Source organism: Gymnogyps californianus, chromosome 2, assembly GCF_018139145.2.
Source record: "Gymnogyps californianus isolate 813 chromosome 2, ASM1813914v2, whole genome shotgun sequence".
NCBI classification, from domain to species: domain Eukaryota; kingdom Metazoa; phylum Chordata; class Aves; order Accipitriformes; family Cathartidae; genus Gymnogyps; species Gymnogyps californianus.
Genome location: NC_059472.1, coordinates 76,727,262 through 77,303,977, shown reverse-complemented (window position 1 = coordinate 77,303,977; position 576,716 = coordinate 76,727,262). Strand labels below are relative to the sequence as shown.

Here is a 576,716-nt window from a genome sequence, read left to right as displayed (position 1 = left end):
TCCTTTTTCTTAGGTTGAGGAAGGAGTTAGTAAAGGAAGGAATGCTAAAGAGGCAGAGGTGTAGGGACAGTGATTTACTGTGAGCCTCCAAAGGACACCTTGCCCTTCTTCAAAATGGGTGGAAATAGTGATGGAGAACATCATGGCAGAGAGCTGATGGGGAAGTAGGTCAGCACTGGCACCCAGAAGTGGTAGAGTGAAAAGGGAAGGTGTGGGTGGGCTGCCAGCATAGGGAGAGGGCTGTTCTGTGGTTGTGTTTCCTGCTGTTGTCTTCAGGAGTCAGACAGCTGGGGAGCTTTTGCCTCAGATGAGGGAATGATTTCCATATGCTGATGAGAGCATAGGTCTTGCCATGCAGAAAGCAAGCACCTGTGCTCTATGCCTACATTCAGTGTCTCACTGCCATCAAAAAACACCCTGAAGTCGGTGGCTGTTTCTGGAGGAAACTACTCCACTGAAACAGGAATGGTTTGTTCAGGCCCGTGTGAGTGTGTATGTGGGCAGAGCGGGGTGCCCTTCAGGGATGAATGTGCTACTTCGCCTATAGAGATCTGTAGTAGAAAGCTTCAGATGAGTTTGCCTAGAAAGTGAAGACCCTAAAAGCAATGGTGAAGAAGGTCAAGAAGAAGAATGGTAAGTGTTGATGGCACCTGACAGAGCAGGTTCTCAAGATGCCAGCACATCTCCATGCAACGCCTTGAGGGACCCAGATGGGAAAAGTCCAGGAAAGACAAAAGGAAGAGGAACCCCCACTCAGCCAAAGAGCAAGGACAGACTGCAGTGTCCAGTCAAATGCTTCAGATCTGCAGGTGTGATGTTGTCGGTGATTCTAAAGACGTGTCCAGCTATTGTCAGGGTGAACAGAGGCTCAGAAAGTTTCTTCTGCAGCTACTGCTCTGATATCTTCAGTTTCTCATCCTGTTCTTGACACTTTAATTGTGTTTTGCCTCTCCTCATTTGTGGTGTTACCCCAGGTGCTGGGCCAGCCCATATCCACTCAGCATCTGCTTTTGTACTACAGAAAACATTCCCTTGCTGGATTGGAGACCTCCACCAAGAGATCTGGGTGCATCCCAGATCCTTCCCTGCAGGAGAATAATCTGCCAATGCAATGAAAATCTCTATTGTTTTTTTCATGGAAGTAAATATGAGAATATCTTTCCTATATCTGCAGCATGGCAAAACCGTAAGTTGACACACATAACTATTTGTGTAAATTCTTCTTTCACTTCAAGTCACTGTGGTCAGAAGCTGCTGAGAATCCAGGTGCTAACTGGTAGAAATACTACAGAAATTTATCAGATGTAATTTTTATTCTTTAAGTCAAGAGAAGGAAGAGTGCTGTGAAAGGGGCTGACAAGTGCTGAAGGCAAGGTCAAAGTCATCCACTCCTCTCCCTTTGTCCACAAATCCAGTCATTTTATCATAGAGAGCAATCAGATTGTACAGGCATGACTGACCCTTGATAAACCCATGCTGACTCTTCCTATTCACCTTCTTCTCCTGCTTAGGCCCAGAAGTGTGCTCCAAGGGGCCTTGGTGCATGATTTTTGCAGGGGAAAGAGTGAGGCTGGCCAGTCTGTAGTTCCTGATCCTCACTCTCAGATCCTTGTAGTCACTCTTGACTCCCCTGGTCTCCCCTGGCAGTATCATTGGTGCCCATGTGGATAAGCAGCAGGGAGTAATAGCCTGAGAGCCTTGGCGGTTTCTCTGCAACATCTTGGATCTGAGCCCCTGGCAAGCAACAAATCATTCTAGATAGCAAGCCAAGTAAGCAGATGGGGGCTTCTGTCCTCCACAAATGGAAACCTACCACTACTATCCCTTGTCATTTCCTCCTGTCAATAATACGTCGTTTATGCTTGGACAATTCTGATGCTTCGCCAGGTATGATGTTCTGCTTCTCGCCTGCTACCAGGGCACCAAACCTGTTCTGGAGCTGTAGATCTGCAAGTGGAGAAGGAGCCATCTTCCATGTGCCAGAAGTCAGGCTAGGTGAGTCAATTATATTTAATGCAGTAAAGATTCTTTCTTAATTGTCTTTCCCTTTGATGTTTCATATTACAAAGAATAAACTCATGCATTTATGCTACACTGCTACTTGTGGCCAGTCTTGATTCTTCAATCAAATAATGACAGGAAAGACAGTCTACAGTTTCCAAAATACATGCAAATCCTTGAATAGCTGAATGTTTTGCTGTCTCCAGCATTAGAATTGTGGAGGAGGAGGAGGAAGATTATTCTAGACAATACAGGGTCTAAACCTGATGATTTGTTCTCTCCTGCAGTAAGAAGGCTCTGAGTACTTGTCAGAGTGCAAGGAATCATCTTAAAGTAAACTAAAAATACTAAGGACACTGCGTAGCATGCTTCAAATCTGGTTGCTCTTGCAACTGTACTTTTCCATTAAAATCAGTTTGTGATGTTTGGGAATTATTTTTATTGTTTACTTGCTTCTAATTTAGTTGCTATAAACTAACTGCATAATAAGTTCTCCACAATGAAATATTTGTGGACTATTGTATTCATTTGATGTGTTTTACCTGCTTTTGGGGGCTTTTCACACATTTATGTTCTTCGCTAAATGAATAAGACAGGAAGATTTTAATTTGGATCCCAGGATGTGGGGCTGGCCATGAATAAGTCTTGCAAGAAAATCTTCTGAATCTGGATGAACATGGGAGAAACTTATAGCAAGTAGATTTGTTCTTGAAATTTCCTGGCTTGTTACACAAGTCTTATCTTCCCATTTTGTAGTACCACATGAACAAAAAAAAAAGCTGCAGAGCTTATACAGAGTGTTTTATTATTTTTAAAACCACAAGACCAGATTTATGGACCTTAAATGTAATTAATGCCTGATAGTGAAAACAAAGTCTACAAAAATGCAAACAATTCTCTCCAATAGAGCAGGCGCAATTTTTTATTGAGGAAATGGGGCTGGTGCAGTCATGCCCTATGCACAGCAGCCACATCCAGTTCTGTTACTGGCTGTACACTGGCAACCTACAGATGCAATGGCTACCATTATATTTGTGTTTTTACAAGAGACCTCAGATAACAAACAATGTTTACAGTGCATTAGGTTCTGTGATAAAGCCATGCCTGGCACCCAACCAGCGCAGTCTGTCGTCTTCCCATTAAACTCCATTTCTAACTCTTCTCCTGGGTGCGGGGCTCCGTGTTCTGTGTGCATGTGTGTGCATGGGGGTCTGCATGCGGCAGCTGGGGTACGGCCACTGCTTACAGGGGCCCCTGTGTCTGTGGTGCAGCAACCAGAGCAAGTGAGAGCATGTGTCGGTGTGCTCTCTTCCAGCTGCCTTCCACGCAGCCTGCAATTCCACTTCAAACAGCGCACGTTTCCAAAAGGCAAAGATGGGAGGTGGCACTTCTAGTCCAAACCTTTCCTCCTTGTCCCTGTCTCCTAGCTGCTATGTCCCAAACAGCCTGTGGCCTAATGATTGGGAGACTTTCTGAGGAGACAAGAAGTTACAGTCCTGATTCTTGCACTTTCAGGCGGAAGAAGGAATGAGCCTGAGTGCTGAATTATAAGGGACATTTTCTACCCACTGTTCCAGAAGAATGATGGAATACTTTTCAGTGGCTTTTTTTTTTTTTTTTTTTTTAAGAGTGAACTCTGCATTTTTGAAAGGAAGGATTTAGGATCATCTTCAACAGAAAATCTAGTTTGAGGATCTTATGTAGATGGAGATCTCCCCTGGAAGCCTCCACAGAAGTATCTGAGAAGACTCAGACTAAGAGTTGCATGTGTACTGAGTATTCTCTGTGAGCTTACTCTAGGCAGACTTTAGCTGTTCCAGGTAGGATTAGTTTGACCAAAAGAAGATGTTTACAATTTACATATTTACATCTGAGCTAGCCACTTCAGGCTCCATTTCTAACCAGCGGAGAGACTGATGCGTGTTAGTCTGAAGCAAATATTCACTACAGGTTATCTGTCTGAGCTGGCTGTTTAGAGTGGCGTTTGGATGCACCTTAACGCTCCTCATGTTCTCTGTAGGGAGCCCAGACAGCTCAAAACGTGCTCCTGGGCTCCACATTGGAAATGAGATACTTTTATTAGACTTGCACAACTACTTTGGGGAATTTACCCATGCCTTTGTTTTCTGAAAGCAGACTGACATTACTTGTGCACTCTTTGGGAAGACTGAACGTATGAAAATATCCAAGGCTGTGAGGAACTCAAATGTTACAGTTATGTTTTGAATAGCAGACTAGAGAATCAGGGAATCACTCTTTGGCCTGTAAAATTGAAGTAATTCTTGTTTGACAACTAGAAAAAGGTCATATCATGCTACTGTAGTGATTTCTCCTTCTCCTCTTTCCGTATTCCCTCCTCCCCCTGCCCCATCTCCAAAATAATTCAGCTTCTAACTGCATTTGCTCTCTAATCTTGAAGGAGGTGAATGGAACAAATCTATATATGTCTGTGTTGAAATCAGTTTAGTGTTGTTTTGTGGTATATACGTAGCTGCTGAAGAAGCTGTTTTGCTGCTTCTTCAGAAAAGTCCTTGTCTTTACAATTTCTGTGTTTCTACATTGCAAGGCAAGAAAATAACATCTTTTTTAAGGATGTTAATGAAGTTTCAAAAGATTATTCCATAAGCTTGTCTGCAGCAGAGCAGGATATTGGGCTATGAGACCCTGTATCTTTAACCTTGTATTTCAAGAGAATGTAATGATTCAGAAGTATGGAGAAAATGTAAATGCAAAGAATATTAACAACTTCAAATTTGTTGTAACAGAAGTGGAACAGAGGCAGCAGCTGAGAAGGTTATACCTAAAATCATAATAATAAAAATCATAAAGTATAAAATCAGCTTCTTCCCATACAGTTCAGGTTCCTGTTTTCTTGCATCTCTTTCTGTACTGTGGTTGCAAGTTGCTATAACTTTCACACTTTAAAAATTCTGTAAGGTCTTCCAAGAAGAAGTCACTCCCAATTGCTTGACCAATAAAACTGCTTTTTCTGTTCAATAATGCTGTTCTGCTGAAGAAGACTTGCATTTCTGGAAAGAGCTAATTCTGCAGTGGATTAATTCTTTTTGAATTACTGCTGAGAGGAAATGAACCTGCAGGGAGATAACTGACTTGCAAATTTCTTGTCTAAGGTTACTTAAGGTCTCAATGTTCATTCCCTGCAACTCGCCAATATTGAACAGATCAGTATTTACTTAACTGAGCATACACTAAGCTAAGTTACTATGATTTTACTAAAATGGCAATGCATTAATAAGCACAAGAACCATATTCAGGTAAAAATTTAAATATCATCCGTAAATCGGCAGTTTCAGTTAATCAAACACCATACAAATGCAGCAAACAATTGACTCAACCGGTGAACCACAGAGATTGCATTGTGCCAGTCTTGTCTTGGATAATTACAGATAGATTTCTTTCAGTACCTCGACACAGTGTCTTGGTTGATTTATATCAGTAAATAGCTGTGCTACTGTCAAAAGTGTTTGGCTAACTTTCCTCCACTTCTGAAATCATGCTAGGTATAGGATTTAAGCACTAACCTTCAAGAAATGATTAGTTTTTGCACACATAATGTTGGTATGATGGTCTGCACACAGTTTCTGCACACATGATGTGGGCATAACCTACTGAAACAGCTTTCAAACAAAACTGCTTTTGAATCAATGGCTACATTGACTTTTTAAACACCAAATTTACCTTTAGAAAATTCGTAAATTCTATGCCATTCCTCTACTTCTAATTTATTACCTTCAACAAGTGGAAAGTACTTCACCACAGCTTGTAAGAGAAACAATGTGGTCTGCCTTGTTGAGCTTCTGGTTGTCGAAGTGAGTCTCTCCAATAACTTGAGTCTTTCATCTCACCCTTCTTTGCCAGACTTTCACAAGCAGGGAAAGGCTTGGGGCTTTATAGGTCTTTAAGGAAGAGAGAGAAAGCTACTTTTCTTCTGCAGGATCTTTGTTTCTTCTTTGAGTGCCATTGTTTATTTTCATACTGTAGTGATACCTCTGTGCAAATGGTGTTAGAAATGTAACTTTTTACTTTAGTACTGCTATACACCAGCTCACCTTTTAAACCTTCAAAAAGGGGCTTAGAGTGCTCTTACTTCTCAACACTTCTTTTCAGCTTGTGCTCTGTTGGTGTCAGATTGCCTTGTCTCAGAGTTTTAAATTATTTTCTACACTCTCTTTTGAAACCTTTGCAAGCAATCTCTACAAATCCTTGACTTCAGTTCTAAGACAGCCTTTTAAGTTGTGTGTTGCTGATACGGCTTCAGTCTTCCTACCTGCTTTCAGAATGCTTACAACTAGATCACATGGGGCAGCTTGGATAGGAAAACCATCCTAAAACTGTAAAAATGTTGTTTGGAAGGGACCTCTTGGGGTGTCTACTCCAACCTTCTGCTTGAAACAGGACTGTGGCTGTGCCAGATTAGGTCAGCCATGGTTTTGTGTAATGAAGTCTTGAAAACCTCCAAAATCAGAGATTCCAGCCACTCTATGAATAACCTGTTTCAGTGCTGCACTACCCTCCTGGTGAACATATCTTTTTCTAATGTCTACCTTGATCCTCCCAAGCTACAACTTAAGTCCATCACCGCTTGTTTTATCACCAGCTTCTGCAAAAGAAGAGTGTGGCCCATCAGCTTGTAACTGCCATTTATATAGCTGTAGGCTGATGTTAGATCACCTCTTCACAAGACCAACGAAATCCAGCTTCTCACATACGCTCTGGGTCGCAGACCATCTTAGCTGTTCTCTGCTGGACCCTCTCCAGTTTCTCCATGGCCTTTTAAACTTAGGGACCCATATCCGCACACAGATGGGGATTCATCAATAATACCAAGTAGAGGAAGCCAATAGCTTCCCTCAGTCTGCTCGCTATGATCTTAATGTGGCACAGTATATAATCTGCCTTATTTACAATAGGACCACGCTGTCGGCTTATATTCAACCTGCCATCCCCTGTTGCCTCCAGGTCCTCTTCAGCAGGACATGCAGTCAGTTTCAACACTGATTCAGTATTTTGCTCGTCTCCTCATTAAACTCCATGTTTCTGTTCTCCTTAATAATTAGTTCAGTGTTGAAGTGCTAGATATTTGTCACAGTCAGCAAAAATCTCCTTTTGTAAAAATATCTAACAACTTGCTGAACACATTCACTTTATTATGCCCTCTTTTATGGCATGCATGCAAGCATTCTTCAGCTTTCTGGGCTTCTAGCAATAAAGCTTTTGGGATGCTAATAGAAATTCATGACTTGTCCTATTGGCTCGCACCTAAAAAACCCTAGACAACCCCACTTCTGTATTCTGTCAGAATAAATCCTATGTACAATTACATCACTACTATTTGCCTTGAGCTAGCTCAAATCTGTGTTCCTCACTGGAGCGTCTCTTCCCTAGTCTATTTTATTCACATGAAACACAATGTTCCTGTTCATCTCAAATACCAATGGACTAAGCAGAGAAAACTGTGATGTACTGCACCTGTACTGATACACTTCCAAAGAACCAACTAAACAGATTCCTATTGACCCTTGTAGACAGAGCAGTTTTCTGATGGTTCCCAAAGACTTTCTGTCCTCAGTTCAAAGTGTCTCTTCATGGCTCAACTAAATTTCAAACACATTAAGTTTATTTTGAGCCCCATCTGCTACTTGGTTAGATGTCTCCGTAGGGGCCACAGAAGTGGCTCCCTATAACAACCTAGAAATATTTTCTTTGTTCTGTTTATCAGGTGGTCATGTGAGTGTCAAAAGTTTTACTGAAGTGAAGATGTCACATAAACTACTCAGTTCATCATAGTGAACCGTTATGAAACTTTTCATTTAGTAGAGATGCACAAACCTTGCTCTTTGAAAGTCCAGCAATGATGCAAGAATGCTGGTTTGTAAAAATAGTTGTGAGTGTAAATACATTATCAAACTCTGATTATAACTATTTAATTAATTGCAAATATTTAGTGCAGGCATAAACAGAAAACAGGTGTTCTCTGCTTCTTAGACATCATTTCCCACTTTCCTGATTTCCGTTTTATTTGCTTTATGGTTATTATAATGGCTGCCACCAACCACTCCCACTTCAGTGTGCTAACCATGACTCACGTAAGTGCCTAATAAATTACATCAATGGGAAAGCAGATGAGCACATGAAGAGGAGGTACAAAACTCATTAGTCATGCAGTCTCCTTTTCTGGGGACTGAATTGCCTGACAGAAAAGCATTGTGAGTGGCTCATGCATCTGTCAAGTCCACCAGATGCCAATCTTACTCTTGCAGTTTTTGTGAAAGCTATTACTCAATATGCATTATTCAGTATTGTAAAACAGGACCTTAATTAAGCAGCCAACTAAAGCAGAAGGAAAAAGGTAACCACCCAATACACAGTCAGTTTCTCCAGACAAAGAGAATAACATAGATTTTGCCACTTGAAGCAATATTTAGATCACAATCCATTTTTTTTTTTCATATGTTATCTTGCATGAGGATGCAGCTGAGGACAGGTATTCTGAAACAACAAAGTGAAATGAAGATTCTCTGTGTGCTAGACATTGATTTTGATCAATCTGCATGAAGTAAAGTGCATCAGTTTACTAGATTAAAATCATAAAAGGATACAGTATTGCACTCTGTCCATATTGCTGGGGATGAGCCAGCATCTTCATTATAATCTGTGGGATTTCAGGGATTTATAGCATACCTGTAATAGTTCACCTAAGGCTGAAAATGTATAAAATCTCCGTATAGCTTTCCAGGATTTTTTTCTTGGTTTATTTTCACAGAAGGGACCCTGGTACATTTACAAAGCAGCACAGCACATTTTAAAAAAAAAAAAAAAAGTCCAATTTTTTTAATCTCAGCAGCTGCAAAGATGTTTTCTGTATGAAAGAGTCTCACTATACTTGAGAGCAGAAAGACTGCAATCTACTACAGCCATTCTCATAAACTGATCTGTTGGTCGGATCAGACTACCATGTAGTGATAAAGTAAAAATGAAACCTGAAGACTGTACCAACACTAGCAAGTGCCAAAGTGAATCTACACTATCCCTTAGCCAGGAAAAAGAACTTAGAAGACCACTTATGACAACCTGAAGAACTAAAATAATGAACATGAAGGCTTTAAAGGAACAGTAGATAGAGTACAGGAAAAAAACCCAAACAGAACAGCTGAGCCCCATGAAGAGGTGTGACACATAGGGGTTTGTCTGTCCTGAAGCCAGCTCTCTGAACAGAGTGCAATACAGGTTTTTGATCCCAGGACAAGAGTGAAAAATATGACTTTATCTATACGAGGATGCATTGAGTCAGAACCATGACTAATCTGTCCAAATGCTTGTTACTTTTATAACCTAACATAAACATGCCTCTGCTTCTCCCAGCACTTGTCTGCACTCAGGCCAAATGCAAATATAAACCAGCTGAATCAGGTATCAGCAGCAGGGCCCACAGCAGTTTCGAAAGTTCTCTTGTAGCAATTTATCCAGCTCTCTGACTTTACTGTGTAGCTGAGTTGTCTTGTTTACAGCTAACATGGATATGTCAGTATTTCTTGGCAATAGTGCAGATGTACCCAAAAGGACAAAGCCATTTGCGTCTACTTTTAAGCATGTGTTCTTCAGATTAGTGCAGGAAGCTCTAACGAGCTTAAACGGACTGCGACACCTAGGCAGAACAAGAAAAAAGGGAAATAATCAGTAAGTGTTTTTTGCTTCCTGATATCTTTTGATTCTCCACAGTTTTCACTTTACTTAGTTTTTGTCGCTTGTGCACTAATGCACTCTTAAATTTGTTTCTGTAACTCAAGAATGGAATGTGCACAGAAGGTTTTGCAGGTGAAGATGCCCCTGTGTAAACCAGTCTTTTCTTGCATTCATTCCAGTATTTTTTCAATGAGGATAGCAATTTAGCTCCAAAAATTTGTCATGATTCTACTCCTCATTGTAAGAAATGTCATATAAAAAATTCAGTGGCTGAACTGCACACATCTGATTGTATCATTAGGAACACTCAAGAGAAATGCAACAGTAAAATAGAGTACTGCACAAGTTAATCTCACCGTCACAACAATAATGATAATAAGAAAAAACTTGTTCACGAGCAGGGGACTTCCTTAGTAATAATCAGCAAAGTATATGCATCTTCTGCATATTTTATGAGACTGCTTTTGCCAAATTGATACGTTGATTGCCTTGTATACCACAACGATCAATAATATACATATTTACAACGACCATCATTAAGAGCTGAAAATGTAAAGTCAATTTAGCTGTCAGCTAAAATGTTTTCTTGGGAGGTGGGGCGTGTTGCTGTGAAAATGTTGACATCATATGTTGTTTACAGCCCTTATATGAAAAATACTCTTCCTCATGGTAACTGGAACTTGTAAGGAATTTTCAATGACTAAAGCAGGCTGCAGAAGGAGCATTGCTGTGAATGGATAAATCTCTGGCTTCAAAACATTAAACAACATGAAAGCTTGATGAATACATACGGTTTAGGAGAGCTCAAATTTGTCCCAGTGTGGAGGAGCTGGGGCCTGCTAAGGCCAACAGCACCCTGGGCTGCATTAGGATTAGTGTCACCAGCAGGTCGAGAGAGGTGATCCTTCCTCTCTACTCAGCACTGGTGAGACATGTCTGAACTGCTGTGTCCAGCTCTGGGATCCACAGTACAAAAAAGATATGGACCTACTGGAGCAAGTCCAGCACAAGGCCACAAAGATGATGAGGGTCTGGAGCATCTTCAGCACAAAGAAAGGCTGAGAGAGCTGGGGCTGTCCAGCCTAGAGAAGAGAAGGTTCAGGGGGATCTTATCAATGTGTACAAATATTGGATGGGATGGACTAAAGAAGACTGTGCTTTTCAGAGTGGCATCCAGTAACAGGATGAGAGACAATGGGCACAAATTAAAATACAGGAAATTCCACTTAAATGTGAGAAAAACTTTTTTTCTGTGAAGATGGACAAACGCACTCAAACAGGTTGCCCAGATTGGTTGTAGAGTCTCCATCCTTGGAGACGTTCAAAACCTGGCTGGACAAGGCTCTGAGCAACCTGCTCCAGTTTACCCTGCTTTGAGTGGGGGGAGTTGGACTAGATGACCTCCAGTGGTCCCTTCCAGCCTCAACAGTCATATGATTCTATGAGTCAATTAAAAAAAGCATATTCAGCACCCACTTTCTAGTGCATCTAGGCACCTCTCATACAGTGTGGCTCTTCCCAAGGCACACCTCCTGATAACAGGCCTGATACAACCCTCTGTCAGTAGCAGCAGGCAGTAATGATGCCTTACAGCAATCTGTGTGGTCATGGGCTTGCATGAGATGATAGGCGTCCTGGGACCGCCGGGCGTTTCAGAAGGGCATGGGTGTTGAGGCACAGTATGCCAGGATAAGACGATGCATTCCCACTGAAGTGGAGGAGGGATGTGGTCCTGAGCCCCAAGGAGAGCTGGGTGCTCTGCTTTCTGGACAGGGCTCTGACATGCTCTTCGCCCAGGAACTGGCATGCACATTCAGAGCTTGCCTTTGAAACCAGGGTAGGTGCAGCCTGAGAGTACAGACACATCTTGCATTTTGCAAGCCATGTTTAAAGTGAATAAAAGAGGAAGCAAAAATAAAAATGTTTAAAGAAGGAGGAAACACTTTACCATCAGTAATTAGAATGTGTAAAAACTTCTTGATTATAACAACTAAAGGTTCTGCTCTCAGTTTGATAAGTAAATCACACTCTCACCAGTGTCACTGAGAGTTACGGGCATTGGCAGCTGTGTCTAAGGCTTTCTGTGCATCACAGTCAGCCAAATTCTTTAAAACCTCTGCATACAGTTTTCATTTGATATAGGTCAATCTATAGTCTTTATATGAAATATTTGTTCATTCTCATATAGCTGGAACTGCTTAAATGACTTAGCCTTCATCCACAACATTGTCCTTCCACAATCATTTCACCTATCATCTGCCTGATCATAGCTTGTGTAAGTGGAACTGAGAAAGACTGGTCCCATGCAGCTGAGAGCCGCTGGACTGGTTGTATGCACTCTGCACAGCCTTTCTAGACCAAGCGAGACTTGAGCCACATGTCAGCCCCTTGGCCCTAAGACACAGTTATTAGGTATTGTGGGGTTTTCATTCAAAGTCTTCAGGACACCATGAAGAGCTCTGTCACAGCTCATCAGAATGGTTATTTCTATAATGTTGCTATAATGTATGGGTGTACGCTCTGTACCATAGGTCCTTGTGTCAAGGTGTTTGAGTTTGGCAGAAAGAGCCAGCTCTGCCATCTTCTTACCCATATTTCCTATTTCAAGTGGTTGTGGGAACTGTATTTGCATTTTTCTCAGAGAAAACTAGTTGGGCTTACTCTAAGACAGTGCTTGGAAACAAATGAGTCTACACATGTGTATGCATTTTGAACGATCAGAGAATTAGCATGGAGCAAACCCTTAAGTTATTTGACTGGACAGATGTTCCCAGAAAATATTTTGGATTATCTAGAGAGTCATGATTCAATACACGTTGGATCAGAGATTTGGGTCCAGGAACAAAAAGAAATCCCTGAAACACCACAAATGTGGTTGTTAATTTTGCTGGTAGAGCTAAGTTACACTCTGGTCCCTTCTCTATTTAGCATAGTGTATTTGAAGAAGGGATAGCACATTTACCCCAGTGAAGCTGTCATTTCCAACAAATGGTCTTGCAATGGCTGATGTATAGAGAGAAACAGCAGAGTAAATCCTTAAATGCACATGAGAAGTCAGGCCCTTTTTATACCAAATGTGAAAGAAAGCCTCAGACTATGCTTTGCATAAAAGTAAAACACAAGATTCCTCAAATCTGTTAAGAAAATCACAAACTGACTCTTAAGCCTTTCAGGCTTTTCTTTGGCTGTAGACTTCTGCCTCCATGCTGTGACTTGTTTCTACTGCGTGCCACACCTTGAGCAAACTCAGTTCATCCCCAGGGAAAGAACAATCTCCTGTTCCCACCAGGAGGTCCTTTCACTTATTTTTATAAGATCATAGTAAAAAACCAAGGTCAAACTAAAAATCTAGATATTTCTGTCACACCTTCCCAAAAGGGATAATCCAGACATGCACATAACTCATTTCATGCGTTGAAAAACTTGTCTGAGAGTCGCTCAGAATGGTCTCTCTTTCTCAAGACTTCTGACATTTTTGCTTTGAGTCAGAAAACTAGTTTTGTAGATGGCTGGACCTTTGTGGTTTGTTTTGGAGTTTTTTTTGTTTTCCTCAAAGAAGGAGCAGTAAGTATTGCGCTAGCCTTTGCACACATTTCCAGCACACCCATTCAGTCTCCGTACTGGCCGCTTCCACGACCCAGAGATGTCAGCAGTTTCAAATTCCTCTCCGTGTACATTGTGTCCTGGCTTCATGGTGAAACCCTGGAAGACACCACAAAAAAGCAGTCCAGGTTTACATCCCACGAGCACTCCAGCCAGATCCCAGCAGGGTGAGGGGCTGATAAGCCCCTGACTGCATTGCAGGCTGCATCAGCAGGTAAGTGTGATTGCAGCCCTTCTCCCATGCTTTGTGAGCACTCCTGGCCCAGAGCAGGCAGCCCAGATTTCCCAGTGACTTGCTTACCGACAACCCATCTGTGGTGTACATCGTTAAAGACAGCTTCCGAGGGAAATTCTTTGAGGTCTATCTGTGATATAGATAGACAACTATAATATCCTTCCTTCCTTTGTCCCACAGAGGCTTGTGACTCTCCACAAGGCATATATCCATTGTGAGCTTTGCTGCCATTTGCTTTCGCTCAGGCTTGTGCCCTGCTGCTGTTTAATTTCCTGGCATAGGCAGAGCCACAAGTTAAGGATACCATTACATATTTTTATATTGTTATTGCCAGCAAGACTCTGTTACTACTTCTATATCTGCAAATAAACCAGAGCCCATGCACACTCTCAAGCACTGGCCTGTAGTTGTCTGTACCTCTAAACCGTCAGCACAGTCCCTGGTACGGCTCAGGGGCAGCAGCCAAATTTCACTGTCCCCCTGAGAGTGGAGCCTGAAAGCAGTCAGCCAGCCCTCTCCCCTAAGGTGTCTTTTTAGGTGTAAAATCGTCTCCTCTGAATAACACGCATGAGGCCTTTCATCAGGCATATAGGAAAATACAATCCTCGCCCATGGGAGAGTTTAACGTCAGGGAAAGCAGACCGTGGCAGTCAATACCACTTCCTTCTGGCTCCCTGTTTGCTCTATGGGTACTTCTCTTGTGTTGAAAAGGCTGAAGCAGGATACCAGGCAGGCAGGCTGACAGGGTATCTGCCTACCTGCTTTGTCCTGGCAGCTGTCACTCTGTTGCAGGTGGAGCCCTGTTGGGAAAGGGCTGCCAGCACCTGCCCTGAGTGCTGAGATGGAGAAACATTCTGGGGCTCAAGTCAGGGTGGGCAGAGCCAGGGTGTCACGGGAGCAGTCTGGCAGATCAGGTTTTCTTAGGCATCCAGAGGCACAGTGCGGTGTTTGCTATAGCTATAGTTTCTGGCATAACTTTGCCTGGACAGACAGCAGGGGGAAAGTTGTTTACAAAAGTTGTTTACAGTTGTTCTGGATTATCTCACCTGAAAGAGCTGAATTTTCACTGTCAGCAAAATTTTTGTATTCCCGTTTGTGTTCTCACAAGACCTAACTTTAGAGATAGAAAGACCTTTGGATATTTTTAGTAGGTTTATTTTAGGAAAAGTGCAAGCAGATCTGCCCTAAGGTTCTGGCCAATGTGATACTCCATCACCAAGGCAAATATATTGTAACAGGAGCTCAGAGGCCAGGGCATGTAAAGAAAACCAGACTAGATTTGCAGCCAAGGAGAAGGCTAATGAGTTCTGACAGTATATCAGCACTTTGGAGAGAATGACACACAGAGAGGGCCAGCCAAAATAAGGAAGGCCAAAAAAAGAAAAAAATATGATAAAACATTGTGAAAGACAAGCAGCGATTACTGTAGTAGATCTAAGCAATAGAAATATGGAGTAAAATTGCTTGGTTTTCCATGTTAAAAAGGAAGAAGTGGAAAAACTTAACAAGATAAAAATGTAAGAAAAAAAGTTCAAGTAGCCACCATAGTTGAAGATAACCATTATGGTAAACAACTGTATTCCATGGATATGTTTATAAAATATTTCTGGATACTTGTAGTCGCCCCAGCTTCCTATTTTGCTGTCTGAGCATTAGCTCTTCACCAGCAAAGTTATATAAGGGAGAAGAAAATAAGATCGGTTTGGAATGCCATACCAAAGTAGATGATTCTGGTACTAACTTTGAAGAATGATATGACTTTAGTGATGTCTTTTTTTTTTAACAGTTGTTTTCATCTCAGAATTATAAACCACTCTAGCAGTCTCACAACAGCTAGGTGGATGTGTTTTATCAGTTTAGTTTTCATTTACTGCATGAAAAGCAAAACATTCACTGTACCTGCAACACTGAATTAAGTAAATAGTCATTCCAAGCTGATACAATGTTGGAGATAAAAAAAAAAATCATGATACTAGCTAACCTGCCCTGATACACCCAAGTCTATAGTCCCTGACTAACTTGCACACTTTGCAGAAAGTCTGAGATCTTTGTAGTGTTCCTGGAAACCAAAAGGTTCAGACTTAGTTTGCTGAAATGAGAAGGAACGTTCTTACAGGCTACTGAAATCCAGGTACTGTCTATATGGAGGCTTAGGGTTAACCAAAATGTGAACTGCTGTTTCTCATCTATGTCCTACCTTGCAGTCTAACCACTGCTGTTCCCATTTTGTTGCTTGGTTCTTAGAGACTTCAAATGCCTTCCAGGTTCATGTCAGTCATTTTACTCCAGCTGTAAATCAGGATGCAAAACACTTGTCTTTCCTTTCCAGCTTGTGGCTTCCTATCAACAATCAAGAAAGAGCATGTGAGATATGGAATCCTACCAGAAGTTAGGAAAAACAGATAGCAGGATTTCTGTCCATGAACTCCATGCGCTTAATTGCAGCACACAGGCAAGTAATCTATAAACACATAAGGGAAGGTGAAAGGAAGGTGCTCACACACTAAAGTACTAGAGCAGCTTGATAGCTTCCAGTGGTCAACTGAAGAGAGTCACTGAAGGCAGTCAACAAATGTAGGTTTCATTTGCAGGGTAGATACGGACTAAAGTTCAGGTTCTAACACTTGAACAATTATAGTTTATTAGTATCAAAAGTGAGAAGAAAATGATGGTTAATTTCTAGAAAAGTTTTATTATGGAGGTAAGATGAAGCTCTGAGATATTCATAGTTTGTGACACATTCAAGTTATTGTGGCAATAAGATGAAGTAAATCAACAGCACTGTTTCGATAAGCTCAAACTGAATTACTTGAATGTGTTTAACAGTGGACCCGTATCATACTCCTCTTATTTATTAAATCTTTTCTTTGGGATAATGCCAGCATTAACCAGTTCCCATTTGTTGATGTCATTTGCTGTCAGAAAGGACCTGGGGATCCTCATGGACAACATGTTGAGTCAGCAGTGCACCCCTGTGGTGAAGAAGGCCAGAGAATACTGAAACTGCATAAGCAAGAGTGAAGCCAGCAGGTAGAGAGAAGTGTTTTTTCCCCCCTCTATTCAGCACTGCTGAAATTGTATCAAGAGTACTGTGTCCAGTTTTCTGACTCCACTACGAGAAAGACACTGGCATACTGGAGCAATTCTAGCAGAGGGTCACCAAGATGGTTAGGGAGCTGAGCATAACACCTGCAAGGAACAGCTGAGCAAAGTATTTGTGCTGTCTTTAGAAGGGAAGGATAAGAGAAGGATTTTGTTGCTTTCTTCAACTGCTTAAAGGGAAGGTTTAGAAAAAATGGAGACAGATGCTTCTTAGGGGTAAAAATGATAGGACAAGAGGCAATGGACAGAAGTTGCAACATGTGAAATTCTAATTAATTGTTAGGGAAAAAAATTGCAATTGATGAGACTGCTGAGAGACTTCATTGAATTGCAAGCTTCAGAAATATATAAAACTTAACTGGTCAAGTCCCTGAATAATGTGATCTAAGCTGGCTCTGCTTTGAGGTGGAGTTTGGACCAGATGGTCCTCATGGGTCCCTTCCAACCTACAGAACTCTATAATTCTACGATCCTGCTAACTGATGCCTGCAGAAAAAATAAAGTCCTTCCTCACCTCAATGAGGACAGACTATTTAGAGATCAATTTTTTTAAAGCAGTAGGTTAAATTCTCCAGTGATATGGCTGCATAAAAGAATGGAATTGCACTTAATACTCCTGAATTCTATGTACATCAAGTACCAATTTTATAAGTGGATAAATATTATGCTGGAAAAATATCTGTCTAGGACAGTGTAATGTGGCACAGTTCCTTGTTTAAGATAGTGTTTAAACCTTAGATGTATTTACTGGTTTTTTTGGCCAACCAAGTTTTAAATATATTGGCAAAGCTGTGTTTAACCTGCTTTTGAATATAATTTCTTATGTATGTTATTGCAGTAAGTCTGGATTGTGATATCTCAGAAAATTCTTTCAGAATTCAGAATGCACAAAAACCTAATCTTCAATTTAGCCTTGAGCTCAGAAACAATAATGTGCACATTTTTATTGCAGTTGTTCTTCCATAATTTATAGTGAATGTAATTGGACTGAGATTCTCATAATAATGTGAACAGATGTCTTGATTTGTAATATGTGGTTCCATATTAGATGCTATTTTTATTACCATTGAAATGGGCCTTTGTTGCATATCTCCTTCCCTTGAACTATGACACAATTTAGAAGTCCAGGAGCAGGATCCAACAGATAAATACAGATGGGAAGCAGAAAAATTTTGTATCATCTCTCATCAGAGAGAAAAGTCCTAACTTTATGAATAAAGTGTTTTACGTTGGAGAATGAAGCTATCTCCTCAACATTTCTTGGACTTTTCTATTACAAAATCAACAGCACATTACAAGATAAAACAATGAAAACAACAAGGGTTATCATTGTCCACTGGGTACTTTCCATGAATGATTTTTGTCTTGACAAAAAATCCACTGTCTGTCATGAAAGCTTTAGTGAAAACAACCAGAAAAACAGTCATTTAAAAATTTTAATAAGACTTGAACACATACCTAAATGAATTCAATATTGCTAGTATCAAGGAGGGGAATACCTTAGTCTATTTATAGCAAGTGTTGGTAGAAGAGATGGGGAAACAAGTAACTTCAGACTCTGCCTTCTACAGTGATGCACAGATTTACCTAAATCAGACAGGATTTGGTGCCTGCTCCCCACTACAGAACTTCATAATTGCAGTTCATCTCAGCGTAATTAAATTCTTCCACTTGACAGGTCCACAGAGGTATTCTATATTAGGTAAAATGAGATCTCTGGATGCAGATGTAGATTCTCCCAAAAGTAACACTGCGTCAGTGCTCAGCTGAACGCACTCCTTAGTTGTCCCTAGCACTGCCAAGAACCAATGCACTCTTCATGTCTATGGGACACCACTGCGCATCGTCCCAGTGCATTTGGTGAATTCTTCTGTCTTCCAATACATTGCGAGAGAAGGGAATTACTGACACACAGTGAGCTGTTGCCAGAAGGAAAGTAGTAAAACTGTTATTAGGTTTTTCATAGGATAACCCTTTGGGTATTTTTTTCAGAGAGATAAGAAGCTCAATTTAATTACTGAAATCACTTGTCGAAACATGTTCCTATCTGTAGCACAGCAGAACTAGGTAAATGCTTATCTCCTGCTGTAGCAGCTCAGTGAATCAGAACGGTCAATCTCCCTACCCTCCTTTGCTGCACCTACTATCCATCCCCAAAGCTGTCACAACAAATCGACATTAAAGAGAATGAGGCAATTTGGAAAGAGATTGAGAGGGCTAGAAGAACGGCTGTGTGGACAAGACACCAGAACTACTGAAAGCAAGATAATGAATGGACACTGATCCTGAGAAAGCACAATGAGCGTGCATGCAGAGTGCCACTGGTAGAGCTCTGGACAGGTAAAACACCTACCAGGAACGACGGTCTCTCTGCCTTTTCTCGCTTTATCTGTGACCTAGAAAAATATTAGTAGTGTTGCCCTAGAGCTCGCAGAAGTACTCATCAGTATCTATGAACAGATGGCAAGCTCAATAAATAATATTAAAGCCAACTCAAGAGAATGCAAGATTTTTAGGGCAAGGGTGTTCTGCTACCCGACCCTTTCCCCAGCTTTACTTTTTTGACTCTCTCTTCCTTCCTTTGCTTTCATTTTCTATCCCTCATGCTAGTTTTATTTGTTGGGTTTTTCTCCTCAAGCTCTTTTTCCTTTGCATATTTTTCCTTTTGGGAGACTGGGGGAGGATGGTACTTGGTGTTATAAATAAGGGAAAGAGCCAATAAGGACAGTGGCAGATAGCAGATGCTTAGAGAATACTCTTATAATCTGCCCCCAAATGAGAGCTGCCTATTTAAAAAAACTTTTAAAGAATGCTACCTGCTAAATGACTAACTGAGCGGTGAATAAAAATTATAAAGAGGCACTGTGGCTGTTCGCAAACAACTGCTATTCACATTTTGGCACCCCAGGAGTCCTTTCCAAGCTGCCCCTGCAGATAGTTATTTTTCCCTGAGCTCCACCAGAAGTGGTGCTAAGGAGGTAAGCACTTGTCTGATGAAATACACAAAAGAGTGAAGCATATTAAAGAAAACAGAATTGTTTTAGGTATTCTGCCTCTCCTCTGCTATGGTGTCAGTTGCAATATACCCTCATGAACCTATAAATTTACCAATTTTGTCACTACATGCAATTTTTGGTCTGGTGTGCTATATATACTTAAGGATGCAGTTTTATCGGCACAAAATGCTCAGAGTAATAGAGTCTGGTCACCTAAGCTTTCATTTCTAAACTGCTGTATAGCAACATAAACATTTGGTATAGACCGTCAAGACTGCAACTGATATCCTGTAGTGTGTAAGATCTTCAGTAGGATCTTTACTTGGTCGTACTGGCAAGCTATAAACAAAGCCCGTTTGGAAGGGCTCAGTAAACAGAGCGATGCAAAATACAAAAGGAAAAGCAGAAGTACTGCCAGCTCCTGTAGTCCTCTCGGGGTCACATGATTTTTGGCTGGAGCTGATACCAGTTTTGTGTGGAAAAATTCAGTCTTTCACAAAGGTCAGCCCTGATTCGCAGTTTCCTCTGAGCAGAGCTTTCCTCCTCCCATGAGCGGAAAACACTAACACTTTTTCTCATGGAAAGGAAAGTAATGAATCAATATCAGAGCTATTACAGTCTGATCTCAGGATAGTACTGGGCTTTAGATCAAGTTTTTTCTAGAAAAAGTTTTTTCTAAAAAAGCATTTCACTGGCCATTACTTTATTCATGGCATAAAGACCAGCTCAGCTATCTTACTTTAAGGCATATATCCAAATATTCATGAGACAGAGGAGGGCTTGGGAGAGTGGAAAAGTGATGAGAACTAAAGAAAAGGGGTAGGAAGCTTTCACAGCTGTACAACAGTGGTTTGCAATACGTAGTAATATTACAAGTAAAGCTGTTGAAGTGGTAGTCTCTTGATTCCTATGTATACATGCTGATTCTAATGGTGAATATATTATAAAGGAATACAAATGACAACTATTTATACACTTTCCCGAATTAAAAAAAAAAATGAAAAATACATTTGAATTACATCTTACTACATTTTGTTTCTCAGTGCGTGCCTCTGTGTTGTCAGTTACCAGAGTGCTCTTCTAACAGTCTGAAAGGTAAAAACTGCTTTATCATTTACATGATTGCAAAGTTATTCTAAACTGAATACCTGAAGGACGGAGCCTTCGTGCAATCTTCTCCTACCTAAGGGGGTGGCATGGAGTATGGAGCTAGGCTCTTCTCAGAGTGCCCACAGAAAGGTCATCAACCACAAATTGCAACAGGGAGCATTTTGGTTTGACATAAGGAAGAAAATTTTTAGAGGGAGTCCAGCTTAGCCTGGGATGAGATTGTCCGTACAGGTAATACTATCTTCATCCTTGGATATATTCCAAACTCACCAGCAGAAGCTGAACGACCCAATTTAGCTTTGAAGTTAGCCCTGCTTGGAGGTCCCCTCCTATCCAAACTTTTGTGCAATCCTATGCAACACTATTTAATACAACAACAAGAAGAGAGGGTTAAATTGACTTTGCACTGGTATCCTCTCCTTTCAGCAATACAAAGTCTGAAAGAGACTAGGGAATGATAATAAATTGGAAAGCATGCAGTGTGATGTACCAAGTTTTGTCTGGCACATGAAGAGAAACTATATCGCACACCAGGAAAAGAATAGGCACTCTTTAAGTGATTCTTAAGCAACACAATACTTTATGATGTGCTATTTTGTTTGGCTGTTCTTGTTACCAAGTATTGACATCCTGGAGAGATTTGAAAGTGGAGATATTAAAATGATCTCACTTCTGAAACGATACATGACAAAATAAAGGAATAACAGCCCATACATCTTATTTAAAAGCCATGACTTTGTTCTGCAAATAGTTGAAACACATTAACACCAAAAAAAGAGAAGCATTAATAAGGATAAAGAAGATGTAATTAAAATAAAAGAAGAGAGATTTAGACTGCAGTGCAGAAAACCTTTCTAGCAATGAGATACAGTATTGGCTGACGTTTTTTTTTTAACTCTGACAAAATTTGAATAAGTATATAACTAGAGCTGCTTTTGTTGTTGGAAGGGGCCTAGAGTCATTTAACTACTTTCTATCACTATATTCAATTAGCCAAATTAATTTTTAGTGCACTCCATTCAAGCAATGAACTACATAATACTCAATATCCCATCTCCTTTTATAGGGGTCTGTGTGCACTCTTGTGCTTCTTCAAAAATAACAGAATTACTTTGTAGGAAGAAAAAATGCCTGAGCTTAGTAACACTAATAATTTTTTTCTCAAAAAGCAAAATAAAGACACTTATAATAATGAATAATAAAAAACGAAATATAATCTGGGATTTCTGTGTTCGTCTTTGAATGCTGAAAACTGTAAATAGAGGATGGGTAACAGATGATAGAATCATGTATCACATTCAGGGAAGTTACTACATACTGTTTAAAGCTGAACAACCATAAGCTTCTGTCAGATATATTTAGGCATGTGAAGGTCTTTTAAAAAAAACTGATTTTTATTTTATTTGGCAATGATATTATCTGGTTTATCCATTCCCAATAATTTTTGAACATATGGGTAACAGTTCATATATTTTTAACAGTTGGGGTGGTGGTGTATTAGATGAAGCTATACTATTTTTTTCTTGCATCAACTTGAACGTTGTTATCTCCTTGTCCATAGTACAAAGTTTTTAACCTCTGACCAACCATCCTAAACTTAAATGGGAGCTGGATGTGTTCAGCATTTTCCAGCACCAAAGCATATGGTTAAGTTCGTATGCTTTTCTGATTGTCTGTCTCATTACATGAGCAGATGGAAAATACTGCATGCTTTTAAGAATTATCAGTAAATCTAATCTATGCTATATACTACCAAAGTTTGAATGCACATTATCTTGACTACCTGTTATCCCATCGGAATAAACAAAAATGTGTTTTTACCATGCATACAGAATTTACTTCTTATTTATTTCAAATGTTTTGGTCTTCCTGGCTCCCTAAGAGTCTTTGCTACCTTAACAACAGAGTGATTGCATTATTCTGTCCATCTTTTGATCTTTGAAAATGTGAAGTAAATACTCTATTAACAAGCTTACAAGAAAAAAAGGTTGAGTGATTCCCTTTTTAACATACAGACTACAATATAAACAAGCAAGGACACAATTACTGTAGAAATATTTCCTGACAAGAATGTTAAGTAATGCAGTTTTGGAGTATTAATGATGTTCTGTGTGCGTGTGCACATATTCATGTGTGATATGAAAAGCCACAGGTGTATTTTTGAAATCTGCTTTTGAGAGTTTCACAGAATGGAAATTCAAATGCTCACATGGGTAGAAATTCATAGTATGGCCATAATCTAATTCAGCTGATTAGGATACCGCTTTAGCTGTAATAGCATTAATATCCTGTGCCGCTATTAAATTAACACAAAAAGCAAGCTAAATTAAAATATAATGTAATTAACATCAACACAGTTGAGACCCCATCCCCATTGCTGAATTATCCAGATCAGCTGTACTCCATCGATTATAACCATTAATCACAGTCTGGCACATTTTTGTTTTGTTATGTCAGGACTACATCCTTCTTTTAATCTAATGAATTTTTATTCTGGGATTTTTTCTGCTGGTTCAGTTGCAGCATTTCTATCTTAAATTTTAGAACAATTTTATATCCCTGAATTGGATCCATGGTGCAATTTTTTGATACTCGCTGTGCTAAGCTGGAAATGGTACAGAAATAATAAACTGGTGATAAGTAGTTTTTCTACAGTTGTGTTATTTTTTCTCTGTCTCCTCTGTATCCTCATCACTTATTGTTTCTGCTGATTCTCTCTTTGCCTTCCATCTCCTGAAGCATTTAAAAAGGATTTATTGTTAGTTTTGGTGCCTTTTAACAATTAATACTCATACACTGTGTGGACAGTCTTAGGATGCTTTTACATTTAAACTAGCAGTATTGATCATCCTTCCTATTTTCCTCATTTCTGAAGGATCATAGTGGTCCTTGCTTTTACTTGTCTCTTTTACACCACTGTTCAGCCATGCTAGCTCCTTTCCGGCCTTTCTGAAGTTCTTTCCAGTAAGTGGCATGCATTCTGGATTTCCAGTATGATGTTCAGAATGCTCTCCATGCTGCCTGGGAGGGTGATTTATTTCATTGATAACATTTTTTGAAAAAATCATAGACTCAGAGAAGGATTTAGGCTGGAAGCTTATCTTGTAGAGTCACCTGCTCCAACCAGAGCTAACTACAAAGCTAGAACAGGTTGGCCAAGGCCTTGTCCTGGGCAGTTTTAAAAACTTCCAAGGATGGTGATTCTATCACTTTTCCAGGCAGTGCTTAAACCTGCTTTTAGTAAAGATTTCTTTCCCCCAGTCAAAATTTCCCCTGCTACTACTAGTGGCTGTTTTCTCTCATCCTTTTGCTGCACTCTGAGAAGTTCTCTTCTGTTGATGGCATCCCTCTTGACACTGAATGGATACAGTGGATATCTTTGTTGCTCCCACACTCCGCATATGTTACGATCACTGTCGTAGGGTGACTCTTCAACAGTAATATTCTAAATCAGGTCCTCATGCGCTGCTTAGAACCAGGCCAACCGATGTTGATGGTATCTAAATATTAGTCATAATCCATGACATTTAAGTAGGCTATATGGTCTATTGGTTCCCTGAGGGTGCTGATGACCCTAGGGTGCCTAGGTGAAGTGTCCGGTCAATACATATTCGAACACAATAATCCTCCCTCTAAGTAAAACAAGCCTATAGCTCTTATTTAAAATAGTTTCCTTTCACAGGAAAAGCAATAATTCCTTAAAAGCAACCTTTCCCCCCTGTTTTTGCAAATGCAAGGGTATTTATTGCTGTATTGCAGGTGGTAAAAGTATCTGAAGGGAAGGACAACAGACCATATTTTAAATATCCAGAAATAAATAAGCTGGATCAATATACTGTAACAGATTGTTTTGCTCATTAGAAGGTAAAAATAAAAAGGAAAATTGTCAATCTACCAAAAATCTAGCCTTTCAATAAGGATATAATTGGAACACACTGTCAAAAACAACTTTGAAATTAAATTCACAGCAGCTGGTACTCAATACATTTCATGACAGGTCATCAAAGATAAAAATTTACGTCTACATGTTACTTCTTTCATCTCTGTCAGATATTTCAAAATGTCCAGGATTTTTAAAGCAATATTAACTCTTTCAGGTTAGACTAACACACGAATTGTGCCTTTATCTTAATTGGAGTCTTTTCTTTTGCAGGAAAAACAGAAAAACCCTTTATTAAGAGGAATACTTCACTTTTAACACTTGCTACTGAGTCACAATCCTTTCCTAACCCACCCCTTACAGCCTTGACTATTCCTTAGCTTTGTTGTAGCTTTTTAGTAGCAAATTATCTCTTTAGTAATAGATGATTTGGTTCCTTCATTATAAATAATATACAATATTTAGCAATATTTTCTATCAATCAACAGACTGTGGATGCCATCTTACATGTGAATGTTTCTTAAGCACCCAAACATACAAATCCAGAGATATTTAGAAAGACAGAGGGTAGTATTAACAATTAGATCTGATAAAGATCACTGCAATTCTGCTCTGTAGCTAACTATTTAAAAAATTATCACCTTTTTCATAATACTCTCATTTTAAAGGAACAACAAATGATTGTTTCTTTTCCACCTGGAAAAGCCTCTTTTGATATTTGCTACCCCTCCAGAAATCTAGAATAGTATAAAATGCCTCTGGTGACTAGTTTCCTCATTTGAGATAATCTACAATTTCATACAAAATCATGGAAAGCTGGAACTAGAGAAGAAAGAAGTCCTGCTGCCCATGGGTAGCTGTCATGCATCTGTTGGAAGATTGATAGAAGGCCAACTGATTAGGAGGTTTTCATACGCTCCACTCTTCTATCATCAAGGTTGTTGAATGATTAAAACTTGCCTGCTACCTATTTTCCTATTCACACTCTTGTGTTTTGTATCCATCTCCACTTTGTGCTGCATCACCTTTATTGATCCATTTTGTCATTTGCAAAAAACCATAGCGGTGGGGAGGATATGTTACAAAAGTGGTTAAGAACGAGAGCTAGCAACTGAGGTCTGCTTGGATCGGGAGACTGTACAAGACCTCCAGAGGTCCCTTCCAGCATAACTCTTCCTACAATTTTATGAAGTGTAGAAAACTATTTCAAAGAATAAGCTCAGGCCAAGACTCCAGACTGAACTTGCTGCAATTCGTTACTCATAATTGGATGGATGATATTACCATTAGGGCTGTCACGATGCTGCTTTTTTTTTTTTTTTAACCTTGAAAAATTCAAGTGGTTGCTTCTGTCACTGCTGCCCTGTTGTGTGAAAGAGTGAGAAGTAATGGGTAGGGCTGGAAAAAAGTCATTGCAACTGCACCCCCTGCACCCCTATTCTGTAGTCATGCCAGGGCATCAAGGTTCATAAAGGATGGTGTAATCTCAGAATTACTGTAGCCCTGTAAGCCTTCAGGAAAACTGAAGTCCTTACTAGTGAACTGGGGTCTCACCGTTCAGGCTCTTTTTATGAGTAAATTAGCAAAACCACAGTGCTTTCGGAACTTTGAGATCAATACAGCAGATGTCATGTTTTAAAGTCACCACTCGAGCTGTCTTAGCAATACTAGTTTCACTAATAAAAGACCCTAGATTAATTTAATTAGCATTTTAATTAATTAAAATTTATTTTTCAAAATGCAGAATACTCAAGAGCTAAGCAAGTCTCTTGTCTTATGTTTTAAGAATAAGACTGGACTTTATTACACGATTTATCTAGTAGCTGGGTAATGTTTTATGGGAAGGTCTGTTTCATTAGTATTGAAAGTAAAATGTACTTTTCAGTGAACAAGTACAATATTTAATTTCTGTCAGTTTCAGTTTGTTAAATATGTATGCCACAGAATAAGATTTCCTCTTCATTTTCCCCATAAGTCCCTTCGCAGCTTTTTGTGGACTGACTTAGAATTACAAAATTAAATACAGAACTGTGTTCTTTTGACCTAAAATCTCTGACCTGTGAGATAAAGTGACGTTGTTTCTGCCTGAGGACCGGTTCAGCTAATTGTTGAGAGAAGGCTGTGACACAGCTGGTACACGATTTTGTTCCCAAGGTAACTCTCCCATACGAAGTGATTCAGATTCAATCATTTGTTTTATAGGGATACAGCAGATGTTATGTGCTGCACATGGGGAAAATAGACATTTTTACTGAGAGGGTCATCCTTTTATTAAAATATCCTTTCATCTCCCTTTGTGATGTAGAAAGAACATTTTCAGTATTACAGCTGAAAGGAACATAATGGTTTCAATAGGAAGGATACTCGGGAGTTTCTCCTTTGCTTAACATGAGTTCCCTGGGACTAACATGAACATAAAAAGCTGTATTAAAACTGCAAAGAAATACTTTTTTATTTTCTCTTACCTTCAACAAAATCATACAGCCTTTCCCTGCACCATCACACCCAAGAGCATTGGTTCACAATAATAGTCAATAAGCTACTTTATATTTACAACACGCATCAGAGACCATCTTATTAAATACGAATGTTAGGCAATTAGGACAGAGTTCATCTCCCAGCGAAGCCTGCTGGATTTCTGTGCTTCCAGTCAGGGGAGCTGGACTGCGTTTATAGTGCTGGAATTATTGCTAGAGAAAGCAAAAACTTCTACACAAACAATTACATATGCCTTCTTGTTCTTGAGAAAACATCAGAAAAAAAAGATGTAGAATTTGTTCCTCTTACATGGATGAAGAAAGCCTAATTTTTCACATTTGAACAAGAAACACTTTTAAACACAGACCCTAGCCCCAGTTTATCATGTATCTGAATAAAAAAAAGAAATAATATCTTCTTCAATGCATTGAGTTATCTGTAAGGCTGAAACAAAGACATGGTCTTTGAATTGTTGCTCACTTTTTGTAGCTGTGCAAAACATTCCTTGATTTCCATGAGGTTTTACATGCAGGCAAACCCCCCAGAATTTGGCTTATTATTTCTAAGGAAAAATATAAAATTCTGGAGATGGCACAAAAGAAGCATTTCTAAGTTTGGTGAAAAATAAATTATTAAGAGCTGCATGAAGAATTACTCTTTCAATTATTTTCTAAGTATTTTCTGGTTTGTTTTTTTTTTAAGAATATCACAAAAGGTTTCTTCACTTATATTAAATTAGGATTTTTTAGCTCAGAGCTGTGAAGAAAATCTGTGATTGAATTTCATGAAATTGACTTTTCTCCTAAAGCTAGTTCCTGTTTAATCCAACCACAAGCCAGCATTAGCATAAATTCCTATGAGACAGAGAAGATCCTGTCAGATTAATTTAAAGCTATGGGAAATCCCTTTCAGATTTATTACCATTTTACAAGTTTAAAAATTAGTGATAATTTTTGGCTGCTCTATTACTTGGTAATATTCCTTATCATTTCAATTATTTCCTTGACATTTTTTTTTTTGAAGAAATGAATTTGTTTCTTGATGGTTCATGTAAAGGAGTGTGTGGTGGGTTAGCCTTGGCTAACAGCCAAACTCCCACCCAGCCACTCACTCCCCCCGCAGTGGGACGGAGGAAGAAAATGGGAAGAACAGTAACAAGAAAGCTTGTGGGTGGAGATGAAGACAGGGAGATCACTTACCAGTTACGTTCATGGGCAGACCAGACTCGATTTGGGGAAAATTAGCTTAATTTCTGGCCAATTAAAATACATATTTAATTACCGATTTGGTAGTGGGAAACAAAAAGACAAACATTAAAACAACCCCTTTCCTCCCCCCTTTCCCAAGCTCAAGCTTCACTCCTTCAGTCCTGACTCCTCTCCCCCCGAGTGGTGCAAGGAGATGGGGAATGGGGGCTCGTGATCAGTCCAGAACAGTTCCTCTCTGCTGTCCTTCCTCCTCACACTTTCCCCCTGCTCCAGTGTGGGTCCTTCCCAGGCTGCAGTCCTTCATGAACTGCTCAAGCATGGGTCCTTCCCACGGGCTGCAGTCCTTTGGGATAAGCCTGCTCCCATGTGGGTCCTTCATGGCCCGCAGTTCCTTCAGGGTCTGTCCACTTGTTGTGGCGTGGGGTCTTCCATGGGCTCCAGTGTGGATATCTGCTCCGGCGTGGTTCTTTCCAGGGGCTACAGGGAAATACCTGCTCCACCGGGGTCTCTCCAGGGGTTGCAGGGGAATCTGCTGGGGCACCTGGAGCACCTCCTCTCCCTCCTCCTGCTCTCTCCTTGTTGTCTGCAGGGCTGTTTTTCACACCTTTTTTTGCCTTACTGTTCTCTCTCAGAGCTGCTGCACAACGTTTTAACTCTTGCTTAAATAGGTTTTCCCAGACGTACCACCACCATTGCTGAGGGGCTCAGCCATGCACTGCGGTGGGTCTGTTGGAGCCGGCTGGCACCGGGGCAGCCCCGGCATCTCCTCCCCTGCAGCCCCCACGGCCAGCACCTGGGCATCTGTGCCCAATGCAGGGTGTGAGCAGTCTTTGCTCAAACATATATTGCTCTTAGTGACTGCATTGCATTTGGCTAAAAAAAGATACTGAACATCTTGCTTCTAATAAAATAAAATCTATTATAATAATTGAAAACCTCTCAAGATTTGACCAGTTGACCAGTGTGTGCAAATCCAAAAGTCTTTTCTTCCTTTGTATATCAAACTGTTCTGCTTCCATTACTCCTGTGCAAGTTCATCTTCACCATATATCCTTACAGACATAGGTAAATTTCATCAGGGCGGGAATCCTAAAGCAGAGGAAGCGTGTTATCAGCCGAAGTCTGGTGGGGGGCAGAGGTGGGGGGCAGAAGCTGCACAGATCTCAAAGACTTCTGCCCTCACTTCTGCCTCTCTCACGAGATAGACCTTGTGGTAGGCTGGGTTTTATTACGATTGCCTGCATAGTAACATATCACATCAGATGCGTAATGTGGTTCTCAGTTTGTTTTACAGACAATTTACTGGACCTTTTGGCTCACTAAGAAGCTAATATTAAAAGCCTTGCAAATCAGAAATTTGGTTCCTTTGATAATTATCTCACTTTAAGTCAGAGGCTCTGTAATTGTAATTCTGTACTTGCAGTTCTTGTATTTCCTTATTTGGAATAAAAGTTTATTACATCTTTTGGTTTTATTCATTAAAGTGAAAGTCCTGAATATGAAAGCAAACAAAATTTTGCGTTCAATGGGATCAAAACACTGTCTGGAGATGATGCATCTTTGAAGATAAGGTTTACAAAATGTACTTGCAGGATATTTAAAAAAACAACCAGGATATGTAAAAAACCAACCACTCTGATCTAAGATGGGACTCAGTCATTGTTAGGGTTAAGGAATTCTAACATCTAACAATCATTTAAGTCAATAGATAGACTCATTTTGATTTCAGTTAGCACAATTAGCAAGGTCTTGAAGATTCAGAACAGAAAAGTCTATTGCTCTGAAACACCCAAGACCTAAGACATCACAGCTCATCCCAGCAAAGACAAGGAGCAACCTTTAGCCACGGGGAGGACCAGGGCCTCGGAGAGAGCAGATGAGAGGCAATTTAGCCCTACACAGTCTGCTATTAGGCCTGTGGCTATAACTGCCGGTAATAGTACAGGAGGCTTGATTCACGTGCATTTGAGGGTTAAATCTGAAGCACTTACTTACATGTTGAAGAAGATTCTGAGCTTATTTTTCATTGATACTCACTAAAATGAAGAAGCTCAACTATAGCCTGCATAGCAAACAAACCCCAGAGATTTAGGGGAGCAAGATGTTGGTTAATAACAGTTCTCCTAAGAGTGAAGTTCTTGACACTGTTGTTTAGTTTAGCTGTTTCCTATGTATCAACTCTCAGCAATGGTACAGCAGAATTAGTATATGCATGTATATATGAATTGATACATGAAGTTGTCCTGGTTTTGGCTGGGACAGTTAACTCTCTTAGTAGCTGGTACAGTGCTGTGTTTTGGATTTAGTGTGAGAATGATGTTGATAACACTCTGATGTTTCAGTTGTTGCTAAGTAGCGCTTATCTTAAGCCAAGGACTTTTCAGTTTCCCATGCTCTGCCAGCAAGCAGGTGTGCAAGAAGCTGGGAGGGAGCAGAGCCGGGCAGCTGACCTGAACTAGCCAAAGGGGTATTCCATACCATGGAACGTCATGCCCAGTATATAAACGGGGGGGGTTGGCCGGGAGGCGCGGCTCGCGGCTCGGGAACTAACTGGGCATCAGTCAGCGGGTGGTGAGCAATTGCATTGTGCATCACTGGGTTTTTTTTCTTTTCCCTCCCTTCCTTTTTTTGTTATATTCCTTTTCATTACTATTATTATTATTATATTTCATTATTACTATTGTTAGTATTATATTTTACTTTAGTTATTAAACTGTTCTTATCTCCACCCACGAGTTTTACTTTCTTTTTCCCTTTCCTCCTCCTCACCCCACTGGGAGGGGGGAGGGGGAAGCGGCTGCGTGGTGCTGAGTTGCTGACTGGGGTTAAACCACGACAGGAGTATTACTAATCAGTAATATTAAGTATCAATATTAGTAATTAGCTTACTATTAAAATGAATTAATGTGTACATATAAAAGTATATTGATTTCGTAGTAAAAACCTTCCTGTAGTTACTTATCTAAGACTCTCATGCATTTCTATTCTATTGACATAGGTACTATCATTTTTTGTGAAATCCTAGGTTTTTGCAAAAAGCTACTTTAAAACAAAAGATTAAACTTCTCATCCATTCTAGATGAATTTCTATATTCAATTCTTTTTGTCAATCTCAATCTTGCTTCAGTCGTTGGAGGTTGTCTTGTTTTAGAATTAAATAATTATTTTCTAGACTTTTCTTGTAATGGTGTATGTATGATTTTGACTACATTTTGGTTATGCTGAAGAGATCTAAAGATGCATTGTATCTATCTTCTGAACTACTAGAACATTAAGTATAGGCAAATCAAAGAGACAGGTGAAGTGAAATTCAGTAAAGAAATTTGTTTCTATTATATGTCAACAGTCTCAATAGAAAAATGAAACGTTTTTTTATTGACAAAAGTAATTGTCAGCTGGCTTTTACCCCTCTTGCCCTTAGAGGGCTCGTAATATTAAGATTAAGCCTCTGATTCTGCAAAACCCCTTTATGAATTAAGTATATCAGTAATCAAATCAGAACTGCAAAGTCTATTCTACATTCTGAGCATCAGCACTATTTATTTCTTTGAAAACAACCCCATCAGTACAGACTGGCTGAAATCCATTGGGCTGCACACACTATGGATGGCTTAGATAAGCCTGCAGAGATGTTATTACATTAACAAGGCCTGGCTCAAAGGGAACTCCTATTGACTTAGGTTTATGACACCTTTAGGTTAAAGCCTGTCACCACTACATTTTTTCCCCAAATGCACAAAGCAAGCTAAGTTTTAAAAATAACTAATACACAATTTTCAGTGCATTTTTATAGATCTTTATTTCCTATTTCTTTACAAAGTAGAACATTTTTTCTAGAACATATTGATTGCTGAAAGTTGGATTTTTATAGAGGAAGAAACAATTCTAGCTGTACAGAAGCATTGATGCTGGCATTATAATCTCCTGAGAATCCCCGTTATAAAGGACAAATTTTTTCAATATGCCACTCACAAGAGACATCAGTCCTTTCACCTTCTTGATGGTTTTAAATCTTACTTTTATTTTGTACTGCCTTTTCTATCACCAAATATGTATCATTATATGTAGGCCCTATTATTCATTTCAACCTTTTTTCCACATTCAATTCTTTCATATCATGGGCTTATTTGCTGTCTTTTTCGTTTCTAGTAAATCTCATCTGTCTTGACTTTGCATATGGTATGGCAAGTGCCAGCAGTTGCAGTGATTTCTTCACCTCTTCTTCCCTCTGCCTCTGACCTCCTTTACTGATGTTGATAGGATGCATGTATGTATTTTCTAAAATTGCTTTTAAAAAAAAATATTTTTTTTATATTCTTAGAGAAAATGTTATATTCTCAAATACTTATGTTCTTTAAAAATTCTATTTTCATTCCTTCTTAGTAGAGAACCACAAAGTCAAAGCCTTCTATTAGACATAGTAATAAATTAACTGTAACACTACATGTTTCAGACATCATATATGTACACATTAGTTACTGCAAGCTGTAAACATATTATTCCTCAAGAAAAGACAGTGGCCTTGAGCAATTGCGGCTCACGGGCAAGTAATCTGAGTCTTAGGGTGGGTTTTGGTTTTTTTTTCATTAACAAAAAGTATTTCTTTTTACAATGCTGATGAAAGTTGAAATGTGGGCAATTTTCTGTGGTGTGTTAAAACTTTTTTAAAGATTGATGACTGGATGTGTAAATGGTCATGGATGGCTAAAGAAAGTAGGAACAGAACCAACAAATGAGTGTCTGTATGATCAGCTATGTGGAAATTAAAATGCCATCACCCTATGCAATATCAGTTGCATTTCATTATTTTGATCAAGCCATCACCATACCATCAGACTGAAGGAGAAATTACAGTATCTTCAATTAAATTGAATCTTCATATATGCCTCCTGAAAAGGCTGCTCCTTTTTTGTTCTCTTCTTTCAGTGCTTCTGGCCTCCTGTATATATCCTGACTCTTTAATAGGGTCATTAAAAAAAAAATTTAATAGACGTCCATGAATTTGGCTTTCAAGAGAGCAGGAGTTATTAATTTCATTAGGTTCTTTAGCAAAGGCTGCACAGCCCCCATAACTTTGCCATCTTTTTTTACTCACTCTTACCAATGATATTTGCAACACATTTTGTTGCAGCTCATGACAGTTCGGTGTAATGGGGCCTCTATCAGGATTACCCAGGTAACTCAGCCTTAGACTGAATAGGACGTTCAGTCAAAAGTCTTCAAAGCTAAACATTAACTCAGAGCACTGCCCAGCTGATAGGAGGAGTTTGTCACTCTCAATGCACTTTGCATCTTAGCAGAGGTAAAAAAGAGAGCCTAGCCAAAAGGCAGAGAATTAGGGATGGCTTAAAAAAATTAATAACTTTTTATTTCTAGATTTGAAAAATAGACTTTCCCCAATGTGGCTCCAAAACAAAGAGCTCATTTCTTGCTTGGGCCTTCGTTTTACCTTTATCTCTTTTCCTGCTCTCCTTGTCTCTGAACCCAAGTAAATCAATGCATTGATTTGCTGCAAAAGACTGAGTTTCCACCTGATGTTTCAGACGCTTTTGAACTGAGAATTGTAGCACTTGATTTTTTTTTTCTTTAGTTTTTCATGTAAATAAATCAGAGCATTCTCTGGTGGTCTTAACTGTAAGGGAAAGTAAGCATATCCTTACTTTACAATGACATCAGCCAGCAACCTCAGCACTTGTGGGTGCATCCCATCAGGTCACACGGACTTGTGTCTGTCCAGTTTGTTTAAATATTCCCTAACTTGATAACTCAAATGACGGTAAGTCTTTCTTGCTCTAGACTTTCCCACTGCTCTCAGGGTCCTGGTGTTCCTGAAGGCTGGTCTTACCAGTAAAATCTGAGGCAAGATGCATTGAGTACTTTGTTCTTTTCTGTGGTCCCTGACTTGCCCCATGCAGCACTGGGCTCTATTTTCCCTAGTCATCTGTTTTGTTGATGATACATCTGTAGAAGCCCTTCTTCTTGCCCTTCATGTCACTTGCCAGATTCAACTCTAGATGGGCTTTGGCTTTCCTAACCTTACCCTTGTGGGTTCAGACAGTGTCTCTGTATTCCTCCCTGGGTGACCTGTCCCTGCTTCCACCTCTTGCACACTACCTTTTTATATCTGATTTTAGTCAGCAGTTCCTTGTACTATGTCCTTGTTTTAGTCAGAAGATCCATGCAAGCCACTGGCTACTTTTGCTTGAATTCCTGCATGTCAGGATGAACTATTGTTGAGCTTGAAGCCCGGGGTTGTGATCCTGCAATTTGTCTTGTTCCCTCCTCTCAGGATCCTGAACTCTACCATCTCATGGTCATGGCAGCTACGGCTGTCCCTGACCTTCAAATCCACAAGAAGATTGTGGAGCTTTCAAAGACCTGACAGGCTCAGGCTACTCCTCCTGTGGAAGAGAGAGACTTAAATGCTGGTACAAATGGCCGAAATACAAGAAAAGGCCTAAGGTGTTTTGCAATTATTGTAAAATCATGTTTTTACTTCTTCATCAGCTGTGAGATGCTATCACTCTTGGGACACACTAAGTAGATATAATCTTCAAGAAGACTGATATCTTTCTTGCAGACAAGTGTTCTGGCTGCATTACTAAAACTGACAGCTAATTTTCACTTATAAGCTTGCTATAAGAAGTGCTTATATTTGGATTTTCATTGTGTTGATATTGTTAATAAAAGCTACATTTTTCATTCTCACTTATTTGTGTTTATTTGACCAGAGTTTGGAGTTTAGCTTTAAGACTTCTTACTATTGTGTTAAGAATGTCATGCACCACAAGATACAATGCCCTGTTCTATTATAAAATCATCGTGCCAAGTCCAATTAGCAAAGATTTTTTGATGAATTAACCTTGTCATGGCAGAATATATACTGCACCTGCTGTTCTGCTTCAGCACCAGACTTTGGCCCTCCTACAGTTAAGTCCTAGGTTGTTTTGCTGATCCCTTTCAGCTCACTTTTTCCTCCTTGTGTTCAGAGGTCATTACCTCCAGATGTCCAAGATTTTTCTATCATCTCATTTATATGCATGATTGGCCTCTTCAGTTTGTTCTTTCATCCTTCTCAGTCCTCTCTTGTTGCAGAACTCTGCAACAGATGTTTCATTTTTCCCTTGTACCTTGCTTTACCTCCAAGGAGCCTTGCAAATGTTGCTGCTCCAGACAGGAGAGAAAAGCTGATCATTGCAGCCCATGAATGATCAAAACAGAAGGTTATTTAACAATCTAGTTGGGGAAACAGCATTAACAATTTTTATTTTCATGCTTAAGGGATCTGATCCCCAGGGTAGCATAAATCCCCATTCTGGGGAACTGAAAAGCAGTGTTCTGATATGGTGGTGATTCACATGTTCTCTCCACTTCTGGCAGTTTCTCGTGAAGAAAAAGCACAGGAGAAGGAAAGAGTTAGCCTTTGCTGTATCTCCCCCACTGCCTGGAGGGACACAGCGTGACAGTATGAGGAATACAGACTGTGAAGCAGTGCCAGGGTAAATTTAAGAAGTCCGTAATGGGCTTCAGGCAGGCTAGAGGCCTGAATCGCAGATCTGGCATAACTTGTCATGGTTGACCCTGCTCTGCTAATCTCAGGAAATATTTGGTTGTGACATTGTTCCCTGTCTTTGGATATCGAGGGCCTACAACAACTCCTATCCTCCTCAGTCAGCATTGTCCTTGGCCAGAATCCTGGCATACAGCATCAAAGGCTGCCTTTTTTGGGGCCATTCCATGGGGATCTGCTTTTGATGCAAGAGGAGTCACAGCTCTCCTGCTCCACCACCAGCACTACTGGCATCTGCCTTGAGAACAGAGGCAGGTATAAGAAGTATCCTTTTTCCTCTTGCTGATAAGGGAGGGAAGAGGAGAAATCTTGGACTCAGTTCTGGGATCAGATGCTTCATGATACTGGGCAGCAAACACAAAGGTTTGAAGTGTGGACCATCTGTCATCTCTTCAGCTGACAGCCTGCCACAAAAACAAATCAAAGCATCAGTAGCTGGAGAGTAGGTTTGCATGGCCAGCATCCGTGTCAGACGGACTGCTGTCTTTCAAGTACAAGGAACATGACTGCAGCTAACACAGCAGGGCCCACATGTCTCCTGATGAAGATCAGCTCTTGTGAAACATTCATCTGGTGTTCACAACTCCCATCTCCTCCTCCTGCTCCCAATATGGCAGCCCCTCCGTCTCCAGCCACCCATCTTAGTTGGCCCAGACCAACCTGAGCAGAGTCCAATGGGCCCAACATGCAAAGGAGGTGTACGTACAGGGTTCATGCCTGATCCTTAGGTTTGGTGGCACCTCCTGTCTACATAGGAAAGGAAAAAGGAAACATGACCTTAGAAGACAGGGAGGAGAAACCTCTTTCAAAAATGACTAGGATGAAAAAATCCTTCTCGAGGATTTTGGGCTTCTTTTGGAGCATGGCATAGTGTCCAGACTCTCCACCAGGATGAGATGTAGTTCTTCTGCAGGAGGAACTCTGGTGTTGGTGCCCTAAGAAGGGCACCCTGTGGTGATCACAGCAACCTTTGCTGGCCCACTCCTGGGTCTGGCCAGACAGCAGCATTGCACAAGCATGCCCACAGCACATGGATACAATCTTCCTTCATTTCAAAGACACTCCCTGTTCCTGCATCTGAGTTACAAGCATTCCTTTCCTGCTCCCAAGAAATCTGCCTGACAGCAGAGCCCTGGCCGAGATCCACCAGGTATGCCCCAAAATGGTGGGGGCAGCACAGCCTGTGGAGTGTGCTCAGTGACCACAGACCATCACTGACAAGCAGCCGGAAGACAAGAGTTGCTCAAGAACTGAGGTGGACACCATGTGGTGAAGTGGAAGGGGACCCATTCCTAGAGTTGAGGGAGACAGAAAAGACTGAGGAACTTGCAGCAGGGTTGTGGCTAACATTGGGTATGGGCGAGGAGCTATTGGCATGAACACTGCTTCACCCAAGTGGCACCATGCAAATCCAGCAGTATTTGTTGCTTTCCAGAGAACCTCTTTGAGGTCAGAATGAGTGATACCCCATCCTCTTCCAGGGCAGGGAAGTAGAATCATTTGGGTGCTGTGTCTACCAAGCTTGATCTTGTTTGGGAGATGCACATACTTAATCATATTGTTCCTTAATAGTACCGTGCATGAACTAGGAGGGGGGGTGGTACCCTTTTGCATGACATAACTGGTTGCTATGCAGCTGTGTGCCTCTGCAGCTATTGCTTTTACTGCTGCAGTTGCTATAGGAGACTATCAGATGAAGTGATGAAAGATTTCTCCCCTCACTCACCATGGCATATTGCTTGGCTTTGTGTATACTGCATACCAAGCATCTGATCCTAGCAAAAATCTATCCCTGCTTTCTTCCTTCTCCCCTGCTGGAAACCATGGAAACCAAGCTGACTTGATTCTGCCATGGACAAAGAATAGAGGGGTGGCCCAGAGATGAGGCCCTTGTCAGCTCCACTGAGCTAACCCCATTCTTTGCCAGGAATGGTCTCACAACACAGCCTACAGGAAAGAGTTAAGGCGTTATTTAATCACAGCTGCAACTTGATTATACTAGTATTCTAATTTAAGATACCATTTAAGAATATTCTTTGATATGTTACTTGCTTCTACATACTCATTGTCATCACACCAGCCATCCCCAGCCAGTAGGGAGTAATATGTGGACTAAGACCACCCAGATCCATTGCACTCCTTGAAGTTTTCAAGGCAATGTTTGTTTTTTAAATACCCAGTTGTTGGGCTGAGCCACATATATATCTCCTGGTTGGTCCGTTAGTTGGCCAGGGAGTTGCAAGGCTGGTACTTTCCAACTCATGGAACGATTTGTTGAACTGAAACTTTTTCAGGGTTGCAGATAGGTGCACACAATTAGTTTTCCTGGCGGAAATGAGGACCTTCCATCTGCCTGGTCAAGAATAAACTAGTTTTGTGGCCTTGCATGCAATTACTGGCATTCAAGTGAATAGTGCAACTCCCTCCCTTACATGCACTCTGTGTGAGAGGTCATTGAGTGGTCACAGCCCCTTGTGGCATCCTCAGTCTCTTTTTCCCCTTCCAGCACATTGGGCCAAGAAGAGGCCTAGCTGAAAAATGGGACCCTAAAAAGGAGCCGCTGGATTCCAGACTAGGTTGCCAATGACCAAAGGCTCTGTATTATCATCCAATCTGAGTATCTGTTGTAGTTTATCAGAGTTGGAGATCCATGCTGAGCTACACCAGAACATGGGCTGCAATGTTGATCCTGTGTATGCTCCATCTTAAACATTTATAATTTTTCATGGCTGCCCATCCATGTGTAGCTTATCTCTCCCAGTTGCTGAACTAACTCTCTTTAGGTGGCAAGAGATACAACAGCTGGTACCCAAATCTTTCTCCAAACCCCCATTCCTATGGGAGATCTTCACAAAGAGAGACAATGGTTGCCATCTCCTTGGTGCACATAGCCCTCTGTTGTCCTTTGACTATAATGAGAACTAAGGAGCTCTCCTCCCTTGAGTTGACATTCCAGGAAGGAAGAAAAAGAAGTGTTTCTCTACTACAGTGCTAGGGCTGTGTTCCATGTGGCCCTAGGTGAAGTATAAACATGGAAGAGAGGATGCAGTGTCAAAGTCAGCTGGGATAGGGCTGAAAGACTGCCCGAGTGAAGATGATAGAGTGGCATGGCATTGTCCGTATTACCTACTAGGATTGTTCCCACATCCAGACCATGCCCAGGCATAGTTGATGAGTGTGCCAGTTGGAGCGGCTAAACACCTGCCACAGGGGCTTATTAAATGTTAACTAGCTTGGAGAATTCTGTATCACTATTAGATTATGTGCTTGGCACTGTTTAATTCATGTTATGTCAATACACATAACCCAAGAGTCCATGGAGTATGCTGACACTCTGGCCAGAAGATTATAAGAGACAGTAGAGTGGTTCTACTAAGCAAACAAATTTTCATGCAGAGACAGAATGAAAATGCTGTGCAATTATTCTACATAATACAAATAAAGTGACTTCCTAAGTGGTATAAAAATGTTTGCACTGTTGAAGCAAAAACACACAGCAGCAGTGTCCTGTTCTTGGTCACAGTAATCCTAGTTGCAAGAAACAATTATTTTTTGGAAAAGGAGGCAGATAAGGGCACGTCAAGGAGCCGCAATGGCTGGCTGCTCCCTAAAGGACAGAAAGCCAAGAATCAAGAGCAATAGCACAGCTGACAGGGCAGGGGGTCTCACCAGCCAAAGCCCCGTCTCACAGTACCTAAGCAAGGCAAGCAAGGCAGGCCCAGTGATGGTGGCCAGGTTCAACCAAGGGTCCAGATCCTCAGGCAAGTTCATGATGATAAGGCAGGTCCCAGGTCAAGCCAGGAGGTTAGTCTGCAGGACAGGGCCTGGATCAATGGGGGCTAGGGCTGAACTAGAGACCAACACTCCAATGACTTAGCTCAGGCAGGGACTGAGCATTCAGGGCTGAGCTTAAACAGAGCTCCTGGGCCTTGGGGCAGGGTGAGCAGGTGGAGGTCCCAGGTAGCACTGGATCAGGGCTGTTGAGGCTTACTTGTACCCCCAGAACCGAGACAGGACAGACTGTGCCTGGACAGCAAGTACACAAGCAGAGAGCAGGCAGAAACCACGCAGTCTGCACAGAGACAGAGTCATCCACAGTCAAAAGGACTTCAAAAAGAGGATGAAGATTTACAGAAGAAACAGCAACAAGATTTCCCTGTGGAAATTGGTCAAAAGATAGTATGGGAAAGGAATATTACATTGAACCCTGACAAGCGTTTCTTCCAGGGAATTAAATGGGCCTGGCAACGTTCCCAGGCACTGAGGCCAACTGGCATGGGATGGCCTGTGTCTACGCTTGTAAGTTGTCTTGGCTTTTAAGTATCAAACCACATGCAGCTCATGAAATTCCCCACGCAGGATATGGAAGGCAGGACAGTGCTCTGGGCATTTTTTGAGCTTTGGCTATCTAGCAGGAGGAGAGCTATTTTTCCTGTCCCAAAAGTGTCAAGTGTCAAGAAAGTAGTTGGTAGGTAGGACACTAGCCAATAAATGCGTATGAGAAGACGACGCTTGGATCTCCTGTCCAGGAGAGTGCCTGTCCACCAGAGTGACTTACCATTCTGCATTTCAGAAGTGGGACACATTATCAGTCGTGGGAGCAGTTAGAGCTCTCCCTCTGCCTGAGCTCTTGCAAAAGCCTCCGCAGCATGCGTGCTAACAAATCCTGAGCTGTCATGGGCTGACAGCAGAGTTCATTCTGGGACATCCTCAGCCTCAATTTTGCTACTATCCAAGCTGAGTCTTTGGGTTGTGGAGTGCTACCCAGCCAGGCTGTGATTGCTTTCTTGCCAAGGAGACACCTCCAAACCTGAGAACAGATCCAGAAAACACTGAATAATTTTTCAGTTTTCCGAGGCCACTTAGGATTTTCCATATCTACGTCATCCCCTTCTGTTATCTGTTTTTTTCAGACTGAAAAATTCCACATAATTTCTGCTCAATAGAAGCCAATATACTCCGATCACTCTTGTTTCTTCCTCTGTACCTTTAAGTTATGACTCATCTTTTTAAGACTGTGCAGTCAAAACCATATGCAGTATTCTGGGATGGACTGTGGATTTGCACAGTAGAATAATGTTTTTGGTTTTGTTCTCTAATTCCTAATTTACTATTTTTTGTCTTCCTTGAGCACTAGTGTTTACCAAGAATGATTGCTTATAGCTCCAAGATTCCTTTCAGGAGTAACAATAGAACATCATTATACATGGGCAGTCAGGGTTGTTTCCTGCTGCCTTTCCTGCAGCTTTGTGATTAGTAACATTGAACTTCCTCTGCCACTTTGTCACACAGTTGTTTCAAATTCTAAGATGTTTTTCAAATCTTTGTGATCAGCTTTAGTTTTGTCTACTTTGAATAATTTTGACTTCTCATTATTCAACAACTTTTCTAGATAATTTATGAATATATTGAGCATGCATCCCAGCGTATATTCTTGTTAATATAGGAGATCTGTTGGGAGAACTAGCCATTTAGCCTCACCCTTTCTTTTCTCTCTTTTAATGAGCAATTTTTTTTTTTTTTTTAATGAGAGCACTTTTGATGAGACACCTTGACTGAAGATTTTTTTAAAAATCCAAGTATGCTTATCCACTTCCTTGTTCACTGCCTAAAAAAAATTCATCAATCTGTGAGGGACAAATTCTCTCTACAAAAACTGTGTTGACTTTTGCTTGTTTAATTATTAATCGTAGATCTAGTCATTTTTTCTTTCATTCCACTTTCACTCAATTTTCTTTGCATGAAAGACAGACTTCCTGGCTTGTAGCGCTCAGGAGCACTTTTCAAAATTTTGCATGACATTTACCACTTTCTATTTCTCTGGTAGCAAAGTGGATTTAAACAATAGATTGCACATTACACTCAGCTGTTTGGCAATCTGTTTTACAATCTGGCCACAACTCACTGATTCTCAAAATTTTTTACTATTTTTCCCTCTTATTTGCGTTTTTGAAGATGTTTGTCTTTTTCCTCACCTTTCCAAGGGAAAACGTATTTGCGTTCCCAGTTTCTAAAGCCCTTTGTGCTTGTTGAAAGTAATGAAGAAACATTATGAAGAATGACCATGAAAACTCATGGTTCATAAAAATCTACATATGTGAAGAGCATTCCAGGAAGAGTTCGACCCACCTCTTCCATTTAGTTTGTTTTCATCCATTGTATGTAACCCTTCTGCCAGCTATTGATAGTAACCAGAAGAGCTTGGTTCAATGCACAATGAGTGATATTAGGTAGTCTGTCCCTTTCCAAGAAGAATTTTTAAAACTAATAAAGACATATGGCATTTCTGTCAGAGCTTTCTACAAAATTCCAGTTAGTTTTTTAAACTTCATATTGTATCGTGTTCTACCCTTTAAATATATTTATGTAGGGGTAGAGTAACATATAGATATATGGGTAGAGTGTATATATATAAAGAGATATATATCTCTAAATATATAGATAACCGATCAGGAAACTAGTTTTGCTATGACATTAACAAAATGTTCCTCCCTGCTTTTTGGTTATGATGTCTGTTATTTAAGAAAGTGATCAGTTAACAAAAGAGTTACAACAAGATCTCTTGATCCTTGAAAAGGTCTACTTTGAAAAAAATAGAGACATACTCTAAACTTCCATTAATCTAGATCACACAGGCCTAATCAAATTACTGTATATATGGGCTTCTGATTAAAGCTAATGTAAACACAGCAGTTTCAACCACGTGTCTTCTGTCACCTACTTTATTAAGAGGAGCACAACTTTTATAAATTTACTACTTGTTGGGATACAAAAGCAGCCTACTTGGGGATTTTTTGAGACATCTAGGTGATGTCTAGTATTATGAAGTGCTCTTTCAAAGTTGATAAGGAGGACTTTATAAGGAAGTTGTCACTAACTCCAACACAGCATTGTAAATGTCTATTTTGAACACAGAATGTGCATACTTGAGAAGTGATTTAGTCTTTGGTATTACAGTCATTCTTCGGAAAGTTTGAATTCCTTCGCTAAAAACACATTGCTTGATCATATTGTCATGCTGATTGCTTTGGGTTTAGTTTGTCTTTTAGGTGAACAACAGTATACAGGATTCTATAACATACTCATTGCAAAAAATGCTTAATGGCTGTGAAAATGCAGTAGGTTTTCTAGGACAACTATACAGACTTTTTTTTCCCCTTGATATAGACTCATAGTAGGATTTGCGTTTGAAGGGACATCCTGAAGTCATCTAGTTCAATGCCCCAATTGAAATTAGGACTAACATCTAAGTTAATCAGTTTGTTTAGGGCCTGGGACATGTCCTCTTTTTTTTCCTGTCAGAGAATTCTGGGGATTTTTAAAATTTATAGCCTGCTACTATAATTTTAAAATGCCCCAGAAATAGGTTGAGACAGCTAAGAAAAGTGACCTTTAGTGCCAAAAGGAACGTAGCAACAGGTACTGGTAATCCATAGAAAAGGATCCAAGAGGGGGCCATCATTTCAAATACAGTCAGGAATGCAATTTTAAAATACTTGCATGTAAATGCAAAGAAACTGGACATGGAGCCAGAAAGGCCTAGGTGAGATGGAGTTTGAAGGTAAGAGGATTGTATGGGAAGGGTAGGTGGGAGCAGGGAGAGGAATTGGGTTGGGAGTAGTGTGGGGAGTAATGGCTGACTTGATGAAAAGCATGTAATTACAGGGTGGGGGCTTGTGGACTGGAGGTGCTTTCAGATAAGAAGACTTGAGGAGCATGAATTCTGGTTGAGTTTCTGGATACTCAGAAGCAGGATAGTTAAAGGACTTCAAGCTCTGACAGACAAAATGAAGAAATGAAGGTTCCCAAGAAGGAGTTCTAGGAACATCCCTGCACCCTAGCTGAGGCATTGAGAGGATTATTGGGTGTACTCCATCTTTCCCTGCCCTGTGTTCAGCATATCTGACATAAGACTACTTTCTCATTTGGCTTTTTCTGTTTCAATTCTGCATAGTTAGCATGGAATGACATTGCCACATGAACTCATTTCTACTTCAGTCTTAACCTTAAAAAGATAAAAAAGGTTGGGGAAATTGCTCAAAGATGGATGACAAGACTTCTTAAAATATTCTGCTGCTTTTGCTTATGAATGACAAAGAAATCTTGTGAACATTCCTTTTAATCCCAGATTATTGGAAAGAGAGATAGCAAAGTCATGTTTTATTCCCAGATATTCAGGTCAATGATTCATACATGCTGGTTTTATAGCAGCAAAATACTGCTTTGAATTCCTCGTAGACTTTCTGCTTTTGGCTAATACTGCAAATTTTTCATTGTAAAACTTACTGGTATTTTTTTTTCCTTTTCTGATTTTGTGCAAATCTTTTCTTCACTTCATTCCTCAGTTTCCTAATTTCTAGAAAGGAGTTCTACATCAGAAGGTCTACAGTCATCTCAGGCTGTGGGCTAAGTCACTGTTCCTTAAAAGCCATTCAGATGCTCTAGTAGAGGACTCCAGAGTGAAAATTAATAAAATAAGTTTGATTGGTGTACTCTGCTCTTCAAAGGAATTTACCATCTCATCATATTCACATTTTTGTTGAGAAAGCGGTATTGTGAGAATAGATTGTTTCCATCATAAACAGAAAGTGTTGGTAGAATTTTGTCTGTATTTGAACTGTGCTAACATAATTTCAGGCAAGTTCCCCTTTCTTTTTAATTAAATTCTTAGGTATCCTCTGATACACATCATCAAGTCTGTCTGTTCTTATGGTGTACTGAAAATCTAGGAGTAAATGATAACTCGAAAATGGGGTAGAGATGAGTAGTCCTTGAGTCTAAGCTGTAAACAGACCCTAGCTACTCAGGTGTAACTCCCATAATAGGGGTTCATCTTGAGTGTAGGAAGTAATGAGCTATGAAAGCTCCCGGGTCCAGAATCACTGGCATGCTAGATGTGCACCACCCCACAGTGGAGTAGCAGGAACTGTGTTCCCAGCCAAAGTGTTTCAGTTTTGCAAAAATGTGAGTGGAGAACACTTAGGCTTAAAAACTGAGTTGCATTACAGGTAGGTTAATAAATAGATTGCTCACTTAGATGGAAAGGTCACGGTGACCTTGTTTATTAGAGAAAAGGAAGAGATTTTATATTTTTATTACTTTTGAATATATGGGGTTGATCTTTTTGGCTGGCAATGACGTACAGGTTAAGTTATTATAATAATGTAACCATGGTAATAAAATAATAAGTGCTAATGTGGGCTTAATGAAAATTATTTGGTTAACTAATTTTACTGAATGTATTAGGCTCAAGTAAATGTAAAGGCTCAACTAAAACTAAGGGTGCAGCTCTTTCTGTCTTTTCCTAATATAGTGTTTCCAGAAAACAAACTCCTTGGCTTCCACTGGGGTAAGTCAAGATGAAGGAGGCAGGCTACTGCTTTGATATTAGCAATAAAGGTTGTGTTGCAGAGTGTTTTAGTTTAGGTCAGGAGCAAGCTTCTCAAGCAACTTCTTAAGCAAGTGTTCTGATCATCCCCGTTTCCCTGCTGTGGTACACATTGTGGAGTGGTGTCACAATATGAGGGATGAAGCTAAACTAAAAGGTATGTTTCAGCAGCACACCTAATGTGCTCCAACTGCACGTGACCATTCAATCCATGAGACCAGACCAAAGCCTGATCAAAATAAAGCTCCCTGAAATATATCTAGTCTGGACATTGGTTTCTCAGCACTAGGTATTTCACTCTACATATCTGTACTATTCTTTAATGCAGACATAGTCAAAAGACATTAATTCTGTTTCTTGATATCTACTTAAGCAAGCCTTTGACTTCCTGCAATAATTTTAATGTTAGATCAGAAATGGAACCTAACAAGAGTCACAAGTGTGAGCCAATCCTACCCATTTATAATAAAGTCTGATGGTTGACATAACCACAGGGGTCTTTAATATCATCTTGACTGTTTTTAACTCTCTAGTCTGAGAGATTTCTTTCCTGTACATATTTGAGGTTTGTTGTTGGTGTCTTATACCTGTCAGTCTTACGCAGATTTTCCCATGTGGATTGTGTGGTGGAAAAGTTATCCATGCCCGGTAGAAGGCAGTACAAAGCAGGAGGTGCAGTATTGTAGTTTACTTTTTGGTGCTACTTATACAGAAGGTAAGAATGGGAAAAAAGGCCTTGTAGAGAGAAGAGAAAGAGTTTAGTGCAGTAAATAGAAACAAAATTCAGGGAGTGCTTGCTCCAGTGTAATCTGAGCAGAGATACCTCATAGTCATGAGCTAAAATGACTCCATGGTTCATGGGAATGGGATCATCAGTTGACGTATTAGTGTTGCATCAAATTGATACGGGTATATCTTAAGTTATACCTCCTGGAGAAGCTCAAAAAAGAAGAAAAGCACAAAACCACTGAAGGAGAAGACAACAGCAGAAATAGTGCTTTCATTAGAGGCATGGCTGTAGGAGTTTGTAGAACATTGGGCTGGGTGTTCACAATTTAATTTGGAATGACAGACTTTGGACAACACCTACAGCTGCTGTGATGATATGTAATCTGATGAATCACTGCTGCATATAAGCACTGAGTCCTTGCTGATTGAGACCGATTGTAGAATTTTGAATCCACAACTAAATTATAACTTAAAATCATTATATCAGCCAATGCAAAGGAAAGCTTTGCTCTTTTTAATCTTCAGCTATTAAAATTTTATGTGGCCATTCACATGGAAGATAGTGATATGACTTAAGAACTGGTACAAAAAACATCATTTGTTCCTGATCTTAGAAGTCATTTAAGCCATAGCATTTCCTCCCTTATGAATGCAAGTACTCTTTATTGATAGTATTATCATAAAACATTTACCTCTTTGTGCTGTAGTGTGAGATTTTTCAGATGAAGAGCTCAAATTTTTAAGTAATTCATACTATCAACTTCCTCATGTCCTCAAGAAAAACACAGGCAAAAAGGTAGGACAAATGATATTGACTAATATTAAAGTTAATAATGTCATTTTTTACATCTGTGTTTTATGCCCATCTATCATCTTGTTTTAATCTGTTGCCTCATTTTTAATTTACCAATTCCTCTATCCACACTCCATTTCTTATCTCTTCTTCTCCTTACTGTTTAGCTCCAGACTTCCCAACAGGTTACTCACATGGAGCAATTGGGAAGGGCAGGGCCTTGCACTGGCTTGTTGTGTCATTCTTTGCCCTCCCAGGTCACTTCTTAATTCTTATATCTACTTTAAACCAGCATGGGAACAAAGGTTGTACTCACATACTTAAGGAAGTATGTGTTGTTAACTTAGTGGTAGCCCGATTTGAAGACACACAAACATCAGGGATCTCTCCTCATTCCATTGTATGTCAGAAGCCTTATACAACAGGAGAGAAGAAGCAAAAAAAAGGTCTCACGAGGAACTGAAGAAATCACTGATATTTCAGGATATGGAAACTAAAGAACTAGGTAAAGGGTAAAGTGGGTAATAACTGGTTGAATACTACACTGATAAATGCAGGTTGCATATATCAGTAACTGCAAAGCATTAAAAAAAGCTATACATTTAAAATGGAAACATATAAATGCAGGGCTGAAAGGAGAACAAATCTCTTTTCAAAAGACAAAAACATCTTCTATCTCCTTTCATTTGGACAGTAATGCACTAATAGCAGAGTGAAATAGATTCAAGCTTCCAATACGAAACTGTTCATCATTATGATAAAAAAGGAGAAAAATTAGAGATAATTCAAGAGATGAGCAAGATAAAGCATTAAAAAGTCTAAAGGGGTGACAGACAGAAAAGTTTGGCTTAGCTCAGTGATGTCTAAGCATAACAGCTCTCTACAAACTTAGTAAGTGATGGACTGGGGGACTGAAATGGGGATCACAGGAGAATATTGGGAAACAACTCCCCCACGACATCTTTTATGTGAGACTCTCCCCCTAAAGAAAGCTTATAGAAAAAGTGAAGAGTAAAAATGTGATCCAAGGTTGCTTTAAAGTCTTGTGGGGCCACAAGACAGAAAGTTGAGAGTAATGTCCTTTAGGTTAAACAGAGCCTAAACCATAATGGGCTGGACTGCAGAGATGAGTCATCATCTAAGATTGGCCCCTGAAGAAGATGAAGAGTTGGGGCTGCACATTTTTGTCCCAGAATCCTCATCCAGGGAAACCCACCAGGCTCTGTACACTCTCCAGCCCTGTTCTACCTTCACACACCGCTGGCCTTAAGGACCATATACAGAGGTTGTGAATGATCAGGCTAAACTAAATTGTATATAATCTACCCTAGAAAGTTGTTCTGGCCTCCTTCATCCACCCAGGCAGAAACTGAGACAAGATTATTAGAGTTCAGGACGACTATATGATGCTGAAATAACAAAGCTTCATCAAGGGTCTCAGGAAATATATTTACAAAAATAACTATTTATGTTAGGCTACCTGACAGAAGGCTAATCAAATTTAGCACAAAGACCCAGTTTTCAGAGGAATAATGCACCAAGACTACAGCACAGCACAGACGACAGCAGAAGACATGCACTCTGACAGCAGGAGTGTGGCAGCACAGTTACAGCACATGGGTTGTGCCTTTCATCATCCTGATATTCCAACAGGAAGACAGACTGCAGCCACAAGGCACCCAAAATGAGGAAATAAAAGGCAGCCACCTTCTCTAAGATTTATGGAGGATGAAGCAGGCAATATTAGGAGGTGAAAGATAATGCCTAAGAGTCGAATAAACATCAATTCCTGAAAGATGTAAAAAATCACTTCATTGTCATCAATTAAAATGAAGCCAGAAGATGCAGTGAGGACTTAAGTCACACGTCGTGTTCCCTGTTGCATACAAGTGATCATGGCCAGACCCCTTAGACACACATCTTTGTGCTTGCATGTTGGTGTGAGAGTGTGATGGAGTTGAGTCAATACTTAGAAATATAAATAAAACCAAAATTATCTTCCTCTTCCATATAACCTCATCTTGAAATTCATTGCATTAATTCCTACATGACAAATGGGAGAGGAGAGCCCCACTGTACCTCCAGGTGAAAAAAAAAAAATAAATAAAAATTAAATCTACCTCCAGAAATCCACAAGACATTTTGATGCTGGCCTTAAAAAATTCTAGAAAGAATTTCAGCTGACCTGAGTATGTCTGCTTTGCAAAAGCTGTAGCTGACAGCTTCTGCATGGTGGGTGTGGAGGGTGTTGGTTAACACATACTTGGTGTTCAGACTGATGGTGTTTTTCCTCAATGGAAGAAACCTTGGGCTGTCCATATGACATCAAGATTCCTGTAATCCTCAGATTCCATACTTTCCATACTTACTCATGGCTTTTCTGCTTCCCATTCACTAGCAGAGTTTATCAAATCACCTAAAAATAACCATATTTTCCGATGTGTGGGAATTAGCAAAAGGATACCCTTCCACAGAAAAAATGAACAAGAAGTTGCCAAGCAATCCTTTGTACAGAAGTTGCAAGCAACTGCAATACCACACAGTATTTTTGAGCATGGCAGCACAGCAGAAAACATCCACACCACATTCTTCCTCTTTTCTTTTCTTTTTTTTTTCTGAAGTTCACTGTTACTGTGCTTTTTAAGTTCCAAAAGTAAAACAGAGAACAGGTGTTTGTAATGTATATCTGTTTTCTAAAACACCTGGGGAGAAATCCTTTTCTCTGATAACCAGCCTCTCTGGTTAGGGATTTAAAGGCTGTTTTCCTCATTTCCCCCTGTTTTTTCTTCTGCATGGTTGATACACTTTGTGCCTCTCTTTTTCTAAGATCATTTTTCCCAGGCGCAGTACAGTTGGGGAGAACCAGCTCTTTTTACACAGTCAAAACAGATTTCTTTACCCTTTCAGTTTGTAGCATTCAGAATAATCCCTTTGACTCTCATCCAGGCCTCCTGCCCCTCCAACAAGTTGTAAATTTTTGGTCATGTGAACACAAACATGATGTGTTGGTGACGCCAGGTGCTAGCGTAGGGGTATTCTCTTAAAATACGGATCTGAGAAAGGTTCCACTAACCCTCTGAGTCAGCAATACCACAGAAGCTGATCCAGGTTTGTATAATTCTAAAAAAATACAAGCAGTGGAAAATAGCCTCCTAAAACACACGTATTTCCGACAAATGCGTAACAGTCTTTGGCACATTTCCAAGATGCATGCCATTTCACCACTGATTAAATCAGAGGATGAAATGAGTTGTTCTGTGAGGAGAAGAGACTAAAAAAAAATCAGGATGTCTCACAGGACTGAGATGGTAAAGATTTGTTCTTTGACTAAGTTTACCACACAGATTTAACAACATTTTTGTAATTCACTCATCAGGCAAAGTTCATCCAGTACTATGTGCTGTAATAAGGATAAGTACAGGATTGTTCCTGTACTATGTGCTACTATTCTGTACTTATCTGGTGCCGTGTAAATGTACACCTCATTTTTGGTGGAGCTTCTCTTTTCCCCTATCATCTCAAGCACTGTACCATATAGGAAATCCCAAGCCCTCTTTTTCCTGTCTGAGATGTAATTTTACCTAGTCAGCAAAAGGAAGGATAGCTTTCTCTCCAAAACGACAAGCGATGCTGATTATACTCACACTTCTCCCCCTTTATACCCAGCATGATCTGTTTCCCAACGCACTAAGCCTCCCCAGTCAGCATGGCTGTACATCTCCTCCTGCCGGCTTTCCCTATCTGAGCCCTCCCTATCAGAGGGACGTAGCTGTGAGAGCTGAGAGACATTTAGCAAAGCTCTCTACCCACCTCCAGTACAGCCTTCCTGTCATATCCCCAACTGGTCCTGCAGTGAACTTCTATCTAATTAAGATACTCGATCTTGTTCTATATCTGGTAATAAAGAAAATAGTATCTTTTTTCTTATTAGGCACTCCACTATGTTTCACAATAACTGGAGCAAAAATCTTGGAAAAACAGTTGTTATATTCAAAGGTGTCCTGTCGATAACTGTGTAACTTCAGAAGAGTAAGAGCCCTCTTTTAATTCCCCTCCCATGATCTATGACAAACCTCAAGGTTTCTTTTGCAAGATATCTGTCCACCACTGTATCAATGGGACTGGATATCTCTTTGACTATAATAGCTGCCTGGAGGGAGAAACACTGTGTCTTGTGCCTTAATAACACAAACCTGTATATAGCCACGCAGCTGGCACGGTTACAAACTGGGAAAGACCTGTACACCCTTTTTGCTTTCTCAGTTCTATTCCCACTTTGTAACAGTGGGCTGCTCTGCCATCTCTTTCACACAGATAGTTCAGGTTGACCTTAAAATTTTAGCATCCCACGAGCAATGAGCGTAAACATTTCTTCTGAAGGGTAAAAATCTTAGCCGTGTTCTGATGATTTTTGAATAAAACTTCAGCTTGTCCCTGGACTTCATTCCATCAAAGTCTTCTGTAAAGGTCAACAAAATGCATACTTTAAAGCACATTATAAAAAAGAGGGGAGAAGGGAGGAAATACTCTTTAGAGCATTTAAACACCATAGTCTGGTGGAGTTTGTTAAATCTTATACTAAACAAAAATGCGAAGAAATTGTTAATCCAGAAGCTTCACTTTTACGCACATCAGATCCGGAGTGATCAGATTTACCTTTTCGTTCAGCAGCTACTTGTTATAAAATAGTCTTTGCAACCTTTGAAAATGTTTCCTGCATCCCCATGTTCTGTGCCCATAGGTCTCTTAACAGAGGCTTTTCTTTACTCTTAAGTTCTCAAGATTTCTCCAGCTCCAGGCTCATCCCACAATTGTATTTGGTTACAGGTCTTCCTGTCTCAAACATGCATTCAGAATCATTACAAAAGTTATTTTGTTGAGTCTTCTGGGTCTGTAATTTGGAGACTGACACACAAACAATTGTTCATGCGAAAGAGCAGAAAATAACACTCATTACATCATTGCTTTCTTTTGCCTTTGTGATTCCTGCCTGTATAAGAGTGGCAGTAGCACACCGAGTTTTAAATTGGCCTTCAGCATAGTTCTTACTGATCCACAGCTGCGTGTGTGTTTAAGTGCTTTTTTGAATAAATATACTACAATTAGGCCAATTCAAAGACCACTCACCCAAAGTTGTCTGCACATATTGTACTCAAATAAACAAAACAGAAAACAGCAAGAGGGCTATGATCACCTGATGTCTAGCCAGAAATGTATCTCTCTGGCAAATTATTCACATCCAGAACACCATGGTAACTGTCAACCTGCAGCATGGCAAAACGCATCTGAATACATTGGAGTGTCGTGCATTTTGAAAACATCCCAGACCTTTTCTCACTGCCTGGAACCCCCTGAGTAATAACTGGCAAAAGTTTTTCAAAAATCATCACATCATTTAGCAGTATCTTCTTTTGATCAGACCATCTTATACCTCATTTTTTGCCTCTGCTAATAGTTTTTCATCTGTGCAGTCCCCAGTGGACATGAAGTCAACTGCGGAACAAGATATTGCTTACATTGTTCACACCTAAAATTACAACTCTGCGCACCCACAGCCCGTGTTCTTTAACTGCATGCCCATTGTATCTACGTGTGTTTGCTACAGGAACCAGAAAGGGAAAAAACCATATTTTGGACATAGGGGATGCAGGGTAATCCTCCTTCCCGGCTTGTGAGGGCAGAGACCCTGGGTATTCCTCCAGCCCCAGGTGGTAGTCCCGGGCTGGGGTGGTTCCCTGTTTATAGGTGGAGCTCGCCATGAGACTGGGTGCACGTTCTCAATATACACACAGACAGCCCCTGCAGCCCCAAAAGCTTTCACATAACTCCCCCTTACCTGCCTGTGAAAGCCAGCCATCCATCACAGAGCAATCTGTAACTTTTGTCCACTTCTCACTCTGATACTTGTTATGTCCATAAATTTCTCATGTCATGTTCAGCAGTTTATCATGTTTAGTTCAGTTACTTTCAGCTCAGGCCAAGGTCCTAGCATTTGCACGTGTACTTCAGGAGGAACGGTACAGTTTACTGAACCTATTTAAAAAGTGGTCATCGGCAGACGGATAATCCCAATTCATTTGTTTGGAATGCAAAGTATCAATCACATCACGCTCCTGCAAACTTTCCCATATATCCTTCCACCCGCCCCTCCCAAAGGACTAGCAAGGTCTCCTGAAGAAGCTGACGCATCCTAACGGGTAAAGACCTCAGAAGCCCAGTCATCAGACACACACTGCGGATTAAAAAAGCAAAATGCCTTTCAGTATATTCTCCCTTCTTAAAATCCAGTATGTCCTGAATCCATCACATTCATGTCACACACGTTCTGGGCAGAGCCCTTTTTGACCTTAGGTTTACTAATCAAACAGAAACTCACATTTCCCCTTTTTTAGCTCTGTCCCCAACCATTATGCTATAGAATCAGTCCAGGGTATAAATGCTAATGAGGGACAATGGAAAGCATAACACATATACCAAAATCATGTGGACACAGGCTGAAAATCTGAAGTTTATACTTAGCTGACTAAGATTCTGCAAACAGTTATCATCTAATGGAAATAACCACAGATTAAAAAAAATGCTTTGAACCAGAGAAGTTCCAGACAGATTCCCAGTCTGCTTGAGAGAAAGCTTCCAGTAAGGATGGCCATTTCCACCACTTCTCCATAGGGCTGTTGATCTCAGACAAAAAAAGAATGTAAATTAGGGAAAGAAGGCTCAATATCCATAATGTTTTGCATATAAACTTCAGATTCATGATTCTACCAGAAGTTACGTGGATATCTGAATCTGAGCTCAACTTGCTGACTATAAACTCTATAGACTACTGCTTTGGTGAAGAAATTTCCCATTCAAATATCACAGATTAAGAGGTTCCAACCATGCCTTGGAGAATACAGATATCAGACATATTAAGATAAACTAGAGGGATGAGGAAGTCCTCACTGCAGAAGAATCAGAAGTCAATGTGTTTGAATGTACATACTACAATCAATATATTCTGTTGAAGCGTTGCACTGAAATATATTGACAGGAACACAGTGGGGAAATTTAGAACCCAAAATGCTAACCGATAAAAACTACTTGTGTTCATGTTCAAGTTATTGGCAGGTGTTAAAGTATCTCAGTAAGCAAGCATTTTGTGGCTCACTGAAAGTAATTAACATATGGAATATACAAGTTTTCTAATGACTCTATATGTTGAAGATATGAGTTTCAAAATAATAAATTTTCTGGAATGGTATTAAACTTAAATTATTGCTGTAGATGAGAAGAAAGAAGTGTTAGTTATATGCACAATTGCTACTTTTGGCAAGGATTTTCTAAGATCAGAGGAAGCAAAACAATTAATCTTTAAAATTCCCTGAGAAGTGCGATTGTGTAAGTCCTCAAAATGTTCTCTGGTACAATTATCATTGAAAGGAAAGGAGACCTATCAAACTGTGCAACAACTTATGTTGGTGTTGCAAAATGACTGTAATAAAAGTTAATCAGAAAATGTGATGAAATTCTGCACAGCACTGCCTAATTTTATTGCAAAGTGTTGATGTAGGCATCAGTTCACACACTGGCCAATCAACGACGATGAAGTGATGACAATCCATGCCAACAGTAACACAGAGATCATTAAAAGGTGGCATGATTTTAATACAAATGCGAAAAGAATATTATACTTGCCTATAGCATGTCTTCTAATGGAAAAAAAGCACCCACTCATCTTACAAGGTACCTATTGCTTTATAATGTTAGCACTAGCAATCTCAGTCTAGAAACACACCCATTTGGTGGGTTCATATTCCATATTTCCTCTATGACTAAAAGTAGGATTCTCTCATGCTGTATGTCTTACAACCACTCTTCTCCTGGTTAACAAAGGTATTTCTCAACACATGACCGTAAAGGATGTGCCCACCAGATATTATCTTTAAGCTACATAGTAACTAAATTTAGTTGGGTCTTAGGTAGAAGGTTTGGGCCAAAATGACATGTGACCTGTTCAGACTAATTTATTCTTTTGGCAGCATTATATTTTTCTTTTTTTTTCTTCTCTCTTCCTCCTGATGTAATAGTCTATTCTTCTCATGTGTTTCGGAAGAGCCTCTGTACCCAGTTACCTATCTAAACAAGCCAACCCCGATCCTCTGATCCTCTGATCAGCTTACTATATATTATCTATTTTGTGGGACATGATGCATGGTAATATCCCTTTGGTATTCTATCATACAATTTGAACAAGTAAAGCTTTCCCAATTTCATTGGGAATTCTGAATTTGGTGTGGCTGAATCCAGCAGCCTGAGAGAGGCGAGGCTCCTGCAGCGCTGTGCCGCAGGTCCAGCCCGTAGCGAGGCTGAGCTTGTATTCCCAGTGAGCACACACACATGTACACACACACAGTGTACTATGTACATATACACATGGCTGACCACACAGATCAGCACAGACAGACACACTCAGCACACACGCAAACACAAACGGCACCAACAGCCTCATCCTGCTCTCCTCTCTGGCCGACCAGGATGAAGGTCCATTAGTGGGATATACATAAAGACACATGTACAAGGTGGATCCCTCCAGCAGCTGGGCTTAGGCACCCAGTCTCTGCCTGGCATCCCAGTCTCCCCAGTTGCTGGCACCTGGACATATGAGCCCCTGAGGCTGCAGCCCCACTGCAGCTGCTGGTACAGACCCCCCTCGCTCACAGCCATGCACAAACATGCCCCACATGCATGTCATCTCCCAGTAGTTGGCCTTGGACAAACAGTCCATCCAGTAGTTGGTCCTGTGCCTCCTTACTCTTCCCAGGTGCCTTACCCCCAGAGACACACACATACATGCACAAACACGTGCCCACACACTTCCCCCCCGCCCCGCTGGCAGCTGGCCGGGACTCCCCCAGTCCGGCTTGACAGTCAGACTAGCGACCTGGCCAGCGCTCACTCACTCCCTTGCACACCTGCACTCACTCCAGTTTCTGGCAGCAGAGACACAGGTGCCCCTGTGACCCATGGCCGTACCCCAGCTGCTGCACGCAGACCCCCATACGCACACACATGCACACAGAACAGGGAGCCCCGCACTCAGGAGAAGAGTTAGAAATGGAGTTAAATGAGAAGACAGGACAGACTGTGCTGGTCAGGCACAGGGCATGGCCAGGCAAGCATACTGACCAGCAGCCTGTTTAAACACAACCAGCCCCATTCATCTCTTTATCCCTCTATTTTCCCATGCTTGTTCCTCCACAAACCACCACGATCCCTCCCTTCCCCTACCTTTCGTTCCTCCCCTAAATATCCCACAGTAAGTCTTGGGCAATCCTGAAATGCTCTATCCCTGCATCCCACAATGTGTCCCATACTCCTATAAGTAGTGACCCCTCTCAGCCTGTAAGGTGATGGTGACAGCCTCTCCTCTTGACTTGTGGTGCTGAGATCATGGGGCTGAGGGTCTCCTGGGACAGCCCTGGGAGGAACAGGGGCAGCGTGTCCGTCCTCTGACTGGGTTATTGGGGTTCCCCCACCTACCATTGAGCATCTCTGCTCCTTCCTGTGTCTGGAGATGGGCTTTTTAAATGCATGTTGTAACATTTCTGTGATTCTGTGACCTCACAGTTCTGTGACAAGATGATTATGAAAGTAAAATATTCTTCAAAGATCTCTGCTAGTAACCTTCTTCTAGTCTCTTTCATACGCAGTACTTTCCATGCCTCCTGCAAGTCTTTGGCTTTCCTCTTAGCTTTCTGTGAAGTAATATTCATGTCATGAATTTATTTTGCAAATCTGTGCTTAAAATATGGTTTAAGTTAGGTTTTTACATTCCTATTTCTAAGGATTTATTCCTTAAAAGAAGAATCAACTTTTTTGAATGGAGACAATTTCTTTGTATGCAATGTGGATTGAAGCCACACTTTAACAATTAGATTTTCATTTTTACTTTAATTCATTCATAGTTGCATCATCATAACAAGATGACTTGATTCTGATGTCTGCTTTTGACAAAGTGAGGAGACAAAGGCTATGGAAGGGTCTTTTGTTTCTTTATGTCATGTCAAACTTGCAGATGACATTGTAGAGATCAGATACAAGTCAGAGTATTGTACAGCTTTTGGTTCTCACTAAACAAAGAAGGAGGAAGAACATCCTTTACACGTTAAGCCTGCATGAACCATGTTATCACTGGATGCTAACTAATGGCATGGAGTAATGGTTGAATAAACTGCAGCAGACCTGTAATTTATAAAGTAATTTTTAATATTGTATTCTTTCCATTTAAAGTGAAATAGAAGCATCAGGTGAGATTTAGGAAGAATCTGCTTAAAAGCTGGTGTTTTGTGGGTGAAATACACTTGTGTGTGCTTGCCTTTTCGTTTTTCGGTGCACACATATCAATTTTTCCATGTAATACTGGTCTGAAGTAACACTGGTCTGAAGTGACTTTTTGTTAGCTTGTTTAATTCTGTGGAAAAAGGAGAAAAAAAATTCACACAATATACAGTACAAAAAGTCTTCATATCAAATTATCTGGCAATATCTCAGACTTTGTCCTTGCAATACTTAATTTGCTCTGAGCAGTTTGAATGTGCAGAACACCAGGTAGGAGAGATTTATTTAGAACTTGGAAGTTACCAAAATCATAGTAGTCAAATTCCTGCTTACAATCTGAAAGAGACAGTAAGGACTGCCTTTTGGGAATGAAAGGATGTAGTAGGAAATGACAGGATAAATAGTCTCCTTCCCAATTTCTAAAATGTAGAAGGCAGAATATTCTGTTCCTCGTGGATACTTGATTTTATTGCAAAAAGGTATTGTTAAAATGAGTCTGGCAGAGAGAGTTTTTAAAATAGAAGGGGCTCCCAATTTCTGCTCATTCATTATAAAAACCTATTAAAATCTGAAATCTAGACTACTTTCTGACAATAATTGTAGCATCTAAAAGGCATTGCTAGAGCTCAGACAAAACCCAGCATAAGTTACTCATAACTGTAGCTTATTACAGGAGGGTGAACACTGTAAGAACAGTAACATCGGAGTGCTTGATCAAAGTACATGGGGAAAAAGAAAACAGCTTGAAGGGAAAATGCAGCTCTCCATCTTGCATATGCTCTGAATAGTATTCTTTCACAAGAAAATCCAGGTAGGTTGTTTTCAAACAATGAAATTGCTTTGTAGTGCTTAGTCAGAAAGAATGCTTCCTCTCCTGTGCTCCTCTCACTCATCCTCCACTGTGAACCACAGCCACCTCTTCCACGTCACCTTCCAGTTCCTGTCAGGCTGAGATGCATTTGAGATCTACCATAATGCCTCGACACTGAAGCTTCCAGCCTAGAATTTGTTAACTCCTAGGTTTTGTTGTGCTCAGGGATCAATTGGAAGCATTTAGCATATTTCAACTTTGAACCATCCAGAATTTTTCAGCACTTCAAGACGAACGAGCATTCAATGGCATCAAGTAAAAAGGGCAGATGATAGGAGAACCCTGCCCAGAAAGGAGTCATCTCTTTGACATATGAATCTCTATCGGAGATTCAGTAAGAATAACAGAAATCTTATGTGCAAAAAATGAGAAACAGATAGGGAAGAAACGTTCAAAGAAACATGTATTTGTTTCACATGTTGATCAGCAAACACCTACCTTTATGAAGCTAGTTAACTTGTTATGTTTCCAGGCTGTACCCAATTGCATTTTTAAGCAAGCCAAAGTATAAGAACAATTTTTCTAACTGGAAGGACAAACCATGAGCTATTAACACACACATAATTCAGTAACCTTTCAGAAAAGAGAAGGGTCTGAGAGCTTGAGCCCTTAAGGAAAGGCAGTCAAAGCATTTGACATCTTGTTTTCTTACCAGATGATCTTTAACATTTTCTGTCTTACTGCGAAGACCTACCAAATATAAGTGACGTAAAGGATTGACAGAGATATTGTTCTTCCCCGCCTTTTTTGTTTTAATAAAGGCTATTTAAAAAGCAGAGCTCTATACGTATGTTTACAGTACCTGGTTGGGGAAAAAATTTTCCCTTAAGCTGATGCTCTAAAGATGGCATACATCAGTGTTACTATATATTTTTCTTATACTCTTAACCCACAGCTTAAAACTGTTTACAGCACAAAAATTAACTGAAGAGGACAGCCCAGTCACAATCATCTTCATTGCTTCTGATGTCACCAGTATAGCAGTTCAGAATGCTAGTAGAGGAAGGGAGAAGAAGGGAAACAGGAAGACCTCGTGATGTAGAGGGGACGTTATTTTAAAAGGAGAGAGAGATGCTAGGATAAAGATGACTGAGTAGAACACAGCAGGAGTTTGAGGGAGAGGAGATATATTTCCCCATATCATTCCCAACCTGTTGTTTTGTTCCCAAAGCCTTCCAAAGATGGCCATATGATGTTGCATCAGCAACATTTGCACCCATCTGTCATGTTCTCCAAGAGCAGAAATACAGACAAATTAGGATTTTCTGACCACTTGGCTCTATCAGGAGTTAGTAAAGCTGTTTGGAAATACTTTTGCCAAAAGGTTCCAATGAAAAGATGAAGCTTTCTATAGCAAGTGAAAAAGGAAAGGTTTCTGTCTTTGACATACACGTCTATTCAGTGAAAACTTCCTCAACTTTCATATTAGAAAGAGGTGTCAAGCATATTTTAAGACAATTTCTTACATAGTTTGACTGATACCATGCTTATGCTGAATTTTTCATTTTCAGCTACACTTAATATTTAATACAGTCTTCTTAGGTATATGAGAAGGTGAATAAGATGTGGCTCAGTTTTCGGAAGTATCAGATACTTGCTGCTTAAATTCAAATCAATGCATTTTGGTAAGTTAAAAAACTGTGCAAGCACAGAACATGAGAGGTGGGGTTCGCCTGAACCAAACTTATGTTTAAAACAAACATCAAATGACTGTCCCTGGGTGCAAAGAAAGGCCATAAACCATCTTATTGCTATTGTTTAGTTTCATGTGCTGAGGTCTTAAAGTAAAAGGGATACTATCAGGTTAAATAAATTAAACCAAATACTAAAAATAGACACCTGTTATTCCCCTCTTTGATTGCCTTTCATTTTTTTAGAGCTCAATTAAAAACATACTGGCTCAGAGAATGAAATGAGAAAAAAGTTTGCATGTATGACTAGCCCAATGATCAGTTCAAAGGATATATGGGCAACTGGCTTCTAGTCCTTCCCCCAGTGAACAACTTCATATTTGATTGCAAAATATCTAGGTGGCTATGATGTGCTGCTGAGGACTTAAGGAGCTCTATCCCAAATCAAGCAAAAAAAGCATCTAAAACTGAGTCTTCTGTAACCAAGCTGAGTTATTCCAACAGCTGAGTACAGCAGACTGACAGTTACCACCCTCAGACTGTTTTTTATGAAGGTGGGAGGCATACGCACTATCTCTGAACCAATTCTCTTGTGTTGAGTCACCTGTATGAATTAACAAGATGAATCCCAAAGGTGTATTGGCATTCCTTCAGTTCCGCACAGCCCACACAGAAGTGATCCTTCACGTGCCTGCCAACAAACGCAGAGAGAGAGCAAGGAAGCCCTGTTTTTTGAAGATCCATTTGTTTTATTTGAATGCTTACTAAGGCAGTCAGGTATACAAATCCTCCTAGTGAATCTAGACTTGTTTTCACTTCCAGAAACATACATTTAGAACATGTAGTCTAGTGCTTGTTTCATGAACTCAAGAGGAAGAGATTTCACTGACATGATATTAAGTATTTCTGATGAATTTGCTCCCAGATAGCTTTATTTAAGGATAATTCGCTAGAATTGGGCACTCACTCATGTCTTATATCTTCCTGATGTACTTTGTTCAAGCAGAGGCTTGGCTGTGTAAGCTATTTTAATTAACACTTTAAGCTAAGCCTTCACCATCTGCTCTCCTTTATAATTACAAATGTAAAGGGAATCTCATTCTCAGTAGTATCATTAAAATTCAAGATATTAAAGAAAAGACATAAATGCATGCCATTTTATTCATTCCAAGGGCACTCATTTGCTGTGTTCCTTTTTACTGTTTTTGTCTCATCTAGGACTCAAAAGACAGAGCAGGGCTAAATGGTGCCAAAATGTTTCCTTGACTGAGCTCTTGGGACTGCCTTTGAAATCATGGATGACTCACATGAGCTTCTGAATCACAGAAAAGAAACACGTACTGTAGCAATATTATTCTAGGCCAATAAAAATTTGCTTTCAGAAAATTTCATAGAATTTTGCTATATCAGATTCCCCAGTTTTATCTATTATGGGGGAAAAGGGTATTCATCAAGAACATAAAAATAAAAACAGGAGTCATGCCAGCAAAAGATGCAAAGAATGAATGACAGAGGTAAATAAGTTTCCTTGAAGTATTGTATTACTTAAAGTTATTATTTCCATTCTCCAGGTACTTGGAAACCTACTCAATTATGGTTTCTTGTGTCCTGCACTGACCCAGCAACTTGCAGAGCAATCTAACCATCCTTTCCATCAGCATGGTCAGCAGGGAGAATATTTTCAGCTAGCTTCCTCAGAAATGTCCCAGTGCCTCCTACAGTATCAAACAGCCATAAGCACTTGTTATCAGACGTACACCAAAGACAAAGCTGAGTCAACAGCCAACAAACTGCTAGAACTGTGGGGGAAGAGTCCTTCAGCAGCATTGATCAAGAAGATTTTGTATAATAAACAAGGAAACTCTTAGTAGGTATTTCCCAGTATGCTCAGGAAAAGTTTATGTTTTGAACTGTCTTTAATGGTAAAGAAGAATACATGAAAGAAGTGATTTTATCATCAGTTTCTCTTGCTAATGGAAACCAACACAAGACTGTGAATACTAGTTAGTCTCTTGGGTCCCCAAGGTCCATCTGAAAGACACTTTCCCTGACTTCTACATCCAAAGAGACCCTCTAGAGATTTTTTCCTACTGTTCAAGTACACAGACAGATAAGGTTCCTTTGCAGAAATGGCATAATTGATATTTTGAATGAAAAGAGTTATACTTGCTATTAAATTACTACTATTTTTATATGTAAACAAAGAAGATGTCATGCTATAAATTATTCAACAGCTGTTAAATAGAAACATTAGGACTCACAGAGGTTTTAACTTGCCCAGAACTGGAGTCTGATTTGTTCCCAAATGCAGAAGAAGCAGAAACAATATTTCTGAAATTAATTCAGGTACAAAATTAATCAAATAATATATTACTCTTAGATTTATAGCTCATAATCCCAGCAGTTTCTTCATTCTTTCAGCATTTCATATTTAGCTTGACTTTTTTCTGTAATTCTTGGTAGTTAATATTAAGTATTCTTACTTCATTAATGTCTCTAATATTTAGACTTATGGGATTATTTCAGCTTCTTCGTTGGCTCGTATTTCCATTAAAATTGATCATTCCTGATATAAGCACATTCCATTAATCAAACTAAAAATGAGACATATCAAATGCCAGTAATAACTTAGATATGATCTATTATCTCTTTAGTCACAGCAAGTGATTTCTAGTCTGTTACTCAATATTTATTTTTATTTTTTCATTTCAGTGTGCTAGGGTAAGTAGCAAAATATTGATGTCATTCTAAATTTCCTTGCAAGATTAAAAGATAAGAGATGAATACCGCTCCTGATTTTCTGCCTTGTAACCTGAGGATCTCATAAAACATAAAAACTTTTCAACATAAAACATGTTGAAGTTACATGAAACTTAGCTTTGAAATTCTTCTGCTCACAGCAGGGCTTCGGAAAATGAATTTCAGAGATGCTCTCCAAATGACTGTCTTCACTGTTTATACCAGTGGAAAAAGCCATTCTAATGTGATGCTCAAAGCTATGCTGATAAAATGCATCAACACCAGCAGGAGCAGATAGATCTCAGATCTTGCTCCTGCCCACCCAGCTGCCTTGATAGGAACCAGTTCCCGCCCAGAAGTGTTATGTTAAGCTAGTGATTAAAAGGATCTAGAAAGAGCTCAGGACCATCACTTTGCTCACACCGGTACAAAGTCTCTTGCCTACTGCTCTCCTATTCCACCAGGTGGTTACATTGATTGAGAAGTTCATAAAATCATATACATTGGAAGGGACCTCTGGAGGTCATCTATTCCTCCACTGCCAGCCTCCCCAAGCTGGGTCAACTTAGATCGCTCAGGACCTTGTCCAGTTATGTTTTGAATATTTCCAAAAACGGAAACTCCACACCACCTTTGGGCAACCTGTTCCAGTGTGTGTTTGTGTTTGACAGATGAGGCTGACTCAGGTGAACTGAAGCCATAGGCGGACCCTGTATAGTCCAATCAGTACTTTACACAGAAGGTGGTCCTTTTGTAGAATTCTAGTTTGTTGTAAAACACTTGTACAGTGCTACAAATGAATGAAAATTTCATAAACTAAGGTCCAATCTTTCAGACTTTGTCATATATATCATCCTTATTCCTTCAAGTCAAGGCAGGAACAGCACTGTCTAAATAAGAGCAACAAAATTTACATGTTTACTCAGTGTCTCAGCACAGCCATTTCCTTAGCTCCTGTCTGTGAATCTAAACCATGCTGATACATCAGAGACTATTCTTAATCAAGGCTACCGGACTGCATGGAAAAGGTAAAGTACAGATTTTCATTTTTTGGAGTTAGTGCAACCATGTTATTGAAAGGATTGTACTTGAACGTGATGAAAGAAAAACAAGATCTGAAGAATTTCTAAAACCTTCCCAATTGTGAGTCACAACAGAGAATTTACTAGCATCATTTTGTTCTCCAGTTTTTATAGCAGCTCTTACAGGATGCTATTTTAGAAGCAGTTGGCCATTTTACAGTGTGCTTTTTTCCCTGCAGTTTTTTTGGTAAAACTTCTTGTTTGCCTGAGAGTACACAAACATTTTGAAGATAGTACAGGGATGCTGTATACTCAGACCTTTAATGCTACTAAATGATGCATTCTATACTCTGAAGATTACAAAGAGGCAATGAAAAGAGACTATGGCTCTAGGAATTTGGATTTAGATGCAATAAAAACCCTAGAAATATAAGCTGTCAGAGTTATGTACTTGTGATTCCTATGCACTGCATGAGGAGAATTAGGCACTTCACAAAATAACCCAAAATCCAGCATGTTGACCAGGGAACTGTATAAAGTTAATAACGGAGTGAACACAGTGTCTTTCTCCATGAGTAGCATAAGGCACCTGAGAGGTTGCAGAAGAGCAATGCACTTTTTTTTCTCCTTTGTTTTCCTCCTTCTTTTTCAAGAGGGATTGCTGAAAGTGCCAGCACTGCTCCTGAACACCTCTTCCATAGCTGCGCTTAGAGCATTGATTCAGTGGTTCTGAAACAAGGAAGGCTGAAGGCCTGGGACTCACTGCCCTAAGTCATTTGCCCAGTAGTGGGACTTCTGGATTCTGATCTCTGCTAAAGCTTCTCTGTTCTCTGTTGACCCTAAAGCTGTCTAACATAAAATTGTCTTACAAATCCACAAACTTGGGGCTATTCTTGGTTATTGCCCTGTTGGCTCCACAAATTCGGCATTAGCTTCTGGTAATATATACGTACCTATGGAATATACCTCCTCCCTGCAGCTGTGAGACTTAGTTCCTTTTATGGGCAAAGTGAACCCTCAGCACCCCTAACAAGTGTGCAAGCCACAGGTTCATGACAGAAGGATGGACATTGACACTACTCTCTAAGGGAAAACAGGACATAGCTTGGGACTTCGCTGCTGTTCTTTCTAGAATCCCAACTGAACTGAGCCAGGAGATATTTTAGCAGATGCAGAACTTCAGTTGTAGCATATATAGAACCTACAAGCTTATCTGGGAGATGACTAGTGAATTACAAATGTTTTTAAGTTCAGTTAGCAACTGAGCAGATGTTTTCTAATTTGTAATTTTGAAGCTTGACACCTGAGATTTATCTATATATTGTATCTGGCACTGAGGGCCTTTCCTGTATGTTCTCATTATTGCAATTACCACTGAAGTTGATGATAGTTGTCCTTTTCTTATCACCAAATTCAGTTCCTGCTAGCAGCCTTTTAATTAATTCTGATGTTCAGTAGACCAATCATCAGAGAAAGGCAAAAGGGGCTCATAAGATTTCATTTTGCCCATGCTTACTCCTACTGAAAATTATGACTCAGTGGGAGAAGAGGAGGCCAATATGCAGCACTGAATGATTCATTACAAATATTTCAGAACTCTGACAGCAGTTATCATTAAAGCTTTTATAAATGTGTTTCCTGGAGAGAATCCTGTGGCTCAGATCTTCCAGTGTGGGCAGACTCAGTTTCATCCAAAACAAAAGTGGGCAACAGCAGCTTCAAGCAAGGCTTATAGTCTTCCAAATTTCTACCTTCCTGTGAGATAATCTCAAGAAATTTTGGATTTATGTCCATTTTCCCCAAGCTTTTAGAACTGGCAAATAAAGACTGTATGTGTTTTGTAGATGCAACCCAAACACAATTCATGGGGAATTTGGTAGTTGGGTGTTAGTCAAAGATCTGAAAAGTTCTTGAAAACTAAGATGAGGTAGTATATTTTTTATGAGAATAACTTGCATAGGCAGAAAAAATAGGAAAATGTTAATATACAGAAACTTTTCTTTGTGTATTGAGCAGAAAGAACAAATTTTAAAGCCGAACAGAAAGTTGAGTTCTTCCTCTTGTGCAAACCAAAAATAAGCATATCCTTATACCTGATCATTTTGCTACGACTGCTGAAGCTTTTCTGTCTGAATCTCACTCAACCAAAAGAACAGTAGACCTCTTCCAGATGATTACATATTGTACCAATTAAAATCTGCAGCAGCGGCAACAAAGGAGTGATTGAGCACCTTCATTTAAAAGGAAAAACTGAAGCAGAAAATGTTTAATCTTGGATCACAAAAAGTGTAATTGAGGTACAATTTGTACTGATAAGCATAATAGTGTTCCAGGTACCACCTGCAATTTCTTTGTAGCCTTCTTACAAGCACCTGCTGCCAGAGAGCGCATGCAGCAAAAGTTGTCTCTGCTGTGCATCAGCTTAATTTCAACATCCACACTCTTCAACAAAGTTGTCTTGAAAGAATGGGTCACTGTGGAGGGGTCCCAGCAGTTCAGTCCTCCCACTCTGGGCCATCAGAGCTGAGCATTGCCTAATCCCTGATCACCAACACCATTCAGCATGAGCTTGCTGCAGCCCAGATGTGTCTTTGGAGAAAAAAAATCTGTGAAGAAATGTGTGGACAGCATGACGTAGCTGTAGCTGAGAAACAACCCGATGACTGAGTGGTAGTAGAAAGAGCTGCATCTCTGGCTTATAAATCAATTCTGGATTTATAAATCAGTCCAGCTGTCTGAAATTAGAGCCTATAGCTATTTCACCACAGGCCTACAGCATCTCTCACACTGAGTTGGACCTGATGCACAGCGCCTTAGGTGCCCAAGCGATTTGTATTGCTATGGCCTTCTATCTGCAAGTCTGTAGCCTTCTTGACCCTCAGAGCTTTGTAACCCTTCACACAGCTGTCCAGGCAGTACTGTCCCTTGTTTTCCTCATGCTATTGCTCTCATGCTGCTGTGGCCATGGCCTCGCACATGCAAACCCCAATACTCTTGTTATGGCAGGTTCTCATGGAAAATGATTGCCACCAGTGTGAGAATTACCCCTTCTTTCCCACTTTTCCTACTCCTTGACTGTAGCTTTTGGTTTGCATTATGGGGAAAATACTACCTGGGGTGAGGAATGGAACAGGTCACCTTTTTCTGGGTCTCCCATTTCTTTTGCACTGCTTGGCACAGCTTGTTGTTCTTTGTCTTCTTCTTGTCCTGACCAGGCTGCTGTCCTGTGCCATCCTTCATTTTTCTTTCAAGGGGTTGGGGTGGGCCGTGCCTCTGGGAAGGTGATGTGTTTATTTCTATTAAAGCCTTTTCTTTGAATAAAGACCAGCAATAGTCCTCCTGCCCAGTTAGTGTTTCCAACTTGTCCAGGATGATCTGAAAAATGTGTCTGACCACATTTTTTGCAATGTGAGAGGTGCTTATGATGTGAGGCTTAATTATTTCCAAACCTCTTTTCAAAAGTGGTATAGACTTTTGTGACCAGTACCCCCTGTTTTCGACCACTAGTAGTATGGTTGGCATAACTAACACCATTTTATAGAGAAAATGGCCATTCTCTGTGACCAAGATGGTCATGTATCAGTCCCCTTTTCCCTCCTTATCAGGCCCTGAAGGGCCTGTGCACCAGACAGATTTCTTCTTCCCTTCCCTATTGGCCTCAAGGTTCCTGGGCACCAGACTGACTAGTCCCCTCCATACTGGCCTTGAAGTCGCAGGCATCTGGCCAGCCAGCTTGTGAAGATCCCATCACAGAACAGGGAAGCACAGCAGCACACAGAGCACTGTCTATAAAATCAAGCAGCTACAGGTCCTAAGTGAGACTTGGACTGGAGCTGCTGCTGGATGGCAAACCCCATGATCCCTCAGCGGTCACGGATCCCTCCACAGTCATCTGCTTCCTCCAAGGATTGAGTGAGGTGAATCCTGCTCTTTTACCTATTTTGAGTCTAGATTATGATTGTTATATTGGTACAGCAAGCCAAGTATTAAGATTTGACCCCATCTGCAGAGGGTCCAAGTGATTAGAAACCATAAGCTAAGCTGTGCTATAAAATTCTGTGCTACACTACTTATAAAATTGTGTTACACTGATTCTGCTTATTAAAATCCTGTGCTACTCTGATCATAAAATTCTGTGCTATGCTGATCATAAAATTCTGTTAAAAAAATAAAACTTTAAGTGTAGCTACAACTTAGTGCTGTCATCATTCTGCCAAGGATCCCTAAAAGAACCTGTCTGTCCCATAGTGTCAGATGACCACTTTCTAAACAGGCTATATACCTCCTACACCAGTCCCATATGTAACAGGGACACCTTGAAAACCAGAGAGACCCTTGCCATGGCTCTGTAAAAATTCATGTACATTGATGGGTCCCCATAATTCTTTACCACCACTATGTTGACCTGTTTTCTTAAAATATCAGAGTCTTCTGGGGCCACAGATGCAACTTCACAATTACCTTCCAAAAGTCAAAGGAGACATGTTTGTTCTGATCAGTCTTTGAGTCTTTGTTTCAGTGCTGATCATGTTCATGTGCTGCTGTTGGTTCATTCCTTATATCTCACAACCTCCAAGTGCATGGCCAGGCAAAGATCAGTTTTGGGAGCCTCAACCAACAGAAGTGGATGGACCAAATTTTCTCCTGAAAAGGACTATTCAGAGAAGGAGCCATTCTCATAGCATCACTTATTGGCTCTTCCTCCTTTGCAACCCCTGAACCCTCAGATGGGTTTTCTGGGACAAAGTTTGCTATTGTGAATGCTGTTCTCATTAGCTGTCTTGGGGAATGTGTATGGTAAACAGTGTAATCTCAGGAACCTGGTCTTGCAGATACTATCCCAAAGTATAACCTCAGACTTTGCTGGCAAAGACTTGGTTAAAACTGTCTACAAAGTCCATACATAAGATGCTCATTATGACAAGGCAGTTATGCCTATGGCTGGGCAGTTGTGCCTATGGCTGGACAGATGTACCTAACCACATGACTTGCCTGACAGAATATAAGCTTTTGACTTCTCCTTTATGCAGTGGTACTCCTGAACTTTTCTGCATTCTTGTAGAGACAGTTCATCTGCTAGTCACAGCTTCTGTGGATGAACTCTTATTAATTTTTCAGCAAAGCCTTTATATGAGCACACATCCTAATAAGTTCTCCAGGAAGACCTACAGGTATCATACTTTCCTTCTGCTTCTATGAGTGGGGGAGGAAAGCTATCATCAGCTACCCTGCACATGCAACCTGTGCCACAGCAGGTCATCCTGACAACAGAGAACAGATACCACAAGGGCTTCTTTAACCAGCAGCCAGTCCAGTTAGTAGCTCAATACTGCGCGAAGAGTGCTTCTGCATAGCAAGTCAGTAAAACCTCCCCCACTCAAGAGCAGGGGCAAGTACAGGCAGTACTGATGTGTGAGTGAGTCCCAAGAGCCAAACATACCCAAAAAAGCACACAGCCTCCATCACCTTTCCCATGTTCTTCAAATGACAGTGCTACTGTCAGATGAAGTTTCCTATTTCAAGCATACAAAATCAGCCATTGCATTCATCCTTAGTAACAGAACTAGTTATCATCACTTACATAGTGTGATATATTTCTCCTGGAGAAACAGCAGTCACAACATCCCTTTGTACTTCCCCACACCTCTTAGGCTGGGGAACTGGTTTTTAACTCTTTCCAACTTCCTAACTGTGTCATGAGCTTTACTAAGCTGTAATTCCTCTGCTTTTTCTACCCCTCCCAGTCCAGCAGCAAGAGCAGGAGGAGAAGCAGCAGCCACAACGGCAGCAGTGGCAGGCTATATGTACTCACAAAGAGTGTTGAACTGAGATAGTCATGCATGGCGCAAAGCTCTCTTTTATGGCATGGAGTGTGTTGTGGTTTAACCCCAGCCGGCAACTAAGCACCACACAGCCACTCGCTCACTCCCCCCACCCAGTGGAATGGGGCAGAGAAATGGAAGAGTAAAAGTGAGAAAATTCGTGGGTTGAGATAGAGACAGTTTAATAGGGAAAGCAAAAGCCATGCATGCAAGCAAAGCAAAACGAGGAATTAATTCACTGCTTCCCATTGGCAGGCAGGTGTTCAGCCATCTCCAGGAAAGCAGGGCTCCATCACGCATAACGGTTACTTGCGAAGACAAATGCCATCACTCCGAACGTCCCTCCCTTCCTTCTTCTTCCCCCAGCTTTACACGCTGAGCATGACGTCATATGGCATGGAATATCCCTTTGGTTGGTTGGGGTCAGCTGTCCCTGCTGTGTCGCCTCCCAACTTCTTGTGCAGCCCCAGCCTCCTCGCTGGTGGGGTGGTGTGAGGAGCAGAAAAGGCCTTGACTCTGTGTAAGCACTGCTCAGCAGTAACTAAAACATCCCTGTGTTGTCAACACTGTTTTCAGCACAAATCCAAAACATAGCCCCATACTAGCTGCTATGAAGAAAATTAACTCTATCCCAGCCAAACCCAGCACATTCTCCACCCCTTATTCCATACCATTTATATCATGCTCAGGTCCCACTCTATCCAGTACATCCTCATTAACCACCCCCCCCTTTCCCATCCTTTGATATAATACACAGATATCATTCCCTTAGTCTATGGACCACCCCTGTACAATGTCTGTAAAATGTCCACAAATGTCCACAAGATGTCCACTGAGTTCATTTAGTCCATGACTTTGGGCTCCATCTGTCATGGTGGTCACACAGGACAGGAGAGGTGGTGTGTTGCATGGAGTTACTGGGCACCAAAGCCAGCTGAGGTCAGGTCACTGCTGCACTTGCACTGCTCCTTGTAAGGTGTGTCCTCACTGGTTCAGGTGGTTCCTGTTATAGTAATTCCTGTAACATGCAACTCAAATAATGGGTTACAACAATTTAAAGGTATTTCCATTACAATCTCCACCCCTGGTCCCTTTGGAACAGACCATAGGGTTTAACATTGCAATGAACTCCTCCCCTTGCCCCTGCTCTAGCTTGGACTTATCCACAGACTGCAGTCCCTTAGCGGTTGTACCTGCTCCAAGTGGAGCCTTATCTAAGCCACAGTCTCTTCAGGGGTATACCTGCTGCAACATGGACTTATCCACAGCCACAGTCACTTTGAGGTGCACCTGGTCCAGTGTGGCCTTCTCCATGGGCCACAATGCCTTCAGAGATATACCTGCTCCAGCGTGGCCTTACCCACAGCCACAGTCCCTTCAGAAGTAAACCTGCTCCAACATGGCCTTACCCATGGCTGCAGTCCCTCCAGGGGGGTACCTGATTTGTTGTGGGCTTATCCATGGCCACACGCTTTGAGGTGCTCCAGCATGACCTTATCCACAGCCACAGATGCTTCGAGGTGTACCTTCTCCAGCATGGACTTATCCTTGGGCCACAATCCCTTCAGAGGTATACCTGCTGCGACACAGACATAACCACGGCCACGGACGCTTCAAGATATAGCTGGTCTGGTGTGGACTTATCCATGGCCACAGATGCTTCGGAGTGTTCTGCTCCTGCGTGGATTCATCCACAGGTCAGAGTCCCTTCGACTCGAGTTCACACTGGAGTTCCAGCCTGTCCAGTACAGCAGCACAGAAACAGCAGCGATGCCCTGGCCATCTGCCAGCCCAGCCACATTGCCATTGCCATTATCAAAATGTTCCCAGGCACAGCAGAGTAAGATGAGAAGCAGCACAGCAGTACAGCAAGCAGCAAAAGCAAAAAGCAGCCACTAACGAGCACCAGACTCTAATATACGGTAAGGCAAGCAAGCCCCATGGCAAGCACAGGAGCCTGTCAGTTAGTAGCTGAACAGCAATAACAGCTATAAATTCGATCTAGCACATTCCAATCAAACCTGTCATTATCTCAACCCTTTCAGCCCCACGTTGAGCGCTGAAAAGGACTGTCGTGGTTTAACCCCAGCTGGCAACTAAGCACCACACAGCTGCTTGCTCACTCCCCCCACCCAGTGGGATGGGGGAGAGAATCAGAAGAGTAAAAGTGAGAAAACTTGCGGGTTGAGATAAAGACAGTTTAATAGGGAAAGCAAAAGCCACACACACAAGCAAAGCAAAACAAGGAATTAATTCACTATTTCCCATTGGCAGGCAGGTGTTCATCCATCTCCAGGAAAGCAGGGCTCCATCATGCGTAACCCTTACTGGGGAAGACAAACGCCATCACTCTGAACGTCCCCCCTTCCTTCTTCTTCCCCCAGCTTTACATGCTGAGCATGACGTCATAGGGCATGGAATATCCCTTTGGTCAGTTGGGGTCAGCTGTCCCAGCTGTGTCCCCTCCCAACTTCTTGTGCACCCCCAGCCTCCTCGCTGGTGGGGTGGTGTGAGAAGCAGAAAAGGCCTTGACTCTGTGTAAGCACTGCTCAGCAATAACTAAAACATCCCTGTGTTATCAACACTGTTTCCAGCACAAATCCAAAACACAGCCCCACACTAGCTACTGTGAAGAAAATTAACTCTATCCCAGCCAAAACCAGCACAGAGTGGCCTAGTCACATCTCTTGGCATAGTTACATGCTATGAATTGAGCAGACAAGCAGTGAGGGAGAGACGTGTTTTGTGCTAGAGAGTCACGTGAGTGACTGTCTATGCTGGTAAATTAAACATGGCTAAGACCTTTGTTAAGCCCAAAAGTCGACTTGGTGTGAGATGCCTCTGCTGGTAAATACTCTGCCCCAGACTCCCAACAAGATAACTACATCCCACCTGCAAGTTAACATTCACAGAATATAACCCCACGCTGCTTACAGATATTCCTGCAGGTCTCTCTCACCTGCCATAGCTGACGTTGGGCCCATGATGCAACACATTGTCACTCCCTGCTGACTCAACCGCTGATGATGCTTGACTCAGACACCCACCCACCACTCCTCAGGGGCAACTCTCCCCTCCCAGTGGGCTCCACATGGCCCAGGCTCAGACATAGAGCTTAGCTGTACGGCTAAGCTCGGGAGCTCAGCCGTACAGCAGAAGCAGCAACATCCAGGCCTCGCCACCTGAGCCCACGGCAGGCAGTGTACAGGATGGAAACCCTCGACATCTGCAACCCTCTTCACAAAGAGGCACCAGTGGGACAGGAGCACCTTCTTGTGGGACCACACTTGGCATGACTAGATCCATGTACACAATGTTCACACAGGGAGGGCTATATCTGAGGTGGAGATGGCTATATCTGAGCAAGGAAGGAGAGCTGGTGTGGAGTGCTGTGCCACCATCTTTTACTTTAGAGTCTTCTGACCCCTGATGTGTCCTGGTCGCCAAACCCATGATAGGCAAAGCCATGATGGAGGTTGCTCTCCCAGATAACTCACCCATGACTGGGGCATTTTGCCAAGTGCAACTTCACCAATTTTTTGCATGCTTGACTGGACTAACACTCATTCTGTGACTACGAGGCTCCTTTTAATAGGAGTGATGGATTCACACACAATCACACAGTCCTAGGCACCTCTTCATCGGTGGCTAGGAGGGCTGCCATTTCCTCTAATCTGCAGGTGGCTCCTTTTTAGCTGTCTACCATTTCTTGCATGAGAAGACCCTGGGCAGAATTAAATTGCTGCTTCTCTTGCCCCAAGAGTGTCATTTTTTCACCATAATGCTGTGAGTGAGATTGGCATGGCCTCAGGGATGGTATGAGGGCATGGCAGGCCTCTTGGCATCATTCTGAGAGGCTGCATCACAGGCAGCATGATGAAATGCTGTGGCCTTCCCTTTGTGGGGAACAGGGAATGGCCATTGATAGCTTCCAAGCTGTAGGAAGGGAAATATTATCACATTAATAAAGAGCTAATGTTAGTTACAGTTAGCACAGTGTGGACCAAAGTAATGCCAGTTAATAAGTTCCAGGGTCACTCTTTCATATGATTTAGTTTACTTGTATAAAAACAGCCATAAGGGCTGTTGCAGAGGTACCAAACCATGGTTCACTCCCAGTGGTGTTCAGTAAGGCTGTGCTGTTTACTCTGGCAATGAACAATATGAAGAAAAATTGATGCACAGTAACTGGCTCAGGAGCGATCACTTCCTGGCATAAACCCCAGTGACACTGTAGACTTAATTCTAAGAAAAAAACTGCTTGTTGCAAATAATTTGATAAGTTATATAATTTCTCTCAGGAAAATTATGCTGCACAGAAAACTGACATGCTTTCATTCACCTGACTGTATAAAAAATACATTTTATAAAAAAGAGAAACATGAATTATGAATGGCTTAGGCAACCACAGAAAAAAAGAGATACATGTATTGGAAATTAAGAGTTTGACTACGCTTTTCTGTAGTGTTTCTATTGAGATGAAGTATGTTGGTTAGCATATGACTAACTCTCTCATTCTTTTGGTAGGACAAAAAAAATGCTGTAGAAATTATATACCTTATTACCATACAGTATGTCTGTGATCGTGACTTCTAAAGCTGGAATAAAATAGAAAAGAGACCTTTCTTAATCATCGCTTGGTGTTAATACAAAGGCACCAGAAGGAGCAGATGAAACAAAACATTTAAGTTAATACACGCTTGTCAAGCAAGAAGCAGTATGATGGCATGACTCCAATCTCTCAGAGGAAGGAAATTTTTTTTTCAGTGAAAGCTGATATCTCCGTAAGCGGCCCAGCACAAAAATAGGAAATGAAGAAATGCAAAGCTCTTCCATTCACCTCATCTTTTCTCCCTGCACTAATACATTATTATGTTTAATGTTATGGGAGTATACAGAGGACAAAGTAAGCCATAGCTTGTCATCAGAGTTTGACAAAACTGGAAATAAATTTTATTGTCAGCATACAATGCTAATTTTCATAGTACTATTACAGGTGTCAGCTCCCTATAAATACTTCTGTCCTATTACAGGTAAGCAATGCTTAAGGGACAGAAACCAGCTGAATGAAAACCTATCCCTTGCTAAATGAACAAACAGTCAATGGAGTGCCAGCAATGTCATGTAGCAGATTCTGGACAACATGCATGTCACAGTTCATTTGGATCTCTCAAATTTAAAGGACAAATGTACTCTGTCTACCAATCTTTACTTCATTACCTCATTAGGTAAAAATCAAACAAGGGCTCAATCCCCTTTCAACAGACTAGTCTAACTTGATAATTCCTTAATTAATACTTTCATTAATTCACAAATTCATTAACTCACAAAGGCACTAATTCACAAATTCACTCTCTCATCCAGTGTCCATGTTGCCTCACTTTAGCCTAATGGCGCTGCTGCCACCATACATCAGGCTTTAGCATGAGCTGTGTGTTAAGGCCAAAACCTGTGCAGGAGTCAAGTGAACACCCACACTCCACCACTTGGTACAGGCCGAAAGTCTAGCAAATCCCATGCCTCAGTGAGTGGAGGTACTGCTACTCTTCTTGCCTCACTGAGAGTGAGGGCAGGGGAAAGCTTTGAGCACTTTCATGGAAGTCTAGCATTATAGTTTGTTATTAGGTAACTTACTTTCAGCATGGTGATGTTAGCAATAAATCTGGATATATAAACATACTAATAGAAAAATAAAATACAGAACAACAATGCAATGATCATAAGATGCAAAATAAGATGCAATATGCCAGTTGCAGATGGTGCATAACCCATAAAAACGTCATACCAATGATGTCTAGCAGTTTGTTCATTTCCTGTTGTAATCTTGACAATCTGGTCAGCATCACACCTGATAGCAAGTCATCTGTTTTTGACAAGCAATTGCCTGTTTATATTTGGTGATTAAAATTTCCAGTTCTTCAATTTGAGAATGTACCATGTCCCATATTGGTCCTAAGGATCCTGTTCAAGTTGTAGGCCAATATGCCACCAGCATCAATGTGAATTAGCTCTTTGGTTTCTATAAAGTCTTTCTCTCATTACACAGAACATCACAAAGCAAAACCAATACATATACAACCCAATTTTCACTTAAGTACAACCATGCAGTACACTTAAATGTGCTTAGCCTAAATAGCAGGCACCTGAGGTCATATTACTCATACAAGGGTCTTGTTTTACTAAATGTTCAGGACAGTACTGTTCATGGTTTCCTCATTTTACATCCATGAGTATCGATCATGCTTTGTTATCCATGCATTTGGTCCCTTGAGCTGGCAGCCATATTCTACTAGCTACAATAATGGGGAGTGGGGCATATTGGTAAATGGGTTCTTCTTTACTTTCACTATTTATGGTGCAGTAATAAATAGATCCACTCAACAGACTACTTTTGCTTGCTACCCCTAAGCTTTGATAAAATGGAGTTTACAATACTGGCACCAATCCAATAATAGGGTCCCTAACATCGCAGGATTCCCACTATGGATCCAATTGGCTTGTTGTTCATATTCATTTATAATAAAGGTTTGCATGGTAACACAAGCAATGGCACTGCTGGTATTAGAAACAAATTTGTGAACACCAGCATACATTTCCTTGAAAATCTTCCGGAGTTTTTTCCAAGGGTTTAGGCTAATAGTCAAGGTATCGGTAGTTGCATCCTTTCCATTTATTATATCCATGGTCTGAGCAATTATAGCTTGTTTGCTTAATGGTCTTAGCCTGGACACTTTATTACTAGTGATCTCTAAGTTGATAGAATCCCATGCTCCTGTGCCCAATCCAACTGTTCCTAGTCCCCTAGAAAGATCCCTAACTGTGCAGGTTTTCCAATGGGACTTGCACCATTGTTCATATATAGGTACTATCCATTGTGAGCAATTTGAATATACCTATGCTAATGTTGTCCCATCAATTCAGAATGTAAAATTCAAATACTTCAGAGGTAAAAACTGCAAATCTTTTGGGAAATCCTTGGGTAACTACTACTGATGTAGGAGTGGTAGTGGGAATCAGGGAAATTTCAAATTGCATACTGCCCACTGTGGCGCACGAGCCATGACCTTGATGGTTAATTGGCTCGCAGACTCCTACAATGAATTCTAATGGTTCCATTCCCAGCAGGCATCATCACCCCTTGTTGTGTTATCTGATATTTTTGCATGTGTACATTTGTGTAAGAGGAAAAACAGAACAGGACCTTCAGTAGTGTTGTGATCATTTGGGGGGGGTTATGTCTTGTTTATAATGTATTAATTTCTCCACTTAAGTCCAGGTTCCCAGATACAGATCTTTAAGCAAATTTAAGGTTGGTATGGGCAGTCAGGTGGATACCCTGATTGTTGCTACCCCACTTGTGGGTTTTGAATATATTGGGCCTCACACCTCACGTTATGGAAGAGGTTACCGTCATCCCATAGGTTTGCTTGATTATCGCATAGTGCATCAATATTTATCTAATAGTATCCTAGAGTTCCCAACACAAGGGTCAGAGCTGTTTGATATATGAAGGATCCTGACTTTCTAGACGTTGTCAACATTCTTTCTGGTGATAACACGTCACCACAGGGAGTGTTAACGAAGTTCCAGGGAATATTTAGCGTACTTGCTAGATGGACACTTTCCGTAGCATGCAGGTCAAATGGCATCTTTCACTCATTCGTCCTGGAGGTCAGTGGTTGCTAGGGAGTGAGAAAGAAGACTTATGTCTTGGACTGTATCCAAGCCTTAGTAATAATAAATTTCACTCCCATACTATCTGCAGTTTCCTATATTCCTTTCCCTCAAAAGCAGTGCAAAGTAACCCAGAGTTTTCCAAGTGATGGGTGTTGAATTCTCACCTGATCTCCTGGATGCCACACTGAGGTGTTCAAAGCATCCTGCTGATGTTGGTTCAGAACAGGAAATTGTTTAAAACCTGTATACAGTGGACTACCAGTCGCTGTCTGTCAAGATTTTAAGAACTGCATGGTATCCCATAAGTTCCTTCCCCAATTAGTGCCATCATTGCACCATTTGATTTTTTTAAGCAACCTGCTTCATCTTTCTCCTATACCATTACTCTGAGGTCAATTGAGTAAGTGTAAAGTCCACTTAACTCCATGCCCAAGACACCGTTCCTGTACTAATTTATTTTTAAAATGTGACCCATTATCTGACTGTATCTCTTGTGGCATTGTCTGTGTAGCAAACCATTGGTTTAATCATGCTACAGTTTGCAATCTGGATGAAACGCGTGCAAGGTAAACATTATCCAAACCACTCACTACTTCAACTCTGGTCATAATAAATTTCCACCCCTTGGAGGTACGTGTCATGAGTCTGACGTAGTCTACTTGCCCAGTACCCCAAAGGACTTTTCCTTCCCTAAGGTTTGCTTGTTGTTGACTTTGGACAAGAAAATCCTTAATTTCATTATCAACTCCACTGGTTGTCACTATATGATCTGCTTGTTTCTTGGCAATTGGCCAACCTTGCCTTCTGGCATGCTGATGCAAGTCATATGCTCCAGTGTGTCCAAATCATTCATGCAGCCTTCCAGTACTCAAGGCAGAAGAAAGGCCTTGACTACTGAATGGCTAGGTAAATACCATCATTTTCTGGTGTGCTGCTACATGCCCTACAGTAATAGGATAACAGTTGGCAATATCTTATATTTGCTCCCAATATTTGCTTCCCTATATATTGAGATATGTGGGGAATTTGCCCAGTTTCGTAGTCATTGTGCAGCACTAGCCCATACAGCATAGGAATCAATGTATATGGCCTGTGCACAATTTCTAAGAGCTAATACTACAGCATAGAGCTCTGCTAATTGAGCAAAACCTTTTATTTGCTCAGTTACTACAGGTTCCTCGGCTACAAATACAGCAGCAGCCATTCCTTGCCATTTACCCTGTATTTTGCGAGCACTCCTGTCAGTAAACCAGACACCATCTGGTTGACAGGGGTTGAATTCACGGGCATCCTGGATAGAAGAGCAAGGAGGCTTCATGTATTCAATGGGCATTCCTATATGCTCCACAGCTTCAGTAACTTTATTCTCCTTAGTTAAGCCATCTACAGTTTCATGATGATAGATATACAGTACTCACCTTTGTACAGGGGTCTTACATGCTACACCTAAAGGTACTGGTTTACCAGCAAGCATAGGTTTAAGAATAGGTACTGGCAATGTAATTTTATGCTCCTTCCCTGGGTCAAGGGTTCAGTTACTGCCAGTCCTTTGTAAGCTGTTAACAGCATCTTTTCAAAAGTGGAATGATTGTGCTCATCACTCTGCCAGAGATACCTATATACTGCACAACAGTGACCTCCTGTGGTAATTTTAATGTTTCTAGTTCTTGAGACAATACAGCATGAACAATGGTTGGACTGTTTAAAACATGCACTAAGGGAGTAAATGTATATAGTGGAGTCCCTGCCACGTGGAAGCAAATCGCTCTCTATCTGCATCTGGTACATATCATAGAATCATAGAATACCAGGTTGGAAGGGACCTCAAGGATCATCTGGTCCAACCTTTCTTGGCAAAAGCATGGTGTAGACAAGATGGCCCAGCACCCTGTCCAGCCAAATCTTAAAAGCGTCCAATGTTGGGGAACCCACCACTTCCCTGCGGAGATTATTCCAATGGCTGATCTCATTGTGAAAAGTTTTCCTCTTGTGTCTAATCAGAATCTCCCCAGGAGTAACTTGTATCCGTTACCCCTCCTGTTTTCTGTGTGACTCCTTGTAAAAAGGGAGTCGCCATCTTCTTTGTAGCCGCCCTTTAAATACTGGAACATGGTGATAAGGTCTTCCCTAAGCCTTCTTTTCTCAAGGCTGAGCAAACCCAGTTCTCTCAGCCTTTCCTCATATGGCAGGCTTCCCAGTCCTTTGACCATCTTTGTGGCCCTTCTCTGGACCCTCTCCAGCCTGTCCATATATTTTTTGTATAGCAGGGACCAAAACTGAACACAATATTCCAGGTGTGGCTTGACAAGCACTGAGTAGAGCGGGATATGACTTCTTTATCTCTGCTGGTGATGCCTTTGTTGATGCAATGCAGCATCCTGTTGGCTTTCTTTGCCGCAGCAGCACACTGCTCACTCATATTGAGCTTGTTGTCCATCAGGACCCCCAGGTCCCTTTCCATCCGGGTAGATCCCAGCCTGTGCTGCACTCCTGGATTATGTTTTCCCAGGTGCAAGACCTTACATTTGTCTTTGCTGAACTTCATAAGGTTCTTGTTAGCTCACTCTTACAGCCTATCCAGGCTTCCTACAGGGTAGCTCTCTCTTTTGAAGTGTCCACTTCCCCATGCAGTTTGGTATCATCAGCAAACTTCATCAGGGTACACTTGATCTCATCATCCAGATCCCTTATGAAGATATTAAACAGCAGTGGGCCCAATATCGATCCCTGGGGGACCCCACTTGTGACAGGTTGCCAGTTTGAAAAGGAGCTATTTACCACCACTCTCTGGGTGCAGCCTGTCAGCCAGTTCCCCATCTACCGCACAGACCACTTGTCTAGACTGCAATACATCAGTTTCTTTAGGAAGAGGCTGTGGGAAACCATATCAAAGCCTTGGAGAAATCCAGGTTGACAACGTCCGCTGCTCACCCCACATCAACCAAGCAGGTTACTTTGTTGTAGAAGGCGATCAGGTTTGTCAAGCACAATTTGCCCATGGTGAATCTGTGCTGGCTTTTCCCAATCATGTGCTTCATTTGACTTGTGATAGCCCCCAGGAGGATTCGTTCCATAACTTTCCCAGGGACTGAAGTAAGACTGACGGGCCTATAATTTCCTGGATCCTCCTTTAAGCACTTCTTGTAGATGGGGGTGACATTAGCCTTCTTCCAGTCTTCTGGGATGTCCCCTGATCTCCATGACTTCTCAAAGATTATGGAGAGCGGCCTCACAATGACATCAGCCAGCTCTCTTAACACCCTTGGGTGGTGTCGTGGTTTAACCCCAGCCAGCAACTAAGCACCACACAGCTGCTTCCTCACTCCCCTCCCGCTCCCAGTGGGATCGGGAGGAGAATCAGGAAAGAAGGTAGAACTCGTGTGTTGAGATAAGAACAGTTTAATAACTGAAGTAAAATATAATACTAACAATAATAATAATGAAATATAATCATAATAATAGTAGTACTGAAAAGGAATAGAACGAAAAAAAGAAGAGGGGGAAAAAAGGAAAAAAAAAAGTGATGCACAATGCAATTGCTCACCACCTGCTGACTGATGCCAGAGCCGTGATCTGCGCCTCCCAGCCAACTCCCCCCTGTTTATATACTGGGCATGACATTCTATGGTATGGAATATCCCTTTGTCTAGTTGGGGTCAGCTGCCTGGCTATGCTCCCTCCCAGCTTCTGCTTGCTGGCAGAGCACAGGAAACTGAAAAATCCTTGACTTAGGATAAGCGCTACTTAGCAACAACTAAATATCAGTGTGTTATCAACATTATTCTCACACTAAATCCAAAACACAGCACTGTACCAGCTACTAAGAAGAGAGTTAACTCTGTCCCAGCCGAAACCAGGACAGGTGGATATTGTCAGGGCCCATCGATTTGTAGGGGTCAAAATCCTGTAACAGTTCACACACCAACTCTTCCTTCACTGTGTTTGTGTTTGCATCAACCTGGATTTTTGTTCCCAAGGCCTCAGGCCCAACAGTGCTGGTAAAAACAGAGGTGAAAAAAGTGTTGAGAACCTCTGCCTTTTCAGTGTTGTTGGTGACTAATTCACCTCTCCTGTTTAACAGTGGGCCAATGTTTTCCTTCTGTTTCTGCTTGTTGTTTAAGTACCTGAAGAACCCTTGTAGTTTCTGATATCTCTGGCCAATTTCAATTCAGGCTGAGCTTTTGCTTTTCTAACTGCATCTCTGCATGCCCTGGCAATGCCCTTGTAATTCTCAATGGGTATTCATCTGCTTTTCCATCTCTGGTACAATTCTCTTCTTTTGAGCAGACTCAGAAGCTCGGAGTTAAGCCAAGGGGGTCTCTTGCTCTGCCTACTTTGCTTACCTTCAGAGGGGATGAACTGTTTTTGTGCTTCCAGGAGAGCGTTCTTGAAAAACTCCCAGCACTCGCTAGCTCCTTTATCCTCCATGAAAGCTTTCCATGGAATCCCTCCCAACTGAGCTCTGAGCGAGCTGAAGTTTGCTCTTCTAAAATCTAAACCCCTTGTCTTAGTACTAACCTTCAGCATGCTCAGCAGGATCCCAAACTCCACAATATTGTGATCACTGCAGCCAAGGTTATCACTAACTGAGATATTACAAAGCAGGTTTTCTTGGTTTGTGATTAACAAGTCCAGCAGTACCTCATTCCTGGTTGGCACATCTAACATTTGTATGAGGAAGCAGTCCTCTACGCATTCCAGGAACTTGGTGGATGACATGTAAGCTGCTGTATTGTTCTTCCAAAAAATGTCTGGGTAATTGAAGTCACTGATAAGAACCAGGTTTTGTTGACCCAAAGCTTGCTTAAGTGACCCAAATATTGTTTTGTTGGCCTTATCATCTTGGTTTGGAGGTCGGTAGCAGATGCCTACTGTAAGATTCCCGTTGGAGATGACCCCTCTGATCTTCACCCAGAGGCATTCGATAGGGCTTCCACAATCACCGTAGATGACTTCTATACATTCAAGGTTCTCCTTAACATAGAGCGCAACTCCCCCTCCTCTTCTTCCCTGCTTGTCTTTACAAAACAGCCTATAGCCATCCGTTGCGATCCTCCCGTCATGTGAGTTGTCCCACCATGTTTCAGTTATTCGTATGATATCATAACTTTCTGACTGGTTGTGGAGCTCCCGTTCCTCCTCTTTGTTCCCCAGGCTGCATGCATTGGTATAGATACACTTGAGGTGGCTGGTCTTCTGGTTCTCATCTTGGGAGGCAGCTAAGGACCATTTATTGCGGCTCTGGTTGGCCTAGCTTATTCCCCAGTTGGTTGCAATGGCATGAGTGTTGCCACTTTGGACCCTGCCCCCCAAATCCTTCACATCTATAGTTGCCATCCATGGAAAGGCATGTTAACTAAGAGATTTGACTATATCAGTTACATTGGAAGCAGTTTGTTGTCAGCATTCAGGGCTTTACAATCTACTGTTGCCACTTGCTGTTAGGTTTCTTTACAGTCCATACAGGAGAATTGTAGGGGGAATGGGAATGGGAATTTTCCCCACAAGTCCAGCCACGACCGGCCCTTAAATACATCAATGCATAAGATATTTCAGGGACCTAAGAGTAAGGTCAGGTGGACTCTCCATCCATTAGACAGAATTAATTTAGCCCTGGCCAGTGGGTGGGTAGTGAGTCGCTGATTGATGCCTACAGTAGAAACTAGTAGCTTACTAAGTGGAGGCTGTCCTTTTTAAGTGTCCTTACTTACCATCAACATCTGGGCTCCTGTATTGATAGGGAATGTTGTAAAGTAGCAATTATTAATTGCAACCATCATCTTGGGACTTGGATCCTTAGCAATAGGAGTAGCCGCAGCGAGTACTTCCACTGGATCAAGCCCCCACCCTAGTTTCCTATGTATTCATGGTCTAGGGTCAGTGCTGATAGTTTTGGATATCTCCCCCAAGTTCACATCCCTAACATCCTCCAGCTCCCTAGGCATTACTTTCTTAAATCATACAGTGTCATTCCCATCCCCTGATATGGATCCCAGAGGAGTATCATGAGGAGTTAATGAGAGAAACCTGGCCAACTGCTACAAAATGGGAATCAGCAGTCCATTTAACTGACTTGGTGAGAGTCCTTTATCTAAACACATTTTCCATAACCTCTTATGCTCCTTCTGCTCCCTTTATTATGGGGCAGAAATGTCCTAAGAAATCACCTCCCAGGGAACGGGCTCTGTGGGAGGTGTTCGTTTGGCACCTGGGCAACGGGTGCTGGTCCTTCCAGTTCAGTGAAAATTGGGGTTTTCAGGAAGGCAGTCTGCAGGCTGGCTGCTGAGGTCCACTGCCATGTGCTTGCCCCCCATCATCAGCAGGATGTAAAGTATGTTGCCAGCACAAAACGCAAGTCCAGGGGTTTCTAATGTTTGGCCCTGCAGCATCTAAAAATATTACTGAACCTAATGCTAATGATCAAACCTCAGCTGGGGTAAGGTGGAGCTGGTTGGCTCCAGATTTGTGCTAGACAGGCCAAGGGTGTTTCCCTCGGGTTATATATCTCCCCTACAGATCTCTTAATTCCAAGACAGTAAACCCTGCAGTAGCTGTTCTCAGGTGAGGTGATTTTTGTGCCCTATTGTTTGGACTTGATAACTGGTGTTAAAACTGGTGGTGGTGGGGATGACAGGAGAGATAATCATCCCAGTTATCATCTGGCCCTGAGGAGAAGGGATCAACATCTGATTCCACATATTCTCAACCCAATTGTCACCACACAAGGTACAATAGATTTTAACTGGGTCAATCATAGTGGCTTCCAGCAACCTTCTCTTGTGCCCTTCTGCATTTGTAATTAACTGGGGCTAAAGTTTTGACTAAAGCAATTTAGTTTGCAATTCTAATTGTCTAAACTAAAAACCCAAGTATTCCTTCCATTTTCCTCATCCTCATTTTCCTTTTTCCATTGTACAATTTCCCCCTTCAATTCATCAATCTTATCTGTTGCTGCTCTAAGACAACTGCTTAATAGCCAGCATATAGCATCTTTCCCCTTCTCCCTTCTTTCTGCTACACCAGTAAGATTACTACCTGATGTCTGAAATCCTACCTTTCAGGCATTTGCATTAGATAAATGACTAACCATTTGTTAAAGAATGTTTTTTGCATGGGTTGAAAGGAGCGACCCCTTCAGGTAGCTGTGAAATTGATACAGTAACAGTCAACGTGCGCCTGGTAGAAGTATGCTGAAAATCCCTTGCTGTCTGGTTTTGGCTGGGATAGAGTTAATTTTCTTCTTAGTAGCTGGTACAGTGCTGTGTTTTGGATTTAGTGTGAGAATACTGTTGATAACACTCTGATGTTTTAGTTGTTGCTAAGTAGCGCTTAGCCTAAGTTAAGGATTTTTCAGTTTCCCATGCTCTGCCAGCAAGCAGGTGTGCAAGAAGCTGGGAGGGAGCAGAGCCGGGGCAGCTGACCTGAACTAGCCAAAGGGGTATTCCATACCATGGAACGTCATGCCCAGTATATAAACAGGGGGGAGTTGGCTGGGAGGGGCAGATTGCTGCTCGGACATCGGTCAGCGGGCGGTAAGCAATTGCATTGTGCATCACTATTTTTTTTTCTTTTTTTCCCCTCTTCTTTTTTTGTTATATTCCTTTTCATTACTATTATTATTATATTTCATTATTGTTAGTATTATATTTTACTTTAGTTATTAAACCTTTCTTATCTCAACCCATGAGTTTTACCTTTTTTTCCCCGATTCTCCTTCCCATCCCACTGCAGGGGGGGCGGGCAGGGAGCAGAGTGAGGGATTGGCTGCGTGGTGCTTAGTTGCTGGCTGGGGTTAAACCACGACACTTGTTCATCATGGAATTCATGTTCTTCATTGCTGTTTTCACCTTTTTAATTGCTAGCTTCCCTAACTATTTTGGGGAGACAGGGAGATTATACCAGCATTTTTTCAATTGTTTTGCAGTTTGGACTAGTAAACAAGCACACTGGCTTGGGACACTGGCACTCACCTAGACATGAATATAGAAATGGCCCAGTAATGCACCTACTCATCACCTTATCGGGCTGAAAGTTCACCAGTGGATCACACACATCCACGTACTTTCTTTCACAGCCCTCTCTTCTAGCTGCTACCCAAACCCTTGGTATCTCCAGCACCTGGCTCTTCATCTACTCACCAGCTAATCCAGCGTAGTTTGCTAGGAGGTCACACACACACACACACAAAAATAAGGTTATAAATAGAGTTTATAGAACGGACTGCAATCACCAGGCACAGCAGGATAATTGCATAGGCTAGCAGCCCGCTGACTTGCCATGGACCCCTTTCATTGCCCACCTCTTCTCTGCTTTCCCACCCTTGCTCTCCGTCCTGGGCACTCTCCAGACTCCCTCACAAAGGGGCAGCCCAGTGCCCTCCTTAGAAGGGGCAAGTCCCATCATACAAGGGGGTCAGGACCCACTTCACCTGCAAGTGCCTCCTATCCTTGCACAGTCAGTCCCACCTCCTCCTCCTCTACTGCTGCTCATGAAGGTGCTGTCCTCATCTCCTGGCCACCAGTGTCCCAGCTGCCTCCCTGCTAACCTTTGGCACCGGCTGGCATCACCACCTTCCTCTTAACTCCTCATGAGCCCTTCCCTGCCCAAGGCTCCTTGCCAATGCAACAGCACCCTGCATGACAGCACCTGTCATAGAAGGTACTTCATACAACTGTTTGCCATATTTTCCGCCCTCAAGTTGCATCTAACTCTGTATTTTCAGGCTTCCTTTTGATATGAGTACATATGACGTGGATTTTGTATAACTCTTCCACTGTCTGGTTGTGCTGTATCCATCAGCTCTTGTCAAAAAACTTGAAAATGAAGCCCATTATAACCTGTCCAGAGGGTCAGTTAAGGCTGCCTGTTAGAGGGAAGTGTTTTCTTTATTGTTAGTTTTTAATACCTGCTAAGAGTGTGGCAAGCTTTATGCTGAGTTTTGGCACAAATGGGATGAGTATCATTACAGCACCACAGAATAAAACATGAATCTTAATTTTGGCTGTTGTGTTTTATTTACAAAAGAAGCCATTTGTTGGTGGGCCCAGCTTCATGGATATTACTGTCCAGGTACCTGTACTCACAGTTAAGCTGAAGGCTGCTGCCCTCCTGTCCTCTTGCTGGGCACAGCAACCTCAGCTTCATTAGAAAAACCCTCATGGAAGATCTACCCAGCCTGTTGGAAAATGAGGGGTTTTTTTTAACGTTTCTCTCGTCCTTGTACCAAAGCAGCATCTTTCCAAGAAAGCAGTCCATCCCGTGTGCCCATTTCCTACTGAAGGAGATTCAGTCCTTCAGCTCTGATGTTTCGCTGGCTCCCTACAGCCCTTGAAAACCACAGCACTTGCAGAGACAGTTGCCTCTTTGGTTTCTCAGCACTGTCCAGGTTACATCAGGTGGAGGGCCGGCTGCTCCCTGAGGCATGGGAAGCCCAGAGTCGAGTGTGAGGACACCTCCAGGCAGGGCACCCACGCCAACACCCACACCACAGCACATGTCCATTGCCTGCCTCCCATGGACAGGCTGGGACCACTGAACAAGAATTCTGTTCGCCAAGAGTGGTGAATTGCATGGGAAGCAAAGCCTAGGAAGATAGAAAGCAACTACTGGCTTTCATCCACACTTAAATATACGCACCGCATCACGTGATTGGAAACTGCATTTCTGGTTCCTATGCTACACCTGCAGCACTTAAAGAAAAGAGAGATCTCACTCGCTAACTGCAATACAAAAACTGCAGAAGCTCGGGTGGACTACAGCTTCCCTTCAGTAAGAACCCACAGGCCCAGCTACAAGCATCTTCCCAAGTGCTACAAACAAAGCGTCATCCCAGAGTGCCTCTCCATCCTACCTTCTTTTTCTCTGCATTTTCCTTGTCCTCAGCATCCCGGTGCCAAAACCTTTGCACATCCAAATCAAAAGGCCCTCCCCCTTCTCAGCTCGTGACTGTTACCACAACTGGAGCAGGGCGAGTACCGGTCAGGCGCAGCACATGCTGCTGGAGAGGACTTCCTTGTCACAGGAGTGTAGTGCTTCCATCAGTCTTAAGAGAAAAAGACTAAAGAAGGAAGTAAGGAATTATGCCATGGAAGGTGTGCAGGACACTGACTGAAGCGACTCCAAGTGCAGCGAAGGCTGTTTCGTAGGTGTAAGGAAACGATCTTAAGGCAGGCAGCCTTTTAAGGAGCTCTTAGGTACACACAAATGTTAGCTATGCTGAAACTCAGCTCCAAGAAAAACTAACCCAAAGCACTTGCTCTCCCTGGTATCAGGGGTGAAGAAACATTAGACCGTGCTTGCTGTCACTTCACTAATTGGTCCATCAGAAACTGTGTGATGTAATTATCCTAAACACTCTCCTCCTTTGCGCTTTGCTGGGTTGCCACTATCTTGGATCTCTACTGCATGCCGTGGCTTAAGATTGAAAAACAAAATCAAAATTTCCTCTAAAAGGGATCAGCAACCCCAGTCGAACAGGCTGAGCTCTACTGGGCTTCACTTAGAGGGCAAAGTGTTTCAGAGTGCATCTTTCCACCTGACATCTTCTAGAAGACCTCTGCAAAAGGAGGAAATGCCATCATTCAGAGTGCAGGAGGACACCAGGTAAAATGACTTGGGGACGGCAAAGGTGCTTAGAGCTCAGCCAGTACTTGAGGAAACTCAGTCAGGTGGGAACTGGCCAGCAAAGAAACCGTGACGATGGCACTTTCCCAGCAGCCCTAAGCAAAGGCCAATGATCAGCTCCACGTTCCCTCAGCAAGGTCTTCCCAGCGTCCACCTAAACAGCAAGCTCTTTGCCCGGTGCCAAGAAAACAGCTCCTTCTCTCTGACTTGGCTTCAGCAACTGCCTGAAGCAGTAGGGATGGCCTGGCACCCAGAGGTCGGCAGCTCGAGCCTGAGCTACGCTTGCCTACGGACACAAGGCCAGAGGGTAAACAAATGCCATGGGTGCTGCGCGAGTCCCTCGGTGGCTGCACCTTACCGTGCCGTTAGCTTCCATCCCACAGCGACGGGCCGCGGCGCCTGGCGGAAAGCCCACTCGGCGGCAAGCCGGCACCTCTCCTGGCACGGCAGCACTGAGCAGCACCGGCAGAAAGCGACCGCGTCCACCTGGGGTAGAGAAGCCAGAGAAAGGAACCAGCGAAGCGGATGCAGCGACCGACAGCTCCTTCGCTTGCCCGCCGAGCAGATAAAGGCGCATCCCGGCGCTGCCGGAGCACGCGTGGGGGCCAGCGCCCGCCTCGGAGCACGCCCCGAGCCCCTTTCTGACGGGAGACGAAGGCAAGCCTCAGGCCGGAGTAAGGCTCAAGCCGGAGGCAGAGCGGGACAGCGCGGCTCACGCCCCCTGCCTCCGCGGGAGGCTGAGCGGAGCGCGGTACTCGCCACGGGCAGCGCCGCCGGCCGAGGTCCGGGCGGTACCCGACGGCTCCCGCTCCTCACAGCCGGCGCCTGGCTCGGGGACAGGCGGGAGCCGCACCGGGCCGCGCCCGCCCGCCGCCCCTGCCTTCGCCGCCGCCCCCCGCCCGAAGAGGGACGCCCGCCAGCGCCAGCTGCCCGCCGCGCCGCCTCCCGCCCGCTCCGCCCCGCTCCGCTCCGCTCCCCCCAGTCAGGCGAGGCGCCGCCATCTTCTTCTGCCGCGGCTGGCGGGTGGTGGTGGGGTGGTTGTGGGTGTCGCTGCCCCGCGGGCGGGCAGGTGAGTCCCTCTCCCTTCCCTCGCCGTCCGCGGCGTGTGGCCGGATGCCTCTTCCTCTTCCCGCCCTGGGCTGACAAGCTACGCGTTTCCCACTGGCCGGTCGCAGATCCTGGGGCGGAGCTGGGACCAGCGGGGGCCGGAGTCCTTCTCGGGGGGAGCCCCCTCGGGGAGAGCCCTCTCGGGGTCCTGGCCGTGCTTGGGTCGGCGGTGCGGAGCAGGGGCAGGGTTTTGGGGTGCGAGGCCCTGGGTCCAGCGACCACACTGCAGGCTGTCACAAAGGTGGCCCGCCTTTTCTTTAACGAGTCATTAAATGAGTCTTTCTCTTGTTTCTGTCAGGTTCCATTTTTTGGTCTCGATTTACAGAAAAAACCAGCAGCTGGTATTCCATAACGTGCAGTAACATAGCCATGCTGATGATTTTCTGTAGTGCTTTGCCCTGCCACCTGCTTCATGTCGTCGGCGCTGAGGTAGGCACGGCAGGGCATCAGCTCAGGGTTGTCCCTGCGCCTTTGCTCCTCTCAGTCTTGACGGAATGGAGATCGCAGAGGTTTTGGCTCACTCCTGAGCAAGCAGGATGTCTGGTGCCCGCACCTCAGCGGATATGGAGAGACAGCTACGGAAGGCCCAAGATCTGAACGGGTATGTTTGAAAAATTCTCCTCTCCTTTCCCCAAGTGTATTTTCCACCTCATCAGCTGGGTTGGCTGGGGGCTGGACAGGGGAAGAACACGAGGGCAGCCTGAGAGCTGGGTCTGGAGGTGGTGGAAGGCAGCAGCAGTCTCTTTGGTCTTTTCACGAACACCAGGACTAGGACTAGAAAGCCTTTTCCCTCTGTGAAGTGAGGGACGAGTCCATTCTGGATCGCACAGAGGGAGTCCCAAGCAGTTGCCCAGATACATCCTGCCATAGTAATTGCGAGAGCTTAGCGCAGTCCTGTATTGCGCTCTGCAGGAGGGGTTATGTCCCTGAGCTGTCTTGGTTTTCCTTTCGACGCGAACCAGAAGGACACCAACGTTTCCTCTGTTGGCAGTGGATTTGACTTGTGTTCCCGACAAGATGAGGTTTCCTTTGGAAACCTGGGCAGCTCCTCACCAGTGGTCTGCTTTAGGAAAAGGAGCACAAGATCCTCTGAGGGGTGCATAAGTTTTCTTGTAGAACAAAAGGGGCTTTTTTATTCCTGATGAAGTGTACGCTCCAAGCCTTTCCAGAGCTTCCTAGAATAGCGAGGAGCAGTTTCCGTCTTGCAGAGCAGTGTGTGCTGTCTCTTGGCAGATCAGGCTTCAGGGGTGCAGTGCAGGGCCTAGCCACCGGCGTGTTTCTTTGGAGTTTCCCTAGGCTTACCAGCATGCATTTACAGTCAGCCCTCCCTCCCTCCCTCCCTCCCTCCCTCCCTCCCTCTTTACCCAGCCTGCATTTGCCTGCATTTATGCCAAGGAAAGGGCCAGTGACAAGCCGGCTGCTACAGAAATGCTGCTAGAGGGTAGAGACAGACAACCCCCCCTGCACTGCAGGCTCTTGAACTGTCGGGGTACAGGCTGGGTAGCAGCTTCCTTGCATGTGTGCAGCTGTGGGCTCAGGCAGTTCCTGGCAGCTCTTCCAGGCAGAAATACTTGGGCTGCAAGGCTGAAGGGGCATTTTGTTTCAGTTTAGCCTGCTTTTCTCAGCCTTCACGAGACCACTCATGCAGGTAGTGCCTGTCTCGCCTGTGTAAACTCTTTTCTTTTTTGTAGGTGATCCCCAAACCAAGGGCCTGCTGCTCTCCAGAGCACTGGGGTCTGCGGGCAGGAGCAACCCCAGCTTCTGCAGCCTCGGCCAGTGTGGACAGTCAGTCTGCTGCTGAACTGGCCGGGTACTGCCAGCTTCACCCTCCTTTTCCTCCGTGCTGCTCTGTAGCAAAGCGAAGGCTCTGAAGATGGTGACTCTGGTGCAGCTTGTCAGTCTGTTCTCTTTTGGTGAGTCTCTGTAGAGCTCAGACCTGAGGATGGTGTTTTAGGAGGTACCCAGGGCTCCATTCTGCCCTGGTCCGCTTCCCCTGCTGTGACCAGAGGAGCCCAGCTAAGAGCAGAAAGTCCAGAGGTGTGCCAGTCCCCCCTGCTTCAGAGGAACGGTTGTGGGGGCGAGGAAGAGGTGACTTGCCTTCCCTAGGAGGGCTAAGCCAGTTCTCTTAAGCTGAGGGAGAGGCAGTGGCTAACCTTGCCTGCCCCAGGAGGGGCTTCTGCAGGACAAGGAGCATATTCCACGGGAGGGAATGTCCGTCTGTTGCAGAGCCTGTATGCCGTTGTGACCACGGAAAGGGAAGCGGGCAGCCCGAGTGTCGTGGTTTAACCCCAGCTGGCAACTAAGCACCACACAGCCACTTGCTCACTCCTCCCCCACCCAGTGGGATGGGGGAGAGAATCGAAAGAAAAAAAACCCAAACCTCATGGGCTGAGATAAAGACAGTTTAATAGGACAGAAAGGAAGGAAAAATAATGATAATGATAATAATAATAATATGACAATAATAATAGTAAATGAATTAGAATATACAAAACAAGTGATGCACAATGCAATTGCTCACCACTTGCCGACTGATGCCCAGTTAATTCCCGAGCAGTGATCCGCCCCTCCTGGCCAGCTCCCCCCAGTTTATACACTGGGCATGATGTCATATGGTATGGAATATCCCTTTGGCCAGTTTGGGTCAGCTGTCCTGATGGTGTCACCTCCCAACTTCTTGTGCCCCTCCAGCCTTCTTGCTGGCTGGGCATGAGAAGCTGAAAACTCCTTGACTTAGTATAAGCACTACTTAGCAACAACTAAAAACATCAGTGTGTTACCAACATTATTTTCCTACTAAATCCAAAACACAGCACTATGCCAGCTACTAGGAAGAAAATTAACTCTATCCTAGCTGAAACCAGGACACCGAGGCATAACCCAGCCTTTGACCAAGTTCTAAGTGCACGGAAAGCTTTGGTATATGTCTGACAGGTGTTCACCATGTGGCACAGCTTGGTGAAGAAAGCCTCTGGAGGACTGCAGCAGTATGCTGGGCCTACATCTCCTCCTGTGTTCAGCCTCTCCAGCAGCAGGTGATGTTTAGGTTTCCTCAGATCGAGGCTGGTTCTGCCAGCGTAACTCCAGGGCATAAAGTGCCACTCATTAAAAGCCTGTGGATAGGGCTAGGTACAGTAGCCACCCTGGCAGGTCATTCAGGTGAATGTCAACTGGACCAAACACCAGTGTCTCCACAGTTCATGGCATTACACGCAGCTGACAAAGAACAATGATTAGGCAGAACTGGGCCTGCATAGGTTTCAGCAAAGCCCTGGCTTGTCTGTGAAGACTTGAGTCCTTTGGTTTTGATTGGTGTTAGAGTCCTGCTGCCCCAGCCTTTGACGTGCCAGCCACTTCAGAAATTCATTTGTGGGCACGTAATTCAGCAAGCGGCTTCATAGCAATGGAACTTCTCAGGGTGGTATCAAGGACGGACCTCCAATCAAACCACCCTTGGAAGTGTAGCAGGAACCTGCCCGATAGTAGTCCAGCTGCTGAGGAAGACAGGAAACTGAAGGAATATGTAAAAGAGGTCACATGCACCTCTTGACCTATCGAATGAATGCCTGACAAATGGTAGAAGGCTTTGTAGGAAAGATGTTGTTTGACTGGAAGCCGTACCCAAGCCAAAGAGGAGGGCTTTCTGGAAGAAGACAATGCCCAGTGTGAATTGTCTTCTGTCTTGCCTGCTGGTCCACAGTGGTGTTTTCAGAGCGTATGCTAGTGGAGCACCCGAGCACAAATAGGCATGGTGTCTGTAACTCTTTGTTTCCCGTGGCTGTACAGAGACTGTCATTGTGAGCTGCCTTTGTTTCTGCAGAAGGCCTGTTTCTCTTTGGAATGACTGTTCCCTTCACTGTCGTTGCAGGAGCGCTTGCACCTCCCTGGAGGGGACTGGAGGACTCAGAGGTAAAAATGATTTCCCCCTGACTACACAGTTCGTCAGAGGAGCTCTGCCCCTCAGCCCCAACAGGACATTGTTTATGTCCTGTCTCACACAAACTTCACCTGACACAGCTCCCTGAGCTTCTCCCATTGCCCTTTCTTCCCTTCTGCCAAATGTTCAGCTATAGCTCCCCACGTCTGTTAGAGGACTGGGGCCACCCATCCGTCCACCCTTTTGCTTGGGCTGGGCTGTTCGCCGCTCCACCTTTCTAAAGCCTGAGAAGGGGAATGGTAGCCTTCTCCATCCTGCATCCGTTTCTCTCCCTTGATGCTTGGGGGTAGCTGCTAGGAGACACCGCTGCGGCTTTCCGTTGCTGGGCTGTAATAGTCCCTGCAAGCAGCATTGCCCCCTAGAAGAATAGGAGAGGCCAAGGGAAAGAGAGTCTTCTGTCAGGCTGAGGTCAGTGTACCAGCAGTTGCCCGTGAAGGCCTGTGCGGGGGGGAGGCAAGGTTCAAGGACTGAGGGCAGCCTTGCAGCCGCCACTGTTGAGTAGAGAGGGAGGACAGAAGTGTATTTCTCGAGCAAGCAGAAGAGGCTAGCTGAGGCAAGGAACCCGTTATGTTAAGAAGGGAGAAGAGGGAGCAGCAGGAGAGAGGTGGAGGAAAAAACGGAGAGCTGAGATACTGGAAACCAAGCACAGGAAAGGCAACCGGGGCGGAGGGCTCTAGGACTGACCCAGGAGAGCTCTCCCCTGTCTCACTTAGATCGTGTCTCACTAGTCTATCCCTAAGGCAGGGAAGGAAAAGGAAGGAAGTGGTGAGAGAGTGGCAGAGGAACGCTGCAGTCACTATTAACCAGCGCCATTTAATGGACTGCTGGAGAAGGGCGTGCTGTAGGCAAAACCCTCCTGACCTGAGTGGGAAGGGAGGAGATTTTGGAAAGTGCCCCAGAGGACTGAGCAGTCCAAGGCTGTGGAGCAGTGGGAGAGAACTGAAGGAGCGGGGCAGGGTGAATCAGTAGGACCAGTGTTCGGGGAGGGGAACAAACAGCAAAACAGAGGAGAGAGCTGTTGTTGAGAAGAAGCATTTGGCAACAGCAGCCACTTTCCCTCGCTCTTTGTGCGTCTTGCAGCCTTCCCTGTTTCTGTCTGAGCTGCACCTATAGCAGGAATTGTGAGATTAGACTGAGTAAACATACACGGGATCGGTACGCTATGCCGCTGTTGGCTACCTCTTAAGTCGCTGCAGCCTGCCTTGAGACATCTTTTAAAAGAAAAAACTATGCATCTCTGGTTTCTGTTGGTATTTTCTATAGGAGCTGCCACCTGCACCCCTTCAAATCTGCTCTTGCCTGGCTTTGATGAGATGTTGGCACTTGTAATAGGGAAAAAGATGGCTTTGGGCATTTGAGATGTTCAGCAGTTCCCCAAAATGTACCCAGGCAGCCGGGAAGCAGCTTCTCAGCCTGAAGCTCTGAGAACTTTGGAACTAACACTCCCAACCGCTTAAGACGTGGTTATCCTGCCAGTCATCCAGAGCTAGGCTTCTTGCCTCACTCACATTGCCACGGCGTCCGAGAGGCCTGCTACAACAGTTACAGTCTCTCTGTTGCTCACTTCTTCTAGGCCAGCAGAGGATGAGTTGGGAGAAGTGCTGAGCGAAACCCTGACCCTGCAAGAACAGCTACGTAAGCTGCAGGAAGAGCTTTATCACCTACGATGGAGCGTAAAGGATGTTGCCGAGCATGCTCTCCAGGAAGCCTTGAAGCAGGCTAAGCTCCCAGGCTTTACCGGATGGGTAAGAGCACACTGCAGAAGTCTCTACTCGGAGGTTTCTCTCCTGCCTCCGGCATGTATCTTACTCCAGTTCCCTGTCATAGCTAGCCAAAAGGCTGGTGCTGCTGGAACAAGTGCTGTGCATTGCTACACTTAGTTTTCCTGTTGCGCCACACTTAGTTTTCCTGTCGTGCCACGCTTTCTTATGGGGGAAGAGAGCGCCGTGGCGGGAATGAGAGTTGTCTTAGTCATACCTTCCTCTCTGTCCAGATCTCGGGTCCTCCTCAAGGGAGGACCAGAAAGAAAGAATGGTCTCAGCAATCCCTGGTATTACCCCAGTCCCATCTCATGCCCAGAAGGCTTGTCTGTCCGTGCTGCCTGGCATGGGGCATCTCCACAGGAAAAGCCCTCTCCCACAGCTTCAGCATTCAGAGCATTGGAGTGAGCAGCCCCTCCATTTTGATACTGGTCAATCAGAGTAGAGCAAACTTGGGAGGTTTCCGGGCAATTCCTGTGTTCCTTACATCTGAGTTTAACCTTGTCCCAGTTCACCTTGGCTGGCCTTGCAGGGGAGCTGCTTGCCCTGTTCCTTTTCCTTCTAACAGGCGCTCTCCTTTGTATTCTTTCCCAGGCTGTTCAAGAGATAATCAAGTCTTGGAGAAGCTGGAGAAAAACCAAGTCCTGATGCCTGATTGGGTCCTCAAATCATCAGGTGCCGTGACATTGTACAAACCAATCAGTTCCAAAGCGCTTCCTGTCCAGCTTGACAAGAGGGGCATTTGAACGCATCCAGTGGTAGGAGAGAAGGGGCGAGAAGTCAAGGGCCACCTTGTGCCCTAAAAATGTACCCACTGACAGAGTCTGTAAGGGGCCAGACCACATCTGAAGAACAGAAAGCCTAGTTGACATTGTTGTCTTTTTCCGCGGCCCCTTAGGACAGTTTGATGAGTCCCTGCTGTGTGTTCCAGAGGGATCATGCCAGGAAGAAAGAGGGGAATCCCACTGTAGGAGATGGATGACTACTTAGAAGCATTTCTCAAGTCAACAGTGCAATATTCCTCCTGACATTGCTCAATGATTGTGCTTATGTTTTAATTTCCAGGGTCATTCATTCAAGGACTTCTCCATCCTTCTGGAACACGAAAGGAAAAGTCTTTTTGTATTCCCTGCCAGTGCTGGGTTACGTGAGGTCTCCTGAGGTTATCCTTGAGGTAGGAGCACCAAGAAACAGAAAAACAAAGGTGGGGGGGAGGAACCAAAGATGCTGCTGAGAGTTGCCTTTACCCTTGTCTTTGCTCCTCCAAACTTTCTTTTCCTGCCTTCGTCTTGCACAGGCCTGCTTGCCTCCTGTGTCCCCCCGCTGAGTATTTCCTCTCCCAGAGTGCCCCAGGTGCTCCGTGTGAGCTTCTAACAGGCTAGCTTGGTCCTGCAGTCTTTGTCTTCCCAGTCACTGTGAAAACCGTCAGCATGGTACAGAAGGAGAATGGACAAGGTGTCTGCAGAGGTGTGGGATGTGAGCTCCCCAGGGCTCTTAGTGAGCACAAGCGGGTACTGAGAGTCTGCACTGCTGGAGGGCCTCACGTTGTGTTTGCAAGCCATCCTGGCACTGCTGAGCTGCCTGCACAAGTTGAAGAGTTGGCTGGTGCCAGTGGAAGGAGATGGGACAGGATGAGAGGAGCAATTGCTTCCACTTACAGGAAAGGCTCAGCCAGGTGGGCCCTTAGTTGCCACCTGCTCTGGGCAGGTGCCTTTCAGCCACACCGTCCCTTGCTTGTTCTTGGCGAGTTGCTCCGGACTGGGAGAGGCTGGAGAGCTTCTACAAGTAGCACACCCAGCTCCCTGCCATCAAAGTGCTTCTCCGCTGAAGGGGTCTTGTGAGGCGTGAATTCTCGCGACTGCTGCTTTGTTCAGTACCTGCAAGGTCTGACCGAAGGCAATGGCTGCGGTTCAGAGCAGAGCTGATTTTGGCCAAATCAGTTCTTAATCCTCTGATGCTTGCAGCAGGAATGAGAGCCAGGGCACCCTCTCCACGTGAATGAGGTTTCTTCTTCTCCTTTCAGCCTGAAAATCATCTGGGAAACTGCTGGCCCTTGTCAGGAAGGCAGGGACACATCTTCATCAAGCTGTCTGTGCCAGTCATTCCCAGAGCAGTCACCATGGACCATGTTTCAGGGACAACATTCCATGGAGACAGTTCTCCAGAGCTCCACAGGACTTTGCTGTCTACGTAAGTTATTTGTCTAGAGTCGGGGGCGGGGGGTTGCCTAGCATTTCTAAGCGGGGGATGAATACGGGTCAAAGAGTCTCACGGCCTGCAGCTTCCTCCTGGCTCATGGAAGAAACAAGCTCCTTGGAGTTGCTCCCTTTCCATTGTATTCCTCTTTTATCCAATGTACTGCTCGAAAGGAAGCTTCTGGGGCAAGATGGTACTCGAGGAGCCACAGGGAAAAGGAGCTGGCACAGCGCATGGTCCTAGACCTTCTTGGCTTCCAATCCCAGTGGGCATTTGTCATCCTTAGGTTACCTCCCTCTCACTGGGAACGTCTGCTCCTCTTCTGACTGGCAGCTTAGACTGTTGAGTAGGCAAGCATGGCATGTTACCTAGCTGCAGCTTCTTGTCGTCTTCTTGTGCTCATCTTCCTTGGACTACGTAGTGGAAATAAACCAGTACTTCACTGACTGAAGTTAAGTCTTCCCACAGTGTACCAGGTGCTCTTGTTTTCTCTAGGGCCTGAAGGAAGAACATGAGGAGGAGGGAACATTCCTGGGACAGTTCACTTTTCTGGCAGCACTGAAGCCCAGTCAGACCTTCCAGCTGAAGGTATGGGGACAAAGAGGGAGGAGAATTATAGGAGAGGAGGAGAAATGCGGTTGGCTGGGGAGAAGCTTCCCTGCCAAAGGGCTATAAGCAGCCCACTCCTTGAGCACGTGCCACACTAGCCTTTCTTCTGCTTTAATGTCCTAACGGTGTCTGCCTGGACTGCTGTTCTTCTTCTGTTCTGGTTTGGGTTTAAGCTTCAGCACTTACAAGCGCCGCAGTTGAAGCTGAAATCAGCTTGACTGTCTGGACTCCAAGTGCATACAAGTGGCCACATCCCGTAGTGTGCACTACTACTGGCCTGCTAGTTAAAGCCTAGAAATACTGGGCTTTCTGAGGATTCTGTTGTTGCGGGTAGCAAGCCGTGACAGGGAGGCTATTCCATTTCAGTGGCTTTCTAGAGAAGGCAACGAGGCATTACACTAACACCACTGGGTCTTTCTGACTGTGGAAGCATGTGCCTCAAAGCAAGCAAGAAGAACTTGCCAATGTATTTGCTGAAGCTTCTGGTAGCTGCTTCTTCCTTTACTGTTCTTACGGCCAAACGAGGTAGAGCAGGATAAGAACGTCTTGACCATGATAGGTCAAAAGACCTCGCAGGGCAGCCGGCAGTAAGCTGTTGAACAAGTCCGTTGCTGCAGCACTACTCTGTCAGTAGTCACATGCCAGAGAGGAAAAGGCAACTCATTTCTTCTTCTCATTTCAGAACAAGCTCTCTGGGTTTGTGAATTACGTAAGGCTGCAAGTGCTGAGCAACTGGGGCCGCCTGGACTACACCTGCTTGTATCGATTCAGGGTGCACAGTGATCCTCCCAAAGATGGGGGGAAGGCGTCAGTTTCATCTGGCAATAAATTCCATTAATTTTCACCTAGTCAAGTTCGAGTCTGTTTTGCCTGTGAGGCTAACCGGTAAGAGAGCTCTCTGTCCTCCTCTCGACCCACGAGCTTATTGCAGACTTCCCTGGAGGAAGAGGTGATGAAAAAAAGGACTAAGAACTGTCTCCTACAGATACATTCATTTTTAGTTTTAATCGAAGACTGAAAACATGTGCAGTTAAAATACCACCAACTGATAACAGGAAGATAGACTGAGAAGCAGGAATGCATTATAAAAGTTTGGGTGCTGTCGTGGTTTAGGTTCAGCCGGTAACTAAGCACCACGTGGCCGCTCACTCACCCCCCCCGACCCTGGTGGGATGGGGAGGAGAATCGAAAGAAAAAGGTAAAACCTCACGGTTGAGATAAGAACAGTTTAATAGAACAACACAAGGAGAGAAGGAATAATAATAACAATAATACTAACAAAAGAGTATATAAAGCAAGTGTTGCACAATGCAATTGCTCACTACCCGGAACACTATGCTGAGCTCATTCTGGAGCCACCACAGTGCTCCACCGGCCAGCTCCCCCAGTTATATACTGAGCATGACGTCAGTATGGTATCGAATATCCCAGTTCAGCCATTCTGGCCGTGCCCCCTCCCAGCTTCTTGTGAAAATTAACCCTATCCCAGCTAAGCCCAGTACATTATCCACCCCTTATTCTATACTATCTGCGTCATGCCCAGATCCTACACTTTCCAATTATTTACCACCACTTTTCCTGCCTTTGAGATAAATATATATATATATATACAGTGATATCATTCCCTTAGTCTATGGGCCATCCTTCTAACGTGTCCGTTGAGTTCATTTAATGCATGACTTTGGGGCTCCATCTGTTGTAACAGTCTTTCAGGGCAGGAGAGATGGTGTGTGGTGTTGGATTGTTGCATGCTGCATCCAGAGCTCATGGCTGGTGTATTTGGTGTGGCCCACACCCACGGTCTGTGGGTTGAAGATGTCAGTCTTGAGGAAGTTGCTGGGCACCAGTAGCTGAAGCCAGCTCAGGTTCCATCACTGCTGCAGTTTGCTCAGTTTCATCAAAGTCCATCCTTCATTGATTTGGGTGATTCTTACTGTAATACCATTGACATGGCATATAGCAACTGTAGTAATGATGACATACAGTGGCAGAGTTATTTAGCAATTAGCATAATACACTTTAATTTACCAGCTATTTTGACCCAAAATCAAATCCCCTTGAGGCACACATCGAAATTCCCCATCCTTCTGCATCACCCACCAAGTGCACCCAGGTCCTTGAGTGAAAGCAATCCCACGGATGGATTTGTCTTTGCCTGAGGCGGACTAACCCAGACTGTTTTTCCTAACATATTCTTCATGTGCACTACAGGGACTTTATCACCTTCCACAGTACGTAGAAGTTTTGATTGGGCCGGACCAGCTCGATTGACAGATCCTCTAGTGTTGACTAACCAGGTGGCTTTTGCTAAATGTGTATCCCAGTGTTTGAAGGTCCCACCACCCATTGCTCTCAATGTAGTCTTTAACAGTCCATTGTATTGTTCAGTTTTCCTGGAGGCTGGCGCATGATAGGGGATGTGATACACCCACTCAATGCCGTGCTCTTTGGCCCAGATGTCAATGAGGTTGTTTCGGAAATGAGTCCCGTTGTCTGACTCAATTCTTTCTGGGGTGCCATGTCGCCATAAGACTTGTTTTTCAAGGCCCAGGATAGTGTTCCGGGCAATGGCATGGGGCACGGGATATGTTTCCAGCCATCCGGTGGTTGCTTCCACCACTGTAAGCACATGGCGCTTCCCTTGGCAGATTCTTGGGAGTGTGATATAGTCAATCTGCCAGGCCTCCCCATGTTTGTATTTCAGCCATCGTCCTCCATACCACAGAGGCTTTAACTGCTTGGCTTGCCTGATTGCAGCGCATGTTTCACATTCATGGATAACCTGTGCGATAGTGTCCATGGTCAAGTCCATCCCTCAATCACGAGCCCATCTATATGTTGCATCTCTTCCTTGATGGCCTGAGGTGTCATGGATCCACCAAGCTATAAATAATTCACCCTTATGTTGCCAATCCAGATCTACCTGAGCCACTTCAAACTTAGCAGCCTGATCCACCTGATGGTTCTTTTGATGTTCTTCAGTGGCCCAGCTCTTGGATACGTGGGCATCTACGTGATGTACTTTCACAACCAGATTCTCTAGCCAGGCAGCAATATCTTGCCACAGTGTGGCAGCCCAGGTGGGTTTGCCTCTGTCTTGTCAGTTGCTCTGCTTCCATTGCTGCAACCACCCCCACAGAGCATTTGCCACCATCCATGAGTCAGTGTAGAGAGAGCGAGCACTGGCCACTTTTCTCGATCAGCAATGTCTAAAGCCAGCTGGATGGCTTTCACCTCTGCAAACTGACTCGATTCACCTTCTCCTGCAGTTTCTGCAACTTGTCGTATAGGACTCCATACAGCTGCCTTCCACCTCTGCTGCTTCCCCACAATGCAACAGGACCCATCAGTGAACAGGGCATATTGCCTCTCATTTTCCAGCAGTTTGTTATGCAGTGGGGCCTCTTCAGCACACATCACCTCCTCTGGCAAAATTCTGAAATCTTTGCCTTCTGGCCATCTGTGATCACTTCCAGAATTCCTGGGCAACTGGGGTTTCCTATTCGACTTCGTTGTGTGATCAGTGCAACCCACTTACTCCATGTAGCATCAGTTGCATGATGTGTAGAAGGGACCTTCCCTTTGAACATCCAGCCCAGCACTGGCAGTCGGGGTGCTAATAGGAGCTGTGTTTCAGTACCAACCACTTCCGAGGCCGCTTGAACTCCTTCATGTGCTGCTAATATCTCCTTTTCAGTTGGAGTATAGTGGGCCTCAGATCCTCGATATCCCCGACTCCAGAACCCTAGAGGTCGGCCTCAGGTCTCCCTGGGTGCTTTCTGCCAGAGACTCCAGGTAGGGCCATTCTCCCCAGCTGCGGTGTAGAGCACATTTTTAACGTCTGGTCCTGCCCGGACTGGCCCAAGGGCTACTGCATGAACTATCTCCCGTTTAATCTGTTCAAAGGCTTGTTGCTCAGGGCCCCATTTAAAATCGTTCTTCTTCTGGGTCACTTGATAGAGAGGGCTTACAATCATACTATAATTTGGAATGTGCATTCTCCAAAAACCCTACAACGCCTAAGAAAGCTTGTGTTTCCTGTTTACTAGTTGGTGGAGACATAGCTGCTATTTTGCTGATCACATCCATTGGGATGTGACAATGCCCATCTTGCCATTATATTCCTAAAAACTGAATCTCCTGTGCGGGTCCCTTCACCTTACTTTGTTTTATGGCAAAGCCGGCTTTCAGAAGGATTTGGATTATTTTCTTCCCTTTCTCAAAAACTTCTTCTGCTGTGTTGCCCTATATGATGATGTCATCAATGTACTGCAGGTGTTCCAGAGCTTCACCCATTCCAGTGGAGTCTGGATTAGTCCATGGTAAATGGTGGGGCTGTGTTTCCACCCCTGGGGCAGGCGATTCCAGGTGTACTGGACGCCCCTCCAAGTGAAAGCAAACTGTGGCCGGCACTCTGCTGCCAAAGGGATTGAGAAAAACGCATTAGCAATATCAATTGTGGCGTACCACTTGGCTGCCTTTGACTCCAGTTCGTATTGAAGTTCTAGCATATCCAGCACGGCAGCACTCAGCGGTGGTGTGACTTCATTCAGGCCATGATAGTCCACTGCTAGTCTCCATTCTCCATTAGATTTTCGCACTGGCCATATGAGGCTGTTAAAGGGTGAGCGAGTCCTGCTGATCACCCCTTGGCTCTCTAGTTGACGAATTAGCTTATGGATGGGAATCGGGGCGTCTCGGCTGGTACGATATTGCCACTGGTGCACCGTTGTGGTAGCGATCGGCACCTGTTGTTCTTCAGCCCTCAGCAACCCCACAACAGAGGGGTCCTCAGAGGGACCGGGCAAGGTGGACAACTGTTCAATTCCCTCTGTCTCCGAGGCAGCTATACCAAAGGCCCACTGATACCCTTTTGGGTCCTTGAAATCTCCTGAGATAGTCTATGCCAAGGATGCACGGAGCCTCTGGGCCAGTCACAATGGGGTGTTTCTGCCACTAATTTCCCGTTAGACTCACTTCAGCCTCCAATACAGTTAGCTGTTGGGATCCCCCTGTCACTCCAGAAATACAGATGGGTTCTGCCCCTCTATAACTTGATGGCATTAGAGTACACTGTGCACTGGTGTCCACTAGAGCCTTACACTCCTGTGGATCTGACGTGCCAGGCCGTCGAATCCACACAGTCCAATAAACCCGGTTGTCCCTTTCCTCCACCTGGCTGGAGGCAGGGCCCCTCTAATCCTGGTCAGAGTATTTGTTGCTCACCTTCTGCAAACTTGAATCAGAAGTCCCTTCAAGAGGATCAGAAGTGAGATCAGCCCTCCTGCTCTGTCTGGGGAACTGCCCGCTGGAAACTGGAGTGTCATTTTTCCTGGGAGAATCCCCTTTTGTAATTGTTTTTCCTTGCAGCTCATGTACCTGTGCCTCTAGGGTCAAGGTAAGTTCTCCATCTGACTTCCCCATGTCCTCTCCGTGGTCACATAGGTAAAACCACAGGGTACCCTGTGGTGTGTACCTTCTATATTCTCTCTCTTGACCAGAGGAACGCTTACTCCTAATAGCTGAGATGCGGGCCTGTACAGGTGGGGAGTAGGACATATCCTATTTGAATTGCTGGAACTCCTGGGACAGTTTCTCCACAGCCAAGACACAGGCCTGTAGGGAGGAAGAGAGACTTCCTTCATATTGCTGGAGTCGGCCAGCCACTTCATCCACCATTTGTCCGTCACCTTCCTTCCAGAATATTACTGCCAATGAGTTGGCATACGACGGTGGTGCACTTCATAGAAACTTCCGCCACATGGGTTGCATGCATTGGACGTCCTCTGGATCTGCGGGTAACCGCTTGTTATCCAGATCATTATAAATCACCTCTAGCACGGCTCATTCCCTCAGGTACTGGATACCTCTCTCCATGGTGGTCCACTTGCCTGGGTGACATGTAATATCTTCCTTGAAGGGGTACCTTTCCTTCACGCCTCACAGAAGTCACCTCCAGAGGCTGAGGGCTTTTGTCTTTTTTCCAATCGCCTTGTCAATGCCTCCTTCCCTAGGCAGGGATCCCAGCTGCTTGCCTTCCCTACCCTCTAATTCCAAGCTACTGGCCCCGTTATCCCAGCATTGGAGCAGCCAGGTAACAATGTGCTCGCCTGGATGGCGGCTGAAATCCTTTTGCATATCTTGCAGCTCACTCAGGCATAGGGATCGGGTGATTATCTCTGGCTCTGCTTCTTTCTCCTGTTCTCGTGATGACCCTGATTCACCTTCATCCCTCACTAAGCAAACTGATTTTTTTGTGTATTTCTTCTTCTGTGTAGGGGTGACTGATACCGGCACAGGTTGGTTCTCTGGTTCAGCTGCAGTGCCTGCTGCCAGGGTTTGAGTGGCCGCAGTGCCTGTCGCCGGGGTTTGAGTAGCCACAGTGCTTGTCACGAGGGCTGGAATAGCTGCAGTGCCTGTCAGTCTGTTTTCCCTCCCTTCCCCCTGAGGGTGCTGCATAATATCGAGCAGTGTTTGGTAGATGCTGGCCAGGGCCCAGCACAGGGCAGTAAGTTGTGCCTCTTTGGAATAGCCACAGCATTTTCTTTTCAGATATTCTATCATTTTATCAGGGTCCTGTAGTTGTTCGGGAGTGAAGTTCCAAACCACTGGAGGTGAGAAGTTCTCTAGATACCTGCCCATATTCTCCCACATGCCACGCCACCCATGGCTATGGAGCCTTGGGGCAGATCTCTGGGTGGTATTCTTTAGAAATTGTTTTGTAACCCTAAACAAGACCTGAGACACATTCAGGAGACATAGCAATAGGAACATGCTGGTTTGAACATCCCAAGGATACTCAAAATTCTCAAAAGCTGTTATAATTAGCCTGAAGGAGACAGGGGAGGTGAAAGAGCCAGAGAAATTATCCCCACCTCTCTTCCCCATAGATTGGGTGCAATTACGAATAAATTCCGAGAGAAGGCGCCCAAGGTATGGGCATGCAACAATGCCGCATACAAACACCAGCTTAACCTCATGACCAGTGATGTAATCATATCGTAAATTGACATTACCCAGTACAGCAAAATGACAGTCCTGATCCCTCTCCCAGAGGTGATAAACATCACCACAGGGAATACAGAGTGCACGTAAGAATTTACATAACACCACCATGTGAACAAATAAACCAACATTGTGACCAGCGACTATTTAACTAACATTAAAAAAAAAATGTATATAACAAATTTTGTTTTAACACGCTCTGGTCAGCTCTGTCATTATCTCAACCCATTGAGCCCCACGTTAGGTGCCAAAAAGGACCATCATGGTTTAGGCCCAGCCGGCAACTAAGCACCACGTGGCCGCTCACTCACTGCCCCCCACCCCGTGGGATGAGGAGGAGAATTGAAAGAAAAAGGTAAAACTTCACGGGTTGAGATAAGAACAGTTTGATAGAACAACACAAGGAGAGAAGGAATAATAATAATACTACTAACAAAAGAGTATATAAAGCAAGTGTTGCACAATGCAATTGCTCACCACCCGGAACACTATGCTGAGCTCATTCTGGAGCCACCACAGTGCTCCACCCGGCCACCTCCCCCAGTTATATACTGAGCATGACAGTCAGTATGGTATTGAATATCCCCTTGGCTAGTTTGGGTCAGCCATTCTGGCCGTGCCCCCTCCCAGCTTCTTGTGAAAATTAACCCTGTCCCAGGCAAGCCCAGGACAGGTGCCCAGAACTGCGTAAGATGGCCTCGCCACTCAAGATACGGTAACTTAAAGTTCAGTATGGCCTGCCGAACTCAAGACACCTTTCCTAGAGGGAAACTCTGGCTGAAGCTGCCTCTGAATGGCCATTGAGGGGCCCTGCAGCTCCCGCTAGGCACGCTGTGTTCCCAGGGCAGCGACACTCCCCCATGGCATGCAGGGGGATGCGCGTGTGTCATGTCTTAAACCTGGCTCTCATCCAACACAGCACCCACGCTGGCAGAGCCATTTCTTTGTACAGTCTAGGTCTGGCGTTTCATCTGTGATTGGACAGGCTTCCTTTTGTCCTTTTGGGGATAAGGTAGCATGCTTTTGCCAACTCTGTGAGTCATTTGTTCCGGGAAAAAAGCAAAACACGAGGTGTTGTGGCAGGTGCACCCGCCCCCATAAAGGCCGAAACTTCTTGAGCGCTGGAAGGAAACAGTTACACTAGAAGCCGCGGTTTGGGGTTTGAGTGGGCCAGCCGCGTGTGACTGGAGTCACATACACAGAGTGCCCCAAGTCGTGTACCCCAGCTACCCACGCCTGCCAAAAACACCTCAACCAGTGAAACCCCTCGGTTAAGAGAAGTTTCCAGACCACTGACCATGTATGACCATGAGCCCCAATCTGACCTAGGGTATAAATGGAGCCCTGCCGGAGGGCAAATTGAGCCAGTCCTCCTCGGAACACTGGGTCTGCAGTTGGGGACTCTCCCCGTGGGTCGGGACACCGCCCACGGAAACTCCTGCAGGTTGAGAGCCCTCATCTTATCCGTGAGTGATTGCGCATTTTGAGTCATCATTCTAAGAGTTCAGGAGCCTGCAGTGCAGGGGAGGTTGTCTGTCTCTACCCTCTAGCAGCATTTCTGTAGCAGCCGGCTTGTCACTGGCCCTTTCCTTGGCATAAATGCAGGCAAATGCAGGCTGGGTAAAGAGGGAGGGAGGGAGGGAGGGCTGACTGTAAATGCATGCTGGTAAGCCTAGGGAAACTCCAAAGAAACACCCCGGTGGCTAGGCCCTGCACTGCACCCCTGAAGCCTGATCTGCCAAGAGACAGCACACACCGCTCTGCAAGATGGAAACTGCTCCTCGCTATTCTAGGAAGCTCTGGAAAGGCTTGGAGCATACACTTCATCAGGAATAAATAAGCCCCTTTTGTTCTACTAGAAAACTTATGCACCCCTCAGAGGATCTTGTGCTCCTTTTCCTAAAGCAGACCACTGGTGAGGAGCTGCCCAGGTTTCCAAAGGAAACCTCATCTTGTCAGGAACACAAGTCAAATCCACTGCCAACAGAGGGAACATTGGTGTCTTTCAGAATGCTTTTGTACTAAAGTGCAAGATATGTATCCCTGGCACAAACAAGCGTTACATCTTTGCCTGCAGGAACTCTCTTTCCTCTCTACCAGAACAGATGATTCACAGAGAGTTTAAGGCTAGTGACCGTCGTGGTAATAGTCACGAGCCGAGAAGAGAGAAGGCCTTTTGATTTGGCTGTGCAAAAGTTTTGGCACCGGGATGCTGAGGACAAGGAAAATGCAGAGAAAAAGAAGGTAGGATGGAGAGGCACTCTGGGATGACGCTTTGTTTGTAGCACTTGGGAAGATGCTTGTAGCTGGGCCTGTGGGTTCTTACTGAAGGGAAGCTGTAGTCCACCCGAGCTTCTGTGGTTTTGGTATTGCAGTTAGCAAGTGAGATCTCTCTTTTCTTTAAGTGCTGCAGGCATAGCATAGGAACCAGAAATGCAGTTTCCAATCACGTGATGTGATGCGTATATTTAAGTGTGGATGAAAGCCAGTAGTTGCTTTCTATCTTCCTAGGCTTTGCTTCCCATGCAATTCACTGCTCTTGGCAAACAGAATTCTTGTTTTGTGATCTTGGGGGAGGAAAAAAGAAGGAGCAGGGGGAAGGAACAGAAGCCTGCTCCGAAAAAGGGTTTGTTTTAGTTTAAAATGCAAGAGAGTCCCTAAAGAGACTGATGGAGAGGCACTCTGTGATGATGCTTTGTAGCGCTTCTGAAGACACTTCTAGCTGGGCCTCTGGGTTCTTATAGAAGGGAAGCTGTAGTCCACCTAGGTTTCTGTATTCCAGAAGCAATTTTTATATTGCAGTTAGCGAGGGAGAAGAAAGCCGTGTTTCTCTTAAGTGCTGCAGGCGTAGCATAAGAACCAGAAATGCAGTTTCCAATCACATTATGTGGTGCGTATACTTAAGCGTGAATGAAAGCCAGTAGTTAGTTTCTATTGTCTTATGCTTTATTTCCCCTGCAATTCACTCTTGGTGAAGAGAATTCTTGTTTAGTGATCTTGGGGGAGGAAGAAAGAAGAAGGAGGAAGGAACAGAAGACTTCCGAAAAAGGGGTTTGTTTTAGTTTAAAATGCAAGAGTCCCCAAAGATACTGCCCTAGCTGTTTTTGAACGCAAGCTGTATCCAAGACAAAATAAGTATAGCACAAGCTATGCCCAGAACAAACCCTTCTGTGATGACTTTGGCATTTTGTCCTGGAAACCTCTCTCCCATCCTCCCTCTCTCATCCTCCCCACCCCTGCCCATTTTAGATGCTGAAGCCCTATGTTTTTTTAATACTCACCGTAATCTTGGTTGCCTCATTTACCATTGGTCTTTGGAGCACGCATGGAAAGGCATTTGATGTTCTTGAACACCAATACCTCCTTTCTTGAACAGAGGGGCCGATGTTGGCCATTTTAGGAAAAGAAGTCCTTTGCCTTTGCTGAGATGAGTAACTAGTGCAAATTCAGAATGATGGCTTGTGTAAATGGGAACACCTCATTTCTGAATACGCTTGGGATTGTTTACTTAATCTGTGGAAACAAGCAAAAAAGCAACGTATGCTTAAAGTATAATTTGCCTGATGCTTGTAGGTGAAGCTTTTTTTCAATCAGAGATTTAAGGCACTGAAAATAGAAACTTAGCCTGTCACGGAGCCTCTTAAAGGATCGAACTAGAACGGAGAGGAAGTGCTGTCCCTCGCTCCCTTACTTATGAACCAATTATCTTCAGTGCTCTAAGAGTCAAACTTAATTTTGATAACAGTAAGTGTAATTCAAGTCCATGTGGTGACTGGTAAAGTGAGACTGAGGTTCATTTCTGTTTGGGTGGAGTTCGATCAAGACCCAGTTTCATTCACTCATGTGAATAAAAGTTCCCATGTGTTTTATTTATCACCAAATACAAAGTGAATATATGTTATATATTCAGCTCAGATTCCAAATCTGCTGAGGCCCTGATATATAATTTACAGTGCTCTTCTGGAAGCTGAAGTTGAGTTTTGTCTAAGGTACTAAATCTTCCAAATCTTTTTCTTTAAAATTAGGTGCCTGAGAAGGCAGATTCTGTGTCTCTAGCTTTAGGTCTACCTCCACACCACCATCTTGGAAATGGTTGTCCTTCACAGTACTTTTCTTGTACCCTGAAAAGCATCTCATCTTGAAACATCACATGGTGCTTCTTTCATAGCTATTTCTTGTATCTCCTCTTATAGGAGGTTTCTATCCTGTGCTTTAAGAGTACCTTCCTGAAGAGTCTTCAAGTGAGACAATGGAACTAGCCCTACCAGTCTTGATTTTAGTTTTCTCAACGTACATCTTCTATGTTGAAATGTAAGAAGAGATGTATTCCAAAACACCACAGGCAAATTTCTAAGGAATATTCAATTTATTTGTTTGACTACGTGATGATACTGCAGCAGCAAACTACCTCAAGTATTGAGACTGAACATATTGAAAACATTTTTCAGTCCAGTCTGACTAAGCAGTTCAGAAGAGAGATGTGTGATGCAATCGTGGAGATAAATCCCAAAGGGCGTCCTTAGGGACAAGTGCAAAAACATTTTAACCTCTAAAGGTATCTCTTCGACTCAGTTTGGAAAACATTGTTCCCAAGTGGGCCCTTGCTCTGGAGCTTTAAGCCTTTATGCCAGTTTGTTCTGAAGTATTAGAATCTCCACCGTTCCTCATATTATGGTTGTCACTGCGTAGAGGAGGACCGGAGATCAGGGGGACCATTACATGGTTCTCCATGCCTTGGGATGGATCGTGTAGTTCCTCCCTAAAGCCTTAATCATGGGGATAATTCTCGTTCTTCTGGGAATTTTGCAAAGCAGCAAAGACATGTTGGTGCATGAAGGATTTAGCCTTTGTGCTCATGGCAAAGTGATGGACTACTAGTCCAGGTGGAAGCATCCTTTCGCCTATGCGTCATGGACCAGCCGGGTTGGGTTGAAAATGCTATGACTTTAAGAAAGAGGCAGGCCTGTGTATGGGTGGGAGATCAGCTGGAGCTGGTATCAGGGTTAGCATCAGCATTAGGCAATCTTCCTGCAGCACCAGGAAGATTACTACTTCGTGTCTGAAGTCATGTCTTTCAGGCACTTGCCTGAAATGTATGTGTATATATGCATACATACATATGTATGTATGTGCTGTAGCAAAAGGATTACTCATCTGAGGTCAGGATTTTACCTCAGAGAGAGATTTGAAATGTAATCTAGAATTTTTGCCTTGATCGCAGGGGAGCGAGGATTTCATCCACAGGCTTTTAGCTTTCCATGCTGGCAGCAGGTATCTGTTATTCTTCATATACCAGCCAGGCACAACACATATCACATTTCATGTTTCTTGAATCTGAGACTAATAAATTTGTATGTATAATAAATGTAGGTAGTAATTTTTAGAGTATGTCATTGCCATCTCTTCACAAAGGGAGAAAACACTTTCAACTGAGAACATGTAAAAAATGTCTTACATAGTTTGCTTTATCTGGGAAAGTTGACGGCTGTTAAATAGAGGCTTGTCAAAGTGAAAATGCCTCCTCAGCTATAACCATTGGGGTGTAGTGGCACAAGGGTCTGCTTTTCATGCTGAATTTGCCCAGCAAAGTAACAATAGCACCGGACAGGACAGCAGGTGCCCTCCAAAACCAAATTCTGATCTGTTCCCTTGCTCCTTTTGTCACTCATTAGCTGATTTGAACATTAGGGAATGTTTTGATACCTGCAAGTTATGCTAGCCTGTCTCATTTAATACCAAGAAAAGAAAGACAACATTTAAAACAATGTGCGAGGCTTGCTAGCAGCCTTCAAGTCTTTTCTCATTGCCTTTCCTTTCCCCTTTTTTTCCTCGACTTTAGTTTTGACAGTTGGGCCTTTGTCTATCTCTAGACAAAATCTCTCTAGGCTTCCCCGCTCCCCTGCCCTTTAATTAACTCTTTAATTACTAGACTTCCTTTTCTAGTGCTTCTCTTCAGGCCAAGAGGAGAGTCTCATCTCTTTCCATCTGCTATTTGTATATCCTCCCTATCAAATCAAGTTGTTTTTCTGTATTGCCCTGTGTGCCATCATGCCTTCAGTATGTTACAAACGTTACCCGAGTTTGATGGTTTCTACTTGTCTAATTAAATTGTTTTTGTCAGTTGTAACTGTAGGTAACTGTGTCCTGGATCTGAAACTTCCACGGTATGTCAGATCTGAAATGGTACAGTTTAATGATAGACAGAAGACACTACTATCATTTTTTGCACAATAGGATAGCATTTTTGAAATGTAAAGCACAAATAGGCTGCTTCAGCAGAGAACAGTGTTAACGGATTTGAAAAGCACTTCTAAGGACCTAACGTGTTTTTTAACCTCCACGTTGGACAACAGACTGCCCTCTTCATCTGACAGCACTGCCTCCGACATCACTGCATGCTCTTGCTAGTATCATCTCTTCTTCTTTGACAAGTGTCCCAGTTTTTCATCTCTCTAAGCTTCAACATAACATCAGTCAGGCTGAAATCTAGTAGCCCATCCACTTATTCTTTACCAGATTCTGGAACTTTTCTTCTGGTGAAACTCTGACTCCACTGAAGTCTGTAGGGATTTCAGCACTGACTTAACATGTCGGTTTGCATTGACGTCCTGTTTCAGAATCAGTAGAACTGTCTGTCATAGGCTTCACTTTCTCCCAGAAAATAAGAAAACTTACACTCTCTGAACATTCAGGTCTGCTTCTTTTAGTGGCTTGTTAATTAGTTCACTGATTAGATGTATTCAAATGCCATTATACCTTTCTTTGCCCTTTCCATGCTAAATGTGCACGGGCTCCTTGAGAAATCCATGGTGTGTTTACATCTATTTTGGAATCTTCTGCTCATGGATGTTTTCATGGCAGTTGTCTTGTGTCTGCAATCCAAGTGCAACTGCTGCTGATGCATCTAATCTTTGCATTCTGTTCATAATTTTTTGCTCTGTTAACTGTATTGCAGTAGGTATGTCCACATAGGTAGAAAGTATCTTTATCCTTAATGCACTTTTAAATTTACAGAGCAATACATTTCACTTCTAGTTACCCTGTCCTGATTTTTTTTAAATAACCTGCAAGTAACATCTCTTATCCTATGGAGCGCTCTCCTGCGTTGCATGTTTAAAAGAGAAAGTGGTCAAATAATATGTAGGTTCTAATTAAAAGGATATATTAGTATAACACAAAAACTTTGTTAATAAGCTTTGAAAACTTTGTGCTATCTTCAGGACTTTTTTTTCTCCCCTCTTTTCTTCATGCAATGAAGGAAGCTGTAAATAGGCTTTAAAGACATTTTTTCTTTAACCTCAGAATTTCTTAGCAGCTATTAGTGAAAAATATCTGGGAGTTGTTGGGGATGTTTAATTTAATGCTTTTATTTGAGAGGGAACTAAGTTGACCCTTCAGCAGCTGTTGATTTTGATCGAAGTTATAATAAACAGCTTTGATATGTGTTGCTAATGTTTCTCCGTTACTTTTCAGTTTTCCAACTTTCAGTCCTAGAGTTTGTGATGTCATTTCACTGGCTTTCTAGGTGTCATCTTATCTTTCTGTCTTTCAGTCAACACTGAGTTTCCTTACCTGTCATTAGCAAGTGAAAGATGATAAAAGTAAAATACACTTTTCTGTTGTAGGCTTCCCCCAATATATCTGTATTTGTTCGAATTTCAAACCTCTAATTAATGTACCACAACTGTTTTCTTATTATATGGGATGTTTTATGCTTTTTATTAAAAAAAAAAAAAAAAGTAGTAATTAAACTGGAAATGAATTTCTGGTCCCACTGACTTTAGTAAGACTGGAATGTTTTCATACACTGCATACAGAGAAATGAGCCAAGATGAGAGGTTGCAATGGGTAAGTTTGAATTTGACGCTTAACTTTAGGTAGAAGTGTAGTGTGAGGGAAAAGCTTGTGGAGAGCACATTTTGCATTACTGACATACTGAACAAACAGCTGATCTCATCTAGAATAACTAAGGTGCTGCTTTATCTTTTGCTATTAGTTTATACTCCTCTACTCTTACTTAGAGAAATAATATAGATAAGATAGTGAAATTTGAAGACATTTAGGGCCTTTAATATAACCTTCACTTTGGAAGGTTATATTATCATATAATCTTCTTGGTTATTTTTATCATAGTTCCTTTTATTAAGTTAAGATTTCTCTAACACAGGTAAAGCTCCCAGCTATAAACCCTCAATACCCAAGCAGAATGCCAAATGTTTCTACAAACAAGGAATTTAGTGGGAAAAATAAGCTTTCCTTCCCACCTATGTAAGTAGTACGCTTATGAAATTCATTAAACTGCTAAGCCTGCAACTATTCGTGCATGCAAGTAATATTACTCCTTGTGAAACTGCAGAGATTAGTGGATATGTGTATGGGCTTTGTGGATCCTTACTGCTACTAAACTTGCTATCATGTGTGATACTAAAATAGTTTTACAAACAACTAAAATAATAGCACTTTAACTCGTATAGGAAAGCTATTCAATATAACTTTTCTTTAAGAAAACTAAGCATACAGTTGCCTGTCTTCATGCAGCACACTTTTACTCTATTCTAAATTGTCTGGGTTTTTTCTCAATACCAGTGAACAGATGCAAATGATAATGTACATTGTTAGTTCTGTAAGCATTGGTTACAGAGACATAAGTAGGACTACCATTTTAAGAAAACACATAAACTGTAGCCTATATAAGGTCAGGTACAGCAAAAATACTGTAATGAACACCTGGAAGATAATAGTCTTAAACAAATTATTACATCACCTGTGATGTGATGTAATCACATCATCAGCTGTGTGCACAACTGAATTGTTTCTGTGTACTTTGTCTTAAAAATTTATTACAGTCATCAGTAATCCCAGTATGTTTTAGAAATATGTTAATGATGCAAAATAAGTGATTAAACTGTCTAATGAATTTAAGAGCAAATCTGTGACAAAATTTCACCTTTGTGCAGCACAGAATGAGTATTGTTAGCCTTTTTTACTTACACATTCTTTGTGTGATTTCACTTTTTCGCTTTTTCGTCTCTAAGACCTGAACTGTGTAAGTATTATACATGTAAAATTCCAATAAAATGGATGGCTCTTCTCATGTAAAATTACACATCACTGAATCAGGCATAGTGGTGTGCTTTGGTTTTTTTTGGTTTGTTTTTGTTTTTTTCTTAGATGATTACATGTAGAATATATGTTTAATTTGTAAAAATAAATTATGTTATAAACCTATTGCCCTTTCTGTGCAAAATAAAATTTTCCCAGCTAACCCCCATTTTTGTTTACTTATGCTATTGTTGTCCTTAATATATTTGGATTTACAGGCCTGCCCAGAGAAAAAGTGAAGCATTAAACTTTAGCAAATTAATTAGCAATGGTTATGGGGCTGACTGGTTTCAGCAGTGTACTGGATGGGAGAAAAAGATTCAAGAAACGTCAGAAAATAGTGAGCAGTCCAAAGGTAAAATTACTGAAAGCTGTTTCTTTTAAAGTGAGCTGGGATCTCAAGGTAACAGCAGAGGGTAGCCTGAATAATTTGTGTGGCTCTCTTTGAATATGGTGAGATTTACTGAATTACTATACTTAGCTTACAGTACCCTATGACCAGCTAAAGAAAAGAGTCCTCCTGTTTGTAGTTAGCGAAGGCAGGGGCTTTCATGGATTTTTTCATCATCTTTACAATTGCAGAAATATGCTCTGTTGCGATCCAAGGGCTTCTGTGTGACACATTGTCCTGGTTTCGGCTAGGACAGAGTTAATTTTCTTTCTAGTAGCTGGTATAGTGCTGTGTTTTGGATTTAGTAGGAAAAGAATGTTGATAACACAATGATGGTTTTAGTTGTTGCTAAGTAGTGTTTATACTAAGTCAAGGATTTTTCAGTTTCTCATGCCCAGCCAGCAAGAAGGCTGGAGGGGCACAAGAAGCTGGGAGGGGACACCGCCAGGACAGCTGACCCAAACTGGCCAAAGAGCTAGTCCATACCATATGACATCATGCCCAGTATATAAACTGGGGGAGCTGGCTGGGAGGGGGGATCGCGGCTCGGGAACTAACTGGGCATCGGTCAACGAGTGGTGAGCAATTGCATTGTGCACCACTTGCTTTGTATAGTTTAATTCTTTTAGTATTACTATTGTCATATTATGATTATCATTATCATTGTTTTTCATTCCTTTCTGTCCTATTAAACTGTCTTTATCTCAACTCATGAGTTTTTTTTTTCCTGATTCTCTCCCCCATCCCAGGGGTGGGGGGGCAGTGAGCGAGCGGCTGCGTGGTGCTTAGCTGCCGGCTGGGGTTAAACCACGACACACATTTTTGTAAAATGCTGCAGAGACACAGCCATCCTCCTGCCTAAGTTTAAGCAGACCATAAAATATTCGTTGCCTATTTGTTGTGAATAGTCTTTGGCCCCTAGTATTCTTCTGAGAACTTCTGTGACAAATGTCATCAATACTTGTGTTTAACAAAGAGATCACTGTTCATAAAAATTTGTCAAAATATATGCTCATCGTTGAAGACAGTGGCGTTGCAACAGTGTTATTAGAGAGAAAAAAAATTTATCCAATGTTTACCTACGATTTCAGACCGTACTTTGTCATGCACAATGGTAATAGCTATGAAAGACATCACTTGAAAACACTTAGATATGAAGGTAAAAGGGCGGAAGGTTAAAGGTCTTACTTCTGTGAAAGACCTTTTGCTTAGGCTTTTTACAGTGGCTTGGTAACCATGGTGGGTATATCAGTTTTCTATAGCAACCTTTTAAAATGCTATTGAACATAGACATTGCAAGCTCCAGAATTTTTTTTTTTATTTGTATCAGCAAATGCTTGTGTATACACTGGGGATTGCCATGAATCCCTTGACCTTGATATATCAATGTGTGAAAGTCTTAAAGGCCAGTTAATTTGGTTTGTGACACTTCAGCGCTTCCTGAATTAATCTTTGTGTCTTCCATTAATATATCTACAGTAATATTTTGTGTGTGTGTGTGTGTGTGCAGAACCTCTTCCTCCAGGTGCATATCAGAAGAAAACAGGCAAACAGAAGACTAGAAGTTGTGTGTTATTGTTCAGAAGAAAAACTGCTATAAAACTAAGGGATGAAGCCAGATCTCAGTCTGGACCTGAAAGAGGGTGCATAACCTGAGAAGCCACTCTTCAAAGTCAACTTAAGTATCCAAACTCTGATCACGCAGAGGATGCTGCCTTGGGAGCCGCAATGACCTAACAGTTCAACTGTGGAGCCTAAAAGTGCTCTTCCTTAGCATGAAAGAAAACCTTGAATATTCTTCTTTTGTCTTCAGATTGTATTTAACTTTCTTGTGCACTGACATTTTTTTCCATTACTGTGAGTAAAATGACAGGATTTGGGACTTTTGAAACCTCAAATTCATTCATTTAGTGATAGTGGATTTCTGTAATGTGAAGTGGGCCTCTAATGGGACATTTGGGATAGAAAGAAAGCTGAAGATTTTTCAGAGTAATCATGATATTGGTTTGATTACACCACTTATGCATAGAGAACAAAATGATGGTAAAAAGCTGCTGAAAAGTCAGTATGCTGCATAGTTTGATATAGAGATGTATTTTATTTTTGAGATGCTTTTCTTTCACAAATTCTTAGATAACATAACACCTGCTTTGCTTGTATTGCCCTCCGTCAATCATAGCTATTCTGATTGAGATTGATTCTGTATCTCAATGTAAAAGGAGATTTTTTTAATGCTCTTAACAGTATGGTTTCATCCACACATGTACCTTGATTCAGTTTTGACCTTGTCCTTTTCATTCTTTCAGGTATGCACTGAAGGCAGTGCTTGTATTTTCTTCCCACTTGGGTACTTTTGTCTGCTCATCCAAAGCAACTGACAGCATGAGCACCTTGCAGCTCCCTTTTGAGATGGAGCTTTCTCTGTTCTCTCTTGCACAGAATAAGTCCAAGACATATCAGACAGGAGATAATAACCCATTCCATATGTAAATCTATAACCCATTTGTGTTGGGTTATAGATTTGCATCATACTGCAAACTTTGTAGGTAGCTTGTCTATCTTGTTAGTTAAAAATTAAAAGTACTGGAATTTATATGCATGTTGACGTGAGAGAGAAACTGAAAATTTCAGTTGACCTTTTTATTCTTATGGTGGAAGTTATCCTAAGAACTTTAATCTTTTTTATTGCAGATTCAGAGCCATCACAGCCTGAATCAGCACTTGCAAGCAATGAGTCAAAGCCACTGTTTCAGGGATGTAATAAGTAACTTAAAAGACTATTGGGGAAAGTAAAGCCTTATATGGCTTATATAGCGCACTATTTACATGTTTGTTAGATTACTTTTTATAGTTGAACTCATCCCTGACTCAGAAATTCATTTGGTTTATAATATGGATGAACTTCATTGTGCTTGATTACAGCAAATTTTAAAGAACAGGCAACAGCTGTCAGTGCGTATTCCTAGACTTTTTCTTAATATAATAAACAAAATAAAGTAAACCTGAAGTTCTCTCCTACACCAGGCTAGTGCTCCTTTGCTGTTGTCAAATCGGGTTACCATATAGCTGCTGATTTGACTAGACACAGGCACAATATCGATGTGTCCAAACCAGCAAGTTTCTTTCTTTAACTACAGTTATACTCATGACCTCTGCCCTAAAGAAAGGCGAAGGGGAACTGTATGGTATGGGTTGAAATGTAAATAGAAAGAATTGAACTGGTATGGATACTTGCAGTGAAAAGTCAAACCTTCACTGGGAAGATGGCTTCTTAGTCCCAAAAGCACATCTATTTAGACCAGATATTCAGTTTTCTAGGACAATTCTATTGCTATGCCTGCTGCACAAGAACTAGTTGATCAGTCATAGTGTTCAGCCACATAATTAAATTAAGACCTGGTGACATTTCCTGTTATAGTCTTGTTATATAGAAGATGAATCATTAGGTAACAGTGGTGTGGACTAAGCTATACATGATGTCTGCACTTTCAGCTGTTAAATAAAAATTTTATTTATCCTGAAGTTTTGACTGCAACAAAAATATTATATGCTAGATCTCCATGTTTATTCACACCAGCAAAACAGTTTGTACTTTGAAATAGCAATGTATATAAATTATTTTAATATTTTGAGAAAGTTAGATACACTGGTATTTTAACACTTGCTCTTTTATCTACTTGAATTAGGGTATATCCCTGAAATCTTATGAATGACTAAATATTTATTATAAAGCCCATTAGAAAGTGGATGCAATTTCAATATGGTATTTTTTGCTAATACTACAAAAAGTGAAGTTTTTCATAAGTAAACCAGTAATTTTTAGTTTCCTTTTCAGAGTGCACTTGGTACATTGTACACCTTTGGATCCAAGAGCTGAAGATTTTAAAATGTGTTATTGAATATACATTTCTTCGAATAGAATATTTTGAGGATTTGGCTTAACAGTGCCTTTCTTTAGAACTTTGATATGAAAATTGATTGGAAATAGGTAAACCTATTGCTAATCTGAACCCTCAAAATTTTCAGTGAAAGTCCGTGGAAGTTTTGCTGTTGATGTTGCTAGACCCAGCATCTGAGTCCATCCTTGCTGTTCATTCTAACCAACAATTCAACTAAGTTGTATTTACAAAAATAAAAGACTAAAAGATACGAGAATACCTAAATGTAGTTATTGAATGTACAGTTATTGGTTAGCCAGCACAATTTTCCAAATATAAAAAAGCTTACATCAAGCTGTATCGGGGCGGGGGGGGGGAATTACTACCTTATATCTGTTTTCACTTACAGTTTGTATTGTGGATTATGTTCAGATACATTAAGACCATTAATTTTGCTGTGAAAGCAGAGCTTTTGGTGAAATCTACTTTTCTAGGCTAGAGTACCAGGGGATGCCAGAGCTGCAGCTCATAGTGTTTGTTGTGGAAGGTGGCAAACCTGAGCTACATGAGTATGTGGACCACATCCAAACGAGACGTAAACAGCACGTGGCAATAATGGGATAAGATTGTGAGGCTATAATAGCACAGGAATATATATGTTATAGAAGCTGTTAATCTGTTTTGGAGGGCTTTAAGGACTTTGTTTAGCTGCTTAAAAGTAGTCATTCATGATAAAGCAGAAACTCATAGCTTGCTTACTGCTTTTGTTTAACGTTGACCTATTCCCTGATTGGAGGAATAAGAAGATTCGGAAAGCCCCCAAGCCAGTTTGAGCCAGGAGAAGGAAACATAGTGACAACTAGCCTAAAAAAAAACAGGAAAGAGAAAGAACCCGCCTAGAGATGAGAAAAAGGACCCAATGAGAGAGAAGACGACCCAGACCCGAATATTAGTATTGGACCAGACAATGGTGTGAGGGGCGGGAATTTAGAGTGTAGAGGTATAATTGCCCAGGGACTTCAGTGTTTGGGGTCCCTCTCTGGAGGCAGCCCGCTCCAGCTGTCTGAATTTGTGGACCATAGATGCAATAAGTTACGCTTTTTATTTTGAAGGCCTTGATGAGAGATGCTGCTTCGGGGAACGGGGAGTCGAGCAGCAGCGCCGGAGGGTGAGTGCGTGTGTGCGAGCAGTCGAAAGGGGTACCCGTCGGCTCGCTGGAGTCGCCCGCTGCGAAGGGACTCCGGCCCTCAGAGTTAAAGTTCCCGGTGGTGCGTGTGCGACTCCCTGATCCGTGTGTGCATGCTCGGGCAGCTGGCTTCTCCCTTAACATACTAAAAACTGACCAGTAGAAAAACTGTCACCCGTCATCGTAGAGAAGCACTAAAGAATAAGCTTGTGTGAAGAAATTGTGTATGTATAACAGGCAAATTGTTGATACCCTTAGGATTTCAATTATAAAATTTTACACCTAATGCAGTAATCACCAATAGCTGCATGATGTTCTCCAAAAAAATAAGTACCATTTTACGAATTTTTCCAAATTATTCAGTCATATGAACATGCCTTATCCGGGAATTCAGCTATGTTTATTTGATGGAGTCTTGGGATAAGGTTATAATTTCTATTTTTAGTTTCTGTAAAAAAGTGTAATAGAGGGTTTGTTGTGCCCACCAATGGTGCATTGCAACAGTAAAATAAGTTCTGTGTATGATAGCCTTTGTAGCATACTGTAAGGGTATAACTATCAGCAACAGTACTACTTTTCAGTCACACTTTGATCTTCTGACTCCTGTTATCATAAGAAAAACTTCTTTTGCAAATACTATTTGCAGTTACATGCTTTACTGGTGCGGTGGGTTGACCCTGGCTGGAAGCCAGGTGCCCACCAAAGCCGCTCTACCACTCCCCCTCCCTAACTGGACAAATATAACGGGGAGACAAAATATAACGAAAAGCTTGTGGGTCAAGATAAGGACAGTTTAATAAAACAAAAGCAAAGGTTGTGTGTGAAAGCAAAGGAAAAGAAAAGATTCATTCTTTACTTCCCATCAGCAGGCAATGTCCAACCACTTCCCGGGAAGCAGGGCTTCGGTACGTGTAGTAGTTGCTCCGGAAGACAAACGTAAATAACAAATGCCCCCCCTTCCTCCTCCTTCTCCTAGCTTTTATTGCTGAGCAGACGTATGGTATGGAATACCCCTTTGGTCAGTTTGGGTCAGCTGTCCTGGCTCTGTCCCCTCCCAAGATCTTGCCCACCCCCAGCCTACTGGTGAGGGGCAATGTTGGAGAGACAGCCTTGATGCTGTGCCAGCGCTGCTCAGCAGTAGCCAAAACACTGGTGTCTTATCAACACCTTTCTAGCTACCAATACAGAGCACAGCACGATGAGGGCTGCTGTGGGGAAAATTAACTTCATCTCAGCCAGACCCAATACAACTGGCCAAAACATAAAAGAAAGGGGGAGTATGAGATGATGATGAAACTCTCTGGAGTTAAGTAAGTTGCTTAATGGTTAGGCAGCCAAGCATTTTTTTTAATGTTCATCAGTTGAGTAAGAAGGTTTTTTGTTCTTAAGCATATATCGAATCCATTTCAATCTCTTTTTTTGTAGAAAGTTTTCTGAAAGGTGTTTAGTACAAATTTACTGAAAAAGTGCGAGACAGTAATGTTGTGACCAAAAAAAACCCCAAACCAACTAGCATGGGTATTTAAAAGTATTTACAAATGTATAGATCACCTGTTCACATAGACTTGAAGGTGCTTGCTGTGTCAAAGCCCTCAAAATCTATTCCATAAAATAAGAATTCCTGTGTGGCTGCAATACTGCTGACCTGCAGACAAGAATTCTAATAATTCTTTTCTATATTATGGTCTCCTCGTTAAGATCTGTACAAAGCTCCTAAAGTAACTTCATTACTTCGAGTTGTTTGATTAAGTCCTCTTCACTTTTGAACACTTTTTCCTCAGTGTTGGAGTTCTTGTCCAAAACTGTCATATTTTTAGGCAATTGTTAGAGGCAGAGATAGAAAGACAGCTGAGATCCTAACTTCGTCACTCAGCACGGTTACTTTGCTTTACTGTAGTTGTGTTCTTAGAAGTGTTTATAGTGCTGGTTTTCAGATACTTTAAAAGCGTACACCGTATCGCATTGTAAAAATTGTCTCTTTTTACCTTGGTCACCATTAGGTAATATCCACATGACATTCCTCAAATTCTTAAAAGTTTGCTCTAACGTGCCATTAATGTATACTCAGCTTTCCTTAGTCAAGCCAAGGAGATGTTTGATCTGCACTGTCGGTCAACTGAGTCTTCATGGATCACAGTTTGAATACCGTGAGTTAGAATATTAACAGCCTAAGATTTCTCTTTATAAGAGCAGGTGGGGAACCCTGGAATTTGTGTTTGTGCATTCAGAGTAATGGAGAGCTGCAGCAGAAGCATAACTTGCCAGTTCTCCAAGGGACATGAAATCAAAGTAGCGTAACAAATCAAAAAGCTCCAGCTGAATGCAAGGATGGAAATGTGTTGCTCGAGTTCACCCTACCCCAGTAATTATGTTGTTTTATTTACTTCTGAGTCAATGCAGTCACGCAACTGGCAGTTTTCAAAGTCATCAGCAGTTCCATGTAAAAGCAGTGGAAGCTTCTGGGTCTGGAAAGGTTTTCAGTGTTTTTCAGAGAGATGCCGAAGTCAAAAGCTGGGCGCTTACTTACAAAATCTAGCCTTATTGTTTTAAATGCTGAAACGTTTATTTAGTTGTATTGTGCTCCATCTCTGACCTGAATGCCTTTAAGTAATAAGTGAGATCATTTCTTTTTTTTGAATACTGATTGCTTTGCAAGCCCAAAGATAAAACAAAAGTGCAGTTACATTTTATGAATTACATCCAAGTATACTGAATATGTGAATATTTTAAAAAGAGAATTCCAGATACAGATTTAAAAATAACTTGGCAGTTTAGGTACCGAAGAGTAATTTTCCTTTTACATGCAACCATTTAACTGTAGCAAAGTCTAATGGCTGTTTTCATTTTAATGTGACCGAATATATACTTAATTCTTACCACTTGTGTCTTTTTAGACTAGACTAAAATATAAACATGTTTTCAGAGATCAAGGATATATATACATTAACTTTCTTTGTGTAGCAATGCAAACAAAAATTGAATTGGCACATGCATTTCTTAAGCATCTAAAATTTCACTGACTTCAGCATGTCTATTTCTTAAATACTTATATCTGTGCTGAATACACAGACTTAGTTGTAAAAGACATAGGATGAAGCCCAATTTTTTTCCATAAACAAATAGCCTAGTATTCTGCTTTTGCAGTTCCCTGCAGATTGTTTTTCAGAATGTAGTTACATATTATGCTGTAGCCTGGAAAAAAAGCTAGAAATAGAAATACAGAAGTTCAGTCTTAGCACGTTTTGCCCTCCTATTAATAGTTTTAATGATACTAAACATCCAGAATGACTGAAGAATCAAAATGCAGTAGGTAAGTGGCTGAACAGCTGCACTGAATTATTTGACCAATTGACTATAAAAATGGTATATGGTGAGCAGGAAGGAGTATACTTTTGATTATAAAAGGACAGACAGCCTTACTTTCCATAGATACAAGTTTTCATCCATGCAATATAAAAATCTGAAAAGTGAGGCCAGTTGCAGGTTTTGTAATTTGTTGTTGTAATAATCCCAGTATGTAGTTCTGTATTCTTCACCCTTCTAAAATAACATTTATTAACATATTTTGTATTTTTACTTAAGAGGTATCTTTCCCACAAAATACAAAATGGAATGAAAACCCAAAGATTACAAAAACAGGAAGCTTAAAACGAATTTAAATTTTAAAAAAGTTTTCTAGAGATGACTGAAAGCAGTTTACTACCAATTATTAGACTGATAGAGATGCATTATTTATTGAACGTTTCAGACAAGGTAACTATAGTAACCTGATTGATTATTCTTTATTTACAAAAGAAGTAATTTACATTGATTATTCTCTTAATATATAGCTCAATGACAAACCTCCTGAAAGCCAAAGCAGATTTTTCAGTGGACCCTGAGATGAACGGGTAGGTAATATTCCTATTTAAAGGAAAAGTTTCTTCCACGGAATTAAAATACTGTTCTAAGGTGCTTATTTTGGATTGCCCACTACCATAGCTTTCAAGTGTTGACAAACATTCAAGGAACCAAAAAACGGAAGATGCATTACGAGGCTGTGCTCCTATTTTACCTATTAGAGATATAAACAATTTGAACAGGTGACATTTTTCATAGTTTGTTGAGCAATTTCTCTTGTATGTCATTCATGGCTGGAAACGCATCTGTGTATTTAGGGGATTCCTCTTTCTTGTATTCCCATACAAAGTCCTTCGGTATGAGACAGGATATTAAGAGACTTCACCCTAAATGCCCAATACGTGATTTTGTAACAAATACATTTTGGCAGTGTCTTGTGCCCAATGTGTTTACCCTCCTGATGTACAGAAGGTTATGTACCGAGAAGGTTTTAGTTGCTCTGTCTCCCAAGAATTCCCTACTATGACAAAATACAGTGTGGTTCTGGTAGGAAAAATGATTTAAAAAATTGTATTGCAGGATTCTGGGCTTAATGTCTTCAGTTATTGTATGAACAATGTTAAATTTATGCTTACAGAGTGCTTTATGATTTTTTTTGCTTTGTTTTTGCTTTAGATTTCTTGCTAATTGATGGAAAAGGATAATCCTTTAATCATTTTAAATTTGTCTGTTTCCAGCTTGAACCAGTTCTGCCAGACTAAGTATATCTTATCTTGGAAAAACTAATGTTTGGCCTACCTCTCTCTTACATAAAAATTGGAGACTTGACTCTGTAAGATAGACCTAGGAAAGTGTGTGTCAAGCTAAGTGTATTTTGCAGTCTCTCTTTCTAGGTTCCTTATAATTTCAAGACTTGTAGGATTGTAGCTCTATTTCCATTGCAAATGTTACTTCTGTAGCTAAATGTGCTGGATCCCCCTTGCAAATGTTTTCATCTCTTGTTCAGGAACTCAGTGGTGCTTTATGAGGAACAGGTACCACTCCTTCAGAACTAAAAAGGGCATTAGCTGAATTCACAGCTTGGTTTCACTTATTTTTTTCAGGGTAATTGGCCTAGCTCTAGCAAGGTCAGCCATATCAAAGTAACACTGGAGATGCCACGGCTACAGTTGTGCTGCACTCACCTGCCTAGCTTTAGGAGCTGAGGGTATGTTTTATATTTTCTTGCTTTGCAAAACTTTGAGCTTAGCTAGGAGCTATTTCATAGCAAGTTGTGGAGAACCTGTTCTTTTTATTTAGGCAGAGGGGACTGGTGAGAACTTTCGGAATCAACAAAGAGTTGCAGGCTACCTGCTGTGGTGATGCAGCATGTTAAAACCTGTTAATTGGTGCTCAAGCTTTTAACCCTGAAAGATCATCTGACTTAAGATGGTAGTGTCACACTCTCTAGGTTTTTGTGCATGTTTAGGATGCCAGACATAAATCAGGTTTTTGTTACAATGAAGATTACCCCTCAGCTGTGTTGTTTGATCAATGTTGAGTAGATCTTTTATTTTAAATATTACATCATTATCACTGGCTGGTGCAATGGCCAAGTAAACTACTGGTCAGGTAACTCAGGTTCTGTTTCCAAGGAAATTTTTCAGACTCACATGGTGGTCTTTGTATTAACACTTGTTTTCCATCCAAAATGCAGACCTGCATTTTATATGCTTTGTAGCTGTTAGTTGGTTGACACACTGAATTTGATACCAGCAATGATAAAGACTGGTGCCTGCTTTGCTGAGTTAGGTGCAGCTGGAATTAGTACTTCTCAAGTAAAGTAGCGCAAAATGTTGCGGTGCTGGGGCCTGATGGGATCTACCTGTCCTGATGGGGAAAATGCATCTTTGGACGTAAGCTGGTGGGACTGATCAAGAGGGCTTTAAACTAGAATCGATGGCAGAAGGGGATACCAACAGGATTGCCGAAGGTAAGCCAAGCGTTGACATGGCGTCGCCTGAGGGTGGCAATGCTAGTGGGAACATTTACGCTGCTCCTGGGAGCACGGAGCATATCTGACATGCTTGTACACCAACGCACGCAGTATGAGAAACAAACAGGATGAACTGGAAGCATTGGTCAGCTCCCAGAGCTACGATATCATTGGTATTAGCGAGACTTGGTGGAATGAGTCCCACGATTGGAGTGCTGGGATGGAGGGCTACAGGCTGTTCAGGAGGGATAGGCAGGTCAGGCAAGGTGGAGGCATCGCACTATATGTAAGGGAGAGGTTTGATTGTACAGCCCTTACAATTAGTGATGATGTGGTTGAGAGCCACTGGGTGAGGATCAGGGGATGGTAAACAAAGGAGATATTGTAGTTGGTGTCTACTATCGATCGCCCAGCCAGGATGTAAGCACTGATGAGTTACTCTATAGGCAATTCAGAGAAATTTCTGGATCGGTAGCCCTTGTCCTTAGGGGAGATTTCAACTTCCCAGCCATCAACTGGGAATATCATACTGCTGGGACGAGCAGGTGTTGAAGCTTGTGGAAGATAACTTCTTGTCACAAGCACTCAGTGAGTGAACTAGGAAAGATGCCCTCCTAGACTTGCTATTTGTGAATAGAGAAGGACTCGTGGGAGATGTGATGGTAGGTGGCTGCCTTGGCCACAGTGATCATGAAATGGTTGAGTTTAAAATTTTCAGTGTAATGAGAAAAAAAGGACAGCACATGGACACCCTGGACTTCAAGAGAACAAACGTTAAGCTATTCAGGGAGCTATAGCAGAGTACCCTGGGAATCTGCTTTTGAGGGCTTAGGAGTCCACGAGTGCTGGTCAGTTTTTAAGAACCACCTTTTAGAAGCACAGGAGCAGGCAATTGCACTGTGTCATAAGTCAAACAAGCGGGGCAGAAGACCAGCTTGGCTGAACAGGGAACTCCTTGTGGAGCTCAAGAGGAAAAAGAAATTGTATGGTCTCTGGAAGCAAGGTCAGGCTTTGCAGGAAGATTACAGAGCTGTGGTTCGTATATGCAGGGAGAAGACACAAAAGGCCAAAGCTCAATTAGAGTTGAAACTGGCCAGTGTTGTGTCAGATGACAAGAAGGGCTTTTTTAAGTACATTAATAGCAAGAGGAGGTCTAAAGAAAACATTGGACCGATACTTGTTGAAGATGGTCATCTGACTAATAGGGATGAAGAAGAAGCAGAGGCATTCAATGCTTTTTTTGCCTCAGTCTTTAATAATACTGATAGACCTTGGGCTGCCCGGTCCTCTGAGTCGGAGGACCATGAGCGTGGGAACAGTGACTTTCCATTTGTGGACACTGAAATTGTGAGGGACCAGCTGTATCAGCTGAATGCTCACAAGTCCATGGGGCCTGATGGGATTCATCCCAGAGTTCTGAAGGAACTAGTGGGCGTTATGACAGAACCCCTCTCAACCATCTACCAAAGGTCTTGGGAGTCTGGGGAGGTTGGAGGTCCCTGCTGACTGCAAGCTAGCCAATGTTATTCCAATCTACAAAAAGGGCGTGAGGGAAGACCCAGGGTACTACAGACCTCTTAGTCTAACCTCAGTTCCTGGAAAAATTATGGAGGAGATTATACTGGATACTACTGAAAGGCATTTAAAGAATAATGCAATCATCAGGCACAGTCAACATGGGTTCACAAAGGGCAAGTCCTGTTTAACCAATTTGGTATCCTTGTGATAAGGTCACCTGCCTAGTGGATGAAAGGAAGGCAGTGGATGTAATTTTTCTGGATTTTAGTATGGCTTTTGATACTGTTCCTCACAGCATCCTTCTGGACAAGTTGTCCAGCTGTGGGATGAGCAGGTTCACGGTGCGCTGGGTGAAGAACTGGCTGAAGGGCAGAGCTCAAAGGTTGTAGTGAATGGGGCTACATCTTGCTGGCGACCAGTTGCCAGCAGTGTTCCTCAGGGTTCAGTTCTAGGGCCAGTCCTGTTCAATATATTTATCAACGATCTGGAGTTGAGTGCACCGTTAGTAAGTTTGCTCATGATACCAAACTGGGAGGTGCTGTTGAGTCTCTTGAGGGACAAGATGCCTTGCAGAGGGATCTAGATAGATCGGAGCATTGGGCAATGATTAATGGGATGAAATTTAATGAGTCCAAATGCTGGATTCTGCATCTGGGACAGAGTAACACCGGGCACAAGTATAAATTGGGAGAGGAGTGGCTGGAGAGCAGCCCTGCAGAAAGGGATCTGGGGGTGCTAGTTGACAGCAAGCTCAACATGAGTCAGCAGGGTGCCCTGGCAGCCAAGAGGGCAAACTGCATCCTGGGGTGCATCAAACACAGCCTAACCAGCCAGTCAAAAGAGGTGATTATCCCGCTGTATTCAGCGTTGGTGCGGCCTCACCTTGAGTACTGTGTGCAGTTCTGGGCCCCACAATTTAAGAAGGATGTTAAGGTACTCGAATGCATCCATAGGAGGGCAACAAAGCTGGTGAAAGGGCTGGAAGGAATGTCCTATGAGGAGCGGCTAAGGACTTTGGGCTTGCCTAGTTTCGAGACAAGGAGGCTGAGGGGCGACCTCATTGCTCGCTACAGCTTCCTGAGGGGAAGGGGAGAGGGAGGTGCTGATCTCTGGTCCCTGGGATCCAGTGATAGGACATATGGGAATGGTTCAGAGCTGCGCCAGGGGAGGTTTAGACTGGATGTTAGGAAGCATTTCTTTACAGAGAGAGTGGTCAAACACTGGAACAGGCTTCCTAGAGAGGTACTGGATGCCCCAAGCCGGTCAGTGTTTAAGAGGCATTTGGACAATGCCCTTAACACCATGCTTTAACTTGGTCAGCCCTGAATTGCTCAGGCAGTTGGACTGGGTGATCGTTGTAGGTCCCTTCCAACCGAACTATTCTGTTCTATTCTATTAGCAGAAGTCATCTGTGCTCTTTTCTCACCACCTTTTTTTGCCGTACCAAAGTGCTAGTAAAAGAAGTGCACTTGAAGGCGGTCTGTACGAATATAGATGTACAAAGACAGATAGAGATACGAACGTCCACACAACCTAACCCGACTCCGCAATCCTCAGGGTGCCAACATGTGCTGATGTATTCATACGTATGTTGTAAGGTCATCCTGAAAACCCGTAGGCTCGAGGTAGATCTCCCGAGGGGCGGCAGGAGACCCGCGCTCCCAGCGCAGGAGGCGCGTCGCTCTCGCTTCCCTCCCGCACCCCGGCGCATCCCTTCCCGGTGCCCGCAGCCCCCGCCGGGTGCGTCACTGCCCAACAGCCGCCTTCCGTGCGGCCGGGCCGGCCGACCCGCAGGCCCCGCCGCCGCGGGCAACCCCCGACGGCGACGGCGGCGGCGGCGGCGGCGGCTGCGCTCCCGCCCCGGGCGTCCGCGCCGCCGGCGCGCTTGGAGTTAACCGCGCCCGGTGCTGCGGTCCCTGCCCGGGGCGGGGCGGTGCCCGCCCGCCGCAGCCGGGAGGCGGCTCGGCCGGCGCGCCCCGCAGCCCGTCCGGGTGCAGCGAGAGGCTCGGCTCGGTTTCCAGCGGCGGTTCCCGCAGCCCCAGGTGAGAGCCGAGCCCCGCCAGCCGCCGCAAGGGGCCGGGGCGGGGGGGGAGGTTGGGGGAGGACGACGGCGTCCCCCTGCAGCCCGCGGTCCTCTCTCGGCCGCCGGGCGGGTGGCGGGCTGCCCGCAGCGCCTCCCGGCAGCGGCACCTCCGGTCGCCGGGCGGAGAAACCCCCGCGGGGCCGGGGAGGGGGGGGGTAGCGGCGGAAACGTGGGTGCCGCCGGGTGGGGAAACGGGGTGCTGGGGGGAGAGCTCATCGTGGGCTGCGGGAGGGGCCGCGATGCAGAGGTCTCGCCGGATGGGTGTTTCGGTGGTGCCGTCGTTGCCCGGCTGGGATCGATGGGCGCTGTCTGCGGGCTCCTCCGTCTGCGGAGTCGGGGAAGCGGTCTGGAAGCGATGCGCATCGTGAGTGAGCTGTAGCTGCTTGTACAGTCTCAAGAGGGAAGCCACAGTATAAAAATCAATTTTGCAACTTCTTCAGTTTTTCTAATGATGGATCAACACCAAACTAGAGCTTTTCCTTAAAGATGCTATTAACTGAGGTTTTCCTTGAAAAAAAAAAGGGCGGGGGGGAAATGCGAGATAGTAATTATAATGGATTCTGCATGGTTTTAAAACATTGGTCAGAGGATTTGCACACATGTTAAAGCAGGCCATGCCCTTTCTTGAGCTGAGTCCTGCTGGGAGCACATTATTCTTGAACATCAGTTTTAACTTTGGCTGAGAAAGACTGCTGAAACTTTTGACGTGGCTATAAAAATTTCCATTTGTTTAGACAGTGTGAGAATTTTGTGCCTTTATATTAATTGGCTGCCTGTCAGCTACTACCTCATTGCCGGAAGGGTCTGCCATGAGAAAACTGCTTTCTGCTTGCTCCTTTCTTCTATTCCTGCCAAGGCATCTCCAGTTGGGTGCTGTTGGAGAGGGTATTCTGGACCCTTGGACTGTCAGAAGTTTGTTCTCAGTTTTTTGAAGTATGTCATTACTTAGGGGATCACAGAACCAAGAACACTGTTAAAAATCAAATGGTTGCTTAATACTGTGAACAGCAGCTGAATGAATATGCGCTGTTTATTTGCAGCCATTTGTCATCTAGGTACATAAAAATCACTTTGCTGTTTCTTCTTATCTTCCAAGTCCTTGTTATCAGGACTCACAGCACTGTAGTTTTCTTGGAACAAATTATGCATTTTTCCCATAATGTACATGGTATAATAGCGATACCCTGTAGTAACTGACTCTAATCATACGACTGTAAGGATGCGTAATTGATTCTGAATGCGACTTTTATACTAAATGTATACTAGAATCTATGCTCAAGGAGGTAAAGTATATCTAGTACATGTGAAGTTTAGGTCTATTTAATAAAGGTTAGTATTCTAAATGAACAAAACATTGTCCTTATAAATGTTAATACATTTCCATTATTCAGTGGCTTTTAATAGGCAGACTTCAGGTTTATTATTTCATTTGGTTCTTCAGTTCTTTCAAAATTCACGTATTATGTAATTCTATTGCAAGACTGAATTATTTCTGTTTCCTTGTAGTGTAATCCTGGGGTTTTTAAGGATTATAATCCTGTCTCTATTATAATCTGTGTGCTGTCAGGCCCTTTGTAAGGGAGGGTAGAGCAAAACTTTGTGATTCAGTACTTCCTGTAAGGGCATTCCAGAAAGTACCAACTTCGGCACGTAGCCTTAGTCACTTCTGAAAATAATAACAAATGAATCATTCTATAGTTAGAATTCCGTCATTGTATCAGCACCAAAGCCTCAGTGATACATTTGCCTATTTCAATGTAAAGGAGTATGCAGAAAGGAGAAGGTTTTTGGTATAGGTTAGGGTAATGGATTAGGAAAAAAAGATATTCAAGATGGATGATAAACTAGAGTGCTGTGACTTTTTGGAGTTGTGTTTGGTTTAGTCTTCCTCACCCTTAGGCTGGGGCAGATACAAATGCTCTTAAGGTCAATAGTTGTTGTTTAATGAAGAGGATATTACGAGTAAGATGCTTCCTGGACTCGGGTTTCAGGCATATGACAGTTGGAAATGAGCTTTGGAGACCTTCTGGAGCCAGAGGTGAAAGGGGGCTAAAGCTACTTCAGCAGTCACTGTCGCTGGTTAGTTGGTTAGCTGTGAGACTTACCTCTCTCTGGGCCGTGAGCCAGGTGTTGCTTATAGCACAGAACAAAAGTAGTGGTGAGATGGGGGTTACGTTAGCAAGGGATTAATTTGGGCTTCAGTGGTTTGAAAGTGGTGATACTCGGCCATAAAAAATTGGAGATGCTCATTTTGCTAGTTACAAAAGCAGTAGTGTGGCTGGATTATTTTGGGGGCTTAATATTCATGACAGTATCATCTATATAGAAAGTTTCTATCACTGTTAATCATGCTAGCTTTACAGATGGGACTATTCTGATGCACTTATATCTAATTTTTTAAATGTAATTCTAGGTATAAGCATACATGGCTCCTGGTGTCTCAAATGGGAAGAAAACTGATGATGAACAGTCTTCAAAGTAAGATTCAGAAATGAATTATCTTGTTGAAGTTTACACTTACCTTCCTCCCCAAACTCATTGCGCACTCATTTAGTTTAAGATAAAGTTTATGATAAAAATATTGATTATAACATTAAGTATCTAGTAGAAGCTGTTTTGAAAAATGGAGTCTTTATCTGCTTTAACCGTATCTACACAGAGGGCTTTGCTGGCTAGCCATTTTCATTTATCACGACAGCGAATTTTTCCAAGTGTAGGTGATGTTTTTATTTTTTTTTAATCCAGTGAGCTGTTGAAATGTTGACTTTGGTTGCTGTATATGGCCAGACCTAGCTGCTTCAGGAGTCTGAACAAATATTTCAATCTGTTTCTCTAATCCTTACTTTAAGCTTATTTTAGTAAAACCATACATGTTTAGTGTTCAGATAATTTGTGTTTTGTTTAAACCCCCAGAAGCTGTAGGTGCTTTACGACAGCGTGAGGGGAATAAATTGTCTGCTCCTTACAGGCCAAAGATTTTTATAGGGTAAACTTTGTCTCTACTGTAAATCTGTGGCATTGGTCCTATGTACACATAGTAATATGCTTACTTTTATTGCCCATTTTATCCCAGGGTCCAAGTCTGCAATTAGATCTGGATGGGCAGATAACCAGTACAAGTTAGTAACAGCCCTTAGCTGCAGTGAGGTGGTGGGTTGAAGAGTGTGGCTGGTCAGGTGTGAGATGAAGAAGGTGAAATATAGACACTGCTGAGGAAGGAAGCTGTATTTAGGCCAGGCATGAGGGCAGTGGTGTTGGCACGTACCACATGAATTTCTGTGTACTTCTAATAGAGGCCTCGCCTTTTCCCAGTTTATTTCCTGGAGAGAAGCTTTTATTGCTGGTGTTCTCATAAAGAAGGAAATATTTTTTGCTTGCCTGAGAACAAATTGTGAAGTGATTTCAAATCGTATCCTATTTGTATGTAAAAGTCATTCCAATAAACATCAGCACAGCCAGCTATTTGATCTGCATTAGTGAGTGACCCATTAAATATGGGTAGAGAGTCCCACAAAACCGAACAGGAATAATTCAGAGGAGGCAGCCTGGGAATTCTGCTCACGTGAGCTGGCAAACTCCTGGACTGTCTGCACCTTTCTGAAGAGCCGTAAACCTGCTCTTTATTTCTCCTGGAGTCAAACAGGTCTCTCGGAGGGAAGAAGAAAGGCAACCAAAGCCTTCGGTTCCACCTCACACGGGATTTGTACGAAGAGAGGCAAATGGGGCACATGGGAGATGGAAAGGAATTACTAGTGAAGGGGCGAATGAACCACCCGCTTTGTTGGGCTGCTTTTTCAGTTGCTGAAGGTGGTGGTCTGTGGTGGGCAGGGACAAATAGGATGGATTGGGATGGTACCTCTTACTTTGGCTGTGCAGCTGCTGCTGGATAGTTAGTGACATTAGAGAGAGAATTTCAAGAACAGAAACAATTGATACACTCAGAATATTGGGGTTGTAACTATTTTCTTTGCTTTCTGAGGAACAGTTCAGTGACCTCAGTATGGGCATCTAGGCCACTTTAGGCTTCTTAAGGCAACCAATACATCCTGCACAGGACTGACAGGTAAGACATAGGACCTACAGAAAAGCACTGCCCTTCTGGAGAGGCATTAGCAGACAGACAAGATAACCTAAAACATCTAAAATAGCGCTAAATGCCTATGTTTAGGCTTCAGAGTTGTTCCTGCAAAGTCTTAGCAATTTTTTGCATAAACTCCAGGCAAACTCTTTTGTTTGTCTCCTCTGACAAAGCAATTTGAATTTGCTGAGCCATGCTGTGACTGCAGTGAGCCTTCATTACGCCTTCATTAAGCTATTAAGTCATCTTGTGTCTGGAAGATATTTATTGCTTGCTTTCATTTCTCAGAAACCACTTCGAAGTATTGGCCAGTATTTTGCTTCAGCTTGTGATTATTAACTAGTCTTTCCTACCTGTTTCAATTGAAAGCACAGAAGGCAAACGTTTTATGAATCATTCAGCTTGCTTAGTTAGTCCGCTACCAAATTTTCCATGAAGGTGATCCCACATGCTAAGTAGTTCAGTTTTCCCTCCTTGCCTTGTAGTTCCCGGTTCTTCAGAAAGATTTTTTTTTCTTTTTTTTTTTTTTTTAGTTCTATCACTTTGTTACAGGAAGCAACATAAGAGGAAGTGAATTCTTTTTACCTCTTCCTCTCTTTCCCTTTTTCTTGCATTTTTTTTTCTCTTCCATGGTTTTTTCTTTGCTTCAGATTTCCATTTGCTTCTTTCCTCTCCTACTTCAGAAACTGTACTGTTATTACCAGTCTTATGCCATAGAGTTTTTTCCTCCTGGCTGGATGACACAGAGTTACAGTGAGCCACATTGCCAGAAATTCCCTTTGGGCCTGTCTGTAAAGCCCGAATCTTCCCACCCCTCTCAAGTGACTAGGAGGGTCGGTCAAAACAGAGGCCAGTTTTGCTTTTCAACTTTGCTATAGATTGTCTATGTAGTAAGGTGGTCTATTGAATATTCCCTGGTCCTGCTCCCATTGTCCTGCTCACCATAAAGACCCACTCTGGTTCACAGCTTTAATATTGTTTAAGATAAAGGTTGCACTGTTGCAAATGCATCCTACCATCTGGGCTTTTCTTCAGCAATTTCATCCTGTGCAATCAATGGAATGTTAAATACCGTATGTGTTTTATTACGAGATGTAAGATGATCATGAAATTCAGGATTTCCTTAATGTAATGCATGAGGAACCAAAATAAGGTAGTGCAGCCATGCTTAGGTATGGTGTTTCCCAACATTTACTGCTTGACTTTGCAAAATTCACATCTGTTCAATGTAGGCTTTTGTATATACTCTATACACCTCTTCTGTGAGGAAACGCTGAGAGAGTTGGGGTGGTTCACCCTGGAGAAGAGAAGGCTCCAGGGAGACCTTATTGCAGCCTTTCAGTACTTAAAGGGGGCTTGTAAGAAAGGTCCGTACAGACTTTTTAGTACGGCCTGTTGTGATAGGACAAGGGCTAATGGTTTTAAACTAAAACAGGGTAGATTCAGACTAGATATAAGGAAGAAATTTTTTACGATGAGGGTGATGAAACACTGGAATAGATTGCCCATAGAGGTGGTAGATTCCCCATCCCTGGAAACATTCAAGGTCAGGTCAGGGCTCTGAGCAGCCTGATCTGGTTGACGATATCCCTGCTCATTGCAGGGGGGTTGGACTAGATGATCTTTAAAGGTCCCTTCCACCCAAACCATTCTATGATTCTATATGTTTCACAATGCCGCTGTCCTGACAGAGAGAATTTTATCCATCTCTGCAACCCTCACCTGGAGAAAATGAAAGAAGACATCCTGTACCATTTTGCTCTTGGGACTGGTACCCATGATCTCCCGGCATTGTTTGGAGATGTAAAGGTAAGAAGCTTCATTTCATTCAGCAAGCCTAAGCTTTTCTGCAGAACGTGGAAGTGTAGCTGTCTTCAAAATAAGACTAAATGTGTCAGCATACTGCCAATTGAGGAATGAATGGAAAGGGGATAAGATTTTGTGGGTTCTTGTCACTTTCAATATCAAGCAAAATTGGGGATAATTGCTTCTGACTTTTGATCCAGTAGAAAGACAAATGCTGCAGTCCCTATTCAGGTAGAACTCCCTTTTGGGGGGCCTTCAAGTCAGTGTCTGTCTTTTACTAGTTTAAAGAGGATGAAGGCACTTGAGTGCTATATAGAAGGGTTTTTTTTTTTGCATAATGTTTCTTCATGGCCTTTTAGAATGATTATGAGAAGAACCACATCTGTGAATACCTTTGTGTTAACTGAAGGTGTTTGCATCCTTATGTTGATCTTTGCGTGTGCTTTGATATACTGGATCATGCAGTTGATTTTGTTTTGTTGAATACTGTCTACACCAGTTCGTGTGTGTTGGAGGAAGTCCTTCACGGATGAAAGCTTTTATCGCCTACATAGCTGAAGAACTGGGGCTTGGGAGCCCTGGTTCTGACTATCCTAACATCTGTGCGGGAACCGACCGTTACGCAATGTACAAAGTGGGACCTGTTTTGTCAGTCAGTGTAAGTACCTCACTTAATCAGAGATGGGACACAGCTCAATGGCGCTGTTCAAAGTAGAGAATGTGAATGAACATTTCTTTTAAACACTTAGTACAGTCAGGTTTTTAAGATTGTGTCAGCCATGCTCAAAATAGCGCAGTTGGCTAATTAAGTATTCCTTTTTAGCCCTTTCTTGTAAAAGGGCAGATCTCTGAGACCTTCATTCATTTCTTGCCTCCTTTTTCCTCAGCGTACCACGGAGGTGTTGCAAGGATGGCCTTACAAATTTTTGAGCAGACTTACTGTTGCCTCGTCCCTGTTCTGTATCCTGAACAATGGGGAAAAAAGGTGGCTCAGTGCACGTGGGGTATGGGAAAAAATGGCTGTATCGCATCCATAGCTAAGTGTCTACAATGGCATTGTCAAATGTGCTAACATAGCTTAAGAGTAGCCTTCCATGGGACTTGTGCTGCCAATTTGTGTATGCGTTTTAAAACCTCATACCTTTAATTTGTAGATACAATTACATGCTTCAATTGCAATCGCATAACTGTCGTATCATGCTGTACCCTTTCTTTTGGGTTGTAATTATTGCATTATCGCGCAAGTTGAGGTGGACTTACATTTGCTGAACTTTGTGACTAAACCACAATGTCTGTGTTTTGAAAAATTTTAGCTTAACTATTCACTAGCACTTCAGGTTGGTAAAAAATCAGTGGGGTTTTTCTTGTGTTTAAGAAAAGTTCTGTGATTAAGTGCATTTGTCAACTATTAGTAAAGGACACTGCTTACACTTTTGAGAATGTAAATATTTTATAATTTATGATTTTCAGAAATAATGTACTTCATCCATAGTCCATCAAAGTCAGCGGGAGTCTTTCTGTTTACCTGCAGTAGCCTTTCAGTAGGCCCATAGGTTAGGGTTTTTGTGGGAGTGAGTTAAGTGACATTTGGAAAAAAAACATCAGGAAGGAGATACTGTCCCGCTCCTTCTTCTGTATATGTTTTGCATTGCCTGTGTGAATGTTGAATATGAATTTCTGCTTTCGTTTCAGCACGGTATGGGCATTCCTTCTATTTCAATCATGTTGCACGAGCTGATCAAACTGTTGTATCATGCCAAGTGTTCCAACGTAACCATTATTCGCATTGGCACCTCTGGTGGAATAGGTATTTCACCTCTTGATTTCTTTTTTTCTTCAAACCAAAGCATCTTTGTAGGAGAGTAAAGCATCTCCTGCAAGTAAGTGATTGATGGTCAGAACAGTTTTGCACAGGAGATGAATCATTTTGCTTCCATAGTTTTGAAAGAAGAGGCAATATCTGCCTCTCTGGATAGAGAAAATGCACTTAGGAGATCTGACGAAGAGAAGAGAAGAGAAGGACATTCCTGTCCTGTATGAGAAGTATGAGATGAGGAAGAATATGTAGTGAAAAAGTAAAAATTTCATTCTTTCAAAAATTATTTGTAATAATAAACTGAAGCAGCTAGGCATGCACAAAATTTCTCTTGGTGAATTCAGGGGCAAATTGCCACCTTTAAAAGAAGCAGGATTTGGTCAAGATGGAAACAAAGCATTAACCACATTGTGAAGCTGTATCTATTTTTTTTTTTTTCCCTGCAGGTCTGGAGCCAGGCTCAGTGGTTATAACTAGGCAGTCTGTAGATGCCACCTTCAAACCTCAGTTTGAACAGGTTATTCTGGGAAAGACTGTAGTTCGCAGTACAAACCTAGATGAACAGCTAGCTAAGGAACTGATGCAGTGCAGTAAAGAAATCAATCAATTCAATACAGTCATTGGAAACACTATGTGCACTTTGGATTTTTATGAAGGTAAGGCTGGCGACAGACTAACAAGTCTATTGGTAAGCAGCAACAGATAAATATCGCATAATATTTTAACATTAAAGTTCCAGTTCACTGAACAGAACGCATTCACTACTTTGAGTTGTCTTGTCAGCCGTAATTAACCTATTTTTCATATACGTAAAATCAAGCATTGTGCTTAGCAGTTTGCTGTATTGAACTTTTAATTTTGTGGAGGTTTAGTTCCCCCCAGCTCTAATAGATCCTCTGAAATACATATAGTCTACTATACACTTTTCACATACTCGTCAGTTAGGTATGTTTGTGAAAATTTCTGTGATTTACTGAGGCATCCTAGAGGATTAGAGGAGTGAGCATTATTTGTGGCTGCTTTGTTTTTTTGTGGTTTTTTTTTTTCCTTTTCACTGGTTAAGTATTTAAAGTAAATCTTTTCTAAAAGAAGTGTTGGAACTTGTTTCCCATGCACATTTTGAGCAAAGCAGTGATCAGACAACTGAAGACAATATTTTGCTGAGTTGTGTCAATGCCGCTACGTAGGAGAGGCAAACGTCTAAGGCTTTGGATAAATGCATAGATGTTCAGGTGCTTTTCTGATCTCCCAAGTCTATTCACAAACATCTTTCAAATCTTGCGAGAACAGAGTGTAGGTGGCACCTGATACTACTTTCTGTAGCTGTTACTGGATAGGTGACGAAGGGTGCAATGCAGAGGTTATGAAGACCAACATGTGGTCTTCATAACAGTGCTCAAGCTTGGTCAGAAGCAGACACTGTCAGTTTGTGTATCTCCTCAGACACCAATCACAGGTGCAAACTACACTAAAAAAAAGCGTCAGGAATGTTTTCAACTCATACAGCAAAAACTGAGAACAGGCTCAAGGGCATTAATTTAGGAGCACATCTCCTGAAAACAAAAAGATATGGGGTAAAACAGTGTGTGATTTAACTTTACTGTACATAACCTGCTGCCGTTTTATCTGTAGGTGTTAGTCTTGAATAATTTGAATAAACTAATTTTCTCGAAAAATGGTAATAGTATTGCCTAGTTAGCTTAAGAGACTCTTCATCTCTTACCTTAGAGAGTCTGTAAGTAATAAAATGTTCATCCTTTTAAGGTAGCATCAGGAAGGCATTTTCAAGCCTGGTAGTTTTTCTAGACAATGATTAAACATAGAAAAAATGCAGCACTTCCATGCACCTTAAAGTTTGTTGCTGAATTTTGACACATGCCCCACATGCAGGAAACTACTACTTACATTTTCCCGGTTATAAATTTGAGAATTTAAGCTGGAGACCAATTAAATTACTGTGATTCACAGTATTTATAAATTTATAAATTCACAGATTATAAAAAATACAAGTAATATGTAGAAGCTCTAGCAATAGCTAACAATCACTTCATCATATTTGTCTTGCACATGATAATAAAGACTAGTAGTAAAAGCTGGACACTGTATAGGGGAAACTGCAATAATTGGGTGTTTTAGAAACTGAATTTGTTCTGTGACTTCATCACTGAAAATTTCTGCAAAATGACTTTGTAGGACAGGGCAGGTTGGATGGTGCAATCTGCTTATATAATGAAGAAGAGAAACTGCAATATTTGAAGGAAGCTTATGATTCTGGTGTCAGAAACATAGAGATGGAGTCTTCTGTATTTGCTGCAATGTGTAATCTCAGCGGTGTCAAAGGTAAACTAGCTTAAAGTCACTTTATTCAACCTGTAGGAAGTTTTCTGCATTGCAGGGTGTTTCTGGTAAAAACTGTGAATGAGGTGTTAACATAACAGAACTGTTTTTTTTTTTTATATGCAGAAGATTATACTTCTGTTGCTATGATTGTTTGATTTGTGTCATATGTATTCAAAATTTATGCAAACTTCGTCACATAGTTCTTAAACAGTTTAGTCCTGTTGTTTGCTATTCCAGCCTGTGGCAAGCACATAAATCATTGAAGTACCTAATTACCCTGTAGCATTAATTTGTTCTCTTCAGTTAGTTTTTGAAGTTTACAGGAAGCAACTGGTTAATTTAAGCAATCGGGTGATTCTCATATATATATAAAAAACTATAATCGCTTTTTTTGTTTTCATATCAGATTGAAAATGTAAGTATTTTGTGTAGACTTACGGCTTTAATTCTTAAAACAGTTGAAGATTTTTAGTAGCAACATGAATAAACCATTCCTAATCATAAAACAAGTTTTTAATTTTTTTACACAAGCTAACTAATTTTTAGTAAAGATTAGGAAAAAAAATCAGCGCTTGCAAATAATGTAATACAGTGCCTTTCTACTTACCATGTTAACTATAGTCTCTCACTTTCCTTGGCAAGGAATTCGCCAATTTAAAACACTGATGTTTCTCAAACTTCCTTAAACTCAAGGAGGATGAAATGAAGAAAAACAAGCAAAAAGGCCAACATTTATATCAAGCATCCTCAGTTCTTACTGACTTGAGAGTGATTAAAAACCCAACCCATGCTCTCACTGAGCCATGAGGGAGCCTGGTCCTTTTTGCTGTCTCTACCTTGTAGGTCTGTAATGTGTATTACTGCTTGTGCTCTGCAGAGCGTCACTAGCAGAAGCCCTGGATACAGAAGAGTGATGGTAGAGCTCAGCTTGAGTGAAAGAAGGGATTTTACCTTTGGGGCTCTGATTACCAGAAGGCAGCAGATGAGCCTGAGATGATCCATGAGATCCTCCTGTACTTGCAGTGCTCCCCATCCGTGAATGTCGGAGCGGCTCATCTGCTGGTTCCTGAGGGATGGCACCTACAGCACAGGGATTTGAGTTGGGGATAATGTAGATAGCGGAGGGCTGTAACTACATCTGCTAGAACAGTGTCTCTGATCACTTCCTACCAGTCAAGTCCTGGGTACTTGTGAAGTATAATTCCTATCCAGAAAAACATAAGAATCATGATATAACAATAAGTATCTGCAGCTGCCTGAGAGCTCTTGCTTTATTAATGTAGCGATCAGTTGTCTTAAACTATTTGTAACTTTTTTTGTATCATCCGCAGCATGCTAGTCCCCTAGCATCTCATGGTACCGTGCACCCTTTTTTGGGTTTGTTTTCTCTCATATTTCTAATCTTCTAGCTGTTTGTTCAAATGTTTATGCTTTTGGACTGTAGAAGTGCCAGAATGTCATTCCTAACTAATGCTGTCTTTTAATTTCTAGCTGCCGTAGTGTGTGTCACTCTTCTGAATCGGCTTGAAGGAGATCAGATTAGTAGCTCACATGATGTACTTGTGGAGTATCAGCAGAGACCGCAGAAGTTAGTGGGATATTTCATTAAGAAAAGTCTTGGGAAAGTATGAAATGTCCATCTTTGTTTTATAGAAACAGAAGGCTTTTGCACAGCTGAAGTCATGGTCACGACTTCCGTGCATTAAAGGTCTTTTGCCTCAGAATATCTTAGAGCATTCCGTGTGTCTGTGGAAGTTAATAATTTATGTCACTGTGCTTTGGGAACTGAATGTGCTAAATGGACTCAGTTAAGTTTTGCTTAGTTATGCTTTGCTGGATATAAGACTCGCTCTTCTGTGAATTGGAAAGTGGATCTGTTGTGAAGGACAAGCCTGCTGTAATACATGAAAAAGCTTTATTTATGCCTGCTGTAAAAGAAAAACTAGGAAGAAAATCAAACTTTATTACCAAGTACTTGCAAACCACCAAATTAAAATCACTTTAAGAATGCTAATCCCTTTCTCGTTGTTATAAAAAATTACATAAATTATAATTGTCTTTGTTGCTTCACTTGTAAAGAAAACTTAAAGTGAATGCAGTTTATTTTTTGCAAACTTTGACAAATAAACGATACTATTTTCATATATTAAAATTTCATGAAATTGCAAAGTGTGGGACTGAATTTTCTAAGCATTAAGGACTTGACACTGAGCTGTTGAGTATCTGTACTTCCTAGATATTGATCCAACAAGGTCATTCATATCCCATTTTAACTATACGATTGAATCAATACCCAGGAAACATTTATGCATTAAGTAATTTTGCATTGAAGAACTTGAAATCTTTTGCTGAATCAAGGCTCCTGCTTAGTGAAGAGGAACCAGAGACGTTCAGGAGATGCACAGGATGTTCGCAGAACTGCATTATGGTAGTTAATGTTCTTTTTTCCTTTTACTTTGTTTCTTTTTAAATTGGTTTTCATCTCCATGTCTTCAGGACATAACACTCACTGTTGCAGTGGTTCCCAGTTCTTCTGAAGAACTGGAGAATACCTATTGACTGTGCATGCCATCAAAACCATTTCTGCAATTTTTTTCCCTACCGTTGGCCTAGTGTTTGGGGTTTTTTTAAATCATACTCATTGCTGCTTTGCTGCTGTGGTTAGAACATAAATACATGCTCAGCTAAAGAAAAATGCGATTATCTCTCTCTCTTCCCTCCCGCCGCCCGCGCAGTGGAGGGTCCAGTCCTAGCAGGAGTCACAGGTCAAAAGGGTCTGAATAAACTCTCAGAACAGCTGTCACTGATCCAGCTAAATGAGATTTTCTTTTTGAGGATTGTAGTCTGCAAGGCTCTGTTAACACGCGTAAGAGTTAGATCTAAGAGGGAGTGATGTAGTATAGGCACATTCACCAAGAAATGGCAGACACCGGAAGCAATGATGTGATGAAAACATTAAAAAAGGAAGGGATGACTCTTGTGAACAGGAAACTGCCAACGAGGATTAGTCTCCTTAAATTTTATGAATTTTCAACTGGAGAACAGATAAAAATATTAGATTTTTAAAATTTACTAATTTAGTCTTCCTTTAATTTTAAAAAGACATTTTCTCTTACAATGAATGTAAGCTTTCAGAGAAAGCCTTTTTTTTCCCTAAGCTTAAGGGAAGGAGTCAGATAGGAATGGCTCCACATTTTGTTTGAACTGTTCTTCCCTTATTTAAAAAAAAAATAATAATTAAAAAAAAAAAATCTGTGCTTAGCTATGCCTGGTGCTTGCCTGGGCATTGCATGAAGCCCTGTGAGGTCCCCTGGGAAACACGCAACAAAGCACATCCTTGCTCTGCAACCACCTGTTCCCAGGACAGTAGCAAGGAGATAAAAAGGAGATCACTTAAGAAGCAACGTGCTGCACTCTAGGCTGAAGAAAAGCTTATACCATATTGACCAGTATGGGTTTGGAGGAGACAGTTTGCTGTTGTAAAAGAAACACTCACTATGAAGAGGAGAAAAAATACTTTATCAAGAAAACAAAGAAACACCTAGTGTAGCTCCATGAAGCTTTGGGGAAGCATATTACTACACTTGTCCCGGAGGTATGAATCTGAAATGGTGTGATTTGTGCTTTTTAAAGGAAGGACAGCAAGAATCTGGAAACTGGTTAAAAAGAAAAAGTTCTTAAATCATTTAACAGTGTGAGCTGTCAGTTGAAACTACAAAGCTTTTGTATTTACAGTCATATAAAGTAGGCACTTCTATTTTGAGAACAAATACGAAAACTCTTATGTGTTACATGCCGAAATATAACTAGCATTGTGGCCTGGCTGAGTTGGAGCTAAGGTTCAAGCATTCGTGGAGTGATGCAACAATTCTATTGCATCAATACACAAGACCCTAGCAGAAACCCCTGGAAGACTTTAGCCATTCACTTTTTGCCAATATGTCCTTTCTCCTTCCCACTGTTCCTTAGGACGTTGTACTTTTCTTTCTGCTAAAATATTTTTCTTCGGTGCTTCCTAACAGATGGAGTAAAGGGATGTATGACAACTTAAAATTAGAATTCAAAGGAGACTAAGTATCCTGTTTCTACTGGTCACCATCCTGTAACGCTGTATCCCTAATGCAAGAGGGTGCTCTACAGACACATCTTACGTGCAATAAAATACTTTTCTTAGCTTCAGAGGAAACTTGCCAGAATGTTACCCTGATAAGAACAATTGTATTTCCCCTTGTGACTGCAACTGGACAGAGAGATACAGAAATGAGTCAGCTGTGTGCATCCGGCAGTGAAGTCACCTTCCTGTAGGTTTTACAAAGACGTCCATAAAGAATTATAAAATACTTAACAGGCTTTTATATGCAAATCAATTATTTAATATTAGCCATTCACATTCTTTCTGCAGAACATGAATCAGGATGTGGAGTGGTGATACACATTTGATATTGCATAGTGCAGTGTCTCCTGGTAGATCGACAAATCCTGCAAACCCCAGAAACCTCAATTTCAAATCAAAGGCCCGCTTTTGTTCTCTATGCCACCCTGTACCTAGCAATCCACTACAGAATCAGTTTACTCCAGAGATCGGAAGGGATAAAAGCAAAGAAGGAAGGCAGAAGATATGAATACAGTGGAAGTGTGAAGGGAGAAAACAGTGGTTTCTACCAATGGTTGGTTCTGCGATTCATGGTGTTCTTCTGGCCTGTTCCTAACTGTTAAAGAAATGCTTGAGACCATAATGAAGATAAGATAGAATGCATTTGTTTCACATTTGCAAGAGACTGAGAATATGCAGTAACTTGATTAGTGACTTGAAGGAGTGGATTTTTATGTTTGGCACCTTGATATACTTCAGAGAAGGATTTTCTTTAATGGAAGGTATGAGAAATCCTGAAAAGCAATGTTTTGGAAAGACCTATTGCCAGAAGTGCTTAGAGTATAAATGTTTTTATCTGTCCTTTAAAAACCAAGCAAAATAATTCAGTAATTTCAGTATTTCTTGAAAATACATGTAATGTCTTTTTTTAACATTCTTCCTTAGTCCTTGCAAAGGATTTTCAGTGCATTATGTAACAGAACTGGATTTTCTTCTCAAGTCTGGATCTCAATATATTCCTAAATAAAATGTTTATACAGTTGAATTGGAGATGTGTTTCATTTCCATTGACAAGACAGGTGAAAGAAACTAAAGCATGAATGTTTTTAGATTTGCCCATCAGCAGTCAGTTATGTTCTGAATGCAGTGCTCAGTACTGTGAGCAGCAAACTGAGCTTTGGGGATTGGATCTGTGTGCAACAACTGAAGACAAAAAAGCACAGTAGTGTGATTTGATTGCACTATTACGGTTTGCTACAAGATGTTGAGGTTTGCTTTCCCTGAAAGTTTCTCAGTTTTTAAGTTGGAGTGACTTAAATACGTTCTTTCTCTTTCTTAAATAAGAAATGGCAATTAATATTATACTCCAGAGTATGAATTAAATTACAGTTTAAAAAGTCGTCTGCGTGAAGAGGAAGGAGGTCATTGCACAGAGCAACATTAAATCTGAAACTCCATGGTACACTGTAGAAGACTTTATTGGCAAAGTTAGTTGCACGGTACAGTAATAGAAGAAAAAGCAATGCTGACAGGGGCAGTGCTTTTGCTCGGGCTAAAAACAAAATGCAGCAGCAGAAAAAGACAGACAGAGACAGTTTTACACAACACAAAAACCTGATTCCAGATGCTTCTTGTCGGCACTGAGCTTGTAACTGTGAGAAAATTTTCAGTTTACTATCAGTCTGTCATATTACAAGAATAAAATTCCTAGAGCTGCCCAGAAGCTCAAACCAACCACTGGCCTCCTTGTGAGATTGGCTCTGTTTTGTTTGTTTAATGTATAGCTCCATTTTAACCAACCCTATTATTTGACATTGCCCACAACTAACATTTTTCATCATATCCTAACTTTGCACACAGGAAGTGTCTCCCAGGAAAGATGCTACTAATTGATGCCATCCTGCAGGCGCTTTGTCTGCAAAACAGGTCTGTGCCATGTAAATATTTACAAGGAGTACTCCTAATGTTAAAAGGAAAGCCTTGTGATCACACAGTAAACCTTGTGAAAGAAATTGTGGGTGGTGGTAGGAAAATAAGCTAGTTTACCAGATTCCCAGCCATATTCTTACATGATTTGACTGCATTTCTGTCTACCAAAAAGTATTTTTGGCTCCTGGGCTTTAACCTATTTAACATACAAAACTATGTTTCTTTGAACGTCCTTGCCAACCTACTCTAATTAGCCTATATTAAAACTATAGGCTAGACGTGGCCTGTTGATGGTATCATATTATAAAGCAGTCAAGTTTTAAAACCAGAGATGGATGCTGGCAGAAGGTTCTCTGCCTTTTCTGCCCCAGTGGTTTTGGATATCTTGCATATTCTAAGAGTAAACTTTTAAGTTATAACTAAGACAAAGCCTGCTAAAGCTAAGCAGAAGCAGAAAAGGGCAGGTCACTATCTTGTCCTCACTTGGAGACCCGATTCTGAGCATATTTTTTTCCCCAGTTCAGAAGGAATGAGTGAAGCACATAATGAAATACATGACCTTCTAATGTGCCCTGCGATATTCAAGATGTTGCTGTTGACGACAGCCACCCTGTTAAGGAGCCCTGAAAGCATACAGTTTATTTAGCCCACCAGCAACTGTGCTGCCTTTGAACCTTTTTATGCTCTTTGTACATGCAACTCCTAAACAAAGTTGCTATTTAAGGCTGGTACTTGCCCAGGATACTGCTTGACACGGTACTGATGAAACCTAGATCACTCAAAAGAGCTTCCAGGATGGCAGCAATATAGCTGATGTGTCTTTCCAAAAATATTCAGAACTGATTTGCTTTTCCTGCCTGTGTGCTTAATTTTTAATATTATCATCTCTTTTGTGCCAAGGGTTTATTGCGGGGGTGGGTGGTGGGTGGTGGTTTGATTCCATATTTCTCATATTTCTGTAACATCGCAAATAATAAAATCAAGCTTATATATCCTGTTTCTTCTAAAATTACTTTCAGAAGTAATTTCCCAGAATGCCACTGCAGGGATTGTTCTTGGTCGAATGTTTATGAAGTATCTTTTACTTTCATAAATTTTGTTCTAGAAAAAACAAGTCTACTACTGCAGAACACCATACTAGGCAAGAATTAATTTCTTTAGGAAAGGATGATGTATGTGGACAAATGAAGTTAACAGAACTCACTGGTGAAAGGTTTTTGTCTATTGGGTGTTTTATATAGTAAAATGAGGAGTCAGTAGTTCATTAGTACTGAATACTAATTGCATACAAAATAGTTGTTTCCTGTATCCATGAAAAGCTGTTTAGCATTAAAAAATAGAATGCAACATTTATGGGTATGTAATTATATAGAGCATAATAAATTATGCACATCACACTTGGATGAGCAGAGATTTTGCAGAATTACTTATTCAAAATAATTTGGCAAACGGTTCATGTGACCTGTTTTAGCTTACATACTAGTCAGGAACTGTCTTCCATATCAGCTGCTTTGAAAAAAATAACTGCTTGTAATTCGTTATGCTGACTGATTAATTTATCATTTCCTACAAATCACACACTATAGATTCTGCTCCCCAGCTTTCCAGAATGGCTATGTGAACCCATACATATATTCACAATATTCAATTATTGACAAATACTTGTTTAAAAATGCATACTTTGACTGTGCACAGAATTTTCATCTCAGCGATCTCAGAATTTTGCCTTTGGTCCTGGCGAGCAAAATTACTGTACATACTCTGAAACAGCAGGGATTTTAGCATTGCTTGACTAAAAGCAGAAACATCCCTTATGCACGTGCCAGCCAGCTATGAAGCGGAGCTCCTTGGTGAGGTATGTTCTTCCTTTTGGGTTGTTTGCCCAGCTACACTCTGCCACCATTGGGCATGCCATGAGGAGAGCCCCAGAGCGGGGGGACGATGGGAGAGGTGAGATGCAGAGGACGTGTCTCTGCTGCGCAGCACGGGGGCTGCTCTTCAGCGCTGGAGGAAGCAGAAAGATGGTAACGTGCTTGATGACCGCGGGAGGTGTGCGCTTTGCCACTACCACGACGGAGGAGTGGAGTGGGAAACAGGGGTTAATATAAGAACAGAAGATGTGCTCAATAGACCCACCTTTGTACATAATTAATTAATCCTGCCTTAGAGGTACAAACATGCTTAACATCATTCAGGTAAACACTGAGCTACTTAGTTTTTTAGTACATCCTGAGGACTTTCGCATTTCTATTTAAACCTAAATGATTACTTTGGTAATTGTTCAGTCTCAGAACAGAGAAAATAAAAGAAAATCCCACCATAAATGAGGAACAAAGGCGTTCAACTAGTTATATTCTGCCATGACTGTATCTGTGATTTCTGCTTTGCTGAGAGGCGATTTTTACCAGTATGTAAACATTTATAAATTCATGACACCTATATAATCTGTTTTTTCTCTACTCCTTGAACCCATGGAAAATGTAAAAATTAGAACAGAAATTTGCACCGTTTCAAATACAAAGATTTTAACCCATTAATCAGTCAGTTTAACATGAAGTGAAGTAACTACGCTTCACAACATGCTCTGGAGGGCCAAAAACTGCTGATGGGTGACTCAAATCCAAAGATTGGGAAAGGGAAGCTCAGGCACTGGACATAGGACACCAGCTGAACCTCATCCCATGGAAACTGGCAGAGCTCGGTGGACCTACAGATGTGTAGTTGCTCATTGCGGAAGTATCAGGCTTATTAATTTTTTACATTGCTGCCTTAGCTCAAATCTAGTGGAAGTCGGATTCCTCGCTGGTGATTTCTGTATCCAAAAAGTTTTTAGATTTTGGGGGATTTTACTCTTAATGTGGAAAAATAGCTGTGAATGTTAAGATGTCTCTTTTCATTCAATAGTAATACATTTTGCAGAAAGTGTAATGATGCAATTTACTCAGCAATAATGAGAAATAAAGAATATTTGTTCAGGCATCGCGCTGTGCTAATGTGTGTGTACGTGTGATTCATGATTCAGATTTTAGGTGGTTTGAATCACCTTCTATAATGGCTGTGTTATGTGTCTCCATTGACGATAGCGATTTTGGGGATCAGATTCTATCATCTTAGGCAAATCATTTGGGTAGAACAAAACATACAGAAAGTTTACTCCTCTGCTCAGGGTGGCATTCCCCATCAGTAGGGCAGTCATCCTCACCCCCCAGTAAAACAGCACAGCTCTGCACCGCCAGACACCTGCTGTGACTCCAGGTGGCCCGGCTGCCACAGGTATGTGCAGGCTCCCCTCCTGCAGATCCCCCCCGCACAGCTCCAGGAATTGCCCTCCCTCCTCCTTGCTGAAGGAAATGCTGGAAGACTGATTTTCATCCTGGGTGGCATGTGGCAATTCATTAGCACAGTTTTCTGACGCGTCAGAATATTCCACCTTTACGTAGGTAATGTATACTGAAAAAGGAGAATGAAATGTCAAACACACACCCTTTATAAGATAAAATTAAATAGTCATATGATGATGCAATGGGACCAGCACAGTGCGAGATGTGTACTTATAAAGGTGTTCTAGAAGCATACAGACATTTATAAGGCTATGTGGTTAAACAGTGTACTTACTTCCTACTATTCTTTTTTTCAAAAATCTAAGTATGCATGCAAAATGGCATTAACACTGCAGCAACAGAAAGTCACCAAAATCTGGAAAAAGACAAATGTGTGTTACATATTCTTTTTTCCTGTTGTTTGCATTCATTTTTATTTCAGAAATGTAGAAACAAGTGTAGAATATATACTGTGGAGTAAAGCACCCCTGAGGGCATTTATACAAACCCATCCCCTTATTGTTCATTGCAAGCAAAGAAGCAAATGGAAAGATGAGATTCCTCAGCGAATGCAAAACAAGAGACAGAAACATAATCTCATCTTTTCTCAGCAAGCAGGCAAATCTCTTGCACCATTCTCCAGTGCCGGAATTAATCAGCTTCTGAATAATACGTTCAGACTGCTTGGTGAGATGATTCTGAGTTAGAAAGTCCTTAAGAAGCCACTCTGCAAGTGGATGAAGGAAAGAAAAGACGATATGGGGCATGTTGTACACCAGTTCAAGGCTCTATTTTGGAAGAATTGGCTCTGCCGTGTGAGGCAACCGGTGAGTTTTTGGAAATTATAAAAAAAGGAATATTTTAAATCTTCTTTTAATATCTGTTGGAAAGAGTGTATCTATTGATTTTCCCTTTTCACTGCAGACTGTTAAAGATAGGCTGGCTGCAAGTGGTTCTTGTTTTGCCTTTGGTCTCCTAATTGTTGAAAACACAAGTAGAGAACAACAGTGTGTTTTAATTCTAAAATGGCTGAATACTGCAATGCTCCCCAATTTGCAAATGAGATAGATAGGACATCTCATACAAGTTTTGAAGAGCCACAGCTTATATTTTAATTATCATTAGACACTACCAGTGTTTGTAGCAGTGGCGAGGATGAAAATCAGTTTTCTTCACATTACAGGTACTTATTGGTAATGTAAGAAATCTTGCACAATTCTGATAAAATCTAGATATGGGGAATGCAAGGATTGTATATTAAAATTGTATATACTTCTAAGTTTCCTTTCTTATCCACTCTACAGAGCCTAATTTAACCTTTCAAATTCCAATATGCAGAAGAATGTGGCAGCTACTTCAACAGCAGTGAAAACTAAAATAATACTCAAATATGAGATGAAGTGTCATTGTTCGCTTTTACTGTGATTGATGTGATTTTTTAATTTAAGATAGAAGGAAGCAAATTTTCTCAAGTGAGATAACATTTTTGTGGAAAAAAAAATGTCACTTCAATTAATAGTTTCTCATTGATTTCCCTTGTCTGTGATGATCTGGTGATTTGCAATGGGGCATGTTGGCTGCTTCGGATAGGATTACCTTAATTAAATAAACATATAGCTTTTCATTTCAGAAATATTTCACTTAAAATTATGATTTAGAGAGAGAATTTCTTCTCCAAATGATTTCAAGAGATGTTTTTTAATATGAAAGACATTTTTGGGGGAGGGATACTGTTAGTTATATTCTTCTCCATTCCTAAGCACTTCTGTATGCTCCCTGTTCCTCATACTTCAATCGGTGTGCATTAAGTGGCTTCTCAGTATCTCCTCTTCTCCTCCATGCTGATCTATTTCTCTTCTTTGTCTAGTTTTCCCTCTTACATATTTTTGAAGGACAAAATCTTCATTCATGTAAGTTTTAAGTTTGCCTAATTGGTAGCTTTCCTGAATAGAGAGCTCACTGAGATGCAGACTTCCCCAAACCAGGAATTACAATGAATGACCCAAAGCAAACTTAATTCTGCCTGTTCAGAGCCAGGAGCTGCCCTGGGGAATTTGCAAAACTTCCTTATGTGCTCATTGTGTGAACACTGAGCCATGAAGACACTCCATCTGCAGTTACGCAAGGAGAAATCCAGGTGGATCGTCCACCTATGCAAAGGGCAGGTCAGACCCTTGTAGAATCTGGAGAGAAGCATCTCCTGAAAGATCTGATGTGATTCAGCTCTGTATTATATTGTGTAGATCTACCTGTAGAAGGCAATTGTCTTCTCATGGTTATTTATTAGCAGTTAGGGCTAGAAGACAAGTGTGGTCTGTTGAACTAACGATGTGTCATGAGTGTCTTGTGGCATTAGTTGATACTATGCAGTGAAGGGTGAAGGGGCTGTGAAAGATATAAGTGTTCTGTGAAGAGTAGGTGTTTTGACTGCAATTCAGACAGGCATCAGCGTCTCTTATTAACATGGTTCAAAGGCAGCACAGGATAATATGTATGTTTGGACATCAGTTGGAGTTTGAAATTGCAGTTGTGTAGAAGGTACCTTCTCATTTCTGTTTTGCTCATTTCAGAAGCAAAAGCTTCTGAACTACAGATTCTGGAAGCTCAGGAGATACATACTACCAGGCAACTGTATTACTTAAGTTTTCTATCACTGCATTTCGTAACTACTGTTTATATAGTATTTATTACCATCTAAATTTGCAGCTAGGTAAAGGATTAAATGTGATTCCCCAAAAATCTCCCAAATTCACTTGTTCTGATACCCTAATTTAGAGGAGAATTTGGATTATAATCATGTTGTGAAATGCTCGGAGTGTGTAGTTGCTAATATGGCTGTCAGGAGAAAACAGAAACATAGCCTATCCGAAAACTATGCCTTTTTAAAAAAGCTGCTATTATTAATCATTTTCATTTTGGATTAATGTTAAGCATGAGAGAAAACACTGGTATGATTTTTGCTCTTCATCTGCCCCTCACTGTCATCTTTGCCCTGCTTCTGTCCTTTACAGTTCACACTCCTTTCTTTCACACTTTAAAAGATATAAACATCCTTAAGAGCTGCTTACTGCTGAGTGCCCTCTGTTTTGCACATGTATATTTTTGCATCAGTGCAAAAAAAAAAAATTTAAATAAAATAACAGTGAACGGTTACAAACTTGTCTGCTTTTATCAGCCAGGTCCTAAAGCTCCATTTCCAAATTCGCCATTCTTCCCAGGTGCAACTCACCAGAATGGCATGAGCTCTCAGACCCCAGTTCCCCTCAGTGCCTGGGCAAAGCAGCTGCACAAGGGCTGCAATCTTTCAAATGCCCTTTCTTTGGACCTTCTTCTGTTGGTGCCTTTCCTATTTGAACATGAATATGCCTTATACAGCAGTATTACTTCCCACCTTTACCAGGAATAACTTGCTCAATAAGATCAATTTTGCTTGCTTAATGTCTGCAGCATGCTAATGGTTCATTGAGTCCTCCAACCTACTTCCACTTCAGCCCAACCTGTTGTTGTTGTTGCCTCTGCAGCTGCCTTCTCAGTTCTTGTACTTATCCCAAATTCCTCTGTTATCACATGCTCTGCTAGAAGCCAGCTGAGTGGGGTTTGCTTTGCTAATCTAAAAAAAAAATCATTAGCTTACCAAAGGACAGGACTGCTAAGGGCTCTTTTGGAGGTTGGGAAAAAAAACCCCAACTATTTCAGACTCCCTCACGTCCAAGCATCAGCTGCATGGTTGCTGCTGTTGCTACCCAGGCAGTGGTTGAGAAGGTAGTAAAGACAGCTGGAGCAGACTATGGCAATGTGGACAATGGGATCATTTCTTAGTATTCCTAGGTTCTCTGCAATTGCTATTATCAACATCCAGACTCATGGTACTCTAACAAAGAAAGGCATAAGCATGTTAGACTGAGAAGCCTACCTCTGATAAGCCGTTAATGCATGCTGAAATTCTGGAGATCAATGGAAAATGGGGAAATTATTTGTTTTCCTAAAACCTTCTAAACAACAGAAGTTATTCTAATAGGCCTATACTTGCTTGGCTCACTGGTATTCTCCAGTCACGAATTTGATATATTTATTAAACCTTGAATATTATAGATTCACCAAAATCATTGCTATTTACCCTATTCTTTAGGTGCAATGAGGTTTCTCAGGTGAATGGCAACAACCAAAGAGAATATAGCCCAGAATGAGAGTAACAACTGTTTACAGCTCTTATCATTTCATTAGATGCCCTTCTCCCCCAGTGCCAATGCTAGTGGCATTATGCAATGTTCATTTTGATTCCTAGGTTTGTGCAAAAAAAAAAAAAAACAGATAATTTGTACATTTTAAAAAATGCTGCTGTTGTATTTTTGTATTTTAAGAATCTTTGGCTCATTTGTCCCAGATTTGGAACAATAACCCTTCCCTGCATGCCAGATTTTTGGATATTCTGACTAAGCAAATTAATTTTGGAAGAGCTTAAACCACAGGAAAGTTCCCACCTGTAACTGTTCTGTACCTGGCATACTCTACTATGTTACAGCCTGGGTGACTTTTCTAGTCACAGAATACTCTCTTGTATTTCTAGCCAGATGACACTCAGTTATACCTATAAATGGGTTCTTTCTTCCCCTTTCTCTGTTTTACTTTCTACGTACCATCTAATAATCCAGCAGCAATTCTCAGTGGGTCAAACTCTTAAAGTTCAAAATATTTCTAAAATGTAATTGCAGACAAAAAGCCCAGGAACAGGCCAAAACCAATTAACTAAATTCTATCTGAAATAAATGAACTTTCTTGGCTGCATCCAAAGTCCATGGAAATCTACAGGAAGAATACCACTCAAAGTTTTAGGCCAAGTGATATATCACACCCCATGAAACTTGCAAGAGTGGGCCTCTGGTGACCGGCTATGGTATACCAAACGAAGTGTCAATGAAGAAAGTCCAATTAATTTCACAGCTATCTTAAATATGAATGACTGGTCCTTAATGCAGCCTAATAGGGGAAATGGTAAGAAAAAAGAAGGTCCAGAATGAGAGTATTTCTGTATTTTTTTGGGTGAACTAACCTAGATTTTGAAGTCAGAAGCTTGCCTTATTCTGAACTGATGGGAAATTTGTTTCTCCATTAGTAGGGTTTTGTTTTGTCTCAGTTAATGGGAAACACAATATGTTTTCTGCTTTTCTGTTGTGGTAAGCAAGTAGAATCTTTCAGATACCATAACTCCTCTAAAGCTGTTTGTACAAGCTCAAAAGCATCCCATAATGCTAGTACCACGCTCTTCCTCAATTTTAGTGATAAGATAGTGTGATATTTTTGATCCTAGGTCTACTTCTCCAGAGACATTTAATAAAATCTGTTCCATCCCTCTGGGAAGGCCTTCGTAATGATTAAAGGTCTTCAAGTCTATCTGTTCTCTGCTTTGTAGCACAAATAAATCCCTCTTACCAACATATTTAATGCCCTGCATTTTTTGCTTGAAATCTTCTTACTAATGACAAATAACGTGTTAGATTTCCTTGACCAAAGAGGTACTCTCACCCATAAGTGTCCTAGTGAAATGCTGCTCCAAATTCACATCTTTTTTAGTAAGGCCTAGATTTAGCTCTATACAATAAGACTAGCTTTTTTACTAACAGTTTGGATACTGGTGACTGAGCCAATAGGTAAAACCATTCCTGTTCTTCCCACATCATGAGTCCTTGTTAAATATAACCAAGAACCTCAGCGTTTTTTGGTTGGTAGGTGACAACCAGTGACTTGTTTAGGCCATGAGTCCAGTCTTGGGCTTTCAGAAGTAGGGCTGCCTGGAATTAGCTGTGGTGGCTCCTCACCATGGTTTTATTTACATGACTTTGTGTTTTGTCCTGGTTGTTGTACTGAAAGAGCAAAAAGCTGGCACAGTTATTCTAGTGCCCAGGGCTCACATGATTCTAGATATTGTGCAATGCACTTGGAAGCTACTGAGCCAACCACACTTTCAATTTTTTTATTTATGCTTGATCTGCTTGCAAGAGGTAAAGGAAGTCTCTGGTAAAAGTTTGGTGCAGTAGGACAGATAGAGAACAGAACAGCAAGCTTGAAATCAGAAGACTTTGGTTAGTCCACAAGTTGCCCAGAGATGGTCCCCATGATGCAGAATCCCAAGTGGCTTCTCCAGCTTACAAAAAGATGAGTAGAAACAAAGAAGGACAGGTAAGAAGTAACTCTGTCCTATCTAGAAGGCATTATCAAGTGAATACCTAAATACACCTACAGCTCTGCTCACAGGTGTCAGGGCCCTGAGGGCACTGATAGGTCTTAATGGCCCTGAACAGCCTCACCTGGGGCCTCCACCCACACACCCAGCCCTGCCCCTATTTAAAGTCAGTCTGGGGCCTTTAGTAGGAGTAGTAGCCTCTAGCTCAGCTGTGCCTTCCCATAGAATCTACCAGTGATTGTAGGACTGTGTCTGATCCTGGCTGCTCTCACTGACTGTGACTGTAGCCTGCAGGTTAGCTTCCTGGCTTGATCTTAGGCCTGTCTTATTGCTGCAGACTCACCTGGAGATCCAGACTCTCAGTTGAACCTGCCTGCTGTTACCCAGTCCACTTGCCTTGCTGGGGTACTGCAGGACAGGCCTTGCCTGACAAGGATGCTTCTGGCCTGGCATCCCCTTTGGCTCCCTATCCTTTAGGGAGCAGCTGGCTGGTGCTGTGCCCTGACTGCTATCTTAGGTTGCCTTGAGCCCTGAGGTGAGCACCAGAGAGTCCAGCCTGTGGCTGGCCAGGGCCTTTCCTCTATAAACCCCACCCTGAGCTCTGGTTTCCCACAGCTCTGACTCCCACAGTTCTTGTGGGGACCTTCCCCCTGCCCCAGCATTGGCCTGGGTGGGTGGTAGTGGTGGTGTGTGTCTCCAGGGGCAGCCTTCACCCTTTCCAGCCCCTCATGGGCAGCCTGGTGATGCCTCCCCCAAGTCTCTTCTGCAGTGTCCCTTTCCTCATCTGCTGTAGCTGGCTCCACCCCCCCCCCCAAAATAGCCCACTGATACCCTGCAGCAATGGCACCACTGCACAGCAAGTGCAGTGCATTCCGATCCCAGATGGGAGGTATGGGGATGAACATGCCGAGGAGGTGAGGCTGCTGCCAGGGCCCTGGGGGCACTGCTAAGCCTTAATGGCCCTGACCAGCCTCACCTGGGGCTCCACCTGGTCCCATGGCTCAGCTGAAATGGGGCTTCTGGGCCCTCAGCTCCTGCCTGGGTGAAGTCAGAGGAGCACCACTCTCCAGCTCAGCTCTTGTGCTCGACCGCTGTCTTTCTCGCTTGACCGTGGTCCTGCCTCATCACCATGACCTTGCCTGAGGATCTGGACTCCTGGTTGAAGCTGGCTGCGATGGCTGGGCCTGCCCTGCTCACCTTGTGGGGTTCTGTGGGACGGGTCCCCAGCCAGCAAGGCCCCCATCCTGCTGGGAGGTGTTGCCATGCATGGCTGCCCATGCCTTAGGGAGCAGCCGGCCCTCACTGCTCCCTAAAAATATGAAAGCACCAGGCCTCGCTTATTTTTCGTTGGCCCCTATTGGGTTTGGAGTGTGTTCAGTTTAGATAAATGGCAATTTCCCTAAATTTCAGGAAGCCTTTATTTCCTTGCCTTGTGTTCAGCAGAGCAGGCCTTTTCCACAGGGAAGACTCTGCCGTTGGATTTTGTTCTTAAGCATTATGTTACTTTTCTCAGGTATTTTTCTAACATACCCAAGTTTAGGAATCAGTTCCCCAGTAGGATTTGGCTCAACTCTGACAGTTTAGAAATAAAAATCCTCAGTATGCTTCAGAGAAGTTAATAGCCTCTAATGGGAGATCTTTAGTGTGATTCTTTGTCATTTCTACTACATTTCTGTTACTGAGTTCGGCATTCACACTTTCCTAGCTCTTTTATCAGTGAATCTAGAAGTCTTGAAATTTGGCTGAATGGCAGTTTCTTCCTTTTTGCAGCTGAAAATTGAGACAATTGTTTTTGTTTGGTTGTTTTTTGTTTTTTTTTTTCCTCCATGCAATCCATTTGGGGGGTTGCAGCCTCTCTGCGGAGGCACAAGCATATACTGTGTACGTGCAATTTGCTCAGAGGAGACATGCTCAAAATCTGTGAGTCCCGCAGTGCACCAGCTTGGGTGCCTTTTCATTGTGGCCATTGTGGAAACGGGAAGGCGGGGAAACAAGAAGTGTGGCGATGGGCAGCCTCAGGCCCATTAGCTTGGTCTCACAACGCCCTGCTGCTGGAGGTGACGAAGGCAGCTTTTGGAGAGAGGCGACTGCAGGTGAAAGAAAGCGTGTAATGGCAGCAGTCAGGGAGCTAGGGAAGGACAAGGAGGTATGCCTCCAGGCAGGGTTCAGGACAGCAGGCTTCAGGGGAGCATGAGGAGTTGCAGCAAGGTGCGGAATGCTGCTGGCTTCTTAGGAGGCTCAGGTATGGGAAAGCTGGATGTCACTGTCATCACGTTGTCAGAGTTACTGTGTTGATCAGAGAGAAATATCTACAAACGCTATAAATAGAAGAAGTGAAAACTACTTTTGTACTCTGAAAGCAGTGTATTTGGCAAAGTTATAGGGATTTTAAATAGAAGCCTTAATTACTAATTTGCTTTTAATAATCTTATTTTCCCTTAAGTAGTTGTAGAGGGGATATTTAATGTTTTTTTATTAAAAGATATATGAATTTTAATGATTTGTTCCCAAATCCTGTTTTCTATAGTACTGACAATGTTTTGATTTCCCTTTTCAGGTCCTGTCTCTCACTGAAATACTCTGGCCATGTGTGCTTTTCTTGATTCTGGCTGCAATCCGCTTCCAGGAGCCCCCAAAATACAAGGAAAACTGTATGTTTTGTTTCACCTGTGTTCTATTTTGGTTGCCTCTGCTTGTAGAAGTATTTAGGAAATATTAAAGATATCCTAGAAGAGGGGACTTACTTACTTAAATGTAATGGAGCCAATGAAAAGAATCCTACAGTGGGATTCAGTCTTGTCTAGCTGTGGGTCTGAGTAAGTCATATTTAGGTGGGAAAGAAATACAAAGTTTAAGGTCTGATTTGTCAGACCGGTTTTGGACATCTGCTTTGGAGTAAGGTGGATTACTTGGGTTTTAGTTGTACTTATTTCTTTCTATTTAGTAATGGAGTTTAGATGACTGGCTCAGAGGTAGATAATTATGCAGTAGATATTAACAGTTAGACAAAATGAATCTTACCCCTACCCACTTCCTGGAATTTAGAATGAACATTTTGTAAATAATAAATTCTTCCATTTCCATCAACACTTCAGAACTTGTTATGACTACCTTCACCTTATAAAGTTCTTTTTGCTTTTATCTTGTCAAACATTAACTTTATTCAGAAAAGAATGACTTATGATATTATAGTCTATTCAGTTTATTATTCTGTTATTCACAGATGTCAGTAAGCTGGGGATAAACCAGCTTTAGCTACATTAGAAACCAATTTGGTAAAACAATTATAGATCTGTAGAGTGAAACATCTGCAGAGAATCTAGCCTGCACTATATACATTTACTTTAGACTAGCTCTAGTCTGGACCCAAGGATGCAATGAATGCTAATGGTTTGAGTAAATTAAGTGTGCTCTTGGAGTACATCTTCTGCTTTGTTTTAGCAGAAAGGGATCCAGTGTACGTGCTCGGAGAGCTTTCTATAATGTGAACTGGAGTGTCCTAAGTAAAAATAACTCATCTGCAAAAGGCACTGGTCATTCACAACTCAAAATTCATTATTTTATACATCAGGTACAGCTCCTGAGGCATGAAGGATGGTTTGACTAACAGTGCAATTTCTAATGGTACATGTCTCAAAAATATTGGCACCTGAATTTAAATAAAATTAGGATTTTTAAGTATCATGTACATGTAGTAAATTCCCCATTTCTGCATCTTTCAAATCTGAATATTCAGTAAGAGTCCTAGCCCAAATGTTAGCTTTCTTATCTCCTTCTCATTTCATTCCCTTAATTTTGATGTAATGGTTGCCAAAAGAAGGTTATCCAGAGGAAGAGGGGAATGACCTTTCAAGTATTTCTCAATTTTAGCTGTTTTAAAAGGAGAAATGAAGTTAAATAGGAACCCTATAGCTATTTCTTATGTTTCAAAATAAGCAAAAAGTTGCTTTATATTCTGAAGTTTAAATTCTCAGAACTACGGAGACATATGGATAAATACCAGAGATATGGAAAAGTTGCTGTCTAGACAGTCTTGATGGATGTAGAGGAGGAGAATAGTAGAGGAAATACTATTTTGTGAGGAAGTCTATATTCTAATCTAGGTCACAAGTAATTTTGGGCAGAGAGGCTAGCAAGCATGTGATGTTGCAACGGTGTTGCTACCATGAAAATCAGCTTTTCAAAGACTGCTCTCAAATGTTATACCCTGTTGTCACAGTCTGACACAGAAGTTATTCATTTGCTGTGGTGAATTAGTTGTTCTTAAATGGGACACCTGCCATCAATACAATTTCATTGTTTGCAGTTTCTAGGAGAAGGGAACACAATGTGATGGTACAGGTTTGTAACTGCAATGTCACTGGTTTTAATTCTGCTGCTGCTTGGTTTTAGGTTACTTAGAAGCTCGGGATTTACCAAGTCGGGGCCTTTATCCTTTCATGCGGACCCTCCTCTGTAATGTTGGTTCAAAATGCAAGAATACTAGTTACACAACACAGAAAAACAACCGCTTACAGTAAGTTACAGCTTACGAATTTGACAGAGCTGTCGATATCACAGTGCATCTTTTCCTACAGCAAAGGTTCTTATTGTCTTGTAGACAGGTAGAATAGGAGCTTTGTTACTCTGTGCTAAAAGTTTCCTTCAGTGTCCTTATGAATGCAAAAGATGTAGGGCCTTAGTCATGCCTCTTCCTAATTTTTGTTTGCCTTTCTTAGGCATTTCATGCTGTTATTAGATATTGAAAACTGTTTTGGGGGAAAATTGGAGAGGTACCTTGTGATATTCTTGCCCTTCACTGCTGCTATGTGAAAACATACTTTTATCCTTCACTAGAAAGTCTTTTATTACACGACGGTGAGATTGAGTAACAAAAAGTATATCATACATGGATTTAAACTTTGAATAGTGTGGGAGCATACATGGTGGGAGAAGTAAACACAGAAAAGCAAAACAAGGATAAGTCTCAAGTAAGACCCACAAAGAGCCAAAAAGGAATAGCAGAAGCTCTGTGATAAAAAGAAGTTGAAAGCTCTGTAATAAAAAGAACTTGAAATAGTCTGGAAGAGGGCCTTGTCACAGGATCCCAGAATGCAGAAAGAAAAAAGACGAACTTGAATTTGGGCTTTTTCTTTAAGAAATGTAGTCATTTCATCTACTTCAAAATGTTGAAAAGCATTGAGATGCAATGACATTTATGCAAATTGGCTGAAGGATGTAGTCATAAGCAACCTTTCAAAATATACAACAATAAAGTCAAAGTAAGGTGAGCTAATCAGAATATATGTGTGTGTATATGTATATTTGTTCTTAGGAAAAAAAAAGATCTTAGAGGTTTGAGCCAGGTAAGTGTGTAAGAGCATCAAGTTTTTATGCTTTATTATTGTAGAGGTTTATAGGTAGCAATAAATTCAGCATGCAGCAAGTTGGAAAGCTTCAGTATCACAGTAATAGGCCATAATACTAACCGTTTGATCTAGACAGTCTGTTCTATTTACTTGTACATGTAGAGAACTGTTGACTGAGCATAAGACCATGCAAAATCTTGTTTATGGGCAAACACCTTCTATATAAAGCAATAATTTGTTAGCAGAATTGAAATCTTAACAGTTTAGTCCAGATATATTATTACACAAAATACTTATATACTGAAATAATAGTATTACAGTAATATCCCCAAACAAAAATTCTCCTAATAATAATACAGTTAAAATTGTTACACAACCACTTAAGTTTCTACTCCTTTCCCTGGGGTTATGCTCACCTTTCCACTGCTGCTCTGGGTTATAAGGTCAGTGGCTGCAATCTGGTGGTGGTGGGGTTGTTATGGCAAGTCATGATCTGGAGCCCTTTGCCTGGAGGAGTGTGGTGTTGATGGCTTCTTTTTCACTCTAGGGTGCACTTGGGGTCACCTATGTTTGCTAATGTGCTTTTATACCTTGCTTGTTCTCCATTGGTCTATGTCTCTATGATACATCTGAATTTACATGATATGTCTAAATGTATATGGTATCTTTTACATATGTTAGGTACCTGTTCTTTTTTCTTGATACTTATAAATTGGCTTTGTCTGGCTATAGTTCTGCATTTTAACTGACCACTGGTGAGTTGTTTATAGCCATGGGGTCCTCAGTGCCAGCCTGTGCCCCATCTCTTATCATCCCAGACCTGTACTCCAGTACAGTGCAACCTGTGTCCCGACTTCTCAGGGCCTCTACTATTATACTGGGCCTGTGTTCCTCTGCACTGCTTTGCTATGTTAATCATAAATATCTCATTTTGCACTGAATGATCACTGGTTACTACTATCTGTATAAAACTATGGTGGCATTATACAATGACAAGTGAAGGTAAAGCAAATAGCCATAGCCATCTGGCCAGGAAAAAAAAGAAGTTAAAACTAAACCAAGTCAAAACCAAAACCTCAGGCACATTAAGACAAGTTCAGACAAAGCAAAGGTGGCAAGCCTCTGTGCCATGGTCTTACAAACTCAGTACAAAGCCTGTAGCCTGTTACTTGCAGTGGCAATACTATATTACTGGGTTATAGAGTTACAATAGCTGTTGGCCTTTTTAAAAATTGTTTCCTAAAAGGATAGTTTTTATTTATATCACTAGTCCAGATGCCATCTAAGTGTGTTAAACCTCTAGAAACTATGAACTATATTGACTGCTCTGCATGATTATTTACACTGCTTTGACTGAACTGCCCAAATTATATTTCAGCTCAAAAGAAAAGCAGGAAAGAATTTCCTGGAGGCAGTCTTAGACCTACTTAAGAATTGGGGAAATTATTCAGTGGCTTTCAATTTTTCACCTGAAAAATAAAATGCATGCATGTATGCATATTTATACACTCAATAGGTTACACTGAGTAACATATAGCCTAGGTAAGGGAAAGGGGTAAAAAGGTAGGATGAAGTTCATTCTGAGGTCAGTCTGTTCCAGCAGATCCGTCAGTATAAATTAAATCAACCTCAGGGCTGCTCTGACTTATGCTGGCTGCCAACAGCCTTAGGAATACAGACTGTCGGCTTGATCAGTCAAACATAACTGAATCCTACAATGTCCCTGTGTTGACTGGAGAGAAAGGGTGGCATAGGAACAGTAATACCAATTGTCTTGCCTTTGAGAATTTATATCAAACCATAGGTGGTTCTTTATAATAATTTTCAGGGACATTTTTGCATCAACAATGTTGTGTTTATTAAAGGTAAATCAAAGACTGTGCATAGTTTGCATGGACACTTAACCCATTTTTTTTCACAGTATGTAGCACATTGGTGCTATCAGTTTGAAATATAGTTGTTGTCTTTTGGAAAAAGTAATTCTATGACTTCTGTTCGAACCTCCATTATGAAAGCCATAAACCACCCAAATAACTATTTGTCAGTGAGCAGCCTGAGCAGGGCTGCTTCATGAAGGGGGCTGAGCCAGGGGTTTAAGTCATCCTGGTGCAGACCATGCCCTCACAAATGTGGCACCATCCCCTCAGGCAACATACTCCGTTAGCAGCCTCTGACATGGTGAGAAGATGAGCCAGGTGAAAGCTACAACTACCTCATTAACTTTGATTTGCAGCAAAATCTGCCACCTCCTCTGATGCCTTGGAAAGCACCCTTTTTTCAACAGCTCTGAGGCTTTGCTCCTTCAGCCACTGCAAAAGCTGCTGGCTTGCAGCTCTTTGATGTGATTCCCTAGCCTGTTACACCCAGCAGTATCTCAGGGCAGAGGAGTAAGGAAATATTTAGGAGGTATATTTAGGACCTCCCATGGCAAAGGATATTTTTCCCTGCTTTTTCCAGAATGTTCCACCCCCAACCTCATCTTAATGGAGAACAGAGTAAAATTGAGAGCATGCAAATAAGATAAAAACCATGCAGCACAGTGTCCCATGGCCTTACATCCACACCCACAAATGAGAGTGCATGTGCCTGGAAGCATAATGTATTCCCAGTACTCTTAATTCCACTGCAAATCTTGCAGAATGTGGTGGGATTTGCCCTTGCAGCTCAGACTCCTGGATCTATATTTGTTAGACTTCTCAATACCTAAAAGAAAATTAAGCTTAGGTTTTCTTGGACGTAGAACTACAAAGATCACAAAAACAAGACTCTAAAATGTTGTTTCTAAGCACATTAGTTTATTTCCCTTTATTTAGCTACAAGTAGTAGCAGCCTGAGCAGCCTCACCCTGTAGGTGTGTCAGAGCCCCAGGTCTGTCTCTGGCATCTTCTCCTGGATGGACCCATCGGGTCCATGTGGTAGCTCTGTCTCCTTTTGCACCTGACTAGACTCCTGGGCTCATCCCGCCATGTTGGGGCTGTCGCTGGAGCCTGTGACCCACCCCCAGGTCTGCCTGCTGGCTAGGATCCTGGGGGACGGTGCCCCATTGGTGAGGGCATGGCCTCCTCCAGGGTCACGTCAGTTCCTATCTTGGCCCCCCTCCCGGAGCAGCCCCACTCATGCTGGTCCCTTTCTTGTTACTGGTTTTATTGATACCTGGGCCTCTGTGGTTCTCTAGTGGAGTAGTAGCAGAAGAGATCATGTACAGGAGCAGGTGTGGAAAAACAAAATCAAGGAAGGTCTAAGCAACAATGGTAACACTTGTATAAGAATTGGTTAGAGGGTCAAATTTTTCTTTAATGATGTATCTCTTCAAATGAAAAAAGAAATAATTCTGTGAGACAGCTGTATGTCTGCAACAACTTATTGGAATAGTAACCCTGTGTGGTCTGGGCCAGCTTTTGTAGTCTTGTGCTATGTAGTTGGAAAACAGAAACCTAAGCAATTTTCGTGATCTTGCTTATAGATTGTCAGAGAGTTGGGGAGAAAAGGAATTTTAAACATGAGTTTTCTCCATTTTATAGCCAATTAAGAACAACACTTTTTTGGTTCTTTATATTTTTGGTCCATTGCATTTTAGAAGGGTTATAATAGTATGCAACACGGAGGGGAAAGATCTTTCTGTGACAGACGCACAGTAAGCTATTCTCCAGCATGTGTATTGGTGTTGATGGAGATGTCATGTCTCCAGGCTGTCCTGAGATGGTGCAGAACGAGAGCCAGCACAGCTGGGACTTTGCAATTTTAGAGAGAAATTTTTAAGATGGTGACAGGGGTGAGGTTGAGCCAAGAGTTTGCTGAGAGGCTTATGAAAATCACCAGTCTAAATGGCATTGCACATCGTAGCTGAGATCTCAGATGAACTCTGAAACGTTCTTATTGTCATCCTGAGTAAGTTGGTAATTTGGACAGAATTAGCATTTCTGAGTCATGGCTTTGGGAAATGCCAATTGCTTGTACATGCTCAGAGATGCAGAATCTTTTTGCTCTTTTGCAGTGTTTCATCATGGTCAAAACTTGTATGAATGTATGTCTTTAGTTTGATTTCTGTCCTTATGCAAGTATTTCTGGAAATGCACAATTAAGGGAAGAGTTACCATGGATGATAATGCAATTTTTATATATATATATATATATGCACACACACCTTCTCCTAACACCCCAGTTCTAATTATTTATGTCCTCTCCTACAAATTACTGGCTTCCTCCTTTTGTCCTTTTTGTCATCCCTTGCTTCTCCTCTTTATTGTTCCTAGCAACTGCTGCTGTTGACTTCCTTTACACATATGCAAGTAAGTTAATGTTGTCTTCTGCTCCAGAAAGCACACATTGAAGGCTCTTTGGGAGAGTAGCAGTACAACAATTAAGTATTTTTGAGAGTAGCAGTACAACAATTAAGTATTTTTGTTGGCGCGCTGTCTGAAAATTGCTTGTCTTGACTGTCCCTGCAGCTGGTTTTGAAGTCTAGTTTCTTATCTTTTTGGCAAGATGGTGACCTCTTCCTGTAATTTTGTTTAACTTGTGCTAAATTAAGAAACTAGTAGTATCTTGTAGGATTCTTATTAGGAGATAAATATGGTCCCCTATTACCATGTTGAAAATATATAAAATCCTTTAAAACTTAGCATGGATATTCAGCAAATAGAACCTCTGTAATATTTTAATCTGTTTCATAAAACTGAGCCTGATGATTGATAACTAATATCATGCTCATTGCCATTTCCTCTTCCAAAGGAGGTTGCGCTTAGCTCCAAGAGTAACCAGAGGAAGGGCTGTGGCAATGACGGCAAAAGAGGGGCACGAGTGGCAGCTGGCTGACATCACTCCTGCCCTGGAAATCCCCATAAAGCTAATAGTTCAGAAACAGCATGTCCAAACGGCTGCTCTTGTCCTGCTGAGAGGCTTGTGCTTGGGAGTGTGGTGTTTCTATGAGTTTTTCAGGTTGCATGTGCTGCCTTCTCTTCTGTAATAGCTGGGCCTTATACCTGGTTTTTGGTCCTTCTTCCATACCCTAAGTATCTACACCCCCCTACTGTTTCCCAGCTCCCTCCCCAGTTTCACCATCAACTTGCTTTTCCCTGCACTTCTCCCTGGAACTCTTCAGAGCCACCACGCTCCAAGTGCTGCCAGCTATTTTCTTTAATGTTTCTAGTCTGTGTATCTTCCCCAGTCCCGCCCCCCTCATGTACTCTGTGGGACCCCTCGCAGGGCAGTGGCTTGTCTCCCCAGTGCTCAAGCCCGGGGACACTGAAGGGATAGCCCAGCTGAGCTTGCTGTCCTGCTCGGGCAAGGGGCAGAGCAGGAGGGCTGAGCAGGCTGCTGCTGCTGCTACTGCTGCTGCCGCCGCCACCTAGGGCAGCATGACCTGAAGCCTTTTGCCCAACTTCCTAGTTCAAAGGAAGCTTTACAGCTATCAATGAAACATTTTGAAGCTAAGTGATGAAGAGCAGACAGCATTTTTCCTTGCTCAAATTGGGAGATGGGGGAGTTCAGTTTTCCTCTTGTTTAGAAAGCTATTGCTAAACAGACCCTGCTTATCTATTACATTTGCTACCTACCTGCTCTGAGAACCACTCACTGCTTTGCTCAGGCAGTGTGAGGGTGAATGGTTTCTGGGCTGGGATTACTCACAAGAGATTCAGATTAACAGAAGTGATTAATGTTCACACAATGCAGCCTGTGTTACCGGGTGTGCTTCTGCTATATATCAAACAGGTGGCTATAGCACATAAAATTAGATGCCAAGAAGGTTTTTTTTGTTGCCCTGCTCTTTATCAACACAAGCTTTGCAGATCCAAGGTGCAGTAGAGTCAGCGATGGGGGTAGAGGAGAGGGAGTTACTGACTCTCCTTGTCGCTGTTATCTGTGCAACCTGGTGCTGGCAGGGAGGCTGTACAGCACCAGCAGCCCTGGAGCCAGCGTTGAGCCCGGCCATATGCTCCTACGTGAGTAAAAGTGTCCTTTTTCCCCAGAGCATTATTGTTTGCAATGCTTCTAAAACAGGGAGATTTGTACATGGGGATGCAAGGCTTATGTCTAGTTTGGAGGCAAAACAACGTGGGTTGAAATACTGCCTTTACACTCCACTTTTCTGAATAATTGTGATTATTTTAAGTGACCTTGTTTTGTGAGTTTAGTTGTCAATTTAAAGTTCAGCAAGTATTTTGAAAAAAAAAACAACCTGTGGAAAATCCTGTGGAAACTGAGCTAGAGTATTGTTTTTTTAAAGTTCTAACTGGATTTGTGTTTTAACCAATGTAGTTGTTGTTATTCTGGTCAAGCGCTGGCCACTTGTTCATGCTCAAAAAGCACAGTGCTAGAAAGTTTTCAGTATGTAGTTAGTGTTCCTGTTCTTTGCCAAATACCAGCTGTCTGAAATTTCAGGCAGTAGGTGTGTTAGTAATATTGGAATTTATGTGGTAGTTTTCAAAAGCAATAGCTAAAGTGCAGCTATTAATCACCCTAAAAGCTGCCCTCTGAGCAACAGAAACCTGCTTTTTAAAACTCTATTCAAAAGGAAAAAAAAAAAATGTGGTGAGGAATTGTTCTGCCTTTAATCCATTGAAGTTTGAGGCTGGTGAAAGAGTTTTCCAAAATCCTACTGGCTGCCGGCCAAGTTGGGATCAAAATAAGCTGCACTGAAACAATCAAGAACTTGATTAAATTTTCTTCTCATCCATTAGTCTAAAGTTGCAGAAAGCTCTGTGGGTGTCTGAACAAATGAGGATCAGGGAGGGAGAGAAAGAGAAATGAGAGAATCAGAAAGAAGTGGCTGATGTTTCTGCTTTGGTTTGTGAATCTCTCTCATTAGGTTTTTCTTTACAAATAAGTAAGAATTGTGCTGAAAACTACTATTCACATACAAGTTTGACAAGAAAGGAATGTAACTATTTTTGTAAGTGGGGCTTATGTGACAGTTAATTGTGCTTTTGATGAAAAATAGCAATATTTTTGCTACACAGGATTTCACTCTAAGATCATTTGAACTTCCTATAAGATAAACCAGAATTCAGCTGCCTAGTAACATGCTAAAGATGATTATTCTATTGTTTATGGTGCCTTAGGAGAGTCTAAGTAATTTTGTCCTGTAAAGAGACGTTTAAATGACTTTTTGACTTCTGATTTCATCTTGAAAGTATTGTTAGAAAATTGTTGTGCTGTTGAGTAGCCACCAGATGGTAGTATGATAGAGATAATAGAGCTAACATATACCAGAGGTTTAGCTGTAAGCTAAAATCAGGGAAAAGCCAGTAGTGATAATAGGATGCTATTTTTATAGGGTGTTGCATGTATTTGAAAAAACAAGCTGTCATATCCCAAATACAAACTGTATAGGTTTTCCTAACAACAGACACTTTTTGTGTGTGAGTTGGCATAAGGCAAAAAAATATAGCCAGAGACACCATTCTTCTCGCTTTTCAAGTAGAAGGGTACCTTGAGGAGCACATCATCTGGAATTGGCACACATTTGTTAGTGTGGATGCTTTTTTGTTAAGGTGGTGGAATTGTTATCATACTTCTGTTGCTTAGTAAGCTAACTAAAGAGGAAGCACCAACTTTCTTCAGGGCCTAGAAAGAGGGACTTAACCTAAATTTCATCTGATGACATTGATCAACTTACCTGTTCTGGTTGCACCATGTTGCCTTAGATGCAATAGGAAAGCTTGAACTTCAGGGTACAGGCCATCAAAGAACCATCACCTGGACTCATGATAAATCAGGGGAGAAAAGTTGAGTGTGTTCAGAAACATCAAAGACTTCTTTGGATGTGTCTGTCTTTGGCTGCTGCCAGAATTGGGTTACTGGCGTAGGTAAGCGGCTCCAGCTCAGCAGTTTTTCATTGCCCTCTTTCCTGAGGTTTTGAGATTCAGTGCTGCAACTTGCATGCTCATGAATTGAACTAAATAAAAGTTGTGTAAATGCATAATAGTTAAAAAATCAGAATACTTGCTTCCAGTTTGTAGTTACCTCCCCTGTCCCATTTCCTTCTCTGAAAAAGTACTGCAGGCATCCAAAGTAGTCCAGGGAGATTCACGGGACCTGACCTAGACTTCATGAAGGAGATAGAAGAACTTGCAAAGGGATTTATTGAGACCACAGAGAAAGCCATGGCTTTAGATAAGCTATGGGAGGAAAACTCAAAGTTCTCAGGTAAGCTGTGATCTTTCCAATAATTAATTGCTTTGTCTATCAGGTAGTGATAACTATCAAATGAAGGAATACTCTTATCTTAAAAATAAAATGAACAAACTAAAATTTTAGCTGATCTGAAAAAAGCCACTTTTATGATTACTATTACAATGGCTGTTATAAAATTATTAGGAAAAAAGTTAGCTTTCTAAAACTTGTTTTACTACTTGATAGTTAAAATACTGTGAGGGGGAAGGTTTAAAGGTAAGGATTAATAATCTGAGTACATGGTTACTTGGTCTAACATGCATTCAGAAGTAACTTATGAGGATTTAAGTCTTTCTCCCCAGGTTTTTCTGTTGTACTAGGGAGTATAGGGATGGAAAATCTCAGTAGCTTACATCTGGTGACCTTTAGGCAAACAAGTCAGTCTCGCACTAAAAGAATGAGACACCAAGGACTGATGCTCCCGCTCTGTTCCCACCTGTACTGCGCAGCCTTGCTGCTGTAGCCGGTGGGCATTTAAGACCTGCTACTACCCTGCCTTTCTCGTTGAGTTTTCAAGCAGAAAGATTTAGACAAAACAGTCATTTTCATGCCTGGCTGTCTGGGAGCTAGTACGTTCATCTAGTGTTGATGTGATGATTTCATCTTACTGAAAAGTGAATGGTAAGCAATTTCTTTTAAATTGTTTTTGTGATCATAGTAGAAGTATTGGAAAGCACAGAAAATCAAGTGGAATCACTATCTTTCTAGGGTATTAGTTGTTTCACATGCCTTTACTCCTGTAGAAATGCCCTTTGTGCACTACGTGCTATTGCTTATAAAATTGATTCTTCTGAAGTTAATAATGCTTGTCTGTAAAGGAAAATATTTGATTTTACAGGGCTCCATAACATCACCACTTTTCTTACTGTAAGTATTTTTACAGTCTATTTCTAAATTACAGTTCTGGATTTTGAGGCATCTTTATTATAATGGTTAGAAATTTGTATCTTGTCAAGTTTTAGTAAACTATCTTTAAAAAAAAATTGGTATGCTGTTGAAGGAAAAAATGTCTTGTAAATTTGATAGAGGTTCAGTGGTTTCTAGATTACTGATTTAAACCAGTCTATGTTGTTAGTAGCTAAAATCCACAGCTATTTGAAGGCTAGTTGTTCATTTGGAGCAATTTAAAAGTGCATCTGCCAGACCTTGTGTGGCTGTATAAAATCATATTACAAAATGTCTTGCAAGGAACTCTTATCCTAATGTGTACTTATTATTAAAAACAAACAAACCCCAAACAAACAAAAAAACCCAACCCAAAACTTAAAAAGGACTGCAGTGAGATTGAAAAGATGAGGCTCTTGCTTGAATGAGATTACTTTGAATTCAGATTTGTGATCCAGTAAATATGGCAGGCAGACTCAAGTGAGGGTGAAGGAAGACAGATTTGCAAGATGTAGCGTAATTCCTTCCAGAATCTCTTTGGCAGTTTGTGAAATGAGTTTGGTCTTTGTGCTGTCCCTAATGCATTATTCTTTCACCCTTGCAATCTCAACAAAAAGAAGGCAGCTGAATGTGTACAGTAGTGGATCTCCATTACTGTCAGCTTTGTACCTTTCACAGATCAATGGTTTCACTTTAAAAATATTTTAAAATGAATTTTTTCCATATTTCATTGATTGTAACTGCTACTTCATGAAACCTAGATTTCCAATTTATAACTTGAAATTAGATGGCATTTTTATAGTAACATTTTTAAATTGCTCATGAGATACATGATTGAAAGGAGCTGTATCAATATGAAATTTCATTTCAGGAATGGAATATAAAATAGAAAGAATGTATTTATCAACATTAAGAAAATATTTAGTGAAAGTAGCCTATCATTATGAGTAACAGAGCTTGTATACACAAGCTTCTTTTTGTATAAACCATGCTTATGTTACCATTATCCAAAAGAGCCCTAGTGAAACATTAATTTAGAGAAACAAAAACTGCATAATGAACAAGTATGATAGATCCTATGTTTTGCATAGGCATCTGGTAGTGTAGTCCTGTAAAAGAAGTGGGTTTACCCCGGTCAGTTCATCTTTAAAGAGCCATTCTTATAAATTATTTTTTGACACCCCCCCCCTTGTGTTTGAGATCACAAAGGTAATCCTTCTCTTTGGGAAAGAGTTACACTTCTGAGCAGAAAGAGACTGCTTAGCTTTTTCTCCCAGCTCCATTTACCATCAGAGCAGAGAAAGACATTTCCATCAGAGCAGACAAAGCTGCCATAAGGTCAATGTACCACCAAAATGATGTGGTGAATTACCAAAGCTAGACGTACGTTTCCACTTGAAAAAAATACTTTAAATCGTTTAAAATTCAAGAGGGCAGGGGTAGGGAAAATGACAGACACCTCTTATTTTTTTTCTGTTAATGGAAGTGTTACATGTAAATGTGTTTTCTTCACATAAAGATGGATTTGAATGAAGCAGAGGAAATGATTTCTAGAGCAGAAAACCTGTACAAGCAACCATATTTCTGGAACCTTCTGCATTCACTCCCTCGCCTTGAATTGAACACCTTTTATACAGAAGATGAGTTAGCTGCTGTAGCACAGTTTCTAACAGTTATTCAAAAGTAAGTACTTTTACATTCTTGAAAGTGCTCTGTTTTAATATTTTACCTGCAATTCTTGTTCTTCTCACTGGCTATTTAATAACCATTCTTATCAATGTAAAGAGGCTGAAAGTTTCTTCTGCTTCCCAGATTCTGCTTTTGTAGAGGTGTGGTAGGAGGTTTCACACATTCCGATTCCTTCATAACTGTATTTTTCATCTCTGTCAAACTCAGCAGAGATTCCCTAGGAGTCTCCAAGAAGTAGCTCCATGTTAGCAATGGCTGAAATTAGCCCATCACATAATATGGCTTTGAATTTTGTAATGTGCTTTGGCAGCCTTTGAAAGACAGAATATTTACATATGAATATAAGAAAATAATAGTTTGGATTCTAATCAACTTAATATGTATGTAGCACTTGGTCAATATGAGGAAAATTACTCCATTTTGTTTCTCAAGCCTCTTGCTATCAAAATAGCTTTTGCTATTCTCTTGCAAGAAATGAAGCAGTAAGAAAAAACCCACAGAGACTATTCTGAATATGAAAGTTTTCTGCCTCAGGTAAAGGACAGTTGGATTCAGAGGAAGACATGGTATCAAAAGCACAGACTAAGACAAGTATCTACAGGAATTTTCAGTGAAATAAGGGAATTGTTAGGAAAAAGTCAGAAATGAATTTGCCAGAGTAGGTAGTTGGTTGTAATAGATTGATAGGTAATTGTCATTGTAGTCAATTAACATATTTATAAGGCTAGAGGAGGCCACCGAACCTGGCTGCCTGTGCAAGACTGGCCATAAACTTCATCAGCTTTACCCCATGGGGAGGCAGAGGCCCAAAGACTTTGAATGGGAAATTACTGTGCTGATTCTGTTACCCTTTAGCATCCCACTGTCTTCTTCCTAATAAAAAAAAATGAAGGATATGATAGCATAATTTTTTTTGAAACTGGGAAATAAGTCTCTTTTGATTACAATATGTGGATTGCAACTATGTTGGGGCTTGATTTCCCCCCCCCCCCCCCCCCCCCCCCTTTATGCCTGAGTCATTTGTAACCTTATTCCAGCTTATTCTCTGAACTATTAACATGCAAAGCTATATTAGCTGTGCTTGCAGTGCTTATGTCCCAAAAGCAGAAGTCTTTTCTGAAAGGTTCGCAAACTCTCAGAGTCTGAGTGTTCCTGAGGTAAAACAGGAACTTGATTGTAAGTTTATGGTTATTATTTTCTTCTTCAGCAGCAGTAAGCAAAGATAGCAGTAACCACTGGCTGCTGTGCTGGGTCAAGTTACAAATCTGTTAATATAATCTCAGCAGCGATTTCTCTATCCTGAGCCTATAACATGGACAGAGTGAGAAGGGGACAAAAGTGGAGGGTGTTCATGGTTATGGTGTTTGTCTTCCCACGTAACTGTTATGCACGCTGAGACCCTGCTTTCCAGGAAGTGGCTGGGCATCTGCCTGTTGATGGGAAGCAGTGAATAAATTCCTTGTTTTGCTTTGTTTGCATGTGTAACTTTTGCTTCACCTATTAAACTCTCTTTTGATCCATGAGTCTTCTCGCCTTCCTTTTATTTTCTTCCTGTCCCATGGGAGAAGGGAGTGAATGAGCAGCTGTGTAGGTGCTTGGCTGTCAGCTGGGGTCAACTCACAAGTGATTAATAAGAGGTGACTCAGATGTTTACATCTGGGGTTTGTTTTTTTTAAGACTTTGGTGCCCTTCAATGACCAAATTTGCAATAATTAATGCCATTTGGAAAGCAAACCACAAAAACCAATGCTCATTTCTTGACTAGCTTTGTATTACTAACATACATTTCTAGATGTCCTATCTCAGGCAGAATTTAGTCAGCAGAAAGGTTTCTAAATTTACAACTTCTCCCACTTCCTGTGCTGTACCATGTTTGCTGTGTCTCTCAGAGGCACTTAACAGAGACTTTTCACTCCTACTTGGCGAAGTTAAATAGTGTTGGGTTTTTTGTTTTTTTTTTTTCTTCCTCTCACATATGTTGGAAACTGCTGATCCACTCTAACAAAACTGGATTCTTATTTGCATAATAACAAAGGAATACTCTATAGGAAATAACTGGTAAATTTGACATAAGCTTTAAGTAGTAAATTACAGCTACATTAGCAAAGAAGTTTGTTTCACAGCTAAGGTGACTGAGACTGGGACTTGTAAGAAATTCAATAGATATATTTTTATCAATGCATTCTGTAATGTGCTTTGTTTAATTTGTTGTGAGACTAAGTGTTCTGTTGCTTTAAAGCTTCTTTTTTTCTCTGCAGATTGAGTGGAAGTAAAATATAAGTATTCTGTGTCCATCCTGCCTTGTTGTGGGGATAACTGGGAGAAAGCTTGTGGTAGTTTTGCTCTTGTTTTTGCTCTCACTTTTAACTCTTTCCTCTCTCTCCCTCCCTCCCTCCCTCTCTCTCTCTTTTTGTTTAAGAGGACATTGGTCCTCTTAGGAGACATTTCCTTAATGAAAATAGAGTGAACCTCTAACTGTAAAATCTCAACTTGTGGTTTTTCCATGAAAAATTTAATTTGACAAAACATCAGTTTTTCAACAATAAAAAAAGTATTTTAATATTGAATTGCTTGAATGTCATCTTTTTCCACCAAGCCCTTTCAGTTTTTCTGGGTGTATAGAGAGCTTGATTTTTGTTTTATTTTTCACTTTCAGTACATTAGCATCATTGAAGGATTTAGCTATGATGCCATGGGGCCAAAGTTTCTATGAAGTGGTGAAAACAGCACTGAATTTAACTGCTGCATCAGTACAGGATAGGAGCTTGCAAGGTAAGGAATTTGCTTCAGATTTTCTTTGAAGTACCTTGTAAGCATGCTGGGAATATGCGATAGCAGTAACTGTCTGAGCTTCTGCTAAATTCCTAGTGTAAAAGGTCTAAGAGTTAAACTGTATTGCTGTAGTGCTAACCCATTTCTTTATTGATCTGGTTTTTAAATACTAATAACTAAATTTCATCAGACTCTGGCAACTATTTGATAAACAAAACATGTTGGTCTAATATATCATGTTTAGAATGATCTTGCAGTGGTGAATTTTGGAGGGAGACTAAATCACTACAAAGGACAATTTCTTCCATTTGATAGGATAGCCTCTTGTTTTGGACATGCATATTAAGCATTATGGTTGTTTTACTTTAAGCTTCATTCTTCTGTTATCATAAATTCCGCTCGCAGCTGAAGGGCTACATTTCCCTATCTACTGCTTGAGTATAGGAGATGAGTTTAGTTGGAGAAGGTAGGCTGGCCCCAGGACAACTCCTCAAGAAAAGGTCAGGAACAAGTTTCATTGGCAAACTGCCGGTGGCACACAATTAGATTCTAGGTGCAGCTGTCTGCTCTGCATGGAAGGTCAGGTGAAGAATTATATGCAGTCTAAATCCCGCTTCACCTGTCAAAACGAAGACTGAAGTGGTAAAAAGGTGATATGCTGGAGCCCTTGCACAGAGGGTGAACTTGAATTCCCTGGGTCTTCTGGTATTCTCCTGGCGCTCTCCCTTTCAGAAATTATTCATATCCAGCCCATACACACACATTTGCATGACTACGTGCAGAATTAGACACACAGTTCAGAGTAGCACCCTGCTGGGTCTGCTGGCAATCACTGTGCAGGGGCATCTCACCATTGTCGTATCAACTGTCAGAATACCATCAGATTAACTGACCTTGCCATACTACTAATGCAATCATGGATTTTATCCTAGTGAAATTGGTGTTCAGGTACAGACTTCCCCCCACTCCCCCACCCCAGAAAACTGGGAACATGGTACTTGGATCTCATTGAGTACGTATCATCAAGAAACAACATGAACAAAAAGCAGGAATGAAGTAAACAGAAGGTTTTCTTTCTTTCAGGTTTTCAGTATAATCTTTCTCTCAGAGATATTTTGTGGAATCCACATGCTGTGAGAGCAGAACTTGAATCCAAGTTTGGTTTTGATGATCTTCATGTTGAGAAGCTGCTAAGTTATACAGCACAATTAACAAAGGTAAATCACTTGAAAATTTCAGTGTCCCTCTCTTTCATCTTTGTTTTTATTTATACCCTGAGGGTATTTTTCATGCCTTACAGAAGCTATAGTCATATCTTAGATTTGTGAAGCAGCTACAAGACTGCTAAATATCCTTGCTTCATTCCCATCAGAATAAATGTATTTAGCTTCAGCTGAAATTTCTGTACATGAAGATGCTGATAGGTCTAGTTGTGTACATTAATGAATTTGCTTCTCTGAAGTCACCACTGAGTGTGGCAAAGTCCTGAGTTTATCCAATTCTGTAGAGAATTCTGGGGTTTGCTCCACCAAGCTTTTAAACTAAATCCTAGATTTGAAGCTGCCTGGATTAATTTGGCAGGTAGCATTTTTCATCTGGTTTGCTGGATGAAGAATGCCTGTCACTTCTGTGAGTAAATTAAGGCACATCAAGAGTCCTTTCTTCTCAGCTGTGCAGTCTTGATATGAATATACTTGACTGATGAGTTGTCTCAGTGGGGCTATTAAAATATACTGGTGATGTGTCAAATTTTGAAGAAAATCTCTTTTCTCAGAAAGGGCTTTCTAACCTATCTTCTAGACCAAAGTGATCTGTTGTGATGGTCTGGTTTGAACTGCAGAAAACTTGAAACATCTTTTGAATTTCTACTGAAGCCCACAGTTTTTTAATAGAACACGTTGGTATTTATCTGAAATCTGTTTGTTCTTTGCCAGGTGCAGTCTAGAGTTGTACTCCAGAAAACGTCATTATAAAAATAGCTGATTTACACAAAGGGATAAACTATAAAAAACCTTGACTTTTGAATGGTCTTTCAATGAAATATCAGTGATGACCAGTTTGATCAACTGAACTGAATTCAACTGCAGCCTGGTAGCTATTGTTGGCTGTGTAATCCCAGGCAACTCACTTGCTAGCTATGTAAACTAATATCTTGATATTGTGTGCTTGTATTAGGGCATTGAAGACCCTCAAAAAGTATGAAGGGAAATATGGAAGCCTGGACAATATCTGTTCTGAGCATTTCTATTCTGTATCTAATGCCCCAGCTTGTTTGGTGTCAAAACATCTGCAAAACTTTTAATAAATTTTCTAGTCACAGTTGAAAGGAGTTAGGATGTAAAGTATCTCAGAAAGACATTAATAGGGACAATTAAAATGTGCTAAATTATTTTTCTATGCTTTAATAATATTTATGTGATTGGGAATAATACATCTTTCAACATGGAATTTAGAAGTCAGGCTATGAGGAAAAAATTCTGGCCTCTTGGTCACACTGCTGAAACCTGCCAACTTCCATTTAAAGCTAGTCTGCTGCATGTAATCATTGGTTGAGATGTATCATTGTACTGAATGCTTTTTACATCAGTAATTTTTATACTTGTGAACTTGCTTCGATATAGTTATTCTAGTGCAAAATTCTAGTGTAGGTGTATCATTGTCAAGTTAGTTCAGCATGAGCCTACAAATGACTGTAGAAGTAGCAACACTGGTGTAGCTACATGGTGAAAATTCCTTGCATATACAAGTCTCATCATTCTGCCTGCTGTATGAGTACCCTAATGGGGCCACTGGTATTTTATACAGCACTTTGCATGTGGAGTACTTTGAAGTACATGCCCCAGAATATGAGGCTGGATTAAATGGGCTTTGTTCTCACTGAAGGAGGCTATGTGATACTCTTTTTTTCACCAGATAAGTTGATGGCAGAGATAACACTCAGCAGCTCTCTTGAGATACTCATGAATTTCTTATGTGTCTGCCAGATTCCCACAGGAGAGACACTGGAGCAGTTTGTGTGCTCTGCTCTGTCCAGTGTGCCAGAAGATGAAGCAAACAAAGAGAATAACGAAGAGGGCTGTATTTCTGCATGGCATGAGACCAAACTGTATCTTGTTCATGCTGTCAGCAAGCTCAGACTCTATGCACAGGTACACTTTAATAAGTTAATAGATTAAATTCCTAATTTTTGCGTGTAGGCTGTCAACAGTAACTCAGTTAACAGACCTGAGTTATCTATTAAATGTTATTGTCATGAACTTTTTTCATCTTGCTAATAAGACAAAGTAATCCTTATAAAGAATCATTACAGTGGAAGTATAATCTATCATCATGTGTCCACTTAATCAGATTTTCTCATTAACTCAAATACAGATTTGAAATATAATAGGCAGTATAGTGAAATATACTGCACTGCAGAGGCCTGACAGAAGGAAGACCCATTTACTGTCCCACTTGAGCCTGAATTTTGGACAAAACTGAAAGCAGACTACAGGCCTCCACTGATATAGTATATAATTAATTTATTTTTAATTCCCCTCCACTATCTCTGGCAATAGTGGCTGAAGCATGTTGAAGGGGATGAGAGTAAATCTCCAGTATAGCATCTTAAAATTCTGCTCTGGCAGAACAGCTTGGCATGCAGTCTCTATGATGACATATGTGTAGTTACATGGAGAAAAGGATAAACCATTCAGATATTTCCTAAGGAAAACATTTACCTAGCTGCCTTAACGCTGGTGTTTGTTTTTCCACTGAAATATGTTTTTTTTTCCATAAAAAAAAATCAGCTGTGTATCAAGCTGCTCTGGAGATGTTTGCAATATCATCTAAAGAAAGCATGTAGAGCTTGCTGTCTATTTCCTCAAAAATGTAGCCTTTGATTTCTCTCTTGATAAAGGTTTCACTGATGTATGATGACTTGAAGTAATAATTTAATGTGATTGCTAAAACTAATGCACTAATTCCTATTGTAGCTGTAGGAAAATCCAGTAATAATTTCAGCCATGATTTTAAAACTGTTAGCAAGAGCTGACATCGTTATGGTGGCAACTTGAAGTACGGTAAGCTGCTGGCCACTGGGAATTCCCTTGGTGAACATCTCTTATAGTAAAAATCTGTGACAACCACTTGGCATTAAAAAAATGTAATGGTGGAGGAAACGAGAGCAGTCAGTAGATTTGGCCAGGCCTTGGTATGCCTTATTCTAGGCTACACAATGGGAGCATGCAGGCTCCTTCTCCATCTTTTTGTGTAATGGGACCCCAAAAATTTTGAGGCTGCTGCCTTCCATCGTGTTGGTAGTGTAGGCAGAAGTCCTGGAAGGGAAAGCAAGCCTGAGTAATTGACTGTGGAGGTCTGCTTTTGGTTGGTTTCAGTCTCAGGCCATCTTTTTACCATTCCTGGGTCTTTGGGCAAGGACAGCACAACATAGGATGTTAGTTCTCTGTATGATGCAGCATGTTATATTGCCAACTTGCAGGTCAGTCCAAACTGCATTGAAAATCAACCTTTGTGAGGCCAGTCGTTTCAGAGTCTAGGCACATTGTTAGGGAGAAATTTTACTGTCATTCTTAATTGTGGGTTTTTTTTAAAGACATGCAAATTCTGTGTATTGTCTAAATAAGAAAGCTTTGATTCTCTAACAAGGTGCGTTCTGTTTTGCATTCAATTTGCTAGGTATTTGAGCAATGGTTCAGCAGCAGCAGTCTCTCTCGGAAACTCCTTTCGGAATTTGAAAGAATCATAGCTGATTTAATGTCTCAGTTTCTAGATGACAGGGAAGCCAGGAAACTTTTTTCAGAGATAAATACCCTGATCCAGCAATGGAATGAGAAATCAAATGCCAACTTTTCAGAAGGATATACTGCATCTCATGATCTGTAAGTTATACTTATCTTTCTGCAACTTGTCTTGTAAAGTTCAGATCAACTTGAAAATTTATTATCATATTACATTTAGTTGATTTCTGATTTTTGTCTGTTTTGTGTTTTTATTTTTTATTCTGTAATTCAAAACCTCATATACAGTCAAATAATTGTGCTAATGCATACACATTCTGAAAAAGAAATTAAATCTGTGATTCTGAGTGTAGCTACTTACAGGTTCAGCAGAGGACCTGAGTACATGATCAGGACTCATAGGAATCAGCAGCTGTGTATAATTAAGCATTTTGAACTAGGACCTGATTTCTTTATCTTGTTCTGCAAACAAAGTCTAGTTCCCACAAATAGTTGCTGTGACTCAGTAATGCTTCTCATGGATGTATGCTGTAGGATCAATGTACTCATGTACAGCAAGTCCAGTGCATCTGAAATCTTTTGGATTTTTGTTGTAGGAGTCATACTCATGTTAGTTTGTGCAGGAGATCTTGGAACAGAAGCCTACTGTGGAGAACAGAATCACAATGTAATTCTATGTGTTTATATATATGTAGTTTCCAATCTTATCTAGGGTACTCTGAGGCTAAGATTTCTTTTAATGTTTTGGAATTTTTCTTAGAGTTTCAAGTTCCCCCTTTGGCTTATCACTTAATGCAAATGTAAGCAGTTTATATGAAGATATGCCTATAAGTTCTGTACTTGTTCAGAATGATTTGTTTTGTTGAAGCAGTCCAAATCTTCCTGTACAGTAGAGTTATTCTTTTAGCAATTGGTCACTAATCTATTAGACACCTATTTTGTTGCAACTTTGGAAATGTCTTCAATTCCTATTTCAGGAAAAGTGCAATTACAAGCTTGTAAAGATTGACTGTGATTTAATTTCAGGTATTCTGATTCACAGCATATGTTTTAAAATAAAATCAAGACAATTGTTCTGGGTGATTTATGCAAAATAAAGTGGTTTAAGAGCTCTGTTTCCCTATCTATTTAAAAAAAAAAAGGGACTTGTTATAAATGATCTGGAAGGTTCTACACAGGACTTAAATGTTGTAGATACAGGGAGTTAATGTTTGTCAGAGTTGGCAGAGCCTCATGAAAAGTCTATGGCAGAGCACAGGAACTGATACTTTTCTCTTTCTAACTGCACATTGGATGACTTGCATCGCTTCTGGGAGTTATAATGTTGGCCTCAATTTGGCATTGCTTGTAATAGCTCTACTTGTTTATATCAAAAACTGTCCTTAATTGGAGGAGATATGATCCATGCTATACAAATCAACATCTGAGGATAAATCTGAAAGATACAATCTGTTACCTACTGTTAAGAGAGAGACTGCAATCAAATCATTCAATAATTTAGTAGTACATTTTGGAATTTGTTGTTTGGGTTTTTTTTTTAATAAAAGGAAACTGCTATACTGCTGCTATTGTAAGAAACTACAAAGTAAATGATATAGTGACTGCACAACAAAAAAAAAACCATAATTTTTCAGTAACTTTCCCTTTTCATTTGTAGTACACAATGTTTCTGTACTCTACCTGTTTTGATTGCAGAATCCTGCTTCTGGAGAGAATGCAGTCTGTACTTCAGGATGTACCTCAGCGGCCTGTTATGAAGAGATTGCTTCTGGTAGATGGAGCTATAAGGAACGTAATAGCACAGTATTTATACTTCACTGAAGGTAAACCTGCATAGTGGTTACTCATTACTAGCACTCAAATGACTTCCACAGAATAACATGGGAAATGGGTAACACTCTACCTCTAGGAAGGCATTTGGGCTCTGTAATACATGTCACACTTAGATATTTACAGCAGCTTTTGAATTCCTAAAATTTTGTTTCCCTTAGTGGTGATAGAACACAACATAATACCTGTTTTCACTTCTCATATCAGGAATAAACAATTTCCTTAGGCATCTTATATGATGTTGTATGCTGCTGTGGCTGTTTTTTAAAAGATCTAACTCAAAGAAAAGAGCCTGCTTAAAGAAAATTAAAATTATCAATGCCTGAGAAGTTTCTGATGCCATCAGTCATGTATGTGTGAACAAGAAGTCTTGGTTTTAGATTTAGATGCAGGTTGACTTTTCTGGCTGGTCACTGCAAGTGAAGCAAAATGCTGAGTTGGACATATTCATTTTCTGATCTCTTTAAGTAAGGATTTGATTGAGGGCTGTAAAGCACAGAGGCAGGGTGCTTCTTTCTCTGGGGGCTATGCTTTTGGACACAAAGTTAGGCTAATGGTGAAGGAAGTGGAAGATGCCATTCCCAGAAGAGAGGGGACAGTATTGAAGAACTCAGGGCAAGTGGAGGTATATTTTACAAGAAGTAGGGGAACTGGATCTGTTTTCTGCAGTTTGACTGAGTAAGATGAACTAGCTCCCCTGAAGTTCTTGTAAATATGTCTGTTCAGCAGTTGTGACTTTCAGATTTGGAATACATTTATTATATACATTATTATACGGTGTGCTAGGACTCAGATTGTGCGATGCTCAACACCATGATACCCAGGAGTTGGTCAGCAATGTAATCATATTATAAGGTCCACACAGATCTGGATTTAAAAAGAAAAAAAAAAAAAGGAAAAGGGACAAGATATCTTTCTGTGTATCCTTTTAGTGGAGATGTGGGTATATATAGGAAGAACACTTGTATTAGTTGTAATTAGGTATGCGAAAAACACTTTGGTCCTTTTGGGGACATTGATAGTCTTAAATTACTTGATATTTGCATATGACTTTACAGTAAAGAATAAACAATATATTAAAAGTACAAATTTTGTCCAAGATGCCACTGAAATTGTGCAATTTTGTCCTTGATTTCTAGCTCAGATGTCTTCAGATTACAAATAAAAACCTCTTATTTGAAGATCACTGTTGGAAATTAACACAGACTCTGACACAAGTTTTGTGTGTTTTAGTACTGTGCATCATTACTAGGAGTAAAGGTTGTGCAGGTCACATTACAGCATCAGTGATAACAGTGAAGCCTACTTTCCTTGGGTTATGTTGTATGAAACATGTATGCTTCTTGCATTTAATGGCTTTATAGCTGATTACTCTGGGAATTTAGAGAGCAGTTCTCTTGTTGATACACCAAAAAATGATATAATCCAACATACCCTCTAGCTGTATCAGCTAACTGAACTAAACTGTAAAATCTGTTTTAGCCTCTAAAAATGAACAAGGACTAAGTGGATAGCAGGAAGTAGATGTCATGAGAAAACAAGTACTCTTTCAACATAATTTTCCAAAGGCGCACTTTTAGGACATTTAATATTAAGTTTGCTGATTGTTTATTTTCTGGGTCGATAAGGTCATTGGACCAAAAGGTGTCATTTTTGTCTTGTGGGTTTTGTTTTATAGTACATGGCCGCATGGAATCAGTACTGCTAGTCGTATTACCAAATCCTGATTTACTTGTGCACCCAAACCTGCAAGACACCTCTGAAACTTCAGGATAGTTTCTGTAGTCTCCTTTTTTAGGATGGGTTGATTTGTAGCATGCTACACAATTTTGCCTGTATATCAGTATACCTTCCTCATGACGGTGGAGTTATACTAATTTACTACAGCTGGGCATCTGCCCTGTCAGCTTATGTGGTAAAATGCTCATCTCCATCCAGACAAAGGAGTATAGAGGAACAGTGGCAAGTGGGAGAACCCAAACGGTACCTTGTCCCGGATCCTCCAAGGCTGGGTCACTTTACAGACTCAGGGGATTACTGCCTAGGGGTACGGGACTCGTTATGGGAAGCAGGGAAAAAGCGTTTTGGGATTGCACAAGACTTAGTATGGGAGATTTGGAAGAGGAACCAAAGGCAGGGAGAGAAAGTGATCTAGGTGGTTTGGGGAGGAACAAGTATGGGAAGATAGAAATAAGGTGATGAAAGGGGCTGCTCACATATAAACAGGCTGCTTGGTCAATATGCTTGCCTGGCCGTGCCCTGCACTTGACCATTGCAGGCTGTCCTGCCTTCTCTCTAAATTCCATTACTAACTCTTTTGCTGGGTGAGGACTCTCTACTCTGTGTGCAAGTGTGTGTATGGGCGTCTGTGTGCAGCAACTGAGGTCAGACCACGGAACATATAGGGGCCCATAGCAACAACTGGAAGGACTGGAGTGAGTGAAATCAAGTGCCAGCAAACGGGGTGGGACCTGTGTGTCTGTGGTGCCAGATACTAGAGAGAGTGAGGGTGGGGATATCAGTGTGTGGTTGCTAGTGAATATCAGGCTGGGATAGCTGAAAGGTGGGTGAGGTGGCCTGGGACCTGGGGAGATGTGCACTTCTCTGACAGTGAGGAGTCGTCAGCTATTGGAGGAACCAGGAGGTCCAGGCCGACACCAGAGAGACCATGGGGTCTGGGGGTTGACTGAGAGACCTGTTTGTTTATCTCCTATGTGTGAGGCAGCTGGGGAGAGCTGAGGGCCCAGGACCAGCTGCTAGATGGACTGAGTGTCCAAGAGCAGTTATTGCAGGGATGTACTCTGCGTGTGCGCAAGAACATCTGTACCAGAAGCTGGAGCAGGGCTGCAGGCTCAAGGGCTCGTATGCGCAGGTGCCAGCAACTGGGGAGGGAGACTGGGATCCAGGGGCAGCTGCTGGGCAGACTGGGTGTCTGAACCCAGCTGCTGGGGGGGATCCACACTGTGTGTGTGTGTGTATATATATCTGTGTGTATTCCCTCTAACAGACCTTTATCCTGACCAACCAGGGAGGTGAACAGGATGAGGCCGTTGGTGCTGTTTGTGTGTGTGCGAGTGCTGCACGTGTTGGTCTGTGTTGATCTGTGTGGCCAGCCACGTACATTTACTGTGTATGTGTTGGCTTGTGTGCCTACCTGCCCAGCCTTGCTGCCGGTTGGACCTGAGGGAGTGGAGCTACAGCAGCCTCACCTCTGTAGGGCTACTGGATTTGACAACTCCCTAACATGACCTGGTAACGTTTCTGTGGTTGTCTTTTATTTGAGAAGGGCGAAATTAGTTTTGCTTGAGAGCTTAAGAAATTAGGCCACCTTTCCATATTTCAGAAGAATTTGCTGGCTAAATCAACAGTAACATATGGAAAGAGTCCAAGTTTATTTACAGCATTCATAGCTAGAAGCCCACACAGGACTTCATTTTCCTTCCCTGAAAATCATGAAAGCTCACTGAAGTCATTGGAGCTACTCTGATATAACTGTGAAAGGGGATAGGGTCATGCTTTTGCTGGTGTAAGAAGACTGGTATCTTCTTTCTGCCTTGTCTTGATGAGCCTTTTTCAGTGGTGGTGCAGGAGGGGAGCCATCTTTGCTCCTCGGAAGTGCAGAGTGCAACTGTGTACATTTTTTGTGCAAAATGGAGTGCTTTGGGCAGGGATGTCATCTAAACCAAAGTGGAACCTTTATACCTCTTTAACTGCTATATTTTTAAACCATATCGTGCACAGTTTTCTGTCCCAGAAGGGTGCTTCCTACTGTACTGTCCCTGAATTACTCTGTAGGTTAAATATTTTCTTCATGGGGTGTGTGTGGGAAATGTCTTACAGAAGCTTTAAGTAGCCTGGAAAAACTGATTCCTTTTGCCCAAAGAGATGGATTCATTCATCTAGACATCAGAAAGCTCTTTGTGGAGCTAAAACAGGTACGTTGTTATTTAATGTTTGTATATTAATTTGCACAAAGCTGCAGAGGCTTATTTTGGTGGATAAAAAGTACTTGCTAAGTAGAGTATTTTGCTTTTTATTCAGCAGCATTTTGGTCCAACTTTACTTCGTAATTTTTTGTGTTTTGACATTTGATTGTGAGAATTAATACGGAGTGTGAATTAAATCTGTTCCTTCACCCTGAATTCATTTTTGAAGTGACAGTATATTCATTAAATTTTAGATGTTGATAAGCAATGCTTCCTATATATGCAATGACGTGCTTACAATGTTTGAGAAGACCCTGAGAATTCCACAGAGCTCAGATGACATTGACATTTTAGCAATATATGTGTGCCCTGGCAATGGTTCAGAGGTGACCTTCAAGCTAAATAACCAGGTCCAGTCACTAAAGGAATCTGTAAGTATTTCTGAATTTTTTTTCATGTTTAAAGCTTGCAGTGCCTTACTTATACTACTGTTACAAAATGCAATAAGTTAGCAGGGGTGGTAGCTTACTACTTAGTGTTTGCTATTAATAAGTGGATGGGTAACTGATTATTTAAACTGATTAAAATGTGCTTGGGGGCAAGGTATAAGAGGTCCTGCGGAGTCTTTTGAGTGGATGTGATGTTTTAGACATGCTAAGTAGCTGTGGCTTCCAGAGAAAATTGAGAAGGTTTGAAAGCCTGCTTATTTAATCCATTTTATGTTGGGTTTCCATATCATCAATATTACAAATCTAAGAAGCGGGGCCAAAGTCTCAGGTGAGTTTCTCTTCTACTGGTTTCAAATATTGCTTTCTTTACTGTCAAAGGTCCTGCTTCTGCAGAAAGTAACTCAGGGACGACAGAGCCTGCCAGATTCAATAATGGATGATTATTTGGGATGGCAAGAAATAGAAGAGCGGCTAACGAAAAATTATGCTTATTACTGTGAAATTAATCAATTGCTGAGCACAGAGGCACCATCTGAGGAGGATGACCATTTCAGCTCTTGTCAGAAACAGCTGCTCTTGTCACTGTATGTACCTTGTATACCTTTTAATACATAAAGATACTGACTGGTACCAGCCTGGACTAAGGTATTCTAACCAGTAACTGAATAGATAAAAAGATTAAAACCCTGCTTTTTGCTTTTGATTACCACCCAGTGTTAACAATTTTCTATAAGCACAAACAGGAAGGTAGAGGATGATTTTTTTATTAATAGTAGTATTTGGGGGGATAGGGGTGGAAATAGGCTGAGGATAGGCAGGTATCTATGATTCTAAAAGCCTGTTCTCCCTTTTTATCTTCTCACATCCAAGCATTTTCTGCTACTTCTCAGCCTACTTCCTGGTATATACCTCTCTAGTACTGTGCTGCTCAGGACGCTTGGTAACTTGGATCTGAAAGACTACTGGGAGACGCAGGAAAACATTAAAGAGAAGGTAGTTAGAAAGTGCACTAGGAGGGGTATTGCAGCTTCCTGAACACATCAGGTGGTCACTCTTCCTCTATTTTGGCAGAAAATCCATTAATTTTTTTGTTAAGTTGACTGTCATTTGCAATGACTCAGTAAATTTCAAGCTTTAATGGTTTAAATCAGAGTACCCTAGAGACAAATCCCTATATCAATGAAGTGCTTTAAAATAAGGTAGGATTTTATTATTCTTGCTTGGCAATATAAAGCATGAGCATAATATGTTTAATGTGAAGTTGCATTTATACTGGATAGATGTCCTAGGTCACAAACTTAAACATGTGTAGAAGACAACTATCTACACTGCTTATGTGTATGAGAAACTTGACAGAAGAGTTTGCTATTAAAGCAGTAAAACTATTAGCTGTAAGCATTCAAGAGTCTGTCAGGAATTCCACAAGCTGCATTGGCAGCAGGGATTAAATCCACAAACATTAATAACATTGTAGACGTTAGAAAATTTATGTCATTTTTCCTGTCGCTTTTGCTGTTGGTCAATGGTTGATTGCCTTCCCTCCCTCCATGTTTCTAAATGACTACAAAATCACCAGGAGGGCTAGTTTTACATTTCCTTTTTTGAGCACCAAAAACACTGATAGAGCTAAAAGGCACCTGGGAATAGAGGCTTGTGTTTAAGTAACACTGAAGAACAAGAAAAGCTCAGTGCTATTTTTATATGAGGAGTTTTGTTGTTGTTTTGTTTGATTGTTTGGTTTTTTTCAGGGACAAAGCAATGATTTTTTTTTTTTAATGCAAAGGTGTATTTCAGGACAAGAGGAAACATTTTTCAATAATTGTTTTCAATTTCAAGATGCTACTTTTTGAATCAGAGCATTTTGTTGGGGGTTTCTTAAAAGGCTTTTTAGATTTTTTTTTTTTTCCTGTTCACAAACCTGTGTAGTAAAGTCTAGTTGTGCTTAGAGTGATGTAATAGCTATGCTGCTGATTTCTTTAGCAAAGGACTCTACTGTTAGCCTGCCTGCCTCAGTTCTTCCCTAAATCGATAGAACTGTCTGTATGCATAAAGTAGCAATAGAATTTAGCTAGAGATTTACAGAGAAATGGCGTATGTTCACAAGGTAATTTGACTTTGAAAGAAATCTCTGGTTTAATCACGGTAGCCTTGTTTTCTGTGTCATTTCAGAATTAATAATACACTTGAAGAAATCTTGTTTGCTTTTGAGGGAAACCCATACTGGAAGGATTTAACAACTTTTGTCAGTTGGACATGCGAGGTAGCTCAATATCTGAATGAGGAAGCAGGCTTCATGGGAGGTCAGTCAGGTGAGGAAAGAGCTACTGCACATCACAGGCTTTATTCTGATGGTTCCCTGTCTGTTTTAGAGTACGATATTCCTCAGAAAGGGAAAAGGTGATGATTTTTACATTTGTGAGCCTGTTTCTGTTTGTGTTTCCATCAACCTTAGGATTCACCAGCTGACTGAATCATTAGCAAGGAAAACTTATAATATACCAAGCCTGACTCTGGTAAATAGCTGTGATTTTGGTGCCAGCTGGAAAATTTTTGGATCATCCATTTGTATTGGGAAAATTCCAAGTGGTTGAACCTGGTTGGAGTCTTTACTTTTGCAACAGTATTCTGTCAGGAAGGCTTCTTAAGTCCAGGATATAAATGGGAGACCAGACTAGGTGGTCACCCAGTAGAGGTGTTTGTAGGCTTGTTTCATATTAGGCAAGGACTTCATGCTTGATTTCCTTCATCCCAGTCGTCCTGTGACATTCCAGATGTCCTGACCCATCTGCTGTTAACTTTCTTGGAATACACAATTTTTTCATTATTTGGGGAAAACTTTGAAATATCTGAGATTTATGCTGAGGGGTGGGAGATCTTCCATTTCAGAATTCTTTCCCATTAAATATTTGTGTTACTCTTCTCAACGTTTTAGTGGAGCTGTGAAGCAGGGCACAATGTGGCTGATCCAAACAGCTCTAAAAAATCGCCCAATATCACCTATTTGTTTCCTTTAAGTATTCTCACCATGCTCCCAATTCTTCCATTTGACCACTTACATTTCCAGCTTCTGAAGGATTTAGGTTACTCATGGAATTTTTTTAAGCTAGTTCTTGGGATTTGTGAAAGATCATCTTCTTGCTAAAGATCTGTTTTTCTGACCACACTTTTTTTTTTTTTTCCCCTCTGCTCTTTTTCTCTGTAGAGCTAATCAGAAATGTGCTTAATACCTCATTAGTAAGTGGGCAGCTATGGAATCTATGCAAAAATAGGCAGTGCTTTTTAAATCAAACAACTGTGTTAGTGAATTGAACTGTTCAAATGTGAATTGATTGTACAGGTTTTGTAATCTATTACAGTTCCATATATTTCAGTTATCTGGGCAGTAATAGTGAATTTCACAGAACTGCTTTCTCTTTACTGAAATTCCAAGGAAAAAGAAATATTAAAGTTCATGTCAGTGCTGAGTACAGCACTAAGTGCACTCCAGTATAATAAAACTAATCTTATTTGAACTAGTTCTGCAGTTCATGTATAATTCAAAAGATATCTTCTATTTTTCCTTTTTCTTCTGTAAGGAATTGTATTTGAATTTTTCTGTGAGGAGTTCTGTAAGGAAAATACAGGTGTGCCTTATGTAGAGCTGGTATTTATTGATTCTGCATTTCATTTCTTTAAATCATTCAGTAGAACTAACATCAAACACTTTAATAAAAATTGCATATTTACTTCTTTTAAAATGTATGCAATGTATTTCTCTTTGTGCACACATTCAAGTCCTCCTAAATTTGGTAGGACTTATTCAGGTTGTTTCAGTGGGAGTCAATCAAGTTGTTCATAGATGTGTTCATAAAAACTTTTTTTGATCTGTTCCTTGATGTTGAAATCTTTATTTTCTTTGCAGATGGACTAGGAACATCTCTATGTTCTAGACAAAAGCTCAGTTTGGAGACCATCCTAGGTCATTATTTAGCATTTCTGCAAGACTTACCAGATTATTCCTCATTTATTTCCTGGGCACGGTAAGGTTGAACTAGTCAATGTAATTTCTTTGTTTAACCGTTTTCCAGAAATCCTTTATCCCACCTCCACTTTGGACTTTTGTAAGTCTTGAACATAATTACACCACCTCTTTTCACCAAATGACTGGTGTTTTTCAGTATTACTGGAAAGAAATGGAATCCTGCAAAGAAAGTTACGTCTTTGTGGCTGTCATTCAAAAGCATTAAAAAACCCCATCTCCATCTCTGGTGTGTTATCAGTAGTAACCAAAATGGTGGACTCCTGATTGTTCCAATGTATTGTTACAAGGGCTTCTTGTCACTAAGTTACTTGCATTATAGCCCTGCTAATGTCTAGATGAACGGTGAAACAGAAGCCATTTAATCATCACTCTGTTTAAAAAAAGAAAAAAGTATCCCTCATGGAACAACTTCGGACTAATTGTTGAGTGTTGCCTCTGCTATTAAGTGCTATTAAGTATTTACCATGCTATGCTGGTGATCACAGCTGTTAATAGATAAGAATACTTTCTAAATTACGTTTCTGGACTTTGAACTTTATTTTTCATTATGCTGCTATTTAGCTCTTTGCTAAATCAATCCCTTGTTTAACCTATCAAATGGAAATAATCACTATCAATGCAGTGAAAGACGAAGAGTTAAAAGTCTATAAATGCCACAATTTGAATATTTCTTCTACTCTTAGACAGGTCATGTTGTGCTTTTTCATTCAGGCAGAACTTGCCAGGGCCTTTAGCAGCTTGATTAAAATGGGCTTTAGAAGCAAAGAACTCCTGGTTTGGGTTTTCAAAATCTTAGATATTCTTGATATCTACAGTAAAAACAAAATGGAAGTTAAGGAGTAGAATGCAAACTGATATCTTGAACATTCAATCACTTTCTTTTGTGCTTTTTCCCAACTTTGTTATAAAGATCAATGCAGACACTTTTGCTAGGGCAAGGATTTGGATTTGGTCTTAAATACTGTTTCTAGCTTATGCACTATTTTCTCTTCACAGTAGTACTAACAAAATCACCTGACTTGTTTGGGTTTTCTTTGCTATACATGCAGAGGTATTTCTTTGACTTGAATAGGTCTAGGAAAGAGATTCTACATGGGGAATGCCTTTTTTTTTTTTTTTTTTTTTTTTAAATGTTTGACATCTTGGTTTCTCTCCTGTAGAAGCCATTCCAGTAATTGACACAGAAATTCCCTCACAAAGCTTTTTAATAGTGTGTGGTCTTCTGCATTTTAACTATTAAAAGAAAACATATTTAAGGAGAAGGTATTTTCAACTTGAGACCTTTGCATTGGAATGTTCCTTTTTCAATGCACCTCAATCTTGACCAGTCTTACAGAGCTAGTAAACATTTTTTCTTTTGATAAATAGTATTTACACAATGGAAACATCTGTTGGAGCATTCCAATTTTCACTGTGATTTCATGTTTTGTTTTTTTTTCTAGATATTAAAATAGCAGCATTCAGCTGTCAGTCAGCTGGAATGTTTTGACTTTCAATAATCATGATAAAACAAAAAAATTCTTCAGAATTCATGGAAAATTAGAGGTTTTGATCAATTTTATTGATAAGTTCCTTTCTATAAAATAATTAATCTGTGGAGCATAAAAGCTTTGCTCTTTTCAGCAGCTGAAAATGTGACGTACTTAAATTAAAGGTGTCTGAGTCTTTGTGGCTTACAAGCTTGATTATAATTACTGATAAATGCACACTTCTTTAACCTAGCTGCCTACATTCAGGTTTTGATTTGAATGTGGCTGTGACTTTTCAGTGAGTTTTGTCACATTTTTGAAAAACAAAGTGATTGTCATTTGTGCTATTTCAGGTTTTGTGGTGATTAATTTATGACTGCTATTTAAATGACATTTGAACTTTCTTTGAGTTAAGTAAATAAAAATATATTCTAAAATTATAAAAGATACATTTAACCAATTCTTGTCTTCCTGCTAGGTAACTAACAAGAAAAAACTTGTGCTTAATTTTTCAGGATTTTGACATCTTTCAAAGAGTTTTTGAAGAGAGAAGAAAACTTCAGGATTTCTGGTGAAAAGGAAATGGGTCATCTTTTTCATCTTGTAGAAGTCATAGAAGAAATTATAATGCTTGATTTCTCAATTTCTTCAAACCAGTCTCTAATTGAAAATGTCTTGAATAATACAATTATATGGATGAAAAATTTTGCTGAGGGGAAGGAATCTGCCACCAATTTCTCACTTGCAGTTTCTGAACTCCATAATGAGCTACGAAAAAATTTCCAGCCTCTTCAGAGATTCTGGACGAAAGAGAAGACAGAAGTTTTCTGGCATATAGTGAAAATGGTATTCTATGAACTTGATTCTAGGCTCTCTCATTTGAGTCAAGCGGAAGAGGAGGAAGTATTTGAGACCTTATCTAGAATTATGTTTTCCACTACAGAAAATAAAATCCGTAATAGAAGTATGCTATTGCTCAAAAATATCATGACTGATTGGCCGGAGTTAAATATTGCTGCTTTGTACCATCTAGAACGCTTAAGTGAAAACTTCCTAAGGAATCTCTATGAGGTTGGATCATTGACTGATGATCAAGTCAATGTGTCTTTAAGCACAATTCATGGAATGAGTAATGCCTCCTCTTTCTTACTCTCAAATGCAACTTTTATATATAAAGTAAAAGAATTAGAAGAAATTGTGCACGATTTCTTTGAAAACATCCAAAAATTAAACAGTACTAGTGTGGCCTCACTTATTCCAATACTTCTCTCTCTGTATCAGAATGATGATCTGGTCTTAAAAATTGAGAGCAATAGCACTCTGTTAACATTTCTTTATGAGACTTCAAAAGGTATTTCATCTTTTCAAGTATGGCATGATTTCCAAGATAGGGATCGAGTTTTTGATTTTGTGTCTGAAACTTTTGATCTTCTCTGGAACTTCACCAGTAAGTCTCTCTGTGAAAAGTTACTAATCATTTACAACTACACAGAGTTTCAGGCCCAGTTTTTTGCACAGAAAGGAAAAAAAGAGATGCAAGTTGTCTATAGCACTCTGAGCAGCCTTAAAACTTTGTTTATAGATGAAAGGCTCCAAACAGCTGCCTTTTGTTATTTGGAACAGTTTCTTGATATCTCTGCAGAATGCCTGTTAAATAATAGGTGCATTGATTTTTATCTATCAAACATTACTTCTGTAGATCATTCAGCAGAGGTTTACAACTTACTTCTGCTTCCATTGGACAGTGTTCTGTCTAATATAACAAACTTGGGAGATAAGGTAAGTGTGCCTTCTGCTTTGCACTGCACTTTTACGTGGCTTCAAACCTGGACAGAGATTTTTGAAGAAGCATCCAAAATCTTAAATTTGAATTCAACCTTTTTTGTCTGTCTAAGAAATGATTTGGCAAATCTCTCTGAAAGTCTTTTAAATGCAACTCATGATGAACTGTGCAATAATACAGCTATGGTTATTGTTGAAGCTACAACAGCAGCAATGAATCTATTAAAAATCATATTTGAAGGAGGTGGTGATTTAAATGACTGGAAAGATTTTGAAGCTTTTCTTGCTAATCTTCAAAGTGTATTTAACAATGCAGTCGATGTCACAAGCTCACTTAAAGGTAACAGTTTAGAAAGTGTTTTCGAAATGATGGGAGTCATGATGACTGAATTGCAGAAATCTATACTGAAGGTTGTTAATGGAGAGTTTTTGAATTCTTGGCTTGACACTTTCATCTCAGGAGGATCCGAGGGAGAAGATAGGGGTGCTGGTGTATTTTCCATTGGAAATTCCCTTTCTACTATTCTCAAGCTCTCCCAAAAGGAACTTGGAATTATTCTCACTGAGATAAAAGACACAACTGCTTTCTTTAAAAGTGTACCTCAAGGCAAATATATGGTTTGTATCAGCATTTTCCAGAATGTTACCAAACTAATTTTGGACAATACTCTGAAAGACATAAGCCATTCGCAAACAAATATTTCATCTCATCTCAATTCCTTTCTAAACTTCTATAGTACAGTGGATGAAGCAGAGGATTGTATCAGATGGATACGTGGATTAAGTAATCTCAGTGAAAAATACAAGTCACCTTCCCACCTTGAAAGTGCAAAACATATTTTATTTCTACTGAAATCTCTGGGAAACATTGAGACAGATGCTAAGCTAATGAATGTGATGGACTTCGTTAATTTGATTTTTAATTTGATACTCCCTGAATGTTCCCTAACTGGTTCTGATGTGATTTGTGTAAATGTTTATTTCAATATTATAGCAAAAACTTTAAAATTTATTCTCCCTGAATTTCATGTAAAAGATGACATTAATGTGCTTGAATTTATTTTTACACTTTTAAATAACTCTGGAGGGCAAATACAAATGATTGTCAGTGATTTAGTGGGACACTCACGATATACATCAAATAAGACCCATTTTAGTCAGTCAATCCATGGATTTAACAGGACTTCGAGTGTGTTCCTTAATCATTTTCGCCATGTTCAGCTTTCATCAGTAGAACTTTTGGCAGAAATTCAAACTCTTCTGAAAAATAAAACTTTTGAAATCCAAGAAAACAGCTCCTCTCATTTGGATATTGAGATTGAACCTTTCTTACATGAGAAAAATACCAGTTTGTTGATGGAGTTCTTTCAATATGCAATTAGTAAACTTGACTCAAAGTTGCAGGGTGAACACAAAACATTTCTCCAGAAAATGATAGAAACAGCAGCTCTGAATATTGAACTGGTAAGGAAAGCACTTAAAACTTTCAAGTCTTCTAGTTTTACTGGCTTTCCATTAAGAGATGATAAAGAGTTTTTAAAGCATGTAGTAGCCTTGGTGCAAAATATGAGGAACATGGATGTTGAGTTCTTGATAAGTCAATTCAAACAAGTCCAGAGGAGCCTAGATAATTTCTTTAAAAATATCAAACCTTTGTATATTGAGAACTCTGAGTTAGGAATGTTAACAGACTGGTGGGATGCATTTGAGAACAATTCGTGTAATTGGAACGTGACTGGCTTATGGCAAATAACACGACTCTTTGAACAAGATGAGCTCTACGATGTAGAAGAGATGTTCCATCTCCTCCTCGATGTCATCAGCCTTACAGAAAGATTAGCTCATGGAAACATTACAGAAGCACTAACTGAAGCATACGCTTTCATACTGACTCAGGAAGAAAAAATGCCAATGTTTACTGGAGAGGAGATCTCTAATCAAGTAGGAAGTCTTCTAATGTTACTGGAGACACTGACAGATATGTCTGATGAACATGCAGAGGCCTCAATTTGTTTTTCTGCAGCATTCTGCTGGACTCTCACAACAGCAATACCTCAGAGTGATCCCACTTTTAAACCTTGTGACTCTGTGCATAGCAATTCTACTCTTAGTTACAATGCAGTCATTGAAGTCATTAAAGAGCTGAAACTCATCACTCTGGAGGACAGTTCCTCATGCACTATGGAAGACCTTCAGATGGATATCACTCGCAATCTGACTTGCTTTTTTCATCAGATCAAAGAATGGAACTCTATTCTTTTGAAGTTTTCTGAGCTCCATCATGTAAATGGCTCAGTTCTCAAAGAACTGCTAGATTTTTGGAATGAGCTATCCCTCTATGCTGTGCCACTGCAGGTGAATAATACATACTCAATCAATTGTTCCTCCACACCAAAGAGACAAGTGGCTTTACAAATCGTAGAAACACTAGGCAGTATGCCAGTGGCAGAAATGGAGATGGCCAAAGGTGTTCTTGAACAGCTGGATGGTCTTTATGGTGGTCTAAGTTGGGACAGACATTCAAGAGCATCACTTATAAAGACTGTTCTTACTAATGTTAAGAATATGACCAGTGAAGTTTCTGGACTCCTGGATACAGAAGCTGTCCTTTCTTTTCTTTCTGTAATTCAGCCTTTAATGACGCTGTCTTCTGTTGGAAACCAGACATACTCAATGCTTATGATATTATCAGCTTTAAATGGCAACAGTAATATATCTGATAACTTTGAGAACTTCTGGTTTCCTATAGCTACAACCATAGAAGATTTATTGGTGAATTTTAATGTTAGACACTTACTTGCGGTGATAGACCAAGAGTTTCAATTACTAAGGTTAGCCACTGGACAGTCCTCCTCAATGGCTCCTGATGTTTTAATACAGCAGTTTAATACGTCATCTGTAGATGCTATGTTAAGAAATTTGGAAGACATACAAGAGATTGTGAACACCTTTCTATGTGAGTGTAACAATAATAATTATTCTAAAATAATGCATGCTCTAATTCTTCTTATGGCTAATGAACATTCATCGAATGACCTACTGCTGGTTGTCAAAGACATTATTGACTTTCTGGAACTATTCCAAAATAAGTCTAAGGAAGATTACACTGGTATGTTGTTTGCTGATGGTCGTCTTAACAGAGAAAAATTGAATAATACTCATACTGCTAATTCAGTTTTGCTAAACAGTCTCCTTCATATAATTGCTGATCTTGCTGTTATGGAAGAAGCTCTGCATACAAACAGTATTGAGCTTCAGATAGTTGACTTCATTGATTCTTTTTTTTTTGATAACGCACAATATAGAGAAGTTTCTACTCAGCCCCAAAACAGAACTCTGGAGATCATGCAAGAGATCTTGCAAGTGATATTTCAGTCTACCACAGAACATGACAGAAACAACATAACTTTACTAAAGGATTTGCATAAGGATATAATGGCAGAAATGAGGTGAGCGTTTTCAATGTCCTCATTTTGACAGTGTGCTGACAATGACAGAAGGGCTCTTTGTTTGTAAACAACTCAATCAAAACTTTCATTAAGTTAATTACTGTTTCATTTCAGATTTGTGCCTTTGAGTAAAACAGTATTTTGTATCAATTTATATTGTTCAGACCAGCCATATTTGTTATCACATTATGTTGTGTGCACCAGGTTATTGATGTGTTTAGTCATCTGTATTGATACGCGAGGTGGTTTCTTTGGAATTATTATAGAACCAAATATTTGAAGATATTAGTGTTTTAAAATCCTTGCAGGTCTGAACACTGAAACCACAGTTATTGGTGGACAATAGTTATTTTGGCTATGGAGCTAAATATTAAGGAATGCTTGGGACTAATGTTTTGTGGTGTTTGGTTTTCGGGTTTTTTTTTTCATTCTATATCCAAATGTAGATATACTGTATTTGAAATGTCTTCAGCTTAAATTTGCTGATGACTTATGCAAACAAGATGACCCTTTTGGGGCTATGGTTATAGTGTTATATTGTTCAGTTTAACAAATACAGTTTCTGAAGGAATCTTGAGCCCAAGATCATTTTTGCCAGATTACTCAAATCAAATATAATCCAGCAGTAGAGGAAACTCTGCTTCAGCAAAATGTTTACTGACACTTATTTAATAAAAGTACTGCTAGACTGGAGTTGCTGCATTTAAGTAATACTGAATGAATCCCACAAGATAGTTGCTCTAAACAGCTCTAGGGTGTCTTGCTGGTGGAGTGACTGATCCTACTGACATAGACCGGCTGAGAAATGGTATACTGAAGTTGATGCACGACTCTGATGTGGTATTTAGACCTTTATGATTAATTTTATGCAAATATGTGAAACCAGTGGTCAGGAGGGCCAGGTATTAGCCAAATCTGTTGAAAAATCAAAAGCAAATACTAGAAAAGTGGTTTCTTTTCCCCAACTGCTGATTATCAGAGATTTTGAGTATTCTGCTCTTTGCCATCAAGTCAGTATATGCTGTGGGCTCTCAGTACTTCTGAAGCCATTATGATTTTGCATATTTTGCTAAGGTACTTTCTAGCACTCTTAAGGTCTTAAGAAAGCTGATGACTTGCTGCCTTGATGAAAATCTGTTTGGTTTTGGTTTTTTTACATGGAAGTATTATGTTCTGATTTTTAAATAGTGCAGACAAATGTAATAACTGTAATATTGAAATCCTTATATGATCCATTGAAGATTGTAACCGTACATAGTCACTTGTTGAAATTTTTCTGTGGTACCCTAGTTATGAAAATAATGCTTTCTTATTAATCTTTCTACAGAGCATCTAAAATCTGCAAGATTCTTCAGAAACATTTATACCCTGCTAATGTTCTACTATTGCAGAAGTTGCAGTTTACCATTTTGAATGTTCTTAAAATCTTTTCAGGTTGGTTACTACAACAGCGACTGTATGGGTCACCATACTTGTTAGTACTATAATGTTAAGGCTTTACTCTAAGCAACCTTTTAATTTAAGTTAATTCGGGTGATGCCAAGCAAGGCAAGCATACTGATGCCTGGAAATTAAACCAACAGAGGCACAGAAAAAATTTTGATGCAGATCACTTAAAGGGATGATTTCTTTCTGGAGTGGTCATGTTGATTCAAAATCTTAGTGGAATCAGGAGGTCTTGCAGCTCTTCTTCTCTCATTTTTAGCCGTGTGCTCTTTCCCTTCCTCCTGGGCTTACTCTGACACACCAGGACCTCTTCCTTTTTTGATTTGACTCACAAACCCAGCAGAAGACTGTATACACATTTGGGTTTTGTCTTGCCTTTTTTACTGGATATTTTTCTGCCAGGCTAGTGAACCGAGTCAGGTCACAGAGGTGTTTTTAATGAGCCAGAGTTGCCACAAGGCAGCATATAGCTGACAGAAAGGAAAAATGGGGCAAGTATATAAAGGAAGTGGCACCTCCCACTTCTGGCCATGTTGAGCCAGTGGATTGGCTAACTGTAGCTGAATAACTTCACCTTCAACAAATTGTTCAAATTTTAATGTGTTAGTCTTGTTTTATTCCTTGTATATAGGCCCCCAAGATGAGCACTTTAAGAAAGGCTCTGTATTGACCTAAGGGTGTAATTTCATATTATGTTTTCTTTGGGGAAACCAAAGCCTTTGCTTTTCAAACTTCATATTTTAACCCAACTATGCTCAGAATTGTTTGCAAAGAGCAATTAGGAGGCATGAACCTGTCGTTCTAGAGCAAGGGATGAGATCGGTAATGTCTTATGCCAACTCCATTTCCAAACAAAACATAAGATGTGATTACAACCCAGTTCTGACTATCTTCTCCACTCTCCTGTGACTGATATAGTTCCCAAAGAGTAGAACAGTAGCAATGTTGAGCTCAGAATAAGGGATACTGAAAATGTATGCCAGGTACCTGGGATCTGTCTTTAACCTCTAAAGAACAGTCTGTTTATTGAGAGAACTGAGATTAAGGAACTAAATTTTTGTCATTCTTATTTCAATACTCTGGTCATAGAGATGTTTCATAATGTTTTGTTTGATACAGAAAACATTACAAAACCTAATGAGAAAAGATGAAAACTGCTTCACTTGGTTTGCATTACTGAGTTGCATTGTATTACTTCTGTGAGCAAGATCAAGGTTTGCTTTTTTTAGAAGCAGTGGTGAATGTTTATTATTCTTCCTTATTGACTTATGAACCAAACATAAGGAAAAAAACATGGGGGAAAAGATTTGATCCTTCCATAAACTAGAATTCAACTGTCAAGCCAAGTTCCTTCCCTGCTATCCCGTGTACAAACCCACTACAGGCAGGGGAATAGAGCTTTTTTCCAGGGACATGGGGGCTGCAAGCTTGGGTAGAAACTTTCTCCATGGATGATCAGATGATAAATATCCCCTATATGGATTCTTTATCCCTAGATATGCAAAATGTCTATGTAATGCTGTTTCCCTCCCCTTGCAGCTAGGGTTTGAAAGTTACTACTCACTGGAGGGTTAGTAACTTCCTGATGTCTCCACAGGGAAACAGGATCAGGGGAACCTGCCTGAGGAGGAGGTAGATGTGGTTAATATACATAGCTTCTCAGAGTTATGCTTCTTGCTCACAAAGAGCAAAAACAAAGTTTTCTTCTCTGGTTCTGTAGCAGGTATTGCTGTTCTTATTATTGCTCAGGAAAGTGTAATTAATGGAGAAGAGTAATGGAAATTGAATCAAACTAGCCCTTCTTGCCCTCTGCAATGAAAAATAAATTTAGCCAGAAATATTTCTCAGTGCCTTAACACATCAGACTTTCTTTGCTTTTTAAAAACTTTTATGTCCCTTATTATTTGGTTAACTTTTCATCTGATTACAGTAATTTATTTATGTTTTTAACTGATTAAGCCTGGACATTTTATCTTACAGAAGAATCAACTGTCATTGGCAACCTTTTCTGTGTTGTTATGAAGTGTAAAGATGGATTAACGAGTCACTTACTTCTCTCTACCATTGAAGGAATCACTCTGGTTCGAGATCATTATCAGGTTTGAGTGGTTTCCACACCTACAAGTGTTCTTTACAACATGCATTAAACTTTGGAAACTAATGGAAATTTCTTCTTTTTTTCCTACTGTCTCAATGATGAGTCCCCACAGTGGCTATACAAAGCTGAGGTTTGTATGGGTATAGCTCTGATGCTTTTGATAGTGATACCCAGAAGGAATTCCTGAAGTAAACATTGGTGAGCTTTGAAAGCTGTAAAAATAACTAGAATTACTAGAATCTGTATAACTAGGATAACTAGACTGCCATTCAATACCAAACAGCAGCCCATTTTTAATTCCTTTAAATGTAGTGATACTGCTAATTTCATGAATCAGAGTACATTTATACTTTTACATCTTCACAGGAACAACTGTGAAATCAAGCTACGTACAAATAAACTTCTTGGCCAGAGTCATTCAACCTAAAATAGCAATTGTGGTTACCAGTTGGGGTCAGTCTGTTTTTCTTTAACAGTGCATGAAATTACCAGCAGGAGAGTGTAACATTTGGCATTTAGAGACTCATCCAGGGTTGGAAGCAGGCCTTTGGATAATGCACATGTGCATGCACACACAGACAAAATATTAAAGTCATGCTTTTAGTATAGAATTTGCCTCCTTTTTATGAAATAGCTCTGCTATTTTGTCTACCTGGACATTTTCTGATATGAACAGCAATGTTTTAAGGTAAACGGATGTCAGAGGCATCGCTCATATCTCAAAGTAGACTTTCATGGAAAAATGCATATCTGTAGTTACCACCATTCTATGACCTACTTCTGCAATTATTAAAAAAAACCTTGCAAAATCAGAAATGTGAATATTCAGGAGAAAAGATGCAAGCGAATACTATACAAAGCATAATGCAAGAAAAACTTTGAATATGGGTATCCAGATATTTTGGTTTGCTGAATGGAAACTGATGTTGTTTAGAACAATTTTTTGGGAAAAAGATAAAAATGGTCAGCCTAAAATAAAAAAAAAGAAAAGCTCATTTGATTTTGAAATTAAATTTCAAATTAAAATGTTGGCATTTCCGTTAATGGATGAACCTCCTTGATAGGCTAGGTCATATTCACAAATATTTTTGGTTGTTTCTAAAATTCAAATCTTTGAAAATTCCTTGGTTCTTGAAAACCTCTTGCCCAGTTTCAATTACAAATACAATGAGTAAAAGAGTATTACCTTACCCATATTCTCATTTGAAAATATGCATCATCTAGTTGCCAAGACCTGCTACTTCAAGCAATAACATAATCTCATGAATGTGCTAACCATATGATCACTGTGTTTTGCAGGATATTGAAAGAATGTGGCCTGCTTTCAACACGGGGAATTGTGAGAGTATGGCATATATAAACCAAAAATTTTCCAATATTTTGGAGAGCTTCTTGGGAGCCTTGCAGGATACCAGCAATGGCAGCTGTGAATGTCAACTAATGCTGGGGAACATACAGAGACGACTGCAAATGTAAAGCCTTTTTACAGTTTGGTACCCCAAACAGTTCTTGTTATGGATGTTATTCTGTGCATATATCTATGTTCTAAATTATGTAATTACAGGGGAAATACTGTTTATCAAAGTCTCTTTAAGCTTTGTTCATTTAACTGAAAATTGAGCGGATATAATGCACAAATTATTTAAGTAATTTAGCAAAATTCTGGATATTTCTAAAAGCCCTTACACTTTTGCTGAGCACTTGCAGCAGATCTTGCTGCTCCACAAGGAGAATGCTTTGAATAACAACTAAAAAAATCTTCAATTTTCCATGACCTCAGTTAGGTCAAATTTTTGATATCTTATTTTTTTATTTAAAGCTGTTTTGCTATGGCTTTGTCCTCTCAGCAGCTGGATATCTTTTGCAAAACATTAAACATTCAGATCAGTTCAGCAGTTCAAACAGTCAGAAACACACGATGGTGCTTCTAAACTGACAGGCTTGAACTCCAAATAATTTCAGATATTTGCTATTCCCTTGAGGAAAAACAGTAGATTTTAAGTAAATGAATAAAACTGCTACTACAGAGTATTTCAAACTTGCTGTCAGTTAGAAGTAGTCCTTGTTATAATTGTTGCTGCACTGGTTTGACTGTTGGATTGTTTTCATAATGGGCTTGAATGGTCTCTGTGAATTATAGTAATAATACAGAAGAACTTGAGCTTAGATGCTGCTCTTATGGACCATACTCATGTTCAATTTTTGAATGGTAAATAATATCTGATATGTGTATATGCTTTATTACTTAAATTACAGTTTGATAGACTTTATTCATCCTGAACTGCAGTGCTTTTTATCTCTAGGTTTTAAAAACATGTGTTCAGTAAGAAACATGGAAGTGAGACATAGGTAGACCTGTGCTCCTCCATAAGCTACTGTTCGCTAGAGCACTTAGCCATCATGCGAAGATCTCTACATTTGCAATCTCATTTAAGCATGAAATATTATGATCCCTGCACCATATAAATACAGCATGAGAAGGTCTGTGGAGTTGCTTACTGCATGCACAGTGTGGGCACATAGAGGATAATGTGACCCTTTTGCCTCATTTAGTGGCTGTTTCACTAGTCACGTTACTCTTTTTACATAGTAATGTCAATGACTTAGTTCTGATAACTTGTGAAAGTAAGGCTATCATTTCAGGGTGGCTGAAAATTTGGAGCTACAGTTGTCAGACAATCCAGCGGCAGCTTTTCTCAGCAATTTTGGTATTTTGAATGGTGGGTTCCAGTTTTCTTCACTTTTTTACAAGTCGCTGCTGCATAATTTTATAGGACAATAACTGTTTCATTGTTCTTCATACTTTAAAGGGATACTGCTTATGGAGACTACTGACTTAATGCAATAAATTTTCATTGTACACATGGGCACATACATGTGCTTGAGTTGGCACAGGACAGCATAGTTTACCCTGTCAGAGCCTGTCCAGTAAGATGCAGGGATTCATTTGAAAGAAGAGAGGACTTAAGCTAGTGGAAGAAGAAGATGTTAAAGGACTAAAGGCTGCGTCACTGGTTTCAGATGTTCTCATAATACAGGGATGTAGGATAACTTGTGTTCTTATAGGATAATGCAAACAGATGCACAAGCCCTTCAGTCTGCCAGGATAGTGACCTTTACCTTTGAAGCAGAAGTGAATTACATGATATGAAGTTTTTGTGTCCTTTATCACCCCTCAGGATAAATCTAATGAAAAAGATACAGTCTGTGGGCAATTTAATTAAGCAGATTGGTACTGTTGGCAGTATTTTTCTCCTCTTCCAGATGTGAAAGTCAAAGAGTGTGTGCAGAATCTTACTCAGTTGAGGCTGGACATTGGTTCTTCTGTCAATATTTCTGAAGAAACCATCAGTACCATCTTGGAAGCCAGTATCTCTCATTCAGAGGTAAAAGATCGAAAAGAGGTGTTAAATTAACGGGTCAACCTATAGCCTGATGTGCTAACCAAAACAAAACAAACCACCTTGTTTGTGTGGAATCTTATATTTTCACTTGTCACTTCTATGTGGAATATTTTGTGAGATTGTCGTGATTTAACCACAACTGGCAACTAAGCACCACACAACTGCTTGCTCACTCCCCACCCCGCCCAGTGGTATGGGGGAGAGAATAAGAAAAAAGTAAAACTAGTGCATTGAGATAAAGACAGTTTAATAGGACAGAAAAGGAAGGCAAAATAATAATAATAGAATATACAGAACAAGTGATGCACAATACAATTGCTCACTACCTGCTGACTGATGCCCAGCCAATACCTGAGCCACGGTGTCCCCCGGCCAACTTCCCCGGTTTATATACTGGTCATGATGTCATATGGTATGGAATACCCCTTTGGCTCGTTTGGGTCAGCTGTCCTTCCTGTGTCCCCTCCCAGTGTGCACTCCTAGCCTCTGCTGGGAGGGCAATAAGAGAAGCTGAGAAGTCCTTGATTTAGTATAAACACTGCTTAGCAACAACTAAAACGTCAGTGTGTTATCAACATTATTCTCATCCTAAATCCCAAACACAGCACTATAGTAGCTACTAGGAAGAAAATTAAGTTTATTCCAGCTGAAACCAGGACAGAGATTTAGGACTTCAAAATAATAATGTGAAGCATTAAGAGATCAATTTATTGTAGCACTAGTCTTCTGGTCTAACTAGCACCACTTGATTACTTTCAGCAGTGTTTTACTCCCTTGTGCTGACATGGAATTTGAGCTTTGCTATCTTGGTACTGCAGAAAAGGTGAGGGTTCCTGGAGAAATTAGTTTGTATCGTCCCACTTCTGATCCTTGCAGTCTGGAGTTGTCTGGCATCCTGGTTTCAGCTAGGATAGAGTTAATTTTCTTCCTAGTAGCTGGCATAGTGCAGTGTTTTGGATTTAGTGGGAAAATAATGTTGATAACACACTGATGTTTTTAGTTGTTGCTCAGTAGTGTTTATACTAAGTCAAGGATTTTTCAGCTTCTCATGCCCAGCCAGCAAGAAGGCTGGAGGGGCACAAGAAGTTGGGAGGGGACACAGCCAGGACAGCTGACCCAAACTGGCCAAAGGAATATTCCATACCATATGACATCATGCCCAGTGTATAAACTGGGGGGAGCTGGCCGGGAGGGGCAGATCGCTGCTCAGGAACTAACTGGGCATTGGTCGGCAAGTGGTGAACAATTGCATTGTGCATCCCTTGTTTTGTATATTCTAATTCTTTTAGTATTATTATTGTCATATTATTATCATTATTTTTTCCTTCCTTTCTGTCCTGTTAAACTGTCTTTATCTCAACCCACGAGTTTTACTTTTTTTCGATTCTCTCCCCCATTCCACTGGGTGGGGGGGCAGTGAGCAAGCAGCTGCGTGGTGCTTAGTTGCCGGCTGGGGTTAAACCACGACATCTGATTTTTTTTCTTTTTTTTAAATTTTATTCCTTTGTGTACTCCTCACTGCTCTTACATTATCTTACCAGTATGTTGCCTTACTGCCACTTTATTCTTCTGTTGTCTCTTGAATATTGTCTAAAGGGTGGATTGTGTAAGTTTTCTGAGTGAAGGACTGTGTATGTTATCATTGCTGCTGTTTCCTGTGATCCCAGCGATTAGTAGAAATCATGAAAAATGCCACCTAACTTACAGGTTCTCTCTTCTGTTAATGTTTGTATGACTGAAAAGAGTTGGGGGTACATTTGGTATAAACTAATCAGGTCAATCAAGCAGCCACTGGGTGTCACTGATGCTCCACTTGCAGAAACAGTTGCAAGCTTTGTTCGTGAAAAGTGTGGCTATTGAAAAGGCAGTTCAGACCATCATAACTACTTATAGATGATTTGTTCTTCTGCTTCTTTGGCAGTGTGACTGCCTTTATTGTTAGCTTGTTATTTTGATACCAGTAAATGGTAATGAGAGAAGTCATCTGGAAATGATTCAGTTAAATGGGATTCGGTACACGTTTGATCTTTTGGAATAATAATGCTAATTGACTGAATTTTTGAATGACTTTCTATCCTTATTTTTTCCAAAGTCCTATGTAGAGTTTAGATATATGTACACGTCTCACATTTGCATATCCATACAGAATTTTTTGTTTGCTTAAGTACTCCCGCAGTCCAACTGGAGCATTAAAGCCTATGTCTCTTACTGATGATGCAAGACACACAAGCACTTTTTAAAGCTAAAACTTAGGCATGCCCATTATGTTTATGGTATATATAGCCACTGTCCGATAACCCTAATGATAGCTGCAGGCCCATTGCAGTCCTGTATTTCTGTGATTGTATACTACTCCTGTGCTTGCCTCTGGAGTGGTAAGAGTAAGCCTGCAAGTTTTTTGTGCTTATTGCACTTACCCTTAATTTCTACCACAATATTATGCTCTGACCATGCTCATTGCCATGTAATTAAGTGTTTTGAAACTGCTCAAAACCTGTAACCTGAAGACTATAAGCGTTCATGTACTGAACATAGGAGTCTGGATTAACTCTGGTACTCACAAAGCTGCAAGTGAAGTTCAGAGGGACTTAATCCAGTGGGTAAAACACTGAATAGGTTAAAACTGGACTGAAATGGTGATATTCATGTGGGGCATGAGGAAATAAATTTCAAATTGTACTACAGAGTCAAATTTCCTCCACAACAAGAAGTCCACATTAGTATCCTTTTATGCTGCTAGCAGAATTATATTTATATTCATATTCTGTCCCTTGTACATGCACAAAAAAAGTGAATATTTAAATATATAGGAAATTCTTTGGAATCATGAAGGCAAACTTCTGTTCTAGAATAAAAATCTAAAAGTCAAATTAATAAGTTGGAAATTAAAACGTTCATAGGAATTAAAGAGTTAAATTGCATATCTTGACCAACTTTGGCTTCTAATTTGATTTTCTTGGGGATCCTCTCCCTCACTGAGTACTATTACTAGCTACAGATGCATTCAGTGGAGGCAGTACAGGCTGGTTCTGTCCTAAGGAGTACAATGGATCCCTGAGTACCGTACTTGGGCTCCTACAGGCTCCGAACTTGTAATTTTTCTGGACTTGCTGCCATTTGCTTTCTTTCAGGCGTTTCAGGAGAAAGGGTAGCTAAGAACTCCTGAGGTACCTGGGCTGCAAGCATTTGTCTTTTGATGTGACGTTTTTGTAGGAAGAAACAAACCATCATTATCCAAGGAGTTTTTATTGTAGTCTCGCCCAAGGTCTGCTTAGGCATTTGTCCCTTCATCCACTATTAAATCATAACACTTCAAAGGAGTGTTGAACTGAGAAACGTGAGCTGGCTCAGAGTGAACATTGTGTCATATAGGCATCCCTAAGTGTTAAATTTGTCTGTCCTCTGAAAGAAGGAAGGTCCATATTGTTTGATTTTAGTGATTCATACATTTAGATTTTGATCTTTGGATGTTTCTGCAACAAAGGTGTATATCTGCTAGAATGGGTATGTTCAGCATTGTAAATATGCCTGCTTATGGTATGAATGCTCATAGAATGAATGATTGACCTGTTCACAAATGAAAGTAAATTTTTATAAGAAATATACTTAATCTCCTTGTATGTACACAGAATATAAAGTAAGAACATACCGATCTGATATAGAGCTGTATAGTTCATTATTTCAGTGTGTTGATGACTGCAAATTGTCATGTTACTGTGACATAAATTCTCACCTTATTGACTATAAAAGAAGGTGATGCATTTCAGGGAGAAAAATTTTTAATACACATACATTATGATAGGTTTTTTACAGTGCCTTTGTGGTAGCTTTAACTGGAAGATGTGATGAAGAAGTACTTAGCCTGCTGCTAAAGCTACCTGAAAACAGTAAAACTTCCCAAGTAGTGGAAGAATTATGTTCTTTACCAGCACTGGACTTGTATACCATGTTTGTACTGATTATACAGAATTTGAACTTACGTCATATCATTTACAAGGTAAGATGGGAAAAAAAAGCTTTCAGTTCCTATATTTTTCTTTTGAAGGTGGTCTACAGCATGCAGGTAGATAAATGAATAATTCTATTATTTCTTCAGATGTTCTTTCTCTGTGGAAGCAAAGACTGGACATATGGCATTTTTTGTCTTCATTTAGTTCCAGAAAGCAAACACAGCAGTTGAAGAATGGGGTTGGTAGATGTTACTGTATTCCATTTCTTGCTTCCTCAGGAAAATTATCACTGAGGAGTTAATTATGAAAGCTTTAGAGAAAACACAGGAGGCTGAAGACGTAGTTTTATTAATCTTTAGCAGAGTTTGCAGTTCATGCAATTAGTCACTTAATTTGTAAGTGTGGAAGACTGATCTGGCATCATTGGAAATAAAACAAGCATAGGAGATCACATTACAAGAATTACAAAATTGTTTTCTAGGAAAAATTCATAGCACTCTGGAACGCATTTTATTTGCTGTAGAAATCATGTTGACAATTCAGGTGGCTCCTGCAGGAAGGAGCTTTTCCAGCTCTCAGGATTGAGTCTCTCTATAAGGGCAAACCTCCTATATTTTGTATGACACAAGTCAAACGATTTTGACAAGAATAATACAGTGCCAAAACTATAATGAAGGGGATGCAGAAGTCTGTAGCAAAACTGTATTTGTACAACTGTAGATAATCTGGTATCTATTGTGGGTTTTCAGAGAGATAACATTTTTACTTGTAAAAGCAAAATTATTGGATGGGATTTCTGATAGTTAGCAGGTGTTTATTTCAGTTCTTTTGGGGTAATTGATTGACAGAACATAAAATGATGTAAGTACAAATAGTTGAAAAATAGTTATAACATTGGGAGGAAGAATATTTTGTTCTAAAGCTGTAGATGCTGGGTTATATTCTGGATGCTGCATGCACAGTTAAGCAGGTTGGCCACACACTTTTAAAAACAAGACAATTTCCCAGACTAGGTTAAGATACCAGAGGGAAAAGAAAAGATTTCTACTTTCTGAATTATCTGCCATACTAGAGAGGGAAGAAAAAAGAAAAAAACCAGTGCTTATTCTGATGGGCTTTTCTACTGAACCCTACTGAAGCATAATGAATTGCTAGCAAAGAGTAAAAAATGTTGTCAGCTCATCCTAAATTATTATGGAAGTTTTGCTAATTTTTTAACTGAATAAGATTTTTTTTTTTTACAGTTTCTTTTTTTTTTTAATGTGTAAAAGCAGGTGAAGGCTGAGAAGAAAATTAAGCACAGATTATTATAGTAGGAAGTCAAATAAAGGTGGATAAAATACAGACAATCAGAGGAAGCAGCTGAAAGTATATGATGAGATTATACTGTTTTTATTATCGTGCATAGGCAGGTAACAGTAAATCAGTTTGTATTACCATATTGTCTAAATAACCTATAAAAGCAAAGGAAATAGAGAGAAAATTCCTAATACCAAAACTTGCATGGTGGAAACAGCAAACAGCCAATTGAACTTTAGTCAAGTAGGGAATGAAATGCACACAATTATTATTTTAGGTAAAAGGCAGTGCGTATGAAAAATGCAAAGGGAGGAACAGTGTGACAGGAAAGTTTGTTGTCTGATATGATTCCTAAAGCAGCTAAAGTGGTTGCTAGATTTAATTTAACTTACAAATTATTTTTAAAATATTGAACTGTTGCAATGAGCATCTTGAACCTGTTGAAGGAAAAGTTCTCATTTACACTGAATTCCAAGGGGCAGGATGTTGCAGATCCCATTAGCATCTTGGGTAGGAGAGCTCTCTTCACCTTGGTAGGCATAAACATATTCTCTGGATTTTAATTCCTGATTTGTCATAAGCCAGTTCTAACATTACCAGAGAATTTTTCTTTAACTGAATTTGAGACTAACTGGGGAGTTATACTAAAAGGAGTTTTGTTAAACATGGTTTGCAGGAACATTGTATAATCAGTTTTGGAAAAAGACTGAATAATTTCGAGTGTTTCATTGAAAGGTTAAAATTTGTTTCTACTCGGAATTTATTGTTGTGATTTTCCCTTCTTTTCCAAGATTAAGATACCATCTGAGATAGGCAATGTACTAAACATGCTACTGGATGTGGTTTCTAGTATCAGCTCTCTTCTCAATAAAGCCCACCATGTCACGGAAAACCTTCCAGTGCTCCTCCAAGGAATTCAAAATATTGGTGTGCTTGACATCTCTGCATTGCAGCAGGTATGTGTATGATTTCAATATGCAAACTTAATTCCCATCGTGAGGTGCTTTGTTAGGGATGTGTGCTTAGTAAGGAGGAACACTAATAGAAATTGTGTCCTAGAAAGTTGGGAGCTTAGAGAGAAGAGAGTCCATAGACCCTAGGAAGATTCATTTGGTCTCTTTCAAACACTTTGGTAATTTTGAGACTATTGATGTGTTGTTTCTGTCATCTCTTTTTTCGTCAATTTATGAGATCATAGCCTAAGTTAATATGATGTTAGGCTATTGATTAATAATAGCATGTATTATCTGCGATTTGGAGATAGCCGTGTCTTTTCTGCTAATGCTGTATCTTTTTTGATGAGCAGACTATTTGTTTATAAGAAATAGCTTTGTTTTTTTAAAGGATAAGATTTCAAGATAGCATGTGCAGTTCTTGTATCTGCAATGGGTTTCTGTTTGTGTCACTTAAGGTTTCTGTCTGATAGTTCTGCTTGACATTTAAAAAAAAAAGTGGCATGAGGTGTGAGTGAGAATATTTCTTTTGTGCCTGCCTTTAAGGGCAGTTGCTGTGTGTGTATCTATACAGCTAGCACAGTGGTGGATCTAGGATTAAATAAATCAGAAAAAAGGTTTCTATTTCTAAGCAGGGTTAGTTCCATAAGAAGACCTGCTGACCCCTATGGCATTACCTTCTGGATTTGCTATTCTGTGTGGAAAGTTTAGGATTGAATCTGGTTCTAAAATTGCAAACCTCTAAAAGATCCCTCAGTGGTAAACAGTGCAAACTGGTTTGCGACTATGGTACAGAGTAAACACTGCCTTAAATACTGTTTTCCCTAGTGATATGAATCTTTCTCAAGATCTTCTAATCTTGTGTGACAGAGAGGCATGTTGTAAAATGCTGTTCTGCGCATATTAGTTTTGGTTTTGAGCCTCTCTTCTTTGGGGTAGCTCTTTGGCTGCCACAATGAAAGGTGGCTTTCATTAGATGCTTACATCTTTTCTGCTTTCCTTGAACTGGTTCTATTTGTATCAGACTTTCCTTCGAACAAATGAAGTATTCTTTTTGGAGTGAAATCCCGAAGTTCCTTATCTGATAGAAGAACCTCTCAAAAAGTCCTGTTCAAAAAAAGTTTGCAGAGGAACAAATCGAACAGCAGAGGGCCATCTGGTCACAGTTTTAATCTTTGCACCATGGCAACCCATATTATCCTGTAATACAGCATAGATTTAACCTTGGAATTTTTGTTCCTTTTTACATCTTACCTTTTTTGGTCACTTTTTCTGACACAATCTTTGTTTTCTTAGTTTTTGTTAATTTCTTTTTTCTTGAGAAATTGCTGTTTGTTTTTGTCACCTAATAATTTGTGGAGGATTTAAAAAAAATCAGTGTCTGTTTCTTTTGTTAATAAATTAGATGTTTGATGTTTTGAAGGGCTCTTCTATCTCTGTAACTTTTTCTCATTTTGTAGACTAATAAAAGGTGTTTATTTTTAAGTATCCTTTCCTTTTCAGGTTTAACTGGATTTTTTTATACTTTCCAATAATACCTTTAATTATTGATTATTTTGTTTGCTTCTTTTCTATAGTGGCTAAACTTGTGCTGCTGAATAAGTGTGCTACTAAAGTGCAGACATTGCTTATACACTTTCCTCCTTAAATATTTTCTTCCGTTTCCAAAATAGTCCATCCTTCTAGATTTTTGTTTTCATGATAACTGACAGCACAGTAATTCAGTGACCTGGGAAAATTACCAAATAAAGTATGTAAAGCTTTTTAAAATAAAAATATGTGGACCTTCAGCATAGAGTAAGACAGATTGTCTCCTTCATTAACTTCTAACTGAAAAAGTTATTTTGAAGTTGATTTAAAAAAAATTAATTACTTCTATAATGAAAGAGGTAATAAAATAATTGTCTATTATGCACGTGGTTTTTTGTCTGAAAGACAAAAGCAAGAAATACCTTTACAATATCTGTAAAATGTGAAGTTGAATTGGTATGCTACATATTGTGTAAGAAAAGATGATGTAAAAACTCAATATCTGCTAGTCAGTAGTAATTGGAATACAGAGCCACATTCTACTGTTAACAACATTGAGTGAATGGATAAGCCCCTGAGGAAAAACACTGCTGATTTCGATCATGATTTTTTGCTTCTTTGTTTGCTATTTGAAATTATTCACTTATATTTCCATAACTAATTTTCGGTATGTTTGTCACTCAGGAATATATAAGCTGGAGGGGACTCGCTGGGTTACTGAATGCTGTCAGTTGTGGAACGTAGCCTCATTCTGTAATCCATCCACTAGCTTGAACAAGTTCTCTGTTAAAACTATCATTACTGAAAAGCCTCTTGGTGTTATAAACCTATAAAATTCTGACTTCAGTTTATCCATGGCTAGTATGTTTACTCTTGTATCAAAAATGTTATATAGCTTTTATAACTTCTCTGACTTGCCCATGTGTTTGTGGAAGGCCAGTAATAGTCCTTCTCTGTTTTGATATGTTAAATAGATTTATTTTAGTATTTGTTTTGTTTGTTTTAGGTTTTTTTTCTTTTATAACAGGCTCTTGGTTGTCTCAGACATCCTAGTGTCATCTTCGTATGCTGTGTTAAGGCTGATCTTGAATGTTGGGGACAAGAAATGTGTACAGTCTTAGAAGGCAATTATGGCTGATGACTGTTGTAGTTCTACTCATTCATGTCTATACCTACCAAAATTACTTTCTTAATCTTGCATTCACCTTTTTCATAAGCTGCATACATTTTTGTCTCTTACTTGATCAAGCATCAGTGATATACCCAGGTAAGCTCCGTGTTATAACAACATCTCATGATTTCAGTTGAGAAATAATATTTGGTAGTGGTTATCTTTATATTCAATTTACTTTAAATTAGGTAATTGATTTCTTGCCATATTGCATTCTGATCTTCTTTTCTCCTGCAATGCCTTCTAGTATTAAATTATAGGCAAATTTCAGTAATTTGCTTCTTTCAGGGCTAAAAAACTTATCACAGTGGACCTAAGATCAGTCTCACAGGAATAACACTAGTAACTTCTCTGTAATCCAGTGTTTTCTTTCCTTTTAACAGGGTCCCTGCAATATCTTCTTAATGCCATTTTTTACCCACCACATAGTTATTGGATTAATGCTGATTAATATTTTCTAGGACAAGAACATTAATTGGTTGTTAGAGTTCACCTAGTTTAGAGATAGCATATGTCTTTTTCGGGAAAAAGAACTTGCCTTCCCACATAAATATGTTATATTGGTCTGGAATGATAATTTGATAACGCATTAAATTCTATTCCTCACATACGTTTTGTCTTTAACGGCTCTCCACTTTAGAATTTATTGTATATCTTGCCCTATTAAACATCACAACGAGATATCCATTATTTCCTGGAGCATTAAGTCACTCATTCTTGAGTATAGATGAATTTTCTACTCTTTGTTCAAATATTGCCATCTAAATTTGATAGGCTTCTGAAAAATAATTTAACCAAATCAGCAATTTTGCCATTTTTTCCCCTGATTCTGTCAATTTCAGTACAATAAAGGCTTTGGTTTGTTTATGGCTCTACCCGGAAGTAGGAGTATCTATTTCTCTGCATTTGTGTCCTTTAGCCATTCGGTTTCATCAAATTTTGATTTATCTTTAACCTCCGTGTAGTGTTCCAGGAAAATTGCATTTTTTTTTTTTTTCCTCTCTCTTAATGTAATGATTCTGAATTTATTTTAGTTTTCTGTGCAAGCTGTAACCTGGCTTGACTTTTAGGTGTCTTTTGTTGAATAGCTGAGGTTTCTACTCCACATGAGTTTGGTTTTATTCCTAATATTTTTTTTTTAAACATACAGCTGTCCAATTAGGTCAGAAGATGCTATGCTATGAGGTTTTTGCTCCCATTTGAGAATCCAGTTCCAGATAGCTTTTTAATCTTTAGTACCAGCCTTCCTCTTCCATGAATTTGTTGGAGCGACTGGCTTGACTGATTACTTTGTTTGTAGGAGGCTGCTTCTTTGGATTCATCAGCCTTGATTACAGATCTATTTCATTTAGTTTAAACTAGAACAACTGGATCAAAGATAACTTGTTGTGAACATCCATCCTATATAGTTCTCCCACTTTATCAAGGCCAAATTTTAGGAAACATATCTTGTTGAGTCAGTGGATATTTAGTTGAAAGACAGTAAGTAGATTCAGTCTGTTGGTGGCAGCTTACCACATAAATATTCATTATTTGAATTTCAAGTTATTTTGATTGGAACCAGAATTAATTAGCAAGTTTGTGCTCTTTGACTGAAATGAGCCTCATTTATCCTTCTAGTGCAAATAGTCACAAATAAGGATTCAAAACCACTTTTATTCAGCATAGTACATAAATAAAATTTATTCCTCCAGTAAAGTCCATGCCAGCAGGTTCATTCAAGATCTGTGGATGCTGGTATTATGAAATCTGGATATTATTTATTTACTATGCTATATGCTGAAACTATATCCAAAAAGTCAGATTTGGGAAGAAGCCAACACTGAGTTTTAAATAACACTTTCTAATATTCCTCCAGGATTACTAAAGAAGCACCTGGCACTTCAGTAAATGCATTGATCAGGATAAACTGTTTCTAACAGCACAACCTCTAAACTGTCCGTGATTTATTCTTTATGAAAAGTGCTGTACTACTTTGAAAATTGACTCTTCCTTTTAAAAAATAAAATTCCAGTGATAAAATGCTAATTTATTTCAGTGTCAAATGTGTTTGGTTGACATATCACAGTCTTTTTTCTATTTGCCAGTTGTGCAGTCTTCAAATGATATCTGATAGTCTAGTTATGTTTTTCTTGGTAAGCATCTGCAACAGTAGTGAGTATCAGGCGGGCCAATGCATCCTTCAGCCATACTCTAGCAGCACGTTGCCTTGCAGTTGTATCCTCTTTTAGAACTGTGCACCTGTACAGCCTTCCATGAGATACCAGTTACAACTGAGCATGTTATTTGAAAAATGAAGCTGTGCAGAGGAGGCTGGGGTTTTTTTGTTTGTTTGTTTGTTTGTTTTAATGTGGTGAATGATGGTGCTTAAGCCATAAAAGCAGTCAGATTGCTCTTCTCATTAGACATATGCTAGTCATGAACAAATGGCAATAATAAATGCTGGTATGACTCAAGATGTGCAAAAACTAGAAGCACATCTAACAAGTTAAAAGATGTACTTGAAAAATAGGCTTTTAAGGCACGTGCACTTGAATATTATCTTTTTTTTTCTTAGCAACAGTTTTCACTGCAAACATTCATACACAAAATGGTTTTGGTTGCTTCTGCTGTCTGTGACACAGGAGTAATCTACCAGAAGAGCAGACTTTATGAAAACTGACATTGTAATCAAGGAATCTTGTAGTCCAGTTGTCTTGATATTTTCATTCCTTTTCTGCCTAACTGATAAATAGTATTTTTCAAAGTTTAATGTAGTACATTATACTACTGTCTTTCATCGAGTATCCTGGCAATTAAAACTGCATTACCTTTTTCTTTCCCCCATGATAAAGGTGATCAGGAGAACAGAAAAGAGCACAGCAGGCCCTCATTCTTGTAGGCAGTTTCAACAGTCTAATTTTGTCAATCTCCTTGGATGCTAATATTGAGAGAACACCAGGGTTACTCCCTGAAGCTACTAAAAGAAACTTTGATTCATCTGTATTTCTGTTTGTTTGTTCTAGTTCTTGCAAGGTGGGCAGTTCAGAAGTTCAACTGTTGGATCCCTAGAGTCTGTAATCAAGGCAGTGTGTAAAGAAGAATCTTCGTTTTTCAGCAATGCAAACCTGTTCATCGACGTGCCTAGAATCATGGGACCTTTGGAGGACCATAAGGCAAAATATGGCATTCCTGAAGACTCAAGTAAGAAAAACTATCAATCACAAGCTGCATGTATGCATTCAGAGTTTAGAGAAGTTTTTCCCTTTTAAATGGAAATGTTTATATACTAGCTGACTTCTCAGTTGACACTGTAATCCTGAGCACAAGGGTTGATCAATAAAAGTTTTATGGCTATGAGATAATTGTGGATGAGACACAAGTGATTCTGGTTGTTTTCTATCTTTGCAAATAATAAATAAGACTATTCCTGTCTTAGAGACATATTTATCAGAATTTTTAAAGCACTTGGTATTAAAAATATATCCTTGAGATACAAGATTGAGAATTTATTGCTGCATGCCTTTCTTCTGTGAACACAAAGTTGTGGTATTATTGTGCAGTAAAATATGCAAGCCCTCTGGATAAAATAAGTTTTTTAATAGTTGATATTCCTATTCTCTTTATCAAGTGCCCAGACAATCTCTTAGCTGTTATATAATTTCACCTTTGCTCCCTTTCCTTGATATATGTTTGACTTGCCCTGATTAATTTTAATATTGTTAACAACCTTGTTAGTGCCTCAGTGGCCCTGTGCAAGAGAAGAATACGGTGATAGAGTGTCACTAGGGAAGGATCTGTGACTGTGAATCATGGCTCTATCATCTATCAGTTTCTACAGCCAGAAACTGACTCTGGCTTGGCTGGGACCCTTGGGAGGGAGCCAGAACTCTGCCCTAGCCTTCTTCATTTGTGTGTGGGATAGCAGTAAGCAGGCAAATCTGCTTTTCTTTCCTATTTGAAGAATGGAGTTGGTAGGATGGCTGATTAGAGAGATTATTTGGGACTTAGTCTCTTTCAAAGCTGTTTAGGCCAGAAGCACTATCTGTTTCTTGACGATTTTTTTTTTTTAAATATTGTCACAACTCTGGAGTGTTGTAAGACCTTTTACCTTAGGACCTTGAAATATCTTTAAAGCATCAGTTAGTTCCAGCATTCCTATGAGTGGATTAATACTGTTTCCCATATCTTATAAATTGGTAAATGAGGCAATGGAAAATGAAAATAAAAAAAATTATATGAGGCCACAGAAACTTGATTGGTACTACTTCACAGTGATTAACTTGTATGTATTTTGTGTACCAGACACTTGCCGTTGACTTTCTGAAAATTACAGCAAACTCAGATTAGCAAGTCTTCTGTGTCTTTAGCATGTCGATGTTTCTGACTGGCCAGCTTGGAGCCTCTTAATTCTTTGCTGTCATTTAGCAATGACTGTGTTTAGTAATGATCAGTTCCTCGAAGAAAGTAAAAATTTGGGCAAAGAACTGGGTGTTCTTATTGATACGTTTCTGACACTTGTTTCTTTAACTTTCGGCAGGAGTTTAAATGTTTTTGGCCTAGTTTTCCATTATGTACAATAATTTGTCTTCATTGAGGAGTTAATGACATTAATATTTCCTCACAGAACTGGAAATGGGATATTTCTAAATCCACTCATAATAAATAATAAAAAAAACCAAAACACATGAGCTGGGCATAAAAATCTAAATGTTTCTCACAGGAAACTCATTGCCTTTGCCTTTACTTGAGTGCAAGTGCAGTGGGATATCTTGGAAGCTATTCCTTGGATCCTAGTTCTGAAGGACATACACCCTAATGCATTAATAGCCTCATCTGATGTAGGAACATGTTTTTTGGTTAAGGAATGGAAAAGTGAATTGATTAGATTTTTCAAATCAAGAAGTTAAGTATCATGCCAATTTTTTTCCTTTATTTTTGGTAGGTTCTTATGAAATTATACAAATAAAAAAGTCTGTTTGTGGAGGAATTTGTGTATTCCTACTTCTTTCTTAGTAGTAGTAGTAGTAATAGAAAGCTACAGAACAACCAAGGGTGTGGAGTGAGTCTGTTTTTTTTTTTTTTTTTTTTAAGGTGACTCTTCCCTGAGCATTCATTTTGTGGGCAGAGGTTTTGCATGTGTCCTTCCACTCTAAAATGCACTAATGTAACTTTTAGGATAGATGAGGTTCACAGGCTGCTTTTCACAAATGTGAGAAGCTCTTTGAATTCTGATTCTTTTTTTCTTGTCTAATGTGTAGAGTTCTGCATCCTCAACACTATCATAGACTGTGGATAAACAATCTCTATTCAGGGACCTGTAGTGATTGCTTAGTGGCAGTTGGATGGTACTTGGCATGGTGCTGTGGCAGATCCTAAATTAAGACTCAAGCTTTTCTTTGAATTAAAAAAAAAAAAAAAAAATCCAACCTCACCTGTGTTATCTGTCTTAAATGTGAGTCTGTCTTTGTTTTTGCAGCTCCATTTTGCTTGAAGCTTTATCAGGAGATTTTGCAGTCTTCTAATGGGGCTTTGCTATGGACTTTCCTGAAACCTTTATTACATGGGAAGATACTGTACAATTCAAACATCAACATGATTGACCTGGTGATGGAGAAGGTGAGTATCAAAAGAAACACTATTTCTGTTTATTGATTTTGTCTTTGTACTTCATTTTAAAGGTCCACTTCTTTCAGTGTAGGTAGAAGCAATTGGATAATTGCCTTTCAGAAAACTGAATCCACCCTGCCCCTGAGTTCTCACCTTGTTCCCACTTCAAGCTTAATAGTTCTCTTAACTTTTATCCTACTTGTTACAGTTGTTTCACCTCAGTGTGAAAAGCAGAATTTTGTTCAAAGTCCCTTAAACCTTGTATAGAAAGATTAAAAAGAACACATTAGCAGAAGTGTCATGTGAATCATGCTGTTTCAAGGTGTAGGATATACATATTCCAAGTAAGCTTTTGCCCTCAACATTTTCTTATGACGGGAACTCTAATGGGGCAGCATAGGGAGCTGTGGGGAAGGGATGCCCCAGAAACAAAAGCCTGTTTTAAGGGAGTCACTGAGCTGTGTTAAAAAAAAAAAACCAAAACCAAAACCAAAACAAAACCAAAAAAACCCAACCTACAGTGCATCCTTCCTGATTATGTTTCTAACACCAGTAGTATGAATGACCAGTAGTTGCAGAGCTGCCATATGTGTGGACGCTGATGACTTGATATTATTCAACAGTTTTGCTGTCTCTGCGGTTTTGCTATGGTAGGTGCTCTGTCTTGAGCATGATTATCTACAATGACATGTTTGTTCATGACTAGCTTTGAGGCACTTCTGTAAGAGGAGGGATGATGACTTATTTTAAGTACACATTAGAGTTCTGTGCAAATTTTGCATTTATCTTGCAAATATAAGATTTTTACCCTGAAATATTACTTATGTCAGGAATGGTAATTTAGGTTAATTTAAAATCTAGAAAAAAGCATTACTGCTTGTAAGTGGTACACAAAATACTGTAGTAAGTTTAAATGTGATGGTAACTACTTTCCATGTAAATGGAGTACATTGTGGCTTTCTGACTTATGCTCTAAAAAGACAGTAAAAAAAACCCCTAAGCCAAAAAGCACATACTAGATAGCAGATGCTAGGTAACTTCATAGTTTCTGCTGTGAATTGGAAATAAGGTTTCAGTGATTTCATATTTTGCAGTTGAATAACTTAATTTGGGCAACAGGCCATCTCTCTGGAGTTGAGTATAATTAGTTTTAAATTTTTAGTCAGCTAAAAATGAAGCTGCTCTTGATGTTTATAGATGTAAATTCTATAAAGAATGAGTTGTAAGAAATGATAAAAATTCCAAATTGTTTTGAATATATAATTATATTGTATGGTACAATGACATTTAGAATAATGCACTTAAGACATTTCCACATTATTTTGCCAGTTAATATGCTAAAACCACATTCTTAAAAGCATCTGTAAGAAAGATAAATCTCCTGACATATGTTGTGTTCTCCTATAGATCTTTTAGTGAAATCAAGACCGAGTAATACAGTTCAGAATGAAGTTTGCTTGCGTTCTTTTTTTAATGCTCTGGAACAATACAAAGATTCTGGTAGATGCCTCTAGCACAATCTCTCATTCTCATTATGTATTCTCAGGCTCACAAAAGTTCCATCAGCTTATTCAGGAATCTGTGTAAATACACCCCTACCCTTCCCCCAAACCTGTAGATCTAACAAGCAATTATGGATGTGTATCTGTTTATGTGTAAATATGGAAGTAGTAGGAAAGTTTCTTCAACAGTTTTTTCATTTGTTTTATTACAGAAGCCTATCAGCTGTTGCTTGAACAGAAACAAAATTTAAATGCAAAATATTGTCCCAGGTATCTCGAATACAGCTACTAAAAACCAACCCTGTAGCCCTTACGCAGCCAAATCTCCTACTGAAATTGGAACAGAAGTTCTAATTTCCTTTAGACTATGTGACCACATGGTAGCTATTAGAAGAAAAAAGTAGAGGATTAAAGCTAAAAAGAACATTGACATTTGTATACTAAGATATATTCTGTAAGTTTTTCACATGGACTATTTTGTTTCAAGACTGTGTAATTGACCTTTCTTCGATAAATTGTGAGGTTGCTGGTTTTACCTTCTGAGAAGTCAACAGTTCTAATGTGTAGAATAAGTCACCATCACACGTACAGGCTGCAGTGCTGACTGAGAGTAAAAAAGTTCAGTGGCAACTGGCATCCAGGAGTTCAAAGACCACGTGTGATGTCTTTGATCCTTGCTTTTGCAACTGAACTTTTTGCCACTGATGAGCTGATCTTATGAAAGTATTTCCTATTTCAAAAGATTCTCAGAGTTGATGTCATATTCGGGGAGTCACATTAGGACAACTTTGTGCTATTTCTTTGTAATTGGAACAGTCAGAATATATATATATAAAAAATATAAATGTAGCAGGACAACTCAGAAATGAAAGAAAGAAAACTAGTCTAGCAAATTCATTGATTTCAGTTTCCTGCCTTTTTGTCTAGTATAATTAGAAAAATTGATAATGAGTTGAGTAAGTTCTTATTCTAAACTTACATATCCTGCCTGGCTTTGCATAAGCACACATGACTTGTCAGCCTGTTAAAAGAAGTCATTATAAAAGCAGTTCAATAAGCTCAAAATACCATTTTTATTTATTCTTACATCAGGAAGAGGCTTAGACATATTCAATCCAGACAGGACCGTAGTTGATATTGAAGACTCTAATTTTAATCAAAGGCAATATCTAGCCTAGGTGTTACAAAGAATATTTATTTTAATGGATCTTCATTGATTAGGAAGAAGAGAACTTGAAGAGAATTTCTATTAAACATCAAAGTCCAGCTAGTCATTAGCGTACAAACTCACAGGAGTTGCTTTACCATGTAAGATTAAGCATTCATCTTGCCCTAGATTCTGATTCCTACTCTAATCAGTAAAGAAGAACTGAAGAACATGCCAGTAAAGTGATATTCCCCGCAACTTCCAAAAACTTAAGGGTCAGGCTTGCCAGGACTTTACTGCTATAGTTTGTCCACTTGCTTTTTGAGCTTATATAAACCCTTAGTATTCATAGTGCCTGTGGTGCGATGTTCTGCATCAACCACCTCTTCCTCGCTTGCTTGTTCTTCAACTTCAACTGAGGCAACTTCTTTTTTAAAATCCTGTGTTTGTATCTCCCAACTATATTTATTTCTACTCTCTATTTCCACTACTACTCTTTATTTTAATTTATTATTATTATTGTTATTATTATAATAAAATTAAAATTTGCTTAGTACAGATTTCAGAATTATTAGTCTGGAGTCCTCTGGTTTCCCTAGCATCTTTTTTATGAATAGCATTGCATTTGTTATTTTCCAGTTCCCTGATAACAAGGGAATATTAATCGGGAGGTTACACTACAGTGAGTACTTCAACTATTTAATCCTTGAGTGCTCTTAGGATTCTTGGCTGGATGTTATCTTGTCCTGGAAACTACTTATTGTTCATTTTGTTAAATTGTATGACCTTTTTTTTTTTTACTGCTGCTTCAATTTGAGACAGATTCTCTAAAGTGTTCTCCATGTAGAAGGCTTTTGACACAGGAACTTCCCAAAGGCCTACTGTAGTGAATGAGAAAGCAAAACAAATTTAAACAAACCCCTTTTTTTCCTAGTCTTTCTTGTTTTCTTATTTGGATGTAACTTCAATTTTTTAAAAGGATGTTTTCTAATAGCTTCCTGCTGTGTAGTGTGTGTGTTTGCATGCATATGGTCTTTCTCAAGTCTTTCTCTAAATCTCTTTTTGATACGCAATATGTATTTGTTCAGTTTCCTCTATGCTGCCTTAAATAGTCTCTGTACCTGCTGCACGCAACTTACCCCTTTGCTGCTTTTGATTTCTTTCAAATCAGCTTCTACATTATATAAAGTTCATCTTTTCAAAAAATCTATGTTGCTGCAGTAATTTTTATTTTATTGCTTCTATAAGAAGTTTCAATACAAGCACATTATGGTTACTGTAGCTCTTTGAAAGTGACCAGCAAAAAAAAAAATCTTTTGCGTTGTTCAGAATCACGTCAAGAAACACTAAGATCTGAGCTCTACTGAGCTCAGATCTTAAGAGCTGCTTGATATAACAATTTCTAATGATGTCTGAAAATTTGGTCTCCTTGTGTTCCCGTGTGACCTGTGCTTGCTCTGTGCTGGGAAAATGGCAATCTCCCATTTTGGCTGTTTGCTACCCTTGCAGCCTTTCTGGTCTCCCTCAGCTTGTCACCATTGTGCCTGGACAGTAGGTTGCACGATCCTGATATTCAGGCCTGGGATTTCAGTCCATGAGGTTTCTGTGTTGCTTGTTAACAGAAGAACTTGTTTAGCTGATTTGATACCAAACTTTAGTTTAACATTTAGGATCACTCTCCCTTTGGAAGTGGAATGGGGAATCTCATAGAAGTTAAATGCATAAATTCTTTCAGGAAAATGAAATTATCTGCAAGGGTCTCTTTGGGGTCTTCTGTGCTACAAATGGGAAGAAAGAACCACCACAAATTGTTTTCCCATGTTGTGCTAGGAGTGGGATTTTGCAAAAGGCACTAAAAATACTATGGCAAAAATTGTGTACTTTAGATAGGAATTATTGCAAGAAGCGTGGTCCCAAATTGGAGTTTACAACTCATTGAAGACACTCTTTGCTGGGAAATGTCACAATCTCTACCATAATAACAGTGCTGGATTGTTCTTAAATGCACTTCTGTGACTGATAACACCAATTTAAACAAAAAGATACTGCAATATTTTCTAATCTTGAGAACACTTGTGATCTGTTTAAAACAGGCTGGGAAAACATTGATGGTTGGTTGCTAGTGGCTAAAAGAGAAATTGTAGCTTATGTTTGAATGGGACAGATAATATTTTGCTATACTCAAGTCTTCCTCTGCGAGAGTATTTTGAAATAATTGATTGGTCAGTTGAATTTATTGTCCAGACCATGCTTCCAACTTTCACTTTTATTTATTATTCAGTCAAAGTAGTTTGAATAAAAGACCCACAAGGTCTGCAAAGGCTTTCTTTTGAGTATGTCCTAACTGTATTTCTTTTTTCTGTCTTTCTGAAGCACCTCTACGATACTCTGTATGAAAGAGACACTATAAAATAAAGAGGTCTTTATGATGCTTCAGGTAGGAAACACAGATGCTGCAGGAAGACTTTTCTTTGATTTGCTTGGTATTCAGAGACTGCAACAAATACTTTTCATTTCTTAAGTAGAAAAAAGAAAACATGGATATTCTTACTGCTGACTATCAAAGTGAAACAGAAAGGAGTTTCAGAAGATCTGAAGCATGCCAGTTTTTCCTGTTTCTTAAGATTTGCTATGCACAGTTTTTACTTCATTTGTCTCCATGTGATGTTTTTCCCAGGCTAATTTCACTTTTGGTTTTGTGGAAAACTTGAAGACTTATTCTGAGACATGGCTTAGGATGTCTGAGGTTTTTAAAACCAGTGGAAATATCCTCACGGTCTCACGACTGCAGGTTGGTGAACTGTAGGAGGGCTTCCTATTTTCCAATTATTTGCTATGTGATCTAGACAGAATTTCTATACATGTAAAACTGCCCATCCATCTGGCTTCAGGTTTAAAAAGAGCTGAAAAAGAGGCAGATTAGTTTTAGGTTATGAGCCTACAGTGTGATATTGAGAAACTTCTGAGGTGAAAATACTTAAAAGCAATGTTATCTCACTATGTCCAGTATTACCAGGTAATAGGGGAAATAAAACAAGTAGGTACACCTACAAGCTTTATACACTTATTTAAAACAATTGTAAGATTGTAGGAAATAAAATATTTTCTGGAACTTGCTTGTTTATCACTTGCTTTTTCCAACAATATGTGCAACTGATCTAAAAAAAAACTGATGTGGGAAGTATTGACTAAAAAAAAGAGCATTGTTACAGGATTTTTGCAATTCTACATATTTTTGTCCTTTTATTTACCCAATAAAATTTAGTTTTGCCATGTTTGAATTGTGAAAACATGCATGACTGTTACACTTTGGGAAAATAAGAATCCTGTCATGGCCCATACATATGAATTGAACTGTTACTTTTAAGTTCAATTAAGGAATGATGCTAGTAATCATGCATTAGACTTGCAGATCCCAGGATGCTTTTGTAGAGCTAATAATTCCCCCCCGCCCCGCTTAGAACTTGGCAAATGAGGTAAAGAAGTTAAAATAATGTAAAAGGAATTTCCAAATGCCAGCTTTTAAAAAGATATTTACTTTACTACTGCAGTGCTAATTGTATAATGGCCCAAAAGTCTTGCAGGAAAAGAAAATGGGTTTCTGTCCCAGCAGACTTGCAAGGAGATTAGAATGAACCCACAGTTAAATTATTTGCAGTAAAGGAGGACAGTGATGTACAGCAATGAGAAGTATATATTCTGCTGTTTATTTGAAATGTGTGGAGTTAACCTGTTAAGAGGGGAAGACTGAAGACATGGAGAGGCTGAATGACTTCTCCAGTGTTATGCAGGAAATCTTGGTAATGGAATTGAACGTGAATGCATATGTATATTTTATATTTCTTTAGAGAATATAAACCTGATGTAACATCTAACACTTTCCATTTTAGGAAGCACTGCAAAACAATTTCGTAAAGCACTTTATAGAAAGTAATTTGGATATTGACATGGAAAAACTCTTTAAAGAAATGCAAGTATATGGTATGTACCTAAAAGTACATGTACTTATTACCCTTATTAGACTTTAACTTGAACTTAGAACTACGTTCAGTTGAAATTGATTGTTTTACCTACTTAAATGATACTAAAGTACCAGACTTTAAATTCTCTTGTTGAGTTAGTCTCAAATATTTCTAATTGTCTTTTTTCTTCTGAGTGACTGGGTAATTTGTATTTCAAAATATTGAAAGACTTGAAAAATCTAGTAACAAATTAGAAGTGGCAAATTGTCATGGGAGAGTTATAAACGTAGGAGCTATACTTAAAGGGAGGGAAGGGAGAAGTAATGCCGGAAGCCACAGTTCCATTAGGTAGTAGTAAATTTTTGTAGTAAATTTTGAAGGAAATCTATATACTTTAAATGGCAATAAATAGAAAATGAGATTGGTACAATGTGTTTAATCAAACGCTGTCTGTATTTTTTTTTTCTCCTTTTATTGACAATTAGTTGTGTGTGGTCTCCTCGAGCCTTGGAAAAGCCTGAGATATGGTTATAATTAGGGAGCAGCAGGGTTGGGCTCAGGTCAGTAGAGAGTAACCAGGGTCAGACCCAGCCCTGCGATGGCCAGGCGGGGCCATGGAGGCGATGCTGAGGCCAGGCCAGGATGTCACCCCACGGGTACGATTCTTGGCCCAGGTCAGCAGGTCCATGGCCAGGTCCACAGCCAGGCTGTGATGTGGTGGGAGCTGCAGCCTGGGGCAGGCCCAGCCACAGCTCTGTGCAGCTCTGATGGGAAAGGAGTGGCCCTCGCTCAGGTGTCTGCATGGGGCTGCCCAGCAGTGTCCCCCTGGGTCACAACCATCCTTGGCTGCACCCTTTCTGCATTGGTACTGAGCCCTGGCAGCCAGACCTCCAAGAGTAGAGAGTATGCCCTCCACGGCCAGATAAATATCCCAAGGGGAACAGTTTATAATGGAGGAGATGGGGATTATTATAAGTAATTTTGGGTATACAGGGATTTAAGGAGGAGAAGAGAAAGGATTATGCTGGAAATTTAAGTTAAAGATTTTATAAGAATTTGATAAATGGAGAAAATTCAGTATGTCTCCCGTTGTCAGTAGGGTACGTGCATGATAATGAAAATGGTTGCTGACATGTGCCAGAAGGAACTGTCCATACCAAAGCAGAGTCTAATGTCATTTAACAAAAGTTCATGATTTTGAGGACCAGAAAGAGAGAGAAGTGCAATAAAATGCAATAGCAGATAATGTGACATCATGTACAAAGGGAGCTGGGTGCTTCCTAGAGGAGGATAGTGGTAGAGAGGACAGATCTGTGTAGTTTGTTATTAGTGAGTGTTAGGATAATTATGAGCTAGACACAAATCTGTTCCAGTTGTTTGTTGGAGTAGGGCAGTGATAAGCTCTCAGATGCCCCTATGAAGGGGCTGTGTGGCCCTCATTGCTGGAAAAAATGGACTTCACAGCAATACAGGTTATTAAGTCTGCTCTACAGTCAAAGAATTAAGTCTAGAGCTAAAATAAACAAACAAATATACCTGAAGTACAACTTTTATTGGATTTTGGAACCTGCCTCTAAGCAGGAGATGGACAAAATCCACTGAAGCTCCTGAGAGATTGTAAATGATGAAGTGTGTTCTCAGTCTTAAATTGTACTATTGCCCTGAGCTGGTGCTGTCATGGTTGATGTGAGCTGAAGTTCTTGGCTTTTCTTTTGCACACAAGATGTGAGATTTAATTGAAACTGGCCTTGATTTGAAGGCTGTGTTTGAAGGCTAGGACTAGCTGCGCACACTTTCACTAAGAAAACTGGCAAATAGTGTCCAGAATTCAATCCAGATAGATAGTACGAATCTGGGCTCAGTATCCTCCTTAGGCGAGGGACTCAAACTTGAATCTGCTATCTCTCAGGAAGATTTTCTTAACCACTGAACTGTTGCCTAGTCTGGGTCAGGCACAGCTCACCCCTCACAGTGAAGCTGGATCACAATACAACTGAAAAAAAACCCCATGGAATCACACAATTGGAAAGATAGGAGGGAAGAAAGAGCAAGTCTATTAACCCACAAGGCCTGCTGGAAACATAGCTGTATCAATATATTAGTTGAGTAGTACATGGATTTTGTTTGTTTGGATCTGGGAACTACGTGATAGGTTATGGGCAAACAATATTTCATTAAGTAGATATCAACATCTGCGGAGTTATCAGTTCCATCTTCACTGTTGCAGACAACATCATCACAGAAATATGTACATGTGTTTCTCAAGCTATAGCTTTTAGCAGAGCTAAGGATATTTGATAATATGTAGTAACTGGTTAATAGTCTTGGATGGTGAATACAGGAAATCATTTAAGTAGAATGGCTTATGAAACTAGAATTTCTTTATTTTAATGGAATACAGTTGATCAAATTAACATCATATAAAAAGTGAAAATCAATATGGGCTATAGATCACAATAGCATTTATGCCTTTGTGAAGCTGATCTGTCCAAAGTGCCAGAGCACTCTTCTGCATTTACACTTTGATTACACTTCTTTTTACAGATTCACTTTGTCATTTTGCTTTTTGAAAAATAACTATGCCCTCTTATTTTTATGTTGGTTTTGTATATGCTTTTTTGTTCATTTTATTAGTCTATAATCATGTGCAGCTGCTACTGTAAACCTCTGTTCTTATGGTTTTTTTTAAATTTCATTACTCTTATACCGCATCAGCTTTTTAGTCTTGTAATTATCTTGCTTGGATCCAATTAAGGTCTTAAATGTATCCATGTATGTTATTGGTTTTACCACTCACAGTCTGTTTATTTCCATCCAAAGCTCAAGTTTTCTAAAATCACCTAATCTGTGTGATTATATATTTTGTCTTCTAACTAAAGCAAATATTCCCTTGGTTTATTACATCTACACTCGCATTAAGCTGATTTCTAATTACGCTCAAATCCAAGGCGCTTGTGTTTGTATCTTTTTTTACTTCTCTACATTGCTATAAAAATGGTTAACAGTCTTAGTGACATCTTATTCACCCTGCTACTCTGGCTGGAAAGTGTTGTGGACACAGAGTGGGTTGATGTAGAACTCTTCCAACCTCTCTATAAAATTGTCATCCTATAAGACCTCACAATGTTATAAATTTCTAAAACTTTTACAGGGTTACTGTGTCAGTTTTACTCACCTAGAACAAAGTAAATATTTAACTGAGGGCAGAAAAGTTTGTGGTTTTCTTTTTAAACCCTTCTTTAGTTTCTAAACTGGCTTTGTGTGGGCAAGGCAACTGTATTCCTCTGTGCTTGCTTTCCGACCCAGCAATTTGCGATAATTTCCTGGGTGTAACCAATTTTATATAAACTCTGTCCCGCTAGAGCCTATGAGCTCCTTGCTGGGTGCAGTTCTTACAAACCTCTCAAGAAACACTGGGAGGCAATTGTGCTGCAGGATCTTCTTTTAGATTCTTGCTTGCTGAGTCTCTCTCTTGTCCTTCTGTGATTTCTCCCAGATGTGAAGTGTTTTTTCACTACCATGGAATCTCCCTTATGGAGGGCTATATGTGTCCTGCGATGTAACAGCCAGGGTAAAAAAAAAAAAAAAAACCAAGCAGCTTTCCTCCATGCTATCCCTCTGCTGCCCTCACTGCAATGAAATAGTTTTATGTGTACATAGAAAGCTGGAAACAAATAACTCTAACATCATTACTGAAAACTGTGCCACCACCAAAATCACCTGATAACTAGAAACTTTCTCCTAATTTCTGACCTAAATTCATTCATTGCTGATTTATTCCAATTTATTCTTCTTGCAACCTTTTACTTAAATAGCACATCTACCTAGTAGATTTACATAAAACCATTATATTTCCTCCCAGTTACTTAATGATAGGTTAAATAAGCTAAGTGGAAGATGAAGGCTGAGTTGGTATGTAACAAAGTATGAAGATAATAGTGAAAAGAGATTTGCCGAGTTTTTTATTCATAATTGCTACATTTATAAATGGGAAAAATACAAGATAGGCAATTCTATAGATCTTAATTCTAGAACTTTCCTGTGGATTGTGTCTGTTCATATATATGTGTTATTTCTATGCTAGACTACAGAAGTTCATGCACATTGTGAAAGACAATATTTTGGTTCCAGAAACATTTAAGTATGTCGTACTCCAAGCAAGCACCAAGCTAGTTGGTATTTCTTATGCTAAAATATTCAATAGTTTAATTTATAAGAGAGAAGGTGTTTTAGTTAATTATTGATTTCAAATTGCAGTCTTTCAAAGATCAGCTGGTGAAGAGATCTCTGGTGATTTTTTTGTTTGTTTGTTTTTTGGTGTGTGTGTGTGTATGGGGCTATATATAATTACACACACACACACATATATAAAAATATATATGCAAGCTTAACCCTACTACTTGGACTTAATGTTAGGAATATTCTGTTCTCTCTAATGCCACAAAACAAGTAGCAGCATAGGTATTTCCTTTGTTGGCCTCCTCAAGGATAGCAGTAAATACAACATATAGTGTCTATATTTGGTGCTGTTTTCTTTCAACCCATGAATGCACCCTGTCGTTGCTTGCCTGTCTTCTGAGTTCTAGACTATCAGTTCCTCTACTTTTTCTCCTTGTGATATTTATCCTTTCTCACTGGTAACCATGTCTCTTCTCCAGACTACTCCATCCATTTTTCCAGTTATCTGCCTTCCTATTGTAATATTTCCTGTGCTGACGCTGAATAACATCTGTCCTGGTTTTGGCTGGGATAGAGTTAATTTTCTTCTTAGTAGCTGGTACAGGTGGATTTAGGGTGAGAATGATGTTGATAACACTCTGATGGTTTAGTTGTTGCTAAGTAGCGCTTATCCTAAGTTAAGGATTTTTCAGTTTCCCATGCTCTGCCAGCAAGCAGGTGTGCAAGAAGCTGGGAGGGAGCAGAGCCGGGGCAGCTGACCTGAACTAGCCAAAGGGGTATTCCATACCATGGAATGTCATGCCCAGTATATAAACAGGGGGGAGTTGGCCGGGGGGGGCGGATCGCTGCTCGGGCATCAGTCAGCAGGTGATGAGCAATTGCATTGTGCGTCACTTGTCTTTTCTTGGGTGTTATTTCTTTTTTTTTTTTTGTTATATTTCTTTTCATTACAATTATTATTATTATATTATTATTATTAGTTAGTAGTGTATTTTATTTTATTTTAGTTATTAAACTGTTCTTATCTCAACCCACGAGTTTTACTTCCCCCCCCCGCACTGGGAAGGGGGAGGTGGAAGTGGCTGTGTGCTGCTTAGTTGCTGGCTGGGCTTAAACCACGACAACATCTATGATCCAGGGTTTGTCTGTCACCGCTGTTATCAAATGAGGTCATCACCTATCCTTTTTAAAGCCTATATCTTCAAGTGAGTCTTGAAAAATATAAGATGGAAACTTGTGTTGGATGTTTTATAACATTTTTTTATTACCTGAGAAATTCAGATATTTCCATTAAATCTAGATGAGTTAAGATTGTTTCTAGGTCATGCTATCCTGGTTATTCTCTCAAACATAAGGATAATAGCACTATCTCTACATTCTCTACCAATGGATGAAGATCTGAATTCCTCCAAAGGTTCAGTGTTTTTGGAAACTGGGCTTTGGTTGAGATATACATTCATCCTGGATCCATAGATATGATCAAAGTCAAAATGGAGGGGTTGTAGGCTTTTTTCTGATGCTTTTTAAATGTAGGGCTTGAGGCAAAATGCTTATGCCCTATATAACAAGGTGCTTGAAATATTTGCAGTGTCAAGGAGAGAAGAACTGGCCGATACATTACCAGATGAAAGAGGTGGATCTCTGGTGTGATGTCTGAAGTACAGTAACTCACTTGTATTTGTGGGAGTAGTTATGGAAAGATAAGGAAATGTTAAAAGTCCTACAGCTTCAAGGACATGGTCTCTTTCTAGAACTTTGCTAGAATTTGTTACATTTTTGTTGCTCTGAAATTGAAGGAAAACATAGCTGAGGACTTGTAAAAGCCACTGAAACATGAACTACACTTCCACAAGTTCACATTAAAATTCCTATGTTTTTAAAACTTCTTCCTTTTTTTTAAATACAAAGGGTATTTACTCTTATAGGATGTGCAAATGAGAACATACTTTTCTGTTCTGTTCATTAAAACTAAGGAAGTTCAATTTGTTTTCTCATCTTAGAAGCTGTGATGAACAAGATGCTTAACAGCTCAGCACGTAAACAGATTGACCTGTTGTCACAGCTTGTAGTAAATATCTCTTCCTGTGTGTTACTTGACCGTTTCCAGCCTTTTGACTCTGTTGAGAAATTGGAGGAGAAGGCTCATGAACTCATGCAGCAAAATAATTTTTTGGCTAGTAAGTACCTTATTTAAAATGTATATTGACAGAAAACATCAGACTTTGTAGTTGTTGTCTCTGTTTATTGATGAGGTAGGTTAAGCTTACACAGTTTCAAAGTATGTATTAAAACACATAGAATACAAGTAAAATAAAGCACATTTACGTTAGAGGTATTCCCCAACATTTAAATGCTGTAATATATGCTGTAAAGACTAATTATATTGTTGTTTTAATTGTGGAACTGCCAAATGAATCCTTGGAATCTGTTATTTCTAACAAAATATTGAAAAGAATAGTCATAAATGTTTAAAGTAGAATAAAAAGAGCTGAAAAATGTATAGTACTGAGGAAACTTGACTACTTATTATGACAAGATGATCTAGTTTACATTCTTTCAAATTTTAATTTTTATATTCATGGCTTTGCAAAAAGGAGGAAAGAAAGGGGTTTTTTTGGTAAGTTTTATTCTTAAACCAACACCTCAGAGAAACTAACTTGTTTATTCAGAGTAAATAAATTCTTAAGCAACAGATAGATTTCTTTTCTTCCCTGGGATTACACTCTCTGTCCTTTTCCTGCATTATATCCTTATTGCTGAGAATCAATTAATTGTACAAAAGAGTTTAAAAGACAAGAAAGTTTTTATTATTACACACACATTCTCTTCTCACATAAAATGCTTTAAGTTGCATGTAGCCTTTCCAAAAGAGAGCCCAATTTAAGTCTATATAAAGTGTGTCACATTTTTTTCCCCTGTTGTTTTGGTTTTTATTGTCTCCCTGGACTCCTGTAAGTACACAACAGAAGACATGTCAAAAAGCAGTTCTAGAGAATGAAACTACTCACTCTGGAATCCTATGTTTATTTTGTAACCTGCACAGTATCCCCATTTGCAGAATGTGGAAATGACCACCCTCCATCAATATAAAACCAACAGGCCATACCATGCGATAAGGAAAATTTCTCCGGAGTACGCTGTAGGGAGTGAAATTGTTTGCTCCTTGAAGGGAAGAAACAAACAGATAGATCTTGGCCCTCAGAAAATTGAAATGTCAAGTTCTAGATCCGTTTTGCTTCCACTTACATAGGGAAGGGTCATATGCTAACATAAGCCAAGACATTTCTTGGGAGTTTTTTCAGTACTGTGGCCTTATAATCTCTTCACATGCTTAAAGAGGGTACATGGCATTTTAAGGGACCTATTGTGTCCAACGTCAATATTACATGCTCAGATATAGGCATACATTCCTTTCCATAATAAGATATGAAACTAAAGTGGAATTTTCCTTGCTTGCTTTGTTTGTAGTCTTCAAAGCCTTCATAGCCTCATGAAATGTCTTAGGAAATTAAATGTTTGCATAAATGGGAAAATGAGATTGGCCAGTTGAAAAAATAAGCTTTACAGCAGAGTAAGGTATTCTATATCATATTATTTTTCAGAGGGCCAAGTGGTAGGTAAGACATCTCTCCCCTTTCCTAAGGAAAAAAGGTCAACATTTCACATTCATCAAGAAGTCGTAAAAAGTCTGGGTCATTCAGAAAAAAAAATACAACCACTTTTCTGTATTTAACTTCGTCTTTCCAGCTACAGATTAAGCTTTCATTTGCTTTTTTTTTTTTAACACAGAGCTAGAGAAAATAAACATGCAAATTCTGCTGTGCTAAAACAGAAGTTTTGTGATTGACTCAGAAATTAAAAATCAGAGTAAATTTTAGTGGGTTGGTACTGTTTACTTTGTCACCCGCTTCCAGGTATTGTTACCCTTTGATTGACAAATTTTATGGCCACTGCTTTCACTTTGGAATTGAGATCAGTCCCCCAAAAGGGGTTAAATCTGGATACAAAGAGAATAAACCGCAACTCAAAAAACCAAATCACAGAAGGACTTTTCTCAGATAAAAATGATTGTTGCAAACCCATTTATCATATGAATAATTTTTTACATTTCATATTCATGAATATAAAAAATGTAAGTCTCTATGAAACCTACCATTCTTGTCTTGGGGGGGTCAAGAAACTTTAAAGGCCTGCCCTGACAGGTGAATGTATCCTACTATCATATGATAATAGGCCATGAGTTAGCTATGTAAATAGCATAAATCATATAAGCTTTGGTATGAAGCTCCTTTTCTTCTTGTGTCAGGTATCATCTTCGATACGCCAAAGAACAAGACACAAGATTCTAGCAGTCTCCTTCCACGACACATCTCATATACAATTAGAACCAATGTTCTCTATAGCATGAGAACAGATTTGATTAAAAACCCAGCATGGAAATCCCATCCCCAGAAGTTGCCAGCTGATGGGTTTAAATACAACCACATCTTTATTCCTCTTCAAGACATGATTGAAAGGGCAATTATTTCAGCACAGACTGGGACAGATACCTCGGAGCCAGCCATTCAGGTGCAAGCCATGCCTTACCCTTGTCATACTAGTGATCTGTAAGTAAACTTTCAGGTTTTGAATTCAATATATTATCCTTATTAGATTAGTGCTAGAGGACTTGGGAAGCTACTAGGTTTTTGTAGTGGATGAATGTACATCTCAGCACAGGATTGAACCAGTATGTCCAATACCAGAATATTACAGCATAGCAAATGTTGTTTAACAGCTGTGACCACAACACATTATGCAACTTCTGTCTGGCAAATGACCCCTTATGAGCTGTTTGCAGCTACACTGTGGAGTAGTCTGCTGGACAGAGACACTGTCAACATACTGTGCAACTTAGATTATGCTAAGAAATCCACTTTCCATCCTTAGTTGTCCTGTACACAAACTGTAAATTGGTCCCTGGTATGTGTTGAAATACAGTGTAAAGTTGATGAAGCAAAAGAAAAAGTGTGGGATTGTTCTTTGTAAAACCATCAAAACATCCTGACTATTAAAATTAGTCAGTGGTAATAAATCTGTTAAAGTAGAGCAAAAGTTGACTGGCTCATGTTATTCCTTGCTGGCCAAATATGTTACTCTGCCATAGACACAAATCTGAATTCTGTTTGACTTTGAATGGAGCCCTAAAGAGTGATTACATCAGTTGTATTGTTGACAAATACTAATATGATATTATAGAACCAATACATGTATTTAGCTTGTTACATGAAAAATAAGCAATTCTAACCAGAACAAGAATAAGTCTTATTGCACAAAATAAGATCTGACAATTAATATTTGAGAATATTAACCTATTAACATTCTGCTAAAAAATATTTTACCTTTGGGGAGTAACAACTCTGCATATATGTTCTTTCATAGATTCTTGAACAATATAGGGTTTTTTTTCCCACTTATGATGATGTTAACATGGATGGTTTCAGTTGCTGGCATGGTTCGCAAGCTGGTTTATGAAAAAGAAATTAATCTTGAAGAGGTAAGAGGCAGATTAGCCTCTGAAAATAAAATTTATTTATTAAAGTGTACTGAAATACAAAACTTAAACTTTGAGGTACTTTTATGTACTCATAATCTAGCTGGCTTTGTTTTCACTTGTTTCCTCTGGGCAGTAGGTTCTAGTTCTAGCTGCCAACTCAGATTCACAACATTGTTTGAGCATCAGTCCTCTTAGTATTCAAATATTGTCCCTGAGACAAAAAACAACAAGCAAAAGATCCATAAAAGTTGAAGCTGGAAACCGTTGTTTGGAAAAAGTCCTTGTGATTAGAATGGTTTTTATTTTGGATTCTTTTTCACATTTTGTTATATGTGGTCTAAAATGATAAAACTTACTAAACCAAATTAAAAATTTGCCATGTACTGTGTAATTATCAGAAATATAAGGGAGGATGACACAGAAAAAATGAAACAATTATTTGCTTATATAAATGGCTAGTCTTAGCAGGTGCTAAGCATTTAGAAGGATGGGGGTTTTATGATACATTTTCTGTATGGATAAATATACTTTTTTTTGAAGAATTATACTGGTCTTTATACTGCTGGAGTAATGTTTTTTTAATTTGGGAAATTATATATTTTCTCTAAACTTTGTATTTTTTTTAATGCTTTAAAAGATTAAATCAACTTAATAAAGTTAATTTTGATCATCTTATGAAAAATGCTTCAGAAGTACTATTAGTTTGTTTCCAAAAGCTTTTTTTTGTTAAAAAAGCGGGGTGATACCTGATACCTGGCTAAATTATTATTTGCATGCTAATACATAAAGGTTTACAAACATATCCATATGTTACTTCTGGTTCAGCAACAGGCTGGGAAAAAACATTTGTTTAGTGCTGTAGATATCGTCAGTATTTTTTAGAGTGTAAAAAGGCAAACTCCTCACTGGAGGACCCAGTAATCTGACATCTGGTCCTGCAACCCTATGCAAAAGAGAGTTGTGCCTGAGCACTGGATTCCTTGTGTTAGGATGTGATAAGCTCAGAGGCAGCCCTGCTCAAAACCGTGTTTGATCCAGGAGAGAGCAGCAGAAGGGGTAGCACAGGAAAAGAAACGAGTAATTTAAGGGGAAGATGACATCCTTTGGGGAGATGGTAGTGTCTTGGTGGCAACATGTTTTGCTTAAAAAAAAAAAAAAAGAAAAAAAAGAAGAGAGAAGAAGAAAATTTGTTTCCTAACTTGAACTCTCTTTGCTATGTTGTCTTGCAGTATATGAAGACAATGGGTGTACATCCAGCCATTCATTTCTTTGTTTGGTTTCTGGAGAATGTCATTGTATTCACAATAAGCAGCTGTGCTCTGGCCATCATTTTAAAAACAAGTGGTATCTTTGCTCATAGCAATGGCTTCCTCATCTTCCTTTTTCTTCTGGATTTTGGAGTTACAGTTATTACGTTAAGCTATTTTTTGGGAGCATTTTTTAGCAGTGCCGATACAGCAGCTCTGTGTGCCACCCTTGTGTATATGATCAGTTTTTTACCCTACATAGTTTTGTTGGTCTTGCAGAACCAGTTGAGTTTCACCAACCAGATTATAATGGTAAATATTTCTTTTCCTTTTCTAATTTTTCTCCTCCAACCACGCTGTGGGTTTCCATAGTTTTGAAACTTTAGACTATAATTTACTTATTTTTTTCCCAGGTTTCTATTTGCTTTTATGTTTCACTGGAAGTAAGTCACATTAATAGATATCCAATTGAGAAAAAGTTTTGAATGTAGAAAGGAATCAAAAATGAATTTTCAGGGAATTTTTGTAAACATACAGAAAATATAAGGAAGTTGTATTCATCATGCTCATGAGTTCTCTTTATGTTTTGTCCTCAAAGTATTTGTAACGTTAGTGTACTTTCAAGCACACCTGCTGACACGCTACTCCTGAAAGTCATTATTTGTTTGAAGGAAAACTAGTGATTGATTCTCTGTTGAGTACAACTGAGGATTAGATCAGAAATTTATCTAGTGCTTATCTAGCTATACAGTCTGAGGTATATGTTTCTCTGGTACTGGTTCTTCCATGTCCTTTCCTGTTTTATGTATGCCATAGGCTGTTTTATGTCTTTGTACTGTCTTAACATACTATATCCCTGATTGGGACATCAAATATCACCATCATACGATGCAAACCATATTTCACACATTATGGCTTCACTCTTTCAAAATAACTCACATAGCAAATTAAGCTGGTGGAATAATTCATACACTATTAAAAAAAATGGACGCTTTTTCTGTGTCAGTCAGATAAAATATATTGGTTCTTTGCATACAAGTAAGCCTAGATGTAAGACTGCAGAATTTGGGCATAAATAGACTGGGTGGAATTTTTTGGGTTTTTTTTCTGTTGTTGCTTTTTTTTCCCTCCTTTGGGCCACAGAGGGGGGAAAAGTATGCATCAGATAACTTGCACACTTTAAAATCAGTTATTTCAAAATAACTCTTCAGTTATCCTGCATTTGCTGAAAATCAGAGGCAGCAGCATGTGAAAAAGGCAATGTTTTTGAAGAGAGGGGAGAGGTCATCAAGTGAGATGGTGAAACCTTAGCAATGTAAGAGGCAGGGACTCAGTTGATGGGAATTAGCATGAACTACTCTATGCAAAAATGTAATCCATGCCACTAATTATTTTGATTTTTTTCTAAGTAGCAGCATATGTCATACTTCTTTCTTCAGACAGCTGGCAGGATGTGTTCCTTTTGTGTCAAATAGTGCAGAAATCTTATTTAATTACATTGTTTTAAAATAGGAGATAAAATGAACTTCTATTTCAGCTCACTTTCAAACTGCAGAACTTTATCACTGAGTAATGCTTATTAATTTTACTAATGTTTTGGATCTCCCTATCAGCCTTCATGAGCTCGCCAATGTTTTTTCCATTGATCATCAGTCACGCTTCCTTGTTATACTACATCACTAACTTGCTCATTTTCTATTTTGTACTTTTGTGATATAACATGACTATGTTGCTTCTTGGAAGTCAAATGTTATTTCCTTGCACAAAAATGCTGTCTCAGCATATAGTACCCAGTGTGTGTGTCCCTTCTACCTCTGTCTCTTCTTGAGTTCTGGTCTTACGAAAATGAGTAGGCCCACTGCTCTTGCTACAGAAAGTATATTCTTTTGCATGCTTTTACAGTGTTATACATTATATGTTTTCAGTATGTGGTAGATTTATGATGGTCTATAACTTGACATAAAGTTAAATAATGCTTTTCAATATTAATAACTAGGTCAGTGGAGCTCTTTAAGGTAGAGTAAATATCACTGAAGTATGTGAGGGAGTATTGTTAAATACCGTAAAAGGAAATAATGATTGTTAGCCTATGTGAAACAAAGGTCTATTTATTTTGTGCTTTCTTTTAGTATCATAAGTTATTTTATTTCATGGAGCTTGTTAACGACGTATTTTATTTGATGTTCACATCCTGTTTCTCCTCTGGTATTGTAGTGTCTTCTTTCTACAACTGCATTTGGGCAAGGAGTATTTTTCATTACATTCTTTGAGGGCCAAGAAATAGGTAAGCTCTCCGGTTAGAAGTAAAAGCTTCGTAATTATTATTTAAAAAACTACAGTTGGAAACATTTTTCACTTTGTTCTGGAAAAAATCTCTAATCATGAGTTAACAGGGTATATCATAACAGGAGAAAAACCTTTTTAACGCCCCTTGAAAATCAAGTTAAGCTTGTGCTGCTTTCTAGCAGTAGATTGAAGTGAGCTTACCATTGCTCTATTTGTAGTACAGGTTGGAGCAAAATCTCCACACCCTGTTAGATGACAGAATGAGTATATTCAGCCAATGAAATTGTTCTAGAGATGCAAACCCAAACTTTATATTTAGTGAAATTCAGTAGAGCTACCTAAGGGTGAGCACCTGACTGAATAGTTTCACTCATTGAATGTGTTCTTTCTCTCAGTCCAGTGGAGGAAGCTTTGGCAAGGCATTTAGAGCAGTTTCTTGGAAGTCCTTGTTGATGTCAGTGGCAGCTCTAATGCTTACTTTCTGGTGAGGATATCAACAGGGAGTTTTGTAGGATCAAAAAATGATTGAGTTTGGAAGGGACCTCTGGAGGGCATGTAGTCCACCCCCATTGCTCAAGCAGGGCCACCTAGAGCCAGTTGCCTGGGACCGTGTCTAGATGGCTTTTGAATATCGCTAAGGCTGAAGACTCCACAACCTCTCTGGGCAACCTGTGCCAGTGCTCTTGTCACCCTCACAGAGAAAAAATGTTTCCTGATGTTCAGAGGTAACCTCTTGTGTTTTAGTTAGTGCCCATTGCCTCTTGTCCTGTCATTCGTCACCACTGAAAAGAGCCTCACTCTGTCTTCTTTGCGTCCTCCTTTCAGGTATTTATATACATTCATAAGATCCCCTTGAGCCTTCTCTTCTCCAGGCTGAACAGTCCCGTCTCTCTCAGCCTTTCCTCATAGGAGAGATACTCCAGTCCCGTAATCATCTCTGTGGCCCTTCACAGGACTCTCTACAGTACTTCCATGCCTCTTGTACCAGCAAGCCCAGAACTGGAGACAGTACTCCAGCATGGCCTCACCAGTGCTGAATAAAGGGTATCACCTCTCGACATGCTGGCAATGCTTTGCGTAAGGCAGCCCAGGATATCATTAGCTTTCTTTGTGGCAACGGCACATTGCTGGCTCATGTTCAACTTGGTGTCCACCAGGACCCCCAGGTCTTTTTCTGCAAAGCTGCTATCCAACTGGGTGTCCCCCGGCATATATTGGTACATAGGATTGTTCCTTGGCAGGTACAGGACTTTGCAGTTCTTGTTAAACTTCATGAGGTTCCTGTCAGCCTGTTTTGCCAGCCTGTTCAGGCGTTTCTGGGTGGCAGCATGACCCTCTGGCATATCAGCCACTCCTCCCAGTTTTGTGTCATCAGCAAACTTGCTGAGGATACACTCTGCCCCGCTATCCAGATGATTAATGAAGATGTTAAACAGGATCAGACTCAGTATTGGCCCCTGGGGTACACTGCTAGTTACTGGCTTTCAACTAGACTTCCTGCCACTGATCACCACCCTCTGGGCCTGGCCATTCAGCCAGTTTGCAATCCACCTCACTGTCTACTCCTCCACCCCATACTTCATTAACTTCTTTAGGAGGATCTTATGGCAGACAGTGTCAGAAGCCTTACCAAAGTCCAGGCAGACAAGATCCACTAGTCTCCCCTCATCTACCAGGCCAGTCCTTTCAATGTAGAAGTTTAATCAAGTTGGTCAAGCATGACTTCCTCTTGGTGAAGCTGTGCTGACTACTCCTGATGATATTCTTGTCCTTCATGTGCCTGAAAATGGTTTCCAGGATTAGCTGTTCCATCACCTTCCCAGGTATCAAGATGAGCCTGACTGGCCTGTACTTCCCTGGGTCCTCTTTCTTAAAGATAGGAGTGATATTTGCTTTCCTCCAGTCTTTGGGCACTCCTCCCAATTGCCATGATCGCTCAAAGATTATTGAGAGTGGCCTTGTGTCCTGGTTTCGGCTGGGACAGAGTTAATTTTTTTCTTAGTAGCTGGTACAGTGCTGTGTTTTGGATTTCATGTGAGAATGATGTTGATAACACTCTGATGTTTTAGTTGTTGCTAAGTAGCGCTTATCTTCAGCCAAGGACTTTTCAGTTTCCCATGCTCTGCCAGCAAGCAGGTGTGCAAGAAGCTGGGAGGGAGCAGAGCCGGGGCAGCTGACCTGAACTAGCCAAAGGGGTATTCCATACCATGGAACGTCATGCCCAGTATATAAACAGAGGGGGCAGTTGGCTGGGCGGCGCGGATCGTGGCTCGGGAACTAACTGAGCATCGGTCAGCGGGTGGTGAGCAATTGCATTGTGCATCACTGGTGGTTTTTTTTTTCTTTTGTTGTTGTTTGTTTGGTTTTTTTCCCTTCCTCCCCCTCCTTTTTGTTATATTCCTTTTCATTACTATTATTATTATTGTATTTCATTATTACTATTGTTAGTATTATATTTTACTTTAGTTATTAAACTGTTCTTATCTCAACCCACGAGTTTTACTTTTTTTTCCCTCTTTCCTCCTCCTCACCCCACTGGGAGGGGGAAGGGGGAAGCGGCTGCGTGGTGCTTAGTTGCTGGCTGGGGTTAAACCACGACACCTTGCAAAGACATCTGCCAGCTCCCTCAGTGCTTTTCGGTGCATCCCATCAGGGTCCATGGACTTATGTATGTGCAGTTTGCATAAGTATTCCCTGACCTGATCCTCTTCCACCAAAGATACATCATCCTTGCTCCAGACTTTTCCCTTGGTTTCTGGGACCTGGCATTTCTGAAGACCAGACTTGCTAGTAAAGGCTGAGGCAAAGGTGGCATTCAGTACCTCAACCTTTTCCACATCCTGTGTAACCAGGTCCTCTGTCTCGTTGAGCAATGGGTCCATATTTTCCCTAGTCTTCCTTTTGTCACCTATGTACTTAGAGAAGCCCTTCTTGTCTTTGACATCCCTGGCCAGATTCAATTCCATTTGGGCTTTAGCTTTCGCAACTTCATCCCTGGATGCTCAAACAACATTTCTGTATTCCTCACAGGTTATCTGTCCTTGCTTCCATCCTCTGTATGCTTCCTTTTTGTGTTTGCGTTTGGCCAGGAGCTCTGTGTTTGTCCATGCAGGCATCCTGGCGTTTTTACCTGACTTCCTATTCATGGGTTGGACTATTCTTGAGCTTGGTAGATGTGTCTGGGTTCACACATGCACTAGTGTATAACACAATGGAGGTTTATGAGAACAATATTGTACAGAACAAGAACAGTGTAAGTTATTCATTCTCAACATAATGCTAAGATGAATATTTAACACTGGAAAGTAAGAAAAATTTACCTTTACTTTGTGAAGTATTTTGTATGTTTCTCCTGTGTGACCCTATTTGTACTCAGCCTGAGTAGCAGCTTGCCTCTGCAAGCTTGGAGGCAGCTGGTGAAATCCCCACTGAGCTACTGTGCAGGTGCCAAAATGCATGAGAACAGCCTATTATGTTTAAGTGTTAGGAAGAAAAAAAAAGTTTGGAAACTGACTAAATGTTCTAACAGGCTGCTACATGTTTTAACATGATGATCCTTACTATCCCCAAGCTAAGATCTGCCCCTATTGATGCTGAAGTTTTAGAAAAGTAAGTGAATGTCTGGGCCATTGATAAATGTCTCCAAAGGACATGCATTTATGTATTTAAATATATAAAGTGATGTAATCCCTTTCTTTTTTTACTACTATGGCAAGATCGATATTGATGATAGTGGATGTTTCAAACCACTAGGCATTGAAAAAGTATCATAATGATACAAAAGTTGGTAAGAGTGGAAGAGACAGTTGCAGAAAATATTACTTAAATTTCCCACCAGACAATTCATCAAAATGACTCATCTTTACTGAAGAAAGGGCAAAACGTGCTTTGTGGAAAAACTGCTTTTCTTGACAACCGTAGAAAAAGAATTGTAGAAACAATATCATGACCCACCGTACTGCAAACAAAGTAGCATTTTCAGAAAAAAAAATGCAATGGTTTTTGTAAATCTACAATTTGGTTACTTTTGTTTTCCATTTAGCAATATGGTAGCTTTCTGCAGTACTGGTGTTTTGCACCTTCTTTTTTCCTTTCATGTCTTCTGCAATGAAATACTTTTATGAAGCAATTATTTAGCGAGTTTGTTGTTCCAGTTTGCCTCTAAATACAATCAATGTACACAAATACTTATTTCTTAGTTAGAATTCACAGATTTAAGTTTTCATATTTAGCGTTATAGAAATGACTTTAAACTTTGTGTAACCTGTTTCTTTGTAGTATCAGCAGAATGGCATAAAGCCTGATTCATTGAAGAGGTCAGTGCCCCATTTTGTCAGAGTGTGATAGTTCTTTTTCTTTTGCCAAATTAAGGGTCAGCTAAAACTTCATAAACACCCCTTTCTACAACAGCTTTTCTGCATTTTCCCAGCAGCAGTGTCACCTGCTGTTCTAAACAGAGGCTTGTAGAGGCATAGCAATTCATTTCTATTCATTAGGGTTATTGTTATTAACTACAGTCTTTTTTGTGTCAGTGCTTAAATACCCAGAAGTGTGTGGTGTTGATGTGTTTGTGATCTTTAATGCTGTACTGATTTAGCTTTGACCTTTTAAAAATGATTATTATTACTATTACTACCAGGAATTCAGTGGAATAATGTGCACCAGTCAATGGCACAAGGAGGATACATGACCTTTGGATGGATGTGCTGGATGATGTTCTTCGACTCCATTTTATATTCTGTAGGTGGCTGGTATTTCAGCAATATTATTCCTGGTAAGATCATGGGGTTGTTCTTGTTTCACATTAGAAATGTTCAGAAGTTATTGAATGGAATGGATAGAATTGGCTTTCCGCATTGTATGCAACTAAAACAAAACTATATCTTTTTCTGAGTTGAGGTTTTGATGTGCAAAACTGCCTGATTGCCTTTAGGGACTGGGTAAGAAAGTCTTCCTACATACATAAATATTGAGTAGTGCTAACACATGGACTAGAATTTGTGGCCGGCATGAAATACCTTTTTGTTTGCTTACGGGGATCACTAATATTTGAAGGACTTAGGAATTTGTTGGTACTTCACCGTAACAGAGCCCAGTCTAGTAGCAAAACTTCCTGTGAAAATGGTGAATCTTCTGAGTCAGTACTTGGGCTGAAACCCATGAACAACACCACCACATTTTCAGATCACAAAGACTTCAGACTGCCTGGTAACTGTATCTTGCTCTCAGTCAGTCCCCAGTCCAATGCATAAAGAAAACTGATTAACTTTCAAGTATATTTTCAGAAAGCAGTGGGATTTTTTTTTCATCAACCAAGTTTTATGAATGTTATTGAGTTGGCTGATGCATTTTTAATCATAGCCTAATGCCTCACTAGCTGTTTGAAATTTACCTTTCCTCTGACTTGCATATGTCACCTTTTTTTCCAGCTACTCTGTATTTGTTTTAAAAATTTAAAAATAAAAAATGAATTTCGCCTTGAAAGATAGGGGAGTGTGGAATATACAACTGAATTTTACAAACTTTAGCTTAAATTGACACCTGCCCTTCAGTGTCAATGAAATGCAACTCCAAACACACAGAGTGTATTGTGTGATTGGTAAGTGAAGCCTGGATAGATTGGGCAATGCCAAAGTTCAGGTTGTGTGTAGGAGCATATTTTTGCCCTTTCTGTTTACATGCTACGATAGATGTTTCTTCTGCTGGCTGATTTATTTAAATTGTACAGATAGTAATGGAAGAATAATCTTTAATGACTGGTGCAATGGATTATTGTTATAATAAAAAAGAAGGCTGTTTGCCTTGGCAGGCCATTTGGTGCATTTTCTTTCCTCTAGGTTACAAGATTACGTTGGGCTGTGCCTACATATTGTTAAGTCTATGATTCTATTACGCTTTAAAGCTGATTTGGAGATAGGGTAAAGCACAGTATCACTGAGGATTGATTATTTTATGGCAGGACCTGGTGTTATGGCCAAATGACTTTTTTCCACTTTATTAAGGTTTGTTAAGTGCAGCTAAGAGTTTGAGCTAATTAAACGGTCTAACCAGCTCTTTGTAAGTAATGATAGGACATTAGTAGTCTACAAACAAATGTGAAATTACTATAAATTTTGCAACAGTTTCTATTGTAATTATCATCTAGGAAAATTTGGATTAAAGAACAGATGGTACTTTCCCTTTACTGTTTCCTACTGGAAGAACCTGTGTGGTGCAGAGAGAAGGAAGAGACATTATCTGAATTCTAATATGTTTTTCTTCAATGAAAACTTCCAAGAAAAAGGTTTGTAGTCATAATAGAATTTTAATAACAGCTCTTTTCTGAATGGTGTATTGATTTTGATGAATCTGCTTTATTGTTGCTTGGTCCTATATTAAATGTTTAGATCTTGTCCCTTTCTCTCCTCCATATAGTGTATACTATAAATGTTATATACTAACTATTAATTGTGCTGTCAGCTGTAATGCTTGAATCATTCAGTTAAAACTATTGTACACAAATATTTAAGAAAGCTCTTTAAAAAATGTAAGTATCTCTTGGGTTCATCCTGTCCCAGTGTGTTGTCTCTTTGCTTTGTTAGGATCTTCTGAAGTTCCTTGAATCCTTTCATACTCTTACTGAATCTGAAAAGTGCGCTTTAATAACTTTTTTTTTCCTGCAGTTTGATTTTCTTCCTCCTCCTCTGCTGTTTTTTTTTTGCTTCTTGTTTCAGTGGAAAAATTAACTTTGTTCATTTCTTTCCCTTCTATTTCTTATTTCTCTCTTCCATAATCACTGTTCTTTCTGTCTCTGCTTCTTAGTCTTTTGTTTAAAAAGCTACTGTTATTGTAACTAATTTTTGTCTGCCTCCAGATACTTTCACTGCTCTTCTATTTCTTTATTCACTTGCTTAAAATTAATTTAGTTTTTTAGGTTTTTTCCCCCCTCAGGTCTCTTTAAGGACTTTCTCACATTTCATTTATGTTTTGTGAATGAAGGAGTAAGTCACCCTCACCTACATTTCCTCCTGGGCCTTAAAGCAACTTGATGGGTTGCTGTGGTTTTTTGGAAGTTACAGTAGCTTGGAAAAGATCCAGTTGTTTGTAGCATAGATGAAGAAGCTGAACAACTCAGCAGTTTTAGGTATTAGTATCTCCTAGAGTAGGGCAAACTTCAAAATGTCTTGAGGTTCATTTAAACATTTGCGGAAAAACTATCAGTATGAATTTTGTCTGAATTTCTGCAATTCAGAACAATTCCATTTTATTGAGATGATTGTCTTTAGCCCTTACTTAAAATGAAAATTTTCAATGTTTCCCTTTGGGTTCACCACATCCTCTGTGGAAATCGAAGAAAAAAACTCTCCTCTGCCTGAAAAGTTACTAGCGTGGTCTCTGGCTCAAGCCATCCAAGTGATTGCCGACAACTTTGTGGATCTGTTTGTCTCACTTCTCCTCTGCTTAAACTGATGCACGTCATGTGCTTGGTAGCAAATTGCCTGTGTGTGAATTCTAATGCTGCTATGCGTGCAAAAGAACTTGCTCTCTTTCATAAGAATTGAGCGTCACTGTACTGATAATGGGATAAACACATTCAATGGATAATTTGCTTGGAACAGCGAAGTGACTTGCTCCTGGGCGATTTCTGCATTTGTTCCATATAGCCCAGGTAAGCGCTGGTTCAGTGGGGGTGGAAAGCACTTTGAAAATCAGAGGTGTGTCAGGGAAGGGCTGGAGTGTAGGTCCTACGAGCTGGAACTACTAGAGTAGGGCTGGCAGAGACCTGGGTCCTGAGCACCCACTTGGAACTCCTCTTAGGAGAAGTCCTAGGGTGATCAGTTTATTGCTTGCAAGTAATTTGGAGCTCTTCCTCTGAATCTTACCTGAGATACCTTGTCTGAGGCTCACTCTGTACTTTAAGGTTTTTTGTTAAGTTCCAGGATGTACTTGCAAATTTAGGTCATGAATGTTTGTTGGTGGTTTTAGTCTCCAGACCAAAGGATAGAGAAGCTAACTGGAAGAGAGGGTCATGGGTAGAAGGACCTCACAAATGTCACAGCTGCTGGTAGTGCCTTGCTGGAATGTAACCTCAAGCTTCTGGCAAAAGTTCTTTCTAAACTTAAAATTGATTGTGAAAGGAGCAAAAAAACTTCTTCATTCACAGCTTAAACCAATCCTTGAAATCATTATATAATTTTTTATTTATAATTTGATTTATATCATGTTATATATGTTTATATAAAGCATAATTCTATCTTCTTGTAATATTTATATTTTGTTTCATTGTATAAAAATTATTACATAAAATATAAATATAAACTATAAATATTATATATATAATTTATATATTTTGATATATAAAATATATATTAAAAAGAGTAATTCTCTCTTCTCATAATTCTCATCATAACCATTTCTGTTTCTTTGAACTAACATTCCAATTTGGCTTGCCTTTTTTTAAAAAGAAAAAAAAAAATCCCACTGCCAGATTTCTCAGTTGTAATGAGTCAATAAAATATTACATGTTAATAATATATTTATGGGGCTGGTGATTGTCCGTGTTCATGTTTGGAAAGTAGTGCCAACCTTTCCTCCTGACACAGAAAGGAAGTCAACTTGATCTGTGTTATATGGTCATCTCAGTTTGCTGAGCTGGTTACCTCACAGTTAGAAAAATGTTGGGTATCTACTTGCATTGAAGACCTTGAATTATTTAGACTAGACTGAACTCTAAATCATTTTGCAAAGAGATCTGCTTTGCTTTATTGACTGAGGAAATTAAGAGAATTAACTGGCTATGCCTGTTAGTTATGTTAACGTTATGTGCCTGAAACTGGATGGCATATATGTAGTAGTTCACACAGAATTTTCTCATACTTACAGCATAAAACAATGATTCAAGCAACGTTATTATAACTGGCTTTTCTACTAGAAATAAAATATAACAACTATTTTATGACTCTATGGAGATGTATGTAGACATGGACACAACTTGGCATAATTATTTTAGGTTGCTTTTCAAAACTGCAAATAGGCCAAATTCTTAGCAAATATTAACTGGCACAGTATCTTTCCTTTCAGTGGAGCTTAAGTCAGTTTGGAGCATCTGAACATCTGTTCCAGGCTTTGGTAAATGGCAACAGGGATTAAGTTAATTTGTTATTCCCTACACACACACACACACACACACACATGTTTAGATTCAGCAACCTTCTTGATCTGCTGCTCTTCCCCATACAGACCCAGCACCTCCATGTTGGAAAGGCCCTTGCATCGAAGGAGCCACCCTTGGTGTCATGCTGCTGTCTCTCACCAAAGAGCACGTGGATGGCCAGAAGGCTGCTGTTAAAGATCTCAGCCTCACTTTCCACAGAGGTCAGATAACAGCACTCTTGGGACCTAACGGAGCTGGCAAGACAACAGTTATGTAAGTCTGCCATTTAATGCTATTACACTTCCCCTCTGACCTCTGCTATTCTCAGTTTAAAATGTTTGTGAACTCTTTCCTATGTCTTTTTTTTTTTTTCCAAATAAATATTTAATAAACTCCCCAAAGCACATGGAAAGTGAACGCTTGTCGTGGTTTAACCCCAGCCGGCAACTAAGCACCACGCAGCCGCTCGCTCACTCCGCCACCCAGTGGGATGGGGTAGAGAATCAAAAAAAAGTAAAACTCATGGTTTGAGATAAAGACAGTTTAATAGGACAGAAGGGAAGGAAAAATAATTATAATAATAATAAAATGACAATAATAATACTAAAAGAATTAGAATATACAAAACAAGGGATGCACAATGCAATTGCTCACCACTTGCCGACCGATGCCCAGTTAATTCCCAAGCAGTGATCCGCCCCTCCTGGCCAACTCCCCCCAGTTTATATACTGGACATGATGTCATATGGTATGGAATATCCCTTTGGCCAGTTTGGGTCAGCTGTCCTGGCTGTGTCCCCTCCCAGCTTCTTGTGTCCCTCCAGCCTTCTTGCTGGCTGGGCAGGAGAAACTGAAAAATCCTTGACTTAGTATAAACACTACTGAGCAACAACTAAAAACATCAGTGTGTTATCAACATTATTTTCCCACTAAATCCAAAACACTGCACTATGCCAGCTACTAGGAAGAAAATTAACTCTATCCCAGCCGAAACCAGGACAAGGCTATATATCCACGACAAAAGCAATGTAATGAATAGAGAACTGAGTCCTCTGTGCCACTGAAACCATGATGTAATAGTTCAGGAGCAGCTTAAGTAGGAGCTGGGCATGTCTAGTTTTAGAGTTAAACACATCTCAGGAAAGTGTTCTTTTCTGGCAGCCCATGTGTACTCCTATCACATGGAGAGTGTGGAGTTTTATGGGGTTCTGCGCTTTGTTCCTAGAGGTTGCAAGGGACTTCTTTCTTGGCAGTTGACCAGAAATGAAAATAACAAAATGAAAAAGATGTTTAAAAATGTCTCAATTAAGAAGTCTATGTATTTATACCTTTATGTTAACTATGATCAGCTTTAATAAAACCAGTGATGCAAGATGGGACCCAATTAGGAATTACTCCTCAGATAGAATACACACGTGAAAAAGGAAAAAATGGTCTGTTATATTTGGTTGGGAAAAAATGGATTTTGTTCTGGAAGTAAGGAAATGAAGGATTGTTGAGATCTTGTTTTTTTGTTTTTTTTTTTTTTAAAAAAAAGCCCAAAACATTAGCGATGTTTCTATAACTATGCTCAACTGAATTGGTGTTGCTCTAAGGATGCTAGGATGTGCCTCAGGAAATCGAAGTGTGAGCTATGTAATACAGTCATTACACGTGATCTTGCTGATTTTTTTTTTTTTTTTTCTTTTCTTGTATCAGATCACTGTTGACTGGTCTGTATCCACCGAGCTCTGGTACCATTATTGTTAATGGAAAGGACATACGTACTGATCTGGCTGCCATCAGGACAGAGCTGGGTGTTTGCCCACAGTATGATGTCCTGTTTAACATACTAACGGTGCGAGAACATCTACTGCTTTATGGATCAGTGAAGGCACCTAGGTGGACAAAGGAACAGTTGAATCAGCAAGTCAGTGGGTAAGTTTTCCTTTCATTTGTTGAAATCTGTCAAGCAAATCGGTAGTGTCTGTTGCAAGCCACTCAAACAAGAAAGTGCTAAAGCAAAATTGCAAGTGGAAGCGAATGGAAACTGCAGGTTTTCCATGAGTTTTTATCACACTTCATGTTCTGAAATCGTGCCTTGAAAATAGATTTCCTAGTTTCTAACCTTTACTTGAATGTATTTGTAGTGAAACTGTCAATGTTTAAAAACCTGGTATAAAGAACCATCAAATAATCATGTTTTGACTGGAGTGGAGATGGTTAGCCTGGTAGCAGCTGTAGTGGTTCCTGCCTCATGCTGTCTGCCTTACCTCCCCCCTTGCTGGAGAGGCAGATAGAAAGTGAACTGCTGTGTGTTCGCCCTGAGTTTTCAGATAAGTCAACGCTGACGTTATGTATTTATTATCCTGTATTCCCTCACCTGCAGTAGAGGGAAGATGGGAAAACCAGAAAAGGCAGGTAAAGGCAGTTACAGTCTTTTTAAATAGACCATCATCTTTTCCCTTTGTCAAATTCAGACTTCAAATGTGTTTAATAAGTGAAGGGGTTTAAAAACAAACAATCCAATAGGAAAAACAAGCCAGAGCTCTGACATGACCTCAGAGGATTTGCCACTTGTCAGGTTGAGAATGTTTACTAGTGTTTTTAGGCTGCTACTTCTTTGATATAAGACTAGATCATCTTCATTTTTGCATCAAGTATGTTAAACTACTAGTAAACCGTACAAGGTGAGATGTTGTTCACTAACAGCAACTGCGTTTTCTGAACTTTAGGAATAAAATGTATGCACTTCTAATAGTGTGGCAGTGTAAATAGTTTCTGTTTACCTTCTGATTCACGCTAGACTGTGTGGAGGGCTGGGCGCTTCCACGCTTCAATGGAAATAAAAGCCAAGTTGATGGGACTTCTCCTTAAGTGTACAATTAGGCATATGCAGACACATTTGTAGCAAAGCGGCTTTCCTTTTTAGTAGCTATCATAAAAGCCTGTTACTTTAAATTTTTGACCTCAAAAATCTCTGGTGCGGGACACTGCATTCCCTCTAGAAACAACAGAAACAACTCCCTAGAAACAAAGACAAACCAAACCTAGTGTTTGGTTAAAATTTATGCAAAATAATATCCTGTATTTTATTGTACTTAGACTGCTGAATTGTAATTTCAGCAGCAGTCTGTCATACTAATAGCATGTAAGAATACTCAGGACTCTGCAGGCCTCGCTACTAAGAAAAATTTAGGTTTTTTAAAAGCAATGAACGCTTTAAAATACTTCAGAGAAATTAGAAAAGCAACGAAACAATGAAACAAAATTTGCTTTCTATTAAGCAAAAAAAGATGATTTCTAAAGAGATTAGGAATAATTTTCCTGTGTTGTGGTTTAACCCCAGTCAGCAACTAAGCACCACGCAGCCGTTCCCCCTCCCCCCTCCCAGTGGGGTGAGGAGGAGGAAAGGAAAAAAAGTAAAACTCGTGGGTTGAGATAAGAACAGTTTAATAACTAAAGTAAAATATAATACTAACAATAGTAATAATGAAATATAATCATAATAATAGTAATGAAAAGGAATATAACAAAAAAAAAGGGGGGAGGGGAGGAAAAAAAACCAGTGATGCACAATGCAATTGCTCACCACCTGCTGACCAATGCCAGAGCCGCAATCTGCGCCTCCCAGCCAACTCCCCCCTGCTTATATACTGGGCATGACATTCCATGGTATGGAATACCCCTTTGGCTAGTTCAGGTCAGCTGCCCTAGCTATGCTCCCTGCCAGCTTCTTGCACATCTGCTTGCTGGCAGAGCACAGGAAACTGAAAAATCCTTGGCTTAAGATAAGCGCTACTTAGCAACAACTAAAACATCAGAGTGTTATGAACATAATTCTCACACTAAATCCAAAACACAGCACTGTACCAGCTACTAAGAAGAGAGTCAACTCTGTCCCAGCCGAAACCAGGACACCTGGATATATATCCATACAACAATTATAGAAACTTGTTTTCTTAAAAATGAAAAATTCTCTCAGGGTAAATGGCGTGGTTTACAGACTGCATATTCACTCAAATGATTCAGGAGATTAGTTTAGGACTGTTGAGACTTTTATGTCTTGCTGCCAGGCTGATAGCAACTGAAAGCTTTTAGGTCAATGACTTGGATGTTCAATGTGATGAAAAATAAATTGATAGTCTCTCATTGCTGCCTTTATCGAGCATGTTTCCACACACTGCTCACATGCAAGATCATCAGAGGCCAAGGGCTGAATAGGCAATGTCTGTAAGGTATCTCCCAGTCCTTAACACAGGAATTAAACTAGGTTGGATTAGGTAGTATTATTCTACCTAGGGATCGCTAATCTGTTTACTTCACAGAAACATGCCTTCAAAAAAAAGGGGGGGGGGGGGGGCAAAAAAAAAAGCAGTGGTGTTACCTTATTTACTTCAAATGACTACACATTTCATAAAAACTCAGGCATTTTTAAGGGTTCTTTAAGTAGTTGCAAAAACTGAAGCACTGTCTGAGTTATGAAACTAACCATCTTTACCATGGTTTAAGAGGCTACAATCTAGAGTTTGCTGAAATCATTGGACAAACTGTTATTTTATTTGACTTAATTTCAAAATTGTCTGTTCTTACCCTGTACAATACTTATCCAGAATTTGTATTTCAGGTGGTGATGAGTGTTTATATTTTGTAGATAAGAGATCATTTTTTTTCTATTTGTTTTTGTCACCAAGTTGTATAATCAGTCAGAGGTAGTGTTTTTTTCACTTTCCATTTACAGTGACTTTTCAGTAATTCTGCTCTGAGTGGATATGATGTAACTGGAAAAACTTTTTCAAAATTTGTCCTGTTTCTGTACTCCTATTTCAGAGCTCTGGAAGACATGGATTTATCCCAACATCAGTACAAACCTGTTGGAGCCCTTTCTGGGGGAATGAAAAGGAGGCTGTCAATTGCCATCTCCTTTATTGGAAACTCAAAGACAGTTGTTCTAGACGAGCCCACCAGTGGAGTAGATCCATGTTCTCGCCGTAGCATCTGGGATGTTCTTCTGAAGTACAAAGCTGGTACAAAGCTTACATACATATGCTGCTTATTTTCCTTTCTGGAATTCTGTTTCAATAAATTTAAACAGGATAGTCAGAATATTAGTATTGCTGTTCAGTAACTAAATACATTAATTTCAGAGGTAACATTTAATTGACCTTGGGAAACTTTAAAGCAGCAGAATGAGATTACAAGAATTATCTGCTATCTCACAGAAAGATGCCCAATCTAACAGAAGATTGAGCTTAGTTCTGAGTCCTGTCCTGAAGTTTCTCTTCTCTTACCTTTTTCTTTTTTGTTAGCTTCTGAAAATTGTTTTCTGGTTTTCATTTCCCATTTTGCACATATCCGTATATAGATGCATATATACTTCTAATGAAAATAGACTCATCAGTCAGTCTGCTACATTAATTTTTTAAGTGCCATAAGGTTAAAAACTAATTGTGGGAAGCAAACTCTTCAGCTAGTGAGTACTCAATTAGCTGTAATAACTCACAGTGAATGATCCATTGAAACAGACACTGCTGTTATGTGGTTCTAAGGAATCTCTTAAGCTCTTAAAACAGCTTGAAGCTGTAATGGCTTAACACTGCTTACTACATATAATACAAGGCAAAGCAAGTTTAGACCTGAATCTAACTCAGACTGTAAATCTGAATGCAAGTTTTATTCCTGTCTTGCAGTTATGTTTTCAAGGGACCTGAAACATGTTCCCTTAAGGTTAAAGGATCCTCGTGAAAGCAAGAAGTGTTTCTCTAGAAACCAGATTTTGTAGACATGTACCAACCTTTCTGATGCAGGTTGCACACTGATCTTTACCACCCACCATCTCGATGAGGCAGAGGTGCTCAGCGATCGCATTGCCATCCTGCAGCATGGCCAGCTGAGGTGCTGTGGTTCTCCCTCTTATCTGAGAGAAACATATGGCCAGGGACACAGTCTAACGCTCATAAAAAAGGTATACTAAAAATGTACTGTACAGAACTTAATAGTTTCTGCCAAGTAATAGCTGTGTATATTCTAAGGGAGCCGTATGTCCCTGCCAGGAACTAGTATGTGACATAGATTATTAGAGAGCCAGCAAAACATGTTTTTATCAGCTTTATTGGTTGTTTTGGGTGGGTGGTATTATTATGATTACTACTATTATTATTATTTAGAAGAACACAATGACATCTTTGAAAATTATGAATTTCAATATTTAGCTGAAAAGGGCTTTGTCTCACTGTTCTTTATTCCTGGAAAGTAGTCCCTCTGTCCCACGTTTGATGCAGTTTCATCAGTGGAAATTTTCCTGTATGAATTCTACTGTCAAGTCCCACACTTCTGGTAACATTTAATTTTTTGTGCATGATTATCTTTCTTTCCATATAGCCCTCTGTATTTGAAATCCAGGATCCTAAGCATATGGTTCAGGTCACATCTCTGGTACAGACCCACATCCCAGAAGCCTTCTTGAAAGAGAACAGTGGGACTGAGCTGACATATGTGATTCCAGAAGGGGCAGATAAGACATCTTTTAAAGGTCTTTTTCAGGCTTTAGATCAAAGCCTTCATCATCTACATGTGACTGGCTACGGCATTTCTGACACCACCTTGGAAGAGGTACTTTTAGTTTTTCTGTGTAATGGCTTTTTCTTGGTTAGAGAATCCTGTATTAGCTTCCAGCTACTCTTGACTGTATCTTTCATATTGCATAACAGTTTTCTAAAAAAACCCACCAAAAAAACCTCAGGCAAAATGTATAGTTTTGCTGTACTGTAGATTTCAGCACCTACTCTACTACAAGTTATTTCTTATTTCAAGAATCCGATGTGAAGACTGAGGAACTGTGTAAGTCTTAAATGCTTGTTTCTGCATTTACTTAAGGAAAACTTAATGTATCATTGATTTAATGAGAACCACTGTTGTTGTCCTGAATCTCTAGCACTGGAAAGAGCTTTGAACTTGCAAGGCTGGCGGTTGAGTTCACGTAGCTCTTGGGACAGAAAAAAAATTGCTGAGAATACTCTCTGACTTACAAGTTCTAAAGCTTAGGACTTAGCAAAACTGTGTGGTGAAATCTCTAAGTACTATATACACACACTATATATGTGTGTGTGTATATATATATGCACCAAACGGACCAGAGAAAGAGACTCTGTTATGCTTCTTCATCACTTCCAAATTTAGTTGTGTAAATAGCCATATCAGTGAGAAGTTATTTTCCTTGGACTGTTTTTATCCTGACTATAACTTCTAAATATCAAGATTCCCTAAACCACCACTGTTCAAGTTCTGTATTATAGAACCTTTTGAAATATAATTTTTTCCACTTCTTCAAGTGATGATAGGAGACTAATGTCAGTATTTTTTTTTTATGCATAAGACACATCTATTTTTATTTGATGGCACGATTCATTCAGTATCACTTTGTGAAACTGATTTCTCCAGTGATTACCTGTAGTGTTAAAGACAGACAAGGTTGGACTGTTTTCTGACAGAAAATTTAATATACTTAAAAAAACCACAAACCCCACAACACAAAAATAATGAAATGCAGATTCCTGTAGAGTGATATTTTTTAATATATAGCAATAAATACTTTAGTATAGAAAAGGGGTGTATCCCTTCTCCCTTTGTTCCCTGGAAATGTATGAGATGATACAATGTAGTACTGTGGTGAGCTGGAACACAAGATCCCCCAGGGAAGAAGTCCATCTTTCCTGGTTTTATGAAGATGATACACTTTAAGGCCTGTCAGACATCACTTACACATTGTATTTTTGCTGCATCAGCTGTACATATAGGAATTAACGGGGTCAGATATTTGGAACTGTATCAGCAGTTCTGGGTTTGTTTTGCAAGTTCAGAATGGTTCATCTTATATAATCTGTGCAAAAAATATAAATAGAACCCCAATAATGCAAGTAAACCTAAAATGACAATTGTTCATGAAATTTATTGAACCAATACGCCACCACATGGAGCTGCTGTATCCTGAAGTTGTCCACTGGGAGACATCTTTAGGACTATATTGATTTGCTACATAGGTTTTTAGGACGCTGCACAAGCATAAAGGATCAGGGTTTGCACATTTGTTTTTAAACTGCATTCCAAAGAATGATCTACCAGCAAGTATGTGGTTTCCTTTGACGTTAAGCTCTATACAACTGAGTTATTTATAAAGAAATAAAAAAAGCTCGTCTCTTCAGTGTTTCTCTTATAAATGACCACAGTACATAAAGCTAGTGTGGCAAGCATTTGCTATGGCATGGGGGGGGAATAAATCATACAAGTTTAATAAACATTTTACATAATGCTGTAAAATAAATTACATTCCTGCTATACAATTCTATGAGGCAAGTCAAAAGCTTATTGAAAAAGCTTATTGAAAAATTGTTATTTTCTTTCAAATTATGTAGGGTGATTAACATGCTATAAGAAAGAATACTGTTCACTGCCAAACTTTATAGATTCTGAGGTAATGTATATATTGAGAACCTTTTTTGATTATGTCCCTGGGGGATATCATAGGACTTTCCAGAACTGGCATCTGTAAAGTAAATGTGAAGTTGTCATGGAATATGAGGAAGCTTTCTCAGTGTGCTGCATTTGTTATTCAGTTGAGAGCTTGCTTTTGGTTGTTTTCTGTAAGGGAGGTTATAAAAAAAGCTTTAAAGGTGGTATTAGATATTGATGTATCATTCTTCAGCTTGAAGACTTAATGCATTAATTTGGGGTGATTTCTGTCATCTCTGCATCTCATCATTACTCATCGTTACAACCTCAATTCTCCATTTTTCTTATCGAAAACCTCTTTGCATTGGCAACTAAATGGATAGCACATAATAGCGCTATTTAGTCTATTCAAACAATTCAATCTAGAAACAAAGAATTCTGACTTTAAAGGAAGAAATGTTTTATAATTTTCATTTTATCCTTTCTTTTTTTCTCTCATACACTCGCCATTATTCTTTTCCAGTCTGAGGGACACTCACACTCTCTAAAAATCTTACTCTTCAAGGGAAACCAGGCTTCCATTCATACTTCAGAGGAATCTTGAAGTTCTAACAAAACCAGTTCCTGACACTTTCAAATCTCACTACTATTATATTTGCTTCATTTTAGGTTTTAAGTATCTTTTCCAACCATTTGTATTTGTGTACTTTTATAATGCTTGTAATCCAAAGAGTGTTAGCAGAACCAAAAGGAGGATAGAAGGGTGGTTAAGTAAATTAAGTGTATACTGAGAGGTCTCTGGAGGATGATGTTTCACTTTCTGGCAGCTCTGGAGGTTTCAAAGCTTATTGCTTTCTTGCTTTGCTTTGAGGAGAGAACAAAACCATTGAAACATCTTTGCAAAATAAGAAGTGTCAAAATACCTGTTAATGGAGTACTACTTTAAATTCTCTTCCTTGAAATGACCAGAGAGTTTACCCCAAAACTTTCCAGGGAAAGCCATATACCTACTTGAAATATTTTAGCCTTAAAACACTATGTAGCTTCTAATGAGATTCATTTTTGTTGAGAGTGCTCTAACAACATCTAGCAATGGCATAATCATATTAATCTATTTCACTGTAGTATTGCCATCTGGCCAGACCTTTTTCCTAGAGGGAAAAAGCACTTCCTATACCTACTGACAATCTGGTGGTTTGAAAGAAGCAGCCAGGGCAGTGGCTGCTGCTTGCATGTAGGGCAGTCCTTCTCAACAGCCAGCACAACTACCTGCTCTCTCCATCCCCAAGAGCAGCCGAGGTGGTCCTTCAGTGCCTGGCGTGGAGCAAGCTCACTGGGGCAAGTGGTGGAAGTGAGCCGTGCTACTCCTTACCTATTTTAAGCACCTTCCTCAAAAGCATACAGAGTTTCTTCCTGTGGCTTTGAGCTGTGCCAAGTGTCTGTCTCCATCTGTGGTATCTAAGTTTGACAGTCAGAAGTGTTCCTGTTTAGCAGATAACCATTGACCTGCTTGCAAAAGTTCCTCAGTCAACAGTCATGCACAGTGAATGGCTTTAAGACTGCTTCTGCATCATTCTGCTTAGTGAAACACGCCTGTAGCTACAGAAGGCTATACTGAGCATTGACTGCCTGGAAGAAAATATAAAAACAATGTGAATAGAAAATGTAGTAGGGCCCAGAAATGTTGCTAAAATATCAGTCAGGGGTTTTAGATGATGAAGGACTGTCTGTAGCTGTTGGTTGGGTTTTTTTTTTTACCCTCTTCGCTTTCTTTTTCTTTCATCCACTTTGGTTTTCTGCACTTTTTCCTTTCAGGTGAAGATGTGTTTTAGGAATGATAGCTAAGCTGTGACAGGGTCCCCATGCTCTGCAGTGAGGTGTCAAGGATACTGTGCCACTGTATCAGTGAATCAGGCTTGTTTTTATGATACTGTCCCAAAGAAGGAATCAGGAAGAAATCAGGGAGTAGCTGCCTAGTACAGCTTAGAGGGGGTGCAGGAAATGTCTTATTTCCCCAGGTTCCCCTACAGACAGCCATCTGGACAAGTTCTTGGTCAGATATGGACTTGCTAGCCAAAGCAGAATTTAAGCAGGAATTGCTAAGGCATGTAGGGAAATGGATGCTCTGCTGAGGTCTAGAAGACACCTTCTCTTGTTGAATTTATCCAGTCTCTTAGGTATGGCAAGAACACGTTGTCTCTCTGTCATGGCGTCTAATCCTGGCTTTTCCAGATCTGTGTGTTTTGGAGGGTACTTACTCTGCTAATAACATTGTTAGGCTAATACTACTTCTGTCCACAATATCCTGTGCAACATTAGATAAATTTTCATTTCTTCTGTACAATAAGGTCCCTCATGATTCCCATTCTTAATGGGATGTGTGTGGGCTGCCTGGATACTATGGGGAGGACTGGGCAATGCAGGTGGCCTTCTGCCTTTATAGCTGTATCAGATAGCTGTGTCAGTGAAGCTACAGTAGACACAGTATGTATTAGAAAAGTGTTTGGTGGTTTTGTTTCTTTTTTAAGGCATGGTTACATCCTCTCTTCAAATGACGTAATGTGATTAAAGAAGAAAATGTCTGTCTGCAACCCCAGCAGGAATTTTGACGCTGAACTGAGTATATGCAGGCAACATTTTGTAGTGTAGCCTTTGTCCTAGCCAGAGAGCAGCAGTTCCTTTGTAGTTTTAGTTGGTTCAATTTAGTTTGATTTGCTTGTCAGAATTGGTGTGCAGAGGAGCCATCAGCAAGCAGGTCCAAGGCAACAAATTAGAATGTGGCTTTGGGCAGTCAGGATCTCCCTCCAGGGGCTAACATAGAAATGTCAGGAGGTATTAATTTCTTCTGGCCTTGCAGTTGTTAATGGCCAAAAGTGTTGCCTGAAAGTTGGCAAGTAACAAATGCAATCAATAACCACTGTTAAATGGCAATTATATTGACTAAGCAAAATATGGTTTATGTAACAGTCAGACCTTAGCAAGTCAAGAAATATCTTTCCACAACTATAAAGTACTTCAGATTGACTGGTTTTTATTGTCTATCGTATGAGCTCCTTGGAAACAAGGAATTTTCTGTTATAGCTGATATCAGGTTCTTTCGTGGGAAAGAAATAAATGGTTTCTTAATGATTTCTGAAAGTCGCACTGGTTATAATCTAAGTCTTGCAGCTCAACCCAAACAGAGAAGAGAAGCAAGAGAAGGCTTTCATCAAGAGAAAGCAAAGATTGGTTGTACTTTTGCTGTTCAATTAGAGATGCTCATTGTAGCTGTATTTTCTGTTAATTTTTCTTTTCTTTCTTTTTATCTGAAGTTCCTAGATCACTGTTTAAATTGCAGTTCAGGTTAAGATAAGAAAATATTAATTTTATTTTTCATTTGAGGTTACAAGAAGTGGGGTGAATGTTAGTAACCGACTCACTATGAAAGCTGTTCCAAGCTTCTGCAAGGCTGAGAGACTGATAAATGAAATACATCTCTATGAAATTCAAAGGACTTTATGTGGACAGAACTGTGAAACAGGATTAAGCAAGAAGTAGTAGGTCGAACACAAATCTATTTGGCAAAATGTATACACCATTTAAACAGATCTCATAATTATAAAGTTAGTGAATTCTGCTGATTTTTTTTAAATGTTATCTTTAACTCCCTTCTGCTGTGTCCCCCTGCTTAGGAAGATTCAACCCTTACAATTTTACTCTAGCGCAGGTTTTTAGATTGTTACTTTTATAAAAAAATCATTTCAGGTTTTCCCATGGTGATTTTAGGTAAAAGGATCCTATCATCTTCTCCCAGTTTGGGGTATGCATACTAACAATTTTGCTACAAAACACACATTGTTGCCCAGTCCTCTCCATAGTATTAGTTAGACAGGACTTTGTTATGTCGACTGTGCCTGATGATTGCATTGTCCTTTAAATGTCTTTCAATAGCATTATTGCCCACATGCTTGCATAAATCTGTGGACACTTTCCAGAGCTCTGTGCATTTTCGATTCTGTAGGATTTTGTACATTAAATTTAGTTGTACTGGTACAACTAGAACTCTTTGGTAGCAGTTCCAGTTGTGCCCACAGATTTCTAGCTAGAATATCAGAAGAGACTTGAAGCTGTCAATATGCCCTCAGTAAAAACTGCAGTAACTGAGTTCCAACATATACCAGAGCTTAGGAGCATAAAATGTCAATTAAGGGCAGCCAGTCTATTGAAAAATCTTTGCAGATAGTAGTGTGCATGGGCCAATAGTGCTTTGCATAGGTGCTTTTGCATCTATTTGCATTTATTCCTATCCTCTTATCTCCAAGATTCCTCCACTGCAGAGCTTGACTAGTTTTATAGTCATATTCCAGCAGGGTGGCTAATAATATCTGACAATCTGGATTGTTTGGGATACATATATATGTAACAAGTAGTTTTTAGAAAATGGATTCTAAATTATTTTTTTCCTGTTTCATGAAAGGTATTTCTGAAGCTACTGCAGGACTCAGAGAAGGTGCCCTATGTTCCACGGGCAGCACACCTGGACCATACAAATGGTGCTGAATCAGCCTGTAAGTAGAAAATCAGGTACCTTCTGAAGCAGGCAGATTTATAAAGGTCACAAATGCAAAGATAAACATGCACAAAGTTCCCAAAGTTGAGGAAAGCACAAGCAAATGGAGAATACTGCCTGCTACCATCTGGTAATTCCTTTTTTGTGCGTGTGACGTGATCTGCCTTGGGTAGTAGGTTTTTATATGTCTACTGTGGTTCACCTCTGTATCACTTCACCGTTGTCTTCCCACCCTTCAACTATGTGTACACATGCACACAAGCATTCTTTCACTGCATCAGCATTAACGTACTGCTTCCTACCAGTCCCTGGCAACTAATTACCCTCTTTGACTCATACTGACAACGGATAAATATTGCTGAGATATGCCACAGATATAAATCTGTAAGCTATTAGAAAGGTGTATTCATCTCCATCCATGTGCAAATAAAAAAAATAAACAAAAGCTGTTGCCCCCCATAGTAGAAGATCATTTGTCCTCTCAAGTGGCATGTTATTTCAGGTTCTTTACATGTTTGTTTTTAAAACAAGTTCCTTTGTGCTTCCTATTTTCCTGCCCTGCAAGCCTGGGAGGAGGTCCTCGTTAACATTTCTGAAACCTTAGGAAGCTTGTTCTCCTTAAAAGCTCTTCTTAGAAGTCACTAATGTGATACCTTGCAACATGCAAGACTCAGGTTCTCTAATGACAGTGCCCACCAAGCTCATAATTGTTCCTGGGATTCTCATGCTTCTATACTTACCATGTTTCTTTCTATTTGATGATTTATATCTAGATCATAGTATTCTTTGGTTAGATGTCAAACATTTTGTTCTATATGCAGTCCTTTTTGTTTTGTTTCTATAGAACACAGGCACAGAGATCCTGGTCTGTGACTGAGGACCTTCATTGTCACAGTAATGGAAATAATAATTTTGAACCAAGCTTGTGTTATTTGTTAAGATAAAGTCAATTGGATCTGCCAGTAATTAGTAATCAGTGCCAAGAATTGTGGCCTAAAATGAGACCTTTTCTCCCAAAGCGCAAACTTGACTGGATGACTTTTTCTAGAGGGTCTTTTTGCGGGACTATTTCAGTCCTTGTTGAATCAGTGAAGATGCAACCATATAGCAAAAAACCCTCATGAAGCAAATAAAATATCCACTCCTGTGAGTGGTGAGAACAAGACTTCCATTTAAAATACAGCTTTGAATATCCCTTTATTTTATAACAATCAGTTGTGTATTTCTTCAAGGCTCAGCTAGAATATCCGAACCAATTTCAAATCAAAACCGTCTGTCTTCTCCACGTTGCATTTTCATTAAAGAGTAAGATTCACAGTTCCTGAAGTAATGAAAACAGAGTATACTGTACCTAACTTGATACCTTTTACCATCTGCATTTCAAAACGCGTAACTTAGTATTTGTTCAAGTTATTACGTTAATAAAGAATCTAGTAATCAGAGACTGTGTATTTTTCAGTCTGATAAATTATAGCAGGAAAATGTGATGATAATGCCATTTCTTTGGGGATGAGAGTACTGGAAAATTGTCATTCATTGCAGATGACTGTCATTCATCATTAAGGACAGTTGTGAAGTGTAGGCATAAGGGATCTGGGAAACGGTCATGAAAGGTATCCATCATTGTCAAAGCTAACCAGAATACTCCATCGGCAATAGCTTGACCTGTATAATTTTGTCTTTGAAAGCAGATTCAAAGGCAGTGAAACTTTCTGTTGTCAAAGTAGTCAAATGAATTTTCAAAACCCCCTAGAGTAAACAGCTGGGTTATTGAGAAGATCACAGGATGCTGCTATTTGATTTGTAAAAGAATTTGGACTAGAGAGCTGCTTTGACAAAGCATGGATCTGAGCACAAGCAGGAGTTAGGTTGTTCTTTAGGTCCAATATCCAAAGGTTATCCTTTACTGGTACTGCGCCCTTGAGGCGTCAGGATTGTGCAGAAACCAAAATGTTGTCTCTTGTCTCCCAGACCAGGAGGTATAGTGGAGTGGTGTGCATGTCCCTTCTTAAATGAAAATGCAAAAAGTCAGTACATGATTTAGGCTGATGACCAATGCCAAAGTCAGGCAAGAGACATCACTTCAGCAAAATATGTCAGTATCTCACTGAAGTCGGAGCTTTGATGATTTCTTGTTATGTTTTACAGTGTCTTATTGTACTGGGTCTGCCTGGAATGGAGTTAATTTTTTTGATAATAGCCCTTATGGTGCTGTGTTTTGGATTTGTGACTAAACCAGTGTTGATAACACACCAATGTTTTGGCTATTGCTGAGCAGTACTTGCAGTGTCAAGGCTTTCTCTTTTTCCCATTCTGCCCCCATTCCCTGCAGTGAGTAGGCTGAGGGTGAGCAAGAAGCTAGGAGGGGACATAACCTGGACAGCTGAGCCAAATTGACCAGAGAGTTATTCAATGCCATATAGTGTCATGTGCAGCAATAAAAACTGAGGAGAGGGTTTTTGGAGGAGGTCGCCATTGTTACCAGACTGGCTGAGCATCAGTCTGCTTGTGGGAGGTGGTGAGTGATTACCTTTGCATTGGTTGCTTTTTTGTTGGCTTGTTTGTTTTTTTTTTTTCTTTCTTTTTCCTTCAGTTCTTAAACTGTCTTTATCTTGACCCACAAGTTTTCTCACTTTCTCTCTTCCTATTCTCTTCCCCATCCTGCTGGAGGAGGGGGAGCGTGAGCAAGCAGCTGTGTGGTGCTTAGCTGCTGGCCAGGGTTAACACACCACAATAAAATAAAATAAACTCAGAATTATTTGACCCTTTCTAAATGCAAATATTAGAGGTAAGTAGCAGTCCATTAATCAAATTAATTGCAACAATTTTAATATTGGTAACTTTAAAGGTACAAAGCACACTGTGTAATTTCTAGTGATTTAAGTTTTCTTTGTGGAAGATTTACTCATAATTTTTAGTTTTATTCCAAAGAAAAAAACTTGGAATAAAACTCACCTTTTGGTGAGAACAGTTAACATTTTCTTTTTAAGTCAGTGAATGCCTATGTGTGCAGGCATAATATATGCATATATTGTAATACAGACGTGCATAATTAATTTCTACACAGCTGGGGCACACGATTGATGGTTACTGTTTTGTAGACGTATACAGAGCATGCAGAAAAAAGGTTAGACTGAGCTTGCAATGACTGCATGACAAGATCATTGGAGCCAAATAGCCTTGAGAAAATGGAGAAACCAACTCTATGGAGTCCAATAAAATTATCATAAACTACAGCAGGCAGTATATGTACAAAAATAATCAGGAGAGCTAAGAGCAAGTCTAAGGGGTGACTAGCTAACCATGGATAAATAACAAAATATTCTGAGCACATGCAAAAGCAGGCAATAGGCTAGAGAGTGGGCTCATTGGATCGTTAAGGGACCAATACTGCAGAATTAAGATATTCAGATATCTTGCTGAAGAGCCAAATTAATTAATTTTGTAGCATTCTATGTCTTAGAAATGTTTGGGAGATACCAACTTTGGATCTAATCTCTTCTGGCAGTAAAGTACAGTTGGAACCTGAGATATAGTGAAACTAAACTGTGGAAAATTCAAAATGGATAAAATTGTATTTTTCACATAGTGATACATAACATTGGAAATTCATTGCCATAAAATGTTATGGAGACTAAGATTGTGGTACTATGTTTAAAAAAGCCAAAGAGTGGTTATTAGTGTATATATAATATGAACAGCTATAGTAACAGAAGTGCTATTAAAGCTTATATGTCTTTGAGCTTCTTGGATAAGTTAGCCACTGAAAGTGTTGGAGTGGAAGCAGGTTGATGCATCACTAATTTTTATGGTTGCTTAAACCTTTCTCTGAAGCAGCTGGTGTTAGCCATTTTGAAGGATATTGGGCAAAATGTTACATTGCTCCTATTAAGATTTAAGAGATCAACAATATACAGTACTTATAACGCACATCTGAAAGCTAATTTAATTAAGAAATTGTAGCTGGCAAAAAGCAGTCATTAATAGCGAAACATCAAACTGAGGAGTTTTCAGTGAATTTTCACGGGGTTTCAACTCTGCCTTTTGATTATTTTCATCAGTGATACTGAAGTAAATATAACCTTGCTTATGGGAAAAAAAAACAACAACCTGCAAGGGATTGGTAGAATGGTAATGAGTCAGACCAGTCCTAAAGACTGAGTTAGATCACTTGAAAAGCTGAATCTATTCTAAAGGAAGTGTGTTTTAGTTAAGCCAAATGCTGGGCAAATCTATGGAATGGGGAGTAATATCATGGAAAACACTGACTTGGAAAGTTACCTACTAATCCTGGTGAAAAAGCATTTTAACACGGCATGGCTAAGATGACTTAATTTTCAATTTAATGTACAAAAGGACATGAAGAAATAATTTTGACTATCGGTACAGAATTGATGAGACTGATGCTACAATACTATGTACAACTTTTGTGTCCATATTTTTAAGTTTGAATGTCTTTAAGGAAAAGCTGAGAATTTGGTAAAGGGAACAGAGAAGAGTTAATTTTGGAGGTTGGAGGTGCAGTCCTTATAAAGGCACCATCAGGGCTTAGTTAATGCAGTTTTCAAAAAGAAGGTAGAGAAGTGGTTTGCTTAAAAACCCTGAATGTTTGTATGCTGGGAGAATACTGTCTATTAAGGTATAGTTCTAACTTTTATAGGGGCAGAAGTGATAAATGGAATAAAGGAAGAAATAAGAGAAACAAACAGCTGAAAGCTAAAGGCAGGCACTTCTCCTAGAGGTTAATTAACAGCTGGAGTTAGTCTACCCAGGGAAGTATGTTCCCTCTCCTGGTGCATTTGACACAAGCCTGGGGCCTTTGCAGAAAATATGCTACATTAAAAGGTGTTATTGACTTCTGCATATGGGTAACAGTGGAATTTGATGTCTGTTGATAGCTGATCAAGTGGTTTCTTCTATTCTTAGAGAGAGCTTTTAATCCACTCTGACAAATTGAGTTCCCTGTAATTACAAAATAAACGTTGACAGAGTATTTGTTACGTTTGAAGTTATATCACAACATCAGTTTTTAAGTGGAACTCCCTTCTTTCATTTCCCTGTAAAATTAACTTAAAAGGATATAAGAATAATTTCAATGCTCCACCTTGCAAAATGTAACTTCATTTCTGAGTAGAAAACCGTGGACAATAAGTAGCAGTGGCTCTGTTTAAAAGAAGTGGCTGCTGACATGAAGACTGATACTAAAATTTTCAATTTTTTGCGAACTACTGATAAGGAGAAGATACAGCATACATTTCAGTCTTCTGGTAGTCTAATAGTATGGATGACATAACCAATTAAATTCAGCACTAGACGCTGAAAAAGATGTGTCAAAATAGCTGGTCTAAAAATCTTGGATACTTTATATTTTCCTTCAACTTTTTTATTGTTAACTAGTTTCTTGCAGGAAATCTTGTGATTCTAGCATATTTTGAAAACTTAATTTCGCGTCTTCCAATTATTTAGCTTTATCATCCTCAACCCTGAATCTTGCTTCCTTTTCCTTTTTTCACCCTTTCAGTATTCTCTGAAGCATAAAATGAGGATGGAGCATTTTTATAATGTTACCTATCAGTAGTTGCAAAAAGATGCCTGATCTCAAAAATAAGATCATCCAACTTGTTTAAGGTTTACATAAATTTGTTTTCTCAGTAAGTGCATAACTGTAACTCCTTCTATCCTTCTGAAAGTAAATAGTCAGGTTCTTCCACTTACCTCAAATATGTTTCACTCTTTTCACCCACTACTTTCTTCTCTCATCCAAACATTTTCCCTACCAGTTGCTTTCCTCATGGTTGCTGCCTGGTCCTTTTCCACTTTTCATGCACAGTATGGACATCTTGGGCTCTTTGTTAGACAGGCTCAGACATCAGAGGGCTATTAGAAAAACAATGGAAAGATAGCTATTTTCTAGTAAAGGGAGGTACTCTTACAATGCCAAGAAGCTGATCCACTTGCTGTTCTCCACCTCCTTGTCCTCATGTTCATCTCCTAACTGCTGGCAAATGAAAGAAGTGAACCCTGCCTGCCTTCCTCACAGGGGCCTTTTGTTCCCTTCAGCTCTAGAGAAAAAAAAGGTCAGTAAAACACCTGCCAAAAAGGGGGCTCAACTGAAAAAAGACTATAGTTTTCTGCAAGTACTAGAACACCAGAGAACAAAACAATAATCTCTTCTGAAATTTCTATTTCGAAAATCATATTAATTGCTCATGAATATGTTCTGTTGATGGAATTGAGTTTGTTCCATAAAAGGTCACCCATGTGACTTAGTAGCTGCTTTCCTTCGCTGTGTAATTTGGTATTTTTGCTTGTTCTTAAATGTTCGAATCTCATTTAGACTGAAAAGTATGCTTGAAGAAATGTGTTGTGCTATAGATCTAGATCCAGACTTCAGATTGTGGTCTGAAGTTTACTGAGTATTTCCAGTTTCTAACTGAAAACGAATGAGGAAGGTTGTTGCATCACTCCATCTTATGATGGAAGAGATGATGCCTTTTCTATCCCTCCTAGAACTAATAGAATTATCAGACAGAATTTTTTTGAAGTTATGGGTCACCAGAACTGATATGCATGTAACTTTTGACGGTGATGACTATATATTGAATTTCTACATATCTCAAATGCCTTCTAAACAGAAAATTGTATTTGATATTAACATCTCTCAGCGCTTTCCACCTGATGTGGATGTGTGAGAATATTTTGAACCTGCTCTTGCCAACAACCTGCTGCCTTGCCTTTGTCATAATCTAGATTGTTTGTCATGTTAGTTATTAGTAGCGCGTGTTTCAGAAATGAAATAGCTTGGAAACTCATCCACTATGCTCAGATATTTCTTCGAGCTGAAGGACCAGGGATACAGATAGTTGTGGGTGCACTAGGAATGCTTTATTTATCCAAAGGTAATTGTTACAATGTGAACCTCCTTAACATCTTGAAAACCAAGTGATCAAATAATCTCAGCTGTGTAGGTCATGTGTTGCCTATAAGCCCTTAAGCCCTTCTTTGATTTCTTCTTGACTGTATTTCTTCATACAGGCTCTGTTTTCACTCAGACTTGCTAGTGCTCCCTTCTGTCTCTCTTTCTCCAACCTTTCCTTTGCACTCCAGGATTTCCTGTTGTTTTCTTTTAGTTCCTGTATTTTGTTGAGGCTATTACAACAGCCACAGACAGGGAAAAGGTATCGACAGCTTTTATGATCTTTCATGGTATTTTTAAAATTCTGTCTTTTAATTAAATATTCAGGAGTCTTGTTCTCCACTCTGCAGGACTGCTTGTCTTCCATTTCATGTTGTAATGATTCCTAAGTAATTTTTACCAAAAAAAAGGAAAAAAAAAATATATAAGAGAAGTAGAACTCTTCCTCAGAGGATAAATGAGATCTGGCAGACAGTATTCCTGTGTTCAGTTATTGCTTTTGAGAATGACCTGATGGCACTTTTTGGAGGTATTCCACTTTTTTCACATTTGCAACGTTTTCAAAAATCTGTATTCAGTATATGGTTTATGTGATCATCTGTTATCTGAAAAGCAACTGGAAGTTAAACAGCAATGGGTTGCCTGATGTAACAACAATGATGAGTTGCCTGGTATAACACTAATGGGCTTTTGCTACACCTGTAGTAATATTTTATTCCTAGCTTAAACAGTGAAATCCTTTTCAGCTTGTGCTCTTTCTGTTGCTCAGTAGTAGGAGTTTTCCAAAGACAGCATTTACTTCTCACATTCAAGAAGAACTGATTATTTCTCTCCCTCATAACATGGGGCCTATGTGTTGGAGGAAATTTTGACTCTTAGATAATTAATACAAAGTCACACATATGGTGTCAGAAAATATTTGTTGTTAATAGCTAGTCTTTAGGTTTTATATACAAAGTTAATTCTGGTGGTTCCTTGCCTTGCTTTAGCTTACAGGTGGAGTATTGTCCTAGTTTCAGCTAGGACAGAGTTAATTTTCTTCCTAGTAGCTGGTATAGTGCAGTGTTTTGGATTTAGTAGGAAAATAATGTTGATAACACACTGATGTTTTTAGTTGTTGCTAAGTAGTGTTTATACTAAGTCAAGGATTTTTCAGTTTCTCGTGCCCAGCCAGCAAGAAGGCTGGAGGGGCACAAGAAGCTGGGAGGGGACACAGCCAGGACAGCTGACCCAAACTGGCCAAAGGGCTATTCCATACCATATGACATCATGCCCAGTATATAAACTGGAGGGAGCTGGCTGGGAGGGACAGATTGCTGCTCAGGAACTAACTGGGCATCGGTCAATGAGTGGTGAGCAATTGCATTGTGCACCACTTGCTTTGTATAGTTTAATTCTTTTAGTATTACTATTGTCATATTATTATTATCATTCTAATTATTTTTCATTCCTTTCTGTCCTATTAAACTGTCTTTATCTCAACTCACGAGGTTTTTTTTTTTCCTTATTCTCTCCCCCATCCCAGGGGTGGGGGGGAGTGAGCAAGCGGCTGCGTGGTGCTTAGCTGCCGGCTGGGGTTAAACCACAACAAGTATATATTTTATAGATATTTTTTTCCAAGTGTGCCTATGGGTGTGTATATATTTATGTATTTTTATAGATGAAGATAATGTATGTGTATGTACACACATGCACACAAATATTTTAAAACATAACTTTGCTTTGTTAATGCTGTTGCACCAGCAAATACAGATACTTTAACTTCAATTATGTAAGTAATTTAATGTAAATGGTCAATTTTTTGAAGAAATGCTTATCAAGACTAAGTATACTTACTTTTCATTCTGAAATGTAACATTGCTTAGGAAGGGACTTCATGGAGTCTTCTTAACATCTTGCTTCATCTAATGAGTACATACCATACGTATGTAGAAGGTGTGGTACACATCTTAGTTGTGCTAGCAAGACTCTATTTGAGGTTGATACTTCCACATGAAACTAGATTTTCATGTGTCCAGTACCTTCCTAAAAGTATCTCCTTTGGTGAAATTGTTGTCTCTGCTCTGTCGCTAAATATTTCTTTTGTGTTACAAAACCCCACAAAGACATTATCAGTAGTCACACATCTGTTTTCTCAATACTAGCAATATTCTGCAGGACTACAAGGTTTTCATTTCTCAAAGCTAACAAAAAACTGTTTTAGGAGTTACAGGGACAACATCCAAAGTAGATTCAGTATGAAAGGCAGTATGCTGACCACTTAGGACTGCACTTCTTTTTGCTAACTGTTCATGCAATAAACTTATATAGGTTACAAGGTGACACCTTGATAAGATTTGTATATTACACTGTTGCCAGTTAATTCCGCATTTGAAATATATAAGTGGGACTTTATGGTACGTGGACCTGGTGTTGGACTTTTGTATAGGTGGAAATTTTTATCCATATAATTTTTTTCTCTTTCTATCTGTCCCTTGATCTATTTTGCACTTTATCTAGGTTACCATATTCATTGGAGGCATTAGAAAAAAATGAAACAGTTGGTTCTGTTAATCAAGATCCTTGTAGCTGTTTAGTACCACTATTTATGAGATACTAGAATGCCTGAGGAAAGAGATTATTCATCAAATACATTTTTCAATTGTTTGCCATATCTGTGGGTCTGAATAAAACATGCCTCCTGCAGAACTCAGTCATCTTTCAGTTTTGAATTGTTTCGCTGCACAAACTCTGATATGATTTTACTGCTAATAGAATAACTCCAGTAGAGATAGTGTCTAAAAATATTCTTGATTATGGAAGTTGCAATATTTTAGAACAAAGACTTTGTTCATATTAAGCTAATACTTGCACAAATTGTAAAAGCTAAAGTGGCTAACAATGTCCTTATAGATCAGGGTGAAATCTTGGCCCTGCTGAAGAGGTTTGCTCCATTTGTTGTCTGAATTTTCTCTCAGCGATTTCAGGAGGCTTGTTCCAGAGCGCCTTATACAGTGCATCCAAAGTTTTCCTCACTGCAAACTGAGCAGCTGCATAACAGAAGTCATCTGTAGTACAAAACTGGACAGCTACAATTTAAAAGTCCCCTTTCTGGGAAGCCAGTTACCAGTGGGAAGTACTTGAGAACACCTGGTTTGAATATATAGTTCCTTCGACTCTTGCTACATTTAATCTGTCTAGTTTGAAAATGCTAGGATATGTAGCATTAAGTCTTACACTTAATGTTAAGTGCTGTGGTAGAGAGAACATTCAGATTGTATTGCTGTCTTGCTCTTTCACCAAATTTTCACCAAACAGAGCAAAAGTACTGTGGGTTGTAGCCCTATTGCTTACATTGGATTCAATCTTGAAATGTTGTAACCGGAGTCTACAGGTTGAATTCAGTGGGCTGAATTCTAATAGCTTTCTGAGTATTGATTTACACTTCTACAAAGAAAAGGAACTGATCTCAAAAAGTGTGCTGCTTATTGTCGTAAGAGGGTATATTCTAGCGCAGAAGATGTATCTGATGGATGTTTGCCTGTGTGTGTACAAATGTATTCTGTCTCTCTGCCAAGTCTGAGATAGAGAGATATATATGAAATCAGTTGGGATCTTTTTTTGGCAATTCTGACAGACTGTATTTCTCCTCTGCTTTTGTACTTTTAAAGAATACAGACAGAAGGTGCAAATAGGCTTCCATTTTGTAGCCACCATTCTGTGCCTGTTTTTCAACTGTTTCTCTTCTTGTCCCCTCCTCCACGTGGCAATTCATTGCAGGTGCATCACTGCAGGGGAGATAGTACTACAATAAAAGCATATCTATTTGGAAAATTATCTCCTGGAAATTGAAATTAGCATATTTGTTAATGTTGCAAGTTAATCGTGCAGAAACTCAGAATCAGAGAATTAGGGCTCCCAAAATTACAGTAATTTTCCTTTTCAGGGCATGATAGGATTGTGTCCACCTGGCTGAATATTTGTCTTTTATTTGTTTCCAAAGAATATGCCCATCTCATCATGAGGAAGGTGCTCTGGCCACAGTAGAATTTGCCACACAAAGCTAAAAAATACTTGGTGCTTAATTCCAACTTCTTTTTCAGTATGGTTTAGGCTGGCAGCAACCCCAACTAAAATGTAGAGAAGAGAATATAAATCAAGGCAAAGCAGAAGAAAACATGGCAATGAACAACAGCGATTGTATTAGACACCGAAAGTCACAGCTGTAGAAAGAAATGAAACCCTGTATTTATGAATTATGGGAACAGTGCATTCAGCAATGTGTCCTTTTCCATCAGGACCAGACTCGTTTAGATGGCCATTCATCAAATCAGCTTGGCTGTCAGTGTAAGAACCCTTTTTGGTTCTCTTTGGGGTCTGTGGGGTAACAGATAGGAAGGCAGCACCATTGTTTCCCATTTCTTTATGCTTGTGCACTACTAGTGTGCTTCTGAGTGGAGAAGGGAAGAAAACTGACTATTTTGTACTAGAAATTAATTCCCTTCATTGAAAGTTATGAAAGTACTTTTATAACCAGAGTAGGTGCTTGTACCATTCACTAAAAGTGTTACATTCTAAAATAAATATATACTCAGTCAAGTTTCTGTTATGGCTACATGCCTACCCATTTTCATACTTGTAAAAACAACAAGTGGTGTTTTGACATCAGCTAACACTTCAGCAGCAACTAGGGTGTTGTTTTTTTCCTAGCTGTTGTGGTGGCTATTATTGTTTATTATACTAGCAGCGGTACCTTGGAAACCCAATCTGAAGTCAAGCCCTGTTGTTCCAGACACCCTATGGACTAATAGTAAGGATAACAATAACAGATTCTCACTACCTTTGACAGCTTGCAGTCTAGTTCTAAGGCTGAATGCAATGAGTAGATAAAACAGACACATAGGTTTGGGAAGGTAAGATTATAAATCAGGTCCATAAATTAAAAGCAGAGTTGACTGACTTTCTAACTACCATATTTACTTGCTAAATGCCATTTGGACTCTTCTGCTTCCCCAAATTTACCCTTAAGATAGAGAGTGGCTGCGATGCACATCTGTTCTAAAATTCTTATCTATTACCACACATGAGGTGCTGTTGCATGGTTTGGCATTTATACTTCTAGAGGATTTTCTGTTATTTTGATATGAGTGATGAGAAAGCTTAATGGATTTTTGCAGTGGTATGAGACTGGGTATTCTTGCATTAAATAGAAGGTTAAAACAGTCAGGAAACGCTATGTGTATTTTGGTATTAGTTATATGTGAATTCAAGAGGCTGGCTTACCTTCTTTGTATCTTGTATGGGCATTACAGATACCTACATTAATACGTCATATGATAGAATTATAATGTCTACTATAAATAGTCATGGATGTCTGTGAAGATGTAAAGGAAGGGAAAATTGGGATCTAATTTTTTAGTTTTTATCTAGCTTGTGTAATTGCTAAGAAATATTTGGCTTGCATTCAACGGTGCTCACCTATTTGTCTGTATAATACAGGTAATAGTATGTTCTAACTTTGAAAAAACACAAGTTCTTGAAATTAAAGGATGATATTTGTAATGTGGATGCGGCTACGGTAGGTCTGGAAAGAATGAGTAAACACTTTAAATTGGATTCTTTCTTACACTAAGAATCTCCTGTTGTGACTGTTTTGTAGGTCTTTGCAGGAGCATACTCTGATGCTGGACTGCTGTAGGGAGAGGTAGACTCAGATGGACTCTGTTCAAGTTCACCTAGTAATCTGTACAAAAGTTGAAGAGGTCGGGGGGCAGGAATCAATCTTTTTTGGAGTAGTCATTTGCTGCAGAGATGTCTGCAGTGTTGAAGCTGTGATTCCACATTTTCACCTCTAACTGCTTATCCCGTGTCAGCAAAGGCAATATATCCATTTAATGAGCTGTTGAGAATCTAGATAATGTATTCTATCCAGTTCGTTATTTTGATAACTATAATGTGTTCTAGTCAGTTGGGTTATTCAGTACCCAAAAATTGGTCCTGGTTTTAATTATTTCTCAGTTTGCTAGTTAGCCATCCCAAACTTATCCTGTGGAAGGTAGGATTAAGGTGCACCAGTGTGCAAGAGGAGTGAAGTATTTTAGATTGGTGCTTAAAGTGTTTATATCAGTCGTATTTCATATGAAACCGCGACTGGAAAATTCCTCACTTTAAGTGTTCCTCCTCTCCCAGCAAAAAAAAGACTGCAGATCATTTATTTGTTAACAAATTGACATGTGTTTGTGTTTTGCACTATACATTTTTCAGATTATGACATAGTGCTTTGTGAAAAACTAAAATAAAAGAACGGGAAGGAAGGGGACAAAAACCTGCTATACCTCTGTCTTGTTTCTTTCCTTTTCTCTGGCGGATACTAGCAATGTATTTTCCATTGCCATTTAATTATGTGCCTTGTGTGAGTCTGTACGATGTGTTTACCACCTGCAACAAACCTGAATGAAAATCCTGGATGCAAACAGTGATGTCCAGGATCAAATGCTGTTGCTTGAATGCACCTCTGCCACTGATTCGATAACAATGCAGCAAGAAACAGTAAAGAAAATTATTTTATGGATGAACGCTTGTTGTCCTCTAACTTCTGCATGTTTTACACTTTTCCTTCTGCACAAAAGCACTTTACATGGCTGTGTCTTTTGTTTAGCCAGTGAAGGTCAGATGTATCTCCTCTTCAACCAGTTGAGTGAGGGTACTGCAAAGTGTTCCTGCCTCTAAGAGATTTAGGTACAACGTTGCCCTACCAGTTCTTCAGCCTCTTACACATTGCTGTGGGTAGCTGCTGTGTTTAGGCCTGACTTTAGAATTTATTTCTTCTAAATAGAGGGTGGGTAGTTTGAATGAAGTTTGCCCTGTTCTTCTCCTAAGCTTCTTGCCTACAAATGAACTTTTGTTCATACCCATTTCTCTGGGAAATGCAAAAATAAGGAGCTTAAAGAGACTACTTTACAAGTTTGCTGGTATTTTTTCTAGGGACAGTTTTTTGGGTTGTGGGATTTGGGTGTTGGGTTTTTTTTGTGAGAGTATTCAGCACGTTTTCCTGGTTATGTTGGTTCTTTCTTGATTTTCCAATAGGAATCAGTTACATACTTCATGCTGTCCTTTCAGTGGTCTTCAGTGTGCTAAAATATTAAACATGTCGAATCTTGAACAATAAGAATGTCTTAGATAAAGGAAGGAAATCCGCTGATCAATCAACTGTCTGGCTTGGGCATGGGAGATGTCAGTTGTGAAGGGGATTCTCCACAAGGTTGTGGAGTGACAGACGCCAATGCTTTGGTTTTAAAATATGTTAATTTTACTGATGAACTCTGCAGTCACCTAGATCTCTCTTATTCTGTCTCAAAGATCTTCAGGCCCATGCAGAATCCCATTCTGGATTCTGGGGCCCAGAATGTAAAGCTGAATTTTTAATTAAAAAAAAAAAAAGTTTTCCCTTCAAAAAATGTCACTTAATTGGATTAAGCAGTATGTATGGGGGAGGGAGGAGGAACTGTAAGTTTTGCTGAAGTTTTGCTTTTCTGTACAGGAAATTCTTAAGATGGACACAATCTGAATCAACTTTTTAGATGAAATATTCACAATGCTTAAAATGAAAATTACTCTGGGGGGAAATGGGAGGATTTATATCTAAAAATGCCAGAAGGGAATTTCTCTTGTGAAATTCCCCCCAAAACATAGATTTTTCTGACCAGCTCTGTATGGAGACAGGTCATGACCCTGTTACATATAAGCAAGAATCAATCATAGTATGAAACAGACTAGAGGCATTCCCTTTATACCTCACACCGTCAAAGTGCCTTTTATTCAAATGTTCTGCATGAAAATCAGTCCTCAAAATCCTCCTGGAAACAAAATCAGTATTATACTTCTTTTTTATAATGAGTAAACAAATACGTAAGAAGATGAAGGACATTTTTATACCTTCTAATGGAATGCTGTGCACAGATCGGTGGGCTAGAACTGACTCTACGCCAGTACGGCATATGCCGAAATGCAGAACGATGTCAGATCACTAGCTTAGCCTAGAACTACTTGTTGGCACAGAACTTCTGATAAGCTAGTAATACCTACTGCTTCCAAATGCAACCAGTTTCATGTGAGCTAGCTCGACTGTTTTGCCAGAGTATTTCAGTTCCAGGATTATCTTCCCAAAATCTGGACCTCCTCTAAATGACTTGTCTAAATGCCAAAATGACAGAAGCAGAATCGAAAATGTCTACTCCTGGCTGTTAACATAGCCATTGCATAGCCCATTTTTCCTTATTTTATTGTGCCATGAAAAAAGTTTAGAATTACGTTATTTTCTAGAAGTGCAAAAAAGGAGAGAAAAAGACCATCTAATATCCAGTTAGAGACTCTTACAATATTTGGTTCTGCTCCTAATTCTAGAGTAGTCTATAGGTAAGGATTTTCAGAATCTTGGTTCCCAAATGTTAGGACTTATGCTCTGTTTCCCTGTACCTGATACTAACTACTTGAATTGGAAAGCGGCAAAAATCTTTTCCGTAATACAAAGGAGAGTCTGGATGAATTGGGAAGTACAACTTAATTGTGAACATAATTGCACTTCTTGCAGATAATTGCAGTCATAAGTCAAGCAAGACAGCTTCTAACAGTTGGGTCAGATTTTTAATTTTATGATCTAAATTATTAATGAGAATATTTCCATAAGCTTTCTGCATAAAAATTGACTTCATAACAGAGAGGTCAGCTGGTCTTGTCTTCTAGCCTTTATGATTATCAGTGGTAATCAGCAACTGTTTTCCCATAAATGTGTGCTGCTTTTATGCCTCCTGACATACATACCAAATGTAGATGGAGAATTAATTACAAGCTTTATGAAGCAAAATTAATTCTGTAGGTTCTAGTTAAAAGAAAATTAAATTAGACTATGCATGTAGAATTAAGAAACATGAAGAGTTAAATTGCAAGTGTGCAGAGGAATAATATTTAGCCTTTTTTTTTTTTTTTTTTGAGTGATTTAATACTTTGGGAATCTTGAAAGCCATATTGAGTCAATTATGGAAAGCCCAATGCAGGCTGCTTTTCACAGTGTGGCTGCAGTCAGACAAAGTGGTATGATGCATAAAGAAGACAAGCAGATCAGTACAAGAATGCATAATGCTATTGTATAAATCAGCAGTGTTTCCACATCTGATAGACAGCCGTACTGAACACAATATATCTTGAGACTGATACAGGGGTAATATAAGGGGACTTGAAGCAAGTGGTGAGGTGGATTAGGACTATAAAGATTTTCATAAGAGGACACTGAAAGGTTGAGATTATTTATGCAGAAGACAGATTGGAAACTTCTATAACCTGCCTCCTGAAGCAAGATTTAAGAGCATATCCAGTACCATCAAATAGAATAAATTCAAAACAGATAAACAAGATTTTTGGTTTTTACCTGAAACACAAAGGAATGACAGAATTCAAGGTCACAAAGATCGAAATTTAAGATGATTCAGAAAGACATTTGACAAGTTTCTCAATGAGAATTTTAAATAATAAGCATATGGTTTTTTAGAAAAGACAAATCATTTTAAAAAGAAGAAAGGCCTGAGGCAAACATATACTTTTAATATAACAGTTTATTGCATCTTCTTGTGATGTATCTTGGCTGGCCAGCATTAGAAATATTGAGTAAGAGTCAGGATATTGGACAAAATGGACAATTATTTTTATTCAGGATGACAGTTTCTCTTCCTATTGCAATCTGAATTAATTTGTTATCATTTCTCTCTACTCCATTTGTCAAGAAAAAAGAATGAATGGCAGCTTTGATTTCCCTTTCTGCCCCCAGAAAGTAGCTGTCATAGTGCTTTTTCAGAGATTCAAAGGGGTAAATATTTTGAAGCATCTTTCACTCACATTTCATGCTTATAATGTATGAACAGGTCCGGGACTATGGCAAATATCTCATTCTATGCTCCTTTTCTGGCATTTCACTACTTTGATAAATGAGAGATGGTATACTTTACAATTTCAGGGATGCTCAGCTGGAAACACTTACAGGATCTGTTTTATTCTAAAAACACTGATCCTTTGAAAATTGTTCTACTTCCAAGTGTCTTAATTTCTGTATTGAGTCAACTATTGAGAGTCGTACCATAATAATTCAAAGATCTTAATACATTCATAAGAAGTTTGCTTTAAAAAAATTCTTCTTTTACTAAGATTGTCTTCTCCTACTAGTCCAATTTATAGAAAAAAACAGGTTCCAAGCCCAAAATGTAACTGCTCTTGATTGGGGCACTTGAATGCTGAACAAGGATCTGAATTTTGTAGCTACTTTTTCTCTCTACAGAGGTTCAAAATCCTAAATCCCATTTGTGTTAGCTGTCAAATTAGCAAGATATAGCTGTGATTAGAACTGCTTAAAGACAGAATTTCTGTTCTGTGGGATTTTCTGGGGAAAAAAGAAATGTTATTCAGTTGCAGAATTAAAAGAATAGATACGGAATTTTTTTCCCCCAGAAATAAAATCAAAATTAATTACTTAGAGTCATTTGGAATCTGATAAAATCAGAGAATATTGAGGTTGAAAGAGCGGGTCAAGCGAGTCAAGTAAGAGCAGGTTACTCAGTACCTTGTCCAGCCTGGTCTTGAGTTTTGGTTGTCACCCTCACAGTGAAATTTTTTTTCCTGATATATTAAGTCAGAATTTCTCATGTTCCAGCTGGTGCCTGTTGCTTCTTGTCCTTTTCCTGAGCAGAGGCTTTGCTCCCTGGTGCCACTGGGGTCCCTGGGTGCTACCGGAGAGCTGCTCCTGCTACCAGGAGGTTCTCCTCGTCCCCAGTGCCTGACCCGCAGATGGCTCCAAACAGCGCAGATCCCTCCAGGTGCAGGCGTGCACACATGTGTATGTTAACAAGGTACGGTTAGTCAGTGTTTTCCTTGTCATCGCCCCTGAGGGACTGCCCTAGTAACCAACTGCTCCTCAGTTGGACACGGTACCACTGCTCACAGCCCGCAGTGTGGTGCCTGGCAGTCTGGCCAGCAGTCCTTGTAGTCCTCCTCACCCCATTTGCTCTAAGGACACTGTGGGAGACCATGTCACAGGCTTTGTTAAATCGAAGTAAACAGCATCCACTGTTCTTCTTTCATTTGCCAAACCAGTCCTATATTCATGGCCAGTTCTCAGGTGGCACGGTTCAACCTTACCAAGTCCATGTTGTCTATTCCTAGTCATTTCTTGTTTTTCATATCCTGGATGTTGTTTTCTGGAGGATTTGGCCTGTAACCTTCCCAGGAACTGAGGATAATTAGCCTGTATTTACCTGGATCCTCCTTTTTGCTCTTCTTGGGGGTGGATGTGATGTTTATCTTTTTCCAAAAGTCTTAGCCTTGAGAAGTCCACATGAGGTATTTTGTGTCACCATGAAGCCCTATCTCACCTGACTTCCTCCTCTTGTGTAGGCCCAAACCTTGAAAGCCACAATCTCCCACAATGTGTTTACTTGATTATAACTTTTCATGGCAAAATACACACAATTTTTAATATAAGAAATCATAAGTTTATAATTCACACTCCAGTTGTTGTAGTGTACAGAATTTGAGCTGTTTTGCTCAATGGCTACTCTGTCAGAAGTTCAACTTCTTTTTCTGATCCATCCCCCCCCACATTTGTCCCACAGCTCTCTCTTCTGGGATTAAAGTTCTAGTAAACCAGAAAAAAATGGTGCTAAATGAAGGACAATTAATTTGAGGTTACTTGAAAGCTCCCATACAAGTAGTTGTTAAAATGTAACATGGAAATGCTGCTTAGAGTGGTCTCAATATATAGAAGGGAAGGTAGTAAGAGACAAATCACAAGGGATCATAAAATACACTTATGTTTTGAGCACTATGATAAACAGGCTATTCAGTCTTGCTACAGTGCAAATAAATACCTGTGGTAGTAAATCTACCAGACACCTCTATGCTATAAGGAAGAAAAGAGGCTGAAGTACGTTCAGTCTGGCAAGGCCACAAATAAGAGAAGCTGGTAATAGCCTGCACATACCTAGAAGGCATTAGGGTCTAAAATGGAGGCAAAGTGATTGGTGTGATTCACAAGTGTCTGACAAAGAACAATAAAATGAAATTAAGGGAGAGTCTATCAGGAAAATGTCTGATTGGTGAGATGTTACTAAGCTGTGGACACACTCCCATGGGAATGTGAGGGACAGCCCATGAGCTGGGATTATGAAAACTGCATTGACTAACACATTAGAAAATTTTATCAGTCCCATATGAGCAGAGAAAAGAAGGGAATGCTTTTAAGAGAATCCACGTCTCTAGCATCTGTGAAGCTCTATTACATACTCTGAAGACATCCCATTGAAATCCCTGTGGAAAAGTTGCCACTGATTTCAGTCAAGGTGGATCAAGACCTTAGTGCTAATACAGGCCATGCATGTCATAGTAATTTGCCTAGGAGCAAAGTCAGCAATGCACAAGGAATGGTTGCACCAGAGCGAGGACCATGGGAAAAGAGGTATTCAATACTCCTTTAGCTGTGTACAGGGAGCTATAGAGATAACATGTTAGCTGAATATCTGTTTTCCCTTATAGGAAGAGTTAGTTAGTTATACTTGGGGGGTTATACTATTCCATCCAGGAGAATATTGTAGGTTTATGTAGTTTTGTTTTTTCTATAAAAAAGACTATTATGTACTATATTTGAAAATGTAGCACATGAAAGTTTAATTTGATTTTCCTTGTTTGTAAAGAGTTGGGTCTTTTTTTTGTCTCCCTCAGATATCTCACTTACAGGGGCCTCAAGTGCGTGTGGAGCCCGTCTTGTTCTCGCACAGATTGTTGCCCTTCTGATGAAGAGGTTTCACCACACTAGGCGAGACTGGAGAGGAAGTCTGTCCAATGTGCTGCTGCCTGTCCTCTTTGTTGCACTGGCAATGGCCTTGTTTAGTGTGAAGCCGCTGGCTATTGATTATCCTTCTCTCAAGCTGACACCAAGACTTTATGACAATGCAGAATCCTTCTTTAGGTAAAGGGCTCATCCATCATCATAAATATTCAGGGTTCTCAGACCTTTACCCTTGAGTTCTCATATTTTAAAGACTATTTGTATTATAGGAAGAATAATAGGTTACTTTTTACAATAGCTATTTATTTTTCAGATGTTTAGTACATTTTTGTAGATTATTATGAGGGAGAGATTAGAAAAGCATTGTGCAAAGGATTTTCTGGAGGAAAGGGCAAAGATTTTGGAGCAGTTTGAACTGGGTAATCTGTTTCAATACCAGCTATGGCCATTTATATGTAAATGCACAAGTGTATTTAAACAAGCCCTTGCATGCTTCGTTTTAACTAATTGCTTAGGCCTGAAGCCATTTTCTCAAAATAATTCTCAGGTTTGAAAGTGTCACACAGTATTAACAAAGCCTGGTGCCCTTCTTACTCAACCTCTAGTTTCTATATGTTCAGCTTTGAAACCAACTAGATTATTTATTTATTTTTAATGTACAGATTCTAAATCTCAGCTCTGAACTATTCTATATTCAGTGCATATCACATACAGATCACTTTCTCTACTGGACAAATATCCAGATATCTTCATAAACATAACATGATGCTGTTTGAATTTATAAATGAACCATAAAACCACTTAAACCATGCTAACTGTTAGGAATACGTGTTTATAAAGAGAAAGATGGCCATGGGGAGATGTTGAGATTTGTTTAGCCATAATTGTATTGAATTTTCTTTACATGTTCACATATAGTTTTTGAAATGAGATTGTTTTGCTGTTTTGGTATGTTTCCTATGCATGGATTTTATAGTTCTTTAATTTCTTGGTAAACATGTAGGATCTTGAGCCTGAAAGTTAAAGTTAACAGAACTAGACATATTAACATGTTTGTGTTTCTTTTTCTGGTCCCCCCCCCCGCCGCCCCCGTGGCCAACTTTGAACAGCACTGAAGATGATAACCTAGGAAACCTTTCTCAGATTCTGCTGAGATATTTCTCTGATTGGGACAACACATGCATGCATTCAAAACAAGGGTAACTGTGAATAGCATAACTACTTCCTTAATTGTAAATTGTAAATATTGTAAATTCAATATTGTTTTTCTGTGTAACGTGGACTATCTCAAGCTTTTCTTGGCAGTATGAGGTTAATGACAAATCTGTTATGATGAAGGAGCTGGCATCCAGGTAAAGCACCTAAGTAGGCTTCACTGTTAAAGACCTGATTCTAACCCCTTAAAAGTCAGTGACAACTTTCTGTTTAATTTCAGGAGGATTTTGATCAAGTCTGGTGTCCATATGAATGAATGTTAGACAATAATTACGATATTTGTTAGGAAGCATTCCAGATTTCCAAATTTAAGAACGCAGAGTGGTGACCATGCTTTTCTTATTGCTGCAAACACAACACATGCAGCTCATTTGCTGCTTTACTTATATAAATATTTTTAGTGAATCCACTTTGATACAAATGAGTAAAATTGATATAACTTTAGACACAGCTGCCACTGTGGCAAAATGCTAAGAAGGTGTTCAAGATGCCAGATCTGCTCGTTACTCTGTGGATTTCTTCTGTTAAGTAATATATTCCTTTCATTTAATGTTTGTTCCTATTGTTATGTTTATTCCCGTTAGAAAAAATAATTCATGTTGGCAGATGGAATCTACATCACCCCAGGATTCATGTGGATGTGTGGCTGAACAAGAGGTATGTCATTTTATATTTACTTATGTATGTAAAAATTATGTGTGTGTATATTACATCTAATATCTTGACTGTTCTTTTTGAAGGACTAGAGAAAGGGATGAGGAAATAAACCCTCAGAGCACTGGCTTTGTTATGATTGGAGATTTCCTTCTGTTTCATCTAATGTTTGGCCTACGTGTTCTGAAGTCTTCAGGGAAAGAGCTTGCACAATTTTGATGTATATATATATGTGTGTGTGTGTATATATGCACTAGAAATGGCTATAAATTGATCTGAAATAACAGTAATCAGAGATGGCTAAACTATTCTCAGCAGATGCAACTTTGCTTTGAATATGTTATAGAATCATAGAATGGTTTGGGTTGGAAGGGACTTTAAAGATCATCTAGTTCCAAACCCCCTGCCATGGGCAAGGACACCTTCCACTAGACCAGGTTGCTCAAAGCCCCAGCCAACCTGACCTTGAACTCTTCCAGGGATGGGGCATCCACAACTTCTCTGGGCAACCCGTTCCAGTGCCTCACCACCCTCACAGTAAAGAACTTCTTCCTTACATCTAGCCTAAATCTACCCTCTTTCAGTTTAAAGCCATTACCCCTTGTCCCATCACTACATGCCCTTGTAAAAAGTCCATCTCGGGCTTTCTTGTAGGCCCCCTTTAGGTAGTGGAAGGCTGCTATAAGGTCTCCCCGGAGCCTTCTCTTCTCCAGGCTGAACAACCCCAACTCTCTCAGCCTGTCTTCATAGGAGAGGTGTTCCATCCCTCTGATCATCTTTGTGGCCCTCCTCTGGACTTGCTCCAACAGGTCCATGCCTTTTTATGTTGGGGGCCCCAGAGCTGAACACAGTACTCCAGGTGGGGTCTCACGAGAGCGGCGTAGAGGGGGAGAATCACCTCCCTCGACCTGCTGGTCATTTAGGACTTTGCTTACAAAAAGCTCATGTAAAACAAGGTTAAAACATAACACTTCCATAATATCTGGAAAACTACTTACTTTCAAAAGGGAAGGGCAGATGATCCCAGCTGATAGAAACTACCAGGGAATCTACATGTGAATGAGATTTAATTGTTAATGTTTGATTTTGATTTGGATTGTGTATTTGAAAATAAAACAGCCTTCAAGGAAAGAAAGGATTTTGAAAAACATAATGAGTTTCTGACCTTCTTGACTAGTGAGTTTTCCTGCTGACTTGCTCTGAGGTTGAGTAATAAACAAAAATGTGAAACTGTGTCTGAAGTGACAAATATATTTCCCTGGATGGGACCATTCTATCAAATAAGTTATCTCCTTCATAAAGATATCAATATTTAGAGTAAAAGTTGCATCTGAAATATAGCAATACAGTTTTGGGAAAAGTGGAAGGAGGAAACTAATTTTTTACTTTGCTGGGCAAGGAACAAATTTGCCTCTAATACTAGTGAGACGTATACTTAAAATACGAGAAGCTTCAATAAAATGGGAATGGGAACTCACACAGGGAGAGGTCCATTAACCATGAAAGCTCAAAGGAGAGAAGTCACTTGACAGTGGAGGCAGAACCTGTATCTGTGAGCTATGGAAAATCAGAATCTCTGAGAGTGATTTTTAATTTGTGTAGGGTTGAGATGTCAAATAAGCATTAAAATTTTTCAGTTGATATACATAATGTACTTTATAAGGCTTCTGAGATATCCTATCATAATATCTGTCTCCTTTTCTTCGGTTGTGGGAATATCCCACAGAATCATTAGAAAACATCTTCCTTTATTCTTCTCTGCAGTCCCTCAATGAAATTTTTAGAAGCATATTGCATTAATTAGAATTTTGTTTTCATCTCATATTCATCTGGTGTCTTTTTTGTGTTTCTTCTCAGGCACAAGTGAATAGCAGTCTTGCCTTTTTCATTGCTGTAAACATTTCTAAACTTATATACAAGTTTTGATGTTTTCAAAACAAAACTGACTGACAGGGTTGCAAGAGAAATCAAAGGGGGTTCTAATATGTAGGTGACACAATTATCTGAGATGCCTTATAACCATAAAACCATACATAATTTATTGAAAAGTTATCAAAGCTGAGAAAGACAAATCCAGTTGAAAAGCAATACTGTAAAATCTACATAAAAATTCAAAAAATATGGCTCAATGTAGTGCCACTGATTTTTAAGAGTGCTTTACTTATGTATACTGTTTTTCAGATGTGTCCAAGTTTCAATACCTCTGCTCCCTATGTGAAGAATAAGGAAGGACATATTTTGTATAATCTTTCAGGGTTCCTTGTGGAAGAATATTTAGTGAGGCCTTCCAACAAAGCAAGGTAACCTTAAAATATCTAACCTTTGTTTATCCTTTGTGTATAACAAACACAGTCCTTCCTGATCCAAAGCATAGACCTACGTCACTGAGAATATAAGGGGTAGTTGCCTTTATCTGTTGGTTGTTATCAAGGTGTAGAGTCAGGCTAAGGTAACATGGAACCCCCTCCATGGCCACTTCTCAGAGCTTCCTCCAGCAGTCGCATGATAATTGCCTCTAGGCATACCCTGGATCTTCTTGCCATACAGAGAGTTATTTCAGCATCTCAGAGAAAGAAAATGTATATGCATATGCAAATCAGACGAACAATATAGTTTCCATTCCTCAGAGACTCAATCAAATAGAGGTGGATATGCTCCAATTAATCTTTTCTTTGAAGTAAAAAGGGCTGGTATCCCCCTGGCAAGACTTCATATTCTGTGATACCAGCCACAGAGGTGATAATCTGCTGTATTTCGAGGTTTACTTATGTGCCTTTACAGCTCAACCACTGCCTTAGACATAAGTGCAAATACTAGACCAAGTATGATTTTATCAAGGAGAAGAAATTGTTAGCCATTTATGCATTAAAAAAAAGTGTATTTGATTTGATAAAAGTAGATGTAAACATCTTAGGATGAAAGATTTGAGCGGGTATATGAATGGAGTAGGAAGAAATCAAGCTGTTTAAGATGTTTCTGAAAGTCAGTAATACCTCACTTGCTCACAAACCCTCCTGTTGCTCAGGGATTTCAGCTTTCAGAAAGTAAAAAATCTTATCTGAGGGAATCTCTTTGCTGGAAAAGAGCAATAACGTTCACCTGATTCAAGAGTATATTCAGCTTGTCCTTTTTAACAGAGAAGGGGTTTGTGAGGGGTGAAGTTTTACTTTCAGTTGAAAAATAAAGCATTAATGTAGATATTACCACTTTATCATTGCATGAAAAGACTGCTAAGCTTAAGGCAGGTAACTTGTTATTACTTTATTTTCTATTACCAGATATGGTGGTTGGTCTTTTGGAGGGAGGAAAGCCTCTGAACTTCAAGATAGGAAATTGAATAACACCAAATCTAAGCCTCTGGCTAAGGTAAGGGTTGCATGTACGTGTGCACATTTGTATGTATGTGTTGCTTACTTATTCAGGCTCCAGACTTCAGAGCACTTAGCAAATAAATCATTACATAAAATCCTTGCATTTAGAAATTGAGAGAAAACCCTCTGTCTATTATAGTCCACTTCTCTGTTCATAATTCTTGAAATATTCTCCTGTGTTCTGAGAAGCAGTTTTAAATGAGTCAAATGATATGGCTTTTGTTGTTTTTTCCTGTGAACTTATTTCGGAGTCTAACTGAGCTCACCTTTAAAACTTTTTTTTTAGGTAGGCAGCCCAGATATTCCTTTATTGTTTTTTGTTTTCTATAAAAAGTCAATGTCAGATAGACAAAAGTTCATTGAACATCTCAAAAATGAGTTATTATTGATGCTTTTTTCATTCCTGCAAGGAATACTTTTCTTTGCTACATTTCTCTCTTCCCCCCCTTCCCCCCCCAGCAAAGATTTAGCTTCTAGGAGTAGCTTCTTCTACATAATAAATATGCTACCCTGTGTTTATGATCCCGTTTTCAAATATGAGTAACTTTCCATTTTTATCCCAAGAAATTGAAGTGTGCCTTGCTGAAATTAGTCAGGTTGTGAAATCTGAAGCTCTTCTTGACAGTAGATCATATTGTCTTGCAATGCTACACAGAGCCATTGTTTTCTGTCTGGAGCTACCTCTGAAGTCAAGAAAAGAAGGATTATTCTAAGCACAATTGAAATAAAGAGCTCTTCTTTGGGGCCTTTAGGTATGCAGTGGAATGATATAGTATCTCCATACTGTGAAAACTTGGGATGGGACCTAGAGGCTAACAGGTGATTATCAGTGCAAGGGATTTTATTTTCCTTGGGAATGCTTTGAAAGGTTCTTTTGAGATCCATTCAAATGTAGACCAGTAATGAGTAAAGGAACAGCAGTCTTGGAGGAGTATTGAAGAATATCAGTGAGTGGTCTCTATTTTTGTATCTGAGGCAAAACAGATTTGTTAAGAGGAAGCTATGGACTTTGCAGATTCCAGATTAGAATATGAAAGAAAGATGCTTCTGCCTTTAAATTGCTTTATGGGGGTATTGAAACTAGATTTTATTTGCTTTTATAAAAGAAGAAGAGAAGGAACAGTGTAAATAAGCTCTATCCCAAAATCCATTTTGGGACAAAGTGTTAAAACAACCATGTGTTAAAACAACATATTCTCCAATCCAATATCATTTCATGTTTAGTTTTGCAAAATCACTGCTTGTTTGCAATGCCTTTTCCATGTAGTTTTGTTAAAAATCTCTCTATCTTATATACACACACTACCTTATACATATTTTCATTTTGGTCATTTGTGATCTCCCTTCTACCCCCAGATTTCTTACAGCTTAGAACTCCAGTTCCATCAATCCTTCATTAGAAACTTGAGGTGCTAGAGGATTGCAGTAAGATGTGTTTTTCTAACTGCTGTTTTTGTCCTATGGACCTTTAATCATTTTAGACTCTTGTTTTGACATGCCTGCACTGTGGTTTTTGTCAGGGTCCTTTTTTTTTTTTAAATGTCTTTGGTGTAGAGCTCCACCTGCCATCAGCACAGGGATAAATTATAGTTATCCTGTTAGTGAGTAAGCTTCATATTTCAGACCCAAAGAAAATAGTGGAGTAGATTTATAAAGGGCACTGTGTTATCTAAAATACCTCCTGGAAGTGGCTTTCAACTGATGCAGTGTCAAATTATTGCATTAACCTTTCAGTAATTAATGACCAGACTTTTACTTTGACCTTTCAGGCTTGTTCATGAGACAGTGAATGTACCATTTACATAGCCTTGTACGAAAGAAAATGAGAAATTTGCATTTGAAGAGACTTACTGTACAATTCATTTCATTTTAGAAAATTTCTGAATCTTTGTATGTTATTCTCCTCCACTCAAAAAGCCAACAATTTTTCCAGTTCAAATTAAAAATACTTATTCAATACCTATTTTACTTTACCTAATCATACCATGCTGTATAAACCACATACATGGTATATGCATGCACATGAAGAATGTGTATGTGTGCATGCACAAGAAAGAATATATCTACCACACGACAAATGCGGCTGATTAAAACCATTGATTATTGACATTCATTGATGATCACTGCTATGTGGCAAAAGCACAACTCCTCCTCAAATTTTTTGTGTTTTCATGACTGTATATTCTTTGGTTTCCTTTTCTAATGTGGGCAAAAAGTGTTCCATAATGATTTCATAGTTGCTGGTGTTTATAACATAATTAAATATAAGAAGAACATGTGGTAATTTTAAATAGTCCTGAAAGGCAATTTTTACTGTTTACATGGCATTCTGAAGTGTGCATTTTTCCGATCGCAAGGGTTGGGATTTGAGGCTTTACAGTAACAGTATAAGTGTCCAGAGGAAGTTACATCTCTCCAGTCTAATACCCCTTCTCTCTGCCTCCCCATCATGAACCTGGTCCAGCAATGCTTAGGGATTTCTCTGCCCCTCTGCATCCTTTTTTCTTGATAGGCCATAGGTTAGTTAAAAAGTCAGTCTAGCGTTATTCTGGAATAGTAACAGCAGGTAAAAATGGTATGGAATAATGGAAAACATGTCTTTACAGAACTGATATCTAATGTGGTGAGAGGCCATGTTTTTCCTTAGGAAGGAATTTTATCAATCATGGATAGAAGATAAAATAATGAAAATAAAAATTAATCATCTTAATCTATATATTTTTCCATTGCTCATGTCTTTTCTGCCCTCTATAAATAATTTACCTGTGTGGCACACAAGAAATATGAAAGATATTTCAGCAGGAACTAAAATTTTTCCTTTTTTATATTCTACCTTTGCAATCAATTTAGAATAAGCCACAAGACCTTAGAAAAAAGAACTTAAATTTATCTTCTGATGAAGTGAACAAGGTCAAATGCCTCTTTTGCCAGATTATAAAAAATTAAATATCCAGCTTCAATTTGGTTATTTCCTGGTGGTTTGATTCAGTTACATAATGTAATGTAGCTTGAAGGAAGAATTCTAATTAACGTGTGGGATATTGAAATGTATTGTTACACACAATGCTCTGTTGTGGTTTTTGTATTTTCATTTGAATATTGGTCACATTATTATATTTCTAAGGTGTTCTGTGAACACTTGAGAACTTTTGAGGATGTGTCATCAGAATTTTGCTTTATTGTTTTCTTAATTGCCTTTTTTAACACAATGAACGCAATTGCAGTGGAGTTTCATTATGTATGTATAACTTTCTATTCGGCACATATCTTTTTTAAAAAGATAGAATAAGAAATGGGGGTGTGGGGCTGTGAAAAAGACTGGCTATCCTTGATCACTTGTTTATGTTTCTTTGCTCTGGTTGCTATTTGCACAGGAGATCCAGCAGTGCAAAGATTTGCAGTTTTCCTCAGGACACTTAGGTTCTATTTCGCTTCATTTCTTTAAAGAACTCTCTTGTTGATTAAAGAATAGGAGATCTAGTTTGTGTAGTAATTTGTGGGAATTGAACTAGAGGAGAACAAAGGAGTTGCACAGGAGTTTGCAAAGGGGGAAAGAGTTTGGGATTTGTTCTTTTTTCTCTTCTTTAAATGTGGGGACATAAGATGCTGTTGAGATTTCAAGCAGTTGTGAAGACCACATAAAGAAGAGTAGAAAATGTGAAAGCTAATGCAAGCAAGAGCAGTGGTAGACCAAAGCTGCTCATTTTTAAAATAATGACTAACAGAGCTTACGGCAAAGATCATTCAAGGGTGAGAGGCATAGGAGAGATGACAGTGGAGCTCAGAGTTTTGTTTGAAAGCATGATATAGGATAGATGGGAGGAAATTGAATGGACAATTAGAGTGTTGTAAACCTTGCCTCACAACAGAGTACAATGTGGACATCCAAACAAGTAGGTAGTCAGGAAAATAAATCAGAAGAAAATAATTATTAAGAGAGGGAAATAGAACGGAAGATTAGACAACCTGCACTGGGAAACATAGAGAAGAATGCAACAGGAAAAACAGTCAAATTCTGGAAGTAGTGTCCAAGTAAGGATTGTAGGTGGCTACTATAAGAAAGAAAAAAGCAGAATTATCTGCAAGTAAATAAATAAAAAATCTGGAAGTTTAAACCAGTATCAAGAAGAGGCACATATATATGGAAGACCACGGATGAGAACAGCATCAGTGATGAGAAAAGAATCTTTAGGGAAGTTTCCAAGATGTAACTGTATAGATGGTAATTTTAGAAAGGATCTAAGAAAACTGAAATCCTAGAAGGGTGTTAAGACAAGATAGACCTATAGTAAAAACTGTGCACTTTGCAGTACAATTCAGAATCCAGACACAAAGTGAGAATTGCCCAGCATCAACCTGAGATGTACAAAACACGGATTAGCAAATAGCTGATCTCAAATAGGGAAAGGTTTTTCAACTGTATAAACAAAAAGGGGAGATGAAAGGTTGCTGTGGAGTGAGGAATGGATAGTAATCAAAGATGATTTTAAACATGTCACTAAAACTGAAAACAAACATACACAATAATTTGACCTAGTTTTCAGTATGGATAATGTGGGTTCAAAGGCACTATAATTAACTGTAATGAGGCATAGAAATGGAATCGATTTGCAAAGGCAAAGCAAAACTCAAACCTCAGTATATTCGGTTTTGGGACATATCAGGCTCTCGGCAATCATTCTAGCATGTGGAAGTGTGAATTTTGAGTATATTTATCAAGTTGGGGTGATTCTGCATGATTTGAGGATAAAGTATACGTTACAGCAGAATTGCTTCCCTGTGCTCCTCAGAAAGACTGGCTTGCCTTGTCTGCCTTCAGGTTTGTCCGTATTAATTTCCTCCATGCTTGACAAACCACTGATAATTGCTTGTTGGAGACACAGCTTTTTCCTTTATGGAATAGTTTTGTACTCACCTTGTAAACAGTGCCTCCTTGATTCTTTCTTTCCCCACTTCCTAGAATATTCTGTTCCTAGACATTTTATGCTGTCTGTCACTTGCCGGTATTATTTAGATAAGTCTTTTTGGAATTTCAATAATGTTCTCCACTTGTAACATTAGTTTTACTCATCTTTTTGTATTTTTAATTAAATTGGCCAATGTTGGTTTTGCATTGTTTTTCCTCTATTTGTTTGACCAAATGTGTGTAAAGAAAGGGACACAGTGTTCCACTAAATCAGAGAATCTCAATTTAATAATTAGCATAGGTGTACAGTAGAAAACAAACTGCTGCATGCTGTTGAAAGACCTGTACAAATTAACCGATTCTGTTCTGCCTAGTTCACCTTCTTCCATAAAGAGGTGTTATAACAGGAGAATTAGATATCTTTGTGCAATTCTTCAAGGTGTACGGGAGCTTTCAGATCAGCGTTCAGATTCAACTCATTTTTGATTCACAATTTCCATTCTCTCTTCCAGGTGTGGTACAACCAAAAAGGTTTCCATTCGTTGCCATCCTACTTAAATGAACTCAATAACTTCATTCTGTGGCTGAATTTGCCTCCTAATGTGGATTGGAGACAGTATGGTAATAGTCCTTCTTTAAGTCTTTTTTCATATCTTTTGAAAAATAGTTTTAAAATAAACTAAAATAATTTTAAGTATGAAAACTTTTCATAGTATAAAGCAGGATTGCAGAGTCACACATTTCTTGGGAGGATTTGAAAGTGGAACTGTTAACTAAACAGAAAGTTTGTTTGTGTGAAGAACATAGCACACAATGAGGTAAAATTTGAATTTACAGCTCACTGTCATTTGAGTTTCTTACAAAGGACATTGCTGTGGAATAAGTGTAAATTGGCTTGCTACACTTGGGATATTAGTCCCTGTGAAACCACTGCTAAGGCTTGCTTACATTGGATGATTAATGCATAACAGAGTATGAATTTATAAATTCTTTGTCACTTTATTCTATCTCCTTATGTAAATATCCAGGGTAAATCCAGAGTATCCTGTAAATTCACACTGCAATGTGATGTTCCATAGCATCCTGTTACTCAAGGAACAGGAGAGGCTGGTATATCTTACTATCGTACATAACAAAAGAGAGATTAGTATATTTGACATCTGAATTTTCTGATTCAGATATCCCTGAACTGTATAAGAACTAGTTAAAATAAAAATTTTACAAACTGACTTTTTAAAAAATTACTGCATCCAGAGAATTGGCTGTTAACACAGGTGAACTATTAGGATGTTGAAATCTAGTTTGAAGTCTGGGCTTGATAGTTCAGGCTAACTTCTGTTCATTCCAGTTCCTTTCATTCTTAAGGTTCCGTTAAAAAGGAATTAGTTTAGTTTAGAGAAATTTAAAAATAACTTATGACCAATTTTTAAGAGTTTTTGAAAAGGTAGGATGGTTGTCTGTAATGGTAAAATGATTTTCAGTGTGTTTATAATGAAGAAGGAAGGAAGAAAACAAAAATCAGTGAAAAGGGGGAAGGAGCCCTGAGTACCTGAAAATAGAAATTCATTAAGAAAAGTTTCCAGAATGTCAATGAGAAAAGAATAATTGCTTGCTTTCAAGATGGCTGGGGTTTTATTTTTCTAAATGAATTATGAGAATGAATCAAAGGTAATGTATTTCTGCAGAAAGTTGGAATGGAATGAAATCACTATTTTAATGAGAATTTTTAATAGAAATCAATTTTTAATCAAGTTTCCCTGCACTTCATGAATAGTACTGATGCTAGGTTGTTTTCTGTAGCATTAGATATCCCATTCTGAAAATTAAATGTTTAAGTACTCTTACTTTTATATCTGTCATGGAGAACTGTCATTGAGTACTGCGTTCAGCTCTGGGGCCTTTACAGCAGCCTCCCAGTACCTAAAGGGGGCCTACAAGAAAGCCTGAGACGGACTTTTTACAAAGGCGTGTAATGACGGGACAAGGCGTAATGGCTTTAAACTGAAAGAGGGTAGATTTAGGTTAGATGTAAGGAAGAAATTCTTTACTGTGAGGGCGGTGAGGCACTGGAACAGGTTACCCAGAGAAGTTGTGAATGCACCATCATTGGAAGTGTTCAAGGCCAGGTTGGATGGGGCTTTGAGCAACCTGGTCTAGTGGAAGGTGTCCCTGCCCATGGCAGGTGGGGTTGGAACTAGATGATCTTTAAGGTCCCTTCCAACCCAACCAAAAAAAAACCCACAAAAAACCCCCACAAATCACCCCCCCCCCAAAAAAAAACCCCAAAAAACAAACAACAAACAAACAAAAAACCAACCTGGGGGCTTACCATCCAGATTACAGTCGGAGAAAACTGTAGTTGTCCCAAGGATTGTGGAAATGTTATATTTTATGTTCTTGCATGACACAGAAACACAATAAGCAAAACAGTGCTTAATAAATATTTGAAGTCCTGGACTGTCATCTGTACAAATATGGGCTCATTATATAATCTTCTGGCAGAATATGTTAGCTAAGTCTCTGCAGAAGCAGAGTTTATGAACTAGAAAACAGTTTATTTATGTATATATCTATTGGAGAGGTGCAATAAAGATGGATTGATCATGCACTTGAGACATAATGCAGAGGGACCTGTCAGAAATCCTAGAAAAAGAAGTCAAGTTATCTACCTATCTGTATGTATTTATACGTGTGTGTACACATATATGTATATGTATATGCGTATATATGTGTAGAGACAAATATATATGTATATTTCATTTTTTAAAAAACCTCAATAGTTTTCCAATGTTATACGGGGCACTTAAGCTCAGTTCACTTTGACTTTTAACGCTCTCTTATTTAAGGATACTGGTCCTTAAATAAGACAGAGAAGAACTATTTATATGCTTTTCTTATTAAAATGGTTATGTGCAGTCCTGTAAATTAGCAGTCAGAAGACTATATACTGTGTTTCAACACTGAAATCTATTCTTTTTGATCCCCCCCCCCTTGCAAACTCTGTTTATATGCAAGGTCAGTTCTAGAATATTATTGGAAATTGCTGTGAGGAAGCTTGCTTAGGATGTTGCAGAAATGTAGCTTTGTAATTCTGACTTGCATTAATGCCATGGTTTTTTTCACAGGGTAACTTTTTCCTGTCAACAGAACCAGTGCTTCTGTATTAAGTGACATAAAAATAATTTGACCCTTGAAAAGGGAGTATGAGGATACAGTCATGCCTTCCTTCATGAAAAATAAATCTTGCTTTACTGCAAGAGACTTACTTCAATAGGGTAGAGCATTACCATGGATGTAAACAGAGTAGCAACTACTATGATATGGAAAGAACCTTGAAAGAGGTCAACAGCTTATTTAAATACTGAGGAACCCTTTCACTTAGCAGTTATATCCTGTGGGTATTTTGAGCATCAACCCAGCTGGAGTTCTCCCAAGTTCTCTGGAGGAGGGAAGAGTCGTTACAGACAGTGTGCCCAGTTCTACCTGCTTTGCTCGCAGGGACAGACCTAGTAACTTTCATAGGAGATCAGTAGTACTGGTCCCAGTTTGTGATAGATTTTACTGATAAGGAGCTGACAAGGAGGCTAAATGCTTTTGTCTAATGTCTTTTCTTCAGTCAAGAGGATACAGGGAATATAGACTTAGGATTTTCTATGAGAGTTTGAAGGAAGAAGTTGTACCCAAGAATACAGATGACATATGCTACCTTGCGCTGATTTATATCCCTAGGGATTTGTATCTGTTCAAAAAACTGGAAAAACTTGATGATTGTTTTTCTTGTGTCAGTCCAAGTTACTGACTCTTGATCATCTTGAGCATGCAGGAACAGGAAATGATAGTTATTTGGTGATCAAAAATACTTCCTTTTTATTATTGTGTAATCTGATCTTCAAATCCTTTCTTTGCAAGTGGAGAGATTTCTCTCTCCCCCCCCCCCCCCCCCCCCCCCCCCATATGGGGTTATCAGTAAGCTTCTCTGTGAGGATGCTTGGAAAGTTACAATGTTTGCTTCTTGTAATTTTCATGTAACGAGTGGTATGGTTGTTGAAGAAAATGTGTGTGCCAGCTGGAGATGCATGTAAATAGACAGAGCAACAGAAGTTAGCCAGATTGATTTATGTCAGTTTATCATAGTTAATGGATCAGATGTCTATTTTGGAACAGCAGTTCAGGAATACTTCTTGTATAAAAATAGCTCATCTTCTGTACCATGTGGATAGCCACCTCTAGCTTCATACTCATGTAAGTCTGTGTTTCTATTGTGGAAAAAATCTAACTCATCTGTCTCACTGGAAAGGAAACCAAATACATTTTGTTTTCTAGTTGGTTATAAATTCAGTGACAGATAATGAAAATGAACATGTTAAACAATAAAAAAAAGCGAGAAAGACTATCCAACAGAGAAGGTAAGATGTACTGGGGTTTTGTCAAAACTCTTCAGCTCTGGCTGGTCTTCAAGCTTATGTGAATGATGTTTGTATGTTTTTAAATCTCTTTCTGAAATGCTGCTTTCTTACAATTAGATAATGTAATTGTGAGCAAATAAAAAATGAAATAATCAAGTAAGAGGAATAAAAACCTAAAAGGCAACATTTTTTGCTTAAGCTTAAGATAGAAATTCTGATCTAGTAAAACTATGTTATTTTTCACACCTAATTGTATACAGTTGAGTCAGAATGTGTTTATCATGCTGAAATATAGGGGAAGGACTATTACCTACCTCTTAGGGTAACGTTATATAAAGAAAAAAGGAGTGGTAGTCATCTATAATGATGTCTGTAAAGTACAGCGGTCAAAAAAAGTTCTTACATCATTACCCAAAGAACAGAAATGTATCAATATAGAAAGGCCTTGTGCGATGCAGCTGCCCCATCTCAGGACTTCAATAGAAGTCATTGACTTTTTAAAAACCTTGCATGCTAGGGCTCATTGTAGGCATTCATATAGCATCCTCATTTATTTCAGATTCAGCTCTTCAAAAGAGCTGAAGGGATCAAGAGACCCATTTTCAGCTGAGTTTTGGTGGAAACTGACTGTAGAGTTCCTGATTGCTTTGCAAATTGTAACTTTAAACCTCTTTTCAAAGGAAACTGTGAAATGGCATTTAGTAGGAACCTTCTTAACCATGTCTGGTTAGTGAGGGGGAAAGTAAGATATAAATCATTAATGAGGGTGCTGCCTGTGAAATTCTCCATATAATATAAGTTGTAATTTTCAGTAAATAGTAATGTCTCATTTTATACAAACAGAAATCTCGTCATAAATTTTAAATGCCTACAAAGAAGAGCCTGTAAAAAGCATATATATGTATATGCTACCTCCATTTTTGTTACACATAATATTTTATTTTATTCTCATCTATTTTATTCTAATTAGAAATAAAATGTCTGGAATAAAGAAACCTAGATTGGTCTTCTACGTAAGTTTGTAACAATTACGATATTTAGAATTAGTAGCACAGATCCAAATTGATCTATGTACTCAAGACTCAGCATGCTACGTGACAGAAAGTAGAGAGAGTTTACAAAGGAGTGCCAAGAGACAGGCTCAGACACACCCAAAATACAGTGCAGAACCATGAAATATACCTAAGGACAGCTCTGATTAGCCTATGGTGATGGCATACAAGCTTGAAGACCCTTGAGATTTTTTCCTCTAGATCTCTCCACCCTATACTGAAAAAGTACTGCTTGGTTCATACCACTGTCCTCATTTTTACTGCAAAACCACAGATTTTGTAATGTGTGATTATGTGGAAAATTGCACCCAGGCAGGATGGACTGGGCTACCAGTGCCAAATGTTCTTTATAACCTACAGGAAGGAAACATTCTAAGTCTCTAAGACTATGCCAAGTTGCGTGTGGCTTTCTTTTCTGACAGATGGTCAGGTGGTTTATATTTGAAATAGAAGATCTAGAGCACTTTCTCTTGAAGGTAGAGTTTGCAGACTGTTAATAAGACATTGGTATGGGTAAAGGTGTCTTGAGTTGTGCAGCTCCTGAATGGCAACAGGGCAGGATTTTTCCTACTACAACCAAGATGCTGTTCATTTCAAATGTCTGTAATGTAGATACATTTTCCTTTTTCCTGTGGACTGTTCTATCCAGCATGGAAAAGGATAGTATCTTATTCTAGAGAATGTCGTAATGCTTATAGCATTTTATAAAGAATTTATTTCACCAGGTGCGGGATGCCTTTTTAACATATCAGAATCTAAAATTAGTTTAATCAAGAACAATGTAAGGAAAGGAATAGGATTGTTCAGCCTGGAAGGGAGAATACTAAGGGAAAATCATGGAGAAGCTGAAGAGGGTACAATTAATTGTTTATTGCCTCTTCTACTATTAAGCAAGTAGCATGGAGCTCCTCCTGGCATTTCCCATGTAAATACTCTCCCACACACACACCCCAACTGGATTATTCATGCAATTTATAGTTAAACTGTGAAGCTCTGACTACTTCCCTCCTCTTTTTTTCCTTACTAACATGGCTTGCAGGACTGGTAAAAACACCCTTGTTTCTCAGTTGTGTAAAGAGAAGTCGTTCACTGAGCAATACAAGAGACAGCAACTGAGACTTTTACTTTACAAAAAAAGAAAAAGAAAGAAAAAAAAGAACCCACCAGAAAAATGTAGTTAACTGTAGGCAAAACAACTGAGGAAAGAAAGAAAAAGAAGTTTCTTAGCTGAAAACCAGCTAAGAAAATATATTACCAAAATAACTTGTTGCTTGTGCTCTCTGGGATTGACATCTGGTTTCATTCCTTTTCAGAACTATACATGCACATATCTATCAATTAACATGTATACAGTCATGTTTGTTTCTTTGAGACACCTTCCTCTTCACCCTACTGTAATCAGGGAAATAGTGCCTCTCATTTCTTAAGCTTTTCATTTTCATATTGGAGAAGGTTAAAAGGTCTAAGAAAGTCTTGGCATCATGGTGTTTGCTTACTCTCTGAATACAGCATTAAAACCCTGATATAGTATAAGGATCTCCATGGTGGCAGTTTTTCCTGTTCTTGAATTGCTTATGTGGTGCTTTGGAAAGATTGGAATTGGTGGCTATCACAATTTTTCACCTGTGCCCATATAGAAGCCTAAATTGTCACTGTAAAAATAGTGTGACCAACTCTGTGCCAAGGATATAGACAAAGGCTCTTTTAGGACAATTGAGAAAATTCTGGTTGCAATTAATTCAGGGGAATATAATGGCAATCTGTAGATGTGGAAAAAATAATTTTATATTGAGAAATTCATGAAAAGGAGCAGACAGAGTTAGAGCTGAATCATGTATTTGTTGATATTGCCTGTCTTGTTTTTCCCTTGTGAATACTGATTTGGTAAAATTTGCCCTGAAGGCTGTTCACACAAGGCTTGCAAATACAATCCTTAAAAAAAATCCTTGCATAAACACCACATACATCTGTTTAATAGGAGCTTTGTCATTTAGAACTTCTTGGTTTATTTGTCATTTATGGTTTATATTTTAAGTCCTCAAAGATGGTGTTTAGTTTTCAACTTAATGAGCATCATTGTAGCAGCTTTACATAGTAAGAAGGCATATAAAGGCAAGAAAGCATCAATAAGAACATTTTACATCATGTTAACAGCTGTATTGGGACAGAGATATATGTAAAGAAAGATGGTCTAAGTGGTTAGGAGAAATTTAGGAAGGGATAGATTATAAAATAACATGGAAGGTTTTTTTTATTAAAAAAATCATATATTGGCAAAGAGTGTGTAACAAATGTGTTGGATTATTTTGCTATTGGAAGATAGTCTATAATTTACTCTTCCTTAGGTTCAAGGGAACTTTTTTCCTCTGTGAATTACAAGCCAGTTTGTTGGCTTTATATAAATTCATCATCTATTTTTGGACAATGGGGGTGTCCTGGTTTGGCTGGGATAGAGTTAATTTTCTTCCTAGTAGCTGGTACAGTGCTGTGTTTTGGATTTAGTGTGAGAATGGTGTTGATAACACTCTGATGTTTGAGTTGTTGCTAAATAGCGCTTATCCTAAGTTAAGGACTTTTCAGTTTCCCATGCTCTGCCAGCAAGCAGGTGTACAAGAAGCTGGGAGGGAGCAGAGCCGGGGCAGCTGACCTGAACTAGCCAAAGGGGTATTCCATACCATGGAACGTCATGCCCAGTATATAAACAGGGGGAGTTGGCTGGGAGGGGCAGATTGCTGCTCAGGCATCAGTCAGCGGTGGTGAGCAATTGCATTGTGTATCACTTGTCTTTTCTTGGGTGTTATTTCTCAGGTTTGGTTTTTTTTTTTTTTTATATTCCTTTTCATTGCTATTATCGTTATTGTTGTTAGTATTATATTTTATTTTACTCTAGTTATTAAACTGTTCTTATCTCAACCCGCAAGTTTTACCTTTTTTCAGTTCTCCTCCCCGTCCCATTGGGAGGGGGAGAGCAGTGAGCAAGCGGCTGCGTGGTGCTTAGTTGCTGGCTGGGGTTAAACCATGACGGGGGGAGCGAAGAAATCATTATACTCAGAAATGTAGCAAATGTAGAAGACCCTCATGCTCCAGACTAATTGCAAAATTTAAAATAATGAATGAAAGGCAAGTATTATATTTAATACATTGATAGAATTTTGAATTCTAGCATAGAACTGAACTTAGCTTAACACGGTCATACTTTGGTTAATTGTAATTCAGCAACACTTGGAAATTTAATCTCAGTTGTATGTGTAAATTTTCAAAAATGCAATTCTTTGTTTTATCTACATGATTTGAATGGAAATTGACTGTAGAAAATGGTTACTACTTTTAAGAAGAGCAATTACTTTTTGGGACTCTTCCATTGAAGGAAATTAATTCAGTGCAATTTGCTTTTTGATCAGTATTGTATGATACAAGACTGCAAGGACCATTATGCTATTTAATGTCGTGGTTTTTTTTTTCCCCCAGCAATTATCTCTGTGAACAAGTCCCTGTTTATTCTGTACTAGAGAGATATAGCAGTGTATTTCTGTGTATGGAATCCAAGTCAACTGCTGTAGACTTTTGTTTAGTAACAATGCAGTAATCTGAAAGTTTTGTTAGTTTCCTCTTGGGATCTATGCACTGAGTAGGGACAGGCCATGGTGATTTCAGGAGAGAGATTATTTCCAGACACATTAAATATTCCTGAGCAGAAGTTATTCCTTGTAAAATATTTGGTGTCATTTTTGTCTTTGTTATGTTTTGCATGTTTCATTAATTCCCTGTGGGTCTTTTTGAAAAGTTTCAGCAGTGCAGATGACCTTCTCCTATAAAATTCATTGACTAGGTTCTCAAAACGTTCAAGTGGGCAAATCTGTGTTTATGAGCATGAATTCACTTGCACAGGAAATTGCACAAGCATGAATTCATAGCTCTGGTTTTTTTTTAGTGCATATTCTTCTCACTGAATACAGCAGATAGTTGATAGCAGTAGAGCAATGGAATATGATTCAGATTAGCCCAGATTAATTCATAGAATATAGTGGAGAACCGTCCTGAAATCCTGGCGAACTGCCCCAGTTCTGGACACTTAATGGGCAATAATTCTCAACCACAGTCCACATGACAGGATTACCTGTCTCACAATTCAGGGAAAAGGGATGTGAATCAGTAGGACCTATAGGTCTCCAAGTCTTGGCATTTCCTGATCATGGGCAATATTTTAAGATTTGCAATCTCTAAAAATGTTACCCCTTGAGCTGGAGGAATTTTACTGTAGGGTTTCTGTCATCTGAAGGTTGGGGGAGGACAGCTTGGTAGGGCATTCAAATTCTTGATCATGAAGGCAAGACCTTGACAATTGTGGGAAGATCCTCTATAACTAGAACTTGGCTCATGGTCATAAAAGAGGAGGCCTGGAAGAGCCTTTCTGCTCTTTGCCAATTTAGCTGAGCACTAGTGAGTACAAGAAGCACATTCCATTTTGTTAACTTCTTGTTTTAGTGTGTCTGAAATTATCAGGATTCCTATTTTCCAAAAGCTTTCCTCCATTGTAATTAGATTAAGTCTGAAAATCAGGTATTTTTTTCCTTTTTTTTCTAACCAGATCTGAAAATAAGATCAGATTAATTTCAGTTTGTCTGTACAGTAAAAATCTGGTTTAATTCTGTTTTTGGTTACTAATTTCTAATTTGTCCTATATATATATGAAGTAAAAACATTCTTTCTTCTAATATGCACACCTTTATTCAACCATTGGAAAAGCTTAGAAAAAATTTCTGGGAATGAAGCTTTTTGCTATCATGCTACTTTTCCTTTACATAAACGGAATTTCAGCTAATACTTGGTTCCAGTGGGGAAAAAATAGTTTTCTTTGATATGCCGGTTTTTGCTTCAGAACAAATAGCAGCTATTCTTTAAAAAATTAATGGTGTAAAAGAAAAACAAAGGAAAACTTTAAACAGTCCCTCTAGGCAAATGACATGAAAGACTTCTGCAAATAGCACATGTATATACTAGTGATGAATCAAAACCTTATCAGCTTGAATCTTCTTTTGATTTGTTAACTACCGTTGGGCTTCAGTGTACAGCTTTTAACTGTATTTGAAAAATCTTTATTTTGTACTAGTTTTGTGTGAGAGTTAATCATCCTCCTCTGTTGTTCAGCTTTTTACCACACAGTGACTTAGTGATGTTTAGATTACTTTTGCTTGAAGATGAAGAATGAAAAATTGAAGGGGTAAAAATAAATGTATAGATATACTCTGTCAGATTGCACCTGTTACTGGAACGAAGACAATTTTTATCTTTATACAGTTGGACTCTAACAAAATATGACCAAGTGTGTTCAATTAAGTGGCACCCTGCAGAGTCCATCTAAGGCTACCAACAATTTATTTCTTTGCCAAAGATACTTGGAAGATTACAATTCTGTTAGGATGGATTTTTTTATGATTTTTTTTTTTAATTGGGAACAGCATAGGTTTATTTAGATACTCTAATCAGGTAGTGCTGGTTTGATCTCACTGCAAGAATTTCCAGTTGGTATTATGTTACAGCTGGCGCACCTGTCAGGTACACATGCAGAAATAAGTCAGGAACAACATCAAGACTAGTTGGACAGCAATTTTTGCACTGACAAAGTTTTGTAGGCCCCCCCCCCCCCCCATTTTTCTTCTTTTGCTTGAAAAGAAAAAAAAACAAAAAGCCACAGTTTTTGTTGATAAACTACCTTCCAATTCCGAAGTTCAGTTTGCTAGATTGTTACAGGCTGGTTGTACTAAGAGCCAAAATAAGCCTAAGAATGCATTGCCTACTCAGGATTTTTCCTGGTCTCCCAAACTGGGTATCTTTTTAATTTAAAGCTCTACAGTTTCAATCTGAGGTGTGCCTTTTTTCTGTGAATTTAGCTAAACAGTTTTCCTCTGCAAAACATCAGCAATCTAAAACTGGTTTTAGTAATGATAAACTACCAAGTATGTAAATTTCAATAACAACCTACCTTACTCCAGAAGATTAGGTATATGAACAAATTCTACGTTAGGTTTTGTATTTGGTCTCTTCTGTGATGAAGATCCTGCAGCAACATACAACATTGTTGAACCCATTTCTGCAGATCAGAATACAGAAAAGCAGCTATTACTTATGTTTGTTCATTAGATTTTGGTGGATCCAGACTCTGGAAATCACTCAACAGGAGACAGTATTTGGTCTGGCAGCTTGGTAATTGACCTCTTTCTGTTGCTTATTAAGTATTTAGCCTTTTCATTCATCTTGTGTAATAAGGGGTCAACAGTGTACTCTAGAACTTGAAGTCTTGATGTAGCATTTACTATTTCATAATTTGTTTTTCTTTTCACAGGGATCACACTCTACAGCCAGCCATATGGAGGCGCCTTGCTGGATGAGGACAAAATGTGAGCAAACCCTTAAAATATACAACAGCCGCAATGAGCAGACAATTGAAACTATTAATTCGATAAGCATGTATGTTGCATGCAATAGATGTTGTGACTGCTGTTACGACCCAGACCGGACAGACCAGAGGGTCGTAGAGGTTCTGGGATCCCCCCGGGCTAAATTAAGGTGAAACGACACCAAACGATCACTTTGAATGCTTTATTTGAACAAACCAAACTGTGGAAGGCATAACGGTGGGCAGCGTGGGTTGCAGCAAAACGTTCACAAGAAGAGAGAAAAGAGAGAAAGAAAAAGAAAGAGGGGGAAAACAAAAGAGATAGTCACCTCCCTTGGATCCCGCGGCGTCGACGAGCGTCGCAATCCTCCGGGGATGGGCATGCGTGCAACGTGGCTGTTTGCAGTTGTGCCTTTTATAGTCTAAATCTCCGTCCACAGTCACGCCTCTTGAAGACTTATATGGGTTCATTCCAGACAGTTCTCAACATATATAGTAGTGTTCCAGAGGGTTCTTCACCTACTGAGCATGTGCAGCTTATTGGGGTGGTGGTCTTAGGGACTTTCCAAGGAGCTACAAGCCCCCTCCTCAAATAAGCTTTGTGTGGCCTCTGGCCGTATGTGGTGGGTGACCAGGCTGGTTCTGCCAGCACAGGGGACTGCATACCCTCCGGCACACCCCCTGTGTCCAGGCCAGCCAACTGCTCGCTAATGGCCCTCTTTGTTATGCAGACCGCACCTTGGTTGCTACAACGTTTGAGACATTGACAGACATTAACTCTTCCAGTCCCTCCCAACTTCATAGATGCAATTGAGTTCCACTGAGTGAAGCACTTTCTCTAGTCTGGTGTTTATATGTCAAGTCTGCTGGTTATGTCAGATATGGTTGCATTTTTTTGTAGAGAAAAATGCTGAATTTACGCTGACTGTGCTTTACAGAGTGTTTGTGAACAGGTCATGACATTTTCAAACAGATTAACTGCTTCAAATGATTGTCAAGTTTTTAAATTTTAATTTTCTGTAGAGGGGGAAATATTTGCAAAAGCTTCACTTTACTATTCAGACTTTAAACACACGTTGTGTTCTGTAACTCACCTATAGTTTTGAAACTTAACGCATCATCTTGCTCCTGTTCTCTAATTAGATGTTGACAGTGTACAAACATGGTGTTTGCAAACAGGATTAAGGTCCTTAGTGTTGTTTTGGTAAGAAGCTTGCCTTGAAAATGTTTGGGTTTGGTGAGGTTTTTTTCCCCATTGTGTTTTCATTATGCCATTTTTCTTTGTACCCTAGAATGGAGAATGTTCGTCAGTGTGGGGTAGCGCTGTGTATTATGCTGGGCTTCTCTATCCTTACTGCATCCATTGGAAGTGCCATAGTGAAGGACAGAGTATCTGGCACAAAACGCTTGCAGCACATCACAGGCCTGGGTTACAAAACTTATTGGCTTGCTAACTTCTGCTGTGATATGGTATGTATCATGTGGGGCAGCATGTGTTCAGGTGTAGATTTTTTAACTAGTTTGTCATAAATGAGCAAAAGGAGATATGGTCACAAGACAGGTGAATAAGATTTGAATTGTGCAGAGCAACAGCTCTTGGCTGTCATGTTAACAAGCATTGGGACACTATTCCTACCTTAATACTGTCAGATAAAATTCTTTAAGGCAGGGATCATGTTCTTCGTTTTCCAAAGTTGAATTGTAAAGTAAAGCATATGCTAGCTTTAGGTACCTACATTATTTTACAAATAAAAGGAAGCTGGCTAATCAGCCTAGACAGAGAGAATCTTCCACACAGCAGTTCATAGCAGCAGTTTCTGTGCTTTGAGTTTGCCACTGGCAAAATCTTTCAGATTATTGGAGAAGCCTGAAGATACTAGTCAGCTACTTTAAAGGCATAATTATGTTGTCTGTTGGTAAGTAATATGAGAGATACTCCTAACGGGTACCTTTTCTTTCTGGCAAGATAGACAGTAGAAGATATTATTTCTGAAATCACATACACAGAATGACCTAGATCAGAAATGGGTGAAGTCTCTGTCCTGAACGTTTATTTTTCTCACACAAAGTAATTTCTACCATTGTTAGCATTACAAATAGTATTGTCTGCATGCAGTTCATTAACAAATCTGAAAATCTTCTCTTCTTTTGAAAATACTACAAAAGTTATTATTTTTCCCTAAATCTTACCCTTTTAATCAAATGTAAAGACAGGAATGCCACTGAGACCTGACTTTGGCAGGTTGGATTTAGGCCAACATAGTTAAATGAAATAGGAATTTTGCTTACCTTCTTCGAGCCTGAGAAGTTGATTTCTGTTCAGGCCAATAAGCAAAGGTGGTAAAATAGAACTAACTTTCTCAAGTCACTGCTAGTCCCCAGACACTAATTTTTCATCGGCTGTGTAATGGAGCTCGTTTGGATTCCATTTAAGCATGAATTCCACAAATTATCTTAAAATATCTTTTTCAAAGGTGACTCTTTAAAAACTAAAATTAAAAATTGCTCCATTATATATGTGTGTATATATCTGTGTGTGTGTGTGTATATAAAGCATTCGTGTATGTCCCTTACTGAAAGGCTTTTTCATAATTCACTTGTGATGAGGCTTGCTATAGTATTAGTTAAGTGTTTGGTGGGAATTTGGGATTAGGTCATCTACCTCTGGGAAAGGGATAGAATTACTGTTTTTAAAGAACTAGGGTGCTGTTTGTTGATAGTTCACTTCTCAAAGAAGGTATTTTGGATAGGGAGATTGGTTTCAGAGGCAATAGTGAACAATTGGAGTCACCTGGATTATTCAAAAGTAAAAAGATTCCTGGCCCCAGAGAAAGGACATAAACTTTCTGCACCTTGCTTAACACACTGGATCATGGAAGGAAGGGCTGGGATCTAGCATAGGCAGCACAGACATGAACTAGCCTGGTCAGGAACAGAGATTTTTGGAAGACTCTCTGTTTTCATTCAGACTATTCTAAAACTGAAACATTAGAGCTTCACCCATCCATGCTGGAAAACAGGATTTTCACACTTCAGCAAGCTTGAAGTAAGAGCACATTTCTCCAAACGTTATTTACTTGGCCAGTCAATCTTTGTATTCCTTTTTCTGCCATGTCAGATAAGAGGGCTTGGTTAAAAACTCAGTCCTTCGTCATTCAGTTTCTCCTTGTGCAGCAAAGTCAACTCCTCATTATTTTCTGCCAATCTCTTCCTTTCAAAATGTTCTCACAAATTCAGCACAGTACTGCATGATCAATCATGATCTGGGAAAGAACAGACACTGCTTTAAATGCTAATTGTGCTGCAGATCATTTAGGGACACTGAACACATGAATATATGAACTGTCAAATTTGAAATCCCTCTACATATTTTACGTATTGCAGGCTGTGTCCTGTGTTATTGGTAGCATAATCTTTACTAGACCTGCAGAAGTATTTGATTTATGAAATTGCTGTCATGAGAATCAGGCTGTTCTTACTGTATTTATACATGTGAATGGTATTCTCTACTATGTTCAACAAATGGAAAATGTGTAAGTGCTAAGAAAATTTCATGAGAAATAGAGACCTTTTGTTCAGATTAAGCTTGTGTCACTAGAGGGGCAAAATTAAGGTTATTTTATTTGTGCATGCCCAACTTTTATAGCATACCATGCTTTCAGGTAAGATTTCTAATAGAATTTAATGTTAGTTATTTATTTCTAGAAAAAAGTCTCAGGTCTGTTGAAACATAGTGGGACTCAGATGGTTTGTGACTTCTCTACCATAGTTTTTAAACAGCTCCAGGATAACTGAAAACTAAATCTGTGGAGTGGTATGGTAAGATATTTGTATATGGCACTGAATAAGGTACACTGTGAACAAGATGAGAACATTACATCCGTCTACATTTCACTCCATTGCCCCTCTCTTAAAAAAAAGTCTGTCTTCCCATTGGCAAAGAAGTGATGCCCTCTGGTTTAATTTTGAACAGGTTTGCATTGTACTTCAGTATGAAAGTCCAATTTTAACAGTAAGGCTGTTCTTCTATACTGAATATTTAGCTAGACCTTGATTTGTTGCCTCTATTGCAGTTGCATCTCAGAATCTCAGTTATATTAGGATAAAATTAAATATTACATAAGCAGAAAGGGAGGCAGTCACTGCCCTGATGAGCTCAGCTTCAATGTACAGAGCAGGCAGACACTGAGAATGGAACTGAGCACAGATTTTCACATCTTGCCATTGCTAGTTGCAAGCAGAACTTGTCTCTCTTGAATACTTGGGTATGAATCCCTTGTACCAATCACATCCTCCCCCTCTTAAGTATTTGGTTACCATTATGTCAAGAGACTAAACAGCGAAACTGCTTTCCCTGTTGCCTAATGGCTGTAACTCTTCCAAATATTATGTCTGTTCCCATTAAAAGTTGTCATTTGCTTCATCAGCACACATGGTCCTTCATTAAAGTCTCTTTTAAAATGGTATCCTTACTGTTCTCCTATGACTGAAGCACCAATCAGTGAAACTGCTATTTCTGAATCCAAGACTTATACTCACAGTATAATTTGATGTTTTGGAGCAATAGTCCCATACGGACTCATTATCTGGAAGAGTTAGCTTGTTAAATGGATGTATTGGAAAGGTCAATAGAAATGGAATTAAGGGGAATATTCTGTAGTCGGATTTTATTTTGTCGGGCTGTTTCATGTGTATATGTGTAAGAGGGGCAGTTTCACAGCGTGCGGACTATGAATTCTCAGAGCTCTTCTGCCTAATTCTTCCTAATTTATAGTGTAATTATACTGCAAATATGGAAAAGTTAATTTGTAGAGACCTTCTATGCTAATTAAGTAAGACCAGTAAGAGACGCTTACCTGCTAAGTGCCTTTTTTCTTCTGTTTCTAGCTGTTTTACATGGTTCCAGTCACCCTGTGCGTTGGTGTTATTAGTGCCTTCCAGCTATCAGCCTTCACTTTCCGAAAGAACTTGGCAGCCACTGTTCTCCTGCTGATATTCTTTGGGTATGTGATTGGAAATGCTACTGTGGAATTATAGCTTATAAGAAACAAACAGAAATCTTTAGACTTGGTTTGCACCTGCTGCTGGATGCATGATTTTCTCTCTTTGGAAATGATTATGATTCGGCAAAAGATAGTGAGAAAACAGGCTGAAACATGAGTTTGAAAGTTCCATGCGGAAGGTGGAGGCAGATTTGCTCACACATTTAAAAAAAAAAAAAAAAGGACTGGAAATGTCTCAGAAAATACTGATCCTGTATAATAATCATTTGCTGTTGGAAATTGATTGTATGTTATCTTCCAGAAAATGAGGGAATAATAACATAGTCAGGTCAGAATTTCAGTGCTTAGCTGTGCAGAATATCATCAAGAAGGTAAGAAGTGCCTGTCTTTTATTACAGTTCTACCCATTTTCTGCAATTTTGTAATTTTACATAGCTCCAGGAATTTATATTTCCAGCGAGAAGTCTGTCCAATGTGGAGTACTGGGCTGGTTGGAGATTTGTCTCCAAATAGTACTGTGAGAGAGGAAAGAGCTCCCATATCACCCTTTTGCTCAGTTTCACGTGAAAAAACAGTTATAAAAAGTTAAAATAACTGGTTAAACAGAGGATTGATTTCTCTATAGAAATAGGGCTGTTGAGCCCTGGGCTCAATCAAACTAATGATCTGTCTATTCTGTTCCCTTAACTCTTCCTACGTGCAGTCCCAGGTGATGTGAGAAATGCTGAAGATGAATATTTACAGCATAAGCATTCTGATAAGTTTCTTCCTTATCTCAATGTACTGGGTTTGCATGGCAAGGTTTTGGGGGGGGGGGGGGGGGGGGGGTGGCTATAGGGGTTGCTTCTGTGGGAATCTTCCCCTATGTCTGATAGAGCCAACGCCAGCCGGCTCCAAGACGGACCTGCTGCTGGCCAAGGCCGAGCCCATCAACGATGGTGGTAGCGCCTCTGCGATAACATATTGAAGAAAGGGAAAAGAAGTTACAGGGGAGTAGCAGTTGCAGCGAGAGAGAGGAGTGAGAATGTGTGAGAGGAACAACTCCGCAGACACCAAGGTCACTGAAGAAGGAGGGGGAGGAGGTGCTCCAGGCGCCAGAGCAGAGATTCCCCTGCAGCCCGTGGGGAAGACCATGGTGAGGCAGGCTGTCCCCCTGCAGCCCATGGAGGTCCACAGTGGAGCAGATACCCACCTGCAGCCCATGGAGGACCCACACCAGAGCAGGTGGATGCCCGAAGGAGGCTGTGACCCATGGGAAGCCCATGCTGGAGCAGGCTCCTGGCGGGACCTGTGGCCCTGTGGAGAGAGGAGCCTACACTGGAGCAGGTTTGCTGGCAGGACTTGTGACCCCGTGGGGGACCCACGCTGGAGCAGTCTGTTCCTGAAGGACTGCACCCCGTGGATGGGACCCATGCTGGAGCAGTTCATGGAGGACTGCAGTCTGTGGGAAGGACTCATGTTGGAGAAGTTTGTGGAGGACTGTCTCCCATGGGAGGGACCCCACGCTGGAGCAGGGGAAGAGTGTGAGGTCTTCCCCCTGAGGAGGAAGGAGTGGCAGAAACAACGTGAGATGAACTGACCGCAAGCCCCATTCCCCGTCCCCCTGTGCCACTGTGGGGGAGGAGGTAGAGAAAATCGAGAGTGAAGTTAAGCCCAGGAAGAAGGGAGGGGTGGGAGGAAGATGTTTTAAGATTTGTTTTTATTTCTCATTATCCTACTCTGATTTGACTAGTAATAAATCAAATAATTAATTTTTCCCCCAAGTCGAGTCTGTTTTGCCTGTGATGGTAATTGCTGAGTGATCTCCCTGTCCTTATCTCAACGCACGGGTCTTTCATTTTATTTTCTCTCCCCTGTCCAATTGAGGAGGGGGAGTGATAGAGCAGCTTTGGTGGGCACCCAGCATCCAGCCAGGGTCAACCCGCCACACTCAAGGAACCAATTGCTGCTGTCTTTGTAAGGGGGAATGCATACCTTACAAGACAGATATTTAGATAACAAAATGTAACTGCTCCATGAGAGAATCACAGGGAAGGAAAGTAGAAAGGACCTTCTGCAAGATCGGGACATGTTCCATTCCAGGAAGAGTCTCAGATAAACACTTTAAAAAAAACCTTGCTGTATTTCATCTTGAAATTGATTTCAAGATCTCATGCCTCCAGCAACTCCTTTTTTGCAAAACCGTCTCAGTATCTCCATAGCTGGATGTATTCTTTGAAATTCCAGCCTAAGTTTATTTGGAGTCATACTTCCTAATTCTCCCTCATCAAACATCTTTTGCAAGCCCAAACAAGCCAAGTTCCTCTCTTGTAAAAAGGCCTTCCCATTCCCTGGATAATTCTATTTATCATTTTTCCCTATAACTCCATTGTGAGCTCATCTTTCCTGGGCATGAGTGGCCAGACTAGTATGTAATATTCTAGAGCTCATGATGCCAGGATCTTATAAATAACTCAGATGAAACATCCAAAGTTCATGCTTTTCTCCTCTCTGTATCACTCTTGTCTTCCTCCTCCTTCCTTCTGCACTACTACCAGTTGATTCTTTTGAGTTAAAGGCAGAAATTCTTACCAGTCTTGGTGCAAAGACTGTACACTACTACATCTTGTCCCTGGTTTTTTTTATTACCTTTACAACTGTTGAATCCTTCTTGTAATCCAGTTGCTGTGACCCTAGCATAAGAACAGGCATCTATAGAGATCTTAGTCAAGCAGCCAGACATGCTTGTATGTCTGCTGAAGTCATGACATGTTTTCTGTGGTGTGCTATAGGCTTTGGTCCTGCTCACAGTGTACTACTAAATCCCAGGTGCTAAGAGTTATGCTGGCATTGTTTTAATCGAAATGTTGAGTTAAAGTTTGGATATTTCAGAAGAAACAAGCATTGACTGAAAAGCTGGACTGTATTCTAAAAATTTTTTTGTTGACTGCAGATGCAGCTTAGTCATCTCAGCATAATCCCTCCTGTACTGTTCAGCTTTGGCTGACGTAACAGATACTATAGTGATTTTTAACAAGAAGGCCTATGTATTTAATGTGTATTAACATATATTAAAGATATAATCACTGTCAGTCAGTAAGTTTAACATATCTCAAGGACACTCTGATAAATTTCAGAGTTGCCACTCTTCCTATTCTACCCTTTACTCAGCCTAACTACACAGTAAAAGTGATGAAGCCTATTGTGGTCATTTTATTCTTCCCCAGTACTGTGCATGTAATTCTCATTTATCTGCATTCCATAATGCATTTTTTTCCTTTTAAAATTTTATTTTTCTCTTCAGGGTACATTTGTGCAGCATTTCTGATCTAGAATAAAGACAAAAATAGCCCAGTTATACGAAAAAGTTAAGCTATGTGCCAGAAGGGGGTGTGCTTGAAAGAATAATCAACAATTTCCTAGTGTGCTACTTTAAAAACTATTTCCTTTAAAAATGTAATGTTTTCTTAACTGAACTGCATTTTTTCTTCTTTTAGATGATAGCAGAAGTGTTTTACAGTGCAACTGCTTAAGCACTTTTGTCTAAAATGCTCTATCTTCGATACTTAGAAAATAACAAACTACAGCTGACACTGAAACTGAAGGAAGAGTTAGGATAGAACTGTAGGCATGATGGGCAGCTACTTTAAAGGCTGCGTTTGAACATCATACAACTTTAGTATTCCGAAAGGCTTACTCATTTCCTAGCAGCTATAAGCAAACAAATCAAATTTTGTTTTCATTTACAGCAGAGTAACAGCACTCTAAATCATGTCTCTTTCCTAAGCTGTTTCCAAGGATGGACTTGTCTTGTATTTATGGTATTGTAATTCAAAGCAAAGCTTAGAACAGTGATTTTAGTATGCGCATGAAGGGAAGAAAAGATTGTGTGATTAAGACTGGCAACAGGATGCTGAAAAGTATAGTGTGATCTTGAATACTTACAATCTTCATTTGAGACCCAAACATTAAGTCATTTAACCTTTATCTTCCTGTAAACTGAGGATAACATCACTATTACCTCACAGCAGGATTTGGAAGTTTGTTTCTTAAGGTAAAGGATTTTGGCATTCTTAGATGAAAAAAGTTCATCTCTAGAGTACACAATACTGAACTTAAAGGGGACTTTTATGACTCATAATCTAAACTACTGTTTAATGCAGTGAAGAAGTGAATTCACAGACTTTTGGCTAGTTGCTCTTGCATTGAGCTCACTATTAAAACAATTATATACGTATATTAATACTATATAAGAAGTATTTATATATACAACTATATATATGTACTACATATATACTTATGCAATGGTGTATGCTGATACCCATGCTCCTGCAGTCTATATACTGTTTGTTTGATAGATATGTCTTGCGCTATGTTGAATGGAAAATAAATTTCCTTTACATGACATTCATGCTCATCAAATTGCCTGGGCATTTTTTTAGTCTCACTAGACGTATCTTACTCTTTATAAAAAATATGACTGCTCCATTTTGGATAGGCGTCATTTGACTTGCCAGAATGGAGAGTGTCTTCCCTCCTCCTTTAAAGATTTGCATTGAGAATGATGTAGCCACGGACATGCTGTCTTATCATCATTGTGCTATGAAGTAACTATGCACCCCTTTTTGATGGTTACTACTGTACTAACTGATAACCTGTTTGAGGTAATAGCAAAACTAACATGATCTCTGGCAAATTTCAGTTCTCAGATATCACTGGCACAAATATTAGTTCCAGTTCAAGGATTAATGCTTTTTTCTTCTTTTTTTTTTCCTTTTTTGTTTTCTTTTTTCTTTCTTTTTTTTCCTCTTACTTTGTTCACTCTCTCCTTCCTTTTTTGTTCTTTTTTCTTTCTATGAAAGCCTCTAAGAAAAGCTGATTGCTCAGCATCCGTGATTTAAGCTTCAAATATTTGGTTTTAATTCTGTCTCTGTGTAAGAGGCTTGTTAAGATGCATGGTTTTGCAATCATTCAGAAATCAGGGTTGTGAGCTTTCTGGAACAGTGAAAGTAAATATATGCAGTTGATATATGCAAAAATGGATCATATCTGCCCATCACATGGCAGTAGCTATGTGTACATCTACGGAATCATAAGGTAGTTTGATAAAGAAAACTTATCCCAAATTTGTCCTTTTTTCTCAGTTGGTCAAAAGAGTTGTTTGCATATCTTAAAAATAAGGAGTAACTATTGGGGTTTTTTCTAGTATGATAACTGCCTTTTTTTTTTTTTTTGGTGAGGTGAAAACATAACTTATTTGTGATAATTTTGTTTCTTTAAACTTTCAGATATGCAACTTTACCATGGATGTATCTTGTATCCAGATTCTTCTCAAGTTCAGATGTAGCTTTTATTTCTTACATCTCCTTAAATTTTGTGTTTGGCCTGTGTACCATGCTGGTGACTCTCTTACCTCGTTTGTTAGCTGTAATTTCCAAAGTGCAGGTCAGTATAAAACCTTTGCTTTACGTTACTCGTGAGATGTATGCACACACTTATGTTTGTGTGTGTGTATATATATATATATGTATGTTTATACATATGCATAGACAAGGCTTCTCCAGCAGAAAAACTTATGTGTTTTAAACATTCATAATACATATGCATAGACAAGGCTTTTCCCAGCAGAAAAACTTACGTGTTTTAAACATTCATAATTTTTCTGTCCTAGTGTATACTGTATTGCTTGTTACCCTCTTGAATTTTAGCTTGTTTATAACAAAATAAAAATAAAAAAAATTAAAAAAAAAATTGCGCTGTAATAATGGAAAAACAGTGTTATTTGAAACCTTGACATTTTCCAGACCATTAAGTTGTAATTGGCACATAATGGGGGATGTTCTGGTCCATTGAATAGATTATATGCATTGTAAAATGTGTTTGAGCAATATTGACATAAGAGATAAGCCACATATTCCTAGGATCTGTAATGGACTGTATGAATAGTAATATGCATTCTCACTCCATGTATGTAATTTTCATTAGTCATAATGTTAATTAAGCAACTTGATGGAGAGGAGATCCAGAATGTGTATGAATATCTATGCATGTACCAGGTCAAAAACTTGATGTTTGAATTAAAATCTGGATTACATGTCACTCAAGTTTGGAGGCAGATGTGGTGTTGACTTGGGTTTAAGTTGATGATTTAGAATTAATAGCATTCAAATATTAAAATTTTAAGAAAATAGAATGATCATGGCCACATGTGTTGTGTTACTGTCTGTGAACCTCAACTAAAATTAGAATCCCATGGCCCTAGGCAGTATAAAATAGAATAAGAGATGAACCCTGCCCCAAAATAGTTCACAATATGCTCTTCTGAAATCGGTTCACCTTGAGTGAGATTTGAATGCTGTATCCAGCTTTGTAAGTGTGCTTAATATGCTGTTGGAGAAAACTGATTTTTTCCTTTTTTTTTTTTTTTTCTCCCCTCCCTCTCCCCCTTGCTGAATCTTAATACAGAGTTTTCAGAACATGTACAATATCCTCAAATGGGCGTTCATTGTATTCCCACAATTCTGCTTAGGCCAGGGATTAATAGAACTTTCGTACAATCAGATCAAGTTTGACCTGACCAGCAGCTTTGGAATAGATTCATATGTAAGCCCGTTTGAGATGAATTTCCTGGGCTGGATTTTCGTGGAAATGGCCCTGCAGGGAACACTACTTCTTCTTTTACGGCTTTTTCTTCATCGGGATCTCCTCCAGAAACCAAGGTGTGTTATCATCTGTATTCTGCCATAGTGGACACTGAACTAATTTTTAAAGAAAGAAAATGGTAGATTCCTTTGAACACCTGAAGATAAATACTTTGATAACATGGTGTACCTGCATTATTGGAAACTTGTATTGGGTTTGCGTGGCAAGGTTTTGGTGTGGGGGGGTGGCTACAGGGGTGGTTTCTGTGAGAAGCTGCTAGAAGCTTCCCCTATGTCCGATAGAGCCAACGCCAGCCGGCTCCAAGACGGACCCGCCGCTGGCCAAGGCCGAGCCCATCAGCGATGGTGGTAGCGCCTCTGCGATAACATATTGAAGAAAGGGAAAAGAAGTTACAGGGGAGTAGCAGTTGTAGCGAGAGAGAGGAGTGAGAATATGTAAGAGAAACAACGCCGCAGACACCAAGGTCAGGGAAGAAGAAGAGGGAGGAGGTGCTCCAAGAGCCGGAGCAGAGATTCCCCTGCAGCCCATGGGGAAGACCATGGTGAGGCAGGCTGTCCCCCTGCAGCCCGTGGAGGTCCACAGTGGAGCAGATACCCACCTGCAGCCCATGGAGGACCCACACCAGAGCAGGTGGATGCCCGAAGGAGGCTGTGACCCCATGGGAAGCCCATGCTGGAGCAGGCTCCTGGCGGGACCTGTGGCCCTGTGGAGAGAGGAGCCTACACTGGAGCAGGTTTGCTGGCAGGACTTGTGACCCCGTGGGGGACCCACGCTGGAGCAGTCTGTTCCTGAAGGACTGCACCCCGTGGAAAGGACCATGCTGGAGCAGTTCATGGAGGACTGCAGTCTGTGGGAAGGACTCATGTTGGAGAAGTTTGTGGAGGACTGTCTCCCATGGGAGGGACCCCACGCTGGAGCAGGGGAAGAGTGTGAGGAGTCTTCCCCCTGAGGAGGAAGGAGTGGCAGAAACAACGTGAGATGAACTGACCGCAAGCCCCATTCCCCGTCCCCCTGTGCCACTGTGGGGGAGGAGGTAGAGAAAATCGAGAGTGAAGTTAAGCCCAGGAAGAAGGGGAGGGGTGGGGGGAAGGTGTTTTTAAGATTTGTTTTTATTTCTCATTATCCTACTCTGATTTGACTAATAATAAATTAATTTTTTTTTTTTCCCCCAAGTCGAGTCTGTTTTGCCTGTGATGGTAATTGCTGAGTGATCTCCCTGTCCTTATCTCAACCCATGAGCCTTTCGTTATATTTTCTCTCCCCTGTCCAGTTTAGGAAGGGAGTGACAGGGTGGCTTTGTTGGGCACCTGGCATCCAGCCAGGGTCAACTCACCACAAAACTGCAGAAAAAATACAAGTAGTTGCTGTTTCCATTGGATTCTGCTGAGATTTGTTCACCAAGCTTTAAGGGATTGCAACCAGGGAAATAAAACAGAGTTATCCAGAGTACAGCAATGTCCAATTTGCTGTGTGTCATTTGTTATCATCTTCTGTTTTAGGGGTCAGTGTTCAATTAACAGCATGGTCAGCCCTTCAGAAGATGTTGATGTAGAAATGGAGCGACAGCGACTCTTTGGTGGAAGAACTGGTAATGATGTCCTTCTTCTGTACAACCTCAGGAAGTGTTATGGAGGTTTCAGTAAGAAGAACACAGCTGTGGAAAGCATAAGCTTGGGAATACCAAGGGGAGAGGTAAAGAGGTCTTTTTTTTCCTTTGAGAAAATAACACTTCATTCTGAGCAATTGTTCAGACACACTCAGGATGTCTACAATCAAAGATCTGTAGACAGCAGCAGAACAATTTCAGTTGTAGTAATTTCTGAAAATCAATAACTGGATAAAAGCAGAAGCTCTGGTGGTGTTTAAGAAGCAACTGTTCACTGATTTTTTGGGCTAAAAATTCATCAGAGTCTTAATTTTTTCTTCTTGCTTATCTTTACCAAGTTACTGTTTTATAGGCTAACATAAAAACCAAGTAGGTAGCATAGCAGTTCAATGTCCAAAGAGAAAGCAAAGAATACCTAGCTCAACTGTAAACTGTGGACTGAATCCTGAATTTGTCACCAAGGCAAATTTGTAGTTCCCATGCTGAAATCATTGCAGTATATTTTAATATAGCATATAATATACTAATATACTATTTTAATAAACTGAAATGTAGCACTCAATATGGTAATCCTAAAGATTTCAGAACAGTATTTATTTGAGGTTTCTTTTTTCTCATGATTTTGATGCTTTTGGGAATTGCAGATAATCATTTCAAAAATACTGATAAGGAAAAGACTTTTCTTGGTTGCTAATAACAAATTGGAAGACATGAGAAACTAGTGCATGGCAGCACGTGTCCAGCAACGTCCTACCAGTTATAGATCAGTTGTTGGGTAACTGGGGTAACTAGCAGGATGTTACTGCTGATTAAAACCTATTTATCAATAAGAAAGTTCATTAAACAAGTATTTTAAAAGTTATGAAGTGCTATATGTAGACTTGATACGAATCCTGTCCTAGCATATATTCATTGCAGATGGGGGCCTGAAGTAACTGTTCAGAGTCAGCGTGTGTCTTGGCTGTTTGGTGTTCATTTACTTGTACAGAGTGAAACAGCTCATGAGAAGCTGAGAAATACTGACTCTAGGGACTGGTAGTCAGGGCTCTCAAATAGGACTTGAGATCCTCAGGTTCAAATCTAACATTTACTAATAATATGGATAAATAATGCATTTAATTACTGGGCAGGGTTTTAAGTAGAGGGCTAGAATCCTAAATAAGTCACTTTTAGGGGTTAGGCGGTAATCAAAATATTATATACATGGGTTTTTTTGAAAACTTATTTTCTGTGGGAAAGGGAATTTGCACATACAGTATATCCATATACAGTATCTTACAGACATGATAAATATGAAAAGGGGAGAAACTGTTGAAGAAGTAATATTACTTATTTCTTTCAGCGTAGCAGATTGATTGCTTTTGCTCCTTTTTTTGATCTCTGTTAGTGTTTTGGACTCCTGGGAACAAATGGAGCTGGGAAAAGCACAACATTTAAGATGCTGACTGGAGATATCATCCCATCTGCAGGACGTGCTGTTATCAGGACTCCTACAGGGTAAATAACACAGGGTTTGATCAGAATAGTGCTAATTGATAATGCCAATGATCAAAGACTCAGCAGGTCTTCAGTCCTTTATACTGTACTCTAAGGACCTGTTTTCTTCCCTTTTAAATGTATATTGCTTTATTGCTGTTAAGTCTCTGCAGGAAAGCATTTTAGCATTATTTAATTCCATCTGACAGCTCTGTTAATTGAGAATAAACTTGTCTGGTACAAAAACAGTAGGCTTTAGGAAGCCTTAACATACAGCTTTTTAAAATTGTAACAAAAATCTTAACATACTGTATGTCTAGATGCATGAACATGTATCCCCCATACTAGTGCTGCACTGAAAGGTTTCCAGGCTTAGGCTGATGAGCAGTACTTCAAGTGGATAATTTTAAAATGTTTTCTGACACTTGTGTCCTTCAGAGTCATTAATTACTTGATCAATATGCTGTGTAATTAAGATAGGAGGTAGTGTTGGAGATCTTGAGGCTAACTTTGATACAGTGATAAGTGAATAATGGACTTTTTGCGTTAGATATAACCAACATTTACCATTTTTCCCAGCAAAACTGGAGGGGAAGTAAAGTTATTTTTTAGTCAGGCCAAAGGAAGACATATATGTGTATATATAAATGTATTCTGGGCTAGTTAACAATTTTAAAACTTCTCTTTTCCTAAATGACATCTATTTCAAAATATGTGTTTTGGAAAAGGACGGGTGAAGGGTTTAATTCCAAAAGTTTTTAAAGGAAGTATTTTGGAATTTCCAAAATAGCAAGTTACATTTCTTTGTTTTAGAAATTAAATGCTTTCGTAGGTCAGTATTTGCTCACTTCTTTACAAAGATAATGATCAGCAGATTTAACTTCAAAATGTAAGTATTTTCAGTCATTGCAAAATTCAGTTTTCTGGAAAGTTTACCCTTCTTCTGAAATGGACACCATCACCACTACCAAATATGATTTTACTTAAGTGTGTTTTGTGTGATTTTTTTCATTATCTTTCATAACAAGTTTTTTTCCAAGAGATTCAGTGTAAAAATAATTTGATAACAAAGAACTCCTAAAATGACCATCAAATAATTGTTAATCATGAAGAAGGAATGACTAAAGAGGTTTTGGAAAAATTATTCTTAAGAGAATAAGAAGTGATATGAATGAGGCTTTACAACGGTTATAGAGACTTTTAGATGGTTGTTTTCATTTATAGTTTCCCAGAACAGAAGACAAAAATTTGCTGACATTAAGCAACAATAACAAAAAGTGATTTAAATTCAGGTAAAAATTAACATTTGGTGTTCTTTGGAACTGGTGGAATGCTTTGTACCAGGATATCATGGAGGTCAGAAGTTTAGCGTGATTCTGAAGAGGATTTGAGATTTAGAGAAATAAAATAACCTGTAATAATTTTTGGTAAGATATCGCCCTCAAGGCAGTATTTAAGTTCCCAGGTTTTGTTTAGATTTTGAGGGGTATTGTTCTATAGATTTTAATGGGACTTGCCTTTGGTCCCACCTGTGCATTCATGGATTGCATATGGCTTTCCCTGTACAATGTGGTACCAGATCTATATTTGGGCAAATGATTTGATCTGGTGTGACAATTCCAAAATTTTAATATCCACTTGAAAGCAAATATAAAGTTATAAGAATATATTTCATCATCATGTGTATTGGCACTTACACTATGTTTATTGACTACATGACTTATTTTATCAGAACCCCTAAAGATATCTTTTAAAAATATCACAAAACAGTTTAACAATGCCTGTACTCCTTTTACTAGACGTGTTGTTATGTACCTGTGGCTAAACAGATAAAAATTCTTCTGAAGTCAACTTTAGCCTGCATTTAACAATAGGTTAAATTAAACTGGTATTTAACAATAGGTTAAACTCTCTCCCTGCACATCATGTGTGCTACTTTGATTTCCCCCACTGTGTTTTATAAATCCAACATGAAAGCATACTTCAAGATGCAATGTTATTTACCATATACTAAAATATAGGTAATGAAATTTGACACATTTAGGAGGCTTGAGAGGAAGCCTTAGACATTTGCATTTAAGTGTCCAAAATATCCTTGACAACATTAATTATCACCCTGTGTTATTGTGGTGTCAATCCAGGTTATGGATTTTTATGTGTTTGAAGTGGCTGGAGTGTAAACCCCATATTCCCAAGTTTTCAAAATTTATCACTAACTTGAGAAGGCATCCTCAAGCAAGAGCTGCAGTTACACAATAGCTAAACTTGGGGAGACAAACAACTTCGAGGCTGGGAGAAGAGATTTGTGTCATTCCTGACTTGGTCCTTGCTTCATGTTTTGGCAACCGCTGTTAAGCAGATCATGGTGCACTGTGTTGCTGTACTACTGAAAATCCCTAGGGGGCAAATTCGGTGACTCTTCCATAGGTAAGATTATAACCACAACAGGTCTGGAGAACCCTTCCTCAACAGTTGAAGAATGACTAAAGTTACTCCCAGGGACTTTTAGGTGGATTGATTTGTATTTACATCTGAGACAAATGGAGGAAGGAGGATATCATGGTAAGAAGTCTTCTCCTTTTCTTACTCCAGTAATGTGCTCAAATGCCTGGTATTCCTGGCACAGAGGAAGAGAGGAGAGTCAGCTGAAGAAAGCAGTTGCTCCTCACAGCTGCAGACCATTTGCTGGTCAGCAGATCTAGACTTCTTTGTTTAAAATCTATGTCATGAAGCAGCTTCCATAGAGACATTATCTCTGACAGCAATTCCTGATGAATAATTTGGGCAGCAGCTTAGATGTAGATCCCATCTCTGTTGGGTTTGACTGGAAAAAACACAACTTTTGTCCTCTGTGACCCTGAAAGGACAGGATTCTATAATCTGATGGATCCTTCATGATACATTCTTCATGATCAAATAATGAAATGAGTATGCAAAATTATTATTATAAATATTGGAGAACCTAACTGATGTAACTCCATGCAGAAAATCCTTAATTCATAACAGTTCCTGTTTCCTTGAATAACTATGCTTGAAAGTTCCTGCTTTAAACAAACAAACAAAAAGCCAAAAAAACCCCAAACAAAACCATATGTACATTTTACTGATTGCTGTTATAATCGTTTCACTGAATTTAAAATGAAGTCAGAAGTGTCTCTTTGAGGTAAGTGCACTGAAAACAGCCTTGAATTTTACAGGACAGGTTTTTTGCACCTTTGGACAACACAGGGGACTAGAAATGGAAGATGAGGTTTTTCAAAAGAATATGTTGAATTGCAAAGTAGAATTTTGGGAAGTTCAGCCTAAAATATCTTGGAGGTGTATGGGGAACTCCTGCTAGATTCTCAAAGAAAATAAGAAAAATGTACTTCTGAGCAGTAGCTGCCTTTTTAACAGGGCAGAAGAGCATATTCACAACATCTTCAATTACTTCCAAAAGATACGTTGGCCTCTAGCTTGGTTGTTTGTTGAATGTTTAATACCACAAAAAAGGAGCTTATTCCTAAGAATCTGACAGAAGACTGTGTCTGTTTTCATAACAAAAGCTTAGTAAAATGCATAAAAGCTAAATGTTATGTAACAGTTTTCAATATCACTGAGATTCATAAGATGAGGTATTATTAAGCAAGAACATTTACTAAATACTAAAGCCAACTTCATCTCTTCTGCAAATCGGGATTTCCTGGCATTCTTCTTGATGGGGTGTCCTGGTTTCGGCTGGGAGAGAGTTAATTTTCTTCTTAGTAGCTGGTACAGTGCTGTGTTTTGGATTTAGTGTGAGAATGATGTTGATAACACGCTGATGTTTGAGTTGTTGCTAAGCAGCCCTTATCCTAAGTTAAGGATTTTTCAGTTTCCCGTGCTCTGCCAGCAAGCAGGTGTGCAAGAAGCTGGGAGGGAGCAGAGCTGGGGCAGCTGACCTGAACTAGCCAAAGGGGTATTCCATACCATGGAATGTCATGCCCAGTATATAAACAGGGGGGAGCTGGCCAGGAGGGGCGGATCACTGCTTGGGCATTGGTCAGTGGATGGTGAGCAATTGCATTGTGCGTCACTGGGGTTTTTTTCCTTTTTTTTTTTCCCTCTTCTTTTTTTTGTTATATTCCTTTTCATTACTATTATTATTATTATTATATTTCGTTATTATTATTGTTAGTATTATATTTTACTTTAGTTATTAAACTGTTCTTATCTCAACCCACGAGTTTTACCTTCTTTCCTGATTCTCCTCCCCATCCCACTGGGAGGGGGGGAGGGAGTGAGGGAGCAGCTGTGTGGCACTTAGTTGCTGGCTGGGGTTAAACCACGACATGGGGGCATTCTTTTGGGGAAGGGAAGGCTTCTGATCCGTTTTTATTAAGCTTTTCTCTTTTTGATACACTACAAATCAAATAGATATTTTAAATGAACTATGTGCCTAAACTTTGTATCTTACCATTTACATGGCAAATGCACATTTACAGTATACAAGCTGAGCAGTCTACCAAAAACCTGTTTTTTATTTTCATATCCTTCTGCAGAAAATGTTTTTAGGCAACTTTAACCTTTGCAATCCCATTCTGGTTGTAACAGTGATGTGATAAAGATAGTCGAGTAAGAGAAATAATAGGAATTTATCACCAACCACAGCCAATCTTGTGCAGATAATAGCAAAATGCCATTCACAGAGGATTTTGCCTTTTTAATTGTTTTGTGTACCTCATTAACATTGCCATTATCAGTGAAGTATCTGTCCAAATGAAACAAAACAATAATTATCATATAGAGAGTGGGTCTCCATATTAGGGATATTTGCAACCCCAATATTAAAGAGTGCCAAACGAAGAAGCAGCATTGAAACAGTTACTTTGGAAGACATGGAAATAAAATACTGATACTGAAGTACCAGTAGTCCCTCTTGTAAAGGGCAGAAATATTAAAAGCAAAAAGGAAAATTACTAGAAAGGAGAGTATTTTAATAAAATTTGCTTACCTGTATTTATAAAGTATGGTGCTATAAGGCATTAGGAGACTCTGGCTTTTGAACACCATCCATACAAAGGAGTTGTCAAGCTTAAACATGTATAATAGTTAACTGCATGGTCTGCTTGACATTTAGAAGGTTTTTTTGTGTACTCTAGCACAGCTGTTCCTCTTTAAGAGTATAAATAGACTCAAATTAGCTTATGCTTAGCTCTACTGCCATAACTAGATCGCCACCAGTGCGTGAGCTGGCTAAATGAAAGCTAGTATATAAAACTGTAAATATTTTTGTAGCTACTTTTTCTGTCAAATAGATTGAAGAAGTAAGGTCTGTATTAAATACGTACTAAGAAAAGCTGACACTTAACAAAGCGGTGAAACAAAGGAGAGCAAAGTGAGTCCTCATAGTCTTTGAATCTCTGCTGGGCTGATATATCAGCAGATATTGTACACCTGTTCCACTTTTTTTTTTTGAGTGTACGTTGGCCATTCTTTGTTTTCTTCCCCTTTCCATATTTGTGTCTAAACTTTATTCAGTGACTCCGTGTCATAAAGCCTCCCTCAACTGAGGAGGGCTAAACACAGCTTGGAAGAGAAAGTGTCAAAATCCTTTTAAGTGTCATGTCAAGATCAATGTAAAATAGCGAATAATGTGACTAGTGGTTGTCATGGTTTAACCCCAGCCAGCAACTAAGCACCACGCAGCCGCCTCCACCTCCCCCCTCCCAGTGGGGTGGGGAGGAGGGAAAAAAAAAAGTAAAACTCGTGGGTTGAGATAAGAACAGTTTAATAACTAAAGTAAAATAAAATACACTACTACTACTACTACTAATGTAATAATAATAATTATAATGATAAGGAATATAACAAAAAGGGAGAGAAATAAAACCCAAGAAAAGACAAGTGATGCACAGTGCAATTGCTCACCACCCGCTGACTGGTGCTTGAGCAGCGATCCGCCCCTCCTGGCCAGCTCCCCCCTGTTTATATACTGGGCATGACGTTCCATGGTATGGAATACCCCTTTGGCTAGTTCGGGTCAGCTGCCCCGGCTCTGCTCCCTCCCAGCTTCTTGTACACCTGCTTGCTGGCAGAGCACGGGAAACTGAAAAATCCTTAACTTAGGATAAGCGCTACTTAGCAACAACTCAAACATCAGCGTGTTATCAACATTATTCTCACCCTAAATCCAAAGCACAGCACTGTACCAGCTACTAAGAAGAAAGTTAACTCTATCCCAGCCGAAACCAGGACAGTGGTTTGTTTGTGTTTTTGGCATGCTCTAATTTGCAGTCTCTGCTGTTGTAGTTTGCTGAATAGAGCTGACTTTAAGTTCATACTTAAAGCAAAGTCTCACTTGTAGTGGGGTGCGTAGAGGAAGAAATAGATAAGCCAAGTGTCGTCTTGTTCATAAGGTGCCCCACTGAGGCCTGAAGCATTTGGCAGTCTTCCTCATGTAATTAATTTATCTCCCATGAATTTCCATCTTCCTTCTGCACAGAGAGATCCTTCATGACAGCAACTCCCCATCCTATTTGAATTAAGTGTCAGTCATCTCAGCTGTTGGATTACAACGTCATAGGACCAAAGAACTGCTCTCCAAAGAGGGGAAAGTAAAATATTTCTTTATAGCTAGAACTTGGACTCTTTTGATAGTTATGATACTCAGCTTGATAAATAATTAAAAATGTAATTCAAATAACTTTACTTGAAAGGCAGAATAAATTTACATCAATATAATGGCTGAGATAGCTGTTGTTACACTGTATATCAGTATAATTAGTTTAATTATAACTAAGCTATAGTTACATTAATTATATTTTAACCTTGATTTTTTATAATGTTAATTGAGCATTAGTATGCACTGAATTAAATGTGCAGTTAGGAGTACAATGGAATGTCTAACTACTTTTGCAATTTGTAAATTTATATTTCATTTTGGTTAATTAATGGAATTTATCTCTCTACAGAACTCATTGTAAGTACCATATATATCACTGTCTTTATTTTAACTGCATTCAAAAACTGCAGAAAAAGCATACAAAAGTGAAGCAAAGTGCACAGCAGAGTCAATAGTGAAACGATTTTTCCAAAACCAGCCATAAGGCTGATATTGAGGGTACTAAGTTGTCTCTGGAAACTTGAAACTGAGGTGTACCTTTGAATGTCAGCCCAGAGCTACCTATAAGCTATGTTGCTGGTAACCACTGTAACAAATAAGAACCCAATCTAGTCTCTGCAATAACCAGCCTAGCCTTCTGGAAACTACAGGTCCAGTTCAGACAGAAGGTGGCAACAGGTTTTGTCCAAGATCATTTTCGTTCCTTCCAGTGTTTCGATTTCTTTTCAGTGCCAGCAAAGGCTTTCTTACTGGAGCAGCCCATGCCACCCCAATGTAGCCTTCAGGGCTGGAATCAGATTTCAGGCGTTTCTTTCAATGCACGAAAGAAATGGATTGATATAAAAGGCCTTAAAATGATCAGTGGAGGAACAACTTTGAATCAAAAATTTTATTCACTCAGAGTTTAGTTTATTATCCCCAGTATCTTGCAAATCTGGCAAATTTCTTTCATCGATAGTACAAAACTCTGTAAGATGAGCACTCCAAACTTACGGAAACCTCCTTGAGTCCTGGATTTTTTTCAGGACGATTTGCACCAAACTATCATAATTCTCACTGTATAAATGGAGACCAACGCACTTAGAAAGGGATGGAATACAATGTCTTCCATGCTTCAAGTGCTAGACTGTGCTACTTTTCTTGAGGATGCCATACATTCTGTTGACCTTTTCCGAAAGTGTACTAGAAATGTACTTTTGCAACTTTAAAGTTTTGTTTAACATATAAAGTTTTCTGAACATGTTCTGTTAGTTTTGTCTGTTGCAGCTGTTCCACTTTAAAGGAAAAATTAAATAGTAAGTGGAAGTGTTGACTGAGCATAACAATGTAGTCTGAAAATGAAGTCTTCACGAGGAAGGAGAAAACTCATGTTCCATGTTAGTTCTATGTCTTAACTTGATCAGGATATGTAACCAAAGTTACTAACAGAATTTAAAGATAACAATTACTCAGTGTTTTTATGATACAGAAAGTCCTATATTAGTGTAAAAATCTGGTTTCCTGCCCATAGTTTTTGGATATTGCACTGGAATTCATTGTGTCGACTGTACTATGGACAAAAAAGCTGAGAGAGGTTGGAATCTGTACTTATATGTTCTTTCTCTCTGTATTTATAAAACCAGCTGATTTTTTCTTCCTGTATGTCCTGTTGTTTATACAAATGGCTTAATGAGAAATGCTAGCATGCTGATAATAAAAGGGCAGAAAACAAACATCTGTGTTTCTCTAGCTTGAGAAAAGGAATCAGCATTTTGCTGCATGCTAATCTATATTTCAGAAAATATTTAAAAAAATATATTTCCAATTTGATTCTGATAACATCATATATGAAGATATTTGTTAAGGAGGAAGAGGATTATAATTAGTTTAATGAATGTCATCAGAATTTAAAAAAAGGGGAAAAGCATTTACAGTATATCATTTAGTGAAAAGGTTTTCTGGTATCATGCCATCACTACTTGAAATGTTCATTTCATTTAGACCCATGAAAATGAAATCTGAGAGATTAACTGAATTTCAGGGAAAATCAATTTCCAGAGATGAAGGCAGTTTTCTGTTTTAAGATATGTACTATAATTAAAAGTTATGTTGTGTTTTTCTTTCATCTATTCTTTCAGTATTCAGAAAAAGCTTAGGACCTAGCTAAACAAAACTTGAGGATGATCTCCAGCTTTTTGATTTGGAAATCTACTCAGTGATATTGCTGAGGGAAGAATAGGCGTTGTACTATACATACCAAAAAAGTCTCAATAAAAGACCAGAATCCTCATATGGCTTTTTTTTTCTTCTGGTCAGATTGTTTTCTGCTTTGACAGATATAGAGATGGAAAAACACTAGGTCCGTGAGTTCTTTAGTGAATACATTAGAATCGCTTTATTAATGGGAACTCTTTAAGTGTTCAAGGTCAGCACTAATGGATAAAGTTGCTAGATAAGGACCAAACTGAGTAAGAAGATTAGATGATCTATTCTTACTGTACTCTTCCTTTATGAAAGCTAAAGGTCAGCGGGTGGGATATTGTTCATCTAAGGTTGTGTGCTTTATGGGAGGCACAACACTAAAATCCTATTTGTACAATTAGCACTGGGGACACTGATGTGTTTTTATTTCCTCATGCAAACTGAGTAACTATTGTCTAATATAGTTCTAGCTAAAGAATGTTAGATGTCTGTTATTTTTTGCAGCCGTGCATACTTATTTTTTGTTCTTCATGGTATCGACCCATTCCAGACTCGATGTTTCTATCCAGCTACAGGGTTCACGCTGAGTAAATGTCCCTGAAATTACCCCGAGTGTGATTTGTTTTCTTGTGACAGAACTTGGCATATTACCAAAAGCTCAGTCTCCTGTTTCTCCAAAGACAGCAGCTGCACTGAGAGGAAACCTTGTTAGTGTGCCTGAATCTTCCTAGTAAAACAAACCTCAGGCATATCTCTGTGTTCAGCAGCATCTAGATAGCATTTCACTGTGGATAGTGTTTCACTATGTTCGCTATGAGTTTTCATATGTTTCATATGTTCACTATGTTCGCTATGAGTTCATTAAATAAGGAATCCACTGCTTTTGACAGGTTGTGCAAAAAGATCAACGTTAATCAATGATTATCTTACAGTAAAGATGACCTTAAAAAATAATTTAATTTGATTTAGGTATGGCTGGAAACTAAGCTGGTAAAAATTCTGTATATACTTCATTTAGAATAACCTGTAAGTGGATATAAATTAATGAGGAAGTACACTTCTGGTATCCTCTTTCCCCTATCAGCCCTTTTCTTTTTTGCTAAGTCTTTGTCCAGAGAGATGTCTACAGGCAGTTAACTTCCTTGGCACCATCCAAACCTACAAAAATACTAAAATTTTGTATCTTTGCCATTAAGAGCAAAGGACCATTCTAATTAGTCCCGAGCAAGGTTCGTCGTAATCATGATAATTTATCTTTTGATAGCATTAAAATATATTTTGATGCTGTGGTTCATTATATAAATTGCAGAATTTTTTTTTTCTTTTTCTCCCCAGATGCCTGAATCTTATTAACAGGAAATACATATTTATATTTTCACTGGTGCTGGTACTTGTAGACCCTGCATTTAATACGTTTACTCTGTGTCTAAATGATTAATCATATGTTTAGTTCTCTTAACCAGAAACATAGAAAACCACTAAGGGGAAAACCATTCTGTTACTCAGAACCTTTTAAAAACTTTTTTCTTTCAAAGCTCAGATTTTTTTATTATTAAGTATCTTAATTTTGACAGGTCTTTTCTGTACATGTAAATCAGCATCACTGAATGTTGAATTAGAAGTTGGAATAAATAGGATAGATTTAGTGTCATTATCGGTAATGAGACACCCTTGCAATCAAGCTTGCTTCTTAGCAATGAATGTAATTTCAAGTAATGTTGTATAGCTACAAAGCGATGGCCAAAGTCTCTTAAATCAGGATCATTTTATATTTTTTTCCTGTATTGTCTTTTAAGCTACTAGGCTTTAATATTCTGCGTTTTGTTTTACTCTTGTTGTTTAGAGAATGCATGCATGCATATGCGTGTGCACAGACACACAAAGAATACACAGCAACATTTCCCCCTCTCTCTCTCAACTACTGCCCTTTTAATATTGAATGTGATGCACGCAGTATGGTTTTGAAATATGTCTCCTTAGAGCAGGATCTACCAAAGAGATAAGGCAGGTAAACCTGGTAAGAATTAATTCTCATAGATCTGTCCCCCTCCTGTGTTGATCTGTTCGCCTTGACACGCACCCCGTTAGAATAGTGACGCGTGGGTGGCAGTGCTAATCTGAAAGGGACGAAAAGCATGCATTGCGTGTGGGTGGTACTATGGTAAGCGATCATAGCAAAGAGATTCAAACTCATTTACCTATGGAGTTGAGGGTAAGTGTTTTTGTCTTGAAGACTCTATATCCCAAGGGTGAAACCCAGGGCTGTCGTTTTTTTAAACAACATTCAAGTCTTTTGCTTTTTCTTTAAACAGGTCTGAAATGGATATACTGTCTGCTAGCTCTGAAGGCATTCTTATCGGCTATTGTCCACAGCAAGATGCCCTAGATGAACTTTTAACGGGTTGGGAGCATCTTTATTATTACTGCACACTGCGTGGAATTCCAAAACAGGATATCCGTAAGGTAACTATCCAGAACAGATTTTCAGGGGGAGCTGAAGCCAGGTTGGGCTGTGGAGTTTATAAAACAACTGTACTTTTTTTACATGAAAAAATATCTAGTATTTCATCTTAACAGCTTTAGTAATAAGATTTTTCATTACTACTACTTTATTTAAATAATATGGATTTTTTTTCTGTCTGTTATGCCAGTTCAAAACACAATAATGTCACTGAGAATAGTAAAATAACACTAATGCAAATGAAATCTTAGGCACAGAAACTCTAAAGGAAATGAAATTTATGAAAAGCTCAACACCTTCATTATCACACTTAGAGAACTGGGAGGGAACACCACATGTTCTGAGTCATGCACCTCTGAAAAACTCTTTTCTTCAGAGATGGGATTAATCTCTGAAGGAATTAAAAATTGTTGAATGATTATACAAATAAACCAAACATCTGGGTGCTGAGATGGCAGCTGTCAGCACTCTGCTAGTAAATGTCTTAAACTTCACAAGATGGTGGCTGCATTCAAACCTCCTGCTGGGAGCAGTCCCTAAAATACTCCAGCTGCCATACCAGGCCTGGGGTTGTCCAAGGAGAAGGGGCCAAACTCATATCAGAAAATGCTTTAAGAGCTTACTAGCATAGATGATGACAATATCTGGGAATGTCACTAAGAAGTTTTGAATTTATAGATACAGATGTAGCTGTTCTGACCAGCAAACAGTGCTCTTTTTCTGGATTGAGGCAATCAGTCAGCCAATGCCAGTAACTAAGTACCAAATGGATATAGTGTAAAATGTGGGGTTTTTTTCTGTCTCTGCAGATCGAAGTTTCTGATCTGACCTGGACTTGAGCAGCTCAGTTTCTTGTGCTTAACTGCATCTCTATTAACATGAGAAAACTAGAGTGTGATATGAAATGGGTGTCTGTCATTCCTGCTGTATAGATTGGTCCCATGTAGTTGCTTTGGCTCTCGGATTGTCCTCATAACCTCCAGAATGCTGCTGTTGTCTTACTTTTCCTTTTTCCAAAAGCCAAACTGCATATAATGGAAATATCTTTTTTTCTACCTACCCAGCATTTTCCTGGCTATTGCCTCAGCGTCCACTAAGTGGTTTACAGTCAGTTCCTTCTCTGTATGTCAGAGGGCTGCCTTCTGGTTCTTTGAGGCATTTTTTTCCCCAGCAGCTAGGTACTATTCCAGAAAAAGGTATGATTCCTGCAATGGGACATTGGGTATTCAGAAATAACTGCCATCATGCCCCAATAATAGCATCAAGACAGGTAATATTTTGAATCTTTCCTGTCTTAAGCTAATCATTTGGGTGTTTCTGGATGAGAGACTGGGGGAAATAAAAAATTTTTACAAGTCTTTGCCCCTTCTCTTGGGCAGTGTCCTGCCTGGCTGGACTTTTAACTGACTGTTTTAACAGTACATTTCTTGCAGGCTGCTTAGAAATCATCATACAGTCTTTTATGTAGTTGTTTGTTCTTCATAATTCATCAGTGGTAGTTTTTGCTTCTGAGTACTAGCAGACTACTGAAAACTTAAATATGTTTCCCTTGATCTAAAGGAAATATATTAAGGGATAATTGTTATTGCACTAAACCCCTCAACTATAATTACCTGTTTTCTCCATGAACTGACAGCTCCTCTCTAACAGTTGGGCTAAAAGCCTATCATAACTAGCAACTATTATCGTGGCACTTTAATAGACACAAAGGTGGCAACAGATTCTGGCATCTCTCCTAGAGCTTTGTAGTCATTCAAAAGGATGCTGTTAAGTATCCTTACATCTTACATATGTTGTTGAATGCTTTTGGTCCTAAGTGTAATTTAAAACAGGAATCAAACTTTGATTGTTTAATTATGCAGCAGTGCTCTTAAAATGCTGTAAACATGGCTTTTAAGATTTTCTGTCTTGTCATTTTCATAAGAAAAGACAATACATTCTTGTAATGCATATGTCCAAATCATACACCATGTACTATAAATGAAGCAGTTTTTAAGACACCCTAAGAAGAATGGAAATTTCAGAAGCATCTGAATGATAGAAGTACATAGTTTTAATTAAATTTCATGGAACTTGCTTAAGTCACATACTTTGGGTCATACACACAGTGTTACTCTCAGCAAGCTCACTCCAGAATATAGAGTAAACATACTCCCCATTTGTGAACAGGCTGAAGCACATAAACCCAGGTGGATGGTGATCCTCTGAGAGAGAAATAGAGTAGGAATGAGCCTATGATGTAGGCTAAGAAGGACTTCCCCACAGTTAAAATAATTGCGTCAGCCTTATTGGAAGAGTCACTTTTATAACTGACTTGAATTTGCCAAGAGGGGTGTCTTTGAGTGAGAGCTGAGTAGGGTTTTTAGTGCTGTCCTACCTTTCTGACTGCTGGAGTTGCAGACTCTTAGCTATTGTTTTATTTAAGTAGTCACAGGTGTGAGGAAAAGCCATTCAGGTGGCACTGGCAGACACCTACTTACTGGTAATACCTCATCTGCAGACAACTGGAGACAGTAGCTTTGAGAGATGTGAACTGATCCATGCATTACAATGGGCTGTTAATGCTTTAATCTTACACTCTGCGCAAGCCCTGTCAACACCAGGTAGTAGAGGAGAGTGTGTCTGTGTGTGCATGTGCACATGAATCCTGCTGTCACTGCTTGATTTGTGACTCCTTCAGGTCATTTGGCCTCTCAGCAGCAACTGTTTTGGAGGATGAGGAGCAGGATCAGGAGCTATGTGGAAGCTTGAGAATGGAGAGAGATCTGTGGTGTGCTTACGGACCTGGATTTCAGAAGTAAACTGTCCCATGCGGCACCAAGCTTTTCTCAGGTGCCTTGGAACTTTTCCAGATTGCGATGAGCAGGATGATACCAACAGATTTCTATGCTGTGCCTACAGGGTGTCTCTCTGCAGGTGCATATGTAAATGAACACTACTGTAAATGCTGTCTCCTGCCTGTATTTGGTGAGGAGCCACAAGGGTAACCTGGCTTTGTATACTTTCTCTGTAGATAATGTGAGAATAGTGCGCTCTCTGAAATATCTGGCATTCATAAAACCCATTTCAAATGCAGAAGTGTTTATGAATAATTGGTGTACCTAAGAGCTTCCACTTTATGTTCAGATCCAGCTATTCTCTGGGCAATTAGTACACAGCTACTGCAATGGCAGTTCTCAAAACAATTTGGGGAACAGTTCCTCAAATGGTGTGGTAACTCATGAACGGGTCCTGCTTCAAGTGGATCAAAATCAATTCTGCATTATTTAGAGATGAGTTATGTTACTGTAGTGCACTGGGAGAAGATAAATGTTAATCTTCTGATTATCCTGGACCTTAGATGATCTAGATCTAGGCTTAGACTATTCTTTATAGGCAGCATTCTGTGCCTTAGTTTCACATTTGTGATATAGAGACAGCTCTTCCTTTCCATTGTCTTAATTTTTTGTCTGCATAGATGGCAGAGCGGACTGTTGCCATATGCTTGTGATCAAGGCATCAAAAGGCTCCTGCAAATAATATTTAGCTACTCTGGTTTACTTTCATCAAAAACTGAAATGCAGCTATCTCAGAGGAAAACAAATGTTTTGTCATCGGGCCCTTCTGACTGTGTGGCACTGCTGTCAAGTGTTGAACAGCTGCTGTGTTTCAACTCAGAAATGGCTGGTGCCTGGAGAAAGTGTGCATTTTAGTTGCCTATAAAGAAAATAAGGCCTGGGAATGCTTTGGAATAGCAGTTATATGGAAATGTAAGCTGTTATTTTCTCATTCCCTCCTGCCTATGATACGGCTCTCCAAGCCTGCCTCTGAATGTTTACCAGCGAGTGTTTATGCTAACATGCACACAGACATATATTCTAGAGAGTACATGGTTTTGATGTGGAAAGAAACATACATACACTTTGTTTTTTAATAAATTGGCAAGCAGGCAGGTGACTTACAGGATGTTTTGCTGCTAAAGTTATCTATTGAAGCACTAACTTCAAGGATCAAATCCTTTGCGAGACAGATTTATCAGCAGCAGGAGTTAAGTGCCTGACATAAAGTTGAGGGTGCTTAATGTTCCAAAACAGTAATTAACTGAATGGGAAAGGAGGAGAAAAACAGGTCATTTGTTATCAATGTTAAGCTTCATGTAATGCAGAGTTTTACTTTTCTTCCCAAATCTGCTCTGAAAGTTTCTTTTTGCTGCCAAACTGGAAAAGTTAGAGTAGATCTTTTGGGCTATTTAGGCAGATACTAATTTAACATAGTATTTTTAATTCTTATTTTTATTTCTTTAGTATATCAAGTTTCAATATCTCAATTTGTTCCAAAAGACAGTATACAGCTTGTTAAAAAATATAAAATATTAACACAACATTAAATGACATCTCTCATTAGCATTAAAACTTGTGTTGCAAATCTCAAAACAAGCTTTATCAGGCCTTCAGAGACAACTTCTTGGAATGTCAGTATGATTTCTCTTTACATTAACTCTCCAGGAAGATTTTTGCACTGACTCTGGAATCTCATTGACTTCCTTACATGTTATATTCTACAGCTGCTGGAAACGGGAATTTGTAAATTCATTTATTCTCTGCATGCTTGCTTTTTTTGGACCCCGAGCAGAATTAGTGTGTACAGTTTTATAAGATTCTGGGATAAAGAACTGCTTTCCCCTAGAAGTTTGACCATGAGTATACGCTTTCCTAATGGAAGAAATCTAACAATTCTGAGTTTACTCTGAAGCAGAATGAATACTTTTTGGTGTGGAGTTGATGAATGATTGTTATTTAGGATGTTCAAACTACGCTGCATTCACTTACTCAGAACCTCACACATTAAATGACTATTTTGGAAGTGTATAGGTATTTTTCAGATGACTCTAGAATTCATCCCATGCTTATTATCATTTGTACTAGGCTTGATACACATTTTCAGTATTAGGTCAGGTTTGCTTTATGAAGGTTAGTTCAAAATAAAATAGTAAGAAGTTATACATTGTATTTATTTTGTCAGAAATGATGCAAAATTAATACACTGATGCATACAGCCTTTCAAGTCAGGACAGACACGCTATCACATTTCTAGTCTTCTAATAAATTGAGTCGTTGCTGACTCCAAGTTTTTCTGGAAGACATACTAACTGAAAACTCTCGGTACCACTTAATTTTTTACGTGAATATTAATGGTAATTTTCAAAGAGAGTGGAAAATCATTAGCATTAGTGGTTACATAATTAGCATTACTTACTGCTTTTCACTGAGGTGGATGTGCCTCTTGGTTCCCTGGTGGATAGACGACACCATGCCTAGTTTAACCTTTACTCCCACAAATATTAACATGTGTGCAAAAATTGAAGTTACCTTACTGCCTCTTCTGGAATGGATGTATTCTTTAGAAAATGCACGAAGTATTGGAGGATTTGATTTAGATTTTACAGATTGAAGGCCTCATTCCAATGCCTATTCCAAAGCTAGGGGAACTAGTCCAAATTAATTTTGGGAAAAAGAACTTTTGCTAAGGAAGTTAGAATTGACGAGGGAAAAGTAAATAATTTTAAGGAATATTGGAAAAAAGGGAAATTGTTAGCTGATAGATGTAAAGTCTGTTATAATGTGGATTTGGGGGTGGGGGGGAGGAAGGAGAGAGTTTAAATACATTACTACAGCCATGACTAGATGTAAAACATCTTTATGGTTCAAGTGCACTCACAATGTATATATTTACATATAACTTTGTGTCTTTTAATTTGGCCTCAATGTTACCAACTTGCTAAATAAATTGATGTATCTCCTCACTCTTCACTGCCAAAAGTAATTGAAACCAGAAATAGAACATCATGATGAATACGACAAGGAGGGAGAGAACGTGCTTGTGTATATATCTCACAGTCACTAAAGGAAGGAAACCATTAGAATTGTAAATCTTTTGCATAATTGTGTGTAGCCGTTTGAAGATTTGTCACATGTTCAATTCTGAATTTAATTTAAAGTAGTTTAAGAGGGATTTTCATTTTTACTTTATAGTATACTATTATACAAACCACAAGATACCACTGGTTATACAGATAAATAAAGTTATAATGGAGATGTGCAGGCTCCTCCACAATATACCTAATACATAATATTTCCAATTTCATTCAAATGACTGTTTTGTTGTTGTTTAGGTCATATTGATGAAGCTGAGTGTTATTGCTGGAAATCTTATGATATACATTAAAGAAAAGAGAAAAAGGTTTGGGGTCATCTCTTGAAGAATGAGCTCTATATTCTTACATTTGCTGAAGCATGCTCTGCAGTGCTCCTTTGAAACGTAAGGGTTGAGGAGGATAGCAGGAATAGGAGATTTTTTAGGTGCAGCTAGGAAATCATTAGGAGTAAGAAAGCTGGCTAATCCTTCTGCCTTCATGTTGCTGATGTGATTCAGCTCCGAATCTGTTCTAATTTGATATGTTTTGCACCAAAGAAGCGTATCTAGATATCAAGCCAGATTGTGGTGTGCACTGCAGCGATCTGCAAGGTTTATCTTGGAAGGTCTACTCATGCAAAGCAGCAGCAAAGTGGGTAGTATGGAATGATCCCCACCCCTCTCTTTTTACCTTAAGTAAACCTTGTCTTGCAAAATTCCCATAGCAGAGGACTTGCCAGGCTTTCTCTCCTTATACAAAACAGGAGATGGCGTAGTCATGAGTATCTGTGCACTGAATGCTTGAGTACGTACCACATAGTTGGGAGGATTCTACGTGTAGAATTGTAAATCTTGCAAAGTCGATTCTTTTTAATGTTGCTCCCTACAAAGAGCATTATGTTCATACCTGATACTTGATTGAGTCTCCTTGGGGGCTACAGACTACAATAAGACTTAGCTTACTTGAATGTTTTTTTCTTCTCTCTCTGGCACTATTCCTTGGCTTTCTAAATTCTTTCCTGTGCAGCGTTCGTTGTCTCTTTCAAAGAATGGCACTTTGCTTGCTTAGTCTAAGAGTTTTGGTAACCCTTCAAAGCAGTCTTAGAAATAGTGGTTCTGGTCATAGCTAAAGGATAGTTATTACTATATATCAGCTGTGATATGTAGTCCTCTTTTCCTTATTTCTTAATAACTCTTGAAGCCTGTTGTAGTTTGCAATATATGTTAATTTTAGTGTAAACAAGAGATCACACATTTTTTCACTTTCTGGTCTTAATTTTTTATGAGCTTTTCTGTGCAATTCTCTGTATATTGTTGGTGGATTTGTAGGAGGATAATCCTGTTGTCGCTAACATGCATGCATTCCCAGTGGTAATAAAGTCAAGTCAGTTTAATAGAGTGGATAAGCTGTCTACCATATGCTTTAGAGGTGTTCACTTTACTGGCTGTTTCAGTGTATAATGAGACCTGTGTTTGGAAGTAAAAAAACCCCACAAAACCCCCGAAAAAAAACCCCAAACCCCAAAACAAAAAAGCCCAGCTATTATATCCTAGAATATAGCTTAGACGCTTGACCATTTCTAAAGCCACAGAATGTTTGAATTTGCAGCACTTCTACTATATACAGCCATAGTGTCTAAACAAAAGTTAAACCACTGTGAATTAACTCTGAAATAGCAGAAGACTTGAACTTTCCAGTATAAAATTACCTGTCAGTGGTTTAATGGTTGTTGATTAAGGTTGTTTTTAAAAACTCTTTGAATTTAACGTGGTCAGAGCAATATTTATGAAATGTAGCTTTTGTCTGACAACATGCATTGCTGTCAGGTTGTACATTAAGGTACACCGAACAGAAGCAACTATTAATACCAGTGACAGGATCCACACTGGAATACTGCAGATTCTCACCACTGCAGCTTTGTTCTTGCTTACAGAGAACTTGCTCTCAGAGGTGTCTCTTATTTTTATACATAGCACTGAAAAATCTTGCTAAAAGGGTCACAAATATCTTGATCATTTCCTAAGAAGTTTGCATAAAACTGTCTTATAAAAAAACATTATTATGCTTATGGCAGTTTATTTGAAATAGATAGTGAATATTAATTCACAATATTGTTTATTGATATATTTTTTTCTATTGGATTTTCTGAATTAATTGGAGGCTGTCCATCTGATCTTACTAATCCTTCCAGTCCTTGCTTTTTGCCGACGGTAGTGCAGAGAGAGCAAAAAGAATGTACCATACTGCTGGGGATGCTCTGGCAGTTGATCTCAGGCAGTAGAGCACCATGCAACTACGTGTTTTACAAGAATCTCCCAGCTGTGGTACATCCAGGTTGAAGACATGCTGGCTCTATTACAAATTTGATCACCCCTTGATGATACAGCCACCCAGCAGCATGCCACTAAACACGTGCTGCTTTGCAGGATGCGTCTGGCAGTGGTAAGTAGAAAAGTCGCTGCTGTGTCCCTCATGTTTTTGCATGAGGTCTCCCTGGATGGTCCAGCAGTTGATAGTTGATATCGGTGGAGCAAGGCTTTTGCTACGTTTAAAATTCCCTAGCACCAGTATTTGAGGGAGCCTTGTACATTAGGACTTTCTCTGCCAGGTAAAGAAGAAAGGTCATAGAAGACAGCATGAACATTGTCTCCAACTGTGCTCATGTGCCTGCCCAGCTTACTCAGATGACACACTTATTTAAGCAATTAAAACCAAACCAGCTAGGGTCAACTTAGCCCTCTCAGTTATTAGAAAGGTATATTAATTTAACCCTAAGTTACCTTTTGTCTTTAAGAGACTCTAAATCCTTGACTTGTGACTTGCTTTTCTGCCATTTCCATCTTTTTGTGGCTGATGTAGAATTTTGTTTCCTGAATTTTCAGTCGCTAAGACATTTGATCAAATAAATACCGGAGAATGAGGTGAAATGAGGAACATTTTAGATCACTGACCCATTGACACAAAATGAATGCAAATGACTGTTGCAAGTAATGACAAAGCCAAATTTGCTATATAAGAAAATCCTTATCCTTTGTGGAGAACTAGGGGGTCCTGGAACAGCTTTTTGTATGTGTCTAGGATTGAAAAGTAATAATATGCAGCAAATGGGGGTGTCGTGGTTTAAGCCCAGCCATGCAATTAAGCACCACACAGCCGCTCGTTCACTCCCCCCCGATGGGATGGAGAAGAGAATCAGAAGGGTAAAAGTGAGAAAACTTGTGGGTTCAGAAAAAGACACTTTAATAGGGAAAGCAAAAACCCCACACACAAGCAAAGCAAAACAAGGAATTCATTCACCACTTCCCATCGGCAGGCAGGTGTTCAGCCATCTCCGGGAGAGCAGGGTTCCATCACACGTAATGGTTACATGGGAAGACAAACGCCATCACTCTGAACATACCCCCTTCCTTCTTCTTCCCCCAGCTTTATATGCTGAGCATGACATCCTATGGTATGGAATATCCCTTTGGTCAGTTGGGGTCAGCTGTCCTGGCTATGTCTCCTCCCAGCTTTGTGCACCCCCAGCCTACTTGCTGGCAGGGCAGTGTGAGGAGCAGAAAAGGCCTTGACTCTGTGTAAGCACTGCTCAGCAATAATGAAAACATCCCTGTGTTATCAACACTGTTTCCAGCACAAATCCAAAACATAGCCCCATACTAGCTGCTGTGAAGAAAATTAACTCTACCCCAGCCAAAACCAGCACAGGGGGTAAATAAGGAAACAACATGTACATTTGCTTAATATGCATGAACAGTGTTCCTTCAATCTAAGCACAAACACTATCTCGTTTGGCTCATCTTTGCTGGCCTTCAAATTTCTAAACCACAGGTTGCAGAGGACCTTGTTAACCGGTTACACCTCAATGCCCATGCTGACAAACTGGTGAGAACATACAGTGCTGGCACAAAGAGGAAGCTCTCTACTGCTGTGGCTTTAGTTGGTAAACCCCAAATACTTTTACTGGTGAGTAAAGGTAATACTGTGCCTATGATAAATGGGTTACATTGAATTTTGTTGTCTTGTGTGTTGCTCTAAAGTAAATCAGGTAGTTTCCCGGTCAGTCAGGGAGTAATTGATACATGGATGTACAACTGTCCTCTTTGTTCTGCTGTATAAACACTTCTTGTTTTATTCTCCAGTGCTCACAAAAGAAGAAAGTGAAGTTGTTTTTTCTTTCCTTTTTTTTTCCCCTTGGGGTAGTTGAGTGAGCAGGAAAAAAAAAGGGGGGGGCCCTAAACACACACAAATGCAATTGTAGCTTCCCATGGCCCAAATGGATATGTAAATTTTCTTTTAAGATTTCCTTATGTAGAAGAAGAAAAGCATAATTTAATGTAAAATATATTAATGTTTTATGTATTCTCTACTTTGTATATAACATGAGAAAAATATATATGAACAATTCTACTGGCTTCCTTAAGAAGGAAGATTCTTATTTTAATTAGTAATTTGGAGCTAGTGTTATTAATTATTGACCCATCTTTTTCAGGATATTCATATTCCTTGCTACATCATGCTTCATAAATCTGGCTAGTTCTTATATTTTTGTTGGATTCACAAATCACACAATCAAACTAATACTCCTGAATTATATTAATTTGAATTATTTATCACGTGTTGTTTTGGTGCTTCCATCCTACTGCTCATTTAGGCCTGAAACTGGCCCTTGCAGTTTAAACAATACCTTTTGTATTGAAGATCAGGGAATTACAAAGCTTTGGGAACTGCATCATTATGACACCACATTCTCTTTCTTATCATTGCCTATTGTTTCACTAGAGAAGATTGAGCATCCCTTTCTTAAGCCTTGGCTGGGAAGAGCTAAACCAGTTCAATATAAACCTTTCAAAACTGTCAAAGGGAGGGAATCTGCTTCCCAGAGTTGGGGGTGAAACCAGTGCTTCCAGTAATAGATCGCAGGCTAAGTATAACCAGATAAAACTGGTGTTCTCACGGGGTTCATGTTTCAGAAGATCAGACATATTTTGCTGCTTCTAACTTCCTATCATTGCCCCACTTCTGAGCTGAGTTATTTTATTTACGTTTTATGCTTAAACTGACCCTGGTTCAGTTAGTAAAAGGAGGAGATGATAATCTTAAATCAGTGTTTTTTCCTGATCTTAGGAAATGCTCCAACTGTTTTTTAATGTCTTTATGACAGCATGCTACTGCAAGTATCCATTTCAACCTACTTCTTGCTGCAGGGCACAGACTATTGCATATGTAATGACAAGAGGAAAGAAAAATATCTAAACATATCAAATGCTTTAAAACATTTGGCTGGCTTTAGAAAGCTATCAGATTTTAAAGGAGTTATTCAGTATTTTAAAAGGCTTTTTTTTGTCTGGAAGCAGATGCCAATGTAAACCACTGAATCTGCTTCTAGATTGCATCCAGGGTTATAGCTATTAATTTAAGTAATAGTGTGGGTTGCTTTATTTTTATTGCTTTTTACATTTTCTTTGTTAGGTATCCCCAGATAATAGGAGACTGAACTGAATTCTTTTTCACCTCTGCCATTGGTAGCTAAGCACCAAAATCAGCATCAAACTGGAGGTTTTGTTTGCTTTTTTTCTTGAGAACTTTGCTTCCAGGTTTCAGCTCAGATTCCTTGCTGCAAATACGTTGGCCAAGGCCATACCACCCTAATAGGTGCTGACAGCCCTCATCATGAAATTCCACAGTATAAAAAGCTACTGGAAGAGTTTCCTTCTCCCTAGTTTTGTAGTGACAGAGACAGACTTTTGACAATCAGATATCATTCCTTCTGCTTCCACGAGTAGATGAAGTCAAAATTTCATTTAGTGAGGACAGCAGGATTAGATAGGAGGTGGAAATGTAGTTTTTGTAACTGCACTTCTTTCTTCATGTAAGCCATTCGAGTGGGAAATGGGTTTGCCAGATGGTTTGCATTGGGCAGCATTGACTGCGTTGTTATTTAATCCTGTGGATTCTCTCCACCATGGGTGAGAGTTCCTCTCGAAGGGACTCTGGGAGTAACTGCTGGAGGATGTCAAATCCAAACATACTATCCACATCTGGCGATGGGCAGTGCAGGCAGCCGGGAGTTACAGGACTTCTCCACTTGTTTGTGCTCATGGCAGATGTGCATGTAGGGGAGGCACCAAATCCTCCCAGAAAGTGAGGAAAAAAGCCTGCAAGTCTCTCCTATTAAAAAAAGTATATGTACATAGATATTATTAAACATATATATGTATATTTATAAATAATATTATATTTATTATATTATTATGTAATATATAAACATTTTTCTATATATAAATTTCTTTAATAAAAAGTGTCTTCTATAAATTTAGAAATGCGATTATATGTGTTAAAGCAAAAAACTGATCAAGATGTCTTTTAAATGACCCCGTGGCTGGAGCTGTGGTATGTTTTTCCCATGCTGCTGTATTGTCATTTTCATTTTTCCTGTAGGATGAGCCCAGCTCTGGGATGGATCCCTGCTCTAAACGCTACCTTTGGAAAACCATCCTGAAGGAAGTTCGGGATGGCTGTGCAGCTGTGCTGACATCCCACAGGTAAGACCCTTATCCCAGCAGCAAGCATATTCCTGTTCTCTCTCCTCACCTGCTGTCAACTGAGAGCAGAAGAGCATATTCTGAAGGCATGCTCACCCTGGTGTGAAATGCAGAATGTGTCTTGGTATTTTATGGCAATTCCTTCCTGCTTGGGAAAATCAAACTTGCGTAAATCCTAAATATTTTCTATATTTAATTTTCAAGGATTAGAATGTGGCTCAAGGGGGCTGCAGGCACAGAAAAAATGATGCAATGAATTCTTCCTTTTCTGTGCTCTTTCTGTTCAATGCTGCAGTGTCTCTTCTTGCTTGGAAGACCAGGTTATCCTTTTGCAGCTGCCCACTTTACAAATCCTTACAAAGGGAGGTGGGAGTGAAAAACCCTCTTCTGATTTTACCAAGGATTCTGTTTTGCATCAGCGTATGAAAAGAGTATGCCGTGGCATCCTAACGACAGATGCCTCAGCTATTCTCTGTATGCACTACTAGAAATGGTAGGAGTAACCTCGTCCTCTTAGAATAGTCTATCTACATTAAATATCTTGTCAATTCTCTGATATGGTCATTGGTATATCAGTTTAATGGAGGAAACATCAATACTGTTTTGTAACATCTATAGTAAAATGGAATAAATTAAATGTTCCTTTAGGGAATATAGTATAGTACGTGTAATTATATATAAAATGGCTTTAAATGAGGGCGAGATCGTGAAAACATGCCCAGAGAGGACAGTACTCATTAACCAAATAAGCAATGTAACATTTTGACCAAATGAGATTTGAAGCATAGATGAATCAATAAAATAATGCAGCAAAACTTCCCTCAATATTTTCTAGATATTGTTAAATTTTTTTCAGATGTTCTCAAAATGTATTTGTTGTCTCTGTACGTGTGTGTGCTACATTATTGATGGAAAAATGCTCTCAAAAGTTTCTAGTATTCTGTTTACGGAAGCTGAATCTTGAAAATCACATACGTGTATTTGAACCCCAAGTGCTTACCAGCTCACTCATTTAGGGAACACAAGTTATGTATTCTGAATTAAGTTGAGTGATTTTCAGGAAACGGCACGCTTTGACTTTTCAGTCCAGATTAAGAACCCTTAGCTGTCAAACACCAGCTAAACAGAAGAGAGCTGTGGTCTCATTACTAATATGCTGTAAACAAACAAACAAACAAAAAATCCATCAAATTGTTACTAATTACTCATTTAGCTCTACAAATGAATGACTTGAAGCAGATATAAGTACAGTGATAGTGTACACATTTAATTTCTAATAAATAAGACATTGTTGTGCCAGAGTGGAGGAAAGAGAAATTATTTTATACCATTTACACTGTTTGCTGAAGGCCATTGGAGATTTATTTGAGATTCTTTCAAAGGCTACTTGTATAAGTAAAGGAATTTTTCTTATGAAGTGAGTCTTCATGCATATCAGCAAATAAGTACATAAGGTATAGAGATGGTTTCCTGTGTAAAAATTAGTTTTTGAGGTCTATTTACTTAATTTTCAGAGACAATGCTTAACTTTTGTTTTGGGGGGGGGAAGGAGTGAGACTGTATTATCTGTCCATACAGGCCTAAATTTGTGTTATTTTGCCACAGCTGGGAAGTGTTATGCCAAGGGGAGCAATAGGAGTTACTGCACCCCAAAGAGACTCGGCTAACTTCCTGATTTGTGGGAAGACGTGTTAGCAAGCCCTCTCCCCATCTCTGTCAAGTATAGTGTTTTGGCAGTTCTCACCATATCCCTGTCCTATTTTAAGGAAATTGTTTCTGGGAGGGTACTTAATTGCCATGCTTGTTCAGTAAAAGCACTTTAATTTGGACTGGCACATGGCTGAGGCACACAAGACAGCTCTTGTGTAGCTATCTCAGAAGGGTTGGGGAGTGCATGCAGTGAATTGCAGGAACATCAAAAAACTTTGACTCCTCTTTGAGATGATGGATATGTCCCGAATGATGTCCTATGTCTAAAGTGATGCTTTGGAAGAACTGCTCGCACAATACTGTATAATATGTAGAATGGCAGGCCATCTGCCCTAAGTTTTACAATTCAAAGTTATTATTTATCATCTGAAGCAGTCGCATCTAACAGGATCCTGCTTTTCTATTCAGCTGCATTTCCATGTGCTAAATTCTGTTTGGATTATAGTGTTTTGCATCTTCTTCTATCCTGCAATCATACTAAGGGTAACTACTTTTTAAGGGTATGTACTATGCAAGAGGCAAGCTGAGCAAACTTACTTCATTCTTGTCCCTCTATCCTTTAGCTCAGAATGACCACAAACAGATATTACAGGGAATAACAGAGTTCATGGCTCTCACACTCAGTGGCATTTCTGAGACTGCTTATCGGGTATTTGCCTGTGGTAATAAAACCTTTGTATTGTGGCCAGAATTGTCCAATTAGTTCTGGACTAAAAACATAAATTCTGTTTTAGGCCTCTCTTCTAGCTGTCATGTGGTAATAACTTTTGGTATGTACTGACTAGGGTTACAATTTGGACTGTTGCCTTTAAAGTCAAAGGTTTTGTGTACCCATTTTTGCAGCTGTCCGGATTCCTTCCACTTTAATTAAAGTTAGGTATAAATAATGTTCTCTGTTTTCACTATTATTCTTTTAATCTTTTTTTTTTTCCACTTTATTTTGTAGTATGGAAGAATGTGAAGCCCTCTGCACACGGCTTGCTATTATGGTCAATGGAAGTTTCAAGTGTCTTGGTTCTCCCCAGCACATTAAAAACAGGTATTATATGTCAACATCAAACCTTCTGCAGCTACATTCAATCTAAGACCTGGCTAGACACTTTAATAATGCCAAGGCATAAGTACTTTTGATTGCTGAGCACATCTTTCTTTTCCTGCCATCCCTGAAGTTAAAAAACAGCCAATTAGGATATCTTAGCAAACTAAATTGACATATGACATTGCTAAAATGCTTTGTAGTCTGCACTGGTAATTGAAAGAGACAGATCTGTATCTGAAATGAAGCACTTCTGCACTCAACCTGAGAAATACATTGTGAGAATTCAACATGTTGAGATGAAATACACCTTGATTCCTTGTGAAGATTTCTTGTAACAAGAAGCAGCACTTTTAACAGGTCAGTAGCCAGTAAGACAATGTATTTTGAACCATCTTTGCTTCCTACCAAATTCACTGGCAATTGCAGGTATTTATGCTATGTTTTCTGCATCCTTTTCCTGGTGTGCATGAGCCTCTCTTCTGCTTGAACTCTGCTCATGAGTTAATTTAATATCTGTTAATGAGGATGTTTATTTAGAGGATGGGCTCAAACCACCATAAAGGAAACAGGATCAGAAGCTGAGGGGAAAGTTGTTGCAACTTATAGCTAGAACATTTACATTCAGTAATAAGTAGGATTTTTATGACACCCAGACAGTCAACTGTGTAAAATGATGCAGCTCATTTACAAGCAGCAAAGCTCCACTGCTTTGTACTAGCTCAGCATTTAGCACTTAAGTGCAGATGCATTTGACAATGTAAACAAGCCCTACAGAAAAGTTTTGGAATTGCTGTCTGCCATGGTTATAGGGCAGAAGTTATGTGTCTCAAATAACTTCTTGTCCCTTGAGGGCACTTTTGGCTTTCTGTCCTTCCCTTTGGGTAGAACTGTAGGCCCTTGTTTTGCAGCTACATTAGCATGATGGGCCTGATTCACACTTACTTTAATAAGCTCTCTCCTTCCAAGTTTTTTTTCATCAAGACAAACTTTCAGCTAGAGACCTTACAAACTGGATGGTGAAAAAAATTGATGTCTGCATCTATATTTCTGATTGTTCTGTGTGATCATAGCCTTCTTTTCATGTTTGTGTACCTTTCAGAGGGTAGTTGCCTCAATTTCTAGAGGCATGAGAAGTCAATTGCTCTTCAGCAGTTTCTGCTTCCTTTGTATCTAGCTCTTTGTCTTTGCCATCCTGTCTCTTATTCCCAAATTTCAAAGCATAGAGTGGCCTGTTGTCCCACTAGCTGGAGTACTTTAGCAGGAGTGCAGGCACCCTTTATTCCTTTTGTAGTAAGAGACACAGACGTCTGTAGAGGACAATGCAGACCTTGGACAGGCAAAACTGCTTTTTGAAGATGTGTGTGTCCCCTAATAAGGAAAAATGGTATTACTTAGGCACTTCAGTTGAGTGCATAAAATTAGCTGGGATAAATGTGGGTCTCCCCTTTTTATGTTTCAGATTCTCTGGAGTGAGTGCATGTCTCTGTCTTCTCAGCTTGACCTTGAGAGGGCAAAATCAGACATTCCACAAAGGCTAGCTTGACCTTTATCTTCTCAGTGACTTTGTCATTGTTTTGCCACTCCTGATGTTTCCTTTAGCAGCATCTTTTCATCCATCTCTTAGGAAGCAAGACATCATAAGCATACTCATAAGTATGCACCATATTCATATAAATAGGATTTCTCAATTTGCTGCACTGTCTCTGTAGATATACCTCTTTCAGATCACAGTAAGCAAATCAATGCAGAAGAATAAACTATATAACATGCTGGAAGTATCTTTAAATTAATTCTGAAGATATCAAGACATTCACAGATCAGCCATTCAAGAATCAAGGCTGTATGAGCACCTCTTTTAAATTCTCCAAAGCAAGGTCATGATAAGAACGTTTGGCAGTCATATTTGTAGCAATTATTTGTTTAAAATAGTTGTAACTTTAAAAAAAGCACACCTTCTCTATGTTAAGAATATTTCATACTATCAGCAGGTTTGTGTTCCTTGTATTGCCATGACAGTTCTTTAATGTATGTCAGTGGCATTCATGTGGGGTAATACGTGCACTGGATACCAATGTTGCTGAGGCTTTCCGTAGAAACTGTGTAGCTGAAGCTGCACTAAGATTTTTCATTTAAGGCAGGACTAAAATCCCTTTAACTCCTAGCTTATTGATTGATTTAGTCTCCAAATTTTCCACACTTATTGTTCAGGAACCTATTGAATTTTTCTAAAACTTAGAACCTTTTATTAGGAAAAAATAGTCACTAGCTTTATCAAAGGATTGAATTAAAATCATGTAGTTGTCTGAATTTGTTCTGACTGTCTAATTCATTTTCTTGGCTTCTGGGAGCAAAGCCACTGTAGAGGGCACAGTCTTAAAACCTCATATACACACAGCTGTTAAAGCTTTCGTTTTCTTCTTCTTCTTCTTTTTTTTTCTCCCCTTTAAATTAAGCATACAGTAAAGACATTTCCATGCTTTCTTTGGAAAACTTTTGATAAGTGCTGGGGAGAAGCCAAAGACTGTCCCTATACTCCTATTATTTTGTTGCTTGCTCTAGCTTCCAAACTTCCCTCCAATACTTGCCAATACAGTGCTTCATCATAAACCCCAGGCTATCACACACCTAATAAATAAAGTAATCGTTAGGTGATTAAGAAACCCAGTACCTCTGTGTAATTCATATTCCGAACTTATTTGAAGACAATTTCCAGATACGCTACCATGTACCTTATGGAGGACTTCTGCATCTACATGAGATGGGAAAGGACAAGAGAAGCAGGATTCTTTTACTTATTACTCCAAAGAAAACCATCGAAATAATCAAGCTTTAAATTATTTTAATCTTTTCATTTTCTCACTTTCCACTCCACCTGTGAACATCCTGAAAAACTTCCAGGACTTGAAAGAGTATTGAGTTACTCCTTCCTTCCCATTTCCCTTCCCTTCCTATGATTTAATAACCCTATCATTCTCACTGCTATAAAGAGCAAAACATTGTTCCTTCTAAAGTGATAGATCATAAGGATTTCTAAATCTACTATTAGGAAACACCTACCGGCAGAAGAACACTGTCCTTAACAGCCACCTCCACTGATACAGTCACTAGTCAGTTCTATTTTTCAGTGTTTTCCTGCAATTAGCACTGTCAAGTGTATTTGTCCCGGGCACCATCTCACAGTAAAAAACCCATCACCTTACATTTTGTTTAACAAAACTGTTCTGTGAAGCAATGTAAGTGAAGGAAAGCATAAGCAAAACTGGTTTTGCTGCATCTGATTAATCTAAATTACTCATACCATAAAAATTGGGTTTTGGTGGTGCTTTTGTGTGCTATGTGTGTGAATGAATTATGCTAGTAATATACGTATTTGTATTAACAGGCAAGAATGGTACTAAAATAAATTAATGGGGACCATAGTTGTAGATTATTGTGGTTTTTCTGTTAGATTTTACAGCTCTTTTTTTTTGTTTAATTTGCTCTTATTTATACGCAGCTCTTGATATCCTTTAGTCTGTCTTCAATTTGTTTCTACAAATCAAATTGAACAAATATTTTAAAGTCCAGTACAAGTGACCTGATCTAGCTTTGAAGATTGGAAGAAGGAAAGAAATCTAAACACTATATGAACACTTAAACCAAAGAAAACTTTCATATAGCTTTTATTTATGATAGAATGAGTCCTGTATTGTAAGAAATAACAGTAGGAGCACATTTTGATATTACATGTGATTACATTAGCATGTCTCAAGAATTTTTTTCCACTTTTAAATGTAGCTACGTCCACTAAAATTACATTTTTTCTTCCCTTCATGGCGATTCTGTCTGTCTTGATGGAAATCCTCAGAGTTGTTTTATTTGCTTTTCCTTTAGTACCATTCCAGCCTGTAAAGTCTAGATTATGATCACCTTTTTGATGGATGCGTGATGAAGGCTTAATGGGTCTTCCTTGGGGCCCTGTTAAATTTGCTTCTTTGCTGTGGTGGGAAGTTTCAAGGATTCAGCTTTTTCTCTCACTACACTTTCAGCCCTTGGCAGATGTGAAAGACCATAATCTTGGACTGAATACAGCTTTGTCAGATGGCGGTACAAAATTCTGCTATGAAGGGTATGGGTGAGCTCCAGGAAGATGCTAATGTGAAACATAAAAGCTTCATAGGGATATAAAAAGTGATGCTGCTTCTAATGTGTGAGACTTGATTCATTTTTCCAGCTCTTGTGCAAGCCTGTTACAAAATGCTCATCCAAAAAGGTCTTCTCGCTACAAATGTAGGTGTTTGGGTTTCTGCTCCCAGCTGTTGAGCCCTGACTATATTTATCTAGGTTTATACAGATTTAAAGTACCCTCAGATGTTTCTCAGTAGAATAGTAAGTGTAGGACTTCTTTAGAAAGGCCTTTTGTTGCAGTTGGCAAATTTCTGAATAATGCCAAGAAAGGTGTTAGCTGGAAAGAATGAACTGAAGGGTAATGTCCAAAAAGTTAGCATTTTAGTTCTAGATGCAGTTTGTATGAGATAGATGTGTTAGCAGTTGTGCCTGTTAAAACCTAATTTCAGACAACTCCTGCCAATTGAGTCAATTACTCTAAATTGTGAATGGATTACATTTAAATGCTCTCTCCAGTATTCTCCATTATACTTAATGTTTTTTTAAAAATTCGCAGAAGCATTTCCATGTTAGATACAGCTGGCCAATCCTCTGGGAACAACATTTTGAATACTATCCTTCATTCTAGGGCCATCTGGACAGACTGCTCATAGCTGAAAAACCCACACCAATTTTTCAAGTGCTGGACACACATCAAGTCTTTGCTCAAATTTTATCAGCAAGCCATCTGATTAAATTACCCAACAATTAATCCATTTGTTATACCAGAGTTAGAATGGAAAATGTGTTGGGAAGCTATTTACACTTTACCTTTCTTTTAAAAAGATTGATTGAGAATATTTTATTGCTTTTCTCAAACTCACACATGTAGATTTCTTAAACGGAAAAGAGAGGATTAAGTTTAAAGATCTCATCAATATTTCAGCCTTCAGTGGAAACAGTGTTATTATACTAACAGATATACTAGCAGTAAGTTTCTTACATACCATAAAATATAGAAGTGAATATAATTTTTATTCCTGTTGACTAGGAAACAAATTCTTTTTGTACATGAAAAATGTATTAAGGCAGTGGATGTGTATTCATGTAATATAGCTATTAGTTTTTCTTCCCAGAGGAAAGCTTGAAAAAAAGAATTCTTACAACTTTAAAAACACACAGATTGAGAGTTCAGAAACGAGCAATATCTTTGCACTCTCATAAAACTTTGTGCAATAGTAATTCAGCCATACTCTGTGCATTACAATGCCCTTTTTTCTGGTCATTTTATACTATGTTTTCTGCAGCACACTGCATTGTATCTGTGTACCTGTTCATTCAATGAGCAGCAGCTAATTAAGATTTCATATTCTCCTCTTTCCCTAGTATGTGATCTGTGTACTGTTTTTACTAGACATTTTGCAAACCTGTCTCTAAATACAGTATTATCAGCATTCAATGGAGCAGGGCTTCATAAATAGCGACATTAGGTTTTCCACAATACTTCCGGGAAACTGGATTTGAAACGATTATTCCCATTTTATAGAGGAGTAACTGAAGCATGATGCTAAAGTTAAAAGGGCTTGAGTAGTCAATCTGAGCAGTTCATGGCTAAATATTTTCCGTTTGTTTAACATTGCATTCAAAGTACAATGCCTGTGAACTTCAGCTGTAGCTGTGGGTTTTTCCAAAAGTACTATGAATTCCTTCTGCAAATTTGAGCCCTAGGTCTCAAGACGAACCCTTAACAAGATAGGAAAGCAGTAGTGAAAAATGTAATCTATGTGAGTTACCACAGATCCCACAGGTGTACTGGAGTGGAAGGGTAGGATTCGGTTCCCCAGGGCTGTACCAGAACCGTGAAGCACTTTCTTTCCTTTTCTCATCAATCTGCTATCTTATTTGCAACGTTTTCTAGATGTTGCAGTAAATAAAGCCACTTGTCTGAGCAGGTACCTCCGCTATATCTTATAAGGCATTCCTGATGGGGATTTCATGAAGAGATGCTATGTGATGATGTAATTAAAGCTTATTACATAATGCAAATATACCCGTGGTTTAAATTTTAATTTCACAGCTGGTCTCCATTCTAGCAGTTTTTAACTTGAGAATTTGACCTTGAAGTTTGATAAGTCCTTTTAATAGACATTTTAGTGTGTAATATCCTGATTATTATTTTTTTAAAAACTCACTTAAAAAAAACAGTATGCCAGAAAACAGTGATAGCAACACAATGGTAATGTTACTTCCTCCTGCTTTTTTCACTGTTGAGGCCCCGAAGGTACTTTGAGGAAACAGTTTTGGCTCTTTGTAGGCTGCACTATCAGCCTCGCGCAGAATTACAGTGCTGCTGTTCCTGTTTCTCTGGGAATGTAATATATAAATAATACAAGAGTAACAGATCTCTGATACTTGCCTGTATGTGCAGACATACAAGCTTGTATACAGACAGATTTTGTGTGTGCACATGTATAAACAATTAACAAGATTTTTTGAGGGTTTTACCAAGTATTTGGAAATCGTGCCTAGGCACTTAAATGCCTACATTCAGAGAGCAAGGCAAAGTTGGTCCCTGCATTGCTCATAACCTGAGGCTGTCACTGTTATGGCAATGATATTATTGAATATAGAAATTAATTTTAGATGGCTTGATATGAAAGCCTGGAGCGTGTGTGAACAAATAGTGCATGTACAATATACTTTGAACAAGTGTTACTCGTTGTTTTAATAACTGTTTTCATGTTTCTGTTGTTACCCTGGAAAAATCATAATCAATTAAAAAATGATGAAACAAAATCTATGAATACTATATGGAAGACAGATTTTATAACTTGTTACGTCTGTTTGTTTGTTTGCATCTAATCAAGTTTATCTGTTCGGCAACACTGAGGTGGTTCTGAATAATTGCAGAAGGAATTCACATTTTGCAAGTGATAGTATATTGGCATTTGATTTTAGCATTTTAAAAAACCAAAGCAACTATTTCAAATTTAATAACCTTTTTTCTTCCTAGATATTGTCCTTACCTGCCACTTAATAGATGAAATAATTAAATTTATTGTGTGATTTAAAATGATCTTAAACTCTGATGTATTTGTTTCAATAATTTTGTTCCAATTTTTGTTTCTTTTTTTCAATGTTTTTCAAAGTGTTTTGTTTTCAATGTTGTTCAAGTTTTGTTCTCTTTGTAAATTGCACTTGTGTCTAGGGCTGCAAGGGGAATGACCTGAATCTGTATCCCGTGCTTCAGCAATCATACTGGAATAACTGAGTTAGCTTGTCTAGATGAGACCTATTCATTTAGGGAAAGTAGAACCATATCTGTCTGCAAACGGATGTAAACCAAAGCAGAGGGGAAAACAGCACAGTAACAAGTTATCCCCCTCTTTGATTTATGGCATATTTTCTAAAAGATGCAGTTCCTTGCAGACATTAAGTGCCAATGTTCTCTTTATTATTATTTTTTATTTTGTTATTCAATAATGTCATTTGGAAGTAATCTTTTGATCAATCATACTAGCGCGTACATAAAGTACGCACATTATATTTCCACCAGTAAAATTTCCGGGAGCTGTAATTTTTTGATGTGTATATATAGCACAACATTCTGCAAGAAATGTAATCTTTGATCAGTGGAAAAAAAGCCTATGGATGATTAGATGCTTTTCTTATTCATCAAGGTTTAGGAAATAGGGCCATGTTCTTGATTTCCTGAGGTTACATTCAGCAGTTTTGACTGAGGGAGAGAAGAGATGGTAAACGGGCTTTGGGAAGAGTGTGATTTAATGTACTGGTCATTCTGGACCCTGCTGTAAGTTAAAACAGTAGCTTCTAGGTTAGGTTTTGTTCATTTGTGGACAAGCAAACTCCTAAGGGTTTTAAATGAAAATATAGATTTTTTTTTTTTTTTTTTTTTTTTTAAAGCAAACAGAAATCTGCTGATAATGGACTTTCTTTTTCACCTTTCACAGAAAACAGGATTTCATGGGTCAAGCTTAAAAAACCCCTCAGTTAGTACCTCTAGGGACCCCTTGTGACCAGCGAAGTGTAGGCTCAGCTGTGGGGCCACAAGGCATTGTGTTTCAGCAACTTCTCTTCTTGTCCCCATTCAAATCTTTGAATCAGGACCTCTGAGGAATGGGCAGAAGGGAACATTGAGAAGTTAGTATTACTTGATCTGCCCCAAGTGGCAACTCCTCTACTTGGTATTTATGAGAATTTTCAGCCTTTGGGCAACTAAATCCACTTCCATTCCCATTGCAAGGCTAGAAAGAGCACCAGGAAAGCAGCCAGGGGACTTCCTCATCAGTATAGATCTGGCTACACTTTATTCCAGTGTGTGACTGCAGCTTGTGTAGACACATATCTGAAGTAGTTTTATATTATCTATCTTTGTACTGCTGGCAGTGTGGCTGTGGAACTGTATCACGGGCTGCAAAACCTTTCTGAGAACTGAGGAACCATTTGGGTGATTAGCCCAGGCTGACCTCCTCTTTGTGATATTTATACTGAAACAACCGTGAGATCAAAGACCTGTCTAGTGCAGTATCCTCTCTCTGACAGCGGCCAGGAGGGAAAAGTACAGGAACAAGATAAGCACATGAAGTTTTCCACATTACTCAACCACCCTTCAGCAATTTATTGCTTAGAGGCTTCCTAAGCCAGAGGTGGTCTTAGTGGATTCCCCCCCCCATGAATTTCTCTGATATTTTATTCAACTCATGTCAAGTTCTGGCATCCAGCACATCCTGTGTCAATGAATTGTATGGTTTCCCTATGTGCTGTAAGGAAAATTACTTCCTCTTACTGATTTTGCATTGTTTTACGTATAATTTAATTTGATGCCCCCTGTTCTTGCATGAGAAACGTAGGAGAGTGAAGAATCATTCCTTAGTTACATTCCTTAGGCCAGTCATGATTCTGGGCTCTGCAAAAACACTTTTCTACCACCTCGTCATCTTTCTTCAATGCTGGAAAGTTTTAGCCAATTTAGTAATTCCTGGTATGGAAATTGTTACATTTCTTGTTGCCATTTTATGTTCCTTTTGTTCCCTTGTTATTTGAGCTGCTCAGCTAGCTTGAGGACCTATGTAACTAAAGATGTGGAGTTCTTGGATTCATTTGGTAGTCCTTGCTAAGCTCATGCTTCTGCAGCTGATGCTGTTGTTAATACTCAAGTTAATTAGTTTACAATCAGTCTGAGAATTTATATTTTACTTTCAGTCTCATGGTGGCATTTTAGTAGGTACAGCCTACTAATAAGTAATACTGCCAGAACCACTAATGAGGTGAAAGTCAAGCAATAACAACCAGTTTGACTGAGGGAAAAGAGGAAGGATAGAGAGGAAAAATATTTTTTTGTCAGAATATGTGTTTTTGTGTGTCTGTGTATACACAAATAAAAATGCAGGTGGTGTTAAAGTAATGTGGTAGAAATTAGCAGTGGAAAATATATTTGTTGAATAGCTTTGAAGAGATGGTGATTCTTTTGCAGCAGATGGCTGCTGAACAGGTGTGCTGGCTCAACTTATGCCATTTTAATGATAATGTTTCCCTCCTTAGGTCTTGAACTATCAGGTGCTAAAGGTTTGATCCTAACAGTGCTAATCAAACCAGATTGTGCTTTTCTCTGTAATTCCACTTTGGGTTGCTGAATTAATTATATTGTCTGAATCAGAGAGGAAAACAGAGTGAAAAAAATGGTGAACTCAATTTCCATTGCCTCAGTTCGCTACTGAAAGCAGCTTGCTGATTATAGCAAGGGGAAATGTTTATTGCTGATCAGCTTACTCTATATGGCGGCTCTTGTACTAAAACGAATTATAAAATCAAGGTATAGAAGCATCATAATTTGACTAGCCAAAAAGAAAAAAAAAATCTTTTAAAGCTTTTTATTTGTACCATGCTGGTGTTTATGCCATTCACAATTTAGAATTAAACCAAAGTTGCACAGACTTCTCTGTCTTTGCTAATCAGAATTTTGATTCATTTTCTTTGGAAACTTCATAGCATACAACAATTTCATTTTATGAGACTGTCGAACATCTCCATAAGCCAGCATTTTTCAAACTGTAATTCAATGGCGGCTGTGTAGAGATGCCAGAAAACTGATCAGAATCAATAATCTCGAAAAATATTACCTCAGGTTGGCTGTCAACTAAATTGAACACCCTTGTTAACTATATCCATCTTTGTAACATCTTTTTTTATTGTCACATGTATTTTTTCAGGGATGATGCTATGCATTTAAAACATTTAATTAGAGATCTATTATGTGTTAGTAAATCATTGCAAAGCAAATCAGCCAGCCACTGCTTTGGATTCCACCTTGTTCTGGATCTCTCTGGTGTAACAGCACTGTTCATCTGTCAGGTCACACTGCCCAGTGAATATATGGTACCCTGCAGCTTGGGCCCCATAGGATTTAATTCATTATAACGTCCTTCAGGAACCAACAAACAGGACACTGCATCAGGAATGTTTCTTCTGACTCCCTTTCAAGCAGTTCAGTGGTTGCATTTGACTGCAATAAAAAATAAACAAAAAACCCCAACCAAAGACTAAAAACCCTACAATAATTTATTTGTAATGGAGCTTTTCATATAGTGCAACTTTGTATGCACTGTCATATCTAAAGTGTAGCAACTATGGTTTCATTCTACACAAAGAAATAGGATTCTCGTCTGAGAAGATCCTTGGAAATTATATTTTGAATTCATGTGAAATTCTTAATAGAATAAAATCTGCAGTCTAGAATTTTTCATTGTGGAAACTTGCCCTGCTCTGAAATCAATGAAGACTTTATTGCTTCATACCAACAGACGTTCTGATCCAACATAAAATAAAAGTTAAAGCCCTTACATTGCTACACATGTATTATAGATGAGGAACATGTGGTGCTTCATGTGAATTATTTTGCTGGGAGTCGCTCAGACAGTGGTTAAACTGGACATATGTCTCAGAATAGTCCTTTCTATTTTTTATTACATTTTGATTGGTATTCTGTAGACATTTTTTCCTATATTGGAAAAGGGCAGCATCATAGAGTGTGCTGTGATACACACTTCTGCTTTGATCACGTGAAAACGTGCTTCACACCTGTCAGATCCAATTAACCCAGCTGCTACCCTGAATCACAAGCTGCACCCAGAAAAGACAGGGGAGAGGAGGGTATTGGCACGAGGGAGTAATACAGAGGATAGTTACCAGAAACCGAAGAACTGGAGCAAAGGATTTGGTGATGAGTAATTGTGGAGCTGGAGGGTGAAGAAAAGGAAGTAATGCTGGAGTGAAGGATGTGGGAGTGGTGGTCAGTGGGAAGATGGAGGAAGTGGCAGGTTTCTGGGGGGACGTGGGCAGTGCAGTCCGAGCTCCCTGTCCCTCTATTAGCTCTCTCTTTCCATTGCTCACCGGCAACAGGGAACAGAAGCGGCAGAGGAAAGGTCTTCTGACTTGGCTCCTGCTGCTCTTTTTTCCCTAGCAATTAACCAAGAAGGTGAACCCACAGGGAGGATGCGTAGCTGCAAAGGAGGGCTGGGAGGAGAGGGATGCAGCAGCAGCCCGTGTCGCCCCATCTCTCTGCTGAGCTCTGCCCTTGCACCTTGCTCTGGGAACTGGTGCAGCATAACTTCCATTGCTTAAGCAATATGCATAAGAATATGGTTGCCATTTCAGTGTTTATGGGTTTATTACCACTTCCCCAACTAAATATTAGCAGTGAGTAAATCTAATAAAAAATAATGTGTTGCTTAGATAGCTTATGCTTAACTTTTATCATATGTATGTTGAGAAAAAGAAGTTCATTTCCTAAATTATTCTGAGACAGATTGTGTGGCCATAGAGCTAAAGAAAATCCATTAACTTTGCCATCTCCCTTAATACCCCTATACTTGTCTTTGCGGATCTGGAAAACACAGTTGTGCTCACATTGCTGAAATATGCATGCGAATATGCAGCTTTGTTAAAAGATTTGAAAAATAGTGCTACATGCCCATTTTTCTCATTAGAAAAGTTAAAGGATTTTTTTTTTTCTTCTGTATTTGTGATTGGTAATCTTCATAGCTTTTTGCTAACCATTCAAAGTAATATAGCAATTGAAGCATAGCTTAGTTAACGTAAGTTCAGGTACATTGGATAGTGAAACATCCCGTAGTAATTAAAACGTAGGCATAACACACTTTTTTGTTTCTGTTTATTACCATTAATTTAACAACTTTCTCATTTAAATTCTATTATTCAATAGTATAATACGAAAATCACAGTGATAATACAGTAGGCATACATGATGTTATTTGACATAATCATAGGAAAATCAATTGAAGCAAATGTTCTTCCTGTCTTCATAGTGTAGACAAATGAATTTATGTTTCTGTGTATCATTCTCAGGTTTGGAGATGGCTATTCTGTCAAGGTTTGGCTTAGTAAAGAAATAAGCTATCGAAGCATGATTTTGGACTGTCTGCAAATGCATTTTCCTGGAACACAGTTTAAGGTACAGCTAAAACTCCTCATCATAGTATTTGTTCTATAGCAGGATTAAGTATGGGCTGGTAAGAACCATGTATACACGTTTGGGTATATCGATCTTTTTGGAAAAAGTAGGTATGAACATCCCTTTTATTTTCCTATTGAACAATTCTTAAAAATCTGACTTGTGATATTGATTAAATCAACTCCAAACAGTCATTTAGGCAACGTAAATAAACCGGCCCTTCCTCTGAGTGAAAATTTCCTTTTGCTTTTATTGTTGATGAAGTTGAACTCACCTTTGTGTTCACCTGAAGTAGGAGTGCAGCGTAGTCACTGAGAGTATTTGCTTTGATTGCTTTCTGATAAAGTCCAGAGATGATAAGTCTCAGTCTTTACTGAGATTCTTTTATTTGATACGAGGCCTTACAAAAGACCTATAGTAATTACATTCCAAGAAAAATTCTCAAAGACCTTTAATTTTTTTTTTTTTTTTTTTTACTTTATCAGTGTTTAGGAAAAGAATCATGTGAAACTATGACTACCTTAGATATGAACCTGTTTGTGTATATGTTTATAAAAGAGTGTGTGTGTGTGTGTGTGTTTGCTCAGCCTTTTCCCAGACTGCATTGTAACAGCACTAGTCTGTTGGATTAAAAACCTATAGCATAAAACTGTCCTAAATTCATATATCTTTTATGAGATTAACCAAATGTCATCTCAGAACATGCACAAAATATGTGCTCTGAGTATGAACATTTCTTTGTGCTACCAATGTAGACAAAATATATTCTTGTTTAAAAGCTCATATTTTTCCATGTTATTATGCAATGAGAGCCTATTGAAGCTAGACTGGTTATAAGCAAGTGTAACTCCATCATAACGTGCATTCACTTTTATCTGTTTTTATCACTTTTTCTTGTTTTAAGGGACAGCATCTTAACCTGCTCGAGTATCACGTGCCACGAAGTCAGGGATGCTTAGCAGAGCTCTTCAGAGTCCTAGAGAATCACAAAGCTTTTCTCCAAATCAAACACTACTCCATTAGCCAAACCACATTAGAGCAGGTATTTTTTTCTTTTTCTTTTTTCTTTTTTCTTTTTTATTTTTCTTTCCTTTTTTCTTCTCCCCCCCCCCTTTTTTTTTTGTCTGAACATGCTATGTATTTTAATTATTGATGTAGTAGAATACTACATCATTTGCTGGATTACCCAAATGTATGCAATAAACCAGCAGTTCCAGGCCATGTCAGGTCTACACAGTAATTTCATGAACCCTACTGCTTTTACACTGGAGGTGAGCACAGTAAAAGCATCTCGGTAAGCCACATATTTGTACTGTGTGCAAGTATAACGAGTGCTTAGATGCATCTAGATCCGTGCGGGATGAGAAGGTGGGACTGTGAACTGCCAATTCCACAGTCCAAAAGTTGGGATCTTACCACTGTCCTTGAAAAGGCTGAACCAGTCTCTGTAAACTACAGTAAACCTTAGACTTACAGGACATTTTCCTTTGAGAGTTTTCTTTTGCAGTGAGTATCATGCTGCACATTAGAGAACAGTGGAAATGCACAAGCAGACAGAGGAGATCCCACTACTAAAGGCTATGAAATCCTCTTTGGGCAAAAGAAAGACTAGACTGATGGCAAGGATGGGATTTCTGGGTGGTTGTGATGTGTTACAGCATCTTCATATGCAACTTCTTGTTATGTATTCTACAAACTGAGAGAGTCGCATCAAGTCAAAATATTAGTTTTCTATAATAGACGGTATGAACTTACTCCTTTTTCCCATGTGCAAATCATTAATGAAGTATTCTGATCTGTACTGATCTATTAACTGCTTGTAAATGATCCGTTCACTGAATGGCTGAATATAAGGTAATTTCAGCCTGTTGATTGTTCAGCCATTGTTCACTCAAGCTTACTTCCTCTCCATTATTCATGGTGATTCATTACCTCAGTCACGTACCATTGTTTCCTCTCCCTGACTAACTGAGTGTTAGTTTTAAACAGGAAAATAGTTCTCCTGAATAACAAACACCCTTATAATGCATCCTAAGTTTGTTTGCATATCAATATGATCATTTGAATCAAGAATAGCCATCTCTCCCTCTACATTCCTTGCTGTCAAATAGTTGTGTGATTAAAAAGCAAACAAGCCTTTCTGTAGTAAGATCTGTTTAAAAAAAAACAACAAGGAGACACATTAGTGGAATCATCACTCTGCAGTGTTCAGCAGTATACTTTCACCTTGAAATATCTGGACCCTCATCTATGATGGTTATTGATAGAAACAGCAGGCTCAAGTTCCTTAGGTATGTCATATCAAAGCAAATTAAAACAATTGTTTCCCACTAACTTGTGCAGCAGTAAAATATAATTTTCATACATAATAACTCATTTTACCATTATTTTTGTAATTCATCAGCCTCTGTGTTAGCTGGAGAGGTGAAGAGGGACTATTTCTAGAGTTTACAAAACGTATCTCTAGAGGGGTTACCTCAATGTAAACTATTAATTTTTGTGTCACAAAAGCTTAGGAAAGCAACTGAAAAATATCCTCAGCTATGTCTCCGAAGTTTCAGTTCAAGTACTGTTATTTTGAAACTCCTACCTTTTTTCATGTCTTACAGGTATTCATTAATTTTGCTACACAACAACGAGGAGTCTCACATTCTTCACAAGAATCTCCTGTTGTTCATCATGACCACCTGCCAGTCTAGGCTCAAAATAGGATACAGCTTCAGTAGCATATATGTGTGTGTATGTTTGTGTATATTTACATGCATTTTACATGCAATAGCTTTTCAGCTGTTAACAATTTGTGTATGAGAAACAACAAGTAGAAGCAGAGGTGAGTTTGCATTTGTAGGCCAGAAGGAATATTACCAGTTCTCAGTAAAACAAGAAATTGGTTACACGCAGGCCAAAAATCTGCCAGAAAGTAATGCTTTTTAATTAATTGGAATTTTATAATATAAATGGCCTAATTAATGCTGCTTTATGTTAAAAAAAAAAATTAAAAAAGAAAAAAAAAGACTGATCTGAAATGTCACAGTGTATAGTAGATTTTTTTTGGTGGTGGCTCTACATTCATTTGACTACAGTAATCTCTTGCATGCACGCTTAATATCTAATTTTTACATGTCAAGGCAAGAAAAACCTATGGAATGGTAGCAATAGCTAGGCTATCACCCAATATTTGTATTTAATAGCACGAATTGAGAGCCTTTGACTTCTGTATTAATTTAGTTCTGTGTTGTGACAAGCTAAATTAGCCTTTTTATTGTATAAAGTATGCACTATATTCCATAAGGTTTTATGTTAAAGATGTTATTAGTATACTAGTCTGCCTCCCAGTTATCTTAAGTAAATTTAGCAAGGTTTCATAAATCATACTTGACAATGAGTTTTCCCTTATGCCTGCAGGTTGCTGGTGGAAGAATTCTCAAGTATCTTTTTAATGACCTATTTCCTTTTTCTTATCTTTTTGTTTCTTTTTTTTCCAAAAAGAATGTCAAAATGCTGTTTAATGGGCATGTTAAAAGAAAATAAGATAAGCATTCAGACATTGATCAATAAACTTTTCGATAAATGTATATTATGATGCTAGATACTTCAGACAAGGCTGTGCCACAGCCTTCAGCCTATACATGTGTAAAAGAAGTGAGCATTTAATGAATAAAAACTCCTTGTGTATTGTGGTGGGAGAAGAAAATTACGAAAAAATTTTGGAGTAAACTGCTGCCTCTTCCAAAACAAGTCCTCGGGGCTCCTATGAAAAGTAGCTGATGCCACTTTTATTGGACTGTGTTGTCTGATAGTTGAAAGTGTACAACCGGTGACTTAGAAGTGAATTGCTGCAATATAATTCTGGGGTGGACTGGGGAGGGGGAAGTGTGCTTTGAGATGGAAGAATTTAATTTTAAATGGACAATTTTGCAGTGCTGCTGCTCTAATTCCCTGCTGTACGATGATGAAATATTAAAAAAAATATATATTTGTGTTTTAGGATTTGCAAGCTGACTCAGAAGACTGTTTATTGAGGCTTGATTTGTTGGTGTGTTTTTGGCCCACTATGCTTTTTTAAAGTCAGAATTCAGGTTACCTACTTCTATAAAGGTGAAATTAAATCCTGGAAAAATAAAAAAAAGTGAAGATTTACAGACTTGGTCTGCATGTACATATGGATCAGAGTGAGTGAGCTTATGAAACTGCTTTAGCATTAGAATGGCTTGGTGTATAGAGTCTGCTGCATGATATCAGAATACTGCCGTGCTCCTCAAGATCCAAAGCACTGAAGAGCCATTAAACCCCAACAGTCATCATCCTGGTAGAAATGCCATGGCGCAATGGGATGACCATGTCTGAGGTGAAACCAGTTATCTTTAATTTCTGCACGAGGCTGAGAGTAGAAAGTTTCTAAGGTCCCCAATCAGAACAAAAAAGGGCAATCTTACAAAGCAGAGTGTGAAAGAAGTAGTGGAGGTGAAAGAAAAAGAAGGCAGATGCAGGAAATTTGGGGCAGAAACAGGGGTATGCTATCATAAAAGTGTCCTGCTTAATTCCAGGATCTTAGGGTGGAAGAAATTGAATGTACAAGGCACAGCCAAGCATCTTTGAGTCATAGTCTGAAACCACTCAACAGGAGAACATTTCTGGAGCTCTTGCTCAGATGAAAAAAATAGAAGGGAATGTATGGCAAGAACATGTGCACAGGGCTTTTAAAATTTTTTTTCTGTTGGTATGTCTAGATCTGTAAATTGCTGACATTATGATTGATTGGCTTTCTTTGTTTTTTGTTTTGTTTTTATAAACTGATATCTCTCTTTCAACCATCACAAGTCCTTAAAAAAAATTGAAATGTACACAAAGAAATTTAGAGAATGGATTTGGGAAAGGAGATGGTGCCAGTTCTCGGGGTGTAAGACGGTTGAGCCAAAAGGTCCCATTTGTATGAAATTGTGACAAGAGTGCCTATTCCTGCTTAGGAAGTGTTCCAGGGAGTTGAATTAATAAAACAGTCCTGCAGCTTGCTTAGACCAAGGGAAGCATAAAAGTGTACAAGACTTACTGTGATGAGACTGAAAAACGGTAGCCTAGCTGAATGCTTAGATAGGGGAGCTTTTTCAAGGTTTGGCTGTGTAACACTAATTAAATGTCATTTTTTTCTGATTAAAATGTGAAAGATTATATTAGTTTAATAGATGACTACAGTAAATAAGGTTTACTTCAGATTGATGGTTGAGTAAATGCAGTTAACAGTGTTTTTCTTTTTTTAAATTGCTTCATATGCATCTCGGGAGACTCAATTTAATTCAGGTAAGTAGCAAACAATGTCTGTCTACCAATCCTTTATGGCTGAAGAAGGTCAAAATCTAATTGAGTTCCAGTGTACTGGGTTCTGTCTCAGAGGATATTTTCCCTCTCCTTGACTTGCTGCATTCCTGAAGTATGTAAGTTTCAAGAAAAGTCTTTTGACATTTTTTCTTTTTTTTTTTTATTTAATTTAAAAAAAATAAATTTCTAAACTAGGAGTCTGGACAGAAAAGGTCATTTATACATTAATGATGAAAGAATCCTTGAATTCATAAGTCATGCAAAAATATCTCTTCTTCTAACACCTCTGGATTTTGAATCAAAGACAGCTGAGGGTTTTAAGCAATAACTTCTCTTGTGAGATTGTTAGGAAAGCTTCATGTTATTTCAACTGGAAATTTCTCTATGAAAGTGTGCCCTTCACCCTGAATGACAAACTAGAATTAAGCTCAAAATTAGAAAATCAACTGAATATCTGAAATGCTCAACATTCAAATTGGGGAGATGATGTTCATACTTTTAAGGGACTATTCTACTGTCTAAGTCAAAAGAAGGGCTTCTACCGTAGAGCAGATTGCTTCAGGCCCTAGTTTAATTTTCATACAATTATAGAATGAGGTGGGCAAAAATAAACTGTAGGTCTGAACCTTAAATCAAAGTACCACAAATTCAGTGGAGGTGGAGGGGTGGTGGTGGTAATAGTGGACAGGATGGCGAAACTCATGAATTGTCATTTTGAATCTGGCTACATATTAAATTTCTGTATAGATTTTTGTCCTGAAAAGAAAGAACTTATTTCTCGGGTTTGGTTCAGTCATGACCAAAGATGATAAATTTCCCCCAGGGTAGTGGAAGATGTGTAATGTGATTTACAGCAGAGAAACTGGGCACCTTTTGAGCTTGTTTGTCCTTGTGAAATTTGAATCACTTGGGTCTGAAATCTCATAGATTAGGGAGTTGAATCTGACTCTTGCTGGAACTGCTCAACTCCTAGATCAGTCTAAACTCAATTTAGGTAAGAATATTGCTTTCCCGGTCTTTTCCTACTAAGTAGTAAAGCTGACACTTTCTTTGATTCAGTTTAATATGATTTAATCTTTTTATGTCAGCACTTTCAATTTTTCTTTCTAAAGAATAGGGAGATCAAAGCTAGCAGTGCAAAGATCTTGCTTTAAGTGATTGAGAGCTGACTAGGTCAGGCAGCTTTCCCGAGATGTACAACAACTAAAAAGAAAATGCTTCCTGAGCTGCATATTAGATACTTACGTTACAAACAAAACTGATGCTGCCAGTGCAGTGAAGGTGGGCAGCAGGTATGAAGCAGAAATCACGGCTATCTTATTCTTGCACAGAAAGCAACAGTCTGCTGCTATCAACAGGCAAGGTACTGCTGAATGTTTTAACAGATGAATTCTCCATGCTGAATAATGATATGGATCACTGAAAGAAATCAAAGCATTTTTCTTCTCTATTAAATTTTTGTATCACAGTGAATGTTGTTCCAGCAGTGACCTCATGCCTATTGCTACATGGAAGTACATGTTGGGGTAAATTCTGGCTCCTTTCACAATGGCTCTGTAAAAGCCATAATCAGAGATGTCTGCACTGCAGAAGTGTATGCACATCTTTAGCTTAGGCAGATCAAATCACTGAGGTTCATACCTGCTTTCCCACAAAGTACAAATGGAGAAAATATATATATAAGCAAATTATATAGTCAGTAGGTGAGATTTCCACATGCAACTAATTTATTCCAGCTATAGGACACCATACATGCATAATTTTGCTGCCTGTTAGGCTGCTGGTGCATGCCATGGACAATTTAAAGAAGTGCCTTGGGATTCAGCTGACTATGAGGTACCCAGCAGGAAAAGAATAGGATCCTCTAATGTGCTGCAGTATAAGGTAAGATCAAACAGGAGTCCTTCCACCCTCATCTTGAGCCAATAAATGCTAGTTTATAATTAAGTGTAATGCATATAATTCAAAAGAAGTATCAGAAACACTTCTTCCTTTAACTTGTGCTGAAATAGAGAAATTGCAAACTTTATTCCATGTAGCATTTTGACACCACTCCTAATTCCTGATCTACATACCTTACTATATGCAATAACCAGACCCCCCAAAAACCTCAACCCTCCCCTCAGACTTAAATCTTTTGGAACTTGATTCAAAATCTACAAAACATGAAAGTTTGTGGTGTTTTTGGTTTTGTTTTTTTTTTTTTTAATTTTATTCAGAGCTGGTTCTTAAGACTTTAATAATTAGAGCTGAGAACTTGAGCGAAGGAGTGCGTGACATTTATTCTGAATCAAATGGAATATGCATGTAATGATCTAGCTGAGGAGCTGTAGTCATCTAGTACTTTGTAGCTAATGATAATTGTCTAATAAGAAGAACCTGAAATTGTTTTCTTAGAAGTCTGTTATTATGAATAATTCTGTTAGCAATGTGTGAATCCAAAATAGGTTGAATCTAGATAAGAGAGTATTCTCAGTGTATGAAAGGTAAGAATCAAGGTCACGCACAACATTTTGAAGTGTTGTTTTCTTGGGTTTTTTTCCCCTTCCAAAGTTAACTAAGGGATTAGAAGTGGCACTTATCAGTGGCCAGCTAGTCACTGAAAATGCTTATTGATGGCCCATATGCTGGTCATTGCGACAACCCTATGCTCCCATTTTAGTAGTCTCTTTTTTACTAACTGCATGTTTCAGATTAACTGGTAGTAAAAGTTAATGCACAGAATTATATCATATTTTCAAGTCTTTGCAAGCTGTGCAATTAGAAATAGATTTTCTGGATGTTCAGCAACTGGGTAATATAGAGGAATTTAAGTATTTCCATATATAAAATATTTTAAAGTAAATTTTAAAAATAGTATTCACAGAAATGTGTTACAAAGTTATGAGTTATTGTCTGTCTATACAGACTTCTACCTTAAATCTAAGTGAGAATAAATATGTCCATAATTATATATTCCTAATTGTGAAAAGGATAGATTAAGCCATTTGGACACTTTTGATTCTACAGTTGTGACAATTATCCAAGCTATTCTATTATTTGAGCTAACTGTAAGAAAAACATAACTATTTCCATCTTTAAATTTCCAAAACTTAAGAATTCTGACAGTTAAATTTGATTTATAATGTGATATTGTTCACGAATTTGAAGTTGGGCTTGTCCCAATGCCAGGCTAAATAATGATCAAAGTAGCACAAGAACTCTGTGGTTGTTGAAGGATGGGAGGAGCGGAGGAGTGCTGTCCGATAAGTATGTAATCTTGAGCCCCATGGTCACTTTATATTATGAGGGATGAAAAACAATTTATAATGAGTGAGTACTATCCAAAAAGTTCAGTTAGAAATATACATTATTGCAAGACTTTCTAGCACCTAGATGAAAAGTGCTATAAAACAGTTGTTTTGACTTTTCATGCATCTGTTTTTTGCTTTCAGAGGAAACCAACAGACTAGCCCAAAGAAACTTGATCTCTTTTCCCCATTATGAACTCATTATTGGAAATAAAGATATTATTTTACAGTAGAGCTTCGAATATCACAGTTAAAAAAATAAAAATCTTCCAAAACTAGTTTCAGATCCAATGCAACCATACACTAACAATGCCTTACAGATCTATTTTTTTAAATTCTTTCATATCTACTCTTTTGCTGTGCCAAAGAAGCAAGTGTTGTTAGCTGGATCAAATGAGGAAGCTGACTGGAGACATTTTATACAACAGCGTATTCTTATTTCAAGCAAATTGTAGTAGATACGATTGGACAATGAAAACTGCAATCCAGTTGCTTGATGTGTCCTGAAGGCGTGACAGTCCATGATTTCAAAAACTTTCAGTATAGATAGTCAAAATAGTTTAACAAAACAAGAAGGTAAGCACAGAATGACTGAATCACTTGTCTCAGGTTGCAAAGGAGGATAGTGGCAAAATTAGGAAAAGAACCTTTTTTTTTTTTCAAGATTAATAAAACACATATGCAGTCTTGTTATTGAGTTTAGAGACAGCCAGTTCACCTGAGTATCTGGATTTTTTTCAGTCCATTGGTCACATAAGAAAGGTTTCACTGTATTTAGGACTAAATAGAGAAAGAATGTCTAGCTCAGTGGATTTGAAAATGAGACACAGTCTTATCCATCTCAGTTCTTCAAACCTAGCCCATGTATGCAGCCACACCAAAAGAGAGACAATAGGAGAGGAAAGAGGAATGAAGTTAAAGGAAAGAGGGAATAGAATGAAAGAAAAAGGTTTTCTGAGACAGAATTTGTATTGCTGTAAGACTGAAGTGGAGGAACGTTGGAGGTAGCCTGCCAGTGGTGGTGTCTTTCTCAGCCAGAGAAATAAGAGAGAGGTCATGTAAAATATTTGGGGGAGGGAAGGATAGGACTTTCATAAGATAACAAAGAAAATCATTAATGCCAGTGGAAAAGAAACCTGACATAATAGGATATTCTTCTCCTTGTTAATGTCTATGAACACTGCTAGGTCAAGTTTATTTCCCATTTGGAGGGTTGCTCACTATATATGAACTTGGCTGGTATTGTGTTGATCACCTACAATCCTGCTCATTTCTAAGACCTTTGAGTTTTTGTTTGATTTTTAACATCCTGTTGCCCAATAGAAAGTATAGGATGAAACACTGACACATCAGGATGGCAGAATTCTATATTCCCATTTAAGTGTGAAGCAATAGAGAATCAGGACCTGGCCTTCGGTGGGAATTGGGCTACTTCAGCATCTCATAGAGCTTGACCCTATGTATTCATTGCTATTTCTTGTGCTGCTTTTTGTTGCCAAACACATCCCTGCAAAGAATAAGAGTCAAATTCTGTTTTCTCAAGAACTTAATTCACTGTGTTTCCATAACAGTTCATTCAGAACTTGGCAAGACTTTAGCAAAATAGCTTATCTTGCCCGTTGTTCCACAAAACTGGGTGTTGGTTTGAACCTCCAAGCAGACATAATGACGAAAAAAAAAAGCCCGCACATTTTGATGACACCAAACTGAGTAGTGTGGTTGATGGTCTAGAGGGAAGGGATGCCATCCAGAGAGACCTTGACAGGCTAGAGAGGTAGGCCCGTGCAAATCTCATGAAGTTCAACAAGGCCAAGTATAAGGTCCTGCACTTGGCTCGAGGCAATCTCAAACATGGATACAGGCTGGGGGACGAGCGGACTGAGAGCAGCCCTGCGGAGAAGGACCTGGGGGCATTGGTGGATGAAAAACTGAATATGAGCCAGCAATGTGCACTGGCAGCCCAGAAAGCCAATTGCATCCTGGGCTGCATCAAAAGAAGTGTGGCTAGCAGGTCGAGGGAGGTGATTCTCCCCCTCTACTCTGCTCTTGTGAGACCCCACCTGGAGTACTGGGTTCAGCTCTGGGGCCCCCAGCATAAGAAAGACATGGACCTGCTCGAGTGGATCCAGAGGGAGGGCCATGAAGATGACCAGGGTGGTGGAGTACCTCCCCGAAGATGACAGGCTGGGAGAATCAGGGTTGTTTAGCCTGGAGAAAAGAAGGCTCCGGGGAGACCTTATAGTGGCCTTCCAGTACTTAAAGTGGGCCTACAGGAAAGATGAGGCGGGACTCTTTATCAGGGAGTGTAGTGATAGAACGAAGGGTAAGTTTTAAACTGAAAGAGGGTAGATTTAGATTAGACATTAGGAAGAAATTCTTTACAGTTGGACTCGATGATCTTAAAGGTCTTTTCCAACCTACATGATTCTATGATTCTACTGTGAGGGTGGTGAGGCACTGGAACAGGTTGTCCAGAGAAGTTGTGGATGCCCCCTCCCTGGGACTGTTCAAGGCCAGGCTGGATGGGGCTTTGAGCAACCTGGTCTAGTGGAAGGTGTCCCCGCCCATGGCAGGGGGGTTGGAACTAGATGATCTTTAAGGGCCCTTCCAACCCAAACCATTCTATGATTCTATGATTTTCTTGTTCATATAAAATTACATCATTTTCTACTCACTTGCTTCCCTCACACCCTGTTCCTTGGATCCTGCTCATGTGATCATGAATTGGATTTATTCCTATGTGTATGCTCTGTTCACAACTAAAATTTAATATGTAAAAGATTTTACAGATTACACAGCATTTTATCTCAATCTTAAATTCATCTTCTAATGAAGTTGTGGCTGCAGATAAGAAGACAGGGAGGTGACTTCTGGCCTTAAGAGGATGAAGAAATGTGATCGTGTTTGGGAAAGAACTGACTATGCAGCTGTTATTAAAAGCTGACTAGAGGCTACAGTTTTATTATACAAAAAGGTGTAATGGAAAGGAATAAAGGGCAAAAGACCAGCGACATTCAATTTCTCCAAACACTAACAAGCCCTCAATTATTCATTTGCAATTACAGTTCACTGAATTAGCTACATGAAAACAATAAAACATGGGTCCTCAGGCAGATTCTCAACAAGGTTGTTAGAAAAGAAAGGTGTGAGAGGGCAAAGAATGAGAGTACCATGGCTTTGAACTTGTTCAGTAAATTGATTTAGCTTGGATTTTTCCCATCCTCTGTGCACTTTCTCCTTTCTTTGACTTCTGTGCCTTACACCTTCAAGTGAGAGTAGCAGGAGCACCAAGCATCTGCTCCATGTCTGAACTCAGGGATGGAGTCTGACAGCAGATGTCTAACGTTACTCTGTGCCTGAAGGGTGCATGTCTCTAGAAAGTGGAAAGAGCCCTCTTTTTAACCACTTCAAGACACGGACTATGGGAAGAATTGGAAAGCTTCTTGCTGTGAGCCTTGCTCCCTTATAAATACCTGCGACTGCACATATATAGATGCAGCAGAGAAACTGCCACAAGTTTTTCGGGAAGGATGAGATTTTGTCTGCACCAAGGTTGCATTTGCTGGGACTTTGCTCAAGATTATTCTTCTTTTAATAGGCTTTTATCAATTAATGTTTTCAGTCTTTGGCTTTTACCCCACTGCTGTTAAGCTGCAGCTTGCTTCATATTTTTTTGGTACTATGTGTTACGCAGGCCTTTAAATACACCACAGCTGAAACAGCCTCAGCATCTGAGGGAACTGTTTCCTTTGATAGCTACTTTGCCTTTTGCTCACTATATTGGTTGCCAGATCTTGGATGTGAAAAGCTTCTCCTAAATAGTCTTTGTAGGGCATACTGAAGAGCTGGGACTTTTTCTGTGGATCATTACTCTGTTTCACATCTGCTAAATCATTAGAGCATTTTCTCTAAATAAATTTACTGCTCTCGGAGACCTCAAAGACATTGGCAATGTCTTTCATCTATTCTGCTCAGTACCAGATCTCACACTTGCTCTTAGTTAGTGTCTTCCATCAGAGGGTGAAACAGCAAGTGTCAGGTGAAAAACACCTTGCTCAGGAAGACCTGAAAGAAAACACTGATGCTTCTGCACTATTTCCAAAAAATGTGTGTGGAGGTCCATTTATTAGAGAATGTTTCCTAGTAGGTGTGTTCACAAGAGCAGCAACTGTTTACAAACATTAAGTAATATTCACAGAAAGCAAATTTTGAGTCTGTTTGAGCCCACATCCAAGATTCAAGAGTGAGAGTCAGAGCTGTTTTTGCTCAATCACTCTCACGTACATTGCCTGTGTGCCTGATCAGATCTAAGTGCTAGGGTTTGAACACGCTTCTCCAATAATTGCAGAAAGTCATGGAGGGCTTTTGGCAACTAATTTTCCTTGATAGCTCTACAAATTAGAGTTTTAGTTGATTTCATGGGCTGGGGAAAAATGGCAGTTTGACTACTAGCCTTTCTTCATGTGACTTTGGAAATGGTGAAAAATGTGCATGTCTGACAGAAAGCTCCGTATTGACACGATCGAGAGCCCAAATACTAAAAGTGTCTCAAAAGTTATGGACAGGTTTCAGGGCTTTTTCAGTGTGTCTGAGCGGAGTTGGGAAATCTACTATAGAATCAATTTCTTCTGTTCAAGGTTTGAATCTTCTGAGGCCAGAATAGGTGGGGCTGCGATTACCAGTCTGACTGGTGTCCTCAGGTCAGTCCTTTCCTTCTGAACCGAATGGGAAGTGTAGAAATATAGGCAATGTTGCAGGTGAACCCAGTTGCTGCAGTTTCTGCCTCTGTTGCTAAGCAGCATATAAAATAGTTATGACACCGATTTAGATCACAGTAACATACAGTGACATAAAAGCAAATAGTATGTTTGCGTGTAGCCCTTTGGCTTTAATGAAGCCCAGAGGGGAAGTAGCAGTCCAAGTCTTAATTATATTATGAAGGCAAAGTCTGATGGCAAAAGCCATCTCAAAAGGACAATATCTGCCTAGAAGAACCACTGTGCTAGGTGTAAAATATCTATTTCAGAAGATAAGAGAGATTCTCATTTATTTAGATTTTGAGATATTTAGAGAAATGTCTGAAAACAATGGCAGTATACCAGCGAGCGTGAAGAAAACAAGGAGCTGTTCTTTCATGCAGTTTCTTCCAGCAGAAAGCATTTATGTTAGCTAGCAGCATTGCAAAGACAGGACTGTGACTGTTCAGGATATAACAGTGCTTTTTCCCTATTATTTGGTTTGGGGAAAAGAACAATCCTTACATGGCCTTTCCATATATTGTAATATGTTCTTTTTCAGGGTCATCTGGTCTGCAATTATTGAAATTTATCTACTGAAAAGCATTGTCAGTTATCTTTCACAAAGAATAACAAATATTCTTTGATAAGAAACCAGTAAAATACAAGCTATTTTTCTGGGTTTTTTGTTTGTTATTCCCCCTTCCTTTTTTTTTTTCTTTCTCTTCTTTTTTTTTTTGGTGTGGGGAGAGTGTGTGTGTTTTGTTTTGTGTAGGGTTTGTCAGGTTTTTGTTTTTTGTGGTTTTTTTTTTTTTTTTCCCGATGTGGGAAAGTAGAAGACTGGGAGTAGAAGTGGACAAAGAAAATATTTTTGGCTGTGAAATTTTTAAAAAAAAACAGAAGACCTTTTAAAACAGTGTTAAGCCTCTACTTTTTTTTTTTTTTTCAGTCTACCAAATGAAAATTACCCTGAAAATTAATCCCTTAGGTGCCTTTGAAATTTCTATGCTTCTTTACCCTACAAATTTGACCAAATAAACATTTATTTTCATAATAGATATATTCATGATTGTTGTAGTTCATTTACTTATCTGTGTAGAGATTTTGTGTGTTTTTACCTTGTAAGTGCAGATAAAGTATTTACTAAATTTAAATAAAACTTCATTTTCCTGAAACATAGTGTATTCCATTTTCTTACCAAAACACAATAAAACAAAATATATGAAATATTATGCAGTAAGTAAAAGGAAATATATTTTAGTCAGATATGAATAACAGATTAGAAGAATCTTTAATTCACTTTTATCTTGCTTTGATCTGAAACCAAACTATGAGCCACCAGAAACATTAAAGACTGGGAGGAAATTAAGATGACTCATTTTCTTGATTCACATTGAATTGATTTTCTAAAGAAGGGAATATGACCCTGTTTGTTAAGACAGCATTATGTGGACTCTTTAAAATGTTTTGAGTTGATTTCTCAAAAGGTACATCTGTGTATCAAAAGGATCTATCACTGTATCAGTGATTCAGCATTAGGCATGAAGCTAAAACTTTCTCTGGTATTCATTGTTATCTTATAGTTTTTCCTTCTACATAGCAGTTGGCTTAAATCTGCCTTCCAAGACTTAGGCACATATCATGGTGAAGGAAATAGAATTTAAATTGAAGTACGCAAGTGAAAAATTTTGCCCTCTTGATGTACCATTAAAGAATATGATGTTTGATTAGATACGGGAACTTGAAATAATATTTATATATTAAGACCACCATTGTCTACGTCAGGCTTGATACAGTAATTTGTAGATGTAGAAAAAAGAAGAAAAGGTTTTATTTGATATCTTTCTGATCCAAGATGTTCCTGTGCATAGCAAGAATAACTTTTAAAAATATCTTCGAAAACTACGAGAAGCAAGGGCTCTGCTCTTCCTCATCTCTAATTTAGACAGTGGCAGGAGGATTGTGCTGATGCAGCAGAAGAGGATTTGGTCCCTTTATGTTTTATTGCCATGGGGAAGTTTCCAGCTTGCCACTGGCAGAAGTCAGACTGGAAAAACTACAAGTGCTGGTTTTCTAGGCTCTGCCCATGTGTTCATCACAGAATAATGTGTTCCACAGTAGATTCTGCAGATGCTTATACTGTAAGTACTTCTACTCATCAGGAAGCTAATTAACACAGTCTTGTCTTGCTAGCTTGACATTTCAGCCTTTAACTTGTTCCACTCAGGTGCCTGGGAGCAGCATTGTTTTAGGTAGATTGGAGTTACAGGCAGCCAGTGTGTCATGCTGTGGTCATATTTTAGATCTGAGCTTTGCAACTTTTCTTTTTAAAAATAAAGATGAACCTTCAAAATGTAGTAGCAGTGGTGTTTGGGGAATAATATGAATTTGCTGCTTGCTATCCTGTGCAAGTGTAGCAGTACTGCTTCTCATATATAATCAAGTAGTTCAGGCGTTCATTATTCAGGAATACCGCCATCTATAGCAGGCTGTAAGTGTTAATGATGACAGCTAGTGGCTTTTCCTTTAAGCTTAGAAACTTGTTTTCTTGCAGCTGATAGTCACTAGTTTTATGTATTTGCACCATAATGCAGACAAGTAACTAAGTAAGTGCAACATGCAGACACATTTTTTCTTTGGTTATAGGAAAGTTTAATTGATGATCACAACTTGGGTCTATGACAGCAATGTCTAATTAAAATGTGTGCTTAAAAGCAGCTGTAGCAATGCATATATTTATACTTTGTTTCTCAAGCCCAAATATTGCTTTGTCTGCAAAAGATAAGACATACTAATTTGAGCAATGTAAAGGACCTTACAACAATTTGGATTACTTAGCGGCATGCCAGGTGAAGGTTTACATTTCAAATTATTGCCATAATAAAGTCAGTCTCCGTCCTTTCCTATCAAGTCACTTTGGTTGGACATGATGGGAAAGGAAATAATGAGAAAAATATTCTGGTCAAGGCTAGGTAAAACTGTGCATGACTTCTCGGAACACTAGAGGGAGCAAGAAGGTAAAGTTCCTGAAAGAGCAGCTGCTTCCTTGGAGGTTGAATCCTTAAACGGTAAGTTTGCCACACCAGGCAGGTAATTACAGCAGAGGCTATTGCACCATCTAAAAAAAAAAAGAAGAAAAAAAAAAAGCCAAACCAAAATCAAAGTGATCTCTTACATGTTGTTTTTTTTTTTTTGTTTGGGGGGTTTGTGGTTGTTCCCCCCCCCCCCCCCCCAAATACTACCAGCATTCTTCCCCCCCCCCCCCCCCCATTTTGTTTATTGTTTTGAGGGGATACTTTTGGTTTTATGTCTCTGAATACTGAGTGTGTGTTCATCTAGGCTAATGCTAATGGACTGACTGTGATGGAAACCAAAGTCCTTGTTTCTCCTCATCAGAGACCCCTTTAGGCAAATGTTAACCTGCCAAGAGCATGTACATTCCAAGGAGGATTTGCAAATGAACTAGTTGTTTCCCATGAACAATATTTTCTGACCTAAATCTTTCTGAGCTAAGAAAAAGAAAAAAAAAAAGAAATGGTATGCACTAAGAAGCTATTATAGATGAGAAAATATTTTCTCTAGTGTTCCCCTTGCCCATTCACATTAATATTAACTATTTCTAGAATATGATAACAAATTCTGGTGAGCACAGCATTTCATTGTGATTATTCACAGAACTGACCCCGTGCCTATAAACAGATGTTTTACCTAAGTGGATTAGCCCACTTGCATGTTCTTCTAAATAACAATCTGCTGGTAGCCTTGAAAAGTCAAAGACATTCGGGGAAATATTCTCACCTTAATATGCTGGATATTACTGGCCGACTCCTGCTGGGATTTGTGAACAACATTGCCAGTACAACGAATTGTAAATGCAACTCTACAATACTGAAAAAGCCTGGTTTTCATGTGGCACCACAGCATCATGACAGTAAATAAATTTAAGTGCTCTCTTTCCTGTTTTCCTCTATATCTCTAGAAATCTTAAAGCACTGCTTTGGGTAAAGGAAGAGCAGGACAAGTTTGGAGATGCAGTTGATGCTTGATCTGGGAAGTCTGCCTACTAAGGTACAGTCTGAGGCAACTGTGAGGTTACACCCACTCCTAAGGCCTGTGGGGGAGCTGGGGATAGGCAGGTGGCTACAGTCCTTGCTAGAGGAATACTATTAGACGCAGAGCATGTGTAGCAGTGGTACCCACTACAGAGAGCTGGACTTCTGTCTCTCCCAGCTTGCCGAGAGATGCTTTATTTGGACTTTACAGCACTGTCAGCAGGAGGCAGGACAAATTCCCATATACAGTTGCTTCTTCTAAGGGTGAAGTGGGAGGAAACTCTCTACATGCTTTTTTTCCTTCATCTGATTCATTTACACTGGTGTAACCACTTCAGGACTTCCATGTTCACTGTAATGGCCCTGCTTTTGCAATACTTCTGCTAAACGTAGCAACAATATGACAGTCAGCAATGCCAGTTCTCACCCACGGGACTAACGGTAGCATGAAAACTAGTGCTTAGTGAGATGTGGAGCTCTCTTTAGTAGTTCTCTATTGCACACAGACAGAACACTTCAATATTTGTGCACTCGTAGCTCTGTTGTAATAGTTTCTGCCTTGCAATTAAATTCTCCCTTGAAAATTTAAAAAAAAAAGCCAACACTTTGTATAAGCTTGAGTTTATTTCTTGGCTATATTTATGGATATCTTTGTTACACATCAGCTTTCTTTGCCACTATTGTTACAGTAAGCAAAAGTAGGTCAATTTACACCAGTTGATGATTGGCCTTGGTGGCCTAAGTTTTCAGTTATTTCTCTAATTTCTCAGTAGCCGTTGGTAAGGAGGTTTGGTGACTTCAGTAAGTCCACTGAAACCAAGAAATTTCTTTCATTTCCACTGATGTGAGAATAAAGACAGGCCCATAGTTTTTATTTGAAATGCACGTAAGTTTGATCTTCCAGTCCTGTTCATAAAATCCTCTGTGTTTTATAAGCTAAAGCCCCCGGGTAGCTCTTGTTTCTAAATTATCTAGCATCCTTGAAGCCTGACTCGAGGCTTTAACTATTCTTGAAGTTGAGGTGTTTGTCTGAGAAGGTAAGGCCAGAAGCACTACTGCTATTACTTAGTGAAAGTTTTGTCCTGAAGCATATTCCTCCCCAGTGTGGTCTAACAATACAATACTGCTCCTAAACAGTAACTTAGTCACTACAGATCCCAATTTAGGAAAATATCCCTCTTGAAGACAACACTGAAATAAATATTTAAACATAATACTTAAATCTCATTGAGAACAAGAGAGTTCAATGCATGCTTGAAATTTAACATGCGCTTAAAATGTTTCCCCAAATGAGAAGGACTTAAAGTTCACCTTTGGATGGTTGCCTAGCTGGATCCAAGACTCTGGAGACATTTACTCCAATCCTCTGTCCCCTTCTGAAGTCAAACTCCCTTCAGTTATGCAGGCCACCGTTGTCACAGGTTCACAGGCTATGGGCTGTTTTAAGACTGTTCTGATCATCCGATCTGGCTTCCTGCAGGTCAGGTCCCAACTTTTGCACCAAGCCCACAGCTATTTGTTGAGTCAGAGCAGATCATAGGAAAAAGAAACCACCAGAGTGTCCAGCACTTAGGAGTGGAGGGTCAGCCATGCTGTCGGGTAAGCTCTCTCAACCATTTATTACCTTCTGTGTTCAAAGTACAGGCTTAACATTGACTCTGAATGTGTCTAACTTTCCTGCTGGTTTATTTTTTTTAGCACCTTTGATATACTTTCTTTTCTTTGCTGTCTTCCATTCTTTCACAGTCTTGATGCAGCTAAAATGATAAGAACTTTCATTTTCAAGATTGTTTTGTTTCTTTTCTGTTTTCTGATTTCTGGGATTCCAACTATTCTAGGAGGGCAGCGTCTATAAATATTTGTATACTGTATACTTTTTTCTCTAAAACAGATCTTACCTTCCCTGCAGTTTTCCAAATGAAGTGATTGAAATCATTGGACAAGAAGCCTTAGACAAAATAGGTCTCTATATTCCTAAATTATCCAGGGTAATAATGAAAGACTCCCTACTTGAATGTACTTACACACTCTAATTCTTTTTTCAAAGCCAGAGAATACATTTTCTTTATGCTTTTTCATTATAATTTTAATTAAATATTTTTTCATAAGTGCAGGGGTTTTTTTTAATTATCTATTTCTCATAGACGGAAAAAGAACCACATTTTACTTCCAGATGTTCTGATTAAAAAAGAGAAATAGAAGAGTTTTCAAATATCCTGGTATGAACTCATAGCAGTTGCTGACTCTGGAGTAATTCTACATGTACATAATGTGGAAGATTAGAAGGGTCTGAAAATAACCTTTGTGAGAGGGAGGAATTTCTGTTTATTCAAAGTCATGGAAATTGGGAAAGTTGGCATGCTCGCATGCCCTCAATTTCTTGCTTCCCTACCTGTGCTAAGGAGCCATAGAAGCAATAAGTGAGGTGGATCTATTGGGTAATTTACTTCTGGTTTTGTGTAATCCTTTTATGTACTTACACTTACAGAGCAATGATTAAGCGAACGTGATTTCTTAAAAATGAGTAACGTTTTAGCTCATCATATTGATATTCCAGATATGTTACTGTTTTGATAATTACGCATCTATTGTCAAAGAGTTTCAGAAAGAGGAATTTAGCCTATTTTTTTCCTGGAAAAATTCAGCCTTCACAGTCTCCACTTGTATAAAAGCTGCAGGTGTTTAGCACTTATTAAAATCAGGCAATTAATCTATAATCAAAAAAAGTACGTGCTCAGCCTTTTTACGTCTACACAGTATTGAATAAAGTTTTACCACAGACTTCAAAGATCCAGCCCGGTGTCCCTCCTTTTCAGTTATTGCAGAAGAAAGGAATAGCTCTTGATTTCTTTTATATGTGTATAGGTAGATATATAGATTGGATTAGCTTAGTTCTGCTTGAATATTTGGTGTCGCAAGTGCTTCCTTCCTCTAGCAGTTGTCTATGACAAGCTGGGAAATGGATAGCTTTTCACTTAAGGAAGACCCTTTCTTTAACAAGATAAGTATTCTGTGTGCTCTCTTTTGATGTTTGAGACAATAGATGGGCATGTCTTTTAAAACTGTTACTTTCTTTGCTGCCCCGCTTTGATATAGGAAGGGAGTGAATGGAAGTGAGTGAGAGGCTAACATGTTCAGCATACAGCACCCTGGAGAGACAGCACTGCTTCTCATTCGAAATGCAGAGCCTTTTCTGGTCGGCTCAGCTCATGGAAATTAAACATGTTGCTCATGTGTGCCAGTCCCACGATAATGTGGGCTGCAGTGTTTAAGCTGTTGACAAAGTATTGAGAGTGCCTTTTCTCTGTGCAATACCCAAAATTTAAAGTATGGAACTACCTTGGCTTTCAGATGCTGTGCCATCCATCACTGCAGATTTGCTATATTTGTCATAGAAACAGTCAAGCTTTGGTTTTATTTGTCTCATACTTCAGTTACTATGTTTCGAACACTAAGCTCTGCCAGCATGCCCAAGTTGAATGAGGATGTGAAGCCCCATCTGAGATGTTCAAGGCCCCAAGTGTAGATGCACATACCCCAGCGAAAAGCAGCTGCTATTGATGTAGCTTCTGCAAAGTGGGGGTGAGGTGTTACAGCTGAACAAAGAATAACTTTGCCACCACAGCTGGACCTCTGGGCGAGTCAGTTCTGGGTGCTGTGTTTTTCCTATAGCTATGAAGTCTTCTAAGCGTAGGCAGGGATTTTGATATATTATACTTATTTTTGCTGTTGTCTAATAGCCTATTATTTACCTAGTGCCAGCAAACCCCCTCAAAATTGCCAGTTATGTATATTGTATTTTTTATTTGCTCTCTCTCATGATGGTACGCTATACAATGGGAGCACGGATAAATATTCTGTAAACAATATGTACCAATTACCTTGACAATAAAAGGCAACTAGCAATTTTTCCTGAATTCTGCTTTTGGCGTCAAAGAAGGCACAGTCTGAAGAAGTGTTTTTACTAAAGAAAAAGTTTCAGTTCTAGCAGAATCATTAGTATTTTTTTTTCCCCACTGCTGCTAAAGGCGGTTGCCAATACCTTTGATCTGTTAATGTTCATCACAAAGTTCCTCAGCTTCATCAGGTTAGTATGACATAACATTTAACCAACAGTGAAAAGCTTCAAAATTTGAGTTTTCTTTAATGATTGCAAATGAAAATGACATCCCAGAGTGTCACAGGTTTTTTTAATACTTTCATGCATGATTTTAAAACACTGTCTTCTCAATAAAGAAGAGATGCCTGGAACCATAAGTTTATAGTTGTTTGAAGGTAAAAGTTTGTCTTTCATTTAACTGATTAGCAGTCTGGCTATGATTGAAAAAGAATGTCTTTTATAAATTTGCAGAAAGTAAGTGATACAGTATTGCTGCTTGCAGATAGCTTAAAGTCACATCAGTGCTCTTAGGCTGTGACTTCATGCCTATTTTTACCATAGTCGGTAGTGGACAGTCCTCCATTAGGAAGTGAAACCATGTTATCTGTTTTATTTCAGTAGTTCAGTAAATAAAATTAGAGTTCCCAATGGCCTCCCCTCTCCTCTCCCCAGTTATGCTAGCGAGAGTGGGAGTAGTTACACTGAACGCGTGTGAGGAACTAAAAGGGGAAATGCTATCAGACCCCACACCCAGCGTATCAGGGGAGACCTGAAACACTTGTCTTCCCTGGTTGACTAGTGGCAATGCATATACATCTGCTCAAATGAAATGTGGGACTTATTAAAGCTAAACTGAGCAACTTGAATTTTGATGATCGAGTGCATGCTCATGAACCAACTTACTGCCTACAGACCATGCCCAGAAAAGACTTTTCAGATAGGCTGGCGTGCTGAATTTCAGAATCCCTCCCTGATGATGTTAAAAAGGGTCACATTCTGAAGACATTAAATATACCCTAGGTATATACCTTAAAAAGGGTACAGTGCCAAGGAGTGCCCAGGTTAGAAGACCAGCTGACTAGCTCTCCTTCTGTAGGCTTCTCTGGCTTACTAGCGTTACTGTTATGGATTTGCACAGTTAATGTTTTTGGTGCATTTAGGCACCAACACGTAGGTGGTATGAAGAATTTAGGTCCACATAGGAGAGATGAAAATGAATTTACTCTTACTTAATTTTGCTTGCCTGTGTTTAGAGTTTTGGAGACTAAAAAAAATATTATTTACTCTTAAAAGAGCTTCTCATCCAGTTTGTAAAGATACATTGGCTCCTCAGTTAATTCATTTGCAATAATTATGGATGAGATTCTATTTGTGGCTCCAGATGTGAATTAGTTAGACAAAGGACATGAGCTTTTCATTTACTTTCATTACTCTTATTTCCTAGAATGTTCATCCTCACACCTAGACATGGCTTGGAAGAAAAGGCCTTCCTGGGATTAGTGGGGTTTTGAAACACTTCTGTGACATCGTGGGAATATTCAGATGGCTTTATTGGCCTCCAACTAAAATATTCTGAGTACCTACGTACTCCATCCAGGCACCTACCTTTTTCTCCAAATATACAGGTCTTAGATTCTGAACTACGCCAAAGTTACTTAAAGTGTATGGTGTGGATACACCCCATTATTTTTTATTTTGTAACAGCTACCTCGCCTCTGTGAAACTTTGGCATCTGTTTAGCACTGATGCTGTATATATGTTGGAGGTTTTTTGCCACATCTATAAAATCTGTCGTGAATATGATACTGAAATAGTCAAGGAACAGCTAAGTGAACAGTATTGGAACATGTAACACAGAAAACACCCTGATCTCAGAGATGATTAAACAAACAGTTCTGCTTTTGAAAGAGTATTTTTCTTGCTGTTATCATAAAAAAGAAACCTTAGAAATGCAATTCTACCTTTTATAAGAGGGTTTTATTGTTCATAATTTCAAGACAGGATAATTGAAATACCGAGAGAGGAATTGAAGAAAGCTGTAGTGGGAGCTTGAAAGAGCTTTTTGGCATGAACCATTACATAGAAGCATGATTTCAATTTCAAAAGTTATCTGTTTGTAGAGTAAACAGAATATTGTGTTTCCTTATAGAAGTTTGTATATGGAAGTGGTTTGAGAAGGAAAAATAAGCTTTTTAAATCCTAAAAATGAAACCATCTCAGTACATTAAAGGGAAAACACAAGATAATACCAAAAAAGATCCAATAATGTGAAGATACATGCAAGATACAAAGTTGCTATGCCCGTCAAAGTGTTTTTCATGTATCTTGCTTCCATGATGGGACATGTTCACCGAGAAAAGAATAATTTTCTGTTCTTTCTGAAAAGTACCAATTCTGACAGGCGTGGAGGCACTCTCTCTTGTCATTTTCAAGAGGGTAATTGCTGTTCTGTATGAACAAAGCATTTTAAGAGAGACAGCAATCAGGGCAATTCTATGAAGCTTGATGCTGCATGAGTCCTTCCTAGATTAAGTCTGATAGCACTGGCTGTCTGTCCTCCAGTGTGTGAGTTAGACATGAGCAGGGAAGACGCTCAGGGCCATCCCGTTGCTTGGGACCTTCATTGGCTCCAGCACAGTCCAGCTCTGCATGTATCTCCTACATTCAAAACAGTTTTATGGTTACAAACCAGGCTCTGAGGAATTAAAGGAGGGTTCCTTTGTGACAGCAATTTAGTACTTGCATGTGTGAATCAGGCTAACAGAGATCAAACCTCAACAAGGTAAAGTTTGGAAGCACTGTTCAGGTCTAATGCTTTAAAGCTCTTTTGTCTTATAGTAGCTTTGTGTTTAATTGATTAGCCGCCTGTCCTAGGCAGGGATCTTGTAGAATAGTTACTAAGGGATTATGTCATGAAATATTTGGAAAGACAGTTCCTACTACAACGAGAGACTTAGCTTGTGGTAAAATTACTGATTTGTGCACATCACTAAGAGGACTCAATGTGTCAGTAAGAATCACGACCGCTAAATTCTCTATAATGCTCTGATTGTCAAACGTGCATCCTGGTGATAGAAGAAGGAAGGTTTGGAGGGGGAAGCCTTTCAAGTGTTCAAGAGAGAAAACTTTGAAACATGGCCTATGAATATGAGACTTGTATGCCTGACTTCTAAAGAATGTCTGTTAGATGCCTTCTTGGTTACATTTTCACTGCTCCAAATTCACTTTATTTTGACATGCAATTCCCCCTATCCTGCTTTGTCTATTCTTTTTTTTCTGCATTCATATTTCAGGATCTAATTTGGGTTGGAAAAGACCTCAGGACACCTCTAGCCCAATCTCCTGATCAAAGCAGAGCCAGCTAGGTCAGGCCAGGTTACTTAAGACTTTTTTGGTCAGGACTTGAAAACCTCCAGGGATGGAGGCTGAACAGCCTCTCTGGGCAACTTCTTTTAATGGCTGGGTGTCCTCATGGTGAAAAAGCTTTTCCTTATATGCAGTCTGAACCTCTCTTATTTAAATTTATGCTTGATGTGTCTCTTCCTTGCCATCAAGAGCCTGGCTTTGTTTCCTGGATGACCTCCCTGTAGATGTTGGGGGACTGCTATCACGTACCCCCCTCACTGAAGCTATCTCTTCCCACAATGGACAGCCCTGGTCCCTCAGCCTCTCCTGAAAGGGCAAGTGCTCCAGCTCCCAACCTTCTTGGTGGCTCTCCCCTGAACACGCTCCACTTTATCAATGCCTTTCTTGTACTGAGTGAGGGCACCAAAACTGGATGCAGAATCTAATGTGGACTAATGAGGGGTATAATCCTTTCCTGTGATCTCCTGGCTATGCTGCTGTTCATACAGCCCAGGATGCTGTTGACCATCTTTACTGATAGGGCACGCTGCTGACTCACGTGCAGCTTGCTGTCTGCCACAACACCCAGGGTCTTTTCCGCAGAGCTGCTCCCCAGCAAACTCATCGCCAGGCTGTGTCACTGCAGGGACTCTTCTTTCCCTGGTGTGGGGCTGGGCATTTGTCCCACAATGTTGAATTGCATGGTGTTCCTGTTGGCCCATTCCACCAGGCTCTCTGGGTCCCTCTGTATGGCAGCTCTGTCCTCAAGCATATTAGCTGGTCCCTCCAATTTGGTGTCATCTGGGAACCTGATGAGAGTGTACTCTGTTGCTTCCTCCAGGTCGTTAAGAAAGATGTGAAAGAGAACAGGTCTTAGGATAAATTCTTGTGATACTCTACTTGTTACTGGCCTTCAGGCAGCATATGATCCATTAACCACGGCCCTCCAAGCCTGATCATCCAAATGTTTTTTTACCCATCTACTTGTTCACCCATCCAGACTACAAGATACTAACTTGGATAAAAGACTGCTGTGGGAGAATTTGTGTGTGTTTAGTCTTGCTGAAGTTGGGGTAAATAAAATCCATTGTTCTTTCCTCTTCCACAACTCCAGTCATTTTATCGTAGAAGGCAAGCAGGCTGGTCAGGCATCATTTACACTTGGTGAATCCATGCTGACTGTTCTGAGTCACCTTCTCATTCGTGGGCACATGAATGTGTCCCTCTAATGAGAAAAGGGAAACTGATCCTTTTGAAACTAAAAGGCTGGCCTTTCACAGAGTCAGTGAAACTGGACAGCATTTATGTTCCTATGAAGGGCAAGATACTGCACGTTTCAAGTCAGCAGGAGTTTTAGCAGTTATTTCAGTGGAAACAAGTCAGACTCATAAACTAGAAATGGGTTGGTTTGTTAATAAAAAGCCTTTCTGAGTTAATCATAGTTTAAGACTGAGGACAAGATTTTTTGTTTGGTTGGTTTTTTTAGACAGAACCATAGGCCAGACAATAATAAAGAATGATGTCTTGCCCTGGGAGCTGTTTCACCCAGCTACGCTTTGAATCGAAGTTCATATAAAGTGGAATGCATTAGGAACTAACCATAAAGAACACTAGGAATATTTCTTTTAGCATAGCTGTGCCTGCCTTAAGTGCACAATAGTTAAGGTTACAGCCGTGTCTTGAAACTCCGTCTAGGGGGGGGTTCGAACTCGGTAGAACTCAGTAGTGAGGAGATGGCTCGAGGGTCAAACCCAGCCTGCCCTTCAAGGTACCTTCAGCAGTAGTATTGAAATATTGTATACATTTAGTTTTTCTGTCTTTTTTGTTTTATTGAAATTTGCAGTCCTTAAATAATTAATTTGAGACTGTGTATCCTAATGTAAAAGAAAAAGGCAGTGAGACACACTAGCAAGGTAAATAACTGCTTTGTCTTATTGACTGATTGAGAAAGTAATCCTTTCTTTTTGTTGTGTATTTTCTTTTTTCCCTGTTGCTTGTATTTGATTCTCACATGTTATTTCAAGTTAGATTTAGACTGTATGCTAACCCAATTCCTAAAAAGGGGTACTTTCTTCGCTACATAGTCAAGGAGTTTTGTGCTATCTTTAGTGCTCAGAAAATAATAACTGTATCCTATGCATACTGTCATGTTCCACAACTGCTACAGCTTTAAATCACTTGACCAAAAGAACGGTCATTGCCAGGAGCAGAGCCTGTGCTCCACATGACTACACACATCAGAGACATTTGATATGGATTTCTACCTGCCTCTTGACTATGTACTAATCTGGTGATATTAAAAAACTTGACATCTTTCCTTACTCTGGCTCAGATTCATCTAACCTAATTTGACACACTTAGCTGCAAAACTTGAGTTAGAAGCATGGTCACCTTAGAGTGGCTTGCAATCAGTACAAAGAGATAAGCACATCCCTGGAATGATTCAGCCCATCTCTCTTTATCTGTCTGTTGCTAATATAGGGAGTTTTGGATAGTTAGGCTCCTATACAGGTGTCTCACTGAAGTAAACATGTTTGTCCATGTTTTCATTCAATCCTGGGCAAACTGTGTTGCAAACAGGGAATTACAAATTATTTCAACCAGTTTCAGTCCTTTGAATGATTTAGGATTTTTTCCCCCTCTTTTAGTATGTTCTTGCAAGAATTGGGGGGGGGGGGGGGAGAAGAAAAGAGATATTTTGATGAGTAAAAAGTTCATTGAGCAGATTTTAGTTTTCTGTTGTTATTTTTAATGACTTTCTGACTGGAAGTCATTAAATGCTCAAGAAGCTCAAAAACATGCAAAACCAAGAGCTCTTCCACAGCTATGACTGGCCAGAAGGTGATATCAGGAGCCCTCAAGTTACCACTTCAGTACCCTAGACTCAGCACACTCCCTTGGCTTCCCGTTGCTTTGCTTTGGGCTTCAGAACTGAGTGGAAACACACATAACAATTCAGGATAAGTGCAACAAAGCACTTTAAGGTATAGTTTGGTTCTGCAGACAACCAGACTTATTCAGAGACAGACCTTTTTTGGAGGTATACCCTTTCTAATTATATGGCCATGGTAATGGAGGAACCAGTGACAACTGTGAAGGAGTCAGATGTTTCTTATAACAGACTGTCGAGTACAGCTGGAGGGAAAAGCTTCAAGAGAGAGCCTGCACAAGAAGAAAGATGTCTTATAGCCTGCTCTGGGCAAGGGAAAAAGACAGGATTTATATGTGGAAGTTTTGTTCAGTGTATTTGGTTTAAAGGGTAAAGCTATACTTGAGAAGGCTTTAGGTGAGGTGCAAATCTCTCTTGTGCTGACAAACTGGTCTATGGTAGGTCCTCTCCTCTTTTTAGTTGTACGCTCAGTGCATCGCAGAAGTGCAAAGCTGATGTAAACTGCAGCCTGTGGGTGCTACTTGGTGTTTTCAGAGTAGTTATAGCCAGGGCAGGTCTACTCAGATGTAGGAATGAGGGAAGCAGGAGATCTGATGTAAAAGAGTATCCAGGCTTCAACTCGTCATCACCCAGCATTCAGCTCTAATATCTTTGTGAGGTACAGAAGCACTGTTGTTTTCAGGGTACATTAAAGTCTAGAGGTATTAGGCTGTTTATGATAAATCCCACAGTGAATCTGCAGAAAAGCATGAAGAGAATTTGTGAGGTCAGCTCTGAGCCCTCACTTTAAGATGCTGCATCTCTTTACTCAACTTCATAACAGTGAATTCTTCCCAACCTAATGCAAGCTGTGTTTTCTCTAATTTGATTCCATTGTTTTTTCCTGTCCAACCCTCCTAGGGCCTTGATCAGCTGAGCTTCCAAAATCAAAAGGAAATTGATGAAATTTCAAAAAAGCAAAAACATGTTGTATGCTATATACAGTATACTTTTGTGGAACTGTTATACCAAATGCAGAAAATAGCCTTGTTTCTCCTCTTGCTAGTTTAAGCTGAAGCTATGATGTAAATTGTGATATTTATGATTAGTGTAACTTTTGTTGCCACGTAAAGACAAATTAATACTGTCTTTACAGTACAGTACAAGATCTGGCACTGCCCTATGCTTTGATAGAACACAAGTGAACCCAATGTCATATGTGCTATTTCTCTATTTGCCGCTGCACATCTCTGAATTACTTGGACCAAAAAAAAAAAAAAAAAAAAAAAAAAAGCTTTGAGGCCCTGCGGAATCCCATAATTCTCATTGCATAAACCCCAGGAATTATCAGAATTTGCAGGAGTGCAAGTATACTTGATGACTGGCCCTTTCAGCAGTAATACCTTCTTAACAGAATTTTTGTGTTATCCCCTATTGGAAAAATACAAGAGATGCTTCAAACAGCTGTCCCCTAGTGCACATAGGACAGTTATTCACAAAAATATTTGCAGTCATAACATACTAGTAGTTACCACTGGGCATTATTAGTCCTTTATATCAGAACCCAAAAATAAACCTGAAAAATCTAAATTTTAGCAAATTCTGTGGCACTGCTTGGAAGCATAATATGTCTTATAAAGTGCACCAGTGGTCTCAGGCTGCATACCCACAACATGATAAAGAAAGTCTCTTGGTTTAAACTGAACCAGTTCAGCTTATCTTTAGTTGCGGTAATTTTTTCACTCAGCTAATCATCCTTCCTCTGGGCTAATTTTCTAACATTGCTCTTTATTTGCTCTCTACAGCTGTACTTAGGAAAGGAAGAGACACTAACACATAGTCGTATTTTTCTCATTTATTCCTTTAAATGAAGTTAAAGAAACTCTCACTGTTAAGGAGCAAAAAATCTCAGGAAGTGTTTTCATTAAAACTCTGCTGGCAGCAACAACTCTGCCTCTGGCGTTGAAGGTTGCCTGTGTGTTGTTCAGTTCTCAGTTGCTCTGATAGACCATATAATTTCTTCCTGTTGAAGTGATTCAATGCGAGGAAGCAAATTTCTTTCTTTTGTTATATTCTGACATTTTATAAATTATTATTTTTAAATTTAATACTTTTAAGGCCTTATCATAATATTGTCAGGATATTTAAAAGCTTTGAAAATACTAAGGCAAGGAAAGAGAGGCTACAGAGATAAGGTTTTACTTGTAAGGTCATTCTATACTTGCTTTCTGTACTTTGGCACTAACAGAAGAATTTCTACTCCTTTGCTACGTCTGGCTTGGAGGGACGCACCTACTAATGGAAATGGCTGATTCCTTTTTGCCTAAGCATTTGATTCTGAAAATGCCACCTGAGAGTCCATCACGGAAAAGAGGAGAAGGAACCATTCTGAGAATCCGGTGACATCAGGTTGGGCCACAAAGTTGTAAGGTAGCATATAGATGAATATCCTATTTCTCCTGCTAGCTGTTCTGACAAATGCATAAACTGGTAAACCTTCAGCTCAGCTAGATTTCTTATCAGTTTAGGTATTTTTGTATGTTCTCAAGGAACCCCATAGATACGAAGAGGAGGAGACCTCTTTATTTCAGTCTAATGGCAACTCCTTCTCCAAATAATGAGAGCCTTCCTCTTCTTTTAACCCTTTTCTTTAGTACATTGTTATATTGCATACAATCATATTCTTCAACTGGCAAGTTTTACTAGGTTAGTTTTTTGGCAAGATCTGTGAATAATTCTTGGGCATTGAGACATTTTCCTCTCCAGATTTTCTGTTTGTCAGTATAAAATACCTTACTTAAGGTGGTTAATAACTGGGTTTGGTAGGTTTAACTCTTTGTATATGCAAGAACCATTGGCAAATAATTCTGGATATTTAAGAATACTCTGTGGAAATTTGGCACATTCAGAATACTGTGATTCACAATAATTGGCTGTTTTTAATCAGATCCATAAAGTACTATTGTTGTGATACATGATGTCCCAAGGGAAACTGCCACTGTAACTGCAGCGTTCCTGTATGCTGTCGGGTGCTCGCTATTCCTTATATCCATGAATTTTTGTAGTCAGCAACAGAACAGAAATTCTGTAGCGTGTGCTGGCTTTCTATGCTTTTTTCATCTTGAAAGTGTATTTTGTGCTGCAACATTGGCATTGGGCAGAAGGGGAAGTGGAAAGCTTTCATCTTGTACGCAGAGACAATGTATTGTCTTGTCTTGACAAAGAAACTGAGAAGCAGTGAAGACTCAGGAAGACAGAACTGATAGGAAAGAGGAGGAGACCCAAGGAAAGCTTGTGAATGCACAGCAGTTTGATACCCAAGGCAGCACTTTTTGAGTGATTTATGTCGGTATCTTTAATTAGGGAAAGCTTAAAGCAAAATAAAGACAGAATACAAAGTGTTTTCAGGAATCTAAAAAAAGGAAGGTCTGAGAATGCTGTATCTCTTTGCTGCTCACTCCTGATGCATTTCATGAGCTGGGTAGGCCACCACTCCTCTCTTTCTCTAGGTGGAACCCTCATCATGGTGTATGGGGATCTTAGTGTGAGCAGTGCTGTAGGTTGAGGGGTTTTCTTTGTGGGAGTGAGAAGGTGTGTATATGGAGCTTATATAAAATTTTATATATATACTCTCACATATTATGTATGTAATGAGAGAGAGAATATATAATATATAAAAATATACAGAGATATGTATAAATCCTTACCTTCTGTATTGTGGTGGGATTTACTAAAACATGTCCACAATAATTTAAATTCAAAGGATGAGAAATACAGCATAGCCTATGTCCATCTAATTGTAGCAGCATCAGAAATGTTTCTCAATAATAACAAATAGCAAACCTAAGATTTATTTCAAATACCGAGTATATTGAGTTTTTCAGAGTTAGACCAGAAAACTACTTGTGTAACTATCCTTACATCCGTGCCCCAGACATGTATGCATGCATACCACTAGAACTCCTCAGTATTTCAGTGATCCCTGGAAAGGTCTGGTAAAATATGCTGATGACAAACTAACTTCTTGTTTGTCAGATATGCATAGCTGTATAAATACTTTGCTGGTATGTCTGAAGAATATTTGACATGCTGACTGCTTGAATTAAAGTTAAGATGGAAGAGGAGCTGACTGGGTTCCCAGGGGAGCAAAGCACTCTTAATGTTTTCACTTTTTATACTCCTTTCAAAGCAAATCTTCACAAGGAGCTTTGTTTGTGTACACAAAATTATAGCTAGTTGTAGATACAGGTGGCAGTGCTTTATTCTTGCAAATGCAGTTACGAGCACTTCAAGAATGCTAACAATAGTGCCTGGAATTATTTCTATTTCCTATTACTCAAATTCATACGCTCTCATGTTCCTCGAGTAAAATAGTTCATACTGTACATATTTTTATAAACTCAGGTTGAGATCCAAAAAATCCGCACAGTAATTTGCTTGTAAAAATTATTTGGCAATGTAGAACTTTGCTTCCTTCAGTTGTAAAGTGAGTCATACTACCGTGCACAGCTGTTCTTGGATGAATATTCCTGTTATTGAAACAGCAACAACAACAAAGTCCTTGGCACATAAAATTCCAGAGTGTCTTGTGAAAGTACAGTAGCACAGTCGTGTCAGGGTTCAAAAAGGACAGGTAGGTTAGGGGTTACGGGAACCAGCTGAAGAAAAGTCTGAAGAGATTTGCCTGAGTGTATACTGATATTTTAAATGGTCCCCTGAAGGAAAGTATGCTTTTCTGTTTTTAAGTCCTAAAGCTTCCTTAAGTTTCAGTCTGTACCCTGGTTTCTTTCATGTGATGGAGTTTCAAATAATGTTGAAGCATCTGTCCCTGCTCCTTCAGCATTTTCTGAATGAGGTCCATTAATTTATTTTTCAAAGAATAAAGGCCTTGTTTCTTTATATTCTCTATTGTGGCTAAATTCACTGAGTCCCTTAATCTTCCTGCCTGCCATCTGCTCTAGTTTTTCCTTTGATTGTAAATTTTATTGACCAAACATCCTACTAGTGTAAATTAATGAAGTCTTATTGACTTAAATGGAATAATGATGGTTTATAGCAGCTGAGGAATTGGTGTTATGTCTTAAATAAATATGTAAATGAAAATCAGGATGCTGCTATTGGCTACGCCATATCCCAAGAATGCTCTTAAAGTTATTTATTTTTCCCATGTGTGTTGTTGCATGGGGGTTTTTTTTGTTGTTTCAGACAGTATAATCTATAGATCTCTCTCGTTTATTGGCCTTATATTCAGAATATGCAAATTAGGAGTAACATTCTTTTTGTCATGCTATTTTTCTCCGTAGTAAATTGTCTCTCTAGATGCTTGCTTCCCATCGTAAAACAGGTGGGATTAATCTTCTGGGAAGGTGTAGAATGTCTCCATCATCTCCAAAGGAAGCATAAATGATTAATTTAGACTGGATAGGGAAAGTTAACTTAAACAAATTCTGCCTGTAGTGACTATCTACCTTTACTGATTTTGTCAAATGGTTCTTTTTTGAGCACATATTGGTATTTCTGAACTCAGAGGAAAGAACTCAGTGGTTTTACATTTCGATGACATGTAAAAAGAGAAGGTATGCGTTCTGAAAGTGTATCTACCATCAGTTTATGAAAAGTACGACTCAGCCTGCACCACTAGTTCCTGTTCCTTTGGCTAATCTCTTTTTATAGATGCTTCAGAACATTTTGCACTGTCAGAGGTGTATCAGAACAACTTGGTTAAGGCACGTATCTTGTCCACAGTATTCCATTTGGTTGAACTATAGTCTCCTCCTTTCTTTTTTGAAATAGGATATTAAGGAGAATCATTTCAGCTGTGGCTTGATATCTAAATCTTCAAACTTGACAGTTACACATTTTCCTTTACTGTTTGATAGTTTGTTACAGGGCTGTTCCATTCTGTGTCTGCTATTAGTCACTAACCTAAACAGCATGATTATTTGTAATAACATGTAGGGAAGTCTCAAAATAATGGACTCTGGAAAGGTCAGTAGCAGAGAAAAGTTCCCATATACGAGACATTTTCAAACAAGAAATGAAAGGCATCAAGTGGCAGCCTTGTAAACAGGACCATAATTAAAAGTGCAGATGGAAAAAATAAGGGAAAGTAGGTCAGGGATGATTCTACTGATGCAGCCAGAGAATAACTGATGCGTGTACTAGAGGCTCTGTCATTTCCATGAAGAGCTTTATCCTACAAAGCCAGCAAAAAATAGAGTTGAAAGTGCAGGTAGCATTGAGTGGTTTCGAGCATGTTTGCATTACAGAGAGATAAACAAGGGCAATGTGTGTCTGCAGTCAAGAGTTTGAAACTGCAACAAGAAGAAATCTAGAGAGTATAACCTGTTGGACACTATTTGTCACCCTCTTTTTAATCAGTCACTTTCGAATATATATGATGCCAAAAGTGTAGTTGAATTGGTGTTTGTTCCCAAATAGCTGGCCTGGTGCTGTGTAAAGTGAATCTTTTTAGGATGGTGTCATTAGTCTGGTGTGATAACACTGTTGAAGATTTTGAAAATCTTTTCCTCAAAGCTGTTGTTGGCTTCTGGATTTAGCTAGGACAGACAGGGATGACTCATGGGTGTTAATTTGGGTTTAAGGCTGTATTTTTAAACATCACTCTCCAGTTTTATGTGCTCAGAGTCTGTGCAGGAATTCAGATCTGCTGCTATTTAGGGTTTTTTTGTATTCACAGCATATTCTTGTTTCAAAGGACAGCATCAGTCAGGGCATTGCATTGAGTAGGCGTAGGTCAATTTGACTGAAAGTGTCCTAATCTGCACATTCACCACTTGAACTGTTTCAATGGTTCTAATTTAAGTTTCTCTCCATGTGCGTTCAGATGCAGTTACTTCTGTTGTCTCTGATAGATGTTTGCTTGACATACGTATGCTTTTTCTTTGGGTAGCGGATATTAAGACAGTTCCCTCTCTTTAATCTTGCGGTTGCTTTGAGCTGCTTCAATAATGCAAAATGGCAATAAAATTTTCTGGGACAGATCTTGGGCCCCCAGAGTTCCCTTTGCACAGGGAAATATGTTGGAAGTGTAGTGTTTGCCCAACAGGAGCAGTGAATTAGAGGTGGTCAAAGGCATCAGAAAACTGACAGAAAATAGCACTGCAGTGCTCCAAAGGCTAACATCCTTCTAAAAATGTCTAGATAATATCTGTAGATATGTGCGCTGTTTGGATAATTTATGTTCAACCAAAAACATTTATTAATTCTGAATGCATTATTCACTATGAATAATTCCCATCACCACTCTTCTGTTGCAGCGGTCATCTAAACTTAATAGGGCTTTTTTTCTAATGAAGCTTTTGTTTATTGTCTGCGTTTAGGCAGCAGTGAACTTGTGTTTCCATCACCTGAGAAATATTTTTCATTCCGAAATTCAGGTGTTCTGTCTTTTCTTCTCTGCTGCCTCTCCCCATTTCTGATCAATACCTTTTGTTTCTTCCTGAACTCATTATTTGAATGCTTTACTAATTGTCAGTCCAGATCATTTGATAAGTAGGGTTAAAATTGTTCAAAATCAATCAACACTATAGCTCTGATTAGCACTCTAAAGTTCAATCATTGATTCTAACCTAGGTCTCTTCAATTACAGTGCCTGTCTCTTCAGGTTGTCAGTCAAGTTTGTATCTATTATAAAGAGGTTATGTTAACTTTGAAAGTCCTTTATATAGGCAATTTTTCTGTCCAGTCTAGTTTTTTTCTCTGTTTGTCATGAAGTTGGATTATTATAGGAATCCTCCATATATGTTCACGAACAAAATATGAGACCTGTCTTCTCAGTAAGCATAGAATTCTTGGACCTAGCACATTTGGGGAGAAGAAAGTGTGCTTCTTATTAAATAATTTTAATTATGAGAGCCTTTGAAAGCTACTTGAGACCCTGCTTGTGCCTTCTTCATTTCTGCTCACTGTAAGCTTTCTCTTTTTGTCATGTCAACTCTGTGTTTTCTACAAAGGATTTCTCTTGAATGTCCAGTGAAGAACAGCACATTTTTGACTGTTATGAACATTGTTTTTCAATGAATAGCAACAGCTGCTGAGAGAATTTGTCTGTTTAAAGTTAAGCTTGAAAACAGTCTTTAAAGTCTTTCCGTCTTCCAGTCAGTAATAGTGTTTACAGTGGATGTATGCATGTATGTGCACGCTTGTGTACATAAATTAAAACTGTTCATATATTGCTAGACAGAACAGACAGCTTTTATGTTTTTGACTCAGTATGAAAATGCTGAAATGTAACCTACAGTTAATAATAAGACTTATTTTTAGGATCTAGGGACAAGATTGGTCATCTCTGACCAATTCACACATCTCTGACCATTATAAGCAGTAACATGGAAGGTAGAAAATATTCACCGGATTTTTCTTCTCATTGTTCTTAAATGTTAAGTCCTGAAATTTGGATTTAATATTCATAGGTCTCTGAGTTCAAATTACAGTATGAGTAATTGCTAGAATACACTATAGAAACAATTATAATAATCAACAAAAAGCAACTAATTGACTGATTACTTTTGTTTAAATTTATTTCTTTCTTAAGGCAAGGAAGTAGCACTGTTTTAATCTAGTCTCAACTGTGTGTAAAGCAAAATTAGGTGTAAAATTCAATTATATAAAAAAGACAAATATAATGAAGCACTGGTAAAAATAAGTAAGAAAAAGGAAAGATCATTTGTGTGGTTTTCAAAAAAATATTGATGTACAGGATATGAAAACTAGATAGGCCTAACTTCTCATTAGTGTTTTTTTCTGTAACTAATGGCGCTCCTGTGAAAATTATTGTCACAAGATTGGTCTGAGAATAGTAAACTTGAAGGTTTCTCATTCCCTCCCATAATATTTGAATTTGGAGTACTAAAGAAGTACTTTACAAAAAAGCACTGTTACATGGTGCAAAGATGACCTGCTCCCCATTTCTTCCCCTTCCCTTCACACCAATTTTGAGAGAAGAAACGTTGCATTTCCCTGATAAATACAAAAGGGAGATGGAAGGTGTCATGAAGGCAATGAAGGTGTATTATTAACAGTAGAAAACTTACAAAAGCAAATAGCTCCTAAACTTATGGAGTAAGGTGTAAACCTTATCCTTCTCTTATATCTCAGTCACCCCTTCCCAGCCTCATTACATTTTCCCTATTTTCAAATGTAGATAGGTTAAGGAAACTGACTTGCTTTGTTCACACACTATATATTCATCTCTGTGGTGCTTCTGGTTGAAACAATATTAATAACAAAACAAAGAGAAATCATAGCACAAAAGTGAAGATGGTGTTCCAACTGTCCTTTGTGTCCTTTCCATGTCTTAAGATCCTCTGAGCTGCACTCTGCTCCCTGCGAGCTCACCTAATCTCAAGGAAGGCATTTGGAGTCGTGAGGCACAGTGCCTAGCTTTGCCTATGAGAGCAGAGATGTTTGTCAGCAGAGAGTGAAGCATAGTGCAAATTCTGAGCTTGAAACGAGGATCAAACAATAATCCTCTACACAGTCCTTTCAAATATTCTGCTGGTCTTGGTGCCTGAGGGCAGCTTGAAAATTAGATTTGCTGCCAATACAACTGCATAGCCCCATCTCTTTGGTTTTACTATTCAGTTTGCGCTCTGTTTAACACAAGATGAAGATAGCTTTTAAGCTCGAAGGCTTTGTTTATATTTGCATCATCAAGGCTGACTTCCTAAACCACCAGTTCAAAGCAATGATATAAAAGAAGGTTATTTGTTGTCATTTTTTTAAACAGAAATTGTGTCCCCATTGTGCATCATCTTGAAAATGACAGTTCTTACTCTTTGAATACAAAAGGTACAAACCCAAAACAAAATCAAACTTTTACTACCTGTCTCAAAACAGGCAAAAATGCACTATGTCAATCGGCGTGTCATTCGTGTTATCTTTTGAAACACAAGGGAGACGACTGATGAAATAGCAATATGAATGCTGGTGAGTTTCTTCTGAGTTTGGGGGGGGGGGGGCAGGTGGGAAGATGTTTGGTTTTTTTGGTTTTGGCGGATTTTGTATGGTTTTTAGTTAAAGCTCTCAACTGAGGTTCAGCAGGTTAGAATTTGGTTCCTAAATTAACTGCAGACTAGGACACATAATTTCAGTCTGCAGTTTCAAAGTTATTTGACACCTAAATTCCTCTGACATCAATCAGTGGACATGGCAATTCATTAAGTTTTTGTGTGCCACATTATCCATTCAGAAGATGGAGGCATTAATGTTTGCTTCTTCACAGCTTTTCTCTCTCCTGTATACAGCTGAGCTCCTCAGGCAGAAGTCCGTCTTACAGTGTGCTTGTGCAATATCCAGGTATAATCGTGCCTCCCTCTTAGCTGGAGTCTCTAGATACTACTGTCATATTCAGAATTATATCAATAGGTATGATGCCAACCTTATATATGCAGTCCTATTACTCTATTTGTAGAAGCAGAATAAGTAGGTGATTTAGCAAAAATGGATGGTGGTTTGGTTTTTTTCCCCTGGCCAAATGGATATTTCAATGTTACGTGTTACCACTATAGATAGCTGATTAGTCCCAAAATGCCTGTTTTCCATCCATCCTTGATCTGAGTCCTTATGCAAATACCCCAACTTTGTGGATCCAAATATGCAATCATCGTCATCTCTCATTTTTCAGTTATGAACTATGTCCACTTGAGAACAAAGTACATTATGACTTGTGTCCTACAATTAGTCACATCACAGTATAAATCCAAGTATCCCTCCTGCATGATAGTTAAAATATGAGACCTTTTTATCCACTCCAGGAAATATAACTTGAAATGGTTTGGATTTGGGCTTTTTTTTTCTTTTTCAGTGTATGGTTCTAAATTGGATGTTTCAGAACTTGATGTTTTGCTCAGAATTAATCCTTGTGCCCTTCTCTCCAAGTAAGAAATTCCTCCAAAGGTTTATGTTCTAGTAGACACCTAAATCACAGAAGCAGAAGCTATCATTAAGTAATAGATTGCTACACTTGCATAAAATGCATTTTTTTATTTTCTACAGCAAAGATATGCAGGTAATAAATTACGTGTGCACTGGGACGATCAGTAAGTAATTCATCATACATACTGAGGAAGGATATCTTAAATGTTACATTCCACAAAAATACCCATACTTAAGCTTATTCTCTTTACACTTCAGTATTTTCAGAGTTTATTTTGAGCACTGTTATGTATCTCAGAAGGAGCACAAGCAAACAATTCGTACTGAAAGCAGGAGTCAGAATTAGGGAATTTAACATCTGTCATGTAGACTCCAGTTGAAATAAAAAGATTACAGAAAGTGGATGACTAAAATTAAGTTGTTAATTCCTTATTTATATATTTAAATGTGTGACTTTTTATTTTCAAAAAAGCAGCACATTCTCAGATACCTATATGTAAAGCATAACACTCCTTATGTACCATGCTACATATACACGCTCTGTATTGTCTGCTGAGTATGTACGCTGCCCTCGTTGCTGTATGGAGGCTTCTGTTTTCCAGAGAGCTCAATCAGTGTAGAATCTACTTGACAAATGAAAGCCTCCTATTTCCCAGGTGCATGTTACAGAACAGATAACAAAGGACGCAGAGCTGAGGTTGCTCCCATCCTTTCTCTGTAGCTCCTGTTTGAACTGAGGGTTAGGGCTACCCGGCAGGGCTGCGGCGACTCCAGCTCATGTACACTGCCCAAGCTCGTTTTAAAAGACCTGGTTCAGGTACTCCTGGCAGCGTAGTCACGGCAACACAGAGCTTAGCCTAGCCTAATTGCCTGAATAGGGCTTTATAGCCTGTGCTGAACCACTCTACCTTCCTCACCCAAACTAGCGTATTTAAAGGTAGTTCAGACGCGTATACACAAGCTGCAGTCCCACCTGTGACAGCGGAGTGGATATATACTCTGTTTTAGACAGGGCAATCGGACTCAACTGTAGGAGTTCGGTAGCCTGTAACGTAAAGCAACAGGTCAAACTCAAACTAATAGGCTGCCATTATATAAATCAATAGTATGCCCTCCTGTGGCTACTGCCTTCTCTAACAGTCCTTCTTAAAACGAAAGGAAAGCAAAACAAACAAAAACATTAGGAATGCAGGGAATTGAAAAACAGACATAAAAAACACGAGAAAATGCTCTGTGTGAAGAAAGATTGAAAATCCCAGGACCATGCAGTTAGAGAGAACACAGACTGTCTCCACGGGTGATAGAATCAGGAGTAATGAGTGATATGTAGAACATAAATCAGATGTTCTTATTAATCACCTCTCAGGATGATGGTTTATGCTATTACAACCTCTGAAATATTTTCAGGCCTGCATGCCTCCTGGGATCATGTAATAGGGGATGTTATATGAGCATAGTTACAAATACTTTTTCCAATGTGTAGATTTCAACACTTTTTGTTTATTTTTATTCAGGTCCGAAGATACTGCCTGCTTCAATTTCACAGTAATATACACTGCAGCCAAAACAGCTTTGAACTCAGACACAGCACAGGTTTGACTGTTCAAAACAACCTTCTTAATAATCTCAGGTTTATGTTCCTGAACCTTGCTTTAGATGAACTGATATTTTTTGTTGAATGAGTCTTTGATAATGTAGTTTGTAAACTGATGCCTTAGATACATAAGTGTGCCAGTGCATTAAGAAACTACAAGAAAGGGGCAATTTGCATTTTTATGCAACTTCTCTTTCTTGCAATGAAATCCTGAAGTACTTAAGGAGCATGGTTGCAAACTGCAACCATTATACATACATCATCTCATTGCAGGTTTCTCTAGTTTTTATTTCTCTTGGAAATGTCTATTGTGGAGCTGATGGCCTTGAAGACTCACACCATTGGTTTCTTGGGTTTCTCTAAGCTTGATTTTGAGTTTTGAAATAGTTAAGGCAAAGGAAACTCAAATGCCTAAATTAAAAAGGAGGGGGGAATCATTTACATGCAAAGGAACAGTCTGAACAGCACCTTAATCTTCCATAAAATATGAGTTGCAAGTCTGAAAGTCAGTAGTGTGTAGTTCCTGTGTTTTCTTGTTGGCAATTATGATCATTATTAAGAACATAGACTTTATGGGGAGTGGGACAGACTGTTGCTCCAGAGAGCTTATTCTGAGCAGAAGCAAATATTACTGTTGGTTTTTCAGAATTTTGAAGGGCAGTTTGGATTTTGGAGACCCTCAGTTTAATTTTGACGAATAAACAAGATCAATTTTTAAATCTAAAAAAATCTTAGTGAAGCAGTAGGAATTTTTCAGACAGATTTCACATACTGTTTTTCTGTATAAGAAGTGAGTTACATAGGAAAGAACACGAGCTTCAACAACTATCAGCAAGTTTATTACTAAGTTTCTGAGGGCACATAAAGAAAATTCCACTGTTATCACAAGGAACGTAAAAACTGACAGCTGAATATGGCTCCTGCATTTGACTTGCCCCTTTCTCTTTCATTTTGATGGTCTGACATCTCCATCAAGCTCGATCTGACTTCAGTGCTTCGAAAAATTTCAAAAAATATTAATCTTTTTTTCCCACGATTATTTTGTCTTCAGTGACAGCATGCCACGCCATGTACAACTGAGCAGATCCATATCTCTAGGATTCTCTTTTGTATCCTCTGGTGGAATGGTGGTTTATACTTCTGCAGATTTCTAAATTTACATGGAGTTTGTTGGGGTTTTGATTATATTCTCTGTCCTCTACATACAGGTCTGACTGTAGCAGGGTACAGCTTGCAAAGAGACTTTGAGAAGCTTCTTTGATGTTTCTTTGGTTCTTCATGGGAATGAGTGAGCACGTTGTAATGGCTGTATAATTGTTCCTTTTGGAGAACTTTATGGGTTGCTGATTGATTTAAGTAAGACAGCTTCTGAGGACTGTCATATAGCACACATAGAGGTTATGGGGAAGTACTGGATTTCCAATACTTACTGATATTGAAGGCAGCACAGTTTCATCTCAAGCTACTGTCCTGCTATGCAGGACTTGGTTCCTGTCCCCTTGAGTGGCCATGCTGTCTTGCAGTACCTCATTGCAGGTATAATGTCTGGTACCAGTGGCCTAGAAACACATACTGAACATTGAATTTTTAGCGGCAACTATGGGTGAACGGTACTTCACTATGTGATTAGGAATAAAGTAGAAATCTTAAAATGGTCACAGTGCCTTGTGATTTGTATAACATAGGTTATGAAAAATATTGCATAGAAAGGTATGTAATGTCATGCAAGGTTTTCTGTGCAAAGTGGAGAAAGTCGAAAAAAATTATCCCTGCCAGGGCTTTTATTGTTACCTTCAAGAAACGATTTAGCTAATAGTTGAAAAATGTTCTTCTAGATAATTTAAGGGTTTTTTAACCACATAAGATAATTAATTGTTGTAGTGGGTTGTCTTTTATAAGATTTTCACAGGAGACAGTTCAATCAAGAGAATATTCTTTTCCACATGAGACAGTATTAATTGAAAGCAGTACACCCCCCAGTAGGTGACATCTGTGAGTACTTCGACTACCTCTACTGTGCAGACTTAGGATTCCACTACTTGTTGGTTTGAAAATCTGTCATAAAAGTGGAAAGCTCAAATAAAAATTGAATTAATTCCAGATTTATGTTCTTGAAGACACCTATTGATCAGGCTTTCAGGGTATGTGTTACAGAATTTTTTTTGAAACTTTTATAATAAAAGTCGTTTTCCTTCCCACATCTATAAAAAAACATATAGCATTTTTATCTCACTAAAAATATATCAGAATATACTATTTTGTGGTGTCTCTAGTACCACAAATTGCAAAGATTTTTTCCCTGAGATCTGACAATGGTGTTTGACAAGAAATCTGCATTGAATGAGAAAGTGCCAGTAATATTATCCAGTAAAGAAAAGGGATTGCAGAGGGAGGAGTGCATGTAAAAGGTGTATTATATTTGTGTACTAATCCTGCTGTAAGTGATAGGAGTGAACACACAGCTCTGCAATTAACCACTTTGAAATCAGATTTGAGATTACTGAATAAAAGAAGTCTGGGCAACTACGTATTTGAACATAGGAAATACATGTACATGTATTTGTTGTAAGAAATGCAATGTATCAGGACCATTGTTGCTGCACGTTATTCCAGCTTAATGTAAGGTACAAAATGAGAAGAGATGGAGATGGTAACTGTGACTGCACTTTCAATATCCAGCCTCAGGTACCAAAATTACTCTGTGCTGCAGACAGGGCTAGCAACATGAGTTTATTTTGTTGTGTAAGATCTTAAGTGTGATCAAAGGGTAATTCCGTGAAGATGCTTTTTTCCCCCCACAGCTGTAAAGAAAGTCATTGTGTGGTAACACAGAAGATGCTGAGAAGGCTAATGTTTGTGACTTTGGGCAGATGACAGCTGTGGAGTAATATTGGCCACAGCTGCGAAGGAAAACACAGGCCAAACCAGGTACCTTCTATTTAGACTGCCTTAAATCCAGATTTAGCATTTTGGAAAATCACTTCCTTTTCCTTGAACAACAATTTTCTGTGGTTTGATGGGAGACTTTCTCCTTTGGCAGTCAGTTTCAGGGGATGGGGGAGCTGGGGGCCATGACACGGGCAGGCGCTCACCCCCGGTCCCCAGCCCTGTGAGGCCCAGCCAGGGTACTGACACAAGGCTCGATGGCAGCTGCAGGGATGAGGCCAGGACGATGCCTGGCTGGGAAACCACATTGGTGGTTTGGGGCCTGGGAGGGAGGTGGCTGTGACATGGCACAGGCCGGGAGCGATGGCTGAGCTTAAAGCAGCCTCGAGAGGGAGGAGGTCCTGTAGGGGCTCCTCACAGCCCGCTCCCATGTGGCTCCCTCCCAGCCGTCAAGGCCAAGACCTGCGGCTGCCTCTGGGCAGGACTGGTCAGGAACCCACTGCCAGACCCCTCGGGTCGGGGGGCATGAGGCTGCAGAGGTCCAGGGGCGACAGAGCAAATGCTTGATAGGACACGGGTCAATTTTTCTCTTGCTTGTGTTACTCACCGAAGCTGGGGTGCTGCTAGGGAGTCTCTGTCTCAAATCCTCGGTCTGACTGAGAAAGGCCACTGCAGTGCAGCCACTGAAACGAAAGCCTTGGCACCTGCATTTCCTGAGGTAGGTAAAATGCTCTCCGTGTTTCTGAAACCACTACTTCATAGTAGACTTGCTGTTTATCAGCCCATACCCAACCTACCATATGGGGAGGACCATCACACAGCATGATCTGGGTAAATTCCTGAAGCCTCTTGAACTCCTTGGTTCCCTGGATGTCAGTGAATAGGGTTTTAATCTGAGTTTGGAGTCATACCTGCTTTGGGGTAGAAGTTGATCCCAGCTATCAGTACTGGCATATGCTTTAATCATACTGTATGGGCAGCGTTTGTGGCTATTGACCATGTGGAACCATCTGGCATTATTAACTAATGCTGGGATATTTGTGGTCATTTGCTAATGGCATAGTGCCACTCTTGAATATTTCTAACTGCTTTTAATAGGCAAGCCTTGAGTAATTGACCATTTTTAAAAATCTCGAGCTCTTTCTTAAGTCTTTGTAAATATCTGATTATATTTGATATGATATATTAAAAACCATAGAAAATCTACAATAAAAATACAACTGCAGTGTTTTCAGTATAATGGTGATATTTAGTTGCATGTTTACCTTGCATAGAGGATCAGGCACACAGTAAATATCTCAGGTTTATTTTACAAAGCTTTTGAACAGGGTGAGGTTGAGATGGCTGAGGTCTGATTCCTACAAGTATGAATTGTAGGAGTCCACCAGAAGAGGTGACTCTGAATTCAGATCATTAAATGAATCTACTACTTCAGCCTCCAGTTCCTGAAGTCATGTAAAATGGAGTGATAACGTTGATGTTGGAGATAACAGAAAGCATGTTCCCATCCAATCTGTTAAAGGAATCTATGAAGGTTTTTTTTGAAGTTGCCTGACCGGATTGATGAAGCTATCTCCAGGGACTTTTTCACCTACCTCGTATAAGAACGAGTTTCTTGTTTACTAAACCTGTTTATTAAGCAGTAATATTAAGCAGTAGATAGTAAAGAGGAGTGTTCAGAAAAAATGTCATAGTAATTTAAACTTTAGTGAACTTGACTTGTAAAGAAATGTAACTGAGTGCATCTTACTCTCCTGCTGTTTGGGTTTAATAGACAATTCCGTGTTTCTCTATTTTTTATAAAAGAAGACAAAAGACAGTAGCTCTTTCCCCCTCCCCAGGTAAAATTAGCCTTTCTCTATACATCTGTAGATTTCTCTCTAAATATACAAGCTTTTTACTTATATTAAAAAAAGTACTTTAATTAAAGGTCTTGCATGCATATGCATGATTTATTACTATCTGATATAAATATGTAAAACTGGATAGATTAATCTATGATGATGGTAAGAAAAGTCCCGGTTTTATTTATGACCAATATTTCTGACTGATTTTGCTGCTAGATAAATGATTGTGTCTCAAAGTGACAGGTGGTCTTCCTCTCTTCTCTTTGATTTCACTTTATTATGATTTGGTACAATTTTCAGTCAGTGTTTTCTTTTGTAAAAAGTTCTCATGTGGCATATATGAATCCAGGCACCTAACAGATATTCAGTGTCCAAAAGAAGGCAGCAGTTCTGTTCCTGGGTGTTGGTATCAGGATGAATAGTGCTTTTCATTGTACATTTTTGCCATGCTACTATGCCTTCCTATAGCAACACAGATCAAAGAAGGCTGTGTTGGTGAGACTGCAGAGTGTTCTGGCTTCAGGGCTGCAGATGGGATCAGAACAAACAGTAGGTTGTCATAGTCCTGCAGTTCCTCTGCTGGATGACAGAACATACCTACAGCACCAAAATCTTTGTGGTTCCCAACCAAACAGACGTCTCACCAACTATCTCTGGGGGACAGCTTCTCCACTGCAATGAAGTCTCTGAGAGGCTGCTGACAGAAACAGACTCTTAAACTATCAGGATATATCAAAGACATTTTCCTGCTTGTTTTCTTTGTTCCCTGTCTAGCAGAACATATCTGACATCTGGCAATATCAAGTCAACAATATTTCTACATTTGTTACTCCTTTTTTTCTGTATATGCAAGTATTGATGCTGAGGAAAGTCAGTACTGCAATTTTCCATTGAAAAGACAGGGGGTTTTGTTGCAAATATTCTTATGTCTTTTCTTAGGATTCTGTGGGCAGATATATTCAGTGAAGTCTGTTTCTATAATTGAACTGTGGCAGACTTTTATTGTTTTCAAAGATCTGTTTATAGAACTTAGAGGAGTATCTGGTTATTAACCTCTCTGTCCTTTTGATGGTATCTGGGAAGCTATGAGTACACCTTGTAATTCTTTTGCATGATAGCATAGAGACATACTGAATATCTGCCAGGAAAACTTCTAAGGTAAGTCCTGTTAGTGTTGATATAATATTTTGTCAGTAGTACAGCTGACCATGGGAGAAGTTAACGGCACAGGTCAACACCCTGTAGCAGATGAGATGGAATATTACAGATTAGACCAGACTATTCATGTGTGTCATTAGTTTATGTTGAAATGACAGAGACAATCCTCTTATCCAGAAGGCAAAATCTGCCCTGAAAACTCACATGATGCATTGTTTCCTATATCTTTGTGTTCCCCTCTCACTACCTTACTGCTTTGAATAATCAGTGGCGTTTCCTCACTTCCCACCCACCCTTGAAGGATACTAGTAAATGTGAGGAAGGTTCCTAGCTAAGAGCACTCAGGAGCACAGATGTTCTAGCCTGGTGCCTGGATCCAATATCTGGCATCATTAACAGCCTGAGTGAGTCCCATTGCAAGTATAATAGAATTATATCCAGCCCTATAACTCACAATGGGCCGGGACATTGATTTCATACTGAATATTCAACATAGCTATCAGCTATGACAGAAATTGTCTATCAGCTCAAAACAGAAATGCTTGATAGCGTTCCATCCTCTCTACCCCGTCTGGCCTTGGGGTCAGCAGGAGACTTCTGTTTTGTTTTTTTTAAACTCTGCCTGTCCTAATCACAAATTGTTTTTCCCAAATAATGGAAGGTCATACGGTGAAGCAAACATCCCAAGACCTGTGGTCCCAGTGTATACTCTGGATGGGAAAGGAAAGAAACTAACGGTAAGGAGGAGACCTTTGTAGGGGACTAGCCTTTCCCAGTCCAAGACATGCAAAGGAAAATCCTTTAGAAGCTCTCAATGTGCAAAGGTAAATGAAGGTCCTTATGCTTCTTTTGGAGCAGATAGACCCTTACGCCAGCTAAGAACAGATACTGATGTTCTTGTTTCAACAGATACTGATGTTCTTGTTTCAATGTAAGATATTTTTCAGCATTGTAAAACATCATCCGCATACCATGTGCTTTTGAATACCTTACATGGGTCAGCCTGCTGGCCTGTTGTTCTGTTCTTTAGGGTATTCTAAAGGGTATTCTAGTGGGGTATTCTTTAGGCTGAAAAAGCTACTATAACTGCAGAAATGCAATGGATGAGGGATAGATAAAGCACCAAGAATGAAAACTCTTCTAAACAAAAGAGACATGCTTATTTTTATAATGCTAAGGAGTAATAAAATTGTCTGAAATGAAAGCTTATTTGGTAAGAGGAAGTTATGAGCCTCATTGCCTACAGATCATTAAAGATCCATCATTGAGGTTGTAAGCTCAAGTCATGCAATATTTCAGATAGACCGAATACAAGAGGGAAACAAAGCCTAGTAATATGCATTAGAAGTATATAATTAAAAGAGTAAAGTGAATGAATCTATTATGGCTTGCATTATAGCAGAGAAGGACTAATGGCCAAAATCAGAGATTAGCCTGAAGGAGTCTAAACTATTGTAATTTACAGTTTACGTAAAATCTTCCCTGAAGGACTGATCCATCATTCATTTAGAAACCTTTTATTCTAGCTGTGCAGAGGAGATCTTAATTCTGGACATGGAACATCTTTGTTGGCTCTGAATTCCCCATAACGATGCCTGTGGCACAGAAGTCAGAATAGAAATTTCTGAATCATTGCTGTATGTCACGAATCTCCTGCTTTCTGCATTCTAGGCTAGGAAGTCGGACTTGTGTCAGAGACAGTCCCAAAGGCTATTTGTGCTGCCTGGTTCATCCAAAGGGCACAATATTGTTATTTGTCACTCTTGGAGATGATGAAACAATGAATGCTGAATTAAAGTTTAAATTAGTTTTTAATAGAAAGTGAAATGATTGATATCTACCAAGAAAACAGAACTGGGGTGGGAGAGATGGGACCTCTAGATCACGTCTTGGATGCAGGGCATTACTAGTATTGCTTTACTTCAGACTTAAAATTTTACACAATAATTATTTGTAACAGTGAACAAAAGCATCTGAAAGTTCCCAGTGGACTGAAGTGAACTTGAGTGAAATATGACGGAGTCAGCAATAAATATCCTAGTTTATATAAATATCTATTCAGCATAAGAAATTATTGTAACTAAACATAGTATAAAATCACTAGACCAATTTAGACAAGAATAAAAGTTAACAACTATGTGAAAAGTGTAAGCAACAACAGAAGAGGACATACATAAATAATGAAAAGAATTTAAGCAAAATGCTGAATGCTATAAAAAGAAGAATGCATTAGCAATGCCAGGAGAACTAAAATTAGACCTATAGAAACACATATATAAGGCTTTTTTTAGGTAACAAAACAGAATTCACTGAAGAAAGAAATCAAAACGTCAGATGAGGGGATTAGAAAAGAAGATGGAGGGAATGATAAAGCAGACAATTACATGGATGCTTCTCCAGTGTATTTACTTGAGAGATCAGGAAAAATATGCCATCTGACACTATTTGTGTATGCAATATTCTGAATGATTTTGTGACCAGTGAGGCCGAAGCACTTAGTAACTTAGCACAAATGAAAGCTATCAAGTCTCCAGAACTAGATGGAATTTCTTCTAAGGTTTTATTAAGGAGGCTATGGAATAAATATGCAGGACAGTGAAAAGCAGCATAGAACAATTGTCAGGCTACAGTGGGTTAAGAGAACAAGATTACAGTAAAACCGGGCCAAATATTGTGAAGTTCTTTTGTTGTCCTTATGCAGGTCTTAGTAAGGTAGATCTCTAATTGAACATCATAGTGGAGTTTTGTTTGAGTTAGGATGTTTAGCGGAGTTGATCAGGGTCTGAACCCATGATTTGCATGCCAGAGGAGGACTCTAATCTGGTGGCTATAGTGAAGCCTGAAGGTGGCTTCTCTGAGGTTCTCCTACTGAGATTACTCCATTGATACAAATAAATACATTTTCAGAGGACAAGAAAGGAGGAGAAATTGATTTAGCCAATACCTTGGCTTCATGCTGGCACAAATAAAAAATCCATTTTCCATATAGCTTGGTAAGTTTAAAAGGTTGATCAGAGCAAGAGTGAAGAGGACAGAAAGGCTTGTTCTTCCGATGAAGAGCATAGAGAAAGTAAAAGGAAACAAGCTACATCAATTCACTTGAGTGAGTTGAGCTGACTGGCCCAAGCTCTCATGCATTGATCTTGGAAAATGTTTTCTGTTGCTCTCTATGTACAAAACACCTCATGAGGGAAGGTCCGCTTGTGCCCCAGGCTGTTCTTCTTCATTGGGTTAATGGAAAACTGCAACTGCCCTTCATCACACTAGATTTTAAATATTAAATATGCAAAGCACTACCTCTGCTTTACATCAGCTGCGTATTTGTCTCCTCTGACAAATGATACAAAAGCAGAACATGATCTAGTTTGGTTTTTTTTTTCCTCCAGTAGCTTGTTCCTAGTAACTAATAAACAAGTACACATGTTGCTCATGCTACTTGATGTCTCCAGCTGGCCCTGTCAAAACTCCATAGTCTTCCTGTAGCTTTCATGATTGTGGCAGGTGTGTACTTTCTAATTGGAGTTTCAGGACCAAAAGGTTCAGATATATCACTTTCTCTCACCTTTGTGACCATGTAGAAAGAGCTGTTTTACAGAGGAGTTTGTTCAGCACTGTCCAAAGTAAATGTTTCTGCATATACTTCTGTTAATTTATTTTAATTTTTACATGTGAAGAGTGTAGTTAAGAAAATATGACGCTATCCTATACAAGTAATTGAGACTAGACAGTCATAAATCCATTTTCCTCTCTTACTTCCATATGTTTGCTTGATAATTCTGCTGAGCAAATGTGTCATTGAGACAATGTGTCGGAAACTTTCAGCTCATGCATCACGGATCCAATTTTTAACAGAAAATATTAGCCTGGGAGTGATACTGGAGCAAGAAAGAATGTAGTTTAAATATCAGATCCCAGGCTGAATTTGCAGGTCAAACAGCTCCATGGACTCATATTTTTAGTTCTAAATGCAGCAGATTTTTTCAAGACTTAAGAGATAATGCACAATTATGCTTTTTATGTGGGCATTTTTCATAAGAAGGGCAGAATTTACCATCTTCCATAATAAAACTGAGAAGGAATAAATGATAAAGAGGACCTAAGCCTCTAAATTGCTTAATTTTGTATACGAGTTCTTTTTTATATAATAAGGCCTGATCTCCTGCCTGTTTTTTGTCTTGTATCCTGGGAGTAAAAGCAAATCATGAGGAAGAGGGATATTGCATACATTCATACAATATCTTTCGTTTGGGGACTCTGACATTTCATTATGGGCTGGCAAGAACTGCAGTAATATATATTGCAGATGAGGTCTCCTTAAGTTCATACAGAAGTGGTAAATATTTTCCAGGCACAATGTCTGAGATTGTCAGAATTTAACAAATGTTTCCTTGAGCAAGAGGCCAAGTGGGATGTTGAACTGTGCCAAGAACCTAACTTTATGTACAACTCTGAACCTCTAGACACAATGGTCATGTATTTTCTCCTGAGGCAAAGCAGCATTATTTTATAGGTGGATGTCTTTTGTTATTATAAAACTTTGATTTATGAATTTTAATATTAAACAAAACAGTGCTTTCAAGTGAATTGATCTCGAAATAAGCAAATATGTTGTCATTTAACCATATGCTTAATGGTATGCTACTTATAATTGTAATGATTGTTTGCCAAGCATAGTTTCAAATAAAGAAAGAAATGCACAGATGGTTTTCTTACTTAAGTGCATTAAAATGCATACAGAATGTTTAGAAATGCAAATCCTTTAAATCAACTACTTGACAAAATCAGGCTTTGTTCCAAGTTGTTGTAATAGAGTCTCTTGCATATAAATAAAAGATTGTGTTACAGAAAGAGAGAGAATAAGTCATCTATAGAACAGCAGTCAAGAACTGGAGTCTGAAAAGGGCGAAAACACAGGGCTTTTATAGTACTGAGGAGTTAGAAGGGTTGGAGAAGTAAATTGTCTGCAGTTATTTCTGTGGCTGATTGTACAGTAGCAGCAAGATTATGTTGATGCATTTGCCCCATTATAGTGACTTAGAGGGAATTTACTCCTTTTAATACCTCAGCGCTAGAAGCCAGCATTGCATTATTTTGATTTATAGCATTATTAGCACAGTTTATATTTCAGTGCCCCCTCTTAATCCTCCCATTTATAGTGTTATACCAGTTTCTCTTGGATTTCAGCAGTGTCTTCAGAAAGGCAGTAGTTTTCCAAGGGAACAGATGTTAAACCAATGCTAACTGTGATTTATGATGATCAAAACATACAAACGCGAGGGCATATGGATAGGCGGCCCTGTGATGGAAAGCCTGGCACTTATTGTGCTGGAAATATTATTTTTTCTGGGAAATTCAGAAGGGCTCTGCAATTGGATCAGAGTCTCAGTAAAGATAAATCTGAAGGTGACTATCTCCCATGATGAAAGGGAGATTTGAGGAAGCCTATGAGGAAAGACTCAGGAAAACTTTGAGAAAATAATAAGTGGGAGAGTTGTCCTTGGCAGAAGGAGCACAAAAGAGCTAGAAGACAATGAATATGAAATGGAGAATATGATGAGGTTGGAAATAGGCTTGTGATCACCAAACTGACTTGTTTTTTACCGGCAAAACTCCAGTTTTGTTGTATGGCACCTCTTCTTTCCTATGATTATAGGAGTCTAGGTCCATCTAGGAAAACCAATGAGCAAGTAAGGAAACATTGGTGAAGTCAAAATAAAAGGGAGGTTGGTCCAAACATGGTGTGAGAAACTGCAGTGGCTCTTGGGCAAGACGGATGTGGTTCGGCGTTCCAGGTAGATGAGACACTTGACATGAAATGTCTGCAGTCATGAAGTGGAACAATGGATTATTTGCTAGCTCAGTGGCCTAGCTGTGAGGTTGGATTTGAGAAGGTTTCATTTTAATTTCCCTATTTTTTCTTTACAATTGAGTAACTGGAATACTGAAGACAGCTATTCACGAGATACTAGTACATCTCTCAGGTGTCTCGGGGAGAGTAATGAATATTCTTTGCTGGTAATGCAAATGCAAAAAGTGGAACAGTATCAGAAATATATGCAGTCAGGAAAGGCTTACATCAAAGACTATTTTGTAATACAAAGCAGATGAAATAGACAAGAGATCTTTCTAGCTGCAGCTGCCAGTGTTCTAGTTGCATCATTTTGATCCTCCTGTTCTAGCTGGTGACCATAGTATTGGGTGTCATCATTTAGTGCTTTTGCAAACAGTATAGCTAGTACTGTTTGCCTGAATATATGGGATCTAGAGACTAAAAAGCATGCTTGCTGTCTGTTTTGGTGACTCTTTAATAAAAATTGCTTATATAGCCAGTAAAATTAAAAATTTAATCTCTGACAGGGTAATTGTTGTATTGCTGCTGTCTGTATTTAGTGCTAAAATAAGAGACAAATGATGCAGCATAAAGCTAATATATTACAATGGTGTTTAACAAAAATGAGTGAATTGTAGCAACTTTCTTGTGATTCACACAGTCTTCAGAGGACAGGATTTGCTCTATGTCCTCCAAAGATCTGAGTTATTGTATGGAATGACCAATAGTGTAATGAAATACTGATTTTGCTAAATCACGTGTAGGTTAGATAGGCTCAGGAAGAGTGAAGACAAGAACAGTCATTTTGTTCTATATTCTAGTTTTGTTGTACCTAGCTGTAATAAATTAATATTGATACAAATGAAAGTGACATTTATTTCTGACTGGTTGAATTTTATATCCTCTTTGCTCTCATGGAGTAAGGTTCAGAGGAATAGAAACAGATCAAAATCTTAACAGAATAAGCTTTTTTTTAAAAAAAATTGCACATGCCAGTGATGCATGAACTTCTTTCCTTCCCACTGTGGGCATGTGTGTTTCTGCTGGGAGCAATTTTTTGTTCACAATAATGTATGCATGTATATTTGCATGCATACTTTAACTTTAGATTGGAAGCAGACTTCATAGGGATTACTTTTTTATTCTTTCAGGGTTGGGGTTCATCCAAGAAGCAGAGGTAATACCCTGTGAGACCAGTGATCAAGGACAGATAACAAGTACCTAACTGTAAATAAAATACTCCTCAAATTGCAATTGGAAAAACGGCCCTACTAAGTTGGACCAAAAGATCATTTCCCCCAGTACCCTGTTTCTAACACTGGTCATGAACATCCTGTAGAGGAAAAGTAAGATTAGGCAGGCATACTTCATTTAATACTCCTCTAGACTGCTGACTTAGTTGTTATCTATATCTATTCAGTAGCTATCAACAATTTTCTTCTGTGAACTTGAGCCTGTGTATTCTCTCTCTAACATCCTGTTGCATGAAGAATTTCCTCTTTCTGTTGGATTTGAGCCTGGCTGCTGGCTTCCTCTCAGTTCTTGTCCTCAGAGAGGGCATGAGCAGCCAGCCCACCCTAGCACTGTAGTTCCTGCCACTTCTGATTGCACAAAACTCCGTTGTCGCTTGTCCAATCTAAAGAGTTCCAATTTACTTTTTCCTCATCCAGAAGCCATTCTGTACCTTGTAGCCCTTCTCTGAACCTTTCCATTTTAGCCTCAGATGTGAGTAGATGTATATAGTAGCATAAAGGTATTCTCTCTGCTCCTCTCATAATAGGACCAGCCTTTTAAAAATATAGTGTTTCATCACTAGCACAACATACTCTCTCTTTCTTGTATTTCATGTACCTTGATATTTCTGTGTGACAGTGTTTTTCTTCCACCAAGTTTCCAGTGTGTTTATTCATTCTCAGCTAGACATTCCTTTTCTGCTCTCTTATTTCTTAGATTTTTAGCATTGGTGTTCAAAGCATGCATTTTGGTCCTCTTGACCTCCCATTTAAATGGCACTCTGGCATTTCTTATATGGCTATTTCTTATCCTTCATGACTTAGAGAATTTGTGTGGCTTTCTCTGTAAAAGATATGCTCTTTTGTACATCTTATCTTTTCCCCACTCTTCAGTTTAAAAGTTCACTTACAACCTTCTTGTCTTTAAAGGCCAGCAGTCTGGTTCACTTACAGTTCAAATTAAATCCATCCTTCTTCTTTGGCCCTCTTTTACTCCAGAAGCATTCCATCTGAATCGTTGATGGGGAATTGATCTCTGGTATGAAATTTGTTTACAAAACCCGTTCTCTGAATATGTTTAAATAAAAAGCAGGAGAAAAGATTTTAAAATGTATCAGGGCATAGAAATTTGATATAACTTCTAAAAATGTCATTACTAGTTTTTAGATATTTTGCATGATATTTCAAAATTAAAGAAGAAAATTAACCTATCCTTTATCTAACTTGTCCACAAACAGTTGTGACAAATTTTCAATGAGATCAAGACTGATTATAATTGCAACTTCAGTTCTCTCAAGAAATACTTAAGAATATGTAGGTGAAAAAGATTCACTGTGGTCTTTACTACCATTTTCATTATACAAGCGATAGTCTAGCTCTCATGAAACATCCAAATAATATATTAGATAAAAATTCTGCCTTTTCAAGAAATACAGATTCTGACAATAAGAAGTATTTTAATTGCATTCAATCCTGGCAATATTGAAATAGAATTTCAATAGACTGTTTCTGAAAAGTCTTCTTTTTATGGGAGAAGCCCATCTTGCATCAAAGCTAGTGGAAGGTCACCTTAGTGACCACTCACCCAGTTTGACAGTGAGCTAGAGCATAGAGAAAGTGTCATCTAAATCTTGTGCTCATGCTTTTCATGGTAACAATTTTACTTGTTTAAAGAATTTACATAACTATATTGGGTCTTCATCTGTCAGAAATTAATGGTTAGTCTTTTGACTTTAAAAGACCCAACAAAGCTGAAATTGAACCAGGTTTCAACACTTCTTTCAGATAAACAGAATTGTTTACTTGGATTATTTTCATTGTCTAACCAAGTTAGTAGCAGGAAACTAGTTTCCTGAGGCTATAGATGGTGGAGAGAAAAAAAAAATATCTTCCAGGTTATGACTTAGATTAGGAATTTAATATTGTCTGATTTACCCACTGAAGGCTACTTCTCTTGTCTACAGAGATAGTGAAATGACTGCTGATGTTGGAAGTATAAAGCCAATAACTATACATTCACAGTAGTTTTTGTGATTGAGTCTTATGAGATTTTCTCAAGTGTTATTGTTTGCCCTTTGATCTGTATCTGTACTAATAATGACAATATTTGGAGCAGGAAAAATGACTGGATGTGGAGAGTGTTTGAAGTTAGGAAATATGCTTTTGTATGTGAAATGAGCACTTCTTGGTATGGAAATCACTTGCTGAGAGATAATAAACAAGGAAACCAATAACAAGGCTTTCTTTTTGCTTGTCAAAGGAGGGTTGCAATTAAAAATAAATAATCTTTAATTTTATTATAGAATTACAATTAAAACAAATAATCTTTACTTCTATTAGACTGGAGTTATTAATATCTTGTTATCTTAATACATTCTAATTTCTCTCTAACAATTATCTGCTCTTGTCTGAAAAATCTTTCCCTCAGTATGCTTTAGTGCACTTGGTTATTCAGGCATCTACAGGATTGTTGCTAGGTAAACAATATATGCTCTCTGCTTGTTTTTTGAAAGAGTTAACATAAAATCATGTGAGTGTATAAATGAAAATTAACATGAAGTATAAGCATTCTTTATGTCACATGGCGATACTCTTAGGAGAAACTAATTTAAACATAACACTACAAATGTAAGGTACAATATACACTACATGTAAATTCTGAACAAAAAATAGGATCTAAACTGATGATACATAATAAAATGTACAGAATTTCTATCCTGTTTGAGTAGTTCTGGTGACTGCAACTTCTTATCCTGCTCTTTCCAAGTCTTGCAAGGAACTTACTTGATTATTTTTTTTTCAGAACAGTGAAATCTGAGATTTGGAAAATGTGCAGCACAACCCTGCTCTTCAGTACTGCAAAACAAAGTAAATAATTTATCTGAGAATACGACATGTTGCCACATGTGACATATTTTGTTTCTTTCTAATTCTAATTTAGTATACTTTGATATCATGTGTTCTTTGACAGAATCAAGCTGCATTTCACATTTTGTTATAGAGGTAGACAACTTATAGAAAGGAATCCTCAAAAATCTGTGTAATTTATGTACATTGTATTGCTTGTTATATGAGTGGTCATAAGGGCATAACTTGCATAACTCCTTTCAATGAGTGTTGGGAATCATAATTGAAAATTATTGTAATTTTGATTAGATATTTTCTCCCTCTTTCCTTAAGAAAATGGACAGATTTCCCCCTCCCCCGAACTTATCACTCATTTCCCTTCTGGTCTTCTCTTGGCTTTGGTATACAGTAAGTATATCCCAGAAGATGAGATAGTTCAGCTATAATAGTGTTTTTATTATCAAATCCACATGCCATTATTTTCTGCAGTAATATTCGAAAAGGGATATCATTTCACAAAGTAAATTAAGAGGTTATTAAGGGTAGGTAACATACCTTTCATAGAGCTCCACTCCTTGCTGAAACCATAAAAATAATAACTGTTTATTTTCTGTTAAAGTATTCTGTTCTATGAACTGCATACAAAATAATTGTTTTGGTTACTTCAGGCCCATGAGATCTAAAATCCTTGTAACATTTGCATAAATGATGACATTATAAGAATCATAAGAGATTGCTTTTTTTAAATAAAACAATATAGATGCAGTTTCTATACTTGTCTTGCAGTTTTGATGTAAAAACATACTTTTTGATGAAAGAAATCTTGACTTTTGACTATAATAATTTGACAATGGGAGCTAGGCTTTAATAAAAGTAATCAGATCCCATGAGTTCATGGCAAATTACCTGATTTAAAACATAGCTTTTGAGTTAGACTCACCCAGTGATGAGTAGAATATTTTCTGAGTGGGAATTAGTGACTTGTGAGTTTCCAACAAGATATCATAAGTTATCTGAGTCCTGGAAGTAGAGTCAATAACCAAGGTCCTGTTGTATTTACAACTGCTTCAGATTTTTCCCTTACGTAACATGAACAGACGTTTCTCCTTTTTCCAGCTGAAAGATCAAGACAAGTAGTCTTGCTTCTTCTGAAGAGACTTGGAGGGGCTGGGAGGCAGAGGAGGAAAAAATGTAGATTCAGAAATTGTGATGCACAAGCCTTTTAATCCACTAAGAGAGTTGTTAAAAAGGTTGTTGTCTTCTTTGTTGCTGCTCCTGGCAAAAAGATTACCCACAATTTCCATCAATGGAAAACTGATAAAAGACCCTGCCTAGGTGGCTTGGAATTGCCCGAGGTACTCCCCCCTAGGCCTGTGAAGTCCACACAATGCAAAGCAGCTCAGGTCCCATAAACAGGAAAACCCCATTAATATAGACTCACTCAAATAATTAGTAGGTTAATAGATTTACCAGATCATAGATCTATTAAGCGTTCAAGTATATTGTCATGGATGGAGTGTCATAGTGACACTGATCACCACTAACTTAGTGCCTCTGTGTGCTGCTCCCTTATGCTACACAAGTGTGCCCAAAGGACAGCCCCTCATGAGAACCTAAGAACAAACATGCATCTCAGATGCTTCATGGGCTCACTATTTGTCTGTTCTTGTAGAACAGTTTTAAAATTCAAAAGCCTTATAAAGTTTTTTAAAAAGCCACTCCTAGTCAAACAGCTATGCCTCCTTTATACTTCTTCAACTGAGTTTATATCACAAATAATATCCACACAATCTTCTTCTTCAATAAAGAACAGTCTTTCTATTGACATAAGTGAGTTTTCTTTGGGCTGTAGTTCTATAGAATATACTTCTTACATCTGAAGAAAAGCAGATATCCTTGAGCTTTTGTTGCTCGTTTCTGAGCAAACTGGGTGTCAGCTGCCCCTGGATGATAGACAACCATGTAGATAAAGCATTAGTAAAACTCTTGTCAAAGAAAATGTTGCAAGTAATTGAGAATTAAAATAATTTGTTTTGGCATTTACACTGTGTTGCTCATCTGTAGTTTTCAAAGGTGCGTGAGCCATACCTGTGTTTTACAGTAGAGAAATGGAGTCAGCACAAAGACATCCCTCGCACGAAATCACAGAAAGACCATATGGACTGCATTAACGACAGGATCTCTATCCATCATAGGTGATTTCCCCATGGTCACTTGAGAAGTCTGGTACAGAACCAGAAAGAACCTGTTGGTTCCCCACCTGATAATCTATTTTTGAACCTACTGAAGAAGGGTATTGCCTATGGTTCTTTATTTGAAAGTCATATGGATATGACATGGATAGGTTTCTTTAGTAGCGATGTGTGAAGAAATTATTGAAATGCGTGTGTACGTGTGAGAAAGGTTCTTACAAAAGACCAGCAAGTATTGATAATAGATATAATGAAGATGGTATTGAATGACAAAAATATTCCATATGCTCTCTGCTCCCCGATGCTTGTCACAGATATATTCCCAGAGACACTACTTTCACTGTTGCTTATAATGAACTGGCAGTGCCACATAGTTGAAACTTCAGTTTTGGTCCGGTACAAAAATGAAAGTGGGGAATTAAAAGAATCCCAGTCTACTGGGAAATGAAGCAAAATGTTTAGGTAATTGAACAATTATTTACAAAAGAAAAAATCACTTATTTTGTTCTGCCAAGCCGAGGATCCTCATACCCTGGTGATACAATATTTTCTAAAGGGCAAATGACAGAGGGAAACCAAAGCTGAACTAGTTTTATACGTAATATTGTTTCTTGGAGTAATAACCAAACCTATTAGGCAGCAAACTTAAGGGGAAAACGTATGTGGAAAGAAAGAGATGAATCCACTGGGTCTTGTGTTTTACCTTATTACTTCCTTTAAGTCACCAAGGTGTCTGTCATTATTACCACTGATGATTACTTGGAATGCAAATGGGTTGAAGGGATAAACATTGTCAGCTTTCCTGAGTAGGATACAGGTCTGCTCTGCCCAGATTTTCTTCCCTTGTAATTATTTTGTGTCCGTGGTAATCATGTCATTCAGACTAACTATTGATTTACAATTCTACCTCCAAGCATTTGTCTTTATCCTGATAGCAGTAACTAATAATAACGGGCAAGAGATCCTAGATACAGGATGCTATTTTGCACACCTGAAAAGTATTTCTTTTTTCTGCATTTGTGTGAAGGCATGGGGAGAAAAAGCACTCTGTTGTGACTGGGTCACAATATTTTTGACATTAAATCTTTGGCATTTTGTTGTTCTAGCAGTGCCATGTACTCTCAAATGCCTAATGAATGTTCATTAAAGGTATATTTCAGTGTAATTCTATTTTCCAGCTCACTCTTTATCCCAATAAACAGTTCTTCATCTTGTTTCTGGGTATTGGAGGTACTGTCACATTGATGAAAGAAGCACCAATGATAGATGATGGGAATGCCACTCAGCCATTATTTGCATCTTTCATCTCTCATTAAATAAAAAGAAAAGTCTCATAGAAAGATTTGAGTGTAGCTGCAACTGCCACATGTGATATCTGTCAAAATAAGATAAATTGACAGTTTTACCCTAGTCTTCTAACTATTTGGACTGAACAACTAGAGGAAGGCCTTGTTTTCTTATGAATTACCATCACATTTATGAGGTAAAATGCATTAACTGTAATCTCTATCATTGAGATTTAAGCTAAGGGCAGTGTCAGAAGCTACTAGTTAGCTTTTTAGCTCAAGAAGTGTAGTGGGTTGACCCTGGCTAGATGCCAGGTGCCCACCAAAGCCGCTCTATCACTCCCCCTCCTCAACTGGACAGGGGAGAAAAAATAAAACGAAAGGCTCGTGGGTCATGAGTTGAGATAAGGACAGGGAGATCACTCACTAATTACCGTCATGGGCAAAACAGACTCGACTTGGGGAAAAATTAGTTTAATTTATTACTAGTCAAATCAAAGCAGGATAATGAGAAATAAAACCAAATCTTAAAACACCTTCCCCCCACCCCTCCCTTCTTCCTGGGCTTAACTTTACTCCTTATTTTCTCTACTACCTCCCCCCCAAGTGGCGCAGGGGGACGGGGAATGGGGGTTTGGGTCAGTTCATCTCACGTTGTTTCTGCTGCTCCTTCCTCCTCAGGGGGAGGAGGACTCACACTCCTCCCCTGCTCCAGCATGGGGTCCCTCCCATGGGAGACAGTCCTTCACGAACTTCTCCAACTTGAGTCTTTCCCATGGGCTGCAGTTCTTCATGAACTGCTCCAGCATGGGTCCCTTCCACGGGGTGCAGTCCTTCAGGAACAGACTGCTCCAGCGTGGGTCCCCCATGGGGTCACAAGTCCTGCCAGCAAACCTGCTTCAGCGTGGGCTCCTCTCTGCATGGGGCCATGGGTCCGCAAGTCCTGCCAGGAGCCTGCTCCAGCGCGGGCTTCCCACAGGGTCACAGCCTCCTTTGGGCATCCACCTGCTCTGGCGTGGGGTCCTCCACAGGCTGCAGGTGGATATCTGCTCCACTGTGGACCTCCATGGGCTGCAGGGGGACAGCCTGCCTCACCATGGTCTTCCCCACGGGCTGCAGGGGAATCTCTCTGCTCTGGCACCTGGAGCACCTCCTCCCCCTCCATCTTCCCTGACCTTGGTGTCTGCGGAGTTGTTTCTCTCACATCTTCTCACTCCTCTCTCTCTGGCTGCAACTGCAACTCCCCTGTAACTTCTTTTCCCTTTCTTCAATATGTTATCCCAGAGCCGCTACCACTGTTGCTGATGGGCTCGGCCTTGGCCAGCGGCGGGTCCGTCCTGGAACCCGCTGGCATTAACTTTATCAGACATAGGGGAAGCTTCTAGCAGCTTCTCACAGAAGCCACCCCTGTGGCCCCCCCCGCTACCAAAACCTTGCCACGCAAACCCAATACAAGAAGTTACTGCTTTTCTGACTAATCTGCTCAACTTCACATTGCAGTGGACTAGGTAGGAGAGTGTATGTGGTCACTTACTGCATCTGGATGCCTGAGGGGTGCAGGCTCAATGTTAGTTCACTTCCCTTTCCCCTAAATATTTTACCTTGTGACTGAGATGATGTATTTCCACTCTATGATAACCAGTTTTGGCCATTCAGTGTACAGTGAGAAATTCTCAGGTATCTGTGGCTCTGCTGTGCTCTGCCATGCGCTCTGCCCTACAAAGCTTCGCTGACTCTGAATTCTACTGATTTCTCAGGTCTTGCACAGAATGCATTAATAAGTAAAATGTATCCCCTATGGCTTGTAATTTCCCCCACCAGTGTTAGCATTTTGAATTGTTTTCTGAATTGCAGAAAACTCTGTAGTTGATTAATAATTAAATATTTTCAGGTGGAATCTTTGTTCACCCATGAGGTATTCAGTCCTTAGAAATATGTGAATTGCCTATTTCACAAATATTGGTTGAAAGTGTTTAGGAGAAGAAGTGAAGATAAATATCACAGACATTTGAAACTGTATGGGGAATTGCAGGCAGGGAAAATGAAACTTCCAGATTACATACTTGATTGAGATGCTGGAGGCCCTTTTTAAGTCATTATGCTGTATCATTCTTCCATTTAGTGTAATTTATATTCTATCATCTCTTGAATCTGCAGATAGATTTATTAAGATACTGTATCTATTCTGAAATAGGTACACATTTATCTGCAGTAAAATTGCATTTGCCATATACTAGCCCAGGTACTTAATATAAATGACATAGTCCTTCTTGTTTTGATTGCACACAACCCAAGCAATCTGCAGTGTTGCTGTGGTAATTACAAACTTGGAGTTTTTAAATTTTTTTAAATTCATTTTTTTACCCATTTAAAAGAAGCTTGTTCTTTAAAATTACTCCATACAGATCTTTCTGCAAAACAGAGGTGGAGAGGAGCCAGTAATTTCAGATATGACTGTAATTATGGTTAGTAGTATAAATTTTAGGACAGATTAGTTACTAATAAACATACAGCCTCCTGTTAATTGTTTGAATATCTCGTGCTAAGCTGGTAATCTATACCCTGGTTTAGTCTTAAGGTATCTAAAAATACAAACAGTAAGTCATCTCTGGCTAGTCTTGGCTTTGAAGGGACAGAGAGCTCATCCAAACATGTACAGGATTCAGAATGTAAAAAAGGAATACTCTATCCTAATTCAGTCTATGGTGAAGATATCTTCTAGGGAATATACAGTCAGTGGAGACTCATGATCAATAGTAGAGTAGCTAATGATGTTGACATTTTACTTTGTCTTAAGGGGCATTTAATAAAATACATGGAAAATACTTTAGGGAACCTGATACATCAGTGAGTTACGTATTCATTGCCAGCTAAAGTAGGAAATTTGCTATTCATTGAGTCATCAGGCCCATTTCTCTAAACACATTGGAATGCCTGGACTGAAAAAGGAAGACGTACATTCAGCAATTGCCTCTTCTCTTTATTTGCAAGACCAGTGAAGAATCACACTACTTGAGATACTCCTTGTTAACTTTCAGATTTTCATTAACGTTCTTGTATATACACATCAAAAAAGAGAAGGATCCATCCTTTAATTTCACCACTGTTAGTCTTGCAATGCATAAAAATATTTTATACGTTTTCTCAGAACTAAGATTACCAAATGTATCAACTCTGCCAATCCTCCCTCATTTTACTATATTACAAATAGGTTATAGCGCTAGCAACTTGTTCTGCCTTTACAATGTTTATAGCTGCCAGTGACTGTTATGGTTTGGCTGGAAATACACCAGAGTCTCCTGACTAGCATCATATTCCTCCAGTGTCCCCAGTTTCTTGAAGATATCAAGGTGTGCTGATTTTGGCTGGGACAGAGTTAATTTTCTTCACAGGAGCTAGTATGGGGCTGTGTTTTGGAGTTGTGCTGAAAACAGTGTTGATAACACAGGGATGTTTTCATTATTGCTGAGCAGTGCTTACACAGAGTCAAGGCCTTTTCTGCTCCTCACACTGCCCTGCCAGCGAGGAGGCTGGGGGTGCACAAGAAGTTGGGAGGAGACACAGCCGGGACAGCTGACCCCAACTGACCAAAGGGATATTCCATACCATAGGACGTCACGCTGAGCATATAAAGCTGGGGGAGGAAGAAGGAAAGGGAACGACGTTCAGAGTGATGGTGTTTGTCTTCGCAAGTAAGGGTTACGCGTGATGGAGCCCTGCTTTCCTGGAGATGGCTGAATACCTGCCTGCTGATGGGAAGTAATGAATTAATTCCTTGTTTTGCTTTGCTTGCGTGCGTGGCTTTTGCTTTCCCAGTTAAACTGTCTTTATCTCAACCCACGAGTTTTCTCACTTTTACCCTTCTGATTCTCTCCCCCATCCCACCGTGGGGGGAGTGAGTGAGTGGCTGTGTGGTGCTTAGTTGTCAGCTGGGGTTAAACCACGACACAAGGTAATTGGCATCATAAATGTTTTTTACTATCCTGATATAATTTCTTCTTTAACAACACGTCTATTTAATCTTATCTCATAAACGTACAGACTGTAACAATAAACTTCAGACAGAAACTGTGTGAAAAGCTTCTAAAAATATATCACGCTCCTATTAACTTTCTCATCACTCATTTACTATTTCAGTAATGTCCTTTTACCATGCCAGTAGTGAACATAGTCCCTTCTGGAAAATGGTTATCTGTTTATTAGCAGCTTGTTACATTTGTTTTCTGTTAATCTCTTTGTGTTTTTTAAAGTAACTCAGAGATAGAAAATAAAAGGTTATATCCAATTTCTGAAATATCTTTATCTACCTTTTCCTAGTCTTGAGTGAACTCTTGACAGTGAACTGAAAAGTGTCCAAATTCAGGATACTTATCTCTGGGTTCCTCTGTGATTGTCTTTTATCTTCAATTTCTTCTTAAATATAGTTTAGAATAAAACAATACTCTTGTTTATAGTGACTGCAAAGTTGTGATTTAAGCCAATACTAATTTTACAACAGTAGAAATCTGAACAGCAAGATAATGGAAGGTCAAAGGATCCTAGCTCTATAAAGTAAAACCAGATCCTGAACTGGTAAAACGATTGCTAAATTCACTGGTAAACAGTATAAATTGTCACCTTGGGCACCTGTTACGTTCAATACAATCTAAGATATTGATGGTCCTGCACCACAGCTCTGAAACACATCTTGAGAGGTCATGTAGTCCTAGAGCAGAATCAACTATATCTCTGTTATTTTATGGATATAATTTGCTTACCTAACTATCAAAAGGGTGTGTTCTAATGCTTTACTAATTTTACTGTAACGATATATAATTGGAAGGAGAGGATGTTTCAGTGTAAGTTCTTCTTGTCCCACATACCCTGAAAGCATAAGAAATGCCTCACTGCATCAGAGAAATGCTGTTTAGGGAGAACACATCAGCATAGCTGCTTTCTGTGCCCTTGTACTTCACTAGCGCGCAGACCTGTTAGAGTTTACATGCCTGATTCTGCAACCCCTTAAAGGGTTCAGTCCTTTTGTTATCTGCTTATGGATCCATATATTTCTCTTTTTGAAAGTGCAGCTAATGTCAGCCTCCTCAGTCTCCTGTTGCAGCAAGTTCCAGAAGGTCACTGCCTGTTGTGTAAAGTACTTATTTTTGTTTGTTTTAAATGTCTCCTACTAGTTTAATCATATTTCCCCTGTTTCTGCAGACTTTTATGGAAAAGTGTTGTGTATTTTCTTTATGATATGGATTATTACTGTTATAATATGGATGGTAATTTTCAACAGTTTGCTCCCTTTTTTCTATAGTTGTTTGCATACTTCAGGAGTGTAATGACTTGTATATAATTTTGTCTTTCAACAATACAGATGCAATACTTTCCCTTTTTCTGATTATTTTTTTAGTTCTGTTTTGGTTATGTGAACGTAGCACTTCATACCTGGCCTGAAACAAAGCCTCCTTGCTTGAAGCCATGCCAATGCTGAGTAAAGCAGAAGAGTCCCTCCATGCCTCTCGCTCTGTACTTCTGCCTCAGCCCATTTGCCTGGCTTGCCTTAGGCTGTTGACGTGTGCGCAGCTTGCAGTTTCCAAATCATTCTCTAAAGACCTGCTGTCTTAACCACTCGCTGCTCATTCTATATGTGCAGGTGGTTATCCATACCTAGTAACCCAAGTTACCTACAGTTACTTGATCTCTATAAATTCCAGTATACTTGTGATTGCTCTCAGTTTCCTGCCATGCGCAAATTTAATGTACATATAAACTTTATGTAGGCTGCATTCCACCATCCAGGTTGCTGATGAAGTGCAGACCCTCACAGAGTCCCACTTAGTACAGCTGTCCACTTTGACAGTAAACCATTTGTAACTAGTCTTCAGCTGCTTTGTGAAGTTTTATTCCCACATTCTAGAAGTTTTATCAATCAACTTATTTTTCAGAAAGCCACTTTGAGGCAGTTTCAAAAGCTTTAGTTAAGATTTATGGTTTCTCCCCTGTCTGCAAAGCCTGTTACTCTACAATAGAAATAGATAGTTTGGCCTGACATGAATTCTATATTTTTCTGTTGGTTATCACACATTTCTTTCTGTTTTCCAAATGGTCACAAATTGCTCCAGAGTTTTCCCAGATTTATCAAATTAGATAAATTTTATTCATTCAAATAATTACATATTTATGTTTTTAGTTAATTGCCCCAGAATCACAGATGAGAATAAGTGTAAATTTCTCTTCATTGCCAGGAAATTAGTCTGTTTTTTTGGATTTACCTAATGGTCTCAGTATGTCCACATAAAGGGAAGTTTAGGCACATGCAAGAGTGTAGATTTAGTATTGCTTTCCTGGCAGAAATACAGCATCATTCTTCAGTAGAACTTGTTCTAAATATACTGCGGTGCTAGCAGATCTGGGTAGCTCAAACTGTAGTTGGGTGTTGTCACAGAGACAAGGGCAGAAAGGAAAGACCTCAAATTCACTGGTAGTGAACAGCAAATTCCCACTTTTTTCTGCTCCTCAGGAGCATGGAGGTGCATATTCAGAAACATCCCTATGCCCCTGTTCTTAGCTGCCACTCCGTTACACAACTGCTGGTTTGGCAATAACTTTCCCATAACTGATATAAGACTGGAATGAGGCAATGCTGGAGACAATTGTCCTGTGTTTTAAACAGAACAGCAAAATCACTGTCTGAATACCAGACTGGCATCATTCTCTTTACTTGAACAGTTTGTTTTCAATGTTAAGGGGAACGGATCCAAACAAACAACTGAATAAAAAAGGGAGTGACCATGATCTCATAAATGCTAAACAGAATTATCTTAAGATGGAAAGTTCCATCCTATAAAGTGGAAATGTATGCATGAATTTTTTATAGTTATATCACTTTTGTTCCAGTTCTCAAAATAAAGCCATTCAGTGCATTTGATGAGACTCTTGAAGGAAAAAGAAACACAAGGGAAAAGAGGAAAAATTTGTGCTGAGCATTATTTGTAAGTGTTATATAAAAGAATATATGGTTACTGAGATTTTTCTTCTAGTCTGGAGTCTAAAGAAAGCAAGCAAGCATCAGATGCCATGATATTCTTCAATCCTTTGTCTTTTTTCAATTACATGTAATTTTTAGAAAGTGCTTCCAAAACACCAATGGCCATGTTACAAATAAAAAAATCCCAGTTCCTTTTGTAATGCTGAAACAACATTGTCTATGTCATAATTTAGTTGTACAATAATTCAGTGTGGGACCTAACTGTGAGTTGATGTGATAAAGATTTGCTGAAGACAAATGAGCAGGTCAGCATAAGAAACTGAAAACATCCCAGAACTTCAAGAAGAAAATGGAAATCGATTGTAATAGAAATCAACTGAAATCAAGTTATGAATGCTTAAATCTGCAGCAGTTTAATGAACTTGTGGTCCTATGAAAAGTCCTGTCTGGAGCTGAGTGTAGAGAAGTGGACAGAAGTGCTGCCTTCTCAGGAAATTTATCTTGTTTTCTGTGTATGTTTGGGAGGAGGGACACATCCTTTCTGATTAGGCCAAAAAAAGATCGTTCTAACTAAGGGTATGTGGTTACACAGTGGTTATTTGTGCTTCTCATATAAAGATCCATTATTGTTGTCAGCTTGTGTGAGTATTGTGATATCAGGACTCTCATCCTTGCAAATAAGAAAGTGAAGATTTCCTAAAAGCTTACAGAAACAGAACAGAAAGAAAAGGTATACAAAATATTTTTAGAAATCCCAATAAAAGTACCTTGTCATTTCTGTAAGAAAGTCTTGTGTTTGCTTTTAAATAAGAAATTGTCTGAACTATCTGAAAATGAACGTCATTGCCAAAAACATTTCTACAAAACTGAACATTAGTTTGCAAATATATCTCTCTTTCTCTGACACCTCTCCTTTCCTCTTGCTAAAGGCTACATTACATTGGATTTTTTCCAGTGCACTATGTCTTCTTAGATTTGCCCATCAGCTTCACTATTATTATTCTTGCAACTCTTTCTGATATCAGTTGTGCCACGATTTCAGTGCAGATCAACTGTGTGGCCACAGAGGTTTCTCCCCTGGTGATTTTTAACTGGCATAAGTTTTATTATTGTGTGATTTTTAATTCTCTGAAGTTCAAATGTGATTCTGCTGGAATAACTTGTTCTCTCTCTTGGATATTCAGTTTCTATTTTTGATGTCATACCTTCTGGGTTGTCTAAGTGAAAATCTGGCTGGCGTTTTAAGTGATGGCACCTTTCTCCATAGAACCATAGAATAACTCAAGTTGGAAGGGACTTCAGAGGGTCTCTAGTCCAACTTGCTCAAAGCAGGGTCAGCTGTGAGATCAGACCAAGTTGCTCAGGCTTTTGCTCTCCCTTCCCTCATTGACATCATTATTTTAATAGATTTCAGTACTATTTTATTATTTGTATTTTCCAGGCAATCTTGATATAATTTTTGTCTTCCATATTCGAATATGCAGTATAATCATTCATAATGCTCCTATTGTTCAAAAAAGTTTCAGCTATGTCCTGGTTTCAGCTAAGATAGAGTTAATTGTCTTCCTAGTAGCTGGTATAGTGCTGTGTTTTGGATTTAGTAGGAAAATGATGTTGATAACACACTGATGTTTTTAGTTGTTGCTCAGTAGTGTTTATACTAAGTCAAGGATTTTTCAGCTTCTCATGCCCAGCCAGCAAGAAGGCTGGAGGGGCACAAGAAGCTGGGAGGGGATACAGCCAGGACAGCTGACCCAAACTGGCCAAAGGGATATTCCATATCATATGACATCATGCCCAGTACATAAACTGGAGGGAGTTGGCCGGGAGGGGCGGGTCACTGCTTGGGAATTAACTGGGCATCGGTCGGCAAGTGGTGATGCATTGTGCATCACTTGTTTTGTATAGTCTAATTCTTTTAGTATTATTATTGTCATATTATTATTATCATTATTATCATCATTATCATTATCATTATTGTTTCCTTCCCTTCTGTCCTATTAAACTGTGTTTATCTCAGCCCACGAGGGTTTTTTTTCGATTCTCTCCCCCATCCCACTGGGTGGGGGAGGAGTGAGCGAGCAGCTGCGTGGTGCTTAGTTGCCGGCTAGGGTTAAACCACAACAGGCTACAAGATTAATTACTGATGGAGTGGTAGCTTATGTTGCACTGTTCACCAGTTGTTTTATCACGTAAGGTACTTTTCAGTGTGAGTAATCCCATCACTTGGATTGCTTTGCCTGTGCCTAACAGGGAAATTGCAAGGTACCACAGTAAAGTGGCTGATATTTGAAATGCGTGTGACTGACTGTTCAAAAGCACAAAATGAGACATATGAATCAAAATTAGACACATGAATGGGCACAAAAATCTCCTGCAGTATCCTATCCTATAATACTACACTAAAGAAATTTTCAGCTGTTTTTCACTAAAAAAGTTGTGCATATTTAATAAACAACAATTCCAACCATGAGTTAAGTTGGTCATGGTACTCCTCCATAAATTATAGCTGAAAGAGGTACTGTTCTCAGCAGGAAGGAGAAAGGGGGAAGAAACCTGACTGTCTAATCCAGTTGTCAGGTTACTTGCTAGTGACAAAGGTCACATTTTTATACAAGTGAATGTTTAGCCTATAACAAGTACAGGAGTCCAGTGCATGAGTTCAAGAGAAAATCACTGGTAGGGTGTTTCTTTCCTGTTCAGAGGGCTTTGATTTCACGACAGTAGGGGAAACAAAGAAACGTTTTGAAATCTTTCAGAGAAGACTACCATCCACTCAATTCTATACCATGTAGCTCTGAAAGCTTGAAGAAAAAATTTGTATTTTGTCGTCTTTAGCCGTTGTGTTTGTTAGTTTTCGTTTCCTTTTCCTTCCTTGTTTGAGACTGACTCCTTTATACAGCAAAGTTTTTAATTCCCAGCTATGTTACAAAGCCCTTGAAATGGGTCTTGGTGATGAAAGTGCTAAGCAACGTTTGCATCTTGCCAAAGTGGCACATCTGTCACTATAAAAGCTGTACCGTGAAGTGGCAAAAGAAAGCCAATACATAATATGCTTTTTTAATGATAAAACTAAGACAAAGCAAGGGAGGGGAATTTGTAAAGTAAACCTGGCATGATCTAATCCTGTTTGTGCAGTGTTTAATTTTCAGGTGTCTGAACTACATAACAAACCAGTTAGGAAGGTAATGAGAAAATAATGTATTTCTTTATAACCCTCTACTAACACAAATTACAGTCACTGAAGGAGGCATTAGCTCCTGCCCCTTTTAAAATGTGTTTTTTTCTATTTATACAGGCCCTCCCTGCATCCCTTACAATACATTATAATTATTGTTTAGTGGCATCGCAGGGAGTAAACCTGTTAGAACTGAAATATGCTCATTCAATCTCTCTCCTCAAGTGGTGTCTCTTGATAACTCATTTCAAAATGGGAACTGACACCTCGTCTCTTTGTCTCCCCTAATCAAATCCTTTTCTTCTTTCATAGGCTGCTGTTCAGAGGAAATTGCATTTTGCTGTAGTTTTGATGTCTTGTGAAGGCATGTTACAGGTAAAGGGGTAGTTGAAGGTACAGAGGCTCAGTTTTGCCCTCATAAAAAGGCAAAGTCAATTTTGTTTTGTATCAAATTGAGCTCAGTAGAAGTTGCATGAGGGCAAATAAAACAGAACTGAACTTTAGCTGCTTTCAATTTCAGTTGCTTAGATGTTGAGGTGTTGATAAGAATAGTGATAGCTTGTACAAAAGATGAAACTTTTCACTGCAGATTTGGAGAAACAAAAGAAGTTGATGAGGCCTCCTCTGGTGGCATTTTCTCCTTTGCAGCCTGATTTTCCATAGCCCTGCTTCTTTTCTTACCCAAATTTAGCACCCCAAAATATGTACCCCAAGTTATTCACTCCAACTTGAAAAATATTCACTAGAAAATTTTTAAGTCTAGTATAATTTTTTTAATGCAGGGAAACGGGCCTTTTATTTTAAGTATGTAGATAGGCAGTCTGCATCAACCCCCCCCCCAGCTGAAGTGCCTTAGTTAGGCGTGTAGTCACTGTAGGTTCTCCTTCTAGCCAATGGGGAGAGAGTGGCTCCTGATGAAGAGCATTTAGTCCTCTTTATAGCTGAATTACCTTTGTGGACCTGTGTCCATCTACGGATGAGAGATAGAGCCCAGTTTCAGTAATCCCCCCAAAGAAGATGCATACAATATGGTGAATTTGTGTCATGTTGCACAACTGAGTGCAGAACCGTTATTACAGAGCAGAGGAAAGGGAGAAACTTTGTTCTGAAGAACCAGATGTTAACCTGGAACAAGAAGAACTCAAACTGGACTAAAAAAAATTCAGTGAGCATTTTCACAAGTGTTGTTTTCATCTCTTGTGTGGCAGTTTGATTCTGACTGTGTTTCAAAGACCTTAATGAGGATCAGTGTAGATACTAGATTGTCTCCTTCTTGGTCATGTTTATAAATCCCTGCGAAAAGCAGAATAAGGAGTTGCTGATGTTGGAACAGTTATAACCTCCTCTGTGAGGACCTGTTTGATGCAGTAGTGAAAATTAGGTTTAGATTCTGCTCTGTTTGAAGCAAGTTTGTTTCTTTACCTTTTCTTATTTCAGGGGGAAAAAATCAGGCCCTAAAGCAGCTACAGTTGTCTTTTTTTTTTACCTTAATGTGTAAATGAAGAAAAGCATTTTTAATTACTTTATTTGTTCCTTACGAAGTTGACTCTCATGAGGTTGAAAACAAACAACTTCTTCAGTGGCTGTGTAACCACAAAGCCCAGTGGGTTGGGTTCAGCGTAAACTGATGCTGATTGTATGTGTGACGCAAAGATTTGGGTTCTCAAATCAGGTATCTGGCTGATTTAGCATCCTTAGAAAAGGGTCTTCAATAGGAAGAACTGTAGAGTAAGGCTGTGGAGGCTGTGCTAATTTGAATGTATTCCCTGATTTTTCCCCACTGGCAATGAACCTTCCTTTCATTCAGCTGAACTAGAGACTGTGCAAGCAAGTACACTTCTCCGTGCTACTAAGAAAAAAATAATTCTGTTCTCTTTAAACTGGCTAAATGAAAAGGGTGAGTTCTACACAGTGCAAAACCAAACCCCACAAATCCCTAGGCTGTTATACTTACATTTGGGAAAGAAAAATTGATAGATTCCACTGAGATTACAAAAGCCTCCCTCAAACTTGAAAGTCGGATGCCAGTTACAGCAGTATAATTAATATGCATAATTATTTTTAATAGACTAATTACTTCTCTTTCCTTTCAAGGCTGGATGTTTTTCATCTTCAGTATGGCCCACACATGTTTGTGTGGTTTTTGATCTGCAATGTGGAGCAAGAGTGATTCTCACTGCCAGCAGAGAAGTAGGCTAGCTCATCAGTTCTCCTGTGTACACAAAGGGACAGATTGCTACAGACTCTGTGAACACTGGACCCTATCTGAAGGAAAAGGCTCCCTTTTTGTTGCTTTTTTCTTATTTTATAGACAGTTTCCCTGGTCAGTTCCCAGAGTGGTGTCTTTTAAGGACGTTGCTTCCAAATATGCATAAAGTGTCCTATGCCTCCACATTCCCTCCAGCCCACTGAGAGAAGCTCGTCATTCATCTTGGGCAATTTATATGGAGCATGGTAGGATGTGAACAGCATGCTATGCTGCTTTTTTTATACAGTGGAACCACTATTAAGGGATATTCATTTTTTCCCAGTTATAATTTGCTGCACTTCTTTGTAGTGAAATGTGAGAATCTTTTTTCCCAGAGAAGAGAGAAATATGTGACTGATATGAAAAATAGGTGGAGCTCAGATGCTGCCAAAATGGCATCACACTAATATCTGCAGACACAAGGCAAGACATCATTATAGCTCTGTCTTTTCATTTTCCTTAAAGTTTTCTATAGGTTTTTTTGTGAAATTTTCATGGTGAAACACATAGAATTTGGGTTTGATTAGTCATTCTACATTTAACAAGAAAATTAAATCCATTTAATTTGCACAAGTATAAATTATCCTTCTTCACAAAATCCTATCAACTTCAAAGAGAGAATATGTTCAGGACAATGACCTGTGGAGTTGGCGAAAAGCGTAAATAACACTGGTGAAAGAGTATGGGGAGAAAGCCAGCAAACCAATGGTGAGATTTCTCATTTGATGCAGGGATGATAAATATGTATGCAACAATTTCCTTGAATGACAAGAGTTCTGCATTTTTTCTACACTTATTTCTGTAAAACTGGGATCAGTTGGATTCAGAGTAGAGCTGTTGGGACTTCAGTGATTAGCTGTTAACTTTGTGTTGCTTTTTTGAGTTATCTCTGAGACTTTGCTGACTTTTGCTTATATTGTACCATGAAAGGTGTCTCCTTTCTACGGTTCATTTCTGCAGTGTTTTACTGCTGCAGTTTATACAATTTATTAAGTTTATCTTCCTTCCTGCTTTTCTTTAATTTCTTGCTGCGTTATGTTCTATTTTGCAACATAGTGTGTTTGCATCTGATTTCCTCTAAACCTTTTTTTTATTGTTTTGTGTAAACAGGAAAATAAACTTTACATTCAACAGGTAGCTCACCCAGATAGTATAAGGAATATCACAGGTCCATGAGCTCTTCCACAGATAAAGTATGGCTTACTTATACTTTCTTTTAAAACTTATCTATATTTTTCCTGATGTTGTGATGCCAGGATTATTAATACCAAATCTGTGCTAAACCATGCAGCAGTACTAGTTTGGTCCAGATAGACATGGTACATATTTATTTTTACTTTAATTTTTGGTTAAATGTAGCATGCTGCCTGTATAATTTTATTTTTGTTCCAAATCATTGCAAGAAAATGAGAAATACCTGATAGTGGTGTGAAATCACTTGGTGCCAGGAGGTGATACCAATTTTTTGTAGAAACAGCTTGTATGAAGTTTAACCATCAAAAGTTTTTGAGCTAATGACAGGAGTTTATCATCAACTGGTGTAATATACCCAAAGAATGCAACAGCACCTAAACTTTTGGCATGTTTTCTGGGGTCATAAAGGTATTTGATTCATAAAGGTAACTAATTGGGTTAGGCTGAGGTAGTTTTTCAATAAAATTAGTTGTTAAAATATTCATTGGTATCTCCGTATCTAGTTTATTTAATTCCATCTAAATGTAGTAAAATGAATTCTGGCTAATTTTCCATTTCTCCTCTCAGAAGGCAATAACTGAGCCACAACAATGCAGGTCACAAGACTTTTTTTTATATGCTGCAATTATTAGTGTTCTTAGAGGAGAGAGCAGGAATGAAAGGGACTTTCCCAGCTGAAATACACAGACCATTGAAATTGTGGCTTTTCCTTTTCCTTTTCCCTTGCTAATCATAGTGTCCCTGTGGAATGGAGAGCAGAACTGGGAGTGGAGCGCTTCCTTATCTACTCACAGCTTTTCTGCTGTGCATAGGAAATTCAAACATAAAATCACTGTTGAGAAACTGACTTAGTACAGCAGCAAGACAAGTAAATGAATCTGAGCACTCTCAGTTGCATTTAATAAAGTTTATGCCCTAGAATATGCCTGCAGTTCAACATTGAAGAAGGAAGTCTACAATTAATAGATCAATAATTCATAACAAGGAATATAGTCCTTTAAAATAAGTTCTAGTAAAGATCATTTCCAAGTCATCTAAGATAACATATTATTCATTTTTGTAATGATGTGGAAAACAAAGGCTGATGGAAGACCATTGTATGTATTCTGGCTTTAATTTTTTCACTAAAGTAATGTTTAAAATATGTTAGAAGCTGCTTAGGCTCAGTGTTTTAATTTGGCTTTTGATTAAAATGACCTAATTGAAGGTGAAAGTAAAGCTAGCAAAAATTTTAAAGGAAATTGCTGGAGGAATTGTGAAACATTTAAGAAGGTCAAAAAGGCTCAGACAATATCCTGCTGGCTCAGCATGATATTGATGATCATTGCATGCATTCTGTTCTAATCAAATGTAACACCATAATCATTATTTATTTTGAGACATCTCACAATCAGAATTGTTGGTTTATTTTGCCATCCACACATGCAGATATGGATGAGATCTGCCTAAACTGCCTCAACTTCAATTTATTAATTGTCAATACCTGTTATGTTTCTTTAAAATCCTCTTCAGTGTGCAGGGATTATTTTTTCTTAGTTTTAATTCTAAAATTTCAGTTTCCTAGCTTTGGAACATCTCAGTATGGAAACACTATAACAGCTGTATATGTCTTTGGGTTTTCAGCTGTATATATCTTTGGGTTTTCAGCTGTAACTGCAGCAAAGCTTTCTGGTTTCTAGAAATTGCCAGAAGCAGAGGGAATAAAGGTCATATCTGGTTTTGATAACCCTCATCATCATTCTTCTATGGCTACAAGGACATATTTATTTATATGTGCTCCACTTTTTTTCTCTGCTCTATGCCAGTTTTTACTCCTCAAAACAGCCATTTCATTTTCAAAGAGAGATCTCAGAAAATCAGAACTTTTTTTATAGTTGACCTACAGTGCTTATAAATCAAGATCACCCCAGCAATGAAGAAGAGAGAGAAATGTATACACTAAAAATGGAACTCCATAAAAATAGAGCTAAGAGCATCCATCGGTACAAGGAGTCCTTCAAATACTGGAAATATGAATAATGTAGTTCTCTATTGGACTCAATATACTCAAAACAGAGGGCAGGCATCATTTTGCCAATACCGTGGGCCGTGAAGCTAAGGAAGAACATAAAAAAATGACTTGCTAATTTTCATGCATGCCAGTGACAGAACTTGCTCAATTTTGAGTTTTTCAGACATCTCTTGTTTGAGGTAGGGTTGATAGTAAGGCAATGAAGTTCAATGGAGAAAGTGGTTTCTTGGAAAACATTCAAGTCCAGGGAGTCCTGTTTTGTTTCCTGGTTTTGCTGCTGAACTACATCCCCTGTGCTCGGAACATTAGGCCCCGTTGCTTGTGCTGGTGCTCATTCACCCTGTGGCTTTATTTTTTCCCTACTTAGTAGGTGATAGCACCCACCTTTACAGAATGTGGCAGAGAAGTGTTCTTTAGTGCTTGAACTCTGTAAATAGACATATGCTAGTTTGAAGGAATTCTTCCTATTCCTATAAGCCTATCACCCTGTAAAACTCCTTTTCCCCTTTCCTCATGCTGTGGATAACTGCAGTAGGTGGTTATGGCACTGAGTAGCTGTCCTTACGGGAGCATAGCTGTGCCATTAAGGAGACCATGCTCTTCTCTACTGAGGTTAGGTGTGCTTTCCTTCTACAAGATGTACTTCTTTCTTGGTTAGGCCAGGCTAGAGTCTGTCCAGTTTACAGATTAGGCTTTAATTGGCCCTTGCTGGGGTCACTGGTGCTACCATCATAGCAAAGGATTCAGTGCTGGAAGACTAGCTTGTCTAGTCCCTCCTTAGGGTCTAGCGCCCTTTTTCTGACACTGCTGCAGTGGAGCTGTGCTGTGGTTGTCAGTACTATGCAATAGGAGTGAGAGTTGCTAATTCTCTCTCTGCAGCTGCCTGAAAGTGAGAGCTCTTCTCTTAACTGACCCATCTGTGTCTGACTGGAGAGGAGTGCCAGGGTCGTCTGAGACCTGCTGTTCCCAACCACTCAATGCTCGGGTGCCGCTTCTGAACACAGAAAAGTACAATATGTCCTTAGTCTCCCTCCCCATTTAGCCTTCCACCACTAAAAGAATAGCAGCAGGAGCAAGCTCAGGGTGCTGTGCACCGATTTGGGAAGACCTGTTGTGGAGTGGGCTGACTCTGGCTGCAGGAAGTCTGCCCTTCCTTCAGTATCCATTTACACTTTAATGCCCCTTGTATCACTCACTGACCCCAAAGCTAGTACTATGCTTAGTAGAGAATCTAGTTTTGAGAAAGCATTATGTCTGTAATAGGTATGTGATGGGAGGGCAAAAGGTCAAATATTTAAGTTTTGTGTAGTTGGCAACACAAAATGAGCCAAACTTCAAGGCTGTCATTTAGCAGGACCTCTAGAAATTAACTTTGGCAGTCAGTCATTCTATTAGAGTAATCAGTGTAAGACTGGATGCCAGTAATAATAATGTTAGCTGTATGAATTTAAAATGAAGTAGTCATGACTTTTTTTCAGTAAGACTTAATGCCTAATAATTCAATTCACTCTCATCAAAAAATGAGATAATTATCTCTAATTCTCTCCTCTGGGGCTATGATTTTGTTATCGTATAGAGACTATGTATTCTTAAAGCAAGTCATTGTTAAATACTAATCAGATCACATATGACAGTTTCCATGACAGTCTAATCAAACACTAGCTTAAGTCAGAAATATGAAATAATTTAGACTATTTATTTTAATTGCTTGTATGTTAATTAATCAAATGCCTTTCCCAAGGTAGTGATTATTTTAGTCAATATTCCTCTCTCATGTACGCACACACACATCCACACAGATTTACTCACTCTTCAATAAAGTTAAACTTCTCCTGTGAATATCATCAGGTTAAAAAAAGACCAACTTTCTAAGCAGTTTTCTTTTAACCATTCTCCATGATCATATTATTTTTGCTGAGCGTTTGGTTTCCTATTTCCACAAAATAGGAATTGTTGCTTAAATTATGACTCTTTCTAAGTTATTCTAAGTTATTATATTTTATAATATACTGTATGTCCTGTGACATTTAAATAATTAAAAATATATAGATTAATTAAATATAAAACAGCTTTTGAGTTCTTAATAATCTTAGTATCTACTAATTAATTTATACTCATTCTTTTTGGCTCTCAAGTTCACTACTGTAATGATGTTGCATACTGCAATGATAAGCATGTACCATAAAATTGGGAAAAAAGCCATTAGTTAAAGAACATTATATATTCTACTGGTAAATGATTAATGCTTAGTCACATTCTGGATTTGCTGTTGGAGCATACATCTTCTAAGGAGTGATCAATTTTATCACTATTACGATATGATGCAGATTTTAAAAAATCAAAGTGTTTAAAGGTATTTATTGTTTATAAAGGTGGAAAAAAGGGTTTTATGTGAAAATTTTAAAATTCTGTTAACAGCCTGACTAAGGCAAAGTTTTCCATATAGATTCCCAATCTTACATCATATCTTTCATAGCTAGTTCACCTGGTACTGCTGAACTTGCATGATCATGGGGTCTTGCTTCACACTGGATGGGTTGAAATGGTACAGGAAAGCCCAGTCCTCTTCTTTTGCTAACAACAACAGTTGCAAGAATGTCTTTCCTAAGTAAGAGCATTTAGAGACAACATAATCCTCTTTGAAAGAAAATTGTGTATGTTTTGGAAGTTTCTTTGTGATTTCTTCCCAGCCAATTTATGAGAAAAATCCCTTCAAATTTTTCAGAGGACTTTGGGAGGTAGTTTGAGGTTGTAAACTAAGTCTTGAACTTCACATATAGACACATCAGGGCTCCGAATCCTCTGATATGTACACTGTTTTTTCTTGCTGTCATAGTTTTACATTTAAGCATCATTGGTGTTACAGTCTGCAGCCAAAGTGTTGCTAGTCGTTCCTAGTTTCTCTTTAAAGAACATGGAGTCTAGATGCCTGAAACAAGATCTAATGACATACTTCTTTGGCTGGTGGTGATAGACTGGTGCAAGTAGAGTTTATTAGATGGTTTCTGCAGAAGTTGTTTCAAAGTAGAAAGTAGATTCATAGACTCACAGAATCATTCAGATTGGAAAAGACCTCTGGAGATCATCTGCTCTAGCTCCCCTTCTCTGTTCAAGCAGGGTCAGCTAGAGTAGATTGCTCAGGACTGTGTCCAGTCAGATTTTGGCTCTTAAATTAAACAGTTACTTTCTTTCTGGGAGTATTGGGTTGTCACAGAAAATTGCACTTTTTCTTGAAAAAAACCCCAACATGCAGAAAGATTTTGAAGTCTTTGCTGATTTTTCTTTTCATGTTTGACTAAATCCTGAGTAATGTCATTCATTTCCCCTTGCAGAGGTCTCATTTTTTGACCTATAAATCAAATTTCAGGAGGTAAAAAACCACTGTAGCAGTTTTTTAGTTTCAGTTTGATGCTCTTGTGGTGAGTTGACCTTGGCTGGATGCCAGATGCCTACCAAGTGCTCTGTCACTCCCCTCCTGAGCTGGACAGGGGAGAGAAAATATAACAAAAGGTTCATGAGTTGAGATAAGGACAGGGAGATCACTCAGCAATTACTGTCACAGGCAAAACAGACTCAACTTGGGGAAATTAATTTAATTTATTACCAATCAAATCAGAGTAGAATAATGAGAAATAAACCAAATCTTAAAAACACCTTCCCTCCACCCCTCCCTTCTTCCCAGGCTCCAGATTTCTTTACCTCCTCCCCCACAGTGGAGCAGGGAGATGGGAAATGGGGGTTGCAGTCAGTTCATCACATGTCTTTGCAGCTCCTTCCTCCTCACTCTCTTCCCCTGCTCCAGCGTGGGGTCCCTCCCACAGGAGACAGTCCTCCAAAAACTTCTCCAACGTGAGTCCTTCCCATAGGCTGCAGTTCTTCACGAACTGCTCCAGCATGGGTCCCTTCCACGGGGTGCAGTCCTTCAGGAACAGACTGCTCCAGCGTGGGTCTCCCGTGGGGTCACAAGTCCATTTGAGCAGGGACAAGCAGAAAACCTGCTCCAGTGTGGGCTCCTCCTCATAGGTCTACAGGTCCTGCCAGGAGCCTGCTCCAGCGCGGGCTTCCCACGGGATCACAGCCTCCTTTGGGGGCATCCACCTGCTCCGGCGTGGGGTCCTCCACGGGCTGCAGGTGGATATCTGCTCCACGGTGGACCTCCATGGGCTGCAGGGGGACAGCCTGCCTCACCGTGGTCTTCCCCACGGGCTGCAGGGGAATCTCTGCTCGTGTGCCTGGAGCACCTCCTCCCCCTCCTTCTTCCCTGATTTGGTGTCTGCAGAGTTGTTCCTCTCACATATTCTTACTCCTTTCTTCCAGCTGCTGTTGCACAGCAACTTTTTTTCCCCTTCTTAAATATGTTATCACAGAGGCACTACCTTCCAGCTACTGTCGCTGATGGGCTTGGCCTTGGCCAGCAGCGGGTCCATCTTGGAGCCGGCTGGCACTGGCTCTATCAGACATGGGAGAAGCTTCTGACATCTCACAGAAAACACCTCTGTAGCCCCCTGCTACCAAAACCTTTCTACGTAAACCCAATACAGCCCTATATCTTTCAGCCAGTCCACAAATTCCACGGTGCATTGTGGCACTGGAATTACAGTGATGAACCACAGTGTGTCCATAAGGAATAAAAGCTAGAGAGGGAAGCCACAGAGAATCCACAGAACTGCACTACAAATTGCTTGAAACTTTATGATGAGATCAACTATCAGCTGAACAGGGACTGAGAAAAGGGTTACCTGAGAGAGCTCTACTAACGCAAGTTTGTAAAACCAAGTGGACTATATGCAAGGGTGCCAAGAGAGCTTTCTGATGCCATTGTAAGGCTGTTCTCCATCATCTCTGAAAGGTCAGGGAGATTGCAGAAGGTCAACAATAATTAGAGAAAAGCAGATGTCCTACCCATCTTCACAAAGAGCCAAAAGTCTAGCTACAGACTAGATGGGCTCATCCCAGCCACTGGGAAAACTATGCAGCAAGTCCTGTTAAAGCAGCATTCTGGGAACATTAAAGAGAAGGTGACTGGGTGTAGTCAACATGGATTTGGTAAAGGTAAATCATGCTTGACCAGCCTGATTGCCTTCTATGACAAAGTGGCTGCATTTGTCGGCAAGCGGAGAGAATGTAATTTACCTCAAATAAAGCAAGGTTTTAGACTCTGTCTCCCACAACATTTTTGTATCTAAGTTAGGATATTATCATCTGAATGGGTGAACAAATAGATAGATAAAAGACATGGTTGGATGATTGGTCTCAGAGGGCCATGGTTAATGGATCATACACTGCCCCGAGGCCAGTAATGAGTAGAGTATCACAAGGATCTCTAAGCTTTATCCTGGGACCTGTCCTGTTTCATATCTTTCTTAACGACCTGGAGGAAGCAACAGAGTACACTCTCATCAGGTTCCCAGATGACACCAAATTGGAGGGACCAGCTAATATGCTTGAGGACAGAGCTGCCATACAGAGGGACCCAGAGAGCCTGGAGGAATGGGCCAACAGGAACACCATGCAATTCAACATTGTGGGACAAATGCCCAGCCCCACACCAGGGAAAGAAGAGTCCCTGCAATGACACAGCCTGGCGACGAGTTTGCTGGGGAGCAGCTCTGCGGAAAAGACCGTGGGCGTTGTGGCAGACAGCAAGCTGCACGTGAGCCAGCAGCGTGCCCTATCAGTAAAGATGGTCAACAGCATCCTGGGCTGTATGAACAGCAGCATAGCCAGGAGATCGCAGGAAGGGATCATACTCCTCTACTCAGCAATCTTTAGTGCACAGTCTGCATCCAGTTTTGGTGCCCTCACTCAGTGCAAGAAAGGCCCTGGTAAACTGGGATGAGTTCAGGGAAGAGCCCCCAGGATGGTCGGAGCTGGAGCACACGGTCTGTGAGGAGAAGCCAAATGATTTGGGCTTGTTAAGCCTGGGGAAGAGATGGCTTTGGTGGGGTTTATCCTGTTAGCAGCTTTCCAATACCCATGAGTCGATTATCAAGAGGATGAAGCCAAGCTCTTCACAGAGGTACACAGTGTAAGGATAAGAGACAGTGGGCATAAATTAAAGTAATAGCAGATCTGAGCAATCTGATCTGATCTCATAGCTGACTTTGAGCAGGAGGTTAGACTAATGACCTCCTAAAGTCCCTTCCAACTTGAGTTTATCTATGAGTCTTAAGAAAAATCCTGCATAAACTGGGGGAATGAGTGCTGGGAAAAACAGTGTTCTTAAAATTTCTGCTCAGTTAATACATTGCAAATAAAATTTTCTCAACATTGTCAGTTCAACATAGTTTCAATAGTGTATGCTACCTTTCATCATTGAACATGCTTTTTTTTTTTTGCTTTTATACAGTGGTACTAGTTGTTTCAAACAAAAGTGTCCATGTTTATTAGCATGCAAATCTTTCATGTATCTCATAAATGTTCCATGAAACTTAACAACTAGTGCTTCTTTGACAAAAACACCGTGGAAATGTTCCGTGTCTTGGTTACAATAGTATACTTTTCCATTAAAGTTTTTTTCTACTCTGAGCATCACAAAAATTGCTGGTCAGTCTTCTGCTGCATGGAGTTTAAGATATGCAAAGAAACCACACATTTTGTGGTGTAAGTTCTGAGAGGTAATTTGCATAGGATGAAGCACTACAGGGAATTAGCTTAGCAGAGCACTGAATCCCATATTCAGCTCTGTTGTGGATAATGCATTGCCTCTGGCAGCAGTTAGGCTTTTTCTTAGTAGCTCAATAAGTAACATCTTCAGAGCAGATCGCTCCTAATTTATACATGCACGCATAGCAACAGGTATTCTGTTTCTGTTTCAAGCATCTCTGCATCCCTAGGCAATGAAATTACTATCTTTTTCACAATTCTTTTAAAAACAAGACCAATGAGTGACCTAATTCAGAACTGAGAGTCCTCTCTGTACTTGTGTAAGTGGCTTTATATGTATTCAAGCATGCTCCAGAAACCAATGATGGTTAGCTCATTCGTTATATTGATTGACAGTAAAACATCAGGAAAAGCATCTCTCTGTGACCACATTGTCAAGAAAAGTACTGTCTGTACACTGCTGTCTATGTGTATCTTGGCATTTTGGCTCAATATCTGAATCACTAATGAATGAAATGCAATTCTAACGAGCACAGTAGTATTGGTTCTGACAAAGCATTTAGAAACAAATGGAAGATCACAGAACTCCAGCTCAGGAAGGAGGGCATAGTCCCAAGTTTTATCTGCAGAAGTTTTCTTTCTCTTTTTGCCTTTCTTCCCTGCCCCACCCCCCACTCTCCCCCCTGCCCCGCTTCTCTCTGGTATTTCTTTTTATTTCAAAATCTCTTGAGAAACAATGCTAACATTTGCTTTTTTTTTTCTTTTTAAGTTTGTTAAATATTTATGAATCTAGAAGCCTTTCAGTGCTTCCTTTTTGTTAAGATTTTTGTTTTGTTTTGTTTTACCAGCAGAAACGGTAAACCAATCAGGAGCTGTTCTCAGAATCATAGGATTTCAGGTAAGGGTTAAGCAGATGATGTTGTTCAGGATGGTTAGTACTGTAGGGAAACCAGTTTGAAAAGAAAGCTTGTCAATGTGACGGCTTGCAAAATCATTTGTGGAGGTATACAATTAATAAGATAGAGTGATTAGTCTCTTCACTGGCTTGAGAAAATGAGGCAAAACAGCTTCCAGAAGATAATTTCAATTTCACTGAAATCTAGAATTGCACAGCTTCACCATTCATTAGGAAAAAACATCATGGCATTATTTATGAAAGCTCTGGTAGCAAAGTGAAGAGAGTCCTTTACATTGGGCAATTGAGCAAAACAATAATTGACAGTTTAAGTCAAGGCCAAGTAAAATTGCAAGCAATAAATGAATTGCATGGAACTGTAGAATCATAGAAATGAACTCCATTTATTTAGAGATCTGAACTATGGTGCTCTCTTTATTAAATCTGCAGGACATCTTGGTTCACAGTCAATTGAAGTTATGAGCTGTGTACTTACATTTCCATTCATGTTAAGAATGATACTTGCCATGAACATCAGAGATCTCACAGGACTGCATGTCAGCTGGTTTTGAAACACCATTCGATATGAGTAAGTCTCTTTCTCATACAGTACAATGCAATAAATCTGTGGCAGTTCAAGAAAGCAATAGCAGCTAACAACCCAGAGAAATACAGTGTTGATGTAGATCAATATATGTTATTTACCTGTACTTGTGAGCCAAATTTTAGAAGGCTAAGTGTGCAGCTTCTGGATTTATCTGCATAGACTGTTGTTGTTGCTTACTCATAAAAAAAATTGCAGAATGTGGGTGAAAAACATGTTTGATTTGCACTCAGCTTTGGGGAAGGAAGTATTCAAAAATAAAAGAGCAAGTCCTCTGCAAATGCAATTTTGTACACAGGATAGTAATTTCAAAAGTTGCCAATGAGAGTAATCAAACTCTTCAGATGAAGGCTGAATTTAATAATAGGCCATAGTTTAAATGATTCTTAATGTATTCATTTCCTAAATGGGAAGATGATCTTTTTTTGGAGCCACTTGTGGATTATTTTTGGAACCACTTTTTCTGACTTTATAATTTTTTTGCAACAGCTATGTAAAATTCTGCCATATACATATGCCAAGAGATAAAACAGTCTGAAAAGGACATCCCAGATGAGAACTTTGAAAAACAGGACAGAAAAAGCAAGGCTCTGAGGTAGAGATATAATTCCTTCTTAGATTCCTTGTTTTCTATCTTCCAAAGCATTGCTTGTCAGTGGTTAGGGTTTTTTATATATATATATGCATGTATATTTATCTTTCAAAACAGTACTACAATGATTCTATCTCTCTGCATTCTTCATAAGCAGTATATGAACCAAACCCAAATTAATGTCAAATAGAAGTTTCAGGTACTTTGAGCCTCTTGTAACTATCTCCAGATCATTCACATCCAGATCAGCTAGACTTTCAAAGTGCCCGGTAGAGATATTCTATATTTTTTTTTCAGTTTCTACTACGTAGTGTTGCAGTGGAGATAGATAGAAAAAGACATGTTGTCTTGGCATCATGCAGGGCTGGCCTAGCTCAGGCCGGGCATGAGTTAGGCTCAGTGTGACGTATTCAAACCACAGGCTAAGGGGAGTCTAAAAAGTGAGTGTCCATCCCAGAAAACAATGCAAAGTAGACTAGATGGCATGTATTGGTGTCCTCCACTACCAATAAACAGGGTTGGGAAGGTGAGCATATCATCTCAAATTGTCAGCTAATATGGTATACTACAGTTTGGTGGGTTTTATCAGCAAGGAAACACATGTGGTATGTAACTCTTCTAGTCTGCTGCTTTGTTCCTGAGGTCAGTTGAGAAAAACAAAAAAGTTTGATTTTTCTTGTGTTATTTCGTTCAAAGAAACCAGAAGTATGCAGGCAGTTATGAGGGGAAAATAAAATGAAAACTATTCAATACACATTATTTTAGAAGACTCTGTTGGCAGTTAAAGTTGTGAATATGCTGTCTGTTTATTTATTGCAACATCATTAGTTCTTTGCAGTTGCAAGAAAAAATTTGAATGAGAAAAAAATCATAGTTAAAGCTCTTGATGTGGGATAAATGGACATAGTTCCACTGAGCAACACCCTCTGAAATATCCATGAGTAGCCATAACTGTCCATATAAACTGAAGAATTACCCAGACTTGCTTTGTGCAGAAGCATGTACAATTAAACAGTTTATGGGCTAGATGCTCAATAGGACCCTATTCATCTGTATTCACCCCTCTAATATTAGCTAAGGACAACACAATTAAAACAGAGGAGAAAGTTAAACCTTTTAACATCAGCCATGTATTTCTTCTGTTCACTAAGGTGTGTTTTAGGTAACAGCTCAATTGCTTCTCCAGACAGTAGGTAGCTACAAAGCAAAGGTCAAAGGACAGGATTAGAACTGGCAAGTTTAGGCCTGGTAGTGGAACACTGGCAGCCCTGGTTCCTTGCCTCCAATGATGAATTCAGGCTATACCCTTTGTCATGGTTTAACCCCAGCCAGCAACTAAGCACCACGCAGCCACTTCCCCCTCCCCCTCCCAGTGGGGTGAGGAGGAGGAAAGGAAAAAAAAAAAGTAAAACTCGTGGGTGGAGATAAGAACAGTTTAATAACTAAAGTAAAATATAATACTAACAATAGTAATAATGAAATATAATAATAATAATAGTAATGAAAAGGAATATAACAAAAAAAAGGAAGGGGGGGGGGAGAAAAAAAAAACAGTGATGCACAATGCAATTGCTCATCACCCACTGACCAATGCCCAGTTAGTTCCCAAGCCTCGATCCGCGCCTCCCGGCCAACTCCCCCCTGTTTATATACTGGGCATGACGTTCCATGGTATGGAATACCCCTTTGGCTAGTTCAGGTCAGCTGCCCCGGCTCTGCTCCCTCCCAGCTTCTTGCACACCTGCTTGCTGGCAGAGCACGGGAAATTGAAAAGTCCTTGGCTTAAGATAAGCGCTGCTTAACAACAACTAAAACATCAGAGTGTTATCAACATCATTCTCACACTAAATCCAAAACACAGCACTGTACCAGCTACTAAGAAGAGAGTTAACTCTGTCCCAGACGAAACTAGGACACCCTTAGCTGGAGTGATTTGACATGGCTCTACTGCACAACTCTGTTTAAACCTTATGATGCATTATTTGCAACTAACATTTTCCATAAGTTTAAGCCTTGCCTGTAAACAGTATGAGCTTTCCATAGCACCTGATGAGCCTGTCCTTAGAAAGGATTAATTCAAGTGAAGTCAAAGCCCTACCATACATTTTATAGCCTGGGGAAATACTATTGTGCTGCAAACTCTTGGAAAACAGCCTTCTACTTCCAGATTATGGGCAAGGCACAAGCTTAAAGCCACAAGCTTATTATTCTAAGCTTGGGGTTCAAAGCCTGTATCCAAAGAAGAATGTACTGAAGTTACAGAATGTAATTCGGAAAAAGGCCTTTGAAATATCTGAGCGAGGGACCCAAACTTGATTTTAGATACAGACCACATAATAAACATACAGCTAAAATGAACAAGTATTAGATACATGCCAACTTATCTGCTTTTAACTGAAACTGAAGCCACAATATTGTCAGAAGAGTCAGGAGAGTTTCATTGTAAGATATTAAAGTTTTATAAGTTCCATCACTACAAGAACTACTTTGCAGTAACATGCAAAAGTTACCACAGAATTTTTTCATAAGTAATTGCTTTCATTTTGGTAACCTCTTACTAGCATTTCAGTAGCAGTAAAATAAAAAATATAACTTGTATCAGTTAATCATACACCAGTCAACTATCACATAAATCAAATATCAAATGCAAACCTCCAACTTCAGAGTTCTTTTTAAGTAGCAAATACAATTGACATTGACATCTGTTCCTCTGTGTATTCTTTAGGTTTCATTAATTTTAATTATGTTTATCATGCTCTGTGAGCAGTTTAAATAAATGCTGAGCAATGAATATAACAAATTATTAATGTCACTGTCATAATTCAAAGACAGCTGGAAATACGCATACATTTGTTCTTTTAATTTTCATGCTCTATTGTCAAAATGTAGATTATGCTAAGTGTTCTTTTGGGAATTATTAATTAGTCCGAATTCCATCAGTAATAATGAAGTTAAAAGTCTCTAATTGTATGAGTACTTTGGGATGATTACATTATACTAAAAATGCAGTGGATCATAGAGAGTGAAAGGAAGGACTCTGATTGTTGGCTTAGAGCAAAATACCGAGCAACAGAATACCTGATTTCCAATCATGACTCTCGATGTGTAATCACTGTACCATCTTTCGCAAGGGCGATGTTTGTTTTTCTACTTTTACCTCTGTCAAATGAGTAAATATCTAGCTTAGAAGGGTATCAAGATGCTTCAATACCTGCCATTTTACTAAGTATTGACAGCACTCATGCATGTAGAAGACAAAATTGACAAAGTATGCATGAAAACATGAAAAATAATATGTGATGGGAAGGTAGATCTCAAGCATTAACTATGTTTTAACCCATGAAAATACAAGCTAGCAAAAGAAGTGTTGTCATCTTCTTCATTCAGGGAAAATGGTTAGTTTAAATTTGTGAGCATAGTCTTCACAATGCAAATACATGAATTTAAGCAACATAATCTATTGTTAACTGGAAATCCTTTGACTGAGTTGCGATTTGTGAATGAACACCTGTAATGTATCTTTTCTGTTTAGATGCTTGAACACAGATTTATTAGTCTTGATACTAACATTTTAAAAATTAAGCTTTTGTGGGTGACACTCTAAATAAAATTTCAGTAGTCTCATTGACTTAAAGTTTTTATGGGAGTTATCTGGTAATGCCTACCCTATTATATCTTAAATGATTAAATTATTAGCTTTTATTGTAATAGCTATTGAACCTGCTGTTTGTTGCCCTAAATGAAAAATCATATCACATGTAAATGTGACATAAGGAGGGGTATTTTTGCCTATTCAAACTTTTTCAAGCCATCGGCTGAATCACTAGACTGGTTTTAATTTAAATGTATCTGCACTCTGTACCACCTATCTCTAGAAAAAAATTAACTATAATCAATACATAGGTGACATATAAGATATATAACAGTACAAAAGAGAATTTAAGGAGAAGTGATCACAAAAGGGAAGTAAAAACAATAAAAGTTTTTGTAGCTAACTCAAATTTTTTGCACAATTAAAATTTTGCTTGCTTTTTAAGAGAGATTGATTCTGCATGCACAATTTTAAATAGTGAACTAAAGAAAAAAGCAAGGAGTGAAGCAATTGCAAGATTGTCCAAGTCTTTTTTACAAAGTCAGTGTGTTTCTCTCATTGGGATTGAAATGAAAAAATAGTTTTGAATTGATTTTCTGGAAAACCTGGTGAAACATTACAGAAAGAAATTCTTATCTCTAGTTTTGGAGCGACTTATTTTCAAGTCTTCTTGGTTGCTCAAAGAAATGGCTGTGAAGACTACTAGATTCAGTGCTTATATTTTGGAGAATTGGACGTATATCGATAAAATGCTATTTCACTGCTAAATTAATGTTGATTTATTATGTGACATACCATCTTGCTTGTGTTTTAATATGCAAAGGAATTGACCTTATATAGCTTTCATGGAATACGAGTCATATCCAGATCATTAAGAAATATGCAAACATTCACAAAAAAGGTGGTGAATTTTTTTATTTGATGCAAGTTATTTCTAATAAAACTAAAATTTGATTTAAATAATCTGACTTTTAATGAAATATTAGCTACTTTCAGCCCAGATATATGACTAGATGGAGCTGCATTTTAGTGACAGATGGCATTTCTGAAGCATTTTGGGAACGGACAAGATGAAAGTTACCATTATATGTCTGGGATCATTATTAAAGTATTATTTGAAGCATGGCTTAAAAAAAAGGTAATATTCTAGTGTATTCATATTAGGCATAAGAATGACAGGTAAAAGGTATTAGTCCTGAACTTTATAGTGTCAATTGTGTACATTGGCTTATTCAGTAGCTGTATAAAGCCATGGCTACCGTGTTCTCCCACAGAGAAAAGACTTCCAAGTCAAACTCGCATTCTGAGCCATTTGCTCACCTTTCTGAACAAGCCAAAGAAGGCTTTTACCCCCCACAGTTTACATCTGTAAATGACTTTACAAGTCTGAGAAAGAGTGTACGTGAGTACCCCAGGTTAGTTGTTGCTGTACTTTCTACCACTGCTGCTTAAGATTTCTGCTGCAGAAGATGAAAAAACTCAAGTTCACAAGCCATTTGCATCAAAAGGAGATGGTGTGACATCTTCCTCAAATAAGGATACCAGACAATGATTTTATACAGAGAAGGACTTTAGTAATTTGTGAAACTTCAGGTGCTTCTTTACTAGTTTGGAATGAAAACCTGTTTTTGTTGTTGTTGTGTTGGGGGGTGTGTGGGGGGGGTGGTGGTGGTGGTTGTGTTTGGTTTTGAGTTTTGGTATGTTTTTTTTTTTAACAAAGGAAAATATTAAGAGCTATGTAATATTGTGTGCAATGTCCATAATCAAGAGGTAGTCATAGTAACTGCTGTAGTGAATCCCCTCATTACTCCCAGCTTCTGTTCCTATTGAACTGTCTCTGAGAAAGCAGACTGGTTCCCCAGCTTGTCTCACATTGGCTTCGGTGGAGGTATATTTGTTATACAATTTGAATATCTGGCCATATATATCTTGTTCTTAGCCCATATTTATACTTGCTGAGACTACAAGAAAACTGTATATGCATATTTTGAGCATATATGTGTTATATATTGAGAGAGAGTTTGCTGTATATAGGCCTGGCCCGATTTTGATTTAAATACTACTTAGGCAATGTAGAGTTCTTCAGTACAGCAAAAGAGTAGGAAGATTTTTTTTTTTTTTTTTCCAGGAAGCATATTCAACCTGAAAAGGAAAAGAAATAGTTAAAAGAAGCAATCTCCATTTCACTGTGTAGATCTGTTTCATGATGAAACTGTTATGTACCTCCTTCTGCATAATGCCAGATTTATCTCCAGAAGTTTATCTCTTTTCCTCTCTTTACTGTGCTTTCAATTTGTTTGTTTGTTTACCCTTTGTTGTTGTGGTACCCACTGGATTTCAAGATGAGATTGCTTTTTATCCACAGAGATGGTGTCCACAGATTAATCCAAACACAAGGACATTTTGTGAAGCTTCTGAACAATTGAAATCTCAGAGTTTCGGAGGTGGAGTTTGGATGAATGCACATCTTCACTGCTGCTGTTTCTGCAACTGTTACAGTTGCATATAAAGAAAAGAATTTTCCCATTAGGGTTTCAGTAAGGAAAGGCCACAAGCTTCACTTTGAATTGACACTGAAAAGTCTATCTATTGAGAGATGTGGTACAATATGCATTTGCTAAATGTTAATAAGTTGTGCCAAGCTTTGAATTTGAATGGAGGCTCTGCTCTTTGTAAACAAAGAGAAACAAAACCACTTTTCCAAATGAACTGCAAAAGGAGTAGAAATCACTACATGTATTGTTCTTAAAAAAATAAAGTGAAAGAAAGCATGACAGAGAAGGAAATAAAAAAAGACCTACCAATGAAAGAGTGTTTCAGTAAACATTCTTGCTCACTGTTAGAGCTGTGCTTTTTGTTTTATGGGGAATTTTGCTATTTCAGAGGGTTTTTTCCCCACTTTGAAATATGACTTTTAGGAAATGTCAATTTCTTTTTTTCCTGGAAAAACGTATATAGGATATTAACCATGTGCTAATGAAACATTTCCAGACAGCTCTGGTCACTATAAGCCTCATCACAACCCTAACTTGCAAGATGAGATACCTAAATCATTCTAGTTACTTGCACCAGGGCCGAGAAGGGTGAGCCCACTGATATTAGAGGGGAATTGTGCAGCAATAAGGTTAAAAAAGTTCAAATTAACTTTAAAAAACCTAATTTTTAAAATTTAAAGCTGATCTTAGCTAGAATCTTGCATAAACTTACGTATGTGGCAAGAGAATCAGTTTTAAATGCTGCTACTTCAATTATTTCACACCTTCTGCATAGTCCAATCCAAGTATTTTTCCACTCTCTGGTATGCATTTTGATTTCTTTTAGCTTCTTCTGTGGAAAAGAGTGGGTTTTGAAATGACTGCCTGTTCTGCCTAACTAAGTCTCCCATGAGATCTCATCATCTGTTGTTGAATTTCTTATATATTTTTTAAATTTACTGATAAAAGCCTTAGTTGACTTTACCATCACAGTAAATGAATTTAAAGATAAGATGTATTAAAGATACAAAGTTCAGTGAAGAGGTATTTAAATCCGGGTCGGTGTATAATGTGTCTATAAATCTGTAACCACTACTTATAGATCTATTCTCTCATGAATTCCCTATGCCTCAGGACCCACAAGTTAAGCATCTTGCCTAAGGTCACACCCAAACTCTTTGATAGAATCAGAAATTAAAAGCTTATATTGAAATTAATGTTGATTTTTCAGAAATAAATTAAATTGTTTCAGAGACTTTAGAGCTTTGATGCATATACAGATTATTGTGGGGTCGCAAATTATGTGGCATCACCTGCTCTACAAAACCTACCTAAGTGCACATTCTTGCACAGCAGCATCCTGCAAATCACCTGAGGAAATGTATAAATCTTTCACTAAAAGGTAAAATTACCTCAATATACCTTGTATTTTCTATGGGAGCCACAGACCAAGCCCATGCCCAAAGGACAGACCTTGCGTGTTGCTGCTGTGGGGGAACTTGCTACTCTGTGGAACTTTCTTTGGGTGTCCAAATATTTAGTAATATGATATATGCCTGGGTTATGCGGTAAGAGAGAACTTCTTGTACTTACTTGTTTGTTTGGTCTGTGTGTGGCTTTTCAAACTACGGAACAAAGGATGGAGCAATTTCTGTCTTTGAGACCTTGTTACTGGCAGTCTTCTATTCATGGGAGTTTCTCAAGGAGTAAGTGTTTTGAAAATAGTATGTTAAGGACTAATGAGAACATAATGAGATGCCTCTGGTCATCCACATTAGGTGTGATCAGAGATATAAATAAATGTAGAGAGGACTAGATAAAAAAAAACAAAAACAAAAACCAAAAAACAAATCACTTGAAGAGAAATAGTTTGGCAGTTTTATTAATTAAATGTTCTATGAGGAATACTAGTTTCAACTTTATTTTCCTGAAACACCAAATATTACAACAAACAAAACCAATTCCAGTTAGAATTCACTAACTGTTTATTAGATAGTTTCCTGAAAAGCTAAAGAAATTGGGGAATTATGGTGGGTTTTTAAATGTTATTGAAAATTGGTTGAAAAAGTTCTGTCTGATGAGCTGGGATAGTGATAGAATCATAAAATGATAGAACAGCCCAGGTTGGAAGGGACCTTGAAAGATCATCTGATCCAACCTTTCATGGGAAAGAGAGCCTAGATGAGATTATCTAGCACCCTTTCCAATCACATCTTGAAAACCTCCAGTGATGGGGACTCCACCATATCACCGGGGATGTTGCTCCAGTAGATGATTGTTCTCACTGTAAAAAATTTCTTTCTTATGTCAAGATAAAACCTCCCCTGGTGCAACTTGTACCCATTTCCCCTTGTCTTCTCCCTGTGGTTCCTTGTGAAGGAAGAGAGAGCTTCTGTCCTCTTTGTACCTGCCCTCTAATTACTGGAATACTGTGATGAGTTTTCTGAGGCTTTGTTTGCCTATTTATCGCTTGATGTGTTTTTATTTTTCAATAAAAATGCCTAGATATAAAGCCAAACTTTTATGGGTTGTTAATAATCCCAGTTATTAGTCATTATGTGTCTAACCTTACAGCCGTAGAAACAAAGGGGTAGTTTGCTATTGGCACTGAAGTGCAGCAGACTGGGCCCACAGCTGCTAAGTCAAGGTGCTTGGTGTGTAGTAGCTTCTTCCCACCACTGCTTGGGTGAGTATTGTCTCTAGCTACGATTTTTGGAATGTTTTTCTCCAAACAAGCTCTCATTTCAGATAAGCCCTGCTTTGCACAGCTATGAGTATGAAACTCAAATGCTTTCATGTCGCTTCATTATTGGGCTTAAGTTCATCTGAAAGGTCTTTTGGTAAGCTGTTCTCAATTACAAGTTTCCTAATAAAGCCTCAGAGGATCCCAGTTTTGCCTGATACAGGATTTTGTAACCTGAAGTTTGTGCAGGATGTTTTGAGCCATTTAAATCTGTGGCTTCAGCTGAACTATTTCTTGAGATGTGTATGAGTTCCATTAGGGCATTAGAGGAACAACTGCAGAAGAGAGGTCTGCACAATACCTCAGTCTGGAAGCCAGGCTTTCAATAGGCTGGGCATTAAAGCCTTCTTCCATACTATCCAGGTAAATCTAGATTATAGAGGACACCAGTTGCATTTTAAGGAAAACTTGACCACAACACAGTCTAGCTGGAGACTTGTCTTTATGAGTCTCAGTAAAATATATTGAAAATATTTTTTACTTGATTAGTTAATTTGTATTAAATTCCTCTATAAACATCTTCAGTCAGAACTAGGCTTCAATATATTGCCATCGGCTACATTAATTCTTACTTAGAGTATTCATGGGTGTGTAACTTGATTGAAATAATCTACTTCTACATGCTTAGCAGTATGTCTTATTTTAGGTAATCTAAATTAAGTTTTTGAAGTCTTTCTATATGCAGGGGCTTCAACTTACTTCCACAGTGATAACTGACTACATTAATTTTGAATGTTTCTTTCTATCTATATGTCTGTCTATCTACCTATCTAATCAATTGAGCTTTCTTAATTTTGAATAACTTCTCTGACTATTTAGTACAGACAAATCCTCATCTGTGGTTGAGGCAGTTTTCAAGGGCAAGTGTTTCTTCTATCAGGAATTCACCATTAACGTTAGAGTAGCTCTTTCTTAATACACAAAAGATTACTTCTTAACATGGAATTAATTTACTGCTGTGGTGCACTGAAAAAGTATTTAGGTTAGTATATTAAACATGATCAAATACTATAATAATTTTTAATTTTTTATTAATTGTTCCTATGGAAATTAAAAATAAGGTCTTTTTGCATAAACTTGTTTTTAAGTGCTACTTCCAAATATATGGATTACTCTTAAATTCAGAGCCACTGTCCTTATCGAAAATTCAATGACACAGCTCCTATTAACATAAATATAGCTTCCTATAGGAATAATCTGTCCCTTCCCAGAATATAAAGACCAACAATACTCTGATGTCTCAGGGTTCTGGGTAAAAAGCACATGTCTAGATGAAAACCTGTTGGATATATTTTCCATCCCACATTGCCCAATGCAGTATACTTAAATTTAGAAAAATAATGAAATACAAAAATCATAAATATTGAAACACCGTGGTTATACTAAACAAAATTTGCAATAAGGCACATGTAGATGCAGAATTAATTTCTGCCCATGACTGATGACCTCACAACAATCATTCATAGCTGTGCTATGCTCAGTCACTCACAAGTTATACATAAGGTCATCGGTAATGACTAGAAAAGAATAACGTATTTACAATCACTTCATTCAATATCCTTTGTCCTGTACACACATCTCCTTGAAAACAGGTTTCCCAATAAGGAAAGACTTTATGAAAGACATATAGCATTCATAAACAATTAAGTAGATATTTAGGCAACTGCATTTTTATAAATAATTCTTGCATATAGTTGTTAATATTCATTTAGTTATGTTCACGCTGGGGCAAATACAGAGAGAACTGATTCAGTAGAAAGTCCTACACTGAATTCAACAAGCTTTGAGCTGAGCTTAATATCCATATTTTGGCACTTGGTTGTTTAGCTGAATAGGGCAGGTATAGGATTGGAGATGGCTAAGGAATCCATTTAGTCTTCTGTCAATGGGTCAAAAAGTAACAGGTAAATTCTTTCAGAGATACACCATCTACCCAACTAAAAAATAAAAAAATAAAAAAAAAATGCAGGCCTTCATGATTTTGCTCTCATCAATCAACCCCTTCATCCTCACCTCGCCCAACACCAAGCCCTCTCTCAGAAAAGTGAGACACAGGAAAGAAGAGGGTCCCCAGCAGCTAAAAGTCCTTGCTAATTGCAGAGTCAGGTCAGATGGATTTCTCCAAGGATGACACAGTACAGAAGGAGTTACTTATCAGGGAGGGTAGATTTAGATTGCGCAAGGTTTGAAAGTTTGTTCATCACATACTTCTGAGAATTTTTTCTTGCCTCATCTCTGACCTTATCTTCTGTATTCCCAAGGGTTGCATTATAACAACATTTTCCTTCTTTCAGTATGATTTACATTCAGTGAGCTGACACAGCACCAATTTTGCTTCCATACTGCTATAGCAAAAAATTCAACTGAAGAGCTCAGTGTGACTAACAGCCTCTCAGTTGCCTCATTGTACACCACATCAAAATGGTCTCTCTAGTCCAACAACAAGTACAATAAGGGGACATTAAGGACAAAAGAGTCATCTGTAATCTCTGCCTACCTGCTAATAATGAATATTCTTTATATGCAGGATAATGCCAGATTTCAGTTTGTTTTGAGTGGGGTTCTGTGGGGGAGAAAGGGAGGGTTGGCATATACCTAATTCTAAGCAATATAATCGGTATGAAAAATGTCATCTTATTTCCTTTCAGAAGGTTTGTCACTATCTTAAAAAGAATTTGTACAGGGCTAACACCTTATTAAAATTCATAAGGTCTTAACTTACCTGGCTATGTCACCAGCTGACAGGCTGTTTTTTATCTGTCTCTATTTCTACAATCTCATTCTCACATGAAAATGGGTTATTTTTGAATGTAGTAAATAGAAAAATGATGTCAATTTGATTTCTCTGTCCTTTGTTTATCTTATTCTTTGTCAATCACGTTGTCCATGTTATGCATCTGAAGCCCTTTGATTCTCTTCTTTTGTTCCACTTATCGTTTTTATTGTATATATACACACATCTCCCACACACACCCACGAACACACACATATAAAGTCTTGACACATAGCACTGACAAGCCCCTCAGATTACCACATACTAATAAACAGATGTGACACTGAATATGTCATAGCTCCTCTATTCAAATAGTTCTTTAGCTTCAATGGCAAGATAAAATAAATTTTGCCTTTTTATTTTCCCCAGTCTCATTATATATGCAAGTGACTTGAGGTATGAAATCTTTTCATTTCTTAGTCATAGAAACTCCTTTTTTCCCCCATAATGACATGTTTTCTTGTTGTTGTTTTAAAACTGCTTTTCTGAACTCATTTGAAAGGTATGAAGTTAGAAAATATTCAGAAGCTGAAAGTAGTGTTAACTTAACCCCCCCGATACTATAAAAGGGTATTACAGAAAGGAAATTATTCTCAGCCATGGCCTAAGTCAATATTGGTAAAGCCAGCCTTCCTAAATGTAAGCCTTCCCCAGAGCTTAGTGACTTTGAATTTGGTCTTAAAGTACTGGTATCTTCACCTTACTAAAGTCAATGGGAACTTTGGTGTTGACTTTAATGGGAACATAGTTTAAAAATAATTATTTAGGTTATACTATTTCTGCACACCCCTCCTTCAGTATTAGAAGCTGTGCCTAACACTGATGGGCATCCTGAAAGGACTGCTAAATGATTAAAGCAAATACAGGGAAGCATGTCCTTCGAAAGTAGCCTCACATTACTATAGACCAAGCTGTACAACAATGTGGTGAAGTAAGGTTTAGGCCTTTTTACCTCTAGATAAAATTAGCTAGGATTTGTTTCTAAAATGTTTGCTGAATTCTGGAATATTCGGTTTTATTCTCTTTCTACTACAGCGGAAGTCTTGTTTCTTTCTCTGACATTGCCACCAGACTTATTCCCTGCTGGCCAGCTTTCTGTACCGTTTACCACTGCTGCAGATGTTTTGTTGCCTAGGTAACATATTCCATTCGTTTCCACTTTTGTTCTAAAATAACCATGCGTCCCTCTTTAGTATATATCTGTATCTCTGGAGGTGGACTGAGCTTGTTGTCTGTTTGATTAAAGGGACCAGGAGTCAGCTCTGGTCCTGAGGTGAAACTACAGCTTTTCTCTTTTTTTAAAGTGAGCCAGCCAAACACACCAAAATGCTGCTAATTATTAAAGGCTGGTTTATTAGGACATAAACATGTTACTGAAACAAAATAGTTCTTGAAATAGAGAGGCTAAATGAAGCTGTGAAAATAAATCTTCCCCAGGCCCACAGTGTCTGGGCAAGATGACTTCATTCTCCAGCCTTGCTTTATAGCCCAACACTTGCCCTGTTTTCCTGAGTTGAACCAGACCTTGCTGTCCCGAACAGGGTTCATGTGGTGGGTTGACCCTGGCTGGACACCAGATGCCCACCAAAGCTGCTCTGTCACTCCCTCTCCTCAACTGGACAGGGGAGAGAAAATATAACGAAAGGCTCGTGGGTTGAGATAAGGACAGGGAGAGATCACTCAGCAATTACTGTCACGGGCAAAACAGACTTGACTTGGGGAAAAAAAAAATTAATTTATTACTAGTCAAATCAGAGTAGGGTAATGAGAAATAGAAACAAATCTTAAAAACACCTTTCCCCCCACCCCTCCCTTCTTCCCAGGCTTAACTTTACTCATGATTTTCTCTACCTCCTCCCCTGCCAGCGGCACAGGGGGACAGGGAATGGGGGTTGCGGTCAGTTCGTCACACGTTTCTGCCGCTCCTTCCTCCTCAGGGGGAGGAGGACTCACACTCTTCCCCTGCTCCAGCGTGGGGTCCCTCCCATGGGAGACAGTCCTCCAAAAGCTTCTCCCATGTGAGTCCTTCCCACGGCCTACAGTGAACTGCTCCAGCATGGGTCCCTTCTATGGGGTGCAGTCCTTCAGGAACAGACTGCTCCAGCGTGGGTCCCCCACGGGGTCACAAGTCCTGCCAGCAAACCTGCTCCAGTGTGGGCTCCTCTCTCCACGGGTCCACAGGTCCTGCCAGGAGCCTGCTCCAGCGCGGGCTTCCCATGGGGTCACAGCCTCCTTTGGGTGCATCCACCTGCTCTGGCATGGGGTACTCCACGGGCTGCAGGTGGATATCTGCTCCACCATGGACCTCCATGGGCTGCAGGGGGACAGCCTGCCTCACCATGGTCTTCCCCATGGGCTGCAGGGGAATCTCTGCTCAGGCACCTGGAGCACCTCCTCCCCCTCCTTCTTCCCTGACCTTGGTGTCTGCAGAGTTGTTTCTCTCACATCTTCTCACTCCTCTCTCTGGCTGCAATTGCTACTGCCCCGAAACTTTTTTCCCTTTGTTAAATGTTTTATCACAGAGGTGCTACCACCATCGCTGATGGGCTTGGCCTTGGCCAGCGGCGGGTCCCTCTTGGAGCCGGCTGGCATTGACTTTATCAGACATAGGGAAAGCTTCTAGCAGCTTCTCACAGAAGCAACCCCTGTAGCCCCCCCCGCTACCAAAACCTTGCCACACAAACCCAATACAGTCCATTGCAGAAAATCCCCTTTCTACACCTACTTCAGAAAGTGTACACAGGTAGACATCATGTATGTTTATGGTTATGATCTGTTTTTGTTGACCCTGTGCTGCAAAACCTGTGTAGTGGACTCCTGCTTGCTACTTGCAGTTCCATTGTTATACTCCGAATTCTGAGGGCTTCAAAATGTTATCTGCATTCTTGATAGTAGAAATAGATATCCTCGAATTGCTAGAGGGGAATTGCAGCTAATCTGCTCTGCCATGTATGCAGTAACATTTTCCTCAGAGCTGTTAGCAATAAGTTATGAAATGGTGAGAAAATGGCTAAAAAATTCTGGTCTAAGCACAAATACTCTTCTTACACTACATTGTTTTAGGATTTAGTAAAAAAATAATGGGGAGAAATGTTTCTTTTATATGGATTTATTTCCCACTTTTTCTGTGCACCCTGAAATAAAAGGTGGGACAAATATTTTGAATCACAAATAGAGTAAACTTGAGAAGCTGTTTTCCTATCCTGGACGAATGTTTGAGATATAAAAGTAAAGTCTTACTCAGAAGAGAGGGAAAGGGAAGCAAAAGAAACTAAGAAAACAGAATTCAAATCAAAGCTGAAAGAAAAATAAATAATGACATGAACGTACAATTAAGTTTAAAAATTATTCAGGACATTTTGTGAAGACTTAATTTTCTTATAGGTCTCTAACAAAGTAAAAGAACAAAAAACACTGAATGAAATATCTTTTTGACCCTCCATGTTAATTTTATTAAAATTCAAAATAGGCAATTTGACAATCACAGGAACTTTTTTCCTGAAAAAATTCAAAATGAGAAATGTAATGTAACCTAGGCTTTTCTTTTAATATAGCCCTTTTTTTCTTTGTGTTGTTGGAAACATTTACTTCCAAATCCTATGTTGCATGTGAAAGAGGGAACACCTTATGTATCTGCTTCCAAACGCTATCTTCTGCTCCTGATTTGGACCCCAGCTGCACAAAACATAGCTATATTTGAGATTTTGGGAAAAAACTCAAAGATTTGATAGAAATACTATTAAGGACTTGGATATGCCCTTGTAATACAAGTGGGCACTCTTCTTCTTTTTTCCTTTGTATTTTTTTTGTCATGCTTTCAAAGATGAGATCTTTATTCTACTGTTTGTCTTGCACTGTAGCTGTAGCTGTATCTTTCATTGGAGATTTTGCTACAGTGATATCAAGTTTACAGAAAGGTTTAGAAGTTTTTTACCTTTAAAACATTACTTTCCTTTCTTACACTCTATATCCAGGATTTACATCTTGTCATAACATTTGAATAATAATTTGTGTATATAGGACGCTTAAACAAAATGTTCCAATACTCTTTATTGGAAGCAAATAGGTAGTGCTACGAACTCATTGGTCACCAATAACTCTGCAGTAATGAATTAATGTGCCTGCACAAATGAGAACAGTGTAACTGCAGTCACATTCTAGTTTCCCGTCTCTGAAGATTTACTTTAACCATTGATAAAATAGCTAAAACAACAGTTTTAGAATAATGAAAAATACTGTGACATTGGTTTGTGTTATTGTTATTATCCTTTAAATAATCCTTTTTTATTTTATTACATATCGCATGTCACATATTTTATCACAACATAATAATTTCGTATTAATTGGAGTATGATCTGTAATTTGAAAAGCTAGTTCTCTTTGTAACAGAAAGCCTTTGGATTTTTATATGAGAACAGTAAAAAATTAGTATTACTTTATGAGGCTAATAAAGCAAAGCAGGAAGACTATACTGTTGTATTTTAAATTCTTTTTTCTTGCCTCTCAGTGCATGTACTGCTGATGGTATTTGTATAAATTAGGTAATAGCTAGGTTAAAAAGGTGAAATTTTGACATGAATTCTGGTTAGGTTGACTTTAGGGTCCTCTGATTCTTACCGCCCATCTTGAAGTGCCATGAAGGAGCTTGATTTTCAGACATGCTCAGCACATCGTGAATTCAAAATCTCTTATCACAGCTTGACTGCCTCACAGCAAGGCACGCGAAGTCCTTAATTTTGAAACTGTTGGCCATTATGTCAGAATTTCCCTCATGTTTGAGATCCGAGAATCTTCATTCAGACTCATTACCAGGAACTAGTGCAGTTCAGCTAAAATGCTTGTCAGACACCTACAGGAAATTTATCCTATTTTGTAATGTCTACCTAAGGAGATATTACCAGTATATTTCACCTGGCTAGAGCGCATGTTATTTTTCTACAGAAAATAATGTTGAGTTTCTGTCAAAGGCATGAAAATTATTAGTTTTTTGACTAATTGACCCCACAGCCTAGCTTTTGTCCCCTGCTCCAGCAGGCTGTGGAGCAGAGAGGGCCACACTGCTGGCCAGGCTATAGGATGAGGAGGACACCTGCCTCCAGCCTTACTTCTTCCCTGCAGTGGGGGTAGAGCCACCAGGTGGGTAGTGTTATTCTCTCCAGAGAGAAGCAAAGAGAGAGGTAGTGACTGGGTGCATATAGGTAGACATTAGTCATCACCTCCCTCGCCCTTTGGCATGTTAAATGGTACGCCTTCTTAAAGTCAACATACGCCTATCTAATACATGTAGGACCTGTTCCCACCTGAGCTCGTTGGGCACTTCTGTCATCAGCAGTAGAAAAAAGTGTGTTACTTACTTACTGACATTTCTGGAGGTGCTCGTTGCAGGTTGTGCCAAGCCTGCCAGTGCCGCTTGGTGAAATGCTGTGGCGAATGCTGTACACCTCAGCCCAGAACTGTTGTCGAGAGGAATTAGTCTGTCAGCATCGTTCAGCTCTTACAAATTGCTAATGGATTTTGTGCATGTGTTATCTCAAGCTCCAGTACTGCTGTTTTTGTGTGAATGTACTTCTGGAAAACTATGTTGTTTTAACTAATAACTTTATGTCTTGTGTACGATTGGGAAGAAAATTCATTTCCAATTTCCTTCGGGTACGTTTTCCTTTGATTCCAGGTGGCACAAGGTCCCAGATCCTCATTTTCCAAATCCTTTTTGTTCTTCAGTTCTTTCTTTGCATGTAAGGGCAAGATTTATTTTATGTTTTTCAGCCACGCAGCTCTGTACTAGGTAGTCCAAAGCTACACTGAACCCTGTACCCTGTCGTAGCAGACAATAGAGGATGATTAGGGAAGAGTATGAGAACAGGGCATGCCTAGATCCCTCCCCATTACCTTCTCAGCTTTCAGTTTATACTCTAAATAGAGAACACAGATGATGACTGGAAGAAGGATTCATCTCCATTAGTTTTTCACAGGCAATGACAAAATGAGGAATAAGCAGATGGAAAACTTCGCCCAGGGATCCAAACCAATAACCGAAACCATTTCTCTTAGGCCTTGCTCAAGAAGCAGTACAATATCACTGTCAGAGAGTATCTGACACTCATGTAAAAAAGTCTTTTCTTGTGCCTTAAGTCACTCATACAGTTAGACTTGGACTAGATTCACGACTGAATCCTGTATTCTAACTTGGAGCCATAACGTTTACTTAAAGACAAGGAAAGTATAGAGTCAGCTCCTAAACAGGGAACTACCCAATGCTTGTGTAATCACCAGGTGCAGGGCTGTGCCAAGCAGATCTGGTCATGTTCATAGGGCCTAAATTAGCATAACAGGAGGTTTAAATGTGCAAAACAAGGGCAGTGCAAACCCTGTGCTACTGTGCATGGAGTTTTCTGGGCAATCCAAATGGTGATTAGGTGAGCTTTATACGTAAGATTTTATGAAAAATGGCAATACTTTTATAGGTGTTAAATTATTAATCCCTATACTATTTATGGTAATATTTTTATCATAATTAACCTATTTAGTATTAATGAGGATGTACTATGTGAGATGAAAGTCCTATTAATTTCATAGTTAAAAAGCCATTCAATTTTTATGCTGCAGCATCAGGACATGGACATTATAGTGTCACAAGAGCGCTAGACACAGTGGGAATACTATTTCAGCAGGCCACAATAAGGAAAAAATCTCTCCTTTTCAAAACTTCAAACCTCAGTTGATGTCAGGCCAGCATCACCAGAGGAGTTTTGTAAATTTATACCAGACACCTGCCATTCACAGTAGTGAAATTCTAAAAGCATGGTGTTTCTTTTTTTCATTTTTCTACCTCTCTGCCCTTTTTGGCCTCTATCTTACTTCTCCTCTCAGGGGATCTTCAACCTGTGAAAGCAATAGCCACATTTTCTTAATAATAATGTCTCATGTTACAGTACTGAGCACGTGTTACTCAGTAGAACCTGGGGCTATAGTCAAGCATTGATTTTTTTTTTTTTTCCTTTTTTTTTTCCAGTAGAAATCTCTAGCGCTGTGGATGGGGATTTTTACTGAAAAATTGATTACTTGACCTGCACCTTGATTTGACTCAGAGCTGCACACCTTACTGTTATTGCATTCCAGTGCAAAGGAGCATTGATTTTTTATTTTTATCTTTTTTTTTAGCAAGTAACCTCTGCCTTGATAGACATACAAAAATGAAGAATACGTTCATTGTGACTCATTGCCAAAAATAATTTATAGGCCTGCCTGGCTACATTACAAGTCCAATGCTAGGAGTAAGAGAGTCATGTATTATGCATTTCTAACATAGCATGATGAGGAAGCATTGGCAATGCTGTTCTAGAGGAGCAAGGCCTGAGGTCCTTTCACTCTGGTGCCCATTCTTCATGATCTCTTTGAAACCCGTAAGCTCTCTACTTAATAGGTGTCCTCTTTGTTTTTGTCCTGTAGGGAAATTTTCAACCACCATCAATTTACTTTCCCATTTACAACTTAAACCAACAACAATGTCCAGTGACATGAAACTTTCCTAAATTGCTTCAGAAAGCCTAAAGAATGTGTGATCTACCTCCCACCTCTGTTGTTTCCCAAGACTGGCCATTTCTCCAAAGGCCAGAGCAGAAGGAGGCATGACTTACTCATCAAGCTTTTGGTAAGTGATGCCATTCCAATTATTTTTCATTTATTTTTACCAAAAGTTAACCATTGTGTTTTGGAATTTAAATTTATTAAAGCCCCAGCTCGGGCAAGCTCTGTTCAAGATCACTGCAGCTACATAAATGCTTTTCTTCTTGCTTAGGTTAATCAAAATGGAGGGGAGGATTTTGTTTTGTTTTTGTATAAAACTACTCATTCTTGGTAGGCAATGGTAAAGAGGTAATTTATTCATATCTGTTATAAAATATGCCTGTAATAACTTTTAGAATATTAATTTTTCCATCTCTAATGCTAAATGAAAAACACATTTAAGACTCTCAATTTAGTGTCTCATCTGTCTAATATAGTTTTTCTATGTCTATTTCAGTACCAACATTATAAATAATCTTTTTTAAAAGTGTATACACAATCTTATATATACTTACATTAATATGTGAGTTGTCTGGTGAATACTAAAGCAGTTTGGAGATTTTTTTAAGCAAGCATAAGCATACAGCTGCAACAATACTGTGTCACTTATCTGCATTTTATACAAAGAGCTTGAATACACACAGAAATTTATGTTCCAAGTCTATGACTAGCTTTACATACTGAGAGCTGAAAGAGCTTAAGATAAAAGGGTGACAGGAATTACTACTTTATTTCAAGAATGAGTGAATATCTATTAAAAGCACTAAAATGTTGTGGGGTTTTTTAAAATAAATATTTTGATAGTTTCTTTTGCTTCTAAAGAAAACCTAAGCAAAAACATGGGGGCTTAGCTAGAATGCTGTCATCGGTGAAAAATATTTTCTGTCTTACACTGAAGGTTGAACACACTGATTTGCTGTTTATGTCCTATGAGCTTATCCTTGCTAATTCAGAAAAAATATCAAGCGGACTTACCTGGAAGTGTTACACATTGGCTGTGTTAAATCAAACCAAACTACACTGCTTGAATGGGAATATTGCTGTAGTACAGCAGGGAAGGGGTGGTCTCAGATATGACTGCATGCTAAATATAAGTACCTTTTTATCTTTTTTTTTCCTTTTTTTAATGTTTTATTTCTATGATGCTTAAACAGGACTTGGAGAAACTTATACTATTCCAGCCCCTTTCTATCCCATGCAATCACTTCAGAGATCACCAGGCTCTGTGGGAGCACTGGCTAGTTTTCTTGCTCGTGTAGCTCTTGCTGGAAGAGGTTCAGCAACGTCACCAGCAAACGGCCAGGTCCTCAGCCAGCCCTGAATTGCCTAAAGCAATGTGTTGAGAGGAGATTCAGCAAGCTGCAAAAGGTCACCTAGGATTTTCTTATGTGATATTCTTATCCTAGTGAAATTTCCACGAAGCACTGAACCTACTCTGTTCTCTATACTCTAAGTAAGTGCAGTGTTTCTAAACCATAATCACCTTTCTTGGCTCCGAAAGTCTACGGCCTAGTTTTACAGAGCGTGGGCAGGCGAGTACATTTATAGCTATTTGTTGGTACATGTAAGACTGCCCCGAGCTACTCGGATAGCTGGCAGAATGACACAGCAATTTTTGCCTCTGAAGTTAGGGCTCTTACATGTAACAATTGCCTTCTTATGTTTGCAAGGCACGGGGAATTAATTGAACAAAAAGGTTGATCAACATAATTTAACAAAGGAACCATTGTTTTTCTACTTATCCGTGAAAGAGTTCACATTATTTCAACAGCATCAGGAATTATCCTCAGTAAAGCTTGACTGTCAAGATCGTGTACACTCACAAAGTAATTCAGAGCATATTATCTCCTCTTTTGAGAGATAAATGTTGAGGAAAAACATGATTTCTTTCCTTATTTCATTTTACTGGTTTTGGTCATATAGCAGTTATGGTTACAGATCATAACTTTATACCCTGTATGTGTTAGGAGGAAAAAAGTTACAAAGTGTATCCACTTGGTATGTTTCTATAGCCAAAATATTTTATATGGGGCATGCTGCTGATGTCGCAAGATCAAAAATCAGCACAGATGGGCTGAGATGGCTAAATAAATCCTTTAATGTACTCTTTCTGTGGATGGGGTTATTTCTTGAACTGGCATCTGTGCATGGGAGTCAGACTGGAAAAGAGACGCTCCCTTCCCTGTTCGGTTGGACTACCTGGGGTTGGGACTTTGGTCACAGTGTACAGGAGTAAGTATAAGTCTGTGAGGAAAGGCGAGCTGTGTCTTACTGTTTCTAAGGGGCAAGAAGGAAGCACAGAGATTTCCAAGCTATCCATGTCAGGTTATATTAGGTGTCTAACTCTGGTGTAATTACGTATACAGTAAATGGAGAGAATAGGTGTCTCTTAGAGATGACTCAGAGCCGTAAGTTAGGTGGCTACATGCAGGTCATATATACCCTGCTCAGACACCTCTTCTGGGTTGTGAGGGCTCCTGGGGTTGCTCCAAAAGCAATGCAAATTTTGATTGCTACCAACCAAGTGACTATGGTGCAATACTTGATTTTTTTTCTGCTGAGCAATCAGTCTTATTCCCCAAAGCAACTGAAGTACAGCCAGGCAAATCGATTTCCCATTAAGTAAAAAATGTGTAACAACAATTAAAAAAAGTAGCTCACTGCAAGTTTGTTTTTAGACCTCCTGCACTTCTATTCCAAGGTCTTTTTCTGTTAATTTAATTAATTTGCCATTTAGGAGAGAGGAAGGAGAGGGTCATTCTTGAAGCATCACATTTTCTAACAAGTTATGTCTGCAATTGATTTGTTTGTCCCTAAACCAAAAAAATTATACCATCTTGGGATAATAAAAAGCCATTTCCAGAAATATATTCTAGAAATTATTTTTCTTCTGTTGCAGATGAAACAGAGTAAATTACAACCCATAGTGGATCTGGATGCTGGTGTTTATTTAAGAACCAGCGGGATTAGATCTTTCACCCTGCTTGATCATCCCACACACTCATTCCCTTGCTCCCCCCTGGGCTATATTCCCAGCTCTGGAGTTTCCTTCCCCGCAGGGAGGTCGCTCCAGGAAGGTCGGGCAGAAAGTCGTGCCAGTTTGTGCTGTGCCGCTGCTCACAGTCACCAGTCCTGGGTGTTGGTGGCCAAGGTCCCTGGGTGCTCAGTGGCATTCATTTGCACCCAATACCCTGATCCCCAGGATCTTCCTCCTCTTCTGAGGTCTTTCCTGCAGGCAGGGTCTGCACCTTCATCTTTCCAAGACCACTTCCTCTTTTTGGGAACCCTTCTTTTTCACACCTGCTCTTCTTTCCAGAACCCAAGCCCCTGGTTTCCCAATCTAAATAGTCCCTGTGCAGAAGCACAATGTGTGATCAGTCTCCTGATTAGCGGTTCTTGTCTCTATCAACTGGCAGACTGGGGTCATGCCACTTGTGTTTCATCCAGGCGCTATGAATGTTTGCAGTCAACCCATACTGGCAGCAGCTAGCAAGCAGCAGACTTCAAAAGTTCAGTTTCAAGCATTCACCCACATCCATGCAATAATCTGTTACCTGTCAGGATTACCAACTTAAAATTTTTTTCACCTTAAAACACCTCCTTATGACAATGATCCTAACGTGTTATTGTTTTATGCCACCATTTCAGTTTGGGGCCTATTTCCTTGTAAAGGCCAAGGTCAAGCATTATATTGGGTTCGTGTGGCAAGGTTTTGGTAGCAGGGGGCTACCGGGGTGGCTTCTGTGAGAAGCTCCTAGAAGCGTCCCTTATGTCTGATAGAGCAAATGCCAGCTGGCTCCAAGATGGACCCGCCGCTGGCCAAGCCGAGCCCATCAGCGATGGTGGTAGCGCCTCTGGGACAGCATATTTAAAACAGGGAAAAAAACTGTGCAACAAACTGCAGCCGAAAAGAGGAGTGAGAATATGTGAGAGAAACAACTCTGCAGACACCAAGGTCAGGGAAGAAGGAGGGGGAAGAGGTGCTCCAGGCGCCAGAGCAGAGATTCCCCTGCAGCCCATGGGGAAGACCATGGTGAGGCAGGCTGTCCCCTGCAGCCCATGGAGGTCCACAGTGGAGCAGATATCCACCTGCAGCCCATGGAGGACCCACACCAGAGCAGGTGGATGCACCCAAAGGAGGCTGTGATCCTGTGGGAAGCCCATGCTGGAGCAGGCTCCTGGCAGGACCTGTGGCCCTGTGGAGAGAGGAGCCCACGCTGGAGCAGGTTTGCTGGCAGGACTTGTGACCCTGTGGAGGACCCACGCTGGAGCAGTCTGTTCCTGAAGGACTGCACCCCGTGGATGGGACCCATGCTGGAGCAGTTCGTGGAGGACTGCAGTCTGTGGGAAGGACTCACGTTGGAGAAGTTTGTGGAGGACTGTCTCCCATGGGAGGGACCCCACGCTGGAGCAGGGGAAGAGTGTGAGGAGTCCTCCCCCTGAGGAGAAAGGAGTGGCAGAAACAAAGTGTGATGAACTGACCGCAACCCCCATTCCCCGTCCCCGTGCGCCGCTCGGGGAGGAAGTAGAGAATTTGGAGTAAAGTTAAGCCTGGGAAGAAGGGAGGGGTGGGGGGAAAGTGTTTTTAAGATTTGGTTTTATTTCTTATTATCCTACTCTGATTTGGTTAGTAATAAATCAATTTTTTTCCCCAAGTCGAGTCTGTTTTGCCTGTGATGGTAATTGGTGATTGATCTCCCTGTCCTTATCTCAACCCACAAGTCTTTCATTATATTTTCCCTCCCTTGTCCAGCTGAGGAGGGGAGTGACAGAGCAGCTTTGGTGGGCATCTGGTGTCCAGCCATGGTCAACCCAGCACAACCATAGATGCTTATTAAAGATGAATCGAAAAGTCAAAGGGAGTGAATAAGAAATTCCATTCCAGTGTGCTCTTTTCCTCCCTTATTTGCTACTTTAAGGTAAGAGTCAGTCAGGCTGATCTGCCTGTGTCTTCCTTTAACTGTACCTGATAAAGAATAATCTAGTTAAAACTTATACCATTGTCTTCTTTGAATATTTTATGGATTACTCCAAAGCAAATGGTATGAGTAATGGAATTTATCAGGCTATGCGTGAAAACAGAAGTTGATTTAATGACAGGAACTTTTAGTCTGCTGTGAATAGTGTTTCATCACAATGAAGTAAATGTTTTCGTTTTAGAAGCATTTCATGTAGCTCTGAAAGGATATTTGTATACTTATTAATACAGTGAAATTATTAATATTGTAAATACAGAATAGTGTATTTAATAATATGGCTGCTGCTATTTATGCTGATCTATGGCTTTCTTCCCGTCTTTACCAAAAAGATATCAAAGTAAGTTATTTACTAAATCTAATACCCATGCCAATAGAGAGGACAATATTATTGCAGAAATAGAATATTGTGCTGCAGCAAACAGCAACAGAAAGCTAACAAGAGATAAAGTGGAGCTGAAACTACAGAAAGGATGAAAAGTCATCAACAGAAATAAAAACTGAGTAACATGAGAATTAAACCATGTCTTCAGTCTTGCACACCTTTAATTTTTGTGACAATTCATCACCATTTTACTCATCCTTACAAAAAGTATATTGTGAATAATCTAAAAGGCACCTGCAGCCATTGATAATTTTTTTTTTGAAAAGCCAGTCCTGCGGCTTGCGTGAGGAGTGTGCGAAGTACACCCGGTGGATCAAGAGCCTCAGGAGCTTTGGTGAAAGCAGACATCGTTGTTGGATGCTGAAGAAGGTGTGTTGGAAGACAGATGAGAGATGATATTTGTTGCACTCCTGCATACACACCAAAGTCAAGTGTGGGCGCTTTGGGAAATTACAAAGGAGAAGTAAGGGAAAGGAGGGGAGGGGAGTGTCTCCAACTAACCTCCAGTTAGAGGTCAGTTAAACAGCAGATTTCAGGACTTCTGTAGACAATGTAGTTACCTAAGTTGTGTCAAACCATGCATTTCTGGGATCTAAGTGCTTTTGGTTTTTAGATCTGGTCATAATGGAAGATCCCATTCTTTTACTTATTGCATAATAAGATTTGAGGACAATGATTTCTTTGAAGATTTTGAACTTCCATAGGTTCAAAGATTTTAAACTTCCGTAGGTTCAAAGAATACAATTTTTCCAGTAATACTACACAGTATATTGCTATGCAGTGATGAAAATGATTATTCACATGATCACTTACTTACATTTAAAAGAGTATATCAAACCAGCCTGAAAGTTAGGATTATAATGTTCTCTTATTCAACCATTGATATTTCATTTGAAGGTAAAGGTTACTTTATTTTACCACGCATTTGTTCCACGACAGAAATTGTTTGCATATTATTATTTTATAACTGAATTAGTTGTAAGTATTTTTATTACACTATGACAACTTCATGACTGAGCTTGCTTTGGTGAAAAGTGTAGAGAAAAAAAGCAATTCATATGCCAGCTGATTTATGTTCAGAATTAATTTTACCAGCATTCTCTAAGCAGAGGCTCTTATTTAAACTTTCAAAGTTAGCCAATGAGCTCAATTCCCTGATGAATAAGTCCCTGAAATAGGAATCAAAATACATGAGAATTGCTGAGTTATAATTTCTGAATCGTAGCATGCATAAACCATAAAGCTGACAGAGCTATATTATGACAGCCGTTATAAAAACAATAGATTCAAAAGTCTCTAATCTATTTCAGTTGGAGGATCTTAAAGAACCTTGAATAAGTAATCTCAAGTAAAAAAAAAACTCCAAAATCATATTGGATACTTTGTGTTATGTCTCTACATTGAAAATAGTTAAGACATTTTCTTTAAGGAGAATTTGAAATTTGGTAGTAAAACCAGTAAGAATAAAATAAAAATGGCCTTTTCCTGAAAAGACCAATTTTTGTTGTTTTTGTTACAAATCTTTATTTTTTATGGTACACTTTGCTTTTTGCTGCTATCCTCCCCCCTTTCCTGATTATCATAATAATTATTAAAATGATAGTCCTTAATTAATTGTTTGAATCTTTAAAATCTACTGATTTTTTTTTAACAGCATGTTGATAAATGAATTATTAGAGTGTATTAATTAAGAATGATTTGCAGGAAGCTAAAATCTAAACCTTGTAGGAAGCTAAAGTGAGGTCACCGTCAACCTTTGGCTTTTATAGAAGTCAGCCAGCTCCTGAGATGGACATTTGTTGAGTCTAAATGTTCAAGTTCTATGCAGTGCGTTATACCTGAACTATCAATTTACAGCTCTAGAGAGCCATTTTCCTGCCCCTTTTATACAAATAAGGAGTACAGCAACTTCAACATCATTCTTAAGTATAAAAGTAATATACAAGAATAAGCAGAGTAGGGATGGGTATGTACCCGGGGTATGGAATGGTATTTTTAGCGGTGGCAGCAGTAAAGCTGAGTTATTCCCATGGGAGATCTGATTCTTTTGATCTGAACATTACTTAGTATGCAGAGAATGATGGACAATGTATAAAAATAAAAATGTAGAAGTATCACTAACTTCATAAAAGAGTAGCAGTAGCAGCCAAGTTAGAAGGTAGGCCTAGTCTTAATATAAACTAGCTAAGTTTATCCTGATTAATGGTTGAGCAAAACAGTTTTAAACTTTCTCCTTCTGGTTTCTGGCTGCAGTGAATGTGTATTGCTATGCTGGAAACTGAAAAGCAAGTTCTGTTACCACATGAAAAAACTTCACTGGGGATGAATATAGAAAAATTACTAGTAGGAGAAAGCTTATATATAATATATGTAAATGTTGAAAACCACACTTCAGTGAATGCAGTTGAAATGATTTGTATGGAGATGAACCAGAATATTTTTAAGTGGCAGTGGTGATGCATAGTCCTCCTGGCTAACCCTAGCTCCAGAGCAGAGTCCCTGCAGTTGAGCAGTGCAAGCATGAGGCATAGTCTAATAATAATCATGCACCTATGAACTTCGGGGTTTTTGGCTGTTAGAGGAAGGCATTTTTTTCAAGTTAAGCACGGGTACTTACCAAATCCCTTAATACAGATATGAGGCTGATATTGTTATAGAGAAGAAGTTGCTCGGGTGATTGTGGTGGTTTACAGTAGTGACATAAGAGTCTCTCTTCTCCTCAATACCAGTAACAAGAGATTTTCTGCTCTCTGTTGTAAGTTAAGTGCATACTTTTATGCATTCAGTAAAGGACCTTGATTCCATCCATTGAGTATGGATTGCTCTGCTTCTGCAGATCTGAGATCACAAGGAGTGATAACAAACTTGGTATAAATTTGAGTAATATCTTGAAAGGTTGTTAGGATCAATAAGTTTTTATTTTAGTCAATATTTGTGTTGTATCCATCCAGTCAAACTTACACAGGTTCTAACAGGTTTGATCAGCTCCTTGTGACTGACAAATTCCTCTCCCTGCAGAAAGAGGGTCATCCTCACTTGTGTTAAGTTAAACCATCAAAAGAGAGCGTGAACTGAATGTGATACTGTAGTCTGAAATTCCACCAACGGGTTTGTGAAGGCCCCATAGTGCTATTTAAAAAAATTGGTTTTGAATGGAAAATGCAAAAGATCTGGTAATTTTGGGGGGATGTAGGGTTTTGAGATTCCTATTAATCTAGCTATGTGTAAAGTTTGCAGTTTGAGATATTGGTATAAGAAAAATTAGGTCATAATTATGTAACTGTATTTGGCACAAAGCATATGCTCCTAAAATCTGAGAAAATATTTTTTGTTTAGTATACATTTATATTAAATATATATAAGTAAATATATATATAAAAATTGAAATATATGTATTCTTGATTGGTTCTGGATAGGGATAAAATTCCATGTCAATTCTGGTCTTTCTGCTGAGATTTTTCAATGTGGGGTGCCATGGTTTATGTGGACAGCTGTCTAGTAGGAAGGGATTGTCATGTTTAACTAAATTAAATCTACTTACTGACAGATGGCAATGAATTTTGGTCACAGTCAGAAGTACCTGAATTATTTAAAGGTAAGAAGCTCTATACTGTACTGTTTTTCTCTTTAGTATAATTTTGCTGCTGTCTGTAGCCATCTATATTAGCAACAGAATGGAAGAAAACATGAGATTAGAGAAGAGGTAAAACTGCGTACTCTGAAAACATTATTTGATGAAACATATCAAAATAATATCAAGTTTAATATGACTAAGTGCTATCAGAGCTTCAGGGAGGAGAGTAAGTGTTCCTGACTGAACACGTAAAATATTACCACAGATAATCAATAAGGGCTTTTCTATATATGAGGAAAATAGCCCAAATGCAAGTTAGGTCTAGGGAAATTTATTTGTTTATATTAGCTGGAACTGATTTTGAGAACAACTTTTTAGAAGTATGAACTTACCAACTAGTTAAGGCCCCGTCGTTACTTTCTTAATTTGCTAGCAAGAAGGCAGCTGACAAATATGAGCCCTCTGTCTCTTATTTTAGGTGAAGATCTGGTTTCTATATTTTTGGAGAAAAAGCAATGAAATATTTTTCAAGGAAGCGACTCTTTGTAAGTGGGGACTCTAAAGCCCACTCCACAACAGGAGCAGGGTGCAGGAGACCTGACCTGAAATAACAGGGAAATGCCTCCCATAAAGACAAAATGTGCTTTCACCATTTATCAACAATAACTATCAGAAGGTCCCTTGCTTCTCCATGAAAAAAACCACACAAAGGAGGTGATAAATTCATCTATCCTGCCCACATCTAAAAAACCAATGCCAATGCCAAGATCTAGGACGCTGTGCTTCAGCCCCTGTGTCCAAAGTCAGATGAGGGCAAAGATCCCAAGGAAATAAATTGAAAATGCAGATATTTCTTTTCCTTTTCCACCTCTTGTAGGAACGCTTTTGTTCTTTCAGTTTATGAATGAGAACAGCATGTATATATTTTGGGGGAAAATGGCACCATTGGCAGTTTTCTAAAAGCAGGTTCAGTCCTTGCCTTTATCTCCAGTTCTGTTAACTATGTTAGAAGCAGTGTTATACAAAAGATGAAACTGCCAGTTATGCAGCAATTATTTCTGTTACTGTGTTGATGAGTTGGGACAAGACTAATAGACAAGGTGGGATAAGACTGGAAGAGTAGGTGTACATTATCCCATTGTTGTCCCACCTTGCCTGCACAGTAGCACAAATAACTGCAGTGATATTTAAGAAGTATGCAAGTAGTAATTCATAAAGAAATGGGATAAATCTTTGTAATTTCTTATGTGAAATAAATTAAAATTTCCACTACTCAGAGATGTTTTTTAAGAAGCCATACTTTTTTAGTCTACCTAATAATTTGTTTTAACTTTTCTGTTAATTTTCAAAAAAATATTTTATTTTTTAACTTACGACAATGCTACTATGACCTATGTCACCACAGTTGTGAGACCATGATCAGTTTATGCAAGTCCAAATTCAATATAAACACACAGCTTTATTTTATTCATAGATGGAAATTTCAACCCCAATAGAATCAAAATACGTTTAATTCACAATGGATAAAGCCAATTTCACAAAATAGGATACTTTGTCTATCAGTTCATATCCGTTCACTGTTTATCATATGGGATCTCAAACAGTGAATCCTGGAATATATTTCTTTTTGTCATTTTATGTGACTTCTTGATCACTTGTTCTTTCTAGTCCCTTTCATTTAGAGCTCCTAACACCATAGTGGTCTGTGTTGTTTCACTCTGGGGCACTTCAGAGCTATGGGCTGATCTTTCAGGGTGTTAGAACCATCAAGGTTTGGGTCAGGCAGGTGCAATCGGAGTGCAGACAGATTTGAGATGGGGAAATAACAGTCATAAAGTGACATAAGCACTGCATAGTAATGAAGACTGTGAATTTGTTAATCAAGAAGATAAACAAATCATCCCAAGCTTCCATGATCTTTGATGCTTACTGAAAGGGTGCCCCACAGACAGGTTGTGCTGCTGTCAGGGTTTTTTTCCATTTGGAGAGGGTTGACCCTCCTGTGATGCTGGGCCATACACAGTGTTCAGACACCAGTGTTGGCCCCCCCATGCTATTTCTTCTGTTCAGACTTGGTGAGGAAGTACAAGGCTATTGAATATTAACTTACAATTACAATGTTACTTTTAAAACAGGAAGAGCTTGATATTCAGACAGAAATCTAATATCTTGTCCATTATTTTAAGCACAGTACAAGCTATGAAAGGTACAAAAAACTGTTATATAAGCAAAACAATGATGATTTTTTTTTTTCATGCTGTAAATTGCTTCAGCTGTGAGTTTTATCCAAGCATGGTTCAAAGGGAAATGGACTTTGGCAACAGACAGATGTTGTTTTCCTTTCAAACTCAAGCTAACAAAGCAATCAAATATGAATGGTATCAAATTATCTTTGGCACATTGTATGTCCCAATACAAATTCTTTGGATACAGAAAGAGAAGTGTTTTCATCTGATCAAATATCCACATTTTTCTACAAGTAATGAAAAGAATCTGCTATCACTTAGAGCTAGCCTCTAGAGGAAAGTCCATACTACAAAGCAGCCCAAAATAGTTATCACTTGTACATCAAAGAAATAACATCAGAATATATAATAAGGATTGTCAATAGTAAATGTGATATTTTGTGGCCATTAAACTGTAATATTAATGTACTAAATCAATGTCACATATCCTTATAGAACTGTATTCTGATAAATCAAATTAAAACTGTAAATGGGCTCTCTTGAATTAGGAAAAAATAATTGACTTATGACCCAAGTGTGTTTTCTTTCCTATGTCAAATTGGTCACTGCTGATTTCAAAACTTGTGAAAGAGAGAGAGGTCTTAGGCAGTGTGATACTTAGATGATTCTGAAAATGGTCTGTATTTTCAGATAGCATGCAGAAGTGGGGTCTGCCTGAAAGACCTGAGGTTTCTTATTGGCACATGCAGCTCACATAGGTCCACATCTACCAGAGGAGCTTGATTCGAATATGACCTAGCAAACATGTTCTTATATTTTATTCCATTATTCTCTGATCTGTTATTCTAAGCACATTCAAAACCAATACCAGTTATTTGTAAAACAAAAATAAGTTTTGAGTTCTTAGTTATTAAAAAAAAGAAAAAGAAAAAGAAAAAGCTTTGTTTTCTTTGCTGTTACCAGCTATACTTTTTGTTGTTGTGACTGAGACATTGTTAGGGCAATTTATCTCACTTTAGGAAAAACTCCAAAGAATCATAAACTTAAATACACTTTCTATACTTATTCTGCTGTACATTTTCATACATGAAACATCTTAACCAGACCTTTGGAATCTGGAGTTTATTTCCTATAAAATCAGTATTTATATTTAGATCAGATTTACCCAAACACTTGTTTACTGTACCAGCACAGTCATAATTTTATTAAAACTTAGTGTTACAGATGGATTACTAATAAAGTAATTCTAGCAAGCAACCAGAATATTCTATCTTAACAAAAACATTGTGTCTTCATTTTATACCCAATAAATAAGAGCAATATAAACTTTTTGAGTAATAAAATAGCTTCCACACACTATTAGACCCACCATTCAGTTCACCTATATTTAAAAAACTTGTCAGGAGTAATTTTTCCCATTTTGTGTTTCTGTAAATAAAAACCCTCAACCCTCTCTAAAGTCAACATCACCATAACTCTCTCTGTTTAGCTAAATCTCCTCCTGGAAATGCGGGCCAATTTCACAAAATTTAATAAACAATTTAACATAACAGGATAAGACTGAGGGAAAAATACTTCTACTTCTACTTCTTTCACATAAAAATCTAACCCTAAAAGTTTCCACTAGGACATGAAAATACTTACCATTCACATTAATGGGAGGCTATATATCATTAGCACTAGCTGGTTGCTACATGACTCACCTTACGGTTTCTTACTTCTATTTTTCCAAATTAATCAATGCAGAGATGCCATAGACACCATATAGATATAATTTATATGATCTTCTGAAAAGGTCTTCTGTGCTTCGTCCTTTAGTGAGTTAGAAATTTATTTTGTTAACTGTTGCATTCCCTTATTCATTGATCCTGTTTAAACTACTATTTTGCTAGAGACATAATTCTGCAGTTGCAATTCACTTATGTTTTCTCCTGGCAATGTGTTGTAGCAGAAAAATTTGGATAAAGTTCATTTCACCGTACTATTCCCATTGTACCTTTGGAAATCAGTCCCTCATATTTCTGGAAGATAGATGTATGAGAATAAGGTGTGGATCTTTCACAAGGACATAAGCGAACAGCATACTGAAATCCTGGTGCTTACTTTAAAATTACAGGTTTTCTTCTCTTTCTCTCATTTTAAACACATTTTAACATGTTAAGCAGGCTTCACTTTACTTTGATTGCATATCCTGGAGCTTAAAGACACCTTATTTTGAATCCCATAGTAGGAAAATGGCCTACATTTTCCTTTCATTGAACGTAGCTAACAATGTGAGAGAGTAATTCAAAATCCATGCTAAATTAACAAGAAGTTTATAATCTCTGATGATTCTGCAGCAGTGAGATTCTCTCCAACTAATCGGATCACCTGTCTGCGAGAGCCACCTGATTATAATTATTCCAGAACTTCCTAGGTATTAATGAGGAGAATTTGTTTTAGCAGGCCACTAATGATTAAAAAAAAACTTACACAGAAAGAATGTCATAATCAAGATGAAACGGTAAAAGACCAAGTAATAATTTTGTACCTGAGTGACACCCAACTTAGGCATATTTCAGTTATCCAACAAATTGTTTGTCAGGCAAAACAGGCATGGGCCACCAATAGTATATTAACTAACCTTCTCAGCTTACCTTTGTGCTGAAAAGCTACCCCAAGTGGTTAAACCTGAGAAGGAAGCAAACGTGGATGAGAAGACATCAAACAAGATTCAGCCAGCACCTTCTGAACTGTCAGCAGCCTTAGTCAAAGAAGAATGATGATTTCTGTGTATACCTGTGTGTATGTGCACTTCCTGAGAAGATGTGATGTGTGCCTGTGCCAAAGCTATTTATTCACAATTTTTTTAAGTAAAGAAATGAAGAGAATTATTTACATTTTTTTCCTTCTGCTTTTGGAAAAATAAGGCTGTATAAATCCCTCAATGTATTCAGCTGAGATAGATATAATCCAATAGCTCTGACGGAATTTAATTATAATAACATCCTAATTGAAGGTAAATTAAACAAGACTATGACCAAGTGCTGTCACACTAAATGAAAATTTAAATTACACCAGTAACAGACAGCTCTGTCCTAGAATTATGACCTAAAGAGTGTGACATTTTGGTTTCAGGTAAATCAATGAATGCTTCATGAATATTTTGAAGCCTTCCTTGATCTATTGTAGGCTAAATTAAATCTAAACTTCTGACAGACACTGAGCAGGAGAGCAAAGTGAGTTCACTTTGGAGAGGAATGGAAGGAATGGAAGGGGGAGTTCTTTGTTCAGGAGATGTGATGCCCTCACAGCTTGGGATTTCCTCCGGTCCCTCCACCGATACATACAGAGGTGCACTTGGCTGGTATCAACTAATCAATCACTCTCCTACTGTGTTTTTGAAGTATCAAAGGAAATATTTTTTGACAGGAAGAGCATAGATCTAACAGACCGGTGAAGCTTACCGTCATTTCTCCTAGGCCTTATTTTTGCCACCGTGTTTATCAGGGAGCATGCTGCTATACCTTCCCGAGGGAGCACAGCCGGTGTCCCAGTCCACAGAGGGAACGGCTGTGCCAGCAGCCAGCCGCCCACATGCTATGTGATTGCCCCACAGAGATTGTGTGAATGGAAGGAGAGACTCAGCACCTCCACGGAAATTTTTGCCTCTCTCCCCTCTGTCTTGCCTCAAAACACAACTAAAATTACATCATTTTATCACCATAGACATATCTATCACAATTTTATCTTGTAACAGTTATAACTCCCAGATCCCCATAAATCCCTTTGCTTCCTGACATGCAGCCTGCACTATCCCCCACACTGACCCAGAAAGAGCTCAGGCAGTTTTACTGACTCATGCTCTCCTCATGATCCCAAACCTGGGTACTTTTTCACCACCACCACCCCCAAAACAAAAACCCTGATATGAATTTGTTCCAGTCTAACTCACCAGTCATGTCAATCCCTTATCTCCTTCCTGCTTCCTCAGATGTCTAGAAAACAAGCCTCTGCAAAAAACCAAGCCCTTCATCAATACAGCTTGTCAGCTGTGAGCTCTGTGACTGCATTTTCCTGCTCTTTAGCAGCAGATCTTAATATCTCTGAGAAAATGACTGCACAACTAACAGCCTGTATTTTTCATCCATCCATAAATGCGCAGCTGGCATCCTTATGGGATTTTCTATTATGCATATTCAGCCTAGCATTTTCAAATCTTCAGATGGTCTGTATTATTTCTTCCTATGGGGAAAAAATATTGTAGAAGCAGAGGGCTGTTCTCTTAATCCCCTGGATTTAGCTAAGGTTAGCTTTGGGATTTGAATGGAAAGGCTTTTCATTTGTATTCACTCCTATCTTCCATGGGGTCCCAGAATCTATGTGGTTGCTGGTAAAGAAAAAGTCTTAGACTCACTTTAGGAAGCATGGAGCCTCTCTTCAGCTAGGAGTTGTTGAAAACACAGGTTCCAGCTGACAGTTTAATATTATGTCCTAACTGCCATTTTCTCAAGGAAAATTGCTTGTGGAGTGTTAGAGTCAAAGATCCTATTGTTGCAACCAGAGGGACACAAAAAAAGTGGGAGCTCATTTATCAGTTTGTTCCAGTTTTACTCACTTTTGTTTACTCATTTAGACAGCACTGTCAAAACGGCGTCTTTCTGGAGATACTTGCATATTTAATACTTGTGATTAAATTTTGCTCTTTTGCCTTCCTGAACTTTCTAAGAGTTATGTTTGGCAGCACAGTTTCTCATTTCTGATGATCTCTTCATAACTAGAGCACCTCAGAAATGTTCACCAAAATAATTTGATGCGAAACATTTCTTTTTCCTTTAGACAGATAATTCTGTCTTATTGAGGGCCTGTCCTGGAATTTCATTAATGACTACCAAGAGAAAGAGGGATTGTCAAAATCTCTCCAACTATATGTAACACTGTATTTGCTAGAAGCACAATAAGTTATGTTAGAACAGTTCCTAACACTTATGAATCATCATTTCCTAACTCTGTGTTGCTGGCTGGTTCTTTTTTAACAGATGAATCTAAGATATGTCGTATATGGGGATCTGCACAGTTTAATGTCAGTGGAGATCAATAACCCATCCAGAAACTAATAATCAATACAAATATTGCAGCTCAGAAGAAGTCATTAGCCCTTTTGTTTTCCATATAATGGGATAGATAGTAATTAATAGCTTTTAAACAGCGATTTCATTTCCCTCTCATGGCCAGCTGGAGCCAGAATCACTTTATAAGCCTGTGTGTCTAAAACCCAGCGATTTCTTTTATTTCTTTGACTGAAAACTGGATGCTCATAGATTTGTCTAAATTCTGAGAAGATTTTACGAGGTCTAGAAGAATTAGAGGGTAACTCTGTTGTCTTTACACCTGCTGACTTCATTGGGAATGACTTGGAACCTGAGCTGCTGAAAGAAGGGACACCCTGTGGCCTTTGGGTCAGGCTTGGGGGGGATTGCAAAATCTAAAAGTTAGATAAAACAACATCACTCTTTCAAATGCCTGACCCAAGGAGAAGAATCTAAACCTATAAGTTATCTCCTAGGCCTCCTATATAATGGGAGAATTGGATGCCTCTGAATGGGATCCCCAAAAGGCCACATATTCAGTAGAGCATCATCTAGTCAGCCCACTTGGTGAACAGATATATAGTGTGAGATAGCATAAAAGCCTAAGACTCAGGATTTGTCTTTGAATATTGCCCCTATGAAGACTCATGCAGGAAAGTAATATTATTTCTACCATGGCCCTGAACTCTCTCCTGAAGGCAGGAGTCTATTTCCTTCTTTTTAGTGGCTTGAATTGGCCACTGGAGTAGGAAGCATGGCCATTGGAGTAGGAAGGTTATCTCCATTTCTGCTGTAGTCTACAAGTTGCAGCAATGAATCAGGAAACAGGAAAGGATGATTCATTCTGCTTCTTCTGCAAGAAGATATTATGAACAAATATGGTCGTGAGGCAACCTGCAGAAACTGTATGTTTTAGGAGAAGGAGGATTTCTCTGTCTCAGCTGAGGTATGTCCTCTGTTGCATTGTCTTCCTGGTTCAGAGTTTTCAGTTCTTTGTTACATCTCGTAAGAGTACTGTTGGGTAGAAAATTCCACGAAATTGATTGTAGCCTTTAATTGGATTATTATTTCACCCTGTTGGGCTGAAGAAGATGCCAGTTTGCCTCTTTGCAGGTAGAGAAAAGAGCTGAGGCTGGTTTCTTCAGGAAGACTGAAACCAGTCTCAGTTTTCCTTAATGAGTACTCTAAGGAGAGGGGGGAAATTCCTACCCCAGTATTTTTAAAATAAAGTGGAGGCTGCAATTGCGTTTTTGAGGAATTTGGATTTTGTTAGTGTTCATGTGTTTCTAGAATATGGAATGAGCTATGCAGGGAACAGAGGCAGACAGTCATATAGTTTCTTGATCCTGATTGGGTTGGCGATAAATTGGCAGGATTGTTTTGACTGTGATATCTCAGACAGAGTGACTTTACTGTAAATATTGAAGAACAAACTGGTAGACATTTATGTGGCATTTCTATTTTGCAGCTTGATTTCCAACTTAAGACCACCTTCTGCATCACATTGTTGTTCAGAGATCTGTAAAGCAGTACTGGAAATTACCTGTGAGTGCTCTTGATGACTTCCTATTTTATTACTTGCTCATCATCCAATTTTGAGACTCGAGCCAGTAAAATGTTAAAGTCATCTATCATAGTGTTTATGACAACGTTAAATGTTAAGGGTAGTTAAAACACTGGGGCCCAATTATCTGCATATGCTGTATTAATTCTTATTTTTTCTTTTTTGTAATTCCTGGGATCACAAAATCAGCTATTTGTACTCAGTTACAGAGTGAATGATAACGGTAGAAACGCTAAAACTGGCTATGATGCCAAAGTTTCCTTAGTTATTAACAACCCCCTGGTTAGAGCCAATGGAAGGTCAGGAGACTGATTCAACAAATACCTTGTTTCCTGGAAATTGCAAAGTTTGGTGACCAGTGAATTCAACAAATGGAGAATTACCATCGTTAGGGCTCATGTGTAGTTGTATAGGGCTATATATATAGTTTTACTGAGATATTTGCATGGCCAAGCCAATCTGGTCCAAGAGTGTGCAGGCACTTTATAAATGTGCATTTCTAAAAGCTCAGTCCTGTGATTGCAAATTTCTCAGGACTGCTGCAGGAAGCTGAGAAGTAAATGTCATTTATTACTAGCAGTTACCAACGCATAAGCTTAGTGGATGCCTTTTAGATATTTGCAAATAGATACATCTGTTTTCAAGTAACCAGGTGTCTCCAGTTCCCCATTAACATGTGTTTAATAAAAGCAAATTGCCAACAACATACTGATGGATGTCTTAAAACTGTTTTCTTAGTATGATTTAGGCTTTTCATCAATCTACATTATGAGATGACATTTGCACATTATACGTGTGCTAAATGATAACCAAGTGCATAATACAGCCTGTGCTCTATGTTGCTTAAAGGCCTTGTTGTTCATTAGTTAATCATTCCATTTCTTTTTGAGCACTTCGGACAGTCTGGAGGAAAAGTGACTCTGTAACCTTGTTTGGAAATAGATTTCCCAAAGTTAAGGGACTGCCTGTTCTAGCAACTCTCAGCTGCAGGAAACTTCACTGAAGTTTTTTCCTGTGATGTGTTGGTTTTTCTGGGTTTTTTTCCAGCTAAAATAACGTATTCAGCCCAGTTCTTTATAAATGCTTCCTGTTTTACCTGTCTTTCTTCTGGGAGAGGAACGAAGCATCTGTCAGCTAGAAGGTAGCGTCTACAAGGAACTGCAAGGGAAAGGGTAGGCAGGTGAAGTGCTTGACAGCAGTGAGAAAAAAGCTGGAAAGTTCGAACATGGAAGCTTTGATAGTATAAAGGGACAGTTTGTTTTCAAAGTGGAAGGAGAGCTTATACATACTCTTAGTTTGCTATTATATCTATTTTATCTGGAACCTGGATGAATTTTAAAAAGAGATGAGAAGGTGAGCAGAACAAGAGATAAACATACGTCTCCTCAGTGCTATGAGGTCTATCCCAATTGACAGAAGTCATCTCTCTAATTACAGAGGCAATTGCTAGATGGAAAGCTACTTCAACTGAACAACTGATTTTGTATGATAACAGTGACAGTCCCTGTCCTATTAAAAGCCCTTTCACTCTACTTCCTTTTAGCATTCTGTCTCTACATTATTGACATTTAATCACCTTGAATAAGAATGATAATTTAACAAAGTGACTTGTAAAAGCTTATCCAGGCACATAACAAATTCTGAGACGTTGCGGGACTAACTCTACATTTTTTTCCTGCAGAGCAAATTCCTAATGAAGTCAGAGTGACTTCTCTGCTTTTGGATGAGTGTTCAGTCACTTCCTGAAAATTTAGAGGGGAGGTAATCATCATAAAGAAGTCTTTATCATTATTGTATACCACTTTATCCCACAATTTTTTTTTTTTTTTTTTAAAGCAACCAGTAATCCCAGAGATTCTAGACGCTGGTATTTCCAAAAAGAGTATGGGATCGTCTGCCCTGAGGTGGAACAAAGTACTGAGATACACAACTGCATGAAGCCTATGGAGAACTATTTGACAAAATAACAAGTTTTGGCCATGAGTGGGTGATGTTTTGGTAACTAGTTGGAGGCTAATACAGCTTTATCAATCAGCATTCTCACTGTGAGGAAATGATCAATACATATCTGATTATAGTAGTCTTAATTAAACCTTTCCTGAAAGTGCCAGGATGCCACTGGCCATTAAACTGACCTTTTTTTGTTGTTTAATAGATGGGAACATACCTTTGGACAGACCCAGCCTTAGTAAATTGGGTCTACGTCCAAAAGAAGAGAATGAATTGCTGCCATAGATTAGAAAGTTGTCTCTCTGTGGCAATGCACAGACCACAGTGGAGGGTTACTTGCATGCTGACAGAGTGCTCCCTGACATGGGCCAAATCCCAGCCAGCTCTCTAACCAGTCTGCCATTCTTCAGATGCAAAATATATAACGCACACACACCAACACCCTCTAAAATCCTCCTGCTGCCTTCACAATTTATGAAATAGTAGTGTCTGACTGGGATACAAGTGCCAAGTGTTAGGTACATATGTTGACAATAAAATATTTAAAGAAAGGTTTCATGAGCTTGTACCTGCAGATATGGATGTTACTAAGGGGCACAAAGGAGACTATAGCCCACTTCCCCCTTTTGCTTTCTTCCCACTAGCACCACCCATTTAGGTATATTTGCCTCATGCCCTGTTAAATAGTGGTTGCACGACCTCTATACCATGTGCTGGTTGCAAAGCACTATCTGTATAACCTCCTTTCTTCCCAAGGAGGTTATGATTCAGTAACAAGGTAGGGGAACTTGATAGCATACCAGTGGTTCTACTTTTCAAAGCTGTAGCGGGTTGACCCTGGCTGGATGCCAGGTGCCCACCAAAGCCGCTCTATCACTCCCCCTCCTCAACTGGACAGGGGGAGAAAATAAAATGAAAGGCTCGTGGGTCGAGGTAAGGACAGGGAGATCACTTCACCAATTACCGTCATGGGCAAAACAGACTCGACTTGGGGAAAAATTAGTTTAATTTATTACTAGTCAAAAATGGAGCAGGATAATGAGAAATAAAACAAATCTTAAAACACCTTCCCCCCACCCCTCCCTTCTTCCCAGGCTTAACTTTACTCTCGATTTACTCTACCTCCTCCCCCCTGAGCAGCGCAGGGGGACGGGGAATGGGGGTTTGGGTCAGTTCATCTCACGTTGTTTCTGCTGCTCCTTCCTCCTCAGGGGGAGGAGGACTCACACTCTTCCCCTGCTCCAGCGTGGGGTCCTCCCATGGGAGACAGTCTTCACAAACTTCTCCAACTTGAGTCTTCCCACGGGCTGCAGTTCTTCACGAACTGCTCCAGCATGGCTCCCTTCCACGGGGTGCAGTCCTTCAGGAACAGACTGCTCCAGCGTGCATCTCCCACGGGGTCACAAGTCCTGCCAGCAAACCTGCTTCAGCATGGGTTCCTCTCTGCATGGGGCCACGGGTCTGCAAGTCCTGCCAGGAGCCTGCTCCAGCGCGGGCTTCCCACGGGGTCACAGCCTCCTTCAGGCATCCACCTGCTCTGGCGTGGGGTCCTCCACAGGCTGCAGGTGGATATCTGCTCCACCGTGAACCTCCATGGGCTGCAGGGGGACAGCCTGCCTCACCATGGTCTTCCCACAGGCTGCAGGGGAATCTCTGCTCGTGTGCCTGGAGCACCTCCTCCCCCTCCATCTTCCCTGACCTTGGTGTCTGCAGAGTTGTTTCTCTCACATCTTCTCACTCTGCTCTCTCTGCTGCAACTGCAACTCCCCTGTAACTTTTTAAAATATGTTATCACAGAGGCGCTACCACTGTTGCTGATGGGCTCGGCCTTGGCCAGCGGCAGGTCCTTCTGGAACCTGCTGGCATTAACTTTATCGGACATAGGGGAAGCTTCTAGCAGCTTCTCACAGAAAACACTTCTGTAGCCCCCCCCGCTACCAAAACCTTGCCACGGAAACCCAATACAAAAGCACACTGGTGCTACTTAGCACAGAAGATCTGTAGTTTGCACATTGAGTGTGCAGGCTCGTCTTGCAGGTGAGCAAGTAGAGAGCAACCAGTATGTTGTATGTTTGTGCTCTTGTTTAGTAGGCCATAGCTCCCTTGTATAGGAGACATAAACAAGACAAGAGTCATTATGACTCTGTGCTCATAAGGCTAGAAATATGCAATTTATAACAATATCCTGGAATGGTATCACAGCTGGCATTTCTGTAGATTACCATACTAGACATCTGTGTTTTACCTGTTTTTTAGATCATGACTTCTAGAAAAATGTATCTGCCATCTGGACAAAGGAGTATTTGAACCTTTTTTTTTAGAAGAGGAGAACTTTTTTGTTCATTTCTTTCTTACAAACTCCCTTGAAACTTCATTTTCAGTATGTTCATTGCCTATATATTTAGCTTTTTTCCCTCCATCATGAACAAAATATTATTTAATCTCTGAAGGAAAATATTGAACTTGACAGTTGTGAAAAATATCATCTTTGAAATTGTTTGTGGCAATGATGTCCTGAAATCTGGCAGATTAGCCCATATCCCCCTAGCTGCAGCAACATTTGAGCAATAACAGATGGGGACGGTATAAGGGCAAATTATGTCTCTCTGCTTCTGATGATGTTTCTATAGCTTAGGATAGAACTGCAGGTCTCTTTTAATGGTTAGAGAAATCATCCAGTGCTGCAGACAGATAGACATTTAGAATACCACTTAGATTTATTAACAGAGGAACGTAAACTTTCTGCTAACACAAGAACGGAACTCTCAGATATTTCCCTTTCACTCTCCTCTTTGTTTAGATAAGGGGCTATCCTATCACTATGAATAGGATAAACAATTTTATCTTATGCCATTACTGTTTATAAACAAATGTGGTTTTTTGCATGTGCATGACAAACCTTTTCTGCCCACATCAACCTCTCCCTAAAAGAGGATGTGCATAGTCCCATTAATAATCATAGAATAGGACAAATGGGACAGTTGTAACATTGAAAGGAATGTCAAGGAGTTTATCATCAGGAAGCTAGAAACAGAGGGCTAAGTATGCAAATGGTTCTGTATATGGCACAAGTCATATAAAATGTTGAAAACAGGTACACAAATATTCTGCAGTTGCCCTTGTTTTCTTCCAGTTGATCACCGTTTTCCTATTGTGCAGCTACTGTTAGAATGATACAGATCCTGGCCCAAGCTGTAATTGAAGTGAAACTCCCAGCTTTTCTTTTGATTTGTACAAAACGTTAACCCATGGAGAGTAGGTTATGAGAGCAAAACAAGGAAAAAGGGAAGCAGGAAAAAAATAACACGTTTGGTGGTTGTTTTTTTTTAATAAGTCAAGATTTCAGGAGAGTTTTTCAACTGTTAAAAATTTTCATCCTGTTTTCTGATTCCAAAAGGTATTTCCTGCTCTTCAGTCATATAAAATGTGAGGCAGATGATGGTAGCAATAATATTATAGAGGGCAGTTGTCTTTTTCTCACTTTTAACACTGCTGTAATGAGGATGATAGAACGAGGTAGAACTTATAAGGAAAGAAAGAAGTTAAAGAGATTTCCTCCCTTGTTTTCTTTAGGTAAGTCTTGTGTTTCTTCTAAAACTGATATATAAAACAAGTGGGAAGTACATGATTTCCTGCAAACTCTACCTCTTCACATTGTGACAAGTTTCGCCATGTGTAGAAGTTTACCTTATGCATCCATCCCTCTTTTTAGGATAAAAATCTTGGTATCCGTTTCATTAGATCAGAGCAGTAAGCTGGGATTCGATGGCTATTCTACGAAGTTCTTGCTTCCATTCAACAAACTAAATGAGCAAAATAGTGCTGTCAGTGACTCTTTCCAAAGTAAGTTTTTAGTGTTTGTCGCTCATAGTTAGTCTTTAATATTGATGTGATGCTCAAACAGTAAGAGGCTGGAATTGCATAGTGCACCAAACACACAAACTGCATGAGAAAAACAAAATCGTAGTCTGCTTTGTCTGTGGCAGTGTGTTGACGCTGACAGTATATTTCAGTATTGCCTAGCATGGGAGCAATTGGTGATATTTTTCCTTCTTCTTTCTCACCTTTACCATCTCTGAACGCTAGAACACTAGATACGGCTAGTATACGCCCTATCATTATTTAAACATAGTGATAAGGAAATACGCATTATGGACTCTTTTCTGTTATGTGTCCGAGTGTGACTATAGCAATGTTTTGTGACAATTTAAAAATTTCACCTTTCAGTTTTAATTGCCATCAGTGCGTCTAAAATATGTGGGGATAAGATAATGCTGAATACCCTGATGTTCCATTAAGTATAAGAGAGTACTGTGTGCACAAAGTATTGGTACTAGGCAGTGGGCTTGGGAGGAAGAAACTGGCAGATGGGTCAGAGGAAAAATAACAAACATGCACTTCAACCAAGACAGAAGCTTTGCATGCTGCTGAGGTTAAGGTCTGTTTCTTAGAGTTCTGTGTCTACATATTTTGTTTCTAATCATCTGTACAATTTACCCTCTGTTAGCACCCATATAGCTGCTCTATTTTCTCCGTATAAAGCAGTGACGACACCTTTCATGGTAACAGGTTTTTAAAAAAATGAAAAGGAAGACATTTTGCCCCCTGGACCTTCCAACCTGTTACTGCTGTCCTTTGCTTTTTTTGTGTTTATATACAGTCCTCCCATGCACCCTAAATTTTATTCTGTTTAGTCAGCACTACAAGCAGCTACATTCAGCCTGTTAAGAACAGATTTTGTTTGCAAGATTAACATTCAAGAGGTGGGTTTGGAATATTTTTTGGCCTGCTTTTCTAAGGAAATGCAGCATATGGAATTGCACTGTCCATCTGCCAGCTTTTCAGTCTTCCACTTCTTCTCCTGCAGGGATGTTTATGCCTGCTGGCCAAGTTCAACCAGGATCAAAGACACTGAATTCCTTAAGATCACTGAAAATTGGTGGTGGATAAAGGAGAAAGACTAGCAGCATCGCTGCAACCCCCTGACATAGTGGCAACATGGTGAAACCAACAGTTATCTGATCTGCTTGGCCTGCTGACTAGCACACATATAGTGGCTGTTGAATTAATACACGTATATCTGCAAGCAGATCACAACACATGCCACCTCTTCCCCAGCTGGTTACTACGTGACTCAGATACATGCCACCTCAGGGAGGTGCTAATAATACAGAGGGGCTTAGAAGGTGTTCAGATAGCTGGTATTGTCACAGTGATGCACATAGATGAAGCAAAAAAACTTAAAATCAGTAGGCAACCAAACTTCAATTGTTTTGCTGCTCATTATTTTCTGATGGTCTAATATGCTTTTCAGAACTTCTTGGGAGGATGTGGGCTACAAATGTGCTTGCTGTATCTGAGTAAGAAGGAAGAATATCTCTGCCCATCTTCCAGAAGGCAGGAATCACAGCAGTTAACTGAGACTATATATGTCTCATCCATTTTATCATTTGCCCTTTTGTGTCTTTTGTTGATGGTTTGTGAAAGTTGGAGCTCTCTTAAGTGCTATGAATAATAAGAGATCATTTTCATCATAGGGAGTGCCTGTGCATGGAAGAATGTTTAGCTGTGTTAGTAACTGGAAGTAACTAGAAGAGTATTTGCTCACCAAATGGCAAGGAATATCTGCATCCCTTTACAGGAAGTGGAGCAGCAGATTATCATTTCAAAATAAAACAAAAAGGCTGCTCCCTATTTTTTTGAAAGTAAAAACTTTAGAGCCATGATTGTCAGCCCCTGTCAAGCCCACCTTGGCAATGATCTGCCAGTCTGGTTCCAGGTAATTTTTAATACAGAGATTGCTCTCTTCCCGTCTTAGAACTTAAGGAATTCTACCAACATCGTGATGTAGTTCAAATGCTGTAGTTTTGTCAGATTCTTGTTCCTTGTGTTTCCTCTGTTCTGGTCTTAGCTTGGCTGCCAGCTCTGACCTTATTGCAATTCCTTGCACCTGTCCAAGGGCCCTGCACTGGCTCTTCTCTTTGGCCTTATTTTTCATCTGAAAATATGCCCTGTTGCTTAGTTCCTCTGATTCTCCAACCTTTAGCCTGACATGACATTTGCCTTCAACTAATCCCTTCAGTAGTTCATGTAGACTCTCTCAGTTTTCCTGAAGTCCAGGTCTGATTACATCCCTAACAAACCACTTAGGCGGGAATACTCAGTATTCTGGTTATAGGTCCTGACCTGTCCTGATTTCATCTATCTGGCCTCACACTGAGCTTTGGTTGGTCATCACTACTGAGAAGGCACAGAAATTTCATGTCCTGATCAGGGCCACAGACTTTATGGGAAAGATGGAGGTGGTGCTACAGCTGAACATAGAGGCTGTAATGATGAAAATCACACAAAAGAAAAAAAAGTGGATAGAAAAGAATCAGGTATTAGGACATGGGAATCCCACAATATTTGCATTGTTTCCTTTATAAATGGAAGGAGAGAGGAAGAGAGTTGGTTTTCATACCCGATCCACATTTTTACATTAAAGTGGCAGCTACTTTTATGTGGTATGTTCTAATTTTCTCTTTGGAGCTTTCCTGACAATATCTGATTTATTTATGAGATTTCAGCAATGATGTTCTTAAATCCAATAGATTGTCAAGAACAGTGTTATTATTGGTGGCAACAACAGTTTTGATTGTGATAATTAATTTAGAAATTAAACACGTCAATAGTAATTGTGGAAGGGACATATTGCTATATTTGATACATGTCTTGCAACAAGGAACTTGGTTTTCCTTTTTTAGAATTAATAACTCTGCATGTGGGAAAAAAAACTCACTTCTTTCCTGTAAATACAAACAAGAGGAAAAATCAATGATTTCTGGTGATTTTCAAATTGCTGCAGATATCCACAAAAAGCATACCTTTAATGTCAAGAAAATGCAATTAAAAAGACTCCAAAAAATAAGTCACTCTACTCTTAAAAGTCATGGTGACATTCCAAACAGTTAGAGGAACAAAGAATTGAACCTGGCTCTAATTCAATAGTTTTCCCAGATTTCTTTTTTTTTTCCTTCCCCCCCTGCCCCCAGCAGATGCTACATTTCCTGAGAAGGTCTTGTCTGTTTTTAGTTCAATTGGCCAATTGTTTCATTCCGATGTGCAAACACAATAGCTGGGAGATAGACAGCCATCAAACAGGGTCCATGTATTCTAAAGCTTGGCTTTAGAGAACATCAAATATTACTTCATGATTCCATTTTAAATGTAAAATAACTGCTGAGTGATTGCTTTTAATATTGTAGTTGGAATACAGAAGTAAAATGTTACATAGTATAAAGGGATTCAATATTTCATTATTAAAAGTTACCTATTCTAACGTTGGAAAGTAGTTATGTCTGTTATTCCCTTATTTCTATTAGACGAGTCATATTTTTACATAATCACAAGAAATAATGCCTCTGGAAAACACTTCTGTATATGAGGGAGCAAATTAGAAGCAGATGAAAACCCTATTGTGTAGCAGTGACACCTCTGCCAGTTCTGCCTCGAGTGCTGTAAGAAGTGGTGTGCAAGAAAACTCACAGAACAGAGGCAATTAAGATTGAAAGAGAGAAAAGTTGAAAATTACCAGACAAAACATTGCAAGGTCAGGATGCCAAAGCACATCAAGGAATGTTAATAGAGACAAGGATGTCTGAATACTGACTATAGGGGAATTTTGTGGCATTTGAAAGTAACATGTCTAAAAACATGTTGAAGCACTACATGGTTCTTGGGATGTTTTTATATCATCTCAGAAATATTTAGTAAACTAAATCATCAGCAAATGACCTGTAGAAATAAAAGCTGCAGGGAAAGAATATTGTCTGCGACTACATTGTTTTGACAGTATTAACAGCAGCACAAACACAACACTATGTAATTGTTTGTTAGGGAAGCATTTTGTAAAGTATAAAGTAGCCTTTGTATGTGAACATGCAAAATGGAGGGCTGGAATTTGCAAGGACACTTAAGCTAGAGATTCTCTTCCCTTTTGCTGGAGGAGAAGCTGGGTTTTTTTATTTGTTTGTTTTCTGTTATCATTGTTTTCTACTCTACAAAAGCCAAACAAAGCCAGAGTTCCTTGAATTCCACTTGCAAGGGTCTTAGTGTTTCTGTGTTAGTTTTGGCTCCACATCAATCTGTAAGTGAGACTTTTCCAATTTTCCCCCCCCCACCAAAGCCCACAGAGAGCCTCTTCCATACTGCAGAATAACTAAGCGCCAAGAGATTAAGATATTTTGTGTGTTGAGTGAGAACCAAGTCAAGTTTTTCTTCTAAGACTGACACTCCTATCAATGCATATTTAATTGTTAGCATAAAGAGGAGCTATTCCAACATCGTACAAAGCCAGTTCTACAGCACATTGACTACAGCTCCTTCCTGGAATTTTGGAGAACTGAGCTGGATTTTCTACTATGATACAGATACAACAAGCACTGTCCTCTCATTTGACCAGAAATTTCACTTTCCAACTGAGAAAACAATGATGCGATGCAAGTTCAGTAAAAACTTTCGGTTTGAGACAGTAGTTTCCAAAACAAAAACCAAGCAAACGTACCTCAAAAAGCTTCCTTCAGATAAGTCTAACTAGCTGTAATCTGGATGAAGACTGAGAAAACATTTTTGCCCTCATATTTTTAAAGATATGCATGTGTGTTTGTAAATTCATTCATTTATTTAAATTTCTCGGGCCCAGATGACAGGCATGTCATGAGGCATGTGCTATAAAACATTTCAGGATGCAGGCTTTGATAATAGTAGTCAAACCAGTCAAAAGAATGTGATCTTCAATTTCAAGTTTGTTAAGAAGATGTCTGCTCCATTCATGAGCTGGAAAAGCAAAGAATGGTTTAAAACCTGTGTGACTGCCCTAGCTATGGTCCTGTTGCATTTCAGAAACTGAAAAGCTATACCTGATGTATACATTCACCCCAGGAATGAAAGGTTTCCAAAATGGATCCAGGGTACAACAAAAAGACAAACCAGCCATGTATTTGGTAACTTTTTTTTTTAGATCATTATTAAGAGCAAAACCCAACATATCATTATGGGACACTATGCATATGACTACACAGTTGGATCAAAGGACATTTTTAAAAAAACCAACCAAACAAACCTTGACCACTTGCAGTACTAAAAATTCTCTATTTGGAAATTTTAGCCACTTTTTTCATTGAATGCTGATTTATTGCACGCAAAACTTACTCTGCAGGAATATAACCATTTGACAGAGAAAGGTTTCTAAGATCTAGGGTGCTGTCTGTGGTCAAAATTTAAGGAGAAAAGCACTCAAATGACAGGTACATTTATTTGGCATATGGAATAACTAAGTTTCAGTCTGTGGTATCTGCTCTGGATAGGGGGAGGAATTAAACCTGTGCCTCTTACATCTTAAGTGAGGATCATAGTTGAAACTGTTGCACTTTCTTATTAAGAATTTAGATATTTAAGAATTTAAGTATTAATCTTTGGAAAATATTAATCTTTGGAGAAGGCTAGTTGTGACGTGGTGAGAGGGTAAAAATATTTTTTTTAAGGCGTTGGTTTGATCATAACACAAAATGAAGAAGGAAGAAATTTCATAAAACTTCAAAGAATCAATCTCCCTCCCCCAAACTATCTTGAGGTATATTCTCAAGATTATTTATCACGTTCTTTTTATTGTATTCAACTTCTAGCAGCTCTTATATTCATATTTCATGAGCATTGATGGATTAGGTTATCAATTTAATTTTGCTATGTATTGTTTAAAGCTACAAAATTCTGGCATAGCACCAATGGGTCAGTGATATTGTTAGATAAAAGAGTTTATTACTATCTTAAATAATATAATGTCTTTTATTAAGAATACCAGTATTTAAAGGCCTAAGAAACGAGTAAGAACAAAAAGGACATTTATTCATTGTATTACAGCTTCTTTTAGAAATGCAAAAATGAAAGCAACATGATGCAAGCATGAACAATTAATACATGAGATCATTTCTATTCTGTTCTGTTTTGTTCTATTCTATTCTATTCTATTTAGCAAAATCCATAAAGACAATTGGCAAACACATCAAGTAAAACATTTAAGTATAAACTGTATGGAAATCTGTGATCACAGACTGCATAGGAGCTGGCTAAAAAGAAGAGGAATCCAATTCAATGTATGGATTATCATTAGGAAAAAAAAGAAAAATATACATCAGAAGCATGCTGTTAATGCTTACAACATGCTGAACAACTAGACTGTAACACAGAATTCAGGCATGAGTTGTAACAGTTAAAACCAAGGCTATATGATTTTTAACCCTAACATCAAAATCCTAGTTTCATCATACCTTTTATAGTAAAACCTGCACTTTAATTTTGCAGAACTCTAATTTGGCTCCACTGTTGAATCTTTCCCAAACTCACTGATTTTACAAGAGATTCAGATTTACGCTGAAAGTTGATTAAAAATCTGGAGTTTCTAAAGTGGGAATCTTCCACCAAGACTCTTGTGTTTTGAATCATGCTTGTGAAGTGCAATGATCAGATGTGCTAAGCATTGTTTTCTGATGGCGAGATTTAAGGATCTGTGTTGGGACACTATTTATTTCTTGTAAGGCGAGAAAAATATAGTTTTAGCTCATTCACGTTCATGAAGAGGCACTTCTATTTATTCCATTTAATAAAATAAAAAAAGAGACAGCAATGCAATCCCAGGGCTTTCTAGAAAAAGGTTTTCTGTGTGCAAACCTCTGACCAATACTTTACATATTCCCTGCTAATGTATGGCAAAAGCTTATAGACATGCAAATTGGTTCTTGTGAGGTGCTCTGGTCAAGAGCCAACAGTATAATACTCACTATAAGTAGCACGGCTAGCTGTAGATAAATGAGATGCAGAGCAATACCATAACATCACAGAGTACTGTGAATTCTTTACCTCATGCCATTATATTGAAGGCCATTACTCATGTCAGCTATTCAAAACATTACAGCACAACTGTCTTAGCTTTTACCATGCCTGAGTGAAGCATGACAATTTCAGACAGTGCAACAGAAGTGAGAAACTTGAACATATCTGACTGATAGCTCACAAGATTTCAGCATGCATTGCCCTTTGTGCCACATTCACTAATGCATCCACAGTGCAGCACATTAATCGCATTAGATTATGCATCAGTCCAAATCTAGTGCCTTGAAAGTTTATTTTCACAGGCGAGCATTGAAAAGGGGCTAATGACCTTCTTCAGCTTCATCTAGAAAGGTTATCAGAGGGCACAGAGCAGTATTATGGGACTATTACAGCAGAAGTCACTTCCTGATGTTATAAACCGGGTTGGAAAAAAAAATCCCAGACTAACCTAAAAATCATAGAAGCATAGAATCATGGAATCACAAAATGGTTTGGGTTGGAAGGGACATTTAAAGATCATCTAGTCCAACCCCCCTGCCATGGGCAGGGACATCTTTCACTAGATCAGGTTGCTGAAAACCTCATCCCACCTGGCCTTGAACACTTCCAGGGATGGGGCATCCACAGCTTCTCTGGGCAACCTGTTCCAATGTGTCACCACCCTCATGAGCAAAGGCAGCTCCCTCAGCCTGCCCTGATGTGCCATGTGCCCCGGCCCCTCACCATCTCGAAGGCCTTAGGCTGGGCCCACACCCCAGGCATCAGTGTCCTTCCTGGACTGGGGAGACCAGGAGGGGACAGAGGGGTCCAGATGCAGTTGCCAGAGTACCAAATAAGAGAGGAGGAAAAAAATTTTACTGTTTTTTTTCTGTTTTATTGCTGGGGTTTTTTTAAATTGTTTGTTGCCTAATCTTGAAAAGAACTCCTACTGAAGCAGCTAGAAAGGACCTTGATGCTGAAGGCCATTGCTTCTTCCTGGCAGAACTGCAGTCTTCTGCTTCTCCAGAGGAACAGCTGTCTCTCTAACTTCCTTGCTTCATCTGTTGCTATTCTTCGTGCACCACCATGGAGGGTCTGGCTGCGTCTTCAACCACCCATCGTGCAGCCTTCTCGTCCTCAGACTGAAGAAACCCCACCTCCAGGCCCCAGGGACCTCAGTGGCCATCTGAGGGATGACTCCTGTTGCCCTCGTGCAGCCGCCTCGTGGAAGCCAAGTTGTCTCATCGCCTTTTCATGGGGCTCAGAGCAGGGAGATGGCACCCCTTCAGGAGGGGATGGGGTGAGGGATGAGAAAGAAGGGCTCACACCACCCATGGCAATCAACAAAATAATTGCTGATTGCTGGGAGATGTTATAGGTGAGCCCACATGATGGCCAAGCGCGGAGGCTGGGCCTCCCAGCTGATTCCAGAGGCGGGGGCTGGGCCGATGGTAGGGCGCTGGCCGGGCGCTCCTGCGATGCTGCTGCCATGGCGTCATGGAGGCGAGCCCTGGCACAGCATAGCGGTGCCAGGGGAGCCATGCTGGAGGTGGATCCACTTCCATTGGCTCTTCGTCACCTTCAGGTGGATCCACCTCCATAGGCTCTACACCATCAGCCACATGAGTGATGGCCGTCGCTACCATGCAGCTGATGGTGCCCCCCTTTGACACCGCCTCCTCTTCCTCCACGGTTCCTGCATCCACGTCTCTGCTCTCCCATGCAAAGGTGGGCAGCCACCCGTCTTGCTGCTCTGGGACCTCTTGCTACCATGTATCCTCGGAATCTGAGGGCCTCGAAGCTCAGCAAACTGTGGGCCAGCTGCTGGGGTCCCTGTATTTATAGGGCCCAGAAGAGAAGGCAAATGAGGTGGCTCGTGACATCAGGAGGCCACTGTGATGGCAATGCATGTGGCCAAATATGGCTGCTCTGGGAGATGGGGGTTCTGTGGCCTGAAAGATGCCCTACTGTGGGAGAAGGAGGAGGGTCAGGGGGCTGAGGGGCCCTTTCCTGGGGACCGCTCCCCTGTGCCCTTCTACTGCCTCTTGGGCACAGGCACTGCCCTCCACCTCCCCTTGTGTGCTCTGGGCTCCAGCCTCCTCCTCATCCTGTGCTTGGGCTACCCTGGACAAGATGGTGGCAACAGTGACGCCACACGAACCCAACTCCCTGCAAGTGGCGCATCCCCCTGCGCTCGGCAGTGGCTGAGAGCGGGCGAAGCATCCAGACATCCCGCCGGTGGAAAAGGGAGGCCCAGCCGGCCTGCGCAAGGTCTCCCTGCACTTCATAAAAGAATTGCCGATTGCCAAGTGTTGCATGGGCCCTTCTTCCTTGTCCCCCAGCCCTGCCCCTGGAGCATGGAGAGGTGCCATCTCTTCTGCACGGAGCCCTGAGGGAGAGGGGAGGAGAGGTCCTGGCGTCCTTTGGGCTGCTGTGCTGGCGTAACACAAGGAGCCTGTTAGAGGGATTCTTTGCAAGCGAGTATCTTCAAAAATAAGGACAGTTAGGTCCTAGGACAAACTTAAACTGTTGCACATTGCCAAGAGGTATCTTCTACGGATGGTTGTAGGGGAGTTATGGGAGGCCACTGATACTGATTATTCCTGCAGGCATGTTATTGGACTAGCTACAGTCCTAATCTAGTTCGACAGCTGTGGTATGCCTGTCTCCATTTCCATCAACCCCTTCCCTCTAAACTTGTGTTTTCACATAGGTTGTGCTTTCATGATTCTCATGACGAAGCTTTTCTGCAGAGACATAGTGTTACAAGATTTCTAGTTCATCCAGCAAATTTTGGAGTTCTTCACAAATATTATTCATAAAGCATCTGATTTTTACCCCCTGTATGGATTACATCATAAAGCTTACATTTTTTGCCCTGCATAGACAAAATCTCATATAAGTGGTTGTCTTCACACCCTGGCATATTTTCCTCAGACTGTGACCCAACTATGGCTGTGGAGGGGAAGCAGAAAAATAAGTGTATTTGCTGTCTTAATGAGCAACTACAAGAGGCATGGAAAAAATCAGTCTGTACCCCTGCTCTGTCTCCTGAGAAGAGCTCGAGTGGAGGAGTCAGGTTTGTGTCTCAGATTGCCCAGATCCCTGGAGCTGAGAGCAGCTTTCTTCCTAACTCCACCTGTGGGAATCTCCTAAAACTGCACTGGTGCCTCCAGCACCACAAAGGAGAGGCTGTACCAGCCATATATTTACAGTCTGCTTCTGCAAACTACTTTTCTCATCCAAATGCCACCCCTGTTTGTGAAGAAAAAAATAGCATATATGAATTAAACTCACAGATGAATATTGTTTTCTTTTCCATGTTCTTCCCCCTTGGCTGAAAAGAAATCTAAATGTGGCAAAAGCCCCAGGTGCTGTCACACTGCTTGTGTGCTTCCTGTCATTCTGTCCATCAAAGTTGTCTTCATAAACAGGAAGTTGGCAGCCCAATACATTTTTAAATTTAATTTTGGGTTGTGTTTCTATTTTGTGGCTGAATACCAAGGTTTAGTTTAAGGAAAACAGAGTAATAATTTTGATTTCACATAAAGGGTAGCATATTGGAAATATTCTTCATAACTAGACTTTGATTTATGCCACCGGCAATGTGATCTCTTCCAGCACTGAGTTATTAGCAAATAGTTAGTGGTTAAAAATGTCCTGAAACCAGACAGCTAAATCCATTCATTAACTGTCTTTATGTATTTGTGAGACAGCACTGTCAAGTGAATCATAGTTTAGTTCCTAGAATGTTTCAGGCGATGCTGTTTTCTTAATGAATATGCATCTCCACTTGCTTTTGAATGGTAGATTTTATTAACTTCTTACATCCACTTTTCCCCCTTGATGGCTTCTGAATTTGAGAGAAGGAAAGATAAAATTTTTCTATGTTTGCTAGCAGTTTTGAAGCATGACAATTGTTTTATTTGTAATGCCTTATAAGAAGTGCTGAACTTAATGCTGTCTTTGCTTATTAACTTCATCACTCAACTCTTGTCCTCAAAGTACTTGTCTTGCCAAGAAAATCTCTCTCTCTTAATAAGGCAGCAGAAGCAACAGAATTACTAAATGAATTTAAGGAATTTTTCCAAGTAGGCCTGCTCACCTTCTGAAGGGACGACAAGGCTAGCAGGAAAAGGTAGGTCTTATTCCCAGCTTAAATGGAAAAGAGGGAAGGAAACAAGGTGCAAATGGTAAATAGCTGTCAGCAATGGAGGGAGCTGTGTCCTCGGGGGGGACGTATATACACACTGCATGAGAAGATAGCTTTTAGACATGAAGTAGTTACATAATATGATGAAATGCAGAGAGGCAGAGCTCTAGGGCACAATCATTCTCTACTAGCAAAATGCTCATTCATGCAAAAACCATTTCCAAACAACAAATTAACCCAACAGGAATAGAAATTGCAGCTGTAAAGAAAAAAACGCCATACTCAGCATTAAGGTTATTCTGACTGATAACTGTGTGTGTGAGGAGTGTTTCTCTTCAGCTCACATTCCCCATCCATTCAACAAAGTAAGAAACACAACCTTAAACCAGGTGCAGGAAAACACTGGGGAGATTTCTCCCTTTAAAATTTTATGTGTCCTTTTGTATTTTTAACCTAATTTCCTGAAGGAGTAATATTTGTTGTGGTATTGCTGGCAGGATGTCCATTCATCCATCCACCTGTTTCATGAACTTTCCCTCTCTTCGCAAAAACTTTGGGACCTATTTGCTAGTTTTTATCAAATTTGAAGGAACGGTAGAAGTGTTACAACTCGGTGTAAATTTGTGGGCCGAGCAGAAGAGACCTACCCTTCCACTGCAGAGAAGACAGGCAGAACTCACTGGTCATACTGGTGTTTGACATAAGTCAGCTTAGTCATGACATTTTGTCATTTTTATATATCAAATTAAACATATATTCTTAACCTCCATACACACTATTAAGGTGGACTAGATTGCTGAGTGGCCAGGATGTTGGGTATGATTGTGAGGGGAGAAAAATTAAGAAACTTCTTTGGTAGAGGGGCAATCTTATTGGAGTGTCTAGTGCTCTATGCTCCTTTTTGAAGCATTTGCATTAATTAGTGTTTCCAAGGCCAAAAGGAAATCTGCTGCAGGTATATGAACCAACAGGCAGAAATATATGAGATGGAGTGGAGAGGGCAATTTCAAATTGTAGTTTCTCAAATGTATTTCCAATCACAGATAAGTACTAGTCCCTCAGCAGCACCTTCTAGATATCAAAGCGAGTCCCTTCAGAAACTGTTTCTCTTTCTCTAATTCTGTTTACTCTCCTTCTTGTTTTCATATGTCTAACACAGTGTCTGTTCTTAGCTTTAGGTGACTACCTTGAATTTGCTTAGTTTTCTCACACAGCTTTATTTATCATGCTTTTTGATTCCATGTGTATTTTGAGGGATGCTTCATATGTTTTATTTATTTTTTTATGTTCTTCTCTCACTTCCCATCTCATCTGTCCAATGAACCACACTGTCTCACAGTAGCTATTCTTTTATTAATACTTAATTGATTAAATAATATCAATTTTTTTTTAATCATTTGTGGGTAATACACAGCTATAAAACATGGAAGTTACCTATTTGACATTTTACTTACAAAAATTTTAGCATAAGAGAATGTTTACCATCTAATGCAAATGAGAGGAGAAGCTAATTACTATTTGATATGTATAAAAGGTAACTTCTCTTTGCCAGATATCAGCATCTAATGGGCTAATTTCCATTTCTTATTTCTGCATCAACGTATTCTATCTTTATCAAATCACAACACTGTTGTAAAGGTGAAAATTCTAATCAATCAGGCCTGAAGTGTTTTCTAAATGTGAGTCTAATTAAGAAGTTTGAGGCTCATAGAAAGCAACATGTGATTGTCCTGCAAGTCCCTAGAAAAAAAGAAGTGCCAGGTATGAAATCAGGAGAGCCGCCGTATCCTTTGTATATGTCAATAAAAAACTGAGAATGCGTTAAAAAAGAAAAGAACAAACCATTATAGCCAGAGTATAGAATAATGAAACAAGCCCATCTCACTTTTAAAGATAAATGATGGTTAGGAACATAACCTGTAATAAAATCCACAGGTCTGTCTAACCACCTGATAAAATGCTATTACATATCATGACTTGAAATGCTTTGTTTTCATTACTACTTTATCACTTTACTTACATTATAACTTGTTCTCAAACTGAAATTTATTTCTGTACCCCAATAACATCCAAAATAAGGAAATCTCCCAATTAAATGAACAAAAGCCTTTGTTGAATGACTATCTTATTATAGCTTTCCTTCAAATTACTCACTTTTTAAATGCTCTAGTGGTTTTTAGTAACATGTTATGGTTCATAACGGAACTTAATCACTGAAATAACATGTGTGATGATGCAGTGTTGATGAAAGGTATGATCTTTAAAAGTTCTTCTGAAAATGAATGCAGAAAGCTGGATGATTTACAGTAGCCAGTAGAAGGCTCACTGTCTGAAGTTGCAAGAGAGGGCAAGAAACGTTGTAGAATGTTAGTGAAAGGTGAAACCACCTTCTGTTTCTATCCAATTTATTGAAAATTAGAGATGGCTTGAAGCCAACAGGTCTTAAATTTCTAATACACTCATACATCTGAACTGCTTGGAGGGTCAGCATCTTACAGAGTAATTTTATTAGCTGAAGTTCCTCTCGTATCTAGTAATACAGACTACATAGTGCTTACACTATGGAGATGCTCCTTAACACAGTCTTTACTTTGCTAATGAGATCTAACCTCGTTTTTCTTAAGGAAAGTTTTTCAGTGTTACTTCGCCATTACTGAAATTCATAGTACCAAACTGTGCACATTCTTAAAGTTATTTTCTCCAGTCAGATTGGGCTGATTCTCATTAACACGAATATTACTTCAGTGCAAACGGATTTTACAGTCCTGGATAACCTTTGTATCTCCAAGAGACCCAGACCAAACTGGCTGAAAATGAATGTTGGAACATTCCTCCTCCATTTGAGAAGCAGCCAAAAGTTTTCATTTTTTTAGCATAACCAACCAATATTAAGGTACAACTGATGAAATAAATTCTGGGCTATAGTGACCAAACAAATAAACTTGCAAAGCACTGTGTTTGCTTTCTGATATTTTACATTTTTTTTCCCCCATCCAAAGTCTTGTCAGTCATCACTTTTAACTCTGTAGTTTATGCCATACTTCAGAAAGGCCAGCATTCTATGCATAATTAGACCAGCACTGAAATTCAAAGTCACAATGAACTTAACATTAATTTTGGCACTGACTCATACAGAGATAAGATTTCATCTGGAATAAAAAGAGGGACTTCTCAATGACTGCACATGCAGAAATGAATTTTTTTCACTTCAATCAGATCTCAGGATCTATATACAAGGTGCTGAAAAATAAAAAAAAAATAAATTCAAGAGAATAGATAATAAACCAAGTAGATGTAGCAATTAGTGGTTCTGAGAAGGCCTCTAACTGTTACCATGGTAATATTAAAATTTTCTGGCACTGAACGTGATATATTATCATTAATTTTATATGTCAGTACAAGTCCATTATGATAGCATTGGGGTATAATCTGCATTCTTGGACAAGGGTTTGCAATAAACTTTATCTGAGGGCACAGATTGATTTGATGGTGATCTGGTAATTTTACTGAAGTCTGATCGGTAGGAAGCAAGATGCCACCTCTAGCATTGCCAGGTTTAGTTCTGTATGCTCTCTTTTCATCCATGAAATGCAGTAACAGTGCCCTGCAACTGCAGTCTGACAGTTCACAGGAAAAAACAGAAACACAGGAGGTTCTTCAGCAATGCAAGAGCCATAGTATTGCTGGAACCTTATCAGGCTGAACACAGTTTACCTACAGATAGCCCTGCCTTAGGGTAAACCCAGCCTTAAATCAACAGAAAGAAATGTTTCCTGTGCAAACCTAAAATGCCCCTTACGATTTTCTTGTCGCAGTGCAGGGCATACTCTTACCGACTTCAGTGGGATCAGCTTTTCTTGATGAGTCCTCTCATGACAGGCTTTCATTTCAGCACATTAGATTTATGTACCAGTTAGGCTTTCAGAGTTGTTTTTTTCTCTTGAGGCAGGAGGAACATAGGACACCACATCATAAATATACACAAAGAGATGCAACAGAGGATATTAACTCTTGTTTGAGATTATCCACTTCACTGAGGAAGCTTACATAGCTCTAGAGAAAGTCAAGTAAGTGAGAAAGAGAGAGAGAGAGAGAAGGACTGATGCTGTGAGATACAGAGCATATTATAACCTCCCTGACATGCAGCTGCATTTAGGAATAGGCGGGCTCTTCAGGATCAAACACAGCCACGATTGCTGCATGGACACATGGTAGAGTGAAATTTGTGCAACTAACTTTGTGGAGCACGGCTGTTTAGTAAACCTGCCTTTAAAAGGTGGAGTTTCACATTTGTCTGGGAGCATGACACAGAAAGGATCAAAACAGATGGGAGTTCTAATTTCCAGTGAACTTATTTAAAGTTTAATAAACCTTCAAAGAACAGAGTTTGGTGCATTTGGGCTGTTTAATTCTTTAAGCTTGACGTTGGCGGTTTCTCAGTGTTTGTTGATGGTTGTAGCTGTCTGGTGATCTGCCAAACATAAATACTGTGCAAAGCATTCTTTGAAAGTTCACTAAACAGTTGCTTCTGGTTCATTCTTATATAGTTATTTTATTGATATCCACATGTTATCAATTTTTTTTTCAAAAAATGCAGAGATTAATGTGAGCTCTAATGAGGAGAAAATATGTTCCACCTAAATTTCTTTATCATTTGTATCTGTACAGTGGAATCAGTTTTATTAACCTTGATTAATACTTAATACCTTGCTACTTCAGCAATCTTTGTCATCCTTGCATCCCATAGGAGTGGAGTTTCGATTGCTATATATCACCTCACTGTAATATTGTACCTAATTCAATCTAGAGACAAGTGTGTGAACTTAACCTATTATATTTTTTTCCCTGCAGAGCATTAACATTCAGATTTCATCCAGCTAGGCAGCCAGTGCCATTTGAATACTTACCTGTGCTGCTTAACCATCCTGTGCTGATGAGTTGATGGGAAACCTTAGAAGAGTGTATTTACTTATGATACTTTCAGCACTCATTATCAGTGAAATCCTAATCCCATTAGAATAAATGTAAATTCTATTACTGACTTCAGGATTTCACTTCACGAGAAGAAGTCATCTTGAAGAAGCTAGGACAGGCTTCTATTCTGGACCTGAAGTACACCTTGTGTTAGAAAACAGTAATAAAAAAGCCTTTTACTGGCCAAAAGCACGGTTTTGTCCTCTGCTAAGATGTGGCTGCAAACTGGCAGTTCTTTTCTTAGCTGAAACAGTTCTGTCCTTACTAATGATAGCAAGAGCTGAGATCAAGTCAGAAGCATTGCTTATGAGAATGTAGCAAGCTGAACTTCTGGAAGCACAAAATGACAAAGAAAATATTTGATACTTCTGAACTGAAATCTTAAGGACTGTAGGAAATACAGAAAAAAACTAGCCAGTGGAGGAAAAGACTGACCTTTTCACTGTTTCTAGGAACTCTCTGTTGAGAATCAGATTTTGTTCCTCCAGCCATATCTTCTGATTTACTGGGGGACAGAGACAAGCTTCCAGTGTCTGCACAAATACTGTCCCTTAGTACAAATTGACCTCTACTCATCACTCAGTCCGGTCATACCATCCTTTTATCCTTTGCTTCATTGCACATGTTGGATGACAGCACTGGCCTTCTGGACAAGGCTGCTTAAAACGGAGTCGAAAAAAATCTGCAAGTTGGGCTGAGGTGCAATGATTTGCCGCCAACCAGGTGACCTGTCCAGTCAAAGCTGGCATCCCCTCTCAGAGGATGTACTGGTGGGAATAGCATTAAGGGGCTAGCCAGTCTGTAGGAGACTGTCAGTGATTTTGTTGCTGGAAGTGTCACTCTTTTGGCTCATATAATGCTGCAGGGTATTTAAAGTGTGTCATTTGTTCTTGGTGTCAGAGCCAGTGAAATTATCAACTGTGAATAATTTATGTGAAGAATTCTGGCAGTTTACACCCAAAATTTTATTTCTGTGAAGACTGGTATTTTACACAGATACAAAGCAAAAGAAAGTGTTTCAAATAATTTGTTGGTTCTTTTTCTCCAGCCAATAAACTTAGTGTGTACATACACATATAATTAATCTGCCTGATTCACCAGTAGCACTTTGCTACAAAATTGTATTGAAGTCATTCAGTGGTACAAGGGAATCAGTATCTTCTCATTTATTTGACTGCTGGTTTGTTTTACAGGAATCTGCATTTTGGGTGAGGTTTTCCAAAGCCAGCAGAAGTAGTCTGGCTTTCCAGTTGTGCTGTCGGAAGTAAAACCACTGTGCATTTTTGTAGGAGCAGTATTCCATGGTAAGTTTTTCTTATTCCCACCTTTCACATTCCTTATCTCGAGGTCAAATGTGGTAAAAGTTTGGGTTTCTCAGCGTGATACTAGAAACTCACCTTTCAGAATAATCTTTTCTGAAATGCATTTTAAGATTATGAAAGGTTACAAAAGACTAATGCTTTTCCATGGTCAGCTTTCTTCATGACAGAGTCAGTCCAGCATAGGAAAAGCAGGGATTCATAAAAGGGACACAGCTCCATTATTAGGAAAAAAAAATGTTTATCACTTAATTCTATGCCTTGCTTGTTACGCACAAGCACACACCTCAGAGAGAGGGGGTTTTAAAAATTACAGCTTGTTTCACTTATGGCAAGTCTAAGATCACATTTCCTAGCTACTGGCTGATTCAGATGAAATTACTATCTCTCTGACCTTTGTAGTGCTCTGAAAGAGTGAATACATCCTCTACCAGCTGCCCTGTGTTGCCAAGTTTCTGGATGCAGGGCAGGCCAATTGTATTGTATTGCTCCTTCTGGAGGGAAGGATAAATTTTTAATTTTTTTTCTCTTTGAATTACTGGAACGATGGATGTATGTTGGCCGCCAGCTGGCTAGGCACAACCTTTCACTCTTTACACCTTTATGTCTTTAATACTCTCTGTTGGGCAAAGCAAATGATACTGTCATGTACATCTGTGTATACTTATATGACAACATCATTTAATTTGCACAGCACCTGTGTGTGGAGTGCATATGTGTATATTTATAGGTATACATGTGTGCGTATACAAATACATTTGTAAATTATACTGAAAATGTCGTCCCTGATTAGAACACATTTAAAAGGAGAAGCCTGTTTTTCCCTAGAGTTTAAATGATAATTAAATCTAAACTTTCAGATATTTTGTCCTTAATCTTCATTGGAGAAGGAAAATAGCACCTTACTTATAGGAAAAAGGCACCTTAAGAGCCTTCAATATTTAATAGATACCTGCAAAACAGAAGTGCTTCCCATGTGCAAACAGGCTGCTGATCTTTTATAGGCCATGAATTAGAGTAAAAGGTGAAGTATAAACATTTTTTGGTATTCTTTGGCAGGATCATGCTACTTTATTTTCTATTTACCTTCTAAACCTTGGCATAGATTGCTCAGATATGCCATTCGCAAGCAGTCGATTTTGCTTCGTTCCTTATTGGTCATAATGGCTGGCTGCTGCATTTAGGAAAGTCCTGACATTGATGTTTCCTACTTGAGGGCTGGGGAAAGATCCCAAACAATTGTGTCTACTGATTGGATGTTGCTAATAAGATCATCAGGAACAAACTGGAACTTCCATAATAACATCAACAAAATGGCATATCTCAAGATATTTCAAATCAAAAGGACTTTCATTAGTTACTCAAGATAACTGGAGTCCTACCTCTCATGAGTACTACATTACAAGCAACAATAATGAAGTAGGCATGTGTGGCAGAATTTCAGAAAGATAAACAAAGTAAGTGGACATGAAATGCAGTTTGCTGTGTAATACAAAGGGCAGAATTGTCCACTTACACCTCATTGCTATGTGAATTAAGTGAAATGGGATTCCATAGTTCTCTACTCAGACAAACCTGTATGAGTGAGTGGTATCCATGCGATGCAGCATTGTTTGGCTCAGACTGCCCGATTCCCTTTAGAGAAATACCACTCCACCATCATCAAATTCTGTATTTCAGTTGCAAGAGGGCCTCAGTCTTACATCATTAAAAAACTCTTAGATACTGTCTGTGCCATGACCTAAACAAAACGTTTCAAATACAAAATTGGATTTTAAAAAACTTATTCCAAATGCCAAGTGTGGGCTCTTTGGGATTCTTCTTCCATCACTATTGATTTATTCAGTAACACACCAAGAGAATAGCTGGATGCATCTTTGAATAAGGTTGTATTTTAACACTTTTTAATGTCATGCTGTTTATTCATATATTCCTTCATATCCAAGATTTGCTTCTATTCATTTTTATACATTTTAAAAGGTTGCTGAAAATGCATAGAAATAATGTGTGAAATTGCTAAATGAGGCTATTATTTTCCTTTGTTCTATGCTAATGAATTCATTAACAGTTGTTCAGTTATTATCAAGGGTATTCTTTAGTTGTTAGATTAGAAAGATTTTTATCTTATTCTTACTGTGAATCTGCTCATTACATATCAGACAAAAAGCAGATGATTTCTCCTGCAGAAAAATAACCCCTAAGCCCCCAAAACACAACCACAAAATGTTCTCGTAATTTTCTTGACTCTGATGTGTGTTTGTTTAAGCTCTTCAGTTTGCTTTTTGAGAGATTTTCCAGAACATCACAATGAACTGTGTAAACATGTCAACAACTGTAAACAAGGAATGATAATATCAATGCTGTACTTATAACAAGCAGTGATAATACTAAGATATGGTTTTCCCAGTTCTATCATTCTTCAAATAATCTTTCTAAGGCATAGAATAAAATAGACATCTGTTCTACTCTTATAGATTTACCTACCTGTCCTTTAATTAGTGATAAAATTGCTTATCTTGTAGATGGCACTAGTTTTTGTTGCTTACAGATTTTCAACACTTAATAATGAACATGTTCTTTAAAGGTATAGCTCATTTCATCCAAAAACCTAGAAGTATTTTGAAATCCAGTCATTAATTAATGATGCCTGACGTCACATCTACTTGTGAACATATTACAATTGCACTTCACTGTTTTACCTGATGGTCCCCTATTTCATAGCTGTTCTTATTCACTCTGTCTTTAGATTTATAAGCCCTTCTATCTATGAGCTCTTTGGAGATATGGGCTTGTTATATACTTTTAAGGAACTTGGTACAGGTAGGTCTTGCTTCCTGGTTGAATCTTGTACAGTTTTATGAATTACAGATGACCTTAGTATATGACATAATAGGTGAAATTTATAATACAGGTTATAGGCAACAATTGTCCTTTCTAGAAGGATAATTTGTGCATTACATGAATGAGAAATGCAAACTGAAGAAAGTGAAATGTCTTACAGAATACTGTCTTCAATACCTTTCAAGTCTGTAGGGATGGTGTGTGGAGTTACAGGTGTGGCTGAAGTATAGAAAAGCTGTGAGAAAAACCCATACTGTGGGGTAAGAGTCACATTACCAGGCTTGCATGTGCTCTCATTCTTGCTAGTGTAAAATAATTCTCTAGACTGCTCTGTTTTCTCTCTCTTCCTGTTACACAGCAAAGACATGTACCTTCAGTCTATAACTAGGTCAAATGCTAAATGCCATAATCATGTAAATAACCTCATGAGTGGAAAAAAAGGAAGGTGAGGATTTAGGACAGTCATTATCCTTTTGAAGGCCGTAATGGTGCTTAACATGTTTAAAAGTAATCTAGGAAAATAGCTAAAGCATTCAATACATGCCAGAGTAAATCCTCTCTTCTCTCTTGCAGCAGCTACTGACAGTATAGACGAACCAGCTCCACTTGCCTTACTGCCAATTCCAGCCCCTTTCCCTGGTGGCATTGCTCTTTCCACTCATTCTGAGATGTTTCATAAGGCAAAACAAAGGCTCCTGCCAGCTAGCGAAACAAAGAGTAGCCCCATAAGCATACTGTGTGGAGATACACCGCATAAATACACTGGGCACCCCTGCTAGTTATCCACCCCTTCCCACCCTGACACCGCAGGGAGTATTTGAAGATCAGGAGGAACTTTCTGCCCCGTGAGAAAGTGCTGGGCGTTGTGGAAAGAAGGTTCTTGTGGTACATTACTTCCTACCACGCTATGCAGAACCCACCATGAGAGGTGGTACAAAGGCTTTTATTGCTTGCCACGAGGTGAATTAAAATGTGTCCAGTGGAAAGTATTCAAGCAGTGTGAGAGAAGGAACAGCAAATTCTGGATTCTGTAGTAAGTGACAGAAAACAAGGTTGTTCCTAGGGAACAGCTGCAGTGCTGGGATCCTCTGATTAAATAATTTGCTTGAGGCTTAAGGTAGCCAGGAACTTTAACCGTCATTGACAAATGCCTACTTTTGCAGTCTGTTTTGGCTTTCAGGATTGTGTATCTTCTATAAAAGAGAAGCTACCATTCAGATGAAAGTGATGGGCTTAAGGCAGAAATTACGGGTGGAGGTTTCTGTGCTTGTGTTATGTGGGCAGACAGATGGAAGAGCCAGAGAGGTCCCTTCTGGCATAAAGAGCTCTAGGAGCTGACCATAAAAGATTATGGCTTCCCAAATAAGCTGGGTCAAGTGTGTAGGATAGATCCTGAGGGAGTTTTGAAAGCAGAATGCTGGGGCCTGGCAGGTCAGAAAGGGTATCACTGCAAGAATAAATCAGTGTTGAGCTCCTAACATAAAAACTTGTCTGGGAGTATTCACAAAAGTGATCCATGTGCTTTAGGTATATTTGCTCCAAATTTATATATGCTCTCCAATAAATTTTGAATAAAGATATGATCATAGAGGGTAAATTTTAAACTTTAATGTGCAACTGATATTTTATTTTAAACTCATGCATACTGAAACAATATAAAACATGTGGGCCACAAGGGCTCCAAAACCATTGTTCTCTATGCCAGAGTTTAGACAACTAAATAAATCACACAAGCATCTAGCTTCATTGTTGCAGTTAAGACCAGACATGAAGAATTACTTTATATGAATGTGATGAGACAAAATTAAATTTAAACTAGTCAATAAATTTTGCAATAGTCTAATTTTTCAAGGAATCCTGCCTCAAGCAAGGACCACAATAGGAAAGAGATATATATTTTTTAAAATTTCTAATGCCATTTATCTATTTTCTCCATTTAAAGGATTCAGTGTTTCATCAGCTCTATAATTGCACTTGTCCAGTCAAGAACTAGAAGTAATATTACATAACTTTATGTATCTGCCTGAGCAATTCTGATGGGCAGATGCCATATAAAACTGTCAACAACCTGAAAATTAAAAAATAAAAATAAAAAATACATTTGTCCCAACAAACAAATTCTAAGGAATAACTATTTGCTCATGGACATTCCGTCATTAGAAAACATATGCTAATTTCACTAATTATTCTTGTATATGTAATTTTTTCTTCTGTGCTGCAAATAACATGAGGAATGTCTGCATAAGCAGCTAAGATGTGGTTTGAAAACTGTGCAGTGTTTCTGTGTTTGAATGCGTACTAAGCAGGCTCCATCTATTTTAAATTGCTACTGTTCTCTCTTTAAAGATGTTTGTTCTTCATGACCTTTTAAAATTTTAAAATCTTATTTTATTAGGATGTTAATCTTGATGTGATCATGTCCTATAGACATAGGCTTACAAGTCCATGCCCTGTCAGTGGACACTTCTGACAGAGGTAAGCTCCAGGTATGATTTCTTTCTAATGCCCTTATATAGGCCAAAACTTAATCACCTCTGTGTAAAAACCTTTACAATTATCAAGCATCAGTGCCAACTGCAAGGTTGCTAATGAAACTGAGATTATTAAGAAAGAAAAAAAACCCTTTGGAACTTTGTTTTCAGAAATGTAACCATAACAGACATGGTGCAGTTTGAGGTTTTGCAATCTATTGAATCTTCGAAGGGCTCCACACAAAATGATAAAGGATACTGAATACCAGATTGTGCAGGTGGAAAAAAAAATACTGATGAAACCAAAGTGAGTGTTAGTCCCCTTTAGCAGTAGCAACACTAGACTCAGCCTGTTTTGTACATTCATTATGTTAACATGGCCTATTTTTTTCTGTAACACCTTCATACTTTCATAACTACCAATGTTCATAGCAGTAAATATATTCATGCACTGGAATAATCTCACTGAACACAAATAACAGTTTATGTTACAGCAGATCCTGGGTTGAGGGAGAGATGATAGGCCATAACCTCTGTCCCTCAAACCCACGTGCACACAGGCACACTGCTGCCCATGCATTGGCCAACATCTCTCCGTTCTTTATGCTTTCTCGTCTGTGCCTGGGGTGAATGTAGAAAACAGAGTATGGCAGGCATGGAGGGAACGGTGGTTGGGGTGGGAGAGAAAAAATATCTTGCCTGTTATGTACAGTTGTAGGAGAAGAGAACTAGGAGCTTCCAGGAGGGGAGCTTACAAGGGAGTGAAATAACCAGGTCTTTGCATTCATAATTCCAGGATCCTTTCCATATGGAGACAGAAGTACAGCCTAGGCCCTAACAGGCTGTCGTTATATTGCTCTGGTTTACTTTTGGAAAAACTTTACCAGCAGATTAATGAAAATACTGCTTTCAAACCTGGTTTCCAAGGGGAGAGACAGTCTAGCCTAGTGTCACAATTTCAGTCAAATACCACTTTATAACACCCAGTCCAGTAGGGCAATAATGGAAATAATTTTCTCTTGTTGTAGGCAAGATCGCCTACCATTAGCCTGTTGTAGATTCTTCTGAAATCTTTGTTACCTGCAAGTCTTTCTCATTCAGTCTTTTCAATTGCTTACAGTTTCTGAGGTGAAATGTATGACTTTTTTCATTCTTCATTCCTTAGTGCTTTGCATGCCCCAATGTTTGCACACCAATAGCAATTTTCTAAATGTTTCTGCTTCCCAAGGACCTCTCTCTATCTGAAGAAATTTAAGAAACAATCTGTTTGAACTTTGATGAGTTTTCATCCTGGTTACTTTTTTGTAGGCCTATAAATTTATTCCCACAAATATTTGTTTAGGTGTAGTTATGACCATTCTTCCCTCTTTTCAGCTATTCCTATTTCCAGATATTAGATCTGTGTTGAAAACTACTCACCTTTGTTTTGCACTGAAACTGCTCACTACTTCTATTGGCTTTATATAAATCTTTTCTGTTAGGCTGGAGATTTCAAAGCACTTTCAGTGTTTTTTTTTTAAAGTGCAAAATTATTTAAATATTGGTTTCTTTGGTTCTTTTTTCTCACCCAGCTTTAAAAAAAAAAAGTCTTTTCAGACTATGCATCGAAGTTGGAAATTCATGCCCATGCTAAGGGAAGCATAAGAAACTGTTTTAAGCTTTCCAAACAAAGTTGCAGTGAGGCATAAGCATTTTGTTGTGCCCTCAGCAGGACTGGATTTCATTCTAAGCACCAGAGACCTCAGAGCACTTTGAAGACTTGCCACAGTTTGTCATTAATCCTTGTGTTTCTGCCTCATAGTTTTCATATCCTCTGTAACTTTATTATCTGTATTTCTCCTTCTATATGCCAGGGTTAATAAAATTCATGTGAGAAGTACACTATTTTGCCAGCCAGTAATATCACATTGGCTAGAACAGTTCCATGAGACTTGGAAATGCTTATGAGACCTCTGTTTCTGTGCTCACATCGCAGGCACGTCTGCTGAGTGGGAAATGCCAGCGTCTCTCCCATGGCAATATACTGGGGTGACACTAAACTAGCTGCAGGATCTTTGGAGAGATTGAATAACAGGGTCTTACCACGTGGCAAGCGGGAATTTGCACAGGTGGGAGAGGAGTGCCATCATTGGAGGTCAAATCCGCACCCTGTTTACCTCAGTGTAGCAATACATGTTGAGCATGACAAGCAGAATTGGGCTCAATGTCTAAGTATTGATTCTGCTTGACATTCAATTATCAAGACATAGTTAAATTCCACACAAGAAAAAGTCAGCACAACTAATTAGGAATAATTTTGTTCTACTCCAGATATTGGTCTGGATGATTCTCTCTGCTCTTCGTACGTATTTGCAAAAATATTTATTTTGCTCCATTATGGTTAACCTCTGAAGTCAGAGGTTGGGTTAGAAGTCAGCTGATAAAGAGCATTCCCTTTCTGCTTGGCCCAGAAGAGAAATGGGATTGTTACATTCATGGTACCCGTTGTCTTTCCCTGTGGAAGGTACCATAAATTCAACATCCTTCCTTAACCACAGCATCACAGAGAAGGAGCAGATGGGTTTTTGAGGGAGAAAAATCATCATTTAGCGTTCAAAACCATATCTTTTTTAATCAGAAAAAATGTCTGGAAAATGATGAAAACATGTAAATAGCTAGTTGTTATAATAAAGCATATTAAAACTCCCTGAAGTGAGTTAAGACATTTTATTTTATCACTGAATTGTGCTTTAATATAGGCTCCCATAAAAACTGACTTAGACTTTTACACTGACTTGAGAGGAGTATATGCTATATTCTGTAACCCCTGTCAAATAAAGGTACAAACCTAATTAAGCAATAAATCCATAAAAATTGTTACAGACAGTTAATGAGTGGCTGGCATTTTTATAACAGTAATAGCATATTAAAAAAAGCATTGGCTGTTATAGTATGGCTGGAGTAGCTGTACTGATAAATTAGTCATTCTGGCCTTTCATGACTAATTTTAATCACTTGGAGCTGCAGAGATGTGCTTGGTTTAGAATTTGTGCTATTATTCTTAAATTCAATGAAAAAAGTTGATCTAAGTATCTGTCCATATTTGTAAGATATTAATTGTAAAAAAATATTTAGTTTTTCCTGTTAAAGCTATTGTTCCCAACACCACCAGCAGCTCTGGCTGAAAGAGATCTGGATTTGATACCAGCAAGTTGATACTGAAATCATCAGTCTATAGTTACGAGTTGTCACATCAACCTTTTTTAACAAGAGTCAAATAAAGAGGAACATTTGTGTAGTATCTTAATTTCAGGAATATGACATTAGTTTCACCTATATACTCCGATCTGAGTAAGTCAGGAATACGTCTAAACCTTAGTTCAAAATTTGAATTAAGTCACAGGCAGAGCATTAGTTAGGATTCTCTCCCCACCCCCCCACCTTCTCTAATTTAATGACTAGAAGGGATAGTTTGCTGCTCCTTTTTCTTTCTTTGTTTTTAGGAAAACCTATTAGTTATGGGCCTTTTCTTGTTGCAGGCTAATCACGTTGAACAGCGCACACCTCCTGTTTATTTCCCTGGCAAGCAAGGAATTGCACATACTGCAGATAGTGGAATCCTCATTTCTAGCAGTAGCCAATCTAACGGTCTTAGGGGAGCCGAAGAGTACCATCAGGGGCCCAAAGGCTGAAAGTCAGTTTGGGGCTAATGACCTCTTCTGGGGTCATGAACAGAATTAGGTAAATGAGAGAGGCTGCTGGTAGTTAGCAAGGGACGGAGGAAGGTGGTTGTAGGCAGGCAGAGAATCACAAGCAGCCCTGAGGATTACCTGGTCTCACATTAGACAAGGACTTCACTGTTAAATGGCAATTGTGCTATTGCAGTTTAGACCAGCAAACATCTGTGATGAAACCTCTGTATTGTTCCAGGCTGACACAGTGCTATCTTTCCTAAAATAGTATTTCAGAGGTTGCTTTATGTTAATTGTATGCCTTTAAGCCACTGTTTAGTGGAAAAAAGGATACCAAGCAATAAATTCAAAAGCTGTAAAAATGAATCTGTCATATATCCTATGGTATGTCTATTCCTGCAATGCTTTTAACAGAGAGGAAGAGCCAGGTAGTGTTTTTATTTCTACCAGATAAACATTATATGCAGCTGGTTTAGTTTGTGATCTTAAATATGTGTATGTGACCTGTAGCTGTTGTAATATGCTTAGTAATAATACTTTATACCCCTGCAGCACATTCCAAGTAGAGAAATAAATCCTTTTACAGGCATTAATGAATTAAAGTCTAAACCACTGTTACCTGACAAAGAACCACTGTATTCCTCTTGAAAAAGAATCTATGATATCTATTATTCTAAAATAAATAGTACACAGTTGGTTTATTCATTGTTCTCATCAACTGAAAAAAGCTAATAAACACTATAGGCCAGCTTTATTTATTTCTCTTTTAGAGCAAGGGCCTGCATTTGCTCATGAATGTCATAGGTGAAAATCAAACTTCTGCAGAAAGGTCACGAAGCTTTCAGGATTTGTTAAAGTCTCAAAGAAAATCTTGTATAGGAGCTAACAAATATGTAGGATTTCTCATGTCAAGAAGAAAGAACTACAGACCAAGTCCTTCGTTCTTGAGGAAAAGCAGCTGAAACATTTTATTTTAGAAATGTGTTTCTATATAAATTTCCCCCATAGAATCACATCTTTTTAAAATTGTATCTTTTTTTTCTTTTCCTTGAGCAAATTCTCTCACTTTTCCACCAAATTGAAGTGTGGCAAGAATTTAAAGGAAATTAAGGTTATGAGTTTGCACTACATTATAGTCTTCTACACTTCTTTACTTGTATGAAGTGACGCTGTTTAAAAGCGCAGGTGTTGGGAGTGCGTCATCATATAGCTTACACCACCCCACTGCTTCTGATGCTGTGGAGGTTGAAGGAGGGGAACTAACAGAAAACAGAGAGCTGGAAATTGGAAGCTGAGGTCCTCCTTGGATAAGTGTGTCCACAGGTAGTATAATTTGCATTGCAACTGATGATCAGAACTTACTTTATAGATGATTTGTGAGTTATACCCACAAAAAGTGCGGGTATATGCCAGATATATTACTATGTTAAACACATTAGGGCCAAGGAGGTAGACAGCAAGTTCAAAAGGTTCATTTGATCCAGGAAAGTCAGGTGGTGCTTGACTGAAACGAACATGTTGCCTGCCATTATCATTGAAGTCCGTAGAGGAAAGTTAGCTAAAAGCTAGGTGCAGGGACCCTGTGACACACCCTCTGGGTAGATGATATGGATAAACTTAGTCTTCTCTTATTTATGCCTGCAGGAACTAATCTGGCAGGGATTCAAATAGCTCCAAACTACTCTAATATTAATTAATTCTTCCATACACTGGCTTGTATAGATCATGGTAGCAGATGAAGGATTTCATGGCTTTACCATGGTAATAACGCTGAATTTCATGGTTTGTCAGCTTGTCAAGGATTAACAAGATTGATACAAAATTACTGGAGGATCTGTTGTTGAGTAAAAGAAGGGAATCTCCTCAGGTTTTTTTTAAGATGTTTTAAATACAGGAAAATGTTTTTTGCATGAGCTTTTCTTTTCTTTTCTAGAAATCGGTAATATTTATACTAAAGAGACTCAATTTGTCTCCCACTAAAAAAAGTTATACGTCATTCAGATATGGATTATTCAAATACGGACAGTAAAGTCGGAGAAAGCCATTGAAAACCAATCAGTTCAGACATGGGATAATCAGAATATATTTTCTTTATAGTCATCCTTGGATGATATTTACCCGGTACAGAGCATTTGTTCATGCATGTCTAAGTGGAATTTAATTAGAATTTACCTGGAATGTGTAATTGCCTTCATGAAAGCAGTTTTCACAGGGGCAAATCTCATTGATCTTTATTTTGTACTCAAGAAATTCCTAAGCATACTTTCCAGAGTGCAATTTCAGCCTTTTTTTTTCCTGAGTAGTCCTATCCTCAACTTCACAAGGCATTTAAAAACACCTGTCCACTGTTGAATGGTCCATGCACAAATATTTTATGCATTTCAGTTTTACTATGTCTAGCCCATGTCACCCACTTAAGATCTATATTACAGTACTATCACACAGACTTTTAAATTTTGAAAACACAGTTTTCTTATCAGAGAAATGATGTAAGGAATTATTATAGACGTGTATAGACTGAAGAGAGAACTAATATTTTATTAAGTCTCTTCTTAAACTGTTATGTGTCCTTTCTTTATGTGTTGTAAATCTTAAAACCAATATATTTTTATGGTCTTTCAGTTAATATAATTGCAAAGTTTCTTCTCGTTAGTTTCTGCCAAGCTTCTTACAGCTGGTACAAGCACAGAACATCCTCACAAAGACCATGGCATATTCTTGTATTCTTTAAAATGCATCCATCCAAAAACATTTCTGACTCTAAAAGTCTATCTGTACACTTTGCAGTTATTTATTGTTGGCTAAGGGACCAATAGTTCAGGAATGTACGAGAGCAGGTGTATTCACAACCTGGTTGCCAGATGCTCAAAAAATACTTTGCTTTTGCTGCATGAAGGCTAACTCCATGCTCCCTATGGAGATGTTTACAAGATTTGTAAAGGGCTCACAGTAATTTGGGATCTCAGAAAGGAACTTGTACCTAACTAGAAGGCTGGCCAGGTAATCAGTGATGTATATAGACTGAGAGAGAGTAAATAAGTTGGCATGGGTGGAAGCTGAAACGCATCCTCAGAAGAGGCAATGAGGATCACCACCTAAACTATTTCACTTCTGCATTTTTGCTTTTCTGATCTGCATTGTTTTAATTTACAGACTCTCTCACAGGTCTGTACCAATTTTCTCAGTGAAACAGAGGTAAAGTCACACAGCCGTGCTATGTCAAGCTGGGCCTTGATTAGTCAGCTGAACTCCTGGACATTACAGTGCCAGAAAGCAAGCTAAGGGTTAAAGTACGGATAATCACATGCTAGCGCTACAGCCCATTTCCTGATCTTGTTTACTTTACTGATATGTATGTAGCCAGCTGTCTGCCAAAGCTGTAGCTTTTCCATAAAGTCATATTTATCTGTAGGATAATGAATCAGACAGAAAATCAAAGCGACATTTCAAATATGGCCTCATTAGTGCCCTTGTTTAGTGTCAGGAAAAAAATATCCAGCAAGTTGCTCAGCATTTCTCTTCTCACTTCCTGGAATTATATTTTTCTTGCCTTATTGCCTTTACACGTTGTGTTGAATCTGATTCTAGCCACTAACCTTATAATCCTTAGCTTGCTCTGTCCTTTATGGTTATGGTCTTTGACTGGCTATTTCTTTATTTGTCCCTAAGATTTATTAATTTGCTTCTGGTCCTCTGAGTTGTATAAGCCGCTTACTCATCCTGCACTCTTTCTGCAGAGTTGCTGCAGAATTTGGTGCACAACCCGAGTCCCACGCAGCAGGAGAACTGTAAGAGAACGGTGCTGTTTACTCATATGATTTTTTTACCTCCTCACATAACTTACTATTTCTGTTTACAAATGCACTCTGCCTCTGATCTCCCCAGTCCTGGCTTTTTCTTTTCTTACGCTTCAGAGGTTTTGTGTCATTTACCATTTCTTGCAGTCTAAGAGAGCAGAATCATTTCCTTTGAAGCGATTCCAGATAAAAGCAATTCGCACCTGTCTCCTCATCTTTGTCAGTCATTTGTTGCCACCCCTACCCTGCCACCTCTGTTTTTCTCAGCCCAGTTGGGTTTTTCGGTTTGTTTGTTTTATGGTAATGCATCAGAAGTTCAGCAGAGGAACTGATCTGGACTACAAATAACTTCATTTTATTTTATGTGAAGCAGACCTCATTAGTAGTAGTGTTGCACAGTACTGTTGATGATCTTATACAACAATATGAAAGAACTAGCAAAATGGTGGGAGCCTGATACTGATGAGAAAGAATAACAGTGAACAATCAGTGCAGTAGCATAAGCAGGCATTGCCATCAGGGAAATGGTATGCAGAAGCATCACTTGGTATAAATAGCTTTCTCTTTATATTTTTTAAACAACTGTACAAACTGCTTAAGTCTTGTGGCACCTGTCTTATATAGGTAAGTTTGCAAAACCAGTTAGTGGAAACTGAAAGTTGGATAGCAATACTTGGATTTTTCAGTTCTGAGTTTCAACTCATAAGGGTTTGTTAGCTTCATTTTTGCCTCCCTCCTTTCTTCTCTTTGTGTCTTTATTCTCACAACTTCCAACTTTTTTTGCAGTACATTTCTCCTATATTTTATAATATATCATCTTCTCTGATTTACGTAGATCTGCTACAGGCAGAAAAGCATGGACATTTTTATTAAATGTTCTTGATCTCCCACAAAAGCTGCTTTCTTAGTCATCTTGCTTTATCCTACGTTTTTCATGTCATGCACATGTCCATAAAGTACAATGCCTATGGAAACTGCATGTTCCATACAGTACTTGCCTTCAAAATAACTGATGAGTATAAGACAACTAGATAGACTATCATGAAGTGGAATGTGGAAAGTGACACTATTTCAGGTTTCTTGGATCCCAGGACCTCAGAGATCAAATTCTTGGAACAGCTATACAAGAGACAGGAAAGCCTATAGGACCTACTAGAAAAGTAAAAGCAGGTCAGTTCTTCATCCAGAATGATACTGAATTAATCTTTTTTTTTTTTAATTAAATTGTAAAGAAAATGAAGTTTTATGAATGTCAAAAACCTTTTCGGCTATAATTCTCTGAATTTAGTAGTGGCTATGTATTTGTCTCCTCATTAATTTGAATTTAACAAGATTCTTCATCTAGGAAATATGTCATTTGTATTTGGGAATTTTTAAGTCATATGTTAGGGTATCTTTCAGCTGTGTATGATTAATGGCCTGTTTCTGCATCCAGGTACCTGTGAGTCTCTCTTCAGACTGCTATTATTATGGCATTGTTTTTAAAGTAACTCATCCTTTTCAATCCAAAATTTCTGAAGCATGCATGAAATAATGAATAGAGGTACAAACTCTCCATTTTTGAAAGCACTGTACCTGAAAATTCAGAATACTGTTGGCAATTTGGTAGGAATAATTTCTATTTGGAAATATTCACAAATTAAGCTACATCTTCAGGTGTCATAAATCAGTGAAGCTCCACATAGCTCATGTCTACAATGAAATTGTAACAGGTGTCATCTGGGGATTAGTCCCACTTTATTAATTGCATATAGTGTTCTTCTGACTGTATCTCATTATCTTTTACTTTTTTACAGTCCAGTGAGTAAATATGTAATGATCTGCCTTTATTGCATTGTTTCATTTCTCAAACCAGCTATTTTAGCAAGCAGATTTCTCATGGTCTTCCTTCTAACCTGAGCCATTTATGTATCCAGATACTTGAAGTGAAACTTTGGTTACACTGAAGTCCATGAGAAATTCAGCTTGAAATTAAAATGGCAGTTCTCTTGCTTTTCCTATCTAACGTACAGTATGAGATTTTTAATGATGGTAAACTCTCTCCAGGTGTTTATTCTAATATTTCAAAATATCCATCAGGACTGGAAAAGGGAATTGTATTTTAATGAGATTACGCACACAGTGCTGGGTACGAGTGCAACAATTTTGGCCGACTTAAGGCATGATTTCTGTTCCAGTGTTTCTGTGCATGGTAAAAATCCAGTCCTTTTATGTGTGGGCACAGCCAGGAGTTATATGGGGTAAGACAATGTTTGATATGAAAGCAGTGATACGGTAGCCACTGAGTTACTAAATTGTTGTTTACATAACACTGTGCTGAACCCAGTCATTTTTATTTAGGAAGTACAATGAGATTAACGTAATGACCTTCTTAGCAATATAATTTTTAAGCACTGAGTTCCCAACTGTATATTACTTGCTACTTTTGAGATTCTTTCATACTAAGTTCTTGTAATAAAGGAATTGCTTTCCTTTTCCTTCCTTCCATAGAAATATACACTCTTACCACAATAAACACCCATTGTCGCTTCGGGGTAGCCGTGAATTAGTGTTTGTCAAATTCATTATTTGAAAATTGTTTCACTTTTCCTTATATGACTTATAGTATTTCTAATTTTTTATTGTTCAAATAACTTGACATCATTGTCATTTTTTGTTTGTTTTTTTTTACCATCAGTACAGCCATTTCCAATATAAAACATAAAAAATATATATTTTCTCAAATATTATGAAAAGATCCTTCTTTTGTTGATATTGACCTCCCCTTTTTTTTAAACTGCTAATTCCATTGCCTTAAAATATCAGTGAATCTGTTCAAATAGTTAATTTGAACAGTTTTGGTTAACGTATGTAACTGCATCTTCTGTAGGAACTTTACACTACTGTATTGGTGTAACTTTGTAGCATTTATTTTAATCTCTCATATCAGATAGCATTATTTACTGTGAAAGCACAGCTTGGAAAAACACAGAAGGTCACCTCTAATTCTGTATGATAAGGTATTACATTTGTAACAAAATTATAGCTAAAATTTCTGGTAAGTTGACATGTGGAGAAATAGATACAAAACCAATTTCAGACACAGAAGAATGTAGAACTCAAAAGAGCTATCTGGGAAGAAATACCAACTGTTTATGTTTTACTTTCTTTGACACATAGGGTCTACTGGGTAAAAGAAATTGGATGTAAATTTCAATTTCTGCATGATAGGTTTTTACCCATCAGCAGCATATAAAGTGGTTCACTTTACATCATGGGCAAAGAAATTTGAAAAGCAAGACAAGTCAATCTGCATGCAAAAGTAATTTCTTTTACACTGGATTTACACCAGAGTAAATCTGTTAACTTCATTTGGCTTTGTTCCAGGTTTTGACTAATGTGAGATGAGTAGCAAGCTCAAACTAGATGTTATTAATATGGGGAAGGCTATGCTAACAGCTAAGCGGATATTGTACTGGGTGGAAAATGAATATTTTCACTAAGTCAACGTAAGCGGAGTACCCTGGCAAAGCACTTTGGTTTTTCTTCTGCAAATCCTGGCTGCTGTCACTACACTTTTCAAATAACATACTCGGAGAGACTGTGAAAGTAGAGTAGATTATTTTCAACGCCAATAGACAGAGATCTGAATAGCTTAATTCCCAGAACAGCACTTCTGTTCTCCCTCTCGAGATGCATGGCATAGGAGGGCAACATTAACTGAGCCAAACTGAAGTCATACTGTAAGAGAAGTTTCTGATGATCACCATCTCATCCAAAGATTTGGATTTATGTAAAAGAAATTATATAGTAATTGGAGAAGTAAAAGACAAGTTATATTTTCCATCTCCTACCTCTGGTAGATTCTCCAGTGCTTTAATATCAAGGTTTAAGTAATTGATTGTATTTGGGTTTGTAACGATATTTCACTGCAATTATATTCACAATTAGGTAATTTGGTTTTTTTTTCTTTTTTTTATTACAAAATATAGTATTGAGGAATAAATAAAAAAAAGGAAAATTTTCTGTTTCTCTATATTCCAAATAATATGCCAAATTACCAGTAAATTTTTATGTTATTAATATTTGGTCCTTTATATATTGGGATTATTATTATTATGCTACATTTCCCTATGTACTCTGTAATTCAGAGATTTTTATTACCTCTTCTCAATACTCTAATTTAAGAATTGATGACCACAAAGAATACATAATAATCAAGGTCCAAAGCAAGGAATATGAGCAGTATACTAATAATTACTCACTGCATTAAAAAAATTGCTGAAGCTATAAACTGCTTTTCTTAGAATACAATGTGGTTTCCATAGATAAGTGAGACAGACAGAAAAGAAAATGCTGATGTTTTTGTGTCCTTTTTTTATTTTAAATCAGTAGCATAGGAAATGTTAAACTGGCCATTAGTCTTCACTAAATCTGTCAATACAAGGAAATAAGAGTCAATAGAGAAGGCACAGGAACTTTGATAAATAACCTGGTTTTAAAAGAAAACACACTTTTTCAAGCTGTTCTATTGGGCACCTTTTAAGTTTTATTTTTTAAACAGACTTTTCTTATTGTTATTGATGCCTGCTCAGAAATACCCTGTTCTTTGTCAATGTTTAATTTATCACAGAGAAATTTATTTGGATGTTCTGCTCAAAACAAGCAATGATTAAAGTAGCTCTGACCTTAATTGCACCCAAATAAGCATGAGCAGCATTTTCCAAAACTGTTGCTCAAGTGTCTGATTTTAGGAGGTCAACTAAGATACCATAAAACAACTTAATTTCAGTGGAAGCCTCAGCACTTCCCTTATTTTTTGCACTATTAATGCATCTAAAATGCATTTCCCCTGTAATTCAGTGAGTGAAGATTGGTTGAAAAATCTTACTGCAATAAAAATCATTGCTTCAACCCCTGCAGTCCAAGGATTATGTACATTGTGGGATTGCACCTATCAGAGGGTTCCTCACATCAATCTGCTTTTGCAGTGTTTGTGGCCTTGGGAAAAGCAATGTGTATTTATAAACAATTACGTCAATGGACCCAAATTAAAAGAGCTCTTCATTTACTTTGGTGGGAACCAAAGGTGGTCTCTAAAGTCATCTAGAAGGAAATTTTACCTCAGCAAGAGTAGCACTGTAAGGATAACGTCTTAGAGTCAATACCTTATGTCTTGCAGTGAGTACCTTATGTACTAATCTATCCGAGCAGGGAAATGGAGCCTCCTGTTATTGCAGAAAGTACTCCATACAATGGTTTGTCTAGATAGGTGGGTAGATACATCATAATTAGAAAGATCACCATCAGCTGACATGTGTGAAAATAGGTGCCACCTTTTTGCATCATTATCTGCAAATTATCACGTACAATAAATATTCAGTTGTTATTTATCGAAATTGGCCTCCAGCACACAGCTTTTTCTCATGCAGATCCTAACAATCTCCAGGGGAGATTTCAACAGCAGCTGCTACTTCTAATACTGTAAGCAAGGAAGGAAGATGCTTTTGGCAGTGAATGCGAATGATTAGCTCAGGATGTAATTTGTATCTCAGAATTGTTTTGATAGCTCAGCACTTTCTTGGGTATTTATCTTTCCCCAAATGAAATAACAGTCTTTTCAACTTCAAATAAGTCCTGTCTGTCTTGGAGTTACAGAAATGATATCATGCAAAATTCAACATTGCCGCTGCTTATATATTAAAACTTACTAATCAACAAAATATTTAAAACAGAAATTCAAACTTCTACTTAAATCATCGTTTAAATATTCACAGATGCATGAGTCTAAGAAAAGCACACAAGAGCCATAGTCAGTTTTGCAAACATTGTGATCTATTGTGATAATAAGGGGAAAGAGGACAAAAGATAACTTGGACTATTCAGATGGCAAAAATTCCATTTAAGTCTCTGACTAGTATCTCTCATGGCTGATTTTAGATCTCCTGCTTTGAGCTTTATTGAGTCCTCCAGATTGTTCTTTCAGGCCTACTGAGACAAGTGATTGTCATTACTCTTTGTACACTTGGACAATATTTAGGCCAACTGATTATTAGACCTTGTGACAAAATGTAAGCTGGTTGAATAAGGTGGCTTTTTCCTCCTTTATGCAGGTGAGAGTGGTACCGTGCAACTGAATCAGTGCAGAAAAAGAAGCAATCTCTAGTAGCACAATCAGTAAAGTTATTTCTTACTTCGGACAAAAGAAAAACCAGGAGTGGGAACTGCAACTACGGTAGCCTGTGTTTTTTTCATCTTTACGTGGCCCACTTCATTCCAACTTGCAATCTCTTTGATTCTTCTGGATCTGTGGTTTCTGTTGACCTTTTATTCATGCCTGCCAACACCGTCTTCCTTTCAAAGAAGTGAAATGTTGATGAGGACAGATTTAGATTTTCACAATGGACAATTACCTTAGAAGTACTAAAATTACTTCTTTCTTGATTGACCCTTTTTTTTTTTTTTTCTTTTCTTTCCTGTTTTTTCCTGACCAGCTTTGGCATCGTGCAATAGCATACAAGTCAGGAAGTAACAGCCATGCGGAACTGTCATTGGCAGTTCCCTGTGCTGACTGATAACAGAGAAATAGCAATAGCTTTCTTAAATACATAAGTAAAAAAATTGTTTACCAGGTTTTCCTCAATAAACATTGTTTCTTCAGTATACTAATATTCAGCAGTCCCAGAAATGTTCATTTATGAGGAAAAATTGTCATTCTCACTGCATTTGGTGCCTACATTTTTGGTATCACTTTTTTTTTTCCTTAGGGTTTGCTTCAGGGATCAGAAACAGGATGTTCTTTCACTAAATGATTTTTCACCTGCTGTTGTTGGCCCCGTAGGACTAGAATAACCTTACCTGTTAAAAAATTTTCATCTGAAAGCTAATGATTGGCATTTGTAATTTTTAAGGGATGATTACTACAAACTGCCTTTCAATAAAAAGGGGCATGAGAGGAAGGTTTTGCTTCTTGAAATGTGTAAGTATTACTGTTGACTGTATCAGGATAATTTGTGTGTGTGTGTGTATATATATATGTATTTCAACTTAAATTAGGAATAGCAGTGGATTCTGAAGAGCTCTTTGTTGTTTTGTCACTTGCATAAGGTTTGATAGAGGAGGTATTTTTGTCCCTAGAGTGGTAGTCTTGAAAGACTTTAAGCCTCCAGCTCAGATCAGAGGCAGGAATGATAAAATATACTTTAAAGTTAGGTTTGGGGTTTTTTTAATTCTGCTTTTCATGTCTGTAATAAATTAGATGACAGCAGTACCTAATTTTTGTAATATACACAAATATTTTTGTTGTGTTCCAAAAAAAGTCACAAAAATGGAATGTGTCATGCATGTGAAACAGTGGCTCAATTATATCAAGCAAACGATACTAGTGGCTGTAAGATATAATTCAGTTCCCACCAAATCTAATAAGAGAACATATAAGTTAAATCTGACTACATGCAACCATGTATTTCTCTAATAATCCTTTCCTTGATAGCTGTGATGGATAAGGGTAGAAGTAGAGAAGAGCAATAGCTGCAAAAGTTCTAGCTGTCCTAAAACTAGTTGGCCTAATTTTAGTGGCCTAAATTATCTCTGCTTAAGTGATATGCTTTCTTAGGGCCTATAGTTGAACAGTATATCAAGAAGAATTGCTAAAGAAATGTACATTGTGTATGCTAAAAACCAAATAGGATAGCTCCTTGAATTATTTCCAACTGGGAAATAAGAAAATAAGTTTAGGAAACTGATTCAAATTACTCTGTCATGTCTTGAAATAAAATGCAGCTGTATACCTAAATAAGGACCAATCTCAGTATTTTGTTACGTAAGGAGTAGCATATCAATGATTACTGAATAGAAATAAGTGTTATAAGAGATGTAAGTAACTTTAATCCCTTCTGTGATCCGTCTGCTTGTTCTTCATTTACCTTGACAACCAGCTTAAGTAAATATTTTACAAGATAGTGCAGCAGTCCTGATGCACTATCTTTCCTGGAGGGGAGGGAAAGCTGCAGAAGTCCCTACGGATGCAGCCTGCAATAACCTGCGCTGCTTTCATGCTTGGGCTGAAAGGAGAAAGTGTGGAAGAGAGAATGGGCTTCTCTGTCACTCCTACCAGTTCTCCTGCACAATGCATACTGATGTGGCCACCTGGACACCTAATGGAGAAAACCTCGTAGCACTTAGGAGTGTGAAGCATCCTGTGGGTTTGACCAGACACATGGCTTTCAATTCCTGCCTTTTGCATGTGGGCAGGAAGCAAGACCATCTTGAGAAAGTTGATGAGAAGTTAAGATACAAATTTAAAACCATAAGATTAGAAGGACTTGCTCCACAGAACCTACCTTGTCATTTGAAACACAGTGACAAGTCTCACCTCATCAACAGCCCACAGACAATCAAGGCAGAAAAAAGTTACTCAGTTTCTGAAGGCTGATGACCTTCTTATGAGTTTGTTTGTTTGTTTCCCTAAATGATCTGCATTTATCAGATGCTAACTGTTATCTTCTCTTAGTTCAGCTTTTTTGTGGGGTTGCCTTATACATGGAATTGAGCTGAAATTTTGAGCCAGATACTTCATCATCAACTGTAGTGTAAGTCTAGAGATGTCTGTTGTTTCATTAAGTAAATTGCTTAGGTCTTTTAGGCCAAACTAGACTTTGATCTATTAGCATTTATTGGCTCATTAGATCTGGTAACCCTGGGCAAAGGATCTACAACAGTATTGAGCTTTTGGTTCAATCACATTACAGTTTTGTATCCTCTTTTGAAAGGTTGTTGAGTTCTGCAAAGGTTTCTTAACCCTTGGTCTATTTGCTGTTATACGCAAATGAAAGATTTTTTTTTTAATTCTCTTATTATCAGTAGCTGGGCTACAAGTTCAATAGCAACTCAAATAATCATGAACCTCAACACGTGCAGATCAGTTCTTATAATTGTGCATTTCAGTTTTTCTTTGAAAGAAAACAAAAACCAGGAGGTTGCCTTTCTTTTTTAACATATTTAAATCTCCAAATATTTTGTTCATAATTAAGTACGTCTGATAGAGTTTCTAAGGAAATATCCCCAGGAAGGACTTTTCAGAATTTACACTGTCTAATTAGGAAAAACTCTTTTCTTCTTTCATCTGATTTCAGACCGAGGTGACCATTTCAGTTTGTGGACAAGATCAAAATCCAATTAAACTTTACAGCCCAGCCCACCCCCCCCTTAGGCAGTTATTTTGATTTATTTTTAAGCAATACAATCAGAAGTCTTGAGACGCATGAGATTAAGTAGAAACCTTTTCCTTCTTTTCAAGTCTGAACCAGAGGGAGGACAGGAGACTATATCCTAACTCATGGACCCAGGGACTACTCCCAAATCCCTGAATCTCTGACAATAGCCAAGGTCCTCCTGGGAGGAGACCCACTGATGCACACCGGTGGTCTTCTCATCGCTTGACACACATGCACTCACACAAGCATACACAGTTTTCATGGAAAGGAAACCAATGCGTGGGCCACAAGGATGTTTACAACATCCTCCTGTCTATTTTCTGAATCACTATAACAAGCAGGATACCCAGCCACACCTTAAGTCATACATGCTACATATTTCATGTGTAATACATCTACTTTACTATGTTTATTAAACATGTATAAGATATATAGTAGTTTATCCTTGACTAGAAGACATTAATATGATATTATGCTAATCAAAGAAGAAAAAGCACAGCTTTGTGCTAATCTGTGGGTAGAACATGTAAATGCTCTAGCTTTCTGAGTTGGCATGTATACAGACTGGGCACCGTAGGTGTGTCTGTACATGATACCTGCAAAGCTAAACTGTATCAATAACAAAATCATGGCAATAGCTCTGGAGTATGGTTGATGTAATTTTATAGAACATTTAACAATAGACTAAAACTTTTGAAATATGGGTTAGACTAACCTGAGTTGAAAAAAAGACTATGTGAAGTAGATATGAATAGACAATTGCAAGAGCTGCTTCTTCCCAAGATGATGTGTTTAAAATAATCCTGTCTTACCAAGTGGAAGAAGATAATGATAGCTGCTTTGTAATAACGCTTGCTTTGATTTTCACAAGAAAGTGTTAACTCAGGGCTTATTTGTTTTCTGATGTGCAGATGTGCAATTTACTTGAAGCAAATTCTAACAAACAGAACTGTTCAGGGAAATATATCTCACAAAGGTTTACCTGAAAATCAATGGGTTACTAATCAGCTTGTTCTTTCACCCTAAAAAACAAAAAACAGTGGAAGTCTCTAAAGGTGGGGGAAGTGGTTCTTTCAACTCACCTTCTGAAAAAGTGAAGGGGTAGAATAAAGGGATCTGGCTGTATGGCCATGCCTGAAGTAGAGTAACCATTGAATCGTTAAGATAATCATCTGAGCATAACCAAGTCTTTTGAGATTCCACTCTTTGATGCAGAAGTTCCAGCTCTGAACCCGTCTCTCCCTCTCCAGTTGCCAAAGGCAAGAGATATGCTATGGTGCACAGTTCTTCCAGCATCAGTCAACTCATAAACTGGTTAAAAAGTATTATAAAAATACAGCCTTTTGTTAACATCCTTTTTACTCATGAAAGTGTTGTTTCTTTCAGAGTTTCCAGCAGGTTTTACAAGTGTTAGTGTCAGAGCCCCGTAGGCCAGTATTTTAAAGTTAGAGCCTTAGAATTCTAAAATAGCATGCTGTAATATATGAGAATGATTGAAGACTTTTCAGCTTTTTAGTAAAGAAAATTACCTAGAGATTTTTGAGTACTGGTAAGTAATGAAATTGAACTGTGGCAGTTAAGAAAAATGTTTTTAGGCATTGTGTTATATGATAAAGTAGCTGCGGTCACTAGGATACATATAAAACCTCTAACTGCAACTGCAAGGGATTGGATGGATTGGTTCCCTCGTTAAGGTTCCCTTTTCCCATTTGCTTTTCTGATCATGTCTGAGGAAAGACAAGAAAGGACCCCTCTTTCCTGTGTGGTGTATGGAAAGGCGGGTCTTCTAAGGGACTAAACAGCATTGTGCCCAGGTGGTCTGGCTCTCCTGTAGCGTGAGAGGGTGAGGAGGTGCAAGGGACATGCCAGCCTTCTGGAAAACACTGGGGAAAACAAGAAGCCAGTGGTATGGGATGCAGAGCTGGAAGGCACCTCTCTTTCTCTGTGTAGGTGGCATAGAGCAGAGCCTCACTGGATGGTGAAAGGCACAGTTCGTGTCTGTTAATCCAAAAATCTACATGTCAGTATCCTCCGTTTATACAGGAGACAAATTTGTTCTAAAGGGCTCTCTCACAGAGGGAGTTAATGCACAGTGTAGTATTGAACACTGTGCAAAAACCATAGACAGGTTTGTTCCTAAGGCTTGCCTCAGAGCTGCCTTTAGCACACAGTGTAGTGTTGAATGCCATAGAAATCCACATATAAGATTTATTCTCAGGGTGCATCACAGTCTCTAGCATATAGTGTGCTTTTGAGCACCATAGCAAATCTTAATTTTAGACAATCATTTTTGTCCCCAGGGGGAGGCTTCAACTGAGGCTGGAGCCACATACAACATAATAGAAAGACAAAAAAAGGGTGCAGAGAACCCTCTCTGTATAAGGCCCTGAATGAGACAGGAATTATATTAAAGAGCAATCAAGAATGGCATCCTGTATCCCAGCATACTTACACATCACACTGCAGTTCCACAAGGTGCAGAGCGCCCATCTGCAGGTGACACAGAGGAGGCCTTCTCCAGTCCCTGCTGCTACTGTCATTTAGCTCATGTTCTTTGTATACAGGTACTCTTCAGTGCTATAATTCCCTAACCCAACTAAAAAAGCTGGATGGCTTGCTTTGGCTGAAGGATTGAAGTGACTCAGATCATAGCATCATAAGATGATTCACATTGGAGGGGATCTCTTGAAGTTATCTAATGCAACCTCCTGCTCAAAGCAGGATCAGGGGTCAGATCACACCTGGTTACTCAGGGCTTTATCCAGTCTGGTTTTGAGGGATGAAGACTCCAGTAAGCCCCAGAACTGTAACAGGGGAGGAAGCAGGGTCAGAACAAAAGATGACTGAGGAAGGAAGGGAAGAGGAAAAAGCAGAGGAGGTAGTGAACCTCTTTTTCTGGCATATATGCAGCGAATACAAATACACAGAAAAAGTGCACATTGCCAATACTGGCAACTGTACAAGGTATCTCCAGTGAATAGATAATACCAGGGTAGAAGGGAAAGGGCAAAGTGAAACCTTTCTCTAATAATTACTTTAAATTAAAGTATGCTAAATTGATGAATTCAAGATGAGTGATAGGTCTCTGTTATGCCATCAGTTATATTCATGAAATAACTGATGTATTTTAAGCCTAGGCATATGTATTTATGCATGGATATGTAAAGAATAATACATGAATGATGGTTAAATTTAATGTCTGACTTATTTACATAAATCAGTGAAACTCAGAGAAGTTATCTAGAGTGCACACAATAGGGAAGTTTATATGAGAGCAGCCACAGAACTGGGTAACTGAGTAGATTGAAAAGCTCTGCCTCAAGTAGTTAGCACTTGACGCTTAGGCTGCAAGGAGTTGGTTGCAACAAAGGAGAGAAAAAACATGCAGAAATGATAACATACAAGTATAAGGTGAAATGAAGCATTCCAGAAGGTATACATGATCTTTAGTAGGGCAGTAAGTCAGAGTACAGCTAAATATGAGATGTACTACTGTGCTACAATTCATCCTGGATGCATAATTGTTTTACAGGAGATATAAATAATTTGTTGTTTTATAAATGTATGGCGGATATTCTCAACGTCTAACTGAGGTGCCCTGAATCTTTATTCTTTTTCTTTTGATTCGAGAAGGACACTAGCCAAGTTATGTATACATTTTAATTACGTCTCTAATCTTAGGTGATGTTTTACAATTATACAGCTATCAATAAACATCTTCTATGGGTATGGTATGATTTCTAGTAATTTGCTTATAGGTAGATCTGATACTGGCTAAGCCATATTCTGTAGGATGCAGCTGGATGCCTAGAGGGAGTTTTGAATCCTCAGAAGCTGCCTCTGACATTCAGCTTTTTGCAAAATCAGGCCATATTTGACAAGTTATGGAACAAAAAAAGAAAAAAAAAAGCTCAAAAAACAATAAAAGCAGCTCCATATGTGACTTTTATGGTAGACCTTACAATGATGGAAATAATAGTGATGAGATGTGTTAACTTGGCAATTATTCAAAAAAATCTTTTAAGACTAGCGAGAAAGTTCACGTAGCAAAGTAACTATTGTGATAGGAACCATCGCAACTAAAAGGCATTGGCAGAATGATTAATGGTATGAAAGGATGTTAAGAGCTTAAAAGGATAGTTTTAGTGCCATGGACTTTAATTCATCTAACCATGGCCAGTTCCAGCAGGTAGGTATTAATTAAATGCACACCAGTTGCTACCTAACCTATGAATTTGTAGTATTCAGACGCTTCTTTTTGTGGCGTCTAAACTTTGCCTGGCTTTTATGAACCATCGTATGTGTAATGACATTAGTTCACCTAATATAAATTTTCAGGCTTTCCTTATTTTCCTTGCATTAATACTGTATGAGAACTAATATTGCTTTCTTGAGGAAGGCAGGCATAACAAATATCACTTAGAAAGTTCTATTGGTAGTTATTATTATCAAAAGCCTAAGGAATATGTTGAAGATTAAATAGTGAAGACAGATCACACCATCCAAGCAAGAGTCATACTAGCCAGAGACTCACAGAAATGAGGGTCATCATGTCCTCATCCTCTGCCCATAGGCAGAATCTGCTATTCATAGCTCATGCCATGCTTGACAGGAGCTTGTCTGGCCTATCCTTAGAGATCTCCAATGATGATGATCCTAGATTCTAGAAAGGTCCTACCTTTACCGGCCTTTATAGTTTATCGAGATACTGTCTCATGGACCACATGTGCTGGCTTTCTAGGATGCCAAAGCTGGTAAGGAACTATGGAGATGAAGAAATATCTCAGTGTCACTTTCCACTGTGCTGCAATATCAGCATGCTGTCATTAGCTGCCATGTAAATCAGCAAATGTAACCATACACTTCTTTAGTTTTAAAGATCTGGAAGGGTCACACCCCAGAGAGAAAGATTTTAAAGCCCAAGCTGCAGCATTTTAAACTGTTTTATAGAAGTACGTTTTTGCCAATTCAAAGGTGTAGTCTCCAGCTTCTTTAGTACATTCTGAATTAATAACGGGGCTGTCTTATACCTTTTCTTCCTCAAGAGAAGAACAGGAAAGCATAGAATGACTGCCAAAACTCACTGGCTATATGGACAAATATGTCATCAGCTCAAAATTGATGCAAAATGACTTCATCCCTTGAAGGGAGGGAAGGTAATATGTTTTGGAGTCACAGTCCCTAACTGAGCCAACCAAGCCAATCAAGATTAATGCTATTTGCTGAGCTTCAGGATGTATATTACTCCTAGGTAATTGATAATTGTAATTCCACCAACTCACAATGAGAAAGTAAGAACATGCCATGTTTATAGTTGAAATACGCAGTTATGAACAGTGTTCTGCCCCGTTTTGGAGAAAGAGAACAGGGAAAAGCCAAACCAAGAGTGATCTACCATGCACATTGCTCATAAAATATTGTTTAAGAACCAAAGAACATCTGCTGAAGCCTCTGCGTAATTGTCAGTCCATACAGAAACAGTTTATCAGGGCTGCTCACTAAATTCCCTCATGTTCACAGTTCCAAATTGTCGGTAAATCTTAACATTGCAAGAGACTTCTACGAACAAGCATTCTTTGTATGCTCCTACATTAGTCATGGTAAATACTACTTAACAGTTGATTTTACAAATATGGCACATTGCAGTGTAAGTATGATGTCTTACAAATCAAAGGCAAGATGTGTCTTATTCTCAGAGGCTCAGAACTGGCTGCTGGCGTATTATTTTTTCATCTAAATTCAAATTCTGTCTTTGTCATGAGTAGCAGTAAGCAAGTTGCTTATTATTATTCCTATTAATTATTTACATTACAGTGGAGTACAGAAACTCAAACTAAGATCAGGGTCTCACTGTAACTGGTGAAATCATACTAAGAGGCAGACGGAGGCAGTTCAGAACTGCTCCACATCAAGGATGTTCTAGGAGGTACCAGGGATCTAAATGCCATGTCTTCAGATCCTTAGCAGAGGGCAAGACACGGTCCCCTCAGGACCTAGGTAGCTTTGTAAGCCAGCGAGGAGACCACAGGCAGGACTTATTCTACATTCTTCTAGTCTTCTTACATCCTTTCCTATCCTTTTAAAAGTTGTTGCATCATAAAGAAAAAGGCAATGTAATTTTCCGTTAAAAATAAGTAGTATGTAGGTATAGCTGTAGTGTACAGTCCTCAGTCAAGCCTGCTTTGAATAGCTATTCAGCAGTCGTTGTAAGGAACAAGTCCTACTCCATATCTTTTTAGTACATTATATGTCTATACAACTACCTATATCTTCCAAGATAAACATGCACATATAACTTTCAAAAAGCTGTGAAAACATTTTGACATTTCCAGTGGTTTGCCCAAAATATAGTAATGCTTCTTTCCATTACAAGTGCAGTGGTACAGAAAGATGCAGTCACTGCTCACTTACCTCTACTTCTAGCACAGATAATGATGCTGGTCTATATGTGAGTACTTGGTACTAAACTGTGGACTTTGTAATAACACCTGGTTTGAAAAACTTGTTTTCTCAGATTCCTTTAAAATATACCAATTGATAGCTGAGAATTCAAGTTCAAGTGGCAGAAAAATGGTCATCATCCTTACGATCTTGTGTTGCATGTCTTTACTGTACCATCTTTGCTGGAAAGTGCAGTCAGTTTCAAAATTTTCCAAGCATTTAATGTTTTCCAATGTGCTAATTACGTCATTTGTTCATGACTTAAAATTACTTCATTTTACATATACCAAAATACATCTTAGGTTTCAAAAGTGTTAACTTACAGTCTAGTCATTTGCAGTATTTAATTGATCTTTAATGAATTGCTGCTTTTGGTAAAGGCCTCTGTAATGATGCTTCAGAAGGCCTAAGTGTAGAAATTTCTCATCTTTTTTACACAAAAAATAATTTGGATTAGAAAAGACACCTGACTGACAAAAGTGACACTGTGATTCTAAAATATCTGCTAGAAACATCCGCTTAACATGGTGGTATTCCATCTGAAAACAAGGTGAGCAAATCAAATGTTATGCTGTTCTTTTATTTTTTGTTACCAAAACCTGGCCTTGTGCTGGGCAAAGAAATTATGAAAGAAGTCTACACTGATATGCCAGTTCTCTAGCAATGGGGAACATACATCAATGTTAAGCATTAGAAGATCCCAAATGCAACTGTGACTGATGCCTAAGTTGTACCTGTACTAAACTGGAAACAGCAGATTTCAGATGGAAAGGAGAATAAAACCTCCTTTTGTATTGTATTTGTAAAGCACTTGGATCTCTCTCCCTCTGCATCTATTTTTTTGTTTCTAAATTATGAGAGGCATAAGAACTTATTTTTGTTTTTAATGATGAGTCTTTTCATTGATTATTCTTGCTTTTTATACGGCTGCCTCGGTAAGGAGGTACCAGATGAGAAAAAGAAGTTTCCAATGACCTTTCCTGTCCTGGAAAAAAACCCTAAACCAACCTGCTCATGATTTGTCATCTTGTTTACAAGTTAGCTTAGCTTTGCTTTCAAAAGGGAGAACAGTTCACTCCTTTTATGATTTTATAAATTATGTTTGAAGGCAGTTTTTGTTTCTGTCACTTGGTGCAGCTGTGCAGGGAATATGTTGGAGAATTTGATATACTATTGACATTATTTTATGAAAGCAATGTCAGGTTTTATTTGTGCAGATGATAGCTGAGAGACCCAAGTGACTGTCAGTTATTACTGGGAACATCAAAGAAAATAAGCAGATGGGAATGAAATACACCCAAATATGGGACAAAAAAGTTATGCCAATTTGTCGTACACTGTGTTGAGAAATAAGGCACTTAATGGCATTACAGCTTTCCAGACCAGGTGCATTCTTTTAAATTGGCTAGTTTTGTTTAACCAAGGGGAAAAAAAAGAACAACAAAAAAAGAACAGTTCTCTTGAGAAATTCTTCATACTGGGATACCCAGCATCTCTGCAAATGTTTACCCTAAAATGCTGTGAGAGAACAGGACAGATGTTCCAGAGCACCCCAGGATAACTTTATTTATAAAATGTACAAAATGAGTACCTGAAACATCAACATCATTATTATATGGATGGCATACAAACTGGAAAGTACCGATGTTTTGGGATGATGACTTACTCAAACCCATTTTATATCTTGCATGTTCTAGAGGTGGCAGCATGTTCGACACTTCAAGGATCTCTCTCAACTCCTCCTGCACGTTCTTCTGAGGATAGATGTACCCAGATGCTATTCAGCTGTATTTTTCAGGAGTTACGGGTAAAGAATGAGATGCAGCTCCAATCTGTAACTGAACAAGAAAGGGCAGTAGGGTCTATGGCACTCAGATATTTTCTAGTGAGCAGCTACACCTGTAGTCTTGCTCTGCTTTGGCTATGCTTTGTTTCTACCTTGTATGGACACCGGAACGAAACATCACACATCTTCAAACATTTCTAGTAAAGACTCCTGGTTGTTGATCCTGCATTTCACTTCAGATGCAGCTGCCTTCTTTCCAGCCACTGTAATGCCAGTGTACAGTAGAAGTAGTCAGAAATGCAGTAACCTCATTCTTCTTGGATGTATCTTCAATTCTCCAAACATTTTCACATTGCTAAACCTTCATATCTGTGTATAAAACCCATAGATTACTGCAATAAAAATTTACCATTGAAGGCACAAAATATGTTTTGCCCAAGCCTGTGGCAGTGGAAGTGCTAATGAAAAAATTGGAGCAACTTGTTTTTGTTGCCTGAACAAGAAAATTCTTCCCAAGAAACCATAAATACATAACAAAAATTATCACCCCAGGAAAGCAGCTGGAGTAAATTTTCAAGGTAAGTGTCCAGTCTTATTCATCCTTTTTAACAATTTTCTTCAAATAATTTTTCAACAGTGATGAGTTGTCACTTGCAGACATAGTGATGATACACAGCTGTTTAGCAGATCAAGTGAAGAGAAAGGAAAGCAAATGTGATGATGTTTCAGATACTGTAATGAAATCTAATTTGGTCATTTTTAAAGACAAAACATACTGGAATAATGAAACAAAATAGTTTCTATTGAAACAATAATATGTTTTTGTGTGAAATAAATAGTATTTACAAAATGCTGTTGAATATATTCAGATTTAAAGAAAACACGGCGTTACTAGAAAAACACGTTATGTGGGTTACCTTAAGCATAGCATTCAAATCTCATAAATGAATATTAAAAAAAGGTATGAGTTGCATATACAAAGTCATATACTTATTTCATATTCATCTTACACTTTTTTCTTCGAAACCAGAAGTACCTGAAGTATTTCTTTTAAATATGAAATCTTTCATCCCCTAACATGATGGAAGAAGCTGACGTTTCGGAAAAAGTATTAAGTATTGCTGGACTGGACTTGGTTTATAGTTACAAGTAGTGTTGATGATAACACTCTAAGGTCAGAGAACCAAAAATTGTACTAAAAGTAATTAATATTCAGACCTAAATGATGAACCAGATTGACGGAATAATGATGAATACAAAATTCTTGAATACAAAATACAACATTGTAAATATTCTCCATTTTGGCTTAATTTATACAAAGTAGAGACTTGCTGAGCATCAGCAAAATCAAAATGTAAATTTAATCTGGCATGTTTATAGCTCATGACTTATTTTATGGGATCAACAAGGAAGTGTTTTGTTCTTTTTAACTGGTCACATGAGGCAAAGCCAGCTGTGATGTAAGATATCACAAATTTATCAAAGCTAATAGTTTTATATATGCTTGCATGAAATCTGAATGTATATTACGTATCATCTGCAGCTTATCATGTCATCAAATCAACCAGTTGCAATTCTGACAGTTGCTGACAAAATTATTACACATAATACAGACTATAATACAAAAGTATCCTCTTAATATTAATAATCTGTGGAATTTCTGCAGATGTGGTATGTTACTATTGAGTATATTCTGGCTAAGAAACGATTGTGTATATTAAAACCACAGAACAGTTTTTGTTTGGCCGTATTGTATTTCAGCTTCAAGATTTTGACCAACATTAGAAGAAGAATAAGGGCTAGTTTAAAATAAAGTATGTTGACCTGACTAGAACAAATAGGCCACATCTCTTAAATGCCATCAATATGCATTTAGCAAAAAGGTAATGCAGTAAAATGAAGAAGAGGTAGATCAGGATTGCTGTTTCAGGATCATTCCAGCTGGGAACGACTGATGCACAGAGCAATCCTTCCATATCCCCTGTCATCTAAAGGATGCTTCCTATAGCAACCTGATATCCCCAAATGATACCTCTGCCTTGTGACAAGCCTCAGACCTTGCAGGGAAATCCTCTGTCCAGTATCAGCTATTGTATTAATATGAAGGAGATGAAGCTTGGGAGAGGGAAATGGCAGAGTTAAGTCAAGCTGGTGAATACTCAGACAACCATGTTAAATAATTTGTCAGAGAGAAGATGAAGTATGTTATTTGCTGAGCACTTATTTTCAATGTTTGTGTCTCCTTCAGTCACTTGTACACAGTTAATCACTTTGATTATGTTTTCAAAGGGCATTCTTTTCAGTTTCCTAATAGAAGGTGAGACCTGGTACAGCAGTGATACTCAAGAAAGCTGATACTATATCAAGGAACAAACGCTGCCAGAAATAAGATGGTATGTAGAAGATGCTTATAGATTCAGGAAAGAAGATCAAAACTCTCCATGATGGTTAGTAACTATCAAAGGCAGAGAAGGATCACAAAAAGAAAGCATTTCTTCCAATCAGGTATTTCAGTCCCAGCACTGAACAGCACTACTTCTTGATACGGGGAACGTGCAACTATGCGAAGAAAATCATCTGTTGTCCCACTACCTAAATTCATCGAAGCCTAGGATGCTCAGGGTGGCTATGGCTATTGCTTCCAAAAGGGTGTAGGAGGGATGTTTAGGTCAGTGGTACCTGCTAGGGGAGGGCCATCCTATCTAGTGTCCCTTGTCCCTCAATTTTCCTGTACCCCCAAATGTGAACAGAGTGACAGGACTCTGCCCACTGCTCTTCCCATCTCAGCTCTACCCCTTCTAACAGCCAGCATGTCTTAGGCCTATGGCTGTCAGGTCCTTGAGCAGCAAAATGTCACTGTCTGCTGAGAAGCCTGGAGTTGGCTCTGCCAGCAACTAAATCAGGAATGTGCGAGTTATCAGCATTTAGAGCAGATGTTCAATCTCAGATCTTCAGGGGGCCTGATACAGTGCTTTTCCAGCAACCACCAGAAGAATGCCAGTCTTTAACTTCCAAGAATCAGGTTCTCTGATGAAAATAGCTCATAAAATTGACTAGAAATGCAATCTCTTCACATGGATGAGTGCTAAATAAGAGAAAAAAATAAGTACAAGAAAACAAAGAAATGGAAAAAAATCTATAAGCTATAGGGCACATATTCATAAAATCAAAAATTGTTAATGTCAGAATGTGTTAGGGGAGCACCTTGCACTTCTTGACTTTTGCTCTGACATTTTACACTAGGCTGAACACAAAATGTTCAGGGTTTTTTTTTTTCTTACCTGACATCGAAAGTATTTTCAGAAACAAACAAAATACACAGTATTTCTGCAGCTGGTGTGCAAATAACCTTTTTGAAACTGTAATATTCTTGGCATTTTTTTGAATTATAAAACCATCTTCAGACTGGATGAAAAATGAGCAGCTCTAAAAGAACAAAGTTTGACAGCCTGAGGCCATGTTCACAGAACTTTTCAAATATGCGGCAGAATGACGAATTTGCAAAACAGCAAAAAAACCAAACTACGCCTGAACAATGAACAATATTTTGTCCTGTACTTTGCCAAATATCACCTCTAACACTGGCTGAAAAATTGCTTCTTGAATAATGCATTTGGAGAACAAATTATGTTGCTCCTCAGATGTGCTAGTTAACATTTCTTTTATTATTCAGCCAGCTACTCAAATACTGCTTGTCAAATGTTACAATAACAATCACGTATGCTTTTCAAGTAGTGATCAGTCACTTCTAATTACTACGTAAGCCCAATGTGGGACTTCCCCAAAATCAGATCACTCTCTCTTTTGATTAATTCACATCTATGTAGCTTTGTGTGCGTCACATATAAGATCCTCAGAACCAAAAAATAATCAAAAGTTAGAGGACTAATAAATTTGGTAGCCATGTGGCAAATTTTAATAAGAAACTAGCATCAGCTGTCCTTAAAAAGAACTAGGAGAAATGTAAGGGGAAATAATTTTAATTTTTGGCTAGAGTGATTTAGATTGAGTATGTGGAGGAGGAAGGCAGAGATTAATTAAGAAGGTATAAGAGGCTGCCTCAGGACGTTGTGTATTTTCCTTCCCAGAGGTTTGGAGAAAGAAAAACATACCTATCTGGGCATTTGGGCAGAGAAATTATAGGAAATATGATGTGGAGAAGGATTTACAGGAGAATATGATGTCAAGAGAAAATCAGAAACGATCAGTGAAAAGGAAGAAGTAAAGAACAAAATTCAGATCCTTCAGCTGCTGTTTCACTAAAAAGCTAACAGGAGTCTCACAGCAAAAGCAGAGGGTAGTCTTGACTGTTTATGAGTTTTTCTTCTTTTTGGTCATCAGAGAGAATCATTTATGATAGTGAGATTCTTTACAGGACTAGGCAGTGAGGTCTCACACAGTCTTTTTGTTAATTCATATGAACTGCAATGATTTTTCCAAGAGATGTTCTTCTTTTGCATTATAATTCATTTTGAGAGGTTGTTACAAACTAGTTTGTTTGAGCTAGATCTACTGCAGAAAGAGTTGTGAAGGAGCATAGGAAGATTGTTCCCTCAGTGCATTTGGAAGCAGTAGGAAATGCCACACAAACAGATGAGCAGTTACAAAAAGCAGAAGTCATACAGGAAATTGATTTTTATTGTACAATATCCTATGGAGTCCCCTGCTGGGTTTGCTTTGTGAGGGCTTGGCTGGACATGCAAAGTTGTTTCATTTTTGTTGTTATGGAGAGGAGTATTTGCTTTCCAGAACTGCTTGTGCTGTTTCCAGTCCTGGAGTGGTTCAGAGACACCAACCTGTAAATTGCAGTGCTGTGTCCCTGACCCTGCACTGGGCATGGAGATGAAAGCACAGGCAAACAGAGCAGTGCTGCTCCTATGGTGCCTTGCTTACAAGCTTAACTTCTTGTTTTAATGCAGATTAGTATATCTTTATTCCAAACGTCACAAAATGATATATTACATATCTATGCTCCTGGTCAGTCAGGACTCGGCTTCTTTGTGAGGTGCTTCAGTCCACTGATCTCCAAGGGCCATCATTTCCTTTCCTTTGTCTATTATTTTTGCCTACTCCTAGCTGTGGCAGTTTGAATGCCCAATACCCTGGCCTGAGGAGTTGAGCTCCTTTGCCACACAGTTCTTGAGTGCTTTTGGGAATATTTGAATGTTGGGGGTTTTTTTACCCTCACTTTTGGCCCACACAGAGTTGTCTTGATCTGGAGAGCCTCACACACGGTATTCAGGCGTTGCTGCCTGGCAAGTCCCAGTGAGAGGAAAGGCAGAGCCAGTGCCCGCTGCCTGCCCCGCTCCTTTGAAAGTCTGCTAGCAGGGAACAGTAACGGGAAAATCATCACCATGTTTAGGGGCTAAAATCCTGCCTGGCCTTATGTAGGCTTCTCAAGGAAAGGGATTGCAGCTTCTCTATGGCCTTTTCTCCCACAATGTGCTTTCCATTAGGATTTGGCAGGATGTGGCCCTTCAATTTTGCAGTACATCAATTTTCCTAGTAGTTCACTGAAAGTGAATCATAAATAATACAGAGGGTTTGTGAAGATAGATGCGTTAAAGTGTTTAGATACAACAGTGGTGAGCAACAAAGACACAAATACAGTAAATAATGTATTAGATTTGTACCAGATTAATTTCATATTCTTCTGCAAAGTTGGTATTATATAGACTCATTCAGGAAACCACAATGACACTTGAATCTATGGAGCAGACTACTGAAGCAGCACAGGTCAAAATGTTCACAGAGGACCCTGTAAGGGTTTACACGAAAGGTGTAACTCACCTCACTGGCCAATTTCTGCCAGCCTTACTCAGGATAAACAGTATTTGTCCCTGCAAGTGGTCTTACTGCAACAGATGACTGTGTGGAATAACATGCCATTTGCTAGTCCATTTGGAAGAAACAGTTTAAAAAGGACTGAAAACTGCTTGTAAAGGCAGCAGTCTGGAAGATAGAAAAGTGCTTGATAGGTCCTTAGAAATTTCCACACCCTAGGAAACATTTGCTTCTTTTCTCCTCCTGCATATATAAATGCAAGACAGCATGGTAGAGCTGCTGGTAGCTCCGTTCCTTAACTGAGGTTCATGGCTTAAGGTTATTTCCACCATGCTATACAGTTTCAGCAGCACTACAGAGCTACTTGATCTTTTTTCTGTGTTACTTGGGGACTAAGTCATCAGCTATTAAAGACTTACTGACATCCATTAAACACATAAGAAGGATCTCAGCTGGAACATATTTAAAGCCAGGAAGATTATCCATGTTTGTGCAACTTGACATAAACTACCTTCAGTGGTTTTAAAAGAGATCAAAGCTCCTAGGTATTTCTGCTTCTAGAAATGTGTTTGCCTATAGTCAGAAATGTGTCTGATACATGGGAGATGCACAGAGACTGCTTTTTAAATCTTTCTCTAAAACACTAAGAAAGAACCAGACCAAATCATCAGAAATTTTCTGGATAACCATCATATATCTAACAGCTGGACAGCTGCATGATGCAGTTACTGGTTAGATCCTATCCTGACATGAATATTTTTTCTTAGGGGACAAGTCAACCCATTAGCTCCTGAAGAAAAACAAAAACTTAGCTCCAAATTCTTGCTTACTTATAGTAAAAATTAGCAATAAAAAACTGTAGCTAGTATTTTATTACTCTTCACATGCTTCATATTCCAGAGGCACTGAAAAACAACTTTTTTTTTCCCCATCTGAATTCTAGCTCTGAGAATTTTGATGAAATACTATAATAGTAACAGAATGGCATAGGAAATAAAGCAAGAGGAGGATACTTGTGTGTTTTACCTTTGGGGAAAAAAATGGGTCAAGGAGAAGCTGGTGGTTTTGGGTGGTGAGTCTGAACGATAATGGAGGTCTGTAATCAACAAATTTCCCCTTACTTCAGCTCTCACTGAATGTCAAGAGCAGGAAGGCAGAGGCAGAAACCTTCCAAGAAATAAGGCAGTGAAGAGTAGCAGAGCACAACCTTGGTCTCATTTCTAACCAGTGTTAGCCAAACACCCCATGTAACCTATTCCAGGGCTTGTAGTTAAGGGCTCTTGGCTTCTATTCCTCTGAAGTCATGAGTGGTCTCTCATGGCCTTGAGAGTTATCACTGTAAAAACTAACCAGACTACATCTGTTGAATAATCCGTGTGCAAGTATACAACTGTATTTAAAAATATATTAGACGGTATGCATGCAAAACCTCAGCGCTTTACTGGATTTATTCTCAGCAGATGTATGGAACAGAAAAAGCACATGGGATGTGATCCAGCTTGCTCTTAGTTGATGGAAAGATCCACATTGATTTCCATGAGCTGCAGGTTAATCTAACAGTGCATTAGAATTTCGGGGCTTGCTCATACACTGTAATCAGCTGCTGAGTAAAATTATCTTGCATGGTCAGTTTTGATGCCTGGCCTGCCCCTTGCCCCCTTCACAAATTATTCCCATTGTTCCTGGTACACCTTCAAGGAAAAGACTCACTGTGCATCACCTGCATGCCCACCATATGGCTACTGAGAAAAGCTTCCACAAAATATGTGTTAGCATCTCTTGGCAAGGCAGAAAAGAAGTTGCATTCAGACTTGAAGAAAAGTCGTCATCTTTTTTTTGGGGGGGGGGGGGGGTGTTCATCTGCTTTGCCAGATAAATTGTTCAGCTATAGGTCATCCACGTGGAAACAAGATCCCGTAAGTGGGGATAATGTCGGCAAGTTGCATATATTCCAGTCAAGGTAATAGCAATACTGCCTGTGAGCTGGTTTAATGTATGAGAGCGGGGTGGGGATTTTCCCCCCCCAAGACTGACAAAGCATTCTTAAGAGACACATGCTTATTTGAGTAGGTCCATCCCTTCTTCTTTTTTTTCTCTGGACATTTTTTGAGACACTTATGCATGGCTGCCAGATTTCCAGAGGTAAAATGATACATCAAATTCTAAGTGATAGGAGAATAGCAGTTTAATTTAAGTGATTCACTACATTAATTTTTATTTCAATCATATGGAAATATAATCTAGCCTGGGAAATATGTGAAATTGCTCAGGGTCACAGAATAACCCACTTCATGTGCAAGTTAGCAAGGTACAAGTTACAAGTTAAACATCCCTCTACTGTACAATCTTTGCATATATTTCACTTATAATTACTGTTTCTGGTTACAGCAGCACTAGGCAAGCCATGATATAGTTCCATCTAGGAAAAAAAAAAGTTATTTTCCAATTTTTTCATGAGATTATCTGTCACTGCAGTGTTTTGTCATTGCTTATTTTGGCTCACTCAGTGTGCCCAAAAGTCAGAATAATAGATTTTTTTGTTCAGGAGAAGACTTTCCTCAGGGTAATACTTTGCCTTTGCTGTGTAAAATCTATAAAATGCCTGCCCAGAACAATACAATCAATAAAACAGGCACTGAACTAGGGATGGATAATAGTATTTTCTTTTCAGTCTAGGAAGAATAAGAAACAAAATAGCCATGCATTTCTATGGCATGCACATTTGTGCCTGTGGCTGCCTGCGGTATTTGATGCTAACTGAAACTGGTTGTTTTTTTCCCTGAAACACACACTTTGCTCCATTCTCTTTGGAGTTTTGTATCTTCTTATACTCCATCCCTGGGATCCAGTAGAGCAATTGAACACCTGCCCATCAGCTTCATTGCAGAAGAATGAATGAATGTGTGGATTACTAGGATGTATCACTACATTACCTTTAGTTGCCGCAGGTATTTTTACAATGAGGTTTCCTTCAAGATGTATCAAAACTTGCAACAGAATTTTGGAGCTGCAAACGAACTACGAATGAGCTTGAGAGTGAAAGATTTTGTGAATGTGTCAAGAAAGTTGGAAACAAAAATAGGAAGAAAGTGGCAAGACAGGTGCTTTATGTAGACTTCAGTTGTCCAAAAGTGGCTACCTTTAGGAGGAAAAGCTGTAAAGTAAAACTATTGATTACAAAATCAGCTCATTCTTTCAGGCAAGCAAACACACCCTGGTATGTTCTAAATATATCAAAAGCTAAATCCCTCAATGTGGAAAAAAGAAACAAAAAATGTTAACATAAACACACAAAATGGACTGTGACCTGATGGAACAGTTATGAGTAAGGAGCTTGGTCTTCAGTGTGCGAGGATGCACAGTTATAAACCAGATACTGACAGGACACACCGGACTTTATGGTTGAAACCATGACAAAAGGCTTTCAAGGATACAAATGGCAGTTATCCTTCATGTGTCTGCCACTCTAACCTTTAGAAAGATATCACCAATACAGGAAAGGGGGAGACAAATGGGATTTTTCTGCCCAAATATATGCCTTGATATGAGGTTATTAAAGAAATCCACACAACCCAGTGAGGTAAGGAGATGCGGCAGAGCTCAGAGAGTGACAAGAACCATTTAACAGCTGGAAGCTCAGGAATCCATGCCAGCAAGCATGGCCTGCTTAGTCACTAAACTGCCATGAATTTTCATTGCTTTCAGCTGATTCTCTCAAATTTCTAATAGCTTTGCTTTATATCTGAGCCTCCAGCCTCACTTCTCGGTTTTGTGATATAGTCAGAAATATATTTGAGGAAGGATGGAAAACCAGCTTCTAGGTTCAGGGGAGTCAGCCTTGATCCACAGAGTTTTTATAACATGCAGAAATGCAGTATGACAAAGCTGTAAGCATGATGCTTGCATGGTGCTGGGAGCACTTGGTAGGTGAGATGCACAACAAACAGACCTTTCAGAGGTAGAGGTAACAAGTCAAATATCAGGAGTGTCCATGTTCAGAATTTGTGGACTGACTTCTTTTTTTCAAACCGTCAGCATAAGAAAAACCCCAAATCTGGATTCTTTTCCCAGCATTCGGGATTCTGGGCTTTTTTTGCAGCTCAGCTCTAGCAGGCCCTGCTGCAAGTTATTTCACCTCATCATGAGTCGTAGACCCTAGCTATAAATTGAGGTTAACGATAAAACTCAGGAAGGAGTGGCTTCACACTGAGTGTGACCAAAAAACATTTCTGGCCACAATATCTAAAACATATAGAAGCTTAAGAAAGATAATCCTAAAATGATCAGATAAAAGAGATGCACTTCTGGCAACCTCAAATCAAAAGGGGTGGCATTAGCAAAGAGCAGGGGAAAAAAAAAGACCAAACTTCAAGCAGAGCTTGAGAAACTGTCTTCTGGACATGTCATACCGTCTCTGGAAGGTGCCCAAGGGGATTGCCTTTCTCCTGTATTTAGGGAAAATTTTTCTCGCTTGTCATACAGATAAAGGCACATTAGAGCAGGCTGAATTCAAAATGACAGTTTATTTTGTGAGCGTTTTGAAGGTCAAGTATTAAACATGATATCCAGAAGCTGGGCATTACACGTGAGCCTGATTTCCTTCTCTGGTAGTAAGATGGAGTTTATCTCCAATAGCTGAGATCATGGATAAGCACGGTATGTCAGTGTCATAGTTTAACCCCAGCCAGCAACTAAGCACCACACAGCCACTCGCTCACTCCCCCCACGGTGGGATGGGGGAGAGAATCAGAAGAGTAAAAGTGAGAAAACTCATGGGTTGAGACAAAGACAGTTTAATAGGTAAAGCAAAAGCCGCGCACGCAAGCAAAGCAAAACAAGGAATTCATTCACTACTTCCCATCAGCAGGCAGGTGCTCAGCCATCTCCAGGAAAGCAGGGCTCCATCATGCATAACCCTTACTGGGAAGACAAACGCCATCACTCTGAATGTCCCCCCTTTCTTTCTTCTTCCCCCAGCTTTATACGCTGAGCATGATGTCCTATGGTATGGAATATCCCTTTGGTCAGTTGGGGTCAGCTGTCCCAGCTGTGTCCCCTCCCAACTTCTTGTGCACCCCCAGCCTCCTCGCTGGTGGGGTGGTGTGGGAAGCAGAAAAGGCCTTGACTCTGTGTAAGCACTGCTCAGAGTAACTAAAACATCTCTGTATTATCAACACTGTTTTCATTACAACTCCAAAACGTAGCCCCATACTAGCTCCTGTGAAGAAAATTAACTATCCCAGCCAAAACCAGCACAGTCAGGAAAGAGTCCACAAGGCTTCTGTAGAGAGAAAAGCTGCCTTGCTACCCCTCAGGAGTCCCAGGAGGATGCTGTCAGGGCCCTGGGTGCTTCCCTCCACCTCCTCCTCCCCAGCAGTTTAGGGGCCTCACACACAGGCAGCGTCCTGATAGGTGTCAATGAGCACAGAGACAAAAAGTGATCTGATGGAGTTAATATATTTGTCTTCTCAAAAAGCCTTTGAATACATTTTTTATTAAGGGTTATTAAAGAAAAAAAATTGCCATGGGACTGGAAGAAAAATTGTTTTATTGACTGATGTTTATTAACAGGTAGGAAGCAAAAGGTAGGTGTTAAAGATCATCTTTCACAATGGTGAAGGATCAGCAATGAGGTCTCCTAAGGATCAGTGTTGGACGTGGCTTTATTGAATAACACCATCCATGACTTGGAAAATAAACCAGCAATGAAATCTCAGAATCTGAGATGATGCTTAGATTTCTCAAGCAATCAAATTCCTTCAAAAGGACTGCAGAAAATCCCTCTTCAGTAAAGCTTGATTCCATCAGTAAAAAAGTGTCAGATGAGCTTCAGTGCAGCCAAATGTAAGGCAAAGGGAAAATAATCTAAACTCTGCTTACCTGAGGCTGAACTTGGTACTGGTAGTTACAGCTCAGGCCCTTGGAGCTGCCTCAGCATATTGTGCAATGGCAGCCAAAAAGGCCAGAAAAATTCTGGACATCTTTAGGACAGTATGAGGAAAAAACAGAGGCAATCATTTTGCTACTGTATAAAAACTCAAGGCACCCTCTCTTGAGTACTGCGGCCTAAGAAGGACACAAGAGAGTAAGAGAAGGTGCAGAAAGGACAACTAAATGATCAAGAAAGTGGAGCAACTGCCCTATAAAGAGAGACTAAAAAGGGTAGGACATCAAACATTTATTAAGAGGCAACACCTTTCTATAATCATAACATTCTGGATTGGTGTATCTTCTAAGGAGTAGAAAACATGAAATAAATGCTCAGGAATGTTAGAGTCCGAGTGGCAGCACCTTTTAATGACATCAGAACCTTTGTTATCACCTTCAAAAGGGGAATTAGTTTTTTTTCAAAATTTTGCCTGAGAGTTTAATGAAACTATCCAAATGAGAAAGTGTCTATCCTATATTTCTCCCTACTTACCATAATAATATCATACCAAATTAAAATCTGAGAGAGAGCACTCATGTTTTATACCCAGGTACCTTAGTTTGCTAGCAGAAGAACAAGCAGGCAATTTTCTTAAAACTAAAGAAATTAGGAAAACACCATTCTCTGTATCTTTCAAAGTGCATTTTATTCTGGCTTTGCAGGTTTAGCCAACAAAATGTATGAGTAAGTATGGAGTCTGCTGGAGCTAATATTTCAAGTTGGATTCCTAAATGCAATAATCAGACAGACACTACAGCAGCATAAACATACATGAGTAATTGGAGAAAACAAAAATGATTGCTGTGACCAAGAGAAATAAGCCAATGTCCAGGCGTGGAGAAATTGTCACTTGTCAGAATGACAGCTGGCAACTTTGGTTGTTTCTGTTTTTTTCTCCAGCCAAATTGTCTATCATTCTGGGTTTTATATTTTATAAGGAATTGCAGCCAAGGGGGATATATAATATTTGGCCCAATTTTTCTAGACTGTTAAGACAGTGGATCCCTTGCCACCAAAAGAACAGAAAAAAAAAAAACAACTTTAACCAGTGGCTCTTGCAGGGACCATTAGGAACTACACCTGCTAAATGTCAGGGACAAGTTCTCGGTAATGATATGGAAAATTATTTTGAAGTACAGAATGGAAACTCTTTTCCTGAGGGACCTGATGAGCACCAATACTTAATGCTTCTTGGATCAGAGGGACAAATTCAGTGTTACACCTGTGTGAGAGAGACAGGTCAGACGGATGGTAGACCGAAGATTTAGGATCGTTGCAACGTGCATCCATGTTTGCAACTATTTGGGGCTAATGTCATCACAGAGGTGGTTGCAGGGCATTAGAAGAGACTTTTGAAACAAAGGTGGAGCTAGCCTAAAAAGAAATACAAAAGAGGCATGAAAAGTAGTAGTCGAGGAGGAGAAACCCTGAAGTGGCAGCAGCCCCATGATGGAGGAGCCTCCCCAAGGGCATCATGTATGGCTGGGGCCTGGCAGCATGGAGCAGCACACAGGACCCCCCACCCCGGGGTGCCCGGGGCCACGAGGACTTTTTCACCAGCCCCTGCGTTTGTTGGCAGAGTCTATGGAGCCGCAGGGGCACACACGGGGCTGGAGAGCCCATGTCAGCCATGGGAGAGAGGGGAGAAATGGGGAATGGGGCAACATGCCTTCCCCAAACAGAGGATGGGGGCCTGCCACCCGCAGCTGCAGTGGGTGCAGATGTGTGCAGATGGCGTGTGTGCCCACAACAGTGTGAGCACGTGTGCGTGTGTGGGATTAGAGCTTTTTGTGACTGGTCCTAGAAAAGTGTTTCAAAAGTTGTAGGTGTTTATTAGCATTTCATAAGTTGTAGATTGCCAGTTAATTATGCACAGCTAATAAACAAATAAACCACCTCTATCCTGATTTGGTCAAACTATGTGAACTGAGCAGATTTTTCCCTGTGACAAAATTTTGCTGAAGAACGTATGCAATCTATTGAACTAATTTGGATCAATAAAGGTTTAGGTAGTGAATATAAGCATCTGCTGGTTTCTGGATTAGTAATTTGGGGAAAAAAAAGATGTGCATAGCTGTATTACTGGTGCTTCTGCTGTGTTAGCAGAACGGCACAGGGTAGAAGGGCAAGGCAGGAAGGAATAAGGGGTCAACCCTGGCTTCCTGCTGGTCCCAACCATGGGACAAATTGGCTAAAGTAGCTGTGAAAATCATAATCCCAGTCCTTGGGACAAGGAACAGATAGGACTTGTACGGTATGATGGGGGGAAATTGTATTCTGAACTAGCTAAAGTGAAGAACAGTATCAGAAAACTCACTGTTTGTGCTCAGTGTAGCTATTTGTGTGGCAATTAGTGACTGCACTCTCAGAGGCGAGTGAGGCAATTATAAAAGGGGAGGGTGAAATTTGGCAGCTGAAGGGACGTGTGACTGGTTATAAAGAAAGGCGGACGTGTTTACAGGCAGCTGCTGAGTGTGCTGAGGCTGGAAAAGCCTGGCAGGCTGAGAGGCCAGTGCAGGAGAAAAAAGGGGAAACAGGCACACGGTAACAGGTCTAGGAAGCCTGAGTGGCAGTTCCTGCTGAGGACTGGGATCCAGAAACATGGGGTGGACATATCTGGAAATCAAGCAAGGATGATGATGAAGAGTGCAGTATGGCACCTATCCAAACACAAATGGTACCCCAGGAACTGTAAGGTCCATATCAAGGGGTGTCTGAATGGCTTCATACATCCCCCATGCTAATGGATATTATAGTGACCCTTGCAAGGAGAGAAGAGGAAGGCACATTTTTGTTTGCATCTTTACCAATATGATGAGAGCATCACCTTCAGCTTCCTCTGGGGCATACATACGGCTAGGCAGCCCTACACCACGACTGAATGGAGCAATGCAACCATCTTTGGATGACCGACTCTGAAGCCAAAGCAACCGTCACCATCACCACAGTCTCCAGTAGCAAAGCTGGAACTGTTAAAATGAGATTACTTTCCACAAGATACAGGTTTGGTGCGAAAATCATGCAAGGGAGGTAAAATTTCCCTAAGTGCGAGAGCTACCAACACCACAGAATTAAACACCAAGAATAAATCAGGAATAATTTGGCAATGTTGGAGAAGCAATCAATAGTGACAAAAGGAAACATTTTTAGGGAAAAACAGTTTAATAACAGTGGTTTTGGTTAGATTTAGGAAGTAGGTTGATTGGGCCGATGCAACAAAGCCTTGGTCTAATTTAAGGTATATTGTGATCCTGAAAGAGTGATTAACAAGACCTATGTAAAAAAAACCCTGGCCATCACCATTGTGGGGAAGAGAAAGAGGTTATACATGGGTCTTCAGAGTGAAGATATTATTCAAATGAAGTTTAACACCACCACAGTAAGGAATGATGTTGTACTATGATGTCAAGGTCACAAAAAGATAATTTTGAGGAATAATGAAGAGCTAGGGGATTTTGTGAAGACCAAGAGAGCTGTCAAGTACTCTCAGTGCTTCAGAAGACTCAATGTAGAAACCCAAACGGGAAATCTTCAGGCCCAGCTCCAAGACTTAATAAATTTTATAGGCAAAAGGCATCAAGTGGGGTTCTGCTAGGAGGTGTGCAAGCCATAAAATTAGAATTTGGATCAGAACAAAAATTGTTTGATGCCATCACTACAGCAGTTTTTGATTTGGAAGGAGCAATACATGATTCCTTAGAGAACTTATCACGCTGTATAATACAGAAACAACTCAGTATGGAAATGCAGGTATTTATGTCTCAAGCACAGACAGGGCAGGGGCAGGAGGCATTGGACCGACCACCAGAGAAAGGTAAGTAAGTCACCTGCCTTATGTAAAGTTATGAAACAAGGCAGGTGTCAGCTGCAGGATGGGTCTGGAAAATAAGATGTGCAGGAAAAAGACAGTTAAGTCTCCAATAATGTTGGTTAAAACCACTTTTACCAAAACACAATGAAATTATTTGGCCCACAGTGCCCTTAAGGCCATGATTGTGTGTTATCTGTTATGCAGGTTGATATAATTAGTTTAAGAAATTGTGAGGTGTACGGGAACAGAGAGTGGCAGTGTATGCAAACAACGTTAAAAATGATTTGGTTAAACTATGTGAACAGGGCAAATTTTCCCACTGACATTCATCCACTCCAGTTTTGAGGGTTGTTTTGAGGTTTTTGTCAGAGACAGTTTTTTTTTCTTTAAATTCTATCCATGCGTTGTGCCAGTGAGTATTGTGATGCAACTGAGGAAACAAAAAAGGAAGGAACACAGCACTGTCTCATTGTGCAGGTCGGGCATTAAGCACACTAACATTTCTTCTCTTCAGAAACCTCTGGTCCACTTTCTGATACAATCAAGAAAATTAGGTTACCTCCGAGTATGCAGCCCTGATCCGATGCCTGCCACACATGTGGACACATGCGCGTGTGTGTGCATTCACACACTCAATCTGAGCAGCAAAAAGTTGTTCCCTTTGGAAGTGATGAGTGACCCTTCCAAGAGCCCAGATGCAGAGAAAATGACTGCATGTGTTTTCCTTCAGGTTATGAGACAACAATTTCTTTTCCCAGGAGGTATCTCAGCATTGTATCTGTCATTTTCCCCCATGATGGTAGCAAGGACACAGAGGAGTAAAACTGAGTTTTGGCCTCGGGTTTCACTTTTCTTCCCAGGCCTTGTGACTAGCCAGTCTGAACTTGGACTGTTGCATAAACAAAGGATGTAAAGTTCTTGCTCTGTACATCCAAGCTTATCCTAGCTGTAATGAGATGAAAATGCTTTCTTGACTTATGTATTTTATTTATATTGTATTGCCTTTTATCTCTCATGAAGTCCTGTCTTTCCAGGGGGACTGTCAATCATGCGTTTACAATGTGACGAAAAAGGGTACTGTTATTTTCAAGGATTTCTCATAAAAAGCAACAGTTACAAAACACCATGGAGAAGAAGAGAATATTATAGTTAAATAATCAAACAAAATTTTAAAAATCCCTCTCTCAGTATATCAAGGTCAGCTGAAATAACTGCTGTGAATTTAGGTTTAAAAGTAGATTTTCAGTTCAAGCCCTTTGTCCACCAGTTCCTTAAAATAGTTTTCTTGTACAGAAGCCAAGGTTTGCCCTCAGTTTTGTTTTGTTTTTAACTGCATAACATTAAAGCTTGTCTTACCGAACTTTTTCTGTCTGCTGCCGGTGGACTATCAAAATGCTGGCTTATAGACTGGGCAGGGCAAGCACATGAGTCAGTAGTTTGTCCAGGGATGCAAACCTGATAGGTGTAGGTTCATTGTCACCGTACAGCTCCAAGACATGCATTACAAAAAGATACAACAGCACATTATTCAGTGTGTAAACCTGCAAAGGAAATGTATTTCTTTGAATGCTTGAAACCTAAATGTGATTCAGATCGCAAGACTAGAATACGTAGCTTAATACTAAATTTATTTCAAATCTAGGGTTCCACTTATGTCCCCTGCCCCCAGCCAATGTTGTTTTCACTTTACAGAAGTGAAAGGGATGCTGCCAAATGGCTGCAGAGGATCTGGATGCTCATATTGAATAATCAGGAATAAATACTCAATAGCAAAGTTAAAAGGTACAATCTATTTTGTTGTATTTAATTTCCTTTTATGTTCACTTAGCTTTAGATTATGACATATAATTCAAATATAGTTCATGCACTGTATTAAAAAAAAATCGTAAAATGTACTTTTGGCCAGCTTTCAGTATTTATAAAAGACAGTTGAATAAATTGTCCTTTCTTTTCATCTAACAGGATTTTTCATGGCATTTTGTTTCTAAACACAATTTTACAATATAGCTTTCCCTTATGCATAAATCTGGTGTTTTGATTTTTTATTATGTATGTCTTGATCATCATAAATAATTTTAACTTTCCTTTGAAATCTCGTAAAACCTACTGATCCAATTTCTGTGGTGGTCCAAACAGACAAAGAATCACTGGTTCATGTGAAGTTGTGCCAGTCTATTTCAGGAGAGAATTTGGCCAGAAAGAAATTAAGCCAATTTTTTTTCTATGTTGTTTTTCTAAAATGATCAAAATAAAGGGGGGGAAAAAAGCAATTTTATTAATCGAACATCAAAGACTGACTTTCAGTTCTAATTAAGACAACAAAATTGTTGCCGTTCAGTAAAGCAGAATTAGCCCCTGAATGGAGCTCTGCACCTGCACTGTTGTGTGCTGTGTGTGTTTCTTTGGTAAGAGGTCTTGCTCCACCCGTGCACAGCCCGAATGATCTTTGAACCTCCTGTTTCTACAATGCAGTCCACGCAGTCTCTCATCATGTTCAATTCCTAAGAAAAGTCTTTAAAAATAACTCCTTGGGTGTGCTTCATAAAACACTCTCCTCCCTGTTCGCTTGTGCTTTGGTCATTTCATTCTTTGCCTCTCTGTCTTTTCCATTCAAGGCATTGCAACCTGCTCCAGCTGCTCCAGGCCACCCAGGGGACACGGCCATCTCCCCAGCATGGCGCTCACCTCCCCTGGCTGCTGTGCCAATCATGGGATGCTATTGGTGTCAGCTCCCAGGGTAAAACCCATCAGTGTTCACCCTGAAGCGCCAGCTGGCACAGCGAGAAGATGCACAGAATGAGCCATACCATGAAATAACCTTTAGAAAACAAGGTAGCATTATAATGTATATACAAGAAGAAAACCAACTAAATGCCAAAATCACAAACAGAGCAGGATGTCAGGCCCTTTGCGTTATGCAAACTCTTGGGTATTTTCAGTTATTATTAACATAAACACTGTCGCTATCATCCACCCTGGCCCTGCTTGGGGATGGTGGGAAGTTTGTCCTGTTGGTGGGGGTCACATGATATATATACATATATATGTACTGTGGGGTGAGGGAAGATGGAAAACAAAGCCTAGATCTGGAGGAGAGTGGGATGTTCTGTTGGCTGTATATTGTTTTCTCCAGTGACACCAGTTGTAGCTGCCTTTACAGTTGGATTAATAAAGTAGGTTTTTCACCCCAGAGGATTTTATTTTCCAGCTAGTTGTGAAATCAACTTCCAACTTACGTGTGGAAGCATCTGTCTGTCCTCTATTCACTGTCAGAACGATTTACAGTCAAGTGGAGCAAAATCTTCTCCCAGAACAACAAAAAAACTCCCCTCCCTTAACTTGACCCTAATCTGGAATTATCACTATAACAGTCTACAACTTTTCAATAATTGCTCCAAACGTGGAGCTAAAATTAGCTTGCCTGGGAATGTGTGGCAAAACGCAGCTATGTCTGTCCTTCATTCACTAAGGCATTGAAATATTTCCCCAGAAGACAAGGATTCAGAGATGAACAACTGTTCATTCCACTGAAAAAAAGCCCAACATCTGCTTCATTCTAAGGACACTGGTATTTGCATTTGAAATTACAGTTAAATGGAAAGTGTGTTATTTTCTGGCATAAAACCTAGTTCTAAAGATGTTGCAATTCAATGTGCATTCTTTTTCTGGATTCTAATTGTGCTTATAAATTATCTTCCCATTTTGTATGAAATTGTGAAACTTTTTACAGTATCTAAGTGGTAGTATGTCTCATAATGAGCTGTCATAAGGACAGATCCTTTCCATTTTTCTATGACACTCTTTCTAGAAGAATCACCCATTTTAACTTTTTGTCTGTCAGTTTCCTAGTTGTTTGACCATGCACCAAGGGGGAAGGAACATGAAATGGATTGCATGCCAAGAATGGGACCTCTGCCCTGACAAATAGCAGGAAATCAAAAAGAGTCTCCTCTCCTGCAAGCTTGGTCAAAAAGCTGTGTATAGAATAGCTATTCTCTTGATTGGCATAAGAAAACAATGGGAAATGAATGCGAGTGGAAGCCTTTATCTTCTCTGAAATATTTGGAGCACTTCAGCATTTAAATGGTGGGTGCATTAAATACATCCTATGAAAATATGTTTCTTCTTTGTTGCAAACCTGCTGACTGGTCATTTCCTTGATTACTGCCTAATTCTGACATCTGTGAGAAACAGTGATCCTTAAGAATCTAAGTTTTAACACATTTTTAAGTAAGTTTTCTCCTATATCGTATTAGAATTGATGCCCCCCATTGCCTTTCTAAGGTGTCAGAACATAAAACTGTCAATACTGGAGTAGCCTAGAAGATTCAGGTAACCCAATGTCCTGCATCTGACCATAACAGATGCCTGGGAAAGAGTAGAGGACATCAGATCTGTACAGAGAAGGCTGATCCAGTAGATGTATTTGTTACTGAAAAATCCATTGTGGCAAAGTATGATGTCTTTTCTGTACCCATGGAAAAATACTTGTTCTGTGGTTTAGGTCCTGAGGGCTGCAACAATAAATGGTGTGATTTGTGTTTCTTAATCTCGTGGAGGCAAGAGACTTCTTTATGGAGATTTTCCTCTCCACTGCTGTCGGTGATCAGTGTGCATGACAAATTGTGATTAAAAAGTGTCCTCTAACTGCAACAACACTTTCCTTAGGGTTTTACTTCCATGTGGGATTTTCCAGTGAGATGGAGAAGGATACAAAAAAAGATTTTGCGCTTCAGCAGCTTAAACACAGTTTCCAAGTAATGGCCATTTTTTAATGAGAAAGTGACGTACTGTAACTTCAGGAGTGGTATTTCTGTGTTTGTTTAGTGAATGGATTGACTTTTGTAGAGCTAAAATAATTTACACAGCATGAGGATCTCAGTGATGGTATACCTATTTTTGTACGTTAAGAACTCCTTTATATTTATCTAGGGCTATTCTTTCACATGCCATCAAATGAAGCCCTACCTCCTCCTAAACCCTGGGTAGAAAAGAACAGTTGGTATCTTGTCTATCGTTACTGCCGGCTAGAATTTGTTAGAATTTTTATTTCACCCTTTTCCCATTCTCTGTTTATTCTCCTTGTACCTGTTTACCTTGCCTTGCATCTTCATGCCATTTTTGCTCTTTTTTTTTTTTCATGCTATCTTCTCTCCTTTTTTTCCACAAATCATCCTAAATACACAGGTAATCCATTAATACTTGAGCTTTGAACTTTTGAACCAAAAGTGTGTGCTAAACCCTTCAGCTAGAGACAAAACATGTTTCCTGTCGCTCTTCTGTCCAGAGAGAGTGCATAGGCAGTCTGTACAATGCATGCATATAACTGAGATTCTTTGCACTGGAACCTTAGGTGGTGTAAATCAGCTTTTCTATTCTACAGAAGTCAAGGGAACTCAGACTAATTTGCACCAGGTAGGCGTTGTTAATTTTATTGCAATTAAATGCACTATATTTCTAATGCTAGAGGAAGTTTTCAAACACTGATATCCTGTAGTTTTCCACAGAACAAACACTGAGAGCAAAATCAGGGTCTGACCCTTCTTGTGAGACTTACATTTTAACCCATCCTTTCTACTGCTCCAGCAGTGTGAAAAGGTCTGTCCTCTGTCCCCTCCAACCCTCATCCCACATGTTGCTCTTATACGAGCAGGCTACCTCATGCTTAGCCCTGTTTGCACATCGAACAGCCACAAACCCAATGTGATTCCCTGTTGCAGTAATGGAATACACATATAAAGTAACTCCTGCAGGCGCTTACCAGGTACGTTGAGGGACTGTAAAGTGGACATTATTAGTGAAGCATCCTTAGATCTTATTTCATCTGGCAAACAGCCAGAGCTTTACATTAGTGATCTTAGACCAATGTTAAATAAAGAATTATGACTGCTGGGGCTAGCAGGGATGAAACAATATTTTAATTAATTAATACTGAATTAATATTTGACACATGTCTGTTATCCTCTTTGTCCTCTTTATGGTGAGTCCTTTGGACAATTGAATTAGGTTTGACATGTATCTAACTCACATCAGGAGTACAGATGGATAAAAAAATTTAAATGCCATAGTCAGTGAATTTTGCCAATATTTCTACTCTTGACTGGTCACAACCACTACTGCATTGCTTTATTTATGATAACTTAAATGTAAAAACCTTAGTGTATCAGCTGCTGAGAAAAGCTTCATTTAACCTTTCACATTATTTTGAGTCAGCCAAATAGTACATTTCTTCTCCTTTATCACATGTGACCTTAACCTGTTAATCGGCTCCCACATATCCTTCCTGAAGGAGAGAGAATTGACCTTTCAATGTAATATGATTTTATCATTTTGCATCCTTTGATAGAACTGGAATACAGAGTAAACCCTCTCTGCGGACATGATTCATCTTCCTCTGATGCTGCCAGGGAGCTTGGTACCTTATTTTGTAAGGATAGGACATATGTAATCACAGAGGAATGATAAGTAAAAATCTCTTGCATACGAAAGTGAAGAACACATTATCTCCCTTAATCAGATCTGGCTTTCATGTGTTCACAGTCTTCTGATCCCACAGGGACTCCTCCAGAGATACTTGTTTGTGTAGCACAACACACTCTTTTTTGAAAGATTTGATAGATGTATTTCATTCTGAAAAAGATTCTTTCCAGTGAAGAAGTAAAACAAAGAGGAAACTATCATTATATGGTCAATCCATTCACTACAAGTGCCTGACAGCCTTTCCTCTTTGTCTTTGTAGACAGGTGGGCTCAACTTGGTCTGCACATTCTTCCTGTGAGGAAGCCTATTCCTTTCTAACAACTGCATAGGAAGCCTTGGCTCCTAGCTTAAACACCTTAATCAGATTAATTTCATTCAATTAATTGATGTAGTGTGAAATTGATGTAGTGTGAAAGTGAAGGAGGAGAAAAAACTATACGCATTAATCATTGTCCTGCTTTCCATCCCTCTCTCTCTTAATTTTCTTCCTTCAAAATATTTCTTATTTTTTCTTTTGTTATGGTTGCAGTCTGGCAGGGAGAAATGTATTCTGTACATTTAAGCGTTAAAAGATCTAATTTTTAAGAAGTTTATGCTTTGAGTCCTTTGCTTATCTAAATACATGGTAGAGGCTATACAGATTACTCCTGCAGCTCCCACTTCTATCTGGATTAATACCAGCGCCTTTTAAAGAGCAGCTCATTTAACCAGCTCTTGTTTTAATAGGGCAGATACCTCAATTTATTTTGGCTGCCCTTTTTTTACAATTAATCTCTTGACAGGGGACTATGGCAATGCTTGGGTTTTGATGACACTCAGGTTGGTGCTGACTCCCTTCTCTTATCCTTTTTATTTTTTTAATCTATTGATGGAAACCATTACATTACAATAAAAGTTTACTGTTGGGACAACTTGATCCTGTTGCAATTTTCTTGTTTTCCTGAAGCAACATAGCTATTTTAAAAACAAGCATCCCAAACAAGCTGAATAGCACAGTGAGAGGTTTTGCTTTGCAGAGGGGGGTGGTTTGCACAGTTCCATCAGCCCTTAGAGAGGCTTCTCATCCTAAGACACCAGACAGAAATGCAGGTATTGATTCCCAAGCAGGAAAATAACACATTTCCAGGTTTGAGAGGTGAAAAATCAAAATAGAACTGAAGCTGGCCCCATAGATTTTCCTTCCCAAATCAGAAATGCAAGCAAGTTTGCTTCCTAGGGTATATGCTCCAAGTGCTCTGCCAAGAAGTCTCCCATCCTGAAAGAAAACAACACGTAGGGAGGTGGTGATGGGGGGAGTGGAGGGGAGGGGATCCTCAAATGGTAACTGTGCTACTCAGCAGCTCTGCTTTAGACAGGCATGCATTCCTGCTTCTTTTCAGTATGAAAACTGATGAGAAGGCTTATCATCTTGAACATTTGTATAAAATTTTTGGCTAAGTTAAGGAACCAACTTACTTTTAGTGCCATTGATCATAGTATGGAACAGGTCGACTTGATTTAGATTTACCAAGGCCTGCTGAGTAACTTTGACAAGATTTCTTTTGGGGAATGGTTTACCTGGGCTTGCCAGATGCTTTGCCTTGCCTGTCCTTGCCTTCCTGAGAGCTTCTGGCACCTGCTCCCTCAGAGACAAAGAGAGCAGTAGGAGGCAAAGGATCTCTCTCGGGAGCAGAGGACACATTGCAAGTTTGGAAACTGTTGGGAAGGACTGGGCAACACTTACTCACAGCCTGGAAGGTGCTATTTGAATTAGCTCTCCAGCATGCATAATCTGTTAAACAGGAATACAGAGAAAAGTTGCCTGCTGTTCTATTATGTGATGGTATTTGAAAAGAATTTGATCAGGTTTAACCTGTAGCTCACTTCTGCTGCTTTAAGGATTTCTGTGTCCAGAAATCTCATTTCCTTGAAGTAATTCCTAGTATTTCTTTGGGTGATTGGATAAATAACCAAACAGTAACTAACATTTTAATCCAAACCACTTTTTAATCATTCTCTTCAATTCCCAGGAGGCTGGAATCATGACAAGTCTAAGAAGCTGGCCAGCTACCTGAATTAATTCTATTTGATATAAAACAGGAAAAAAAAAAAAGAGAAGCTCAGGGTTTATCATAGCTGCCAATAAACTTCTCAGCAAGCAGTATTGTTCCAAATCACCCAGTACCTCCAGCAAAATAACTTCCAAGAAAGATGTTGCTAGATGTTCCTAGATGACTGTTAAACTGGGCAAGAAGGAAAAAAAAAAACCAAACCACAAAAAAACCCGAACACCAAAATCAAAACCCCCAAAAATCCCAAACCAAAAAAAAAAAACCCAAACCATTCAAGAGTTTGCCAGAAGCCCTGCTGAACTGTTAACCATGAAGAAGAGGCCAGTACTTTCCAAATATAAAGGAACACAGCACAGCTTTGCAGAAATCATAATTGTGAATGAACTACCATTCTCCACAGCTGTGTCAGAACTGCTGTGGGGAAGCTGGAAAGCCTGAAGATGGATTTATTTGCTCACATGGACTTTTGTCAGAGAATTCTCAGGGCAACCCAAGTGGTCTTCACCAGGATAAGGTGGTGGGGAAAAACCTGGTGTATATCTTGTGTTTTACTGCAGTTGTTCTTCAAATCGGAGCATAAACTATATCCAGAGGTAACACAGGAATCTTTGTACTTGATAATTCTTCCTTGCCAAAGCCACAGCAATGCTTTTCAATTAACATTGAGCCTATTGCATACCACAATGCAGAAACTTGCTGACGGGGGCCATTGGGGTTATCTAATGCTCCTGGTACAGGTGCATTACTTGCATATTTGATACAACCTTCTGTCCCAATGTTGAAGACAAAGAAAAAATATTTAGGCGGTAAGCCATCAGAAGCAAATAAAAAGCTATGGGAAGGTAAAAGAGCACAGCAAATCAAGCTTGCTTATGAATAACAGGTATTTATAACCTAAAGACAACAGAAAGAATTCTCAGAATATGAACGGTGTCACATGGAGGAAAAGAGATTTGTCAAAGGCTGTTTACCATTAGTGAATACTGAGTGGGGTTAGGTGGAGCCAATTCCAATAACTTACATTTTTAGATTAAAAAAAAAAGTGACCAAACTGTTCCTGTGATCCTATAATTGTAAAATAGAAAGAAGAAAAATGCAGTATACTTTCTTGAGAGGAATTAAGGTGACCCTGGAAGCAAACTGCCTTTATTTTACTGATCTTTGAGAAATAGCCCATTTGTTTTAGGCCTTTTTGCAAGGCAAGGGAGGGGAAAAGTAGCCTAACAGAAGTTTCCAAAACTATTTGAAAATCTATTTCAGCATGTTAATAGACTAGTGAGGGAAGTTATACACAGTCTTGAAAAATGATTTTTACAGCACTCATCCTACCCATTGCAGCTGATAGACACTTTAAAACTCTCAGTCTGTGATTCAATTAAATAGAAAACTAGAAGTAAGAGTTTTTTGGCAGGGAAACTAAATTATATCAACTATGTGAATCACTTGTCAGGAATCTAGCAGCTGTTTTCCTGAATTCATGGACAGCCAAGGGAAAACTAAAGCTGTGAGAGTTACAAGCTGCTCACCAATTCATCCATTCCTTTACACAGGAATAATCTGAAACTCTCCAACACCCGCTGGAGTGAAAACTCATCCGTGCCAAAAAACTTTCCACAGGCAGGCTTCAATAATCTGCCTGCAAGATTGTACTTGAGGTTCCTTAAAGAGGGTACTAGGATACGATATTAGCAGTGAGCTGATTTGTCTCTTCAAACTATATTCCACTGCTGATGAGTATGGGGAGCAGTGAGGGAGGTCCCGACTCGCTCAGGGGAACAGGCTGTGCCTTCAGGAGCAGAGGGGAAGGAGTGAGGGAGGGGAGGGAGAAGCAAGTGCTGAGGTCCTGCTGAAAGCAGGAGCTCCTAACTGTGAATTTGTGCCATTAACTCCACTAATCCACTGGATGCCCATGAAATAACCGCCCAGCCCATTGCTGCTGTGGACCACAACGCCAAAATATGTACACCAGAGGTAGCAATGCTCCAAGGGACAGCTCTGGAGTTTTGACTTTATGAGCTAGGGCTTACCCTGAATGGGGGTAAAGAACCATTGACTTCCAGCGTGGGATAACTGTTCCATGAAATACAATGAGATAACCTGTACACACCTCAAAGCTTCAGTACTGAGTGGCTTACCTTAGTCTCTAGAAGTGGTCTGTGTACCCAGGACAATTATTCCAGCCACACAGACAAGATTTCTTCAATCAATACCTACTGAATTCTAAGCACCTTGAGTTCAGCTGACACACGTAGTGAAAATTGCCTACAGCAATAGTTTCAGAAAGCCAGTAGTTAAAGGTAGGTATATGTATATACATATATATATGTTTTTGATTACATTCAAGGACTGTATACAAAGACCAGATTCGTATTTTCCCCTCTGAATAGACTATACCATAACTGGGTATGATTCATACCTACCAAATGCTCTCCAATGCCTTCAGCAGTTTAAAGGGGTATTTCAGCCGCATAAAATATAAGAAATGTCTTTGCCATAAGTGATTCTCTTAAATTATGTTGTGTTTTCTTCTTGCATACGGGTTGGACCAAAAGCATGCTGAATGCTTGTAGTTATCAGCTGATACACAGACCATAAAGATCTGCTGTGATATTTTGATATTTTTCTAATGTATGCCAAATGGCTGGATACCACAAATATATGATGCACAGAACAGAAATTTAAAGCCACAGTTGCTTTCCAGACTCTGTTCCTGCAATAAATCTGGGGCTTCCAGGGGCCTAATTACATATTTTAAATGAGGCATACACTTAAATGCCTTGCCAAGTCAAAACCTTTTTCTGTAAGCTCTCTTGCTAGCTATTTTTACCCGTTTTCTAGCATAATGCAAAATAGATCTCCCACTTGGGTGCTCTGATATACAGTGAATAATTAGAGCTGAATGGAAAATAGAAACTTTTTTCAGGAAAAATGCCCCCCCCCCCCTTCATCTCATAATATTCCAACAAGCAACTACAGTAATAAAATTAACATTTATAATAACAGCAATGTAAAGCAATATATAGAAATGTACAGCAACTAATAGTAACAATGCAGAAACTATTTTTAATTACCATCACCTTAAGTAAATGACTGGCTCTGTGAATACTGCTATTAATTTCCACAAGATAATTCATTAGATAAAGTATATTTACTCAGTGGGAGCAGTGGTGTCAGAATCTGACCCCAGTGGGTTGGCATTCTAATTCAATTTGCTGACTGCCTGTACTGGTAGCATTTTAAATGCAGGTTTAGAGTAAATAAGCCAGCAAGTGAATGCTTTGTAATAATTGGAGATTGTTTGCTGATGTCAACCTTTATTTTTTCCATTATGATGTATGCATTCAGAGAAAGTTTGGGAAAGAAGAGAGTAAATCAGTAACATTCTGTTGCATAGCTAATTACTCCACTCACTATTTTAGTAACTCATAGTGAATACATTGTATGGGTATATCAGTGTGCAGTGGTGAGCTCTGATGTATTATTACCATAAATAAAATATAGAATTGTGTCATGGTTTAAGCCCAGCCAGCAACTAAGCACCACACAGCCACTCACTCCCTCCCTCCATGGTGGGATGAGGGAAGAGAATCAGAAGAGTAAAAGTGAGAAAACTCATGGGTTGAGATAAAGACAGTTTAATAGCTAAAGCAAAAGCCACGCACACAAGCAAAGCAAAACAAGGAATTAATTCACCACTTCCCATTGGCAGGCAGGTGCTCAGCCATCTCCAGGAAAGCAGGGCTCCATCACGCGTAACCCTTACTTAGGAAGACAAACGCCATCACTCTGAATGTCCCCACTTTCTTTCTTCTTCCCCCAGCTTTATATGCTCAGCATGCCGTGATATGATATGGACTATCCCTTTGGTCAGTTGGGGTCAGCTGTCCCAGCTGTGTCCCCTCCCAACTTCTTGTGCACCCCCAGCCTCCTCGCTGGTGGGGTGGTGTGAGAAGCAGCAAAGGCCTTGACTCTGTGTAAGCACTGCTCAGTAGTAACGAAAACATCCCTGTATTATCAACACTGTTTTCAGCCCAAATCCAAAACACAGCCCCATACTAGCTACTGTGAAGAAAATTAACTCTATCCCAGCCAAAATCAGCACAAATTGTATGAAAATATACATAATAAAACTTTGGGGTTTTTTAATCCACAGCTTTTTCTGGCTTGATTCAAAGCCTTCCAAGTAGCATCGAATTACTGCATGCTCCAATGATTAAGAAGCAATAGGAGAGAGATACTGTTTTATAAAACAATAATTTTGTATACTGAAAAGCAAAGAAGCATATCTTGCAGGCAGCATAAAATAAACCACTTATCCTTACCAAAGATTCTGAGGCTAAAATTGTGGTATTTCAAACAAACCTTTTTAATTTTATTTCCTTTTCTTCCTCTCTCTCCCCCTCCTCTTTTTTTCTCTCCATTTTTTCTCTCTTTCTCATACATTCACTCTCTTTTTCACCTTTTCTCCTCCCCTGTATCTTTCTGTGAAAGTTGATTGTCCATGGAGAAGAATTCATAAAGGACATTTAACATTCTACAGTACAATTCCAAATCATGCTCGTACAAGTTGACCCTGTAGTACATTTGGCAGATTTTTCAAAGGAGGTTGTTTTATACAGCTGTGGCGGTGAACCTAGTTCTTAGTTTCTTATTAGAAAAATAATTCCACTTCTAAGTGGATGATCTATCAGAATGGAAAATGAGTAGCTTATCATAGCAATGAAGAAACCGGATTTTGGCTGAGAAAATAAACAGCACACCTGTTATTATCTTCATGCTATGAGTGCAAGTTAAAACAGGCGTCTGATAGTGAATATATATTGAAATTATTGAAAGTAGCTGTGCTTAGCTGACTGAATCTCAAAGGTAGTTAGAGCAAAAAGCTAAAAGCTAAGAAAGTTACAGCAAGGAAAAGATGCAAGAAAAGAAAATAAAGTGAGTTCAATAGGTGAAAAAACAAAGGATGATGGGAAAGAAACTGATTGAAAAGTGATGGCACCTTATTAGGCCCATTGAAATTTTAGAAGACAGGGATGTTTGCCAAGGTTACCATTAAGGAAGGTTGTCAGAGTTCATTTTTGCTTTGTTCTTTTATCCTGCTCTGTCACAATGTTCAGGTGCAAAATGATGTCAAAGAAGATATTGAAGGATTGGTTCCAAAACAGCTGAGTAACTGAATAGTGCGCCAATGTTTCCTCCATTCTTCCCCTCCTGTATTTTAATCCATTTACTGGCTTTTTTATTCTTTTTCATTTGATTTAGATTGCTGTTTCTTTAACTGTATTTCTTATTTGCCTTCTTTTTCAATGCTTTTTCTACAGCCTTGTTTTCTTTTCTGCTTTCACCTACAATCTGTATCTCCTCCCTTTTCATACTTTCTAGCACTACCCTCATAAACAGTGGATACTGCATTAATATGAGTTCCCAATGCCTCCGCTGCTCACCTGTAGCTTACCTTTCTTTTCTCTAAGCATTCCAGTTTCTCCTGTTACAGTTTTCATGAAGCTATTTAGTCAAATGAAGAATTTGGGGACTATTAACAGCTTTCAACAAATTATAGTTGGGTGATCTGTTTAATGAAAAAAACATTGTTGGTTTCGTATTTTTCACAGATGAAAAAAGCTCCTATAGAGGAATACATCCATTTGTGGTTTTATGAACCCACAAACCTCGAGAGAACATTGCTAAGCCACACAATGTCCTTGAATGACAAATTTTGCATTTAAATCTCTTATTTAGAGGAAAGCTATATAAAATGAAAAGTAAATAGAGAACATCTTGTTACCTAAGTTCCTGTGGAGAATCCAACACATTCTTTACTCCAGAAAATACAAAGGGAATAACTTCTGCCCGTGAAATGGCAGCTGCAGCTGCCATTGCTTTCAGTAGCTCCATGAACCTGACAGCCCAACAAGTTCCTGCAGAAGCCCTACCTTGCAAACTGCCTTGACATGGACTGAGTCTGGCAGACTGGCACGTTAGTTCATTGTACTTTTGTCATATGAATATTTATTTTGTGAAAATTTTTAATTTCCTAAATAAGTCTGGTTTTCTCCTTTTGGGGGAACTACATCCTTCCAATTTCTTTGTGCCTGTGTCTGTGGAATTTGTTTGAGGACAGCTATCTCAGATAGGGACTGGGGCCAGCACAGAGGGAGAGAAACCCAGCCCATCATGTCTGATCAACTCAGTCCTTCTACTAAACCTCTGCAGAGGAAAAGTCACCAGGCAGCATCACTAGGAATGCTGCCAGCAGGAAGAAACAATCAAATAACCTCGTCAGCAAAGGCATAAAACCTGTTTACTACTTCTTGGGTGGGGCCAGGATTATCAAGGCTAAAAAGGTGACAGCGGTTACTGTCTTTAGTAAGTCATGTCAGTGAACACAAGTTACGTAAACTGTTCGGCTTTTCGTCCTTCTGCTCTGTACTACTACAATAATGCTACATATAATATCAGATAGAAAAGCAATGTGTCGTAGATTGTACATGCGGCAGTCTGGCCACCTAAATCCAATATTTTTGAGAAGAGAGTGGCAGGAGAAAGAGGTAGACTTAAAGTGTTGAGAGGCAGTAGTGATGGGCAGCAGGGAGGGGTTAGAGAGTGAGGAAGGCTAGAAATATTCCTTTGGTGGAGGGGAGGTTATCTATGTGGGTGTTACATATTTTCTGTTTATATTGTCACAACCAGACAGACTGTCTTGTATCTGGCAGGCGATGTGAAAAAAGTAAATTAAATCCTTTTTTGAATGTATCACTTTTATTTTGTAATTTTTTTTACTACCTTCCTCCCTTCCAATTCTTCCCAAAGATTTATTGTCCTCAGTACACAATTTATAAAGTTTCATTGTCCATGTCTCAGAATCATGCTGTGTTACCTGCTGACCTTGTCTACATTTCAGACACTTGTCAAAAGGAGATTTTATCATAGAGAACAAGACTTGATTCTTCTGCCTGAAAGCAATTCAGGGAGGGGGGAGGGTTTTGATCATATTGCAAGGTGGAATATTTCCGGAGTGTGTTGCAAAGCGTGTCTATCATCAAACCTGCACCAAATCTTTCTCTTCCTGCTCAGCATTTGAACAAATCTGTCAGCTGCCCACAGTATTTTAGAAGCATGGATAATAAATTTTGGATGTTTCACATTATTTAGCTCCACAGATGTAAACAACCATTTTGACACATTGATGGGCTTTTACACTCTATAGGAAATTGGAACTAGCATTGGCTTCTTTGCATAACATCCATTTTGCATTAAAGAAAAGGTATCTTTATACAAGTGAGGAACTTAGCAATCTTCAGCTGTTTTCATCCTCCAGTTCAAACGACTAACAGTCAGATATACAGGAGTGTAGACACAGGTGTATACACACACATACATATCTGCGCAATGATACATTTATTACACAAGTAATGAAATATTGCACAATGAATGTGCATATGATCTGTATCTTGTTATCTTACCCATTTTATCCCAGGACTTACTCAAATAACCTGGGCAATTTTAAAAAGCACTCATTTTATAAACCAATATGAAGTAGAATTTCTCCCTTTCATTACATGACCAACGCTGAAGATATCTCAGTGATCTAGATTCCATCCATATTTAAAGATAAGTCACTTATTTAAAGGTGTTTCATATTCATTAATTCTTAAGGTTCCCTCAGAGCTATGCACAAAAAATCCTTGGCAAAATCCTGGTCCACTCATTATCCTGAAATTTTGATAGAAATTTTAACATACTCGTCATTTTATCCATGGTGCCAAAGGCATCTAACTTTACAAGTGAAAGAATAAATTAAATCATTCCAGTCTCAGTTAAAAAAACCCCGAACACAAAACCAACCAAATGAAACCTTGTCTGAACACCTCTGAGATATTTTGTGACCCTTAGAGGTAGCATGAGCAGAACGGAGAGCAGTATGGAATGCGATAAAAACTTCAGCCAACCTCATATTGTCCTGATCTATCTAACTCTTGGTTTGGTCCCTCTGATCACATCACAAAAACCTTTAAACTGTAGCACACCATCAACCATTTTGTGTTTTATAATTTGCTATATTAGGATTACCTCCAGGGGATTTATCAAATAGAAAATCTTGTATACAAAAGGTGACAAAGGTAGGCAGGTAAGTCAGTCACAGGGAGAAAACACAGATACCTAATAGCCTTTTAAGCAAAAATGTGATAAGAAACAAAACTTGGATGTTAAAACAAAAAAAGTAAGTTGACAAACTCAAAGCAGCACAGGAAAGAGTAGTCAAGTTTAAGTCAAGGAGCACAATTGAAAAGTAACTAGGTGAAATCTTATACCTGGTATTATATGAGTTAAGACCAAAGTTCTACTAGTTCCTTCTGACTTTATGAATAAGTGAACCCATGCTTAACTTCAAAACTGTTAAGTAAAAATAATATGCACTTGTATATACTTTCAAGACTATGAATAAGCTTTAAAAACTGCAGTGAAACTGCAGATGTTTGATGGACATATTTTACAGACAAGAAAATTGAAGTTCAGTGAATAAATTGATGTGGTCAAGACCACGTGACAGACACTGACAAAAATATGGCACAAAATCCAAAACCTTTGCTTTAACCACTAGTAAAAATCAAAAGTTTACAGGAAACAAGAAAAAACAACTCAAACCATGTGATAACTTTTGTGAGCACCAAGGTTAAATTGTGGAAGATATAATATTTACTTGCCCAAAATAGATAACTTCTTTAACTACCGTGTTATTATTGCTATTTGTTTTAGAATATATATACACACTAGTAGTTTTATGGTGATATAATATACTACAATATAAGAGGGCTGCTTGTCTGGGCAATTTGAAACAGAATGGTCAAATGATAGTGGTTAAATAGTCACTCCATTCCACTGCAAATGAAAAATTCCTAAAAGCATTTTTCCCTAGTTTCTTCTGAGATGTTTGTCTGTCTAAGTATTAGGGCTGTAAGTGACATGTCTATTAGAAGGCTGGTGCTAATTTTCGTCACAGCTTGTTGACTAGGATCGTTTGAAACACACGTACCCTGAAGCAATAATGCATTATGATTTCCTTATATCCCGCTTTCTTCTTAATACTGGACATTCAGAATTTTAAGTGCTTCTGCATGTCCTGCCTGTATGAAAGTAGGAACATGTATGTAGTTTTAAAATAGTCATGCTTTTGACACGCTTAGACTTCTGCACATCTTCTATATGAGAACTGAGAAACAAAGATAAATGGTATGACAAAAATGCAAAGTGTTCAGTGTGATATTGATACAGGCAATTAAATGGTTTATAATGATTTTAAACAAAAAGTACACTAAATAACTCCAGCCAAAGGCTTTTAGTGCTATTATAATAATAAAATTACCGTCTGGGCTACAGTTAGCTAAACTCTGACAATACTTCTGCACACTCCCTCCGTCCTCCTTCCCCCTAGCCACAAATACATGGTATAAAAGAGGCTGAGTGGAGTAAGCAAAGTACACAGTAACCTGAATTTTTTTTTTTTTTAACAAAGAAATGTATGTTCCATAATTCATTGCTATTTATTGAAGTTCCTGTTCTGCCACACTTAAACAGACTGAGAAATATTTCCCCCAGAGTGTTTTCCTATATCTTTCAGTGGTGCTACTTATTGTACAAGATACAACACAGTGGAGGAAGGGTGGCAGAATCAAGGGTATATTATTTTCAGTAGAAGATTTTTAGAATTTCATATTCAGTGTCTAATCAGTACTCCAACTCAACCGCCAGTAGCTTTCTGCCTAATAGAGACAGCAGTGGGCACTTTCTTGGTGTTAAATTCACATTGAAAGTGCAATACTGCATATATTGTTCTATATATGGCACTTGAGAACACAATAACCATATAAGCGATTTCTGCTATACTTTGGCAGAAGGATGGGGATGAATTGAATTTGTTTCAACAGGGACCACTTTTGTAATCCCTGTTCTCACTAAGAAAATAAAAACATATTTCTGAACACCTGGGGAAATCACCTAAAATGTACATACATCCTGGAGTCTAGAATCATGATCACAGTTGCCAAGTAAGTACTTTTTTGGAATATAATAGATCTGATTATGGTCACTTTTCTGTGTGGATAACTGGAAAGAAACGGAGGAATGCCTTTCCTAGGGGTTCACTGTAAACACAGCATGCTGAGTAGTCTTTTTTTTCAAATCACTGTGGGCTAGGCAGAACTGTAAAAACAGCTTAAGAAAGACATGTTGCACACATTTCAGTATATTTAGATTCAAAATACTTTTTTCTTTGGACCCCTAACTACAAGATAGCATTTCCTCCCTGTTACCTTCTTGCTCTGAATGAATGGTAAATGAGGGGTTTTAGAACCAGCCAGAAAACGGAATTTCCATCCTACATAAATTTTGGAATTCCAAGCAATGTTTCAAAAAATTGCCAAGAAATAGAATTTTCCATTAAACTAAAAGGTTTTATTCCTGTATTGACTTTTCTGCTACACAACACAGGAATATTGACTGGAGAAAGATACATTTTAAAAGGTAAAACTGAATCAGGGAGTAATGAGAGAAGTAATATTTTCTTGCTTTAGCATGCTGACTGTCTGACCAACATGCACTCCGGTCTTGTACAAATAGGGAAGTGTCATTTGGTTTGTGAGGCATTGGTGACATAGGATTGAAAAAAGTCAAGAGCAGGACACCACATTAAGTCAATAACTTCTTGCATCAAGCAAGTTATAATTTTCGTATCTCCCTCATAAGTCATTTTAGATGTGTATTCTGTTTTGCTGAGCAATCCTGTAAAATAATTCCATAAGCAATCACTAGTAAGATTACAGCTCTGAAGGGTTCAAAGATAAGATAGGCAAAGGAAAGTCAACATTTTCTTTATAAAAAGTATGTAGAGGTTTTTTTAGATATGTATGTAATAAAATAGTATTTCAAAGGGTGAAGATAAGTCATATCAGTTAAGAGTAAAAAAAATCCAGAACATTTTCTCTTTTATGTTTTTGCTTTTAGGAGATGTAGGAATTCAACGTTAATGTCTTCTTTCCATGAGAAGGAATTAATGTTATCTATATGCCCTTTTTCCTTTTTGACAATATCTTACTTCCCTGGAGGTTTACATTAGTTTTTTCATTGTACTGTGGCTGGCAGCCACTGTATCTCTGAGAAAATAATGTCAAACTGCTAATTACCATGAGCAGTATCTAAATAAGCTGATCTGATCTGTTATATTTCAATCCCTTCTTTCTGAAACACTAGCTGAACATCAGACTGCTCCATTCTTTAAGTGCCATATGTATCTCCTTTATTATTCACTGGGTCTGTCATACCTTGTACTCATATTTTGCTTGGGTAGAACACATGCGAATACAGGTATTTTGCAACCATAACTGTGCCTTTTTTAGTGATATATGGAATTGTCTAATCCAGTTTGCTCGTGATTCTGTCTTTGCATCACAAAATTCAGTACAATTACTTTTTTTGTGTGTGTATTGAGATGGACAGGAAGAAATGAGAAGAAAATAAGAGGGGAATAAAAAGAGGTATGGTGAAAATTTAAAGCTATTTCCAATCATGAATACTTCCTGCTAAGATTTCATTCCCCGGAGAGATATGAACAAGACAAGTATTTTGATTAACATCAAGAATATTTCAAGCAGCATTATTTACAAAAGTATGCAGGGATGACATTGCATAGTAATGAAGTAGAAAATCATCAGTGTTGATATGGAAAAAGTATTATTGCCCTTCTTTCTTTAAAATAATAATTCCTATATTATTTTTCATTGACCTATTATCATGCCCTGAGACAAAACAAAATAACTTTTCCACAAGAACCTTTAGACAAAGCTGCAAATGAGAGAGAAAATTTTCAAGATACAAACTTAAAGCTGGTCTCAGATTTGGGCACTAAAATCAATAAACTAGTTTTAAAATACAATCTTGTCGGGAACTTTTGACTCTTACTATTTGAAAATGCAGAAATTAATAACGTAGTGGAATTAAAAAGACATTAAAAAGTGTGATGACACCACTTAATTTTCATTATTTTCCTCAGGAAACTGAACACAAAAATAATTTGAGTAGCTCTGAATATACAACCCTCAACATCCAAGTATAGATGTGAAGACCTAGCTTTTCAGCTTCTCTCGTGTCCAGAACTAACTGGGATTAGCTGCAGCTGGACAGCATATCCCACACAGTATGCGTATGTTGCAAAAGCATGTATGCTTATACTTATGGGCAGACCTCTATCAGTAAGCCCTTCTCTCCCACCACCTCTCCTCTGTTAGCAAGTCCTTATCTAGTAATCAGAGAATTAAGTAGTCATTGAAAGAACGGAACAGAAATGTCAGCTTGTTCTCTCCAAAAATGGTACAATCAGCAGATCAGTGTCTTGCAGAGCTACTAGTACTGGCACACTGCAGTTCACTAATGTACAATAGCAACTTGATTTCCCTCTAACCTCTTCTGAAATCTGTACTGTTGGGTATTTTTCCCATTGTCCCTACTTTCAAAACTCAAAGAAAATTGTGTAAAAAAAGGAAGAAAAATTATTCTAGGGCTGGAGAAAATGTTCCACAGAGAGAATTAAAGAACCCAGTCTGTTTAGCTTAACAAAAAGAAAATTATACCCAGTTAAGACTAACTCACTGACTTCAGCTCAGGGGTAGTTGAGTGAGGCGTAACATCTCATTGGCTTCATATCAAAGGATTAAGGGATCCCACAGTCCCTGTTCATCTCAAGAACTCTGGATCATTGCCAGATAATGTTCTTTTTCCGCCTGCCATGGTGGCCGTATACTTTGCAACATATTTCCTAATATAAACATATAAATACAGCTGAAACTTATCATCTACGTGTCAGGTAGATATCATTCATTCTTTGTGAATCTCATACCATTACCCATCAGATATCTTTACCCTGTCACAGCATGCATATATCAGGTACTCACAAAGTTTCCTTCTCTGATCCTCCACCCCACCATGCACCTTATAATCAGTTCTGTGAATTGCCAGCACAGTTATGTTTCTACTGGGTGTAATCCCAGGGTAGAACTGATGGGGTGATGCTGCACAGTGGCAGAAATGCTGACCACTTCTGTCATGACTGCTGTAGTATTGGGACTTCCATCCTGTAAGACATAATATTAAACAAATATGTTTATGACAGAGAGAAGCTGGACAGAATTCAGCCCTTAATGTTATAGCAGTGCCTCCTACTTTAATGATTGTCTAGTACTACCGTATTGCTTGTAGAAAGATCATCAGTAAGAGATAATTTAATCATGTAAGAGACTGAAGTGCTGAGGGAAGACCAGGAACAAAATGTAACATCCTCCTGTAGTCATTATGTTTGTGCTAAGAATGGAAATCAATAGTAAACCTCTGGAAGAAAGCAAGTCTCTTTATGCCAGTTATTCCCAAGCTCGACGTTAAACAAGTGTCACTAGAGTCAGTGAGGTGCTCCTTTCTCAAATGAGTAGTCAATATAAGTCTGTATTCTTCTTATATATAAGTCTATATGCTTTCTGAATAACATGGAGATGCAACTTTCAGACACACTCCAGTTAAAGCTCTTCAGAATATTCCCCGGTCAGAGTGAGCTCACTGAATGATTTAACATGGACACACTTTAACATGTACAATTAATGAACAAAGGGAAGAAATCAAGCTTCTTATTCAGCTAAACTTCTTTCCAACCATATTTGAATGATAATGGTCCTCAGAACTTGAACACTTAAGAGCTAAAACATAGCTATTATGCCACCATTACGGCAACACTACTGGTCAGAATAGGTTAGCTAATGAGTTCATAGTTTCTGTCACTGAGGGATTTTAGGATCAGACTAGCCAGATGTCTTTCTGGAAAGGTCCAGGTATAGTTGAGTATTTCGCTCTTCACTGGTTATATGGAGAACCTAGTAAGACTAGCTTCAAAGCCTGTCAGGTGCTAAGATTAAGTGCTGTGATATCCCCATCATTGCGACACTTTTATCTTCTTTTTTGTTTTCTTTCACTTTTTCTTTTATCTGAACTCCCTTTTTTTTTAAATGTTTTCACTTGGAAAATAATATATAGTTCAACAAAATCACTTGCTCATTTAAAAAGACCCACAAAATAGGTCTAATCAGCTAGCTTGACTGAGATGATTGTAATCAAGGTCTGCACAAGGAAATTAGATGAGCCAAAGGACTTAATGTCATACCAGAAATCAGTGAAAATGTGGGGAAGAGAAACCAGCTCTTAAGATTATCTGTGCTTGAGCTGTTTGAGTGCCCAGAACTGTAGTATGGCTGCGATAAGCAGCAGACCAAACAGGATGGAAGAAACTAGTTGGAGTTAGTTGTGCAATGGGCCCCGGAGGCCCACATATCAAAATGCTCTGATATGGCTTTCTGGCCACCCATTGTCAAACATTTCTATTTTTCATGGCATGTACTTGGAAGAGACCTGGAAGGGCTGAATACTTTGCTCCAAAGTAACTTTATTACAGTGTAAACATCTTTTGAAGCAAATCCCACTAAACAGACAACATATATCTGGAGAGAATATTCTTGGAAAATTGGAATTGTAAGTATTTTTTTCCAGTTTGCTACTGTAGGTTTTCTAAAGTAGATATTTCCTTCATAGGTCTTTCTACTTCCCATTGTTTAAATAAAATATGATTGTCTTTTTTATTTTAGAAATAATCCAATTATGGAAACTGTTGGAGTATGGAAATGCAAATGAAACAGTGGCTAGAAATTTAATTTTCCCCCTCAAAAGCTTAGAAAATTCTTTTGTGGGAAAGGCATGATTCAAATTAGCTCAGTAGTAATACATTTTAAATTACAGGCTGCATTTTGAAGATGCCACTGTTCAGCTTTTAAGCATAAACTCATGCAAATGCCAAGATGACATACAGTAACTGCTTAATTTTCATTCACAATTGTCTTGAATATATAAAAGATGGAAAGCAGAATATTGCACTTATTCTTTTCATGGTAAATTCATTATGTACTGTAACTATGTTTTAAAGTGTGCCCTGTTTTAATAAACACACAGTCTCATTGAGTTTGCTATGATCTTGTCATTCTAGTAGGGCAGAAGTATTCCTAACTCCTATATCCTGAAGACTGATGTGAAAAGGCAAATGATATATACCCAGTCTGGTAACTTGATAACATCTGATTTTTTCGCTACAGCCCTTCAGTCTTTAAATTATGACATACAGGCTTCATTTGAAAAATGAATGCAATATATAAATTTTATGTCTGATTAAATGAGAGAGAGAAAAATTATATCTCTGATAGCAAAAAAACAGGTTACCTTGTTCACATACAAATCAATGTAGTAACTATTGCTGCAACAAATACTAAAAGTTAACTTTCTCTTATACATAAGTTTTGATGTGCTTACAACAATTTCGTTACATCATTGGTGTATTAAATTAGACCCAAAATGACCATCCAAACTTCAGACTGGTTTGTGCATGTCACAAAAATTGGGCTTAAAATGTCATAATTATATGGATTTTCAATAAGCAATTTTACATGGCTTCTTTTATCTTCACTCAAAAACTACATGTTCAATACAGAAAAAAAATAATTTTTAAAAACAAGCAAACAAACAAAATAATTGTTTTGAACCTCAGAAAATCATTAGACTGAAGGAAGATTTTCTTTTATACAGCAATTCACTTGCTCTAGCTCTTTAATTTACCTATGTTATCACAGAGTAAGTTAGAAAGTGAAAGAGATTTTATTAGGCTCTTTATGTATTGTTAAATGTAATTGGTGTGAGTGCATTCATCTTCAGAATTCATGTTTTCTTGCATTTTCAGAAGTCTTCTTTAACGATTTATTTTGCATATGTACTGATTTGTGACTTTCTGAGAGGAAGAGTTCATGGAAGAAAAATACTCAAAGGCAAAATCAATCTCACAGCTGATGAAGAATATTGCACAACATACAGCTGGTATTTTGCATTATTTAGAAGACAGACTGAAATTCTGCTGGAATTAATTTTTTACAGTTGATGTACTGATAGCCACAACTGGAAGAGGATCCAGTATTTTTGTTTCTTTAACTTAAGCCTATAAGTACGCAGAAAACATCGAGAACCACAAAGTTAGGATTTAAAGCCTCACCAAAATTTTCACAAAGACATACAAATACTAGAATTTGAATTATCACAGTATTGAGTTAGATTTCATTTACTCAGTTAGGCCTCAGTTCTCACTGTTTCCCAGACTTTCCAAATCTGAGTTAGATGCAGTCCACTGGACTTAGAAACTTCAGCAATCAAATTCTGCCTGCCAATGAGCCCAGTATTGTTCAGAGCACATAACAGTTTGAGTCATGAAGGTCAGATCCTCAAAGATGTTAATTCTCAGCAATGGCAATTAAGGTACAAAGCACTTTTAGGAGTCTGCACCTCAGTTTCTCAAAGCACTCAGCCTCTCTAACTGGCCAATTTTTCCCCCATTTACTGTCTTTTTCTGCTGTGTCAACATTACAGCAGTCTTAAAGGCCAACAACTGAACTGAAATGGAGAGCAGCCGACCATTCTTAAAACTGCTATTTTATCTCCTGGAAGAGATGAGATAAGCTGACAGGCTGGTCATTTGCTTTTCAATAGCAATTGGAATAAACATGCAGAAATTTGTGTGTGTTTTTTGGGAGGGTGTTAGCTAGTTCTTTCACTGTTGGAGCTTTTGTCTTTCTGGATCCTTTTTTATTAAAATTCTAGGAAAAAAACCCCACACAGCTGTGCCATTCATTCACTCTTGTTATCTTCTTATCTCTTGCTTGTTTATCAAAATGCAGAGATCACTCGTGCCATGGCAGCAGTGAGCAGAACCCGTGGAAGCTAAGCAGGTCGGGGTCCATAACAGCACCAGCAATGAAATGGCCATTCTGTTAGGGAGAAACTGGCTGCTGGTCTCAGCTGGAAACTGATGCTGCTTCACTGTCAAGGTCAAGAATAGGACAGTGTCCTAGCAGCAAGTGATGGTCAAATGTTATTGGAAGAGGAAGAAAAGGCACTCAAACCTGTAAGATTCACAGCCTCCATTCCTAAGAGAAAGGAAAAAAAGCAGCAGAGGTTGGTAATTTCCTCCTAAAGGCCTCATCTCTTTACTGCAGCTGACATCCTAGAGTGTGCTGCTTCCAAAGAACTCAGCTTTTACAAATTGCTATAAAGTGGATGAAGTTCATCCCTCACAGTGATCACAACCCCATGTGCCCTTCTATTTGCGTCATACAGTTATTTTCAGGAACAACCTCAAACTGATCAAAAGTGAGTATCAGTCTGGGAAGGCAGAGACTCGTGTGGTATATGTGTTCATTTTCCTAGTTGAAGATTAAAAAGGATTAGGAATCCAGGTATTCTGGAGAAATGTGCATATTCCAGGACACCAGGGCAGCTTTGCCCCCTTGACCATTGAGATGATGTTCCTCATACTCTTGTACATGGAAAGAATACCCCTGAACATGGAAAACAGTCTGTTTTCTATAAGGGGACATACTTATCTAGTAAGAAAGGCCTTAAACAGAGATCAAGGGGAAGAGAGAGTGTGAGTGACAAAAGTCCATGGGTAAGTATAAAAAGAGAAATTTGAATAAGGGTATCATGATTGCTTGAGTGTGAAGGGATTTGGATTGTTCAAAATAAGATCCAAAGAAAGATAAAAAAGGAAATAAAAGGTCAGACTGCTTACTTGTGTATCCTAATGCACAGTATACAGGGAAAAAACAAGGGATTTGACAAGATAATTAATATGACTGAACGACTAATACTAAAAGAATACAATTTGTTCAGAAAGACAAAGAATGACCACAGAACTGTGTTTATTGCAATCCTAAAAGAGGGAAAGGGTTATATAAAAATTTGGTAGACTTCAATGCAGAGAGAGAACTTGTAGACACTATCTAATGGGAACAAGGATTAAGAGATAAAGCCTAAAGGAAAAATACTAGGGTCATAAATTAACCCTAGGCAGAGAGATAAAAAGTGTTATAGGAGATTAACTTGGTTAAAGTAGAAAATCCTCATTGACTCCACCCACAAGAAGGAATTATAAATACTGTGAATACTGGATAACTTACCAAAGATGAAAACAAAAAAGCAGCAGGAACATGTAACCACATGAAAAAAACAACAAAAAACCAGGGCACGGAATGAGGTACAACTATCAAGCAACTACTTTAGAAAAAAGAACTAATTCTATTATTGACTTACTATAATAATTTCATATTTTGAAACAGTTCTTTAATTTGCTCTGTTAATTGTAAAAAGGAAGATCAAAGACTACTCTACTCAATAGAGAGGAAAATATTTTGTAGGTGAATTTGAGCATGAAGGTGTTTCATGCTTTTTTTTTCCTAGCAATCTTCACTAAACAAGCCAGCTGTGATCAACTGACTAATAGAATTAAGATGGTATCTTCCCAAAATATTCTGAAGGAGATGATCAAATAAACTGTTTGCAGCTACCTGGAAAATAAGGAAGAAGTGACATGCAGATGGCAGCCAACATGATTTTTTTTTTCCTAAGAATAAATTTTGTCAATCTAATCTAATCTAATTTCCTTCTGGACAGGATGGCAGGCTGGGCGGAGAGGAGAGAAGTCACTGAGGTCATTTATCTTGGCTTTAATAACACTTTTGATATTCTCGCATGATCTTCCCATAAATTATACAAGAAACACAGTCTTGATGAACTTCTTTTAAGGAGGATGCAAAACCAATTGACTAAGTATCATGGAAGGATATGTTAAGTGGAGTCATGCAAGTTCTCTCATTGCTTATCTCCTCTTCAATAGTTCTATTAACACCTGAATGTTGCAATGGAAAACGTGCTCATTAAATTTGTAAACAACATGAAGATATGATCTGAAAGAACAATATAGGCAAATACAAAGTACAACTTCAGAGCAGGAACAATAAACTGCTACAAATGTAGGATGGAAGAGAATTAACTAGATGACTCCTGTTCAAAAACATGTCTGAAGAGGTTATAGAGCATCATAAACTGAAGGAGTTTCACTCTGTTGTTTAAAAGGCAAACATCTTATGAGGAAGTATAAACCAGAGCACGTCATGAAGTAATCCCGCTTTACTTATGACTGATAATGTTTCAGCTGAAGTAGAGCACTGTGTTTCAGAAAAGGGATGGGCACTAACTGGAAATAATCCAGAGGTCACAGTAGGTCACAAAGTAATGAGTTTAAATGCAGCAAAGAAGATTCAAATTGGATATTGTGAGGTATGTGGTAGCAAAGATCTCTTACCATTATCATACACAGAGATTGCCTAAGAAGGCTGTGGTCGATGAAGGTCTTTAAGAAGACATTAGAAAAGCGTTTGTCAGGAATGACACTGGCAGAGTTGATTATGTCTTGGAGCAACAGGATGAAGAAAGGGAACACCTGAGGCCTTTTCAGCACTGTGCTTCTGCAATTCTCTGTGGTTTTCTGCAATTTTCTCTAACGACCTGAGTTTCTTGCTCTACCTGAGTCTGAGTCTGAAAGTTGGGTGGGTTGGCATCAGGGGTGGTTTACCGGGAAGCTTTGCGTAAGAGTAAATAATTCTGACATCTGCAGTTTTCCATAGGTATAAATCTAGAATTGGTTGTTGCAAAGGGATATGCATGAGCTGAAGCTGTTACTTCAGGCAGAACTATTCATGAGATGTGTCCTTCATATTTAATTTCTTGAATTTAGCACACAACTGTGTTCTCAAATATTTACCTCACATAAACTCATCTCTAAGACATTTTCATCTATAGGCTGCAAGCAGAAAAACAGAGAACATGATTCAAAATCTAGCCCTATTCATTTTAACCCAGAATGGATAGCTTGAAATTGTGTGCCCCAAGGGACTATTAACAAAGATAGTATTCAAATTAGATTAAAGCTTGCAGACATGTTGTGAGTAATGTGTGCCCATTTCCCACAAGATTAAGCTCTTCTTTTGTTCCCAGTAATGTATGACAGCATGAATTAATGCAGGTATTTTATTACACATGTGGAAAAAATACCAGACTCATCATTTATCTGCAATGGAAAATACACAAGATCATGTTTACTGGGTTTGCAAGCACTACTCTAGTTATCATGTCACACACTAAAATAATTTCCCCCAAAGGCTTATAAGTTAATTAGATCTGATTTTTCGCTCTCTTTTTTTTTTTTTTAGCTTTTTTATGAGTGGAATTTACGTCTGTACTAGAACAGGATAAATGCAAAATGAATGAAGAAATATTTAAAGACCAAATACAAACCTATTTCCTACTCAAATTCAGTAGGATTGTGCATTTTCATAAAATTTTGATCATATTGTTGTTCTCTTTTTACTAATACCAGATCACTCTATTAATTACAGCAGCTACATAGTATTGTCTGTAAGAATGTATATATTCTTTCTCCAGTGTGTTCTCAGAAATCAACTATAGAAAAGTATTTTAAGAAAAGGAAAGTGAGTTGCTTTAGGCAAAGCACCTTTCTCTTCCCATTAATCAATTTTCCTCCAGACTGAAAAGGGGTTTTTATTTCAGTCTCTGCTTAGATGGATACTTGATCCTTGTAGTATAACAGCATCTAATAGTTAAACTCAATATTCTTGATAAAGTGGTAATTACAGCAGATTATTCAGGCAAAGCAGAACAGAAATCCAGATTTTGAAACCTTGAAAACTGCTGAGAAATGTAACAATTTCTGACAGCGAAAAAAATGAAGAAAATCTGAAGAAAGGAGGAAGTAGGTCAAAAGGACTGTAGCATTTAGACCAGGAGGATTAAAGCCATAAAGCTCTGCAGCATGAAGGCCTTTAACATTTCTTTCTAGAGTGAGAAGCTATCATTTTGCAAGCATGATGTGAAAGCAAACTGAATATTACATCAGGTTTTAAGCAAGAAGGAAATGGATCATAATAATATGAAAATGTATCAGCTGCAAAACTGTAGGAGACAACTGGTCCATCCAGCTATAGCCAGTTCAAAGTGTTTCACGGGTCAGTGTCAGATACAGAGAACAAACTGCATAGAGCACGTGCGTAAGAAACTCTATTTTTACTTCCTGTCTTGCCTCTTGGCCTAAATCCGATTTAGATCCGAGATGAAAGTATAAGCTTTCAATTTATGTCCACTAGTAATGTCTTGTACCTTGAAGCTCAGAGGCTTCAGTAATAATTCTTGCGGGCATGCAGAGAGAAGAGCGGCCCAGAGCAGCTCCTGTCTGACGTTCCATAAAGCAAGAAACCCCCGGTAGCATTTATTTGGGAAAAAGTATATAACTGAGTGGGCTGGCATGCACCCGCCTTTCAGCTGAATTACAATTTTTGGAAAAGATCAATGAAGATTTGGTTTATACTTCAACTTGGGAGGTAATAAAACAATGACTGAGCCATGGGAGGAGCAAGAAAAGGATGTGGAATATGCATTTAGGTTGTCCTGGCACAAATTTCAGTCCCACATTACGTGGCAGGTGAGCTGGCAGGACCAGTGCTCCAGGTCCCCATAGTGAACAGATACATGATAGTATCAGTTCTCTTTGAGGACTCATATGATACTGATTTCTTTTTAGACTGGTGGTACAAGTGCAGGGTTTTTTTTGCAATGAAGTGATATAGAGATGCATCTGGCTGTGACACCAGTGATGTAACGCTGAGAGCTTTTGGTTGAAACTTCACAGAGAAACAGTGATTCCAGCAAGGCCTCCCAAGACAATGCTAAATACAGGCTATAATTCTTATACCATGAGAAATGGGAACGCTCACAAATGAGACCTTGCAGCACTTCCACTGGAGTTAGTCTGGGCCAAACTGCTGACTCTGCCTGCCCAAGACAACAAAAACTGATTGGAAACACAGAAATAGAGGAGCGAGGGGGAAGAAAAAATGTAATTAGTGGGGAACTACATTTAAAACAGTTCTAAACTGTGAATGAAGAATCTAACTGAATAAATAGATAGCTCTTTTTCCCTAATAAGTACTGTCTTTCCCAAAGAAAAATATTCAGAAATATGTTCCAGGAACCTGGCACATGAGAAATATTATTTCGCAAGGTTATCCCGAGGGATTTTGGTTTTGTGGATTTCTGTGTGGGATCCCAATTGCTATTATTTGTCACATTTTCAGAATAAAATCTCAGATAAGATTTGCAGTTGGTAGTATCTAGGTGAATAGTAATGTAAATAATATAGGCTACTGAGAATTTTCTATAGGAATTACTTAATTACACTTAAACTTTTGGGAGGGTGAGGAATGTAAATTTAGAAAAAAAACCACAACAAACTATCTTCAAAATTGAAATAATACTTCTTCTTTGTTCAGGTGACTGTTAAATTATGCTTTCTCAGTGTGACACATTGCCTAGTAAAAATAATACTTCAGGCTTTCCCTTCTCTTCAGTCAGCTCAGGCCTACACTACTCATGATGCGGTGCAGGTTTCCCACTGAGTGCCATCATAAGAGGCTCATGAATGTCAATGGATCAGACACCAGCCAACCTCTACCTGAATTCCAGTGAGGCTATATAGCTCACAATAAAAAATTAAGTTCAAGATTGAATGATCTTGTAACAGAGTTCATCTCAATACAGTCAAATGAAACTTTTTAATGCGCAAATACTGAAAGTTTCCATTTGGAAAAAAAGCTTCAAGATGAAATATTTAACCATTACTACACTGAAATTTTTAGTAATTGAAAATTGTTTGCGGGGCTTGGCAAAGGATATTTTGGGGGATGGGAAAGGAAGCTGCAATTTCCCTCACAAACTATAGGTTTTGATAATTTCCAATAAAGTGCTATGGCAAAATTCATCAGAATATTCCAGCTAGGTATATTTACGGCCTCTTTGGGAAACATAAACACTGAGATATTATGGAAGTACTCAGCCTACTGATGGAGTGTATCCTAACAACTGGCAAAAGCAGTTCATTAGGAACTGGCAAAACTTGGTGGAATACTATCAAACTTTTCTATTCGCCTGCCATTTAATATAAATATTTTGGAAAGCAATGCTTGATTTGAAATTATTTGGGATATGCAAGAAGATACAATATGAAGAACAAGTTAATGCAATTAGCTTCGGATCTTAGGGCTTTTAAATCACTAAAATCTGTTAACAATTTTTACTGTGAGACTGTCAGAGAGGACAAATATTCAAGGTCATTTACTTTGTCTGTTCCCATTGAGTATGTCCACATCCTTACTGATGAATAACAACATTCTAAAAATAGTAGGAGCAGCTGTGAATTAACTGCACAATTTTTAAAGAGAAGAAGAAACTGTTAACAGCCAATGTATTTGCTAAGCAAAATCTAATTTTAAGGGTTATTTTTTCCCTCTCTGTTATAGCATAACTTTAGCTTCACGCTTCTAGACTAATTTCAAAATGAATATGCCTATTTCTTAGCTATGAATATGGGGCCTTATAAAAACTGTGGCATTTTCTGAAACAGTTCTGGCACAGTTACATTTCTTCAGAAATTTATCAATTCTGTTTGCATTTAATGCCATTTCCATATCATAATAGGTTTCAGCAAAAAGGAAATCTAGTTTTGCTATGAGGGCTGCTGGTCATGTATATTCCAGATGAGGAGTATTTGAGACTCAGTAACCAGAATAATTTTCCAGTTAAACAAGAGCACTTTGGAACAATGGAATAGCTGCTGCCTAAGGGAAAAATCATCTACACACTCACTGTAGGAGTTTGAAGTGAAAATCCCCAGCAGAAATGAGGGAACAAAGAACCAGAGTGTCGAAAACTGGTTCTTCTGGACTCTGGAGCTCATGGGTAGCAAAACACTGTTCTCTGAATGAAGGAAATATTATGAACGCTGGACATTGGTAAGCTCACGGGAGCATATTGTAGGAGCCAGCAGATAACTTATGACTAGAAAAATATGACAGTACAGAGGTCATTGGGTGCAGGAAAGAGGAACTGCAATGCCTCTATTCTTTGTTGAAAATCTAAAGAATGCTCAAGTTTAACAAAGACTCAGAGGAGGAGAACAGCACAATTCTTTTCAATATCAGATTTGACCTTGATCTATAAAGGCAGGGAGCCACATGGCAATGCAACAGTGTGACACACTGCAAGACCCCATGCCATGTAGTTCTTGCTGATGGTCACTGCGAGCTGTACTTGTTTTCTTTTTTAAAATCTGTGTATCTCCTGTGCTTTGTCCATGACTAAAATAGGGCACAGAAGTTCTTCTGCAATGTGTGTATCCTTACTTTTTTCCAACACATGTTGCTTATGTGTTTGATTGTAAAATAGTGCATTGGGTTGACCTTGGCCAACTGCCAGATGCCCACTCAGCCACTCTCTCATTCCCTCTCCTCAACAGGACAAGGGGAGAAAATAAGATAAAAAAGCTCATGGGTCAAGATAAGGAGACAGAGGATCACTTACCAATTACCATCACAGGCAAAAGAAACTTGACTTGGAGAAAAAAAAATATTTTATTGCCAATTAAAATAGATTTGGATGGTGAGAAACAAAGACAAAACTAAACCAACATCTTCCCCCCACCCCCTCACCCTTTTTCCCAGGCTCAACTCCACTCCTTCATTCCCAACTCCTCTCTCCCTCCAAGTGGTGCAGAGGGGATAGGGAATGGGGGTTGCAGTCCGTACATAACAGCTCCTCTCTGCTGCTCCTTCCTCCTCACACATTTCCCATGCTCCAGCACGGGCACTCCACAGGCTGCAGCTTCCTTCAGGGCCTATCCACCTTCTCTGGCATGGGGTCCTCCATGGGCTGCAGTGTGGATATCTGTTTTGACATGGTATTCCATGGTCTGCAGTGTGGATATCCGCTCTGCATGGTCCTCTCCACCAGCTGCAGAGAACTACCTGTTCCACTGTGGTCTTTCCAGAGGCTGCAGTGAAATCTCTGTTCTAGCACCTGGAGCACCTCCTCCCCACTCCTTCCTAGTGTTCACAGGGCTGTTTCTCACACTTTTTCCCTCACTCCTCACTACTTGACAGCGTTTTGACCTTTCTACACACACTTTCCCTGAGGTGCCCCATCCACGGCTGAGGGGTTCAGCTGTGTCCTGCAGTGAGTCCACTGGAGCTGGCAGGAACCAGCTGTGTCCTGCATGGGACAGCCCCAGCCTCTCCTCATAGAGGCCATCTCTGCAGCCCTCTCCCCATTGCCAACATCTTGACACCTACACCCAATACAAGTAGCCTTTAAGTGACAGCTCTGGAGGAGGATGTGACTAGGGAAAGGAATGAGAAGACTCATTGGTGATGGGTAAATAGGATAATATTGCAGCTGAGCTTCAAGGCTCCATTGGAAATGGCATGTGTTTAGGCAGTGAGATCAAGCAGCACAATTAAGAACTATGGCTGGAAATCTCAGAAGCACGAACTGCCCATATTAAAAGGTTGGTAAAGAAAGGAAAATTATAACAGCAGAAACAGAAAGAAAGGGAAAAAATATTTTTTAAAGAAGTTCTTAAATTCCTGTTATCTTCAAGGTCTTATTTACTTATTTTTTGTGTTTCCAGCAGAAATTATAAATACAATGTATTTCATATGCTAAAATGCAGGATTCAGACAATGAAAACACAGCAGCTTTATTTTGAACTCTATTAATCCCAAAGTACAATAGCAATCAGGGATTCCCTTGTATTTTTTTAATCCCCTGCACACTTTTGGTGTAATAAACTGCTTTGCTGGCTTGTTTGTAATACATCTTGTGTTACATTCTGCAGCCTGAGCAATTACTGAACTCATTTAA

The 576,716-nt window shown here is 39.2% G+C and overlaps 4 protein-coding genes across 5 annotated transcripts; all 4 read left to right on the top strand.

Annotated features, from left to right (window-relative positions):
- Positions 1 to 87,611: 87,611 nt before the first annotated feature.
- On the top strand, positions 87,612 to 97,949 carry SUN3 (Sad1 and UNC84 domain containing 3). The gene is given in 13 exon segments (XM_050890881.1): positions 87,612 to 88,293; positions 88,908 to 89,038; positions 90,301 to 90,419; positions 91,474 to 91,525; positions 91,528 to 91,593; positions 94,130 to 94,291; positions 94,901 to 94,910; positions 94,913 to 94,994; positions 95,372 to 95,480; positions 96,330 to 96,462; positions 96,465 to 96,496; positions 96,998 to 97,090; positions 97,794 to 97,949. Coding segments are annotated over 13 exon segments (1,827 nt in total).
- A 6,859-nt stretch (positions 97,950 to 104,808) lies between these two features.
- C2H7orf57 (chromosome 2 C7orf57 homolog) lies at positions 104,809 to 118,775 on the top strand. The gene is given in 7 exon segments (XM_050890880.1): positions 104,809 to 104,831; positions 106,194 to 106,275; positions 106,277 to 106,360; positions 112,284 to 112,384; positions 113,437 to 113,573; positions 116,301 to 116,366; positions 118,600 to 118,775. Coding segments are annotated over 7 exon segments (669 nt in total).
- A 9,234-nt stretch (positions 118,776 to 128,009) lies between these two features.
- Positions 128,010 to 140,289, top strand: UPP1 (uridine phosphorylase 1). Of its 2 annotated transcripts, XM_050892045.1 has the most exons (8): positions 128,010 to 128,048; positions 130,503 to 130,567; positions 133,859 to 133,976; positions 134,473 to 134,631; positions 135,666 to 135,780; positions 136,236 to 136,445; positions 137,983 to 138,129; positions 139,621 to 140,289. In XM_050892045.1, exons 2-8 carry the CDS (start codon positions 130,515 to 130,517, stop codon positions 139,758 to 139,760), a joined length of 942 nt encoding a protein of 313 aa, XP_050748002.1. In that variant the 5' UTR covers positions 128,010 to 128,048; positions 130,503 to 130,514; the 3' UTR covers positions 139,761 to 140,289. The 2 variants fall into 2 exon arrangements, with proteins under 2 accessions (XP_050748002.1, XP_050748003.1); XM_050892046.1 differs by lacking the exon at positions 137,983 to 138,129.
- Positions 140,290 to 148,229: 7,940 nt separating this feature from the next.
- Positions 148,230 to 355,731, top strand: ABCA13 (ATP binding cassette subfamily A member 13). Its single transcript, XM_050892372.1, has 55 exons — positions 148,230 to 148,298; positions 156,210 to 156,303; positions 158,045 to 158,168; positions 166,997 to 167,148; positions 168,014 to 168,042; positions 169,580 to 169,743; positions 172,406 to 172,521; positions 173,605 to 173,738; positions 175,506 to 175,670; positions 177,199 to 177,401; positions 189,471 to 194,186; positions 195,514 to 195,620; positions 197,613 to 197,731; positions 199,030 to 199,202; positions 200,374 to 200,450; positions 200,995 to 201,116; positions 204,937 to 205,131; positions 207,175 to 207,339; positions 213,043 to 213,220; positions 215,496 to 215,635; positions 220,953 to 221,066; positions 222,166 to 222,256; positions 228,417 to 228,593; positions 230,723 to 231,023; positions 231,838 to 231,952; positions 233,182 to 233,511; positions 235,414 to 235,483; positions 240,125 to 240,259; positions 241,631 to 241,768; positions 244,705 to 244,891; positions 246,317 to 246,535; positions 249,428 to 249,624; positions 250,405 to 250,562; positions 250,979 to 251,209; positions 257,502 to 257,592; positions 277,249 to 277,495; positions 278,425 to 278,514; positions 279,115 to 279,187; positions 281,366 to 281,484; positions 282,463 to 282,550; positions 287,974 to 288,082; positions 299,263 to 299,317; positions 300,609 to 300,786; positions 304,204 to 304,319; positions 309,587 to 309,743; positions 310,764 to 311,017; positions 312,461 to 312,653; positions 313,955 to 314,064; positions 325,120 to 325,270; positions 334,990 to 335,124; positions 337,600 to 337,703; positions 340,360 to 340,452; positions 352,924 to 353,029; positions 353,934 to 354,071; positions 355,639 to 355,731. The coding sequence occupies exons 1-55, from the start codon at positions 148,230 to 148,232 to the stop codon at positions 355,726 to 355,728; spliced, it is 12,402 nt and encodes a 4,133-aa protein (XP_050748329.1). The 3' UTR covers positions 355,729 to 355,731.
- Positions 355,732 to 576,716: the final 220,985 nt, after the last annotated feature.

Bases quoted from the DNA above. Each gene is read 5' to 3' on its own strand.
- ABCA13 (XM_050892372.1), top strand. From the start codon at position 148,230: ATGGGGCATGTTGTACACCAGTTCAAGGCTCTATTTTGGAAGAATTGG. The intron at 246,536-249,427 runs GTAAGTTTTCCT...CTCCTATTTCAG, and splicing joins TTGAATCAGCAAGTCAGTGG to AGCTCTGGAAGACATGGATT. The intron at 250,563-250,978 runs GTATACTAAAAA...CTTTCCATATAG, and splicing joins GTCTAACGCTCATAAAAAAG to CCCTCTGTATTTGAAATCCA.
- UPP1 (XM_050892045.1), top strand. From the start codon at position 130,515: ATGGCTCCTGGTGTCTCAAATGGGAAGAAAACTGATGATGAACAGTCT. The intron at 133,977-134,472 runs GTAAGAAGCTTC...TGTCTACACCAG, and splicing joins CATTGTTTGGAGATGTAAAG to TTCGTGTGTGTTGGAGGAAG. The intron at 138,130-139,620 runs GTAAACTAGCTT...TTTAATTTCTAG, and splicing joins TAATCTCAGCGGTGTCAAAG to CTGCCGTAGTGTGTGTCACT.